We start from the raw sequence: 576,716 nt of genomic DNA, 5'->3' as shown, positions 1-576,716 counted from the left end.
GCACCTGCAATTTGTAAACCTGGGTAAATGAATATAAAGAACCAAAGACTCCATGTAGAGAGGTTGAAAGACCCTATGAGGAGAAATGTTCCCCTCACAGTCTGACTCCATCTGCACTTCCTCTGGGGTTTATTCAGGATGATTTAAACCTGGACTGAGTGCTCTAAAGTGTGAACAATGTTCTGAATATCAGTTGAGAGTGTAATTCTATGTGTATATTCTGTTATTGATTTTTCTTATTTCTAAACGGTGCTAAATTCCTGACCCTTAACATACATAGAAGTTGTAAAACAGGTCAGAATAATGTTTATTACGTTTAATAATGTTACACATTCCAAATACAACCCCGGACCCATACTGCTCAACCCTAAAGTCTCTCCAGGTGCAGTGACTTGAGGCAGCAGCAGATTCCCTTGTCAAAGGGGAAGTTATGTGCGATCAGCTGAGTCGCTCCATTGAGGAAGTCACACGTGTCATCATCATCATTAACTGAAGGAGGCGAGGCAGGCAGGATGAGTCATGATGGGGAAAGAGAGAGAGAGAGATGGTGTATAACACTCTACAGAGAGGAAGGGGAGAGAGTGACAGACAGACCCGGATGTTCCGTGGTTGATAGATTAGGTGATAGAGGTATAGAAAGATAGAAAGTGATGGAGGGAAGCTGATTGATGAGAGAAACCCAGGCAATGTTCTGTGACTTGTTCTTCAGTGCTCTCTCTCTCTCACTCTCTCTACACACACGCACACACAAGCCAACTGAAGGTCAATATTGATTATAATTGTTTAGTTTGGCATATCAACAGGCTTATTACACTCTCCATTCTTGATACAATGAAATAGAAATGATCAATTTAATCAATTCTGTACCTACGTGTAAAATGCAGAGAGTGAGAAGGAAATTGGAAGAGTATCATTATAGGCAGTGTGCAAGGAAGTTGTCTCCAGAACATGACTAGCAATTACATTTACCCTTGGAAAAGCATGCGCACGTAATCAGGCTATGTTTAAACTCCTATCCAGTGGAGGCACGAGGTTAATTAGTGTACATGGCTGAATCAGCCATGCAGGAAGCTCAGGAATCATGTTTGTTCAGATGCATGACAGTGTAGTGTCCACGGATAATGTTCACATTAAGTATTTCTACATTTACACCGCCACCCTTTACACTGCAGTGATAAACAGAGTACACTCGCTACACCTCTACTCACCACCCGCCTTTCTCTCTCCCTCTATTGTTTTCTATATGTCTTTCTCTTTCACCATCCCCTCTCTCTCCCTCCCCTTCTCAAGCACAAGCACGAGGTACACACTTCCCTCCTCTCACTCGCGCATTATCTTTCCCGGAAATTGCATTTCCAGCACAGCTAGGGCCCATTATAAAGAGGGAGCAACATGCTGTAACCTTTTTAAAAAGCTATTAGTGATGCACCTGCCCCTCCCCCTTCCCAGCATCCCTCTCTACCCGTTTCTCCCATCAGCCCACTCTGACACCCCTCCCCTCCCCCTTTCCCAGCATCCCTCCCTAACCCTTCCTCCCATCAACCCACTCTGACCCCCCCCCCCTCCTCCCTTCCTTACAGTGTCAGTAATGTTATTAGCCTGTTTCTAAACCCATTACCCTGATCTAACCAAACCCCTGGCCTGCAGCTGCATAGGGAGCAGGGTACTGGGTGTACTGATAAAGTGGTTTTGGTGGAAAAGATGGGTAGAGAGAGAGTGAGAGAGAGAGGCTCCCTGGCAATCAATGAATGTAAACAATGAACTGTCTATCTCTCCATCCCCCCCAACCCATTCCTAGCTATCTAAACACAAACAGCCAGTGTAACACCAGAGCACGCATCAAACATCACACAAAGGCTCCTACAGGCAGCAGCAGGCGGACCGCGGCTCAGTACACAGCATCAGCACAAGTACATACGGATCTCTGCTGTTGTTTTTGCACAGTCATGTTGTAACAGACTGCAATGGACCACTGGCCAATTACGAGAGAGATAAAAGGCAGGGCAGGGGGGAATGGAGAGCCATAGTGAGTGAAGAGGATGTTGAGACAAGCCAGACGCACCGACGGACAGAGACCAAATCCAATTGCATGGGCTGGTTCCAAGAAGTGGGAACAGAGAGTGGGATTGAAACTGCGAAGCGAGGAAGAGGAGGGAAGGATAGTTTTGTGTAGCAGGTCGGCGCTACAGTCAAGAGCCCAGCAGCCCTTAGAGACACAGTGTCACTGTTCTGTCCCACACCACCCTGGAGGGCATGATGCTGCACTCACTTCACCCCACTCACTGTCTGTGTGATGGAAACACAACAGTTTTACAGTTAACATATTGACCCACCCATGGATGAGAATGAGCAGTAGCTGGAAATAATGTGTGGATTCATCCTCCTCACATTTCCCCAGTGTTTCTGGAAGTTGGCTAAAAGGCTTGAGTCACTCTCAGCCAGTGAGGCACTCTGCTGTCCCTACCCCCCACACCTCCATCTCTCCCTCCCTCCTCTATCCCAGCCAGCGCCGCTGACACCCAACCCCACAACAGACGCCCTGCTGATCTATACCATGACATCATCAGCGTGAGCCACCATCAGAGCCTGTGGGAGAGACGGTGACCTGAGGGAATGAGATGCCTCTCTCTGCCTGCTGTTAATCTGACTGATGGCAGGATCAGGACCTCATCACTTACACACACACACACACACACACACACACACACACACACACACACACACACACACACACACACACACACACACACACACACACACACACACACACACACACACACACACACACACACACACACACACACACACACACACACACACACACACACACAGAGAGAGAGAGAGACAGAGGGAGAGGGAGAACACAGTGAGGTAATGGCCCATGAGCACATGCTGTCAGAGGAATCTTCTGGGTGTGATTAGTTATGTCCTACAACTGAAAATGCATCCACTAAGGACTAGAGTTTGTTAAGGTGAAAGCCCACCACATTGGTACTATCAATGCAATACTGTTACAGAACAGGAAAGAGAAAAGGGTACAGGGTACTGCCTTTGTCTTATGTATTTGGTGAAAAGCAAAAGTGTTTGATGGGATGACAGGTGGGAACAAAGGTGCTCTTGTGACTGCCACACTGATAACAAACAGTGTCTGTTGTCTGAACTCTGAATGCAGGAGGAAGCATCAACCAACCAACCACAGACCCAGCTGGGGCTCTGCATAGGAACGTCCCTTGTTAGGCTACCAGCCAGTCAGGAAGTGAACTCAGGACAGAGGCCTGAGTTCCTTCCCTCCCTTACTCTCTTCCTTGAAGTCATCTCTGATCCAATACAGTTGGACCGGTGTAAACATGGATTGGTTTATATTTCCATGTCAAGAGACAGCAAGTGACTTGCAATGTGAGTCCATACCTCATGCAGTACCTCTAGCCAATCACGGACCAGACAGACTGTCAGGGTCTCTACGGGATCCACTTCCCATCTAGAGTCTGGGCATCTGGAACCAAGTAGTGGTGCTGGAAGCCTGGCCTACAGTGGGTGTGGAGTGGGTCTGTCTCCCCAGGGTCTGGAGCTCAAGTCTGGCTGGGAGTAGTGAGGAGGCTCCTGTGGGAAGCCTGCTCCACAGTTGTAGTCAGAGCCAATGAGAGGAAGAGAGGAGGAGGTGAGCAGCAGCAAGCATCACACCTCATTCTCAACTGAATATTACATGTCTTTGCCCCTGTGTGTGTGCATGTCTTTCAATTCAATTTCTTCTGTCATTTCAGCTGGGGGTAAATGTCAAGAAATACTCTAAGTAAGATGTTCCTGTAGGGGCCCTCTGAAGACATTTCAGGGGAATGCTAGACGGCCAATAGGCTGCCTTATCCCTCTTCAATCTAACCATCCTACATTTGACTATGTGATAGAGCAAACTGAAGTGTTGCTTTGAGTTCAGTCCTTTCTGCTGATTGTGTTCAGAGTGAATGGGCTTGACTTTGAGTTCCCCCCAGAGCAGGTGGCGCCACTGGCAATGAGGCAAAAGGGGCTTTGATTTCTAAGCCAGTGGCTCAGTGCATATTCAAACTAGCCCTTTTGTTTGTGTTGCTCCCAGCCCTGAGTCAGACAGACATGCAAGGAATACAAATCAGACCTTTGACAGGAGCAGTTAACCTGGCTCTAAATATAGCTTCCCTGGCCGGTTCTGGGAGAGACGGAGCACAGGGAAGAGAGGAGGAGAGGAGTGGAGAGGAGGAGACAGAGAGCAGCGTGGAGCTCTCTGTGGGGCTGCTGCTTGTTGCTCTCTTTCGCTTTCTCTCTTTCTTTGTCTCTATCTCTCTTTCTCTCTCTTCTCTCCCTGAACTAGAATATGGAGGAAAGTGTAAGAGCAGAAACTACATGGAGCAATGACTGATGTGCTGTACTGATGTATCCAGCTCTGTGTGTGTGCAGGGATGTGCGCGTGCGTGAGTGAAAGAGAAAAATAGAGTGAAGGAGAGAGGAGGGAATGGAAAGCAGATTGACAAATGAAAGATAGGGAGAGTCTGTTTAATAAAGCAGCAATCTGGAGGGAGCGAGGGAGCGGGAGAGAAGGATAGAAGGAATGAGAAATGTGCTCATTCCAACAGGGATCTGAGGAGACTGCAAAAGAGGAAAGAGAGGGGAGAGGGGAGAGGGGGAGAGTCAGACAGAACAGAACACAACAGGACGGGCGGGCAGTTAGAGGCATACAGGACTCCTGTTCAGTACTCAGCTGTCCTCGTCCGGCCATTTGGAACTGCACACACCACAATGCCATTGCCTATGCATATTTAGTCTCTTGGGTAGCAGATAAGAAAAGTGGAAATTCTCTTCACTAAAAAGGTAAAATATATGTTTTTAGGCATAGATTTGAAATGAAACGTTTACTTTTTGCCTTCCATTGTGTAGGCAGATTTATTTGAGCCTCTGACAGTTTCACTTCAGAAATATTCATTTGTATCTCTAATAAATTGTGACAAAATACACAATATCAACTGATTGACAGACAAAATCCATTGCTATATTTTTTAATGGCAGATCTACAGGCCAATGGGGAGCTGTGAATTAGCCAGATGCATAGAGAGCAGGCTATCCATGGTGCAGGCCTGTGTTATCCCCCAGAGGATGAGGATGGTTTGGGGAGATTTGGTAAGCAGAGATCATAGAATTGAAGCTGTCTGTGTATAAATGCCACACCTGGAAATCCCGTGAGATTAAATTAGAGTGGATGCAACCCATCTCTGAGATGTCACTGTCACTCACCACATAGCCTACCGTGTTCCTCAGGCAACATGGAGTGACCACTGCATAGGACTCTGCATGCACTAGCAAGACATATGCACTCATTGCAATGATATATCCATCATAGTCTCATATGTTCTGTATGTTATCCTTTATTAAAAAATGATTGGGAGTCCCATAGGGCAGTGCACAACTGGCCCAGCGTCTTCTGGGTTTGGCCGGGGTAGGCTGTCATTGTAAATAAGAATTTGTTCCTAACTGGCTCGCCTATTTAAATAAAGGTTAAATACAAATGTTATAAATTAGGTCTTTATTAAGATATATTTAAATATTCTTTATTAGTCCTATGATTTATGTATATGTTTTAAAGTATAGTATACCCAGCATCTGGGTAACAATTTTCTGGCAGCCTTCATTTTATTTTGCCCCCATGTTTTCTGAGCAAAAAGACAATCTTTATTTTAATTGTTTACAAATACTGTAAAATCACCAGGAAATCAGCTCAAAATGATTTTAATTTAGGAAGTCTGTTCCCAAGTATTCCCACGTATAAATAGAAAGGCATTTGTGATCGTATCCCACCCAAGGTAATCAAGTTTTTGAAATAATATTTTTTTTGTCAAATACTGTTTTATGTGTTTTGGATTCTTGCGGTCAAATTCCAGTGTAGAAATGATTTATAACTATGTTCAGGCTCCATACGCTCAAGGAAACATGGATGATCCCTGTTTTATAACCATGTTGTAGTGCAAGGGCGAGGTGTGGCATGAAATTATAACTGAAATGTGGATCAGTCTGCCCTGAATCTAAATTCAGGACCATCTGTAATTTTAAGTTACAGGTAATTATCGCACACCACGGTCATGTTTAGGGCAAAACGGCTCAAAGAGGGAGGTCTCTTAGCAACATGGCACTGGTGTAATTAGTGTCCCTGGTGTGCAGTTTTATAATTCGACCACTTTTCTGAAGGTTACATTTGAATAACTGTCCTGCATTTTTAGCACCATTATTTAATGTGGTTATTAATACAATGAAGGCAGTTGATTGATTACAATAAAATGGTAGGCATTAGACTTCACTGGATTATTATTATTATTATTATTAGGCTATTATGACACAATCACAGTCACCACCAGCTCTTTTTGGTACTTATAACTCTCATTATCTTGATCCGTAGGCTATGCATCATGATGATGTGTGAGCGTGAATGTGTTTCTCTCCCAATCTCGAGTCGCCTCCGCCTCGCCCCTTTGACCACGTTTGAATCTCAACAATGGGAGGTTAGAAGCGAGATAGAATCAGAGAGAGAGAGAGAGACAGGCACAGAGAGAGAGAGACAGGCATAGAGAAAGAGAGACAGAGTGAGCGAGAGAGAAATGTAAGAGATAACGAAGGAAAAAGGGTGTACGCGTGTGGCTTCTGCCTTTCGGATCTTTATTTTTTCTAAAAGGGAGAGGCATTGGGATGGAGTATCTAGAGAGCGGGAGAGAGAGTTGGAGTGGGCGTTTCTCCTGGCTATGATTATCAGATATTTCCAATACATTTTCAACATCGAGTCGTCTACTTGAGTAGAGGAAACTGACAGGACTAAAAACAATTGGTGAGTATATGACATCTGAATGTAATATTTGGTCATGCTTTATATTTTCTCCTCTTGCCGACAAAATACCCCAGTGGCTTACAATTACGAAACCCACGAGGATTTAGATTGGTTGAAATGATCATATTTTTAACCAAACATTTGTGATCAATTGATCTTCATTGATACAGTAAGGAACGGTACTCTTAACTGGTTGCTATGTAGGCTACACGTGATGGCAAATACTTGTTTGGCCATGGTAAAGGATAGCCCTCCATCATCAAGTGGAAAAAGCGCTCAGTGTTTGAAACGCATCACAAAGCCAACAGTGCTATGACTTCTCAAGCTGTGTTATTCCATTTTACTTATCTCAAATGTAATTGTTTGACCTCAAATTCCCTTATAACAGGACCGACTGTTTTTGTAAAGGCTAGTCTATGCATTCAGAGATAGACCTACGTGATTTGGTAGACTACCTTGTACTAAATTCGTATTCCTCAATAGACAGCTCGAGCTGTCACGAGCGACTTTATGAATGCATGTTGAGAGTGAGGCCTAGTGTATTGCCAATGATGTACTTATACCATGTCTGTTTGTTTTTACAGTAGATTCAAGTTATTGTTTGTGAATAGAAGTTGATATAAATACAACACTCAATAACCTAAACCTTTGGAAAAGTTAGCCAACTAAAATTAGATGTGAAACTAGTTTGATCAATAGGCCTACAGTTTAAAGTGTTGCTTGTTTGTGATTTTTCTCTATTTGGCCCCTTTGTTTCTTAAAGGCTTGTCATTTGGTTTAAAATAATGCCACAAATGAAACAGGACTATCCATATTGAATATGTGTAGCAGGTGGCAATCCAATGCACAATGCAACACACAGTTGAATGATATTCATTCACCTAAAACGTAACACTATATTTAGTCTTAAAGCTAGAATCCTTAATTGCTCATCAATTTTTTATATTTTAAATGAATGATATATACCCATTGCACAGGAGGCTGCTGAGGGGATGATGGCTCATAATAATGGCCGGAACAGAGCGAATGGAATGGCATCAGACACATGGAAAACACTCATTCTGCTTCAGCCATTACCAAAAGTCTGTCCTCCCCAATTAAGGTGCCACCAACCTCCTCTCGAAGAATGTAACTCATAAATGTCTCCTGAGCTTCAACTGTAGTAGGGCCTACCCATCAGAAACCAAAATATAAGCTTGTTTTACTCCATGGAAACAAACACCGTATAGCAACAAAAACACAAAACATGGTTAAAACTATCATTTTGATATCATGGATGGTCAGCCATTGCATCCATAGCTCTGACTATGAATTTGAGAGGGGTAACATTTCCCCAGGTCCATCCCTCAATATTTTACCAAAACGGAGGTGGGGTGGCTACTTTGTTATTGTTTCAATTAGGTATTCAAGCTTTTAAAGAAAGACATATAATTTTTGTCGCTACATGGTTAACATCATTTCTTTAAAAAGAAAGGGATTGATGTCAGTCATATTCTTCCACAATCTAATTTAGAGTTGAATGATAATCTTTATAAACACTGTAACTATTTGCATTTGTCCTGCATACATTTTTTGGGTTGTGAATTGTCTATATCTCTTGATCACTATTTGTAAGTATTTTGCATTTCAGTCTCTATGTTGTATATTTAAATGAACATCTTTGAGGCAGGCAAGGTATTTTGTTTCAGTCAATCAATCAATTTTAGCCCATCAATAAAACGTCCAAGGTTTATCCTATAGGTTTACCCGCTAGTGAGATACACAATTCAATAATGTGTGAATTATTACTCGAATGTCAGTCATATGAGCTTGGGACACATACTGCCTATAGACTGAATTGGATTGAATTAGTAGCATTTGCAGGGAACATTGTGAGTGTGTGTGTGAGCGTGAAAGTGTGCGTGTTTGCGCATGTGTGTATATGCATATGCGTGTGGAGTGTGTGAGCGTGAGTGTGTGTGTCAGTCTCAGTGTGCAGTCAGATTGCCCATAGGAACACTGGCCAGCATGAACTCCCTGAACTCAACCCTTGTCCATTAAATTTATATTGATCAAGGAGTAGAGAGAGACATAGAGCTCCATCACATCTGTTTTTGGACTGAGCTTGAAGCTGTGAGTGTACCTCCTCTTAGGAAGGAGATGAGAACAGAGAGGAATAAAAGAAACCAAGGGAAAATAGAAAAGGAGAGGGAAATTGACAAGTGTGTGTGTTTCTCTAAAAGCCAAACAAGCGAGACATCCATTTAGTAAACCAGCACAGATCTCTCCACTGGGAGCTGTCCTTGGTTCTGATCTGTGCTCCAACCCTCTTCCATCACTTCCACCTTCCCCAACCTCCCTGCAACATCTCCCATTCCCCCTCCCCCTTTCCCACCCTGCTAATTGACAATCTCAGCCTCTCCATTTGGCAAGCAGTGTGTGTGTGGGGTGGACGGGGGGGCTAGGGATATCCTCAGAGGGCCCTGAACATACCATGTTGGGAAAAGGCGAGAGAGGGGAGGATCAAATCAAATTTTATTGGTTGCATACACAGATTTGCTGATGTTATTGCAGGTGCGGCGAAATGCTTGTGTTTCTAGCTCCAACAATGCAGTAATACCTAGTAATAAATAAATAAAAACAATAATCCAGAAAACATTATTAAGAAATTAAGAAATATCAGAACAAGCAATGTCAGAGACAGGAATATATACATATTGTGTGTGTGTGTGTGTGTGTGTGTGTGTGTGTGTGTGTGTGTGTGTGTGTGTGTGTGTGTGTGTGTGTGTGTGTGTGTGTGTGTGTGTGTGTGTGTGTGTGTGTGTGTGTGTGTGCGTGCGTGCGTGCGTATATATATATATATATATAACTGAACAAAAATTTAACGCAACATAAAACAATTTCAAAGGTTTTACTGAGTTAGAGTTCATATAAGGAAATCAGTCAATTAAAATACATTCATTAGGCCCTAATCTATGGATTTCACATGACTGGGCAGGGGTGCAGCCATGGGTGGGCCTGGGAGGGCATAGTCTCCCCCACTTGGGAGTTAGGCCCACCCACAGGGGAGTCAAGCCCAGCCAATCAGAATGGGGTTTTCCCCACAAAAGGGCTTTATTACAGACAGAAATACTCCTCAGTTTCATCACCTGTCCGGGTGGCAGGTCTCAGATGATCCCACAGGGGAAGAAGCCGGATGTGGAGGTCCTGGGCTGGCATGGTTACATGTGGTCTGCGGTTTTGAGGCCGGTTGGATGTACTGCTAAATTCTCAAAAAGGACGTTGGAAGCGGTTTAGGGTAGAGAAATGAACATTACATTCTCTGGCAACAGCTCTGTTGGACATTCCTGCAGTAAACATTATTAAAGTCACTACAGATATCACTAGCATCGAATAGTCCCCGCGATATGCAACTTTTCAGGGAAGTCAGGAACCAATACACACAGTCAGTTAGGAAAGCAAAGGCTAGCTTTTTCAAACAGAAATTTGCATCTTGTAGCTCTAACTCCAAAAAGTTCTGGGACTCTGTAAAGTCCATGGAGAATAAGAGCACCTCCTCCCAGCTGCCCACTGCACTGAGGCTAGGAAACACTGTCACCACCGATAAATCCACGTTAATCAAGAATTTCAATAAGCATTTCTCTACGGCTGGCCATGCTTTCCACCTGGCTACGCCATCCCAGGCCAACAGCTCTGCACCCCCCGCAGCTACTTGCCCAAGCCTCTCCAGCTTCTCCTTCACCCAAATCCAGATAGCAGATGTTCTGAAAGAGCTGCAAAACATGGACCCGTACAAATCAGCTGGGCTAGACAATCTGGACCCTCTCTTTCAAAAATTATCCGCCGCCATTGTTGCTACCCTTATTACTAGTCTGTTCAACCTCTCTTTCGTATCGTCCGAGATTCCTAAAGATTGGAAATCTGCCGCGGTCATCCCCCTCTTCAAAGGGGGTGACACTCTAGACCCAAACTGTTAGACCTATATCCATCCTGCCCTGCCTTTCTAAAGTCTTCGTCCCACCCAAGTCAACAGCCAGTGGAATCGCGTTGCGCGAAATACAAAACCTCATAAATGCTATAACTTCAATTTCTCAAACATATGACTATTTTACACCATTTTATAGATACACCTCTCCTGAATCCAACCACGTTGTCCGATTTCAAAAAGGCTTTACAGCAAAAGCAAAACATTAGATTATGTTAGGAGAGTACCCTGCCAAAAAAAAATCACACTGCCATTTTCAAAGCAACTAGATGCATCACAAATACCCAAAACACAGATAAATGCAGCACTAACCTTTGACAATCTTCATCAGATGACACTCCTAGGACATCATGTTACACAATACATGCATTTTTTGTTTGATAAAGTTCATATTTATATATAAAAACAGCATTTTACATCGGCGCGTGACGTTCAGAAAATATTTTCCCTCAAATGCTTCCGGTGAATCAGCGCTACAATTTACAAAATTACTATTCGAAAACATTGTTAAAATTTAATATTGTCATTCAAAGAATTATAGATTAACATCTCGTGAATGCAACCGCATTGCCAGATTTAAAAATAACTTTACTGGGAAATCACACTTTGCAATAAACGACGTGGTATGCTCAGAAAAATAGGCTAGGCGATACATGTTAGCGCCATCTTGGAACCATCTAAAATCAAATATACTATTGTAAATATTCCCTTACCTTTGATTATCTTCATCAGAAGGCACTTCCAGGAATCCCAGGTCCACAACAAATGTAGTTTTGTTCGAAAAAGTTAATAATTTATGTCCCAATAGTTCCTTCTTGTTAGCGCGTTCCGAAGGCTACTCATAATGTACTGAAGCGCGCGGGACTTGTCGTCACGAATGTGCAAAAAATATATATTTACGTTCGTTCAAACATGTCAAACGTTGTATAACATAAATCTTTAGGGCCTTTTTCAACCAGAGCTTCAATAATATTCAAGGCGGACGATTGCATTGTCTTACTAAACGTTTCGGAACAAAAGGGTTCCCATGGGCGCCCGCGTCATAGTAGTAATGGCCCTCCCCCTGTGACCAACTTCCCAAGCCTCTCTTTGGGTCAGTTTCTACCATAGAAGACTCAAACCACTTTGTAAAGACTGTTGACATCTAGTGGAAGCCTTAGGAAGTGCTAAATGATTAATAAGTCCCTGTGTGTTTCAATGGCAAAGGCTTGAAGTGATTCCACACATCAGATTTCCACTTCCTGTTAGGATTTCTCTCAGGGTTTTGACTGCCATATGAGTTCTGTTATACTCACAGACACCATTCAAACAGTTTTAGAAACTTTAGAGTGTTTTCTATCCAAATCTACTAATTATATGCATATTCTAGTTACTGGGCAGGAGTAGTAACCAGATTAAATCGGGTACGTTTTTTTATCCGGCCGTGCAAATACTGCCCCCTATCCCCAACAGGTTAACAAACAGATCACTGACCATTTCGAATCCCACCGTACCTTCTCCGCTGTGCAATCCGGTTTCTGAGCTGGTCACGGGTGCACCTCAGCCACGCTCAAGGTACTAAACGATATCATAACCGCCATCGATAAAAGACAGTACTGTGCAGCCGTCTTCATCGACCTGGCCAAGGCTTTCGACACTGTCAATCACCGTATTCTTATCGGCAGACTCAACAGCCTTGGCTTCTCAAATGACTGCCTCGCCTGGTCCACCAACTACTTCTCTGATAGAGGTCAGTGTGTCAAATCGGAGGGCCTGTTGTCCGGACCTCTGGCAGTCTCTATGGGGGTACCACAGGGTTCAATTCTCGGGCCGACTCTTTTCTCTGAATATATCAACGATGTCGCTCTTGCTGCGGGTGATTCCTTGATCCACCTCTACGCAGACAACACCATTCTGTATACATCTGGCCCTTCTTTGGACACTGTATTAACAAACCTCCAAACGAGCTTCAATGCCATACAACACTCATTCCGTGGCCTCCAACTGCTCTTAACCTCTTACATCTAGACGTTCCGCTAGCAGAACACCTGCTCCAATATCCAATGATAGGCGTGGCGTGAATTACAAATTCCTCAAAAATACAAAAACTTCAATTTTTCAAACATATGACTATTTCACAGCATTTTAAAGACAAGACTCTCCTTTATCTAACCACACTGTCCGATTTCAAAAAGGCTTTACAGCGAAAGCACAACATTAGATTATGTCAGCAGAGTACCCAGCCAGAAATAATCAGACACCCATTTTTCAAGCTAGCATATAATGTCACAAAAAACAAAACCACAGCTAAATGCAGCACTAACCTTTGATGATCTTCATCAGATGACACACCTAGGACATTATGTTATACAATACATGCATGTTTTGTTCAATCAAGTTCATATTTATATCAAAAAACAGCTTTTTACATTAGCATGTGACGTTCAGAACTAGCATACCCCCCGCAAACCTCCGGTGAATTTACTAAATTACTCACGATAAACGTTCACAAAAAACATAACAATTATTTTAAGAATTATAGATACAGAACTCCTTTGTGCAATCGAGGTGTCCGATTTTAAAATAGCTTTTCGGTGAAAGCACATTTTGCAATATTCTGAGTAGATAGCCCAGCCATCATGGGTAGCTATTTAGACACCCACCAAGTTTAGCCCTGACCAAAGTCAGATTTACTATTACAAAAGTTTGATTTACCTTTGGTGTTCTTCGTCAGAATGCACTCCCAGGACTGCTACTTCAATAACAAATGTTGGTTTGGTCCAAAATAATCCATCGTTATATACAAATAGCGGCGTTTTGTTCGTGCGTTCAAGACACTATCCGAAGTGTAAATAAGGGTCACGAGCATGGCGCATTTCGTGACAAACGATTTCTAAATATTCCATTACTGTACTTCGAAGCATGTCAACCGCTGTTTAAAATCAATTTTTATGCAATTTATCTCGTAAAAAAAGCGATAATATTCCGACCGGGAATCTGCGTTTAGGTAAACAGACGAAAGAAAACAAAGCATGGGGTCGACTCGGGCACGCGCCTGAGTCTCACAGTACTGTGACCAGCCACTATCCAAACGCGCTACTTTTTTTCAGCCAGAGCCTGCAAAGCCACGATTCAGCTTTTTGCCGCCTTCTGAGAGCCCATGGGAGCCGTAGGAAGTGTCACGTAACAGCAGAGATCCCCTGTAATGGATAGAGATAATCAAGAAGGGCAAGAAATTGTCAGACAGGGCACTTCCTGCATGGAATCTTCTCAGGTTTTGGCCTGCCAAATGAGTTCTGTTATACTCACAGACACCATTCAAACAGTTTTAGAAACTTTGGAGTGTTTTCTATCCAAAGCTAATAATTATATGCATATTCTAGTTTCTGGGCAGGAGTAATAATCAGATTAAATCGGGTACGTTTTTTATCCGGCTGTGAAAATACTGCCCCCTAGCCATAACAGGTTAAACGCTAGTAAAACTAAATGCATGCTTTTCAACCGATCGCTGCCCGCACCCGCCCGCCCGACTAGCATCATATATATATATATATATATATATATATATATATATATATATATATATATATATATATATATTTTAAAGTGACCAGTGTTCAATGACTACAAACATAGGGCAGCAGTCTCTAAGGTGCAAGGGTGACTTTAAGGTTAGTGGTGACTATTTACTAACAGTCTGATGGCCTGGAGATAGAAACTGTTTTTCTGTCTCTCGGTCACAGCTTAATTTAGTATTTTTCTTTGGTACTTTTTACCCCTTTTTCTCCCCAATTGGTAGTTTCAGTTTCATCCCATAGCTGCAACACCCGTACGGACTCTGGAGAGGCGAAGGTCGAGAGCCACGCCGCAATGCTTCTTGACACACTGCTCACTTAACCCAGAAGCCAGCCGCACCAACGTGCCGGAGGAAACACCATCAAACTGGTGACCGTGTCAGCATGCATGCACCCGGCTAGAGCACGATGGGACAAGGACATCCCGGCCAGCCAAACCCTCTCCTAACCCGGACGACGCTGGGCCAATTGTGCGCCGCCTCATGGGTCTCACAGTCGTGGCCAGCTGGGACACAGCCCGGGATCGAACCCGGATCTGTAGTGATGCCTCTAGCACTGCGATGCGCTGCCTTAGACCGCTGTGCCACTTGGGAGGCTGTCTTGGTCCCAGCTTTGATGCAGCTGTACTGTCTCAGTCTTCCAGATAGTCGCTGGGTAAACAAGCCGTGGCTCGGATGGCTGAGGTCCTTGATGATCTTCTTGGCCTTACTGTGACACCGGGTGCTGTAGATGTCCTGGAGGGCAGGCAGTGTGCCCCCGGTGATGCGTTGCGCTGACCGCCCCACCCTCTGGAGAGCCTGTGGTTATGGACGGTGCAATTGCCGTACCAGGCAGTGATACAGCCTGACAGGATGCTCTCAATGGTGCATCTGTAGACGTTTGTGAGGGTCTTAGGGGCCAAATTTCTTCAGCCTCCTGAGGTTCAAGAGGCGCTGTTGCGCCTTCTTCACCACGCTGTCTGTGTGAAGGGAACAATTCAGGTTGTCAGTGACGTGCACGCAGATGAACTTGAAGCTTTTAACCCTCTCCACTGTGGCCCTTTCGATGTGGATGTCCATGATCAGCTCCTTCGTTTTGTTGAAGTTGAGGGAGAGATTATTTCCTGGCACCACTCTGCCAGGGCTTTCACCTTCTCCCTGTAGGCTGTCTCATCTTTTTTGGCCACGCAGTCATGGTTGAACAGGGAGCATAGGAGGGAGCAGAGCACGCAACCCTGTGTTGAGGGTCAGCGTGGTGGAGGTGTTGCTGCCTACCTTCACCACTTGGCGTAGCCCCGTTAGGAAGTCCAGGACCCAGTGCCCTCCATGCTTAGTGATGAGCTTGGAGGGCACTATGGTGTTGAAGGCTGAGCTGTAGTCAATGAACAGCATTCTTGCATAGGTATTTCTCTTGTCCAGTTGGGATAGGGCAGTGTGCAGTGCAATGGCAGTTGGATCTGTTGGAGCGATATGCTAATTGTAGTGGGTCTAGGGTGTCAGGTAAGGTAGAGGTGATATGGTTCTTTCCTTAACTAGCCTCTCAAAGCACTTCATGATGACAGAACTGAGTGCTACAGGGTGATAGTCATTTAATTCAGTTACCTTCACTTTCAAAGGTACAGAAACAATGGTGGACATCTTGAAGAAAGTGGGGACAACAGACTAGGATATAGAGAGATTGAATGTCCGTAAACACTTCAGCCAGCTGGTCTGCACATGCTCTGAGGATGCGACTTGGGATGTCGTCTGGGCTGGCAGCCTTGCGATAGTTAACATGCTTAAATTACTTACGTTGTCAACTGAGAACGAGAGCACACAGTCCTCGCAAGCGCCAGGGGCCCGTGTCGGCGACTCTATTTTGTTTGCCTTGAAGCGAGCAAAGAAGGTGTCTGCGATGTGGCTGGGTTTCCCTTTATAATCTGTGATTGTCTGGAGTCCCTGCCACATATGTCTCGTGTCACGAGCCATTGAATTGGAGACTCCACATTGTCCTTGTACTGTCATTTTGCCTCTTTGATTGCCTTACGGAGGTCGTAGCTGGTCTGCTGGTACAAATCCGTGTTCCCAGTCACCTTGCCATGGTTAAATGCAGTGGTTTGCACTTTCAGTTTTGCGGGAATGCTGCCATTTATCCACGGTTTTTGTTCTGGATAAGTTCTAATCGTCAGTGGGAATAACATCCTCTATGCACTTCCTGAAGAACCCCATCAGCGAGTCAGTGTACACGTCGATACTATTCTCAGAGGCGACCCGGAACATTTCCTAGTCTGCGTGATAAAAACAGCATAGAATCCGATTGGTCTGACCAATGTTGAACAGTCCTTACCACAGGAGCTTCCTGTTTAAGTTTCTGCCTATAGGTGGGGAGGAGCAGAATGGAGGCGTGATCTGATTTGCCGAAGCGAGGGCGGGGGAAGGGCCTTGCCGCCATCCTGAAAGGGATAGTAACAATGATCCAGGGTCTGTGTTGCGCGTGAAGCACAGGATTTCCTTTATTAACCTGTTAGGGCTAGGGGGCAGTATTGACACGGCTGGATAAAAAAACGTACCCGATTTAATCTGGTTACTACTCCTACCCAGTAACTAGAATATGCATATAATTATTGGCTTTGGATAGAAAACACCCTAAAGTTTCTAAAACTGTTTGAATGGTGTCTATGAGTATAACAGAACTCATATGGCAGGCAAAACCCTGAGAAGATTTCATGCAGGAAGTGGCCTGTCTGACAAGGTGTCGTTCTTCTTGTCTCTGTTTATTGAAGAGTGAGGATCTTAGCTGTAACGTGACACTTCCTACGGCTCCAATAGGCTCTCAGAGCCCAGGAAAAAACTGAATCGTGGCTTTGCAGGCTCTGGTTGAAAAAAAGTAGCGCGTTTGGATAGTGGCTGGTTACAGTACTGTGAGACTCAGGCGCGTGCCCGCGTCGACCGAATGCTTTGTTTTCTTTCCTCTGTTTACCTAAACGCAGATTCCCGGTCGGAATATTATCGCTTTTTTACGACTTTGGTCAGGGCTAAACTTGGTGGGTGTCTAAATAGCTAGCCGTGATGGCTGGGCTATCTACTGAGAATATTGCAAAATGTGCTTTCACCGAAAAGCTATTTTAAAATCAGACACCTCGATTGCACAAAGGAGTTCTGTATCTATAATTCTTAAAATAATTGTTATGTTTTTTGTGAACGTTTATCGTGAGTAATTTAGTAAATTCACCGGAGGTTTGCGGGGGGTATGCTAGTTCTGAACGTCACATGCTAATGTAAAAAGCTGTTTTTTGATATAAATATGAACTTGATTGAACAAAACATGCATGTATTGTATAACATAATGTCCTAGGGTTGTCATCTGATGAAGATCATCAAAGGTTAGTGCTGCATTTAGCTGTCTTCTGGGTTTATGTGACATTATATGCTAGCTTGAAAAATGGGTGTCTGATTATTTCTGGCTGGGTACTCTGCTGACATAATCTAATGTTTTGCTTTCGTTGTAAAGCCTTTTTGAAATCGGACAGTGTGGTTAGATTAACGAGAGTCTTGTCTTTAAAATGCTTTAAAATAGTCATATGTTTGAGAAATTGAAGTAATAGCATTTCTAAGGTATTTGAATAACGCGCCACAGGATTCAACTGGCTGTTGAGTAGGTGGGACGAATTCGTCCCGCCTAGCCCAGAGAGGTTAAAGTCCCCAGCTAATCTAAATGCGCCCTCATGATATATGGTTTGCACAGTCCAGTGTTGTTCGTTGAGAGCCGTCTCGGAGGGGGGGTATACACGACAGTTATTTCGGGAGGTAATGCGGTCGGCATTTGATGGTTAGGTATTCCAGATCGGGAGAACGAATCCCTGATGTCTCTCTGGAAGGAGATCCTCGCCCTGAGCTTGTCTATCTTTTATTGTCCAGTTTATTGTCCAACAAGTAATATACTCGGAAGCAGTGGATGGAATGCACGCCATCTGAGTCCGACTAGGGCCCCACTCCTGACTAGGGGCCCATTCTTCTTTGGCGTCAACATTTTGGTGCAGCCCCCAGGATGAATTGCGCCTGTCTCAGGAAGTTCAAACAAAGGATCCAGGTTTCTGCTCAAATTTCTGGTGAGTGACTGCCGATCTAATATCCAAAAGTTATTTCTGGCTGTAGGTAATAATAAAATAAACGTTCTGAGCAAATAATGTAAGGAAAAAATATTGCAAAGTTGTCTTGGAGCTAGAAACAGGGCTACCGTATCTGTCGACACCACCTTGTCATGTGAAAATAAAACATCTGTGTGGTATTTGGGCTCCCCTTAGTATTGTAAAACATACATTGACATCTGTTTGATAATTGGCTTCCCTGGCTCCTCGACTTGGGTCATGCTAAATGCCGGTTTGGTAGAGAGGAAAACAAAGGTGTGTTATTGTGCGTTTAAACTGATGGGGGAAGGGGCGCTAGGTTGACAAATAATTTTTGTGTTGGTAAAGGCTCCACAGGTTTCATATTTGCATACATACAGCACTATACTATTCATTGGTCACATTGGTCACATTGGTCAACAGTTATTCTACTTCTTTACAAAGAAAAAAATCACTGTTGGTAGTCATATAACAGACTACCCACTGGGCACACACTGGTTGAATCAATGTTGTTTCCACGTCATTTCAATGTAATTATGTTGAACCAACGTGGAATAGATGTTAAATTGACATCTGTGGCCAGTGGGTATTGAATACTATCATACTGCCAAGCTAGCTTGTTACAACCTTTCCACCATAGCCTCTGAGCATTCTGTATGTTGTGTGGTGATTAGAGACAGAGACCCAGAAGCCATATTAGCAGCTTCCGCAATTTGTTAGGAGCTTTAGAGGGGAGCGGCCGTTAAATTGCATAGATAAATATGGTGAATAATTGATGTGATGCGTAGTGGGGAGCTGGTTTGGAGTGGCACTGATGCTCCTGGAATCCCACAGACTGTCAGTGGTAGATAGGTGTATAGCTGTAGGTCTGTATCTCCTCTTCTACTTTAGGTGTCCATACCCAGGATGTAGTCCTGTTAGACAGTTCTGACCAGCTAGACAGCCCTGTCATGTTCACAGTATAGACATTATATTGTGTATATACCTCTATACAGTATAGACATATAGGCATAAATAGAACAGTAGCCTAGAGTATATGTCATAAAGGCCCATCTGTATACCTCATACAGTATGTTCCATGATCATGTACATTTTATAGATGACATCTTTGGTTCAGGGCTACAGTACTAGCTACATCTCATTGGGGTTTGGGATATGGGACAAAGCCCCTCTCCATCCTTCCCTTTAATTCACTCTCCTGTGTGAGAGCCTAAGGCAGTTTTAAAGAGGGAGTGGAGCTAAAAAGACAGCTTTGGATTTCAGGCCTTGGAACCACAAGGATGCTATCAGACTCCTACCACAATCCTCCCATTTAAACCCTTTCAGGGCTTTCTGTCTTCCTTCTTTCACTCCTCTTCCAAACGTGTGGTATGTCACATGCAGAGGTGTTTAGAATAATAGAGCTGGATTCATTCCTTTCATGTGCTCGCCTTTTAGCAGAGACGTGCAGAGCAGTGTTTTCTGGGTTTGATTCCAACCCCTTGAGGAAGCAAGGGCATGAGGATGTGAAGTCTCCTTATCTCCACTGACAGCCAATCACAGCTCATAACGCCAGTCCAAAGCCAGGCGATAGCAGGCCCTTTAAGTTTACAGTCTGCCTGTCCCAATAAACATATCTCTCACTCACTCCCTGCTCCCTCCTTTACGCTCTCTCTCTTTTTCTCTCTCTCTCCGTTTCTCTCATGTGTTCAGCGTGGGGGCCTGGGCTCCCAGCGCTGCGGGGGCAGCACACTCCTTCAGATGTGTGTGTGACTGTGGCTCTCACTGATAAACGCAGGGACAGGGATGGCAAGCCTCACAGCTTACACTCAGTCAGGGGCCGGGAATTCAAAAACTGCCAACTTTATTGTACACTGGTGTGGTGTGACAAGGTGACAGCACACGTGAGCTTGCAGTTACATCACGTTCAGCTGGCCTTTCAGTCAACCCACACTGTGGGATATGGACTAGATGTCAGATATGGACTAGATGTCAGATATGGGAGACTTACTGTATTTTAATACTATTACAGGCATAGATACAGGTGATATAGACATATAGAAGACATAGATACAGGGGACTTATTCATTCATTGACTGTTAATTCCATATTACTACTCCAAACTGAAAGACAATTCTTCCTTTGCAAGTTGTTTTTCTTTTTTTCTCTAGGACCTGGACAATGTTAGCGGTAAATGAACCCCCGCCCACCCCTCCATCTCTCTTCCACTGTAATGAAGCATGGATGCGGAGAGGAAAGAGAGGAGAGAAGATGGAGGGGAGGAAGTGGCCGGAACGTTTGCTCCCGTCTCGACCACGGGTATTCTTGGGTTGATAATACAGATGTCGATGTTATTGCTTGAGAATACGCGTAGCTGAGTGGAAGCCATTTTCCTCAACCAACCTTTCCTTCTGGAGTTATATAGACATACAGGAGCAACACCCTCCTCCAAAGATCAATCTTCACTTTTGTACTATCATTTGTTTTAAATGTTCTACATTATATGGACTCTCAGGGTTGATCCAAGCAGGCTCAACGCTGCCCAACACTCTCTCTCTCGGAGCTGTGTTGTGACCGGTACCTTGAGCCCCAACCAGACATCCTCTTCAGAAGGTAAGCGCCTCCCAGCCATATATCACATCCTTTTTTTGCTTTGATTATTCCTCCGCTTGACAGATGCCCTTATCAGAGGCCGTGCGTGGTGAATGGGGAATCCAATAAGAGTTTGTGAGGAAGTGGGCCTGGGCGACACCACACCACACATCAGAGGTCCAGCAGCAGCTCCTGTGGCTCGTGGCGAATAAGGTCACAGCCAAAGAGCAAATCCAATATCCAGACGGGCAGGTAGGAGCATGGACTGAATGCATTAGAGCACAAAGATAAATCTCAGCCTGGATGCTGTTTTCCAGGCTGGCTGGAGGAGGTACAGGGACAGTCAGACGGGCAGGTTGAGGCAGGGCAACAGGGAAGGACAGTCTAGGCTGAATGGTGTGGGAGATTTAACAACTATTCCAACCAAAGATGTTTGTGTGAACTGGTTCTATTTGTGATACATTGATCTTGGTTAAACTACCTTTTTGTAACGCACATCCAAATGTAGACATTTGACAAAACAGTATCATTGCCTTGCAAAAGTATTAGATTTTTTCATATTTTATTGTGTTATAAAGTGGGATTAAAATGGACTAAAATGTCATTTTTTTGTCAACAATCTACACAAAGTATTCTGTAATGTCAAAGTGGAAGAACATTTATTTTTTTCATACAAAAAATGATAACTAAAGTGTAGTCGTTGCATACGTTTTCAGCCCATTTGTTTAGGAAAGGCTTAGTTAAATCACATAAAAAGTTACATGGACTCACTGTATGAAATAATAGGGGTTGACATGATTTTTAAATGACTGACCATTCCTCTGTCCCCCATACTGTACATACAACATCTGTAAGGTCCCTCAGTCAAGTATTACATTTCAAGCACTTATTCAACTGCTTATTTAAATCTGCTTGAAATACTATTGCAAGATTTGAACATTGTTGTCAAGCTATGATCCCCAACATCTCGACAAAGCTTGAATAATTTTAAATAGAATAACAGGCAAATATTGTACAATCCAGGTGTACAAAACTCTTAGAGACTTACCCAAGAAGACTCACAGCTGTTATTGCTGCCAAATGTGTTTCTAACATGTATGGACTCAGGGAGCTGAATACTTATGTAACGGCTATATCTCATTTATAACATTTATATTCATCTTACATTTTTATATATTTTTTCAATCTTCCACTTTGACAGAGTATTTTGTGTAGATTGTTGACAAAAAAAAAGACAATTAAATCAATTTTAATCCCACTTTGTAACACAATAAAATGTGAAGAAATCGAAGGGGTTTGAATACTTTTGCAAGGCACTGTACATCTACATTCATTTTCTGTTCCATTTTTTATTAATACTTCCACTTGTGGGGTTGTGTAGGGTGGTCAAATTAATAACTTCCCACTGTGGTGATTTTCATTTTAGTGTTTTTTTTAATAGGGTGTAATAAGATTATGTAAATCCCTTGATTTCACAGTGGGAGGAGTCTGGGTCTCATCCATGTAAAGGGTCTTTGACAGCGTCTCTGTACTAAACACTGGAGACACTCAGACAAGAGGATTCTCCACAGCAGCCCCTAGAGACAGCACTGACATGAGCTCCTCTCTCTCAGGGAGGTGTGTGTGTGTGTGTGTGTGTGTGTGTGTGTGTGTGTGTGTGTGTGTGTGTGTGTGTGTGTGTGTGTGTGTGTGTGTGTGTGTGTGGTGTGTGCGTGTGCGCGTGTGTGGTGTGCGTGCGTGCGTGCGTGCGTGTGTGTGGTGTGTGCATGCGTGCGTGCGTGTGGTGTGTGCGTGCGTGCGTGCGTGCGTGCGTGTGGTGTGTGTGTGTGTGGTGTGTGCGTGTGCGCGTGCGTGTGTGTGTGTGATAGACAGTTGGCCTAAGGTTAGCACAAGCCTCCAGACTCTTTATTCCAGTCTTTTCCTCCGTGCTTTAATTAATGATAGAACTTGATCTCTAAGCCCCCGCTCATTATTCATTTTAATAACTTAATTTGTCCCTAATAAACCAAATTCCATGTTGACCCCATGTAATGGAAAGCTAGAAAGTAAACTACGGACTTGGCGGGTAAGATGCCCAAGATTTGGGTTTGTTTACTTAATTACATACAGTACTGTATGTATTCAGGTTATCAATAAATGCTAAAGAGATTGCTCACTCTGTTATTCCCTCCACTCCCATGGTCTTGCACTCAACAATGTTACATTACTGTCATATTTTAAAAAAAATATATTTTGGCTTTATCAACTGACCATGTTAAATTTCTGTGCATCTTGCATGCTCTTGACACTAGCATATCACTAATGAGATCTACCGTGTCTACATCTGTGATGAAGCTGGTATGCTACTGTATATTGTTCACAATGAGCAACTAAAACAACACAGGACAAGTCTCACTGCAGCCTGTCTCTCTGTTCACTTCTACTGATAACCATCCCAGTGAGCAAACAGAACAGAGACAAAAGACTGGGAATAAATAAGGAGGTCTTGGATTTGCTGGGCAGGGATAGCTGTAATTTCCCCTGGATGGGTCACTCCATTACAATTACCCTGTAATATTTATCTAGACAAACAAAAGGCTGTGTGCGGGAGCAGCCGGCCGCAGGGAGGAAATCACTGTGCAATAAGAGCCCTCTCATTAGGACCCTGTCTTTATCATGGAGGAGCTCTTATGAGATGTGGCAGATTAGAGGAGGGAACAGAAGGCCAGGAGAGAGCCATGGAGATGATGACCATTATTGCAATGATCATCACCATTTGTCATCCAACGACGCGCACGTTTGCGCCTGTGGTAAATGTAAATGTAAACTAACCGTGTGTGTGTGTGTGTGTGTGTGTGTGTGTGTGTGTGTGTGTGTGTGTGTGTGTGTGTGTGTGTGTATGAGAGAAAGAGTGGAAGAGAGAAAAGAGTTTGCATCCTTTCATGTATGTGTGTGAGAGTGATTGGATGCATTTAGAATGAACAAATAGATAAAGATAGAATTAAATAAATAAGATGCAATCACATGCATTGCTCTTGGTGCCTGGCAACCGGATCTCTTGGTTGCCATGGCAACAGTTGCTACCGAATGTGAGGTGATTGGCAACCATGCCAACGAGGAGGGAATAACATTTGACCCCTCCTGCTGATGAGGAGAGGTGGGGGGCAGAGGGGAGCTGAGAGAGAGCGAGAGAGGGGGGGGGGGTGGAAAGAGTAGGCCAAATAAAAATGTAGATATTCATCTTCTGAAACCTCTTCTTTCACACTCCTCCTTCTCAACCTCTCCCCTCTAGCACAAGCACACTACACTACCACAGATACTAACACACACACACGCTCCTGCTGCTCGCCTGCACACACACACACACACACTCACACAAGCCCAAACTCACACTCTCTCACTCAGTCACTCTATCACACCCCCACCTACAGACACACAAACACGTACAGTATCTACTCAACACAATCTCTCACACATGCAAAAAACACACACACTAATACTCAGCACACCTGTATTCATCAGCAAGGCATTGTTTTGCTCCTGAAGCTATGTGAAACAGAAGGCAGTGTGAAATCATTATGTGAGCTGCTCTGCCAAGAGGAGGGCCTCTCTCTTCCCTCTCCATCTCTCTATCTCTATCCTTGTTCTTCACTCTATCTCTCTTTCTCTTTATCTCTCCCCTCTTTCCTCTGTCTGCATGGCTAAACTAATAAGTAAGTGATTAATGGTCTGCTAATTGCTGTGTAATCTCCGTTAATTAGCATTGAGATTTTTCAGTGGCTGAGTGCAGTGAGAGACAGATCTAGAGTTACTGACAGTTGGACCCACAGACAGACACACAGACACAGAGAGAGAGAGAGAGAGAGAGAGAGAACGAGAGCAGGGGGAGACAGACCAGGGGAATTTGATAAAGAGGTGAACATTACTATACATGTATACAGTATTTGCTTGTTGATCAGGAACCCTCATGAATATGTTCTTTATTCCTGGATCGAGTTTCCTCTTTGTTCACTGGTTATTCAACCAAGATGGGCAGAATATAGCACAGCAGTGTGTCAGTCAGGTCAAACCTGCACATTCACCAGATACAGATAAAATGAATTAAAGTGCATAAACAGTACACAATGTCTGTTCACGATTCTCATTTAGACTGTAAACCAAACACTGGCAGTGCTTTTGAATTCTACACCTGACCCACATGCAACACAGTGTCTGGACTGTAGTATCTGCAGGTGTTTTGCACCAGTGTTTAGACTAGATGAAGCTAGAGCCCCAGGGATGTAAAGTAGCCTCTGGGAGTTGGGCTCCAGGTAAGCCAGGTTGACAGGTGTGTGGGTATCTTCAGGATGGAGAGCAGCCATCTCAGGCCAGATGTGCTGCTCCACAGATGTGTCGGTGAGAGTCATAACAGACCAGAGCCCAGCTGTTTAGAGAACACATTGCGCCTCGTCTGATGGCTGCCCTTAAACTGGGCATGGCAGGCCTTGTGATAGACGGTAAACAGGGTTAAGTTCTGCTTGACCTTCATCAGGGCAAATGTATGGGCTGAGATGTTGTTTGTGGTCATTGTGTGTGTGTCTGTCTATGTGACCTGTGTGCAATATTTGTGCTTTATGCATTATATGAATGTGTGCTCTGCTTGTTTGTGTGTATGTGCATGTTTCTGTTAGTTAGTTGTGTGTGTGTGTGTGTGTGTGTGTGTGTGTGTGTGTGTGTGTGTGTGTGTGTGTGTGTGTGTGTGTGTGTGTGTGTGTGTGTGTGTGTGTGTGTGTGTGTGTGTGTGTGTGTGTGTGTGTGTAGGTGTTGCATGGAATAGATTGTGCATGGCACAGTACAATTTATGGCACCTTCTACTGCCCTCCCTTTCAGACGCCTCCACACACGCCCCCACACACAGAGACCTGGCAAAATCTGTACTGCTACACATCTCATTCCAACTGTTTTACATTAATAGCTTAATATTACATAATGTTGCATAAACTGAATATACACACAGAATGTATTCCTTTGGGATGAGGGCAAAGAGAGCAAAGGAGTTTGGTAAATATGGTTTATAATTTGTTTCTTTGCTATATTCACTTCTTACATCATGAAATATTGGTGCTCATAATGCCGAATTTCACAACCACTGGAGTCATTGACGACAATAAACACCTCGACTCTGAATGCTGCCTGTTACTATAAGATAACAATGATGCCATCTTGTGTTCCTCACCGGTACGACAAGGCCTTCACATATTTTGAAAGCTTTGTCTCGTTTTGGCCTTTGACCTTTCTTTTTTAATATAAATTAAAATAATAATACGGTAATTTAGCATACAATTAGCATACATGTTCCTTATATACAGGTTTTGTGGACATTTTACACACAATCTTGGGCTTGTCAGCACTAAGCCCCAGGTCCAAACAACTGGGCCACTTTACTAAAACTGCTAATCTAATGTCATTATGGATGAAGTCAGCATGTTCCAGGTTAGTTTGTCCTCATTAAAATTCTATAATTGTTTCCATTTTTCTTTTACAAGTTAATTGGTACTTGCAATAAACTAAGACTACTGATTAGTACCCCGATGAGCTAATTAAACATACATAAGCTACTAACAGAACCTTTTTTTTTTCAGACAGTAGGCTAACGCAATTGAACATGGAGTTTGGTGTTGCATTGCTCACAAGTGACCCTTCCATTGTCTTTTCTGAACCACACACAAATCAGCTTCTTGACAAAAATGGCCATAAGAGAAAGCAGTGTTTACCCATCATTCTCTTATTTTGTCTCGGTTGTTTCGTAAGTCCGTTTTTTCCCGTTTGTGACATATCGAGACAGTAATTTCAGAGCTATTATTATTTATATGTATTGTTATCTGGGTTTGTTGGAAATGGGCATGTAATAATGTGTGCATGCGTGTGTGTTTGAACTCTCCCGCTTCCTTCACACCTGCATAACCTGCATTTATTGTCACACATCCAGACACAATTGACACAGTTGCCTTCCAAAGGCATCATTATGCACTAACAAAGCTTTTCAAAATTCCCTCATGTTACCGAATTATGCCCATTAAGTGACCACTGACATTATTTGGTTATTTTCCATCAGCCACTATACCGACTTATTTTACTCCTTTCATCCCATCTCCTTTCATTCAGCCACATTGAATACCCACTTACTTTCTCTGACATAATTGAGTACCGTCTTCTCGCAAGATTGTGTCTATTGCAGAGGGATCTAATGGATCATCAATTCTGTCCCTACTGAACAAAATAACCTGTCTCTTAGTCTCTATAGTACATGTGATGCTCGTTGCACTATAATTGAATGATATAAAGTACTTTAGCTGGGAGGGGCCTTTTCTTTCTCAGCTGCTGACCTCCTCCTCTAGATGATCTTCCTGAAATCCAATCAAGTCCCAAACAGCTGTTTCCTCAGGCCACGGCCAAGGCTACGTATGTCTGTGTTTCTGTCATAGTTTTGACTCTCATCTCCTTTCTTCTTTTTCCTCAGAAAAATGTTCTCCTCAGCCTGCCGATCGACGACCTTCTCCTGGGCTGTATGACAACTATCCAGGACCTCCATCCTCTTTGCCAGTGACATCACACAATCCACTCTCTATTCCCTATTCTTCCCCTGAACTTGACAGTGGTTCACTGTTCCTGTTGGCACACGCCCAAAGATTCAGATAGTATCTTGAAATCTACTCTGCCCTCCAGCTAGTAGTGCTTAATTAAGATTCGTTGCTTATCATTACTGAGGAGGACACCCACAATTGGCACAGCAGTAAGGTGACACATTCACTGGAGAATTTTGCTAGCATGAGCCTAGAATAGCTTCCTTAAAATAGCTACTCTCATACACATATCATTATCATGATCTAATGGATTTAATTACGTTAAAGAAATGTATGTTGCTAAAATAAGAGTGACAATGTGTGTAAAGAATGTGTTACTGGCAATTTGAGTATGATTTTGTCAGAAATTACATCTGTTTGACAGCCTTGATTGTGGTAGACACAGCAACCTCCCATCATGCACCAGAAGAAAATTATGAGAATGGTTTTGACTAGATGATATACAGCTACGGATGAAAGTGACTTTTTTGTAGCAGGTTAGTAGAATTTAAGCTGCAGGTTAAGATAATTAACTTAGAAGGTTAGGATAATTAGATGAAGGTTATGAAAAGGGTTAGCTGAAATACTCTCCTAACCTGTTACGAAAAGTCACGTACGTCCATAACTGTAGCCTATCTAGTCACAACTGATAAGAATTGACCTGTTAATACCACTGCTTAGTGCTGATAGAAACATGGTAAGACAACCAGGCAGCACTTTGGTGTCAATTATCTGCCAGTTATTCTACAGGCTATGTGCACAGAGCAGGCATTCTGCATTTTATATATAATTATAAAACACATCCCTAGTAGAGACATCTGTGGTATGACCAAAGGTCAATGCGGCAATATGAGGAATTCACATAGTTTAGCAGAAAGCAGATGTTATGGAATAAGCAATGTACTTTACCACTCTACTGTACCATAATGGACTGTATAGCATCCTGTTTTCCTCATTAAGCTAAAAGCAGCCTTTATGGAATAAGTGGCTACATGTTAGAGGCCTGCCATAAGGATTTCATTTATCTTTATCTAGGCATACCAATAACAGTGGGCATGGCGAAGCACTGCCCTCACACAGTTTTTGTAGGGCAACTTTTGAATGTTGCCTGCGCTCATGACCATGAAACCTCAGGAAGGGAAACAGTATTTCCCTTAAATTTAAACTGAACGTCAATAAAACACGTGCTACTGTGTGCAATATTTCACGATCAGTAAAGTGTTAGATAACAAAAATAGCATTTGTAAAAATTATATAACTGTTTTTACAATCCTGAAGTAGTTTTCATTTCATATTTCCATTGCATTATGTCTCCCAAAGATGTGATTGTTTGGAAGAATGAGTGGTGTTTAATCTGCTCTGATTAGCAGTTCATGTTTGGTTAATCTTTGAAGCCCTTGATTGTTAGCGAGAGGATTACTTTCACCGGTGTCATCTGTCTCCATCCACTCTTTCAGCACTTCACTCTCTTTGTCACTGGATCTCTAGAACAGGGCCTTCTATTTACAAGAAGGCTCTGATCTAGCCTACAATCAATGCCAAATACCTAAGTGTCAACATGGGAAGTGCAAGGAACACGGGATGTTGGTGGCACCTTAATTGGGGAGGACGAGCTCATGGTAATGGCTGGAGAGTAATGATTGGAATGATATCAAATACATCAATCACATGGTTTCCAGGTGTGTGATGCCATTCCATTTGCGCCATTCCTGGCATTATTATGAGCTGTCCTCCCCTTAGCAGCCTCCTGTGCTGGGGAAACCAGACAGACAACCTTGACTTGGGAGGATGACTCAGTAGGTGACAGCGCAGAGCCATACAATGACAGAAATAACCACTCCTTTCAAAATACATTGGATTCATAATATCTCTGTCTGTAAAACCCTTTCAGTTTCCAATTATAATAAGTAAAATACACATATGAAAATGTAGCCTTGATTTAATTGGCCTATGGCAAGTGTAAAAATATGACCTAACTATTTGTGGTGTGTTATTCAATAGCTTGTCAAGCTGCCTGCAGTTCTTCGTGTTTTAGTTGTGGGCATCAAACAAATGCAGATTTCGTTATAGCAACGATGCTAACTAAGCCTTTGCATGTTATTGGTAGTGGTATCAGCTGTTCCCTGTCTTTGAAGAATATAACACTGTAATCAATGTGGCCTTTGTTTATTGTGGGTGTGGCCAAACCGAGGGGTGTGAGCTAGAGGGTGGGTGGTATCTGCGTGTTCGCGTCACAGGTTAGTGCTAGCTGTCAATTGCAAAACAAAACGTCTACAACTTTAGATTTTAAGCAAAACTTGGAACGCATGGTGGCAGGGAAATTGGCCTCGAATCCGCAATTATCTAGCTACTGTAATAGTTATGCATGAATGCCGCTGCTTTCGTCGTATAGCCTTTTTCACGAGGACTTACACTAGAGAGCTAGCTAGTGGGCTACTGCTAGCTAGCTGACTTGCTAAGTTAGCTACCTAAGAAAGTGAGAGAAGACGAGGACCTATGCGGCTGATATCAGGTAGTTATTTATCTAGCTAGCCTTTCACTTATTATTTTGTTCACAACACAGCGATACATTGAGCCAATGCACTGCAATTTGTATATATTAAACATCTAGCTAGTGACCGCAATACGACCCTGGTTGTGGCAATATAGCACTGCTTTCTAGTCAGTAGTTGTGCTCTCATAATTCGTGTAGTTAGTCTACTTGTGGCTAAACTGGAAAGTGTCCTACTGGCGACAATGTTGCCGAAAATCGAGGGATTGTGCACATTTCTTGTCGTGCACACGTTTGCTGTGTCACGCGCCGCAGAGAACAAGGGACTGTGCTGACAAGTTATGCATAATTATGTAGCTATTTGCCTCCGCAAGAAGAGCACTAGACCAGACGGGAGAAGCTGGCCATTTACCAGTTATCTTTTAATATCCTCATTATTTTTAACTCTAGGCCAGGGCAAGTAATTGTACTCATTAGCACAAGCGTTGGGGGGATTGTCTGCATCCCAAGATTTGCGTTATTAAAGTGAAAGGAAATCTCATCACTTGTCAGTTGGCCTAGAATGCCAGTCGTAATTTTACCGTCATGTGAGCTGCATTTAGACAAAAAAAAAGATTACATTCATTGTATTTTTGCACATTCTGTCTTCTAAAAACCTCAATGGCATATGCATTGCATGAGAGAGTGGACGTTTTATATTTCCACTGGAACATGGGAAATTGAACCGCTATTTGTGTTGGTCGATATTCCAAAGGGTCATAGTTTTCTGACAACAGCATATAGTGCAGGAGAACAAGGTCAAAAGTGGATGGTGTTGTCGGGTATGCACGCCTTTGCCCTCCCAGCTTGCCAGTTGAAGAATGCTAATGAATAATTGAAGCAGATGCAGCATATGATCAGCATGCTCTGGAACAATAAGGCTTCTCTCAAACACTGCTATTTTATTGGTCCAAATGCTATCTGGATAATACAACAAGTTCCTGATTGCTTACAGAGTTAGGCCTATTCCACGGAGAGCTGGGGTTATTGTATGGGCCACCGCAGTAGCTAAACTACGGGTTTCCTGTGATGGTGTTGATCAGCTTGACACAATGTCCTCACATCCATAGATCTGGAGATTGAAAAATGATTTTGCTCAGAGCACATGGAACTGTGGTTTGTAGTAGCCTATGTTAAACAGTACATGTGTTTGTATCAGACTGAAGTGGCAATAGGCGGTACTGTACCAATGCTCCTTTATACTGGAAACGTGTGTTGATTTTGACACTGTAGACCCTGAGTGAACATGGGGTGTTCCCTATTGTCCGACTGTCGCTCTGTGGGTCCAGTCCTATTTTCTGGTAATTTAGGCCAGGGGTACTAACTTACCCTATGAGGTCCGGAGCCTGCTGGTTTTCTGTGCTACCTGATAATTAATTGTACACACCTGGTGTAAACGGGTCTAAATTAGTCCCTGACTAGAGGGGAACAATGAAAACATGCGGTGGAACTGTCTTTGAGGTCCAGAGTTGAGTTTGAGGGATGTAAGCCAATGGGGGGAGAGAACAGTTTGTAGTCATGGCATGGTTTTATAACATTGAATTTTTTGAGTATTAGAACCTACTGTACAAGTTTTTAAAGTGCCAGTTGGGGCAGAGGTTAAAGCCTATTGGGTTTAGGTCTAGTGATATTGGAGAAAGGATAGACTTTCTCCAGTATCACTAGAATCTCCCTGTTGGTGACCAGTCATCTAATCAGTTGCCTTATCCCATTGTAATCGGCAGCACATTGTTTGTACTTGGAAAAGCAGTTAGAACCTTAGACTATTGTTGTTGCTTCATCCAAGTAGCCATTTTCTCTGGATTTCAGATTCTTGTGGATTTAATGGTCCCAGATGCAGGTTTTTTGGAATGTTAGTATTGTAGTTCCTTGAGTACTCTGAGGGTCGAGGTGAGGACACATGACCAGTCTTGGACCTCAGTCAAAGAGCCAGTAGCTCTGAGGACCTTTTGAGTTTACTGAAAATCCAATTCTTCATGAAACATAATCCCTCTTCTGGGAAAACAAGGTCAAGGGAGTGAGTGGCTGTTTCTTAGTGCAGTGTAAACAGGGAGCATGGACCCCAAGCTCTGTTGATACGATGTAATAGTGCTGCAGTTGATCCATGCTACTCAACTATAGTCTCCACCGCTGGACACTGCAGGGCGATGACCCCTACACACAGATGCACATACACTGCTAGTTTATAGACTTAGTCAGTCTTTCTACTTGTGTTTTTGCATCTCTCATCACAAATGTTCTTCCTCCTCTCGATAGCGTGCATTCACCAACAGGAACCTCTATCTCCATCTTTACAATCCTCTTTTCTTTCAATTCTTAGCTACAATTGCACATTTAATCCCTGTGCAAAATATTTGTCCAATAATGAATGATTTATTTTCTCTCGTTTCTGCTGTTTTACCACCATCTCCTTTTCAATGGCTCTCTCCCTTGCCCTCCTTTGCCACCCTGTTTTCCTCCCTTCCATCCTTCACTTCTTCTCTTATTCCTTCCGGCCCCCCTCTACATTCCCCGCTGACAGTCTAGGGGTATTGTGTCTTCTGTACAGTAACAGAACATGCCTCTCACCCCGTCTCTCTCCTGGTGTGGTATACTGTAGGTGAGTGATGGAGACGAGAGAGTTGACCGTGGTGGCTGGCAGCTTCGTGGGGTTTCAGCTGCTCTTCTCTGTGGCCAGCCCGCTGTTCTCCTCAACCTTTACCCCTAGCTACGACCGCCTGCCCCCCACCAAGCTCACTGAGTGGAACTCCAGGTACAATACCCTTCCAACAGGCCTCTTAACAGGTTTCACGTTATAGACTAGTACTGTACCGACTCTGCTGTAACACACCTCTATCAGACATTATCCAAGGCACACTGATCTGAGGTCAGAAATGATAACTAGTCGAAAGGTAGACTAACAAGTTAATGATTATGTAGATATTTATTCTCTACATTGCTCTTGGACTGGCTTGGCATTCAAATAGTTTTATTGTGCTGATACTTCAGCTCTAATCAGACAAATCTTTATCTATTTACAATATCGTCATTTAGGTTGTCATGGGTCATCTTCTCAACTTTCCATAGTACACGTCAGGGGCTGGGCTTTGAATTCAAAGACCAGAAATGTGTAATTATTTTGGGGTTAAGTTCAAAAGTTGCCAATTGGCGTTTGGAATGAGTTACTCCATGTATTGAATGGTATCTCTTCTCTGGTATCAGTTTGTCTTGAGCTGGTGGGCTGTACCCACTATTACCACTAGAGGTCGACCGAATATGATTTTTCAACACCGATACCGATTATTGGAGGACCAAAAAAAGCCGATACTGATTAATCGGTCGATTTAAAAAAAAAAAATTAAAAAAAATAATAATAATAATTTTTTAACAAAAAATAGATATATATATATATATATATATTTTTTTTTTTGTAATAACGACAATTACAACAATACTGAATGAACACTTATTTTAACTTAATATAATACATCAATAAAATCAATTTAGCCTCAAATAAATAATGAAACATGTTCAATTTGGTTTAAATAATGCAAAAACAAAGTGTTGGAGAAGAAAGTAAAAGTGCAGTATGTGCCATGTAAAAAAGCTAACATTTAAGTTCCTTGCTCAGAACATGAGAACGCTGGTGGTTCCTTTTAACATGAGTCTTCAATATTCCCAGGTAAGAAGTTTTAGGTTGTAGCTATTATAGTAATTATAGGACTATTTCTCTCTATACGATTTGTATTTCATATACCTTTGACAATTGGATGTTCTTATAGGCACTTTAGTATTGCCAGTGTAACAGTATAGCTTCTGTCCCTCTCCTCGCTCCTACATGGGCTCGAACCAGGAACACATCGACAACAGCCACCCTCAAAGCAGCGTTACCCATGCAGAGCAAGGGGAACAACTACTCCGAGTCTCAGAGCGAGTGACGTTTGAAACGCTATTAGCGCACACCCTGCTAACTAGCTAGCCATTTCACATTGGTTACACCAGCCTAATCTCGGGGGTTGATAGGCTTGAAGTCATAAACAGTGCAATGCTTGAAGCATTGCGAAGAATTGCTGGCAAACGCACAAAAGTGCTGTTTGAATGAATGCTTACGAGCCTGCTGGTGCCTACCACCGCTCAGTCAGACTGCTCTATCAAATCATAGACTTAATTATAACATAATAACACACAGAAATACGAGCCTTTGGTCATTAAAATGGTCGAATCCGGAAACTATCATTTCGAAAACAAAACCTTTATTCTTTCAGTGAAATACGGAACCGTTCCGTATTTTATCTAATGGATGGCGTCCCTAAGTCTAAATATTGCTGTTACATTGTACAACCTTCAATGTTATGTCATAATTAATTACGGCCTTTATTAGGAATAAATGGACTTCACACAGTTCGCAATGAGCCAGGCAGCCCAAACTGCTGCATATATCCTGACTGCTTGCACGGAACGCAAGAGAAGTGACACAATTTCCATAGTTATAAGAAATTCATGTTAGCAGGCAATATTAACTAAATATGCAGGTTTAAAAATATATACTTGTGTATTGATTTTAAAGAAAGGCATTGATGTTTATGGTTAGGTACATTGGTGCAACGACAGTGCTTTTTTCGCAAATGCACTGGTTAAATCATCACCCATTTGTCGAAGTAGACTGTGATTCAATGAGAAATGAACAGGCACCGCATCGATTATATGCAACGCAGGACACGCTAGATAAACTAGTAATATCATCAACCATGTGTAGTTAACTAGTGATTATGTTAAGATTGTTTTTTATAAGATAAGTTTAATGCTACCAAGCAACTTACCTTGGCTTCTTGCTGCCCTCGCGTAACAGGTAGTCAGCCTGCCACGCAGGCTCCTCGTGGAGTGCAATGTAAGGCAGGTGGTTAGAGCGTTGGACTAGTAACTGGAAGGTTGCAAAAATGAATCCCCGAGCTGACAAGGTAAAAATCTGTCGTTCTGCCCCTGAACAAGGCAGTTAACCCACCGTTCCTAGGCTGTCATTGAAACTAAGAATGTGTTCATAACTGACTTGCCTAGTTAAATAAAGGTGTATAAAAAATCGGCAAATCGGTGTCCAAAAAAACGATTACCGATTGTTATGAAAACTTGAAATCGGCCATAATTAATCGGCCATTCCGATTAATCGGTCAACCTCTAATTACCACTGTTCCCTCAAAAGAAAATTGACACTGAGCAAATTTCAGGTCTGCTGAGTGGTAACTTGAACATTGTGAAAATTCTGTGCAACCTCCAGCACGTTTCTGTGAACACTGAGGCTGTACCCACTTTAAGTTACAGTTTTAAAAATGGCCAAGTAGTCTACTCTGGTTATTTGATTGTAATGTAGAGCTACCAGAGTGTCCACCATCAAAAACAACGGAGAAAATGCATCCCATAACATTTTAAAATGGCTGGTCTATCATTCAGCCTACATTAGCAGCCATTGTGTGGTGTTCAATATAGGCCTATATTCCATGAGACTTTGGGGGAAAAAACTTGCAGGGCTTGACATTAACCTGTTTATCCACTTGTCCTTTGGACAAGGAGATTACTGAAAATGTTGTGGTTTGATGCAAGAAACCATTTTACAAAATAAAATGCTTTTTCCCCCCATATCATTATGACAGAAAATCTGACAAAGTATGCTACCCTCTGTCTATTGGCTAATTAACTTATTCAAACCTGTCTCAAAATACAACACTGTCCCATTAAGACAAAAAATAGCTCTTTACCTAACTCGCTTTTCAAAGATGTCTAGAAATGTATACATTTTGTGCTCTTGTAGGAAGCAATCACTCCCCCATTACTGACTACAAATTATCTATAACTGGTCTAATAACTAATTAACTAGCAAAGGATATGAACAAAATGTGCACACGTGGCTACATGCAGCTCTCGCTTTGATCTCAAAACAAGCACGTCTACTCACGAACGCTCATGCTGTAAACACAGTCCAGTTCAAAGTAAATACATGGCAATGGTCTATTTGCATATAGGCCTACTCCAGCGCTGATTGTTTATGCCGCACCGGTATTTGTAGAGTACGGGCTGAGTAGTGCGTGTCAATGTAATAAAATCCTACTCCGATGTGTTCTGCCTACAACAAAATCTCTTGCATAGTTTGTTTTGTTTAGGTATGTTGCATTGTCAGTGGCTAATGTTGTGTTGATTTGATCACAATTGCACAGTCAAGGGAAACTTTGATCATGTTAACAGGGAAAACTAGAACAGTGGTCACCAACATTTTGTGAGTCAAGATCACATTCTGAGTCAAAATGCAAGCCGAGAATTACCGCTCCATTTGTTTTTTTAACATTACAAAAACACGTGCGGCCTATGCAACAATGACCAATTAAAAACAGTACTGTAGCAATGAGGTTTTTTTCAGTAAGCTATAGGCACAATACATTATCACCTCATATTGGCTTTTCTCGAATTGCCCAATGCGTTGTTGTTTGGGCCATTTAAAAAAATATATATTTCAAAATTTGAGGAAGGCTATATGATCACACCGGTAATAGATCCATTGTTGCATTACTTGTGAGGCACAGCTGAGTGAGCATACATTTAAATAATTTGTCTTTTAATTTTATTTTACTGAGCTAGTGGTGCCCGCATCTAATGGTCAGTCTCAGCGGAGTGAGAGAACAGCAGACTGAGGGTCCACCTCTCAACATCCCTCCGCTCTCTCTTTCCTCCACTGACACAGACCAAAAAGGGACACCGTCTTCCAGCTGATGGCAACTCGAGTCGCACCGTTATTTCTGCCTCGTGCACAAATTCATGTTGTTACTCCTATGAACAGAGAAAGTGAAATATTAAAAAGACTCAACCCACTAATAATAACAGCAATGCAAGCCTATAGATACACTTTCCTACTCATTCATTACTGCTGCAGTGCGTGTTGTAGCGCTGAGTGGAAATGGGAAGAACATGCGTTTTATGGCTTATAAAAGTGTTGAATACAAAGTGTTGACAGTGCTGAGTAAGAACTTTAACGTGATCTCACTCATAAAACAGCAGCTTTTTGCTGTATTTGTTGATAGTCTGTCTCTCTAGTCATGGTTTTAAACATTTTGAAATCTCACAGTATCAACTTTGCTGTAGCTTTCTTTTATGCCTGCTATGTTACTGCCAACACAGTAATCTGAGCCATCCGATTGGCCAGCGGTAGGCATACAGTGCACTTGATTTGCTCTCCGGCCCCGCCGGGAAGGCAGTTTGTACCTTCAGACACATGAAATGGTTCAAATATGGCAACAGTTCAACTACTTGGCACACAGGCAGCTGAATCGGGTGCACCTACCACCAACAGCCCGAGACACATAAAATAGGAACACAAGCCACGGCAGTCCTGGGGGGAGCTGCGCGGCAGTCCTGGGGGGAGCTGCGCGGCAGTCCTGGGGGGAGCTGCGCGGCAGTCCTGGGCCTCAGTTCAAAAAGTGGTCATGCACACTGAACACTGCTACAGGATGTGTGTACCAATGCATAACAAGCCAAAGGTGACACACTGATAGTTATTGAAGTTTGATTCAAAGTTCCCCTTCATTGCATAACGGCTCCCAGTGTGTCAGTGTTATTATTTATTCAAGCTTTACTTGTAAAGGGACACAGAGAATATCTACAGAAAGATGCACAGCAGAGATGTAAGCCTGAGGCGTAGGCTAAGGAACACGTCACTAGCTAGATGTTCAGTTCAAATGGGCTAGAGGGAGAGCAAATGCACTTGCCCCTTCTGCTTCGTAAGAGACTGCCTCAAATTCCACTCTCCTCCTTGATCATGGCAGTTATACGCTCTCAGATAGTGATGTTTTAATGGTGACACTAAAAATAACAATGTTCATTGTACAGTGGCTGGTCTGTGGAGCCAGCATTGCTAGGTCTGTGGGACAGCTGGTGTGCCCAGGTCTGGGGACTGTGTGTGCGGGTGAGGGGAGATGAGGCGTGGTAGCACTGGAGTTCTCTTCACTAGCCCAGATAAAGAGTCCCAGAGGTCAACAAAATCTGAGTAGTTTTACACACACACGATTCTCCTTCAAATTAGTTCCATTGCCAAGGTTCCACATGGCCCAAATGAGGTTTCTTCATTGTGTTCTCAGTGCTGTAAAGGATGTTGTTGTTATGTTACTTGAACTGTTTATTAGTATTACTGCTGCGGTGGTGCTAGTCTTGCAGCATTCTCTGCCATTGCTCTAACTGTCCCTGTTTCTGTGTGCTTGCCCAGATTGGTGTCCACTGTCCATGCTCTGATCGTGGGCCTCTTCTGTCTCTACATCCTGTGGTTTGATGATGCTGTCAACGCAGACCCCGTCTGGTAAGATGAACTGCATTACTGTCTGCTGTCTGTCACTCTAGCAGCCGTAGCTACTAGCCTACCCTGGGAGGGAGGGAGGGAGGGAGGGAGGGATGATGCTGCCGCCATTCCCCACTGTCAGAGAGAAATCTCAGTGGAGTCTCAAGAGAAGTGTAGATTCAGTGGATTTGTCCTTTCATTGTCTTTTCTATGTTCTCTCTCCTACTGCTGACTGTGTGATTACATCATTGTATCCTGAAAGAGAGGAATGGTAATTTCCCTATCCCTCCCTCCCTCTCCCTTCTGTTTCTGTCTTCTACTCTCTCTTCTCTCTCCTCTTTCTCTGTCTTCTACTCTCGTGTTTCTCTCCTTCTGTTTCTCTTCCTCTCTTGTTCTGATCAGACAGGCCAGAGTCCTGCCAACAAGGCTCCTTTTCATAGCAAACAGCAGCCCAGTCTTCAGCCCCCCCTCTTCCTCTTCCCTCCCCTTCTGGTGACCCCCCCAGCAGCACCCTGCGTCTCTGGCTGTCTGATCAATACAGCACTTCCCTCGCTGTCATTGTCTGTCTGTCGCTGATGGAGCGGAGAAAAGGGGTTGTGAAGGGCCAATAGGGAGGAGTCCTGCCACCCCCCCTTCATCTGCTCTGTGCCCAAATGTCTCACATTTAGACTACTCTCTTTTTCCTTCTTTCTTTGTTGTTCCTTTACTGTCATAGGGTTTGTTTAATAGGGGTGTAATTGTTGTACCCTCCCAGCCCAAGTCATGTTGTCTTGTTTTTTCCCTTTGTTTTGGTCTTTGTCTGTGTAGAATTGGCACTAACCTGTTGTCTCTAATGTATTTGCTTTCCTGCCCATCTCTTTTAGTTTCTTACTTTTCCTCTATTTAGACTGGTAGCCATGTTATTTTGCTAGCGCAGTAGCTAGTTCCTCTTATTGCAACACTTTATGGCGTAAGCATTAATCCTCAGACAATCTGATTGTTACAGCATCATTTAGACATGCCACAGACTGGCATTGTGCTGGGCTTCACAGAACTAACCGCCCACAAAACCTGCATTGTGACAGATTCAGCTTCTCACAACGTCACTCTGGCGCTTCTGCCTGGGTTTTGTCATCTTAATCCAATCAATCCAAATCGTTTTCCAAATCCGCCTACCTCACATTGCCTGATTGGTTTATCTGAGCTTTAAAAGTGCGATGTAACCAGTGTGAGCAGAATATACTCAATTGGTGTAAAACAATAGTGCTCAGTTGGTTGATCAGAGTTCAATGATGTAACCCCAGGTGTGGCTTACTGTAACATTTAGATCCCTTTATTGGTCAAATACACACAAGGTCCAACTGAACTGTGACTTCCGCTTTTTAACCCAACACCTCCAAAAGACTCAGACATACACATAAATATAGAGGTTTTGGAGAGGTGCAGGGGACTACCACACTGGGCGCCTGGGGAGCTGTTGCTGGGGGGGTTAAGTGCCTCGCTCAAGGACACAACGGCAGGCAATCGAATCTGGGACTTCATACCAGCAACCCTCCGGTTGCCAGCTCACTTCCCGATAGAGTTTTCCCGGCAGACCCGGGATTCAAACTGGCAACCGTCCGGTTGCTGGCTCGCCTCTAACCGCTAGGCTACCTGCTGCCCAGCCATACCTGGATCAGTGATGGAATCTGAGAACCTTTGGACCCATCTCATCCTGACCCCTCCTGTTGATCTATCTGAAGTTCATCTCTTAGCTTTAACAGATTCACAAGTTTATCTACGAATGGCTTCGACTCTCTATATGGGTGAATAGATTATTAGCCTTATGGGTGGGCTCCAGGATGTACAGTAAACATGAAGTGAAGAAACCATTGGCTGCATATGACATTGATCGTGTCTACATGAGTGTGGTTCAGAGAGGATGTTGCACTCAGACATACCCTAAACGGGTACGTTGGGGTGAAGGTTGGTAGAGGTGAGGAAGGGCGGTGTTGCGTGGAGCCCCCCTCTGATCCAGAGAGCACGTCGTGGTGTGCTGTCACAGAGAGCCATGACCCCGCCCTCAGCAACAGGATACCTGTGATGGAGAGAGGCCAAAATCAGATCCAGTGTCACTACTGAGACACACACATTATTATGACCACAGTCACTTAGCAGATGCTCTTGTCAAGAGCCTCTTGCACTCCAGTCCACTCACAGGCCTAGACAGTAAATGTGGCCCATGTGATACAGTGATCTGATAACCATAATGTTGCTAAAACCTTGTTCGAGCAACTGAGTCGTACAATCCACTCCTACAGTCAAGAGAACAGTGGTACTCATTCTTACAGTATGTACTATATGCAGGCTACTGCTCACATGTACACACATCCTGACACGTATTTGTCCATGAGCACACAAGGATACAGGAGGCAAACAGAAACACACCCTCTGTATGTGAGCACAATGCATTTGTCAACACAGTGCTGTTTAAACTGGACCTTCCCTGGACACGGGTATCTCAGTAGTAGCAAGACTATGACTCATGACTTGGCCATGAGAAGAATGTGCCTATTTTTTTAATTAGCTCTCATGCTGGAAAAGGTTGGAGACCCCTGCAGTAGACTGCACTAATACAGTATGTAGAATGTTTTGTGGACTTCACTAGATTTCTATGAAATCGTAAGTAGCTTTTGTTTCTGTTTTACAGTAGTTTTAGCATTAATCTGTAATGTGGCGACTGTTATTCTGAAAGAACACTTTGTTTTGTTTTTGCTGTACAGGGGGGAGCCTGGACTAGTGAAACTGAATGTGGCCATAACGTGTGGTTATTTGCTCTATGGTGAGTCTCTCTCTCTCATGTTTATCCTCTTGTATAACAATAAGCCATCCACATTTCTCTGTGGACAGTAGATGGAAATAACAAATTGTGTGCTAACTCTACCCTCTTGTTGTTCTGTGTAGACCTTGTGCTTCTGGCCACTAACTGGAGCACAATGGGGGACAGCTTTTTTGTCTGCCACCACTTGGCGGCGCTCTATGCTTATGGATATGTCTTGGTGAGTCTGGGGGGAAACCATGAGCACAGTGGCTAATATTAGATGGTTCTTTGGTGCCTTTGTGTTTTGGTATTGAAATACTCAAGTCTTCTTTCTAAAGATGTGTTGCACATTTAGTCTGTTTTTAGGTTATTTCTGCCCATGTTTATTTGTGGTAATACGTCTTTACGCTCTCTGCAGTCTCGTGGCGTGCTTCCCTATTTCGCCAACTTCCGTCTCATTTCAGAGTTATCCACACCTTTTGTGAACCAAAGGTAAGCTAGCTCCACTTTTACTATATATTAATGAATACTCCTGTTTATCAGCCCCGACCTCTGTCAGTGTTGACATTATTCCGTTCTCCTCCACGTATAGGTGGTTCTACGAGGTGCTGAAGTACCCTCGCTCGGACCGCTTGGTTGTGGCCAACGGCATGGCCATGGCAGTGGTCTTCTTCATGGTGCGCATCTTCGTCATGCCTCCCTACTGGGCCCGGGTGTTTGCCACCTTCGGTACGGAGGCCTTCGAGCGCTTGGGCATCGGTGCTCAGGTGGCCTGGATCACATCCTGCATCGCCCTGGACATCCTCAACACCATCTGGATGTACAAGATCGCCCGCGGCTGCTACAAGGTCATGATGGGCGCCAGCGGCAGGAAGCCCAAAGAGGTCTCCCCGCTCAAGCAGAATCATGTGAATAACCACACAGACTAAGAGATACTGGCTGGAGGGGGGGACATAGACAGACTCTGTGGAAGGGAGACAGGAAGGACTTCAAGGGCTCTTATAGCCCCTGCTAGCTCCAGCCTTGCTATTATCTCCATACCTGGAAATCATGCAGCCGAATGGGGTCAGGTCCTCATCCGATTCAGCCTCACAGAATGAGACTGGTCCCACACTAGCTTCTGTACCTCAGTGTTTCATCGACGGTATGGTGGTACCCTGGCTGGGTTTGGTTGGAGATGAGAGTAGCTGTTAAGTACACTCATTCTTGTTCACCTTCAACTTCAACCCAAGCTCAGTCATCTGAAGTGCCTGTGATGGACAGGTAGAAAGCAATAAAAGAAGAAACCGTACTCTGGCTCTGTCAGAAACTCCCTCGGCCATCATCCTTTACGATTTTCAGTTCCCTGACCCGTCCAACCAGAGGAGAGCCTCCTACTTTGTCCTCAGAATAAGGACCTCTTAGTGTGCTAGTTTGACAGACCGGGACACCACAATGCCTCTTACTGCATTTGCTGTGGCCTCCTTTTTATGAACACCACCTACATTACCACCAAACCGGTCCCCCGCTCACAGCAACAGTTCAGATTGAATCACCACTGGATTTCCCATCCACAGCCAGGATGCACATCCAGGGGAAATTGAGACAGGGATGTGGGGATTGGATCCTACCGCCAACTCTCCGGAATCATTGTTTTTCATGCTTTTGCCTCATCTCATCCAGGGTCTGGCTGTGCTCTGTTTGGGTCTCCTGGGTCTCAGTTATCCCATTTGTTCCTCCTGTTTCTCAACCTCAAAACCAGGAATTGACATCAACGCGTCTTAACTTCACTACACTATCATAACCCTCTGTCACAGTGGAGTGGTTAAATCCATCCAGTTTGATGCTTCTGTTCTACCTCTCCCCTGCCTTATAAAGACTTGTCATTCCCTCCATATGAGAATAATCACAATGAGTTGTTTTCTCCTTCTGTAAAGATGTTTTAGCCTTTGAAAAGATCTCATCCATTATCTCTAGTTCAGTGGACTGGAAAGGACGTTTTCTCTCAGTTTCTCTGGAGATTTTCCCAGCCACTGTAGTGTAACACTACTGTTAGACACTAGAACAAATGTTGTGTTTATCTAAGGTACCTCTGGAGATTTTAACTTCCATTTTTCTCTATTTTCTGTGTTATTGTGAGAACTGAATTTGGAACAAGAGCGGTTCCCTTTTGGGGGGAAGCATTCTCCTGTCTTAGGTGTTGTTCCACCTACAGTGTCAGCCATAGGAATGCTGGAAATGTGATGTTCAAAATCCTTTCTTTTGATATTCATGTAAGATCAATTATGAATGACCTATCTGACAAGAACAGCCATACATACGCTGGCAATGTTGTACTATATGTGTAGCCGTGTAAAGTCCTACTGTATTACTCAGTTGGAAATCTTCCTTTCAAATTGATTTGATTGATTCAAATCACTGAGAGCTTGTTAAAAAAACGTATTATGATGATTTATACTCTAGTTTGGATCACTAAACAGGATAAATATGAATTGCATTAATCTATGGGTTCCTCTGCAGTGCATTTGATGTTTTTCACCCAGCTGTATTGAGTGCATGTTAAGTGTTTTGTTCTCTGTCCTCCTCCTGTCCCTAAAGCGTTGACGTGGTTTGGGACGGGGGGGTCTGAAATGTTAGACTTTTCACTGTGGAATGAAAGCACACTCCCCATGATGGAGAAATGACCTGTTGAGCCCCTCCATGTACCACCGAGGAGGGTTGTATTGTCGTGCCTTTACGCAAACAGGAAATCTAATGCAGTCCGGTAGAGATTAGCATGATATTTTAATGTAAAACTGCTGTTTGTTTTCCTTTTTTCTCTCTATTGTAATCTCTTCTCTCTATGGATACTGTTATGTATATATTTTTGTACACTGCACAATAATGAATCCAGACAAGTATTCTCCGAAGTTGACCCCTCTGTAGGGCCTGCTTGGTTTTCTTCTGAATACGGGAGCGGGCCTCGATATGAATGTTGTGGTGGTTCTAGTGATATTAGGAGGAGTGGGAAGGGGCTTAAAGAGGCTGCCGGTTATGACCAGAATGAAGGTGAGATTGGAAATGTAATTATTGTCATGTAGTTATTCAGCTACATCAGCTCAGTTGAGAAGCTAGTGACATTCAGCTCACTCTTCTCACCCAGTCCTCCAATACTTCAAGCTGTGAATAGAGCAACATGTTTGTGTCATTCATCAGTCAAGAAAACAATATTTTCAACTGAGTACATGTGTAGCCTGATGATGAGATTTCTGGTTCACCAGTAGGCTGTGGTGTGCATTTTAAGTCTGCTTCGGATGGCTGTGAGAGAGGTTGTACTTCTGCACAATGTCCAATGTTTGTACAAACTATTAATTGGATGTGTAGCGTTTGTCACTGACTTCAGTGTGTCTGTGGTGTGTTGAATTGCAATGTAGACCTCTGGGTGATTTTAAAAATACTTAAAGTTTTGGTTTTTGGAAATGAGGAAGTGACACGGCGGTTTCTGTAACATCATGCCCGAGTGCACTTGTATCTGCAAGAAATAACCTGTGGCCTTTTATCCCTTTGAAAGGCTAATATTGTTTATTAAGAGAAGGTACAAATGCTCTCAGGCCCTGGTGAGAAATGAGGACATATTGTAGCTCCTGGAAGAACTGGTAGAACTGTTGCATTTATTTCAGCTGCATTGCATGCATTTCATCTCTTTTGTAAGGTTGAAATTAGCCACAAGACTTTTAGCCATTTTGATACTAAATGTCATGGATTAGCCAGTAAACTAGACTATGACTGAATCAATGAATTCTTGCCCCAGCTTTTTGTGGACTCTCTCGGATAGTCCTGCTTCACCTGTGGAGCATATCTGTAGACCGCAGCAGTCACATCCTTAACTAATAACTAATATTCATGATGGTGATGAAACGAGTGAACATGAACTAATGAGGGAAAAAAGCATAGATCAAATGTTGCCAGTGGGTTTTTGGTTTTTCTTATTTTAATGCAATGACATTTGTTTCATTATTATTTTCTGAATATTTTAATGTGAAAAGAACAATACACGGGCCTTAGGGTCCCTGTCTCAACACCATGTGATTTAGATTGTCTACAATGACCACTACTAATGATGTCGTTGTAGCACTGAAAGTTGAGACTTACTTGAAAGTTTTGCTCTTCAATAAATTTGAAGACAGAAAAAAGTCTCAATCATTGCTTTTTGGCTTCAGAGTAACAATTCAAACACCATTGACTTTCATGTATTTTGTTTACACTGGTGCACAGAAACTGAGACAATTTTATGAAAAAAACTGCATGTTGGATGCATCGTAGTCATGCACACAGTAGTGTTGGATGGTTCTAAGGTTTGTCTGGCTCAGTCCAGTCTAGCTAGTCCATCACATTTTAATTGTCACATGCTTCGTAAACAACACATGTAGACTAACGGTGAAATGCTTACTTACGGCCCTTCCCAATAATGCAGAATAAAAGTAACGTGAGAAATAAATACACAATGAGCAATGATAGTTTGGCTGTATACAGGGGGTAGCAGTACAGTCTGTGCAGGGGTCCGAGGAAATGTAACTAGATATGTACATATAGGTAGGGCACCTGAGTGGCGCAGCAGTCTAAGGCACTGCATCTCAGTACTAGAGACGTCACTACAGACACCCTGGTTCGAATCCAGGCTGTATCACAACAGGCCATGATTGGGAGTCCCATAGGGTGGTGCACAATTGGCCCAGCGTTGTACGGGTTTGGCTGTCATTGTAAATAAGAATTTGTTCTTAACTGACTTGCCTAGTTACATAAAAAAAATGAAAAGGGATAGTGACTAGGCAACAGGATAGATAATAGTTACCTGTGTGAGAGGGTGCCAGCTACCGCTCCTCTTCTGCCCATTCTACAGGAGTTAGAGAGAAACAAGCATCTGAACCACTGTTTGGCTCTGATTGAATCCAGCTCTACCGTGTGCGCCGGTCAAGGGGCTGGGTCACAGACTGGGCCTGGAGAGCGTTACCAAACATGGTCACATGAGACTCAATGAAAATCTCTTCTGCTACACACTCAAACACACACACACACACACACACACATGATGTCACCTACACTAGTACACAACATAAATGCACTGCCTTCAGTGCTTGTAATGTTTTTGTAGTCTGACTGAATCTGCAAATCGGTTGGTGCTCCTTGGATCACACATGTCTGTCTACTCTAAGTGGATAGTGTATTTGAAAACACGGATTTGATCATTTAGGTCTATAAGTATTAGTGAAATCTCCTTTTCCATTTTTACATAGCAGCTTTCAGCAGTTCCATTCAGCATTCAAGCTCCCCATGTCTTTAGCCAGCACTATTGAGCAGCATATTGTTACATTAAAGTAACAAATGCAGTATTGGGATGTTTGAGGAGGTATTTGTACAGTAAGCTTTCCCAGACTTAAAAAAAACTACTCTGAAATCAACATTCCAGACTTCTGAGAGGCTATTAAAAGAACAGATTTTTTACAAGGTACTTGAAACCCTGGACAATTCAGTGGGGATTTAACATGACTTTTAACCAGTTTATCAAATAGCAGTTTGCTATCAGCTACTATACATAAACACTTCATAAATTCACCCAGACACTTGGGTATTAATTCACCAAAAGATGTATCAGTCAAGCCCAGAATTTGTTTCAACTTTCTGACCTACTGTGCATAGACAGCCCAAATGATGATGTTAAGAACCCAGCCTTCTGAATTCTTCTCAGCCTAGGTTGAGGAGGCCTTCTACCATAAATAGCCAGACAGTGGACGAGGGGGGAGCTGGAACTTTGGAAATGCCCCTCCACCATCCAGAACAGCAGTTTTCTGTCTCTCGCTGCTTCTCCATCTTTCTCATCAGTTCCAGCTACACACGTGCACATTATTTCTTTGCTTTGTCAAATATTATGACTTGCACAATTTGTCTGCCTCTCTTGGATCTCGTAGTTTTCCCAAAGCCTCAGTCTTCTCATCTCCCTTTGCCTGAGCTCTGTTTGTAGCCTAGGTGTCCTTCCTACCAAGGTGTACCCTCTCTCATGGCTATTTAATTACTCCTGTGTTTCTAATTCAGTTTGACTTTAAAGTTATGTTATCCAAACCTTGTCGTTCTTAAAGACTCCATGCAACACAGTATTTCCAGTACGTTAGCGTTCAAATGAACAGACCATCATTAGAGGTTTCCAATCTGGAGGTGTGGTATGTTCCCTATGCTTCCTCTCACTGTATATGACCCACAACAGACTCACAGCACAGCAAATATGTAACCGTAGTTCATTATCAGTTTGAGGGATTCCACTTTCACATCACATGACATCTGGGCTGCTCCAGCCAGTTATGGCCCTTCCTTCTCCCATCATGCCCAAATAAAGTGTCCAAATTCCTCCTGTGTGCCTCTTCTCTCCTTGAGATCTTTATAAGACCCTTGCTTGGTCCCACACTCAGCTACTCTCTCTCTCTGTGCGCTTCTGTATTTCACTGACAGTCTGTTTATGGCCATGTTACATAAGGCTCCACTATAATTTAAGTTTGTCATCACAGTCGCAGCCTCATACCTAAAGTAAGACTTTAAGGTGAGCTTTAAAGGGGCAATCAGCAGTTGTTACATCCATTTTTAGACATAAATTAATGTTTCCATTGATTCTTGAAGAATGTAACTTATAAATGCCTCATGAGCTTAGTTTTAATGTCTTACCCCCTTCAGAACCCAAAATATAAGCCTGTTTTACTCCAATGTTTGTAAACAAATTCAATGTAAACAAACACTGTATAGCCTCAAAACATGGTTAAAACTATAATGTTGATATCATGGATGGTCAGTCCTTGCATCCATAGGTCTATGAATATGAGTGATTACATTTCTCCAGCTCCATCCCTCAGCTTTTTACCAAAACAGTGGTTATTGTTTTAACTGCTGATTGGCCCTTTATGGTTTATGAGTCCTATCTTCACAAACAAGCTCTATTTAAGCTTTGCTTAGTTTATCTTTTTCTGGTCATTGTTTGTTAAAGTGTGCACTTTCAGATTCACAGTGTTCCTCAAACTCTTCATGACTATGTCCTGTTATTAAATGTCAACTATTGGGTTATAACATAGTTGTTAACATTGTTAATGGTGCTCAGTAGTTAGATCAGTAGCTCAGTAAGACTCTATGCTTCATAAACTCTTGGTTTATACACTATCGACTACTGTGTGTAAAGATGTCTGCCAAACTCAAACTTCTACTATCACGACAGCTAGCCTATCAGGCTGAAACTCATTTACTGTCAAAAAATGTGTGACCTTTTCCACACAAATGCAGTGCAATTGCAATCGTCTGAGCTGAGGCATTACGACTCTTCTCAACCCAAATCATTTACTTTTATAATGTTGGCAGGTCTGTGATCTTCTAGAAACCATTATAAAACAGGTATTTCTCCACTGGTGTACTGGTGGAAATAGTTCATTTGTCTTTGTCGCAGGCAGAGAAAGTCCACCTGACTTCCACTCTTCTTCATTTGAGAAGCCCTGCAAAAAAAACACATTGGTGTCCCAACGATATGCTCCAACGTGTAATTACACTGTAACTGGAATTTGTCATTTATTGTCCATCATTGTCTAGGAACCTCCATATTAAAAACCACTTGGAATCATGTGAGCTTTGCAGACAGTGTCACTGCTGCTCTACCATACTACTCTTGTCATGTTATCATCAACTTGATTGATTTACAGTAATCCTGCCTGTATTGTTACTGGGTCAGGGTGTTTGAACTCCACTATTCCAGCATTCCCACAGCCCTCCACCATAACCCCTTTCCCCATCCTCCATCCCCTCATAGTGCTCTTTCCAGAACCTTCTCTTCATGCCCTGTCTGGTAACGCATTACCACCATATGTGTGGGAGAGTGAAAGTGGGACAAGACAAACAGCAGTAGGGTGAATCATCATGCTGCTCTCTGGGGAGCAGTGCTGCCTGTTCCCCTTTGACACTCCACAGCCTGCTGGCTTTGCATTCCATTCCCTTGTCATCTGCCTGTGGACGAGCAGAGCAGCGGAGTGAAACACTGGGGTATAAGAGGAAAACCAGCTCATTGTTCCAAGTGACGTCAGGCCCCCAAGCCATATAGATCAGACCAACGACCTCAAATGAAACTCTATGGAACACACTATACTATATGTGTGGGTATAGGGGGTGTATGGGGGTGTTGTAGAGGTATTGACAAGATGGTAGAAAAACACTTGCCAACAAGGGTGTTTAGCACTTTTTCTTGGCTTCTTTTCAAAGAGATTTTTTTTTTTTTAAGTAGATTGTAGTATTTAGTTCAAAGTTTGTTATGGGAAAACTAAGACAGGAATTGTAGAGCATCAGGGTTGAAAATGGTAAAGGAAGAATATATATAAAATGTGAATCACTACGTAAATACATTTGGGATACATTTAATGTTTTATTATCAGGATAAATCATATTGCTATTCATACTGAAATCATTTTACATAAGAAAGTGATCAATTAAATATTCTCAAGTGGGAAAGTACCCATTTAGCCTACCTTTTCCATATCTGCTTTTTTAACCATCCTTGACCATGACCATAATTAGGGTTACGCTGGTCTTGAACCTCTTTGCCCAACAATGTAAACCAAGCTTCTTCAGGTTTATGATGGATGGGTGAATACTTTCAGGCCTGACAAATAATTCTGTCATATAGGATCTACATCTACAGTAATGAAACACCTTGCAGCATGTATAAATATTACTTTATAATACTTTGTATAAATATAAAGTTAAATGTGTAATTCAAAACTCTAAAGGTCTGCCTTGACCTGTGATTGTGAGCTAGACCCTCAACTATTTAATAATAGCAATAGGTCTATGAATTTGTGATGTGCTTGATATTTATTTCATTTGGTAATGAAAGTGAAATTGGATGCAGTAAAATTAGGCAATTGAAAAGGATCATCCATCCAACATCCAATTCCCCTTAAGGTGGAAAAAGTGACACTGAGCGAGTCTAATGCCATACTGGTGACATCACCCAGAGGAAGAGGCAACGTCGGGATTGGATGGTGGCCCTAGCCAATCGCGCCGCACTCCAGAAATCCACAGATGGGAAGAGTTTAAAAAAGATTGAGAAAAGTGTTGCAAAGTGGTCCACAGCCTCACCAGAGCGAGCAAGAACGTTACAGAATCTGAATCCGCGGGTCTGTCATATCCATTGGAGTCCAGGGAGAAAGAGGACTTTGCTGTGGGTTTTCTCGTGCCAGGATAGAGGGGTGTATTTCACCATTTTTAAATCTCCTCTGTGAATAATCAAAGATAACTATGTCAAAGAATTTCAAAGGTGGACCATCCTTCGGACTTTCTGCTGAGGTCAAAAGTAAGGTATGTATCTCGCATGTCATGTAGCTTTCCTTTTAATTGAAATGAAAATAATGGGGTCTTTGCGTAATTGACATCAGTGGGCCAAGAGAATGCTCGCGCTCAGGAAGGTGCGCACTTGACGCTCGCATATCTTGTTGTCACTACGTGCATCTTCTCAGATTTATTAGTTGTAGGGAAACCAATGATATATCGAGGGCCAATAAAATATTTTTGCTTTCTGTTAGGAGATTTTGTCGAATAGGCTTTTTGGACTGTCAGAATTGGACTGTCAATGGTGATCATGGATTAATCATTAGGTCTAGGGCCTAGGCCTATACTGATAAATGGCAGCCTACCATTCTAACAGTTTACTTTATCGTTTAATATGTGAGGGCATCCAAACCAATTGTCTCTGATTCATAACTTCGAACTGGGTCGTTTAGATTACAGGTGATATCACCTCACCTGTCTGTCACAGAGCACAATGACAGAATTACTCCCAGATGAGCCCAGAAGGTCTGATTTCAAGGTGTCTCTAGAAGGCTACCAGTATGTGTATATATATATTTAAAGGGTCAATCTGTGATCGCTATATTCATTTTGGACTTTTAAATTCGTGATACCCATTGATTCTTGAAGAATATGACTTATAAATCCTTCATTAGCTTAGTTCCTTGTTCTTACCCCATCATCAGAACCCCTCAGTTGTTGCATTTCTACAGACCCATCCCTAAGCTATTTTACCAAATCAGTGGCGTTTGTCCGCTTTGTTATTGTTTGAACTTCAGATTAAAGTCTAGGCGAGAATGAAATGAGTCATCAACACCAACCAAGAGTCTATGGACCAGCTACTGTAGGCCTACCATGTAGGCGACTGTGCAATCAACATCCACTGATGTTTGGGAGAGATTGTATTTTCAGTGACAGTGCAATGACAGGGATGCACAATATGTGTGTGCGTGTGTCATACCTGCTGACAACCCATGTTCAGCTTGGACACAGCATGACTCTGCCAATGGGATCAAATAACTATCCCAGAATATTCCAGAACTCCCAACTCCATGTCTGTCAATGACAACTGAATTTGCTATCCCTATCATCAACCTTATCGTGTTGGAAGAGCCCTTGTTCCTGCATACATAGTGGTTTCCTGTCCATACTTTCATAGGGGCACTCTTCAAACGAACATTTCCTTATACTTGGCCACCATGGTCATTAGTGCTGTAGTATAGAAATAGGTCATATTCAATAGTGTATCAGTCAGTATGTATATATATACATATATATATACATATATATATATATGGCATGACATCCGATGACAGTGGATAGGATCCAGAGACTGACAGATAGGTACGTCAGCAACCTAAACCTCCTTTTAAGGTGTCCCTGAGCTCTGTCTTACAACCTGAGCAAGTGTCTCTCTGTAAACAATTTACACTCCAGTGGGGAATGACAAAACACTGTTGAGGCAGACAGAACAAAGCCTTGTGGATTCATTGGAATGTCAACCTTCAACATGATTGTTTGTATCCAGGGGTGAAAGTAAATGTAATGTATTCCCGGTACAGGGACCTCCTATGTGTGTACACACTTAAAGAAAATCTATATGGGCCTAATCATAGAATTACATATAGAATCCCTATTAATTTAATAGGATCTCTACAAGCCTAATAGTAAAGATTTGTCCTTTAACTTTTAAAATGTATTAGCCTACCTTTTAATGTGGCATAAACATGACCTGTCATGTGTTTTCATCTGAGTGTCAATCAATTATTTCAAAAGGCTAATGTAGGCTACCTGCGCAAGTTACTCAGGGACGTCTGAACAACCAGGGTGCGGGAATAGTTTTTAAGCTATATTTAGATATTTTTCTGCTTTTATTTTGTTACATTTGTTAGTCAACTTGTCTGTAATTAGATCCTTACAGCTCCTCTTCTGTCATTACTTGACTTGACCCTCATCTAGAATACTAGAATACTTGCTAATGATGGAATAAATCGATAGAATGATCAGTGCATCATCTACAATCTATACTGAACAAAAATATAGACGTGACATGTAAAGTGTTGGTCCCATTTTCCATGAGTTGAAATAAATGTTCCATGTGCACTAAAAGCTTATTTCTCTAAAATGTTGTGCACAAATGTGTTTGCATCCCTGTTAGTGAGCATTTCCCCTTTGCCAGGTGTGGCATATCAAGAAGCTGATTAAACCACATGATCATTACACAGGTGCACCTTGTGCTGGGGACAATAAAATGCCACTAGCAGTTTTGTCATATAACACAATGTCACAGATGTCTTAGATGTCTTGAGGGAGCATGCAGTTGGCATGCCGACTGCAGGAATGTCTAACAGAGCAGTTGCCAGACAATTTAATATTCATTTCTTGACTATAAGCCGCCTACAATGTTGTTTTAGAGAATTTGGCAGTATGTCCAACTGGCCTCACAACCACAGACCACATGTAACCATGCCAGCCCAGGACCTCCACATCCACATTCTTCACCTGCATGATCGTCTGAGGAGGGGGAGTGGGGGTGCTGAGGAGTATTCCTGTCTGTAATAAAGCCCTTTTGTGGGGAAGAACTCATTCTGATTGGCTGGGCCTGACTCACCAGTGGGTGGACCTGGCTCCTGAGTTGGTGTGCCTATGCCCTCCCCAGCGCCCCTACCTAGTCATGTGAATGAATTTATTTCAATTGACTGATTTCTTTCTATGAACTGTAACTCAGTAAAATCTTTGATATTGTTGCATGTTGCGTTTAAATCTTTGTTCCGTATAGGTGACATAGTTAAATTTTCTCTTTCATTTCTGCTTCTCTCACGGAGCGAGGACGTTTAGGGACCAGGGAGATTTCCAAATGACATCTGTTTGACCGGTTTAAAGGAAATGAAAAGCTGTGAAAACGATCCAACATGTTTCTGATAGTATTTCAGTTAGTCTTGGATGCATATTTAATGTGGCTGAAAATGAACTACTGTCAGTTTTTATGTAGCTGAAGAAAATTGCACTTTAAGGCTACACAACAGGTCCCTAAAAGCCTCAATCTCATTCTCTCAAGATGCTGAGATAAATAAATCGTATTTCTTCACTCCTGTTCCCGAGACAAAATTAGCATTTGGTCTATAATTTTACTGTGAGTGTAACCGATGTGAAATGGCTAGTTAGTTAGCGGTGGTGCGCGCTAATAGCGTTTCAATCAGTGACGTCACTCGCTCTGAGACCTGAAGTAGGGTTTCCCCTTGCGTTGCAAGGGCCGTGGCTTTTGTGGCGCGATGGGTAACGATGCTTCGGTGGGTGTCAGTTGTTGATGCGTGCAAGGGTTCCGGGTTGAGGCGAAGAGAGGGACGGAACCTACACTGTTACATGAGGAACACTTCACTCTGCAGGAGTTAACATTATAATAGGCGACATGTGAGGCCTACAGTCAGTGTCCAGACTTCAGTTACTATTCCAACTATTACGCTACAACATGCTAAAATAATTCCGGCATCCAGATAGCAGTGACTTTTGATAAATGAAAAGATGATACATCATTTACAAAACACCAAAAAGTGTTCTGAATGACATTCGGTGATTGTCCTTCATTAGGCCATTAGGTCTTGTAACCTGAATTGATGTGTATACTGCTATCCGCGTGCATCTCGGTCTTGGCCTCTCATCTCTGCCTTATCAAAATGTCAGTGTTGTTGTTGAACCACTGCGTTTTGGAGCGTATTCCACAAGTTTTCAAGTCCATTCGCTCATTTTTCATGCGAATGACATACGGTATGATAAATAGTGTGATAGCCTACAGTTTTCTTGAAATCTGTTTTAATTATTGTGATAGGTTTATGTTTTACCGGTGTGACGTAAACCCACTCTTTATTTTGCCAGTACTCCATACTGGACCGTTCTGTCTTACTTTCACCCGTTTGTATCAACTTAAACCAATTTATTCCTTATGCCATGACCTACACTGATTTAATGTATATTCTCTCCACTGATTTCATACATGAAAAACACTGATAGAATCAATGGATAGGTGCCAATTTTGGCATCAAAGACTTATAAATTTTTAAATAAATGAACCAGTTCTGATTACATTCCTGACCTCCTGACACAGTTAAATGAAACTCTGACCAAAATACCTTGGCTGGATGCAAGTGCTGTCTGCAGGTCTTGGCATCTCATTATCAGATGTGGGATTGCCTGAGTAGATCGCCTCACTGTAAAAGGACAGATTCCGGAAAACCCAGAGGGAGAGAGGGAGCACAGGGTGGAGTAATAGGGAGAGCTGTTTCTCCCAAGTTTGGTGTGATGGACTGGAAGCTTTGCAAACCCTGCTGCTTTGAAATACCTGTTTGTGTTGGCTCCTGGTCTCACAAGCTCTCTCCCAGACTGTGAGTGAGCAGAACATTCAGAAAAGGAGAGAGCGCAGAGCGAGAGGGGGGCTACAGACCCACCATAGAATTTCTGGTATTAGGGGGATGCGTTTGTGCCAATAGGGAAATACAAGGAAGCGGAGAATCAGTGTTTCTCCATGCAGGAATGTCCCTTGGCCATTTTTCATTTTCTTCCTGTTGTTTTTTTTAACTCTAATCTTCATCTTTAGGTTTTATTACAATGGGTAGGCTTTCAAAGGAAAGTGGAGAGGAATGTTATCCCTCTGTTACAAGATGAGAAAGGAAAAGGGAGAAGGAGGGATAATAGCTCTGATGAATATCATAGTTCTATGACTCTTTAACTATAGTTACAGTTTATTGTAAGATCATTTGTATTTTTCAGGTAGCCAAGCACCTGTCACAAGATCATTCATCACGCAGAACTGACAGTTACAAGACATTAACCTGAGTGTTTGCAGATGTTAGGATGAAGTCAAATCCAACACATTTATAGTGCATCCGGAAAGTATTCAGACCCCTTCAATGCGTTGTTTTCGCTTTGTCATTATGGGGTATTGTGTGTAGAGGAAAAATAATAACTTAATCATTTTTAGAATAAGGCTGAAATGTAACAAAATGTGGAAAAAGTGAAGGGGTCTGAAAACTTTCCGAATGCCTCTTCAGTTGGCCCAGAAGTATGACCCCCAGAAGGAGGAGGAGCTGAGGCTGTGGATCCAGGACGTAACAGGCAAGAAGATCGCTGATCCTTTCATGGAGAACCTAAAGGATGGGGTCATCTTGTGCGAGTGAGTGAGCGAAACTCTCCTCAGTACTGTGGCCGTGCAGAATGTCATGCAGAATGGCAGAGCATATTGTGTGTCATATCACCATATTACTTTCTGTTGCTTCCAATATCGTTCAGTCTCATTCATTTCCCCACTGTTAATGATGACTGGGCCACTCAAAGTCAGAACAGTATTTTGACTGTTGTTCTGTGCTTTCTCTTTCCTTGTGTGTAGACTTATCAACACACTTCAGCCAGGATCTGTAAGAAAGATTAACACTTCCCCGCAAAACTGGCATCAGGTAAGCTTGTTCTGAGACAGAATTATTGTTTTTGTATTATTATGTAACATCATGCCCATCATGACATGCAGTAGGCTATAGTTATTATAGATACTTTGCTTAGTATTGAGCAGCATAAGCATGCCAAGAGTCAGTCGTTTTTTCCACTCCATACCTTTCATCCACTGAACTCGCTAAAATATGTAACCAGATAGGTAGTCTTTTGCTTGGCATAGTGTTGATTTATTTACATTCCAAGCTGCAGCTACGTTGTTTAATGAGGCACATCTCAGCGTGCATCTTCAGATCTCTTTATATGATATTCAAAAAGAAAACAACACTTTTAAGTGTTTGTTGAGGCACTTCCAAAGAATCATCCATGACATACAATGTTACTAAGAATCAATGCACTCACATGTGGTGGTCCCTTTGTCAGGAATAAAAGAGAAAAAGATTATCCAACTGGTGAGTAGGGCTTTAAAGAAAACCCCAGAAAGCTGATCATTCTGAAGTCCTGAGTCTCAAATAGAATGATTATTTAAAGAAATATGACAATATAAAAATAACAAATAACTCAGTAACTGGTGTCCTCTTTGTTTGTATTCTTGCATTTACATCAGTGGACCATTTGCTCTTGGCTAATTCTTCTTCATTTTCATTGCCCAGCTGGAAAACATTGGCAATTTTGTCCGAGCCATCACAGTTTATGGTATGAAGCCATACGATCTGTTTGAGGCCAACGACCTGTTTGAGAATACCAACTACACCCAGGTCCAGAGCACGCTCATCACCCTGGCTGGAATTGTGAGTGGAAACCCATAGAGGAATCTCAGTACATTGTACTGTACTGTATGTAGAAAGTATTGTCAGTGGCTTGTAAGAAACCTACTTCTACTTCATGTGAGGATCCATAATCTGTTTAACCTTCCCCTCTTTCACCAGGCCAAGTCCAAAGGTTTCCACTCCAAGCATGACATGGGAGTGAAGTATGCAACAGCACACCAGCGCCGTTTCGCCCCAGACATGCTGAAGGAAGGGCGCAATGTCATCGGCCTGCAGGTCAGAACAGTCTTTGTATCATATACACCTTATACACTAAGATATCACTGTTATTACAGGTGTAATATAAGTAGTAGTAGCAGCATGTTATAACATACCTTCATTTGTTTTTAGTTTGGCCGAAAGGATTGGCTTAATGGTATTATAGTTCTGGCATAACCAGTGCACTACTTTTGCCTGTCTGTCCAGATGGGTACCAACAAACTTGCCAGCCAGAAGGGCATGACATCTTATGGCACGCGGCGTCACCTGTACGATCCGAGGGGGGGAATGGAGAACCCTCTGGACCAGTCCACCATCAGCCTCCAGATGGGCACCAATAAGGGTGCCAACCAGGTGGGGCGCCATTTGATTTCACAAATAGATATTCTCTGGTAGAGATAGAATTGACTAACATTCTGCACATCTTGGGAGTTTTCCCTCTTTCTGCCTATCATGAAAGCAGTTAATATGATATAAAATATTACTTTGTAGCCTATATCTAATCCTCTCCTGCTTTTCTTCCTCTCTCAGTCTGGCATGACGGCCCCTGGCACCAGGAGACACATCTATGACAAGAGTCTGGGCTTGGAGGAATGCGACACCTCCACCGTCTCACTGCAGATGGGCACCAACAAGATGGCGTCCCAACAGGGCATGACCACATACGGCCTCCCTCGGCAGGTCTACGACAACAAGTACTGCTCCAACCCTGATGAATTCATCAACAACGGGGAGAGGGCTGAGTTTGACGGTACTATGTACTATGACTAAAGAGAACAGTATAAGCCCCCAGTCCCCTCCTCTCAAGAACCCCTCTCCACCAGCAAGACCATCCAAACTGTTATTTACTGTTTTCATTATCCTCATCCCTTGCTGTTTTTTTTTTTGTGATCAACCATTCAAATAATTTTTGTCCTTTGAGGGGATTTATGCCTGGTTCAATCTCTTTGACCTTGTTATTTTAAATCAATTTAATGTTGTGGCCCACACCCCTCTCTCCCTTTGCAATGGAGATTTTTCTATTCAAATACGGTGAAAATAAATACTAAAAATAATAATAATGTCAAGAGACCCATTCCTTAATCAATCTTAATGTTATGTCATTTTTTATTTATAGATCTTTTATAGTTTATAAAAATTTTGATTTTCAGTTGTAGATCCCCATCAAGCTTAAACATTGAGAATACAGGAAAAAGTTCCTTGAATGGAAAGACATGTTGCTGTTAGTCTTAACCCCTGAGGAACAGGAGTCCGCTCTGGGATTCAATCCCTCTGGATGACTCGGAGCCCACAGAATCAGAATGAGTCTTCCAGGACACAGGGACATGGACTAGAAACTTTGATCAGATGTATTCCTTATGACTTTGCCTGTGTATGCACCTCTGCACTGCGCTGACATCCCTGCTCTAGCTCACAGGACTGCCAACCAGCCATTCTATACCACAGATGGAATGTTTTTTCTAGTATTCTTTAAATCATTAGAAGATCAGTAGTAGGGTCGTCAAACCTGATACTTGAATTAATCTGAGCCCCTAAAGGCATCGTGAAAAGCCAATAGATTTGAATATTTTTAGTATTATAAGCAGTATTCAACACGTCTCGCATACTTCATTAGTGGTAAACAATGCAGATTAAATTTTAGCCATTGTGTCAGCTATGTTAATGTGGATGTCATATAGGCCAGTTTGCATGAGACAAGTTATAATCCCCCTATAGTCTCCATGGCACACAGCTTTAATATATTGCTGCGCTATTTGCACTTTGCATCACCTTGTTGAATATGCACATGGATAGAATACTTTGACTAGAAGAAATGCGGACAAGCCAGGTCATTGAGAGCCATAACATATACACGAGATAACGGTCTAATTAACATCCCCTTAGTCATAGCTCAATACATCAGACCCTGTATCACTAACTACTACATGATATGGGGTACCCACCGCAGATCTTGAATGTAATGTGATTTTGAGCACTGCAAGATGTGACAGTCATTCTGTGGATTCATTAAGTAATCACCTTGTACCAGCAATCGCAAATGAATAACTTAAGTCTGCAACATATTTATGCTCGGGATAATGTAGCCTAACACAGCTGCTAATGGTTTAAACATTAAACTGTGCATGCTTGACCAAACCTTTGAAAAGCAGGCTTGTTTGCTTGCTAAGAGGTTTGTTCAAGATCAGACACTTCCTGTGTTGCACCTGGAACGTTCCACAGAACACATCTCTATGCCTTGCATGCTCATGTACAAAGCATGGACTGGTTATACCTTGTCCATAGACTTCTTACAGGAAGGAAAATAATGTTATTTTTTAATTTGGGTGAACTATCCCTATAAGCTAAATTTGAAAGGTCTTGACATCGGTTACTGAGTGGTATTGTGATATGTTTTTAAATAGGAGGTATTGGAGATAAAGCTACATAAAATAGAGTCCCTCCTGAGGTTCTGACCTCTGGAATTTATAGTGATGATTTGCCAAACTTTTGAAGGCTTAATACTTTAAAAGGAACGTCGTTTGATGCTGAGCTCATAATAATCTGAAGGCCATGTTGCATTTTTTCCCCCTACATTAGTGTGCCATCTAGTGTTTTGAAATCCCTTTAACATTTGGGGAGAAAAAAAACTACATTCCACAGATTTAAGGTAAAAGTCATATGCACCACAAGAGGTGTCTTTTATCAAAGCACCTAACTTATTCTGTATCGTCACATGTCCAACAGCTATATACGAAGTCAGTTGTGCATTAAGAAAATATTTTTGAATGAGAGCCAACAGTGCCTAGCCAAAATACAATTGGCAATATTACCCTCTGGTCTAAAATGTGTGTCAATGTTGTTCAGACTATCAATTGTTCAGTATTCTGATAATCTTGTATTTATTTGGCATTCACTTACAATGAAATTAGCTGCAATACAATAAATCACATCAAAATTACAATTATTTAATTTGGGTTGTGAGTGCAAAACCTGCCACCAGGCCATATCAGATTATTTGTCATTCATATTTGTTCTACATATTTTAACCATTTCAGCGGTATGTGACAGATGTAGTTAGGTGCGAATTACATTGGTGTTTATTGATCAAGTCATTCCCGTACAAAAAAAATGTAATTGAAATAAAAATCATGACATCAAACAAAATAAAAACTACAGAATCACCCTTTTTAAATTTTTACAAATGAATTCTACTTGCTCCAGTAAAGGGGGACATGGCAGCTTGGGAAAGTCTAAAGACATATCCACCAACAGGCTTGTCTATAAAACATAACAAATGATGAGTTGGTTTAGTGGGATTCTCAAAGATCAGGACCATTGGGACATTTCATTGCCCTACCCCATCCCACCCTGCCACAGAGAGGGAGGACAGGAAGTGTATCTTTCTTCATATCAAATCCATTAGTGTGTAGACACTGAAGAATTCACAGATGTGTTATCTGTCTTTGTTTGTTCTCCACAGTCACTACTTGACAAAGCCCTGGCCCAGCCAGAGATATGTGACCCATCATAGGGAATGAGGAGTGAGGTCAGACAGGAATAGTCAGGGGGACCACTGCTACTGATTGGCTGCTTCGCATGCATCTATCCAATCACTGTAAACATCCACTGGTTCTGAAAGATCTGGAGACAAATGTCAAGGAAAAGTTCATTTGGGAGGTACAGTTGTAAAGAAATAGCATTTTTTTATATATATTTTTTTACAAATGCACAAGCCAATCTGTGAGCTATATGGTGTGTAAATAAGTGAATACAGTGATCCAATCAAAGAATCGAAAGGATACATGTAATGGGAGTCTGGAATTCTTCCAAGCAGACGGTGCACGATATTATTCCTGTGTTTCGAGTGCGTTCCCTGAAAATAGAAAAGAAAATGTGCATTTGGATAGGGTGTTAGGATATGCATCAACATGTAATCAGTGATAATATTTTACAGCCAGACCATATACTGTTCAACACAAACAAGTGAACTTACATTTTGACATCACAGGACTTCTCGTGGTTACAAAAGGGACAGGTGAATTGGGTGTCCAAGTTACCCGTCAGTTTCTTTTTGGGAGGTGGCTTCCTCTTTGACTTTCGGCGTCCCATTCTCGATGTATAATCTGTAAAATACAATAGCTACATTTTTCTGAGTTTACAAAACAAGTTGACTGTCAAATTCAATAATTAGGTCAATCGTGTTAGCTAGCATATATTATATCTAGTGTATGGTGCTGATATTCATTTGATTTTAGGCAAGGAGTCATATGCTGCGTTCATCTCGTAATTTCGGAAAATACTACTTGTAAACTGGGAACAACGAGAAATTTAAATTTGCGTTGAAATTTATTTTCCCCAGTCCTATGCCCCTATTTGCAAATTTACGAGATGTTATAAATGCATCAATATTCTGCCGCTATAGACCATCTGCTAGTACGCATGTGCGAGCTAATACATCACGCGTGTGTAAACAAACACATTTTTAACCGTATTTTCCACATAAATTCAAATTATATTTTATTTTCGATCATTTAAAAAAGTCAGATGTCGATGATTAACGTTACTATTCTCTTGTTGGAGCCATGTTCACACTACACAAGCGTGTAGTAGCTAGTTCCCCGCCATCGCGCACGGACTTTTTTATTATTAGCTTGCAGCTATAAAATAGGAGCTCAACCATACTGCATTTTACACAAAATGTCCTGCAAATTCTACAAGTCCATTTCCAACAATATTGTTAATTGCATGAACCGTTTATTTTGGGATGATTTCTGAAGAGGCAGCTAGAGAGTATTAGCTAGTAACGTTAGAGCGCGAGGAAAACAAAGTTAGCTTGTGTTAGCTAACTAACGCTGGATTTGTAATATGCTAGCTATGCACAATTTTTAAAAAAAAATAGGAGAATCACACATGTAATTTCAAATCGTGCTGGATGTATATTTTAGTTGTTTGCATGTTAGCCATATAATAAAGCACGCTGGATTAAGCATTTTCTTACCAGATAAATGACCCAAGTAATGACGCTAACAAATAGAAATTGTATCCGGAAATTATTCTGAACTCTTTCATCCGATTGGAAGATTAAGGCGCTTTTTAGGGTTGTCATTGGTCAAACAAATTATCAACCCGCCTCTCAGAATTTATAAACCTCTTTGATACAATCGCAAAATAATTAAAATATATACATTGATTATGTAGTCTACCACAGGAGGCTGCTGAGGGGAGGACGGCTCATTATAATGGCTGGAATGGAATAAATTGAAAGGTATCAAATACATGGAAATATTGTATTAATGAGTTTGATTACCATTTCATTTATTCTGTTCCAGCCATTACTATGAGCATTACTATGAGCCTGTCCTCCCCAATGAAGGTGCCACCAACCTGTGTTTAATAGTCTACAGTACATAATTATTGATAAAAAAAACAACCTGAATTACTGATAAAGAAATGTGTTGAATGCACAAAGCTCAAACAGAAAACAATTGTCAGTGTAGACCAAATTGTATTTTATTTTGCTGTCATAAAGAAGACAGTGTGAGACAGGGTAGGGCAAAAGGTAGATAGAGGATTCCAGCCATGAACTTTATTTCCTTCTGCAACAGAGGCAAAATGAAGAATTCACTTCTAATGTGGTTACCCTTATAATATATACATCAATTTAAGTGTGCTTATTAATTAGATGATAACATGAATAATAGATGAGAAACAGCAAAGAATGTTATTTATGTGCTTTCATTTACCTGGCAGACACATTGATTTCCTCTTTGATCTTTGGTGTCATTCCTTTCGCACATGTTCCACTTTGCCCTTCATCTGAATCTGAATTGGCCTTGCATAACCCTCTGTCCTATTCGTTCAGTTCGGCCTAGTATGCGATGCAAGAGACCATGCACACAACAATTAAAAACTGATCTATCAATAAAAACTGATCTCAGCAAACAGAAAAATACACTTTGTATTTCAATGCAAATGCTGCATCTTTTGTAGATCAACAGAAAGTTAATTACCAGATATCTTACCCGTTTTATTGGGAGCCTTGCCTTTCGATATTGTTATAGTCTGAAGCTTATTCTGTAACTCAGAAACATCTGACCTAGGGGAGAACACTTGTTATAAGGATGCATCATCATAATTCCTTTAGTAATAGCAGTCTGTCAGATTGCTTGCCATGCTCGTCTACTCTAACCTCACCCCAGAGCTTTCACCTTGCATTTGACCTGAGCATGTCCTGAGGCCTCTGCAGTTTGAGAGTGTCGTCCTTCATCTGATAGCTGTCAATCATCCTCCCCAAGCACTGAAAATGGAGACAGATAGACACATATTCCAGAACATGTCACATAACATGAGATAAGCTTCAGCAGTCCAAATTATTATAGCCCAAGTACAGTTCAGAAGATTGTTTCAAGTGTAAAGTTTGTATCATTAGTTTGATGAGTGAAATCATTCAGGTCAAAGTGATTTGGGGGAGAGAAATGTGAGCTCTGAAATACCATATCTTTGCAGTATTTCTCTGTCAATCTGCGCATAGTTTCATCTCTTAGTTTTTCTAAAAAGGAAAGGAAAACTTGAGTAAGGTTTATAAAAAGCCTCCATTACAACAACATCACGGAAGAGGGTCTTGTTCTGAAAAACATAAAATCAAACTTGCTAAGCAGGCCATGAATGTTGTGGACTTCCTCCCTTAGATCAGCAATCTGCTCCCACAGGACTCTTCGACTGAAGAAACAGACAACATACACAGAAAAATATGGAGAGGGAATTACATGTTATTACTGCATTATCCCACTGAGCTAAATTCTACTTATCATCATGCAAGTCTAGTTCACCAAACTATCCCCACCACACCACACTTCAGACTGCCTTATCCAGATCTACCTGTGGTAGAGTTCCTGAGAGATGTGGTTGATGGCAGCCTGCCTCTGGATGTCTGAGGGGTGAGTGCTGGAGCAGGAGGCTTGGAGAGTAGGACAGGAGCAGGGAGAGTGGGACAGGAGACTGCGCAGGTAGTGGAGCTCAGTGGAGACCTCACAGCGTAGGCCCTCAAAACGCTCCTCAAGGTGCTGGGCGGCAACATGTGCAGCCAAATGGTGGACAGGAGGACAGTTTATGTCATCTTTAAGTCATTGTTATGACAGTGTTATTTAGCCCTTATGACAGAGGGTTCAACTCAAGTAAAGAGTACCCATGCATTCAAAAAAGAATAATAATCAGGGAATCAAGAGTCAGGTGTGTTTCAGGCGTGATTGTGTTGTGTCCTCCCTTACATTGAAGGACTGCCATGGTATTGAGATTCTGGGTTCTCTCTGCCTCATGCATGAACAGAGTTTTGCACAGGAACTCAATAGTCTACAAAACGACAAATATTAATTGAAATAATATTCCCTGAATAAAACAGTAACCAATACAAGCCATCAAAGAAAACAGTAGATAATCGTGAATATGGGAAAAATACTACATTCTACAGGAAGCAGTTAGTCACCTTGGCTTGTGTTTCAACCTCTGACCTAATTCTTTCCACATCTCGGAGAGACTCATGAGATTCACCTACTGCTACTAGAAGACAACTCAAGAAAGTCAGTGAACAATGACCATGCAGTATTACACCAGGCATTGTCAAGTTATGTTAGTTTCTGATGATCACATTGACACAATAACACTTACACACCTTCAGCAGGAAGGGGCGGTGGTTCACACTGAAACAACAATCGACATTGTATTCAAAATCATTCTAACAAACTATTTTGGTACTGTATGACAGTGAGTGCCAAATGTGTTTTCAACTCACCAAGGCCCTTTTGTCGTCCATGTCAACTGACCTGAGCTAAGTAAATTGTAAGTGGGTGGATAAAAACTGTGTCACAATGACAAGGCGGGGATACGTTCTATCTCATTGATGATTGGTTTGTGGGTTATAATTTAACGTAATATTCATTTTGTAATAATGTGATTTGTAGATATTGCTTGGGGGGCGTGGTTAATGGAAATTGACATTTCAGAGAGGAAGTGTTGTTCTAGTGTTCGATCAACGGGAGTTGCGAAAACAGTGTTTCCCTTCAGTCAACATACCACATCCAGGTAGTTATTTTTCAGTTGAGTTTTTTTTAAGGAAAAAAGAAGGCAACAAGTAAGAAGCCACTTTTCCTCTCTTTGGAATGCACTGCAACACTACATGCGCGCAGTTATGTAACTATGTAACTCGCCTAGCTAGCGAGTTACTATAACGTTAGCTGGCTAACGTCAGTTGAGTTGTGCTAGCGAGATTTGTAGTTTATCTGACAAATGCCATTCCACTCATGGTTTCCAATTCCCAAAATGTGATTTTGAATTAAGTATTTAATCCTCAACAGTATAATTTTTAGAATTTGTTAGCTAGATAGCTAGCTAGCTATCCAACTTTGAAGTATTAGTCTTAGTAAACAGGTCAGAACTCTTATCTCTCGAAGCCACTATCACTTGCATGCTAATCAAGCTTGCGCGTGTAGACGGACCACTTTCCAGTCATCAAATTATGCTGTTTTAAAGGGTTTCAAAAGGTCTTTGTTGAATTAGAGTGGTATTGGGTGGGGATGTTTTTTTTGGTTGTATGTCCCCAATGCTGTAATGAAACGTATTCATTTATCTGGTTTGCTTGCTAACATTTATCTGGGACTTTTTCTATTTTTGTCCCCCAGATTAATACCATGGTCACAGAAGGGGAGCCTACAGATTTGGTGAAAGTGCTGCACCTGCTGGTGCTGTCCTTCACATGGGGAATGCAGTTGTGGGTCTCCTTTATAGCAGGTGATGATATTGGGATCGATAGGGGATGAGCAGAGGAAATCTGTTAGATTGTAGGGTTTTGCTAACACTCGAAGTGGCATATCAAAAGAAGCCAAGATTAAGAATTTGAGGCACAGTATGTCTCTGCCCTTTTCTCTCACTTATATTATCCCTTTTCCCATGCACAGGTTTTGCACTGGTGAAGCAGGTAACACTGCACACCTTTGGGCTGGTGCAAAGCAAGCTGTTCCCTGTCTATTTCTATTGCCTACTGGGCAGCAACTTTGTCAGCCTTGCTGTGTATGCAGTCTACCACCCCAGAGAGCTGCTGGATTGGCATGAAAGCCTGCAGGTCATATCACATTCTATTTTGTAATTTAGGGCAGGATTCAATCTGTACTGGTGAAGTGTTACAGATTGCGCAATCAAAATGTAAAGATTATTTCCGATTTAGATAATGGTTGTAGCTACATTATAGATGTCACCTATGTCATCGACAATTCTGAATAAAAATTGTTCTTCCCCTATAGATGGCCCTGTACTTTTTGGCAGTCATCATGGCAGGTCTAAACGCACAGTGGTTCGGCCCATCTGCCACAGAGGTCATGTTCAAGCTGCGGGAGGTGGAGCAGGAGCATGGCCTGGGGAACCAAATAGGGATAGGGAGCCAGAGGGAAGCCTACACCAAACTCAGGGAGCAGGACCCCAAGTACAAGGCCTACAAGAGTACCTTTGGCGTCTATCATGGCCTGTCCAACCTATGCAACCTGATTGGGTTTATCTGCACAACCACCAACATAGTGTACACAGCTCTCAATTTACACACCATTTAGAGATTGTGTATATGTGGTGTTTGGTGACAGGTTTTCATATTGTCTGTCAATGAGTGGATGTATGTATCAAGTGTCTCAGAGTAGGAGTGTTGATGTAAGATTTTTGAATCACAATAAATAATATTACATAGGTTGCTGATCTGAACAATCAGATCAGCTCTGGAAAAAATCTGAAAAGATCTGATGTGATTGGTCAAATGACCAATTAGTGGAAAAAAATATCAGAATTGGCTGCCTGTGTAAATGCAGCTTTAGGCATATTACATATGGGCCTGATCTTAGTTCAGCACTTCTAATGAGACACTTGATGCATACGGCCCCCAAACATAACGCTTAACCATATTTTTTAAATGTGCCTTTTTAATCTAATTGTTTCACCTGTCAATAGAAAACATAGCACACAATGTCAAAGGATTTCAAAGTATTTTTGGTCTTTCCCTTGTCAAACCGGGAAAGGATGAATGTAATAAAGATCGATTTATATTTTTCAGAAGTACATAATTAAAAAAAGAATAATACAAATGTTAATGTTAGTGATCCTCTTTTTGATTTCCCTACAGTTATTGTTCATTTTACATTGATGTACTTAAGGGTAGAGCTGAAGTAGAATGTGCAGTGATCCTGATAATGTTTCAAAACGGAGGTTTAACACTAACACAGAACTTGTAGATACATTATTATTTTTTTTTTTTGAAAAGCACAAGATTCTGGACTGTTATGAAATGGGACATTGTATTGCTTGTGACTTCCACTAGAGGGTACTGTCTGCAAAACATTTTTTTTTTACAATCATTAGGCAGATATTTTTTAACAATATAACATTTAGCTCAGGGTTATGGAAATTCCTACAAATAATGAATTCAATAGCACCAATAATGTTAAGTCATCTTTGATGTTGAAACAAGAAAAAATAAAGTTGTGTTGTTACCCTTGATGGAATCAGGAAATGCACTCTCCAACAGTTTGAGCATTTTCTTTAGAAAATCAGGTGCAATACAGGGTCAATAACATGCAACATATTGAGACCAGACCACGCAGTTTGTGCCCACCTCTTGAACAGGCTGGTTCTAACTTCATTATTGTGATGGACATCATGTAAAAAAAAAAACAGCTTTGAATAAATGGACCGACCAGTGCTTTGCTGGCAAGCCTGGGAGGTTAGGGAGGATGTCTTAATAAAGTTAAAATATCACTAATGGATAACTGGACAGAACCCAAAACTGTAATGGTGTTTCAGAGTCAGTGAAAAGGCTTCTACATCCTACATATTGTGATGTATTAGTCTGGTTGTTTTAGCTGTATGCATCTTGATTAGTGTTAATGTCAAACTACAATGTTGAGATTTTGAATAGTTAGTTTACAGTGGTAGATCATCATGATGAAACCGTTTGGTATGGAAAGTACAGGGAGAGTGACAGTGTCATAGGAAATATTGTTTAGATTTCTTATGCCTATACTGTATGTCTCTCAGCAGTCTGGGCCACTCCTCTTGGATCAGAAGGAAAGACTTCCTCTGGAGCCTTGTCAGACAGGCTTAAAATGGCACCAGGAAATGGCATTCTTTGAACTCCAGCAGCACAAATTCACCTACTCTCTGATTAGGTGAGATTTCAAGAGAAATCTCTCCCTATTTAATAAGAGGTAAAGCAGGCCACCAATTCTGGAGTTTCTCTTGGAGTGAACTAACACTGTTTACTTTTAAAAAAAGGAAAAGAGACAATTATCTACAGATATACAGGTACACCACAACCAAACTCATTCACTCCCCATGTTACATTACCCAGATACCACAGCAGGTCAATGAGCCACAAACTGGTGGTGTTGGTATGGTGGATATGGTGCTGCTGGAAGTAAGCCGTGTGAACTAGAAAACAAAGTACTCTTCATGTGCAGTAGTAGAAAAAACATTTCACACACTGCTGATTTCTGGAATTCCTAAGTAGTGCCTATGAGCAAGTGTCTAAAACAAGATTTCCAAAACAGTGCATGTTTTATTTTTTGCCCTAGCACTAACCACAGGAGGTTGGTGGCTTTGATTATTTGAATCTGCTGTGTAGTGCTTGGGCAAAAACCAAAACGTGCACCTAAGGGGGCCCTAGGACCGAGTTTGGGAAACCCTGGTCTAAAACACCAGGAAGTGTCAAGGATGTGCACTTATTCACTCATGGAAATAATTCTGATTTATTAACTGGTGGATGCTTTTCCAAAGTTGACCTACCCGAAAATATTAACTTACACAACATTTTAGAATCTAAACCCAGTGATCTCATTAGTGTATTTCTGATAATCTGCAACTCTGCATTATCAACTGTTGAGTTATACTTAATAAATTATGAGGTTGGCAGACTGCAGAGCATCTCCGAAGTTCAGATCAGAAGACTAACCCAGCTGAGAATATTCCCTATTTTATTCAAAAATGTAATACACATTAACATCAAACACAAACATACTGTATATGCTGCCTTGATTTGTGAAAGCTCTTATTTCGAAACAGGCTAGAGCTGAGTGAGGGATCATAAAGTACAGGAAATTTGCTCTCTGGAAGTGTGTGAGAGATTATAGCTGTGTGAATACTGGCGTGTGAGGTGGCCACTACACTGACTGCTGCGCTCTCGAAGGGTGCTCCTTTGTACACAAACGAGATCCGGGAGCTGCCTGTTCTATTCCGCAAACGCTCAGAGGAAAACGGTGAGGCAGAAAGCGGTGGGCGGAAAGAGAATTCAGGTTGTTGAAGACCCTAGGGAACTTTCACTCTACACCTGAAAGGAAATAACATTGAAGGTTCAAGTCAAAGAAATTCCGTTTCCATAGATTAGGTAAGTAGTTGGAAAAAGTTTGGTCAATATTTCTGCGCCTTTGTCCAGCTTCCTTCATGTCCAAATGAAAATACTTTGCAGGGCATTGTATTCTCGTTTACTTAACTCAATTTAATGTACACTAGACTTAGTTTTACATGTTTCTATAATGTGACAACAGGTTTTCGAGCCATCGCCAATTAATCCTCGAGGCTCGAGCACCTGGTGCGATTTGAAGTACCGATGGATTTCCTTCACCCCCATTCTCTGTATAGGGTCTACTTTGTCAGTTCTATATCAGATGGCTGTCACACTCTAGGCGGCATTTGCCTTCTCCCTGCAGATTTCAGCCGTTAGCTTCATCCACGACTACCTCATGTGAACTAAAATCCCGACGCTGTGTTTCAACGTTTTGAAACGTCAAGTCATCGCTTGCTATGTGGCCTTTGCATGAACGAGAAAGAATCATAAAAAAAAATGCACAGATCTATACAGCTATGGGTGCCTCCATCTAACAAAACTATATCTCCCGAGTTACGCTTACACGCAGGTGTTCAGAACACGCTCCATAGCTAATTAGCACAGGTGGTCGCCTCTTCTCTTCAGTAAACAAGCTCTGTAACATGGAGATATGGCCTTGTGGGAACACGAACCACAGGAGGTTGGTGGCACCTTAATTGGGGAGGACAGGCTCGTGCTAATGGCTGGAGTGGAATGGTTAAAATACATCAAACACAGAGATTCCATGTGTTTGATGCCATTCACTCCTTTCCCAGCCATTATTATGAGTCGTCCTCCACTGACACTAACCCTATCAAGGTGTATCAATTCAACCTTTTTAAATGATTTCTCACTGATATGAAAGATAAGGCCCTTATGCTTCCAAAACAGAGCTTGTTAATGTTCCGATTGAGCATCAGGGCTCTTAACAAAACTCCCCCATACAGAAGATGCCTTTGTCCAATAACTTGTGTAATGTAATGAAACTGAGAGTCATGATCAAGGGCTTATAGAGATGGAGAATAGACACTTGACAACTTTCAATATGATGGGTAGAGTGAGTGAGTTGACATAAAAGTATAGGCCTACTTATTGTGCTATTAATTTGAGCTTGTCCAGGTATACTGAAACCACTACATTTTACTAACCTACTTCCTTCACCTGTGTTTTACGACCATTCTTTTATAGGGAACAGACAGCTGCCAACCAAGAGTTAATTTCCTATAACAGCCAGGGACCTTACTCAGCAAACAGTGCCAGCTGAGAGACCACACTAGGCCTATTCACCATAATGGCCTCTCTTTGTTTTAAAGAACTAATGCTTCTAAAGAGCATAAAAAATGACTCCCATTTCAACTCTACTAAGTGGAGGCCTGTTCTGTGATGACAGTGATGTAAAATCTGTCCCGTCAGAGATGTACCCGATTATGGTGGCATGCCAGTATTAAATTCATCATCCACTGGTCAAAGTCATCTAATGCTACTTGTCCACAAAGAGTTTTGGCCATGTGTTTCTCAACACTTCATCATTCAGTAACTTTGGTCTCTAATATCTTAGAATAATTTGGACAGTATGACTGCAGCATTGGGATGGATTATATAATGTTATTATTGGATATTGAATTGAGTGATATTGGATATTGTAGGCTACTCATTGCCTCAGCAGCACAACAGTTGTCACAGATTTAGGGTAGAAAAACAGTTTCCCCAAATATTATGTTGCCTTAAGACTTCTTGAGCCACAGTGTAAATGTGCATGATGTGACCAGAATTTAGCAGGCTTACGTTCTGAGAGGAAAACAACATTTGATCCAATGGGTTTCTCACATATTCTTTGTACACACAGTGTGGGACCTATGATCCAATGACTTCAGACCCACAAAGCAATGGTCAGAGGAAAGTTTGATTGGTGCAATGTGATAGGGGATTATAGTACAGACCTGCCTTTTGCACAGAATCTTTACAAAATCCTTTTGGCCTGTACATCATGCATTTGCCTTATTTAACACATTTACCGCACAGCTCATCCCCCATGTTAAAAGTAAGGGGCAGTGACTCACTCTCACACCCCTATAATCTCTGTGGGCACAAACATGGAATCATAGCGATACAGCTTCAACAACAGATTTTCTTTGCCCCACAACAGTGTCTGTGGACCATCCTCTACATTCCCCTTTGTTGTTAAATATCACTACTTCTTAAGATGGCCATGCTGAGCTAGCTGGCCTGGCTATTAATGGGCCTGGCGGTTATGTTCTGGACCGGTCTCCAAGGAGACAGTCCTCATCAGAGGGAAGCTGTGGTGTGCAGCCCTGATTGATCAGCTGAGGACGAGGGGGGAGACCATGGACTCTCCTTTCACACCCATTCCTTGCAGTCATTACACCCACTTTTAGGAACGAGTGACAGACACTAAAAGGTCTTTATCGTGTGCAACGTGATACCCAGTGGCAGATGCTGCAGCCTGCAAGTGACTGAGTCATAATAGCTATGACGAGCGGGTTTTGAAAACTCCCCGCAACCTTTCATTACTGGATCATAACAATTTAGGGGACTGGGCATGGCCTGTTGATTTTACCTACCAACTGTTGGTATGAAATTCAAAGACTCATATCAAATGTTATGTCACAACAGGTGTAGACCTTACAGTGAAATGCTTACTTACGAGCCTCTAACCTGATGATTTGGTGTTTAATTCACCCTGAGCTGTAGTATCACCTCTCACCCCTGCCTTCCCCTCTAGATGGCGTCAGTGAATGACTCTCGCCTTCAGCAGCAGCCTGCCCAGAAGGATGCGGCTGACCAGAACTTTGACTACATGTTCAAGCTGCTGATCATTGGCAACAGCAGTGTGGGGAAGACCAGCTTCCTGTTCCGCTATGCTGATGACTCCTTCACCTCAGCCTTTGTCTCCACCGTGGGCATAGACTTCAAGGTCAAGACCGTCTTCCGCAATGAGAAAAGGATAAAGCTACAGATATGGGTGAGTTAGCTGGCATGTGGGACAAAATGCATAAGGCTATGGTCTCTACAACATGATTGCCATCATAGTGGACTCTCATACACATCATCAAAAGAGGACAGTTGTCTTCTGTATTAAACCAGAATATAAATCCATAGGCCAAATCTTTGCTATTGAATTTAGTTTTTCTGACAGATGGCTGATAATTCTATAGTGGGTCAATCACCAACGTTCATCTGCAAGGCCCTTGCATTTTACACAGTGGTGTAAAAATACTTTGAAGTACTACTTAAGTCGTTGTTTGGGGGTACTTTACAATTAATATTAGACTAATTTTACTCTTTTATTCCTAAAGAAAACATGTACTTTTTACTGCCATACACTTTCCTTGACACCCAAAAGTATACATTACATTTTGAATGCTCAGTCAGGACAACAATATGGTCCAATTCACACACCTATCAATATAATGCCTCTGGTGGACTCACTAAACACAAATACTGCATTTTTAAAAGATGTCAGAGTGTTGGAGTGTGCCCCTGGCTTTCCGTAAATCATGCCATCGGGTTTGCTTAATATAAGGAATTAGATTTATAGCATGTCATTTTTTACCTTTACTTAAGTATGACAATTTAGTAATTTTCCCACCACTGTAATTAAGTACATTTAAAACCAGACGCTTTAAGACTTAAGTAGTATTTTACTGGGTGACTTTCACTTCAGTCATTTTCTATTAAGGTATCTTTGCTTTTACTCAAGTATGACAATTGAGTATTTTTTCCACCAATGATTTTACCCTCTGTCTCTCGTATGTTTTGCTGAAAACTTGGTTTCTCAGCTCAAGCTACTGCAATGTGTTGCTGCTGCTTGCACCACATGCTCTAGAGACTAAGGCTGTGTTTGGACAGGCAGACCAATTCTGATCCATTTTCCACTTATTGGTCTTTTGACCAACCACATCAGATCGGTCAAAAGACCAATTAGTGGAAAAAAAAATATCAGCTTTCTGTGGAAATACTTGAATTACAGGGCTACCAGATTTTTACATTTTATTTCTATGTAGCCTAGTCCCCTGACGTCTGAAAGTGTTTCAAAGCAAACTATTTCCACATACAGTGAATGCTGTTTAAACATATGATTAAGCAAGACAAACATCCTATATTGTATTGAATCAAGATGAATCAGCAGCAACCATGTCCACACCAATGTACACACCAAAACCAAGCTGACTGACGCACTGACCCGGTTTCCACCGAGGACACGTGATTTGGCTTAATGTCGTCAGTGGTGGCTGGGATCACTGAATGCCATCCGATGAGCATCCAGTGAGTTTCAAATCAGAAGAATAAAAGCCTCCTCAGTTTGCCTCATACATTGGAGGTGTGGAAGTAGCAACCATGTCCAATAAATGAGCCCTGGCTTCGAGAGCAAGTGTACAGTTAATGAACAACCCTATGTGGAATGGCCAGGGGCGTTTAATCCGCAGCGTCCTGTTTTCACTCAAACCCTCTGAGCCTCACCACTCTATGAAGAGTGTACAGGTGGTGCCCTGTCCACTCTGCTGCAAGCTTTCCTCCTTGTGTGTGGCATGAAAGGCTTGAAATAATGCTTTTATCATGGTTTTAAAAATGAGTTTAATTTAAAGCCTTCTATAGTACTATTATGGTTGTACTTTCTCAACCTGAACCATACTGTTTATTCTAGGAGGATACACCACATGGCAATATGTTAACTGCACAATGACACACCTGGTGTCAGAACCACAAAGCCCAGGTCTTAGAGTGTGTCCCTGCTTTGTGTGGGCGGCAGGACCAGGTGACGCATGCTGAGAAGGGTCCTAATGACATCAATGGCTCTGACCCCCAACCATTTTACACTCATTGTCAACATGCATATGTTTTTGGACAGTATTTTCTTTACTTGGTGTATAGATAGTTGTGGAGACAGTGTGAGCCATGGGGACAGTGTATTTGGTTAGTGCTACTGTAAGTTCCATTACCCTGCTAAATATTTGATCATGTCTGCACAGATCAGGTAAGATATGCATCTGGTATCTTTCATTCATAAATGAAACAAAAATGACCTTGAGATGACGCAGACTCCTTCTGGGTAAGGTCATTTAACAGAAGTACGCCGCTGCGGATACACCACCTCACACACTTACAGAGTACTTGTCTCTCTAGCCCGGCACCTGCTCCAAGTTAAGAACAGCTCTATTTCTTGCAATCTCTAAATCGGTGGCAGTTTGTTCGGGCTGACTACCCTGCACACTGACTACCCTGCCCTAATGAAACATTCATAAAACACCCACCCCACTATTCAGTGATGTAAAGTCCTCCAATGCAAATGAGGGACCCAGGCCAGGTTACCAAGCGACGGCCAAAGATCGTTGCTGTGCCAATTTAATCCCCTCACCTGCTTGACTATTTTTTTCATGTTAACCTTTTCTAGGGAAGCAACTCTGACATCACACTCATCCTCTACTTAATTGAAAGATGTTTCTGATAAACAGGTCTCTACAGCTCTGACATCACACTCATCCTCTACTTAATTGAAAGATGTTTCTGATAAACAGGTCTCTACAGCTCTGACATCACACTCATCCTCTACTTAATTGAAAGATGTTTCTGATAAACAGGTCTCTACAGCTCTGACATCACACTCATCCTCTACTTAATTGAAAGATGTTTCTGATAAACAGGTCTCTACAGCTCTGACATCACACTCATCCTCTACTTAATTGAAAGATGTTTCTGATAAACAGGTCTCTACAGCTCTGCGGCACCAGAGAGCTGTTATCAACGTCTGACGCTCTCCATGTTCTTTTTGTTCTTACTGGGTTTTTCATAGTGGGCCAGGGTTTGTTGTTTGATAATAAGTTATGTTGATGGACATGACAAATGTAGATGTTACTCTTTGTTTAATCATGTATCTGACACTTTAATTTGTAATAGTCTGAAGTTGACAGTGGCTTTGGGTGGGAAGGTTTAGGCTGATAGGACAATTTAAAGGACAAGGCACTATCACAGAAGTATGTTTATTTATGTCAAATATCCATTTTGTATGTTTAAAAAAAAAATATGAATAATTGTAGTCTTTCCTAGACCTGCTGAATATTTACAAGCGTATACACACACATTCACCTCTAGCATCTCAAGTCTGTAGGCCTTAGTCAATATTGCCCCTTTCTGGTCTCACAAAATACCACACAATTTAACATGTTCCCAAACCCAACCTGTAAAGAATGACCATCCATCATATTCCCCACAGGACACAGCAGGACAGGAACGCTACCGTACCATCACCACAGCCTACTACAGAGGAGCCATGGGCTTCCTGCTCATGTATGACATCACCAACCAGGACTCCTTCAACGCAGTTCAGGACTGGTGAGTGAAAGGTGGAAGGTTCCATTTCCATATTGACCCTGCTGCCTTCTCAGACTGTGCATTCGTCTACTCTCACCTCGGTCATACAGGGCAACTCAGATTAAGACATACTCTTGGGACAACGCACAGGTGATCCTGGTGGGAAACAAGTGTGAACTGGAGGATGACAGGCTAGTCCCCACAGAGGATGGCCAGAGACTGGCCGAAGATCTTGGTGAGTACTATACACGACAGCATACAGTCTTCGCAAAGACTATACACAAAGAGGTCACACTACCACAGCATACTGACCTCATGAGAACACACAGATATAGCAGGGGACACCGAACACTTAAGCCTAAATATCTCATCTGCTTTTCTTGAAATCTCTCCACGTCTCTGTCTGACAGGGTTCCAGTTCTTCGAGGCCAGCGCCAAGGACAACATCAACGTGAAGCAGGTGTTTGAGCGGCTGGTAGACGTCATCTGTGAGAAGATGAACGAGAGCATGGGCGGAGATGCCAACCTGTTGTCCAATCACAGGAGCACCAGTCTACAGGACTCGCCTCCAGAGAACCATGGGGGCTGTGGCTGCTAAATCCCGCCTCACTTCTCCTCACAGCCCCACAACAAACCCCGTCACTGTGCCTGAAGTATAGAGAGCACACCTCTCAAACTACACCTCAATCTCACACCCCCTAACACAGCCACTACAGTGAAAACCATAAAGCAGCCAGCTGAGATAACCATTGATCCCCTCCCCTCGGTCCATCCAGCGTTATCCCACATATCCCCTGCTCTAGTTTCTGTATTCCCTGAAAAGGCCCCATCTCTCTTGTGTACTGTGGCCTTCACCCCCCCCATGTGGTGGAGCCAACAGCTTCTACCACATGGCATCCCCTCTGCTCTTCTGGCAAAAAAATGTAAGTAATGTATTTATTGTGAGAAACCTTTTTAAAGCAAAGCTAGTTCAAATCAGCTTAAAGAAATGCCAATGCGAAGATTTGTCATAATGAAATTAGTTTCCAGTAGTCATTATTTTAGGTCATTGTTGTGTTCAGAGTTGAATTAATGAAAATATAATAGTTTTAGACTCAAACAGAGCAGAAGGTGCTTTTGTTTTGGATGCCCCCTGGCTAGGTGCTCTGCTTTGAATGTATTCATTGGACTTAACTTCTCAGAATTCAAAACCGGACAGAAAACAGCACGCCCAAAACCTGAAGAAAATACAACAAAAATCCCCATTTTTGCTGTCATGTCCTTGATCAAAATCTAGATGGAACTGTTATTAATGAAATCAGATGACATCATCCAGACAATCACAAAACTGAGTTATTCTGCTGCTTTGGCCTTTTGCTTCCTTATTTACCTGACTTCCATGCTTTACTCTGACACTGAAGATGCCATTTTTCCATGTCCTCAGAATAATTGTGCACTACTATTCTTGACACTTTCTTAACCACTACAGCTTATGGGAAAGAAGGTGAAAAGTATGAGATTCTGTTCCAAACAATGTTAGAGCAAAGTTGTGCTCTAGGATGTTTGTCTGGGAGGAAGTCATAACAGTAGTGACACTGATGCTCATCACGTGACCTGCTCTGGCATGTCCCCGCTCACCCCTCTGTGCCTCCCTTCCTACTCATTGTTCTTACACTTTCCAACCCGATTGCACAAGGCTTCAACAGTGTCCTGTAATCTGGATGTGCCAGTGTAAACTGCCTGCATTACTTGCATGATGTTACTGTACTGTTCTTACAACTAAGTTACTGTCTATGAAGTAGCCCAATTAAAGCGTGGTGATTGGCCAAGCATGACACCCATGCTAATTCATTTTCCAAATCATATGCTTAAACAGAAAGACAAATGGTGCACCTAAAGCATGTACAGTGCATTCCATTGTACTGCTCGGATGGCTTCAGTAGAAAAAATATGCATCTCTCCAACTGGACCGGAGAGACATGCATCTCCCCCTGTTCTCCGGCCCTCTGTTACTCACAGACACTGCCATTTCCCTATCACTAGCCCCACACTGTTCACTGGCCATCAGTTAGGGACAGGCACTGTCTCTGCATGATAGCAGCCTTATGTTTTCACGCCAAAGCACTGCTAAAGCTGAGGGGTTGGGTCAAAGCCCGCCAAAAGTATTCATGTGCGCCTACTCTCTCCCATTGCTTATCACAAAGACACCTATCCACCTGGATGCACAGCTGATGCTGACTCGCTGTTTGATCTTAGCTGGCTGATTTGTATCAAGTGATCTCCCCTGTTCATCTCCTACCACGACCAAGTGGTCTCGTTGTGGTGTGAAACATTTTACTGGAGACTTAACCTTTTATAGCTGTGTAAAAATGCTATACCCACATTACATCTGCAATATGCCCAAGTTGTAAAGCTTTCTCCTGGGTGGTGTTTGTCAGTGTATTTAAAGTGTTTTTCTTTCTGCTGCTGAAGGTAACTGGATTGAAAGTGGTGAGGTTTTACTGAAAGTCCTGAGGAGGACTTCTCTAAATGCACTGATACCCAGTTTATCTAAATACATAAATGTCAGTTGATTAAAAGAACCCATAACATATTTTTTGATAATTATGTTCATCTGAAGTTGTAAGTGAAAGTCATTTTATCCTTTTATTTTTTTTCTGTGGAATTGGTTAGTTTTTGTGTAGTCTGGCATTCCATAGGTTATAATGGAGGCTTGTTATACTATTAAGGGGGAACTATACTGTTGTCTTAATGTATATTTGTTTTGTTCCTATTTAAGGCTCTGTTTAATGGAAAATCTTATTAGAAAAGGCATATATACATTGAATGTGTTTATGAAAATAAAGACTTCATTACAAAATATAAATGCTGAGTTGTCGTTTTATTGTGCAATCCTGATGATTAGAACTTGTGAAAGCACAACATCTATGCATTCAAGCGGACAAAGGCTTGAGACCCATGTTCTGTGTGGTTAGGTTAGTCTTCATCTATAATTTATGGCCTTACGTCCTACCTCCCTTCCCATTTGGATAAGGGGGGTTGTGGTGTTTTTTTAATCTAACGACAGAAAACCACACTGCCGTGGTCCTCAACAATAAGAGGTTTCCTGGTGCCCTTTCCTGTCACCTACCAGTTACCCACAGCATTTCTGAGTCCTTTGCAGTTAATCTCTTTGCAATGTTTTGTAACCTTTTTATATTTTTACATCAGTGTATGTAGTCTTACATCATATACTGGTGCCTATCAGTGATCTTCCTTAGTGCCAAATGAGAAATCCTCAGCCTGAGCCCACTAAAGTCAAGTGATGTAAGGCCAGGCTAAATTACATTCAAATGATGTAGGGTTGGGATGAGCCTAAACGCCCCCATGCTTATCACGGGACACTACCCCTTGCAATACAGATAACGCAGGTCGAGCTCAAAAACATGGGTGTAGGTCAGAGATAAGAGACCGTTTACGCTGAGTTGTGAGTTCACTGGCTCCATGTGGGTTTACAGTTATTAGGCCTTCCCTATTACCTGTGTATGTCTGCCACGTGCCTCCTTTGTTCCTCACAATAAGGAACCTCAATTATGCATGTCGAAAAAAATAGCCCACTACAACTAAATGCAGTTGTCACTTAGAGTTGTGCCCTCAGCTTTCTCCTACGGTCCCTGTGGTTTGGTGGGACATATTGTCCTGTTGGAAGCATGTTGTAACCTTACTCTAGTCCCGCCCACAGACATGAGTGAAAATACTTTATATGCTCCACCTCTACAGTTGGGTTTGAGTAAAAAGTAAACAGCTTGGCTTGGACACTCGCTCACACCTTATCTCCTGTGATGCACGCACAACGGTGTTGCACTATCCATAGTATCTCAGAGACAGACTCACGAAGTGAGATGGAGAAAACAGACGTTTGGAGCTGGTTGCCTACCAGTTACGCAGTACAACACAACGCGTTGGCCGCTTTGTTCTCAGAGGAGACAAAAAGATGACAAACGATAACCTGAATAAGCTGTTGGTTTTTTGTGTATTATTTTGTGCTCAGAAAACATCCATCGTGCATGGTGCACAAGCTTTGGAAACTAAAGGTAGGACACATTTTCCCAAATAGCCTACTTGTTTTCTTCACGTTCTGTAACACAAGTGTTTACAATTACAATGCTTATTTTCAATCGTGTTATTGTATTTTGTATTTCAACATAATATGTTTGATGTTTTAGATTTGGGTTAAGATAGAGACAGGTTATCAATTGTCAAAAGTTTGTGTGTTTCCTTGCACAATTTGGTGAATTTAATAGCTGTTAAAAATAGTTATAATAATCACTAATCATCAATAGTCACTCCTCTGGAGCTGTTTGGAGACTTACTTTAAATCTTCACCTGTGTTTACTAAATTGTCAAAACCAATAATGCCCCAACACCCATTTTCCTTGTGGACTAAGACTTCCCTCCCTTGTCCACACAGTGGCTCTGCTGCTCCACGCTGAGCCAGAGAATCCAAAGTGCTTTGCTGAAGGGATGTCGGACCTCACCTGCTTCTGGGAGGAGGATGAGGAAAGGGCTGGCTCTGCTGACCAATACTCATTCATATACACATACCAGTAAGTCATGATCAGGCAAAGCGTTCAGTTAATAATTGCTGCTACGTTGTACCATATCCTCTCACCCCTGTCTTGGTAGAGGGTAGCTACCTGCTATGAATGTGTTTTGAAGAATGATCACCTCAATTTTTCATTTAGCCTAGAAACTTGATACAAAGTGTAAACAATCCAAATGTCTCTCCTCCTCTGCAGGAATGAGAACAGCAGTGAGTGTGCCGTAACTGCCCTACCAGCAGCAGGCGGCAAGAGGCTGTATTTTTGCAGGTTGTCCCAGACTCAATTATTTGTGCCCCTTGACATCCGGGTGTTTCGGGACGACCTGCTGATCCACAACCGCAGTCTCTTCATTGAAGTTGTCTGTGAGTTAGAGTTCTGGTTGTGGGTGACTTTTGGGAACTATTGCATTAGTTTTTTCTCAGGATTTAGGAATGACATTTTCTTCTCACGTCTGTGTGTCAGTCCTGTTAGACCCGCCTGCCAATCTGACATTGACGAGTACAGGGACGCAGGGGCAGCTGAAGGCCAGCTGGCTGCCTCCCTCTCTCAAGTACATGGGTGACAGCATGATGTACGAGGTCAGCTACGCCATGGCAGGGAGACACATTGGAAAGGTATGAACAACACACACTCATATCAGAGGTAGAAGTTTGTTACCGGACAACAGAAACGTTTGAAGTCCTTGTGAATAATGGTGCAGTTCCTTTCTTGGCCTTCGGCAGAGATGTGTCAATGACAATGCATTATCATCTCTTGTCTTCAGGTGGAGGAGGTGCAAGCCAGCTCTGAGCTCATCTTACGTGGTCTGCAGTCAGGTACTACGTACAAGGCGCGCATTCGTGTCAAACTGGACGGCGTCAGCTACAGCGGCTACTGGAGTGCCTGGACTGACCCGGTACTGATGGAAACAATGCCTGGTGGTAAGCTTCTTTCTCCTGCAGCAACATTCACACGGTCACCAAAATAATGTGCTTGTCTCGTGAGCTAAACATCTTTGTTCTATTTGTGAGGGATCCCTCCCTTGGATTTCATCCCTGGTGTAACCTTGTTGCTGTGCTATCTTATTTGCAGACTTGGACCCTCTCATTATGTCCCTGAGTCTCATCATCTCTCTCGTCCTCACCCTGCTGTCTCTCATTGTGCTCATGTCTCATCGCAGGTCAGTTACCATAAACAACAACTTTCCAATGTTCTTAGTCTACCACTGTAACTACACTCTTTAGTGATCTCCTTTGTAGAGACATCCTCAGTGGTATATTTATGGAATAAGGCTGTACAATATTGTCTTCAGGTTCCTGTTGAAGATCTGGCCAATCATTCCCACCCCTGAAAGCAAGTTCCAAGGCCTCTTTAAGGTTTATGGCGGTGACTTTCAGGTGAGACAAATAAATCCAGTATTAGTATCCTTGGAATATGAAACTCGGTATGAAGTACCTTGTGCAGTTTTTATCTATATCCTTTGTGTGTATCGTAGTCTGTTCATCTTGACTCAATATTAGTGCCGACTCCTGAACCGCTCTCATTTGGTTTGTCAATAGGACTGGTTGGGCCACAGCACTGGAGCCTTATGGTTGAGGCCAGCCTACTTCTACTCCGAGGAATTCCCTGCGCCACTTGAGGTGCTCTCAGAGGTTAGCCTTGGTCCCGCCTTACCCAGCTCCGCTTTGCCGCCCAAGGCCTCAGAGGCACTTGGTGAGGAGGAGGATGAAGACAAGAAGCTAAAGAAGGTGGATTCTGCATTGATGGAGGGGTGGAGAGAACCCCCCCAGGAGCACTGGCTGATGGACCAGCTCCAGGCTATTCATCAGCACCCTGCACCCCGGACCCAGTCTTCTCTACTGGAGTCCCATGATGCCTACGTCACCCTCAATGCTCAGAACCACAGTGGGGAGGAGCCTCTGGATGACATATTGGAGGAAACTTTGCCCCTGCACGTTCTCTTTGCCTCTGGAAGGACATCCTCTGAATCTCGATCAGACTTGGGCTCCGTCCAACAGAGCTCAGGATCGGGCCGCCTCTCGTCCCAGTCCAGTTTTGAGTCCCCAAACCACACCTGGCCGCCCAAGGGCCCCGGGTACAGCTACATGGCAGTGGCCGACTCAGGCGTCTCCATGGATTACAGTCCGATGAGCTCGAGTAAGATCGATGACATTGGGAAGGGAGTTATCTATACCAATGAGTATAAGAACGAGATCCCTGCACACAGAAGACCCATAGGTACGCCCATCCACTTTGCATTCTGAATTAAGGCTAAGCTATGTTACAGGCTATGAACTGAGGCTTAAAGGTCCAATGAAGCTGAAAAACAGTTGGGATGTTTGTCCAAGGCTTCTACATTGACTCCATCTTCTTGTCAGTGGAATGTAAAAAGCCAGGATGTAGGCTATGTGATAAAAGACAAACCAAAATTTAAGCTCAATGGTTTTGGCGAGGAAAAGTCAAAAGTATCCCTGATAAGGATTTCATAATTCTTTGGATGTCACAAGCTCATTCTCACAATATCTCGTCAATCGAAAGGCAGCTGTTTGAGAAATACATGAACAACTGAAACACTCTAAAGCTGATATTATAAAACACATGTAATGTGTATATTCTTAGATCACTGGATCTTGTAGGTCAATTTAAGGTTATTTTCTATATTTTTATTGGAATAACTAGATAAAGTTGACACTTAAATTGTAAATATTGTGTTTGTCTATTGTACAAGAGTATCACTAAGATGTAACCATGGTCTTAACATGAAGATCCTGCGAGAATGAAGAGGATGTGCAGGAATGTGTTTAGGCAATGTGTCACATTTCAGTATGATGCAATTGTACACCTCTTGCTTGCAATGCTTTGATCAACAAAGGTTGTAAAAGTCATGATGGTTCCAGTGTATGAATGTTTGTATATCTGTCTGTCTGTCTAATTGTCACCTCATTGAATCTTACATATTATCATATATTTTGAGAGGCCATAATTGTTGAAACTGTAAATAATTCAAATGTTATTTTGTTGGTTTAAATAAACACCAGTTTGTTGAAAATGTAGGTAATTCCTCCCACCCAACAAACAAAAATTGTGATTTGGCTAAATGTATGGGTAGATTGAAAAAACGTTGTCACATTTTAAGTTGTCCCATTGGTAAAAAAATATAGTTGTATACATAGGCACATGTGAATATGGCAATTCAATGTTGTAGGGCAGGCATACTCAACTCTAACCCTACAAGGTCTGGAGCCTGCTGGTTTTCTGTTCTACCTGATAATGAATTGCACACACCTGGAGTCACAGGTCTGAATCAGTCCCTGACTAGAGGGGAACAATGAAAAGACACAGTGGAACTGGCTTCGAGGTCCAGAGTTTAGTTTGAGGGTGGTAGAGTATCGCAATATTTTTTCCATGGCAAAAATGAAAACAAAGCAGATTAAACTATTTGGTCCTTTAAAAAGCCTGCTGTATGAAAAATATTATGCGCTATAGCATGGAAAATAAATAAATGTGACTCTGGATGACAACAAAATTATTTGTTTCCAACATTAGGGCGGTTTTCCTAAAGAAGTTAAATCTGTTTCATGTTTTGTTTCTTTGCCAAGATAGTGATATCGTCCCGTTACTTAGAATGTGGACAGTAATTGAGTAGCCTAGGCATTGGGGAAAAGGGTATTTGACATCATAACAAGTGAAGTTCACAACTTTCCTTATATGACTGACCTAGATCTTAGCATAATGAGATGAGGTTCTGATCTGTTCAGAGAAGATAAGGAGCACAATCCCCTCACAGAACACAGGTATAGAACATAGCCTAGTAAATATGGGAAAATCTTTTAAAAACAACCAACGTGAAAATTTGTTTAGAATAAAGGCTCCAATCAAACATGTTTTGTTTCTTTTTAGTTTACTAACATTTAGACAAATTAGGAACTAATTAATATTCTATCTTTAAACCCTTTGCTTTTCCGTTATTTTCAGTGTTCATTTCTAAACAAACTGGTGAATGTTTCCTGACCTTTTCATTACATGTTATGGTAATACTGTGATGATTACCTATACGGAACTTCTGACAATCTATCATTTCTGTAACTCAGTATCTCTTTATGGGCAACAAAAATGTCAATATAATGCCTGAAATATAACATAAATGTTAATCAGTTCTGATGCGCTTCCATATTTGATATCTTCACAATGCATTTTTTTTGTACTAATATGATTTAAAAATGTATGGCATTAAAGCAAATGAAATGTTACTGGTCACATACACATATTTAGCAGATGTTATTGCGGGTGTAGCGAAATGCTTGTAAACTGTGCACCATTTGATGTTCTTGTTGTCCTTTAGTTGAGAAAAACGTGGGGAGACATTCTAATTGTCCCCGACAGCTAATATCTATAGATGGGTTGGTTGTTTAGCAATAAAACCAACGGGTACACAACTATGTGGCAAAATCGACAGGGTTGGCTTAGATTGTTGACAACATGTACACTATATTTTGTCTCCAATGTTTATTGAAAACATAAATAAAGTTGTACAATGAGCACTTGTTTTCTCAAATACATAGTTACAGTTGGTGGTTAGCTAGCTAGCAAGTTTTTGCCATATTAGCATAGACGTGACATCAGTCAAAACAAGAAATGGTAAGATAAAACTAGCTGAAATGAGCCACTTAAGATTCCCCACATGTTGCTAGCTATCTGGCCATCCAGAATGACAACACATGGCCTTCTGCCCCATTGAAGTGTGCGCATCGTTTTCGTGACGTTCTCTGCTATCCCGTCTATAGCATCAGCCTAATCTTCCCTCTACAAATGATCTTAGAAAGCACCACAGGCACAACGGTTAGACAGAAAAGTAATGTAAAGGAGAGTTGAATGGTTGAATGTGAAGTCGCATTGTGTAGGAGAGAAGACAAAAGGGCAAGGGAGGAGAACATACTAAAATTATATTGTGCCAGATCAGTCAGGAACCGTACGATTCAGTCGGAGGAGTGGTTTAATTCACACAAAAACTTTGCTGAAAACTTTTTGTAAACACTAGTGAAAATCATTTTGTGCATTGGAAAAAAACTGTTCCCCTTGCATCTCAGTCTTTGGGAATGCAATTGTTTGATATAAGTATATATGTTTTTTGCATGTCTTTTATTTCTTCCTCATCCACTGGCAAGTAATTTAATAGATTTCAAACCATTGTAAACTCCATTGAGCGATTGGGGCAAATGACCAGTCGCCATTCTCGTGCCAGACTTGAGACCTCCTCATCCTTAGCAATAGGGTCTTCTGTGATCCCAGCACCAGAGAGGTAAACATGCCACGTGTCCTGTGGTCCTGCTACAGCAGGGGCAGAGTTCCAGTCCTGGTCCAAGGTACACCTAACCTGAAAGTAGCGGTCTAACACTGAGAGGACAGGGTCTGAGGAGTCCCCACCAGCATGCCCTTCCCACTCGGACTGGAACGAGGCTATGACCCGACAGGGGGCCAGACTAGCGGCTCTCTCTTCCAAGGTCTGTGTGAGAAATGCAGCCGTGTCATACAGCAGAGCAGAGATGTGTGCAGCAGAGGACTGCTCCGCCTGCTGAAGGCCACCACTCACCCCAGGCCCGCGCAGGTAGCCCTCCAGCCCATCCACGATGATCAGCGACGGAGGGGCAGCAGATCCAGAGGCTGATTCATGCAAAGAGGCCACGTCCTGAAGCAAATCTTCCAAGGACCTGGGGTATGAAAACTTGATTTTCTGCAATAAAGTCATGCCAATAATCAGAACTGTTTGCTAATAATCAGAACTGTTTGCTTAGGACTTTTCAGGAAAACATTTTCTCCCTGATTTCTAGGGAGAACTTGGCAGTTGGCCCATCAGGCATGTTTTGTGCTGATAAGTGATGCACATCTCTGTGACAGATTAGGGGTACCTAGAGTGAGCTCTCTTATCTGCTTAGGAGGCAGGATAGTGAGAAGAGATAAGTATCCATCATTAGGCGTACCTCATAAACAAAGGACATACAAATGTATAATTAACTTGCTACTAGAGGTCGACCGATTAATCGGAATGGCAGATTAATTAGGGCCAATTTCAAGTTTTCATAACAATTGGTAATCGGTATTTTTGGACACCGATTTGCCGATATATAAAAAAAAAAATGTTTGCACCTTTATTTAACTAGGCAAGTCAGTTAAGAACACATTCTTATTTTCAATGACGGCCTAGGAACGGTGGGTTAACTGCCTTGTTCAGGGGCAGAACGACAGATTTTTACCTTGTCAGCTTGGGGATTCGTTTTTGCAACCTTCCGGTCACTAGTCCAACGCTCTAACCACCTGCCTTACATTGCACTCCACGAGGAGCCTGCGTGGCAGGCTGACTACCTGTTACGCGAGGGCAGCAATGCGGTGCGGTGCCTGTTCATTTCTCATTGAATCACAGCCTACTTCGACAAACGGGTGATGATTTAACAAGCGCATTTGCAAAAAAAAGCACTGTCGTTGCACCAATGTACCTAACCATAAACATGAATGCCTTTCTTTAAAATCAATACACAAGTATATATTTTTAAACCTGCATATTTAGTTAATATTGCCTGCTAACATTAATTTCTTATAACTAGGGAAATTGTCACTTCTCTTGCGTTCCGCGCAAGCAGTCAGGGTATATGCAGCAGTTTGGGCCGCCTGGCTCATTGCGAACTGTGTGAAGTCCATTTATTCCTAATAAAGGCCGTAATTAATTATGACATAACATTGAAGATTGTACAATGTAACAACAATATTTAGACTTAGGGATGCCATCCGTTAGATAAAATACGGAACGGTTCCGTATTTCACTGAAAGAATAAACGTTTTGTTTTCGAAATGATAGTTTCCGGATTCGACCATTTTAATGACCAAAGGCTTGTATTTCTGTGTGTTATTATGTTATAATTAAGTCTATGATTTGATAGAGCAGTCTGACTGAGCGATGGTAGGCACCAGCAGGCTCGTAAGCATTCATTCAAACAGCACTTTCGTGCGTTTGCCAGCAGCTCTTCGCAATGCTTCAAGCATTGTGCTGTTTATGACTTCAAGCCTATCAACTCCCGAGATTAGGCTGGTGTAACCAATGTGAAATGGCTAGCTAGTTAGCGGGGTGCGCGCTAATAGCGTTTCAAACGTCACTCGCTCTGAGACTTGGAGTAGTTGTTCCCCTTGCTCTGCATGGGTAACGCTGCTTCGAGGGTGGCTGTTGTCGATGTGTTCCTGGTTCGAGCGAGGAGAGGGACGGAAGCTATACTGTTACACTGGCAATACTAAAGTGGCTATAAGAACATCCAATAGTCAAAGGTATATGAAATACAAATTGTATAGAGAGAAATAGTCCTATAATAACTACAACCTAAAACTTCTTACCTGGGAATATTGAAGACTCATGTTAAAAGGAACCACCAGCTTTCATATGTTCTCATGTTCTGAGCAAGGAACTAAAACGTTAGCTTTCTTACATGGCACATATTGCACTTTTACTTTCTTCTCCAACACTTTGTTTTTGCATTATTTAAACCAAATTGAACATGTTTCATTATTTATTTGAGGCTAAATTGATTTTATTGATTTATTATATTAAGTTAAAATAAGCGTTCATTCAGTATTGTTGTAATTGTCATTATTACAAATAAATGTAAAAAAATGTAAACGAAAAAAAATAGGCCTATTAATCAGTATCGGCTTTTTTTGGTCCTCCAATAATCGGTATCAGCGTTGAAAAATCATAATGGTCGACCTCTACTTGCTACATCTTCCAATTGAACATGACACAAAATAAAAGTGCTAGATGTCAAAAGACATTGTTAGTTAATGATTTCAATAGGGAGTGTGGTGCTGTGTTATGTTTATCAAGGTAGTGCCAAATAACACAGCTGCTGGACCAAGCTAGATAGGTCGTTTTTATTAAGGCCTAGTAGTATGTGAATAGCTAATTACCTTCAAATTGTCGGGGCTCAGGTTGGACATGGATTCTTGTAATGATCCTGGAAGGCTCTGAATTTGAACCTGAGTGAAAAATGAGACTTTGAGCCCCAATTCAGAGGCAGCCGTCACCGCCGCAAGTATCAGCAACGAACGGTTGACGCTACAGTCTCCGACCACCAAGGTACTGCATTTTGATGGTGCGATGCTTTTGAAATCCTTCGGTTTTCCATTGTGTTGGTTAAATGTCCTAAAGACAAGCGTCAAAATATCGGCCATATCTTTATTTAGCTATCTATCTACATGTATGAACTTGGTTTATCGTTGATAAAAGTTCTGCTCAATGCATGACGTGCAAAGAACATTTTCGTTTCCCGCCAAGTGCTGTCACTTCCTGTAAGACAACTTCCGCTAGGAATGACAACAACAGACAGCTGTTGTCAAGATGGCGGATGGCTATGGAGGAGAGGAGGGTCCCCTGGACGCTGAAGAAGCCGGGGATCAAATAAAATCAATTTCGAGGCGTTGTAGAGGCCGTCCCAGGCTCACGGATTCTGATCGAGCACAACGACGCCTCGAGTCCCGCAAGAAGTATGATGTTAGGCGAGTTTATCTTGGAGAATCTCACAAGGTTTGGAGTGAGCTTCGCCGGCGAACGAGTTTGAGTGACGCTGGACTTGCGGAGTACCTAATCCTGCTCAACTCCACGTACGGGGAGAGATACCAGCAAAAATACGGAGGGTAAATTTACGAATAATACATAAAATCAGAATATCAAACTAGCTAGTAACTAATATTGTTTAGCTAGATTATCCCCCCTCTTGTCATCTGTTAAATGTGAGTCCTTTCCCCAGGCCACCTCCTTCAATCAATTGGGTTAGCTAGCTCGGGCTATCAACTCAATAGTGCTTAACGTTAACACAGTATCCTCATGCAATAACGTCACTGTCATATTTATATTCCTGGCCGCTAGGAAGACAACCCCAGAAGTATGTGCAAAGCTGAAAATAGGTAAGAAAGAACACCACATTTGATCCATTTACTCTTAAAGAAAAGTAGCCCAACATGAGGGATTGATTGATACATTTATGTCACTGGTGATACTTATTTTCTTACAGGGAAAAATAAGAGAGTGTCTAGCCTTTGTAGCATGGTGACCTGGTACCAGGATCACTCCCAGACCTGCCCACATGAACCGCAGCTCAGAGCTTTGGAACCCCAACCTGGATTCTCCACCTCTGCTATCTGGCAGTGTGATGCTGACCATTCATTTGTGCAGCACCTCTCCTCGCCACCAAGAGGGGCCAGTGAGATGGAGACAGAGACGGAGGAGGAAGTTGACAGGGACACAAGGACAGAGGAAACTGGAGGAATCATGACCAGGAGGAGGAGGAGAGAGACAGATGCCCACAGACAGCTCACTGGTAAGAGATACAGTACATTCACATACTAATTTGGCTTTTAATTGTTCTGAGTCACATGTAATTGTATGGGAACCACTGATTTGACAATCCAGGTAACCTGTATTTAAATGCATCTTTATTCTGTACCCTTGTCTTTCCTAGATGCAGGAGGGGATTTGGAAGTGGCCGGAGCCCCGGTGACTATGGATCAGGTGGAGCAGGCCACGGCTCTCAGCCAGCTCCCAGGGATGGAGGCCCCATCCAGGGACTCTCCACTAATGGAGCATCTCTCTGAGAATCAGTCTGTCTGGGAGATGGAGGTGGTGATGGAGGCAGGCAGACAGCAAGCCCAGGAGTCTGACGACGAGGAGAAAGGTTACAATGCTCTAGGGGAGGACATCAACCCAGAGGAGGAGGCGGAGGACCTGAGAAGAGACAGAGGAGATGAAGGAGTGGGTACATCACAAGATGGCTATGAGTGTGTTGTAGTGACTGCATCCTTAACTGACAGACTGGACAAAGCCGATGAGGAGGACACCACACAGACAATGGGTGACACAGCTGGTGTAGACACTCAGACCAACCTTCATCCAGTCCCAGCCTCTATGCAGGTGCCTGGGCAAGGGGAGCTATTTCATTCTCAGACACTACAGACTGTGGGGACCACCTGTGAGATACCAGACCAGCGAGGAACTCTGGACGGTTCTCAGGTTAAAAAAAAAGACTAGTAATTTGTCTTGGAATTTTATCACAATCAAGTAGCTGTCGTTCCTGAAAGCACTGCCTTTATATAGTAATATTAACATGTAGCCTATCCTATGTCCCTCTGCCTGTCATTCGTAGCTGATCATCATCACTGGCCCCAGCTACGAGGCTTTGGCATCCGAGGGCATCCAGCTCAACATGGGGGGCGGAGACGTGGAGGAGGTCACCTGCACTGTCATAGAGGGCGTGGCTTACAACCAAATGTGCCAGTCAGTGGCAGACTTTAGGACGACAGAGGAAGACTCCATCACAGGTACTGCTGGCACAGTATTTTAGCCTTTGCTTACACCGACATAATATGCATTAGAATATGCTGTAATTGTTGTATATGCTGATTTAAAGGATACTGACATTGACAAAAATCAATGATGAGTAGCTTGCTATTCCAATGGTTTGAGATATTTTTCTCTCAGGCCTGAGTGACAAGGAGCTGCTCCAGCCCAGTGTTGAGTCTCATTGCTTGGAGCCCACTTGTGAGAGGGAGCTACAGAGGGGCCTAAGCAGGTGAGTGGCCAGCATGGACAATTATGGGTATCACATCTGTAGAGACAAACTTATATGGACATGCCATTTTCATTCCCATCTTGACTTCCTCAGAGCACTTCTGTAGATGAACCACGGGCATCACTCCCTTTTCTATTTCAGATGTAGGAGGAGCAGACGAGGTCCTGTCATCGAGGCAGACGGAATGCTCAAGATGTTCCACTGTCCGTATGAAGGCTGTAGTCAAGTCTATGTAGCCATCAGCAGCTTTCAGGTAAATAGGCCCTTTTAGGCACTCTCCACTTCAGCTTTTGCCTTGATTTGGAACACCTTGACCTTGTAGTGCCATCAAGTTACGAATAAAGAAAATAGAAATGCACACATGTTGCTGTAACTACCTGCTGTGATCCATAATATGTTCTTTATGTTCCCTGCAGAACCATGTGAATCTGGTTCACAGGAAGGGGAGGACCAAGGTGTGCCCCCACCCCGGCTGTGGCAAGAAGTTCTATCTGTCAAACCACTTGCATCGCCACATGATCATCCACTCAGGTGGGCACAAATAATTCTAAATCTGGGCTATACTGATATACTGTACATTGGCGCATGAGCTAGTAGTAATGTATTCATATGTATCCTGCTATGACGTCTACTGTATAATGCAGCTTTGAATGTCAACCTGTCTCTAAAGCGAATGGTTTTGACCGCATGGAACTTTACTGGGTGATGCTTCACAAGCGCCTCGCATCTAACCGTGCTGCCTATGAAATGATTGCTGACCTGGTTGTAAAATCACCCAACTTTACACTGGTCTGTAGAATGGCCATGTAGAATTACCAAATACAATGGCTGTTAAATACACGGACTGGTTTCAGCAATATTGTCTAATGGGGATTCTGAATCACTTCCAAATAAAATCTAATTGTTGAGAGCCCCAATCAGCAGAGAGGCTATATGAGTTGTGAGCTGTCCTGGCGACTCAACATTACAAGCATCTGAATTCTGCGCCTGCAGGCCGTGCCCAACCCCAACTAACTTTGTCCCCTCATTTTTAAACTAAGTTTGTCGCAGATGCCGTACCCCCGCACATTGACTCGGTACCGGTACCACCTTTATATAGTCTCGTTATTGTTATTGTTTATTTAGTAAATATTTTCTTAACTCAATTTCTTGAACTGCATTGTTGGTTAAGGGCTTGTAAGTAAGTATTTCACGGTAATGTCTACACCTGTTGTATTCTGCTCATGTGACAAATAAAATTTGATATTAATTTTTCATCAAACTTTGTGTAGGAGTCCGAGACTTCATCTGTGAAACATGTGGGAAATCGTTCAAAAGGAAGAATCACTTAGAGGTTCACCGACGCACGCACACAGGAGAGACGCCCCTTCAGTGAGTGAAACACTTTGATCACTCAAGTTTTTACTCCCAGACGGTTTATTTCATTTTCTCTACACATTTTATATTTTGGTTTTGTACAATATATGCAATTTTGTCTCACAAACAAAAATGACTACATTGCACTCCTAAAACCACTTTCTGCAGATTAGAATCATCTTACATGTTTCTCCTTCATCTCTTGTCTCCCTCCACTCCTCTACCTCTTCTGCAGGTGTGAGATCTGTGGGTACCAGTGTCGCCAGCGAGCATCTCTCAACTGGCACATGAAGAAACACACCCCCGAGGCCCACTACAACTTCACCTGCGAACACTGTGGCAAGAGGTTTGAAAAGCTTGACAGTGTTAAGTTCCACAAGTTAAAAAGCCACCCAGACAAACAGGCAACATAAGGCGCAGTGCTGCTGGAATGTGCACTAAATATCAACTGGTCAGGGTCAGACCAGAAAGGGACTGACTCTGTCGACAAAGAACAAGAGAAGAAGAATGCCCGTAGAGACGGGTATGCCCTTTTGGGGAAAGAGCAGCTCTTTTGAATGAACACTCTAAGGACATTGCTTAGTCTCGCTCACTATAATGGACTTTAGACCCTGCTCTCAAAGCTGTGCTGGACACAGCCTTTTTAGAGCTCACAGAGGGAGCCTAGCTGTTGATATAGTACATTTCAGCACAGTTGTTTACATAATGTGCTGTACGCCTCTAAACCATACTGTCTATACCATATTATTAACATATCCATAGATTCTCTCTTTTGTATTCATTTTTATACACTTGTCATCCACAGTTGTAATGTACTTGTTGGAAAAAAGTATGTTATTTTTGTTAATGCTTGTGGTCTCACGTCAATACATGTACATGAACTGATGCCTGCTGGTAAAATGCCAAAACTAACAACTTACATATTCATGGGGAAATTATAATTACATCTTGAGTAGTAATTGTAACAATGTGCATGGATGTAAAGGACATGTCAATGGATTCAGAAAGAAGAGTTGTGTTGTCACACAAGTGGGCTGCCTACATTGAAATAGAGAATTGGTCATTTTTGTCATTGACCTGACCAAGGAGTAGTCTTTTTGTGTGAAAGTCTTGCATCATCTTTCAGGTCTGTCTGTTGTGCTGTGTGTCTATGAACAGCGTGATGTTGTCTTGTGGTTTTAAAATGGCAAATGTAGTTTTTGAAAACCTTTTTTTTCTAAAGATCTAAAGCAGAATCGCTAATTTATAGTTATGTTCTTTTCCTGTTTTCTGTATCACTGAATTATCAATGTAAAATATGTAAATATGACCTAAATAGATTCTGTACATATTTCTGGAAGAGACATTTGTTTTGAGACAAATGTAAAATAAAATAAAAAAGGAGTACTGTATTGGAGTTTGGGATTGTCTGATGTGGCAAGGAAAGGCATAATGTGAGCGTTGTCACACTGACACACAAGGAACTGGCAAACACATATTTTCAGTGCATGGTGGGATGAATGTAAGTCACATCATGTATGTCACCAATGGCTGGTATGACAAATGTTCTAAATAGTTTCATTGATGTTGAGTAAGTCAAGGTACTTGAATGCTAATGCTCTAACCTGATAAATGGTCATTAGACTTGAGCTAAAATCATATACTCACCACAATACTGGATTAAAGTAACTGTCCAGTGTTTCCATATTTCTATTAAATATGACCTATAGGGTAATTAATTACAATATAAGTGAAATAGTTTTACTTCCAATTTATTTTAAGTATGTTAAAAAGCAGCTTTTCTGTGTTGGAATGACATCATCCTCTGAGGAAATACAAGCATTTTTGAAACGGTCCGTTTGAGATACAAGTTTGAGGTGGGTTTTATTTAAGTGTTTTTCGCCCTCCAATTTATGCGTTGGTCACACGAGTATAGGATGAGTCAACAATGTTTTTTGGGTATGAGTTAACAGAATATTAACTTTTACAAGTTAGATTTTCAATGGACAGTTACTTTAAGGTTAATGTTGAAAAATAGATAGGCAGTGAAATGGTCAATTCACAGAAGCTTGCGACTCCATAAGGTTCTGTTTCAACAGGCACTGTTTCAACTGGTAGGATACTGTCTGATTGCTTATCATCGAAGGTGGTGAATTAAAAAATAAAAGTTAATCTGGTTATTATACATTTATTAAAATGTATCTCCTCCAAATTCCTCCATCACTGTCACTGGGTATTTTAAAGCTCAACTCAGGTTCCTGCGTGATTGTGAAAGTCTACTTTTCATTATAGGCTGTCATGGGAAGACTTAGGTCAAAGTCTGAGTAAATTTCTAAGCAAGAGAAACATTCCGACTGATGAATTATCCTATGTCTACAAAACAATGCTTTCAATGGAACTCACATAGTCAGGTCTTGTAGTATGTTAATTAAATATACAATTTTCTTAAAAATCCATAGATATATTCTTTCTCTGTTTCCATACCATTCATGTTTCCAAAAGCCCACTTTGATATACAGTGATGCCACAGGTAAAAATGGTGATAGAATGTGCTTATGCCTGTGTGTATGTAGCTGTAACATTGCTGTGACACTCCCTCAGGTGGGGCTTCTACTCCACAGGGAAGTTAGCTCCTTGCCTCTGAAACCTGAATCACTCCCACCTGTTTGCCTCAGCACGCCCCCTCCCTCACTGTTTATAACCAACCTGCAGCCACCGAGAAGCACAGGAAGAGAACGAGAGAGTTTGTGTTTAGGAGAGAAAAACGCAGTACAGGTCACTCTCCGAGAACACAGGTAAATCAGCCAGTTTACTGACGCCCACATTCGCACGCCCAGCAACAGCCTCCATCACCCCAGTGAAGGTAAGGCCCAGACTCCCTCTCCTTTCTCTCTGAGTCTCAACGAAACCTGTTGTACCACTCCACTGTAGGGTAGACAATTGTAAGTGAGAATAACAAGGGTTGACTCATCTGGTTGTTGAAAATGCTCCATAGAGTAGTAATTTCATGTTGTGCTTTATATTCTCCTGTAGTCAGGTGCAGTAACAACATGGATTCCAACAATTCATTATTTGTTCCTCTCCTGAGACCTTGACTCAAGCCTGTAATTATTCTTCTCTACAACCAGTTTTCCATCCAACCGTTTTAGGCGAGTAAAGTAGATGTCGGATAAAACATGTCACAGGCCTAATGGCAACAGAACATTTTTCGGTAAACTTTCAAAATGTCGACAAAATAAAATACGCTAGACAAGATGAGACCTTTTTGTGTCGGTAAAATAAATTATGCGAGAAATGTAGGTGGAAACGCTTTTATAGCGCAAATATTGATATAATAACCATCATGTCGAAGTAAACTTGGGATTCACGCGATGACTTGTAGTCCCCACTACGATTTGTCGGGAAAGCATGAACTGTATTAGGTTACAGATAAAATAAATCATGATGAATTTAACACGGTGGTGATAGTGAAAGGTGCTGAGCTTGATGCGCCTTCCCAATACATATCGAGGGTCTTATTATGGTGACACGATAATCGATGCTTTGCTGCCGTTTAATTTTTTTTTTTTGTCCATGATAATCTCATACGTACGCTTTAGCACGTGCCAATACCAGCGGACACTTACTATAGAGCCCCACAATGGAGGCGTCATAATAACCATAACCATAAAAGCTAGCGGTCAAACAGGAAGATGGTTCCAATTGTTTTTCCACCATTCATTTTTCCCCATAGGGGATTTTTAGAAACACTTGTTTCATGCTGTGGTACTTTATGTAGCCTAAGGCACTTTTTTTTGTGAAAAAAACATCAGTAGAGTTGAGAATGGGATGGAAACCCATTTAACTGCAAAATATATGTTTATGTGCACTACGTTGCACGCATAGCCTTTTATCTGCAGCAAACCAATTTGATGGAAACGCATCTCTGCTAGGAAAATGTGCATAGTTTATATATACATTTTAGAATATTTGAATGAAAATCTGTCGCCAATTGGACAGAACATAGCTCATGACATCCTTTTAGATTTGTCCAGTATTTAGAGTTTTAGCACGCTCAGCTCAGACAGTCTGACAGGGTTGTCTCTGTGTGAATTACTGTGTATACTCTTCTGACAATTATTTAGATTTTCCCTTATGGAATATTTTCATGTATTACCATTAAGCCAAAACCCCATAACTCAAAGCACTACCCTAGGGCTCATGAGGAAACCCACCTTCAAAAATGTAGTCCTTCATACATTTAAAACTTTCCCATTTTGGAGTAGACTAAATGTTAGGAATTGTCATTGAACCAGATTAGGTAAACTGTTACACGGGATGACAGCTGACGGAGATGAAGCTTTGATAAATATGATGTCTATATTTTCTTTCCTCTAGTCGTTAATTGGCATGTTCGTCAACAGACATTTGTTATCTTGATCATCATTCCGGGAAATGTTTGTCACCAGGTGTGTCCCCACCGGTTTCCTTGTGGATGAATTCATTATCCTAGTCTTCATGACTGAATACCACATTACTCCTACCATGATATCAACAAAGCTATGCCACTCACTGTGTCATATTATTCAGCCGCTTAAAGAATACTTGCCTGAAATTCACCTGATCATTGTAGCTATTGATTTCGTTTTTACGTTACTCTTGTCTAAATTATGTTCTTATTTAGCTGCTTTGTGTTTATTGCATTTTAATTTTCAAAGCATGTAAAGTCCTAAGGGCCGTAACTACTGTATATTATACTCACCTTTGTCTTTGTACTGTGTGTTGATGGCTCCTGGCTGGGATGTTTTCTTAGTCATTTGCATGCGACTGTGGTTGTTAATACATCACCAGGCTAACTATGGCCACCGCCATTCCCTATGGCTTTGTGAAGGCAGAAGATGAGTGGCCACTTGCAGCAAAAAGTCTGGGAATGAAAAGGGGAAAACCAATTCAGGATATGTTGCTATGCACCCTCTGGCCCCTTCATATGATTAACCTGATGCTGATGGCTAAACATTGACACGGTGATAAACATCCTGAAGTTTAACATCCATCTCTCAGTACTTGTACTGTATGCCGATGCCATTTTACTCTCTAAGTACTCCATCTGGGACCGTATAAGATTAACACACTTATGGATACTTTAATCATAAAATCAGAAAGAAAATGACACGCATGTCAATCAGAAACTCCTTGACAGAGTTCACTGTCACACTACTGGTGCTACTGCCACAGAGTGCTATTGGTTTGTTATTGCTGTTATTAAGAGTACAGTACAAACCAGCTGTCGTTTAGTCACTTAATCACTGTTCCTATCCTATGGGGTCATATGCAGAACAGACAGTCCTAAACACACATAGTGGTAAAGGGGTCATAGAACAGAGCAGGATGAGATGATCCATAGATGGTTTAACTAGCAAAACGGGACAGGACATAAACCTGCAGTGTGTGTAATGGGCTCCTGTGTTTTAATAGGCCTCTGATTGACACTGAGGGCGAGGAAGATAAAATTCTTTACAATTTCCTTGTACAGTCTGGACAGGTGATGGACACTGTTCTCATCTGAATAGCAGACCATGTTGAACATTTTGATAGCTTTCTTGTAATTAGATGTCTTTTACATTGAACATTTTGTGGCCCCAGGTGGAGTGGTTTTCAGACATCAAGTGAATTACTGTGAATACTCTTTCTGACAATTAGGCTATGGAACTGGTCTGCCTCTTGTATAATTTTAATCTGTTTAGGGGTCAAGTTATTTGTTTAGGGGCCCATTTTAAATGAAAATACAGTGGGACATGCTGCCTTGCCATTGCCTTTGGACTTTCCTTAATTCTAAAGCAAAGGCTCACTTAACTCTCGTTGGTGTTGGGAAAGCGGACTGTATTGTACAGTAAATGACGTTAGTACACAAAAAAGCAAGGGTGCTCTTGACTGTTCAAGGACGATACGGTGATAGGGAGGATAAGTTAAGTGGCTGGTGTTTTTCCCCACTCCTTCCTTCCCACTTCTTACTGTAGATGACAAAGGGCTGGTTTTCTAGTAACAAGTCAGAGACGGCAAACAGCATCAAGGATTGTGTAGAACTGTTAATCTGTCACCTAATTAGCCAGACATAACAACTCATTGCAAATGACACGGAACAACTCTGTGCTAGAGCAGTAGAGAAACGCTTTGTCTCTGTTTGACAGAATATATATTTGCTTCCTTAGTGACTGATTGTGTCCACAAAACCATAACTGTCACCTTACAATATCATTCAATATGAGTCAAATGTTTATTCAGGAGGTGTAGAAGGGTTCCTGGTGTAAATTTGCAAGCTAAGATTGTGACCAAAACCCTCAACATACAATTTCCAAAATGTCATTGATATATAACATCATTAGAAGTACATAATGTAGCTGTTTTGTTAAGATGGTACTTCCCCATTGAATTAAAAGAACCTTTGGTCATTATGCTTCCTCCTCTAAACAGGCCTATAGACAGTAGGCTACAGACATTTTTGGTTCAGATTTAGTTCAGACTTTTGACCTCTGATCTCATCTTAATGATTCAGAAGTCTCATAGAATTTTTAACCATTTTCATCATTACCATAGATGATTATTCATAAATGTTTCCTTTCTTACCTTTTCCTCTTCTTTTCTTCCAGGCAGAAGAATTCATCAAGAATGGGTTGCTTTGGATTTCTCAAAGTCATGATGTTTGCTTTTAATGGCATCATCTTTGTAAGTCGGAGATGTTTTCATTTTTTTGAGTAAATTATTGATGATAATAGAAGAGTTCAGTTAGGCTTCACAATAATGAATCTGCAGGCAATCAGAACACTCCTTATCGCTCCTTATCACTTACCACTTCTTATCCTTATTCTGTGTCCCAGAAAAACAGTATCTAAATTGCAACGTGAGAAAGTTATGAGAACTTGAAACAAAAGGACAGACATTTGTTATGGTTTTACTACTTTTTATGACACAGACATGTCATTTTGGACCAGATACATAAGATTAGGCACAGAGTAGAATAGTGTGATGTGCTGCAAGCCAAATACAGCATGAATGCGAAGGAGCTATTAAATAAATAAAAATATATTTAATTTTACTGGAAAATACCTAATGTAGGCATAAAAAAAATAAAGATGAAAAGAGAAATGTAGAACGTATTCATACCACTTGACTTTTTCCACATTTTGTTGTTACAGCCCAAATTCAAAATGGATTAAATCAATAAAAAATCTCACCCATCTACATACAAAATACCCCATAATAACAAACTGAAAACATGTTTTTAGAATTTTTGCCAATTTATTGAAAATGAAATACAGAACTCTCATTTACATACACTACCGTTCAGAAGTTTGGGGTCACTTAAAAACGTCCTTGTTTTTGAAAGAAAAGCAAAAAAAATTTGGTCCATTAAAATAACATCAAATTGATCAGAAATACAGTGTAGACATTGTTTATGTTGTAAATGACTATTGGAGCTGGAAACGGCTGACTTTATTTGGCATATCTACATAGGCGTACAGAGGTCCATTATCAGCACCATCACTCCTGTGTTCCAATGGCACGTTGTGGTAGCTAAGTCAAGTTTATCATTTTCAAAAGGCTAACACGGAACCCAAACTGGCTGCGCGCCTGCGCCATCGTGCATACATTTATTTTGTCCCCCCACACCAAACGCAGGTTACTATATCAAAACAAACTCTGAACCAATTACATTAATTTGGGAACAGGTCAAAAAGCATTAAACATTTATGGCAATTTAACTAGCTTGCACTTGCTAGCTAATTTGTCCTATTTAGCTAGCTTGCTGTTGCTAGCTAATTTGTCCTGGGATATAAACATTGAGTTGTTATTTTACCTGAAATACACAAGGTCCTCTACTCCGACAATTAATCCACACATAAAACGGTCAACCGACTTGTTTCTAGTCATTTCTCCTCCTAGGCTTTTTCTTCTCTTGACTTTATATTGCGATTGGCAACTATCATAAATTAGGTGCATTACCGCCACTGGCCTCATTTGTCTTTCAGTCACCAACGTGGGTATAACCATTGAGGATATGGCACGTGGGTACCTGCTTCTATAAACCAATGAGGAGATGGGAGAGGCAGGACTTGCAGCGCGATCTGCGTCACAAGTAGAACTGACTTTTATTTTAGCGCTTGGCAATGCAGACGCTCGTTGGCGCGTGCGAGCAGTGTTGGTGCAATTTAATAATATATATTTCTAAATGTATTTTGCAACGCTCGCGCACATGTAGTCAGCCTGTAATTGATCATTAGAAAACCCTTTTGCAATTGTTAGCACAGCTGAAAACTGTTGTTCTGATTAAAGAAGCAATACAACTGGCCTTCATTAGACTAGTTGAGTATCTGGAGCATCAGCATTTGTGGGTCCGATTACAGGCTCAAAATGGCCAGAAACAAAGCCCTTTCTTCTTAAGCTTTTCAGTTTATTCTTGTTCTGAGAAATAAAGGCTCTTCCATGCGAGAAATTGCCAAGAAACTAAAGATCTCGTACAATGCTGTGTACTACTCCCTTCACAGAACAGGTCAAACTGGCTCTAACCAGAATAGAAAGAGGAGTAGGAGGCCCCGGTGCACAACTGAGCAAGAGGACAAGTAAATTAGAGTGTCTAGTTTGAGAAACAGATGCCTCACAAGTCCTCAACTGGCAGCTTCATTAAATAGTACCCGCAAAACACCAGTCTCAACGTCAACAGTGAAGAGGTGACTCCGGGATGCTGGCCTTCTAGGCAGAGTTCCTCTGTCCAGTGTCTGTTCTTTTGCCCATCTTAATCTTTTATTTTTAGTGGCCAGTCTGAGATGGCTTTTTCTTTGCAACTCAGCCTAGAAGACCAGCATCCCGGAGTCGCCTCTTCACTGCATCCCGTAGTGCCAGAAGACATGCGTGAACAGGGCCTCCGCAGTCTGTAGGGCCGTAGGGAGACCAGGCAAAGGGAGGAGACCACCCCTTGAGAGCCCTCTGTTGCCACGAAATAGTGGGGTTGTGACAGGCCAACCAGGGTAGGCCCAGCACCACGGGAAACGCAGGAGAATCAATAAGGAAGAGACTGATTCTCTCCTTGTGACCCTCCTGCGTAACCATGTCTAGTGGAGCGGTGGCCACCCTAATCAGCCCTGACCCTAATGGTCGACTATCTAGGGCGTGCACAGGGAAGGGCATATCCACAGGAACCAGGGGAATCCCTAAACTATGGGCAAAAGAACGGTCAATAAAATTCCCAGCTGTGCCTGAATCTACAAGCGCCTTATGCTGGGCATGCGGGGAAAACTTAGGAAATGTGATAAACACATACATGTGAGCAACGGGGCTCTGGGTGAGCCTGGTGCCGACTCACCTGGGGTGACACGATAGTGCCCTGCCTGCTGCCTCGACTTCCAGAGGAACCCCCCCAGCACCGACCAGCAGTGTGCCCTCTGCGGCCACAGACGGTGCAGGGAATGGCCCCTCCTCCGGTCGCCCTAGGTGCAGCACCTCCCAGCTCCATGGGCGTCGGAGCGGAGGTTCTGGGGGATGGAACTGACAGGCCCCGATCTGGACGTCCGCGGGCAGTCAGCAGGTTGTCCAGCCGGATGGACAGGTCAACCAGCTGGTCCAACGTCAGGGTGGTGTCTCGGCAGGCCAACTCCCGACGGACGTCCTCGCGCAGACCGCACCGGTAGTGATCGATCAGGGCCCTGTCGTTCCATCCCGTGCTGGCGGCCAGGGTCCGGAAGTCCATTACAAAATCCTGCGCGCTCCTCATCTCCTGCCTCAGGTGGAACAGTCGTTCACCCGCCGCTCGACCAATCCCGCAGGGACTGGGTGAAGGAGGAATGGATAGTGGGGTCGACGGTAGTGGGGCTGGTGGAGGTGCTGGAAATCCTCCTCCTCTCTCCCAACGATCCATCATCTGCAGCACGCGATCCATAGTGGTGCCCAGACGGTGCAATATGGTCGCATGCTGCTGGACGCGCTCTTCTACCGCCACAGGGAAGGCGTCTGCTCCTACTGACTCCATTCTTTTTGGTGAGTGATTCTGTAATGAAGTCTGTGTGTAGCTTGTGTAGAGGAGTCAGGCGCAGGACAGCAGATATGAGTAAATAAACGTAATTTACTCAAAATAGGCAAATACAATAAAGCAAGCCCACATAACGGACCGATTAACATACAACCACTCACAAAAATCCATGGGGGAACAGAGGGTTAAATAATGAACAATTAATTGGGGAAGTGAAACCAGGTGTGTAAAACAAAGACAAAACAAATGGAAAATGAAATGTGGATCGGCGATGGCTAGAAGGCCGGTGACGTCGACCGCCGAACGCCGCCCGAACAAGGAGAGGGACCGACTTCGGCGGAAGTCGTGACAGATTTGTGTTCCGTGTTAGCCTTTAAAAATGATAAACTTGACTTAGCTAACACAACGTGCCATTGCAACACAGGAGGGATGGTTGCTGATAATGGACCTCTGTACGCCTATGTAGATATGCCATTTAAAGTCAGCCGGTTCCAGCTACAATAGTCATTTACAACATTAACAATGTCTACACTGTATTTCTGATCAATTTGATGTTATTTAAATGGACAAAATGTGCTTTTCTTTCAAAACAAGGACATTTCTAAGTGACCCCAAACTTTTGAACGGTAGTGTAGGTATTCACACCCCTTTGCTATGAGACTCCAAATTGAGCCAAGGTGCATCCAATTTCCCTTGATCACCCTTGAGAGGTCGCTACAATTTGATTGGAGTCCACCTGTGGCCAATTCCATTGTTTGGACACGATGTAGGAAGAAACACACCTGTCTATATAAGGTCCCACAGTTAACAGCGTATGTCAAAGCAGAAACCTTACCATGAAGTCCAAGTTACTCTCCGAGATAGACTTGGGATGAGGCATATATTTGGGGAAGGGTATAAAACAATTTCATGAGTCTTGAAATTTTTCAAGAGCACAGTGGTCTCCATAAATATGGAACTACTCAGACTCTGCCTAGAGCTGGCCGTCCAACCAAAATGAACAACCGGGAAAGGACCTTGGTCAGGGAGGTGACCATGAACCCAATGACCACTCTGACAGAACTACAGGGTTCCTTGGCTGAGAACCTGCCAGAAGGACAAGTCTCCACAGCACTTCACCAATCTGGGCTTTATGGGAGAGTGGCAAAACAGAAGGCGCTCCTGAGAAAAAGACACATGACAGCATGCCTGTGAGATCATAAGGCAAAAGATTATGTGTGATGAGACAAAAATATAATTATTTGGCCTGAATGCAAAGTGCTATGTCTGGAGAAAGCCAGGCACAGCTCATCACCCGTCTAACACCATCCCTACTGTGAAGCATGGTGGTGGCAGCATTATGCTATGGGGATGCTTTTCAGCGGCAGGGACTGGGAGACTGTTAAGTATAGAGGGAACAAGGAATGGAGCCTAATACAGGCAAATCCTTAATGAGAACCTGCTTCAGAGTGCAAATGACCTTAGACTGGGGTGTGATTTACATTCCAACAGGACCATGACCCCAATCATACACCCAAAGCAACACTGGAATGCTTCTGAAGTCCTTGAGTGGCCCAGCCAAAGTGTTGACTCAAGGTTATGAATACTTATATACAGTAAATGGGATTTCTGTATGTAGATTAGGGGGGAAAAAATTCTTTATCTTTATTTAACTAGGCAAGTCAGTTAAGAACAAATTCTTATTTTCAATGACTGCCTAGGAACAGTGGGTTAACTGCCTTGTTCAGGGGCAGAACGACAGATTTGTACCTTGTCAGCTTGGGGATTCAATCTTGCAACCTTTCGGTTACTAGTCCAACGCTCTAACCACTAGGCTACCTGCCACCCCTTAATCAATTTTGAATTCAGGCTGTAACAAAACCAAATGCGGAATAAGTCAAGGGGGAGGAATACTTTCAGAAAGCACTGTATGTGCATGTTAGGTAAGACACAAAGGGCAGCAGTTGACGTGGTCTTCATTGAATTAATGGAAACCACCCAACAATCCTATGCTCTCTTCCCCCAGTTGGCGGGCGCTGCCATCCTGGGCGTGGGGATCTGGGTGAAGGTGGACAGCGGCTCGATCCTGGGGTTCCTCAAGGGGATAAAAGACGCTCCGGCGGAGATGAACCAGATCCTAAACGTGGGCTACCTGTTGATTGCTGTGGGGGCAGTGCTGCTGATCATAGGTTTCCTGGGCTGCTGTGGCGCCATGAAGGAGAGCAGGTGTATGCTGCTCCTGGTAGGTCACCTCAAACATGAGCTATTCAGTATATGTGCTATGTTGTCACCAATGTGATTGACACTGACTCAGTCAACAAGCTTGATTGTCAAGCTCCTCATCTCTCCTTTCAGAATTTTCTAAAGCAGAGTAGGTAGCTACACGGATAAATGCAACAATTTCAAAGATTTTACTGATTTACAGTTCATGTAAGGAAATCAGTCAATTGAAATAAATTCATTAGGCCCTAATCTATGGATTTCACATGACTGGAAATACAGATATGCATCTGTTGGTCACAGATACCTTAAAAAAAGGTGTGTTTCAGAAAATCAGTTAGTATCTGGTGTGACCACCATTTTTCTCATGCAGGGCAACAACTACTTTGCTTATTATTATAATTTTTTGTTAAATTTTATTATTATGCTATTTTTTTTACCCCATTTTTCTCCCCAATTTGAAGTTACAGTCTTGTCCCATCGCTGCAACTCCCGTACGGATTCGGGGAGAGGCAAAGGTCGAGAGTCATGAGTCCTCCGAAACACGACCCGTCTCGACACACTGCTCACTTAACCCGGAGGCCAGCCGAACTAATGTGTCGGAGGAAACACTGTACAGCTGGCGACTAAAGTCAGCATGCATGCACCCGGCCGCCACAAGGAGTTGCTAGAGCGAGATGGGACAAGGACATCCTAGCCGGCCAAACCCTCCCCTCATCCGGACGACACTGGGCCAATTGTGCGCCGCTTCATGGGTCTTCCAGTCGTGGCCGGCTGCAACACAGCCAGGGATCGAACCCGGATCTGTAGTGATGCCTCTAGCACTGCGATGCAGTGCCTTAGACTACTGCACCACTCGAGAGGCCCTTCCTTCGCATAGAGTTGATCAGGCTGTTGAATGTGGCCTGTGGAATGATGTCCCACTCCTCTTAAATGGCTGTGCGAAGTTGCTGTATATTGGCGGGAACTGGAACAAGCTGTCGTACATGTCAATCCAGAGCATCCCAAACATGCTTAATGGGTGACATGTCTGGTGAGTATGCAAGCCATGGAAGAACTGGGACATTTTCAGCTTCCAGGAATTTTGTACAGATCCTTGCGACATGGGGCCGTGCATTATCACGCTAAACATTAGGTGATGGCGGCAGATGAATGGCACAACAATGGGCCTCAGAATCTCATCATGGTATCTTTATGCATTCAAATTTCCAGCGATAAAATGCTATTGTGTTTGTTGTCTGTAGCTTATGCCCGCCCATACCATAACCCCACCGCCACCACTCTGTTCGCAACGTTGACATCCAGCAAACCGCTCGTCCACATGACGCCATCTGCCCGGTACAGTTGAAACTGGGATTCATCTGTGAAGAGCATACTTCTCCAGCATGCCAGTGGCCATTAAAGAGGAGCATTTGCCCACTGAAGTTGGTTATGACGCCAAGCTGCAGTCATGTCAAGACCCTGGTGAGGACAACGAGCATGCAGATGTGATTCCCTGAGACAGTTTTTACAGAAATTCTTTGGTTGTGCAAACCCACAGTTTCATCAGCTGTCCGGGTGGCTGGTCTTAGACAATCCCGCAGGTGAAGAAGCCAGATGTGGAGGTCCTGGGCTGGCGTGGTTACACGTGGTCTGCGGTTGTGAGGCCGTTTGGACGTACTGCCAAATCCTCTAAAACATTGGAGGCGGCTTATGGTAGAGAAATTAACATTACATTCTCTGGCAACAGCTCTGGTGGACATTCCTGCAGTTAGCATGCCAATTGCACGTTCCCTCAACTTGAGACATCTGTGGCATTGTGTTGTGTGACAGCTGCAAATTTTACAGTGGCTTTTTATTGTCCACAGCACAAGGTGCACCTGTGTAATGATCATGCTGTTTAATCAACTTCTTGATATGCCACATCTGTCAGGTGGAAGGATTATCTTGGCAAAGGAGAAATGCTTACTAACAGGGATGTAAATGAATTTTTGCACAAAATGTGAGAGCAATAAGCTTTGTGCACATGGAACATTTCTGGGATATTTTTATTTCAGCTCATGAAACATAGGACCAACACTTTACATGTTGTGTTTATATTTTTGTTCAGTATATATGAAATGTGTGTAAATGCACTGTAAACAGTTTTCTCAGTCCAACCACTCAATCTCTCTTTCGTATGGTCTCCTTTTTCTAGTTCTTTGTGATTGTGTTGGTGGTGTTCATTGCAGAGGTGGCTGGAGCAGTGGTTATCCTGGTGTTTAAACCCTTGGTAAGCGTACATAGAGCCCATTCACTCTCCTCATATTGCTAAAGGGGGTTAAAGACTGTCTGTGGAGAATTTGATGAAAAGACTACACTCTTAGAAGAAAAGGTGCTATCTAGAATCTAAAAGGATTCTTCGGCTGTCCCCATAGGAGAACCCTTTGAAGAACCCCTTTTGGTTCCAGGTAGAACTCTTTTGGGTTCCATAAGAACCCTTTCCACAGAGGGTGCTACATAGAACCCAAAAGGGTTCTACCTGAAATTCTACCTGGAACCAAAAAGAGTTCTCCTATGGGGACAGCCGAAGAACCCTTTTGGAACCCTTTTTTCTAAGAGTGTGTGATTTGTGTTGTCTTTCAGGCAGGTGAGTTGATTGAGAAACTGGGCACTAAAGTGGTTCAGAACATTAAGAAGGACTATGGACAAAATCCAGACGTCACCGCTCTCTGGAATGCTACTATGGATACGGTACTTTACAATATCCTGCCGGCCTGTTTTAATACCTTGGAAATAACATATTAGGCCTACAAAATGTCTCAAGTTACATTATGTCATTTTTATGTGCTTGTGTATTAGAAAGCTTATTCAGTTTTGTCAACAGAATTGTTCTAATATGAACTTTCTCCATGTCCACTCTAGCTAAAGTGCTGTGGATTCTACAACTATACAGACTTCACTGGCTCTCCATTTCAAATACGCACCGATCTCTATCCTCAACAGTGCTGCCACGGTGCTGTTTTCAGCTCTTGTAATGATACAAGTGCTGTATGTTAAGTTCATGTTTTAAGTATCCCTATATTTCTGTTATTACGGTGATATCACTCTGTTATTAGTACGCCTGCGCAGTAGTCTCACTGTTGATGGAACTGGCCTGAGTATAAGGGTGACGATGTACGGTGAAGTAAATGTTGTTAAACTGGAACCTACAGTGAGGGGGGAAAAAAGTATTTGATCCCCTGCTGATTTTGTACGTTTGCCCACTGACAAAGAAATGATCAGTCCATCATTTTAATGGTAGGTTTATTTGAACAGTGAGAGACAGAATAACAACAAAAAAATCCAGAAAGATGCATGTCAAAGTTATAAATTGATTTGCATTTTAATGAGGGAAATAAGTATTTGACCCCTCTCAATCAGAAAGATTTCCGGCTCCCAGGTGTCTTTTATACAGGTAACGAGCTGAGATTAGGAGCACACTCTTAAAGGGAGTGCTCCTAATCTCAGCTTGTTACCTGTATAAAAGACACCTGTCCACTGAAGCAATCAATCAATCAGATTCCAAACTCTCCACCATGGCCAAGATCAAAGAGCTCTCCAAGGATGTCAGGGACAAGATTGTAGACCTACACAAGGCTGGAATGGGCTACAAGACCATCGCCAAGCAGCTTGGTGAGAAGGTGACAACAGTTGGTGCGATTATTCGCAAATGGAAGAAACACAAAAGAACTGTCAACCTCCCTCGGACTGGGGCTCCATGCAAGATCTCACCTCGTGGAGTTGCAATGATCATGAGAACGGTGAGGAATCAGCCGAGAACTACACGGGAGGATCTTGTCAATGATCTCAAGGCAGCTGGGACCATAGTCACCAAGAAAACAATTGGTAACACACTACGCCGTGAAGGACTGAAATCCTGCAGCGCTCGCAAGGTCCCCCTGCTCAAGAAAGCACATATACATGCCCGTCTGAAGTTTGCCAATGAACATCTGAATGATTCAGAGGACAACTGGGTGAAAGTGTTGTGGTCAGATGAGACCAAAATGGAGCTCTTTGGCATCAACTCAACTCGCCGTGTTTGGAGGAGGAGAAATGCTGCCTATGACCCCAAGAACATCATCCCCACCGTCAAACATGGAGGTGGAAACATAATGCTTTGGGGGTGTTTTTCTGCTAAGGGGACAGGACAACTTCACCACATCAAAGGGACGATGGACGGGGCCATGTACTGTCAAATCTTGGGTGAGAACCTCCTTCCCTCAGCCAGGGCATTGAAAATGGGTCGTGGATGGGTATTCCAGCATGACAATGACCCAAAATACACGGCCAAGGCAACAAAAGGAGTGGCTCAAGAAGAAGCACATTAAGGTCCTGGAGTGGCCTAGCCAGTCTCCAGACCTTAATCCCATAGAAAATCTGTGGAGGGAGGTGAAGGTTCGAGTTGCCAAACATCAGCCTCGAAACATTAATGACTTGGAGAAGATCTGCAAAGAGGAGTGGGACAAAATCCCTCCTGAGATGTGTGCAAACCTGGTGGCCAACTACAAGAAACGTCTGACCTCTGATTGCCAACAAGGGTTTTGCCACCAAGTACTAAGTAATGTTTTGCAGAGGGGTCAAATACTTATTTCCCTCATTAAAATGCAAATAATTGTAACATTTTTGACATATGTTTTTCTGGATTTTTTTTTGTTATTCTGTCTCTCACTGTTCAAATAAACCTACCATTAAAATGATAGACTGATCATTTCTTTGTCAGTGGGCAAACGTACAAAATCAGCAGGGGATCAAATACTTTTTCCCTCACTGTAGTCGTTGTGTCATTTTGAGTTAACACTAGTCAGTGCGGGTCCAAACTTGGTACGAGTTCTGAACTCATCACCTCAAGTTAATCACACTACATCCATACTCAAACTCCTCAATCGAAGGCCCATTTGAGAATGTAACACACTTTACAGTTGAACACCCAGTGGCCTCACCTGTCTAAATAACTGTATTACATTTGTGTGTCCCCACAGACAATCACTGGCTGCTTCCCAAAGTTTAAGCAACTGATTGATGAAAACACTATTGTCATTGTGGCAGTGGCATTGGGAATCGCTGCCCTTGAGGTACTGTTGACTCCTTCCCTCTGTCTATTTCAAGGTCACAATCTCATTGTTTTGAAATACCACAAATGTAAATGTAGATGCAAATTCAACAAAAATAATGTGATGTGTTCAATTTCGTACAGCAGGCTTTGTTTAAAAGTTTAGCATAACCAAAGCATTTATTTACTGTTCCTGTTTCTCTAGATATTGGCGATGGTTGTCTCCATGACTTTGTACTGCATAATAGGCTCAAAGAGTGACTGAAAACCAGTGGAGGAGGGAGGGCCATAGTCATCTGCCTGGATGGCATCTCTGGACACTCCTTAGGACAACTACCAGGATGGATGCATAACAATCTCTGAAATCACCAAGGCTGAAGAGAAATCTAAGGAAGCTTTGTGATAAGGAGAAGCGCCCCACCACTGAGCCAGTTTAAATTAAATCCTGTACAAGATTATTGGATATGGGAAAATGTCTATTTGTATTGAAATCTTTTATTGTATTGTATACATATTTCACCTGAAAATGATGCTGTCTTACATTTAGATTGACGCAATGTATTGCGTCCTATCTCCATTCCACTCTGCACACTATCAAGATTTATATTATAATAACATTATCAATTCACTGTCAGGACATATGTGCCACTTTTTATAATTTTATTAATTGATTTTCTACAGATGCTACATGCGTTGGAGAATGAATAAAAAGGTTGCAACTTGCATCGCTCTGAAAATAAGTTTAACTGATTTATTGCATTGTAACTATTGTATAACGGCAATGTTTTTAAAGTAAGTTTGTTTAACTCACGTTTTGGTATCAAAGGCACACACATCTTTCCTAGTCCAAGTTCTTTCTAAAATAGTTCAATCTGTGTGGTGTCCATCTGCTGTTTGAATTTCTTTCTTTAGTGTCTTGTCTGTTCCGAAACGATGCAAAACAGAGCTACAGCACAGAGAATAACGTGTTAGAATTTTTGTTTTCTTTTCTTCGCAATCTTTTCGTTCTTTTTCATGGCAGAAAAAAGTCAAGTGTGCTCAGTATGGGTGGGATTGGAAACAGGGATATTAAAAGGAGTGAGCCTATCCAAAAAACAGGCTTTCAACTTCTGTGAGATGAGCTGCCTGAGCCTGGACCAGGAAGTGTGTGTCCTAGGCTGGGGAGATCAACATGAGACTGAGGTACTGGTGGGGTCTGTGAATGGCACAGTGAAGACATTTAGCACAGAGAAGGGCATCTTCGCTGAGACCAGACAGTGTAGGGAGAGCACCCAGGGCAGGTTCACAGGACTTGCCGTCACAGACAGTGCTCTGATCACGTGTGTGGAGACAGGACTGCTGAGGATCTGGAAGGAGGGCAGCACAGACACAGTTGAGATAAATGCTGGGACGAATGTTTGTCAGATGCGACAGAATCCCTCGCAGCACAACCAAGTGGCCACAGGAGGGAAGGAGAATGGCCTAAAGGTCTGGGATCTGGAGAGTCCTGAAACACCCATTTTCACCTCCAAGAATGTACGTAATAACTGGCTGGACTTGTGTATGCCAGAGTGGGTTAGAGACATGGCCTTCATCCCAGACTTCGACAAGATCGTCACCTGAACAAGTCACCACCAGGTGCGAGTGTATGACCCAGCCTCTCCGCAGAGGCGTCCGGTTCTAGAGGCTCATTTTGGGGAGTACCCCCTCACAGCCCTCTCCCTCCCTGCCAACCAAGACAGTGTTGTAGTGGGCAACACACATGGAGAGCTCGCCATCTTAGATTTGCGGAAAGGTCTGGTGCGTGGGTGTTTGAAGGGGCTGGCAGGAGGAGTGCGGGAGCTGCAGTGCCACCCCTCTCCCTCTGGTGGCTTCCTGTGGTTTTGATCGCTTTCTGAGAGTACACAGCCTGGAGGACCGCTCCCTACAGCACAAGGTGTATCTGAAGTCACGATTCAACTATGTGCTTCTGTCCAGCAAAGATGTAGAGCTGAGCAGTTCAGCAGTAACCGGAGATGTGGAGGAAGTGAAAGAAGAGGAAGGTGAAGTGGATGAGGTGTGGGACACTATGGAGATGATAATAGACCAGGCTAAGAAGAGAGCAACAGAAGAAGAGGAAGCCATAGTTACAGGTGTAGAGAAGACTACGAAGAAAAGAAAAGTGGTCAAATGACCCGCAGTGGAGAGCTTAAGGAAAGGGCTGTGCTCTCTATGAGAAATGCAGAAGCTCTAGAGGTCTGCCAAAAGTCTGTGTTGCAGATGTACAGACTGTTTAATAGTTTTCCTATTAAAACTTAACCCACTCTGAAGTTGTTTGCATGCCCTTCTATACCAACTTCCTTGAAATGTAGCTAACATACATTTATTATTATTATTATTTTTGGAAACAAAAAAGTGTATTGAATGTACAATATACCCAGGGCTATTACAATATCTCATAAAACTCTGAACATGATTGGTTCTTGTAAGTGTGTGTGTGTGTGTGACAGCGAGAGTGCAACTCCCCTAATAAATGAAAAATGAAAAAAAACACAGCATAGAGTTGCTAAACCCAGAGGCGCAACATCGCGAGACTTCCGGGAACGCTTGCGAAACAGACAATCGACCAGGCAGGGGTTTGTGGTTTAAAAAGTCAATGAGAGAAGTGAAATCTAAAGACACAATGTAGATTCGAAGCAATGTCTTAAGTAGTTGAACATGTTATTACTCCAACCTCGTGAAAGTGACAAACTGACACGTTTTCATTTTCGTCAAAAAACTACTTTTAAGGAGTGCATTTGATTTTGACGGCCTGCACATGCGCATTTCGGCGCGAGACGACCGTTAGACTCGATGGCGTTTTCTACGCATGAGTTTAGCTAGCAAAGTCGCCATGACATCGCCTACGAGTGTGATCGGGGATTTCTATTGGAGAAGCAGTTTTAGCCTTTCTTCATACTGTACTGGTTTTGACCGCAGTGTGTAGTGACTGGACCGAGAATATGACACCTGTTGGCCAGGCAGACACAGACAGTTGGCAGCAAGTAGGCCTTAATAGCAGTAGGCCTAAATCGTCTGGACCTATTAAAAGTAAGGACAGACGCTAATGTTAGCTCGCTAGCTAAAATGGCGCTAGTTAGATAACTAATTTAACTATAACGTCTAAACATAGAGGGTTGACTAGCTAAGTTAGCTAACTACCAGTAGCAAGCGATCCATGGTCAGGTCACTCTAGCTAGGCTAATAGTTAGCTAGCCACGTTAGTTAGCTAACACTAGACAGTTCGAACTGATCGTTAATGTTAGTTATTAAAGGGAGAATCTGGGATTGGTACATCCATTTTTGTATCCATATTTTTAATTAGTGATACTATTAGATAGCTATTTACTCTTGAAGAATATAACTCATACATTTATCATGAGCTTAACATTAGTTAAACTTCTTTATCACATTCAAACCCAAAATTGTGTAAGCATTTATATTCTATTGTTTGTAAACAATGTACATTTAAACAAACTCTGTATAGCTTCAAAACATGGTTAACATTTGGATCTAATGGCTGGTCAGTCCTGGCATCCATAGCTCCATCTTTGAATTTGAGAGTAGTTACATTTCTTCAGTCCCATCTCTCAGCTGTTTACCAAAAATGTGTCTCATTAGCTAGTATTATTATAAGCCTATCCTGTTCTGTATAATTTTGTCATATATTTTCTCCTTTCATTATAGAAGGTCGAACTTGCAAAATGGCAAGACATGACAAACTGTACACATGGATGCGGTATTTGATGTTGCTGCTTTGTGTGATACTTGTTGTAAGTAGCTAAATGTTGCCTAGCTAGCAAACAAAGCCCAGTTGAACTGTGTCTGTGTTTGAAATGCAAATAATGAACATTCTTCTATAATCGATAATGTAAACTGTTCTTGGCTAGCTATAGAAATATAGTTGCCCTCTCATAAAACCGAGGTTTGTGAATGCATTGCAAAAGTTGAACACACAGAAGAAGACAGCAACTGCTGTTGTTGTCATTGTAATATTACCTAGCCTGAGAAATCCATCTGTCAAAACATAGAAGAAAAGAAAACAGGTCCATAACAACTCAAATGCAATTTATTAGCAGATGATAAAAAAAAATGAAAGAACACCACCATCCTTATCTCCCCTTCCCTCCAGATAAGTGGCTTTGTGCTGCTGGGGCTTGGCGCATGGATTAGATATGGAGCAGCTACGTTTGTGGATGTTCTGGGCCCCTACTCGTCTCAGCTCATCTACATCAGCTACATCTGTATTGGTATGGGCTCAGTGCTGTCTTTCACTGGTCTCATCGGCTGCTGTGGGGCTTGGAAAGAGAACCGCTTCTTTATCATACTGGTGAGAGACAACAGTTGTGCAGTCAATTTCAAGGCACCATGCAATAATTGTCTTACTGTGTTATACTACTGCAGAGTTGTAAATGTCCCACTCTTTTCCCCCTGCAAGCTTCAATAAGAGGCAACATTTTCACTATCTCTGCATTTTTTGTACCCTGAACAGTTTTTCTTCATCGTGACAATGCTATTTGTTGCTGAAATCATTGGGACTATTTTTGTCTTGACGTACCGGAATCTGGTAAGAATAAATGAACATGCTGGCATCTGTATCATCAAGTAGGCGAACCTATATCATAATTTAGAGCCCTGTAAATTATTTAATTATTTGTATGATATAGCCTAGCCAGGCTATGCCTTTCAATAAGCTGTGATGTCTGTATGTGACAGGTTAGCTTAGTGGTACGTGATGCAAGCAAGAATTCCCTGATGACTGCCTATATGGGCCCAGCGGCAACAGACCCAATCTCAACAGCATGGAACACAGTCATGGTTAAGGTGAGAAGCTCTAATGGGGAAAGGTCCAAATAGGCTTGGCTTTACTATTTGGTTCTTTTGACCACCAGAGCATCCCAGACAGTAGTTATTACAGCTAATGTTTTTGATGTCTTTATTGGTTTTTCATCTCTTAGTTCAAATGCTGTGGTTTTGAGAACTCGACTATAGATTTCAAGGGCTCTGTGTTCAGTACAACCACGGGTTTGAACTACCCTAAGACTTGCTGCGTGAACAAGACCCTTGCAGATTGTGACGGTATCACCATCACTCCAAGTCTGATCCAACCACAGGTAACCTAACCCAGTGCCTCACTACACTATGTTGTATAAGTCTGTGCTCTAATGCTGTAAAGCCTTAAGCCAAATGCCCCCTGTGTGTTTCCCCCAGAGCTGCTTTGGTAAGGTCATCACAGTGATCAGAGAGCAGAGTGTCATCCTGGGATCAGCAGCTGGCTGCATATGTATGATGGAGGTATGGTATGGGAGAATCTCAAATCGGTTTTGCTTGACTCCTCGCGTCGTCTCCTCCGTCCTCTCCTCACCTGATGAAAAGATGGCGCCGAAGAACATGACTGACGTTTTACATTCTCCCAACCAATTGTGCTATTTTGTTAGTTGTTTTGTGTAACTTATTTTTTTACTTATTGTGTACATAATGTTGCTGCTACCGTCTCTTATGACCGAAAATAACTTCTGGACATCAGAACAGCGATTACTCATCGCGGACTGGAAGTAACTTTTTCCTTTAACCTCTTACATCTAGATGTTCCGCTAGCGGAACACCGCTCCAATATCCAATGATAGGGCGTGGCGCGAATTACAAACACCTCAGAAATCCAAAAACTTCAATTTTTCAAACATATGACTATTTTACACAATTTTAAAGACAAGACTCTCCTTTATCTAACCACATTGTCCAATTTCAAAAAGGCTTTACAACGAAAGCAAAACATTAGATTATGTCAGGAGAGTACCCAGCCAGAAATAATCACACACCCATTTTTCAAGCTAACATATAATGTTACCAAAACCAAAACCACAGCTAAATGCAGCACTAACCTTTGATGATTTTCATCAGATGACACTCCTAGGACATTATGTTATACAATACATGCATGTTTTGTTCAATCAAGTTCATATTTATATCAAAAAACAGCTTTTTACATTAGCATGTGACGTTCAGAACTAGCATACCCACCGAAACTTCCAGTGAATTTACTAAATTACTCACGATAAACGTTCACAAAAAACATAACAATTATTTTAAGAATTATAGATACAGAACTCCTTTCGGTGAAAGCACATTTTGCAATATTCTGAGTAGATAGCCCGGCCATCATGGCTAGCTATTTTGACACCCACCAAGTTTGGCCCTCACCAAACTCAGATTTACTATAAGAAAAATTGGATTACCTTTGCTGTTCTTCGTCAGAATGCACTCCCAGGACTTCTAGTTTACACCCAATGTTGTTTTGGTTCCAAATAATCCATAGTTATATCCAAATAGCGGCGTTTTGTTCTTGCGTTCAAGACACTATCCGAAGGGTGACGCGCCGGCGCGTATCGTGACAAAAAATGTCAAAATATTCATTACCGTACTTCGAAGCATGTCAAACGCTTTTAAAATCAATTTTTATGCAGTTCTTCTCGTAAAATAGCGATAATATTCTGACCGGGAGACGTCGTTTTCGTTCAAAGACTGAAAATGTAAAATGGACTCTTCACGTGCATGCGCGCACCCGTTTCATTGTTCTCAGATCGACCACTATCCAAATGCGCTACTGTTTTTCAGCCAGGGACTGCAGAGTCATCATTCCCCGTTCTGGCGCCTTTTGATAGCCTATGGGAGCCTTAGAAAATGTCACGTTACAGCAGAGATCCTCTATTTTCCATAAAGAGGCTATAGAAGTCCAAGAAATGGTCAGAGAGGGCACTTCCTGTATGCAATCTTCTCAGATTTTGGCCTGCCATATGAGTTCTGTTATACTCACAGACACCATTCAAACAGTTTTAGAAACTTTAGGGTGTTTTCTATCCAAATCAAACAATTATATGCATATTCTAGTTTCTGGGCAGGAGTAATAACCAGATTAAATCGGGTACGTTTTTTATCCGGCCGTGAAAATACTGCCCCCTATCCTAAACAGGTTAACGAGTCCAACAAGAAGGATATCCTGCTTTCACTGGAACAGGCCCAGATCCCCGCCTTTTGTGTGAAGAAAAGACGAAGGAAAAGGGGCCGCAGATCGGGCAGCCTTCTGAGAATCCGTAGGCGAGCGAGTAAACTCCCACTGCCATCGGTTCATGCTAACGTGCAATCATTGGAAAATAAAATTGATGACCTACAATTAAGATGATCCCACCATCGGGACATTAAAAACTGTAACATCTTATGTTTCACCAAGACGTGGCTGAATGACGATACGGACAATATAGAGCTAGCGGGATTTTCCATGCACCGGCAGAACAGAGACGCTACCTCTGGTAAGAGAAGGGGTGGGGGTGTGTGTCTGTCAATAACAGCTGGTGCGCGATGTCTAATATTAAAGAAGTCTCGAGGTATTGCTCGCCTGAGGAAGAGCACCTTACCTTATTTATGATAAGCTGTAGACCACACTATCTACCAAGAAAGTTCTCATCTATATTATTCGTAGCCGTCTATTTACCACCACAGAACGAAGCTGGCACTAAGACCACTCTCAACCAACTCTATAAGGCCATAAGCAAAGAAGAAAATGCTCGCCCAGAAGCGGCGCTCCTAGTGGCCGGGGACTTTAATGCAGGCAAACTTAAATCAGTTTTACCAAATTTTTACCAGCATGTCACATGTGCAACCAGAAAAAGAAAATCCAAGACCACCTTTATTCCACACACAGAGATGCATACGAAGCTCTCCCTCGCCCTCCAATTGACAGATCTGACCATAATTCTGTCCTCCTGATTCCTGCTTACAAGCAAAAACTAAAGCAGGAAGTACCAGTGACTCGCTCAATACGGAAGTGGTCAGATGACACAGATGCGACACTACAGGACTGTTTTGCTAGCGCAGACTGGAATATGTTCTGGGATTCATCCAATGGCATTGAGGAGTACACCACTGTCGTGATGTTGTATTGATTAATGTGACAACTGCTGCTCGTTGAATGATTAAAAGTTTATAATTACGTGATTAAATGAATCGGGCAATTATTAACTCATTAACCTGGCGCACCATGTTAAAGTTTGGTTATATTTCCCAAATTAACTCAAAAAATATCAGTCGCATAATCCGGGAATCTGCACAATCCGAGTCTCACCAAATAAGTCCGTACCACACCAATTGAGTTGATTATTTATTTGCTAACAAGCTAAAATGATAATATAAGATACACATACACAAACACACAGTCTAGGCTATTGATTAGAACTTAGTACGATAAAACAGGTCTCTGCGTGGACCGGATTCCGACTTCTCAGATGACGGTCCGTCTTCGGTTACCGGGTGTAACTCTCTGTTTCTTCTCACGATGTCAGTGTCCTTTCTCTTAGTGGTCTGTTTCCTCACCCTTGCTCTGAAAAGTGGTTTTCGGAGGAGGGCTAATCATCCGTGTGGATGGTTCCAGCATGGGAAGGAAAACAGTGTAGACAGGGTGACCGGGTGGTCCTGCTTGAATTTACCCCGTTTAGATACAGCTACTCGTCCGTAACATAGGTTGTTAAAAGGTTCCTTTGTCTTCTTCAACTTTGTGTTGCGTTTTGGGTTTGCTGACCACTCAGACCTTGGCTGCAGCTATGTTAATTCTTAACTCATGTTTTATACCCTGGGGTCAGAAATGGGCGTTTCCGCCTTTAGGGCAATTCTCTGGGTGTACCAAGTTATGAGGCAAGGTCAGAATTTTACTCAGATCCAATTTAGACAACTAACTTCACATTTCATCTTTACAAAAACATTCTCTTTGATCTGGACATTTTCCACACAACGTACAATATGCAAACAGTATTAGGAAAACTCTCAAAGTTACAATGTTTTCGTTATACCGTCGTCCTTTAACTTTTAATAACATAACAAAAACAAGATTATTTTCATATTCCATCTATCGTCATTACCACCATTGTGGCTGACGAAACCTAATTGTCCCAAAGTCCATTTATTGCATGTTCTGAGGCTGGTTCTTCATAGTGACAGGATAAAGGAATTTTGTCTACTGCCTTAAGATTTACAATGGGCGTGAGGTGTCATAAAACCCCCCCATCTCCATACCTCTCGATCTCTTCCCCTCTGGTGGGTGTGAGAGATCTCTGTAGGATTGTGGTCCACGGTAACTTGACCCGAGCAGGCCAGTCATGACACCACCTCAGTCAATGGCTTCATCAATAAGTGCATTGACGACGTTGTCCCCACAGTGACTGTACGTACATATCCCAACCAGAAGCCATGGATTACAGGCAACATCTGCATTGAGCTAAAGGCTAGAGCTGTCGCTTTCAAGGAGCAGGAGACTAATCCAGACACTTATAAGAGATCACGCTATGCCCTCAGACGAACCATCAAACAAGCAAAGCGTCAATATAGGATTAAGATTGAGTCCTACTACACCGGCTCTGACGCTCGTCGGTTGTGGCAGGGCTTGAAAACTATTACGGACTACAAAGGGAAACCCAGACGCGAGTTGCCCTGTGATGCGAGCAGACGAGCTAAATGCCTTTTATGTTCGCTTCGAGGCAAGCAACACTGAAGCATGCACGAGAGCACCAGCTGTTCTGGATGACTGTGTGATAACGCTCTCGGTAGCCGATGGGAACAAAACCTTTGAACAGGTCAACATTCACAAAGCCGCTGGGCCAGACGGATTAACAGGACGTGTAATCAAAGCATGCGCGGACTAACTGTCAAGTGTTTTCACTGACATTTTCAACCTCTCCCTGACCGAGTCTGTAATACCTACATGTTTTGAGCAGACCACCATAGTCCCTGTGCCCAAGGAAGCAAAGGTAACCTGCCTAAATGATTACGGCCCCGTGGCACTCATGTCGGTAGCCATGAAATGCTTTGAAAGGCTGGCTGGTCACAGCATCCTCCCGGACACCCTAGACCCACTCCAATTCACATACCACCCCATACCGCCCCAACAGATCCACAGATGACCCTAACCCTAACGCTAAACCTTTTCCCCCTCATGAAACTGAAAAGATTTGGCATGGGTCCCCAGATCCTCAAAAGGTTCTACAGCTGCACCATCGAGAGCATCCTGACCGGTTGCATCACCGCCTGGTATGGCAACTGCTCGGCATCTGACCATAAGGCACTACAGAGGGTAGTGCAAACGGCCCAGTACATCACTGGGGCCAAGCTTCCTGCCATCCAGGACCTATATAATAGGCGGTGTCAGAGGAAAGCCTATAAAATTGTCAGAGACTCCAGTCACTCTGCTACTGCACGGCAAGCGGTACTGGAGCGCCAAGTCTAGGACCAAAAGGCTCCTCAACAGCTTCTACCCCCAAGCCATAAGACTGCTGAACAATTAATAAAATAGCCACCGGACAATTTACATTGACCTCCCTCCCTTTTGTACACTGCTGCTACTCGCTGTTTATTATCTATGCATAGTCACTTCACCCCCACCTACATGTACAATTTACCTCAATTAACCTGTACCCCCGCACACTGACTAGGTACCGGTGCCCCCTGTATATAGCCTCGTTATTGTTATTCTTATTGTGTTACTTTTTATTATGACTTTTTATTTTAGTCTACTTGGTAAGTATTTTCTTAACTCTTCTTGAACTGCACTGTTGGTTAAGGGCTTGTAAGTAAGCATTTCACGGTAAAGTCTACACTTGTTGTATTCGGCGCATGTGACAAAAAGATTGATTTGATTTTGATTTGACCTCTTTTAAAAAAATGTCAAAAGTAATCGAGGATAGAAGTCGAGGAGAGGAAACGTGTAAAAAAAAAGTGCTTGTATGAAGTGACTCTTTCTCCACTAGCTCAGAGAAGGAATCGCAAAATACATGTGTAAAAAGATTAGTAACGTATACTGCTCAAAAAAATAAAGGGAACACTTAAACAACACAATGTAACTCCAAGTCAATCACACTTCTGTGAAATCAAACTGTCCACTTAGGAAGCAACACTGATTGACAATACATTTCACATGCTGTTGTGCAAATGGAAGAGACAACAGGTGGAAATTATAGGGAATTAGCAAGACACCCCCAATAAAGGAGTGGTTCTGCAGGTGGTAATCACAGACCACTTCTCAGTTCCTATGCTTCCTGGCTGATGTTTTGGTCACTTTTGAATGCTGGCGGTGCTTTCACTCTAGTGGTAGCATGAGACGGAGTCTACAACCCACACAAGTGGCTCAGGTAGTGCAGCTCATCCAGGATGGCACATCAATGTGAGCTGTGGCAAGAAGGTTTGCTGTGTCTGTCAGCGTAGTGTCCAGAGCATGGAGGCGCTACCAGGAGACAGGCCAGTACATCAGGAGACGTGGAGGAGGCCGTAGGAGGGCAACAACCCAGCAGCAGGACCGCTACCTCCGCCTTTGTGCAAGGAGGAGCAGGAGGAGCACTGCCAGAGCCCTGCAAAATGACCTCCAGCAGGCCACAAATGTGCATGTGTCTGCTCAAACGGTCAGAAACAGACTCCATGAGGGTGGTATGAGGGCCCGACGTCCACAGGTGGGGGTTGTGCTTACAGCCCAACACCGTGCAGGACGTTTGGCATTTGCCAGAGAACACCAAGGTTGGCAAATTCGCCACTGGCGCCCTGTGCTCTTCACAGATGAAAGCAGGTTCACACTGAGCATATATGACAGACGTGACAGTCTGGAGACGCCGTGGAGAACGTTCTGCTGCCTGCAACATCCTCCAGCATGACCAGTTTGGCGGTGGGTCAGTCATGGTGTGGGGTGGCATTTCTTTGGGGGGCCGCACAGCCCTCCATGTGCTCGCCAGAGGTAGCCTGACTGCCATTAGGTACCGAGATGAGATCCTCAGACCCCTTGTGAGACCATATGCTGGTGCGGTTGGCCCTGGGTTCCTCCTAATGCAAGACAATGCTAGACCTCATGTGGCTGGAGTGTGTCAGCAGTTCCTGCAAGAGGAAGGCATTGATGCTATGGACTGGCCCGCCCGTTCCCCAGACCTGAATCCAATTGAGCACATCTGGGACATCATGTCTCGCTCCATCCACCAACGCCACGTTGCACCACAGACTGTCCAGGAGTTGGCGGATGCTTTAGTCCAGGTCTGGGAGGAGATCCCTCAAGAGACCATTCGCCACCTCATCAGGAGCATGCCCAGGCGTTGTAGGGAGGTCATACAGGCACGTGGAGGCCATACACACTACTGAGCCTCATTTTGACTTGTTTTAAGGACATTACATCAAAGTTGGATCAGCCTGTAGTGTGGTTTTCCACTTTAATTTTGAGTGTGACTCCAAATCCAGACCTCCATGGGTTGATAAATTAGATTTCCATTGATTATTTTTGTGTGATTTTGTTGTCAGCACATTCAACTATGTAAAGAAAAAAGTATTTAATAAGATTATTTCATTCATTCAGATCTAGGATGTGTTATTTTAGTGTTCCCTTTATTTTTTTGAGCAGTGTATAATTTTAAAATCTGTGCATGCTTTTCTCCTGAGTAAACAGCTGATTCAAAGGGGGAGTGGCAGATTTCAAAACACTTTGCAGAGGATGCACTTCAGTATCCTTTGCCGAACAAAGTAATTGAGGAAGGGAGCAAACTCCTCTGTTCGCTTACTAACGAATTTCAACTGTCCTTAACCACTTATTGGTTTCCGGGTCACGGAGGAAAGGAGGAAGAGGAGTTGAGGAGTGGACTTTTGCCCAATTGAGAATCTCCCTATGAGTTACACTGCTCCCTCAAGTTCTTCTGGAGAACTTTAACCTCTCTCAGACCCAAGGACTATTGCTGAAAAGAACTGCACTTTTTAAAGCATAGTAATGCTTTTTCTACAGTAACTCACCATTAGGACCTAAAGAGTATTCTTAGTTTGATAACTATCTATTCTATAGCAATTGGTTGCTGAATAGATAATGTTGCTTGGCTTCAAGTCATTGTTTTCCTGTCCTCTCCTCTTTTCAGTTATCCTCCATGATCCTTGCCATGGTTTTGTTTGTGAAGTTGGGGCTCATGAGGCATCCATGGTGAAGCCAAAGGGTCCGTCCACACCTGGAGGACATCAACAATCCCCACAGGCAACAATAAAGTTCTGCTAAATGATAAAAGTTAGTGTTTTCCTTAGTTGAAATCGTATCTGTTATTTTGGTTATATTAAAAGTTGAATATATTATTTTTTAAAGCTATGTACTTTTTTTCACTGGGAAGGGAAAAGCTAGTCAGTTGTACAACTGAATTCATTCAACCGAAATGTGTCTTCCTCATTTAACTCAACCCCTCTGAATCAGAGAGGTGCAGTGGGGCTGCCTTAATTGATGTCATCGGCACCCAGGGAGCAGAGTGTTGGGGGTTAACTGCCTTGCTCAAGGGGGAAAAAAATGAAGATCTTTACTCTTTGCCATCTCAGGGATTCGAACCAGTGACCTTTCAGTTACTGGCCCAATGCTCTTAACTGCTAAGCTACCTGCCGGCCCGATGTTATGTTCAATTCCAACAGAATATGTAATCTGCAATCGTCTCAGTTTAATTTTAGTGCTCACAATTTTGACAATAGCGCCCTCGTGTGAAATGATTAATTAGTGAAGTGTAGAGAGAAGACATTTTTAAGGTGACTTGATATGTAATAGCTGCTTCTATTTAAACAAAATAGCTGATTCATGTAGATCTATTTTTTGCTTTGTTTTTTATGTTTTATTTATTTTTACATCAATACATCTATTGCCACTATTGTTCATAAGGTGTAGAATATGTCTTATTCAAAAAGTGACACTTGAAGGCCACATCTAATATCCCTGTGTTTACAGGACTGTCTGTCCACATCACAGCGGATTTTGTGTATGACTTTGGCTTCCTCATGCTTGATCAATCTTTATTGGAAGGAGACCAACAACATTTACTAAACAGGCAAACATCAGAGTTAGACATTACAGTTAGTGTTCACCATATGAATAATACTGTAACCTTGCCGGTTGAGCTTTAGATTAATTCCTAACTGAATTAAAAGGGTGATCAGTCCACATATTGTACAATAATTTTTCAGTGATCAAATGGAAAGAAATGGGGGTGTTTACTTCAGCTGGTTATAGAGTACCACAGTGTGAGTCATAATACCCATAAAATGGGGAAATGGTTACAATTGTTTTTCCACATTTCATTTTTCCCATAGGGGATTTTAGAAACACTTCAAATAAGGGCTGTATTTTGTGAAGGCTTACCCAGGCGTGACTTTTTGATAACTGTAAATCTCTCTAGGACAAGGTAACTTTTATCAATAACCTTGCATGTATTTACCTCCCAAAAATGAAATGCTAATAAGCTGCTAATGTGGCTGTCATAAACAACTACAAATGCCATGATGATCTGGACGAGAAGGTAAGAATCTCTGGATTAACTATCTAATGTTAGTTAAATGTAGTAATTCATAAATTGGCTACATTTATTTGAATAGACAATTCTGTGAACTGTTGTGCAAGTTTTAAATTTACACAATAACTGTTAGTAAAGGTGTCAGCTACAGATGACGTGCAGGAGCGTGCAGGCATTTGTAGTTTTGCAAGATGTCTACTTTGATGCTAACTAGTATTTTCGAATGTGAGTTTAAATAGAGCCGAATATATTGATAAAATTCACCTTGTGGTTTTATGGTATTATGACACTTCCACTGTGGGGCTCTATATAACTTCAGTGAGAATGGAATTAGTTTGAACTGGTGTTTACTTTTAGGGTTTTCCATCTCCAGTGAGTTATACAGTTTACAGAACAGTGTTAATATGTAAAGGGTCACATATGAGAGGCTTGGCATGTGACATTTTCCTTTATTTTCTGAGTCAAACAACACACAAATAATATATTCCCGAATTAATTACTTAATATAAAATGTAGGCTGTTAGAAAACTGCAGTTTCTTATCCTATTATTTTGTCAAGATATGCATAAAATGGGCCATGGCCATATTATAGACCAATGACTAATAAACGAAGAAATAGCCATGCTGACGTTGAGCCATTATGTATGTTCTTTAATTAAAGGTTATGGCAGGTTTGCAAAGTATTCGTGGTATTGAGGGCGGCAGGGTAGCCTGGTGGTTAGAGCGTTGGACTAGTAACCGAAAGGTTGCAAGTTCGAATCCCCGAGCTGACAAAGTACAAATCTGTCGTTCTGCCCCTGAACAAGGCAGTTCAGGCCATCATTGAAAATAAGAATTTGTTCTTAACTGTCTTGCCTTGGAAAATAAATTCAGCCGGTTTTTCTCAAAACATTTTCGCTGCAGTTTTAGGAGAACTTACGCAGCAGGTTAGGACAATTAGGTTAAGGTTACGAAAATGTTTAGGGTTAGCTAAAATGCAAAGAAAATAAATAAATATATATACACACTTTTATATACTTTTGACGTCAATTTGACAAAAGCAATATCCCTTCTAGACATGACTCATTGAGCCTGCGGATGTTGAAGGAGGAGTCGATTTAGTTCTCGTTTCTTTTCCCACACCGCTTTCGAGCACTTGACGCTTCTCTGCTACTCTTCTCAAATTACAATCCCAACACGATCCACAGCTCAATGCAACTTCTGTTCTTAAAGTGGAATCATTCAACCCTCCACCCAGCTTGTTATTAAGACAATTTGCTAGTTAATGTTTTTTCTCAAACCCTTCTGAGTAGGCTACTTTTCGACAGGTGTTTTGGGCAGAGTGCCCGGAAGAAAAAATGTCCAATGGGAAAGATGCACCTGCGGCGGCGAAGTAAGTTTCAACGTCGTGACAGCACTGAACTTTTTTCATATATCTTGGTTGTTCGGTTTATATAGTAATTCAACATCAATTTAATTAATGTAAATACGCAGTTTTGTTTTATATATTGTCAATACAAGTACTTACTGATCAAGTAACTCATTTTCATTACTTTATTCGAAAGTTATTTTCCTCTTTACGTTGGTGTTGTGTTGACAGTGAGATGGACAGGGTCAGGATGGTAGTTTTAACAATTAATATTTTGTGAGGGTTTATTTGAGAAATGTATTTTGGATTGAGTACATCCGATTCATGACTAATCAAATAATTCAACAAAAGACCAGTCAATGCATGAATAGTTGAAGATATGTTATTTTAGAATGACTCTCTCTTCCTTTCTAACTTATTCCTGTCAAGTGAAGTGTAGTTTTAGTTTAGTGCTTGTTTATTTCATGTTTCCACGAATATCACATGTTTTATGTTGAATATATGTTTTATGTTGATGAGCTCTTTGTGAAGGGGGAAATCCACTGTAGTGTTGTTATCTTGAAGTCATACAAGAAGGCAAGTTTTCTTAGATCATCTTGCAGCTCATTTCTAAGAGGTCTGACTCTCAATAAATGCGTACATTTGAGAATTCTTCACAGGACTAGTTTGGCCGAAAGGATTTTCTTAAATTTTCTTCATTTTACTGTGAGTCAGAGAGCTTCAGATCCATCCGTGCCAGGTTTTAATGTTATGTGCACAAGTACAAGGAAATGCCTTTCTTGCGTGCTCTGAACCCAACAATGCTGTAATGAAGGTAAGAGACTATGAGCAGTGTGTGCAGACTATTGTGAACAGGTGGGTGCTTGTGCATGTGTATTGACACGGTTGCAGGCAACTTACCTTACCTATGGGCCTTAGAGCCCTTCCATTACCTATTTTCTTTCTCTCAGGAAGAGAGACAATACTAAAGCTGATACTTACTGTCATGTAACCATTGTAGTGTGTGTGCGCAGCTCCTCACAGATGACCTTGCAGGTGTGCCTTGAGGAGTGTATGGAGGCCCTGGACCTCTTCCTCAACAACCACTTCAGTGAGAGCCTGGACAAACTGCGGCCACGGTAACAGTGCCACTCTCTCTGGACTAAAGTGGGCTTCAAACTCTCCATTGGCCAATTAGCGTGTAGAGGGTGTCTTGAGGTATATTTGTGCAGCCTTTAGCCATTTGTCGTTGAGTGGTGTGTAACTTAGTGCAGCATCAGCGCTGTTGAGGTGTGATGTTGTACAGTGGTATTGTGGTGTAGTACAGTGAAGTGTCACACTTCCTGCTACCCTTGGCATCAGGCCTCGTCACTTCTCCAGGATATGGAGTGTTTACTGAAGCTGACGCCCAGGGCTCAACGGGCAGAACGAAGGCCCTGGAAAATAAACACCATACCGCTGGAGTGAAATAGGAAAATAATTAGGTGTCTGTTGTTGGCTACTCTGTCTTTCCTCATTACCAATAGGTAAAGCCAGTCTATATTGGAAGAAAGACACATTTGTTTTCGAAAGGAAATTAAAATGTTCGCTGGATGATAAATACTTGCTGTTTTCTGATTGTTGTCAGTGAGGTGTGGATGATGATGATGATGTTGTGTGTTGCGTTGAAGGGCGAAGGAGAGCATGTACCATGCTCTGATCTACGCCACTGTGCTGGAGATGCAGGCTATGATGACCTTCCAGCAGGATGACATCGTCAATGCAGGCAACACCATGAAGAGTGCCCAGGAGGTCTGCCAGAGGTGAGGATGCTACTATACATGGACACTCATCTGTTTCATGTCCTCTTTAACACATTAGTTCATATTAGACACAAGCAATGTCCAGAAAAGGTAAATAGAGGGAAATCCTGGAATATTCTGACAGTTGGTCTGGCCTCTAACAGTGAGGCCTAATATACCACTAGTGCTATTAGTCTCCTGTCCATCAGCCATAACCTGCAGGCAAATGAGAGCATTTACATGGCAACCAGGTCTCTTTGCGCCCCGGCTGGAATTTGCCTGTGTTTGTATGGCCAGAGCAGCTCTATTGATGGCCTACAGCAGTGGTATTCAACTCTTACCCTACGAGATCAGAAGCCTGCTGGTTTTCTGTTCTACCTGATAATTAATTGCCAGGTATAAATCAGTCCCTGATTTTAGATGGGAACAATGAAAACAAGCACTGGAATTGGCTTCGAAGTCCAGAGGTGAGTTTGAGGGGCCTACAGCACAGGTGTCAAACTCATTCCACGAAGAGCCGAGTGGCTGCTGGTTTTTCCTCCTCACTTGTACTTGATTGATGAATTAAGGTCACTAATTAGTAAGGAACTCCCCACACCTGGTTGTCTAGGGCTTAATTGAAAGCAGAAACCTACAGACACTAGGCCCTCCATGGAATGAATGACACCCCTGGCCTACAGCACGCAAGGACACTTGAGATTGCTGGAGGTGGTCGAAAGGCTGTCGTGTTATTATAATGTTCCACATTAATGCCCATGTGATTAATATGAGAAACATGCATTGCTCAATGAGATGTCATCTTTTTTTAGTCTTGCGCTCATAGTTGGTCTCATTTCTTCTTAGGTTTCGACGAAAGTCCCCTAGCAATATCAGTAAATCACCTGGAGAGCATCTAACTGAAGGTAAGAGCGCTTTTATAATTGGGCATCTCAGCCTATTATTATGGCAGATTTCAAATAGCCACTGACTGTGTGTGTGGGGGTCTGCAGAGCAGCTCCAAGCTCTCCATGCTGATGCGTGTTATGCTGAATGCTTGCTCCAAAGGGCTGCTCTCACCTTCCTACAGGTAAGACGTGTCCTCCTGTCCTCAACTCTAAATCTTACTGATCCTGGTTAATGACACTGCTGATGTTTCGTTTAGCATTAATACACAGGCAACTGCTAAAATAAAGGAAACACTTGAGTAAATGGGGGATACAAAGTATATTGAAAGCAGGTGCTTCCACACAGGTGTGGTTTTCTGAGTCAATTAAGCATTTAACATCCCATCATGCTTAGGATAATGTATAAAAAGGCCTAGTTGCCCATTAGAAGAAGAGATCAGTTACTTTGAAAGAGGGGTTTCGGGAGCATAACAGATTTAAAGTGGGTGCATGTGTGCGTCTGTCTCTCGGTCATCAGATCTCAACCCAATGTAACACTTATTGGAGATTCTGGAGCGGCGCTTGAGACAGTGTTTTCCACCACCATCAACAAAACACCAAATTGCGTGATTTCTCGTGGAAGAATGGTGTCACATCCCTCCAATAGAGCTCCAGACACTTGTAGAATCTATGCCAAGATGCAATGAAGCTGTTCTGGTGGCCCTATTAAGACACTTTATGCTGGTGTTTCCTTTATTTTGACCGTTACCTGTATATATGATAACTGTATCCAACTGATTAGATATCGGTTGATGGAACGCATTGTAGTTGTTTGCCTTCCTGCTTCTTGGTGTTTTGAGTCTGTGCATAGTTTTTAAAGAGTGATCCAACAGGTTTCCCCTGTCCTTTCATTCATTTGTGAATACAGTACATTACTGTCTCACCAGTTGACACCTTTTGTTAAAATGTTTTATTTTCCCTCTTCCTTAAGGATGAGAACATGGTGAGTTTTATCAAAGGAGGAATCAAAGTACGCAACAGTTACCTGATTTACAAGTAAGTTTGCAGGAGAAAGGGCAGAATGGTTCTCACATTAAACAGGCTCACAGTGTGATTGTGAATCAACAGGTGGCATCAATAATTCTGTTTCCCAAATTATGCACTGCTATTACAATAAGACTGTGCTCAGTTGTTAAAACAATAATGGCAATTCTCTCTGGTAAGTGTGTCGTTATCAGTCATTTAGATGTTTTTATTGTGTAATAATCAGACATTATTACAGCCTATATCATTATGTATAATCATGTTAGACTATGAATGACATAATTGCCTTTTTATGACACAGGGAGCTGCACACCTTCATACAGTCAAACAGCTCTCTCCAAGGACCCAACCACATTCACTTAGAGGGAGGGGTGTCTTTTGGGATCGGAGCATTCAACTTGGTTTGTCCCACAAGCATCCCCGTATTCCATTAATGGTCCATTTGCTAGATCATTGCATGTTTTAGCACACATGTCAGTCAGACCTTATGCTGTATCACAGGATTCTTGTACTGTCTTCCACAGACTCTTTCCATGTTTCCACCTCGGTTACTCAAAGTTTTAGAGTTTGCTGGCTTCTCTGGAGACAAGGTATAGTTGCTCATTCTAACTTGTCTAGAAAGTGATTGGTTTACAGCAGGGCTGCCCAACCCTGTTTCTGGAGCGCTAGCTTGCTGTAGTTACAGTAATTTCCGGACTATTGAGCGCACCTGAATATAAGCCGCACCCACTGAATTAAAAAAAATATATTATTTTGAACATAAATAAGCCGTACATGTCTATAAGCCGCAGGTGCCTACCGGTACATTGAAACAAATTAACTTTACACAGGCTTTAACGAAACACGGCTTGTAACAAAAATAAATAGGCTTTAACGAAACACGGCTTGTAACAAAAAATACAAAATTAGCAGTAAACAGTAGCCTACCAAGAAAGTGTTTGCTCCAGACCATATTTCCTTTTCCAACAGCCAGATCAATCGCCTTCAACTTGAAAGCTGCATCATATGCATTTCTCCGTGTCTTTGCCATGATGAGGGTGACAAAATGACTACCGTAATCAGAATGATGGGAAGTTTGAGCGCGCTCGATTTAATCTAAACAGTAAACAAAAAAGTTGTTTGACCTTAACCCGTTCGGCAATTTCATTGGTCTAATGAAAGCTTCATGCCGCCAAAAAACTGAGCACGTCACAGAATGTGTTTTTTTTAATTTTATTTGAAAGCGGGAAAAATCCATATATTAGCCACGTCATTGTTTTAAGCCGCGAGATTGAAAGCGTGGGGGAAAAAGTAGCGGCTTATAGTCCGGAAATTACAGTAATTAACATGATTCACCTTAACAAGCAGGTCATTATTATAGTGCGGTTTGCTAGATGCTCTACATGACAGTAGCTCTAAAGGAACAGCGTTGGGCAGCCCTGCTTTACAGGTTGTCAGTCTCCCCCCTCTCACTATATATTGTATGTTATTGTGTGCAGGAGTATGGTCTGTCCCAGCTGAATGATGGTGCCACTACAAACAACCTGCGCTCCATGCTGTGTGCCTTGCTGTTGCTCTGTTACTACACCTTCCTCACCTTCATACTCGGTACTCTACTCTTCACAATCAGGAAGTGAATGGAGATCACAAATTACTTGGCTGTTTGGAAATGACACAATTACATATAACATACACACGTGTGTGAAAGAGCGAGAGATAAAGAACGAGAGGGTAGACTGTGAGTTTCTGGTTTTGTCCATACACGGCATCTTATTCAGTTGTTTATCACTCTACAGGGACCGGTGAGGGGGACGTGGCTGATGCTGAGAAGCTGCTGAAGCCTTTCCGGCTCCGCTACCCACAGGTGAGTGACACTCCTCCTCCCCAGGCTCTCACCCAGCCCAAAGCAAACTCAACTCTGTATGGAACACAATGTGTACCGATACCAGCAGACTTCTGGGCAAATACAATCTAAAGTAATAGGTTTACAATGTGGGCGTAATGTGGGTAAGTAATGCACTGACCATGCGATAGGCCATTTAGTCAGAGGAGGTGCTTATGCTTGAGCTACCATTGTTTAAGTATGTCATTTTACAAGTGCTAGCCACCGCCAAAGTATTATTATATGGTGTTATCAGAGAATGTTTACATTTCTCTCCACTTCCCTTCAGGGGGCCATATTTCTCTTCTTTGCAGGCAGAGCTGAGGCAATCAAGGGGAACATTGATGAGGTGAGCCTCAAACTACATGTCTATGTCATGCTATTTTTGTTATGTCTGTTTTTCCAGTCATATTTAGCAGTGGCGTTTGTATTGATAGGCCTAGAATGAGATCAGTGTGTGCCTGTGGTTTGCTGGTGGGGGGTACTGTAATGACGATATGTCACCAGGCGGTGGTGCTGTTTGAGGATGGCTGCAAAGCTCAGCAACAGTGGAAGCAGTTCCACCACATGTGCTACTGGGAGCTGATGTGGTGCTTCACCTACAAGTGCGTGTGGAGGATGGCCTACTTCTACGCTGACCTACTGAGCAATGAGAGCCGCTGGTCCAAGGCAAGAGAGTGTGCTGTAGTGTTGAGTATAGCCTAGGACCCAATTTAAGATGGCACAAAACCACTTGAGCAGACACTCTTAAATGAACCCAGTCAATGGTTTTGACCTGCCCACTAACTGTATGGCTTTTAAAGCCAATGCAGTATTTTTATCCCCACAACAGACTTGACATTATTAAACTCTACTTACTGTATGGCTGGGTCCTGACTGAATAAGGCTCATCTTTCCTTCAGGCCATGTATGTGTACATGAAGGCTGCTTACCTGAGCATGCTTGCTCCGGGGGAGGCTAGGCCTTTTGGGGAAGATGAGGTGGCGCTCTTCAGGTAAACACATGTTCATCACAACAAAAACATAACTTGAAATTCTCTAGTCCCATTTCATTGTGACTACCCCTCTTTCCTGGCCCCTTCTCTTTTTCTGTCTTTGCCTGCTGTCTTAGGCAGGTGTCCACCTTCAAGCAAAAGATAGCAGGGAAGTCTCCACCCACAGAGAAGTTTGCCATTCGCAAGGCTAGACGTTACAAAGCTAGCTGCCCGGTGAGGCTCCCAGTACCTGTGCTGGTGAGACCCCACAAACACACATATGCTAAGCTGCATAAAGACATGTACAAATCTGTTGCTAAAATGGTGGGGGTCACTTGTATTTGTGTGGTTCTGACAGTATTATCTCATGCTACACTGCTGTAGGAGATGATGTACATGTGGAACGGCTTTTCCATGATCAGCAAGAGGCCAGAGCTGACCGAGGGCATGCTGCAGACACTGGTGGAGGCAGAGCGCACCCTGCTGGAATCTCCCGGTACTGCAACATGTCGGGGCTAACCAGTTTCAGGCTGTCAGACTGAACTGGGCCAAACCAGCCTACTTGCCTCAGTGGGTCATGAAGCAATAAATACTCTTGTAATATCACCAAAAGTGAATGGATAAAGACTGATTCTACACACATTCTGCTTGAGCCTGTGTTGAGGAATTTTGAATGCATGGTTTTCTAATCTGTGTTTTGTTTTGGAAGCGAATGAGTATTCAATGGATGACCGCTGTGTGATCCACCTACTGAAGGGGCTGTGTCTGAAGAACCAGGGACACATTCAGGCTGCAGAGGAATGCTTCAATAAGGTGTACAACAGGTGACGTAGGGAATCTTTTATACACACCTGGAATCTGTGTGTTGTATAACAAAATGGTAAATGCATGCCGACGCATACGTATCATGTTTGCTGAGAGGTTATAAAATGAATTTATTGGTCTATTGGGATCCCCATTAGCCGTTGCTGAAACAGCAGCTATTCTTCCTTAGGTCCAGAGTGTCACTTTTTTAACAAGCTCATCCATGCCAAAAGGAAATATTTTCATGGTATTTAATCAAACAATGTGTTCTTTGTTTTGGTTAACCACACCAATGTTTTATCATAGCAAGTTTAGCGATGCTGTGTTATGAAGGAGGGTAGGACCTCATAGCAGTGAAATGCACTCTGAATAATGTCTAGAGATGTTTGTTTTTTTAGAAAAGTCAGTGATATTTGAACGTGCTCTTTGTAAACGACTAAGAGGTTAATAATATGGCCGTCTGTTTTCTAACCTCCAGTGAGAAGAAGATCAGGTTTGACCATTACCTGGTGCCCAACGCTCTGCTGGAGCTCAGTGTGGTCTACATGGACACGGGCCGCAAGGAGGAGGCCATCAAACTACTGGTGAAAGCCAAGTGAGTCATCTCTTATTGGTTGTTCCAGTACAGCCTGCAAGCTGTAGCAGGCTTACATTCCAGCTTGACATGAAAACACCTTATTAAACTAATTCTGTTGATTGGTTAGTTGAGGAGATGGCTGCCGTTTTACGTTCTGGGATTCTTTCGATGGCATGGAGTACACCACATCAGTCATTGGCTTCATCAATAAGTGCATCGATGAAGTCGTCTCCACTAGAGGTCGACCGATTAATTGGAATGGCCGATTAATTAGGGCCGATTTCAAGTTTTCATAACAATCGGAAATCTGTATTTTTGGACGCCGATTTGGCCGTTTAATTTTTTTTAATTAAAAAAAACAAAAAAATTGACCTTTTTATTTAACTATGCAAGTCAATTAAGAACACATTCTTATTTTCAATGACGGCCTAGGAACGGTGAGTTAACTGCCTTGTTCAGGGGCAGAATGACCGATTTTTACCTTGTCAGCTCGGGGATTCAATCTTGCAACCTTACGGTTAACTAGTCCAACGCTCTAACCACCTGCTTTACATTGCACTCCACGAGGAGCCTGCCTGTTACGCAAATGCAGTAAGAGGCCAAGGTAAGTTGCTAGCTAGCATTAAATGCATCTTATAAGAAACAATCAATCAATCATAATCACTAGTTAACTACACATGGTTGATGATATTACTAGTTTATCTAGCCTGTCCTGCGTTGCATATACCGTAAATTCCGGACTATAAGCCGCAACTTTTTTCCCAGGCTTTGAACCTCGCGGCTTAAACAATGACGCGGCTAATATGGATTTTTCCCGCTTTCAATTTTTTTTTTTTAAAAAACTAATTCTGTGACGTGCTCAGTTTTTTGGCGGCATGAAGCTTTCATTAGACCAATGAAATTGCCAAACGGGTTAAGGTCAAACAACTTTTTTGTTTACTGTTTAGATTAAATCGAGCGCTCTCAAACTTTCCATCATTCTGATTACGGTAGTCATTTTGTCACCCTCATCATGGCAAAGACACGGAGAAATGCATATGATGCAGCTTTCAAGTTGAAGGCGATTGATCTGGCTGTTGGAAAAGGAAATAGAGCTGCTGCACGGGAGCTTGGTCTTAATGAGTCGATTATAAGACGTTGGAAACAGCAGCGTAAGGAATTGACTCAGTGCAAAAAGACAACTAAAGCTTACTGCTAATTTTTTTATTTTTTGTTACAAGCCGTGTTTCGTTAAAGCCTGTGTAAAGTTGATTTGTTTCAATGTACCGGTAGGCACCTGCGACTTATAGACATGTGCGGCTTATTTATGTTAAAAATAATATCTTTTTTAAATTCAGTGGGTGCGGCTTATATTCAGGTGCGCTTAATAGTCCGGAAATTACGGTAATCACTTAGGTACACGTTGCTCCAACCATAAACATCAATGCCTTTCTTAAAATCAATACACAAGTATATATTTTTAAACCTGCATATTTAGTTAATATTGCCTGCTAACATGAATTTCTTTTAACTAGGGAAAATGTGTCTCTTCTCTTGCAAACAGAGTCAGGGTATATGCAGCAGTTTGGGCAGCCTGGCTCGTTGCGAACTGTGAAGACTATTTCTTCCTAACAAAGACAGCCGACTTCGCTAAACGGGGGATGATTTAACAAAAGCGCATTTGCGAAAAAAGCACAATCGTTGCAATATTAACCAGGTGACGCAGAGTCAGGGTATATGCAACAGTTTGGGCCGCCTGGCTCGTTGCGTACTAATTTGCCAGACTTTTACATAATTATGACATAACATTGAAGGTTGTGCAATGTAACAGGAATATTTAGACTTAGGGATGCCACCCGTTAAATAAAATACGGAACGGTTCCGTATTTCACTGAAAGGAAAAATGATTTGTTTTCGTGATGATAGTTTCCGGATTCGACCATATTAATGACCAAAGGCTCGTATTTCTGTGTGTTATTGTGTTATAAATAAGTCTATGATTTGATAGAGTAGTCTGTCTGAGCGGTGGTAGGCAGCAGCAGGCTCGTAAGCATTCATTCAAACAGCACTTTCATGCGTTTTGCCAGCAGCTCTTCGCAATGCATTGCGCTGTTTATGACTTCAAGCCTATCAACTCCCAAGGTTAGGCTGGTGTAACCGATGTGAAATGGCTAGCTAGTTAGCGGGTGCGCGCTTTCAAATGTCACTCGCTCTGAGACTTAGAGTAGTTGTTCCCCTTGCTCTGCATGGGTAACGCTGCTTCGAGGGTGGCTGTTGTCGATGTATTCCTGGTTCGAGCCCAGGTAGGAGCGAGGAGAGGGACGGAAGCTATACTGTTACACTGGCAATACTAAAGTGCCTATAAGAACATCCAATAGTCAAAGGTATATGAAATACAAATCATATAGAGAGTAAATAGATTATATTATATTAAGTTAAAATAAGTGTTCATTCAGTTGTTGTAATTGTCATTATTACAAATAAATTGCAAAAAAAAATAAAAAATTGGCCGATCTAATCGGTATCGCCTTTTTTGGGCCCCCAATAATCGGTATCGGCATTGAAAAAAATCATAATTGGTCGACCTCTAGTCTCCACAGTGACCGTACGTACATACCACAACCAGAAGCCATGGATTACAGGCAACATCCACACTGAGCTAAAGGGTAGAGCTGCTGCTTTCAAGGAGCGTGACTCTAACCCAGACGCTTAAAATAAATCCCGCTAGCTTTGAAAGGCTGGTCATGGCTTGCATCAACACTTTCATCCCAGAAACCCTAGACTGACTCCAATTTGCATGCCGCCCCAACAGATCCACAGATGACGCAATCTCTATTGTACTCAACACTGCCCTTTCCCACCTGGACAAAAGGAACACCTACTTGAGAATGCTGTTCATTGACTACAGCTCAGTGTTCAACACCATAGTGCCCTCAAAGCTCATCACTAAGCTAAGGACCCTGGGACTAAACGCCTCCCTCTGCAACTGGATCCTGGACTTCCTGGTGGGCCTCCCTCAGGTCGTAAGGGTAGCCAACAACATCTGCCATGCTGATCCTCAACACAGGGGCCCCTCAGGGGTGCGTGCTCAGTCCCCTCCTGTACTCCCTGTTCACCCACGACTGCGTGGCCAAGCACGACTCCAACACCATTAAGTTTGCTGATGACACAACAGTGGTAGGCCTGACTACCGACAATGATGTGACAGCCTATAGGAAGGAGGTCAGAGACCTGGAAGTGTGGTTCCAGGAAAACCTCAACGTGATCAAGACAAAGGAGATGATTGTGGACTACAGGAAAAGGGCCGAGCACACCCCCATTCTCATTGACGGGGCTGTAGTGGAGCAGGTTGAGCTTCAAGTGCCTTGGTTTCCACATCCCCAACAAACTATCATGGTCCAAACACACCAAGACAGTTGTGACAAGGGCACGACCACGCCTATTCCCCCTCAGGAGACTGAAAAGATTTGTCATGTGTCCTCAGATCGTCAAAGTTCTACAGCTGCACCATCGAGAGCATCCTGACTGGTTGCATCACCGCCTGGTATGGCAACTGCTCTGCTTCCGACCGCAAGGCACTAGACTAGAGGGTAGTGCGTACGGCCCAATACGTCACTGGGGCCAACTTCCTGCCATTCAGGACCTCTAGACTAGGCGGTGTCAGAAGGCCCTAAAAATGGCTAAATACTCCAGCCACCCTGGTCATAAACTGTTCCCTCTGCTAATGCACGGCAAGTGGTACCGGAGCGCCAAGTCTAGGTCCAAAAGTCTTCTGAACAGCTTCTACCCCCCAAGCCATAAGACTGCTGAACAGCTAATAAAATGGCTACCCAGACTATTTGCATTGACTTTGCTACTCACTGTTAATTATCTATGCATAGTCACATTACCCCTACCTACAGTTGAAGTCGGAAGTTTACATACACCTTAGCCAAATACATTTAAACTCAGTTTCACAATTCCTGACATTTAATCCTAGTAAAAATTACCTGTTTTAGGTCAGTTAGGATCACCACTTTATTTTAATGTGAAATGTCAGAATAATAGTACAGTGATTTATTTAAGCTTTTATTTCTTTCGTCACATTCCCAGTGGGTCAGAAGTTTACATACATTCAATTAGTATTTGGTAACATTGCCTTAAACAATTTAAACTTGGGTCAAACATTTCGGGTAGTCTTCCACAAGCTTCCCACAAGTTTGGGTGGATTTTGGCCCATTCCTCCCGACAGAGCTGGTGTAAATGAGTCAGGTTTGTAGGCCTTCTTGCTTGCACATGCTTTTTCAGTTCCGCCCACAAATTTTCTATAGGATTGAGATCAGGGCTTTGTGATGGTCACTCCAATACCTTGACGTTGTTGTCCTTAAGCCATTTTGCCACAACTTTGTAAGTGTGCTTGGGGTCATTGTCCATTTGGAAGACCCATTTGCGACCAAGCTTTAACTTCCTGACTGATGTCTTGATGTTGCTTCAATATATCTACATCATTTTCCCTGCCTCATGATGCCATCTATTTTGTGAAGTGCACCAGTCCCTCCTGCAGCAAAGCACCCCCACAACATAATGCTGCCACCCCTGTACTTCACGGTTGGGATGGTGTTCTTCGGCTTGCAAGCCTCCCCCTTTTTCCTCCTAACATAACGATGGTCATTATGGCCAAACAGTTCTATTTTTGTTTTGCCTTCCTGAGCGGTATGATGGCTGCGTGGTCCCATGGTGTTTATACTTGCGTACTATTGTTTGTACAGATGAACTTGGTACCTTCAGGCGTTTGGAAATTGCTCCCAAGGATGAACCAGACTTGTGGAGGTCTACCATTGTTTTTCTGAGGTCTTGGCTGATATCTTTTGATTTTCCCTTGATGTTAAGCAAAGAGGCACTGAGTTTGAAGGTAGGTCTTGAAATACATCCACAGGTACACCTCCAATTGACTCAAATGATGTCAATTAGCCTATCAGAAGCTTCTAAAACCATAACCTAATTTCTGGAATTTTCCAAGCTGTTTAAAGGCACAGTCAACTTAGTGTATGTAAACTTCTGACCCACTGGAGTTGTGATACAGTGAATTATAAGTGAAATAATCTGTCTAAACAATTGTTGGAAAAATTACTTGTCATGCACAAAGTAGATGTCCTAACCGACTTGCCAAAACTATAGTTTGTTAACTAGAAATTTGTGGAGTGGTTGAAACACTTAGGTTGGAGTCATTAAAACCAGTTTATGTAAACTTCCAATTTCAACTGTACATATTACCTCAACTAACTTGCACATTGACTTGGTACCGGTACCCCCTTTATATAGCCTCGTTATTTTATTGTTGCTCTTATTTTTTTACTTAAAAAAATATTTACTAAATAAACTCTTATTTTTGTTAACTTCATTGTTGGTTAAGGGCTTGTAAGTAAGCATTTCATGGTAAGGTCTATACCTGTTGTATTCGGCGCATGTGTCAAATGAAATTGTTTTTGAATTGGTTGTATTGAGGCTAGACTGGAACAAAATCCTGCACACTATTTTGTTCTACAGGACCAGGATTGGTGACTGCTGCAGGATAGTTAGCTCCAAAAATATTGGGACAGTGACTTTTTGTTTTGGCTCTGTACTCCAGCACTTTGAATTTTACATTTATACAATGACTATTTGAAATGATACAGGTTAAAGTACAAAGTGCTGGAGTACTGAGCCAAAACAACATGTCACTGTCCCAATGCTTTTGGAGCTTTGAGTGTACACACACTCAAATGTTACTATGTCTTACTCATGATTTCTATCCACTTTGTCCTGTTCCCTCAGAACTAACTACAAGGAGTACTCCATGGAGTCACGCACCCAGTTCAGGATCCATGCTGCTCTCTCCAAACTCAAGGCTGACACTAGTGACCAAGATGAAATCACACCACTGTAGTATAACAGGTGTCATTGTGCTGAGCAAGCACTGGACTTGCTTCCCCTGCCATGTGTAGGTGTTCCAGGAAGACTTGCTCTATTTTACATCCTCAGCCACTTTGATCACTGCCTCCACATGTTACTTGCTTTGTGGTGAAAGTCTCCTTCCTTCATGGATGGTGGTCTCTCCCTGATTAAAACACTTGAGTTTTGAATGGGAGTTGGTAGAAGTTGCCTCTACCTGCTGGTTCTAGATCAGAGGCATTTTATCCACCTACTGGGTGATGAACACCCTGATCCTACATATGTGGTTAGGTTCAGATTCTATCTTCAGTGTTTGAATGTGTGGTACTTATATCACTGTGCTGGTTACCCATAACAGTAGATGCGAGGCAGTTGCTCAAAACAATTTGAACAGTATATCCACTTTTGTCTGGGAAAAACATGTTGAAATGAACTTAACAATGTAAGTAATGTTTGGATATGTGAGGTATAGTTTTGCTTTTAACTTCTCCAAAAGTGATTGAGTATTACTGTAAGCATTTTGACAAAAGCACCCCTTTGGTGATAACAGACATACGACTACATAACGTATGACATTGCTTTGATCCCAGAGTTATTTTAACATTTATGTAGAAGGACCTTATTAATAATCAATAGGTCATGCTACATTTGTTTTATGTATGTTGTCCCTGCTGCAATGTACAGAGGAAAGTAGTCAGTTGAAATAAGTTTAACCTCACTAACCTCTGATAGTCTAAACTTTATTTGAAGTAATGAATGTCAATCAAGACCTTGTACAAAGAAAGGTGTGGTTAAACAATTTGAAAAACATGATTAAATATGTCCATTTGCTAGAAGCACTCATTGTTATATTTTACTGGAGTGTATCTCAAAGTAGAGTGTAACCCATCCTTGTCCAGATTGCCCTATAAATAACAAACTGATTAAGAGGTGACGTTTTGTGACTTTACAGATAGATGTGTGACTGGTACCTACACGGAGTGTACAAAACATTATGAACACCTACTCTTTGCATGACTGACTGCGCTATGATCCCTTATTTATGAAGGGAAGGAGACGGGTTGAAGGATTTTTATGCCTTGAGACAATTGAGACATGGTTTGTGTATGTGTACCATTCAGAGGGTGAATGGACAAGACAAAATATTTAAGTGTCTTTGGGGGCCAGGCACACTGGTTTGTCAAGAACTGCAACGCTGCTGTATTTTTCATATTTAACAGTTTCCTGTGTTTATCAAGAATGGTCCACCACCCAAAAGACATCCAGCCAAATTGTCACAACTGTGGGAACCATTGGAGTTAACATGGGCCATCATCCCTATGGAACGCGTTCGACACCTTGAGTCCATGCCCTGACAAATTGAGGCTGTTCTGAGGGCTAAAAGAGGTGTAACTCAAATATTAGGAAGGTGTTCTTAATGTTTTGTATACTGTGTATAAACTTACCTGCTACTTCCTTGATGAACTTAATCAGTGGATCATGGCATCACATCCCGTGTCAATCATGGGGCAGCAGGTAGCCTAGTGGTTAGAGCATTGGGCCAGTAACTGAAAGGTTGCTGGATTGAAACCCCAAGCTGACAAGGTGAAAATCTGTCGTTCTGCCCCTGAACAAGGCACTGTTCCCCGGTAGGCCGTCATTGTGAATAAGAATTTGTTCTTAACTGACTTGCCTAGTTAAATAAAGGTTACATACACAGGCTGCACAACAGTGTGCACTATGTAAGGCCAGGGGATAAATGTTTTACATACTTTGTCCATTTACATGGAAATGTATTGTGTGAAGTCAGCATACAAATACACAAAACCTATAATACATACATGATCTAATTGTAGGGTGTTCACCTAAACTCTGGGGCCGGTATCCCAGATACAGATGAAGCCTAGTCCTGGACTAAAAATATATTATCTAATGGAGATTCTCTATTGAACATGCTTAGTCCAGGACTAAGCTTCATCTGTGTCCGGGAAACCGACACCTTAGGGTTGCAATGATATTCAGGTATTTTTAACATATTGAGAGTCAGACCGAGGGTCTTGAGACCATGACCAGGCCAAGCCTGTATTTACTTGGTCTCAAGTAGTCTCAGACCAACCCTCAAGATCAAGACTCAATTTCTGGTGTATACTATATACAGCCTGCCAATTTCATATGGTTCTGGATGGTGGTTTGCTAACCCCACGCCTAGCCTCATCCCTCTGTAACCATAACCTAACTTGAACCAATTTAAATCCCTGTGTCTTTGGATCTGACTGTTGTATGTTAATCATATCTCATACACTGAACAAAAATATAAATGCATCATGTAAAGTGTTGGTCCCATGTTTCATGAGCCAAAATCAAAGATACACCTTTTCCATATGCACAAAAAGCTTATTTTTGTGCATTTTGTTTTTACATACCTGTTAGCGAGCCTTTCTCCTTTGTCAAGATAATCCATCCATCTGACAGGTGTGGCATATCAAGAAGCTGATTAAACAGCATGATCATTACACAGGTGCACCTTGTGCTGGGGACCATAAAAGGCCACTCTAAAATGTGCAGTTTTGTCACACAATGCAATGCCACTATGTCTCAAGTTTTGAGGGAGAGTGCAATTGGCATGCTGACTGCAGGAACGTCCACCAGAGCTGTCAGATAATTGAATGTTAATTTCTCTACCTTAAGCTGCCTCCAACGTCGCTTTACAGAATTTGGCAGTACGTCCAACCGGTCTCACAATCGTAGAACACATCTGTGAACTGCCCGCGTTGGCTGATTCAGCCATCAGAAACTGTATCCTCTTTGTGAACTCTAAGGAGTGGCACCATGCAGTTTCACTGCAACAACTTGCAAGGAACCCTGTCCTCTGCTCAGAACCACAGAGTATAGCTTTTTGCAGCAGTTAAGGCACAACCCCCCCCCCTTACTCCTGGCTCAGGGCATTCTACCTCCAGGGTTAGTGGATGTGGACCAACCATGTAGCATACTTCTACAACAACTGGTACACACAGAACAATGTGGCCCGCCACCCCTGTATCTAGACGATCCACAGAGGACGGCTGATCAAATGCCAAATGTGACATACAGCTTCCCTTAATCTGTGTGAGGACAGACTTAGTCAAGATTGTGAATCTGTTTTTCCTGCTGTGTCTCTGGATAAGAAAAGTTTGCCAAATGGCTAAATGTGGTGTGATGTGGATTTTGCCTGTTTTTAATATATTGTGTAATTGTTTTCCAATAATAAACATGTTTATATCAGTGAAAAAAATCATTCTTCCTATACTAGCTACTAGTCTATAGCTTAGTAAAAAAAGACTCCTGAGTGTCAGTAAAGTATGATGAGACAGACCTAGTTCTGGTGCGTTTTATTTATTACAGTAGCCAAACTCAAAACACAGTTGACAACGACAATACATTTACAAAATTTACTAAATAGTCATATTTACAAAGTCAGTGCCTTATGACGAGGATTCAGCCGAGGAAGCAGCAGGGGGGACGTGGCTCTGTTCTTCTTTTAGTCTACGTTTCATCAGCTTCCTTTTCTTCTTCTCCTCCTTCTCGATTTCACTGACCATCTCCAGGAACTTGGGGCTTCGGGGATCCATAGCGTAGCCAAAGCGTTCTCTGGCCTCAGCTAGCAGCCTTTCACGACGGGCCTTCTCATCTTTCAACTTCTGTTTCGCCTCCCGTTTTTCCTTCCTCCAGTCAGCCACCATCTTAGGCATCTTGGCCATATTGGCTGCAACCAGTTTCTCTCTGCAAAAGAAGATTGGAGGGGGCGTTAGCCAAGTATCATGTCATCATAAAAGCTACTATAAAAAGGTATGGTTAGACAGAGCTTTATCCACCTGTCAAGGAAATGCTGTACTTCCACAACACTATCAAAGAACAATATGAATTGGAACCAAAGCCTATCAGACTGATGAGCATATTTATTTATGTTATACATACATACATACGAGGCCTCTCATTGAGAGATGTCATGCCCTTGTAACTAGTTGCCTTGAGTCATATAGGGAAATGTCATGCAGTAACTACCATTCTCAATTTCTCTCAATGTTATCTAGTATGGTACATTGCGTAGAAACAAACATGTAATTTGACAGGTCCTAAAAAGATAGCTAGTATTAGCGTGGATGTTTACCTCGCGAGACGTTTCGCATTGTCTTCCTTCGTTTTCGCCTCGACGTTCTTCAGCATCACCTGGAGCGGAGGGTTCCATTCCCTCTCCTCTGCTATCATCTCCTCGAGCTGGGCATGGCTGGGCCACAGCTTTGCAGGGTCGATTCCCGACGAAGAGCCATACCGCCCGAATAGCTTGCGGTCATACTTCGCTGTCTTCTGCCATTCCGGAGTTTTCTCGCTTTCCCTATCTGGTATGTATGGATCTTTCAAATTTAATTTCAGTGGTTTAGGGTTATAATTTGCTATCTGATGTAGAAGCCCGCAGTGTGAGCTGGCAAGATTATACGATTTTAAGGGTGAAACCCTCCGAATAGCCCAGCTAAATATTGCTGTCCTCCTGCATAGCATGGAGGTCGCCATTTTTTGTGGCAAAGTTCGGAGGACCCTGGTTGCGTCACATTTGATTGCTCATAGCTGACTACAACATCGCCTGTCCGTTATTCTTGTAATCGTCATAAGCAAGAGGATCATAGAGGTATCGAAGGTGTTGTGTCAAAATACAGTCTTGCCAATTCTCTTAGGCTATAGGCCTAGTCAGTGTTATAATTAAAACAAATATTATTGTGTTGCCAAATTATTATCCATAGCATATAATGAAGTTTAGGTCAAAATTGCCTTCATTTCGAAAAGTAGTACCGTATGCTACAGAATGTGGACTGTATCCAATCAGTCTTATCAGTGGAAGTCATGCTGGAAAAGGTAACACTATTTTAAGAGCTCATGTACATATGAAATAGAGCTATGCTCAATAACTGACTTATTTGTTTTCTTATGAATTTAAATTCTGCCACAGACCTAAATTATGATGATCATATCAACATCTCTCATGAGTCCACCATCATACGCTCTTGCAAGCCACTTTTAGTTTGAAACCAGCAGTGGGCAGCTGGGCAACAGAGCCAAAACCAGAGCCAGGGGAGAAGTATAGACTCTTTAACACCTTTTTGAACATTAGGAATGCTGTATGGGGAATTATGCAGAAAACACACTTTGAAAGAAAGGTTCTTTGTTTCAACTTCTCCCCGCTTTCCTCTTTTAGCAGCCCCCTCCCACAACTCCTCTTTTATTCTAGATTTATTTTCAAGAAGGGGAGATAGAACAAATGGGGGGGGATCTTGAGTGCAGCACTTACTGAGACAGATGTCACCGCTTTTGTGTTGCGGGATCTGCGCAAAACTCTCCATCGTCATTAAAGATGTAGGGTTCCCATGGCAGGAGGAGGAGAGGGGTGAAGGTGGGGGTGGGTATGATAGAGGCTTAATTTGGCTTAGGAGCAATCCGGTGCCAAGCTCAGGGCTTTAGGGATCAAATCAACGTCAGTCACTGGCAAATAGGCTTGTTAGCAGTTAGAAGACATGGGATGGCATGGGAAAGCACATTGCCTTGGTCTATTTCTGACTGAGGGATATATAGATAAAGATTGAACAAAATTAAGTAGGACATCATAAAATAAACCAATCTAGTATCACAAAAAGCTATCAAAATGATCTGAAGATCTGTAAATAGATAACAAAATATGAACTGACTAACATTAACCCAAACTAATTTTCTATGCAGGGACCTTCACTTCTAGAGTTACTGTGTGGACAAGATGGGTTGAGTTGAAAAGGAGAGAAAATAACTGAACCACATTAGTGGACAAGCACCCCCTGCCTGCTGGCTGTAAAGACATCGAGGTAAGTGATGGTGTGGATGAGGATAATGTACATGGTATCTACTGGGGAGTGTTGGCAGAGGATGGGAGAAGCAGGAGGCCCTGGCACCAAACATGGCTTCCCATGGAGAGTAGAGATGGATGCATGAGGATTGATTCAGTGTTTGCCAACCCCAGTGAGTGCAGCTATAGAGGACATCCATATTGCCTTTTGATTAAATATTAAAATGTCTCCACTCTTTCATAAACACATGTAAAATGAATGTTTAAATTGCATGAGTGTCACTGTACCCTTCCTCATTCCTGTGACCCCTTCTACATTGCACTCATTTAATCTCATAATTATGTTTTGTGAGTTCTCACATGGTGTACAGATGTACATTAAGTTTGGCCACTATAGCAGGATGCCAGGATAAACGTTTACCTCCACCTACTAGTGCGCACACACACACACACACACACACACACGCACGCACGCACGCACGCACACACACACACACACACACACACAAAGTCCAGTGGCAGTCAGTGCCGTTTAAGAGGAAGGAGGAGACTTTTTTTTTCATGAGCATGAACTTATTTCTATTACAGCATATTGGATGACTGTCATTTATATTCCATTCACCCAGTTCAATGTAACAGTGATAAATTTAGGCTACGACATGATACTCAAATTTTCCCTTTAAACATCATGTGGTTGCTACAACCTAGCCTATGAATGAAAGTTTACAGCGTAGGTCCGCACAGGTCAAAATTTTTTTTTAGGTGACAGACAGTGACACATGGACAGACAGAGACACATTCAATGACGTCTTGCACACTCTTGCACATTCACACACAATCTAGCTGATATAGGATGTAATCATTAGTTCCAACAGTAGAACATCAAAATGACGCCGACGGATAGGGCTGCTATGCTTCTAGCTTTTAAGAAACTTTGCAGTATTTTGTTTTTTTTATGTGTTATTTCTTACATTTTTAGGCCAGAATTTTTTTGTGTGTTATTACATACAGCCGGGAAGAACTTTTGGATATCAGAGTGGCGGTAACTCACCAGCATTACCAGCATTACGACCAGGAATACGACTTTCCCAATTCGGATCCTTTGTTCGTAATCCCCCGGGCAATTGAACTGATTCCAGAGGCTGACCCAAAACACCACTGGCGGGGGAGAGGTAGTGGACTTATAGTCCGACTTAGGAGGCGCGCACATCACCCACCGCTTCCGACTATATTACTCGCTAATGTTCAGTCTCTGGATAATAAAGTTGACGAGCTCAGGGCGAGGATTTCCTTCCAGAGAGACATCAAGGATTGTAACATACTCTGTTTCACGGAAACATGGCTCTCTCGGGATATACTATCTGAGTCCGTACAACCAGTTGGGTTCTCAGTTCATCGCGCAGACAGGAATAAATATCTCTCTGGGAAGAAGAGGTATGTTTTATGATTAACTACTTATGGTGTGATTGTGATAACATACAGGAACTCAAGTCCTTTTGTTCACCCGACTTAGAATACCTCACAATCAAATGCCGACCGTATTACCTTCCAAGAGAATTCTCTTCGGTTATAGTCACAGCTGTGTATATTCCCCCTCAAGCCGATACCACGACTGCCCTCAAAGAACTTCACTGGACTTTATGCAAACTGGGAACCACATATCCTGAGGCCGCATTTATTGTATCTGGGGATTTTAACAAAGCAAATTTGAGAAAAACACTCCAGAATTTCTATCAATACATTGACTGTAGTACTCACACTGCTAAAACACTCGACCACTGCTACTCCAACTTCCGGGATGCCTACAAGGCCCCCTCCCCTGCCCTCCCTTTGGTAAATCTGATTACGACTCCATTTTGCTCCTCCCTTCCTATAGGCAGAAACTCAAACAGGAAGTACCCATGCTAAGGACTATTCAATGCTGGTCTGACCAATCAGAATCCACGCTTCAAGATTGCGTAGATCACGCAGACTGGGATATGTTCCTGAGTAGCCTACGAGAATAACATTGACGAATACACTGATACGGTGACTGAGTTGACAGGAAGTGTATAGGAGATGTTGTACCCACTGTGACTATTAAAACCTACCCTAACCAGAAACAGTGGATAGATGGCAGCAATCGCGCAAAACTGAAAGCGCGAACCATCGCATTTAACCATGGTGAGGTGACTGGGAATATGGCTGAATACGGACATATTCAATCTCTCCCTCTCCCAAAGGTAACTGAACTAAATGACTATCGCCCTGTAGCACTCACTTCTGTCTTCATGAAGTGCTTTGAGAGACTAGTCAAGTATCATATCACCTCTACATTACCTGACATCCTAGACCCACTTCAATTTATTTACCGCCCCAATAGATCCACAGACGATTGCAATTGCACTGCACACTGCCCTATCCCATCTGGACAAGAGGAATACCTATGTAAGAATGCTGTTCATTGACTATAGCTCAGCATTCAACATCATAGTACCCTCCAAGCTCATCATTAAGCTCAAGGCCCTGGGTCTGAACCCCGCCCTGTGCAACTGGGTCCTGGATTTCCTGATGGCCCCCCCTCCAGGTGGTGAAGGTAGGAAACAACACCTCCACATCTTCAACACTGGGGCCCCACAAGGATGCATGCTCAGCCCCCTCCTGTACTGCCTGTTCACCCATGGCTGCGTGGCCACGCACGCCTCCAACTAAATCATCAAGTTTGCAGATGACACAACAGTAGTAGGTCTGATTACCAACAATGACAAGACAGCCTACAGGGAGGAGGTAAGGGCCCTGGGAGTGTGGTGCCAGGAAAATAACCTCTCACCCAACGTCAACAAAACAAAGGAGGTGATTGTGGACTTCAGGAAACAGCAGAGGGAGCACCCCCTTATCCACATCGACGGGACCGCAGTGGAGAAGGTGGACATCTTCAAGTTCCTTAGCGTACACATCACTGACAAACTGAAATGGTCCACTCACACAGAGAGTGTGGTGAAGAAGGTGCAACAGCACCTCTTCAACCTCAGGAGGCTGAAGAAATTTGGCTTGGCACCTAAAACCTTCACAAACTTTTACAGATACACAATTGAAAGCATCCTGTCGGGCTGTATCACCGCCTGGTACGGCAACTGCACCCCCTGCAACCACAGGGCTCTCCAGGGGGTGGTGCGGTCTGCACAACGTATCACCGGGGGCAAACTACCTGCCCTCCAGGACACCTACAGCACCCAATGTCACAGGAAGGCCAAAAAGATCATCAAGGACAACAACCACCCGAGCCACTGCCTGTTCACCTCACTATCATCCAGAAGGCGAGGTCAGTACAGGTGCATCAAAGCTGGGACAGAAAGACTGAAAAACTGCTTCTATCTCAAGGCCATCAGACAGTTAAATAGCCATCACTAGCACATTAGAGGCTGTTGCCCTATATACATAGACTTGAAATCACTAGTGATTTTAATAATGTTTACATATTTTGTATTACTCATCTCATATGTATATGCTGTATTCTATCCTATTCTACTGTATCTTAGTCTATGCCACTCTGACACTACTCACCCAAATATTTCTATATTCTTAATTCCATTCCTTTACTTTAGATTTGTGTGTATTGTGTGTATTGTTGTTGTGAAAATGTTAGATATTACTTGTTAGATATTACTGCACTGTTGGAGCTAGAAACACAAGCATTTCGCTACACCCACAATAACATCTGTTAAACACATGTATGTGACAAATAATAATGGATTTTATTTACAAACAAGAGTTTTTATTGGACAAATTCAAGTATGTTTATCCCTGTTTTGTTCCGGTTGCTTCCGTTTAAGAAACGTTTTTCAACAAAATCGGCAGAATGAATACACCCCTGATCATGCGTTAACACAGTTCGCTTTCATACCAGCCACGTTGTATTCCTTCTCGCAGCTCTTACACCGGCAGGCCCCGGTGGCATTAAATGAGTAAAACCAAAAGTTTACCTAGACTTGGAAGAGTTCAAGTGTTGTGTTGGATAGTCACAGCCTGCTAGCTAACATAGCATCCCTCTATGTAAGCAGGGTGTTTGAGTAGGCTAAACTAGCTAGCTGCATTTTCTATCTAAGTAAGTGAAACAGAAAGTTAAAAAAATGACAATCTCTCTCTCTACGTCTCCCTTGCTTCTCCTTCATTTTGGAATAAATGAATTTGTTCAAAACTGTTCCAATATTGTCTTTCTCTCTCTTTGAGTCAACTACTCACCACATTTTATGCACTGCAGTGCTAGCTACCTGCAGTTTATGCTTTCAGTACTAGATTAATTATCTAATACTTTAATTGGGTGGACAACATGTCAGTCAGTTCATGCTGCAAGAGCTCTGATAGGTTGGAGGACATCCTCCGGAAGTTGTCATAATAACTGTGTAGGTCTATGGAAGGAGGTGAGAACCATGAGCCTCCTAGGTTTTATATTTATGTCAATGTACCCAGAGGAGGACGGAAGCTAGATGTCCTCCGGCTACATCATGGTTCTACCCTACAGAGTGCTGTTGAGGCTACTGCAGACCTTCATTGCAAAATAGTGTGTTTTAATAAATTATTTGGTGATGTGATTATATTTAGTATGTTTTATCAAAAAAGGATACATTTTTCAATTTTTTACCATTTTATTTTTATGAAATTCACTGAGGAGGGTCCTCCCCTTCCTCCACTGAGGAGCCTCCACTGACACACACACACACCATGTTTGGCTTTGATATAACATTTGCACAGTCGGCATTAATATTTGTTGACAAGAAGAAATAACAATCATATGGGCCCAAATATAGGCCTCCCTGTTGGAAATAAACAATGAAAAGTACTTCATCCAGAATTTGGCACCAAGAATCAGATTTGTCAGCATCTCCTCTTTAAAACGAGCTATGAAGACGAATTCCAAATAAAAAGCGCAGTGAATCTAAAAATATACCATTTACCAGCAGTGATGTCCTACTGTTTATACTGTAAAAGAAAAAAAGCAACAACAACTGATTGGATGAGAAGGCTGTGCTGCAACGTTTTTGGAGGAACTATGACACATTTGTTATATAAATTCAGATCTTGCTTTAGCTTTGAGTTTCCATTTGTCAATTGACCTTGATACATCACTTGAGTGATCACTGTAAAGTTCAAAGGACAATGGGATATCACATCCAAATGAAAGAGAGGGGTATTTGACTGTGGTTTAGACTGTATTGTAAGTCAATGGTGTAACCAACGTCTTCATGGTAGAGAGTTTACTGACTGCAGAGTATGGAATAATCCATGTGCAGATTCTATCACTGGAGCATAACTTGTGGCTGTGATCACTCTTACAGCTCCCACCCACTAATGTTAAACTTGGACACAGCCCAATTCAGAACTGTTGGCGTAAGCGGTTTTATGGAGGGAGGGGGGGCTGGCGAAAATGCGATGGGGGTGAGTGTAGAGCGTTCAGCGGGGAGTGGCGGCGTATTTTACGGTAATGGATGTCCCACATGGAGATCCGGTTAGTGATGTGTTTGGAGCGCTACGGGACTCGTGGGCTCAGTGCCCTGCTCCTCTGTGTCTGTGGAAAAAGAGAGAGATGCTTGTGGCTTTTAAAAAGATTAATCCACCTGGGCCGTGGGAGGGGAGGGGGGGGGTGGTAATCCAGAGGGAGCCTTTATTTCTGTTCACTTTGCAGCAAAGAGTTCAGTTTTAATGTCAGGTTGGGACTCCCCGAGCCTCACTGCATTTCCTGTGTGCCGTCAGATAATCGCTGTTGCATTTTAACCAAATTAACTCACACGAATGGATCCTCTTCACGCATATGTAAACAAATACAGAGATACATACATGGGTACATAAATACAGACAGATGATAGATGTAATTTCAAACAACAAAATATTTGGCATCCTGTTACATTGTAGACCTAACAGCAACAGTAGCAGCAACATATCTCTCAAATGGTAAAGGGATAGTGGCCTGTGATCAAAATATTTTCCTCCAAAAGATGGCAACCGCATTTAACCAATTAGTGATATTTTTTAAATCATTATCCAATGTGACTGGACCTAGGCCTACCATAAACAACCATAACCTACCCCATACCGCTTGTCTTTGGAAGAGCTCAAAGTCTCCCACAATGATGAGAGTCCTCAACCCACCCCTGGCCCAAACTCTTAATGAGATGATGAATGGTAGCATAAGGAGTGATGGAGGCCCTATCCACCGGTGGCTACTAATTTAAGGAGAGATTTATCAAACGTGGGGATGCACTCCGCTGGGGACGCGTCTCCATAACAGGGTGCTGGGGTCCCATGAAGATGAATGGGGGTAATTACTGTCTCTCTTCTCCGTTCACAGCCCTTCTTCCCCTTCTCTGTTTCCTGTGGTTCAGGAGCTGGTCATTTGTCTCTTTACACATGGCACACCGTGCATTTTAATGGCACCCCTTTATGTTTCAACCCATCACTTCACTGTGTGGTCAATGATGAAAAAGCCATGCCTGTTTTCAAAATTTCCTTTCATTCTGTTTTAGAGTAATTGTTGACAACAAATGTGATCACTACTGTCTGTACATCAGCTCAAGTTACAGTATACTTTTGGTAACTAAGAACTCTTGATTTTTCATATCCCTTTATACCAGTATGGGAAAAACACATTTTATACTTCCACTTCAGTAAGACATTTTTGGCAGCTTATAGCATTTTATCACTACAAAAGAAAATATATATGCCTACATCTAGAGCCCAGCAAACCCTGAGATCTGAAGCTTGATGTGGCAGATGGATTTGACCTCATATGCTGTTGTATGTTCCATCTCCAGGGAAGTGGAAATGCTGAAGGACTTCCAGCCACCAGCTTGTCCTGCCTGTGTTACCTGACCCAACCAGAGATTCAGACACACACACTGTCTGTAGCAGCGTGCCAATCCCTGGTACCCTGTGATCCCACGGTGCTGAGTAATGTCACACACACACACACACACACACACACACACACACACACACACACACACACACACACACACACACACACACACACACACACACACACACTGTTTTGGGTTATGGGAATGGGGTGCAGAGAGGGACTTTAAGAGGAGTGTAGGTGGCACAAGGCTGGTTCAGACATCTCCCCGTCGCTCCCTTAGCTGAACCGCTACCATCTGTCATCAGCGTGAACATCTGCAAACCCAAGGTGCCCTTGTCAACCAATGTTACAGCAGCATGTTTGGTGTTTCCATTAGCGGAACCACAGTGCAGCACCAGAACCATACATTAGATTTCAGTGCAGTGATTCAGCTGGATTGGACTTCAGTGCACACTGGGTAAATTCTCCTCAAGACAAATCCATCTGGCTCGCATGACATCCCATCCACTGACTGTCAATTTGGCCTTAGTCTTCTCCTTCTTTATGAGGTTTGACTCCTCCAGATTATACTGTAAAACAGATGGCTTCATCCCCTCCTTGTTTTCCCTCTCATTTTGTAAGAATTTGGGGTAACACTGAGTCTCAGTGTGCTTGTTGTATTTTTGGGAAATGTGAATGCATGATGTTGCAGTGTTTATGACTGTCAGAAATATCAGGCTTTACCGGAGTTATTTTACCATCTACTTGAATGGTAAATATCACTTGGTTGATAGTATCTCCCTAAATAAATACTATAATCATGTGTATTTTACATTCAGATATATTTTCACGAATTGAACTGCATGTGGTACACAGTGCTGCAATAGGATTCAACACAGACCATGTCTATGCAGTAGTTCTGCTGACTGAGGCCTCCTCTAGCCTACTCCATATGGTGCTGAAGCACTGATCTGGATTACAGCAACAAGATCAAAACAATATGTCCATTGTCCACCATGCACGGATATAATCTCAAGGATTACTCTGGAATGAAACCAACGGCCGCCTCTAAAGATGATACAGAGAATGATATGAGGATTTTACGGAAGGCTTGGCAGGGAAGCTCTTTTTGAGATTTCCTGATCTTTGAGATTTCAAGGTTCTTTTCTTATTATTATCTGTGCTTGAACATGAAGCTGCTAGACTCAGAACATTGGGCAATGCTTACCTCCCACAGCTGCCTCTAAACCAATACACATGCACTTGCTCACAAATGTGGAGCTCCCAAACCATCTGCTGAGAGAGTGAGGATGACTCTGTCCAGTTAATTGTGAATTAGAGGCAGCAGCTGAGGATGCAAACTGTGCCCTGGCCACACAGAGTGGTACTGCTGCTCAGTACACTAACAAATCTGCTAACAAATTCACATGCACATCAAGATTATGGGTGTCACGCTCTCACACACTCTCCCAAGAACAGAATGAAAGTAGTGGGCAATAATTCATCATTGTTGTTGGGGAACCGCACACCATCTCTATATTGAAAGATTATACATTCTTCAGGGCCACTGGCATGTCATGTCATTTAAAAGGCCTATAACTGTGTTGTAAGTAGGCATAAGTATATTGCTTTTCAGCTGTTGTGATTATCAGAAGAAAAAAGCTAATCTATTGCCAAATGACCTCTCCATCAACAGCAGGCCAACTTATGCATGAGCACTCAGAGGTGTCTGCACTCAGAGGTGTCTGCACTCAGAGGTGTCATGCCCATTGGGGGCACAGGGGCACATGCCCCTTCAGATTTGTCCCCCCCCCCCCCCCCATTTTTTGTTGTTGTTGTTGTTTCTCTGTAATACTACTAGCCACCTAGCAATTTTATGAAGTTGGCTTTAGCTAGCCCAGATAGGTTCCCAACCTCATAACTAGCTATCAAGAAGACATTTCAGGCTATCAATCAAGTTAGAGTAGCTTGTCTAACTATCTTAGCTGGCATACCTGCTGGCAAGGTTGGTAGACTTTAGAAAACCAAGCAATTACTAAATGTACTGAATAAGACTAACATTCCTTTCAGTATTTTACCCAGATTTTAGCAGAGATGCAGAGAAGCATATTTTGTATTTTTTTTAAATAACCACCAGTCAGGAAGATACAGACAACACAAGAGGTATGCTTAGATGTGCAGAAAAATAAACATATTTTTGAGATAGAATTAAGCAAAATGATTATAGCTCTAGATTGCAGGAAAAAGCTGTTTCATGTGTTTGAAAAATGATTTAACTTCCACCGCACAGCCATCCTCAGGTACTTTGTGCCAGTAGTGTATATTCATGGTGCCAAAAATGTACCAAGAAGAAAAAAAAAACATAGAAACTATTTTTTATATTTTGTCTTTCTGTGTTTCGTAATTTTCCTTCAATTCGCAATAGGCTGAATGTATCTCATTGGAGAAAGCATCCGAGCGAGCGAAACAGCGCCCCTCTGTATGTGTAGGTCATCTATCTCATGCTATCTGGTCAAAAAGATGATGACATTGTTGCCGCCTGTAGCATTGAATGCAATCGAAGCCAGTGAGCATTTGGCCTCCCTTGATAAAAGAAATTATACAATTATAACCAATCAGTGTTAAGGTAAACTGAATGAGCTCAACTGGGAATGGTCCTGGCGCACCAAAACAAAAGTGTCAAGGGAAGCCAGTTTGGATTTGGCTTCCCTCCAATCTCATCACATCGAGAGCAATGTGTCATTGACAGAAACAACTTGAATTGTTGCATCTCATTGTGTTGTTGTCCTCCAGTGGTTAGTTAGCTAGCTAAAATTGGCCCTTTCCTAAATCAGCCATGGATGGAGATAGGGATTTAGACTTGTGGTTTTACTTAATTCTCTGTACTGACCAATGATTATAACGGCGATTCTGATCCAACCATAAATTCATACATTGTGCCCTTGGCCTGAGAGGATGGAAGTTCAATGTGTAGCTAGATGTAGTAGGCTAATGTTAACTAGCTAACATTGCCCATGAAAGGAAGTTAGGCTAGCGAGCAAGCATTTTAGCCAGGTAGCCTAGGGCAACAAAAAATGAAAATCTGTAGGCTACTGTATGTATGAAAGAGAGGAGGAGGGCATTGGCATTTCTCTACAAGTAGGGTGAGTCAACATGTTTTTCCTACTTGCACGAACACACACACACACACACACACACACACAGAAATCAGAACCATGAACAGCCATATCATATTTAGCTTACTTTGATTGGACTAAATTGTTTTTGGTATCTTTTAGTTGTCACTGTATTAGACTAAGCATAGGTGAGTTGATGATGTTGAAATGTTGAAGTTGAAATGGTGCTGGAATAGTGGAGGCAGCTCCTGTTTTCATTGCGACTTGCGTTAACTCTCTGTGGTTCTAAATCAATAATTGTTTAGTGGTCCAAAAACGTCGGAAACATCAACTTGCTTGAGCATGCTGTAGGTCATGTAACTGTTTGTTACATGCAATATTCTTTGTGGACTTCACCTATGTTTTGTGATAGTTGTGCTGTTTGCAGTATAACCTGTTAGTTCATATACCAGTGGCAAGGCATATGAATTAACAGGTTATACTGCAAACAGCACAATTATCACAACACATAGGTTGTAATATGACTTTTCTTCTGGCTTGGCTTCCCCAGTGATTTTACCCACACACCGCTACGGCTTTGTGCCCCCTCAGATTTTGGGGTACTTTTAGAAACATGAACACACTCCTTATCCTGACTGTTACAGGTTTATAGTAGGCAAGAGAAAATCTTGAAAAGTTCCTCTTTCTGTAAATAAAATAGGCTACCCAGTACGCAAACAAATGGCCCTGCAAGCAGCTCAACGGCAAGCAGCTCAACGGCAAGCAGCTCAACGGCAAGTAGCTCAACGGCAAGCAGCTCAACGGCAAGTAGCTCAACGGCAAGCAGCTCAACGGCAAGCAGCTCAACGGCAAGCAGCTCAACTGCAAGCAGCTCAACGGCAAGTAGCTCAACGGCAAGCAGCTCAACGGCAAGCAGCTCAACGGCAAGCAGCTCAACGGCAAGTAGCTCAACATTCAAGATCAGCCAAAAAGTGCCTGGCAATTGGGCTGCTTTTGAAAACAGCACCTGCAAGATACAGTGAGGGAAAAAAGTATTTGATCCCCTGCTGATTTTGTACATTTGCCCACTGACAAAGAAATGATCAGTCTATAATTGTAATGGTAGGTTTATTTGAACAGTGAGAGACAGAATAACAACCAAAAAATCCAGAAAAACGCATGTCAAAAATGTTATACAATTATTTGCATTTTAATGAGGGAAATAAGTATTTGACCCCTTTGCAAAGCATGACTTAGTACTTGGTGGCAAAACCCTTGTTGGCAATCACAGAGGTCAGACGTTTCTTGTAGTTGGCCACCAGGTTTGCACACATCTCAGGGGTGATTTCGTCCCACTCCTCTTTGCAGATCTTCTCCAAGTCATTAAGGATTCGAGGCTGACGTTTGGCAACTCGAACCTTCAGCTCCCTCCACAGATTTTCTATGGGATTAAGGTCTGGAGACTGGCTAGGCCACTCCAGGACCTTAATGTGCTTCTTCTTGAGCCACTCCTTTGTTGCCTTGGCCGTGTGTTTTGGGTCATTGTCATGCTGGAATACCCATCCACGACCCATTTTCAATGCCCTGGCTGAGGGAAGGAGGTTCTCACCCAAGATTTGACAGTACATGGCCCCGTCCATCGTCCCTTTGATGTGGTGAAGTTGTCCTGTCCCCTTAGCAGAAAAACACCCCCAAAGCATTATGTTTCCACCTCCATGTTTGACGGTGGGGATGATGTTCTTGGGGTCATAGGCAGCATTTCTCCTCCTCCAAACACGGCGAGTTGAGTTGATGCCAAAGAGCTCCATTTTGGTCTCATCTGACCACAACACTTTCACCCAGTTGTCCTCTGAATCATTCAGATGTTCATTGGCAAACTTCAGACGGGCATGTATATGTGCTTTCTTGAGCAGGGGGACATTGCGAGTGCTGCAGGATTTCAGTCCTTCACGGTGTAGTGTGTTACCAATTGTTTTCTTGGTGACTATGGTCCCAGCTGCCTTGAGATCATTGACAAGATCCTCCCGTGTAGTTCTGGGCTGATTCCTCACCGTTCTCATGATCATTGCAACTCCACGAGGTGAGATCTTGCATGGAGCCCCAGGCCGAGGGAGATTGACAGTTCTTTTGTGTTTCTTCCATTTGCGAATAATCGCACCAACTGTTGTCACCTTCTCACCAAGCTGCTTGGCGATGGTCTTGTAGCCCATTCCAGCCTTGTGTAGGTCTACAATCCTGTCCCTGACATCCTTGGAGAGCTCTTTGGTCTTGGCCATGGTGGAGAGTTTAGTATCTGATTGATTGCTTCTGTGGACAGGTGTCTTTTATACACGTAACAAAATGAGATTAGGAGCACTCCCTTTAAGAGTGTGCTCCTAATCTCAGCTCGTTACCTGTATAAAAGACACCTGTGAACCAGAAATCTTTCTGATTGAGAGGGGGTCAAATACTTATTTCCCTCATTAAAATGCAAATCAATTTATAACATTTTTGACATGCGTTTTTCTGGATTTTTTTGTTGTTATTCTGTCTCTCACTGTTCAAATAAACCTACCATTAAAATTATAGACTGATCATTTCTTTGTCAGTGGGAAAACGTCCAAAATCAGCAGGGGATCAAATACTTTTTTCCCTCACTGTATGTGTCCCTCACAGAAACAACAAAAAGTCTCTCTAAGCCTCCCAAAAAATATTGTCACTCTCTGTTTAACTCAAAAGTATAGAAGAAACCCAAGCACAAGCTGAAAATGCCTGTGGGTTTCTGACGACAAAAGTCTCAACTCTACCGTGTAGCAATTTGTCACCTGGCTTGTTTATTTTCTTCTGCTTATTTAGGACTCTCCTTTGTCCTAATGGGCTCATTAGCGGGAGCTTCGTGCCGGCAAGGCGCGAATCACAGGTTAGAGTAATGAGACTCCAATTTACAGGCACCACACGGTAAATTAGGCCTGGCCCTCAACGTTGGGTAAGCTCACAAAATACAATATGGTTTCATTTTAACTATGCTATTTTCTTAACTCAACTATAGCACACAAAAAAATCACAAGAAATACAGTATATTATATTCAACAAGGGAATCTCACCATGTTGGAATGTTTTATATTCTCTACTTGAGAGGCAAAAACAACGGATTTAGGAATAGCCAACTGTAGGCTGTGTTTAAATGGTTGCCCTAAGTGCTTACAGCACATTTCAAGTCAGTGGGAGCAAGTTTAGAGAATAGTATGGAACATAAATTTGGAGTCCCAAAGGTTTCCTGTGTTTGGCGTTGGCGACAGAAGGCCTCATGTACTTTCACTGGTGATTTATTGACGGACCTCTACTAAACCAGTGAGTGAGAACCTTAAGCCAAGAGTTCAACTAAGGATAACATGAACCGACTTTAAGAAACATTTAGGGAGCTATGGGATGTAGGCTGCAGTCATTGTCTTGTTTGGTAGAAGTCTTCTAAACCTATTATGTATAATTAATTACAACTCAGAGATGGGAGTTCAATATTTCATCTCAAATTGTGACACTTAATAGTTCCAGGCCTTTCTTCTCACCCTGAAACCTGTAGTAGCCTACAGTGATAACTTTAGTATGATAGGCCTCCAATGTTTACTGATTTACACATCGGTTGAAGGGAAAGTGTGTGTGTGTGTGTGTGTGTGTGTGTGTGTGTGTGTGTGTGTGTGTGTGTGTGTGTGTGTGTGTGTGTGTGTGTGTGTGTGTGTGTGTGTGTGTGTGTGTGTGTGTGTGTGATGTAAATTCATTCCTTTTTATTTGCTTTCTCTTCACTTTTCAGCCAGGTACTTAAAAAGTGTCAGCCAGGCAGGGAGAGAATGAGCCTTGCTTGATGATGGGTAGAAAGAGAACAGGAGAGAGCGAGAGCTGGACAAAGCGGGATTGAGTGGTATATGAGGGTAGAGGAGAGAGAGAAGAAGGGGGGGGTAGAATTCAAAGCAGATGGTAATGCTGGCACCTGTCTTGTGCTAAAATCTGTTTGGAGCTGTTTTCCACATGTAAAGAAGCCAATCCTGCTTATTGTGGGGGGAAAAACTCAGGTTTAACCCTTTGTGACCAAGCCCTCCCCTGGTCCTCTATCATAATGGGATGCCTCCTCAGTACAGGAGGAGATCCAAAACCGCCTCTTATTCCCTCCACTCTCTCACACCCAGGCCTTGTAGTCAAACAGAGGGTGCATTCATGGTATGAACAGGAGAGAGCCTAATTTAAAGCTTTAATCTGTAGGCCACATGCTGCACAACGCCAAACACCAAACGGCTGTGTCAGACAGTGTTAAATGCAACTCGTATTTATTTGGCCAGGCAGACTAAGAGTCTCTTCCAGGTGTATTAGTATTAGTTTTGACATTACATTTGCCTTCCATCTTTCCCAGGACATCAGTGGTCAATGAAGCTTCTCCATAAAATCCAATGTAGCCGTTTTTATCTCAATATTGAATCATTTCTGGGTAACAATTAAGTACCTTACTGTGAAAAATAGCTTCTTCGCAAAGAGCAATTTCTCAAGCAATAATTTTGCTAGGACTGTCTTGGAGTGGTCTGAGTGGGGAGGGGTAAACTAGATGTTATTGGCAAAGAGGTTTGAAACTCTCGTTCTTATTAATGACAACAAGGGACGCCAAAACGTACACCAATGGCATTATGATCATTTTCACAATTTCACAGTTTTATTCCAACCTCATAGTGTGGCGACATTTATACATAAACAAAATACAGGATAATCACGTTTTTGACTGCACTGGGCCTTTAAGAAGCTATGGCAATGTTAAGTTGACCTATAGTGCCACAAATGTTAGGGTATTAGGTTTTTGTACATAGGGTTAGCTGACTATTCTGAAGTAAAGGGCTAGGTATAGTGTCTCATTGTATGGCATAATGAAGGACAAACTGGTCTTTTTGTTTTTCATCTTCTGGAACAAAGAATCCAATGTTCTTGCAAATGATAATTTGTGAACACTACTCACAAAAAAAAATCTTGACAGATATTAAAATAAATAATTTGACAGATATTAAAATAATCATATACATACATTTCAGTATGTATTGCATTGTTCTGCAGGCATCTTCTTGAATACCACACCTATAATCACAGCCAATGAAAGGTGCACAATGCAATGTTCCAAAGCCATCAGCAGAGAGCGCCAGAGTACTCATTTAGTTCCTGTAGGTTGGTTGCTCCTCCTGCATGCCACCGGTCTTTCTGTTACACCACAACCACATCCAGCCCCACCTCAACTCACACACGTTCTATTTGGACCAAAGAACAGACACCTGTCAAAGGTTATTGTCGCCAGGGTGTTTTAACCCTTGCCAAACTTTTATAAACTGAAATAGCTTTCCTTCCCCTCCACTCACATATTTTTTAAGGGGAACCACAAATTGTTTCCAGGTTTTCACACATAGTAACTTAGTGTTTGGGGCTATTTGGAACAGAAACAATTACAAACAAACCTGTATTACACCACTTCTTTGTTAATGGATTTGAGTAGGAAAGAAAGAAAAATAAAACATTAAGTTTCCCCTTCAGGTTATTTTAGGTTGTGTTTATATGTCTTCATTTTGCCCATGGTTTAAGCAGAAATGTTTCGGAGTATGTACATGATGAAACTGCTTGGGCAATGCATGCTCAATGAGTACACAATGCACAGAAAAATTGTACATTGTTTGAAGTTGCTTCACCTCAAGAAAATGTATTGCAGTTGACTGTGAAATGTTGTAGGAATGTGATGATGGAGTAATGGACAGGGCTAAAGGCTTTGTGTGGGTGTAGTTGTATCACAACCTGGCATTTCCCGTATTCTAGATCGGGGTTTCGTATGAGTCTGGGTGCTCAGAGGATGCTGGCATGCAACCTGATGTGGCAGACACACACATAAACAAACACACACACAAACCCCAACAATGGTCTGCTTTATAATGTGCCCACCGATGCCATGGTAACCCCCTCGTCCTGGGCAAGACGGGTGGAGTGGTGTGCCAAAAAAATGCCATGGTTACTTTTTTTTCTTAAACCACGTTGCCCAGAAACCTTTGAAATGTAATAAGTGAAACTAGTGGGTCGGCACATTATGCCGGGAGTGTGAGGGAGAGCAGGGGAGAGAGTAAACTTGACATTTTAGTGTGTCCTGTCTCTGAGGCATACATTTTGCCTTGAGTGGAAAATTGCTAACATGTGATTACTGATCAGAAACTGTAGAGGGCCAGGCAGGGAAGACCAGAGAGTGCTTCATCCACTATTAGGTACAGTACTGATGATACGGCTGTACCACTCTTATTCTACAGATTACTTTAGTGGTATGGTTTTAGCCAATAAAACTGTTTTTGAGTGATCAAATCCACCTACAGTATACACCATCAGTATCTGAAAGCTCTTGAGCTGCATGTAAATGTATGTGAGTTTATCTGGAACACTTATATAACATTATAGCAGCACAGGAACTGTAGAGGTAAGTCCAGGTTCCAAAAGAGGGCAGTGGTGATTTTATGTTGGCAGCAACTTTTGGAGCAGGAATGGTTTTGATAAAGTCAAGAGATGAGGGATGTATGTACTGTATGTGTGTTGATGGGGTATTGTTAGGAGTTTCTCGAGCCATTTCCATATTACCCGGGGTCATCTAGGCATTGCGCCCACTCCCTCTGCTTGTAGGCCCCGCTGAGGCCTGGCGAGATTGAAGACAGCGCTGGGGGAAGGGAGGGGGGCGTGTGGGGTCACACAAAAGGGTCCCGTCTAGCGCTTTTTAATTCAATTGGGGCGACGTGCCAAGCCCAGCTTCTCTGTAACAGCTAGCACGCCATAACAGGCCCTATAATTACCACTCATCCCACACCTCGGGTCCCCATCCAGGCTTTGTCTCTCTTTCTCTCTCCATACACAGCCTCTTTCCTCTATCTTATGCTCACTTGCGTACTCGTTCACACGCATGTAACATTCACAGATGACAGCAGCACTTACGCAAAATCACCTGGGAATACATGGTGTTGTGGTGGCTCTCTCCTTCACAGTCTGTCAGTGACTACAAATGAGACCCTGGATAAACACAAATATCTGTATCAGGATCCAGCTATGACTATACTGGACAGACAGACAGTGAGGCAGACAGACAGACAGGTGTAAGTTGATGGAAATAATGACTTACAGTGGCAAAGAGTGTTATGGATAATAGTACTGGTTTCTTTGGAATAAGCACAAAGTCAATGAAAGTGCAAGTTACATTTTTATCTTATTTCTTTTTTGTTTTCCATAATAGGCTTGACTAAATGGAATTCACAGTAATGTTTTCCTCATGGGCAGTGACTAAATGTTTATACCAATGAGGAAAATGACTTTCTTTTGTTTTCATTATGTTCATCAACAACAGATTTCCATCCTGTTAGAATATGCAGGCATTATGGAGGGGAACCAAGAAGACGTCATGTCGCAAGGTGAATGAACCACAAGGCAAAGGTGATTTTTGGAGGACAGGACACATGAGACACAGCTATTGAAGTCAATGGTCATTTTATTCAATTCACTATCAGTAGCAACCATTTTTGTGAAATTCCGAGATTTTATTCACAGAGACTGAAGATAAATGTACACGGTCTGTAACATGGAGGCACTTCAATGACGGGGCTTTGACATGTGACTTTGGCTCACAGCACCTTGTAGCATGTATCCCCCCCTACACACATACACACACACAGCTTAGAATTGGTTCAGAAATGGTGCTTCTCTAAGTCTACATATGGCAGGGTACTGGGACTGGACTGGCAAAGCCTGGGCACAGCTGCTTGGAGAGGGCTTCTTGGTGTTTTTGTGTCCGTGTCCTCTCCCTCACACACACAGACACACACACACTCACACTGGGTGCATCCTGGTAACACACAGCTCCTGATTGGTGCTCCATCCGTGTTTTCCCTTATTGACTTATTTATATATTTATTAGGCATCACGGGAAGAGGATTTTGGCTGGCGGAGTGAGCGCAGGAATGGCGTCGGACAGACAGTGTGACCCAGGGCTCAGGTGGCAGCTGTGCTACGACTTCTCTGCCAGGTCATGGTGGATGGTAGGGATACTCCCTGTCTATCTCTATCGCTTTCTCCATCACTCCCGCTTTCTTCTCTCTCCATTGACCATCTCTTCATTAAGTTGAAAAAAATGTATTTAACTAAAATGACATTTGAGTGGAGGTTGTTGCTCAGGTATAGGGCATAGGAAATGTTTTGTTACTGTGGGTATCTACTTTTAAAATGGCAAGTTGATTGTCAGGAATCAATTGATTGAATGTTTGAAGTGATTTCTGGTGAGAGGATGTATTGTTGTGCGAGGGTCTAGTTGACTTGGGTGAAAGTATTCCTGTAGAGAAGTTGGAGTCACCTGCATCAATTGATATTGGAATGATGGTGTAGTCATCAAAATCCTGATGACAATTGTGATCATTTTGTGTTTTGAATAATGCTTTTTCTTTGGGCTACTTTAAATGGTAAAAAGCTCAGTGGTGTGTGTGTACAGAATGAGGCTGCTGCCCTGAACTCTACTTTCATTGTTAGTTTTTTTTAAGTGAAAGTTGGTAGATACTTAACGCCACTCACACAATTATTTAACATAATTCAGTGCAAGATTAAATATTTCAATTGCCGTGGAATAAAGACTCTGACTGTTATTAAATACAATCATATCTCTGTTGCTATCCTATTACTCTCAGAATATTGTGACTTCAAATGTTTTGAAAATACTTGTTACTTTTGGCTTGCATACATTTATCATATCATATCACCTACTGAATAATAAATGATCTCATATTTGAGAATAAAGATAATGCCAATGGATGTAGTTTCAAACTGTACTTCAGCTTGTACTTAATATTCAGTGTTTTCCCCACAAGTCTCTAAAGAAAAATGGACAGATTACTGTTTCTAATAAGGATTGATTGGAGGTATAATTATCAAAAAGCATAACGTAATGATTTTAAGTCATATTTTTGCACCCACATAGCCTACATTTTTCACCCATATATATCATATATCCTGTTTTATACACATACAAAACAACTAGAACAAGATGCCAGCCACCAATCATTTGACCCCTTACATCAGACCCCTTTATATTAAATAGTACATATTGATAGCGTTGATCATTCTGTACCACTCTTGTTTGCATTGCATTGATTGTCCTTTGTGTGTTGGTACACAGCGCAGAGGTGTCCTGAGGCCTGACACAGTTAGAAAACCCCAGGCTTCCCTGCAGTGCCAGCCTGCTGCGCTCACTGCTATGTAGGGCACCACAGGGCCTGCTGCCTTGGTGAGAGGGGGAGAGGGAGGAGGAGAGAAGGATAGGAAGGCCAGCCAGAACTGGGGCCCCACGTAGGGGGGTGGCAGGGGATGAGGCGACTGCAGGGTGCTGGGGCACAGGGGTGGGCAAGGCTAGGTTATTATGGCTGGCAAAGGAACGTTCTCTCACCCTGTGGAGAATCAGCAGGCCCTGCTAACCGGAACGTACGTGTCAGCACATCTAGTATTGTTCTAGCACTCTTACTGTCATTGCTAGGGCCTGATTCTGTGTCTTCATTGGTTGTGTTTCATGACTGCTCATACGTATGTATATAAGTCTGTAATAGACTGTTCCTTACTGTATCATTCCATTGAAACCTCACACTCAAATGTGCTTAAACGCATTTCAATGTCTCTTTATCCTATGTCCCTCCTGTCCAGGAGACCTCTCCTACCAAAACTGAACGTCTGTCTGTCTGTCTGTCTGTCTGTCTGTCTGTCTGTCTGTCTGTCTGTCTGTCTGTCTGTCTGTCTGTCTGTCTGTCTGTCTGTCTGTCTGCAGACCCTCCTGCCATTATCCCTACCTTTCTGTCTCACTTTCTCTGCTGTTCCTCAGCTTGTCTGTCTGACTGTCTCACTTTTCCCCTGTTCCTCAGCCTGTCTGTCTGACTGTCTCACTTTTTCCCGTTCCTCAGCCTGTGTGTCTGACTGTCTCACATTTTCCCCTGTTCCTCAACCTGTCTGTCTGACTGTCTCACTTTTTCCCCTGTTCCTCAATCTGTCTGTCTGTCTGTCTGTCTGTCTGTCTGTCTGACTGTCTCACTTTTTCCCCTGTTCCTCAATCTGTCTGTCTGTCTGTCTGTCTGTCTGTCTGTCTGTCTGTCTGTCTGTCTGTCTGTCTGTCTGTCTGTCTGTCTGTCTGTCTGTCTGTCTGTCTGTCTGTCTGTCTGTCTGTCTGTCTGTCTGTCTCACTTTCTCACTTTCTCACTTTCTCCCCTGCTCCTCAAGCTGTCTGTCCTTTTCCTCTCCAGACTGCTACCCCGCCGGTGCCCTTATCCCTCTGTCTGTCTCTTCCACTTTCTTTTCACCCAGATGACCCTGCCACTGCCCCTTTCCTTCTGTCTGTCTATCTGTCTGGCTCTCTCTACCCAGATGCCCCAGCCACTGCCTGGCGTTCTCTGTGTCTCCCTCTCCCACTGCACAGATGCCTGGCTTGGCCTGCAACAGCTGTCTCTCCATGTGCTGCTACCAAGTGTTGCAGCCGACAGTGGGGGGGTTGGGGGTGAATCATGAATATTCATATTCTCTTGGATCCACTCTACCAAACAGAGCCTGCCACTGCTAAGGAGGCTCTACCCATTGATGGGGAGGAAAAGAGGGAGGAAGATGGGGGAAACTGCAGGGAGGAAAGATGGAGGGATTGAGATAGAGAGGGAGAGGGTACTGGACCAGACCAGACTGTATGGCCCGGTTCCATAAAACAACGCTCTCCTCTCAGAGGTGTGAAAGAGTGAACACAGGAAGCAGAGGGATGGAGCGAGGGATGGGGGCAAGAAAAGAGGGGGGAATGGGTATCACAATATGGAGAAGGATGCAGACAATTACATTGGTAGAAGCCACAATCTATTTGCAGTATTAAAGATGATCTACCTGCTAATTTAAAAAAAATAAAAAATCACAATATGGAGAAAGAAAGAAGTTAAAGATTTTAGGAATAATATGAAATGGGACTTTTTTGTTCAATTGCTGTCAAATATGAATTGCGCTTCCAAGGCATCCTTACTGTACAGTTCTAGGATAGAATTGTAGCTACATTATTGTTTTCATGTAGTAGCTAAATCCCACCCTGATCTAAAAAGACTAGAATATTGGCAGCTGCTGTTCTCAAGTGAATGGATGTACATAATGACAAGGATTTCCTCATCTTTTATTAATAATATGAATCCATATTTGAAATGATGTTTAATACAAACGTAGATACCAAGAGATACGTTTAGATAAGAATAAGGAAACATTGACACAACGACATCCGTTAGGAAAAGCAGATGGATGCTTGTGCAAGCAGAGGGTGGACTGGAATGGAGAGTTAAATCAATAAATCAATTTCAAACCAAGGGATGATTAGAGAGAGGGAACGAAAAGAAGCGTTTGGAGAATATAGTGAGAAAAGGAGAGCTGGAGAGAGGTATGGAGAGATAGCAGATGAAGATAGACAGTAGGGGTGGGGGGCAGCCGATCTGAGAGGGCCAGTCTCTAGTGGGTCTCACTCGCTCTTTCATGGAGAGCCAGGAAAACAGATTATACCAGTGCTGGTCTCTCCTGGGGGAGGACAACCCTACTCTCCCAGAACCCCCTTCCTTTAAACCCCCTTGCAGCTACCCCTCTCCATGGTACTGGCTGGAGCCAGACCTGAGTAAATCACAGAGATGAAGAAGTGTATTTCCAATGGGGCTCTGAGATGTGGAGCCACACATGTACTCAAATGACAAAAAATGACATAATTTAACGTCTTTCCCAACAGGAACGAGATGTTGGTGGCTTGGTTTTGTTTGCAGTTCATCGGCCTGAGAAAACACTGCATTGTTTCCCACTTTGTGTGGAGAGATAACCTAGCGGATCTAAACGTATACACACAGAACACTTGACCTTGTTTAAGAAAAAGCCTTTGTGTTCCCTTTCAGTGGCTTTGAAGAACTTTGCTGGAGCTTTAACTGAAAGAGTGGAAGCTGGCACAGAGAGAAGTGTGTATCATCATTTACTTTGTTCTTGTCATGATTAACAGCATCTCACCAAGCACTTCACTCATGCACACATGTGCAAACAATACACACACACCCAAAAGCCATACACTCATACAAACATTTACCTTTCTCATAAACACATGCGCATGCACACACACACACACACACACAGGCAGAGTTAATAAGGACCTCTAAACCCTCCTTGCTGGTGGATGATAAGCGGTGTGCTGGTAGCCCTGCCCTCCTGAGACATGCCTTCCTCTAGCGGTGCCGTGTAGGAGCCTGATAAGGCTGGGGAGTGTGGGATAGCCAGGGACCAGGGACAGCTCCACTCCAGCAACCTGCAGCAGCCACCCTGGCCCCAGGGCCAGCCAATCACAGCCCTCTGTCACATGCTATTTATCTCACCGCTGGGTGCCTGGAGGTGGACTCTATACCTGGACTGGTTAGCTGTCTGCCTTTGTTACATACAGGGCTGTGGTAATAGGCCTAATGCATCATGTGTGTGTGTGTGTGTGTGTGTGTGTGTGTGTGTGTGTGTGTGTGTGTGTGTGTGTGTGTGTGTGTGTGTGTGTGTGTGTGTGTGTGTGTGTGTGTGTGTGTGTGTGTGTGTGTGTGTGTGTGTGTGTGTGTGTGTGCTCGTGTGGATATGTGTTGCCGTATACAGATGTTTTAACTCCCTCTATCTCTTCTGTGATTCCAGAGGCTTGATAGTCCCACACCAACAGAAAGTAATTAGGGGTGCAGTGTTAATTAAGCAGTAATACTTTAAAACTGACATACTTTCAAAGCACCTTTTTTTATTTAAAAGTCCTTTTCTAGATGAAATGTACAATCTGCTGGGACACAGAAATGTACACCTTTAAGATGAAATATCCTTTGAAAAAGCAATTTTGTTCAGGTGATTGATGGTAGGCCTACCTAGATGTTCAAGACGCAACTTATTCTCTGTCTTTGAATCTATAACCAATTTATGTTCTTACATTTAGATCATGAAAGAACTATACCCACATGAGGATATATGGTCTGCTAACAGCAGGCTGTTGAAACAGTATTGCGCACAGGTTATAGGTCCGGTTGCCTACGCTTGCTTTGCCTTGAGCTATGACAGACAGACTGGGGATAGGGTATGCATGAGAGATAACTGTTGCATTGCTGTTTTAAAGAACTGTGTGGGAATAGGTGAAGCGAGTGTGCGTAAACATCCCTTTTTTGTCCTTCCGTATGGGAAGTTACGGGCCTACAGTACCTTTGGGGGAGAAACAGAGGCGGTGAATTAGGCTGCCGGTCTGCCGCTCTTTCAGCCAGTGCCCGTTCGCAATGCCAATGTCAGCATTCCTAGACACGCGGTTGCCTAGTGGAACTTTTGTTTCCCAGTTTTTGTAAAGCTCAAGCCGAGAATACTGGGCAAACTGTAGAGAAACGGAAGGGAATCCAAGTAAAGTCCCTGGATAGTGCAGGAGAGCGCGAGAAGGAATTGAATAATGGAATTGGGAAATAAGGGCTTACACTTTACAACGCTGCCTGAAAATCCATTTTCATTTTAATGAGAATCAGATAGCCTATAGTTGTAGCTCATGTTTCCTCAAGAGCAACACTGTTTCGTTTACTTTAGGCTGGAATGGATTGTGAATAATAGGTTGACGCATTTGGGCTCCATCAGAAACACATTTTTATTTCTCGGCGGTGGCTGTGCAACGAGAACAGTGGCTCTTTAGTTTTTGGCCTATGCTCACTATAGGCCTACAGTACCACGACACGTCATGCACGCTGTGACCTTCTTTGTGTTGGGCCTAAATCTTTTGTCATTATTGTTAGAAATTATAAACTACTTTCGAACATGCTTAAAAACTCTTTAATCACAACTCTTCATTTCTAAACTCAGACATTTGGGTTCGCGGGCAGGTGAAAGTGCTTTATCACTCCGACATGAAAGATTGAGTAATAAAAGGAAGCAGATGCATTAGGCCTAGGCCCTACTTCGGGTTTTGCCGGATTGGTTAAAAACTTGTTCAAGTTCGTTTGAGTTGATGTAGGTCTATTTATTTCGCCAGAAATAGAAGGCTACCTATTTATTTATCTTATGTATTTATTTTGACTTAATTATTCTATTAACTGAAAACTTTTGGATTAGTTTTTGTTATGCACTCATTCGTGTGCCGGCCGGTGCATGAGGTTACTCTATATCAGTGTGCAAAAATACTGTTTTTAGATTTTGAATAATTTCACATGCAGGGAAGTGAAGATTGACATTAAGCTATATGAGAAATCAGACAACAATGGTTTGTCTTCAACAGAAATACATAATTTTGTGATATTACATTGTTGCTTATATATATAATCGTTTAGATAAGTAGGCTTATCACGAATTCAGATTGCAGAGGCATTGAGAGCCAACATGTGTAGGGTGACACAGACAACTATAGATGAGGAAGATGTGGTAAATCAGGATATGATATGCAGCTGATACAATGCTTAGCTTTACTACGTTGCTTAGGCCTATAGGCTATAGCATAAACGAATAAAGTGCTAAAATAAAATATATACAATTGGTAAAATAATAGAGAAGTGTAATTTGCTGTTATATCCTACACTTCCGGATGAAGTAGTGGCTGCCTAGTATCGATGCTGTGTGTTTGCCGACAGCATCGTCAGACAGAGAAAGGCATGGTCAGGCAGTAATATGTAGCCTACTCCCTTGTTTTTTTCTGAACTATATTGAACCTTCTTGTCCAAGCGAATACCAAGGTTAGGATCATAGGCTTGACGTCTTGTGTGATGTTTGCACAATGACAAAAGGCTGAGAATGGCCATTATGTCACAAACAGGCCTAGTCAATATTACATGGTTTTCTTTACACATTTGATTGTATAGATATAAGTCTGCTTGTATCATATCTTCTGCCTTATACAACTTTACTTCTTCTTTAGGCCTAGAATAAAATAATTATTAGTCTGAAAGTGAACTGCCTAAACTCATACTTGGCACACGTTTTGAAACAAATTAGAGCACCCATCAATTTAAAGAAACGTTTTTCTTTTTATAACAAAAGTTCCTAAAAAGAAGCATTTTTAAGCAGATAATATGAAAAAGTATTTAGGCCTAATATCAATCCAGCTTAGTTAAATGTGACAGACATGTTTTAACACTTATTCTGTTGCAAACCACACTAATATGTAGATGTAGACCTATTACATAAAACATTCAAAGAATAAACCAAATGTGTATTTTGGGGTTTTTTCTTCAATGCTTAAATGACATTAAAATGACTAGGGCAACATACATCCCGAAATTAATATTTCTACCGCTAACCTGCGGGTCTCACCTGAATTCTGGAGGATTTTAGATTATCATTTGAATTGGATGCAGCCTATTATTGGACATGGAAACTGTCTGTTGAAATATCTAAAATGTCATACAAATCAACCACTTTTTAAATCATGAATACACTTTTAAAATAGCCAAACTGTGTCATTGGGGATACGCTGCATTTATTAATGTAATCCATTTCCGTCTAAAGCAGAATTGTATTATGGTAAATGTATTTTCTCGTAGAAATTAAACAAGTGTCATTCTGATCTTGCCATGTCCAGTCTCGTTAGAATGAAATCTTATTTATTTTTTCTTTAAAAGTTACTGTATTCAAAGAATTGCAGGCTTCTGACATTATATGGCAGAGCAGCATCATTGAGTCTGTGAAATTACAATGCAGGAATTTCGACTGGGGAGGCAATAAATTAGTACTTCCAAGGATGATTAGTAAAGATACAAGTGATTAATGGTGATAATAACAATAATTTAATGTATATATTTATATCAATCAGTGTCTAATAATAGCCTAAAAATAATATACAGCAATTGTAATAATATTGGTATTATTGTTTTCTTTCTAATTTCTGGTATTGCTGTATCTTTATCATCATCATCATCAACAACGTCTGCTCTTCTCTTCTCCAGCTGTTAGATTCTCCTGAAGTTATAACCTGCAGGAGCCATAATAAGCTCTAACACTAAATAACAGCTTGTGTTTCTCATGGGTCTTTCTAAATATAAGGTCATAAACTTATATTGCGGAAGAGGAGATGAACAACCAGTTAGCATATTGGAATCCGTTGGGCACGCTCATACTTTGCGGCATCACAACTCTTGCATACTCTTACCTTAAAGGTCAACGCAGAAATGTGTTGGAATAAGTGAATATTCTAATAAAGTCAAGTCCTATTAAATGTCAAATGAATTTCATTGCCCAGTATTGTTTGATATGAATAGCATCACAGAGCTTTGAACAGGGTGCAAAATCCGTGCACCTGTCCGGTTCTTGCTCTAGGCTGAGGCTACATTAAGAAGTAATAGTTGGCTAAATGTGGATGAATTCTGTAGAACATTTTGTGGAAATAATTCTGTAGCCTACAAAACTGGTGGTAAATCCCCGTTTAATCTCGTCCTTCACTGCAAGTCAGAGAAAGTTATTCCAAACCTGCTCTGTTCTAACAAAAAACGCTCAAGCAGGACCGTGACGGCCATACATGAGGTATATTATTATGTTGAAAAAAATGTCCGTTTGTATTAATCTAGACTACACAATATTTTCCTATAGCCTACAGTGGCCTAATAACTGCTAGGCCTTTACTGTCAAATTCTCATCGTTGTAAAATATCTGGCATGACTAGCCTAAATATCCATATAAAAACCTAGGAAACATCCCTGCAGGCAGTGTGCACTGATTACATATTTGTTTTGGATAATGATTAAATGTTATCTAGGCCTAATACCGATAAGAGAGGTTTGTAACTTATAGCTTATATCATTGACCAATGTTTAAATGATTTGGATTTTATCATACCACCTCCCCCTCTGCTCTCCCTCCCTCCCTGCGTCCCTGCTCTGCCTCTACACTGTAGCCGGTGAGTGGTAATCCCCTGCCGTCAACGGTTTACTCTGAGCCCGTATTTAATTCCTCTAAACCCCCAGCTGCCGTCCTGGTTACTCACTGAGCACGACAGACTGTGAACCGCTCCGTTTATTAATAATTCACCAGCCCTCCGCTTCTCCGGCCGCGATCCACTGCTGCGCCTCCGCGCGCTCTGGACCGCCACATCACTTTTTCTGGGTTTATTACACTTTAACAGCCGTTAACTCCAACTATTTAATACACTCGTCATATGTACAGGGATTAGCGTATACATATGCGCGTCCTCGTGAAGTCGCCTGGCATAGTGGTATGATCAAGTATCACCTCTCTCCCAAACTTGCAACATCCATGGTGCCAGATCTGGTACTAGTTGTGGTCTCCTTTTTATCTCGAGTAAATATGGGCATTGAAGAACAGGTGAAGAAGAACCAAAGGGAATTCCATTTTTGTGTTGTTTTTTATTAGGAGGACTAGAGAGTGAGGATAACACAGAGTTCCTTTGAGGCACACAGAAGCAACAGCTGATTTGTGAGCGCGTAAGTAGAGTCTACTTACTGTCGGTCCCTTGCAAAGAGAGACCTCTGCTCTGTTACTTGGGAGCTGACGAGACGCTAGCATCGTGCACGGATTTGCTTCGCTGGGTATTCGGTGAACAGAGCGGACAGAAGGGATGGCGCACTGACAGGCGACCAGAGCAAGTACTCACAGCTCCGACAACCGCCGTCCGTGTTTTCATGGAAGTCCCACGCGTGAATAGCGGACATAAACACCCCGAATGAAGCCGGGAAGTGGTTGACTTGGATAAGCCGTCTCCCGTCCCTTTCCCTGTTGGAGGAGAACAGTAAAACTACAATTTAAAAAAATGTTCACCAGGCCACAGGCCGTCCCGTATTAGGGTTATTTTGCTTCCGGTATCAGAAGAAACGAGTAGTTTTCTCTCTCCCACACTTTTTTTGGAAGCTGAACTTTTTTAGAGTTGAAAATGGGTATTTGAGACTGTTGGCACATTTCCCTGCTCCACAATGGTACGTGCTGTGTAAATCAATCATTTGCTCTTGTATGCATCTGAAAGCTTGTAATCATCTTAATGTTTTGTTTAAACAGGAAAAACATAATTCTAGGACATCAAAAACTATTAATGATTAGCCCAAAGTTATCTTGTGAGTGGTTTAAGGAGTAATACCGTACATTAAAGTTAACTTTGCACTACCCAATCTCATGTTGCAACTCATATTGATACTGTATAGGATTTTATGTTAAAACATATATGGAAGTGGGTTATATTTGAACAAGGATAACGCGGATAATTTATCTTCCTTTATCCTCCACTCAGCTACATTCCCGGGGCAGTTGAGCTGCTTCCAGTCGTTGCAGCTCGTGGTCATGCTGTCGCCCCCTTATTGACAAGCAGAGCACGGCACTCCACCAATCAAGCGTCTACTTTGATGTATCTATATTATACACAAAGTCAAGGCAGCGTTGCACAATCCAAACGTGAAAGAAATTGAATAAGTAGTAACATAAAAGCCGAATTCACCTAATGTGAATAGTCAACGGACGCATTTCGTTTTTGGTTTATAAGTGCATTTTGGCTACAGTTTATAGGGGACGTTACCCTAAGAGTTGGACTTTATTTCTGAAATCAATGTTAGTTGCGGAAGATAACTGGCGAGACTGCTTTCCTCTCGTACTCTGTTGCTAAATATTATCTACCGGTGTAACTTCTTACCGACGGCTGCGTATTTACGCAAAGGCTATTCACTGAATTCAGGGCAGTAAGGAGAGCACAAGGCCATTCTAATAACCACTAGGCCCACCAAGTCCACAGCACTGGTCCTTGTGATGCTGCTTGTGATCGCATGTTATGATATTGTAATGGAGAGTTTAGTTCAGTAAAGGTTAATTTCCTCTATGGCTTGAAACATTTAACATGAGTTTCTTGAGAACAGAAAATATTGCTGAGTTGGTAGAGCATGGTGTTTGCAACGCCAGGGTTGTGGGTTCGATTCCCACGGGGGACCAGTACGAAAAAAAAGAAATGTATGAAAATGTATGCATTCACTACTGTAAGTCGCTCTGGATAAGAGTGTCTGCTAAATGACTAAAATGTAAAAGGAAATGTAAGTAGGCCTCCAAAACAAAGTTTGATACAATCTTTACACAGAAAAATAGTGGAGTGAATCATGTCTCTAAGACTGTCAAGTAAAACTATCAGACTCCTGATCAAATTTAAGCACAAAGGACATCTATTCTGCTCCTTTATTTGTTTTGTGTATTTTCCTAAAGTAGTCCAGTTGTGGGATATTGAAGTGGACTGCTATTAGGTTCTAAATTAGTCATGGAAAGTGTTTTTAATGAGTTAAATAACACAGGATCTTGACCTGTCAGGATCTTGACCTTTAGCTTGATCTCTTGGCATAGGATCAGTTGAGTTGGCCATTTTGTGTACATTGACTATTGAGGAAAAACTGACATATACAACCTTGAAGTTACTGTTAGATTCCTACAATTCTATTTGCACATGAATATGAACAATTATTTGTATGAATAATTATGTGTTTACTTGCAAACTGAAATGGCACTAGTCCAAGTAGCTCAACAGTAACTTAATATAAAAACAAAATTCAGGACAGGCCTCACATGGGATTATGTTTATTTGTTTTCGTTTTTTTTAATGAAAAGCTAGACAGAATTTCTGCCCAACATATTCTAAACATGTAAACACGCATAATCGGTATTTAAGGATGCTAAGGCAATCCTTCAAACTCACCCTGTTCATTGAGTCCTTCACTTATCGAATATATTGTAGTTTAGGACTACATAAATATATGCATATATTAAAGAATAACATATGCTTTATATGCTTCACAAATGAATGTATGCTCTCTTTTCTAAGTATTCTATAATGCCATTCCCTCTATTGACTTCAGGCACTAAAAGTTGTCTTTTTTGGAGTGCTCCATGGTCTGGCCCAGGGTCAGGATGTGTGTGATTGGTATGAGGAGGAGTACTGTGTCATAATCTCGAGGAGCTGTGTAAATTGTTAGGTAATTGTATATCCCACTCTGTAGATGTTGATGTGTATGTACAGAGGGAGCAGCTCACCACAAGATGATCAAACAGGCGCTTTCCAGGCCATATGTTTTCTGCAGCTCTTGGCTGTCGCTGCCAGTGATGTCATCTCTCACTGTGTATATGGGTCCTCGTTCGCCCTTTTGTGATCTGTGGTGTAGAGGCTACCATATCCTTATTGGCGTTGCAATCCAGAGGAATGCTAGGGTATGTCTTTGTTAAATAAACACTTGGGAGGTGGTGATGGCATGCATATGTGTCATATTAACCCCTGGTTGTGATCCTATAAAGGGTGCAGAGAGTTGTCTCTCAGTTCTGATCTGAGGTCAGTTTCTCATTTCATCTTTATAGGTTTGGTGTCATGTAAGGTCATCTTAGATTAGCAGTTAGGGTAGACTCAAATCAAATCCCATTTTATTGGTGACATACTGTACACGTGTTTAGCAGATGTTATTGCGGGTGTATGTGCTAGTGGTGCCATAACCTATGAGGACTATGTACATTTTGAGCCATTGATTCTTTAGAATGAGGCCCCTTGTTTTAGAATGCCAGTCTCAGCCCTTAAAGGCATCTTGCAGTGCCCACTGCAGAGAGAAGAAGATGTCCACATCACACCCATTTTTACATTTTAGTCATTTAGTAGATATTCTTATCCAGAGCAACTTACAGGAGCAATTAGGGTTAAGTGCCTTGCTCAAGGGCACATCAACAGATTATTCACCTATTTTTCACCTAGTCATTTTAGGGATTCAAACCAGCGACCTTTTGGTTACTGGCCCAACGCTCTTAACTGCTAGTCAACCTGCTAGGCTACCTGCTAGGCAACCTGCTAGGCTACCTCACTAACCCGCTCTCTTGGGCACACATTAAATGTGCATTATAATGTATTTTTAGCGTCAGACCAAATTTAAATGACTGTGAACAGGTCATCTAAATGGTATTCAAAATACTGCCTCAAATGTTTGATATAGTCCAGACTCAACCATAGTGCTATGACCAATGCAGACTGCACACCAACGCTTAATGAGTCATTTTATTCCATTTAGTTTGGAACTGTTTTACAGTGTCTTCTGTCCTCCTAGTTTCATTTGTAAAAATGTCCCAACAATAGATGTCTTTGCCTGCCCTCCAGTTGAGGGTCTCTAATGAAGAATTAGAGCCAACACCAGTATTCATTCAACTGAGCTCACAGGATATTTATCAGTCAAGTTGTATTTGCATATTTAAATTTTTCAACGTTTCTTCTGTATTTAGAACCAGGTTGAGCAAACATAATAAACTTGCATCACATACATTATCCACACCTCAGACTTAAAATGGAATGCAAGAGAAAGAACCAAAGGCAAACCTCAAACAGACCTACAACAATAAGCAATCTCCAATCACACCCTTCTAATTATTATCCCCCCTCTCTTACCCCTCACCTCCTGAGATGCAGGTGTAAAATATCACATTTTTCCAGAATTTTTCCCTGAGGGGGCTCTGGCGTGGACTCACACAACGTACATTTCTCCTTTCATATTTCTCCCCCACATGTTTTAACAAACAAGTTCCCCCTCCCTGTCCTCTATTTGATCTGCACAGGTTTGTTAGCTTGTTAGCGAGTATACAATGAAGCTCCATGCAGCCACTGAGTGGGACTGGGAGGATATCAGTGATGCTGTAGAAAACTAAGTGGCACTATTGATGACAATGTCCAGTGGGGATGAGGAGTGATAACGATGATGATCACTGTCTGATCAATAATGGAGATGACTGTTCTTATGGATTGTTGTGAGGCCAGAAAGACTGGTTTGGAAATTAGTACGGGAAGTCAGGTGCTTTTATATTGTGTGTGTGTGTGTGTGTGTCTGTGTGAGAGAGAGAGAGCGACAGACAGACAGACAGACAGACAGACAGACAGACAGACAGACAGACAGACAGACAGACAGACAGACAGACAGACAGACAGACAGACAGACAGACAGACAGACAGACAGACAGACAGACAGACAGTGAGAGAGAGAGAGAAAGTGTATATGTTTTAATTTATCCTGTGCCATGAAAAAATGCCAAGTGGGGCAACCCCCATACATACAACACTTATCTCCCTCACTAGCTTTAAGCACCAGCTGTCAGAGCAGCTCACAGATTACTGCACCTGTACATAGTCCATCTATAATTTAGCCCAAACAACTCCCTCTTCCCCTACTGTATTTATTTATGTTGCTCTTTTGCACCCCATTATTTATATTTCTACTTTGCACTTTCTTCCACTGCAAATCTACCTTTCCAGTGTTTTACTTGCTATATTGTATGTACTTTGCCACCATGGCCTTTTTTTGCCTTTACCTCCCTTATCTCACCTCATTTGCTCACATTGTATATTGACTTATTTTTGTACTATATTATCAACTGTATGTTTGTTTTACTCCATGTGTAACTCTGGGTTGTTGTATGTGTCAAACCGCTTTGCTTTATCTTGGCCATGTCGCAATTGTAAATGAGAACTTGTTCTCAACTTGCCTACCTGGTTAAATAAAGGTGAAATAAAAAATAAAAAAATAAAATAAATACAGTCAGGTCCATAATTATTGGCACCCTTGATCAAGATGAGCAAAAATGACTGTATAAAATAAATAATACAAATACTGAGCAATATTGTATGCTCAAAAAAATGGGAAAATATATTATTATATACTAATACAATTGCTCAGAGAAAGATATTTTTTAACAAGTTATTTTTTTTTTAAATCTGAAAAAGATAGGGATCAAAATGATTGGATCCCCTGTTTTCAATACTCTAGAACCCTTCCCGTGTTTTCAATACTCTAGAACCCTTCCACTGTTTTCAATACTCTAGATTCTAGAACACTTCCCCTATTTTCAATACTCTAGCACCCTTCCCCTGCGAGGATAGCCACACTGAGCCTTTTTCTACAAAGTTGTATGAGACGGAGAATACGTTGGGAGGGATCTTAGACCATTCCTCCGTACAGAATCTTTCCAGATCCTTGATATCTTTCGTCTGCTCTTATGGACTGACCTCTTCAATTCAAACCACAGATTTCCAATGGGGTTCAAGTCCAAACACTGAGATGGCCATTGCAATATCATGTCATCTGACCATAGGAACCGGTTCTAATCCGAGTGCCAATGGCGTTTATCAATCTCCAGGCGGTGCTACCCACTGGGCAAAAACTGGTTGAATCAACGTTGTTTCCACGTCATTTCAACAAAATAATTAAATGTGATGAGTTGAATCAATGTGGAAAACTGATTGGATTTGCAAAAAGTCATCAACATAAGAGAATTTCATATATTTTCCTATAATTTTGAATTTTTTTATTACTAAATATCTTTCTCTGTGTAATTAGTATAAAATAATAGAATTTCCACATTTTTTGACGATGCAATATAGCTCAGGGTGCCAATAATTATGGACCTGACTGTATATCATTTTGATGAGAGACACTGTGTGTCTGCGGCATGGAAAATTAAGCATTTCTGCCTTTGTTTTAGTTGCTGGTCAAATCCATACAGTTAAATTGAGCATTCACTGTTCACCAAACATGGGAATGTTAAGAAATCAAATCTCAATCAATTGCATTTGATGAACATTTGAATTCTGTAAAACAGCCCATCTAGGTCACTCAATCACAGACATCAAATCATTTTTTGTAGCTTTTTAAGTGTTAATTAAGTGAGGCCTTGATACTATTTTCGCTCAAGGCTGGCCATATGGATCAGGCATATGTTACATATATATAGCAAAAGGGTGGCATATATAATTGACAACATGCTCCATAAAAACAGAGAGAAAACGGAAAAAGGGGCCAGTGCTACAGGGAGCTACATCAAACAATCAGTGCCGCCTCAAACAAATGATGCCCCTTTTCAAGTGTGAAGGCAATCCATGCAGCAGAGAGAGAGAGAGGTTTTACTCTGCTATCCCTTCATCCTTCCATCCCTTCATTCCTCCCTCCTTTCAGCAAACCACTGGCCAATCCAACCGCTTTTAGTACTGTAACACCCTCAGGCCTGAGAATAAGCCTCTTTCTCTGATGAAGCCTACCTGGTTAAATAAAGGTGAAATAAATAAAAAAAATAAAAAGAGAACGGTATCATTATCACAGAAATAGCCAATATGTGGCAAGCAGAACTACTACTGTAAATGCCTTTGTTAGGACGATATGCCTATGTCCATTAGGAGAGTAAAGGACATACTACAGATGAACCTTGGTCTTTAACAACCTTTGAAGAGCTGAGAAAGAGCATTTGTTGTAATAGAACAACTCTTTTATGTTTTCACTCTGTTCTCCTCCATATATATTAATGGTGGCCGGTACGAACATGGTTGTTGAAGCCGAACGCCATGAATCGTCTAATTGGAGTTTTCGGTTCTTTTGGATGACACTCACATTTCTTATTCGGAAATCTAACTTGAAGAGTAAACATACAAAAGTAAGCAATGGATTTGCATTAAATGATTAGTTTATACAGCGTACACAAACACACCAACACATATACACACACACAGGCACAGATGCCCCTTCAGTGTTAAAAGGGAAAGGGAGAAGACAAGAGAGCTAACCTCTCATTGGGTGGGATATGAATAGCCTGTGTTTCTAGCCGCAGCTTGGTTAGCCAAAGTCTGGGACTTATTATAGTGTTGTGTGTTTATGCATGTGTCTGTGTGTGTAAGTATTCCTTCAAGTATTGTTCCTGTGTTTTCTCTGTGTGTGTGTGTGTGTTAATGTCTGTTTTTAGTGTATATAGTGTATGTTTACCAGGTACAAGTTAAGAGTAGCATGCATTCAGAGTTGGCTTCGAACAGTGTTTGTTCCTGTTTTGTGAAACTTGAGAAATCAGGATTTACGGTTCTGGAAAATAGGATTTTTCCCCAGCTCTCCATATCAAGGTTTCCTCCCAGCTATGTTGTCTGGGCTGGCCTGCCTCAATTGACGGCAGAATTGGAATGGATACTCATTCAGCGCTCAAGGCCCAGCTGGTGTGTTCCACAGCATACAAATGAACTGTGCTGAATGGAAACAACACTTAGAAAAATACCTTTGCTGCATCGATCAGTGAATGTATGCCCCGTGTGAATGTTTTGTGCTGAATCAGTCACCGCTGTGGGAGAAGTCACCTGGTGACAACCAGGGACAGGAAATGCCATTGTGTCAGTGTGTATTGTGTGGTGTGATCCAAAAGCAGCTGAAACGGTCTGGTCTCCATTCTGGTGCTAGCAACGGAGTTCAGGCCTGCATCATATATGAGTTGGCTAGTACACATTATGAATCATGCTTTGTGTATGAGTATAAGAGGGGTAGGGATTCTCCATTAGAGATTCTGTACAGGATGCTGATATTGCTTGACTAAACTGTAATTGGCACATAATTTCTGACCAATAATAATAACAATAGTAATAATTATAATTATAAGAACAATAACAATAATAATATTAATAATTAATAAATCATAAATACATAATAGCAATAATATTACAATAACGTTATTATTATTCTAATTAAAATGATGTTGTGTTGTGTGCTGTATTTGTTAAGGAGTTGTTTAGAGGATGGTAAATGCATTGATACTATGAATGATTGTTGTGTTACGTTTCAGGCCACCGAAACCTTTCTGGTGAATGAAGACCCCTCCAGAGGTCCTGGGATGCCTGAATGCTTTGTAGTATCAGATTCCTACAGGGTATGCATTATTATTGTTATTATTATGATTATTTAATGTGTTATTTGAGTCATTAGTCATTATTCTGACTGATGGTCTGCTTTCATGCTCTTGGTAATTGTACCACAATCATAATGTCACTCACAGCTCCCTCTCCTCAGCTGCAAACCATTACAATCATTATTTCCACACACACTTTAAGAAAAAGGCCTTGCAACTCCGCCGAAGCACCCTTCCCTCGTGGGAAAGAAAATTATAACGATAATGTGCAGCATGCAGAGTTGTATAAAATGAAAAAAGGACCAAAAAAAACTAGAAAACTATACACAGTTGAAAAAAACATGCAGCTTTAAAAATTCCACCCAGCGAGCGCATTGGATTTACAGCGATCGGCCTGAAATGAAATGGTAATAAAAAGAGAATTGCGGGATGGAGGGAGTGGGAGTCTGTGGATGACTGAATATGTGATTGTTAATGAGGTGGGAGCCAGTTTTCTACTCTTTGTTTCCAGCTAAAGCCTTTTGCCAAGTTATAGAGAATCTGGGTTGCTACAGTGTATTGTGTGTCCCGGGGTACAGAAATGAGCCATAATGGGAGGTAATTGAGTATCATGGTTGGTGGAGAAGTTGGAGAGGGGAGAAGCATTAATATGACCATATTAGATATCAGGGCCAGTGAGTTCAAGGCCATCCAGAGAAGGGTATCTGTACTCACCTCCTCATAGGGAGGTTAGGCCCCACACATCGCATGGCTACCATCACACATCACCACTCCAGCTACCTCAGAATCCTCTGTCTGTCCATTTGGTCTTCATATATGAGGGAGTAATTGGTTGGGAATCCTAATCTTAGAGCACAAACTTTGAACCCTGTGAATTCTGTGCTTAACTTCTGAGTGGTATATTTGAGTTGTTCCATAGATTCTGTGTGTTCGTGGTATACAAAACAACCCTTGCAGATGCTGCTGCTACAGTACTTCATTATAACAGCAAATCCATGATTGACTTTACCACAATGAGTGTTGTAGCACAGCAAATATGTATATTCCAGCGTGTGAAAAGGAGAGCCACAGACTCAACAACCATAGCATATGGCTCTACCATGTGTTACTTAATGAGCGATTTACTCCCATAGACCACTAAATGTGGGGCTCATTTAAGGAGCGATGCTGGATGAGTGTTTGCGTGTGTTGCAGTCAACTCAACTCTATAAAGGAGGAAAACAGTTTTTGATCCCCTTCGAACCCATTCTCTGTAACCTTTCACTTTTGTGGTCCTGTGTGCTTTTTATGACTTCAGAGACAGAGAGACAGAGAGACAGAGAGAGAAAGATAGAGAGAGAGAACTTCCATGAATACACTGAGTTAGACAGAGTCTACAACTTAGGAACAGGATTCATTCCACCTGCTGTTACACAACTGCCCAAATTATGTGTATGTTTGTCACTCTGAAAGTTAGTGCTTATCAGAATTTATTTTGGTATATAATTTTCAAAATATCAAGGTAACGTTTTCATTTCAGTCATTTCATATTCACTGATGGAATCAACCGGTATGGAATGCTGTGAGCATGACCTTGTGTGGTGAGAAGGGGAGGTTACAGTTATGTGGTCTACACAACCCCCTGACCACACACTTTCCCCTCCCTCCTTCCCTCTCTGTCGCTCTCTATATCTCTCACTCCCTCCGTCCCTCTCTCCCTGTATCTCTCTATATCTCTCTATATCCCTCCCTCTGTCTCTCTCTATATCTCTCACTCCCTCTGTCCCTCCCTCTCTGTCGCTCTCTATATCTCTCACTCCCTCCGTCCCTCTCTCCCTGTCTCTCTCTATATCTCTCTATATCCCTCCCTCTGTCTCTCTCTATATCTCTCACTCCCTCCGTCCCTCTCTCCCTGTCTCTCTCTATATCTCTCTATATCCCTCCCTCTGTCGCTCTCTATATCTCTCACTCCCTCCGTCCCTCTCTCCCTGTATCTCTCTATATCTCTCTATATCCCTCCCTCTGTCTCTCTCTATATCTCTCACTCCCTCTGTCCCTCCCTCTCTGTCGCTCTCTATATCTCTCACTCCCTCCGTCCCTCTCTCCCTGTCTCTCTCTATATCTCTCTATATCCCTCCCTCTGTCTCTCTCTATATCTCTCACTCCCTCCGTCCCTTTCTCCCTGTCTCTCTCTATATCTCTCTATATCCCTCCCTCTGTCGCTCTCTATATCTCTCACTCCCTCCGTCCCTCCCTCTCCGTCTCTCTCTATATCTCTCACTCCCTCGGCCCCTCCCTCCCTGTCTCTCTCTATATCTCTCACTCCCTCCATCCCTCCCTCTCTGTCTCTCTCTATATCCCTCCCTCCCTCCCTCTCTGTCTCTCTCTATATCCCTCCGTCCCTCCCTCTCTGTCTCTCTCTATATCTCTCCATCCCTCCCTCTCTGTCTCTCTCTATATCCCTCCCTCCATCCCTCCCTCCCTGTCTCTCTCTATATTTCTCTATATCCCTCCCTCCTTCTCTGTCTCTATCTATATCCCTCTCTCCCTCCCTCTCTCCCTCCCTCTCTGTCTCTCTCTATATCCCTCCCTCCCTCTCTGTCTCTCTCTATATCCCTCCCTCCCTCCCTCTCTGTCTCTCTCTATATCCCTCCCTCCATCCCTCCCTCCCTGTCTCTCTATATCTCTCTATATCCCTCCCTCCTTCTCTGTCTCTATCTATATCCCTCTCTCCCTCCCTCTCTCCCTCCCTCTCTGTCTCTCTCTATATCTCTCCATCCCTCCCTCAGTCTCTGGCTCCCCTGGTTGTGTGCAGTATAATTGGCCACACAGAGCCCAGATCTCTTTGTTTCTCCTGCAGAGGCTTGCGGTGTAAATGCACAAGCGGTAGGCCTCATAAATCTGAGGGACTCCAGTTGTCAGATCAACATTTCAGCTCCACAATGACTTTACCTCCACCAAACACTATACCCCACTTAGGACCTGGTCCAAAACTTGTTTTATTACTTTGTGAAAAGCGTGCGTGCGTGCGTGCGTGCGTGCGTGTGTGTGTGTGTCTGTGTCTGTGTCTGTGTGTGTGTGTGTGTGTGTGTGTGTGTGTGTGTGTGTGTGTGTGTGTGTGTGTGTGTGTGTGTGTGCGTGCGTGCGTGCGTGTGTGTGTGTAATGTAAACATGTGTTTCCCATGCCAATAGAGCCCTTTGAATTGAATTGAATTGAGAGAGAGAGATTTTGTCTGTGAGAGGGTACATGCCTCTGTAAATTGTTCTCAGTATGACCAATATTCTGTGTTTTCTAATACTCATCCCCTTCCTTGGGACACTATCTTGTTTTGGTAGCAAACAGTATGTTCTTATCCAGCAGTCCTCAGGTTGGGCTGTTTTTCATTTTCAAGTCAACTTCATTGTAGTAAATGCCCCATGCCAGACCAACAGTGTGGCTCTGCTGTTTCAACTGCAGTCGCTGTTACAGCTTTCAGGCTGGATCTGATGTCTCATAGTGTTCAATTCACTCTACAATTAAATGTCTTACTTGTGCATCGGCCTGGGCTGGAAGTGTGCTTGTGCATCGGCCTGGGCTGGAAGTGTGCTTGTGCATCGGCCTGGGCTGGAAGTGTGCTTGTGCATCGGCCTGGGCTGGAAGTGTGCTTGTGCATCGGCCTGGGCTGGAAGTGTGCACTGAAATTCAGTCAAGATGCTGAAAGTGCATTTGTATCAGAGGGCAGAAACCAATAGAAGTAACACAAAATGTGCAGAACACTGACAAATATTTTTTACATTTGTTTCACAAACTAATTTATGCAGAGGCAGTGTAACTGTAGTATAATAACACTGTCATACTATTGTAGGTAAACCCATTCATTTACATAGCTAGAGTAAAATGTACATGGGTCTAGATAAAATGAATCCAAACCAAGACCCCAGTTTCGTTCTATTCCAATCTCATTAAATATTTCGTCTACCTTCTCGTTTCTCAGATGGAAAACAAATGACATTTCCAATATTTTAAGTCAATCTCTTAATATCAAGTCATTATTTATCAACATTATATGTCTTTATTGTCGGCCATAGGCCCCATATGAAGCATCACCTTTGACCTTACAGCAATATTGCATCGACTTTACTAACTGGTAGGCCTAATAAGCCTATAATAATATTTAATAGAAAACACATCAAAACAAAATCACATCGTAGCTATAGCAAATGTTTAGCTCATTGCAAAATACAATGCTCAGACTGGTGGACCTTCTGTAAAGCATTTTACCTTCTCGTTTAGGATATAGGCTACTCTACACGTCGTATTGATAAAACGCTGGATATTATTCATTTAACCCTCGTAATAACATATTTGTTAGCCTAAAGAAAAAGAGCGGTGTATTGTCATTATTCATGGTTACTGAGTATGAGCTGAAACGACCGGATTAAGCAGAAGTTTGCCACCGCGTGATTTACGAAGTTGAGAGATTCATGTTAATGATTTTATGTTGTATAGCAAACAACGTCGCCCCTGATCAATCCCCCAAAAAAATATCCGTGCGCACGACAGGAGAATCCGTGGAAGAGGGTGGGAGACCAAACTTTTTTTCCCCAAAAGTTTGTGTAAGCTTTCACTTTCAGCCTTCTAGGCGGGGTTACAGTACAGCATGGAGTGAGCGAAACAGGACGGCGAGCGATTGCAATGCAGCACTACAGCGAACTTCCATCCAACTTAAATAAGCTCTCCAATTTTCATTTCTAAAAATAACCATGTACTCCCCGTACTGCTTGACACAGGTAAATGCCATTATTTCATTGTTATTGCTTAGTATACAGTCGGTGTTGCGGGTTGGATTAGTGCTCCCACCATTTGCAACTATGTAATAGTTGAATTTGAGCTTATTTGTTACTCTCTGTTCCTTTCTGATAGTATTTACCTTGTATCTCTGACACGTTTTCTTCTTAGATGGCATTTCTTCGCAGGGCTTTCTTGTGCGTTTCATTACACATGGTTTTGTAGAGAAAATGGCGCTCCTCCCGAATCTATTTAATATAAAAGGAGGGGAGAAGTGGAGGAGGAGAAAGGAGTGAGTGCAGAAAACTGGACTTGAAGTTTAGTGTTACATGTGATGGTCTTACATTGACATTTTCCAAAATGTTGATCTCGCAAACGCTTGGCAGTGAGAGAGGCTACATGTGGAAGCGTGGCCGTCAAAAAGCTTTATCCGCTAACGGTTGAATCTGTGACAGTCGAGGACTTTAGGTCGGTGTGTGCTGCCGCCAGTTCTACAGTAGCCTACACTCAACCGTGCTCGATTCGGATTAATTTAACGTACGTATTTAGTGAAAGTAAATGGTCGGGAATATAATGTATAGACTATTTTACGCACGAGTATCTCACTGCATATATGCGCCATAAGGATTATTTTCAAGGTTCTGGTCATGCCCAGTTGATGTTAACTTATTTTAGTGACTCTGGTCCACTGTACCAAGCACACATACTGTATTTAATCTACTATTATAAACTCTTGACCATTTATGTTCATAGTAAAACAACCATCCCACAATTTACAGCCAAGAAATATTCCATAACTTTGAATAAGAAACCTACCTCTGATGTTTTACTCTGTGCTGCTTCTCCCTACTTTCAACTATACAGTGCATGTCCAGACCCTAACACCTGGTATATTTGGTATACATACACCATACATTGTAAAATTCACTCATATTCAATAGGGAATTACTCTGATACTTCCACATGCAATATTCCACATTTCTGAGGACAGTTGGGCAGATAAGAATATCATATGAGTTGAACAGCTTATTGGCACTAATTGGTAATTGATAAGGTCCTACCCAAATAAAATGTACTTTTGTAAAGCAATATAGAATCTCTTGCTATATAATATAACTAAATCAATTATTGTTCAATATGCTCATTAATGGTCAAATCTGTTTTGATATATTGTATTTGTTAAAACTGGAGAGTTGATCAGGTAACAGTTTCAGAATCTACATGATCTTTTTTTAAATCAAGAATTCTAGACAAGTTTTTGGGGAAAATGTATATAAAGCTTCTCTTTATCTATTTTATGAAATTATAGTCTATTTGTCCTTGAGGATAGAGAGTATTAACAAGTATTATAGTGCCTGTTGTAACTTTTGCAGAGATATGGTCAATGGATTGTAACAAAAAAGTACATTGCGCAGTCATAAGATAACTTAAACAGTTAGTTATTTAGTTTATGGATGTATTTACTTTGATAAAATCATGTGTATTAGTAATCGTCCTATAACTTCTCTGTCAAATGAACAGTGATTTAAGGTCAGGCTCGATCCTAAAGTGGCCAAATGCCACACATCATTGCTTAACTTCTTTTGACTCACCAAGAACCCTAAATATATGAGGTTCAGTAACTATTCATTTATGACTTATGTGCAATATCATTACTCTTGGAACTGGAATTTTCCTTAGCTTGGCAAAGTAACTTGGAGGGAAGCACCAGAGAAAGCTCTGCTTGAAGTTGTACTGTCAACAGTATATGTTCACAGATAAATGTGACATACAACAGGGGGTTTTGAGCCCACTGACTGAAATATTTAACATATTTTAGCAATATAAATCCACATAATATAAACCAACAAAGTTCCTTGGTCTAAACTGAATCGTGAGGCACCCATCATTTAACTCTCTGCATCAATATATTCCTGCTTCTGCAAAAACATTTTAGTGGTCTGCTTTTCTTCTTTCTATGCATTTTAGTGTAGATTTCTTGTTAGTTTATGGATTCTTTAAAAAGCCATGCCTTTTTCTGGGTCCAAAATAGAATGGTTGTTGATATTATCTGCAATTCTATGACTCTCCTAACCAGTGGCATAACTGTTGGAAATCTATTCCTATAAAGCAAACTTGTTTATCCCTTGGTTTCACTGGACAGTAGACTGCCAAGGTCTGTGTGATGTGTAATTCATTCCTGATTTTACAGTGTTTTATTAAAACAATTTTACTTCCATGCCTCTGACTCCTGTTACAGAAGCAGAGAGGGTGTTTTTCTCAGCATCGGGCACGGCCAGTAGTCTGCTTCCATTTAAAACTGTAGAATGATCATATGTTGTTCTCTGTTCTACTCCCTGATTGACAGAAACAAGACAAAGCTGATTTGAATACTTTTTTAGAAGTGGATATCTATTGGAAGAGAGTGTCTTGTACTTTTTTAGGCCACACGGGTCTAAATGAAATGCAACTGAGAAAGAAAATAGGCCCACATATTTAGAAATGGTGGAATGGGACTTTATCAGATGCACAGAGAGGAATCTCTATATAGGCTCGAACTTTTCTCTCCAACAGTTTAGCATTGAGATTTTGGTAGGCCTATACACATATAGCTTCATTTGCTAATGCATATTTATTTACAGGGTTTCTGGAATTGATAAATGTTGTAATTATTTTACTAAAGCGGTTATACGGCAGTATGAAAAGAAAATGAAGCTTGCATAGAGCCAGAGATGTTTTTGTCCGTTAATTAAAATGAATTGGCAACAGAACTGACTGCACATTCCGCACGTGCTGCACATATGCAGAAGAAGGCCTATAGGCTAAATCATTTGGACTGGATAAACTATAGAAATATATTATTTAAAGCTATACATTGACTGTATAGAGTTTGGTATGTTCATGCATTTTAGGGAGATATTCAATAAGAGAACAGCTTTGTGCATAGCACTCGTCCAGCGTGCGTGGAGCTTGCGCCTCTCTGCCCAGCCCAAGCCTCCTGTATTCCCTTCACTTCTGATGTGCCTCTTGTCAGATGTAGACTCACATTTTTGTTTATTTAATTAAGGTTAATAATTAAAAAACGAGTTTGGACCTCGGATATGGCAACACACTATAAATAATCGAATAAATTATTAACAGTGGTAAAAGCCTTTCTGGAGAGTGGCGAGATGGATGGGGTGTAATCAGTGGCGGTTCTAGACCATTTCAACTGGGGGGGGGGGCAAGCTGGGGCCAGTTGTACTGTTAGAGGGGCCAGTTACATTAATAACGGATGTAAAAAAAGAACGATAGCAAAAATGAGTTGTGTAAAACATTTTTCATACTCCACATTTAAGGGGGCCACAAGGGGGTCCAAAATTGTTGTCACAGGGGCACTGCCCCCCCCCCCCTCCAGAACCGCTAGTGGGTGTAATAGAGGCAAATGATGGAAAGCATTCAGAGGTCCGGATAGACTTTATTCGTGTGTTGTTTTTAGTAAGCATATATGTTTTATGCTGTAAAAACATTCCAATGTAAGCCCATACCAAAGTTATCTACAGTAGGTATGGAAATAGACTATACCAAATTCACCGTGTTGTGTGGCTGGCTGATATAGGCTATTGACTGAGTTATTAGACACCATTATCGGAATAGCGTTGCCTTTTCCAGTCTTGCACCACTACACTCTTAGAAAAAAAGGTGCTATCTAGAACCTAAAAGGGTTATTCAGCTGTCGAGAACCCTTCAGGTTCCAGGTACAGCCCCCTTGAGATGCATTTAGAACCCTTTCCACAGAGGATTCTACATGGAACCCAAAATAGTTTTACCTGGAACCAAAAAAGATGATCCTATGGGGACACCCGAATAACCCTTTTTGGAACCCTTTTTTTGTAAGAGTGTGGGGCTTTTTCATTTATGTCATAGGTAGAATATTCAAACCAGATTAGATCAGTAAAGCAGAATTCAACACCTTTCTTCTCTACACAGTGGAGTATCCGTGATATTGAAAAATAACAAAAGACATTGTTATTGTTGTTGTTGTTGTTATAGTCATTATTAGGCATAGACTATTATTTGGCTATAACACGGAAGCTTGGCTTGTTCCCATAAAGCCACCAGGTCATAACCATTGTCTTTTCGCATTTGCCTAAGCCACTTTATGCTAATGATTTTGTTTATGCTCACAAGTTTATACAATAAATGAAATGTGATCACCCTATACTATTCTTACTCGTACGACATTTTAACATCCTCTTCTCTTTGCTCTCCTGCTCGCGGGACGGTGACCCCTGCGCGGGAATGCTTTTCACACCTCTTAACACCCTCGCGACACTAAAGTATTGCACTACTCACCTTCTAAACAATCCATTAGTGGTAAGTGTTGCCCTATTATTTATTTTAAGGCATATATATTCTAATGTGTGTTATATACATTTTATTAGGTATTGTTATCATATGTTGTTGTAGCCCATATTACTTTTTTTTTTAAATACTCAAATTTAAAAAACGTTCGTTTAACTTAACCATTCATCTTATTGAAAGGAAGCATAATTTGCTAAATGTATTTCCCACACGTTCGGAAGGCCCAAAAATATATTGGCCCGTTTTTTTAGACAACTCAGTGCTTGTCAATCACTTTTGCTCTCGGCCTAAAGTCCTACTAAGTTGTTTAAAAAGCTTAACATACATAAACCAAAAGTTAACTGCGGAGAAAGAACAAGATGGCTATTTAATACAGTTTTGTTTTGGGCCTAATTTCTGCAGTTTGTAGCCCGTAGCACCGATTGGCAGAAAGTAGCCTACTAGCCGTCTATTCAAGCAGATTGGCCTAATGTTTAGCAAAAGTAATTCACATAATTTCATGATGTCATCTAAAATTTGCAAACTTGTTGCCTTGAAAATGTATCTTGCTTTTCCCATTTTCATGCAATTAACCCTTAAGTGGCAAACCCAAAATGTTTTACCATTAACCCATTATTTGCATGCATATTTGAGACAGAAAGACTAAACATATATTTGTAGAATTTGAAATAATTTAGTCCTAAGGAACATATTTCTTGTTGCAAGTCATCTTTGTATTGCAGATCATTAAATAATTCACCTTTGTCTTAATTACCTGCATGCCTACATCTGCCCTAAATGATCCTAAATTATGTTAGGCCTAAGTGAGTATGTATTACTGTGTGTTGCTGCATGAAGATAGACCAATATAATCTATGTCATTATCAGTTGTTATCAGGCATGGTGTTTTGAATAAAAACATATTCCACTGAAACCTCCATGTAGACATTTTGTGAGGTGGCCTTCCAAACTCTCCTCACCCATCCCCCCATCCTCTCCTCTCCTCTCCTCCACTCCCTCCTACTCTCCTCACCCGTCTCCTTCCAAACTCTCCTCACCCATCCCCCCATCCTCTCCTCTCCCCTCCTCCACTCCCTCCTACTCTCCTCACCCGTCTCCTTCCAACCTCTCCTCACCCCTCCCCTCCTCTAACCTCTCCTCACCCCTCCTCTCCCCCCTCCTCCTGTCCTCTCCCCTCTCTCTCCCCAGGCCTGGAAAATGAGTTGGAACAGCTGTTCAGGGGATTAAAATCTGATGGAACCACAGTCTGAATAAACAGAAATGTTGGATTTTTTGAAGTAAAGATACACACTCATACAAACAGCCCCATGCACTCCCCAACCACAGACACACACACGCACGAACAAACACACACAAACACACCAGAACCTTCCGTCCTACGTCCGAATGCGATTAGGCCGCTGTGTGGTTATCACTGGATTAGCCTATGTTACAGGATCCACATTTTTTAGGCTGAATGGCAATGATGTTTTATACAGATTTTTAAGAGGCACTCGGACAGCACTGACTGTGGTTAATCTATTGAGCAAAAACAAATACCCAAAGTGTAGTGCTCCAAAACACAGAATTTCAGTGGGAAGAAAATTAGGCTTTCATGCCTTTTATAGAATTTCTATGGCGGACATATTGAATTATAATATTACTGTGCTTGAGTTCAGTTGTGCGTAGAGCAAGCCCCCTGCCCTGCAGTAAAGCCAATCAGTATGATGCAATGAATGTATGTAGTCTGATAGTGCTTTTCTGATTGGTGTGGAATATAGCCTTTGGAGTGAGCCAGTAGAAAAATAACTCCTGTGTTCCAGACAGCCCAAGTCAGTGATGAATTTAATGGACATGTGAACTTTATTATGTTCTCCTCCTCTATCCCTAGTTGAAGGTTGGAGTTACGGTGAAACCGGAGTCCCCCAATGGCCCTGTAGGTGTCTCGTGGCAGCGGGTGGCTCTTTTCCCATCATGTAATGGGGACACCGGCAGGCCACAATGCCAGACGCTCACAAGGACACTGTGTTCCCTTTACTTATTCATTCCTACCAGGCAACCACCACCACCACCACCACCACCACCACCACCGGCGGCCTCAAGTCTCCTTTGGTGGTTGGTTGGTGGTTGGTGGAGTTGGCAAATTCAAACAGCCATAAACAATGAGGTGGCAAAGCCCTGGTCTCTGTAATCACAGATATGGGCTGGCTGGTGGCTGGTGCTGTTATCTAATCCTCAGGGAGGAGGTACTGTGTCCTGGACCTAGAGATGCCCCGATTTGTTAACATTTAATGAACATATCAAGAATATTTAAAGGACATTTCAAGGTTTTGTTGATAAATGTTTTTGGAACATTTTCCATCAGACTTTGTAAGTCCATGATGGGGGCACTGTTGTATCTCCAAAAAATGTCTGTCTATTTTATGTAGAATTCAGTACACTGTGTGATGGGGAAGACAAAGACTGGATGAATTGGATGTATTTTGGCAAGAGGGAATATAGATTTGAATTAAGTACCATGTAGTTTTTATCTCAAGCTGCATGCAGAAAAGCCCAAACCAACTGAGTCTCATTCAGTATCTGCACAGCTGTCCTAGCATCCGTGGAGAATGGATTCCTATTGCTATTGCCATGGGAGTCTCCAGCCAAGAAGAATAGGAGGATATCCAGTGTGTGTGCAGAGAGAGTGGTGTGTGTGTGTGTGTGTGTGTGTGTGTGCGCGCGTGCATGCGCCGCACTGCCGTCTCCACCCTCCTGCCTTTCCCTTCGCTCATGTCACCCCTGGCATGGATTATGCTTTGGCAGAACCCTGGCAATGCCTTTAGCCCCAGTGCGGTTCCGTGGTCGCTGATATGTTGTGCTGTTGCCATGGCTACAGAACGCACACACACACACACACACACACACACACACACACACACACACACACACACACAAGCACAAATGACATAATTGAGCTAGAATATACATAGGCACACACAAATACTTCTGTACAATATGGGAGAGAGAAGGGGCTCAAGTGAAAATGTGGCTTTCCCCTACAAATCAACAGAGGGAAGGAGGGAAGGATCCCAGCTCCCAGCTCTGTCGGAGCTGTGGGCAATAAGGAAGCTGCATGGGATGGACTGACACGTTGGTACAGTATGTGCTTTCCATGATTAGTCATGAATCTAAAGAGTGGAGCACCTATTATCACCTATTATCTAGTATTTAGACCACTGACTGCCTGACAACTAGTTTGTCTGGGAGTGAGAAGATATGGTGAGGATGGTGGTATTTGTGTAAGAGAGGGTGTGGCAGCTTGGGTTTGCAGAGAGGCATGCCATGGTGTGGTAGCTAGAACACGTTATTGTTTTAACAGTTGAAAAGGTCTACAGTATGTTGTTTTTATTTCCTTTGCCATTTATTTCTCACCATCCAACCTTCTCTCTCTTCTCTACCCATCCCCTGTGGAGTGTTAGTGTGGGGGGAGATGATAAGTCCTAGTGTTTTTGCCTGATGGGCCCAATCTCAGAGGGCATCGGTGAGATATGCAGACCTCACCCACCAACACTCTGTCACACCACTAGGTTTGTAGTGGGGTGTAATGGCAGTGTTTGAATTGCAAAGTGGCACACAATTCAGAATTGAGGGGATTGTATGGAGCTTAACAACACTGAGGGAGTCTGTTCTTGACGGAAATGTAGACTCTTGTGTCCCAAGTCTATCAGTAGTAGTGTTGTAATTGATTTATAAGTGATTTATAAAAGCAGTTGGATGTGCTTTTAATATCAAATACCTCAAAATGTTTTGGGTTTGTTTGTCTCAAATGGAGCATAAACTTCACATCAAGTGTGTGATTGGTAATATGAGAAAGAGCATGAAGATCCATTGTTTTGGCATGTCACAGGTCAGCAGCAGAGAGCTGCTGCTGCTCATTGACACCCCACTGAAGGTCACTACAGTAGGGGCCTGTTGTTTGTAATGGAGGTGGGGACAGCAGTCTGGTCTCTGACCTCAACTCCCACTGATCTAAATATATAGACCCCTCATTACATTGCTGCTGGATTCATCTGTATGAAATCTGAGATCTTTCTACCCCTCTGCCTCCCTCTCGCTCTCTCTCCCTACCAGACACAAACACACTCATAACCAAGCATGCACAAGCTCACATAAATATGGCACAATCTTACCTCTGAATCGGTAATATCTCCACATTTATTTTAACACACCCATCCAAAACACACACGTACAGTATGTGAGTGAAAACAGACACACGTACATGCACATTCAAACTCTCTCAGGCTTTATGCATTATGCATTAATGGACACATACACCGGCAAACACACACGCTCAAACACTTCCCACACCTGCACACACTTAAGCATGAGGCGCAGGTGTGCATTCTTGACTCTCCCTTGTCAGTCTGGTGCCGACCGTCAAAATCACGGCCAGCACCACTAGACCAGAGTGATGATTGGGGAGGTGGTGTTGGTGGGGGAGGAGGGGGGCTGTTGTGTTGCCAGCGTACCATGTGTGCCAGCTCCTCGACTGACTCCTAACCCATATGGCACTTCACTCCCTAACCTCCCCCAAATCTGACTGTGGAAACATACTGCATTAGCACTTCTCCCTGCACCTGGCTGTGGCTGAAGAGACAATTATGTACATTAGCAGACAACTGCAAAATACCTCATCTCACAACAACCAATGGGGGGAGTGGTGGTGGTTGGGGGAGGGGGGGTAGTTTAGGTTAGGGTAGTTGTAGAGTGAAGACGTCACCCAATGACGTCACATATTGTTCTCATGTAATGCTGCCATTTTGCAACTCTTTCTGATGAGCAGGTGAATCAAGGTGAAAGTTGACTTGTGGGTTTTGGCTCAATTAATGACACTACTTTAATCGTGTTTCCTGTTTGTTACTACCTCATTGAGTTAGTCTGTTGAAATAGAATCGGTTTTGTTTTTCTAGCCTAGGGTGTGATGGATGCAGCCGTGAGTTGGAACCTGATAACTCTGATCCTCGCTAAGATTACCAATCTGAAAATGATCACTTTATAATAAAAGTGTACATCGGAGTAAACAATATGTTTTGCTTACATATTTTCATCAGGAATGAGAATGATCTTCATCGGGTTAAATGGAGCATTTAATGGGTTAAACTTGGAGGGAAGGAGTTTTCCTGTCTTGGGGACGGGTGGAGGAGCATTGACGTTTGGATGCTAACAAACCCTCAAGTCCCTGTAGCTCAGTTGGTAGAGCATGGTGTTTGCAACGCCAGGGTTGTGGGTTCGATTCCCACGGGGGGCCAGCACAGGAAAAACATTTTATGAAATGTATGCATTCACTACTGTAAGTCGCTCTGGATAAGAGCGTCTGCTAAATTACTAAAATGTAAATGTAAGTCAAGCTGTAACAAAAGCGCTTGTAACCTTATTTCAAGAGCTGCAAAGAAAACACAAGGTAAAAGGAAAATTAGAAGTTAGAGAGATGGGGGATCAACAATATCAGTATCTTAGGCTGGCATGGCTGCATATCTGTTGGTCTCAGTTTCTCCTTTCTTTCTTTTTTTCCTTTTTTCTGTCTGTCTGTCTGTCTGTCTGTCTGTCTGTCTGTCTGTCTGTCTGTCTGTCTGTCTGTCTGTCTGTCTGTCTGTCTGTCTGTCTGTCTGTCTGTCTGTCTGTCTGTCTGTCTGTCTGTCTGTCTGTCTGTCTGTCTGTCTGTATCTCTATCTCGCTCTCTCTGTCTGTCTCTCTGTCACTCTGTCTGCGCTGTTTGGCCACCCGGTCCAGCGAGGAATCGCTGTCGCCCTGGGAACAAAGCACTGCAGCTCTCTCCTCAGAGCAGGAAGTTGGGCCCTGGCCAGTGGTGGAAAATCTATACGCATAATATAACATATCTTTACCTTACATGAACTCTGAGGAGGACTAGCAGCTATGAGCAAACACAGAAAGGGTGTGTGTGTGTGTGTCCTGAGATTCTTGTGAGGGTCTGCTGGCTGTGGCTATAGGCCATACTGAGAGTAGTGTGGAGAGCAGGGCAGGGCCCTTGGTAGTAGTCAAACACAAATAACTGCTGCTACTCTATGTGGAAAAGGTATCCACAGTACTCTGAACTGAATTTCACTGTTGGGGCTTTAAAAATGACTTCAAGCCAGAGTGAGCTTTTGACATGGAAACTTTTCAATTTGAGTGGAAAATGGTATAGCCCTTCAGTGATTATTTAATTTTTTTTAAATGTGCAATACTTTAAGGTTTACGTTAAGTAGGCTACAGCCAGACATTCACGTCACATAAAGTTTATTTTTGTCAAAAATACAGATTGTATGTAACAACAATGCATGAAGAAAAACAAGGTCAAGCGACATATGTCACCACCAGGTTCAATGGGGAACTTCGTGACATCACTGTTGTAGCTCAAGGAACAGTGTCCCAACTCGCACTATGTTTTCACAAAGTGGGAAAAAGCTTCTCCTTCAAACATATGCAGGAGTTTAGAACACCAGCGTTGCATTGCTCCTTGATCAGCCCTTTCCCATACTTAATAAGATGTCTGCTTGTTTGAGGTATAATTTATTTTAAAGCACTTTCTCATGTGACCACTCACGATCTGAATGGAGAAACAATGTGCTCTTGTCATGGTCTCAGTTTATAGTGCTTTGTTGAAAAGAGAATGAGGAAAAAACTACAACCCCTGTCTAAAGTGTCAAGTTTATGTCAGTCTTTTTGGCACAGGATGTCTTGAGAATAACGCTGTAAAACCCAAACACATATCATTATCGTCATCAGTTAAGTTACTTTTTGCCATCTGCAGCATATTATGGGGACTGTCAAGTCTAGACACGATGGACCATCCAATGGTGTTGAATATCTACATCAAATCCCTACACGTTTGTTTTCATTTGTCATGTCTTTTCCATTACCCAAATAAGGATAGTTCCCGACTTGGAGTTAGGACTCTTGTGGGGACCGCAATTCCCTGTATGTCCCGGTCATGCTACTAAAATGTATGATAAAGTAGGAATAGCTTAGGCGGGTGCAGATGTGTACATTATAGTGGGGTTTTAAGTTAGAGATTTATGTTCATCATCTTTAGACTAGATGGAAGAGCTCCTGACCAAAAGACATGTCTGTAGTTGATCTGTTCTGTAGGATTTGCTTGCGTTAGCTGTGTGTATGTTTGACTGTGTAACCGGGGTCAATGTGCTGCTAACAGCTTAGCTTCCTCCGCTGTCCCATACTGGGTTCGAACCAGTGATCCTCTGCTTCACAACACACGTGATCGTCACTGACAATGCTCCAAGGGGTTGAACCACTCAAAAGGTTCCAATTGAATGGCTCCTTCCGCGACATTTCAAGCTAGCCGTGGAGTGAGCTTACGGCACGTTCTTAAAGCCGTTACATTTGCATAGAACATGTTTAAGCCTGAGTGATTAAAGTATATGTTTCAATGAGCATTCAAGGGCAATGTGCATCCGTCTTTAAAATCTAAAACATTTGCAGCAGAAACTGCTCAAAGTAAAAACAATCAAGGAGAAGAGAGTCTGTGTTTGGGCAGTACAGTAGGTCGGTTAGCACTCCAAGCCGTTCTTTTAACCAATGTGATTTGTTCGATTCCCCCCCCCCCATCAATCAACACGGTGCATATTTACTGTAACTGAGCTCTATGTATATTTGAGAAAGACTCTTTATAGCCATGGCTGGTTGTATTCTCTCCTTGGAAGCGGAGTGTGATTAAAACAGACGATATAAGCGTATTGTATTTCCTAGGGGACTGGAAGGAATGTGAATGCATCATAACCATATTACTCTAGTTAGGAACTGTTTCTGTTGCCAAGTCAGTGGTTACATGGGATACCCTCCCTAACAGTGGCTCTGCACAAACAGACAGAACCCAACCCAACTCCAACCAAAAACAGCCACCAGAAAGATGTCTGCCTCCGAATCCATTTGACATTTTTTGTTGTGAGAGAGAGAAGCATGTCGCTGGTGGGACTTTGGCCGGTACAATCCCTCCACTGTTAAAACAATGCTGCAGTTGTCTTCCATAACCTAATTACTCCCTCCAGGGGGAGAAAGGCAACAGCACAAAATCCCAGAGTTAGGAGTTCTGATCTCCACTCTTAAAGAAAAGGCCTCATTCATTTCCCTCCACCACACAGACGGTCTGTTTTTCATTGGTCTAGGATTGGGTTTAGTTTGATAGTTTAATTACAAACTATCATGATATTGGAGCATAAAAGCTTTGTTTTATTTGGAGTCTGCTCCGTGATCTCTTATGATCAGCTGATATTGAGAATGAGGAGCACTTTCTGTATTACGCCTAGTAAAACTAGTTGGGGTTTTGATTGAGGTCATTTTAACATATCTGACCTCTTGCCCTCTGCCCATAATGTGTTGGAGCTGGAGATTAATCAGGATATCACTGTTATAATGCTCTTGTTGATACAGGCAGACAGATACTGTAAAGGCACACAGAACTAACATGTCTTTCAGGTGCAACTTTTCTGTACAGCAGGCTAGGGAAGAAAATAAAACATTGTTCCCTCTTTGTTTTTCATCACCTCCATCATGTACTACCACTGGAAGGTTGCTGAAACGTTATTACAGTAATTGAACACAAGGAAGTCTCTACAGGAAGAAGGGAAAGGGATGTGGGCAGTAGCGTTTACCAATAGGAAAACAGTGTTCATGTCTTTCACTCCCCAGAACATCACCCACCTCCTATTTTATTTATTTGTTTATGCGGACTCAGAAAGTCAGAGCTGTCATTGTATGACACAAGGCAAGTTTACCATTGGATAGCCTTTTTTCTCAATGTTTATTGCTAACTTAGTCTGCTTAAAGGAGTCTCTGCATTTGGTTATTTGGGGCTTTTCCTTCTATTATGTGGCACAGGCTTATAAACACAGAATAAATGAGTCATCATCTTCACATTCATTGACCAGAAGACTTTATGAGGATTTCTTTGGTTGACATTGGCATGAATACAATTCATCTGTATATTAGTTCAGCCCCACACAAATTCAGTTTAGGAACATAAGCTTTTTTGCTTAAGTTTTATTTGTTGTCAGTTGGTTCATGTAAATATAAGGGGTATGCTCTGATGCAGTGAGCGCCTACATAGTATGTCCATGTAGGCCTACTCTATGAACAGGCCACACAAGGAGACCAGACAGTGGTGTGTCTCTGTGAGTGTTTGTGTTAGCCTGAGTTGCTTTCCTGTGCTGTGTGGGGCTGTGTCCGGCGTGTGTGGACCCCGGCCCTCATTGTCGGCATCCTCAACGTTCTTCCGCTCTAGAGGGGACGGCAGCAGAGGAAGCTTAACTTTGCTGACATGAAGGAGGCTCTTCCTTCAGTCTCTCTACTGGTTGATTAACCCTCTCTGTCTACCTGTCTGTCACTGGGACTAACCATGAAGCACGTCTGGGGTTCTAATCTCATGTTTGGTTCACCACAACAACAACAATGATGACGATAGTACCATTAATACACAGTTATCATTTTGTTTCAGATATATAGACATTATGCTTGAACGTTAATCGCATTAATGCACTTTCTCGAACCTCAAAGAGAACATTATTTTATTTCTTGTTTTACATCTATGAAACAAGAAACAAACAAGTACCTGTCTTGTCTATTAAAATACCTTCCATACTTTCCCCTGGATGATGAAAGGGAATTGAGTCATTATCACGTCAATGACTGCTAGATAATGGTACCTGTGGGTTATGTGAAGCGGCTCTATTTAATATCATCACATGAATCATTTTCATCTCTTCACTCCCTCTGTCTCTCTCCTCCCTTTTAACCTCTCTCTTTCTCTCTCTCTCTCTCTCTCTCTCTCTCTCTCTCTCTCACACACACACTTTCTCTCTTTCTCTGTCTTAGCAGAGGTAGTCCTTTATCAGACCTATTGCAGACACACCTACAGGAGTGTCCATGAGCCGCACCTCTATTAAACATACCCCATTTGTGTAATTTGCCCTCAGCAGTAGTAAAACAAAGTACAGGGTGTTTTGGCCTTACTCAAGAACCGTGCAGGTGTGACTGACTGCAGATCAGCAGGCCTCATAGAGGACTCGGAAGCAAAAGTCTAATTGCTGGTTCTCAGTTTCCTCATGTGAGAGAGAATGGTAGAGAGATAGAAACATAGAGACAGAGGGGGGAGAGAAGGGCACAGACATGGAGGGTGAGACAGTGGGGGTTGTGAGTTTGGGATGGCGGCAAAGCATTTGCATAAAGGACAGGGCAGTGTGCCCGGCTGTGGAAAGGGTTGGCATCACGCCTCACCGACTGGCAGAGGGAAGACTGAAGAGAGAGAGAAAAAAATGAGAGATGGAGAAAGACAGAGGGGGGGGGGGTAAATGTAGTCAATAGTGCATCCCTTGTTCAGAAAGAGGAGGGCCCTGGCTGTTGGCAGGAGAGCTGGATAAATCTCTAGTTTGATTGTGTGCTAGATTGCCCCTTTATTTCTTTGATTGCAAAGCGTTCAACACTCTGCAAGAGTAGTGTGTTTCCATGTTTGTACATGTGTGAGTTTTTTGTGCAAGCCATGATTGTCTCCTGACATGTTTCTCAGTCTATATTTATATGTAATCAGTACATCTTGCAATTTAGAGTGGCTTATAAAATGCTAACTCTTCCTAACCCTAAAGCACATTAGTAAGCTGTATTATCCTCCATGGGTTCACAGCAGACCCTGGTCCAGACAGTTCTTCTGCCTTACCCATACCTAGCCAATGCAATGCTAAATGCTAATTTACTGCGTAGGCAAAAATATATCCTCAAGACAAATGGGCCACAAAACAGACAAGGAGACCGAGCCATTTGCTGGTGGCCTCTCCTGCCCTCCAATCAAAATACGCCCAGTCCAAAGTGGGCTCCGCCCCCACAGACAACACTCCACGGGTCTGGCTCAATCAGAGAGGACCCCAGAGTCACAATGCTGCAGCCGCACTGGCTGCACTACTGATGATGTCATAGTAGTAGAGAGTGAAAGGGACGATTATCTAGCATGGGCTTGTTATTTCTGTCCCTGGGTATGACTAGCTTGTTACCCATAAAGCCTGTAGTTACGACGGAGACTGTAATGATGCGTCATACTGTACTCTCGGGGCATATGTGTTTTTTAATTACTAGACATCCCTTTGATTTCTTATCCTGCACTGTTTGAAAGTGGAATAAAGCCCTTTAGCTTAGTTAAGTAGCAAGTTAACACATGAACGTGAGATCCCTCTTTTCATGTAGCGTTGAGATTCTGAATCAAAAGGACATGTAGTGGGTTCTTTTTAGACTGTGGGTTGTTGAGATCTCTGGGCTCAGGAATGAGTCACAATGCTCATAAAAATTAAAGTTCTCCCAACTACGTGAATTGGGCCATAGAGATAACAGACTAGGCAATGTGCTGTGAATTAAATCAGGCCCTATCAAATAAAAAAATACTTTAGATCTCTGAAAACAACATTGCTTCTTGTGACGGACATATTAATTGAGCTGCCAAGTAAATTGTCATTGGCCATATATTTTAGCCTCGTAGACCATCGTTTGACGGATTGTTACCAGGGTTTAAGGAGATGAATTGAGATTTAATTGGTGAATGGAACTGTGGACGTTATTTTCTGTGATTTCAATTCACAACGCCAGAACTGATTGCTAAACAGTCCTTCCTTTAGTGTAATCATGTCCTCCAGAGGTTCAGTGTTTCTCAATGGAGGTCGACAGACGCTGGGTAGCTGCGGCCCATCGACGGCTCTCTGAGGAGATAAACATGTTGTTTGGTGCAGAGTCAGCCAGCTTGTCACAGCACGGCGAGCCGCCAGCACCGTCACTAAAAGCAGGGCGGTGGTTTCCCTATTCAACTAAACATTCTTTCTAGACAGCGGCGTGGGGCTAGGGGTAAGAGGAGGGACAGGAGAGGAGGGGGGGAGGGCATGTGATGAGGTTCAAGTGAAAACCTCAAGTGCTACTACTGCCCCCGTCATGAAGTCAGACCTTGTGGTGACATGCCTTGTCCTCTGTACAGTAGGTGTCTCACCTGTTTTAAAGGGTCTACTCACTAGTATGACATCATTAGCCATCATCAGTATTGTTCTCTATGTAAACATACTCATGTATTGCTAAATTTGTTTAAAATATTTTCCTGCACACTCTGTCAATAATATTCCAGCGTTTCTCTGGAACACGAAACAAGTTTCAGCCTGTGTTATAACTAAAGGCAGAATAATATCAATTTGATATCTCTGTACACCATTACAAAAACAAAATGGTTTAGATCATTGGGTTCACCTGGATCTCAATGTTTTCAGAAAGGTTTCAGGTCTTGACATGGCACACCAAAACGTTTTAATGTTAATTCAGGCCGGTGCTGTTTGCTTAATGATCCTTGGCTTGATTTGTTCTTTAAAGCTCAAGATAAATCTTCTGGGAGTCTATTGGAACCATACCTCGATATCTAACACCGCTTCATGAGTACTCCAGTCAACTATGTGGTAGTGCAGTGTGATATAGATGTCAGTGGTACTGTGGAGTGGGCTGGGGAGTGGAGAGTGGTGGTAGTACTAGCCCCTGCAGCAGCGTGGCGTGGCTGTGAGGTGACGACCCTGCGTGGGGCTGGAATGTGCCGTTCGTGCCTCCCTCTGATGGCTCCCCGGCCAACCCTGGGCCTGTGAGCACGCAGCCACCACAAATTGCTTGCAGATTTTTCACACATAGTAACGCGCTGGTTTGTAAACTGAGATAATTACAACGAACGCTAGCGCTGCGCTTCAAAAGTCTTTACACATCACTTGCTTGCCCACAGAGAGAGTAAGATTGTGGGGAGGGTTTAGCTTTTTTTCCCTTTAAGTCGAATTTTCACTCTCCTTATTTTTCTGGTTTAATGGTTAACAGAATTGATTACGCTGATTACAATGGAGAGTTACGAGGCTGGCACTGTACTCTCACTGTAGCCTACACTAATCAAAATGAAAAACACTGGAGGTAAATGGGGCCCAGTAGAGCTTTATCCTATGTCCTCAATCCCGACAGAAATTCATTTTAACCCAGATGCGGTAGATGATAGTGAGGTATTGGGAGGTGAATGGATGGCACTGGTACTTACAGAGATGAATGTGTTAAAACAGAGGATTGACAGGACTTCGGAGGAGATCAACAGGAAAGTAGGGGTGTGTGTACGTGGGAGAACGTGCTGACTGACGTCAGTGTGTCAGTGTTGGCATATGCAGCCTTTGTCCCTTACTCACCTGCACCCTCAGAGCCGTGTAGAGACTGAACCCAAGGAGGGCATGCCAACGGGGGAAGGGGCAGACCAGACAAACACGCTTACCTGTGGCAGAAGCCAGGCAAGGACACACACCTACTACCCTCTGTGAATGGCAAAGCTTGTATGAATGGCAACTTGAGTGTATATGCCACTTTGTGTATATGACGTTCATGTCTGTGGATGTGTTGGTAATTTAGGGTCTATATGTTACATGTAGGTAACGGCCCTATGGGTCGTTCTGGCTCTGACAAGGCTTACTTACTACTTAGGTTACATGTACATATTTGCACATAAGTCTGTGCATATAATTTGGATGTCCCTGAAGTGATGGTGTGTTAGTACACTGGCATGCCTACGTGCCTGGGCTGGCATGGCACCCCCCTGCGGCCATGTGTCTCTCACTCACCCAGGAGCTGCTGCATGTGTCTGCCTGGCCTGGCTGACTAAGCCTCCACTGCCGCCCTCCCTACCTCTTCTACTCGGTGTGGCCCGGCAGGGTCAGGGTCTGCCAGCATCCAGGGTCAGGGACACTCAGCTGGTCAGGGGAGGACAGCAGTGTGCCACACCAGGCCCACATCTCTCTAATGAAGAGACACACTCTCAGGTTATCCAGACAGACCGTGGCATAATTGGTCTAATGAGATGAGAATGAGGCCTGTGCTGCTCAGGTATCTTTCTACCATGGTTAATGGGTTGTCTGGTTGTCTGACGGAAGACTAAGTTGTTGTTTGTATGGTCAGAAACATTTCAGATTGTTCTATTTGGCAAACACATTTCTGAGACATTTTTATGCATCATCATTGATCATAGACAATTGTATTCTGTTGTAAAACGTGTAATACTGCAATGCATCTATTATCAAAATATAGACCTATTAGCCTAATGTTGTTAATGTATTCAGTTGAATTGTACATTTTTGAAAATGATCTAGAAATGTCATATAAAAATGCATTTTGGCCAGTATTTTAAGGTCTGCCACTCCTCGTCAGACGCAATTCTCCTTGGAGAGCCTATTCATTTTAAGCAAGGCCATTGTGAAATGATTGCATAGAACACAGTAACGGAAAGTTGATGATTGCATTTTTACCACAATGTTTTATAGAGATTGCAATCGATTTCCTTTACTCTGCTATTGACCTATCCCACTGGGCAAAATCTGGTTGAATCAACGTTGTTTCTACGTAAGTTCAATAAAATAATGAATTCAATGTGATGACGTTGAATCAACGTGGAAAACTGATTGGATTTGCAAAATGTAATCAACGTAAGGGAATTTCGTATTTTTTACACCTTACTTTTATCCTATTTTTTTTTTCGTTTAATAGAGAATTCACGTACTTAACCAAATGCCATTTAAAATTAGACGTTGAACTGATGTCTGTGGCCAGTGGGATGGGCCTGCCTGAAGCACGAGACAACCGCATATCTTATCTGGCCTTGACCTTAGTCAAGTGTCCATTTATAATGTCGGATAATGAGCCCGATATTGCTATTGGAAACACAGATACACTGTATAATTTCATTGTTTGATTACCTTTATGAATTTGTATTATTCACATGTCGCTAACGCAGGATCACTGATAGGCTACCTGCCCTTTCTGATTTTAATGCAGAGTCCCTCCCTGTCGTCTACTCTGCTAATGGCCATCTCTAAAGTAGCAGAGGTGTTCATTGGGGACCTCTCCACACCACTCTCACGTTGTGAGAGAAAAACAAACGTTATGTTTCAAATTCACCTTATAGGTATCCAGCAAGTAATGACAATGACACCACTCGTCTGTTCTCAAAGTTAGAGAATAGGCTGCTGCAAACTTTTTGTGCTCACCTCTGCTCTGAGTACAGGGACTCGCACGCCCTGTGGAACAAATCACCCCCTGACATCGCTGTCCATGTTTCCCTAAAGCCAACGAATAAAACCCCTTCTGTATCCGATGCACACAAATGGCATCCAAGTAGGCCTACTAAATGTTTTAAAATAAAAATGGATGGTTGTCAAACGCGTAAATTAGCAAAGGTTTAATTTACTGTAGTTTACTCAACGTTGTGCTGCCTGCACTCATTGCCTATTCGTTTTCAAAGAACGTTTCATTGCTGTCTTGGTGTAGGTTTGCACAAAATCAGACAATACAAAAAACGTCTTAACGGCTTAAAGGATTATTTGAAACTTTTTCAATTTACACTTTTTGTTGGAGTTAATTGGAAAGAAGTGCTTAGACGAGATGTGAGTGTTTTGCTCCCTTTCTCCTAGTCTTGGATATATTGTGTTATGAACATTTACAAGAAGTTCAATGCAGATAATGATTATACAAAAGCAAATTTCACATTATGTCGCTGAACAAATTCTTTAAATGTTTATGCTAATGAAGTTTCTCTCCAGGTTCGTACAAAATTGGGTGAAAATCGGGTGTAAACCTCATTTACATTTTTATTGAAGTTCTGTTATTGTTAATATTTTGTCACCATAGATTATGCTCATTTGCACACACTGTATATAGACTTTTCTAGTGTGTTATTGATTGTATGTTTGTTTATTCCATGTGTAACTCTGTGTTGTTGTTTGTGTCGCACTGCTTTGCTTTATCTTGGCCAGGTCGCAGTTGAAAATGAGAACTTGTTCTCAACTGGCCTACCTGGTTAAATAAAGGTGAAATAAAATAAATGCTTAATTAACTCATAAAAAATTGCGGATTTGAAGATAACAACAACAAAAAAGGTTTAGATTTTAAAAAGTGATATGAGTATAAATTATATATTTTAGTTCGGCTATAAAGGAGCACATTCTGGGATTTTAAAGGTGCTTGTTGGTTTTTCGATTATTAGCCTTTATCTTTTCAATTTCCCGCTGTATGAAGTAATCAAAATCGAAAACATTTGTTGAAAACACAAGGACTCTTTTAATTATTTTACAACAAATGGTTTCATTACCTCCATATCTCCCTAAACCTAAAGGTTTTTCTCTGCCAGTGAATTTGCTGAATATGTTCATATCAACGAAAGTCGCACACTTAGCCTAGACATAGGCCTATACATTTCCTAAGCATTTATACTTATGAATTTCCTTATCAAAATCAAATCAAATCAAATGTTATTGGTCGCATAGACATATTTAGCAGATGTATTGCAAGTGTAGCGAAATGCTTGTGTTCTTAGCTCCAACAGTGCAGTATTATCTAACAATTCACAATACACACAAATCTAAAAGTAAAATTATGGAATTTTGAAATATCTAAATATTAAGAACAGCAATGTCGGAGTGGCATTGACGAGAATACAGTAGAATACAGTATATACATATGCCATGAGTAAAACAGTATGTAAACATTATTAAAGTGACCAGTAGCATACAGGTGCTGGCGTTCCTCAAAATAAGTGAAATGTACAAGTAACAAACTTTGCAACAACTTTCCGGATTAAATTTCGGAAAACTTATCCAAAGTAGGCCTACTGATGTATAAAAAAATAGACAAGAAATTGGAAAAACTGACACATATTCCTGACCTAACTAAAACATCATAGAAACTGCCAATCCATGTAGAAAGCCTATATTCTGTCTGAAATAAAACCAGGCATATGTTTTTTTTAAATGAAAAAAATGTACCCTAATTTATACAGAAGTCTAATTTATCCAATCCTGAGTTCAATGTTTCCTGATTTTACCATATAGACTTGTGTAGACCTTTTAAAATGCCAGTGAAAGAGTTAATCTGCACTTGGCAGGTCTCCTTCTGTCATCCAGACGCGAAAAGAATCGAGAAATAAAAGTCCAAAAGTGTTTCTGCATGGATGTAGTCACGTTGAACATTTTCTGTTCTGTTAATATAATACACATTGTTTTATTTGTTTAACAGAAACACTTTATTTTTGCATAAATTGCATGTTTAACTTGTATGAGGCAACAGGCAGAGTTGCCTATAACACGTGCCATGTGAGTGCAGACTATTCGCCTCTGCTAAAATATTATATTCGCACAACTTGGAACTAAAGTTTTTGAGTAGGTTAATGGGCTACATTTGGTGTGTATGCTATTGATTAACATGTTTTATGTCATGTATTTGAATAGGCCTACATATATAGGTATTTGCTCTCCCATGAAAGGGCACATATCCCAATCAATATTCTCTTGAATTAACAAATCAACACATTTCAACTGGCCTATAAGCACACTGAAGTATTTGCATACACTATTCCCAACACTTACAGGGGTAAATATAGTTTACTAATGAGTTTGGCCATTCAAGAGGTTTTCATTCGTGAATTAATCACTTTCTATACAGTCTAGGCAAGGCCTAGGCCTATACATATTTATGCAACCAATTGTATTGTAAAATTTAGTAGATTTTAGCCTGTCAGTTTGGATTTTTAGCTGCATTTATTTGTAGGTGCTTGGGTTTATTCTGCTATTATTAATTGAAACTGGATTTTACTGACGGTGACAAAGTGGCACAAATGGCTCGCTGGCGGGAATGCCAACCAGTCTTTCCAGCTCCTTCATTTCCATCGTCCTCTTGGCAGACTCCAATGATGATGTCTTCACTCTTTAAGCATTAATATTGTGAGTGCCGCGTGAGGAAAAAACAGTGGCAGCATGTTTAATTGTCTTGGCCAAAGTCTTAACTTCACTACTTTTAATGAGTTTGAAATGTTTTTCAATAGGCTAGATCATCATATTTTGAAATGTAGTCTACTGTGAATATGTTAAATCACTATAGTGGCATTTGGCCTATATCATACCATGGCCTGTCTGCTTGTTGTAACACAAGGCATCGTGGTGTTGTTACTCGTCGTGTAGGCCTGATGTTTTTCGCGGTCTTTTAGGAACAGTCACGAGCAGCAGGTCTAGGCGGGGTCAAGTCTTCGTTGGATGAGAGCGTGCATGTTTCTGCTCCCTGTCAGTCCAGACATGTTATTGAAAATGATGGCAAATAAATTAAATGAGAGACACAAAGGTAACCATTTGAGACACTGGTTGAAAATAGCGATACAAATGGCAGGGCTAGCTCAAGCAATTCAGCATGTAGCCTGAGAGGAGCCATTTAGACGTTCTTTGAGTGAGTAAATACATGTAGGCCAATCATGTAAATGAACGAAAATGTCTGTATGATAACACATTTAGCTTTTAAAAAGTACAATTATTGATATCCATAGACTGTACCTTGGCTTATTGGAGAATGTAACATGATGCCAATGTAGGCTAGCATGTGTTGCCAATGTGAAGGCAGAGGCCTAGGCCCTAAGGTTTCAAATGGTTTAAGAAATATAGCTGTTAGCAACATAACTGTTAGTGTTTTATGCATGTTAAAGGTCTATAGGTTTTATGTTTTTACTCTCACAATGCATGGATGGATTTGTCAGTTGAAACAACAAGTTATTAACATGATTTGCAACAGAGAGCTAATAGAATGTTTTACATACAGTAAAGTGTTCTGGCACCATTTGAATGAAGTTTATTCATAAAGAAATGCTAGCTACTTACTGCAAACATTGTGCTGCAATTTGACTGTCTCTATATGAGGGATGTCAAATGCTCAGCCTGCTGCACAGACTTTATGGATGCTCTAGTTTAGAGCGCCTGGTTAAATTGTGCTCAGGAGCATTTTTTTAATCTTTAAATGGTTAAACTAGTGAGAAATATAGCCTATGTGATTATTGAAAAAACCTGTGAGTTTGCATCATTTACTATCATCCTAAATTAAGATCTAGAATTATTTTACCATATCTAATTCATGTATATGACGCTACTTTCTATGATGTGGACAGTATGTATTACTACATTATACAAGCTGATGTAATGGTTTATATTGTTCCTTTCTGTCCCTTTTTAAACCTCTGAAATCGTATTTTTTTTAACATTTAGCTCAATATTAAATTACTTCACCAATCAGTGCGGATAGAGCAGCTAAGCTATTTACATGCATTGGACAGACACGAGATGTGTAGGGTGCGAGATGCAACTGAAATTGTGCAATAAGTTTCTGAGTGACAGGTGCTTTGCATATGCGATTTGTTGCAAGATGCCCGGAACATAAAATAACGTTGTTAACCGGTTCCCATGCAATAACAGTTCTGTTTTGGAACAGTATAGATCACTTTTGTTCATAGTTCTGATTCTGTTCCTCAAAACATTTAGTTATTTTCCGGTTTGCGGTTCTAGTCCCTGAACCGGTTCCAACCGCTGCGTGCAACCTCATATCCCCCTCTCGCAAAATTGATTTCAATGTGATAATCAATGAGTGATTGACAAAACAGTGTTGCCTTTCTCTTTATGTTTTGGTGACCCCCGAATCAAAATATAACATTCCAAACTGTAGCTGACTGTGTTCTGCAGGTTGTCCTCTAACCAGTGATGTGGTTTGTGTTGTGGTAGTTTCAACAACAGATTGTACAATATTAGGAGGATATATATATAAATATATATATTTATATATATATATATATATATATATATATATATATATATATATATATATATAATATGTATATATACTACCGTTCAAACGTTTGGGGTCACTTAGAAATGTTCTTGTTTTTGAAAGAAAAACACATTTTTGTCCATTAAAATAACATCAAATTGATCAGAAATACAGTGTAGACATTGTTCATTTTGTAAATTACTATTGTAGCTGGAAACAGAAGATTTTTTTTTGGAATATCTACATAGGCGTACAGAGGCCCATTATCAGCAACCATCCCTCCTGTGTTCCAATGACACGTTGTGTTAGCTAATCCAAGTTTATAATTTTAAAAGGCCAATGGATCATTAGAAAACCCTTTTGCAATTATGTTCGCACAGCTGTAACCTGTTGTGCTGATTAAAGAAGCAATAATACTGGCCTTTAGACTAGTTGAGTATCTGGAGAATCAGCATTTGTGGGTTCGATTACAGGCTCAAAATGGCCAGAAACGAAGAACTTTCTTCTGAAACTCGTCAGTCTATTCTTGTTCTGAGAAATGAAGCCTATTCCATGTGAGAAATTGCCAAGAAACTGAAGATCTTGGGATGCTGGCCTTCTAGGCAGAGTTCCTCTGTCCAGTGTCTGTGTTCTTTTGCCCATCTTAATCTTTTCTTTTTATTGGCCAGTCTGAGATATGGCTTTTTCTTTGCAACTCTGCCTAGAAGGTCAGCATCCCGGAGTCACCTCTTCACTGTTGATGTTGAGACTGGTGTTTTGCGGGTACTATTTAATGAAGATGCCAGTTGAAACTTGTGAGGCGTCTGTTTCTCAAACTAGACACTCTAATGTACTTGTCCTCTTGCTCAGTTGTGCACCGGGGCTTCCCACTCCTCTTTCTATTCTGGCTAGAGCCAGTTTGCGCTGTTCTGTGACGGGAGTAGTACACAGCGTTGTACGAGATCTTCAGTTTCTTGGCAATTTCTCGCATGGAATAGCCTTCATTTCTCAGAACAAGAATAGACTGACGAGTTTCAGAAGAAAGGTCTTTGTTTCTGGCCATTTTGAGCCTGTAATTGGGAGTTGTTGAGAGTAGTCTTCTCTTTTCAGCAGTAGGTATTTGTTTTCCAAACTGAACATTATTCCTGCGATTGTATTTTGAAATGTGCAAAAGGCAAACCTACAGCCGCAACCAACCATAGAAATATAATCCATATAAGGCTGTTCTCATTCAAATCAGGACTGGAAGCCATTGCTCTAATGTATCCATGACTTTAACAGTCAAATTGCCAGAGTAAGAGGTTCCGAAACCCTTCTATGTCTATGGCCACAATGCAGCAAGCTGCATATTTGGCACGCATGCTGCACAAACTGCGGCCTTCCTGATTGTAGGCATACAGATAACTGCCAAAATAATGAAAACACTTGAGTAAATGAGGGATACAAAGTATATGTTATGGTGTTGGGTGCATTTCCCTGGCATGGTTTAGGTCCACTTGTAGAATCTATCCCAAGGCGCATTGAAGCTGTTTTGGCAACTCTTGGTGGCCTAACACCCTTTTAAGACACGTTATGTTGGTGTTTCCTTTATTTTGGCAGTTACCTGTATGCGCTTGTGATCACACTTAATACACTGTTATTTTTTTTAATAGAAACTATTGATCCTCTGTGGCTAAATTAGGCTCTCTGGTGTATTTTGAATATTGAGAGTGGACCCAGCCCCACACTTGACCAGTCACATTTATTTATTATGCAGTTTATTTGTAATTTTTTTATTCATCAGTTACCCAATCAAGTCAGGGCCCCCCAGTTACCCACGTGGGCCCCCTACGTGCTGTGATTGATTGATTTTGAGGATATACCATAAATCACCAACACAGATTTGCGCTGCCTACTCTATTAAGAGGCTGAAAATAGGACTTGCTTATTTTTTATAGAGAGGTGAGGTAGGCTGCAGTTTTCAAAATTCCGCTACTAAAGAGAGAAATGCATTGGGAGCAGTGGCTGGCTGACATAACTGATTATTGAATAACAAAACAAGAGATGATGACATAAATATCTTCAGTATCTCACTGAAGATATGTAGGAAAGAAATATAGCTCATTACTGAGGGTTTATTTGTTGTTGTATGTGGGTAGGTAGGAGATCATCATTGAAACAGAGCACTGCTGACAATTAAGGTTGTACACCTTAAAGGACAAGTGCAGTAAAAAAAAATGTTCTGTGTTTTATATATATTTCCACAATATGTGGAATAATACTGTGATATTGTGAAAATAATGATAATGCCCTTTTAAGTGTAAGAGCTGTTTGAAAAGACCGCCTGAAATTTCAGCCTGTTTTGGTGGGATGGAGTTTTGGCCTGCAATGTGACATCACCTGGCGGTAAATTAGTTAATAGACCAATAACAAACCCACTAGGCACAGACGTCAATGCAACGTCTATTCCACGTTGGTTCAACATAATTTCATTCAAATGGAATGGCAACAATGTTGATTCAATCAGTGTGTGCCCAGTGTGAAGACAGTTCCAAACCTCTCTGCCAATAATAGCTAGTTTTCAGTTTTTCCTTCCTCACTCAGACCACTCCCAGACAGCCCTAGCAAAATTATTGCAGGAGGAATTGCTCTTTGCTAAGAAGCAATTTAAAAATATATATTTTTACCATTTTAATTGAAAACAATCACAGGAATGTACTTGATATAATATTGAGATAATAACGGCTTCATTGGACCTTGAAAACCACATCACATTTTTGAATGTGGGATATTTGCATGATTAAATTGTATCTGCTGTAGTGCTTTATAGGATGATTATGGTTTTAACAAAACATTTGCAGATAGTCTACTTTGCTTAGGTCCCTGTACTGGAAGCCACTCCTTTCTTTCATGAAGGCCTAAACCGTTATTGTCTTGATTTCTAGATAGTGTCTCATCTTTTGTTCTCCCTGTATCAATATCCTGTTATTTTTGTGTGTGTGAGTCTTTGTATTTTATGCACGAATGCAGGTACATTTTCTCAGCACTCTCTCTCTGTCCCTCTCTCTCTCTGTCTCTCTCTCCCTCTCTCGCACACAGACTCACACACAGACTCACACACACTCACCCTTTAAAGTATGTGTATCTTCAATTGAGATGTTCCTCTTATTTTAATGTCAGTTTTGTCTGTCTTTTGTTAGATGCTCATCGTGTTCTGCAACAATGGGTATTAGAGAAAGCAACAGAAATTGAACAGAAACCCAGGGATATATTGTCCTTTATTGTGCATTGTGACAGTTGATGGGTGTGAGCCAGACCATCTTGAAGCCAACTACTAAATGCTGGTGTGATGCTGTATTCATCATTCTAAGATTAAGCAGAAATAGTGCATGATACTGCAGCATATTAACAAGAGATTAGATTATATCGGTAGTACAGAGTGAGCGTGCACTAATACAAATGTGTTTTACATCATCTTTGTTGCAAATGGTGGACCAGAAATAGAAACGTTCTTCCATTTTACGGCAATTACAAACCCTGCAAACCCAACCCAAAGAACAATAAGACATCCACTTATTCAGACCGTTACAGATGCCTCTGCAAACTGTCCAGCAGTTGTAGAAGAAAGAGATTCATCATGGAGGCAAGGCACTCATTACTAGTCACAAACATGGACGACACAGCCATTGGAGGCTTTTGAGAAATAAAGCTCAATGATTTATCTGCAGACTCTCCTGTTTTTGGACTGGTGTTGATGAGATTGGGCTGAATGCGCCATAGCGACAGTTGTACCGGAACAGCACCCATTTCCCACCATTGTATTTCTCGTTTGCCTATTCGATATGTTGGTGTTCCTCCTTTTACCCTTCGTAATAGACATGCAGTGTACTGTATATGCTTTGGTTTTAAAGCACCTAGTGATACATTGATGCATCTTCTCTCAGGGTGGGAAAAAGGGTGGGTTTGTTTCCCCCTCTTTGTTCCTGTGGTAAATCCAAGACCAGCTGCCGGTTGTGGGGTCTGGTGGGATTTTGGAGCTGTGTGTTTTCTCTTGCCATCCTGTGCCAAGGTGGCGTTACGCAAGCAGAAAGAGAGGGTGGGGGTAGTGAGATGAGGCAATGGCGGCCAAACTGGAGATGGAAGCAGACTGAGGGTAGCTAGGATTGGTGTACGAGAAATACATGTCCCCTGAACTTTGCCTATGTGTCAGATAGGAACTTGTCGATTTGGCAAATTGTGCACTGTCGGACAGGACTGCGTACACTCTTTCTCTCCCGCTCTCCCTCTCTCGCTCTCCCTCTCTCGCTCTCCATCTCTCATTCTCTCTCCGGCTCTCTCCCACTCTTTGCCACTAACCCCCCTCCTTTCTCCTTTCCCTCCCTTTCAGCTCTTGAAGCTAACGCATTGGCTGGGCTACAGGCATCTTGTTGCCAAATAGGTGGGCCCTACTCGTGTTGGCAAAGGCTCAAGCAATGGTTAGGGAAAGAACGCGGAGAGGACGAGAGACGGCGAGAGAGAAACAGAGAGAGAAAGAGAGAGAGTTGGAGAGAAAAGGGGAAAAAAGAAGCAGCACTCGGCTTTGCCAGCGGTCGTACGCGCTCGTCCAACATTGATTTGGTTCTCTCCTTTTTTTCCTATTCTGTGCTCTGCACTCCCCAGCCCCCCCGCCTGTGTGTGTGTCTCTCTGAGTCGTACGCGGGGCCCACAGATCTGAGCAAACACCACTACCAATTACGCTTTGCCAAGGATTTTTTTTGTTGCTTTATTTCCTCCTTTTTTGGGGGGGGAAGCGCAAAAGAAGAGTGCTTATTTTAAGTGTGTCTATTCCAGTTGTTATATTTAGATCATTTTTGTTCTTAAATACCATTCACCATTTCTTTTTTAATCATATTTCCATTATTTCTCAATATTAGTTTTCTTCTCTTTAAATTTGGGTATTTTGTCTTTCCGTCCCAGATTTAACCAGCGATCCTTTGCAGCATTACACTGTGACCCCCAGAACACCCGGGGGGGTATCTTGTTTTGTTTAACTTTGTTCTACTGCTTACTGTGGACAACTGGAGATTCCTGAGATCTTCTGCTAATTATCTTTTTTACCCTCAAATTTTTTAATCTGCACATTTTTTACACCCTGTCAAACCAGCACTTGCTGTACATTTGTGAGTGCGGGAAGTGGTGTTGGAGAATTCTTTTTCATTTTGAACGTTGTGCCAAATTTATGATGAGAGTGCAAAATGGTAACTACCAGACCGTCTGTCTTCCTCTTGCAGTGTGTTTTTGTGGTGATTTCTGTCCGCTTTCAATTTGTTGTTGAAATGTGAGTCTGGTTAGACTTCTTTTGCATGGCAGCAGGAGAGATAGGAAATGGTATGGCAGATCTTTTAGCAGCACATTTTAACAGTGGTCTTGTGGCGGCTAAGATTGGCGGTGATCGACCAGTGTGTGGCAACCCTGGCACAGGAACACTATGGCGAGATCTAGGCATTGTCGCTGAGCGATGTGTAGTGAAGGTATTATGGTATAGCTGAATAACTTCTCCTTTACAGTGGATGTAAAAAAAAAAAGTGTTTGCTCACCTTGGCTTTAATTTTTTAAATCTCGTTTGTCTTTTAAATTTCAATTAATCTGTTATTACAGTTTAATATAGTTTTTAAATGTGCTTTCAGATTATATTTTTTGTAAGACGGACAGGACCAGTAATTTACTATTTGCATTGTAATTGTATGTATGTACCTACAGTATTATTACATTTTGGATATTATGATTATGATTATTATTATTATTATTAGCATTATTATGTCAGTTAGTGGTATTGTTGGTAATGCTAGCCCTGTCTAAGTAAGTTGTTTCTGAACTGTATCCCCTCTATTGGCAGTGTATTAACATTCTATCAAAACAGGAATTATTTTTGGGAAAAATGTCAGTAAATTGCCTCATCGCTCTTCTATCTTCAATAACTGATCTTCAGCTGTTTGCATGACACCATACAGCATGAGAATAACAGAGCACCCTCTCTCTCTCTGCCTCTCTGTCCCTCTGTTAGGATGAATTTCATCCCTTCATCGAGGCCCTTCTCCCCCATGTCCGTGCCTTCTCCTACACCTGGTTCAACCTGCAGGCACGCAAACGCAAGTATTTCAAGAAGCACGAGAAGAGGATGACAAAGGATGAAGAACGCGCAGTGAAGGACGAGCTGCTGGGTGAGAAGCCCGAGATCAAGCAGAAGTGGGCGTCACGGCTGTTGGCCAAGCTCCGAAAGGACATCCGGCCCGAGTTCCGTGAGGACTTTGTGCTCACCATCACAGGCAAGAAGCCCCCCTGTTGTGTTCTCTCCAACCCCGACCAGAAGGGCAAGATCCGCCGTATCGACTGCCTGCGCCAGGCCGACAAGGTGTGGAGGCTGGACCTGGTGATGGTCATCCTGTTCAAGGGCAGCCCCCTGGAGAGCACGGACGGAGAGCGGCTGGTCAAGTCGCCCCAGTGCTCCAACCACGGCCTGTGCGTCCAGCCCCACCACATCGGCGTGTCCGTCAAGGAGCTCGACCTCTACCTGGCCTACTTCGTCCACTCACCAGGTCAGTTGGTGAACGCCTTACAGCTTTCTCTGTCTATTTCACACAGATACACACACACAGTCACACAGTCACACACACACACACACACACACACACACACACACACACACACACACACACACACACACACACACACACACACACACACACACACACACACACACACACACACACACACACACAGGTCAGTTTGTAAGGCCTTTTTTGCAACCACACCCTAAGCCTTGCCAAACCCTGCTCCTCCCCGTGCACCACCAGACCAAATGCTAGCCTGTGATAAATAAAGAGAATCGCCTCCAAATGTAACGCCGTATCAACATTACAATTATAATAAAACACATTACAGAACCCATTTGACACCACTGACACACCGTTTAGTTTGTGTGTTGTTTTTGAGTTGTGTATGTGTCTTTAAATGTGTGCTTATCCAGAGATAAAGTCTGTGCTGGTAAATTTGTTCAGGTGCTTGTGTGCAAATTTGTCTGAATTTAAATATGCATGTTTAGGGGTGTGTTGTCTGTAAACAAACACATCTGCAAATGTGTTTGTCTCTGCGTGTGCTAATGTGCACAGTAATTGTCAGGCTATAAATGAGTGTCTTTAAGGCTGTTTTGTGTGTGTGTGTGTGTGTGTGTGTGTGTGTGTGTGTGTGTGTGTGTGTGTGTGTGTGTGTGTGTGTGTGTGTGTGTGTGTGTGTGTGTGTGTGTGTGTGTGTGCGGTGTGTGTGATGTCTGTGTCATATGTGGTGTGTGTATGTGTGTGGTGTGTGTGTGTGTGTGTCAGTAGCAGTCTGTCGTGTGTCTGTGGGCTGAAGAGCGTGGTGACAGCTGGCCCAGTCCCAGGTTGTTTGGGAGGCAGGCGACTGAGGCAGTGAGAGCCGCCCGTCTCCAGCCTCAGCCTCCCGCGCTCTACTCTCTCTGGCACCGCAGCCCACCTCACAGTCAGCCCTGCTTCGGTCGCTTCGCCAACACACACTCGCTCCCGCTCTCTCACACACACTCTTATAGCTTATACACGGAGACTCCCATACACTAATGCAAACACACACACACACATGCACACTGCATACAGAGACAACCCTTCTCTATATTAGCTCGTCAGTTTGGTTTAGTTTGTTTATGCACTTTTTTATTTGTCCAAATTCAACACAGGTGTTTCCTCAACAAACTTTATATGATACTCTATAAGCAGTCCTTTTACATCAGTTACTTGTATGGAACTTCTGGATACTTACTTTGGAATGGAAAATGTAATGTTGAAATAAAGGAGACCCCGGTGTCAAGGAAATGTATAGTATATATTGAATTTTACGTTTCTCTTAGTCTGGTGGATACACAGAGCCCCCCATGTCAGAGGTCAAATGTTGCGCAGAATTTTAAAGATGAATTTGTCGTTTATTATATATTAGCTGTATAGATAGTTTGTCTTGGGTATCACAAAAATAATGCCACACTTTGTTTTGTAAATTATCTTAAATAATATATTTGAAAATATCATTTTTTCAATAATACATTTGAACCTGTCTCTGATTACATAAGTTAATTTATCTTTTTCTATTCCATGACTTTGATCATGAGAAAAGAAATAAGGACTGCATGAAATAGTTTTGAGTCTTGACATAGCACATTTTTCATGTTTGTGATGTAACCTTGCAATTTCTGTCTGACAATACATTTGCTGTTTGAACAGCCCACTGTGATCGTGCTGAAACAAATCTTCTGTTTGTTTTCTGTGTTTCCTATTGTTGGTTAGCAATGAAACACTCTGAAAGTGTAGTCAGGTATGCTGTGGGTGCAGTTAGTTGATTGACTCAGGTATGGGCTGATGGAACCCTCACGTACGTAGAACCCTCTCCTGCGTCGGTTATCCATTAGTATAGGGCTAAAGAAACGTATTGTCTTACACCAGGCAAGCGTACAGTTACAGAGCCCTAATTCTGCTTCTTGGCACCGTGGTGCTGCAGGCCTCTGTGACAGAGTACCCCATGCCGTGTTCTTTTCAGCACAGTGTGTAACTCAGCGTCAGTTAGCTGGGCCTCTGTGAGCTCGTCTTCCTGTTTCACAATGTGCTGCCGCTAACCCAGGCTCAGATTAGCTCCCTGTGAAGCCGCCCCTTAGAGCTTAGCTCTTTTACCCTGTGCCAGTATTCACCAGTCATCCCGATACTGTTTTACCCTTCAGTGTGTGTGTGTGTGTGTGTGTGTGTGTGTGTGTGTGTGTGTGTGTGTGTGTGTGTGTGTGTTTGTGTGTGTGTGTGTGTGTTTACGTATGTCAAGATTAATTTATTTTCTGAAACTTAAATGGTTGCTGCAGTTCAGCTAAATTAAATATAGTATTCTCTCACTTCCCACTGGGCACAGCCGTCAGTTCAACATCTAGTTTTGGTTTACATTTGGTTGAGTTGTCAACTAACGTGAATTCAACGTAATTTTTTCCCCCACAGTGTCATTGGATTTTGGTTAAAAGATGAGTAAAATAGGAAATTCCCTTACATTGATTATTTTTTGCCAATGCAATCAGTTTTCCACGTTGATTCAACATCATCACATAGAATATATTGGTTTAATGATGTGGATACAATGCCAATTCAACCGTTTTTTTGCCCAGTGGGTTGGCTTTGTGCCTCTGTACAGGGTGGTATTCCTTCATAAATCATTGTTTTTTGTTACCTTTTGTTGAAATCGTTGTTTCCTTTCATCTTTGTCCACACTAATGTCAGAGAATAGAAAGTGTTTTAAAAGCTGGGTCTAAGCTGCCCTTGTTGGCAAATGCACAAGCCTTTCAGACCTCCTCACTTCTACAGAGACGGCATAGAACTTTCGGTGGACAGCCATAGGCTCCACCTAGTTCTCCTGCCCATAAGCTTCACCACCGTAACACCTCAACAGCAGCCCACACTCCCTCCACTGTACACTGCAAGAATGAAAAGTACCATTTTAAAAAGCATGAACCAGTAGAGCTTCTGAAGGAGATGGGGTTAAAAGTTCACTGAGTGTAGGGGAGAGAGGGGGAACAGTGAGTGGTTCCATTTTAACCTTTGGAGTGGCAACGTTACCGTTTTATTCTTAGCTCCCTATCCCAGGGTGTCTGTGTCTTTCGGAAGCTATCAGAGTCCAGGCCTTATCAGTGCATCTGAGCCGTCGGTGTGCTACAGTTCTCCTGCCCACTGATGTCACCGTCGCCAGCTGCAGGTTTTTCCCCTGCAGTATGAGTGACAGGAGACTCCTCTCCTCCTCTGCAGTAGTGCTTTTGTCCAATTATAGACTTAGGCCTTATGGGCGGGGCAGTGAGGGCTAGCTATTACTGATCAAAGCAGCTTACACTGCCGCTCCACAGCTGCAAGGCCCCTTATCAAAAGTATTTTAGACAAATACCTGGCTTTTCACCCAACGTAATGCAATTGCATTTAACCTGTGAGAGTCAGTCACCCAGGACTGGTTGTCCTGAGGTAATTCCTGATGCTGCTGATGATAATGGTTCAGGGATGTGGAGGAAGAACGGGCTGAGCTCATCTTTGATCAGATGTTGAATAAAGCACGGCTCAGCCAGTCAGGCCCTGCCAAGGCCCAGCTCAGGTCACTGCGCGATGGGAAAAGTTCATGTTTTTGTGCGGTGTGTTCCATATTTGTCAGTCTGATGAATCGCCGCTGTTCCAGTATTAGTCATGTTTGGAGCGTGCTCCCTCTCATACGGCTCTCATTACTGCTCTGTTATGATAAAAATATGTTTCTGAGTGCACCCCTAATCTGTCCACCATGCTAGGAGAGATCTTGTCCAGGGATGTGCATTGTTGGGTCGCTGACCTATGCCAGCTCCACGGTGCGATGAACTCTGGCGCTTACCCGCCGGGACAACGAGCCCATCTCCATCTCCCAGACTCTCCATCTCGCAAACCACGGGAGAGAACAGAGAGAATGATTTAACCAAACCGAACAAAGAGAGTGAGAGCCTTGGAGACCGACAGAGACTTAAGCCTTAACACCCTGTCAACCTTATCTATCGTACAGATTTAATATGATTTGCACAATATCCTGAGCTTTAAAAGGAGATAATGGTATTATCAGATTTTTCGAATGAATATGATGTTGCCAAATATGACGCAGTATTTTATTTCCCCAAATAATACAGCCAGCCCTTTGCGTCTTTGTCTTTGTCTATTATGAAGGCAGGCCTGGGAAGGTTTGGGGGTTGTGGATGGGCGTTGGTCCTATGTTCTCTGATTCTGCTGTTGCACCATTCTGTCTCATACTGTCTCTGTCCCTGTGCCCAGACACAGAGAGAGTGTGGATGGGACCACACGGTCATGTGGATCCTTTAAGTCTGGGTACGTCATGCTTTGGCCAAGAGTGTTTGTCTCTCAGATATAGGGTGATGAAGGAAAAGCGGCGGACATTAAAAGTATTTTAAAAAGAACCAAGAACCAGTTTTACAGGAAAAAATATCTGCTCTTTTCCTTGGCCTATAAACAAACTGAACTGCAGACTTCTGGAAGAAGAACAGAACTGTGTTCCTCCAATGTTCTGGCATGGGTCTGTAACCCGGGCCGACAGAGAAATACTGAGAACCGGCGCGACGGGGGCCACATTCATCTCGTGTGAAAAACACCCCGTGTACGCTCTCAATGGAAAGTTTAATATGCTGTTGTCATTTGAATAAATGCACCAATAATGTTTGAGTGTCGGCGAGCCACTCATGACAGAACAGTGTCATTGACACAGTGGCGTTTTTAATATGCAAAGGGTGCAGGGATCTCAAACAGCCTAGCTTGGCCCGTTTTCAGGGCCCTAGTTTTCCCAGTTCCCTTTTTGTGTGTGTAAAGAGCGCAGAGTGTATGGAATCCCTGGTAAACAGATTATTCGAGGGTGATAGGAAGTCTGAGGAATAGATGAAAAGACTCAACCCGTTAGGCGGTTAGGATTGCAGGGACACTGTGCGCTCCTTAACCACTTTTACCCATAATTCCTCCATAATCACAGTGCATTTACTGGCTTGTTAGTACACAGGCATACTTTATCACAGTATCCGATTTTCTTTATAAAAACAATACATTCACAGGGTCAAGTGCATAATATAACTGTCTCCTTTAGGCATCTTGGTTTTAGCTGTCCCAAGAAAAAAGGTGTTTGTTTTTTAAATTGCATATTACAAGTAATTCATTATTTTATTAAAAATGTTATCTACAGTGACTGAGGATTGTAATGGTATACCCTTTTGGCAGCATTTTTTTATTTTATTTTCTGTTAATTAGGATTTTGTGCCTATCATTTTGTTTTTACTGATTTAAAATGGACACATATTTACCGGAAATACTTAAAAAATATTTATCGTAGTTAAATAACACATTATAGCAAGCACAGCATCATGTGCATGGAAACATATACAATTGTTTAGTTGTCTCAGCCCTCCTTAAAATATCATGTTGTTCATCTTCATCTGAATGAAAAGAGGGGCTAAAAGGAGGATGAGCTGAGATGTTTGTTTTTGTATTTTTTGTATAGTTTTTTTGTCTCTAATGCTGTGTCGTCTCACTGCTTGATTTCTTATAGCCTTTTTGTACAGACGCCAGGCATGAAATCTGTCTGTCCCCAAAAACATATACCCACGCAGGAGGGGTGGACTGGCCTTTCTCAGCTCCCTGTGCCGAGGAGCGAGGGAGCGAGAGAAGGGATGAGAGCTGCCCGCCCAGTTCCCAGCCAGATTCTGATCCGCTCGCGCTCGGCCCAGTAGAGCAGAGCCGGGGAAAGGCTGTCCTGTAATTGGGACAGCTCTTTCCGTACGGAACCCGGGACAGTGGAGGCACAGACAGTCTGGGAATACTGATATGGGATCTCTGTGTCAGTATGTTATTTACTCCCTATCAAATTCTGCCATTTAAATAGAGTAGCAACATAGTTTTCCCCAAAAATGTTTATGAGAACTCTAAATATTTCATTCTATATCTATTATTATGATTTATTGTATTATTGTTAGTGGTATTATTAGTAGTAATTGTGGCCGTAGTGACATCACTCATTCTAATGTAATGTAAAATAATATCTCTAAATACAGATGATGCAAAATGCCATGGTGAAAACAAAGAGAGGCAGGGCAGAACTCAGTGTGGCTGGTTGGCAGCGTTTGGCACCCAAAGCTGCAGCTCTGTTTGGAAGGTGCCAGCTTTTCAAACCGCCGCACAGTCTCTGCCAGCCTCTCCTTCTGATCCTTTCTTTCTCTCATTTTTAACCTTTTTTCGATGGTTTCGATGAACACTTCCCCCCCTTCGCGGCCTCATCTCCCTCCGCCATGTCTGTGGCTTTTTTAGCAAGCCGACAGGAAATATCAGCGCTAAAATGTAGATGATATACTATATTATTTTATATTTATTGACCTCTTTATATTTCATAATATAATAATCACCATTTTATCAAACAGTGATATGTTGTGAGAATATTTTCATATGACTTTTTAGTGTTGATACTTTCAGTGTGATTGTGCTGTAAGGGATACTGTTCCAAAACAAAATGGAGGCTCATTCTCAAATCTTGCACAATGAGAAAGGAGAATGACTTCATGCTAAATAACAAAATGGTATTTACTAAGTAACAACAGTAAACTGCATAGTAAACACGCTGTAAAAAATACATCTATATTCAAAATAACATAAAATAGTAATTCTTTATAGATTATTTTCCCAGCTGCTATAGCATTTTTTCACATCTCGCAGCTGAATAGGGAGAGAAAGAAGGTGGCTTGTGAGGGGGCGTGATGAGGGTTTGACAGGCGCACCACAAAATTAAACAAATCACAATTGACGTGTGTTTGCATCTGCGAGCGAGCCTCAAATCCATTTGGACAGAGACCTGGGCCTTCGCGGAGAACATTCGGCCTGAATGTTGGGAGAGCGTAAAACGATGGTTGTGGGGGTGGCTGGAATGACTCCATAATGATCAGAAAATTAGTCCCATTATTGACTTAGAGTAAACAGGCCTCTCTAAGTGTGAAAGGGCCCCATTCAGCAAGGACCAGGAGCACTGCTTCTTTATTCCTTTTATGGATCCACCCACGGCCTCAAGAGCCCCTCTTTTGTTCATTGAAATAACAGGGAAGTGAGGGAGAGAGAGGTAAGGGCATCACTCCCTTTGGAGGACATGGTATGGGGGCACTGACATACAGTAACAATACAGCTATGTCTGTGTATTTAGGCATTCTACATATAGATATAGCCTTCAAGTTCTGTATGTATTGTAGAAACTGTAACTGCATGTCAAGTTTTTAATAGTTGGGCATGCTAATGCTACAATTACATTCCTAGCCCTGCAGACAAACACAGTTCTGTTTTAGTACAATATTAACTGCCATTCAGTGATATCATGATGTTTAATTCTGTCTGTGTTGATGAGCTGAGATTCCCTGGTGATCTCAGACCCTCTCTGGTTCCGCATCACTTAAAGGCGTGTGCACCGTCGGAGCTCTGCCACGCCAGCTGACAGCCAGGGGACGCAGGGTGTAAACTAGGTGCTAATGCGTCCTTTTGCCTGTTTGTCAGTGCAAATGTTTTAATTAATGTGAATCGAATAAATAAATAAACCCGCTATGCCTCTGAGCAGCTGAAAAACAAACACGCCTTTGCCGAAGCAACAGAGACAAGGAGACAGAGAGATATGGCCACTTTGAAACAGCACTTTTGATCATATCAAAAAAACAATAATAGTATTTCCACTAGTTTTTTACTCTCTAAATGAATTAGTTAATAAACAATTGTCCATTATTTTAGATACAGTAATTTAGTCATGATGGCATTGTGAGACTTGCTACTCAAATACTTACTTCTATAACTCAAATTAGGAGAAAAGTCTTTAGAAATGCTTCATGCTGATACTATACAGTTGTGTACAGTTATAAATGGGCAACATTTGACCAAGTGGCAACTGTCTATTTAATTTAGACTGCTCAGTTTCTGAACATAACTGTTATAATGCTTCTTTTCTCATAAATGTACTCATTGTGGGAGAATAGTATACAATAAAACGCATGCACACACACACACACACACACACACACACACACACACACACACACACACACACACACACACACACACACACACACACACACACACACACACACACACACACACACACACACACCTTTTATTATTTTGTTGAGTCTGTGGAAGATCCATGCTATTCTACTGGGTTCTGCTGCCCAGTCCAGTCATTCCCTCCTTAAAGAGGAAGCAGGGCTATTCTACTGGGTTCTGCTGCCCAGTCCAGTCATTCCCTCCTTAAAGAGGAAGCAGGGCTATTCTACTGGGTTCTGCTGCCCAGTCCAGTCATTCCCTCCTTAAAGAGGAAGCAGGGCTATTCTACTGGGTTCTGCTGCCCAGTCCAGTCATTCCCTCCTTAAAGAGGAAGCAGGGCTATTCTACTGGGTTCTGCTGCCCAGTCCAGTCATTCCCTTCTTAAAGAGGAAGCAGGGCTATTCTACTGGGTTCTGCTGCCCAGTCCAGTCATTCCCTCCTTAAAGAGGAAGCAGGGCTCAGCTCCACTCGGCTCTGGACTCCGGCACAAAATCACAAAATCAGCTGACACTTTCACTTCATTATACCGTCTGTTTGCTTTTCATATGGACTGGAGGCTCCATTTCACAGGCATAATTTGGGATGGTAACATTCTCATTATAACCGTCAACTGTCAACACTTCTGCACTCACCTATAATTTCAGAATCATTTGAATTCTTATTGGCAGTTCCAATGCATGCATTTCATAAAAGAATAAAAAACAACATGTTTTTTTCACAAGCAGTAAGAAACTATGGAGAAGATTAAAGCAGGAAGTAGCACGTTTATGAGATTGCTCAGGTTTGTTTGGCCGTGCATATTGGTGTATTTACTTATGAGCGTTCACATTTTGGAAATCACCTCATTGTATTTTGGGCTATTTAGTTTCTGAGGCTGGTGCCTGGCTTTTTGATGCACACAAACATACCTGTGCTTTGAGTAATTGACCAGAAAGCCCCTGCAAGGGGTTGCCATGGCACCTACCCCTGCTCCCTGCATACCTTTGCTGGGCGGTATCCAAGGTGCTTCTAGGACAGCTCCTATTGGCATACAGAGTGTGGTGCTGGGCTGTTGCTGTGGCACTCTGACCCGTAACGTAGGCAACCGCAGGGCACAGAGCTGCCAGAGGAATCCACTCCGATCTGTTTCACCCTATAGACAGAGCATTACTAACTTGAATACGTCTGAATTCAAGCAGAAATTCCAATACAGGAATACATACTCAAAGAGAAGATTCACTCCATCTTGGTCTCCTTTAGTCAAACCCATCTGAGGGATCTCTGAGACCTTGGTTCAGAGTTTAGCTTCAGTGGGCCTGTTTACAGACCTATGTTTGTTAATTGAATAACTTCTAAAGGTGCAGTAGTGGTGCAGTAGTGACTATCCTAGGTGTCCCATCCTGTGCACACAGGAAGTGTCTCCGTGTTTTGATGGCCCAGTTATGAAATTAGTTCAAATGCAGGGCCTATGAGAGAGCCTCCTCTCATGGGACAGAGCTACTGTAGCGTTCAGAGCCACCCTTTGAAAATATTGTTATAGTTCATAAACATGAGGCTACATCTCTTTCCCTTTCATTTTTCAAACGCAATCTGTTTTATCCTTCAAAATAACCGAGAGATCCCCAAAGATCTCAACTCCAATGAGTGAGTCTATGTATGTTAATGTGTATGTGTGTGTGTGTGTGTGCGCATCTTTGTGCATGCGCACATGTGTGCAATAGTGGCAGAGCGAGCGACAACAAACGGCATCCGTAGCACAGCATATGTGTGCCTGCTTCTCTCCACAGTCTCCCAGTGCTCCCACTCACCCACCCAGCACCTGAACCCCAGTTTACACCTGGTGCCACACACACACACACACACACACACACACACACACACACACACACACACACACACACACACACACACACACACACACACACACACACACACACACACACACACACACACACACACACACACACACACACGTGAACTTACAGTCCCTGGGTAGGCCCAGGACCTGGGATTCACCTCACTGCTCATACTGGGTGCCCCTGCCATGAGTGGAGGGTGTACAGAATGTCTACAACAGGCCCTGACCTGGTCCCCTCCACTGGTCCTAGACTGGGTGCAATCTGTCACCACACTGGACTGGGAAACTTGGATTTGTTGGTTTAGGTCCAATAACATGTGGTATGTTTTGTCAGAATTCAACTTTGAATTCGAATGGCCTTAGGGATGATGTTCAAATAATGGTCCAGTCAGGGATTCTTGACATGAGATGTTTGCAGATATCTTTGCCTTATAGTTTTTGTGCTAACATGCGCTAGTTGCTGTATGATCTGACTCAGACCACCCTGCTCCAGAGTTGTACTCAAGTTTCCATTATACTACTTTGTTTAATATGATTGAGGCTCTCCTCCAGCAACCCAAACCTACAGGGGAGCACCCAAACGGAATTACCTGAGCCTGAGTCCCTCTGCACGTGCTCCTTAGCAGCACAGGCAGAGATTTGGAGAGTAATCCAAGCCGCTGTGTTTATTTTAAGAGCTGATGATTTAGAGACTGACATTAAAAGGAGAGGGCAAACAATTTAAGAGACATTGTGAATGGAAGAGAGGAGTAGGTGTGGGCGGGAGAATCAGGACTTCTCTTTCTCTCTTGCTCTCGCTCTCACTCTCTCTCCAGGCTCTGCTGTAAAAAAGCAGAGATGACAGTGAATTAGAGCAATCTGGCCTCCATTCTGCGGTTAGATTTTTATCTGTGGTTTTGGCCCCAGAGAATACAGAGTCGATGCTTACTTTTTTTGCTTGTACTTTTATTGTTGTTTCTGCTCCTTTCATCAGAGTTTATTTTATCTTCTGCTCTGGCTGCGGAATGGGTTCTAGCGAGAGCTGATTCACGCTGCTTCAGGAGTGACCTGGTGGAATATTCCATACCTTGGTCAGAGCTTTCTCTTTTACATGCAGCAGATACTCTACAAATGCTTCGGCCAATTTCGGTTGCCTGGTTACCCAGACTCATTACTCTGGCCAAACGTTTGTTTCTTCTCCTCTGAATTTGACTCCCTCACGGGCCCTTATAGCAGGGGTATTCTGCTCTTACCCTACGAGGTCCGGAGCCGGCTGGTTTTCTGTTCTACCTGATAATTAATTGCATCCACCTGGTGTCCCAGGTCTAAATCAGTCCCTGACTATAGGGGAACAATGAAAAGACACAGTGGAACTGGCTTCGAGGTCCAGAGTTGAGTTTGAGGGCCTTACAGAATGCGAACACATTCGAACTGTCTGATTGGTCCCAGAAACCAATGGGTTGGGCCAGAGCCAGAACACACATGGATAAAGCGATGAGTTGAAAATTCGTCATTGGCTTTGATACTGTGGGTAGAGTCGATCCAGTCGCTATTTGTATTTGTATTTATTAAGGATCCCCATGGTGGCATGTCTTGGCATGTCTTGGCATGTCTTGTGGGGTATGCATGGGTGTCCGAGCTGTGAGCTAGTAGTTTAAACAAAAGCTGATGACTTTGTTTTGTACAACGCCCCATGTGACCACGAACGACTTCAATGATGGCAGATTCAGACTGAAGTATGTACAGTAGCGATCGATATAGCAACCGAAGAATTCCGTGTGAGTCATCAGGAAAAAATGTTGGGGCTAATTCTGACCGTTGGAAGACCTGTTTTGATCTTTGGGCAGGAACTCAAATCCACAACCCTGGCAGCCTCATAGGGAAATCCTTCTGATAAGAGACACGATTAACCTAACAATTTGAAGCCCTAGGTTCCTCACAGAGAAGACTCCTGTCTGTGTTCTCTGACTCAGATACCTGCGTCACACTCCAATCTCGTAGTTACATTATATTCTGCTCAGCCAAATTACAGTGCATAATATGGTGTGGATTATGTCAAATGGGTTGACATTGATTGAAGACATCTGCTTTGACATCATGTTTTAACCATCTTGGTTAGACACATTTGATATGTTTCCCAAAACCCACATTACAAAAAGATGGCTCTATTCACACATCTCTTATTCAGGGGCTTTCTATGTGTGATATTATATAGCCTAATGCAAAACAAACAGTTCCAAATTACACACATTATTTTCCCATACTGAATCTTCCAAGGCGTTAATCAAATAAACCTTTCTTTCTCTTTTTCTTTTAACCAGTCTCTGTCTCTCTCTCTCTCTCTCTCTCTCTCTCTCTCTCTCTCTCTCTCTCTCTCTCTCTCTCATCTATTTTTTTCTCTCAGTGAAGTTGTCCTGGCCAGAACTCTAACTGAAATGGCCTTTAGTACAGAGGCTCTTTTGTGGTTGACTAGCTGTTTGTGAAAAATACCAGGGTTTTTCTCTGCGCCTCAGGTCCGTAGCTGTGTTTCTTTTCGGGCTGGTCCGGTAACACTCATGTCCTACACACACTGGGGGCTAAACCTTCAGATTTTATTTTGGTTCGGTTTGGCTTCGAATGTCTTTCCGCTTATTTCTCTTTTTTTTTTACTTCCCTTGTTTTTCCCTTGGCGTTGTGTAGCTTGAACGCCAGCTCTGAGCCTCTCCCCACTCGCCCTGATACATGCAGGCCAGCTGCACCGGACGCGGCTGTGTCGTCTGTGACATTTCGTGAGAGGACATCTGCTCACAGCCCAATCCCTGGCCTCTGAGCCGTCCCATCTCACTTAGCATGCTAGCCGCTGTGTCCGCTCTAACATGAGCTCCCAAGGACAGGGAGACGGCGGGAGTGCAATGTAGAATAATCGGTGAGATGCGCTGGACACATTTTTTCACTAAGAAATCATGCAGACGATGCTTTGACGGCAGGGTGTGAGGAGCATGTTATGCATACAGTATGCATACTGGTTGTGTATTATTTTGAAATCTGTGTGTGTACGTGTGTATGTTGACAAAATTGCATTTTGGGTCATTTTTCAGCTTTGACACAAGGGCATGTGTGTCTCACACGTGCCCCCCCCCCCCCCACACACACACACGCATGGACACACACACACACGCACGCATGGACACACACGCACACACACACACACACAATCGTTGGTTTTACTATCCAAGTGGGGACCTAGAAATGTATTCCCATTCACAATCCTATTTTCCCTAACCTTAACCCTAACCTTACCCCAAACCCCTAACCCTAAAACTAAATCTAACCCTAACTGCTAATCCTAACCCAAATTCTAACCCTAAACCTAACCCCTAAGCTTAAAATAGCGTTTTTCCTTTTGGGGACCGACGAAATGTCCCCACCTTTTTTCTTTCTTGTTTTACTATCCTTGTGAGGACTAGTAAAGTTAGACCACACACACACACACACACACACACACACACACACACACACACACACACACACACACACACACACACACACACACACACACACACACACACACACACACACACACTCCCTCATGTGTTCTGCAAGCCCTGTCATTACTGCAGTCTTGATGCGGTCAGTGGGTGGTACAGAGGCCTCTCATTATTGTCATTTTATGACAACTTTCACTCTTTCTCAGCAGCACTCCCTCCCGCTCTCATTTCAGCTCCCTATCTTTCTCTCCCCCCTCTGCAGCACAGCCCTCCCTCCCTCTCTCCTAGCCCTCTGGAAACCCACATCCATTTCTCTGGCTGCTGGAATGGGAGAGTATTTGTTTTTAGTGTGTAAACCATACTGAGACATATCCCCAGGGCAGGTCTCATTTGAAGTGTTTTGGCGAGGGGGCAGACAATTTGGTCTCGATTGCAAAAGTATGAAACGGGAGATTCAGCCACGGCATTGTTCTGCACTTTGACAGCGGCTGACAGTTATTGTGTTTAGTTTTGAATAACGGGGGTAGCTCTGATGTGACCCCGTGCCCCAGTGATGTGTGTATTCAGCGTGAGGCTGGTGTTGTACAATACGTAAACAACGACTAAAGACTCTGTCATTAGTGATGTGTCTATGTGGGGAGAGAAGACACCCTCCAGGGGTCCCTCGCTGTTTAGCTCCGAGGATTTATTACATTACCACTGGTTTATTATACACTGTCATTTATTATCTTACCGACTGCAGTTGAATAAACTAGCCGGATTGAATTGCGACTTTCACACCTTCTCAGAGAGCTATGGGTGACAGGGTTTATGGTGCTGTTACAGAGGAGTCTCTGTTAACGCCAGGGATTGAGGGAGAGAGGGAGAGGGAGAGTGGAGCGCGAGACAGAGTTAGGAACGGCGGGGCCAAGATACTGTAGAGAGAATGTTGGAAAGGAGAGTGAGTGACAGAGTGAGTGAATATGTGTGTGGGAGTGTGAGGGATTGATTTAGAGATAGCGTGTTATGGTGAGCAACATAAAGAAAAATAGAGAGTTACATAAAGAGAGAGAGAGAGTTATGGAGAGAAAGAGAGGGAGAGAGAAGGAAAGAGAGTGTGTATAGAGGAAGGCCCTGGGGCAGTGGGGGAGTGAGAGCAGGCTGGTTTACCTGAGGACAGGCGGCAGATAAATCCAGTTTGAGCTTAGCCCCTGGCCCTCACTGTTCCCTGGGTGTGAAAAGATCCTCTCGCCATGCCCCTCTCTCCTTCTCCACCCCTCTCCTCCTCCTTTTACTGACACAGGTGTGTTTTAGGAGGGGAGGTGTTTTAGGTGGGATGGGGTGGGGGGTCTGGGTCATCCAGGTGAGATAAGGGATTATGGAGGAGATGGGAGGTGGCACTGTGACAGGGAGCTGGAGGAGGGCTCACATAAACATGGACCATCAACATAGCAGACTGTACCATGCACCCGTTGGGGCTCAGGCACTAGACTTCCTCATTAGACTTCCTCGTGTCTTTATTCAGTTCCAGTGTCCCAGAGGAAAAGGCACCGGTTGGCAGGTGAGCCCTGTGTAGCTGTAGCACCACTAGAGAAAGAGTATGGGAGTAAGATGTAGTAACTTCCTCTCTTGCCTTCCCTCTCCTGTCCCTGTGCCGGTCCTCCTGCCCCTGTGCCGCTTGGGCCCAGCCTGTTAGCATGAGGCTGTAATTAGCACTTCTAACGTTGTTAGCCTCTAATTTCATTTTGTAGGAGAAGCCCCATGACTGAGTCTGCTGGTAATGCAGAGTTGACTCAAAGTCACAGAGTTTCCCTGTGTGGCTGCTTCCAGGTTCGACCAGGGCCGTGAGTTCATGTGCATGTTCCGCTGGCTAATTAGGATAAAGCCACAGTGGGGTAAATGCTCCTTTAGTAAGAGCCTGACCTCCCCCAGGCTTTAGCAGTGTGAAAGCACGGCCTGTGCCCTCCCTCAATGGGAATTGTTCTTCAGTTTAATTATTTTCCACACACTCTCCTCCAGGCCTGCAGTCAGGGAAAATCCCCAGGCCTTGTGATGGGATTCCCTGCTTGTAACAGGTGAATAGGTTCAAAGCATCAACCAACCAGGCTGAGTGTGTGTAAGTTCAGGTGTAACGTATTATCTCTGCTTTCTGCTCTGTGCATCTGATAGTAAGGAATCCCTGAGATCATGTCAGGTGGGGATGAGAAGAATTCTGTTTATAAGATCCAGTCAGAGCTCTGAGGTCAAGTAGACAGTGAGGAGGCTCATAGCAGGGCTTCAGAGGCAAGCCAAATTAGGAATCAGTCAGGACCAATCAGAGAGCCATGAAGAGCTTTTAAGACTGTGCAGAAGCCAATCAAAGAGTGAGAAACACATTTTGGAATTAGGCTGGACCAATGGGAGGTGGAGGCCAGGTGCAGAGGCTGTCATGGTCCATCTGTGCTCCTCAGCACGGTGGGTCTCCTGAGGTCACGGAGCTGAAAATCACAAAGACATGTGGAATGCTGAAGCCTCGCCAACACAAACATGCATTAGGCCCGGCCGACCAGGTCCCATGGACCGTCTCTCAGGGGCAACGCTGCACATTGGGCCGTCCAGTCTCCAGCCCAACTCAGAGCTGTTCCCCTGACGGAGGAGAAGGAGGACAGGTAGGGAGGTTTAGGGAACTTCTTGCACAATCACTCTGAGAGGAAGATACTAATTAGAGGCCACCTTCGACCTGAAAATAGTATGTTCACCTTCCCTGAGTCCATCTTCTTAGGTGAAGTTGAGGAAAAGAGAAATGCTCAGTTCTATGAAGAAGATGTAGCGTTTTATTATGGGATATTAAAGGAGCACAGGGGGCCGTGAGCTGGTCTATTTGACTTAACCATAAAATGGTCTTTTAAATATGGTCTCTTTAACAAAATCCTAATGGTAATGATTATGGTATTAAACAAATAAACAAAGCGTTTATCCTGGCTGGACCAGTGCTGAGGTGAATTTTCTTCCTATATTCGTAACAGAGGCCATTTTGGCTGCAACAATAGGAAGGGAGCAGTTAGGGTTTCGCTAGCGGAGAAAAAAAGGATTGTTGAATTATGGGTAAAGACAGCTGAGGCTAACCAGGTTTGGTTGTAGGGTAAAGTGGGGGGCTTATTGAAAAACAAAAGTCTATGACTCAGACACGCACTCAAGGAGAAATTTAGGCTGCAGGCTTTTCCCCCCACCAAAATTCAATGAAAACACATGGAGTCAAATTATATAAAAAAGAACACCTTCAAAAACATAAAACCCAGGGTTCATTACAGCCAAGAAAATGTTCCACGTATCCTCAGTGTTAATGCCAGAAGAGGAGGGGGGAGGGGATCCATCCTCACATTTGCTATCAATTTAGGGCACTGAAAATAAGCACCAGGTTTCTCTGGAGCCAAATGGAGGAGGAGGAATGTTTTCTCTATATAAAAAAAATGAAATGGGGAGGGAGAGAGTGAGAATGGGAGAGGGGGTGAAGGGAGAGAGAGCGAGAGAAGACAAGAGAAAGAGAGAAAATGAGGGAGAGAGAAAGAGAGAAGATGAGGGAGGGAGGGAGGGAGGGAGGGAGGGAGGGAGGGAGGGAGGGAGAGAGACAGATGAGGCGAGAGAGTATAGCAGTGTAATAATAGCAACCTGGGTAAATGAGAGGGCGCTGGCTGATTTGACCTCAGAGTGACCTGGGTCTGGGCTCAGTCAAGCCTCTCTCCACCTGCTGACCACACATGGCTACAGAGGATCACACCTGTAGCTATAGTTAACAGAAAAACAGGCCAAATATATACGTCTTAACTTGTATAGACACTATGCACGCCTTCTAAGACTGCTTCAGAACTGCATGACAACAGGAGATATTCCCTGTGATGTCTCTGCATATTTGATGAAGAGGATGCCTTTTGAGAAGACAATCAATATTTTTTTATTTGAACGACATGCCAGTAGGTTAGGTATTTTAAGGTTGCCTCCATTGTAATATCTTAGAATGTGCTGTAATTCCTAAAGGATTTCTTTGGTCTTATACTGTGTGATGATGCTGTAATGTTACATGATCGACCTCACCTGATCAGAACTGCATGTCAGCAAACAAAATGGACAAAGACACTGACTCCTCTCACACAAACTCATCCATCCAAATCTTACTTCCCGAGACAACATGTTGCTCCTGTGTTGGAGAAACAGACGAAAGAAGAGTCCTGGAGAAAACTCAGGAGGGAGAGCAGAGAAGGAAAGGGAGAACGTGAGAAGGAGGGAGGGAGAGCAGAGAAGGAAAGGGAGAACGTGAGAAGGAGGGAGGGAGAGCAGAGAAGGAAAGGGAGAACGTGAGAAGGAGGGAGGGAGAGCAGAGAAGGAAAGGGAGAACGTGAGAAGGAGGGAGGGAGAGCAGAGAAGGAAAGGGAGAACGTGAGAAGGAGGGAGGGAGAGCAGAGAAGGAAAGGGAGAACGTGAGAAGGAGGGAGGGAGAGCAGAGAAGGAAAGGGAGAACGTGAGAAGGAGGGAGGGAGAGCAGAGAAGGAAAGGGAGAACGTGAGAAGGAGGGAAGGAGAGCAGAGAAGGAAAGGGAGAACGTGAGAAGGAGGGAGGGAGAGCAGAGAAGGAAAGGGAGAACGTGAGAAGGAGGGAGGGAGAGCAGAGAAGGAAAGGGAGAATGTGAGAAGGAGGGAGGGAGAGCAGAGAAGGAAAGGGAGAACGTGAGAAGGAGGGAGGGAGAGCAGAGAAGGAAAGGGAGAACGTGAGAAGGAGGGAGGGAGAGCAGAGAAGGAAAGGGAGAATGTGAGAAGGAGGGAGGGAGAGCAGAGAAGGAAAGGGAGAACGTGAGAAGGAGGGAGGGAGAGCAGAGAAGGAAAGGGAGAATGTGAGAAGGAGGGAGGGAGAGTAAGAGAAGGAAAGGGAGAACGTGAGAAGGAGGGAGGGAGAGCAGAGAAGGAAAGGGAGAACGTGAGAAGGAGGGAGGGAGAGTAATAGAAGGAAAGGGAGAACGTGAGAAGGAGGGAGGGAGAGTAAGAGAAGGAAAGGGAGAACGTGAGAAGGAGGGAGGGAGAGTAAGAGAAGGAAAGGGAGAACGTGAGAAGGAGGGAGGGAGAGTAAGAGAAGGAAAGGGAGAACGTGAGAAGGAGGGAGGGAGAGTAAGAGAAGGAAAGGGAGAACGTGAGAAGGAGGGAGGGAGAGTAAGAGAGAGACCAGATGTGTCTTTTGTTTAGATTTGAACAGGGCGGAAAGGAAGGGTGTAGGAGTTAGGGCTGAGTGGTGGAGGGGGTTTGGAGGAGTGTTATGAAACCAAACCATTCATAGTTGAGCGGCTGCATGTAGGAAGGAGGCTGTACTGTACGGTATGCGTGTGATTACCTACCAGCAAACCACATTCATTATCCTAATTGCTACAATGGTGCCGGCGGTCGGGACTGAGAGGGGCGACCGAGAGTGAGCCACGCTGTTAACATTTGTTAGCCTCATTGACTCAAGAATTCACGGTCTCTGTCATTTTAGGCAGTGCAGAATGGTGGTGGTATTCTCATACTAGCCTGTGGCAGTATAACAATGAAAAGGGATAGGGATTGTAAGCCCATTTTTCCAATGGAATACTGTAGATGTTTTGTTCATATGGGATCTGTACAGTTGGAGCTAAGCAGATGAATGTGCTGACGGTTTTAGCTTAGCACATGTGTGATCGTGAGCAGACAGAGACACACAAAACACAAGCTGTTTTCCACCAAATTGAAATCAAACCAATTAGGAAATGGTGCCAATTGTGACCACCCTTATGGTGTATTGTACAGTCGTTTATGAAACACTGTTGGCCATCACCAAATGAGGCCCTAAATTGCTGAAATCTCTCCATCACCCTCTCTCCAGCTGTGTGTGTGTGTTTGTGTGTTTGTGTGTTTGTGTGTTTGTTTACTCTATCTGTCCCTTATCTGGACTTGTGTCAGATTCTTTATGAGATAAGATAATTCCAGTAATATGATTGTGATAAACAGTCCTGGGCTCTCTAGCTCCACCTCTGCATATTGTGGCTTTCCTCTCCCTCTAGCTGTTAGCTTGACTTAACTATGTGCATCATGCGTTTCTACATTTTGGCCAGAGGAGCTGGGTTCTTCAAACAGTGGAGAAAGCCCTGATCAGGACACAGTCTGTTAGTAGGTGGTTGGCAGGAACTCTCTCTCTCTCTCTCTCTCTCTCTCTCTCTCTCTCTCTCTCTCTCTCTGGCTGTAGTGTGGTGTAGGGCCAGGGGACTCCTGGGAAGACAAACCATCCTCTCTGCCTGTCCAAGGTGGCTGCTGCTGAGGCAGCCAAAGTAAATGACTCTCTTCCTTGGATGGCTGTGCTGGGAGATGACTGTAGGGGAGGAAATTTGTATGAGTGCAGACTGCATACTGTATTCATGTGTGTGTGTGTGTTTGTATGTTGTACTGGATGAGTACCCTTTGTATAATAATCTGTGTGTGTGTGTTTGTAGCGAAGCTTATTTATTGTGGTTGGTCTTTTTTACGAGGGCCAGAAATAGCGGTAATGCTATGAGAGGAATGGGGGCTGGCTGGCTAGCGTGGCGCAGCGGCGCTGCGTCAGGTCTTCTCGCTGGAGGTCGCATCGCTCATGGATGATATCAAATTTCCTCATCACATCCTCATTGGCTACACCCACCCAGCCCCCCACATTTTCTTGGGGTCACCACAAACCCACAGGATTGAACCAGACCACACACAAGGGGAAAGGCTGGGAGAGAGGAGAGGGACAGAGAGCCAGACAGGGCTTGTAGTTGGATATCTTACAGCGAGCGTGTCGACTGGGGAGGAGGAACAGAAGAGTGGAAAGATGAGGTTATGGATGAATGTGGGTCTGGACAGCTCTAGTGGTCATGGGGAGAGCCCCCAGAGAGAAGGAAGGAGAGAGAGATAGAGAGAGAGAGTGGGTAGAATGAGGGAGAATGAGAGAGAGAGACTTATCTCAGAGGAGAGAGTGGTAACTGGAGATGAGGAGCTTATGTTGACCTCAGCAGGTCTCTGTTGAACCCATGTTAAATGGAGAGGAAATAAATTGATGAATGGAAGAATAGATAGATAGATGGATGGAGGGATGAAAGGCTTTTGTCTGTGGTGGCCTGTTTGTCTGTGGTGGCTGTATCTGTGGTGGCTGTGTCTGTGTCTAGGTTACATGAACATGAGAGAGAGAGTGTGTGTGGCCACCTCAATGCCACACAGTCTCTTTTACATGTTTTAGTTCACTAACAGGCACACACATGAAGAGCCTCATTCAACAGCAAAATGTTTTGTGTGTCCTTGTGTCTGTCTGTATGTGTGATCCTATGCGTCTCTCTTTCTCTCTCTCTCTCTCTCTCTCTCTCTCTCTCTCTCTCTCTCTCTCTCTCTCTCTCTCTCTCTGTGTGGCACGGGGGCTCTCTGGCGGGCTGTGTTTGAAGTGGCTTCTGGGAGCCTGTGGAGCGTGCTGAAGGTCAGGGGTTACAACAACTGTGCCTCCCAGACCCCCCTACCCCCTCCTCTTCCCCAAACCCCCTCAGCCCCGCTTTCATGTCACACACAGCCACAGATCACTTCCAGATTCCCCCGACATGATAAGGGGTAAAACACTATTGCTTTTTGCTACCTGCTGTTCTGATGAGTTGAGATATGAGACCCCTTCATTTGTATGTGGCATGTTGAAAAGTCACAACACATGTTTTTATGCCCTTAAAGGCCACACACACACACCGTCTGTCAACTGGCCATTGTGTCTCTGTCTTGGTGTATTCCGTAAGTGTTAACAGAGTACAGTTCCTTTGGGTTCAGTGAGTATGGTCTTAGTAGGAATCTGGTCTACCACAGAGAAATCTGTCATTTGCTCTGTCATTTGGTGTGAAATTGTAATGTTGTTTGCATTCATCTGTCTGGAGCTCAGATATTTCTGATAGTTTAAGCATCCCTCGCCCCTTTTCCTTCTGTCTATCTCACTCTCCCTTTTTCCTCCTGTCTATCTCACTCTCCCCCTTTCCTCCTGTCTATCTCACTCCCCCTTTCCTCCTGTCTATCTCACTCTCCCCCTTTCCTCCTGTCTATCTCACTCTCCCTTTTTCCTCCTGTCTATCTCACTCTCCCCCTTTCCTCCTGTCTATCTCACTCCCCCTTTCCTCCTGTCTATCTCACTCTCCCCTTTTCCTCCTGTCTATCTCACTCTTCCCTTTTCCTCCTGTCTATCTCACTCTCCCCTTTTCCTCCTGTCTATCTCACTCTCCCTTTTTCCTCCTGTCTATCTCACTCTCCCCCTTTCCTCCTGTCTATCTCACTCCCCCTTTCCTCCTGTCTATCTCACTCTCCCCTTTTCCTCCTGTCTATCTCACTCTTCCCTTTTCCTCCTGTCTATCTCACTCTCCCCTTTTCCTCCTGTCTATCTCACTCTCCCTTTTTCCTCCTGTCTATCTCACTCTCCCCCCTTTCCTCCTGTCTATCTCACTCCCCCCTTTCCTCCTGTCTATCTCACTCTCCCCCCTTTCCTCCTGTCTATCTCACTCTTCCCTTTTCCTCCTGTCTATCTCACTCTCCCCCTTTCCTCCTGTCTATCTCACTCTTCCCTTTTCCTCCTGTCTATCTCACTCTCCCTTTTTCCTCCTGTCTATCGCACTCTCCCCTTTTCCTCCTGTCTATCTCACTCTCCCCCTTTCCTCCTGTCTATCTCACTCCCCCTTTCCTCCTGTCTATCTCACTCTCCCCCTTTCCTCCTGTCTATCTCACTCTTCCCTTTTCCTCCTGTCTATCTCACTCTCCCCTTTTCCTCCTGTCTATCTCACTCTTCCCTTTTCCTCCTGTCTATCTCACTCTCCCTTTTTCCTCCTGTCTATCTCACTCTCCCCCTTTCCTCCTAGTCTCTCAAGCGTTGGTGTCTCCTTCCCATATCACCATTCCCCTCTGTAACATATGTTTCCAGTGAGGGGTAGGTATGTTAAACTCTTTACAATTAATTAGTGTTTCCAAGCGATCAGGACCCCCCCCCCCCAGAGAGCCAGTAGATCATCCAGGGAGAATTAAAGAGGAAGTGAGGTCAGTGGCCCTCTGTCAGGACTCATCAGCTCCCACGTCACCTGACAGGGGCCACGCCACCCCTCGGCTCAGCTTTACCCCAGAAGCACTAGCAGCTTCATGTCATATGTTACTTAGTCACGCTTCTCTTAGTCCCCTGAGTTAATGGTGGCTCACGACGTGTGGGCTTTCCTCAGTGGGTGTGCTGCTGTGGTATCTGTCTGTCTGTCTGTCTGTCTGTGTGTGTCTGTCTGTCTGTCTGTCTGTCTGTCTGTCTGTCTGTCTGTCTGTCTGTCTGTCTGTCTGTCTGTCTGTCTGTCTGTCTGTCTGTCTGTCTGTCTGTCTGTCTGTCTGTCTGTCTGTCTGTCTGTCTGTCTGTAAACTTCTCATCCTCTACCCTTGACTAGTCATCCAGGCATTGATTTAAAGAATGCTTCAAAATAACATAAAATACAGCTCCAAGCACCTGTTTTATAGAAGCCCAGGATAACCTACACTACTGCAGCCAGCGTGACATTAACCACAGTCTCTCTCTCTTTTCTCTCCCTCCATGTTGCTGCTGTGACTTCACTGGCTCTTCACTACTGCAGGTAAGAGACCTTTGCTTTCCACACTAGTGCACTGAGACCCCCCCCCCCCCTTCCCCCTGTTTCCATCCATAGTTCCCATGTTGAGAGACCATTGTTAATTACGGTAATTAGCTAACTAATTAATTCATTGTTATGACCATTGCATTGTTAATGTTGGGATAAAAGTTAAACAAACAAATAATTGACTGCTATCAGTTCAGTTCAACACCTGAAAGTCGGTACGTTTCAGAGGTAAGCATTATGAATGGGCATCAGACCTGGGGATTCCAGTATAGCTTCAACACAGAACACACACTTATCCTGTCACTGAAGTCACAGGTAAAGAGGGCTAATGAACACACAGACAAACAAATCTGCCTTTTCTGTATTGTACCTGTTCACACCTCATGTGTTAGTGTGTGTGGAGGGAAACATTTGATCTTTGTGTACTGTTGAGTGTGTTGCTCCCTCCCACCCTCGCGCCCCTCCTCCCTCTGTCACTCTTCATAACATTCACTTGTCCTCCTCCTCCTCCTCCTCGTCAGCCCAGCTCTGTTTGTGCATGTTTACCTCCAGCTCTCTACCAGATGGTTTCTGTTAAGACTGTACGTTTGACAGCTAGGGTTTTTTATAATATTATTTTAAGTAGTAAGGATTGCTTAGACCTAAAGGAATGAAGAAGGACAAGTGGGGGGTAAAAGGAAATTAAAAGAGGGGTGGAATAAAATCCCCAAATGTATTAAAAACAATTATTCCATCACTTGTCGAACCCAAGATTCTGAGTCTTTGGTTGGGTTCTCTGTTTTTTTTTGTTCATTTTTATAAATAAGGGACATATAATGTAATATTGATTTAAATCACATCTGTTAGGGTGATTTCATCCACCCCCTCTCCCTCTGCTCCACGTCTCCTGGAAAGGACCAGGGGCTCGGGCTGACACAAATAATTGCTTGTTTGCTGCTATTTACTTCAAATCTGTCAAAGCCGGAGAGAGAGGCACAGAAACTGGCAGCCGTGGCCCTACGCAGCGCAGTCATTGTCTCCTGGTAGTGTTTCTGCCCGCTGACTGGGCTCTGTCTGTGTGCCTGTGGGTGCGTGTTTGTTTGTGCATGTGTGTGCCTGTGGGTGTATGTGCGTGGTGCAAGTGTGTGTGTATGTGTGTGTTTGTTCCTGTGTGTCCCGTACACACATTCCTCCCTGGTTGACAGCAGTAAGTGATACCTGCACATTAGTAAACTGAACAATGTGGTCCTCGTCATGTGTTTGGCCGGAGGGTGTTGTGTCTGTCTGTTAGTGTTTGAGATAGTCTGGAGGTGACCTTCGAGCCCTGTGTTTAATCCAGTGCCATTGCTGTTTAATTTCCACTGTGCTGCTGGTCTGCTCTTTAGTAGCATTAGAGTGATTATGGTGTTGCTGTTTACAGGGCAGAGTCTGGAGTCTGGCTGAGCTGCTGCTCTCTGCCACTGCACTGTTCTCAGTGTCTCCCCCCCCTCCCTCCCTCCCTCCCTCCCTCCCTCCCTCCCTCCCTCCCTCCCTCCCTCCCTCCCTCCCTCCCTCCCTCCCTCCCTCCCTCCCCAAAGAATCACAAACAATAAACCCTCTGTTACTTTTAACCTCACGTGTTTTCCTTTCTCCCTCTCGCTCACTCCCTCCCTCATGCTGTCTCTCTCTCTCACACGGCTGGTCTTACAACATTATGGTTTGTTTGGGTTCTGTCCTCTGTCTGTTCCCTCTCTCAGGCCTTTGGGTCTTCTGAGCTTGTGTCATACTCTAGGACAAAGGCACGCACGCACGCACGCACACACGCACGCACGCACGCACGCACACACACACACACAAACTGTCAAATGTAACTCAGTCACCACTGCTAATAAAATACTACTACTCCTAATAGCACTACACTCTTATCATGAATTACTCATTCAACTACATCAGAACTAATACCACTAATGACGATGATGATTAGTATCTAATAACAAAAGCTGTGAGTGTGTGGGAGAGGAGAGCCGTCTGTGTTACAATGGCCTGGCACGAACACTTCATGGCGGGGCTGGGCAGCAGCAGTGGCGATGGGACAGTAAACAGATGTTGCCCTAATCTTCCCCTAATGACATTTGTCCCTCATTCCTCCGTCTTTATGGGAGAGCGGCACACTAGTGACTCCACAGCAGAGGGACACGATGTGTGGCCCAGACACAGGCTGAGAGGAGAGGACAGGGACAGCAGGATTGTAGTTGACCATATGATTACCTTAGGTTCATTAGGTTCAGATCAGGGTATTACACCAGACTACGCATATGACATACTGTATTTCAATGATAAATTTGAAGTTAATAACGTCAAATGAACGTATTGTTTACATTTACTGCACATTACATTTTCATAATTTAATAGCACATTTAACATCACTTCAGGTGCAGTTTCCAGTGATGTTTTCAGTTCCAACCAATATTGAAGTGGGTTAACCCTGGAAATAGAGACATAAGGATGAACACAGTTTGACTGGTAGTAGAGAGACAGTGCACCTAGTAGAGGTGAGGTGGCCTCTGTCACAGACCACCCTGCTGGCGTGTGGGGACACCTGCTGGCGTGTGGGGCCACCTGCTACTCTACATTATTAGTACAGTCGTGGCCAAAAGTTTTGAGAATGACACAAATATACATTTCCACAAAGTTTTCTGCTTCAGTGTCTTTAGATATTTCTGTCAGATGTTACTATGGAATACTGATGTATAATTACAAGCATTTCATAAGTGTCAAAGGCTTTTATTGACAATTACATGAAGTTGATGCAAAGAGTCAATATTTGCTGTGTTGACCCTTCTTTTTCAAGACCTCTGCAATATGCCCTGGCATGCTGCCAATTAACTTCTGGGCCACATCCTGACTGATGGCAGCCCATTCTTGCATAATCAATGCTTGGAGTTTGTCAGAATTTGTGGGTTTTTGTTTGTCCACCCGCCTCTTGAGGATTGACCACAACTTCTCAATAGGATTAAGGTCTGGGGAGTTTCCTGGCCATGGACCCAAAATATCGATGTTTTGTTCCCCGAGCCACTTAGTTATCACTTTTGCCTTATGGCAAGGTGCTCCATCATGCTGGAAAAGGCATTGTTTGTCACCAAACTGTTCCTGGATGGTTGGGAGAAGTTGTTCTCGGAGGATGTGTTGGTACCATTCTTTATTCATGGCTGTGTTCTTAGGCAAAATTGTGAGCGAGCCCACTCCCTTGGCTGAGAAGCAACCCCACACATGAATGGTCTCAGGATGCTTTACTGTTGGCATGACACAAAACTGATGGTAGCGCTCACCTCGTCTTCTCCAGACAAGCTTTTTTTCCGGATGCCCCAAACAATTGGAAAGGGGATTCATCAGAGAAAATGACTTTACCCCAGTCCTCAGCAGTCCAATCCCTGTACCTTTTTCAGAATATCAGTCTGTCCCTGATGTTTTTCCTGGAGAGAAGTGGCTTCTTTGCTGCCCTTCTTGACACCAGGCCATCCTCCAAAAGTCTTCGCCTCACTGTGCGTGCAGATACAATCAAACCTGCCTGCTGCCATTCCTAAAGCAAGCTCTGTACTGGTGGTGCCCGATCCCACAGCTGAATCAACTTTAGGAGATGGTCCTGGCGCTTGCTGGACTTTCTTGGGCGCCCTGAAGCCTTCTTCACAACAATTTAACCGCTCTCATTGAAGTTCTTGATGTTCCGATAAATGGTTGATTTAGGTGCAATCTTACTGGCAGCAATATCCTTGCCTGTGAAGCCCTTTTTGTGCGAAGCAATGATGATGGCACGTGTTTCCTTTCAGGTAACCATGGTTGACAGAAGAAGAACAATGATTCCAAGCACCACCCAACCTTTTGATACTTCCAGTCTGTTATTCGAAATCAATCAGCATGACAGAGTGATCTCCAGCCTTGTCCTCGTCAACACTCACACCTGTGTTAACGAGAGAATCACTGGCATGATGCCAGCTGGTCCTTTTGTGGCAGGGCTGAAATGCAGTGGAAATGTTTTTGGGGGATTCAGTTCATTTGCATGGCAAAGCGGGACTTTGCAATTCATCTGATCACTCTTCATAACATTCTGGAGTATTTGCAAATTGCCATCATACAAACTGAGGCAGCAGACTTTGTGAAAATGTATATTTGTGTCATTCTCAAAACTTTTGGCCACAACTGTAGTAGTATTACACCCAGTCAGTAAGGCCCCTTGTTGTTGTAGAGAAATCTTCAGATATAATGGTGCTTTGTTCCCTGTATTATATGCACACACACACTCACACACGTATCACCAGCCATGTCAGGCTGAATTATATGCGGGGGATAAGGCTCATTCTTATAACTTCACTGCTGGGCAGTGTTTGCACAGAATGCCAGCATATGGGCAGTGTTTGCACAGAATGCTAGCATATGTGTAACTTCCTTACTTTATTGAACTTAGACCACAGCCTGAAACTCCCTACAGTTCCACACAGAGCTGCAGAAGACCCAGAAAAAAAGCGGGGTTACTTGGTGCCTTCTCCAAAGAATTACCTCACTTAAGCCATTAGGAGCTACGAGCGGAATGAAAAGCAGACTTGTAGCTCTGCTGTGGAGGAGGAGTGCAAAGAGAGAAGGAGAGATGAGAGAAAGAGAGAGAGATGTGGAGAGAAAGAAGAGACGACAGAGAGAGAGCTTTTGAAAGACTTTTATACATTTTTGTTTAACCAGATGGGTCAATCGAGAACCAGCACTCATTTACTGTAATTTCCTTGAAATTACTAGGAAAAAACGTTGATTCAACCGGTGTGTGCCCAGTGGGGGGCAGTGGGTTCTGTGGTCTGTGTGTCCTCAGGACTCCAGCTGGCTCCAGCGGTGGAGATGGATGGAGGTGCTGCAGGGACACCAGAGGCCCACTGTGGCCCCAGATAATCTCCTCTCCATGCACTGTTTTACACCCCATTGCCCTGGAAGAGAGAGGTTCGCTCCGCTAACACACTCGTCCAAGACTTGCTCTCTGGGATGGGGTAGTGGAGGGGAGGGGAGGTTAGCAAAACAAGCTCCACATCCTTTAACTCCCTAAATTAACTCCCTAAATTAAGCAAATAAACCAAGTAATAAACGGCAGTGGACGTACGTAAGCAGAAGTAATGCCTTCTGTGAAGATGAGATTCCCCATGCTGTTGTTAATGATACAGTAGGTCAGTTCTATAGATTCCCCATGCTGGTGTTAATGATACAGTAGGTCAGTTCTATAGATTCCCCATGCTGTTGTTAATGATACAGTAGGTCAGTTCTATAGATTCCCCATGCTGTTGTTAATGATACAGTAGGTCAGTTCCATAGATTCCCCATGCTGTTGTTAATGGGACAGTAGGTCAGTTCTGTAGATTCCCCATGCTGGTGTTAATGATACAGTAGGTCAGTTCTATAGATTCCCCATGCTGTTGTTAATGATACAGTAGGTCAGTTCTATAGATTCCCCATGCTGTTGTTAATGGTAGAGTAGGTCAGTTCTATAGATTCCCAATGCTGTTGTTAATGATACAGTAGGTCAGTTCTATAGATTCCCCATGCTGGTGTTAATGATACAGTAGGTCAGTTCTATAGATTCCCCATGCTGTTGTTAATGGTAGAGTAGGTCAGTTCTATAGATTCCCCAAGGCTGTTGTTAATGGTAGAGTAGGTCAGTTCTATAGATTCCCCATGCTGGTGTTAATGGTAGAGTAGGTCAGTTCTATAGATTCCCCATGCTGTTGTTAATGATACAGTAGGTCAGTTCTATAGATTCCCCATGCTGTTGTTAATGGTTACAGTAGGTCAGTTCTATAGATTCCCCAGGCTGTTGTTAATGGTAGAGTAGGTCAGTTCTATAGATTCCCCATGCTGTTGTTAATGATACAGTAGGTCAGTTCTATAGATTCCCCATGCTGTTGTTAATGATACAGTAGGTCAGTTCTATAGATTCCCCATGCTGTTGTTAATGGTACAGTAGGTCAGTTCTATAGATTCCCCATGCTGTTGTTAATGATACAGTAGGTCAGTTCTATAGATTCCCCATGCTGTTGTTAATGATACAGTAGGTCAGTTCTATAGATTCCCCATGCTGTTGTTAATGATACAGTAGTTCAGTTCTATAGATTCCCCATGCTGTTGTTAATGGGACAGTAGGTCAGTTCTATAGATTCCCCAGGCTGTTGTTAATGATACAGTAGGTCAGTTCTATAGATTCCCCATGCTGTTGTTAATGGTAGAGTAGGTCAGTTCTATAGATTCCCCATGCTGTTGTTAATGATACAGTAGGTCAGTTCCATAGATTCCCCATGCTGTTGTTAATGATACAGTAGGTCAGTTCTATAGATTCCCCAGGCTGTTGTTAATGATACAGTAGGTCAGTTCTATAGATTCCCCATGCTGTTGTTAATGGTAGAGTAGGTCAGTTCTATAGATTCCCCATGCTGTTGTTAATGGTTGAGTAGGTCAGTTCTATAGATTCCCCATGCTGTTGTTAATGATACAGTAGGACAGTTCTATAGATTCCCCATGCTGTTGTTAATGGTACAGTAGGTCAGTTCTATAGATTGCCCATGCTGTTGTTAATGGGAGAGTAGGTCAGTTCTATAGATTCCCCATGCTGTTGTTAATGGTTGAGTAGGTCAGTTCTATAGATTCCCCATGCTGTTGTTAATGGGACAGTAGGTCAGTTCTATAGATTCCCCAGGCTGTTGTTAATGATACAGTAGGTCAGTTCTATAGATTCCCCATGCTGTTGTTAATGGGAGAGTAGGTCAGTTCTATAGATTCCCCATGCTGTTGTTAATGATACAGTAGGTCAGTTCTATAGATTCCCCATGCTGTTGTTAATGGTACAGTAGGTCAGTTCTATAGATTCCCCATGCTGTTGTTAATGATACAGTAGGTCAGTTCTATAGATTCCCCATGCTGTTGTTAATGGTACAGTAGGTCAGTTCTATAGATTCCCCATGCTGTTGTTAATGATACAGTAGGTCAGTTCTATAGATTCCCCAGGCTGTTGTTAATGATACAGTAGGTCTGGTCTGTAGATTCCCCATGCTGTTGTTAATGATACAGCAGGTCAGTTCTATAGATTCCCCATGCTGTTGTTAATGGTAGAGTAGGTCAGTTCTATAGATTCCCCATGCTGTTGTTAATGATACAGTAGGTCTGGTCTGTAGATTCCCCATGCTGTTGTTAATGATACAGTAGGTCAGTTCTATAGATTCCCCATGCTGTTGTTAATGGTACAGTAGGTCAGTTCTATAGATTCCCCATGCTGTTGTTAATGATACAGCAGGTCAGTTCTATAGATTCCCCATGCTGTTGTTAATGATACAGTAGGTCAGTTCTATAGATTCCCCATGCTGGTGTTAATGATACAGTAGGTCAGTTCTATAGATTCCCCATGCTGTTGTTAATGATACAGTAGGTCAGTTCTATAGATTCCCCATGCTGTTGTTAATGATACAGTAGGTCAGTTCCATAGATTCCCCATGCTGTTGTTAATGGGACAGTAGGTCAGTTCTGTAGATTCCCCATGCTGGTGTTAATGATACAGTAGGTCAGTTCTATAGATTCCCCATGCTGTTGTTAATGGTACAGTAGGTCAGTTCTATAGATTCCCCAGGCTGTTGTTAATGATACAGTAGGTCAGTTCTATAGATTCCACATGCTGTTGTTAATGGTAGAGTAGGTCAGTTCTATAGATTCCCCATGCTGTTGTTAATGGTTGAGTAGGTCAGTTCTATAGATTCCCCATGCTGTTGTTAATGATACAGTAGGTCAGTTCTATAGATTCCCCATGCTGTTGTTAATGGTACAGTAGGTCAGTTCTATAGATTCCCCATGCTGTTGTTAATGGGAGAGTAGGTCAGTTCTATAGATTCCCCATGCTGTTGTTAATGGTTGAGTAGGTCAGTTCTATAGATTCCCCATGCTGTTGTTAATGGGACAGTAGGTCAGTTCTATAGATTCCCCAGGCTGTTGTTAATGATACAGTAGGTCAGTTCTATAGATTCCCCATGCTGTTGTTAATGGGAGAGTAGGTCAGTTCTATAGATTCCCCAGGCTGTTGTTAATGATACAGTAGGTCAGTTCTATAGATTCCCCATGCTGTTGTTAATGGGAGAGTAGGTCAGTTCTATAGATTCCCCATGCTGTTGTTAATGATACAGTAGGTCAGTTCTATAGATTCCCCATGCTGTTGTTAATGGTACAGTAGGTCAGTTCTATAGATTCCCCATGCTGTTGTTAATGATACAGTAGGTCAGTTCTATAGATTCCCCATGCTGTTGTTAATGGGAGAGTAGGTCAGTTCTATAGATTCCCCATGCTGTTGTTAATGATACAGTAGGTCAGTTCTATAGATTCCCCATGCTGTTGTTAATGATACAGTAGGTCAGTTCTATAGATTCCCCATGCTGTTGTTAATGGTACAGTAGGTCAGTTCTATAGATTCCCCATGCTGGTGTTAATGATACAGTAGGTCAGTTCTATAGATTCCCCATGCTGTTGTTAATGATACAGTAGGTCAGTTCTATAGATTCCCCAGGCTGTTGTTAATGGTAGAGTAGGTCAGTTCTATAGATTCCCCATGCTGTTGTTAATGGTAGAGTAGGTCAGTTCTATAGATTCCCCATGCTGTTGTTAATGATACAGTAGGTCAGTTCTATAGATTCCCCATGCTGTTGTTAATGATACAGTAGGTCAGTTCTATAGATTCCCCATGCTGTTGTTAATGATACAGTAGTTCAGTTCTATAGATTCCCCATGCTGTTGTTAATGGGACAGTAGGTCAGTTCTATAGATTCCCCAGGCTGTTGTTAATGATACAGTAGGTCAGTTCTATAGATTCCCCATGCTGTTGTTAATGGTAGAGTAGGTCAGTTCTATAGATTCCCCATGCTGTTGTTAATGATACAGTAGGTCAGTTCCATAGATTCCCCATGCTGTTGTTAATGATACAGTAGGTCAGTTCTATAGATTCCCCAGGCTGTTGTTAATGATACAGTAGGTCAGTGCTATAGATTCCCCATGCTGTTGTTAATGGTAGAGTAGGTCAGTTCTATAGATTCCCCATGCTGTTGTTAATGGTTGAGTAGGTCAGTTCTATAGATTCCCCATGCTGTTGTTAATGATACAGTAGGACAGTTCTATAGATTCCCCATGCTGTTGTTAATGGTACAGTAGGTCAGTTCTATAGATTGCCCATGCTGTTGTTAATGGGAGAGTAGGTCAGTTCTATAGATTCCCCATGCTGTTGTTAATGGTTGAGTAGGTCAGTTCTATAGATTCCCCATGCTGTTGTTAATGGGACAGTAGGTCAGTTCTATAGATTCCCCAGGCTGTTGTTAATGATACAGTAGGTCAGTTCTATAGATTCCCCATGCTGTTGTTAATGGGAGAGTAGGTCAGTTCTATAGATTCCCCATGCTGTTGTTAATGGTACAGTAGGTCAGTTCTATAGATTGCCCATGCTGTTGTTAATGATACAGTAGGTCAGTTCTATAGATTCCCCATGCTGTTGTTAATGATACAGTAGGTCAGTTCTATAGATTCCCCATGCTGTTGTTAATGGGACAGTAGGTCAGTTCTATAGATTCCCCATGCTGTTGTTAATGATACAGTAGGTCAGTTCTATAGATTCCCCAGGCTGTTGTTAATGATACAGTAGGTCAGTTCTATAGATTCCCCATGCTGTTGTTCATGGGAGAGTAGGTCAGTTCTATAGATTCCCCATGCTGTTGTTAATGATACAGTAGGTCAGTTCTATAGATTCCCCATGCTGTTGTTAATGGTACAGTAGGTCAGTTCTATAGATTCCCCATGCTGTTGTTAATGATACAGTAGGTCAGTTCTATAGATTCCCCATGCTGTTGTTAATGGGAGAGTAGGTCAGTTCTATAGATTCCCCATGCTGTTGTTAATGATACAGTAGGTCAGTTCTATAGATTCCCCATGCTGTTGTTAATGATACAGTAGGTCAGTTCTATAGATTCCCCATGCTGTTGTTAATGGTACAGTAGGTCAGTTCTATAGATTCCCCATGCTGTTGTTAATGGTACAGTAGGTCAGTTCTGTAGATTCCCCAGGCTGGTGTTAATGATACAGTAGGTCAGTTCCATAGATTCCCCATGCTGTTGTTAATGGTACAGTAGGTCAGTTCTATAGATTCCCCAGGCTGTTGTTAATGATACAGTAGGTCAGTTCTATAGATTCCCCATGCTGTTGTTAATGGTAGAGTAGGTCAGTTCTATAGATTCCCCATGCTGTTGTTAATGGTTGAGTAGGTCAGTTCTATAGATTCCCCATGCTGTTGTTAATGATACAGTAGGACAGTTCTATAGATTCCCCATGCTGTTGTTAATGGTACAGTAGGTCAGTTCTATAGATTGCCCATGCTGTTGTTAATGGGAGAGTAGGTCAGTTCTATAGATTCCCCATGCTGTTGTTAATGGTTGAGTAGGTCAGTTCTATAGATTCCCCATGCTGTTGTTAATGGGACAGTAGGTCAGTTCTATAGATTCCCCAGGCTGTTGTTAATGATACAGTAGGTCAGTTCTATAGATTCCCCATGCTGTTGTTAATGGGAGAGTAGGTCAGTTCTATAGATTCCCCATGCTGTTGTTAATGATACAGTAGGTCAGTTCTATAGATTCCCCATGCTGTTGTTAATGGGAGAGTAGGTCAGTTCTATAGATTCCCCATGCTGTTGTTAATGATACAGTAGGTCAGTTCTATAGATTCCCCATGCTGTTGTTAATGGTACAGTAGGTCAGTTCTATAGATTCCCCATGCTGTTGTTAATGATACAGTAGGTCAGTTCTATAGATTCCCCAGGCTGTTGTTAATGATACAGTAGGTCTGATCTGTAGATTCCCCATGCTGTTGTTAATGATACAGCAGGTCAGTTCTATAGATTCCCCATGCTGTTGTTAATGGTAGAGTAGGTCAGTTCTATAGATTCCCCATGCTGTTGTTAATGATACAGTAGGTCTGGTCTGTAGATTCCCCATGCTGTTGTTAATGATACAGTAGGTCAGTTCTATAGATTCCCCATGCTGTTGTTAATGATACAGCAGGTCAGTTCTATAGATTCCCCATGCTGTTGTTAATGATACAGTAGGTCAGTTCTATAGATTCCCCATGCTGGTGTTAATGATACAGTAGGTCAGTTCTATAGATTCCCCATGCTGTTGTTAATGATACAGTAGGTCAGTTCTATAGATTCCCCATGCTGTTGTTAATGGTACAGTAGGTCAGTTCTATAGATTCCCCATGCTGTTGTTAATGGGACAGTAGGTCAGTTCTGTAGATTCCCCAGGCTGGTGTTAATGATACAGTAGGTCAGTTCTATAGATTCCCCATGCTGTTGTTAATGGTACAGTAGGTCAGTTCTATAGATTCCCCAGGCTGTTGTTAATGATACAGTAGGTCAGTTCTATAGATTCCCCATGCTGTTGTTAATGGTAGAGTAGGTCAGTTCTATAGATTCCCCATGCTGTTGTTAATGGTTGAGTAGGTCAGTTCTATAGATTCCCCATGCTGTTGTTAATGATACAGTAGGTCAGTTCTATAGATTCCCCATGCTGTTGTTAATGGTACAGTAGGTCAGTTCTATAGATTCCCCATGCTGTTGTTAATGGGAGAGTAGGTCAGTTCTATAGATTCCCCATGCTGTTGTTAATGGTACAGTAGGTCAGTTCTATAGATTCCCCATGCTGTTGTTAATGGTACAGTAGGTCAGTTCTATAGATTCCCCATGCTGTTGTTAATGGGAGAGTAGGTCAGTTCTATAGATTCCCCATGCTGTTGTTAATGGTACAGTAGGTCAGTTCTATAGATTCCCCATGCTGTTGTTAATGATACAGTAGGTCAGTTCTATAGATTCCCCATGCTGTTGTTAATGGTACAGTAGGTCAGTTCTATAGATTCCCCATGCTGTTGTTAATGATACAGTAGGTCAGTTCTATAGATTCCCCATGCTGTTGTTAATGGTACAGTAGGTCAGTTCTATAGATTCCCCATGCTGTTGTTAATGATACAGTAGGTCAGTTCTGTAGATTCCCCATGCTGTTGTTAATGATACAGTAGGTCTGGTCTGTAGATTCCCCATGCTGTTGTTAATGATACAGCAGGTCAGTTCTATAGATTCCCCATGCTGTTGTTAATGGTAGAGTAGGTCAGTTCTATAGATTCCCCAGGCTGTTGTTAATGATACAGTAGGTCAGTTCTATAGATTCCCAATGCTGTTGTTAATGATACAGTAGGTCAGTTCTGTAGATTCCCCATGCTGTTGTTAATGATACAGTAGGTCTGGTCTGTAGATTCCCCATGCTGTTGTTAATGATACAGCAGGTCAGTTCTATAGATTCCCCATGCTGTTGTTAATGGTAGAGTAGGTCAGTTCTATAGATTCCCCATGCTGTTGTTAATGATACAGTAGGTCTGGTCTGTAGATTCCCCATGCTGTTGTTAATGATACAGTAGGTCAGTTCTATAGATTCCCCATGCTGGTGTTAATGATACAGTAGGTCAGTTCTATAGATTCCCCATGCTGTTGTTAATGATACAGTAGGTCAGTTCCATAGATTCCCCATGCTGTTGTTAATGGGACAGTAGGTCAGTTCTGTAGATTCCCCATGCTGGTGTTAATGATACAGTAGGTCAGTTCTATAGATTCCCCATGCTGTTGTTAATGATACAGTAGGTCAGTTCTATAGATTCCCCAGGCTGTTGTTAATGATACAGTAGGTCAGTTCTATAGATTCCCCATGCTGTTGTTAATGGTAGAGTAGGTCAGTTCTATAGATTCCCCATGCTGTTGTTAATGGTTGAGTAGGTCAGTTCTATAGATTCCCCATGCTGTTGTTAATGATACAGTAGGACAGTTCTATAGATTCCCCATGCTGTTGTTAATGGTACAGTAGGTCAGTTCTATAGATTCCCCATGCTGTTGTTAATGGGAGAGTAGGTCAGTTCTATAGATTCCCCATGCTGTTGTTAATGATACAGTAGGTCAGTTCTATAGATTCCCCATGCTGTTGTTAATGGTACAGTAGGTCAGTTCTATAGATTCCCCATGCTGTTGTTAATGATACAGTAGGTCAGTTCTATAGATTCCCCATGCTGTTGTTAATGATACAGTAGGTCAGTTCTATAGATTCCCCATGCTGTTGTTAATGATACAGTAGGTCAGTTCTATAGATTCCCCATGCTGTTGTTAATGATACAGTAGGTCAGTTCTATAGATTCCCCATGCTGTTGTTAATGGTACAGTAGGTCAGTTCTATAGATTCCCCATGCTGTTGTTAATGGGAGAGTAGGTCAGTTCTATAGATTCCCCATGCTGTTGTTAATGATACAGTAGGTCAGTTCTATAGATTCCCCATGCTGTTGTTAATGGTAGAGTAGGTCAGTTCTATAGATTCCCCATGCTGTTGTTAATGATACAGTAGGTCAGTTCTATAGATTCCCCATGCTGTTGTTAATGATACAGTAGGTCAGTTCTATAGATTCCCCATGCTGTTGTTAATGATACAGTAGGTCAGTTCTATAGATTCCCCATGCTGTTGTTAATGATACAGTAGGTCAGTTCTATAGATTCCCCATGCTGTTGTTAATGATACAGTAGGTCAGTTCTATAGATTCCCCATGCTGTTGTTAATGGTACAGTAGGTCAGTTCTATAGATTCCCCATGCTGTTGTTAATGGTACAGTAGGTCAGTTCTATAGATTCCCCATGCTGTTGTTAATGATACAGTAGGTCAGTTCTATAGATTCCCCATGCTGTTGTTAATGGTAGAGTAGGTCAGTTCTATAGATTCCCCATGCTGTTGTTAATGATACAGTAGGTCTGGTCTGTAGATTCCCCATGCTGTTGTTAATGATACAGTAGGTCAGTTCTATAGATTCCCCATGCTGTTGTTAATGATACAGCAGGTCAGTTCTATAGATTCCCCATGCTGTTGTTAATGATACAGTAGGTCAGTTCTATAGATTCCCCATGCTGGTGTTAATGATACAGTAGGTCAGTTCTATAGATTCCCCATGCTGTTGTTAGTGATACAGTAGGTCAGTTCTATAGATTCCCCATGCTGTTGTTAATGATACAGTAGGTCAGTTCTATAGATTCCCCATGCTGTTGTTAATGATACAGTAGGTCAGTTCTATAGATTCCCCATGCTGTTGTTAATGGTACAATAGGTCAGTTCTATAGATTCCCCATGCTGTTGTTAATGGTACAGTAGGTCAGTTCTATAGATTCCCCATGCTGTTGTTAATGATACAGTAGGTCAGTTCTATAGATTCCCCATGCTGTTGTTAATGGTAGAGTAGGTCAGTTCTATAGATTCCCCATGCTGTTGTTAATGATACAGTAGGTCTGGTCTGTAGATTCCCCATGCTGTTGTTAATGATACAGTAGGTCAGTTCTATAGATTCCCCATGCTGTTGTTAATGATACAGCAGGTCAGTTCTATAGATTCCCCATGCTGTTGTTAATGATACAGTAGGTCAGTTCTATAGATTCCCCATGCTGGTGTTAATGATACAGTAGGTCAGTTCTATAGATTCCCCATGCTGTTGTTAATGATACAGTAGGTCAGTTCTATAGATTCCCCATGCTGTTGTTAATGATACAGTAGGTCAGTTCCATAGATTCCCCATGCTGTTGTTAATGATACAGCAGGTCAGTTCTATAGATTCCCCATGCTGTTGTTAATGATACAGTAGGTCAGTTCTATAGATTCCCCATGCTGTTGTTAATGATACAGTAGGTCAGTTCTATAGATTCCCCATGCTGTTGTTAATGGTACAATAGGTCAGTTCTATAGATTCCCCATGCTGTTGTTAATGGTACAGTAGGTCAGTTCTATAGATTCCCCATGCTGTTGTTAATGATACAGTAGGTCAGTTCTATAGATTCCCCATGCTGTTGTTAATGGTAGAGTAGGTCAGTTCTATAGATTCCCCATGCTGTTGTTAATGATACAGTAGGTCTGGTCTGTAGATTCCCCATGCTGTTGTTAATGATACAGTAGGTCAGTTCTATAGATTCCCCATGCTGTTGTTAATGATACAGCAGGTCAGTTCTATAGATTCCCCATGCTGTTGTTAATGATACAGTAGGTCAGTTCTATAGATTCCCCATGCTGGTGTTAATGATACAGTAGGTCAGTTCTATAGATTCCCCATGCTGTTGTTAATGATACAGGAGGTCAGTTCTATAGATTCCCCATGCTGTTGTTAATGATACAGTAGGTCAGTTCCATAGATTCCCCATGCTGTTGTTAATGGGACAGTAGGTCAGTTCTGTAGATTCCCCATGCTGGTGTTAATGATACAGTAGGTCAGTTCTATAGATTCCCCATGCTGTTGTTAATGATACAGTAGGTCAGTTCTATAGATTCCCCATGCTGTTGTTAATGGTAGAGTAGGTCAGTTCTATAGATTCCCAATGCTGTTGTTAATGATACAGTAGGTCAGTTCTATAGATTCCCCATGCTGGTGTTAATGATACAGTAGGTCAGTTCTATAGATTCCCCATGCTGTTGTTAATGATACAGTAGGTCAGTTCTATAGATTCCCCAGGCTGTTGTTAATGGTAGAGTAGGTCAGTTCTATAGATTCCCCATGCTGTTGTTAATGATACAGTAGGTCAGTTCTATAGATTCCCCAGGCTGTTGTTAATGATACAGTAGGTCAGTTCTATAGATTCCCCATGCTGTTGTTAATGATACAGTAGGTCAGTTCTATAGATTCCCCATGCTGTTGTTAATGGTAGAGTAGGTCAGTTCTATAGATTCTCCATGCTGTTGTTAATGGTAGAGTAGGTCAGTTCTATAGATTCCCCATGCTGTTGTTAATGGGACAGTAGGTCAGTTCTATAGATTCCCCAGGCTGTTGTTAATGATACAGTAGGTCAGTTCTATAGATTCCCCATGCTGTTGTTAATGGTAGAGTAGGTCAGTTCTATAGATTCCCCATGCTGTTGTTAATGATACAGTAGGTCAGTTCCATAGATTCCCCATGCTGTTGTTAATGATACAGTAGGTCAGTTCTATAGATTCCCCAGGCTGTTGTTAATGATACAGTAGGTCAGTTCTATAGATTCCCCATGCTGTTGTTAATGGTAGAGTAGGTCCGTTCTATAGATTCCCCATGCTGTTGTTAATGGTTGAGTAGGTCAGTTCTATAGATTCCCCATGCTGTTGTTAATGATACAGTAGGTCAGTTCTATAGATTCCCCATGCTGTTGTTAATGGTACAGTAGGTCAGTTCTATAGATTCCCCATGCTGTTGTTAATGGGAGAGTAGGTCAGTTCTATAGATTCCCCATGCTGTTGTTAATGGTTGAGTAGGTCAGTTCTATAGATTCCCCATGCTGTTGTTAATGGGACAGTAGGTCAGTTCTATAGATTCCCCAGGCTGTTGTTAATGATACAGTAGGTCAGTTCTATAGATTCCCCATGCTGTTGTTAATGGGAGAGTAGGTCAGTTCTATAGATTCCCCATGCTGTTGTTAATGATACAGTAGGTCAGTTCTATAGATTCCCCATGCTGTTGTTAATGGTACAGTAGGTCAGTTCTATAGATTCCCCATGCTGTTGTTAATGATACAGTAGGTCAGTTCTATAGATTCCCCATGCTGTTGTTAATGGTACAGTAGGTCAGTTCTATAGATTCCCCATGCTGTTGTTAATGATACAGTAGGTCAGTTCTATAGATTCCCCAGGCTGTTGTTAATGATACAGTAGGTCAGTTCTATAGATTCCCCAGGCTGTTGTTAATGATACAGTAGGTCAGTTCTGTAGATTCCCCATGCTGTTGTTAATGATACAGTAGGTCTGGTCTGTAGATTCCCCATGCTGTTGTTAATGATACAGTAGGTCAGTTCTATAGATTCCCCATGCTGTTGTTAATGATACAGCAGGTCAGTTCTATAGATTCCCCATGCTGTTGTTAATGGTAGAGTAGGTCAGTTCTATAGATTCCCCATGCTGTTGTTAATGGTAGAGTAGGTCAGTTCTATAGATTCCCCATGCTGTTGTTAATGATACAGTAGGTCAGTTCTATAGATTCCCCATGCTGTTGTTAATGATACAGTAGGTCAGTTCTATAGATTCCCCATGCTGTTGTTAATGATACAGTAGGTCAGTTCTATAGATTCCCCATGCTGTTGTTAATGGTAGAGTAGGTCAGTTCTATAGATTCCCCATGCTGTTGTTAATGATACAGTAGGTCAGTTCTATAGATTCCCCATGCTGTTGTTAATGGTACAGTAGGTCAGTTCTATAGATTCCCCATGCTGTTGTTAATGATACAGTAGGTCAGTTCTATAGATTCCCCATGCTGTTGTTAATGATACAGTAGGTCAGTTCTATAGATTCCCCATGCTGTTGTTAATGGTAGAGTAGGTCAGTTCTATAGATTCCCCATGCTGTTGTTAATGGTACAGTAGGTCAGTTCTATAGATTCCCCATGCTGTTGTTAATGGTAGAGTAGGTCAGTTCTATAGATTCCCCATGCTGTTGTTAATGGTACAGTAGGTCAGTTCTATAGATTCCCCATGCTGTTGTTAATGGTAGAGTAGGTCAGTTCTATAGATTCCCCATGCTGTTGTTAATGGTACAGTAGGTCAGTTCTATAGATTCCCCATGCTGTTGTTAATGATACAGTAGGTCAGTTCTATAGATTCCCCATGCTGTTGTTAATGGTAGAGTAGGTCAGTTCTATAGATTCCCCATGCTGTTGTTAATGATACAGTAGGTCAGTTCCATAGATTCCCCATGCTGTTGTTAATGGGACAGTAGGTCAGTTCTATAGATTCCCCATGCTGGTGTTAATGATACAGTAGGTCAGTTCTATAGATTCCCCATGCTGTTGTTAATGATACAGTAGGTCAGTTCTATAGATTCCCCATGCTGTTGTTAATGGTAGAGTAGGTCAGCTCTATAGATTCCCCATGCTGTTGTTAATGATACAGTAGGTCAGTTCTATAGATTCCCCATGCTGTTGTTAATGATACAGTAGGTCAGTTCTATAGATTCCCCATGCTGTTGTTAATGATACAGTAGGTCAGTTCTATAGATTCCCCATGCTGTTGTTAATGTTACAGTAGGTCAGTTCTATAGATTCCCCATGCTGTTGTTAATGGTAGAGTAGGTCAGTTCTATAGATTCCCCATGCTGTTGTTAATGGTACAGTAGGTCAGTTCTTTAGATTCCCCATGCTGTTGTTAATGATACAGTAGGTCAGTTCTATAGATTCCCCATGCTGTTGTTAATGGTAGAGTAGGTCAGTTCTATAGATTCCCCATGCTGTTGTTAATGATACAGTAGGTCAGTTCCATAGATTCCCCATGCTGTTGTTAATGGGACAGTAGGTCAGTTCTGTAGATTCCCCATGCTGGTGTTAATGATACAGTAGGTCAGTTCTATAGATTCCCCATGCTGTTGTTAATGATACAGTAGGTCAGTTCTATAGATTCCCCATGCTGTTGTTAATGATACAGTAGGTCAGTTCTATAGATTCCCCATGCTGTTGTTAATGGTAGAGTAGGTCAGTTCTATAGATTCCCAATGCTGTTGTTAATGATACAGTAGGTCAGTTCTATAGATTCCCCATGCTGGTGTTAATGATATAGTAGGTCAGTTCTATAGATTCCCCATGCTGTTGTTAATGATACAGTAGGTCAGTTCTATAGATTCCCCAGGCTGTTGTTAATGGTAGAGTAGGTCAGTTCTATAGATTCCCCATGCTGTTGTTAATGGTAGAGTAGGTCAGTTCTATAGATTCCCCATGCTGTTGTTAATGATACAGTAGGTCAGTTCTATAGATTCCCCAGGCTGTTGTTAATGATACAGTAGGTCAGTTCTATAGATTCCCCATGCTGTTGTTAATGATACAGTAGGTCAGTTCTATAGATTCCCCATGCTGTTGTTAATGATACAGTAGGTCAGTTCTATAGATTCCCCATGCTGTTGTTAATGATACAGTAGGTCAGTTCTATAGATTCCCCATGCTGTTGTTAATGGTAGAGTAGGTCAGTTCTATAGATTCCCCATGCTGTTGTTAATGTTACAGTAGGTCTGGTCTGTAGATTCCCCATGCTGTTGTTAATGATACAGTAGGTCAGTTCTATAGATTCCCCATGCTGTTGTTAATGATACAGCAGGTCAGTTCTATAGATTCCCCATGCTGTTGTTAATGATACAGTAGGTCAGTTCTATAGATTCCCCATGCTGGTGTTAATGATACAGTAGGTCAGTTCTATAGATTCCCCATGCTGTTGTTAATGATACAGTAGGTCAGTTCTATAGATTCCCCATGCTGTTGTTAATGATACAGTAGGTCAGTTCCATAGATTCCCCATGCTGTTGTTAATGATACAGCAGGTCAGTTCTATAGATTCCCCATGCTGTTGTTAATGATACAGTAGGTCAGTTCTATAGATTCCCCATGCTGTTGTTAATGATACAGTAGGTCAGTTCTATAGATTCCCCATGCTGTTGTTAATGGTACAGTAGGTCAGTTCTATAGATTCCCCATGCTGTTGTTAATGGTACAGTAGGTCAGTTCTATAGATTCCCCATGCTGTTGTTAATGATACAGTAGGTCAGTTCTATAGATTCCCCATGCTGTTGTTAATGGTAGAGTAGGTCAGTTCTATAGATTCCCCATGCTGTTGTTAATGATACAGTAGGTCTGGTCTGTAGATTCCCCATGCTGTTGTTAATGATACAGTAGGTCAGTTCTATAGATTCCCGATGCTGTTGTTAATGATACAGCAGGTCAGTTCTATAGATTCCCCATGCTGTTGTTAATGATACAGTAGGTCAGTTCTATAGATTCCCCATGCTGGTGTTAATGATACAGTAGGTCAGTTCTATAGATTCCCCATGCTGTTGTTAATGATACAGTAGGTCAGTTCTATAGATTCCCCATGCTGTTGTTAATGATACAGTAGGTCAGTTCCATAGATTCCCCATGCTGTTGTTAATGGGACAGTAGGTCAGTTCTGTAGATTCCCCATGCTGGTGTTAATGATACAGTAGGTCAGTTCTATAGATTCCCCATGCTGTTGTTAATGATACAGTAGGTCAGTTCTATAGATTCCCCATGCTGTTGTTAATGGTAGAGTAGGTCAGTTCTATAGATTCCCAATGCTGTTGTTAATGATACAGTAGGTCAGTTCTATAGATTCCCCATGCTGGTGTTAATGATACAGTAGGTCAGTTCTATAGATTCCCCATGCTGTTGTTAATGATACAGTAGGTCAGTTCTATAGATTCCCCAGGCTGTTGTTAATGGTAGAGTAGGTCAGTTCTATAGATTCCCCATGCTGTTGTTAATGATACAGTAGGTCAGTTCTATAGATTCCCCATGCTGTTGTTAATGATACAGTAGGTCAGTTCTATAGATTCCCCATGCTGTTGTTAATGGTAGAGTAGGTCAGTTCTATAGATTCCCAATGCTGTTGTTAATGATACAGTAGGTCAGTTCTATAGATTCCCCATGCTGGTGTTAATGATACAGTAGGTCAGTTCTATAGATTCCCCATGCTGTTGTTAATGATACAGTAGGTCAGTTCTATAGATTCCCCAGGCTGTTGTTAATGGTAGAGTAGGTCAGTTCTATAGATTCCCCATGCTGTTGTTAATGATACAGTAGGTCAGTTCTATAGATTCCCCAGGCTGTTGTTAATGATACAGTAGGTCAGTTCTATAGATTCCCCATGCTGTTGTTAATGATACAGTAGGTCAGTTCTATAGATTCCCCATGCTGTTGTTAATGGTAGAGTAGGTCAGTTCTATAGATTCTCCATGCTGTTGTTAATGGTAGAGTAGGTCAGTTCTATAGATTCCCCATGCTGTTGTTAATGGGACAGTAGGTCAGTTCTATAGATTCCCCAGGCTGTTGTTAATGATACAGTAGGTCAGTTCTATAGATTCCCCATGCTGTTGTTAATGGTAGAGTAGGTCAGTTCTATAGATTCCCCATGCTGTTGTTAATGATACAGTAGGTCAGTTCCATAGATTCCCCATGCTGTTGTTAATGATACAGTAGGTCAGTTCTATAGATTCCCCATGCTGTTGTTAATGGTAGAGTAGGTCAGTTCTATAGATTCCCCATGCTGTTGTTAATGGTACAGTAGGTCTGGTCTGTAGATTCCCCATGCTGTTGTTAATGGTACAGTAGGTCAGTTCTATAGATTCCCCATGCTGTTGTTAATGATACAGCAGGTCAGTTCTATAGATTCCCCATGCTGTTGTTAATGGTAGAGTAGGTCAGTTCTATAGATTCCCCATGCTGTTGTTAATGGTAGAGTAGGTCAGTTCTATAGATTCCCCATGCTGTTGTTAATGATACAGTAGGTCAGTTCTATAGATTCCCCATGCTGTTGTTAATGATACAGTAGGTCAGTTCCATAGATTCCCCATGCTGTTGTTAATGATACAGCAGGTCAGTTCTATAGATTCCCCATGCTGTTGTTAATGATACAGTAGGTCAGTTCTATAGATTCCCCATGCTGTTGTTAATGATACAGTAGGTCAGTTCTATAGATTCCCCATGCTGTTGTTAATGGTACAGTAGGTCAGTTCTATAGATTCCCCATGCTGTTGTTAATGGTACAGTAGGTCAGTTCTATAGATTCCCCATGCTGTTGTTAATGGTAGAGTAGGTCAGTTCTATAGATTCCCCATGCTGTTGTTAATGGTAGAGTAGGTCAGTTCTATAGATTCCCCATGCTGTTGTTAATGATACAGTAGGTCTGGTCTGTAGATTCCCCATGCTGTTGTTAATGATACAGTAGGTCAGTTCTATAGATTCCCGATGCTGTTGTTAATGATACAGCAGGTCAGTTCTATAGATTCCCCATGCTGTTGTTAATGATACAGTAGGTCAGTTCTATAGATTCCCCATGCTGTTGTTAATGATACAGTAGGTCAGTTCTATAGATTCCCCATGCTGTTGTTAATGATACAGTAGGTCAGTTCTATAGATTCCCCATGCTGTTGTTAATGGTACAGTAGGTCAGTTCCATAGATTCCCCATGCTGTTGTTAATGGGACAGTAGGTCAGTTCTGTAGATTCCCCATGCTGGTGTTAATGATACAGTAGGTCAGTTCTATAGATTCCCCATGCTGTTGTTAATGGTACAGTAGGTCAGTTCTATAGATTCCCCATGCTGTTGTTAATGGTAGAGTAGGTCAGTTCTATAGATTCCCAATGCTGTTGTTAATGGTACAGTAGGTCAGTTCTATAGATTCCCCATGCTGTTGTTAATGATACAGTAGGTCAGTTCTATAGATTCCCCATGCTGTTGTTAATGATACAGTAGGTCAGTTCTATAGATTCCCCAGGCTGTTGTTAATGGTAGAGTAGGTCAGTTCTATAGATTCCCCATGCTGTTGTTAATGATACAGTAGGTCAGTTCTATAGATTCCCCATGCTGTTGTTAATGGTAGAGTAGGTCAGTTCTATAGATTCCCCATGCTGTTGTTAATGGTAGAGTAGGTCAGTTCTATAGATTCCCCAATGCTGTTGTTAATGATACAGTAGGTCAGTTCTATAGATTCCCCATGCTGGTGTTAATGATACAGTAGTTCAGTTCTATAGATTCCCCATGCTGTTGTTAATGGTAGAGTAGGTCAGTTCTATAGATTCCCCATGCTGTTGTTAATGATACAGTAGGTCAGTTCTATAGATTCCCCATGCTGTTGTTAATGATACAGTAGGTCAGTTCTATAGATTCCCCATGCTGTTGTTAATGATACAGTAGGTCAGTTCTATAGATTCCCCATGCTGTTGTTAATGGTAGAGTAGGTCAGTTCTATAGATTCTCCCATGCTGTTGTTAATGGTAGAGTAGGTCAGTTCTATAGATTCCCCATGCTGTTGTTAATGGGACAGTAGGTCAGTTCTATAGATTCCCCAGGCTGTTGTTAATGGTACAGTAGGTCAGTTCTATAGATTCCCCATGCTGTTGTTAATGGTAGAGTAGGTCAGTTCTATAGATTCCCCATGCTGTTGTTAATGATACAGTAGGTCAGTTCCATAGATTCCCCATGCTGTTGTTAATGATACAGTAGGTCAGTTCTATAGATTCCCCAGGCTGTTGTTAATGATACAGTAGGTCAGTTCTATAGATTCCCCATGCTGTTGTTAATGGTAGAGTAGGTCAGTTCTATAGATTCCCCATGCTGTTGTTAATGGTTGAGTAGGTCAGTTCTATAGATTCCCCATGCTGTTGTTAATGATACAGTAGGTCAGTTCTATAGATTCCCCATGCTGTTGTTAATGGTAGAGTAGGTCAGTTCTATAGATTCCCCATGCTGTTGTTAATGGGAGAGTAGGTCAGTTCTATAGATTCCCCATGCTGTTGTTAATGGTTGAGTAGGTCAGTTCTATAGATTCCCCATGCTGTTGTTAATGATACAGTAGGTCAGTTCTATAGATTCCCCATGCTGTTGTTAATGATACAGTAGGTCAGTTCTATAGATTCCCCAGGCTGTTGTTAATGATACAGTAGGTCAGTTCTATAGATTCCCCATGCTGTTGTTAATGATACAGTAGGTCAGTTCTATAGATTCCCCATGCTGTTGTTAATGGTAGAGTAGGTCAGTTCTATAGATTCCCCATGCTGTTGTTAATGGTAGAGTAGGTCAGTTCTATAGATTCCCCATGCTGTTGTTAATGGTAGAGTAGGTCAGTTCTATAGATTCCCCATGCTGTTGTTAATGGGACAGTAGGTCAGTTCTATAGATTCCCCAGGCTGTTGTTAATGGTACAGTAGGTCAGTTCTATAGATTCCCCATGCTGTTGTTAATGGTACAGTAGGTCAGTTCCATAGATTCCCCATGCTGTTGTTAATGATACAGTAGGTCAGTTCTATAGATTCCCCATGCTGTTGTTAATGATACAGTAGGTCAGTTCTATAGATTCCCCATGCTGTTGTTAATGGTAGAGTAGGTCAGTTCTATAGATTCCCCATGCTGTTGTTAATGGTAGAGTAGGTCAGTTCTATAGATTCCCCATGCTGTTGTTAATGATACAGTAGGTCAGTTCTATAGATTCCCCATGCTGTTGTTAATGGTACAGTAGGTCAGTTCTATAGATTCCCCATGCTGTTGTTAATGGTACAGTAGGTCAGTTCTATAGATTCCCCATGCTGTTGTTAATGGTACAGTAGGTCAGTTCTATAGATTCCCCATGCTGTTGTTAATGATACAGTAGGTCAGTTCTATAGATTCCCCATGCTGTTGTTAATGATACAGTAGGTCAGTTCTATAGATTCCCCATGCTGTTGTTAATGGTAGAGTAGGTCAGTTCTATAGATTCTCCATGCTGTTGTTAATGGTAGTGTAGGTCAGTTCTATAGATTCCCCATGCTGTTGTTAATGGGACAGTAGGTCAGTTCTATAGATTCCCCAGGCTGTTGTTAATGATACAGTAGGTCAGTTCTATAGATTCCCCATGCTGTTGTTAATGGTAGAGTAGGTCAGTTCTATAGATTCCCCATGCTGTTGTTAATGATACAGTAGGTCAGTTCCATAGATTCCCCATGCTGTTGTTAATGATACAGTAGGTCAGTTCTATAGATTCCCCAGGCTGTTGTTAATGATACAGTAGGTCAGTTCTATAGATTCCCCATGCTGTTGTTAATGGTAGAGTAGGTCAGTTCTATAGATTCCCCATGCTGTTGTTAATGGTTGAGTAGGTCAGTTCTATAGATTCCCCATGCTGTTGTTAATGATACAGTAGGTCAGTTCTATAGATTCCCCATGCTGTTGTTAATGGTACAGTAGGTCAGTTCTATAGATTCCCCATGCTGTTGTTAATGGTACAGTAGGTCAGTTCTATAGATTCCCCATGCTGTTGTTAATGATACAGTAGGTCAGTTCTATAGATTCCCCATGCTGTTGTTAATGGTACAGTAGGTCAGTTCTATAGATTCCCCATGCTGTTGTTAATGATACAGTAGGTCAGTTCTATAGATTCCCCATGCTGTTGTTAATGGTAGAGTAGGTCAGTTCTATAGATTCTCCATGCTGTTGTTAATGGTAGAGTAGGTCAGTTCTATAGATTCCCCATGCTGTTGTTAATGGGACAGTAGGTCAGTTCTATAGATTCCCCATGCTGTTGTTAATGATACAGTAGGTCAGTTCTATAGATTCCCCATGCTGTTGTTAATGGTACAGTAGGTCAGTTCTATAGATTCCCCATGCTGTTGTTAATGGTACAGTAGGTCAGTTCTATAGATTCCCCATGCTGTTGTTAATGATACAGTAGGTCAGTTCTATAGATTCCCCATGCTGTTGTTAATGATACAGTAGGTCAGTTCTATAGATTCCCCATGCTGTTGTTAATGATACAGTAGGTCAGTTCTATAGATTCCCCATGCTGTTGTTAATGGTAGAGTAGGTCAGTTCTATAGATTCTCCATGCTGTTGTTAATGGTAGAGTAGGTCAGTTCTATAGATTCCCCATGCTGTTGTTAATGGGACAGTAGGTCAGTTCTATAGATTCCCCAGGCTGTTGTTAATGATACAGTAGGTCAGTTCTATAGATTCCCCATGCTGTTGTTAATGGTAGAGTAGGTCAGTTCTATAGATTCCCCATGCTGTTGTTAATGATACAGTAGGTCAGTTCCATAGATTCCCCATGCTGTTGTTAATGATACAGTAGGTCAGTTCTATAGATTCCCCATGCTGTTGTTAATGATACAGTAGGTCAGTTCTATAGATTCCCCATGCTGTTGTTAATGGTAGAGTAGGTCAGTTCTATAGATTCCCCATGCTGTTGTTAATGGTTGAGTAGGTCAGTTCTATAGATTCCCCATGCTGTTGTTAATGATACAGTAGGTCAGTTCTATAGATTCCCCATGCTGTTGTTAATGGTACAGTAGGTCAGTTCTATAGATTCCCCATGCTGTTGTTAATGGTACAGTAGGTCAGTTCTATAGATTCCCCATGCTGTTGTTAATGATACAGTAGGTCAGTTCTATAGATTCCCCATGCTGTTGTTAATGGTAGAGTAGGTCAGTTCTATAGATTCCCAATGCTGTTGTTAATGATACAGTAGGTCAGTTCTATAGATTCCCCATGCTGGTGTTAATGATACAGTAGGTCAGTTCTATAGATTCCCCATGCTGTTGTTAATGGTAGAGTAGGTCAGTTCTATAGATTCTCCATGCTGTTGTTAATGGTAGAGTAGGTCAGTTCTATAGATTCCCCATGCTGTTGTTAATGGGACAGTAGGTCAGTTCTATAGATTCCCCAGGCTGTTGTTAATGATACAGTAGGTCAGTTCTATAGATTCCCCATGCTGTTGTTAATGGTAGAGTAGGTCAGTTCTATAGATTCCCCATGCTGTTGTTAATGATACAGTAGGTCAGTTCCATAGATTCCCCATGCTGTTGTTAATGATACAGTAGGTCAGTTCTATAGATTCCCCAGGCTGTTGTTAATGATACAGTAGGTCAGTTCTATAGATTCCCCATGCTGTTGTTAATGGTAGAGTAGGTCAGTTCTATAGATTCCCCATGCTGTTGTTAATGGTTGAGTAGGTCAGTTCTATAGATTCCCCATGCTGTTGTTAATGATACAGTAGGTCAGTTCTATAGATTCCCCATGCTGTTGTTAATGGTACAGTAGGTCAGTTCTATAGATTCCCCATGCTGTTGTTAATGGTACAGTAGGTCAGTTCTATAGATTCCCCATGCTGTTGTTAATGATACAGTAGGTCAGTTCTATAGATTCCCCATGCTGTTGTTAATGGTAGAGTAGGTCAGTTCTATAGATTCCCAATGCTGTTGTTAATGATACAGTAGGTCAGTTCTATAGATTCCCCATGCTGGTGTTAATGATACAGTAGGTCAGTTCTATAGATTCCCCATGCTGTTGTTAATGATACAGTAGGTCAGTTCTATAGATTCCCCATGCTGTTGTTAATGGTAGAGTAGGTCAGTTCTATAGATTCCCCATGCTGTTGTTAATGGTAGAGTAGGTCAGTTCTATAGATTCCCCATGCTGTTGTTAATGATACAGTAGGTCAGTTCTATAGATTCCCCATGCTGTTGTTAATGATACAGTAGGTCAGTTCTATAGATTCCCCATGCTGTTGTTAATGATACAGTAGGTCAGTTCTATAGATTCCCCATGCTGTTGTTAATGATACAGTAGGTCAGTTCTATAGATTCCCCATGCTGTTGTTAATGATACAGTAGGTCAGTTCTATAGATTCCCCATGCTGTTGTTAATGGTAGAGTAGGTCAGTTCTATAGATTCCCCATGCTGTTGTTAATGGTAGTGTAGGTCAGTTCTATAGATTCCCCATGCTGTTGTTAATGGGACAGTAGGTCAGTTCTATAGATTCCCCAGGCTGTTGTTAATGATACAGTAGGTCAGTTCTATAGATTCCCCATGCTGTTGTTAATGGTAGAGTAGGTCAGTTCTATAGATTCCCCATGCTGTTGTTAATGATACAGTAGGTCAGTTCCATAGATTCCCCATGCTGTTGTTAATGATACAGTAGGTCAGTTCTATAGATTCCCCAGGCTGTTGTTAATGATACAGTAGGTCAGTTCTATAGATTCCCCATGCTGTTGTTAATGGTAGAGTAGGTCAGTTCTATAGATTCCCCATGCTGTTGTTAATGGTTGAGTAGGTCAGTTCTATAGATTCCCCATGCTGTTGTTAATGATACAGTAGGTCAGTTCTATAGATTCCCCATGCTGTTGTTAATGGTACAGTAGGTCAGTTCTATAGATTCCCCATGCTGTTGTTAATGGTACAGTAGGTCAGTTCTATAGATTCCCCATGCTGTTGTTAATGATACAGTAGGTCAGTTCTATAGATTCCCCATGCTGTTGTTAATGGTACAGTAGGTCAGTTCTATAGATTCCCCATGCTGTTGTTAATGATACAGTAGGTCAGTTCTATAGATTCCCCAGGCTGTTGTTAATGATACAGTAGGTCAGTTCTATAGATTCCCCAGGCTGTTGTTAATGATACAGTAGGTCAGTTCTGTAGATTCCCCATGCTGTTGTTAATGATACAGTAGGTCTGGTCTGTAGATTCCCCATGCTGTTGTTAATGATACAGTAGGTCAGTTCTATAGATTCCCCATGCTGTTGTTAATGATACAGCAGGTCAGTTCTATAGATTCCCCATGCTGTTGTTAATGGTAGAGTAGGTCAGTTCTATAGATTCCCCATTCTGTTGTTAATGGTAGAGTAGGTCAGTTCTATAGATTCCCCATGCTGTTGTTAATGATACAGTAGGTCAGTTCTATAGATTCCCCATGCTGTTGTTAATGATACAGTAGGTCAGTTCTATAGATTCCCCATGCTGTTGTTAATGATACAGTAGGTCAGTTCTATAGATTCCCCATGCTTTTGTTAATGGTAGAGTAGGTCAGTTCTATAGATTCCCCATGCTGTTGTTAATGATACAGTAGGTCAGTTCTATAGATTCCCCATGCTGTTGTTAATGATACAGTAGGTCAGTTCTATAGATTCCCCATGCTGTTGTTAATGATACAGTAGGTCAGTTCTATAGATTCCCCATGCTGTTGTTAATGATACAGTAGGTCAGTTCTATAGATTCCCCATGCTGTTGTTAATGATACAGTAGGTCAGTTCTATAGATTCCCCATGCTGTTGTTAATGGTAGAGTAGGTCAGTTGTATATATTCCCCCTGCTGTTGTTAATGGTTGAGTAGGTCAGTTCTATAGATTCCCCATGCTGTTGTTAATGATACAGTAGGTCAGTTCTATAGATTCCCCATGCTGTTGTTAATGGTACAGTAGGTCAGTTCTATAGATTCCCCATGCTGTTGTTAATGGTAGAGTAGGTCAGTTCTATAGATTGCCCATGCTGTTGTTAATGATACAGTAGGTCAGTTCCATAGATTCCCCATGCTGTTGTTAATGATACAGTAGGTCAGTTCTATAGATTCCCCAGGCTGTTGTTAATGATACAGTAGGTCAGTTCTATAGATTCCCCATGCTGTTGTTAATGGTAGAGTAGGTCAGTTCTATAGATTTCCCATGCTGTTGTTAATGGTTGAGTAGGTCAGTTCTATAGATTCCCCATGCTGTTGTTAATGATACAGTAGGTCAGTTCTATAGATTCCCCATGCTGTTGTTAATGGTACAGTAGGTCAGTTCTATAGATTCCCCATGCTGTTGTTAATGGTACAGTAGGTCAGTTCTATAGATTCCCCATGCTGTTGTTAATGATACAGTAGGTCAGTTCTATAGATTCCCCATGCTGTTGTTAATGGTACAGTAGGTCAGTTCTATAGATTCCCCATGCTGTTGTTAATGATACAGTAGGTCAGTTCTATAGATTCCCCATGCTGTTGTTAATGATACAGTAGGTCAGTTCTATAGATTCCCCAGGCTGTTGTTAATGATACAGTAGGTCAGTTCTGTAGATTCCCCATGCTGTTGTTAATGATACAGTAGGTCTGGTCTGTAGATTCCCCATGCTGTTGTTAATGATACAGTAGGTCAGTTCTATAGATTCCCCATGCTGTTGTTAATGATACAGCAGGTCAGTTCTATAGATTCCCCATGCTGTTGTTAATGGTAGAGTAGGTCAGTTCTATAGATTCCCCATGCTGTTGTTAATGGTAGAGTAGGTCAGTTCTATAGATTCCCCATGCTGTTGTTAATGGTACAGTAGGTCAGTTCTATAGATTCCCCATGCTGTTGTTAATGATACAGTAGGTCAGTTCTATAGATTCCCCATGCTGTTGTTAATGGTACAGTAGGTCATTCTATAGATTCCCCATTCTTTTGTTAATGGTACAGTAGGTCAGTTCTATAGATTCCCCATGCTGTTGTTAATGGTAGAGTAGGTCAGTTCTATAGATTTCCCATGCTGTTGTTAATGGTCGAGTAGGTCAGTTCTATAGATTCCCCATGCTGTTGTTAATGATACAGTAGGTCAGTTCTATAGATTCCCCATGCTGTTGTTAATGGTACAGTAGGTCAGTTCTATAGATTCCCCATGCCGTTGTTAATGGTACAGTAGGTCAGTTCTATAGATTCCCCATGCTGTTGTTAATGATACAGTAGGTCAGTTCTATAGATTCCCCATGCTGTTGTTAATGGTACAGTAGGTCAGTTCTATAGATTCCCCATGCTGTTGTTAATGGTAGAGTAGGTCAGTTCTATAGATTCCCCAGGCTGTTGTTAATGATACAGTAGGTCAGTTCTATAGATTCCCCATGCTGTTGTTAATGATACAGTAGGTCAGTTCTGTAGATTCCCCATGCTGTTGTTAATGATACAGTAGGTCAGGTCTGTAGATTCCCCATGCTGTTGTTAATGATACAGTAGGTCAGTTCTATAGATTCCCCATGCTGTTGTTAATGATACAGCAGGTCAGTTCTATAGATTCCCCATGCTGTTGTTAATGGTAGAGTAGGTCAGTTCTATAGATTCCCCATGCTGTTGTTAATGGTAGAGTAGGTCAGTTCTATAGATTCCCCATGCTGTTGTTAATGGTACAGTAGGTCAGTTCTATAGATTCCCCATGCTGTTGTTAATGGTACAGTAGGTCAGTTCTATAGATTCCCCATGCTGTTGTTAATGGTACAGTAGGTCAGTTCTATAGATTCCCCATGCTGTTGTTAATGGTAGAGTAGGTCAGTTCTATAGATTCCCCATGCTGTTGTTAATGGTAGAGTAGGTCAGTTCTATAGATTCCCCATGCTGTTGTTAATGATACAGTAGGTCAGTTCTATAGATTCCCCATGCTGTTGTTAATGATACAGTAGGTCAGTTCTATAGATTCCCCAGGCTGTTGTTAATGATACAGTAGGTCAGTTCTATAGATTCCCCATGCTGTTGTTAATGGTAGAGTAGGTCAGTTGTATATATTCCCCCTGCTGTTGTTAATGGTTGAGTAGGTCAGTTCTATAGATTCCCCATGCTGTTGTTAATGATACAGTAGGTCAGTTCTATAGATTCCCCATGCTGTTGTTAATGGTACAGTAGGTCAGTTCTATAGATTCCCCATGCTGTTGTTAATGGTACAGTAGGTCAGTTCTATAGATTCCCCATGCTGTTGTTAATGATACAGTAGGTCAGTTCTATAGATTCCCCATGCTGTTGTTAATGATACAGTAGGTCAGTTCTATAGATTCCCCATGCTGTTGTTAATGGTAGAGTAGGTCAGTTCTATAGATTCCCCATGCTGTTGTTAATGATACAGTAGGTCAGTTCTATAGATTCCCCATGCTGGTGTTAATGATACAGTAGGTCAGTTCTATAGATTCCCCATGGTGTTGTTAATGATACAGTAGGTCAGTTCTATAGATTCCCCAGGCTGTTGTTAATGGTAGAGTAGGTCAGTTCTATAGATTCCCCATGCTGTTGTTAATGGTAGAGTAGGTCAGTTCTATAGATTCCCCATGCTGTTGTTAATGATACAGTAGGTCAGTTCTATAGATTCCCCAGGCTGTTGTTAATGATACAGTAGGTCAGTTCTATAGATTCCCCATGCTGTTGTTAATGATACAGTAGGTCAGTTCTATAGATTCCCCATGCTGTTGTTAATGATACAGTAGGTCAGTTCTATAGATTCCCCATGCTGTTGTTAATGATACAGTAGGTCAGTTCTATAGATTCCCCATGCTGTTGTTAATGGTAGAGTAGGTCAGTTCTATAGATTCTCCATGCTGTTGTTAATGGTAGTGTAGGTCAGTTCTATAGATTCCCCATGCTGTTGTTAATGGGACAGTAGGTCAGTTCTATAGATTCCCCAGGCTGTTGTTAATGATACAGTAGGTCAGTTCTATAGATTCCCCATGCTGTTGTTAATGGTAGAGTAGGTCAGTTCTATAGATTCCCCATGCTGTTGTTAATGATACAGTAGGTCAGTTCCATAGATTCCCCATGCTGTTGTTAATGATACAGTAGGTCAGTTCTATAGATTCCCCAGGCTGTTGTTAATGATACAGTAGGTCAGTTCTATAGATTCCCCATGCTGTTGTTAATGGTAGAGTAGGTCAGTTCTATAGATTCCCCATGCTGTTGTTAATGGTTGAGTAGGTCAGTTCTATAGATTCCCCATGCTGTTGTTAATGATACAGTAGGTCAGTTCTATAGATTCCCCATGCTGTTGTTAATGGTACAGTAGGTCAGTTCTATAGATTCCCCATGCTGTTGTTAATGGTACAGTAGGTCAGTTCTATAGATTCCCCATGCTGTTGTTAATGATACAGTAGGTCAGTTCTATAGATTCCCCATGCTGTTGTTAATGGTAGAGTAGGTCAGTTCTATAGATTCCCCATGCTGTTGTTAATGGTACAGTAGGTCAGTTCTATAGATTCCCCATGCTGTTGTTAATGATACAGTAGGTCAGCTCTATAGATTCCCCAGGCTGTTGTTAATGGTAGAGTAGGTCAGTTCTGTAGATTCCCCATGCTGTTGTTAATGGTACAGTAGGTCAGGTCTGTAGATTCCCCATGCTGTTGTTAATGATACAGTAGGTCAGTTCTATAGATTCCCCATGCTGTTGTTAATGATACAGCAGGTCAGTTCTATAGATTCCCCATGCTGTTGTTAATGGTAGAGTAGGTCAGTTCTATAGATTCCCCATGCTGTTGTTAATGGTAGAGTAGGTCAGTTCTATAGATTCCCCATGCTGTTGTTAATGATACAGTAGGTCAGTTCTATAGATTCCCCATGCTGTTGTTAATGGTACAGTAGGTCAGTTCTATAGATTCCCCATGCTGTTGTTAATGGTAGAGTAGGTCAGTTCTATAGATTCCCCATGCTGTTGTTAATGGTAGAGTAGGTCAGTTCTATAGATTCCCCATGCTGTTGTTAATGGTACAGTAGGTCAGTTCTATAGATTCCCCATGCTGTTGTTAATGATACAGTAGGTCAGTTCTATAGATTCCCCATGCTGTTGTTAATGATACAGTAGGTCAGTTCTATAGATTCCCCATGCTGTTGTTAATGGTACAGTAGGTCAGTTCTATAGATTCCCCATGCTGTTGTTAATGGTAGAGTAGGTCAGTTCTATAGATTCCCCATGCTGTTGTTAATGGTACAGTAGGTCAGTTCTATAGATTCCCCAGGCTGTTGTTAATGATACAGTAGGTCAGTTCTATAGATTCCCCATGCTGTTGTTAATGGTAGAGTAGGTCAGTTCTATAGATTCCCCATGCTGTTGTTAATGATACAGTAGAACAGTTCCATAGATTCCCCATGCTGTTGTTAATGATACAGTAGGTCAGTTCTATAGATTCCCCAGGCTGTTGTTAATGATACAGTAGGTCAGTTCTATAGATTCCCCATGCTGTTGTTAATGGTAGAGTAGGTCAGTTCTATAGATTCCCCATGCTGTTGTTAATGGTTGAGTAGGTCAGTTCTATAGATTCCCCATGCTGTTGTTAATGATACAGTAGGTCAGTTCTATAGATTCCCCATGCTGTTGTTAATGGTACAGTAGGTCAGTTCTATAGATTCCCCATGCTGTTGTTAATGGTACAGTAGGTCAGTTCTATAGATTCCCCATGCTGTTGTTAATGATACAGTAGGTCAGTTCTATAGATTCCCCATGCTGTTGTTAATGATACAGTAGGTCAGTTCTATAGATTCCCCATGCTGTTGTTAATGGTAGAGTAGGTCAGTTCTATAGATTCCCAATGCTGTTGTTAATGATACAGTAGGTCAGTTCTATAGATTCCCCATGCTGGTGTTAATGATACAGTAGGTCAGTTCTATAGATTCCCCATGCTGTTGTTAATGATACAGTAGGTCAGTTCTATAGATTCCCCAGGCTGTTGTTAATGGTAGAGTAGGTCAGTTCTATAGATTCCCCATGCTGTTGTTAATGGTAGAGTAGGTCAGTTCTATAGATTCCCCATGCTGTTGTTAATGATACAGTAGGTCAGTTCTATAGATTCCCCAGGCTGTTGTTAATGATACAGTAGGTCAGTTCTATAGATTCCCCATGCTGTTGTTAATGATACAGTAGGTCAGTTCTATAGATTCCCCATGCTGTTGTTAATGATACAGTAGGTCAGTTCTATAGATTCCCCATGCTGTTGTTAATGATACAGTAGGTCAGTTCTATAGATTCCCCATGCTGTTGTTAATGGTAGAGTAGGTCAGTTCTATAGATTCTCCATGCTGTTGTTAATGGTAGTGTAGGTCAGTTCTATAGATTCCCCATGCTGTTGTTAATGGGACAGTAGGTCAGTTCTATAGATTCCCCAGGCTGTTGTTAATGATACAGTAGGTCAGTTCTATAGATTCCCCATGCTGTTGTTAATGATACAGTAGGTCAGTTCTATAGATTCCCCATGCTGTTGTTAATGGTAGAGTAGGTCAGTTCTATAGATTCCCCATGCTGTTGTTATTGATACAGTAGGTCAGTTCCATAGATTCCCCATGCTGTTGTTAATGATACAGTAGGTCAGTTCTATAGATTCCCCAGGCTGTTGTTAATGATACAGTAGGTCAGTTCTATAGATTCCCCATGCTGTTGTTAATGGTAGAGTAGGTCAGTTCTATAGATTCCCCATGCTGTTGTTAATGGTTGAGTAGGTCAGTTCTATAGATTCCCCATGCTGTTGTTAATGATACAGTAGGTCAGTTCTGTAGATTCCCCATGCTGTTGTTAATGATACAGTAGGTCTGGTCTGTAGATTCCCCATGCTGTTGTTAATGATACAGTAGGTCAGTTCTATAGATTCCCCATGCTGTTGTTAATGATACAGCAGGTCAGTTCTATAGATTCCCCATGCTGTTGTTAATGGTACAGTTGGTCAGTTCTATAGATTCCCCATGCTGTTGTTAATGGTAGAGTAGGTCAGTTCTATAGATTCCCCATGCTGTTGTTAATGGTAGAGTAGGTCAGTTCTATAGATTCCCCATGCTGTTGTTAATGATACAGTAGGTCAGTTCTATAGATTCCCCATGCTGTTGTTAATGATACAGTAGGTCAGTTCTATAGATTCCCCATGCTGTTGTTAATGATACAGTAGGTCAGTTCTATAGATTCCCCATGCTGTTGTTAATGATACAGTAGGTCAGTTCTATAGATTCCCCATGCTGTTGTTAATGGTACAGTAGATCAGTTCTATAGATTCCCCATGCTGTTGTTAATGGTAGAGTAGGTCAGTTCTATAGATTCCCCATGCTGTTGTTAATGGTACAGTAGGTCAGTTCTATAGATTCCCCATGCTGTTGTTAATGATACAGTAGGTCAGCTCTATAGATTCCCCATGCTGTTGTTAATGGTAGAGTAGGTCAGTTCTATAGATTCCCCATGCTGTTGTTAATGGTACAGTAGGTCAGTTGTATAGATTCCCCATGCTGTTGTTAATGATACAGTAGGTCAGTTCTATAGATTCCCCATGCTGTTGTTAATGATACAGTAGGTCAGTTCTATAGATTCCCCAGGCTGTTGTTAATGATACAGTAGGTCAGTTCTATAGATTCCCCATGCTGTTGTTAATGGTAGAGTAGGTCAGTTCTATAGATTCCCCATGCTGTTGTTAATGATACAGTAGGTCAGTTCTATAGATTCCCCATGCTGTTGTTAATGGTACAGTAGGTCAGTTCTATAGATTCCCCATGCTGTTGTTAATGGTAGAGTAGGTCAGTTCTATAGATTCCCAATGCTGTTGTTAATGATACAGTAGGTCAGTTCTATAGATTCCCCATGCTGTTGTTAATGGTACAGTAGGTCAGTTCTATAGATTCCCCATGCTGTTGTTAATGATACAGTAGGTCAGTTCTATAGATTCCCCAGGCTGTTGTTAATGATACAGTAGGTCAGTTCTATAGATTCCCCAGGCTGTTGTTAATGATACAGTAGGTCAGTTCTATAGATTCCCCATGCTGTTGTTAATGGTACAGTAGGTCAGTTCTATAGATTCCCCATGCTGTTGTTAATGGTACAGTAGGTCAGTTCTATAGATTCCCAATGCTGTTGTTAATGGTAGAGTAGGTCAGTTCTATAGATGCCCCATGCTGTTGTTAATTGGAGAGTATGTCAGTTCTATAGATTCGCCATGCTGTTGTTAATGGTACAGTAGGTCAGTTCTATAGATTCCCCATGCTGTTGTTAATGGTAGAGTAGGTCAGTTCTATAGATGCCCCATGCTGTTGTTAATTGGAGAGTATGTCAGTTCTATAGATTCGCCATGCTGTTGTTAATGGTACAGTAGGTCAGTTCTATAGATTCCCCATGCTGTTGTTAATGGTAGAGTAGGTCAGTTCTATAGATTCCCCATGCTGTTGTTAATGGTACAGTAGGTCAGTTCTATAGATTCCCCATGCTGTTGTTAATGGTAGAGTAGGTCAGTTCTATAGATGCCCCATGCTGTTGTTAATTGGAGAGTAGGTCAGTTCTATAGATTCCCCATGCTGTTGTTAATGATACAGTAGGTCAGTTCTATAGATTCCCCATGCTGTTGTTAATGATACAGTAGGTCAGTTCTATAGATTCCCCATGCTGTTGTTAATGGTAGAGTAGGTCAGTTCTATAGATTCCCCATGCTGTTGTTAATGGTTGAGTAGGTCAGTTCTATAGATTCCCCATGCTGTTGTTAATGATACAGTAGGTCAGTTCTATAGATTCCCCATGCTGTTGTTAATGGTACAGTAGGTCAGTTCTATAGATTCCCCATGCTGTTGTTAATGGTACAGTAGGTCAGTTCTATAGATTCCCCATGCTGTTGTTAATGATACAGTAGGTCAGTTCTATAGATTCCCCAGGCTGTTGTTAATAATACAGTAGGTCAGTTCTATAGATTCCCCAGGCTGTTGTTAATGATACAGTAGGTCAGTTCTGTAGATTCCCCATGCTGTTGTTAATGATACAGTAGGTCTGGTCTGTAGATTCCCCATGCTGTTGTTAATGATACAGTAGGTCAGTTCTATAGATTCCCCATGCTGTTGTTAATGATACAGCAGGTCAGTTCTATAGATTCCCCATGCTGTTGTTAATGGTAGAGTAGGTCAGTTCTATAGATTCCCCATGCTGTTGTTAATGGTAGAGTAGGTCAGTTCTATAGATTCCCCATGCTGTTGTTAATGATACAGTAGGTCAGTTCTATAGATTCCCCATGCTGTTGTTAATGATACAGTAGGTCAGTTCTATAGATTCCCCATGCTGTTGTTGATGATACAGTAGGTCAGTTCTATAGATTCCCCATGCTTTTGTTAATGGTAGAGTAGGTCAGTTCTATAGATTCCCCATGCTGTTGTTAATGATACAGTAGGTCAGTTCTATAGATTCCCCATGCTGTTGTTAATGATACAGTAGGTCAGTTCTATAGATTCCCCATGCTGTTGTTAATGATACAGTAGGTCAGTTCTATAGATTCCCCATGCTGTTGTTAATGGTACAGTAGGTCAGTTCTATAGATTCCCCATGCTGTTGTTAATGGTAGAGTAGGTCAGTTCTATAGATTCCCCATGCTGTTGTTAATGGTACAGTAGGTCAGTTCTATAGATTCCCCAGGCTGTTGTTAATGATACAGTAGGTCAGTTCTATAGATTCCCCATGCTGTTGTTAATGGTAGAGTAGGTCAGTTCTATAGATTCCCCATGCTGTTGTTAATGATACAGTAGAACAGTTCCATAGATTTCCCATGCTGTTGTTAATGATACAGTAGGTCAGTTCTATAGATTCCCCAGGCTGTTGTTAATGATACAGTAGGTCAGTTCTATAGATTCCCCATGCTGTTGTTAATGGTAGAGTAGGTCAGTTCTATAGATTCCCCATGCTGTTGTTAATGGTTGAGTAGGTCAGTTCTATAGATTCCCCATGCTGTTGTTAATGATACAGTAGGTCAGTTCTATAGATTCCCCATGCTGTTGTTAATGGTACAGTAGGTCAGTTCTATAGATTCCCCATGCTGTTGTTAATGGTACAGTAGGTCAGTTCTATAGATTCCCCATGCTGTTGTTAATGATACAGTAGGTCAGTTCTATAGATTCCCCATGCTGTTGTTAATGATACAGTAGGTCAGTTCTATAGATTCCCCATGCTGTTGTTAATGGTAGAGTAGGTCAGTTCTATAGATTCCCAATGCTGTTGTTAATGATACAGTAGGTCAGTTCTATAGATTCCCCATGCTGGTGTTAATGATACAGTAGGTCAGTTCTATAGATTCCCCATGCTGTTGTTAATGATACAGTAGGTCAGTTCTATAGATTCCCCAGGCTGTTGTTAATGGTAGAGTAGGTCAGTTCTATAGATTCCCCATGCTGTTGTTAATGGTAGAGTAGGTCAGTTCTATAGATTCCCCATGCTGTTGTTAATGATACAGTAGGTCAGTTCTATAGATTCCCCAGGCTGTTGTTAATGATACAGTAGGTCAGTTCTATAGATTCCCCATGCTGTTGTTAATGATACAGTAGGTCAGTTCTATAGATTCCCCATGCTGTTGTTAATGATACAGTAGGTCAGTTCTATAGATTCCCCATGCTGTTGTTAATGATACAGTAGGTCAGTTCTATAGATTCCCCATGCTGTTGTTAATGGTAGAGTAGGTCAGTTCTATAGATTCTCCATGCTGTTGTTAATGGTAGTGTAGGTCAGTTCTATAGATTCCCCATGCTGTTGTTAATGGGACAGTAGGTCAGTTCTATAGATTCCCCAGGCTGTTGTTAATGATACAGTAGGTCAGTTCTATAGATTCCCCATGCTGTTGTTAATGATACAGTAGGTCAGTTCTATAGATTCCCCATGCTGTTGTTAATGGTAGAGTAGGTCAGTTCTATAGATTCCCCATGCTGTTGTTATTGATACAGTAGGTCAGTTCCATAGATTCCCCATGCTGTTGTTAATGATACAGTAGGTCAGTTCTATAGATTCCCCAGGCTGTTGTTAATGATACAGTAGGTCAGTTCTATAGATTCCCCATGCTGTTGTTAATGGTAGAGTAGGTCAGTTCTATAGATTCCCCATGCTGTTGTTAATGGTTGAGTAGGTCAGTTCTATAGATTCCCCATGCTGTTGTTAATGATACAGTAGGTCAGTTCTATAGATTCCCCATGCTGTTGTTAATGGTACAGTAGGTCAGTTCTATAGATTCCCCATGCTGTTGTTAATGGTACAGTAGGTCAGTTCTATAGATTCCCCATGCTGTTGTTAATGATACAGTAGGTCAGTTCTATAGATTCCCCATGCTGTTGTTAATGGTACAGTAGGTCAGTTCTATAGATTCCCCATGCTGTTGTTAATGATACAGTAGGTCAGTTCTATAGATTCCCCAGGCTGTTGTTAATGATACAGTAGGTCAGTTCTATAGATTCCCCAGGCTGTTGTTAATGATACAGTAGGTCAGTTCTGTAGATTCCCCATGCTGTTGTTAATGATACAGTAGGTCTGGTCTGTAGATTCCCCATGCTGTTGTTAATGATACAGTAGGTCAGTTCTATAGATTCCCCATGCTGTTGTTAATGATACAGCAGGTCAGTTCTATAGATTCCCCATGCTGTTGTTAATGGTACAGTTGGTCAGTTCTATAGATTCCCCATGCTGTTGTTAATGGTAGAGTAGGTCAGTTCTATAGATTCCCCATGCTGTTGTTAATGGTAGAGTAGGTCAGTTCTATAGATTCCCCATGCTGTTGTTAATGATACAGTAGGTCAGTTCTATAGATTCCCCATGCTGTTGTTAATGATACAGTAGGTCAGTTCTATAGATTCCCCATGCTGTTGTTAATGATACAGTAGGTCAGTTCTATAGATTCCCCATGCTGTTGTTAATGATACAGTAGGTCAGTTCTATAGATTCCCCATGCTGTTGTTAATGGTACAGTAGATCAGTTCTATAGATTCCCCATGCTGTTGTTAATGGTAGAGTAGGTCAGTTCTATAGATTCCCCATGCTGTTGTTAATGGTACAGTAGGTCAGTTCTATAGATTCCCCATGCTGTTGTTAATGATACAGTAGGTCAGCTCTATAGATTCCCCATGCTGTTGTTAATGGTAGAGTAGGTCAGTTCTATAGATTCCCCATGCTGTTGTTAATGGTACAGTAGGTCAGTTGTATAGATTCCCCATGCTGTTGTTAATGATACAGTAGGTCAGTTCTATAGATTCCCCATGCTGTTGTTAATGATACAGTAGGTCAGTTCTATAGATTCCCCATGCTGTTGTTAATGGTAGAGTAGGTCAGTTCTATAGATTCCCCATGCTGTTGTTAATGGTAGAGTAGGTCAGTTCTATAGATTCCCCATGCTGTTGTTAATGGTACAGTAGGTCAGTTCTATAGATTCCCCATGCTGTTGTTAATGGTAGAGTAGGTCAGTTCTATAGATTCCCAATGCTGTTGTTAATGATACAGTAGGTCAGTTCTATAGATTCCCCATGCTGTTGTTAATGGTACAGTAGGTCAGTTCTATAGATTCCCCATGCTGTTGTTAATGGTAGAGTAGGTCAGTTCTATAGATGCCCCATGCTGTTGTTAATTGGAGAGTATGTCAGTTCTATAGATTCGCCATGCTGTTGTTAATGGTACAGTAGGTCAGTTCTATAGATTCCCCATGCTGTTGTTAATGGTAGAGTAGGTCAGTTCTATAGATTCCCCATGCTGTTGTTAATGGTACAGTAGGTCAGTTCTATAGATTCCCCATGCTGTTGTTAATGATACAGTAGGTCAGTTCTATAGATTCCCCAGGCTGTTGTTAATGATACAGTAGGTCAGTTCTATAGATTCCCCAGGCTGTTGTTAATGATACAGTAGGTCAGTTCTATAGATTCCCCATGCTGTTGTTAATGGTACAGTAGGTCAGTTCTATAGATTCCCCATGCTGTTGTTAATGGTACAGTAGGTCAGTTCTATAGATTCCCAATGCTGTTGTTAATGGTAGAGTAGGTCAGTTCTATAGATTCCCCATGCTGGTGTTAATGATACAATAGGTCAGTTCTATAGATTCCCCATGCTGTTGTTAATGGTACAGTAGGTCAGTTCCATAGATTCCCCATGCTGTTGTTAATGGGACAGTAGGTCAGTTCTATAGATTCCCCAGGCTGTTGTTAATGATACAGTAGGTCAGTTCTATAGATTCCCCAAGCTGTTGTTAATGATACAGTAGGTCAGTTCTATAGATTCCCCATGCTGTTGTTAATGATACAGTAGGTCAGTTCTATAGATTCCCCAGGCTGTTGTTAATGGTAGAGTAGGTCAGTTCTATAGATTCCCCATGCTGTTGTTAATGGTAGAGTAGGTCAGTTCTGTATATTCCCCATGCTGTTGTTAATGGGAGAGTAGGTCAGTTCTATAGATTCCCCATGCTGTTGTTAATGGTAGAGTAGGTCAGTTCTATAGATTCCCCATGCTGTTGTTAATGGGACAGTTGGTCTGTCCTATAGACATGCACACTGTAGTTTTACTGAAGGATCGTCTTGCTTCATGGACCCACACACACACACACTCACACACATACTCCTTTGCCTTCGACTTGTCATTGTGTCTTAAATCTGTTTCCGCTTCATTCTGGGTGTGAGGCGACAAGAGGAGGCGCGCTCTATAGACGAAAAGGGGCTGAAAATAACTGCTATTTGTTTGCGTATATCAGACAGGCTTAAAAGGCACCCGCTCCTCAACTCCCTCTCAGAGCAGGAGAAGGATGAAATATCCCCCACTCTGTGGTAACTAACCCGTGGGAGGTGAGCTTGGTACAGTAAGCCGTGAAAGGGGGAAATGAATGGCATAAATGCCTGTTTAAAACACGTGAGGAGTAGATACATTTGAATAAGCCCACTTTCCTTGAAAACCTCTCCATGAAATATGTGTTCCTTTTCATTATACAGGAGATATGTGTTTACACCTCGTCAAACTCCATAACTACGGTAACATACTGTACATTATCTGTGTCAATGTGTGTGGGCACTGTTGGTGTTTGTGATGATAACGAGAGTGGGTGTTGAGTTCTAGAATGTATTGTTAAGGTTGACTATTGTGGCGGATATGTGTGTAGGACAACATGCTGACCACAATAGTATTAAACATAGCAATATGTCCCAATGAACACACCCGAACACATGTAATGCGTATACACACACACACACACACACACACTGCAAACTAACACACGCTGTGGTGTCCTGTGCCTGTGTGGCCCAGTGCTGGGATGCAGAGTGAAGCAGGAAATGTGTGAGCCATGAAGGCATGTGTTTATGCTGGCTGCAGCCGGACATCGCCAGCCAGAGGGAAAACAGACACTAGCAGCGCTCTCCCCTTCTCCTTTCTCCCTAGTCCTTCTAGTCAGAGACGACCTGTTCCCTCTTTCTTTTCTCCCGTCTCTCTTAGAGAGAATTATTTTTCTCCCTTCTCTCTTAAAGAGAATTCTTATTTCTTCATTTTCTTCACAAAATAGAGGCCATCTGGTTATATAGATGAAGCTAATAAAGCTGCAGTTGCATGGCCATAACACATTACTGACTGTGTAGTAATTACAGCCATTGTTTTGTTTTTGTAGGAAGTGAACTTGACTCTTTTGGCCACCTCACTCACTGGTGTTGGCCACCACCCTGCATTAACAACAACACACTTCCATGGTGTCTCGCTAAACAGTTGAATGGGTTTCAGCGTTTCTCCGCTGTAACACGCAGCAATAAACATGACCTGCTGTTTCCCAGGGCCAGTGATGGTGTGAGATGTGTCTGGGTGGTAGAGCTCAGCAGAGTGTGTAGAGGGGAGGGGAGGAGAGGAGAGGCAGTGTGAGAAAGGCATGGAGGGGAGCAGTGTGGTGGTGGGACTGGGGGGCAGCGTGGGCCAGCTGGAAGTGTGCAGTCAGCACAATGTGGTTTTCCAGTTCAGCTCAGTCTGGGAAAATCCATTGCTCTGTTTCTCGTTTAGCCACTAAAGGAACGGCGCTCTTAGACACCCGGCGAGGGAGCGAAGGAGAGAAAAAGAGAGAGGGAGGAATAGAAAGAGAGAGAGAGAGAGAGAGAGAGAGAGAGAGAGAGAGAGAGAGAGAGAGAGAGAGAAAGGCAGCGATGAGGTTATTCTATTTGATTCTGTGTTTTAATGAAACAGTTTATAAGCTGCTGGCAGAACAAAGTGTTGTCGTTCAGTAAAGAAAGGAGGAGGGGCTGAGGGGCCTATTAGAGGTAATGACGCTGATTGAACGGTTTGATGGTCGTCTAAGTTGAATGAAAGAAAAGACCGTCAGGATACAACTAAAGCCCCCAATAGTCTACTTCATCCTAAGCACAGGCACGTTTTGACCCAAGTACTCCCTTGTTCTTCTCAGAATCACTAACACACTGCTTTTCTTATTGAGTACGTCAAAGCGAGGCGCCTCTCATCCACTGCTATCTTGCTCTAATAGCGTACACCCATTGCGGTCAGTGGGAAATTGGTCCATGCACCTGATCCCTGTGGGGATCAGCTGGAGAGGAGACAGTCTGCGGCCATGCAGTGGTGGTCTATATATGGTCTGCAAGGTCAATGTCAGTGGGGTCTGCGGGGCTAAGTCTCAGTGAGCGTGTGGATCTGTGTGATTGAGTGATTGAGTGCTTAGTGTTTGAGCTGACAGCCTCAACATGTTAATCCTCCACCACTCCACACAGCAGCTCTTCCACAGTAGAGTAGGGGACAGCTAGGAGGATTTCAGTAGTGATTCGTCAAAAAGCTCCTTAATGATTTAATCAGTTGAGATTCATTTGCTGTAATACTCAGGGTGTGTACACACTCAGGGCTGATGTGAGAGTCGTGATTATGGCGTTGGATTAAAGACAGGGTTGTGCTTTTCTGATTGGGGGCTGGGGCTGTGGTGGAGGGCAGCCAGGCTTGTTTGGAATTAGATGATCCTTTGGGTTTGAGAGGGGATCCAGGATCCACTCTGGCCCAGGCCCTCTTGCACGCAATGTTATGAATTACCTTCACTTTTTGGAATGGCAAATATCCACTTGCTGTGATTTAGGGTGTTGATGCTCGAAAAGTACAAATGTACCAAAAAACTGATAATCTCAAATAGCTCAGTCACACCCCTGCCTCATATTATCTCTCTCTCTCTCCCCTATATATCATCTCTCTCTCTCTCTCTCTCTCTCTCTCTCTCTCTCTCTCTCTCTCTGTCTCGCTCTACGTATCTCTCTCTCAATATATATATATATATATATATATATATATATATATATATATATATATATATATATATATCTTTCTTGTTCTATTACAAACACACACACCGACTCATTGGATCAGCTGGTTGCTCTCTGATAGCTGGTCAATAATCTGCTCTGACCCCGTGTCCTGTCACTCTGAGCTCTAAAGCCACAGGTCTTAAAGGGCCTCTGTCTCTCTCTGTCTCTGACCCCAGGTCTTAAATGTGCTCATCTCTCTGGGGCCTCTGTCTCTCTCTGTCTCTGACCCTCCCTGGGGCCTCTGGATCTCAGCCAACTCTCAGAAATACCGACTGCTTTGGCCTGGATCATCAATACTCCCAGTTTACTATGTTAGCAGCACGTGGTAAATGTTTCAGTCAACTCCTATGGAAAGTCTTCTCCTCCGCCCACGCACTACCAACCTTTGATCCTGTTGGTCAGGATAAATGTTCCCTGCCCTGTGTTGCCATTGGACTGATTTATATATGTTGAATGTAAAGGGCCCTGCTGACATAGAAGAGAAGAGTTTACCGTTTGAAGACAAGTCTCATTCACCACTATTCTAACGTTGAGGATCAAGTGAACGGTACAGAGGATTTGGAAACGATGGCTAAAAACCTTCATTGAGGCGTGAGAGAAGAAGAGGTGAAGGAAGAAGAGAAGAAGGGAGGAAGAGCCTGCATGGAAAGATCCAGCTTTTCATATCGCACCAATTAAAGGAACATTCAGGAGCCGGTTTCTGCTGAAAGCTTTTCCAGACCTTCCTCTCTCTTTTTTTCCATTTCATCTTACGATCCCAGTGGGGTGACTATCGGTGAGGTATTTCCTGCAGTAAGTTTTCTTCAAGCTCTCTCTCACCCTGCCCTGGGAGCTGTGAACCGGCGCAGGCGCCCAGACTGCTATAGGAACAGTCTCCAGCCTAGAGAAACACAAGCTCTCTTCACTCACGTCCTGAACCCTCCTCTCCACAACCAGACAGAGACACAGCCAGTCCTTTATTCTCTCATTCCGCCACGCTAGAGAAGGACCATGAGATGTGGCGTGGTCCTCATTGGTTTGGAGATTGGGAAGTGTATGACTTATTCAGTTCCAAATGAATAGATCCTCTAGTCTCTTGCTCTGGCTCTCTGTCTAGTGCTGCATGGGAGGAATCACTTCAGCTAAAATCATCTTCCCCTGCTGTGAGATGTTTGTTGACATGAGGACAATATGTGAAAAACATACTGTACTTGCCTTAATGCCAGTACTTGCTTGTAATTTGTGATGTGAAATCCCCCCTACATTCTCCCATCTCCACCTTTCATCCAGCAAGTCTGTCAAAAGAACCCGGTTGACCTATGGCCCCCATGGATTGATGAATGCTCCAGATGCATGGAGATCTCCCAATGAAACCGTTTTTCCACGGCTCATAAAGGCATAAAGGGATAACAGGAAGTGAATTGGAGAGCGGAGGACAGCGGGACTCTTACCATTGAATGGATCTAAGTGCAGATCCCTAGCGGCCCCAACATAGAGCCAGGGGGGACGCCAGGTTTTTGTGTTTTAGTAGCACTGGCTGATATGTTGGATCCATCTCCCTCCATATGTCCTGAGAGTGCCTCTGGTTCCCCCTCTCTCTGGGAAGAGGACCACCAGCCTCCCTGTTCACCTTGGTCACAGGCTCAGCCTCTGCGAGGAAGGACAACTGACTAGCTATCAGTCATTTGTACTCAACAGCCAGGGCCGTTATTTTACCAGGGCCGTTAGTTTCAGTCCCGCCGCTCCTCTCCTCCCCAGCCAGAGAGAGGTAGAAAAAAAGACACTATTAGACTGGAGTCCATCCTGTGTTTACATGAGATGGGAAACAGCTATGGACTTTTTTCTCCTTTCTTTTTCAGCTCCTGCATTTTTGTGTAGGTGTGGTGAGAAGCCCACATCTGCAGTTTTGAGCGGCGGGATTTGAAACTCAAGCAAAATATACAGGAGGGTTCTTTTCATCAAGAGCGCTTCCACAAACAGAAAAGAGAAAGAGACAGGGAGATGACCATTAGTCTGTTCTTTCCTTAATTCCACCGGAAGTTAAGTGGAATCACGTGTTAGCTGTGGTTGAGGAAAAACAGAGAAAAGAGAAAGGAAGGAAAGATCTATTGAAGAGCACGATGAGGAGGAAGATAAGATTGATGAGGGGGAAGTAGAAGGTTTGATAGGTAGTGGGGATTGGGGACAATACAGAGTCCATTTCATTTCATTGCATCATCATTGTCATCCCAGCATGCATATACCTGCTGATTCTTTGGTCATAGACTCTGTACACTCTTAGAAAAAAAGGTGTTATCTAGAACTTAAAAGGGTTATTCGGCTGTTCCCATAGGATAACCCTTTGAAGAACCCTTTTTGCTCCCAGGTAAAACTCTTTTGGTTCCAGGTAGAACCCAAAAGAGTTCTAGCTGGATCCAAAAGAGTTTTACCTGGGAGCAAAAAGGGTTCTCCCATGGGGACGGCCAAATAACTTTTGGATCCCTTTTTTCTAAGTGTGTAGCATCCCTCTCTGTTCATTTTATTGGTGGTCTGTCCCCAGCCACAGTGGAGCCAACCACCACCCATTACATATCCACAGACGCCTCTGCAGCGGTTTTACACGACCACTCCAGCTATCAAACTAGTGCATATGATCATCACTCCTTTCACCGTCCTTTTGTTGATTGGCCACTCCTTGGACGGCAGCCAATGGGAGCGATGGGGTGGTCCAGGCCACAGTGAGAGGGATGAGGGGTTAACCAACTACGGTGAGTGGCAGCCCGTGTGCCGCCCTGCTCTCTTCTTTGCCCATCCTTGAGCATGCCCTGCAGGCGGCCTTCTAATCCAGAGCCAGCAGTAGTATGGCTCCTGGTGCCAGTGGTAATGAAGTCCTGATTTGATTATGATGTGTAATGGGCATAGCAACAGACTGTGGCCGGCTTAGTTTGGGCTCCCCTTACAGAACTAGAGCCCTGATGTTCTGTTGTTACACTGAGGGCTCAGATCACACACAAACCACAAATACACACACACACACACACACACACACACACACACACACACACACACACACACACACACACACACACACACACACACACACACACACACACACACACACACACACACACACACACACACACACACATGCACAACCATCCTCTTTCACAAGTGGTGTATCAAGCAGTTTTAAATGGTTTTAGCTGTAGACTACACACTCCATCCTCTAGTGTTCACACCATGGAATGGCTGTGTGTTCGTGTGTGGTATTGTGTTGAGTGTATGCTCATGTCTCTGTGTGGACATCCAGTATGTTTGTGTTTTGGCCCAGAGGGTCAAGCTTAGTTAGCATGATGACCGTTGTAATGGACTGATGATAAATCCAGACAAGGTTTTCTTGGATTTCCTTTCTCCTCCATGGTTTGGCCAGCAGGGCATGTCCTGGGCCGTGTCCTGGGCCGTGTCCTGGGCCGTGTCTATATGTGGAGGGAAAGTGGGTCACCATCACTAGCTCCAAACCCGGGGAGGCTGGTGGGAGGAGCTATAGGAGGCTCATTGTAATGGCTGGAATGGAATAAATGGATCAAACGCATCAAACATATGGAAACCATTGCAGCCAGTAAACACATGCAGTGATGAGCCAATGAGCCCGTCCTCCTATAGCTCCTCCCACCAGCCTCCACTGCTCCAAACACACTGATAACTACAGAGAAGCTACAGGGACGAACCTGTTGTGTCTTTCTCTCTCCCCTTCATCAACTCTCCTCTCTTCAACTGCCCCCTCCTACCTTCTTCCTCTCCTCCCATCCCCATTTCTCGCAAGTCCATTTTGTCTGTTTTTCTTTCCCCTCCGTATGTTCTGTTTTTTTCCTTTTGCAATTACAGTAATATGTAACATCAGGCGTGGTGAGATTTAGGGCTTTACCTTACATAACCCATGGATTTAGCTGCAGGGTTTTAAGGCTTCTCTGAGCCGCTGAGCTTGGGGCAATTGGGCCTCTTTCAAATATTTTCAAATGGCTGAAATCCCCAAAGGGCCCATGAGCATGAGGGATAGGAAGGCTTTGAGGGCCATGATACAGAGGCCATCATTATATTGTATTACCGCCTAGCCTGATCCATTTGCCCCGCTGCACTCCAAAATAGAGTACGCCGGCATCACCTCCATATTAACACACACACACAGACATGAGCAGCAGTGATTGATGAGCGGCGGTGAGCGAGTCTAGCTAGCCTAGCGTTTTCTACAGCCCATCTCCATCCACGTTCTCTACACTTTTCATAGACACTTTTAAAAATACGTTGGCCCTGATCCTGGTAAATACATTCCACATAACTTAAACATTGTGCTAAAAGCATTTCTCTCTCTTTCTCTTAAACACACACATACACTCACACACACTTTTCACCAGAGAGTGCCGAGGATGTACAGTTGTATGTGTGTGTAGAGTAGGCCGACATATGTGTGTTTCGCAAGTGTACAGCTCTTGGCAACTTTTTTATTCATTAAATTTAATTTGATATGACTTTATATTCAACTGAAGTCGGGAAGGGGGGTTCGGGCTTGGCTCTGGATCACCACGCCAACCAAAGTCTGTTTTTATTCCTCCGCTAGGGAGTCCAAACCGGACAGGCCGTAAATTTGAAATAATGAACCACCCGGGCAAACGTGGTGAATCGAGTATGGAGGGAAGGGCACCAAGCAGAGGAATACAGCTGAAGCTGATGGAGAGAGGACTGGAGGGATAGAGAGAGAGGGATGAAGGACGTGTCAGGGTGTTGTGCGGGGGTGGTGGGGAGGAGATAGAGGGGGAGGATACTCAGAACTGCATGGGCGTTATAGGGGATGTTATGTTATGTCACAGGGGGGTTAGTGTTATTTAGCAGGAAAAAGCCTACGTCTTCAGGGGAATTTTAATTTCTGAGATACGAGGTCCTGAGCTGGGGGAAGTTTTAAGATGTAAAGCTGTAGGGATTACGTCTGTAAGAGGGGAGGACAGGAGGGGAGAGAGACAGGGAGCGAGGATGAGGCCACATGGGTTGCCCTCGGAGATGACCCCGGTCAGCGGGGCTCTCAGCCAGTCAACACTGGGCTTTGGACAGGGGAAAGTTGTGTCTTCTTACTTACAGTACACGCCATGGGAAGATGATGTGGAGATTAGAGCAGCAGGACCACTGGGCAGCAGCAGCAGAGCTAGGCAGGCTAGAGCATCTAGAGCCACTGCTCACGGAGCCACATAGGGAATATACTGTAGTAGAACACAGGGAATATACTGTAGTAGAACACATAGGGAATATACTGTAGTATAACTATTTGTTGATGACATTACTGGACTGATTAAGACTATGAACCATTTTGTCTATCAGACTACGTTCAGGCCCATTGAAGTGAGCAGTTTGTACAGTATTAGTGTGATTCAGTGATTCAGTGCAAGTGCTATACACTATGCAGGTATCACATTACATACAACGCACAGCCTAGTTTTCTCACTTTTTGGAGCGCTTGAGCTGTGTTTTTGTTCTGGTTCTCTATCAAGATTTCTCTCTCCTTCTCTTCCCTCCCTCAAGCCCAATCCCTCCTACAGTTTTTTTTCCTGATTTTCTTTTTTTCATTTTTACTGTTCGTCCTGTGTTTTAACAGGCTTTTGTAGCTCTGCAGCTGCAAAAGAGAACGAGAGCAAGGGAGGGAAAGGGGTAGTTAGAGAGGCAGAGAGAAAGAGAGAGAGGTTGAGGAGGAGGGAAAAGGGAGGGAGCAGGAATCGAATCATGAAATGAGGACCACATTTCCATACCGACTTGAAATGTGGACTTTTCATTTTTTATAGTAGTGGTGCGCTCTCTTTCTCTCTCTCATTCGCTCTCTCTCTCACACTCGTTCTATCTCCTCTCTCTCTCTTTCTCTCTCTCTCCTTTCTCTCTGTCATATTGAAGTGCTCTATGCAGCTGTTAGTCAGTAGTTTTCTGTTTGTTTGTCTCTTACTCCCTTCCCTCTGGCTCTCCCTCTCTCTGCCATTAGCTCATGTAAACTTTGCTTTTCGTCATGCTTTTTTCCAGAGAGGAGTGCCTCTGCTTTTCATTAAAGTCAAAAAAAGCAGATCCCCTTTCACCATGCAGAGCGGACGCCATTTTACCTTGCCTCCTTCTCTCCCCCTCGTCTGAGAGCCACGGTGTCCTGAGCCATTTGTTTTGTCCACGTGGCCCTGAGCAAACTTTCCCCCGCCAGTGTTTGTTGAGCTTTCCGTCATGAGCGTCTTGAATTGATAGGGCTCCCTCTGTGTTGTGGCCATTACGACACACACTCTCTCTCCTTGTATGATAACATAGCCGACCGCACGGAGGCCCAGACCCCATCCAGCTCCATCCAGCTCCCATCCAGCTCCCACCAGGCGCTGCAGCGCCCGCCGCATGTGTTTACTGTGTGCATTCCTCAGCATGAGAAAACCCTGCCCAGAAATGGCCCACAGAAACACCAGGCAGGCTGGCACCCTCTGGCTGGGCTCTCTACAGGGAAGGTCCCTGAGTGGTGAAAAGTACGACAAGCCATGCAGCTCTGACTGAGGAGGCTCTCTGTGTGATCCCAATGTAACAGAGTGGCAGGTGAACTCTTTATGCCCCTCTCTGTCCCCTTTACTTCTCCTAACAATCCCTCACTAGTAAAATACAAAAGACATGATTTTGCCGACTATTGTGTGGAAAGCTTTCTTTTGCTGTGCCCTGCTATGCAGTGTAGTGCCATCCTGTGCAGACTCGTGCTGTGCTGTGCCTCAGCTCCACTGACAGTAGACAGTGTGGACACTCTGACAGCCAAGATTGAGACCAAACACGGGCTCATGGGAAGGCATGTTGAGCCCTCGGGTGACTGAAGGCAGGGCTGGCTGTCACATGTTATTCTGAGGCCTCAAAACAAACAAACACACACACACTATGGGTCCCTGGGGATTGTGCACAGTGTGGACCTGGCACAGGTTGTGTGTAGCGCTCCATTGCACTTGCTCCTGACCTGAATTCACAGACGGCTAGAGGAGCCCCCCAGGGACCACCAGGCTCATCCGGGGCCACAGGAAGTATAGCAAGAGACCAGGCAGAATGGAGTTATTTTATCTCCACTGGATTCTCTTGGTTCCTTTAACTGCCTCTCCCTTCCTCTCTCTCCCTTATTGTCATCTACCGTCATTTTGTCTGCTCCCTCCCTCCCTCCCTCCCTCCCGCCTTCCCTCTCTTTCTTTCTCCTTCCTTCCCTCCTGCTTTCTCAACCTTCCCCCATCTCTCTCTCTCTCTCTCTCTCTCTCTCTCTCTCTCTCTCTCTCTCTCTCTCCCACTCTCCCTCTCTCCTCATATAAAGCTGTTTTTCATAAACCCCTGGCTGCAGCAGAGATCCCAGAGGCGTAGTGTGAAACACTAGACTTTTCTGAGCTGTTGCCAGACAGATGCTGGCTCCTCAGGTCCTCACTAGCAGAACCTTCATGCTTCTCCATTTGACATTTAGGGTTAGCCTAGCCTAGCCCTGCCCTGCCCTCTCACTGGTTCAGTACTGTTTCTCCCTCCTACAAAGGAAAACTATGGGATCCCTCTTTTGTTGTACGAGAGAGGCTCTCTAATCTTTCGTTTACAGCTTTTCTTCCCTTCTCTTTCTCTTTGTCTCCATCTCTCTCTTTCTCTCTACAGTTGAAACATGGTAGAACATGTCTGATTTGAAGATGAAGTGGTTCAAGAGATGATGATGGTGATGATTGATAATAATTTGTTATACATATTATATTGTAAGTGGATTGTCATTGATAATCTCTTATTATTGAGGTGATTTTCTGAGACCGAGGGAAGCAGGAAGGTATTACAGTCTTATCTGGGTTAATAAGTTAATAGATGGATTGATAGATGGAATAAATCTCCAATTATTGGCTTTACAATGAGAGCAGCTGAGTGCATCCATAAGCTGAATGATATGAACTAAGCCTTGCAGCAGTACTTTATGAGGTCACATCACTTACTCATTCAGCTATGCATACAGTATACCCACACACAGGCCCCAATCAGTCACCATTTTTGTTATGTCAGCAACATAGCTTATCGAAATCCTACTCAGCTTTGGGCCTGTGCTCTCTGGCTGAAACCTGGGACTTGACTGTAACCCCTGTCCCAGCGCCATTGGCCCTGATCCTGGGCAACAGCTTCATGTGAGGGCAGTAGGCCTGGGCACCTGTCTGTGTGTGCAGCACTAGGTTAGGTGTCCTGGCTGGCCCACATGGCATTTAACCCTGAAGGAAGTCCAGACAGATTGTTTATTCACCTTATCTGCTATGCAGGAGATAAAGCCAACATTGACACAGATAGCAGGAGCGTGCGCAACACACACCCTCCCGCTGACTCAAAGCCAATGACCCTGAGGTCGGGTCAGTTAAGGACAGACAGACAAATGGCGGCTGGGCCCATGACTCGCAGACAGCTGGTGGTCAGAGGTTGATTCTCTATCGGTGCCCTCATTTGTCTGATTGTTGTTTCTCATGGGCTCATCTGTTTCTCGGTTGGCGCTCAATTTTTTCACAGGAAGATTGATTTCGCTCCCTCCTTCGTGTTTGCTGGGAAAAGCCCTTTATGACGGGGACTTGAGTTCCCTGGATCAGCCTTCAGTGTTTGGCCGCTGTTTGTTACTGCTGTGTGTGTGTGTGTGTGTGTGTGTGTGTGTGTGTGTGTGTGTGTGTGTGTGTGTGTGTGTGTGTGTGTGTGTGTGTGTGTGTGTGTGTGTGTGTGTGTGTGTGTGTGTGTGTGTGTGTGCATGTGTGTGTGTGTGTGTGAGATAAGGGGCTGTCACTGGCCTCTCCTACAATGAGCTGGCATTGACTCAGGAAAGCTGCACCAAGCTCCCTAATTCAACATACTCATACAAATTGACATAAACACACACAGTCATACACTCTGCAGGGCAAGAGAGAGGAGATGAGAGGAGACACACACATTCACACAAACACACTTTGGCACTCAATATGTAGATAAGCGTACACAGACAGATATATTCATACACATACATACAGACGCACGCCTTTGGCATCATCTAGACAGGATGTGGATTTTTACATGTCCATTCATCGCTCTTCTAATTCATTAGTCAGAAAGAGCATTTATGCAGAGCACACATTATTTTTACAGGCGTCATTTATGTGTTTGTGTGGAGTTTTACTGCCCTCGTTAAACACGTCCTCCAAGCCCAGATAGATTTGGGAGCATTTATTTGCATAGTGCACAAACCCGAAATAAATCGTTAAATATTTTTGGCCTGGTGTCTCACTGGATTAAACTAAGGCCCATTGGTGTAAATAGTATGATATAACAGGCTCTTAGAACGTGAATAGAGGGTTATGATCTCATGTTATAACCTACATGGCGTGGTAGACAACCTGGCAGATGACTGCTGTTATGGTATTGTGGTCTCTAAGGCAGAGCTGCACCGAGGAGCCCAACATCTCACCACATATTGTCCCTCTGGCAGAGCTGCACTGTGAGGCCCACATTGTGTTATACAAACATTTTCACAAAGGCAAATAGACGTATGCCCCTGCTGGAAGAGAATGGAATATTCTATTCTAGTACTTTCCTCATGCTTGTTGTTGTTCCTACTGGTAAGACTTTGCCCTGTGCCCGAGGGTAGACTGGCATAAGATGGCGATGGAACTGCTGGCCAAAAGTTCACAAGTTCACACTCTAAATGCTCTCTGTGTGATACCCCCCCCCCACGCCAAATCCACACACACACACACACACACACACACACACACACACACACACACACACACACACACACACACACACACACACACACACACACACACACACACACACACACACACACACACACACACACACACACACACACACACACACACACACACACACACACAGCCTGAGTGGCAGGTCAGTCTCTGTGTTCTCTCCTTAATTGATAGGCCCAGATCAGAGCACACCGCTTCATGCATGTGGCCCCAGACACAGGGTCAGATTTGGCAGACTATGACCCTAACACCGGGCCTGGCCCTGTCTCCTGGTTGCTGTGTGTGTGTGTTTTCCTCCTCTCCTCTCCCCTGCAGAGAGAGTTTTGATCATGGCCGTACTCCCTAGGAGCTTCTCTTCACGGGTGCCCACTGAACACTAAACCCACTCTCTCCTCTCCTCTCCTCTCCTCTCCTCTCCTCTCCTCTCCTCTCCTCTCCTCTCCTCTCCTCTCCTCTCCTCTCCTCTCCTCTCCTCTCCTCTCCTCTCCTCTCCTCTCCTCTCCTCTCCTCTCCTCTCCTCTCCTCTCCCCCTCTCTCCTCCCCTCCCCCCACTCTCTGCCAACAAGTCTCTCTTTCTTTCTCATTCCTTTTATTCTCTCTGCTCTCCTCTTTCTTGGCAAGGCCTGGTGTTCCCACAGCTCTCGCGACCCCCCTATCCCCCTTCTCCTCCATCTCTCTCTCTCTCTCTCTCTCTCTCTCTCTCTCTCTCCTCTCTCTGTCTCACTCTCACTCTCACTCTCTCCCTGGCACAGAGGGTCATCACATGACCCTCACTCCCACTAGCAGACCCACACACAGGCTGTGCCCACACACACCACTTCTCTGTAAACCACACTTTCTCATGTCTGTCATATAGGCCTGCTGCTTCCCTTCTCAATACGTTCCAGAGGGTCACACACTCATACAGTATGTCCATGTAGATTCTGTACACTGTCTATAGGTCTGTGTGTGTCCCCTCCCCCTATCGCTCCTGTTTCACAGAATGCAGTCACATATTTACCTCTCTTAGCAGATTTCTTTAGCATGTGTTCTGTGCCCACTGCCCACTGCCAGTAAGTGACATCTGGTGGCCAAACACAGTCATTACACTTGTTAAAGCATATTTTTAGTAGCCTTATAGTAACAGTATGTGAAATTTCAAAAGGAAACACAAGGGGATCTCAGAAAGTCAGGGTCATTTGAATCAGCACAGAGGTCTATTTATCTATCATATCAAATTAAAACCAATACATCAATCAATCAAGTTAAATGGCCTATGCTGCTCTGTGAATTACTGTCACACTGTGTGTCTGGCTCTGTACACCATGGTTGATCAGCAGAGGGACAGATAAAAGATGAAATCGTCAGAGAGAGAGAGAGAATAGGGAGAGGGGTATACATGGGCAGGACGCCAGCCCCTTTCCTCTACCCTCACCACCCCCCTCTGCACTGCACTCTCCCATGGTTGAGTCCCCTTAGGCCACACTCACCCCCTCTCACCCCCTGGCTCCCCCTGCTCTGTGTGGTGTTGGCACGGTGTGGGTGCAGGCGGCACACAGACGGGCACGCAGATGGGCACCGGGCTACACAGGGCAGCCTCCCCACACCTGCTCCTCATTGGCACAGGGCTGGAGCCGCCACACAGAGCACACACACATATACACACACACACAGGCACACAGGCACACAGACAGGCACACAAACTCACATGTACTCACTGCTACACTCACTCACACACACTCACACAATTTACATGCTTATCTCCTACTATACACACATGCTCTAGAGGAAGTATGATGCATATTTTATACACATTAAGATACAATCTAATATAAATATTAATGTACAGTAGATATATTTATATTCTTACCTACACCAAAAGGGATACATTGTACACCCTCGCAATTAATCACACGGCAACATGCTGTGCTGGCACACAGAGTTACACTCCCAATATTCACCATCTCCCATTTGCAGTACAGACTATTCTCAGCTGTGTGTTTCATTTGCCCTAATACTGATCTAATACTGAAGTCCTGTAATATATTGGAATCTATCTACACTGGCTAATGTCTCCTCTGAACCTGGTGCCCTCTTTGCCCCATGGGGCTTAAACTCAAAGGACCCACCACGGGTGTCCAATGACAATGCCTGCCGAAATATGAGGTGAGGAGGGGGTGTGGGGGGATGGTCAGATGATGATGTATGGTTTTATAAGATAGGAAATGAATAAATAAGTGGGGATTTTTTTTTAAAATAACGTCCAATAAAAGAGCTGAGTGAACATCTGTGTGGGATAGCCTGGGGGATTAGGAGGGGTTGGAACATTTTAAGCGCATTAAGGATTAAAAAAAAGGTCAGAATGTTTAGCAACATACCGATAAACCTCTTAAGAGAAACCCAATTGGGGAGGCTGTGGGGGCTCTTTATCCAAGGGTGGGGGTGGAGGGGTGGAGGACTGGGGGGTGGGGAGGTTGCGGGGGCTTTGCCATTCTTCTGTGCGGGGAGGGGAGACTGTGTACACACACCCATAAACACACGTGTAGCCTATGTACGTTCATGCACTTCAAACCACATGTGCACGCCCACTATCATGAAGTGGAAAGGACTGCTCCTGGATATCAACACAATATACAAGCATGTATACATATTTGGTCAAATACCTTTACTCCACATCTATCTTTTATGCTAAAAAAAACATATAGATCATATACCGTAAACATACGTGCTGCTCAAACACATAATCCTACTACTGGTATGTGTTTACATGGCGATTAAGGAAGTGTGCTCATACCAGGCTAGCAAAGATGTTTAGGTCTCTGGGAGCCATAGCTAAACCTAACGACCCAGACTCCCACTGTAGTATTGACCTATTCTAGCTGTATTTGATGTTCACATTTAGGGAGTGTGTGTGTGGTGTGTGTGTACATGTTTTACTATACTTTTTTGTACCAGAAGTCCTCACAAGAATAATAAACCAACAAAAATTCAGAGAATTGAGGACATTTTGCCAGTCCTCACCAGTAAAAAAGCTAATTTAGGCTTAGGGGTTAGGTTTAGGGTTAGAATTTAGATTTAGGGTTATTGTTAGGCTTAGTGGTTAGGTTTATGGTTAGGAGTTAGGGTTAAGGTTAGGGTTAGGGTTAGGGGTTAGGGAAAATAGGATTTGAATGGGAATCAATTGTTGGTCCCCAGAAAAGTCCTTACAAGTATAGTAAGACATACAGTAGCTGTGTGTGTGTGTGTGTGTGTGTGTGTGTGTGTGTGTGTGTGTGTGTGTGTGTGTGTGTGTGTGTGTGTGTGTGTGTGTGTGTGTGTGTGTGTGTGTGTGTGTGTGTGTGTGTGTGTGTGTGTGCGTGGATGCGTGTGTATGTGTGTTCGTCAGTATGTGTATGCATGCATGTGTGTGAGGAATTCCAGCCGGGCTGCTCCTCTCGTGTCCGGCCTGAGATATATGGGTCCACCACAGCTGGGTTCCCACATGCGGCCGGAGCCACGCCGGCCCACACAGTTTACCGTCAATGACAGGGTTAGGGCCTGGACGCGAAAAACCCCCAGTGTGATGGTGCTCATAGAGAGAGAGGGAAAGAGAGAGAGAGAGACTGTGGAGTGTTTGTCTAAAGGTCTCTCGCAGGCGTAGGAAGAGGGCCCTATCATTTCACTGTGAACGGAACCATGGCGCTCTATCCTTAAATGACACAACACCCGGGGTGGGAGAGTCATGGCCCTCGGCCACTGGGAGAACACACACACGAGCTGGCCTCAGATGAGGAGTTGTTGAAAGAGAGAGAGACTGCTGTTTGCCAGCATGCTGATTGTTTAGATTCAGACGTACTATCCTGATTTACTCATGGCCGTCTGTTCTGTAGCCTGCAGCTTTATTGCTCACTGTTGCACTCTATTACAGAGAGCATTATCAGCCTTAGTTGTAGTACTTACTTGTAGTTAGCATGTTAGCTTTACACTTCACAACAGCATATGACAGTATCACGTTACTGTTGATATTTATACTTTGCATGCCTCCTCTGTGCAGTGCCATGTCACACCAACCATTCATCAGCTATATTCCCAGCCGTCACCACACACACACACACACACACACACACACACACACACACACACACACACACACACACACACACACACACACACACACACACACACACACACACACACACACACACACACAATGGCAGTGAGTCACATCTGGCCAGCTGTTGTGTGTGTGTATGTGTACCTACTTCCTGTCCTCCATCTGGCTATAATATTAATGTGTGTGTGTGTGTGTGTGTGTGTGTGTGTGTGTGTGTGTGTGTGTGTGTGTGTGTGTGTGTGTGTGTGTGTGTGTGTGTGTGTGTTCATTTTTTCATTTGAACTGGGCCACTGTGTGACAGACAGAAGCAGAGGGCAGCCGGGTCAACCGAGTCTAATCCAGGACTGTCCTCCCAGAGAGGGAGAACGTGAGAGGGAGAGAGATGGGCAGGGAGAGAGAGCGAGAGAGGGAGGGAGAGATGGGGAGGGAGAGAGTGTGAGAGAGAGAGGGAGAGAGAGAGAGGTCATAGAGAGAGCAGAAATATCTGAGTCAGAGACAGTAACAGCAGTCAGAAACAAAGCAGAGAGAAGAGAAAATAAATAAATACAGAGAAAAAGAGATGGAATCCAGGACTGTTATTGTACTTTAGAAGGAGAGAGAGAAAGCGAGAGAGGTGAAGAGAGACAGAAGTGAAGAGAGGGAGAAGTGAAGAGACTGAGCTGAGCCCTGGCTCAGAGCACAGTAGCCTGCTGAGAGGCCATCCACACTCCTGTCATCAAGTTTGACTGTGGAACCATTGGCTTTATCTCTGCCATTTGACTCAATGTTGATCTTTCACTGTGCCATGTGAAATCCCCTTCCAGTTAATGCACATTACATTAAAACATGCTGTTTGCTCATGTGTGCCTGTAATGCATAAACAAATGCTCTAAGCCGGCTGGTAAATAGGCAAAAAGTGCCTATTTGTATGTACGAGCGCATTCATTTATGAATATGCGCATGGCAAATGAGTCTATTAGACCTGGCACAGTGAGAGTGTGTTTATCATATATTGTTGTGTGTCTTTATGATGCATCCAAATCACAGGTGTGTTTGATTAGTAGAATAATGACACCTACTGTATGCTGGGTCTGCGCTGAAAGCATGTAGGCCCATAGAAATCAGAATGAATAGAAGGGCCTTGGAACCCTGTAACCCTGGCAATTTGACTGATAAACTCATGGGTACGCTCGCAATGACTGCCTGGTATTGTGATGCAATCATTTCCATGGTAATGTAGAATGGTATTTTAAATTATGTTACCTGATGTGGCTCATGCAATGTAATGTATTTTTTTATAATGTCAGTTGAGCTGATTCAAGAAATCACAGCACAGATTGATGGGTACACTTCCTGGTTTTATTTCCTGCTTTGCTCATATGGGTACACTCGCAATGACCGTTAGTCCACCCATTATGTCATCATTGTCTTGAACGGGGACGCCCATTCTATTCATTCCACTTCTGTGTGTAGGCCTACATTCAGTAATAGTAATTTCCTCAGTCTATGGGGTATAGTGTTTTAAATGTATTTAGAGTGTTCTAGCCAGAATGTCAGTACACTGAGTGTATAAAACATTAGGAACACCTTCCTAATATTGAGTTACACCCCCTTTTGCCCTCAGAACAGCCTCAATTCGTCAGGTCATGGACTCTACAAGGTGTCGAAAGATGTCCACAGGGATGCTGGCCCATGTTGACTCCAATGCTTCCCACAGTTGGGTCAAGTTGACTGGATGTCCTTTGGATGGTTGACCATTCTTGATAAACATGGGAAACTGTTGAGTGTGAAAAACCCAGCAGTGTTGCAGTTATTGACACAAACCAGTGTGTCTGGCACCTACTACCACACCCTGTTCAAAGGCACTTAAATATGTTGTGTTGCCCATTCACCCTCTGAATGGCACACATACAGTACACTATCCATGCCTCAAGGCTTAAAAATCCTTCTTTAACCTGTCCCCTCCCCTTCATCTACACTGATTGAAGTGGATTTAACAAGTGACACCAATAAGGGATCATAGCTTTCACCTTCACCTTTCACCCAGGTCTTTCTAATGTTTTGTACACTTAGTGTATATGTACTGTATGATGAGGAGACTTAGTGACAAATGTATGTAGCGTGTATGAATGTGATTGGAGTGAGTCTGTTAATGTGTATGTACTGTATGTCTGTTTAATAGAGTGTGTGTGATGCATTATCTCTCCAGGATGTGTACAGGGGCCCTTGGGGCGACTGTGTGCTGGAGATAAGGGTGAGCAGTGTAAGGCTGGTGTGTGTGTAACCCTGGGAATGGTGGCGTGGTGATAAGCGGCGTGGTGGCAGTGATTCTCCTCTCAGCCCTGTTGGCTTGTAGAGCAGCAGCACTAATAATGGGCAGCCTCTCCATTGTCTCAGAGCATCTCCTCTCTGTTTGATGAGCTCTCCCCTGTTCATCCCCTGTTCATCCCTTCATCATCCTCCCTTTGTTCCTCTCCAGCACCCTGGGCCCTCCAACACACTCAGATCCAGCACCAGGAAACAAGCCCTGCTAATGTGCCATGCAGTAGGATTGGAGGTTCATATACCGTAGGCTACAGTAGACAGCAGCTATTAGAATTTAACTGAAGCTGTTAACACTCCACCAGACCACCAGGGGGCATCAGTTAGATTAGACTGGTGATCTAACAGTGGTCTGATTTAAGGACAGTTTTACCTGACCACATGACCTGACAAGGAAAAACTCTTAACTTAACTATAGACCATAACAAGGATCCAGGGTTTTCCCTTGCCAGGTGAGTAGTCAGGAAACCCCCTGGCCCCTGTCTGATTGGGTGTATAGTCCCCAGGTGGCCAGCAGGTGTAGAGCTGTATTGATCACAGCTGGTGTGTCTGGGGAGAATGAATGAAGCAGATCTGGGCTGTCAGGTTCTATCAGAGTCAGTGTGACCGCTGTGACAGCTCAGCTCACCCTCTCATTAACCACCTGAATGGAGGGGTATCCCTACTGTTGTCATCATGACCCAGACTCTTTTTTTGTACTGTGTCAAAAAAGGAGGTACATAATATATATGTTCAAGTTCAATTGCATATTAAGATGTTTTTACATAGTGAGAGTATGCCCAAATTAGGTTGTATTATTTTCTAAATGAAGGACCTCAACAGACTCAGATGATCCCCTTATCCCCATCCTACAGTTGAAATGTTGGCTTGCACTCTAGTTCACCTTATTTACCTCTTACAGGAATGTAATAATGGTCTCTGTCTGGATGTTTTCCTTATGTTTCCTCCTATTTTCCTTGATGATTTGTCAGTGCGGCTCTGCTGCAGTCGTCCAGTCTAGCTTTTCATTTAGCAGCTTGCAGAGGTCCAGCAGCACGGCAGACAATGACTGGAGACAAACACCCCGGTGGTTTTATTTTCACTCCATTTGCAGTGTATATCCTCTGTAGATCTTTTATCTTTCATACCACTGGGTCTGTGTGGGTCTGTGTGAGAGTGTGTGTGCTAGCGAGTGTGGGTGCGCCATCAACTAGCAGGAATGTATTGGTACCGCCAAAGCTAAGATGGCTGCCAAATGCTAAAATGGCTGCCAGGATTCCACAGAGCGACAGCGTGAGTGAGGGAGAAGCAGAGAGAGTAGAGAGAAAGAGCAAGAGAGGGACTGAGACTCCATTCAGGGAGAGGGAAAAGGAGACTCCTTTTAGACCAAAGTGATATGGCGATTCTGTCCTTTTGTTTTGTTTTTCTCGTCTTTAGCGGTGGGGTGAATGGTGCGGCAGTTTGCTGGCACGTTCCGCAGGACTAGCCTCCCCAAGATGAAGATGCTGAGGGGCTTAGATGGAGCGGAGGGAGGGAGGGGCCTAGTAGTAGGGGTAATGGGGATACTTGGCCCCCACTGCCTTAAACCCTACAGTGCTGTGGGGGTAATTGGCTTGAATGGTATATATGATCCAACCATAAAGCTCTTCAAGGTTGCATTACGCAGCAGAGAAAGAATGGCACCAAGCGGGGCCAAACCAAACTAGCACAGGCCTCTCTGTGCACAGTCGTTAAGGTAAAGAGCTGAGTGAGACGCAGTCCCAATGACGCCTCGCGGACCCGGGCTTCACATTTACACTCCTCAGCTTACACTAGTCATCAGTGTGGAGGGAGAGAGAGGCTGCAAGCTGGGGTTACATGGGAACTTCACCTGCCACACTGTGCCAACAGCCTGCACTCAAACAGGACTCCCTGTGTGTGTAACTTTGTGTGTGTGTGTGTGTGTGTGTGTGTGTGTGTGTGTGTGTGTGTGTGTGTGTGTGTGTGTGTGTGTGTGTGTGTGTGTGTGTGTGTGTGTGTGTGTGTGTGTGTGTGTGTGTGTGTGTGTGTGTGTGTGTGTGTGTGTGTGTGTGTGTGTGTGTGTGTGTGTTTACTGTGGCTCCCTGGGCCTGAGACAGAGGGATGCTGAAGAAGAGAGTGGGGAGAGTAATGGAGAGAGAGAAAAAAGAGAAAAGGAAGGAGTGCCAGAGATACAATGGGGCAAGAAATGTCACAAACACACAGTCGTTTCATCTCTCAAACTGGAACACCAAACCATTCCTCTTTGATACTTGATGCTCTCTGGAGAGAGTATTAGTAGTGATTCCTCTACTGTGAATGGCTCTGGAAAGTAAAGTCTTTGGTGTTTGATTTGCCATTTCATGACTCTAATGTTAAACCTGAGCGGAAATAGCCAACCTTTAATCTAAGACCCAATTCTGCCTCTGGAAAGAAGGGGGTTTAAAATACTTTCCAAAGTGTTTCTATGCCGTCCTCCGCCCACTGCCCCCTCACCTTGGGAACCGTCCAGGCATCTGTCTCCTGCCTAACCTCCACCTCTCTCCACCATCTCTCTCCCCCTGTCTCTCTCTATCTCCCTGTCTCTCTCTCTCTCTCTCTCTGTCTCTCTGTCTCTCTGTCTCTTTTCCACAGAATCCGGACAATCAGACAGCTCAAACCAGCAAGGAGACACAGACATCAAGCCACCGCCCAATGGTGAGTTCACAGCGTGAACATATACACTGTCATTTATACATGCAGATGCATGTTTAAACTCTTTCACACACACACACACACACACACACACACACACACACACACACACACACACACACACACACACACACACACACACACACACACACACACACACACACACACACACACACACAGGCCAGTATAGAGTGTATAGTGTGTCCCAGTGGAGTTGGGCCTGGGTTTATTATAGTAAGGCGAGCTGATGTTGCTGGGCCAGGCTGTGAGTGTGGCACCCCACTCATAAATCACCCTGACGTTATTGGAAGATGGGAACCACATGGCCGTGCTGCCGACTGGAGCTCTGACCTCATACAGCCGGCCCCGCTGCGGTTAACCCAGGCTGAGGCAGGCTGAGGAGAGGGTGTGGAGTAGGAGCACCACTAACCATGGAGAACCTGGACATCCTACACTCTTACAAATAAAGGTGCTATTTAGAACCTTAAAGAGTTCTTCGGCTGGTACCAGGTAGAACCCTTTTGGTACCAGGTAGAACCCTTTCTATGGAGGGTTCAACTGTACATGGAACTCAAAAGGGTTCTAGCTGGTACCAATAAGGGTTGGTGTATGGGTGTATACACATTATATGGGTGTGTATAAACATTATATGGGTGTGTATACACAATATGGGTGTATACACATTCCTTTACACCCGGCCAGGGACCTATAGACTGAGTGGACACTATAGACTCTACACTACACACTACAGCACTGTTTCTTAGTCATGCTCCTGGGGAGCCAACGGGGGCACATTTGACCTAGCACTACACACCTGATTCCACTAACTAAAGGTTTGATGATGAGTTGATTAGTGGAATCAGGTGTGTAGTGCTAGTTCCCCAGGAGCAGGAAACACTACACTATATCCTTAGATAGAGAGCCTTGGTCACTCTATACACTGCCCACTGCCAGGGCCTGTACACACAACATACACTAGAGCTCTTGGAAAGCTTAAACACACAAATACAATCCAAAATCTATAGCAGTAATGACATCATACATGTTGCAGCAAGCTCTGGCATACTGGATGCCCACTGGACACCATGTAAACAGTGTGTGTGTATGCATGGTGTGTATACAACTTACACAGGGCACAATCTGTGGAGCACATTAAGGGCTCCTGCTGGACAGTGTTTTGACATGCTTGACTTGAAGCAGTCATGACATGAGTACCTGTCCATAGGGCTTTTGATAAGTGCGTGATACGTCCAACCAAAGCCATTTCCTATCTTATAGAAAACACAGCCTTCCACTGTGGTTTATCTGTTTTTCTATGCTCCCTGTGTGTGTGTGTGTGTGTGTGTGTGTGTGTGTGTGTGTGTGTGTGTGTGTGTGTGTGTGTGTGTGTGTGTGTGTGTGTGTGTGTGTGTGTGTGTGTGTGTGTGTGTGTGTGTGTGTGTGTGTGTGTGTGAGCGTGTGTGAGCATGTGTGAGCGTGTGTGTGTGTGTCCTACCATCTTCTCATCATCCTCATTGCTCTCATCTCTGTTTTCCCAGGGCATTTGAGTTTCCAGGACTGCTTTGTGACTTCAGGGGTGTGGAACGTGGCCGAGCTGGTCCGAGTGTCACAGAGTGAGTCACTGCCTCTCCTCTCTGTCACTGTCACTCTCACTGTCACTCTCACTACACACTCACCAGTACACACAAACCTCAAGGTTCTCACATGCATTTTCCTACTATACTCTGTTTAAAGAGTTGTGTAAGAGTCGCATGTATCTGTGTGTGTGCTTCAGCTCCAGTGGCCACAGCGTCCGGCCCCAACTTCTCCCTGGCCGACCTGGAGAGTCCTGGCTACTACAATATCAACCAGGTGGCCCTGGGACGCCGCTCCATCACCTCCACCCCCTCCACCAGGTACACACACACACACATTACCTGATTATTTTGTAGCCTACTAATACTAGCTTCTGTACGCTTCAGTCTATGCTGTCTAACCTTTGTGAATGCTTTCCTCACTCTGCTATGATTGCGTGATGGGACCTTTCTTCTCCTTCCTCTCTCTCCTCTCTCTTCTCTGTGAAACTTTCTTCATCTGGTGTTTTTTCCACCTATCCGTCAAACTGTCTGTGTTTTTTCTGTCTCTTTTTTTCCCCTTTCCTCACTCTCTTTCTCCTTCTATATCGCTCTCTCCTTCTATCTCTCTCTCTCCTTCTATCTCTCTCACTCCTTCTATTTCTCTCTCTCCTTCTATCTCTGTCTCACTGTTTCTCTCTCTCTCACGCTGCAGGACAGAAATGGAGCTTTATGCAAGTCTCCCACGGAGGTAGTTATATTCACTCCACTATATTTCCCCTGACACTACTTTAATATAGACACATTCAGACTCAGCCAGACGGACAGCCAAAAACACATACAATTCTTTATTTGGATTCACTTATGAAACATTGCGCATTTAAGGACCTATGTTTTTACAGTTCTCGTATGGACTTGAATCCAAGGAACACTCTCACTCACTGTACACACACTTACACTCTACAATACTTTAGTCTAAGCCAGGGGTAGGCAACCCTGTTCCTGGAGTGCCAAAGTTACTGCAGGATTTTGTTCCAACTAGGCACCACACTTGACCAACTGAGCTAATTGATCAGTTCAATGATTGCCTAAATTCAACACACCTGGTCTTCCAGGTGGGTTAAATCAAAAACAGGACCAGAGTTGCCTACCCCGGTCTAGGTACACAGTCTAATCTGAGGGACTGTAACAAACATGGCCATGTTCAGATAAAGCATGTTGAATAAAGCCTCTAGCCGTACTTATCTGTCTCTCAGCAGACTGTACTTTCTCTCCCAAGTAAATAATATTCCTGCCTCCACAACCATTAAGTCCCTTTCTCTCTCCCTCTCTCCAGCTCCAACAAGCGCAAGTCCATTGACGACAGTGAGATGGATAGCCCGGTGGACGATGTCTTCTACTCGGGCCGCTCCCCTGCGGCCGGCAGCAGCTCCCAGTCCAGTGGCTGGCCCAACGATGTGGACGCAGGTTAGATACCCCCATAACCCCCCCACCCCATCTAACACCCCCTGCTGTGTTTTATGGTACTATATCCCCCTACTGTCTGTCAGGCCTGTTTTCCTCCCTCTACCCTCACTCCTCTCCTTCCCTCCCCCTCTTCCTCCTCCTCTTCCTCCTCCTCCTCCTCCTATCCACCTGCTCTGTAGGCCTGTGTTTACACCTTTTCTAAATACTTTCAGTGTGCTCTGCAGTAGTAGTATGTAGTAGTATACCTGTGTGTCTGGTGCTCAGCTCTGTGCTCAGTAAAAAAAAGTATTACATTCAGGCTCCTAGATTGTATTTTTTTTAACCTTTATTTAACCAGGCAAGTCAATTAAGAACAAATTGTTATTTACAATGACGGCCTAGCAAGAGGCAAAAGGCCTCCAGTGGACGTCACGTTCTGTGGTTAGAGGTTCTTTGACTGAGTGATGTGTGTGTGATGGGATATGTGAGTCACAGAGCCTGTTGACAGACTTGACTTGACTTTTTTTAATTATTATTTTATTTAATTTAACCTATTTATCTAGGCAAGTCAGTTAAGAACAGATTCTTATTTACAATGATGGCCTACACCGGCCAAACCCGGACGACGCTGGGCCAATTGTGTGCCCCCCTATGGGACTCCCAATCACTGCCGGTTGTGATACAGTCTAGACTTAAGCCTCTATGAAAAGCTTTGTATTAAAGATATAATGTGGATAGCTTTCGGTATAATATTTTCCAAGAAAATATCTCTACAAACCCCCCCCCCCCACACACTTTCTTGAAATCACAAATTCTCTCAAAGTTGTGACTATGCACAGACTCCCATAGACGCTCCATCCTCTAAGCTGCACCCTCCAAACCTCCCTGTCTCCTTATGGTTTGTTGTGTGTTCAGCATCACAGCACAGCATCACCACTCCCTCCCATGTGCCTGTATCCATCACCTCATATTCAACCTGAATAATGTTCCCTTTAGTATAGTTGATATCTTCTATCAATTATCAATTCAATTCTATAATAGATCATGTTTATGAATTAATGTAATGTATGCATCCCTTTCCATCCCTAACCCTCACAGAAGCCTCCTATTCTATTGGTGGCCAATGGGAAAGGTGGAGGGAGAGCAGTGAATGTATTTGTAAAATGTGTCTGCTTTAATGTGGCCTCTATATGGACGCAGTTCATTTACAAACACGTTATAACAACATAATATTCCTAATTGTGCCACTGTTCTTATTTCATTACATGTCAATCATCCTGTACTTAGCTCTCATGTCATCAACTGAGTGGATTGTGGTTAACGTTCCACCCTGCTAATTCCCCCTCCGTTGTTAACTGTGCCCTTCTCTCCTGTTTGGACTTCCAGTGCAGCACCATTTGGCCAGTGTGCAAGAGAGGAAGATAAAGCATGAAAACGATGGCGTGCAGTTTCCTTACCATGGTTAGAAAATATTGCACTCATATATACGTATTATAATCTATACTGTACATTAACTCATGCCGCCCTCGACTTGTACTGTATGCATCTCTCTGTCTTTCTGCTTGTCTATTTTTCCACACTTGCTAGCAAGTGTTCTCTCCAGCCCTCTCTCCATCCCTCTCCATCCCTCCTCTCTGCTGCTGTTGGGTTGTTCTTATTTCTCCCTCAGATATCTGTTGTGGTTTGTGGAATTACCAAGTCTTTTGGTAACCCAGTAGCTTCACCAAGTCTGTTACTACCTCTCAAACACTGTGTCCACTTGCTCAAGGTAGAGGGCTTGATTAGGGTTGTATATTTTTTGATTCAGGCTGCCAAGAAACTGTAACCTATTGTTCATTTATTTAATTGATTCAATGTTTAATTGATCTCAATGTATTTTTTGCACTCTTTTTGCATTCACTCATTCAAAATTCAAATTTCAGTTAATTTACATTGCAAAAGAGTTTTTAATTGCAGTCCTTTAGTAATTTAGTCAGCAACACATGCATCAGTGGTATAGCCCTGTGAGAGTGGGTAGAGATTCTAGAGTGAGGCCCTGTCTCCTGTTGAGTTGCTGTGAGATGCTTCATCCAGTCAGTTACTGAGGCGGTGCTGTTCTGTGCCCCCCCCCACCTGTCATAGCCTCCACTCAACAGTGGACACCTCCTCCAACAGGCAGGACAGGAAGAGGAATACAACACAAACAAACAAGACTAAATGCACTCAGGTGTGCCGTCAAGGCACAATGCACCGTCTGTCTCTAAAATATTCCCCACACACACACACACACACACACACACACACACACACACACACACACACACACACACACACACACACACACACACACACACACACACACACACACACACACACACACACACACACACACACACACACACACAATCAGGAGAGTAGCAGCGTTCCGGTCCAGATGGTGCTTCCATGTGTCTACAGCAATGGGAGCTACTGGGTTACAGCAGACATCTGTTCTGTTGGTGGTGGTGGTGGTGTAGGGGGAGGAGGGGGAGAGGGAGAGGGTCTCAGCTCCCCTCCAAAGGTGATTCACTACCTGAATGGAAGGCTCTGAGGCATATGAGGTGATCATGTAATTCATCATTACTTTTGCAGTCTCCTGCTCTGCTGTCTCCGGTGCCTGCTGAGGGGACATTGATACGCCTCTATGCATTTTCATTGGTTGTTTCCTTCTCCTCTCTTCATTGCGGGCTCAGCCCATCATTGTACTGTAGTCAACGTATTGGGCTGAGATAGCTTGTGGAAGGAGATATGTGTAGTAGGGAACATTGTGTTTTTGATGATGTGTACGTGTGTTGATGGGAGTGAGCGGTATGTGTTTGTATGTCTGTGTTCTTCTTCCTGGTTGTGGGGGGGGGGGTGTGACGGTCCTCTGACAGGAAGGGGTTTTTGTGGCAGCCAGCTTGTTAGCGTGGCAAGGCTGGAGAGTCATGGGAGCAGTTGATTGGCTGCCAGTCTGCCCAAGCCATGTGCCAGGAGTTGGTCCGAGAAATAACGCAGAACAATCGATCGTGCTCGCTCAGGCATACAAACGAGCGCAAGGAAACACACTGATACACAGGCACACACACACAGACACACGACACACACACAAACACACTCAGAGAGAAACAGAAACTGGAAGAGAGAGATCAGAGTAACTTCTGTTAACTCTAACATGCAAATCTTTCCTTGGGCATCTTGGCCTTGTCCTCCAGCCCAGCTCTTTACCCAGACGTCACATTTGTTACGATAACTAAACTAAATCTATCACAGAGCCCAATCCCCCTTTAGCCTTGGTGGTTATATTCAGCATGTCCACCCTGAACATTTGTCTCATATAGCCAGTAGAGGTTCACTGGGTGAGACACATTCCTATTTTAATGTCCCAATCCTCTTAAAGTGCCAGAGTGCCATGCTGTGTTTTTATCATCATTAATACCATGCCACCAAATGGATCATCACACTCCCCACTCCCACTTGGTGTCACACATTCCTGCCTAGCAGAACATACGTGCCCGCCTACCCATTTCTATACTTACCAATGCCCACGCAGGCCCAGCTGCAACGCTGCAGTCAGAAGCATTGTGGGTAATTGTTGTGATCAAATGTTTCCCGAAGTAACACTTCAAAAACGTATTTCAGAACGGCTGCCTCGTTAGAGTTTATATGCTCAGCTTGTAAAAGCTATTTCAGCATCTCCCAGGGCCGTACTGAAACTATCCCCTTTTTATTTGATGTGTTTGTTTTATTTGTGTGAATATGTGTCGTTTAGTCGTTTATGGGACTTCTTGCTAGTCAGGGTTTTTTTCTGTTTGTGAATTTGTTAAAAATAGTTTTTGTGTGTGTGTGTGTGTGTGTGTGTGTGTGTGTGTGTGTGTGTGTGTGTGCGTGTGCGCGCGTGTGTGTGCACATAATGTCACAAACTGTGCAGTATATGTTTGTGACTCAGGACATGCATGCATGTAGAAAAATGTGTGTTTGAGTGCAAAAATATTTTTATTTCTTATTTTGATAATTATTCTCACCAATACTTAATTTCATTCTTTGAATATCGTGGCTCCCATAGGTCAAACACACCACTTGGCAATGGTCACAAACCCTACAATTCTAAATTGCCTGTTCCGATTACCATACATCAAAATAATTTCCCTCAAACCCTGCCTCACGAGGCCTTGATCATAAAACAGTCTCTTTACTCTGTAGCTCTTACACATTTGGCCATGTTTCTGGGCCAGTTGGTAAGCCTGGCCTATACTTAGTGTGCCTGTTTTTACCAAACTGGGGAATAGTTCATAGAGTCCTGAAGCCTCAACTGACATTTATAGAAGTAGGAGGACACATTGATATGTTGTTAAATATATGTGCAGGCTATGCCGTCACTCTTCCACTCCCTTACTTTCTCTCACTCTCTCTCCCCTTTTCCATCCATCCTTCATTGGCGTTGGGCCGTCTGCTTGCCACCCTGACTGAACAGCTTGTGTGTGTGTGTGTTCTGTATCTACCATATCTGTAGGAGATGCATTAACACAATGCAGCCGAGTCTCCCTACCACCAGACCAGAGTTACATACAACTGACAGACTGACTTACAAGCAGTAGGCCACTAAATTAAAGGACATATTGATATATCTGTTGGCAGGCTGCAGCTACAGTATATCTGAATATAGCTTCTGGCCAGTCAATGTGCCACAGAAACACATTCTGTCCAGTCAATGTGCCACAGAAACACATTCTGGCCAGTCAATGTGCCACAGAAACACATTCTGGCCAGTCAATGTGCCACAGAAACACATTCTGGCCTAGTTGTGAAGCAGTCCAAAATCACACTCCTTGTAAACAGGCACGTTAACAAGTGCAGTCTGTAGGGTGTGTGGGAGGAAGGATGTATTCACAGTGTTGTCATATAGCTGGAGGTCCTGCTGTCTATAGGGATGCTGGGTGCTGAGATCACTGCTGGTGTGGGATTGGTGGTGGGATGTTGTGGTTTTTTATTTGATTTTCCTATACCCTGAGACAAGCACTACCAATGGTGAGGTTGGGAACTGGATGCTTGCTCATGGACTCCACGCAGAGGACCAGTTACCATAGCAAGGCACAGTAGAATGCCAGTGATCAGAATCCTGTCTTTCGCTCATATACTCCAATGGTGGCAGCAATTATAATGCCATTGCATTTCCCAGCTCTCTCTCTCCCCTCTGACACTGTGCCCCAAGCCTTCCTCTGAACCCCCCACCCCACCCTGCGCCGCTTCAAAACAACTCCCTCCCCCCTGGACCCCCACTTTACTCTACCCTGGTTCTGATATGCTACAGCACAGAGACCGTACACTAACAGAGAGATATGGAGAGAGAGAGGTTGATCCATCGGTGTAATCAATCGATCCATTGATTTCAGTAGATCACAATTATAAAACCCATTACATTTTTTTAAGTAGAAGTCTTGAGTCTAAATTTAAGTCTACAGTTAAGTTGATTTGATAGAGCAAATAGCCACCAGCCTGTTCATTAAACCCAAGTCTCTGTTCTGCCATTTTGTTGATCCCATTTTTGCCAGGACTCTCCTCGCCTGGTTCTCTTAAGAAGCCGGGGAAATTCGATTTCAGCGCCCTGTCGCAGCAGACGAGGTCGCCTCGCATGGCGTTCACCCACCACCCGCTGCCAATGCTGGCGGGAGTGAGACCAGGTGAGACCCCCCTGACAGCCCTCCCAACCCCCTGCCCATCCCCCATCCCCTGACCTAGACCCAGTGGAGGGGTGGCAGTGAGTGGTGTCCGTAGGGGAAGGCTCTGCTGTCCCACCCTGTGAGGGACAACGGCAGTAGAGCTATGTTTTTGAAAGAAACCTGAGGCACAGAATATACAATGCATTCGGAAAGTATTCAGACCCCTTGATTTTTTTCCACATTTTGTTACATTACAGCCTTATTCTAAAATGGATTCAATTGTTTTCCCCCCTCATCAATCTACACACAATACCCCATGATGACAAAGAAAAAATGGTTTTTAGAAATGTTTGCGCATATAAAAAAAACTGAAATATCACATTTACATAAGTATTCAAACCCTTTACTCAGTACTTTGTTGAATCAAGTATTCTTGGGTATAACGCTACAAGCTTGGCACACCTGTATTTGGGGAGTTTCTCCCATTCTCTGCAGATCTTCTCAAGCTCTGTCAGGTTGGATGGGGACCGTCGCTGCACAGCTATTTTCAGGTCTCTCCAGAGATGTCCGATCGGCTTCAAGTCCAGGCTCTGGCTGGGCCACTCAAGGACATTCAGAGCCTTGTCCTGAAGCCACTCCTGCGTTGTCTTGGCTGTGTGATTAGGGTTGTTGTCCTGTTGGAAGGCATACCTTCACCCCAGTCAGGTCCTGAGCACTCTGGAGCAAGGTTTTCATCAAGGATCTCTCTGTACTTTGCTCCGTTCATCTTTACCTCAATCCTGACTAGTCTCCCAGTCCCTGCCACTGAAAAACATCCCCACAGAATGATGCTGCCACCACCATGCTTCACCGTAGGGATGGTGTCAGGTTTCCTCCGGGAGTGACGCTTGGCACTCAGGCCAAAGAGCTGCCACCACCATGCTTCACCGTAGGGATGGTGTCAGGTTTCCTCCAGACGTGACGCTTGGCAATCAGGCCAAAGAGTTAAATCTTGGTTTAATCAGACCAGAGAATCTTATTTCTCATGGTGAGAGTCCTTTAGGTGCTTTTTGGTAAACTCCAAGCTGGTTGTCATGTGCCTTATACTGAGGAGTGGCTTCCGTCTGGCCACTCTACCATAAACACCTGATTGGTGGAGTGCTGCAGAGATGGTTGTCCTTCTGGAAGGTTATCCCATCTCCACAGAGGACTTCTGGAGCTCTGTCAGAGTAACCATTGGGTTCTCGCTCACCTCCCGGACCAAGGCCCTTCTCCGCCGATTGCTCAGTTTGGCGTGGCAGCCAGCTCTAGGAAGAGTCTTGGTGGTTCCAAACTTCTTCCATTTAAGAATGATGGAGGCCACTGTGTTCTTGGCGACCTTCAATGCTGCAGAAATGTTTTGGTACCCTTCCATAGATCTGTGCCTCAACACAATCCTGTCTCGTAGCTCTACGGACAATTCCTTCAACCTCATGGCTTGGTTTTGCTCTGACATGCACTGTCAACTGTGGGACCTTTTATAGACAAATGTATGCCTTTACAAATCATGTCCAATCAATTGAATTTACCACAGGTGGACTCCAATCAAGATGTAGAAACATCTCAAGGATGATCAATGGAAACAGGATGCACCTGAGCTCAATTTCGAGTCTCATAGCAAAGGATCGTAGCAAAACCTCATAGTTTTTGTTTCGTCATTATGGGGTATTGTGTGTAGATTGAAGATGAAAATAAGACTGTAACGTAACAAAATGTGGAAAAAGGGAAGGGGTCTGAATACTTTCCGAATGCAAATTAGGCTAGAGTATAACATAGAGTTGTTCCTTCCTGCTCCCTGTAAAGAGATCAGTCTCTGTCAGTCTGTGGTTGGGTGCTTGGGTGACTGGGTGAAGAGCCTCCATTCTGTACCTCCATTTCTCTGACCACCACCTTCCCTGATCACCACCTCCCCGAGCCACACTGCCCCGAGCCACAACTATAGTCTTACAACCGGTACATGTAGTTAGTTCATGAAGGGCACATGATTCATTGGCTTCAGAACATTATTATGCAGAGCCTGATAGAAACTTGGTGTACAGCCCTACATTCTCATGAGTCCTGTATTTTTAGAGAAGACATTTGTTCTTGTTCTGTTGAGTATTTCTCCTGGCTCACGGCTGACAATGTCTTGCCATTTTCCCTTAAAATGCTTTATGCTTATGCCGTTCACCATCAATTATTATAGTCATCTATCTCTTTCTTCTCCTCTTTCTCTCTTTCCTCTCTCTTTCCTCTCTCTCTCTCTCTCTCTCTCTCTCTCTCTCTCTCTCTCTCTCTCTCTCTGACTGAGACGCCTATGGTCGGGGAACCCAGGGAGTGTGTGAAGAGCTTACTGTTATTGTATCTGGCAGTGGAACAGAGTCATTGTGTGAGCCAGTGGTTATTTCAACCCCGTGGGGGCATCGACAAAGATCTCATGATAAAATCAGATATCAACAGTTGCCACAGGGCTGTAACTGGGACATTTGCATTCTCAATCGTATCATCACTATGAACCAGCAGTTCTGAAGTCATTTCTTAAGAGCTCAAAGCAAGTCATTGTGAAGGGTGAACAGTTCACCATAGATAATGAGCATCTGAACTCATCTGAACTCCCAACTCAAAGCTAAAAGTTCCTAAATTGATCAGAAGCAGTGAGGTTGACCACCGTTGACCACCTCAGAGATGCTGAGATTGCCTCCTACACTCTTAGAAAAAAGGGTTCCAAAAGGGTTAATCAGCTGTACCCATAGGAGAACCCTTTTTGGTTCCATGTAGACCCCTCTATTGAAAGGGTCCTACATGAAACCCAAAATAATTCTTCAAAGGTTTATCCTATGGGGAAAGCCGAAGAAGCCTTTTAGATAGCACCTTTTTTTTAAAGAGTGTACTCTGCCTCTGGAGCAGTTAGGCAACGCTCCCTTGACAATACTGAATGGAGCACTGTATTTTGTCTCTTCAACAAACTAGTTATGTATGTCATTCCCATGCCTGTGTGAAAGTGTTTACTGTGTTGTTGTTGTTGTTGTTTTGTGTCGTAGATCCAGGGGGTATGGGGGTGGGGGGGTTTGGGGTATAGCCCCCCCCCCCCAGAGAGCTTGGCCCTAGCCCAGTCTCTAATGGGATTAAGGGGGACTAAAGGAGCGGAGACGGCTCCACCGGGGTAGCATGGAGCCTGGCAGGGAGCGATGTGCTGCTTGGCTGGGGGGTACAGGGCCCTGTCTGGGGGTAACAGACTGGAGTTGGCAGCCTCACGCGGGCAGCTGGAGGCCCTGCCGGGTGGGGCAGCACTGAAGGGGGTAGACTGGCACACCAGAAGAAAAAGGGAGAGGGTGCGCCCCGCTAATACAAATCAAGGAGATTTGGTAATGGATATACATCTGACAGAGAGGGCTTTGTGTCCCATTCAAACGTTCATTCACACCTCAGTCTCCATATTCAGCTCGGCTGGGTGACTTAAAGCGAGATACTTTCTCACCCTCTCATGCAGGCACAAAAGAGAGCTTCTGTATTCCCTTACAGACGTAGCAACACCGGGACATTTGAACCCCCACACCTGCACACAACCAAATAGACATCATGCAAGTGTAGACCACTAACACATGCACATAAACTCACACGTACAGTGTGAACATAAAGATTAGTCTTGTCATAGAGGATCGTTGGAAAGCAGCTTGCCTATTTAAATGCCAAATTGCTGTGGCGCCTGTGAATCACACCCACAAAACAGCACACAGACACACAGGCATTAAGACGTTCTAATTTAAGACAGTGCTCAATGATCTTTTGAGCTTTTTCTTTTTTTGTGTGGTTTGGAGACTGCTTTTGTAATGTAGACCATTGCGTTTGTGTGCTTGTTTATGTGTAAGCATTTCCTGTAAAGCCTCATTCTTTCTTGTAATACATTTTCACCCTCAATCTATCATGATTTGATGAATGAACCTCCTATTTGGACCGATGTCACTCAATGTGCCTGTCCCTGGGTCTTAAGATGTGGCCACTGTTGACTGTTAAACTAAAAGCCCTTGTGAGTGTTCACTGCTGAACTGCATGTCTCGCTGTTAACCTCTGTTTCTCTCTTATTCACCCTCCCTCCTTTCATCTAACTAACGTATGTCTCTTCTCAGGGAGCCCCCGTGCCTCAGCCTCTGCCCTGCACTTCCCCTCCCCCTCCATCATCCAGCAGTCCAGCCCGTACTTCACCCACCCCACCATTCGCTACCACCACCATCCTGGACAGGACCCCCTGAAGGAATTTGTGCAGTTTGTCTGCGCTGATGGCTCGGGACAGTCTGGCGGCCAGGTAAGGTTTGATGTTAGAGGAGAGTTCAGGGGCTGAGTGACACCAACCACTTGTACACTAATGTAATCACACATGGGCACAACAAAAGACCAATGAAGGCAGTAAGAATAGAATTCCATGAACATCTAATGTGTGGTCATGCAAACGACACAAGCATGACTAAATGAAGTGGTGATTATTAACACTGTATAGACATGTACTCTGTTTCCCTGTGTAAACACTACACTGAGTACAGTACTGAGATAGAGACCACAGGTTTGTTTGTGTTTCATCACTTGCGAACACCATTTGCTGTTAAGTATAGATACAGTATGATGATAGAGGGGTGAAACTGTAACAGTGAAAAACATGAAAACCTTTAAGTTATGTAGTATGCAAGGTAAGGAAACAGGGTTGACTTTCTAATACATTTTTTTTTTTTACTTTAACCAATTGCCAAACTTTTGCACCAGTGAGGAGAGAAAGCAAAATACTACTATTGACAATTTCCTGTTGGTCCAAGGTTTTCTGTACTTAATCTTTTTTCCTTGTCCTGTGCTCTTCCAGACCCTAAGGTTCCCTTTTTTCTTTTGCTCCGCCCACCCCCTCAGATTATGTAATCATCAGCACGAAAGCCTACAATCACAGCACATTTCAATCGAGCATACATGTTCTGTCTTCCGTTTTTATTGTAATTATTATTTCGCGTGTTGTTGGTGTCGTGTTTTCTTAGTAGAGTATTTTTCCCATGTTTTGATTTGTTGCCATGTTATGGACAAACCCCACCACCAATTGTGCTCTCACCCCCCTCCCACTCACTCCTCCACCATGGACCACCCCAGAACTCCCCTCTGCTCCAAATCCCCTATCAACCCTTGTGGTGATTATTATTTTGTACACCTCCATAAATGACGCAATGCACATACATCATTCGTTTGGCTGTTGTTTCCAACACCCCCACCTCTCCCACCACCCATCATGGATATTTTTTGGACCTGGCCTCTGGAGCTGCGTCCTCTCATGCCGTGTGCGGATTGTCACATGTCGCCCTCCTGACCCTGTTTGTGTTGTCCGCAGCCAAACGGGAGCGGCCAGAGCAAAATGCCGGGCTCCTTCTTGCTGCCTCCACCTCCCCCAGTGGCCCGCCCAGTGCCCCTCCCCATGTCTGACTCTAAATCCAGCAGCACGCCTCCCGACGGCGGACTGACCTCGCCCACATCTCCGTGTAAGTGACCCCACAGACCAAGTCAGAACCAAAACCAAAATCACCCAATATATATATATTTTTTACTGGAGCTGCCCCTCCTCTGTATCTTAGGGCCCTGGCCATCCATCCTCTGCCCGCTCCCATAGTAAATATCCCCCCCCCCCCAACAGCCAGCTCACCTCTCACCTCCTTCACCATCTGGGATCATACTGACCCTAGAGTTATGACAGAAGCCTGTCACCATTCTCCTCTGATGACCCTTCTGTGGTGTCCTCCAGGGCTCTATATTAGGCCCATCCTCTTTCTCTTAGAACGCCCATCCTGAGCCCTGCCTTGAATGACACTAACCCTTCCTCGATACCCCTGTGCCTCTGCGCTCACAGATGTTGACGCAGAAGATTGCCATCCTGGTTTTCCTCCGTTTATATGTTTTATTTAACTCATATGGCCAGCCACCGAGATGTCAGTTGAGATCGGAATAGTCTAAAATAGAAATAGAGTTTGATCCATTTTCTTTTTGTCAATTGCTCACTCTAAATCACTTTTTTTTTTTTACTAAGTGGCACATATTTACGGCAGTTTATGTGGACTCCAAAACATCATGCTCCAGTTATTCTGCCATTTCCCCCAGAAATATCCAAACATGAAAATAATATTTGGAGTTATATTTAACTTTTTAGTTGAATTGATTTTTATTTTTTTATTTTACTGAGTTGATGGTGTTGTTGCTTTGAAGGTCAGACTTGGAGTTCTGCTTATGTATGTGCAGTTGTAGACTGAAGGGGTGTGTCCATTAGAAGGGTGTGTCTAGCTATGGGGCGTGTCTGCCAAAACGTTTCTCGCCTATGACAGGAGGGGCAATGGACGGAGCACTTTTTTTTTCCTTTTTTTCCTTCTCTTTTTTATATTTCCGATTTTTGTATTATTTTGTTTTGTTTTATACATTTTTTCAACCCCCTCAATCAATGTCTCAAAGTCTTTTATGTATTTTATCTATGTTACTGATTCTCAAACACGAGGGTTCCAAAAGGGTTCTGCGTCTGTCCCCATAAAAGGACACTTTGGTTCCAGCTAGAACCCTTTTTGGTTCCAGGTAGAACTCTTTTGGGTTCCATGAATATCCCTCTCTGGAAAGGGTTCTACTCCATGTAGAAAAGATTTCTACCTGGAAACAAAAGCGCTTCTTTAAAGGGTTCTCAGCAGAAGAACCCTTTTTGGTCTAGATAGCACCTTTTTTTCCCAAAGTGTACTTAACGTATGTGTATGCTGCTAAATAATACAGATTTACACACACTACAGCAACTTTCCAGTATCAGATTCTTCACATGTTAGAAGGGTTTGTAATAACAACCTTTGTGTTGCAGTCCATATTGACCTCAAACTGCCCTAAATTTGCTTCAACCTTTAACCCCAATGGGACCAGGGTTATAGTTTGGAGAGGTCCGGCTCAGTTCAGTAGCCCTACTCTTTGATGCTTAGGGGGACTTACAGTAACAATTATATGTGTGATGTCAGGTTGAGAGCTTGAAGCAGTATTTTCATTGCAGTATTTTCATTGCAGTATTTTCTGAAATTGTTATGAAACTTAAGTACGATGCTCCGTAATTTATTTTTATTGAACACAGGCTGTGGTTTGTGCTGAAATGGTTTGACCATCCCTCCTTTCTGTGTCTGTCTGCAGCTTACTCCACGTCAGGGGCCCCAGCTCCCAACAGGTTTGTCAGCATCGGATCACGGGACAACAACTTTCTGAACATCCCGCAGCAGACACAGGTGAGCAAACAGCTTTAGGGCTCGATTCAATCTGTATCGCTGAAGTTTGCGATTGAAAGTGAAAGGTAATTTCCGATTGAGTCGACATATGCAGTGTTACCATGACTACAGTCTCCGCTAACGCAGGAACATTGCCTTTACATTTCTATCGTGCTGTAGCACAGCTCTTCAGCGCTAAGGATTTAATCAAGCCCTTACTCTCATCAACATTAGTACCAACACTACCAAACTACTGCATTAGCACATTAGCGCTTTCTGCTACTTTCCACAGTGTGTGAGTATGTGCTTCCGTGCATGTTTTCATGTGGTGTGCATGCGTGCATGTGTATTTTTTGTGTGTAGGAAACCTGTCTGTTTTCATTGAGATTATCGGTCCAACTCAGGAAACTTACTTAGGTGAATGGATACATGCCAAAATATTTCTTATTCCCAAACTGCCTAACTGCTCCCTAAATCTCACTGGTGTATTTCCTCTCCCTCTCCTCATCCCATGATTTGTTGTGAATGTGTGTTTTACCGTGTGTATGTTTTACCGTGTGTGTGTTTTACCGTGTGTGTGGTTTACCGTGTGTGTTAAACTGACCTCTCACTGTTTATTTGGCCCATCTGGAGCCTGCCCCTCAGGCAGCGGGCTCTCTCTCTCCACCGCACTGCCTCTCGCTCATATGCCTCCTCCATTACCCACTGCACTTTTCTCATTAGTGTCCAACCACACCCGCCCCGAGCCAGCTCTACTCCACACTCCTCCCCACCACATGGAAACCATCTGAAGCCCTCTGCTGCTCTCACCCTCCCTCCCTACACTCCCTCGCTTCACTCCCTCTATGCTCTCCCTCAGCTCACTCTCTCTCTCCCTCCTACCGCCCCTCTTCTTCCCTCTCTCTCTCCAGCTTCGTAACATGCCCTGTTTGACTAACCCACCCCGCTCATGAGGCTCACCTTACACCACCGTGCTAACTCTACGCCATTTTGTCCCTTCTTTACCCTCTCTTTCTGAACAAACTATTCAGATACACACACACACACACACACACACACACACACACACACACACTTCCTGTGTAGCCCTCCAGTGCTCTGTGCTATTGAGTATATTGTGTTTACAGTATGGTTTTAGTTTGCACTGGAGAAATGAAATTGTATAGGGAGCTTTAATTGGTTGCATATGTAGCTCAGAAATGACATTGTTAGCATAATGCTCTATCAAAACATTAATAATGTGCAAAGGCCTTGTGAAAAGTCTGTTTGCTGTGACTGCAGGGCCTGAATAGAACTCTCACTCCCAGAGCATAGATATTTGGTCTCCAAGTGCCCTCTGGTGGCAGCAAGGCGGTTCTACGGCCAGAGGAGAGAGGAAACAGGAGAATGAGCGAGGGAGAAAAATAGTGAAAGAGGGGGAGAGGGAGAGTTTCAGCACAGCCCTCCTCAGAGAAGTCACGTCCCGACTGTCTGGTTGCCCGCAGCAACCAGACATGATGTCATAGCCACTTGAACTTGAGAGGGGATGCTGGGGGGAGGAAAGCGTGGGTAAGGAAAGAGGGTGGTCACTACTGCCAAGGATTCCAGAGAGAGTGTTAGAGGGAGATAGATGGAGAGAGAGAGACAGAGAGATAGTGTAACTGACAGGGGAAGAGTTACGAAGCCCATAGGCTGCTGGGACAGAGCCTGCGGCAAGAGGGTGAGGAGGGAGGGCAAGAGGCAGGAGTGGGGGGGTATTCAGGCGACCTGTTAGAGTCAAACAAAACAAACTGCACCTCCCCGGAGGCCCAGAGTTTCCAAGGCTCCAGAATGTTGGCCAGTGTTGACTGGAGCCAGATCCCGGCCGGCGACCCAGTTCTGCTCTCTTTTCACACTGAGCGGGAGAAACTCAATCTGAATACAGGGAGCGCCAGCCATCTCTCCCCCCGCTGCCTGTGGACTCTGAGTCCAGTCAGGAATAACAACAGCCTTTAGCAGCAGAGCCAAACCATACACCCATAGCACTATAGTACAGTACACTACAGTACAGCCAGTACAGTTTGTCAATATAGCTGGGAGTATTTCCTCAATATGACAAGGGGCTGACAACAGTTGACCATTGTTAGTGTAAGGAACGTGTGGGGGCCTCTAGTGGTCAATTGTGGAACTTAGTGTTTACTTATTTTCAATGGTACACATTTTACCTTAAAACTTCTTCAGGATCGGTGGGTCCCCCACGGGATGGTTGAGCTAACGTAGGCTAATGTGATTAGCACGAGCTTGTAAGTAACAAGAACATAGATATATCTGATATTGGCAGAAAGCTTAAATTCTTGTTAATCTAACTGCACTGTCCAATTTACAGTAGCTATTACAGTGAAAGAATACCATGCTATTGTTTGAGGAAAGTGCACAGTTATGAACTTGAAAAGTTATTAATAAACCAATTAGTCACATTTGGGCAGTCTTGCGACAATCTTTTTAGCAGAAATGCAATGGTTCATTGGATCAGTCTAAAATATTGCACATACACTGCTGCCATCAAGTGCCCAAAATCTAAATTGCGCCTGGGCTGGAATAATGCATTATGGCCTTTCTCTTGCATTTCAAAGATGATGGTACAAAACAATACAAAAAAACTGTTGTTTTTTTCTTTGTATTTTATTTCACCGGATTTAAATGTGTTATTCTCCTACATTCATTTCATATTTCCACAAACTTCAGTGTTTCATTTCAAATGGTATCAAGAATATGCATATCCTTGCTTCAATGCCTGAGCTACAGGCAGTTAGATTTGGGTGTCATTTTAGGAGAAAATTGGAAAAAGGGGCAGATCCTGTTAACAATGTCCTCTTTTTTCTATTTAACAGTCTTGGTTCCTCTGACATGACCTGTCTGCAAACCAGCGTCTAGAATCTTTCTTTACAATTGGGAATTGAAACATGGAAAACAGAAAAATAACCCACAGGAAATTGCCCAACGATCCTTATGTCTCACATAAAAAGTAAAGCAACCCAGGAAATCTTAGCATGATACTAGTAGAGGAACTCTGGACCCAATTACCTAAACAGAGGGACCCCCCCCCCCCCATTTTTAAGACGGGAGGATCATAGGATTTGGGACAAGTCATCATCTCTCAAAACCACCGAACCAGCAAAACATGGCAACACAAAAAGAGGAACCTGAAGAGAAAAAGGTCACCTTCTACTTCGGAGCAAGGACACATTGTGCAATGGCTGGGAAAAGCAACTGTTCAACAGTCAAAAAAACTGATGTAGGAGTGGGGATTGAAATTGAAGGGACATCCAATCACTCTCTTGAAGGCACAAAACACGCCATCATTTAAATGAGGTACGCTCCCCACTGTCAAATCACCCACAAAACAAACCCATTAGGTTCCAGTGAAATACGTAGCAGTCCATGCTACTGTGATGTCTACCTGTCACTCAACACACTGTCAATTGACCAATATTTCCCAGTCTTATAACCATTGACCTAATCAGCCCCACTACTAACAAGACAGAAACCATGCCAAAACATATCCTAAAGGTTGCACTACAAGCTGAATTAACACTAATCTCATGTCCACTATTACACCTACATGGCATGGGGGGAAAACAGGCTTACCTATGATTGTATTGTTATTATTAGTGAAAGAGAAAAAAACATGATATGAAAAGTCTCAGCCTACAGTTCAGCAACACCAAGGCCTCCACTCTAACCAGCATCCCAGCAGAAGAATCCAAACCCAAGTAAAGCAAAATGCAATCGCCCAGTTCACTCTTGCAAAACTACAACCACAACAATAAAGTGCTAAGTATACCCACTTTCATTTGAATGATGAATGCCATTTGTAACACACATATATATATACACACACACACCGGGCCCAAGTGGTGTTATTACGTCTGTAACACATGCTATTCACACGTTTCCAGTACACTCTTTTTGCCCCTTGTAGTAGACACAGAACCCAACACACATACTTAGTTAAAAACACAGGCCTCTGCATTAACACCCAGAACTACACAGCTACAGTAGTAATATTCACTTTTGCACAGAATTGTTTTATTTTTGGTTTCTTCTCTTATTGGACTTGTCCCTCTGAATTTGTCCGCTTTAAAAAAAAATGTGTTTGAATGACAGCACCTTATTGAGAAATACAGCGAGACTTCGAGTGGTATTGCCAGGAAGGGTGATTCTGTCAGTGTTCAGTACCATGTAGTGAAACAGTGACATTAGGTTGCTGAGGGCCCAGAGTCCACCTCCCTCCCATCTCCCTGAAGTTTACCCTTTTTGTTTACACTCCCAGACTGCCCCTGTTCCAAGAGCAGAGAGCCACGCTGCGGAGCAAAATGATGATGTGACATATTTGTTCCCATGTTTGGGGAGGAGAGCCTGGGTTGAAGTCAGAGGCCATATTGAGATGGTCTGGTAGGGTGCTATGGTCGCCTCTTTTCCCTGACACGATCTCAGCTCCCCATCCTATCCAGCCTGTTCGTTCTGTTCAATCAGCCCTTATAGATCAAACAGCCCTAAAGATACCTTACCAGCCAAAAGTTAAACCTTTTGAAATCAAGAGGGACAAATTAAATGAACACACTTAGCACAGCGCCACTTGACAAACTCACACACTCACATGCACATTTACAGTATAAGTAGCAGTCACAACCACCCAGCCCAGGCCAGATTGACTGTAAAGGGAAATCTTAACATAGGGCAATCTCTGAGGGAACCTTTTGTTTTTAATCATTCACTTTTTATTTGAATTCCTAACATTACTAAGATTCAGTTCAACATCAGCTCAAATCACCAACCTCACAAAATAACTGGACTGCCTGGCCATGTACTTCACTGCAGGGAAACAATGTTGCCAGACGGCAACCATCTCATCAGCTTGATAGAGAACTAGCACTGCTGAATAAGAATTATGATGGCTATGGTGATTTCTTTTCTAATCTATGGAAGTGCCTCTGTATTCCCATTATGCAATTTGTTAAACATGAATTCAGGTTCTTTTTCTCACATATAAGCTAATAGTGAATGGTGGTGAAATGCTATGTCTGGGGAGAAAAACAGTGACAGCTCACTGAATAATTGCAATCATCTTTATATATACACACATATATATTTATAGATATATACATTTTTTTATTTGCAAAATAAGCTCTGTGGCAGTCTAGTTATTTTTTGAAGCATGGCACAGTCAATTGATGCATCTTAAATATCTGATTAGAGCAAAAGTACCAGTCCCTACACCCACACCTACATCTAATAGCAAAAAGTGTCCACGGCAAATACTATAGATACATGATTTATATAGCAAACAATAAAGTGACATTGTAGTCAAGGAAAATAACAGATTAGATTTTGGTTATTCTTTCTTGTTTGGGAAGTATTGTTGTTGAAAAAATGTATGTATGTTGATTGAGCCATGTGCAATGCCTTGGGTAGATAAATTGTGTTTGTCTGTTAGAGATTGTTTGAGGGCGTCACGAGAAAAGAGAGGCTAAACCCTCTATTTTTTTGTTTTAAGTCCACTTGCTCCGGGACTCTAAACACGAGGGCAGACAAAAAAAACCCCAGTCTTTGTAAATTGAAAATGAGTTTTTATTTTTTTTCCTTATTCCTTTTAAAAAATGTATTTGTAATGATTTGTTTTCTAAATCTGGGAGGGCTGAAGGAACAATTTAGCAAAACAAAAATATATATCACTAAATGAAACTGGTGCTTTTTACGAAATAAAGTACATTCAAACTCTATTATACATAAATAGTAATAAACAAAATTAAGTGTTATCATAAAGCACATTTTAGGAAACATGCATTATTCTATTTCTCTTTTTGTATTTACCAAGGGGGGAGGGGTTCATTATATGAAAAGGTTGTGACAAAAGGCATTTTTCTTCAACCTTTATCCCATAGCAGGAAGAGGACCGTTCTGTTTAGTTTGATTAGATGGTTATCCTGACAATGGGATGATGAACTAGTGGAAAAGGCCTGACGTAATGGACATCTGGGCCATGACAGTATCACCAGAGAACTGACTAAAACATGACCTATTTAACAGATTAATTGCAACTTGCATCCAATTTTCTAAACTGTGGACATGTTTAAAACTGGCCAACCGAAGTAATCAAGTTTGGGACACAGACAAGATCTTCCCCATTTTGGGAGATGCATCAGATATGGAATCCATTTTTTTAAGTGTTAGCTCAACCACAAAGTGATTAACAGCGTTTGGAGAGATGGGAGGTGTAATGTGAAATACATTTTGGTAGGTTTAGTTGATTAGTAGACTCCTATCTCAAACCCAAACAAGAGGTGAGGGAATATAAGGTGTATTTTGAGCACAGAAAGGATGAGAGCAGGTTTAAATCAAAGAAGTGAACCCTTCCCCCTTCCACTCCCAATCCGCAGTGTAAATTATTCTAAATATTTGTTTGGTGATGTAGTGTTAGAATCAGAGCATCTTAAAGGTTGTCCCTAAAAAGTGCCTTTTGTTCACAGACTCCATCTTGTAATCCTGAGTGCCCGTCTCAAAAAAGTCCCCTCCTTCATATTTCTTCTATATCCTCTCCTTCTTCAAGCTTTTCAAAGCAGTATATATAGTACTAAAGGAAATTGGTGTGATTTAGTTATTTTTATTGTTGAATAATTAAGAAAAGCAAAAAAAAAAAATCTGTCTTGCTTGTCTTCCTGTATCTTGTCTTCTGTCTCTCTTGGACACTGGAGTAGTCTGTAGCTGCGTTACCCTCTCCTTATCCCTCCCCAAACCCCTTTACTCTGAATGGAGGGGTAAAAAAAAAAGCAAAACTTTGTCTGAGCAGAATGCAGTTAGCTCACATGTTATTCTTGTCTGTACGCTTCACATTGTATACCATACCGATCTCTTCAGCTTCTCCATTCAACAGCTAATGTAAGTGAACAAGTTACACCGGTGGGCTCTTGGGGTGTGGCGAGGAGAGGGTCTGTGAGGGCGCCTAGTTTTTCACTGGGATGTATTTGATGACATATCATAACGTGGAGATAAAATACACATAGGAATTTCCCTCTGAATGGGCAAGGGAACTGCATGGCAACTGGGATAGAATAGGCAGGTTTGTTTAATTCTTGTTTTATCCCCCCAAAAAAATTACAGAATTTGGATTTTCGTATCTTATGCAGCAATGCTACATTGAGACCGTTTAATGATGCACCTTTCTAGTGGTTGCATGAGACCAGCTATTAAAACAAGTGAAAAAAGTACCTGAAATGATTCTAAGCACCTTATAACGGAATGGTTCCAGCCCAGGTAGACTGGCAGGCTCAGATCCACAATCAAGAGAACCATTACACCCATTTACTAGATCCCCAAATGAACAGTGAGAACAATTACAGACTAAAGTCATATGGTTCTATACACTGTATGTGACATGTGGTAGACAGTTAAAGCACCTTAATTCCACCAGCAAAATCAAGAGCAGGCTTGATAGAGGGCCTACTTGTTTCCTACAAGAATATGCACGTTTTTATTGTAAGTGATTGAAGCCAGCAGCAGTATTAGCTTTGACAAGTAAAGCACCAGTCGAGAAGCCAGAGTGACAGGTTTCGCAGTGTGTGCTTTGCTTGGGCAGAACATTGGTCCCTACCTATCTTGCCCTGCAGCACCAGAGAGAGAGCTGTCTCTCCCGGGCCCCCCGTCTTTTTATTTTCCTTCGGGTTTGTTTTTAAAAGTGCGTAGGGCCGTGTTTAGTGTTGTGTAGAGTGAACCCCCAGCTGGCCTTGCCCCCCACCGCGCCCCTCAGTGCAGCTTCCCTTCCTCAGGAATACACCTCCCAGAGCCCATGGTGAAATGCATGTGTTAATTACAGTTTCTTTTCCATAATAATAAAAACAGTTTGAAAAGAGCAACACTTGAATAAAAGGATGTTCTTGACTGTAACTCACATGTTTCTGTCTGCTTATTTTCAGATTGCTGTTTGATTGGGTAGGTGGCTTGCCTGTGCTGGGGATGAGAACCCTAGAGTTGCATCATGTTATAGTGGGGTAAGAGGCCAAAATAGTTTCACTGCTTATCAGAAAATCTACTTACCAATACTGATCATGGAGGGTCAAGTCCACAGGAGTAGCACTACTCATTCCCACATGATACCGAAATGCCTGGACTAGAAATGTAATTTATACACACTCCAGTTCCTGTAATACTTTGTATTCCATAAGATCAAGTTGAGTTTAATTTCAGTTGGCCTCATTCATTGTCCAGACCAAGAATGTGGTGCATATGGGAGTGTTTGGCATGAAATAGAACATAAGAAGCCATGACATATTGATGATGTTTAATGAAGCTGAGCATTAAAGCTGTAAAATGCCAGTGTCAGTGAAAGCCATGTTCACAAAAACAGATGCAGTCAAACATATTGGCATGATCACTATTCACTATTCCTTTAAAATAAGTTGAGATTAAACTTTGTGTTCACGTGTGTATTTGTTTCAAAGGTCCAATAAATAAATCAAAACTGAAATGTATCACTCAAGTCGAAAATGGCCTGAACTAAATTCACAATTAATTTGGTTTGAGGCAAGTGTAATTGATCCTACTTGTGGCAAGTTGAAGGTGCCTGCAGGGTAAAAATAGCCATTCAACCAGTTTTGAAAAGGGAAAACTGGAAATTCTGTGCAAGGGAGCCAATACATTTGAATGCATCTGTTCAATCCAAACTCATGAAGAGACAAGCTTTTATAGACCCATTAAACTCCTGCCATGTTAAGTTAGAGACAACATACCTTGATAAAAGTGAGTATTCATAAAACCACACATTTCTTGGTACCCTCCGTTCCCTCAGAAAACCCACAATAGCAACATCTCAAAACACTGAGAATCCTTAGTGTAATAAGGCATGGGTCAACCAAGCCTCATGTTTTACTATCTCAGTTGGAAACAGGTGGTTAAAGCTAGGCGATAGCCGGTTTATACTTCAGATTCACCTCATCACTAAAGACTGTTGAATAGTCTGAATAGGCTCATTCAGGCTGTGGATGATGACAATGATTGGCTATGACTGGGTCCTGGTTTAATAAAGACTTTATACGGACAACCTTCATGTGGACCCTTGTTCCTACTGGACATTTTGGGCTCCATTCACTCTGTAGTGCTGAATATCCGCTTTATAGCGCTATTGACAATTTAAAGGTAATGTTACCGCAGTCGCCAAGACTGCATTCATGGTAAATGGCTGCATATGTCGGCTCAACAGGAAATTACCCTTACATTTTTACACGATACGGGCTGAATCCAGCTCTTAGTGTCTCATGACCAGCTGGTCCCGTTGTATTTGAGCTGCCCTTCATGTGTACTATTAATCAGATCCTATGAGAAAGGTGGTGTGTCTACTCCTCAGCCTTGGGAGAGAGGTAAGTGAGAGTAACTCCAGCATCCCAGGACTGGTCCCTGCCATCTCTCCCCTCCCCCTTCAGAGGATTATATGTAAAGGTAAGGTCAGCGTTGCTCAGCTCATCAGAGACGTAACACTAGAAAGAACTGTGCACCTTTCAGCAAAACCTAACTTTCAGACACATATCCACACAGTAATGTACCTGTACGGTTATATGACCATACACACATCCATTTGTCATTTTGGTTGTTCTATACCGCTCGATTTACTCAGGATGTTGAGCATTTCCACACCCAGAGAGATCATGGATATCTGAGTGAAAACTAAAAGCGCTAGCTTTGAGGTGAAGTGAGGGGACCCCATAAATAACTTGGCCTGGCCACTGGCGAAATGTACTTGCCTATATGACAATATCATGGGATGAGAAATGTGTTTCGCTATGTGGTTGGTTTTTGAATGGCAAAGGAAATGTGAGGGACTGGTGCAATCAGGTGAACAGACCACAAGCGGACTCTTCATGGCCTTCAGTTTAGTTTCCCTTTCCCCTCTTGCCTCAATACACCAACATTGTAGAAGTGCATCAAGGAGAATGTGCTTCCATTACATCCAGCTAGAGCATTAACAAACTTAGATATGCATATCAATGACTTTGCATCTTAATTGAATGGCATCCACCTGTACACACACACACACACACACTCCGCAAACCCTTCAGCCCCCTCCCTCCCATTCCCAAAGCTCTTCTAAAATTTCAATATATACCTGCCCTAAACAAATCCCACACATTCCATTGGAATTCAAGTGGATTTCATTATTCCTCTTTCACCCTTAGATCAACATATACTTTGTGTAGCTTGTAAGACCCCCCCCCCCCCCTGAAATGACCTGAAGATCGTTGCTCTACAGTGGGGTGCAGTCCTTGTGCTGGGCCGGAGAGGAGGGCAGGCCAGCGCCTCTCATTCATCCTCAAAGCCCTGGTTCAGGAGGAAGTTGGCCGCTAGGTTCTCGTTCTTTTCACAGGCAAAGTAGGCCTGGATCACCAGCGCCTCGGGGAAACCCAACGCTTTTAACTGAGCCAGGAGAGAAAAAAAAAACATTACATTTCAACATTACTATTTCTCACCAGAAAGGTCACAATGTATGCATTTTTTAGCTAGTCTTCTTGTCAGTTGAAGCCATCTTATGCCCTAAACAGTGCATTGAGAGGTCTTTAGCTCCCCTCACCCTCTCGATGGCTTCCTTCTCCTGAGGCGTGACCTGAATGTAGTTGACTGGAGCTCCCTCCTCCACTGCAGCACCCAGGTCCCCCACCTCAGGCGCGTCTCCTACCTCCCCCGCCGGCTCATTCAGCATCTGGATGAACAGCTCCTGGTACTGGCTGATTTGCTGTTGTTGAGTTCAATCAATAGGGAAAGATAAGTAGACAGCAATCAGCAACAGGCAGAACATACATTGTGAAATCACAAAACCTGGGAGGTGTCACTATAGGGAGTGTGTGATGCAAGGTAGTATGAGTGGTGGTGCCATCAGTGTGTGTAGTGCATGGTGTATGTGTGTTACCTGTAGGAGCTGTGGGTTCTCCCGGCCCAGCTGTTGGAGCAGAGCTGGCAGCAGTGAGGGGTTCTGCTGGATCACCTGCCTCATGCTCTGGAACTGAGGCTGGGAACGCAGGAACTCCAGAGGGTTTTCTCCTGCAACACAAACAGAATATTTACAGAAGAGAATACGTTGATACATACAGTAGATATAGATACAACACTTACTAGGGAAAATGCACATAAGCCATGCCCATCTTTCCAACAATCTCATCTGTTATGCAGTGCATTTGGAAAGTATTCAGACCCCTTGAGTTTTTCCACATGTTATGTTACAGTCGTATTCTAAAATTGATTAAATAAATGTTTTCCTCATCAATCTCCACACAATACCCCATAATAACAACGTGAAAACAGGTTTATCATTTTTCAGCAAATGTTTTAAAAATAAACTATTATTTTCAGACCCTTTGCTATGAGACTTGCAATTGAGCTCAGGTGCATCCTGTTTCCATTGATCATCCTTGAGATGTTTCTACAACTTGATTGGAAAGGCATACACCTGTCTATAAGGTCCCACAGTTGACAGTGCATGTCAGAGCAAAAACCAAGCCATGAGGTCGAAGGAATTGTCCGTAGAGCTCCGAGACAGGATTGTGTCGAGGCACAGATCTGGGGAAGAGTACCAAACAAGTTCTGCAGCATTGATGGTCCCCAAGAACACAGTGGCCTCCATCATTCTTAAATGGAAGAAGTTTTGAACCACCAAGACTCTTCCTAGAGCTGGCCGCCCAGTCAAACTGAGCAATTGGAGTTTGGCAAAAGGCACCTAAAGGACTCTCAGACCATGAGAAACAAGATTCTCTGGTCTGATGAAACCAAGATTGAACTCTTTGGCCTGAATGCCAAGCGTCACGTCTGAAGGAAACCTGGTACCATCCCTACGGTGAAGCATGGTGGTGGCAGCATCATGCCGTGAGGGTGTTTTTTTGCAGCAGGGACTGGGAGACTAGTAAGGATCAAGAGAAAGATGAACAGAGCAAAGTAGAGAAATCCTTGATGAAGAGCACTCTGGAGCAGGTTAGGACCTCAGGGCTGGGGTGAAGGTTCACCTTCCAACAAGATAACGACCCTAGCTTCATACCCAAGAAGACTTGCGGCTGTAATCGCTGCCAAAGGTGCTTCAACAAAGTTCTGAGTAAAGGGTCTGAATACTTACAGTTGAAGTCGGAAGTTTACATACACTTTGGTTGGAGTCATTAAAACTCGTTTTTTCAACCACTCCACAAATGTCTTGTTAACAAACTATAGTTTTGTCAAGTCGGTTAGGACATCTACTTTGTGCATGACACAAGTAATTTTTCCAACAATTGTATACAGACTGATTATTTCACTGTTTCACAATTCCAGTGGGTCAGAAGTTTACATACACTAAGTTGACTGTGCCTTTAAACAGCTTGGAAAATTCCAGAAAATGATGTCATGGCTTTAGAAGCTTCTGATAGGCTAATTGACATCATTTGAGTCAATTGGAGGTGGGACCACGCAGCCGTCATACCGCTCAGGAAGGAGACGCGTTCTGTCTCCTAGAGATGAATGTACTTTGGTGTGAAAAGTGCAAATCAATCCCAGAACAGCAGCAAAGGACCTTGTGAAGATGCTGGAGGAAACCGGTACAAAAGTATCTATATCCACAGTAAAACGAGTCCTATATCGGCATAAACTGAAAGGCTGCTCAGCAAGGAAGAAGCCACTGCTCCAAAACCCCCATTAAAAAAACAGACTACGGTTTGCAACTCCACATGGGGACAAACACCAACTGTCAGGAGGAATAGGCCAAAATTCACCCAACTTATTGTGGGAAGCTACCAAAAACATTTGACACAAGTTAAACAATTTAAAGGCAATGCTACCATATACTAAATTGAGTGTATGTAAACTTCTGACCCACTGGGAATGTGATGAAAGAAATAAAAGCTGAAATAAATCTCTACTATATTTGGACATTTCACATTCTTAAAATAAAAGTGATGATCCTAACGGACCTAAAACAGGGAATTTTTACTAGGATGAAATGTCAGGAATTGTGAAAAACAGTTAAAATGTATTGGGCTAAGGTGTATGTAAACTTCCGACTTCAACTGTATGTAAATGTGATCTTTTTATTTTATTTATTAAAATCCTATTTTTGCTTGCTATTGTGGGGCGCTGTGTGTAGATTGATCCAAGGGAAAAAAACATTTAATCCATTTTAGATTAAGGCTGTAACGTAACAAAACGTGGAAAAAGTCAAGGGGTCTGAAAACATTTCCAGAATGCACTGTACAGTAGATGTAATACTATAGCAGAGATATAGGCAGATGGTCTCACCCTCAGCTACAGTAGGGGTCTCTGTGCGGGCAGATGCAGGAAGCTGTGCTGGAGGATTAGTCTCTTGGACCGGACTGCTAGGAATGCCCTGGAAACACACAGCAGCACATACTCACACAAACAGCTCTAACAGACAGGCTGGTTCTAAGCTGAGGGTAAATGTGCTGTAATAGCATTTTTGGAAAAATGTAGTACACCAGTGTTAAACTGTATTCTGAAAGCTGATGTCGCACAGTGCTGGTGTAATTTTGCTGAGTCGTTGTACATGCTGCCATGTTAAAGTTTCATCAAATATGGTGCCATGCTGTACAGTGTAATTTTGCATTCATGGTCTTTTTGGGGGCTATTGTTCAGTGTCATTTTGCAGGGTCATGGTGTATGGTGCCTGGTTGCACAGTATTGTGTATCCTAGGTAGTTGTGTGGTGTGTTGACGGTTCTCACAGTGAGGAGGTACTCCACGGCCCGATGGGGGTTGTTGAAGCTGGCCCGGAGAGCAGCTACCACTCTCTCCCTCTCATAACCTATAGACATGATCTCTGCCAGCATGATCTCATACTCCGCTCCTGTCACTGACCAAAAGAAACAAGTTGTTAACTATTTACCCGAGTTACAATGGACAATATTTACACCCATAAACACATAGCTGCTAGAAGGCATCTTACAAATCCCCACGCCCATACTACATGCTATCATCAATCTAGCAACACAGCAGATACATTCCACACTGACGCATTATTCACATAGCCAGGTCGAAGTCCATCACTCACCCAAGGCAGAGGAGGCATCTCCCCCCTGGACCTCCACACTGGGGTCTGAGCTGCAAACAGAACGACAGGGTCAAAAATCCAGTCAACCCATTCAAAACATTCAGTGGTATATTGTGGCCATAAATAATATATGCCATTTAGCAGACTTAGTCATGCGTGTATACATTTTACGTACAGACCCGGGAAATGAACCCACTATCCTTGCGTTGCAAACACCATACTCTACCAACTGAGCTACAGGGACTACAGGGGGTGTATTCAGTAAGATGAAAAAACTACGCAATGTTGCAGATAGAAATGTAATGAATGTTGCATGATGTTTAGGTCATATTTGTCCTACACAAAATGTGTCTATGTTAAGAGTTCTGTAATGCTCCACCCTCCTGAACAGGCCCCAAGCTTAGTTTATTACTCTCTCCAATTTGGCAGACTGTCTACAAAATCATAGGCTAATATTTTTAGTCATTTAGCAGACGCTCTTATCCAGAGCAACTTACAGTAGTGAATGCATACATTTCATTTCATACATTTTATTTTTTTTTCCCTGTGCTGGCCCCCCGTGGGAATCGAACCCACAACCCTGGCGTTGCAAACACCATGCTCTACCAACTGAGCTACAGGGAAGGCAGTTTTACGGCTGTCTTCTCTATGCCTACCTGGCTGGAGCTGGGGGCTCTGCGACTGTAGGTGTGGGCTCCTCTGGGGGGATAGGGATGGCTGCAGGGGCCAGGCCCGCAGATGACGAGGATGCAGAGTCCTGGACAGGGGCCTTGGGTGCCTCTGAGGAAGGTGTTGAAGCAGCTGTGGTAGACTTTGCCTAGATCGAGAGGAGATATAAACAGGCTATTATTGTCATCTATGCAGACAATCATGTAACCCCAAAACATGCGGGTGCAGCTCATTAGGAGTCCAAGTAAAATGGATTAGGGAAATGTACCTTAGATACCATAACTACAACAAAATTCTTCTCGTCAATTTTGTAGTCTTTAATAGGTGTGTCATCTTGCAGGATTTTGCCAGCATATATGAGCTTCTGTCCAGACACTGGGAAGTTATCTTTTCCCCTCTCTGCTTCTATCTTCTCCTTCAGTGCCTTCACCTGTTGAAACCAAAAAGAAGCTGTTCAGCCTTGCTTTAACTGTTAAACACAGTGCAACCCAAAAGTTGCTCGCTAACACTGACTGTTTGAATTGCCCAACTTTTTACATTGCGGTTTACCTTACATGATGTAACTTAGCTAGCTAGCTATTTTCACTCTTTATGACCTAGCTAGAAAATGTCTGCTAGAATTTTGCTAATTAATCATCCAACTGGACATGCATAATCAAGAACTAAAATAGATAACGTAGCTAGCTAGCTAGTAATGTGGCTGTCTAGCTAACGCTAGTTAGCTAAAGCTGACATTAACGTGATGAGGGATAACTAACGTTAGCTAGTCATGTAGCAAGCTAGCTGATGTTTTAGCGGATAATAACTTACCTAGCTAGCTAATTATGAGACTCAACATTGGATTAGCAAATTGACACATACATTAGCTTGCAAGCACGCTGGAAAGCTAAGACTAAGAACTAGCTAGTTAGCTAATGCTAGGGGTGTCAATAACATCTTGCTAGCTTGCGTTAGCCTATGTTAGTTGTATTATCCGAATTGATAACAATCTGGAACCAAATAATTTGGTCTTTCGTGCATATAACAAAAAAGATAGTTAGCTAAGCGGGCTAGATAAAACGCACACAGCTGGCATTATTATGAACAAATGGGCACTTACCGTTTGATCTGGGTCTATGTCAATTTGAATGGTCTGCTGTTGCAGTGTTTTTAGCGTGATTTGCATTGTTGCGGTAGCTAACGCTGTTTCCCCTTGCGCTTCAATTACAGCTGTGTTTTAAAATATTCAAAAGTAAAACAGAAATTACATTTAATCCCAAATATAACCACAAGTTCAAGCAAGACAATATTTATCCATGACCATGAGATGTGTCCATGAGCACTCAGCAAATCGCCATCTTTGATGACACAAAACTCAGAAGTAGGTGCAGTGTAACGGTTTGCTGCCCAACTTGCAGCCTCGAGCGCTCTCTGAGTCTGATAGCTACAACCACTAACTGGTCAATCATATGAATGTCTCGGTGTAATCATACACCTGTGGTGCCAGTTTATCCAGGTTGTAGTAGGATCTACAATCTACTCTGCGAGAACAAATGGTACTTTGCATTTATGTCATGATCTGTTGACAGTTGTGACCGGTGCGGTGGCGACCAACTGGGTTTACAGAACAGCAAATATACAACAAATGTACTAACGTTAGTATTTTTGTTTAGTTTACAGTCACTAGGCAGAGTGGCACCTTTTCAATGAGGTACGGTCAGAGGTCCTCCTAACATACCCTGATGAAGACAGCTTGTCGGTCGGAACGTTGGATATTAGGTTATTCAATTATTGAGTCTGAGTTAGAATGTGCGGCTCTCCTTTTCTTTATCAAAGGTCCGCCTAACAACCATTGCAAAGCTACGTTCGATCTGTATCAGATAAGCGTCAACTGAAGTGAAACAGGCATTTTACTTTCCATAATAAAATGTTACTCTAAAGTTCTTAAGAAGATAGAAGCTAATAAATATGTTTTATGTTTGCTGTATATTGTATAGGCTGTAAATGTGTCTGTACATTTGTCTATTGCTGGCAGCACCAATTCACCGAGTTAAATTCTGTCAATGTGTACCACTTGGCCAATAATGGTTATTTTGATTCTGATAGACAGTACTTCGAATTTCCTAGCCTCTTACCATATCCCATACAATCACGCGTCAGTGGCCCAGGAAGCGTGGGAGAAAGATGACCCAAAGTTTTCTCAATAAAAAAATGGTTTATTGGCAAGAACCTAGTTATTTTGTATATTTTATGAAATAGGAATAACTCTGAATACACGGTCAATTCATTTTGTAAATTATTTTCAAAATGTTGGTGTGTATGATTTGTTGGCTATTTACGCTGGTAACGAGTAGTCAAGCGCATCATAATTTGGGTTATGACATCACAATGTGAAATAGGCAACATATTTTGATGTTCTGCAAAATAAGGCATAGTCTACAAATACACTGAAATGGGATGTTTGTGTTGCTGTAAAAAGGTATATGTCTAGTCTGGGCTAGAATTTATCTCATTCTGTTACAATTTAGAGTATATTCTATTCTTTTCAGCTATTCCTAGTTGTTTCATTGTCATTGTCTAGAGGGTATAACTGTATGGTTACAATGGTTTTATTTTCATAAACATGTATTTTTGCTATTTCTTAGACTATGGTACAGAATTCAATATGATTGGGTAACGAGTTCTATATTTTATTGTCAGATCATATGGTTTGGGTTTGACCTTTGCTGCAAGTTCAAATATAACAAGCTCTGTTGTGAAGCAAGAAATATCTTTTTATTTGATTTGTTATGTACTATATTAGCTATATAATGTTTCTCCAAACAGAAAAAGAAGTGCAGAGTTCGCCTCGGGATTGGGAGCCGCTGTCCATCGCCGTTCCCAATCCCACCCAAACTGACGTCATTGGATGCCAGCATGGTAACTGCATCAGTTTGGAAAAACTGGGAGAAGAAGAACGTAAAGGATCACCACCAACTTGATTCTTCCTTTCTCTCTTCTTTCCGTTTGAAACCGTCTACAACATCTCTGACGCCCCTCGACCCCTTGTCTGGCCAAACACCAATTGGCACTCCATCCCCCTCACCCCCCTCACCCCCTGGATCCCCTGCCAGATCCCCTTCCACTCTCTCGAAGTTCTTCAGCCTCTCTTCCCTCTCCTCTCTCCACATGTCATCTCTCTCTTCCTTTTCCTCTTCTTCTTCTTCAGAGGAAGGATCACAGACCTCCTCCCATTTTAGTGCTTCCTGTGTTTCCCTGGCTGTCTCAACTCAGTCATCCTCCTCTGCCACTCCCCCCAGTCCTGCCTGCCCTTCCTCCCCAACCCACGTCTCCTCCCCTGCCCCCCAGTCCTCCTCTCCAAACCCCCTTGACCACCATGGAGAGACCAACAAAGACAGTGAGACTGCCAGGTACTGTATGTAGCCTGATATCAAATTTCATGCCAACCAACACCATTGAATTGAAATGAAAAAGCCAATATAATATAGCTAATCTAATGCATATGTCTGTGTGTCTTTACAGAGATCTTATGAGCTCTGAGGTCAAAGAGGTGGGGGCAGTTGTTCCACAGACAAAGAGAATGGTACCCCGATTTGCTGGCATCGCAGGTCTGTAAACGGGTGCCATTTGTTGGTGCTATTTTTCTCAATTCATCTTTGACAAAGCTTCTCTCTTACCGCTGTCCGTCTCTCGGTCTCTCTCTGCAGAGGCCTCCATTGACCTGAGGGCTTCCTCTGTCTCCTTGGAGAGGTAAGTACTGTAGACAATAGCCACCTTCATCTCACTCGACTCTACATAAGAGTTGTCACTCACACCATGACATGGTAAGGAATATCTGTATGCCTGTACATTAAAACAGTGTTCAAACAGACCGATTGGTGTTGAGCTACTGCTACTGAGGATTCTAACCTGTCTCTCTTCCTCCAGGCCATTGGTCAGGTCTCGGGACGCCATGGCCCGCCTCCGCAACCTGTTCAGAAAGAGTAACACCCAGCTGGGGGAGCAGAGCTGCACAGGCGAGGGTGAAGACAACACCAAGCTCCTCGGGTAAAACACACACACACCTACACACACACACCTACTCTTATCTCTGAGCTCTGCTTTTTGTTTAAAATAATTCTGTGTGGTACTCAGATCTTGCGTTCATGCCTTACAAATCCATTCATTAGTTTACCTTTGGTCCACAGTTCAGATATTAGTGTGGTACTGATGGCTTCTTTCCCACAGGTTGCCTAATATTGGCAACACGTGCTTCATGAACTCTGCTCTGCAGTGCCTGCTGGGGCTGCCAGCATTTTGTAGTGACATCCTGAGACAGCAGGACACCTGGAGTTCCTCCCCCTCCTCTAAACTGCTATGGTATACAGCCTCGCTCTCACCCTCCTGTCCCACCTGTACACACACTGACCCACCCACCTAGACGCTTATAGTTACAGTACACAGTCCCGCCTCAATGTATGTATCAGTGGAGGCTGCTGAGGGGAGGACGGCTCGTAATGATGTCTGAAACGGAGCAAATGGAATGGCATCCAGCACATGGAAACCATATGTTTTATGCATTTGATAGCATTCCACTGATTCCGCTCCAGCCATTACCACGAACCCGACCTCCCCAATTAAGGTGCCATCAACCTCCTGTGGTATTTATGTACAGTATGTACAGTATGTATGTATGTACTGTATGTATACTAAATAAAAAATATAAACGCAACATGCAACAATTTCAAAGATTTTACTCAGTTACAGATCATATAAGGAAATTAGTCTATTGAATAAATTCATTAGGTCATAATCTATGGATTTCACAACTTAGCAAGGGCACAGTCATGGGTGGGGCTGGGAGGGCATAGGCCCACCCACTGGGGAGCTAGGCCCAGCCAATCAGAATGAGATTTCCCCACAAAAGGGCTTTATTACAGACAGAAATACTCCTCAGCACCCCCTCAGACGATCCCGCAGGTGAATAAGCCAGATGTGGAGGTCCTGGGCTTGTGTGGTTACGTGTGGTCTGCGGTTGTGAGACCAGTTGGATGTACTGCCAAATTCTCTAAAACGATGCTGGAGGCGGCTTAAGGTAGAGAAATGAACATTCAATTCTCTGGCAACAGCTCTGGTGGACATTCCTGCAGTCAAAACCTAAGACGTCTGTGGTATTGTGTTGTGTGACAAAATTGCACATTTTAGAGTGGCCTTTTATTGTCCTCAGCACAAGGTGCACCTGTGTAATGATCATGCTGTTTAATCAGCTTCTTGGCAAAGGACAAATGCACACTAACAGGTATGTAAACAAATTTGTGCACATAATTTGAGAGAAATAAGCTTTTTGTGCATATGGAAAATGTATGGGATCTTTTATTTCAGCTCATGAAACATGGGACCAACACTTCACGTGTTGCATTTATATTTTTGTTCAGTATGTATGTATGTATGTATGTATGTATGTATGTATGTATGTATGTATGTATGTATGTATGTATGTATGTATGTATACTCTCTTTCGTACACCCTTAGTGCCTCATGATTTTTAAGATAAAACCACACCCAACTCAGCTACTGATTAACACCAGAGGTGATTTCCTGTCACAATCAGGAATCAGCTGAATCATATCTGATCAGAGGCTAAAGTAGAAGCACAGAACTAATCTGTGGCCAAAGTGAGAGTGTGAAACCTGAATACATGCTCTTTGTCTCCCTCCACAGCTGCTTTGCCAAGTTACATCAGGCAAGGCTTTCTGGAGGCACTGTCAATGCAAAGAAAAAGGAAAAGAAGAAAATCCTTCAAACAGTCAAGCGCTGTCTATCTGTTGTCAATGAGGACTATGAGGACGACGGTGAACAGGTAAGATATTATATGCTAAAAGACTCACATAACAATAAACCTGGGACAGGTGACAGTCTTTTTCCTTAGCTCTGTTTCAGTTGTAGTTGTTGATGTATTTTCTGTTTCTTTCCCATTCTTCTCTTAGGATGCCCATGAATGTGTGTTGCTCCTCCTCTTTCAGCTGAAGGAGGAGGGTATGGCATTAAAGGGCTCCCCAGAGCCATACACCTGCCCCGTGAAGCAGTTAGAATTCAAGCTGAAGACTTTCCGTACCTGCATCAGGTAACAGCTGTCATTTGTATACGGTGTACCCTGATGTCTTCATCACATTTGTGAGGAGGTTTAATGTCAGCATAACATGCAGGATACAGAGGTAAAGCATTAAGATAGTTAGTGTGTAGAGGGATCAAAAGGTTTGTGTTGGAGAGCTGATGCATTTCTCTCCGTACCTCTGAAGCTGTGGAGTTATAGTGTATGGTCAGGAGGATTACAATCACCTGTCACTGAGCCTGAGCCAAGACCTGACACACAGCCTGGACCTCTACTTTAAGGTCAGCACTTAGCTTCAACCAAGAGTTAGTGAGTATGTCAAGGAACACTATCATTAATGTCATGTTCATAATTGTATTGCTATGCTTTGTCACCAAGCCATCTGCGTTAGAGTGTGCATGCAGGGAGTGCTCAGGCAGCATGGCATCTGTGACTAGGCACTTCCTCACACTGCCCCGGTGAGTCCCCCCATCATCATCTCAGATTACAATTGACAGTCCTGATCTAACTCACCAAACTGGGTTATTGATTTGAGTACAAGACTGATTCCTGTCTGTCTGCCTGCCTGTCTGCCTGTCCGTCTGTCTCTGAGCAGGGTCCTAATGCTTCATATTAAGCGGTTTACTGCAGGCGACTGGGAGCCAGAGAAGGTGGACGATCCCATGTCCATCCCTGCAGAACTGACCCTCCCAGTCCTATGTGGGGAGACAGCCCCTGTCCAGCACGGAGCCAGGTTGGTTTACTCTCTGTTTGGGGACATTGCACATTGAGCAGCCAACACACACCAGGATTTTCACACACTAGATATTGATTTTCAAAGCCATCAATTTACACAGGGCAAGCTCACAGGGGAACAACAACATGGACAACACACCTGCAAACTCCCCGAAAGGCACCCTTGATAGACCAGGTAGGACATTGTGTTACTGACATCATGCAGAACACCCTCACATGAAACAGGACTGTTGAGGAAAGCAAGTCGGAAGCTGAAGTTAAGAGTATATTTGTTGATAGGTTTCCACTTCACTTTTTGGTTTGTATTTACACTATATTTGATATACCCCCACCAGCTTCAATTTCCTCTGACCAGCTAGAGAAACCAGCTGACAGTGAGAAGGGGCAGCAGGCAGCCGCTGTGGTGAGGAGAGGGAGAGAGAGAGAGAGAAATATATATATATAGAGAGAGAAATATATAAATAACAGATAATTAGATCCAGTTGAGATAGTGGGTGGATCAAGATAAGGCAGTTTAGAAGGCACCCCTATCCTGTAGACAAAATAACAATCCTATTATTAAATGTGTTTCCTTACAGAGACACCAGCCAGACAATATCTTCAAATTGTCAAGTGTGATCTCACATCTGGGAGACAACATGTATACAGGTAAAATGCACGCACACATGCACATCATTCTGAAAGCTTAATGTTGTCACGACTTCCGCCGAAGTCGGTCCCTCTCCTTGTTCGGGCGGCGTTCGGCGGTCGACGTCACCGGACTTCTAGCTATCGCCGATCCACTTTTCATTTTCCATTTGTTTAGTCTTTGTTTTACACACCTGGTTTCAATTCCCCAATTACATCTTCATTATTTAACCCTCTGTTTTCCCCATGGTGTTTGTGCGTGTTTGTTTTATGTAGTTCGGTCCTTTTATGTGGGCTTGGTATTACGTCATGTATTTTGGTAATTTTGAGTAAAGTTACTTTTATTACTCATATCTGTTGTCCTGCGCCTGACTCCTCTGCTCCAGCTACACCCAGACCATTACAAATGTACACTATTCTGTCTCCCTTGTTCCCCAGGCCACTACATCAGTGATGTTTTGGACAGCCGTGGCAGTGGGTGGCTCTGCCTGGATGACGCACGTGTCTTGAGGACAGATGAGGCCACTGTGCTGAGGGCGAGGGCACAGACTGCCTACATCCTGTTCTATGTCTGCAGGTAAGTCTCTAGCCCACACATTTGAGAAGAATGCCACAAATGGAGTCAATCACAACAATGAGTCATCAAGAAAAAAAAAAGTGTTTACCAAAGCTAGAAAGATGATTCATTGACCACACATTAAGAGTTATCCCTTTAACCTGTAATCCCTCTATATGTGTTATTTTCCAGACATTGTATGTACATGTAAGATCTCACTGTCATTTCTCATTGTAGTGGAGCAGGTGAAGGAGACCAGGCCCCTCAGGACCAGGAGAAGCACCAGGAGAACCCATCATAAAACTCAGGGAGATGCACAGAGCCCAGGGACCACCTGGAGTAACACCTACCACAATACCAAGAAACATCAGATTCATCGAATTAGGCTGCCCTACACCACCACCAGGCTGCCCTACACCACCATCAGGCTGCCCTACACCACCATTAGGCTGCCCTACACCACCATCAGGCTGCCCTACACCACCACCAGGCTGCCCTACACCACCACCAGGCTGCCCTACACCACCACCAGGCTGCCCTACACCACCACCAGGCTGCTCTACACCACCATCAGGCTGCCCTACACCACCATCAGGCTGCCCTACACCACCATCAGGCTGCCCTACACCACCATCAGGCTGCCCTACACCACCATCAGGCTGCCCTACACCACCATCAGGCTGCCCTACACCACCATCAGGCTGTCCTACACCACCATCAGGCTGTCCTACACCACCATCAGGCTGCCCTACACCACCATCAGGCTGCCCTACACCACCATCAAGCTGCCCTACACCATCATCAAGCTGCCCTACACCACCACCAGGCTGCCCTACACCACCACCAGGCTGCCCTACACCACCACCAGGCTGCCCTACACCACCACCAGGCTGCCCTACACCACCACCAGGCTGCCCTACACCACCAGGGAATAAAGCTGCACAAGACCACCACCAGGCTACCCTAGACCACCTGGACATCAGGCTGCTCTAGACCATCAGGCTGCCCTAGATCACCAGGACATCAGGCTGCCCTAGATCACCAGGACATCAGGCTGCCCTAGATCACCAGGACATCAGGCTGCCCTAGATCACCAGGACATCAGGCTGCCCTAGATCACCAGGACATCAGGCTGCCCTAGATCACCAGGACATCAGGCTGCACTAGACCACCAGAAGAAACAGCCTACACCACAAAGCATGTACCCACTGTAGGCTATCTACTGTATGTTTATAAATATAAAACATCTCACCGACCTAGTGCAATTTATTGTCCTTTACTGTACATGGTAGTTAATAAATGTACCTACAGTGCATTCAGAAAGTATTCAGACCCCTTCTTTTTCCACATTTTCTTCTCATTTTCTTCTCACCAATCTACACATAATACCCCATAATAACAGCAAAAACAGGTTTTTAGATTTTTTGGGCAAATTTATAAAGAAAACAAAAATCTGAACTATCACATTTACATAAGTAGTCAGACTTTTTACTCAGTACTTTGTTGTAGCATCTTTTGCAGCGATTACAGCCTTGAGTCTTCTTGGGTATGACGCTACAAGCTTGGCACACCTGTATTTGGGGAGTTTCTCCCATTCTTCTCTGCAGATCCTCTCAAGCTCTGTCAGGTTGGATGGGGAGCGTCGCTGCACAGCTATTTTAAGGTCTCCAGAGATGTTCGATCAGGTTCAAGTCCTGGCTCTGGCTGGGCCACTCAAGGACATTCAGAGACTTGTCCCCAAGCCACTCCTGCATTGTCTTGGCTGTGTGCTTATGGTCGTTGTCCTGTTGGAAGGTGACCCCTTTGCCCCAGTCTGAGATCCTACACGCTCTGGAGCTGGTTTTCATCAACGATCTCTCTGTACTTTGTGCCATTCATCTTTCCCTCGATCCTGACTAGTCTCCCAGTCCCTGCTTCTGAAAAACATCCCCACAGCATGATGCTACCATCACCATGCTTCACCATTGAAATGGTGCCAGGTTTCCTCCAGATGTGACGCTTGGCATTCAGGCCAAAGAGTTCAATCTTGGTTTCATCAGACCAGAGAATCTTGTTTCTCATGGTCTGAGAGTCTTTAGGTGGCTTTTGGCAAACTCTAAGCATGCTGTCATGTGCCTTTTACTGAGAAGTGGCTTCCGTCTGGCCACTCTACCATAAAGGCCTGCTTGGTGGAGTGCTGCAGAGATGGTTGTCCTCTGGAAGTTTCTCCAATCTCCACAGAGGAACTCTGGAGCTCTGTCAGAGTGACCATCAGGTTCTTGTTCACCTCCCTGACCAAGGCCCTTCTCCCCTGATTGCTCAGTTTGGCTGGGCGGCCAGCTCTTGGAGTCTTTGGTTTTTGTTCTGACATGACATGCCACTGCGGGACCTTATATTGACAGGTGTGTGCCTTTCCAAATCAATCATGTACAAGTATTTCTGTTTTTTATTTTGTATAAATTTGCTAGAATTTCTAAAAACCTGTTTTCGCTTTGTCATTATGGGGTATTGTGTGTAGATTGATGAGGATTTTACATTTTTTTTTATCCATTTTGAATAAGGCTGTAACGTATCAAAATGTGGGAAAAGTCAAGGTCTGAATAATTTCCGAATGCACTGTATAAGAGGCAATCCCTATCATTCATTCATGTTGGGTAAAAAGTTAATAATATTACAATAATATTGTGTGTCTGTGCACAGTCTATAGTCTACGTACTCCCTCAGGGTTTTAATGTAACCACAAATACAATAAAGTCATGTAACAATGTATGGCAATGTAACATAGACCGTACGTCACATATCAGTTTGGAAGACAGTCTTTCCCACAACTACTGTGGGAAAGACTAAGAGGACATCAATGTGTTGCACAAGAAATACAGAAGAAAAAAAAATTCTATAATGGATATGTTTATTGGTCTTTTACAACAATAACAAAAAAAGGCTAGAAATACAAGAAATAAAAGGAGATGATGAATACCTGGTCGTCAACAGCCAGCCCGCTAATAATAACAACCTTCAGGATATTAAAGCTTTGAACCCATTGAAATCCTACTTTCTGTCTGGCAGACAGAAGGCTCCATAAATCATTCTGTTTTAACACTGGTTCACACCAACATGATGGGAGAGGTGCTTATGGTATGATATGAAACTATAGCTATGAAACTGGTTCAAATGCTACACACTCCCCCCCCCCCCCCCATGTCTTTATTGAGAAGTGTCTTTCAAAAGAAACAGATAAACATTTTCCCCCCAATTTGTTATGGTTTAAAATAATTAATAAAGGCCTCATATGGAATCACTAATTTACAAAATGGTAATTTATGTTTAACATTAACAATCAAGGCATCAACAAGTGTGCATATTCAAATTGATCGATTTCTCTACCCTGAACCACTGAATTAAAACCAATGCTCTAACACTCAATAAAACTTCAATAAACATGAATTACCCTTCTGTAAATCATGCTAAGATTATTCAGCCATTTGTAATGCATTGATATTAAGGTGACACGAGATGTCAAAGAAACCTTATGCATTTTGAGTTAAGCATTTTGTACATGGTACAGAAAACATAACTGAATAGGCAGAATTATACATAGCAGTATTGTAGTATGTCAACCACACATTTGTGCTATCTTCTCTAAAAAAAAAGGCCTTTGCTCCAAGTCTAACAAACCTAATTCCACACATTATCATACACCACTTAAATTAGATTGATATGTCAAATATAAATGGTGGGTTATTGGACAAGGTTATATTGGTAAAGTTAGCAGGGTCTTTTGCTGGTCATATATATAGGGGAAGTGCTGAGGCATCATGGCGTGGTACAATCTCATTTACTACAAACCTGCTACCAAATAGTTATTCACATAGTTATATTTATACTAAACTAAGTGGATTGCAGTATCTCTATGACAGTGGTGGTTTTGATGAAAAAATTCAGTGGGATCGTCATTTAGGCTACCATTGAAAAATAATTCCCTCACTTATGCTGTGCTTTGTTTTACATATCCTGGTCCAATCCTGTACAATCATCAAAGACACATGTTTATACTGACTTGTGTGCAGTCGTCCACCTGTGTGCCAGTAAACCAACTGTAATGACAGTGGTTAAATTCTAGCTAGAGGGCTGTTTGATTCTAATGGGTGTTCCAGGGAAGTAGCTTAACATAATTATGGTAAACTCCTGTTGTTTTCGAGTGCCGTTGCACACTCAGACTCCTATGCAATTTAAATTCACTTTTATCTGCAATTGATGTTAAAAACAAATCCAAGGCTTGATGTGCAGTATATTCAAATGGAGGAGATTATGGATTTGCTTGGCCCTGCAGCTTGCCATAGAGGGGTAAGGCAGAGTAGCGGGGTCCACTGCTGGTGTCTGGGGTTAGGAGGACAGGGGTAAGGTTTGTGGGGGTGGAGGCCATGCTGTGTGTGGGCTGGAGGGAGAGCTTCTACTCTGGTTGGGGAGCCGCTGGCATCTCGTTGGCATTGGCATCCGTGGGCTTGTTTTCCACCTCGTCGTCGGATAGGAGGTCGAGCGATGTTCCCTCCACCTGCAGCTGACGCCTGCCCGAGCGGCTGGAGGAGAAACTGATGGGGCCTCCACGCCTGCAGGGGACAGACGGGGGCCAGGAGAGGTGGAGAGGTATTAGTAACGAGGACCACAATTTGGCCAATATACACAACTGTTTGTGTGAAAAATATCATCTTAGAGTTTGTGTGTGTGTGGGGCTCTAAATACCTGAGGCGGCTCTTGAGTGTGTTGACCTCGCGGCTGAGACCCTCGCTGGCCTCAGTTGCATCGTCCAGCTCCCTCTGCAGCTTCCTGCGGTAGGCGTTGGCACGTGTGGCCTCCTCCTCAGCCTCCTCAAGCTGCCTCTTCAGCTGCTTCATGCGAGAGTTGGCCTTCTCCATCTGACTCAGCCAGGAGTCACAACAGACATCAACAATGATGAACAGTCAATACTAATACTTACAATACTCAGCAGTCCTGTGGTCCAATGGTTACTGGAAAGAACCTACTGTAGGAAAGACTCCAATCTTAAACCTTCACACCTATTCAATCCTGTCCCACCTTCGCAAGTTGTACTGAATTGGATAGAATTCCTTCTTTAGCTGTGTACATCTTAAAAATGCACTCATTTCTGTTTGTATCAAAACAAGCAGTCATTGTGTAGAGAATCCATAACCAAAAAACTACATATTTTCAGCTGTTGTACAAAACCGAAAGTAAAAGACGCAAAAACTAAACTTAAGAACGGGAAGCATAGAAATAGAGCACATAGAACAGATCTATCGCTTCTTAGACTTGTTTTCAATGAGAATTAAATATATTGTAGCTTTAAGATCTGGGACGTCCAAACATCCGTGACAAGCTCCTCACCTGTTCCTTGTACTGGTCGGAATGGCGGCGCTCGTCCTCCACCTGCATGCACACCTCCTTCAGCTTCTTCTCTGTCCGTCTCACAAGCTTATTGGCCGCTGCTCGCTCCCTGAGAGGAGGACAGAGGAATGAGGTCATAGGGCAGTTAGAGCACCACAGGAACCGCACTGTAACAAAGGCTGTCAGTCATAGATCTTCAAGTACATCTCTTAAGATTGCTTTTGACTCATTACATTGATCACATTAACATTTAAATCACATTCAAGAACCTCTCTTCCAATGGGCTGAACTTGTTCTAAAGCCCTCAAACTCCTCCTGAGTCTTGGTCTCCTATTTCACCCTGTCTAATAACGTTTGGAGTTGTTATAAGAGAGTTGCTGTGTTTCTCACTTAGCCTCCTGCTCCAGCTGCTCCTCCAGCTGCAATATCTTGGCCTCCAGGGCGGTGATGGAGGCCTTGAACCGGCTCTTCACAGAGCCCTCCAGCTCGCCCAGCTTGGCCCGCAAGTCCTTGTTCTGCCTCTCCAGCTGCTGGCGCGCATTCTCACTCTTCTGGGCCAAGCTGCGCTCTGCCACAAGTTCCAGGGTCAGGGTGTCCACCTGGGGGAGGAGAGGGGGGAGAGAGGAAAACAGGGAATGAAGGAGAGAGGGGAAAGTGAGAGAGAGATAAGAGTACTTTTTATGGTAGGGGCTGAATAATGGATTGTTCCCTAAAAGTCAGAAGAACAAGGTTAATATGATTACAATGATCAAGTCTGCAACCTGAAAAGGTTTCCTCCTGGCTCATACCTGCATGGTGGTCTTGCGGAAGCGGTCATTGAGCAGCTCCATGTTGCCCTGTTCCTCCTCTAGTTCCTCCTCCAGCTGAGCAATGCGTGCCTCCAGCCTCCTTTTCTCATCCATCAAGGCAGACTTGCCCGAGGTGCTGTTGGAGATCTCGTCCGCTAGCTCATCCCGTTCCTGCTCTGCGTGGCGCCGCGCCCTCTCTGACGCCGCCAGGTCCTACAGGGCAGAGGTCACACAGAGGTCAAACACAGGTCACCATTTCTCACAGTAAGATGAGCCAGTCTAGACTACAGGAAACCGCAGACCAAAACAGAGTTATGACAGGAGCAATACTACAGCCCACTGTACCTCATGCAGCTGGAGAACCTCGGCCTCCAGGCTCTTCAGCTTCTTCTCGTTCTCCTTGGATTGGGAGAATATCTCGTCCCGAGAGGCCCGGGCGTCCTCCAACTCCCTCTGGTAGTCTTTCATCTGGGACTGAGGGAGAAAGTGGAGATAGATCGAATCCCATTATTGACCAAAATAATCAATTTTATCTTTTTTTTTTATTTGTCTTGTCTGTTCTACAGACGGTGTGAGTTTATTACCTGCAATTTGCGTAGCTGCTTGATGGCCTCGTCACGGGCCTTGTTGGCGCCTTCTATCTGTCCCATCATGTCCATCAGGTCCATCTCCAGCTTCTTCTTAGCAGCCACGGCCAGGGCTCTCTGCTTCCTCTCATCCTCCAGCTCTGCCTCCATCTCACGCACCTGAGGAGACCAGGACAGACCAGGTCAGAGGAGGGGAAGGGGGTGATGTACATTCTCTGAGTGTATGACAACATATTGTTCCTGGAATTTTTTCACACAATTCTTGTTTGTATGGAAGTGATGTGTCCTCTATGCACCTGTTTGACAAGCGCCCTTTTCTTCTCGTCGTTCTGGTCGTCTCGCCCCTGCAGGTCTCTCTCGTACTGGGCTTTCATGGCTTGCATATTGACCTCCAGACGCAGCTTGGCGTCCTCCGTGGCCTGCAGCTCATCCTCCAGCTCCTCCAGCTGAGTCCTCATCTCCTCCAGCTGCTGATCCAGAGTCCTCTTGGACTTCTCCAACTCATGTACCTGGACAGTGGTAGAGAAGATACTTTGAGGTGATGCTATTTGGAATGAACTGGCTTTTAAAAGCTTAGGTTTAACCTAGTTTATTTCTGTAGGATGCAGAGCAGTCCATCTGAAAACAACAGATGCAAACCATTCTGCCCTCAGCTGAACAAAACACCAGTATTCAGTGCAACACTCACGTTCTTGCCCACATCGTCCTTGGAGCTCATCAGGTCCTCCATCTCACTCCTCAGCTGCTTGTTGAGTCTCTCAAACTCCTCCTTGGCCTCCAGAGCCTCATCCAGAGCCCGGGCCAGAGACAGGGACTTGGTCTCCTTCTCCCTGGCCTCCGCCTCAGCCTTGTCCCTCTCCTCAGCGTAGCGTGCAGAGATGTTCTTCTCCTCAGCCAGCAGCTACAACATAGGACAAACACTGACTTACAGAGGGAAAATGTCCACCATCTATCTACACAATGCCATTCCATACTGTGCTCTAAGACCAAGCCAATTTAGCTACCATTATGGATGGCTTAGAGTGATCAGTCAAACCTGGTCAAACTTCTTCTGCTTCTTCTCCAGGTTGGAGACGATGGTTCTCTGGTGGTCCAGATCCACCATGAGGTCGTCCAGCTCCTGCTGCAGGCGGGTCTTGGTCTTCTCCATCTTTTCAAAAGCGATGCCCTTCTCCTCCAGCCTCAGGGTGGCCAGCTCCATGTCCTTCTGCAGCTTCCTCTTCACCTCCTCCAGACCCTCCACCATCCCCACGTCATCCTCCAGCTTTTTCTTGGTCTCAACCATCTACACATACATAAGGTTTATAATGATATGATGCTCACTGAAGGATGGCTACAGTAGGTGATAGCTTGTTATGGTGATATCATCTGTGTTGCAGTTAATGTGTAATATTATTTGAATAGATACATTTAAGCTGTAAGGCGCTGTGCTGACCTGGGCCTGCAGTGTGCACAGCTGTTTCTCCAGGTTTCTGCGCGCCACCTCGTCCTCCTCCTGCTGCTCCTGCAGGGTGCTCTTCTCCTCCTCCAGCTGGCGGATACGACTGCTCATGTTCAGCTTCTGACGTGTCTCTTCCTGGAGAAGCTCCTACACAGACAGACAGACAGACAGACAGACAGACAGACAGACAGACAGACAGACAGACAGACAGACAGACAGACAGACAGACAGACAGACAGACAGACAGACAGACAGACAGACAGACAGACAGACAGACAGACAGACAGACAGACAGACAGACAGACAGACAGACGAGACAGACAGACAGACAGACAGACAGACAGACAGACAGACAGACGAACAGACAGACAGACAGACAGACAGACAGACAGACAGACAGACAGACAGACAGACAGACAGACAGACAGACAGACAGACAGACAGACGACAGACAGACAGACAGACAGACAGACAGACAGACAGACGACAGACAGACAGACAGACAGACGAGACAGACAGACAGACAGACAGACAGACAGACAGACAGACGAGACAGACAGACAGACAGACGAACAGACAGACAGACAGACAGACAGACAGACAGACAGACAGACAGACGAGACAGACAGACAGACAGACAGACAGACAGACAGACAGACAGACAGACAGACAGACAGACAGACAGACAGACAGACAGACAGACAGACAGACAGACAGACAGACAGACAGACAGACAGACAGACAGACAGACAGACAGACAGACAGACAGACAGACAGACAGACAGACAGACAGACAGACGAACAGACAGACAGACAGACAGACAGACAGACAGACAGACAGACAGACAGACAGACAGACAGACAGACAGACAGACAGACAGACAGACAGACAGACGAGACAGACAGACAGACAGACAGACAGACAGACAGACAGACAGACAGACAGACAGACAGACAGACAGACAGACAGACAGACAGACAGACAGACAGACAGACAGACAGACAGACAGACAGACAGACAGACAGACAGACAGACAGACAGACAGACAGACAGACAGACAGACAGACAGACAGACAGACAGACAGACAGACAGACAGACAGACAGACAGACAGACAGACAGACAGACAGACAGACAGACAGACAGACAGACAGACAGACAGACAGACAGACAGACAGACAGACAGACAGACAGACAGACAGACAGACAGACAGACAGACAGACAGACAGACAGACAGACAGACAGACAGACAGACAGACAGACAGACAGACAGACAGACAGACAGACAGACAGACAGACAGACAGACAGACACCATCCCATATGCCAAATATGAGACATTGACATGGAAACAGAATGCCACCTCCTCTTAATGTAAAAGGCCCAATACAGCCATTTTTATATCAAATCATTTCTAGTAAGTGCTTTATTGTAATAGATTTCCATTAAAATGGGCAAAAATAGCTTTTAGTAAATATTTTTCAAGCAACAATTTCGCTAGGACTGTCTGGGAGTGGTGAGGGGAAAACTGAAAACTAGCTGCTATTGGCAGATAGGTTTGGGTCTCTCTTTGTTATTGGTCTATTAAATCAGTTTACCGCATGGCGATGTCACCATGGAAAGCCGAAACGCATGCAAACCTGCTGATTAGAAGGACTTGCTGGTTGAAAATACAATTTATGCAACTATCAGGAAATAACACTGATCAAATTCGTTCAGTGTTAGTTTCATCAGCTGTTGTACAATATGATATAAAAGACAGGAAAACAAGATTTTGTCTGCACTGGGCCTTTAAGATACACATGATGTGTTCCTCTCCGATGAGAGGTTGTCCAGTCTAGCTCACCTGTGTGTCCTGCAAAGCACTCTCCAGGACAGTGGTGTCTTTAACCAGCTTGATTCCCTTCCTCTCTGCATCTTCCAGCAGAGCAGACACACTATCCAGCTCTGTCTGCACACACAGCAAACAGCACAGTTGAGAGACCATCACCAGCAGAGGTTAACGTGTGTGTGCTGCAAATGGCCCTCTCTCACCTGTAGTTTGTGGGAGCGTTCGGCCAGCTCTACCTTGCCCTTCTCTCCCTCTGTGACCCGGGCCATGAACTCCTGGAGCTGGGCCTCCAGCTTCTTCTTCTTGTGTTCTGACTCCATCTTGGCCTGCTGCAGCCCCTTTACCTCACTGACCAGCTCCTTGTTGGCACTCTCTGTGCTCTGCTTGTTCTTCTCCAGGTTGACCTTGAACTGGACACAGACCAAGAGATATTACAATAGGAATCATGCTCAGACAACACAAAACATTTAAAACAGAGGAAGTACTACCTCCACTACCTCATCCAAGTGAAACATTTTCTCTGACTAAACATGACCATGCGGTTGTTGTGAAGCCACCCACCCTTTTGGCCTGCTCTAGCTGCTCGGACAGCTCTTCCAGGGCCGTGGAGTGTCTCTGTCTCATCTCCTGGATCTGGGCCTCGTGGTTCTTGGTCTCCTCGTCGATGGCCTTCTTCAGCTCCGTCACCTCCTGCTCACGCTTGGTCCTGAGCTCCTGCTGGGCTGCGGTGGTGTCCAGGGTGTCCTCCAGCTCAGTCTTTAAGGCCTCCAGCTCCTCACTCAGATCTCTCTTGAGCTTCTCAGCCTTGTTCCTGGAGACCTTCTCTGATTCCAGGTCTTCCTGCAGCTCTACCAACTGGGCCTGTAGCTCCCGTACCTGCTTTAGGGCATTGTTCTTCTGGGTCACCTCCTCATCTCCCCTGACACATACATTTAAAATTCTTTATTAGGATGCAAAATAAAACATTGTCGTACAAGTACAAAGGACCCCAAATAGTCATAGGCATATGCTTGGACAGTTGAACTAAGTTGCTATGCATGTATTTTCCACTGGGTGGCAGTATCAGACAATATATCCTGAAATAAACACAGATACCTTGTTTGTCACTACCATTGAGTATGTGAGTTGGTCCTGAAAGAGCGGATTGTTTTTAATGGCCAGTGATCAACACAGACTAGACATGGGGCCAACATTTACACATTCCAACCCAGTGAGATCTCCTGAATAAATAGCTGCTGGGTGGTCTGGTCAGCACCGTATCGTGACAAGAGGGCATAAAAATGGTAAAAGCTCATAGGGTTTTAATAGACAGATTACAAGATTACCGGTGCAAGTCTGGCCAACTGTAGACCTACCATTGTTAAATATGGCATATAAAAGACAGGTGTTGAGACAATTAAAATAGGAGGGAATTTGATGACGGCGCTATACAGCTATGTGATAATTACTTCAGTCTAAGACAGTCAGACTTCCTCGCAGTCATTATCACACCTTCCAATGGCAAAAGACAGCTATACTACATCTCCAGGTGGCTTCCATCCAGCTTTAGTCTCTCACACTCACACTCTCACACACACACACACACACACACACACACACACACACACACACACACACACACACACACACACACACACACACACACACACACACACACACACACACACACACCTGGCCTGTATAGCCTGCAGCTCCTCCTCCTTCTTGGCCAGCTGCACTTTGAGCTCCTCTATCTGGGCCTGCAGCTCAGCTATCTGGTCCTGCAGGTCTGTGGTTTCTCCATCCAGCTTCCTCTTGGCTTTCTCCAGCTCCTGACGAGTCTTCTCCTCCTTCTTCAAACGCTCTGAAGGGAGAAGGGAAGGAGATGGATGGTGTTAAAGTGTCTGGACTCACTATCTATAACTAGTGAGACCTTGTAGGTAAAGAGGACACCTACCTTCCAGGTCCACCATCATCACCTCCTGCTTGTTCTTTGTCTTGCCCAGGTTCTTGGCCTTCTCCTCCTCCTCAGTCAGCTGGGACATCATCTCATTCACACGGTCATCCAGGAGCTTCTTCTCCTGAAGGGGTAAAGAGGAGTCAGGTTGTTAATAATGATAGTAAAGTCCAGCATCATAATGTTAGTAAGGCCCAATATTTCTCAACCCTAGACTGCCTTTCATCTCCACTCACCTTTAGGAACTTGGAGTTCTGGTCCTCCAGGAGCAAGATGTCCTCCTCAAATTTCTTCATCTTGGCCTCGGCTGTCACCTTCTCCAGCTGCAGCTTCTGCCTGGCAGCCTCCTCCTCATCCAACTGCTCCTCCAGGTCCTGGAAGAAGAAAAAAAAAATCACAGCATTTATTAAGAAGGTAACTGGTAGAAATCTTTGGGGTCCACAGAAAATATATTTTCTGTCATAAAATACGTGCAACCACTTCCATGTTCAATCTTCTCAAGCTTCCACTCTGCAGTCTCCATGTCTCATCAGTACCTGGATGTGAGACTGCATCTTCTTCTTCTCACTTTGCAGGCCCTGGGTCCTCTCCTCCTCCTCCTCCACTCTGGCCTCCAGGTCATGAAGGATCTCCTCCAGCTCCTGCTTCTTAGCGGCCAGACGGGCTCTCATCTCCTCAGCCTCGGCAAACAGCTCCGTCTCAGCCTGCAGCTGCTCTGCTAGGATGTTCTTCTCCTCAATCAGCTACACCATGCAAACATGGGCATAATGGAATGAATGGTACAATGCGGAATTGAAATTCATAAAGGGATGATCCTTAGGATCTACACTCTTAGAAAAACATGTTCCAAAAGGGTTCTTTGGCTGTCCACATAGGATAACCCTTTTTGGTTTCAGGTAGAACCCTTTTTGGTTTCAGGTAGAACCCTTTTTGGTTTCAGGTAGAACCCTTTTTGGTTCCAGGTAAAACTCTTTTGGGTTCCAGGTAAAACCCTCTGTGGAAAGGGTTCCACATGGAACTCAAAAGGGTTCTACCTGGAACCAAAAAGGGTTATTCAAAGGGTTCTCCAATGGGAACAGCCAAATAACATTTTTACGTTCTAGATAGCACCTTTTTTTCTAAGAGTGTAGTCTACTGTAGTTGGTGTGGACTGGACACTGACCTGTGAGTGCTTTCTCTCCATCTCCACCAGTTCTCCCTCCACCTTGGTCTGCTTCTCCTTCACCTTGACAAGCTCATCGTCCTTGGCCTGCATCTCCTCCTCCTGCCTGGTCACCTGCAGCAGGGGCTTGACCTGGGGGACAGAACACAGACCTGGGGTCAGCCACTGTTCAAAAGTAGATGATTAGGAGCTTTATCATATAGCTATATAGAGAGACTCGACAATGCTGGTGTTACAAAGACAGATTCGCCATATACAGTAGATATAGTGTACTGTAATGGAGACATGCCCACCTTGGTAAAGAGTCTCCACCACTGCCAATGCTTCAGCTTAAGGTAGGCAGAACAGTTCCTCTGAAGCACCTTCAGACAATTCAGTTGCTGCTGCTTCTTAGCAAACGCCCTGTCAGGAGAGAGAGGGGAGACACATGGTCAGACAGACTGACCAAGAAGGTCAAAGGCAACATATGTCTGTGGCATCTTTCTGTCCTAAGAAGTGTTGTAGTGGTCATGAAAGGAAGGAATTGAGGAAAGGTAAGGCCATTGCATATATAAAACTCACTTGCGGGCCAGGTATCCCCGGCAGACAGACTGGAAGTAGATGATGATGTCAGTGATCTTCAGGTCTCTCTCCTCCTCCAGGTGGGCCAAGACTCCAGCCCTGAAGAAGATCTTACTCTGTCCAATCCTGAACAGGTTAGGATCCAACTCCAAGGCTCGGATCTGGAGTGAAAATGGGTCATAGATTTAAATCCAGGGAAGGAAGGCCAAATCATAATAAACAGTGTCATTTAAGTGATGCCCTATAAATACTAAGGAAAAATCCTGTCATGGGTGTTAATGAAGTCGATATACATTTAACATGCTTACCGTGCTCTAGCTTGTAAAAGGACAAAGAGCCTCTCCCAAGTATTCAATGTGCTAAACACAGTAAAATAGTGACACACAAATCCTCACCATTCTCTCACAGGCTTGCTTGCCATCCATGAAGCCCTTGGGGATGGCGTTGGGGGTGAGGATCTCATACCTGGCAACAGAGTGGACATGAATGTGTAAAGGCCCTGGGTCATTATACCACACCTCCATGTTGACTAGGACCAGGGTGTGAGGAGAGATGTGAGAGGCCTCAGGACTTACAGAAGCCTCACTGTTCAGAAATAGAACAGCTCCATGAGATAATCAAAGCACAACACCCAGGGCAATGGGAAACCAATGCCACTTTGTCCTCTATAATCTATCTCTCAAAAGTAAACACAGGAACTTATCAATGGGGTTGAAATACATAAATTGTCCGTTTGAGGTGTGTGTACAGTGAGTACAGTACCTCTGTCTGAACTCCTGGAAGACGATACGGTTGGGGAAGCCCTGTCTGCAGATACGGATCCCCTCCAGAACACCATTACACCTCAGCTGGTCCAGAACCAGGTGGGGATCTAGCTTACCAGCCTGTAGGGAAGGAGGGAGGGGCATTGAAGTGAGAGGTTAGGGATAGGTACAGTACCAAACTTCATGCAAAGAAGATTATTCTAAACTAATAGCAACTAAATGCTGTTACTGTTCATTCAGCTTTGAAAATTTCATCCAGAAAATGTTTTATAGGGAAACAATGTTACTTCAAATATATTTGTGTAATATTATGCAACATGCCATTCTACAATTAGGATTGCATAGGGACTAGACTAACTACTTGAATACATTCACACCAAAACAACCAGTGTCTATATCCTCTTCTCCATCCATACCATCCATTTATGACAGTTATTTGTGGATGCGCTGCAGAAACAAGCGTGTCTAGTCTGAATCCCCTGGAATACATTAGGGAACACTTAACAGGCCCACATAGCCCATAACTCTCCACTCTGCTATTGTTTCATTTCCAGCCTTCCATCTGAGCTGTTGTTTATGGAGGCAGAGGGCCCACTGAGGCCTGGTAGCAGAGTGTGTCTCCAGGGGTTCTGGTGGGTGGTGTGGGGGTTGTAGTCTGGGCTACAGGGGTTCTGGTGGGTGGTGTGGGGGTTGTAGTCTGGGTTACAGGGGTTCTGGTGGATGGTTGTGGGGGTTGTAGTCTGGGCTACAGGGGTTCTGGTGGGTGGTGTGGGGGTTGTAGTCTGAGCTACAGTGGTTCTGGTGGGTGGTGGAGGGGCTGTAGTCTGGGCTACAGGGGTTCTGGTGGGTGGTGTGGGGGCTCTAGTCTGGGCTACAGGGGTTCTGGTGGATGGTTGTGGGGGTTGTAGTCTGGGCTACAGGGGTTCTGGTGGGTGGTGTGGGGGTTGTAGTCTGGGCTACAGGGGTTCTGGTGGGTGGTGGAGGGGCTGTAGTCTGGGCTACAGGGGTTCTGGTGGATGGTTGTGGGGGTTGTAGTCTGGGCTACAGGGGTTCTGGTGGGTGGTGGAGGGGCTGTAGTCTGGGCTACAGGGGTTCTGGTGGGTGGTGGAGGGGCTGTAGTCTGGGCTACATGGGGTTCTGGTGGGTGGTGTGGGGGCTGTAGTCTGGGCTACAGGGGTTCTGGTGGGTGGTGTGGGGGCTGTAGTCTGGGCTACAGGGGTTCTGGTGGGTGGTGTGGGGGCTGTAGTCTGGGCTACAGGGGTTCTGGTGGGTGGTGTGGGGGCTGTAGTCTGGGCTACAGGGGTTCTGGTGGGTGGTGTGGGGGCTGTAGTCTGGGCTACAGGGGTTCTGGTGGGTGGTGTGGGGGCTGTAGTCTGGGCTACAGGGGTTCTGGTGGGTGGTGTGGGGGCTGTAGTCTGGGCTACAGGGGTTCTGGTGGGTGGTGTGGGGGCTGTAGTCTGGGCTACATGGGTTCTGGTGGGTGGTGTGGGGGCTGTAGTCTGGGCTACAGGGGTTCTGGTGGGTGGTGGGGGGCTGTAGTCTGGGCTACAGGGGTTCTGGTGGGTGGTGTGGGGGTTGTAGTCTGGGGTACAGGGTTTCTGGCTGGGTGGTGTGGGGGCTGTAGTCTGGGCTACAGGGTTTCTGGCTGGGTGGTGTGGGGGCTGTAGTCTGGGCTACAGGGTTTCTGGCTGGGTGGTGTGGGGGTTGTAGTCTGGGCTACAGGGGTTCTGGTGGGTGGTGTGGGGGCTGTAGTCTGGGCTGCAGTGGGCAGAGGGGGGTTAGTGTGCTGCTCATTGCTCACCCTCTTCTCGTGGTTGGGGATGATGCAGCGGACGAAGTTGGGGTTGGTGTTCCTCAGAGTGGCCATGAGCTTGGTGAGAGACTCCTTGTAGAGCTGGCCCACCGTACGGAACATGCCCTTCTTGGTCTTATAGGCTGCGCCGAAGGCCGTCTCGTTCATCCCTGCTACCTGGTCCAGACCCACGATACGGTCCACTGACAGAAGAAAGAGGGTGAGGAGAGAAGGGCGTTAGATGGGTAGACGCTGGTAGAGGGGTGACTGGTGCGTGAACTAAACATATATACTGTATAATCAAGCAGCAAAGGACTAGAGGCATGACCAGGACAGATGAGGGCTTCTAAGCGTAACATGTAAACAACATGACTGACAGCCAGTGGGTGGGATGGGCGGTTGGCCCTAGCATGACTTCATGTTCATTAAAAGCAGACAAAGGAAACAAGACTGAACCAAGCTATAACCAAGCTAACTTAACTCAAAACATGTTCATAATATAGCTGTTTTTCCAAGAACAGCAGAGCCATTTTATTTGACCTTTCCACCCCCACCGTTACATAAACTGCAGTCAATTGGTTTCATTTGAATGTAAATAGACTAGCTAGATCAGTGGTTGTTCTTGCCATGGAATACAGAGAAAAAAGATCAACAATACCATCTTGTTTGCATATTCAGATAGCATCAATATATGAGGCAATGCTCTTTGCAGAGATCAAGGGAAACGGAAGGGAAGAGACGTTATTATTCAATGTGGTGTGTGGCAGCTCACCTTCCTTTAGAGACCAGTTGGCTGTCTCCATTTAGGACAGTCAAAACAACCTCCAGGCTAAAAAGGCATTCCTCAGAGTATTACTAATATAGTGCCTTTGGAAAGTATTCAGACCCTTTGACTTTTACAGCCTTATTCTAAAATGTATTACATCGTTTTTTCCCCCTCATCAATCTACACACAATACCCCATAATAACAAAGCAAAACAGGTTTTAAGAAATGTTTGCTAATTCATAAAAAAAATGTAAAACTGAAATATCACATTTAGTATTCAGACCCTTTACTCAGTAGTTTGTTGAAGCACCTTTGGCATAAATTACAGTATCGAGTCTTCTTGGGTATGACGCTACAAGCTTGGCACACCCATATTTGGGGAGTTTCTCACATTCTTCTATGCAGATCCTCTCAAGCTCTGTCAGGTTGGATGGGGAGCATTGCTGTACCGCTATTTTCAGGTCTCTCCAGAGATGTTAGATCTGGTTCAAGTCCGGACTCTGGCTGGGCCACTCAAGGACATTCAGAGACCTGTCCCGAAGCCACTCCTGCGTTGTCTTGGCTGTGTGCTTAGGGTCATTGTCCTGGAAGGTGAACCGTTGCCCCAGTCTGAAGTCCTGAGCGCTCTGGAGCAGGTTTTCATTATGGATCTCTCTGTATTTTGCGCCATTCATCTTTGCCTCAATCCTTCCGCTGAAAAACATCCACACAGCACGATGTTGCCTGCCACCACCGCGCTTCACCGTAGGGATGGTGCCAGGTTTCCTCCAGATGTGATGCTTGGCATTCAGGTCAAAGAGATGAATCTTGGTTTCTTCAGACCAGAGAATCTTTTTTCTCATGATCTGAAAGTCTTTAGGTGGCTTTTGGCAAACTCCAAGTGGCCAGTCATGTGCCTGATACTGAGGAGTGGCTTCCGTCTGGCCACTCTACCATAAAAGGCCTGACTGGTGGAGTGCTGCGGAGATGGTTGTCCTTCTGGAAGGTTCTCCCATATCCACAGAGGTACTCTAGATCTCTGTCATAGTGACCATTGGGTTCTTGGTCACCTCCCTGACCAAGGCCCTTCTCCCCCGATTGCTCAGTTTGACTGGGCGGCCGGCTCTAGGAAGACTCTTGGTGGTTCCAAACATCTTCCATTTAAGAATGGAACCCTTCACCCTTGGTACCCTTCACCAGATCTGTGTCTCGACACAATCCTGTCTCGGAGCTCTACATAATTCCTTCAACCTCATGGCTTGGCTTTTGCTCTGAGATGTACTGTCATTTGTGGGACCTTATATATACTGGTGTGTGCCTTTTCAAATCATGTCCAATCAATTGAATTTGCCACAGGTGGACTCCAATCAAGTTGTAGAAACATCTCAAAGATAATCAATGGAAACAGGATGCACCTGAGCTCAATTTCAAGTCTCATAGCAAAGGGTCTGAATACTTATGTAAAAAAGGTATATCTGTTTTCTATTTTTAATAAATATTTAAAAAAAACAGTTTTTGCTTTGTCATTATGGGGTATTGTGTGTAGATTGCTGGGGAAAAAAATATTTAATCAATTTTATTATAAGGCTTGAAGTCAAGGGGTCTGAAAACTTTCCGAAGGCACTGTATTAGTTAAGAAGCGATATCATTTTCAAAACAAGAACTAGATGGAAATGGAACACCAACTGGGCGTCTCAATGTTATTTAATGACACAATCTAATGCATTTGATTTAACAAAAACATAAAAGGAGAAATACTGCTACCAAAGGATAAGTGTGAATGATCATACTCTAGAGCAAACACATTGGGGGATAAATTACTTTCTGTATTCAGAGAGAAAGATATGTCACAAAGAGCACAACAAAACCCAAAAGTAATATATCTTTCGTCCACCAATTCCAATTATGAACGCATGTAATTGCCATCTCTCCTTCCATAAGGTACACAGCAGAGCTGAAATTGACCTGTTTGGTGAACGAGGGTGAACACATACAGACAGTGCTGCACTGGGCTATCAATCAGAGCTATACTACTGCATCTACAGTTGAAGTCGGAAGTTTACATACACCTTAGCCAAATACATTTAAACTCAGTTTTTCACAATTCCTGACATTTAATCCTTGTAAAAAATCAGCAGAAGTTTACATACACTAAATTAGTATTTGGTAGCATTTCCTTTAAATTGTTTAACTTGGATCAAATGTTTCGGGTAGCCTTCCACAAGCTTCCCACAATAAGTTGGGTGAATTTTGGCCCATTCCTCCTGACAGAGCTGGTGTAACTGAGTCAGGTTTGTAGGCCTCCTTGCTCGCACACACTTTTTCAGTTCTGCCCACAAACTTTCTAATGGGATTGAGGTCAGGGCTTTGTGATGGCCACTCCAATACCTTGACTTTGTTGTCCTTAAGCCATTTTGCCACAACTTTGGAAGTATGCTTGGGGTCGTTGTCCATTTGGAAGACCCATTTGCAACCAAGCTTTAACTTCCTGACTGATGTCTTGAGATGTTGCTTCAATATATCCACATCATTTTCCGTCCTCATGATGCCATCTATTTTGTGAAGTGCACCAGTCCCTCCTGCAGCAAAGCACTCCCACAACATGATGCTGCCACCCCCGTGCTTCACGGTTGGAATGGTGTTCTTCGGCTTGCAAGCCTCCCCCTTTTTCCTCCAAACATAACGATGGTAATTATGGCCAAACAGTTCTATTTTTGTTTCATCAGACCAGAGGATATTTCTCCAAAAAGTACGATCGTTGTCCCCATGTGCAGTTGCAAACCGTAGTCTGTTTTTTTTATGGTGGTTTTGGAGAAGTGGCTTCTTCCTTGCTGAGCGGCCTTTCAGGTTATGTCGATATAGGACTCGTTTTACTGTGGATATAGATACTTTTGTACCGGTTTCCTCCAGCATCTTCACAAGGTCCTTTGCTGTTGTTCTGGGATTGATTTGCACTTTTCACACCAAAGTACATTCATCTCTAGGAGACAGAACGTGTCTCCTTCCTGAGCGGTATGATGGCTGCGTGGTCCCATGGTGTTTATACTTGCGTACTATTGTTTGTACAGATGAACATGGTACCTTCAGGCATTGCTCCCAAGGATGAACCAGACTTGTGGAAGTCTACAATTGTTTTTATGATGTCTTGACTGATTTCTTTTGATTTTCCCATGATGTCAAGCAAAGAGGCACTGAGTTTGAAGGTAGGCCTTGAAATACATCCACAGATACACCTACAATTGACTCAAATGATGTCAATTAGCCTATCAGAAGCTTCTAAATCCATGCCATCATTTTATGGAATTTTCCAAGCTGTTTAAAGGCACAGTCAACTTAGTGTATGTAAACTTCTGACCCACTGGAATTGTGATACAGTGAAATAATCTGTCTGTAAACAATTGTTGGAAAAATGACTTGTGTCATGCACAAAGTAGATGTCCTAACCGACTTGCTGAAACTATAGTTTGTTAACAAGAAATTTGTGGAGTGGTTGAAAAATGAGTTTTAATGACTCCAACCTAAGCGTATGTAAACTTCCGACTTCAACTGTATATACAGTACTGAAATATCTTTCAGAAATCCTCTGTTGGGGTCAATCAGTATTTCCCTTGGAAGGGACGTATCATGCCTCTGATGTGATTTTAGAGGCTTATTAGGAAACCATAGTTTCACAGTGTAGTCGGCTGTCCTTAAATGTGGCATGGTAAAAACTTCATTGGCATGGTAAGCTTCATTGGCATGGTAAGCATCATTAGCATGGTAAGCTTCATTAGCCTTATTATGAAAGGATCTGGACATATGCATACACATTCTTCATAGATGGTGCAAAGGATAAAGTCATCAGATGAAAAGAGCCTTGATTCGTTTGGAGAACCAGAACCAGGCTTCTAACCATATGGCAATGGTCAAGACTGACAACTGATTGGAACAGGAACAGTGCTGAATCATTACAACTATTTGAATCATATTCTCCCCTTAACTCTCTTAGTGACTGCTCTGATTTACTTCAATAACTAAGGGTGACAGAAGTTTAAGGAGTGTGTGCGAAGGTTAAGCGACACTGACTGATGAATCTTTTCTCCTTCAATCATTGTCATTCCACATCAGCTTCACCGATATCTCCAGGGTGATATTTTAGCAAAGCTTCATTTCACAATCTATCTTTTTAAATAAAAGATTATGGAAATCAGATCAGTGATCTAGCATGCAGGTTAAGGTTGCTAAAAGATTTACCCTCAAAAAACAGGCTTAGCCCATGCCAAAGGGATTATGAATTCCAGCAAAGTCAGTGTGATCTGTAGCTAAAATATCCTGAGAAAGAGGTGGTGGAGGAAGTCGGTCTCTATCCATCACTCTCCAGTCAGCTCCAAGCTTTACTGACGTCAGTTTACAGGTGAGTGTTGAATACATTAAATAGCCATGGCCCTGGCAATGTCCAGGCTTTTTCTCATACATTTACTCCACACCGGCAGATGTCTCCACGCTAGTATTCTTCAAGGTCCTACCTACGATGGCTCTTCCAAACAAATTATAACAATCCTGGTGCTTCCTTGTGCTGGTATCTCAAATAAACAATCTGAGCTGAGATTTGACTGAGACAGAATGGCACCAGACAAACCAGCATTGCTGAAAGGAACTGTCTTGGTTAGCAACAGTGCATTACGGGTCATGCAAAGCCTAGAGGCGGTGGGTGCATCTAAGGGTGCAGAGTGCAGCCGTGAGCGAGCAGGAAGAACCCTACAGAGCAGCAGCAGCGTGTGCATTCACCTGGAGGCTCAAGGAGACCAGAGGCCTTGTCATAGAAAGAGGCTCTCTGAAAGGTCTGAATGTCTACAACTCAGAAACAGAGAGAGGGGAGGATGTGACGGACAACTCAGCTTTACATAAACATCCATGCAGACACAGATTTATTCTTATTATGTTACTGCATACACACTCACACAAACAATGATTAGTTGTGTACATTGTAAAGGACAGAGACATATTGCTGTTACTGGTCTAGTAGAATATTCCATGCACAAAAACAAAGCAATTCAGGCCTTTCCTTTCTATTAGTTGTTTCTGTATACATTGTAGATGCCCAATGACTCATAACGAAACTCAATCGCTTTTTAAAACAAGTGGATGTGCCAAATGGGGAAATAAAAGGCGGGAGGAGATTTACGAACGGATATTTCAGGTTACCTCACAAATGCACAATATTTTGGCTGGCAATACACATCACAGAGAAGCAAGCAGTTGAATATGAACCAGACAGGAAGTCTAATCGATGAGAGCGCGTACAAATACTCCCACCATAGCCACTGTGCTAAGTTCCAGGTTTTAAGGGGATTCTTCAATACTGTCACTGAACAACCAAGACTCAAACAAAGTGACAACTACATGGTCCAAACAGGAAGAGAGTGTGGGGGACTCACCGTCCTTCCAGAGTTCAGACACAAACTTGTCAGTGGACTGGTTGAGCAGCGTGGCCACGTTGTCGTTCAGAGGGTCCATGTTCTTCATCAGCCACTCGTCAGCCTTGTAGTCCACCTGAGGAGAGACAGACAGACTTAAGCTTAACAGGCTATATGTACTGGTACATAGTGTTAAATAGCTTCCTTTAATCTTGTCTCACTGACTTTCATGTCTGATCAAATTAAATAGATACCTGGTCAAGAGAAAATGAGTTTATGTGCTGTAAACAAAACCTATTTATTAAGTCTTAACAAGTGTGAGGACTACTGGTGCTGTGAACAAAATGCACATCTGAATTTAATAAGAAAATGAATGAAGATGATATGAACTTTATTTCCTGTGGAGTCTGGCCTGGAATGTAAACAGGCCCTCTCCAGATGGAAGACCACACAGGTGAAAGTTGAAAAATCCTTGATTACGTAACAGTGTAAAATCGGTCTCACACCAATGTGAACCAGATGTGGAGATTGGGAGCACAACTGGGCTTTTGTGCTAAGGTAATTACCTGTTAACTAGAGCTTTAGTGGAGACATGTCTGCTGCCTCAAAGGCAGCACTTTAACATTGACTGGTTACAACGTCATTCAGAAAGAAAACATGTTTCTCAAGACATTATGGAGCTGAACAATAATTCTAATTTCAAAAACACTGCTTCATCTTTCCAACACTGCAACCCCTAACCAGGCAAAGCAACAAAAATGTCAATGGCAAATCAGTTTATTCAAATGAATGAGGTCCTCACCAGAAAAAGGGAGCTCATATGGCAGAACTGCCTTGTTTTCAACAATCAATGATACGATATGAGCTGAGGAGAGGAAGTAATTTCATTGTATTGAGACCCAGGCTCTGTGTGGACGTACCCTGCCAGCGTAGTGAATGATGCAGAAATCGGCTTTGTCCTTCAGCTGCCGGGGTTTCTGGAACTTGGGGTGGGTGCCCTGCTCCTGGAGCACCTTGTCTACAAATGTCTTATCAGTGGCCTTGGGGAACCAGCACTCCTCATCCAACAGGGCCAGAACTCCTGGAGGGTTGGTCTGCAGACAGAGAGAAAGGAGAATAATCTGATGAAGTTTCTCAGACATAATCTTGAGTAAAATACACCTATATGTGTAAAGATGAAAAGCTGACCGGTCTCTCAATGAGGTCGATGCAGGGCTGCAGGTCCAGGCCGAAGTCGATGAAGCTCCACTCGATGCCCTCCCTCTGGTACTCCTCCTGCTCCAGGATGAACATGGTGTGGTTGAACAGCTGCTGCAGCTTCTCGTTGGTGTAGTTGATGCACATCTGCTCAAATGAGTTCAGCTAGAGGAGGGATATGGGGAGAGAAAGAGATGTGAGAGATGAGTATTACAGATCAATAAGACAAGACAGTCCCTCTCTTGGACATGATTATATGTCTGCAACAAGAGATTAATGATCTTGAAAATAAGTTTACCTCAAAGATCTCAAAGCCAGCGATGTCCAGGATGCCGATGAAGGAGGCTCCCTGTCTCTTAGTCCTGTCCAGGGCCTTGTTGATGCGGTGAACGAGCCAGCGGAACAGACGCTCATATGTGGCCTTGGCCAGGGCTTCCACTGCAAAGTCAGCCTGAGGAGAGAACCAGAGAGAGATAGACGACAGACAGCTGGGTACCAGTCTATATCTACTTAACCCAACTTCATGGACCTGCATAGATTGGTGTTAGTGAATGCAGAAACAGTTAGGAGTGTACAACTGATGGGAACTGGAGAACAGCTCCTACCTGTTCTTTGGTCTGGGCCTTCTGGACGTAGTCTCGGCCCACTTTGATGCGGGGGGACAGAATGGCCCTAGTAAACTCCATCACATTCAGCCCCAGCAGGTGACACAGCTTCTGAGCCGCTGGGAGGAGAGACAGGACATTGGGTTACTAGTGACCCATCAGTGTTGCAACCTGGAGATGGGCACAGTCAGAGCCTTCTATAGAGTACAAATAGAGAGCTTTGTATGCAGCCTAACCAGTCTCAATTCAAAACAGTTTGGGAAATGTCAGACAGGAATATATAATGAAAGACCTTAGTAAAGCACTACCGCTTCATTTCACCCCAGCTACCCAAGGATATGGCCACAGTCTGATGTATGATTCATCAGTTAAAAATCACCAAGGATAAATCTCAGCAGAGGCACATCCATTTCCCTAATGACAACCAAACTGCATGGCTTACCGTTATAAACTGACCATTAATGCAGAGCAACATGCCAGAAAGAAATGATAAATGACACATTTATTCCTACTAGCCATCTCCTTCTGAAGTAAAATGAGTAAAATACATACACGGAGCATGAGCCCCGGGGTATAACATACCTGATATGGACCGCTACAACGTGCCTGCATGTCTTTATACAGTGGGGGAAAAAAGTATTTGATCCCCTGCTGATTTTGTACATTTGCCCACTGACAAAGAAATGATGAGTCTATAATTTTAATGGTAGGTTTATTTAAACAGTGAGAGACAGAATAACAACAAAAAAATCCAGAAAAACGTATGTCAAAAATGTTATAAAATGATTTGCATTTTAATGAGGAAAATAAGTATTTGACCCCTCTGCAAAACATGACTTAGTAGTTGGTGGAAAAACCCTTGTTGGCAATCACAGAGGTCAGTCGTTTCTTGTAGTTGGCCACCAGGTTTGCACACATCTCAGGAGGGATTTTGTCCTACTGCTCTTTGCAGATCATCTCCAAGTCATTAAGGTTTCGAGGCTGACGTTTGGCAACTCGAACCTTCAGCTCCCTCCACAGATTTTCTATGGGATTAAGGTCTGGAGACTGGCTAGGCCACTCCAGGACCTTAATGTGCTTCTTCTTGAGCCACTCCTTTGTTGCCTTGGCCGTGTATTTTGGGTCATTGTCATGCTGGAATACCCATCCACGACCCATTTTCAATGCCCTGGCTGAGGGAAGGAGGTTCTCACCCAAGATTTGACGGTACATGGCCCCGTCCATCGTCCCTTTGATGCGGTGAAGTTGTCCTGTCCCCTTAGCAGAAAAACACCCCCAAAGCATAATGTTTCCACCTCCATGTTTGACGGTGGGGATGGTGTTCTTGGGGTCATAGGCAGCATTCCTCCTCCTCCAAACACGGCGAGTTAAGTTGATGCCAAAGAGCTCCATTTTGGTCTCATCTGACCACAACACTTTCACCCAGTTGTCCTCTGAATCATTCAGATGTTCATTGGCAAACTTCAGACGGGCATGTATATGTGCTTTCTTGAGCAGGGGGATCTTGCGGGCGCTGCAGGATTTCAGTCCTTCACGGCTAGTGTGTTACCAATTATTTTCTTGGTGACTATGGTCCCAGCTGCCTTGAGATCATTGACAAGATCCTCCCGTGTAGTTCTGGGCTGATTCCTCACCGTTCTCATGATAATTGCAACTCCACGAGGTGAGATCTTGCATGGAGCCCCAGGCCGAGGGAGATTGACAGTTCTTTTGTGTTTCTTCCATTTGCGAATAATCACACTAACTGTTGTCACCTTCTCACCAAGCTGCTTGGCGATGGTCTTGTAGCCCATTCCAGCCTTGTGTAGGTCTACAATCTTGCCCCTGACATCCTTGGAGAGCTCTTTGGTCTTGGCCATGGTGGAGAGTTTGGAATCTGATTGATTGATTGCTTCTGTGGACAGGTCTTTTATACAGGTAACAAACTGAGATTATGAGCACTCCCTTTAAGAGTGTGCTCCTAATCTCAGCTCGTTACCTGTAAAAAAGACACCTGGGAGCCAGAAATCTTTCTGATTGAGAGGGGTCAAATACTTATTTCCCTCATTAAAATGCAAATCAATTCATACTATTTTTGACATGCGTTTTTCTGGATTTTTTTGCTGTTATTCTGTCTCTCACTGTTCAAATAAACCTACCATTAAAAGTATAGACTGATAATTTCTTTGTCAGTGGGCAAACGTACAAAATAAGCAGGGGATCAAATACTTTTTTCCCTCACTGTATGAACAAAAACCGGACAAAGAGCTCCCGCCCAGACACTGTCACTGCAGGAGTTCTGAGGAATCTGACCTCTGTTCAGTGAAGTGTCTCTGCGCTGCCAGACTTCATACTGTACTAAGGACAGACATCTGGAGGTGCTGATGCTTTGCTATCCTTGTCTCAGCCACAACGGTGAAGGATGACTCTACTCTGCTAGTGTTGTGATTCCAGCTGACTCACACTAAGGCCCAATACTGATTTCAGCAGAATTTTTATGAAACTGTTCTGCAGTAAATTATGTGGACCAAGTGATTGGACTGTTTTTGAGGCTGAGCAACATATTGTGGGAGGATGATCAATGTTGAAGACTTGCAGCCCAGAGAGTAAGCTCACTGTAAACTGGGACAATGTATTTTCAGCTGTGTGGTGAGAAATGGTCAAACTTAAGCTGGATGATTTCAAAGCGCTGGAGTGTTGGTTGGATTATGTATGGCCTCTGAGGGAATAGCATTACCTGTGTTCTCAGGCATGGAGGCCTGGTCTGTGTTCCTCTCCTTCTTGAAGACAACGTTACCAAACTGTAGTACTGCAGACACCACCTTCAGCATGCCTGCAACCACAAAGGAGAGTGAATCAGACAAGAGGCAAGGAAAGACATTGATACTACATGTATGGTCTAGGGTGTGTGTACTCACATACGATCTCCTCATGGGAGAAGCTCATGATGTGCATGGCATCCATGGTCTCCTGGAAGTTGTCCTTGTCCTGCTGGCCAGGGATGGTAATGTTGCCGTTGGACAGGAAGCGGTAGTTGTTGAAGCCCTCCAGGAGCAGGTCAGCTGAGAGGAGAGGGGTAGGGGGAGACAAATCAAAAACCAGTACTATAACAGAACAGCCAGGACATAACATGAGGAGAAATAATGAAATGGTATAGAAAATATTGAACGAGCCATTTCTGGCACAGAACACTAAAGATTCTATTTGCAGAAGACACTACTGACAATCATTATAATTGGAATGGTGTATAAGATACTGACTTTTGAGGTGCTCCCCGGCTCCTGCCAGAAGCTGGTAGAAGACATGGAAGGTCCTCTCGTCTTTGGCCTGGCGAACGGCCCTGGACTTCTCCAGGAGGTCTGGTAGTCAGGGAGTCAAGGTCCAAAGGAGCAATGCCATCATTCCTGTGCTGGTAAATGGCTTACTGGTTATTGTGCCATGCCAGCAGAATCTTCTCAAACATGCAATGGATTGGTATGAATTGCTGCTTCTTGCTATACTTGTATGATATACTGTAAAATAATAAGTATTTATTTCTGTAATAAGTATTTATTTCTGAACGCCAATCTCAATAGACTTTAATGTGTTAAATGCAGTCCCAATCTAGAGATACTGGGCATAATTTGCAGGTCCTAAAACGGTAAAGTCATGTGTTTCTGATCACTTGTGTCTGAGTACAGGGTGTTTTGTCTAAAAAGTGACCATTTTGGGCTTCAGGCAAGAGCTCAACTGGACCTTAGTTTTACAGGAGACTGAAATGCCCACTGAGTGGGTTGCTATTTAGTCAGTGTTTCCAGAAACCTTGACTACCACCATCTCAGAAAGAGGAATGCCTGTATAGCACACATCACACTGCTTTATAAATCATACCTTCTGCAACGCCAAATCTTGCACAACATGCTATTCTTGAGGGACACAAATTTGACATTTCTCACAAGCATAACGACCAGATATAATTCAATCTTAGAAAACAAAAACCAGTATTCTCCAAAGTCAACCTAATCATAAATAAACAAAGGCTGTGTATGAATATATCTAGCTCTAAGAACCTAAGTCGGTCCACTATCTGGTGAGCACTCCGCACAAATCCCAGAACCCCTTGAGCCAAACCACGACTATGTATGTACATCTGCAGACTCCTGAATCCCCTCCCCCTTCACTTCCCAGTCTCCCATCTCTGAGGATACAGGTCTCGATGTTGGCCCCAACAATGTAGCCGGTCACGTCAAAGTTGACTCTGATGAACTTGCCCTGTAGGGAGGGATACAAAATGTGTAAGGCAGCAGTTCTATACATTGTGTGACATTGTAGGCCTCTGTGAGCCCAAAACAAAGTCCCCACTGAGTCAACAGTATCACTTCTGCAGACATCAGGGACGCATAATGTCAGGTCTGGTCGGAAGTGGGGATACACTGTGTGTGTGTGTATGCGTGCCAGGATTATGGAAGATGGAAAGCACATTGCCGTGCTCTTCAGCAGACAGTGTTCTCCTTCATACACTATTTCACTGTATTCTGGAGAGGCAGGTCCTACAATGCCTATTTACACAGAGGGTCTGTGTATAGACCGTCTACAAATGTGTACATAAAACACAGTACAGCTGTCACATTCAAGACTATTTGTATCCAAGTGTAGCATTTTAAACTTACGAAACGTGACGAGTTGTCGTTTTTCACCGTCTTGGCATTGCCAAAGGATTCAAGGATGGGGTTGGCTTGCAGAAGCTGCCGTTCCAGCTCGCCCTGTAAAGTGAGGGAGAAACTGAGTGATACACAGCCAGTTAATACCGCCACCACATAAACCAGCCATGAACCGCTAATGAAAGATGTATTAAATCGGTATGGAAATGTGCCATTGCTTTCACCACAGGGTGGACATGGGAAGTAAAAAGAGTGTGAGAATGGAACCTCTGTTATGCAGTAGGCATCTGCTATATTTCTACTGAATGAATAACCCATTAAAAGCATGATGTCAGTAAGACGACATTGTACCCAATTATTTCATACAATGTTGAGAAACACTAAATGTAAACCATATGGTTCAGCTCATCTGCAAAACCGAAAATTCTGTGCAATCTTGACTGAGGCTTTCTTTAATAATACATTCCTCAATATCAATACCAGTCTTTGGAGAGAAAAATACTTTTTGTTTGACTGAACACATAATGGTGCAGCACTGGAATCCTCCTCAAAGGGCCTGATCATAATGCTCTTAAAACAGATGTGGTGGTCGTGTTATGCTCATATTAACATCTGGGACTAAATATTATTCAGTTTAGAATATTATACAGTTTAATAATATTATGTCCAAACATACACCAACTGATCAATTTGAGCTATTGAGCAGAGTAAATCCAAGCCTACTGTATGAATCATGTACAGAGGTTTATATGCTGCTTGTCATGTCCATCACAGGTTGGAGGGCACAGCCAACCACAGGGCATAGCCAACCACAGGGTATAGCCAACCACAGGGCATAGCCAACCACAGGGCATAGCCAACCACAGGGCATAGCCACCCACAGGGCATAGCCAACCACAGGGCATAGCCAACCACAGGGCATAGCCAACCACAGGGCATAGCCAACCACAGGGCATAGCCAACCACAGGGCATAGCCAACCACAGGGCATAGCCAACCACAGGGCATAGCCAACCACAGGGCATAGCCACCCACAGGGTATAGCCAACTGTCTCACAGGGATTGAGAGGCCACTAGTCTACGTCTTCCCCACAAACAGAGAGGACAGAGGGTCAAAAGCAGCACTGCCTGCAGTAACTAAAGTGAGACATTTTGGGGTGGTGAGAGCATTCCTGTGGTTGTGACGATGCTCACATGCACCCTCCACTTCTGGGAGGCACTGCTGTGACAGGGGCGGTGGCTCTTCCCAAATCCTCAAGCGGTGGGGGCATTCCACCATCCCGCACCTCACCCACTACAACACTACCAGGGCGCTGGCTGTGTGGGCACAACAGAAATAGCACTGCAACCAGCCAGCCTGTACCGCCCTGGTTTCTCTTCGGGGATGGGACACTGGGGCCTGGTTTTTGTTGACCCGGTGGGCCAGAGTTTTCTGTGATTTTAAAGGTTGGGGGGTAGCGCTGCCCAGCCCCACCACAGATATGTGGGATAGGCTCAGCCTACATACGGGTGAGTGAGAGAGTGGTGCAGAGAGAAGTAGGGCTGCTGCCAGAAGGACTGGGGGCTGGCCCACTTAAACATACTGCAGCTTCTACCGTGTAGATGTGTCCCAGCCAACCCTAATGAACATTCAGAGCATACATACATACACTAAACCCCTGGTTCCAGACAAGACACATTATTAACTAAATGTTTTCTGAATAGTTAAACATGTCAATGTAAGAGAAGGGAGCATCACTGGGGTAGCTTGTGTTTAATTAGCCCAATGACTCCACATATATCATTTCCAGTGGAATGAGACTGGAGTCGGGGTGCCTGGGGGGCAGAACATGACATGAGGACTATTGTTCTTTCAGGAGCTCAACTCAGGGTGGAAATCAGATCTAAACTGTACAGATCACATGGAGGTATTGAGTTCCTCCTCCCACTGTCTGGAGTCAGAGAGCTGCTCCAGTCAAACCTCTCTCTCCTGATGGCTGGACGCTAGGGAAGGGTCATGTGTACATTTTCACTCCCTCTCTTATCCTTTACCTACTACACTGCACAATACCTCCCTAATGCACACACATTGTATCAGATCAATGCAATACTTCCACTGCTCTGCCCCACTGAAAAAGCCCCAAGCTCCTGGCTACTGGGTGTCTGGGGCCACTCTTCTATCAGAGCTGCTACTTGGCCCCCAGCCTCCCCTCTCCTCCCTCCCATCATCCCCTCGCTCCACATTCCTCTGGCCCGTGCTCATAGGGATCCTAACTGGACACAGAGGCAGCGTGGTGTGTGAGGGCAGTGGGCTGTAGTGGACTGGTGTATTCTGGCACAGGGACCCAGGTACAGAGTTACAGCCAGGATAACGCCACACATCAACACGGTGTAGTACATAAACACAACCTGGGTGAGTGTACTTTTTTTTAGGGGGTGTTGAATCTTAGCAGCATCTGCTTCAGCAAAGCATAGCTTTACAGAGGGGAAAAAAAGGTTTTGAGAAAGAAAAATAGCTCCTTGGCAAACTGAGTGGGGGGACAATGAGGGCCAGTAAATATCTAATTTACACTCAGAAGTATCCACAGTGGAGTATTCCGTTGGAAAGAATGCTGTAATGTTAGAAGTCTCTGTGGGGGAACAGTGGATCATGAATCAAGCTGAAACATTCTGCGCGGTGTATTAGTCCCAGGTGAGCCTCCACTGTTACTGAAGCATGCCCATGTTATGCAGCAGAGAGACAATAGTAGATTCATTTCATTCCCCAAGATGTCCAAGTGAGGATTGAGATGGAGATAGGAAGGTCACAGCATTCCCACATCACTGACCCACCATGTGCTTATTGATTAGGAACAATCAAAAGCAACAGCTACTCACAGACTGTACTGTAGGACAGGAATCCACTGTGTGTGAATGAGTAGTCAGGTGTTGTTACGGACACGAACAGTATTAGCGTGGCCGTGGGCATTAACCATGCATGAAAGGTATTTGAAGCTATGCCAAAGGCGTCCTGAGCTAATCAAATGAAAAGCTAGCATGAATAAAGGAGAATGGCTGAGATATTAGAGGGTTGTCGTGGCAGAGGGTTTGAAGAGCCACAGTCTGATGTGATTCCACAGTTCACACCAAATCCTCTCATTGCCATGGACATTCAAAGTGGGGATGACAAAGATAGATATGACTGGAACCTAACCACACACAGCACATGCATATGGGGTTAGTTATTGTTCTAAGGTCACAGGAAATGAACAGTCACTGTGTTTCAAATGACAAAATATTTCTTTTCACTTTTTAAGGCTTACTGTATGTTGACACTGATGGGCATTTCCTTAAAATAAACCTAAAAGAACTGATAAAACACAACGAGTCTGTCGGTTTGATAGCAGACTTAAACGTTTTGCCAGCACAAACAAATACCACATATACTGTAGCCAGCAGAGATAAGTTCATGGGAAAAGACAGTACAGTTTGAATTCGGAAGGGCATGCAAAAACATCCAAACTGAGCACAACTGTTTTAGAAAGTGGGGAAACACTTGCCTGGAGCTTGTTCAACGCTTTAGGGGATTCGGGCTGTTTGTTTCAGGTAATAAACAAAGGGAAGGGTTAGACCTGGAGGTGCTTATGTCAAACACAAGCCATAAGCAGTGAACCTACTGGTGGCTAACATTATCCTGCTAACATTTGGCTCTGACAGAATGGCACTGAGCACCACGGAGCGAGAGCTGAGACCGTTCAGGTTAAGGTGGTACACAACAACAAACTCATTAGACTCTATTAGAGGAGCTACGTTAGCCATTAGCATCAGGGGTCATTAAACTAGAACACATTGTTTAGAAATCAGTTGAGTACACACTGTGGTACAGCCTCTGCCTTTGGGTCCAGCATGGACACATTGGAGGGTTTAACAGGAGGAGTTCAGTAAGGGAACAGGGAAGGAGGGAATGGAAACACTCACAGGAATGTTGTGGTCTTTCCGTCCTTTGTGTGAGGAGGCGACGTGGGCCAGGTACTGGATGACCTTTTTGGTGTTTTCTGTCTTGCCGGCACCCGACTCGCCTCTGTGTGAGGAGGAGACAGACAGGACCAATACACACCAGATAAAACAGAGGAGGAAGAGAGGTGGGGAGAGAGAGAGGAGGGGGGAATGAAGGGATGAGGGAGAGCAAAGAAACTGGTCTAATCTACTACCAAGCAGGCCTCATAAAATAAATAACATTTCAGCACTGTTGAACACTTCCAGCAAATACTTGCATAACCCTTTGTCTACTGTTATAAATGTGCCTTTGGTTGCCAGACAGAGCCAAGCTTCCTGGAAGGCTTCCACATATAATCTCAACCAAATACAGTCAAAACACATAACACTCATCCTCTCAGATGGGATGGCTCTGCTCAGCCCTGGGACATACTATAGACTAGAGAGAGTCTGATACTGTTTGTTTTGCCTGCTCTGCTCTGTCTGATTTTAACTCCAGGGTGCTGTGGTTGGCTGGGCAGGTCTTCAGGGTTTCTAGTCTCTGCTTTTGGCACGGCTCTAATGACAGGGACGTCCACAGCTCCGCCAGGACCCAACTCTCACTCCCCTCCAGACCCAGCACACAGCCACATACCCGTGGCTTTACCATAGCCAGCTATTAGCTCTCCACACAGAATGCTGGCTTAATGGATAAATGGCCAGAGTGCAACTCAATGCGAGTCTCCTCCTCTACACTTTGTATATTGGTGGTGTGGGGGTATAGTGTAATATATGTTAATCAAATGCCATTTCAGATTATTTTCATGTCACATTACAATTGTGAGAACAGTGAGATGTTTTAGGTTGAAATGACAACATCAGATTTGGGCATGGGACATACTTTTCTTCATTCCAAGCAGACTGTCTTTCTGTATTAGTCACTCTTCTTGTTTAAGCACAAGGTAGCCAGGTCATCTGTGTGTGAGGCCTGTGACTCTTGCATCAGTGTGTCACACTCTTAAGGTGAGAGATTCCACAGGTCTGTGACCCACTTCCTGTTCTGTAAACCAAATTACTTACTCATCATGTGGACTGGCATGTAAACAAATTCTCACTGGTTTTCAATGACAAGGAGACTGGATTCTCTCTCAGATTGTACAACAGAGTAGGTTTCTGGTCAGACATGACAACTTTATAAGATAATGTTAGATTGGTGTGCTTATTGCTGTGATAATGGGTCGGTCTAAATGAGATCATTGGCATATATCAGTCAAGCACTCAGAAAGGTCAACAGGGGGTGTAATTGTTTGAAGACTGTGTACCAAACCACACTCATAACTCCCTCTACTCTGCACAAAGTTCCTCAAAGGCCAACCTAGTTTCATAACTACATCATAAAGCTTTTTATATCTAGTCAATAATTGAAAACCAGCAGGATGGCAAGACCTGGCAAATCACTTCAGTATAACTCCCATTCTGACCAACTAACAGATGCTAATGCTGCTCACTTCACTCCCACATACTGTAGGCTTGTTCTGCCTTCTTCCCTGAGTTTAAGAGCTCGACTGTAAATCTGAAAGGAGTGACTGGGGTGCAACTCTGCATGGAGGAAATCTCCAAAAGTGAACTCAAGGACAAGAGGGGGCACGTCACTGAGACCCTACTTAAGGTGCAGTCACATCAGTCTCAGCGCCAGATAGGTTACTTTTCCAGCTCATAAAGCTGCTGTGTCTCCTCTGGAATCGGCCCACCTCAAAAAAACAACCTCTACCCTCCGAGTCCTCTTTGAGAGGTGGTGTCAGAGCAGGCCTTGGCAGGCTGAGGCGATCTGTTTGCCTTACTGGGCAGTTTAATGAGGTAATGTTTCAGGAGCAGGACAGCTAGCATACTGACGGAGCAGAGCAGAGGCCTCTGAGAACATCATCAGGCGTCATCAGGTGCATTAGCATAATGCAGTTTAGATAAAGGATTGGGCTGATAATACATCTCTGATATGAAACACTGAAATATACACATAACAATATTTTTGATATGTTAAATTTAGTCAATGTCATTACCCCCATTTGATTACCTCGACTAACCTGTAGCCCTGCACATTGACTAGGTACCGGTACCCCCTGTACTATGGCCTCGTTATTGTTATGTAATCTTATTGTGTTACTTTTTATTTTATATTTTAGTTTATTGAGGAAATATTGTCTTTACTCTATTTCTTGAACTGCACTGTTGGTTAGGGGCTTGTAAGTAAGCATTTCACGTTAAGTTCTACACCTGTTGTATTCGGCGCATGTGACAAATGCAATTTGATTTGAAAAGCAAGCTGTTTTCAATCATGTAAAATGTTTCACTGAAATGTGAGTGAAAAGGATGTCAAGAGAAATGATCCCAACAGAGTAGTAGGATACTCACGTGCAAAGGATTGATTGGTCTTCACGATCTGTGGGGAAAAAAACAAAAAGACAGAGTCAGAATCAGCCTATTCCACTACAGATAATGTACACACACACACACACACACACACACACACACACACACACACACACACACACACACACACACACACACACACACACACACACACACACACACACACACACACACACACACACACACACACACACACACACACACACACACACACACACACACACACACAGGCCATTTCATGACATCCAGACAAGAAAGGAACACCCCCCATGCAGTGTTTATGTCAACAGGAGTCCCCTGGCCTGCAGTGACAGTGGGGTCCTGCTCTGCCCCAGCAGACACTGAGGAGTGTGATCAGATCAGCCTTACAGCCCGTTCATAAAGACTCTAGCTGTATCAGAGACAGTCATGCTGTGTCAGGGTCAGATCTTAACACGTCTTTCATTTCAAAAGAGATTTCGATCCATAGCAGATTGGACATGCCTCGTCCTCAACTCTGAGGGCAGCCATGTAGACTACAATCCTAGGATCCACAGAGGACTGCTCTGACACCCTGGCTCTGTGGTTGAGGAGGTGCTTGATATTATCAAATCATGCCCTAATTTCATCCATATATTGAAAAACAAGATATTCAATATGACAGAACTACTAAAGTTGAACACCCAGTTACAGGGAAACACAGATAAAAGCCGCCAATTTGGCAAGCGTCTTTCTCCATGCTGAAAGGCAAGTGTTTAATCTAGTAAACACAAGCAACGAATGAGGTTAAAGAGTACTGGGCCTAAGTCTCAGATGTAGCTGGATATCACTGAGTGTATACAGGTGCTCTGAAACTAGTGCATAATAATGTTTCCATAACCTTTTATTCTGCCAACGGTGGTATGATAAGATCCCTAGCTAGCTACAATTGGGGGCTACTAAATTAAATCAATATTCCATTTAATTTGGAATGGCAAGCCAGACAAAATTAAACAGGCCCATTTATATAATGAATATGAATTCAGCGGGCATAAATGATTAAATAATAAAGCATTAGACCTCTCACCAAAGGATTCAGTCATACAACAGGTATACTTAAATCCAAACTGGTTCTCTAGCAGATTAGCAGGAATGTCTCACCCCATGTTCAAGAATGGCCTTTTTCCCTTTATTCAGATTACAACCTCTCACTTTCGGTTATTTGAAAATGAAATTATATCCAAAATATCACTATTTTTAAAACAAGCCATAGAAAGTTGGTTGCAATTTCAGTTTAATCCACCAGAAAAAAACAGAACAAATATTACAACCAATGTTACGGTTAAACTCAAATATACTAATTGATACAAAAAAAAACGATATAACAATAAAATGGTATGATCTTAGTAAATGATATCATTAATAGGCCTGGTGGAGTTGTCACACATGCAGCTAATAAAAATATCTGCTCTAAATTACAACCAACTAATTGCAGCACTACCTCAAAAATGGAAGAGGCAAGTGGAAGGGGTAAAAAGTAAGGAACTTGTCTGTCGGCCCTGCATTAAAGAACAAAATTGGAAAGTTGTGATAAATACAAAAGTATACAGTCTCATTTAAGGACCAAAAAATGTATTGACTGCTATACCATATAGATTGCAAAATAGTTCATGACACTTGGTTTATGTACTAATACACAAAATGACGCTGGATTCAAAAAAGGTTTTTCAATTTAAATTATTATACAACATTTTTGCAACCAATAAAATGTTATATATATGGGGGATACAACCATCCCAGCTCTACAGATTTGGCTATAAAGAGATAGAATCATTAAATCATTTGTTTTGATACTGTCCATATGTAGCTTGTTTTTGGTCGCAGTTTCTGGAATGGCTGAAGAATTGCAACATTTACCTGGAGCTAAATCTGCAAATAGCACTGCTGGGTGATTTAAAAGTCATAGTCAATCCACCAATAATATAATAATACTCTTAGAAAAAAAAAATGTTATCTTAAATTGACAATATGTAAAATCTATGAGAATAGAACGGTTCAGAACTTTTGTGAAACATCACAGTTGAAAAATATATGGCAAATAGAAATCAAAACTGGATGGTGTTCAGAGATAGATGGGAAGGATTTGGTATTGGATAGGACTAAAAACAAACAAAAGATAACTATTGTAAAATATACTGTGTCCGTAAAATGTATAGTATGTATAAGCTGGAAGTAGAAGCCAAAGTGTTGTTGTCCATTAGTTTACTACAATTAGGGGAGTGGTGGTAGGGTTAGGAAAAATATTTTTTAATACAAAAAATAAATGATATATATATGGGGGGGATTGGAAATGATGCAGACAATTACATTGATGTAAGCCAAAATCTATCTGCAATATTAAAGCTGATCCACCTGATCTAAAAGTCAATGTTCAAATAGCCTAGAACAGGGCTCTCCAACCCTGCTCCTGGAGAGCCAGCGACTTGTAGGTTTTTGCTCCAACCCTAATCAAGCGCACCTGATTCTAATAATTAGCTGGTTGATAAGCTGAATCAGCGAGGTTACAACTGGGGTCGGAGTCAAAACCTACAGGACGGTAGCTCTCCAGGAACAGGGTTGGAATCAAAACCTACAGGAGGGTAGCTCTCCAGGAACTGGGTTGGAGTCAAAACCTACAGGACGGTAGCTCTCCAGGAACTGGGTTGGAATCAAAACCTACAGGAGGGTAGCTCTCCAGGAACAGGGTTGGAATCAAAACCTACAGGAGGGTAGCTCTCCAGGAACAGGGTTGGAGTCAAAACCTACAGGACGGTAGCTCTCCAGGAACTGGGTTGGAATCAAAACCTACAGGAGGGTAGCTCTCCAGGAACTGGGTTGGAGTGAAAACCTACAGGAGGGTAGCTCTCCAGGAACAGGGTTGGAATCAAAACCTACAGGAGGGTAGCTCTCCAGGAACAGGGTTGGAGTCAAAACCTACAGGAGGGTAGCTCTCCAGGAACTGGGTTGGAATCAAAACCTACAGGAGGGTAGCTCTCCAGGAACTGGGTTGGAGTGAAAACCTACAGGAGGGTAGCTCTCCAGGAACAGGGTTGGAATCAAAACCTACAGGAGGGTAGCTCTCCAGGAACTGGGTTGGAGTGAAAACCTACAGGAGGGTAGCTCTCCAGGAACAGGGTTGGAATCAAAACCTACAGGAGGGTAGCTCTCCAGGAACAGGGTCGGAGACACCTGGGTTTGAGGCATAGATAGAGACAGTTGCTAGATAGATCAGTGCTCTGTCAGAGAAATACCTGCTGCAGCTGCTGTCCTCATGATTCTCCTTCTGCCTCTCATTATTCACCCCCTCAGCCCACTCATGACTCAGCATCTATTCACCATCTCCTCTAACAAGAACCTGCTCTGTGGACTGGACACACAGTAACTCAACTCTCTTTTTTTCTCCATAGATTGACTCTGATGAAGCTCTTTAGTGGGTGTTGTGGAGGCATGCCAGTTTGTCTGAGTGGCTATCAGCCCCAAAAATGTAATGGAACAGGACCTGTCGGAATGACGTGACAGGCACTCTCTCAACCCTTGAATGTATGGAAAATGAAATCACAAAGTTATTTGGGGATAGGTGACATAGCTGACATGACACAGTGACACCAGAAGGTATATCATTTGGAGGGATGTAACACACGGAGTCAACACAATGAGGGTCTCTGGGTAGGATGCGATTTGAGTCCAGATGGAAACATCTTGTAATGTGGACAAACATCATAGCCACTGAGGCACCTCTGTGTTTGGATAACCTTTTCTCCTAAAATGCAGACAACATTCTGACGCTGGAAGGATGGAGTCCTCGACATTCATGTGGAAGAAAGAGAGGTTGTTTCATTTCCTGTGGAAATCCTCCAAACGTACCTTAAATTCCTAAACATCAATATCACTGGGAGGAATGCCCCCTCCACTTATACCACCTCCTCTTACTACCTCCATCTATATCTAACCAGTATTGCTGTGCTCCCCAATCTCTGAATGGGTTTGATTTCACAGCCCCACTGCTGTAGGTTACACTGATAAAGTTGGCTTGTCACATTAAAATATGTCTGTGTAGCCCCGGCATTACAGACAACCACGCTGTGAGTGGTCTCTGTCGCCAGCAGAGCGTATCCCCTCCACTGTCTGCTGAACCAGTAGCCTGCCTGACGCCCCTAAATCTACCCACCCTGGGGACGACGCTTTGAGCCAGGGAGAGAGTGGGAGAGGGGTGAAGTGAGGACACACTGAGTCTTTGTGTGCATGTGCATCACGAATAGCTCATGAATCCACTGCAATTTTTAAAAGAGAAAGGCATGTTGTAAACTGTGAAAATTGACATGACAGCTACAGTGGATGGTTATAGATGAAACAGTCAGAGCACTCTCAGAAGGGATCAGAGGGACAAGAGCTTACTGTGTATGTGTTGGTTACAACTCTGGTCCTATAGCAACTCCTGCCTCTCTGTGTCTCTGTCATAGCTCTGTCCTCACACCCTAAAAGCTCATTGTGACTCAGCTCCATTCAGACTCACCCTGGTGGCCCATGGTATGAGGTGTTGTCAGTGTGAGGTGGCCTGTGGAGGTCTGGGGGTGACTCAGCCACACTGAAGGTCACCATTGGATACCCTTTAAGGTCACTGTGTTTACCTTACCAGCCCCATGTCCCTCTGACTAGACTGGACAGCCACAGAGCGCAGCTGTCACTGCTGGACCCTGCGTCATGGGTACATTGCTCCCCAGCCCAAGCCCATATTTGATCAGAAGATAAAGAGCTTACATGGTTTTATTAAGCCCACAGATCCGGGACTGTAACCTCATGACAGATTTGAACAATGAGTCCCAGGAACAAATATAACTCTACGGATGATAATCTTTAAACTCAAATGATGGTTGGAATGATAAATCGTTCATGTCGGTCACCTTTCATCAGACGACTGACCTGAATGTCTACCAGGTGTTATAGGTGTGACCTTTTGTTATGTCACTATAGTGTGAACTGCTGCTGGCAACTAGTCACACTGATAAAGGACCATATCGTTGACCATATCGTTGAGCGCTCCTATTTCTCTGGCCTGAAACCCCACCTCTTTAAGGAATACCTGGGATAGGATAAAGTAATCCTTCTACCCCCCCCTCCAAAGAAAAGATATAGATGTACTGTTGTAAAGTGGTTGTTCCACTGGATATCATAAGGTGAATGCAGCAATTTGTAAGTCGCTCTGGATAAGAGCGTCTGCTAAATGACTTAAATGTAAATGTGCTCTTTTTTTCCTCCCAGAGACACAGTGTTTCTAGTCATACCTGACTATTGCTCTATTACAGACAACCTTTCCTCTGCCTCAGCCAACCCCAAAAGCTATTGCTCTCCAAATTGTATGCGTCTGATGAGAATAGCAAAACAGGACGGATGATCGATGGGTTGCTGAGTAGAACTGGCCAGGTTCCTGACTACACACCAGACTCCAGAGCTCCACAGGTCAAAGTTTGATTACTCTTCCTCTCCGTGACAGAGCTTTTCACTGGGTTTTCATGAGAATAACTTTCTATGAAACTCCGATGGTTATCACCCACGTCATGTTGATTTTCAACCAGACCCTGTAGCTGTGATCGCTTTGAATCGAAGCACCCAACACCGAGCTTCATCAACTCAGATATACATGATTAGAATATGATTCACATCAGAGACCAATCGCGTTTTTCAAAATGGCAGCTGATTGTCGGTAGTCAGCGATAGTGATGACCTCAGCCATTGATTCATCGATCCAGTCACTGATATAAAATGGTATGCTGGTCTCTACCTATTTCCTCTATTTTCTCTTGTTGTAATATTCTCTCCTTGACACCTGCCTTACTCCCTCTCCACTGATGACGGGTTAGGTCTTCAAACTGTCATTTATCATCTTTAATTCTCTTCTAAAGCCAAATAAATAAATATAGAGGATATTGACTTAAATGACCCGTCTCTGTGGGCCATTTATCAAAAGGCATTTCACAATCAGAAACCTGAGGATTCATCACAGGCAGAGCACAGAGCCAGACACCCAATAAGCTGAAGTCATTCTGTAATACATATCAAAGCCTGATTCTCTATGGCTCATATGATCTCCACGTTCTCAGAAAGCACACTAGCTAACGGTCATTATGTGAATGTGGAAAGTTAGCTTTATTACATAGGGTAGATACTTTATACCTACCATGAAATCATTCATTTAGTATGCATTGTGTTATTATACTCACTATGGGGCTAATAATGATATTATCCAAATCTTATCATATGAAAGAGAAATATATTGGCTCCATACATTCATATCAATCAACTAACTGATCCAAACCCATTGCCTGGTGAAGTGAGCCAGTCTCTCCTCCATTCTCTCTTGTTTCCATGCACAGAGGGCTGTCTGACTGTACCCATCTGTTCTGCCCATATACGCTCTGTCCCTGGCCGTTTCCTAGATGACCAGTTTCACATACCCTGGGCGGGGCCAATGAAATTTGTTCTACCAATTTCACACTCTATTGGCTCATCTCTCTCCCTCTGTCCTGACTGTTGCTCTCATCTCTTATTCTCTCTGTCCTCTGACAGAGTCCTTCTCTCCCTCTCCCTCTGCAGCCATGGCACAGAGCCAATGTATTACTCAGATTATTCAGAAATAAAACAAAAGCGCTTTTGCGACCCACAGGTCCTTGATTTGATCGATTAATCAGCAATTCCAGCACAGCTTTTGTATCCTCCCAATGAAGTAACAAGCCACCATTATCCTGGGCCTAACAAGAGAACAGGGTCAAATCAGTCAATACATTCATCAAGCTGTGAGTGAAGTAATTGCAGGACTACTGAAAACCCCTTTCTGAAGGCTCATGAAGGCTGCTCTCAGTACAATCAAGCTGGCAGTCTCCTGCCATCAATTCAGAGTGAACAGTTCACTATAACCAGGGGAGAACCTATACCCCTACCAACGAAATACAACAGTTCAGATAATGATTGGGCAAACACAAACATGTCCTTGGCCTTGTTGTCTGTTGCTCCACACAGCATGCAAAACTACGGGAATGAAAGAGATGGAAGGTGGCACATATAAACAACAACGCATCTAGGTCTACATCTAGGACTACATCTAGGTCTACATCTAGGTCTACATCTAGGACTACATCTAGGTCTACATCTAGGTCTACATCTAGGACTACATCTAGGTCTACATCTAGGACTACATCTAGGACTACATCTAGGTCTACATCTAGGACTACATCTAGGACTACATCTAGGTCTACATCTAGGTCTACATCTAGGTCTACATCTAGGACTACATCTAGGTCTACATCTAGGTCTACATCTAGGTCTACATCTAGGACTACATCGAGGTCTACATCTAGGTCTACATCTAGGTCTACATCGAGGTCTACATCGAGGTCTACATCTAGGTCTACATCTAGGTCTACATCTAGGTCTACATCTAGGACTACATCTAGGACTACATCGAGGTCTACATCTAGGTCTACATCTAGGACTACATCTAGGTCTACATCTAGGACTACATCTAGGACTACATCTAGGACTACATCTAGGTCTACATCTAGGTCTACATCTAGGTCTACATCTAGGTCTACATCTAGGTCTACATCGAGGTCTACATCTAGGTCTACATCGAGGTCTACATCTAGGTCTACATCTAGGTCTACATCTAGGTCTACATCTAGGACTACATCGAGGTCTACATCGAGGTCTACATCTAGGTCTACATCTAGGTCTACATCTAGGTCTACATAGACAAACAACCCTCTCCTCGTGTCCCCCCTGGGCCACGCGGCAGGAGACAGACTGGGGATCCGTTTTCCACTAATAATTTATTCCCCAGACGGATTAATCTACTCATTCCACACATTCCAGACCCCCCTCAGGCCACCCCTTTTACCCCCTCAACCTCTCCCCTCCTCCCTCAACTAGCCCCCTGATCTCTCAACATTCCCATCTATTCCCCAAAATATGTCCAAGCCTCCCTAACCTTGAAACGTAGGGGTACAGTGGAGCCCAAGTACGGATTGTAGCCTACTCCATTCCACTCTTCCTGCTGGACCACTCCAAATTCAAACAAGTCAAAGAGGCAGAGAAAATAATGGTTTTGTTCTGACCTCATGGGGTCTGTAGTTAGTGAAATATGATCACATTCTAGGGGAGGCAGGGTGAGAGCTGGTATGAGAAAACAGCCTCACCACCACTTCAACTGGATACAACACTCTTTTCCCACATCCTTCTTCCTGCTCTCTAAATTAACTTCATAAAATAAGTCATAAAACGCCAACAAACGCAGTGCTAATTCTAGAGCCATGGTTACCACTTAGCACACATCAGAAATCCTGAGTGATGGCCAGTATTCCCCATACACTCTAAGGGTATATCACTACCTAGGCCTACCCTACCTTGTACACAGACACAGACACAGACACTCATCAGTCATAGTAGAGCAGAGGCATGGATCATCGACTGGGTGGGACTGGTCATTAGAGCACTAGCAATAGAAAGAGCTGTGACCTGTTTACTCATATAGAGCAGTCAGGATGGATTCCAGGGGTACTTAAAGCCGGAGGAACAAAAGCCTGAGTGTCTGTGTGAGAGAGTGTGAGGTCCCTGCCATGTCTGGGGTTTCTCACTGCTGTATTGTCAATGCTGCGACGCAGGGAGCCTAGCCCAATCTCAATACCCCCTCCACACACACACACACACTCTCTCACACACGAAACACACACCCGCCAGACTGCATTCTCAGACGGGTGAACTGGTAAACACACAATTAGATCTGGCCAGTCCTCTCTGTACCTGCTCTGTGTAACTGTCACCTCTGGGCTTCTGAGCTGTTATGATAACCCACACTAACACTGTGGAGTTCTGCTGCTGAGAGGACTGGGCCAGAGGGAGAGGCCGACATGCACCGTTCATTAAAGTAGTCACAACACAGTATGACTCTTCCTTCGTCAGAGGGGGATTCTGGTCATATATCCTGGTGGTAATGAAGAGCTCGCCAAGCCTGATGAATGTTGTAATGGAGACTGGGCTTTTTTCTCTCCTTTTTTAAACGGATTTTACCAGGTTTTGTCTCATTAAAATACCTACAAAGTGATACTTTGAGACTAGTTTGACACAAAGCTGAGTGTGTCAGATCAGAAGAAGACCTTCCGGTTCTGCCAGCTAGCAGTGCATTGTGGGCTGCAGTCAGTAATAAGTTATGACTGTTGGAATTCAGATGACCATGGTTCCCCTCACCATCAACGCTGGGGTTCTGGGGCGAGGACATTCCTGTGATGTCACAGAGGGTGGCCAGGCTTCCTGGCCCACAGCAACTGGTAGGGGTAAAGGGGAGGAGGTGAGGGGGCAGAGAGGGGGGGGAGCTGTAGACTGCACCCTTCAAGGCCATGGAAACCCACTGACAGTAATACATAGAGAGCAGCATGGTGGGCCAGACCTGGGCATGCAGTGGACAAGGTAGGATGGCGTCAATCAACTCGGATACACAGATGAGGGCATTCTAGATGTGGCATTGTAGGCCGGAATGGAATGTGTTGCAGTGACTACTGTAGCTACAATAAATAACTTCCCATCCTATGAGAGAGAGTACTTTTTTGGTTTGACTCAATTACAGTGGAAATTGAGATCATTGACAGGAATGGAATAAGGGTCAGATAGAAGGTGATTACTGTTCCCTATCTAGTGAATATGACAGGGGAGGGTGTGTGAAGTGACCAGTGGGACTAGGGGGAGAGAGAGAGGAGAGAGATCCTGCACATTAAAGGAAGGAAGTCATTGTCCTACCTCACACCTAGCGAGGCTTCCTTCCTCCCACACCTAAGCCTGTTGACCCCCACAGAGGGTATCAGCCTTTCTCACACACACACACACACACACACACACACACACACACACACACACACACACACAAGACTCAATGTTCCTTTTGGTTCACTAAACCCATTGCCCTGACAGACATCCAGCAGCACCAAAATAGCAGGAGATACACACTCATGTTCTCAATGCTTAGGCTAGTCACTATAGAGAGGGGGAGCCACCCTGCCCTGCTCCTGATACAGTCCCTGTTCAGACCCAATCCCTACATCTGATACAGGTCATCCCTGTTTGGACCCATTCACTAACTCACAACAGAAAGCCATCACTGATTTAAACACGGATGCACCTCATGCTGTTTAGAACGCAGTCACCTGTAAAACAGACTGTTACTCATCCAAACTCTTACCTACAGAGAGCCTAGTCTGGCAGAGCCCCACCCTACAGTCATCACTGTGAGAACTACAGAATGACTCAAACCTGTCTCCACTCTTAAATATGCTGAAAACAGGTTGAGTCCGAGCATAGAACACCTACTGCCATCAGGGGTAATACTGTACACCCAGGTAGTTGATCTGAATTCCTTGAATTGCAGCTTCAGATATTCAAAGGGATTTATTCCAGTGTACCATGAGGCAATCATGCAGTCCAGTCCTGTCCGTACATATCTACATTCTAAGTGTGTAGTCACTGCTACATTCTCCAGACAGCGATCCAAACACTCCCTGCTTCCACAGAGACCCTCCATGTCAGAATATATCACATTACCAAGTGACCTGGTTGTCAGTGTTCATCTGCCCACTTTCCATGTATGACACTTTCAAATAGACGTATCCCATGCTCTCATTTTATGGAGCATATTTACATTCAGGCACTGCTGCTACTTTATCCAGACAATCCAGGCAGTTTCCCACATTTCCCCTCTCCCCAGAGGTCCACTAAATGTGTATTTGTTGGAAAGAGTTGGTTGTGTACTGTCCGACATGTCCCTCCTTTCCCTCCACAGAGGCTGGTGGCAGCTCCAAGGAGGGAGGGAATGAGTGAGGGGCAGTAGCTTCAGGTAACCTCATCTCCCTGGCTCAGACTGCAGCTATCTCAGCTATGTGTGACCAATGAAAACACTTCTAGACAGTTGACGGTGGTTCTCGCTCTTCACCCACCCACCCACCCAGCACCATGTCTCCAGTGGTGCCAGGCATGCCCAGACCGTGGGTGGATTAGTGGCATTGTGTGGCCACCCAAGACACAGGCCCCAGTAAAAGATTGGACAGACCTGCAACGCTGGGGAAGCTGCCATTATACCTATGGAAATAACACATACATTTCACATGAAGTGTTCCAAAACATATTTCCATGTGATCTTATGTGAAGTTAATACGATAACGTGACAACATGTGATAACATGAAACTACACTTGAAAACATGTGATCACGTGAAGTTTTCCAAAAGACATGTTTTCACATTAATACACGTGAAATTTCATGTGAAATCATGTGTTTTTTCTGTAAGGGTATTTATAACAGCCCCATAACCTCTAACATATACAGCAATAAAGCACCTATGATAATAATTTATTTCATAACAGGACTGTCATTCATAGCCATGCATGTATGTTGAGAAAACTCCCCACATCGTCAGGGGCTTTCATGGGGTCTCCATTCAACCCCGGTCTGTAATCTCAGACTCTGCTCCCTCCCACCAGTGAAACCTCTAAAAACCAGTGAACTGAGGATAACATGTTCATGTCACTGGTTTATTAAGGGTGCATTCTTTCTCCCTATTGGAGACTCAACAGTTCATAGCTGTCTGAGATCAGAGATCTATGACAAGAGCCCGCCAACAGAAATACCATTTTATACTGAATGAACTCCACAGCTGTCTGCCATTAGGGGAGCATCTGCCAACATGTGTCTATATGAGTGGGATTGTGTGTGTGTACACTGCCATTTGTCTGAAACTCTAGTACATCCAACAAAGAACACAGAGTTATTTTCACTACAGAGAGAGGGTCCCTAACAGACACACCCCTATCTCCCCTGGGGTGCCCCCCTTCTACCATAGCCCCGTCCCGCCTGGCCCTTCACACCTGTGCTGTCACTCAGACCTGACCTCTTCCCTGCAGTCAACCCTCTCTGCCCCAACACAAGGCCCCCTTTTCCCAGGGAAGAGCCCTGTCGGTCCGGGCCTCTCCATACTGCACCCTGGCCCCTTCTCCAGGCAACACAAAGCCCCCATTGTGAGCCACAATACAGGTCGCCCCATTTCTCTCCCGTCTGCTCTGGAGTTCAGGAGCACGTCCAGACCTACATGTCAGCAGCAGGGCGTGCTTCGGACGAGGGGGTCAGAGCAGAGAGAGGGAGCCTCGTCTGTAGCAGTTCCTGAGACTAAAACATGTGTCGGAGAGAGAGAGAAAGAGAGAGTGTCAAACACAAACAAACGACCTGAGGAAAGGGCTACAGCCCATAATAAGCACCTAGAACTATTCAAGCTCTGCTCCTGCTGATGGCTTAGGTGCAGTGAGGCCTCGGTACGGTTCGGTTGACTAACCCCTGACTGAAGCCAGAGGGCCAGAGACAGGGACGCTGTTACTGTAGGGGAGAAGAGAATGGGACTGGAGAGAGAGAGAGGGTGATTGGTTGAGGCAGAAGAGAGACTGGTGAATGGTCTGTGAACCTTCCATAGCCATGCTAGAGCCATAGTCTGGGCTGAAGTCAGAACACAGACATTCCACACACTTGTCCTCCTGTGTTCTCCTCACAAAGGAGGAAAAGGAAGGAACCATGTTGGGGAAAGAGATCACACAAAGCCACCCGGTCGTATTTTTCAGTTAACAGTGCCGTAAGTGAAAGGGTCCCAGAAAAGCCCTGGCGGGATGAGACAGAACAAAATTAAGGAACGAAAGAAAATAAGAGTGGAAATTAGATTTTCTTATCCTCTCAGGAACTGGACAGAGAGCCATTACAGAACAGTGTGGGATCCTTAACAGCCTGAAATGGCTCTTGAAACATCAATAGAGGGAGTCTTTCCACTCCCAAATGAATTAATCTGTATCATCTGTATAACACACTGTAAGCATTACGCAGATCAATAGTTATTAAACTGTGCAATATACAAGATACTGTCAATATAAGGTCAGCTACTGTAACTCCTCTGTGTGATGTGCCAGTGCGGGAATGTTATTTTGGTCACACTCATATCCATAGTAAGGCATCCCTCTTTCAGGCAGCCGGACAGTCTGCCCTCCGCAGTGATCTGAGGGCCATGACACTACCACGATGACTCAGTACTTAGCATGCTGCGGATCACTAAAACAAGGGATGACCTCATTCCACAGTAGACCCCCTAGGGAGTGTTCACAATGACCACTATGTGGCAGGACTGGGGGCAGTGGGGCAATGAGGGGGGTAGATTTGACATGGGGCCCCAATTCAAACACCTCTCATGTTGAAACTGAAAGGCAGGCTGGCCCCAATGGGTGAGTGCTCTGTGCAGGGACTTAGCCTATATTTAGTTCATGGAAAGTATGATGAGGGAGGGGGGGATTGGTCACAAGGTTTTCATGGCTATCACTGGTTAAGACACCATAATGTATGTGTGGATGGGGTGGGGGTCACAAAAGGAAGTGAGTGACGAGACGTTGGGTGAGGTGGGGGGACAGAGGTGTTGGAGTTGGACCAACCAGTAAAGCACTTGACCTACTGTATACGTGTGGCCACTGGCCAATATCATAACACAAATGCTCATTAGAACTAAGAAGCAGGAAGGATTACTGCTCATCGCTTCAAGCTCTGGCTAAAAAAACTACAGACACAGACAGTACCAGTCAAAAGTTAGGACACAGCTACTTATTCCAGGGTTTTTCTTGATTTTTAATATTTTCTACATTGTAGAATAATAGTGAAGACATCAAAACTAGGTCCCCACAAGTTTAACTATACTTGTGGGGACCAGAAGTCCCCCCCCAAAAAAAGTGTTAAAAAAATTATTCAAAGTTTTATTTTATTTATTTATTTATTTATTTCACCTTTATTTAACCAGGTAGGCTAGTTGAGAACAAGTTCTCATTTTCAACTGCGACCTGGCCAAGATAAAGCAAAGCAGTTCGACACATACAACAACACAGAGTTACACATGGAATAAACAAGCATACAGTCAATAATACAGTAGAAAGAAAATATATATACAGTGTGTGCAAATTAGGAAGATAAGGGAGGTAAGGCAATAAAATAGGCCAAAATAGGCTAGGTAATTACGATATAGCAATTAAACACTGGAGTGACAGATGTGCAGAAGATGAATGTGCAAGTAGGGATACTGGGGTGCAAAGGAGCAAAATAAATAAATACATACAGTATGGGGATGAGGTAGTTGGATGGGCTATTTACAGATGGGCTATGTACAGGTGCAGTGATCTGTGAGCTGCTCTGACAGCTGGTGCTTGAAGTTAGTGAGGGAGATAAGAGTCTCCAGCTTCAGCGATTTTTGCAGTTCGTTCCAGTCATTGGCAGCAGAGAACTGGAAGGAAAGGCGGCCAAATGACGAATTGGCTTTGGGGGTGACCAGTGAAATATACCTGCTGGAGCGCGTGCTATGGGTGGGTGCTGCTATGGTGACCAGTGAGCTGAGATAAGGCGGGGCTTTACCTAGCAAAGACTTGTAGATGACCTGGAGCCAGTGGGTTTGGCGACGAGTATGACGCGAGGGCCAGCTGACGAGAGCGTACAGGTCGCAGTGGTGGGTAGTATATGGGGCTTTGGTGACAAAACGGATGGCACAGTGATAGACTGCATCCAATTTGTTGGGTAGAGTGTTGGAGGATATTTTGTAAATTACATCACCGAAGTCAAGGATAGTCAGTTTTACGAAGGAATGTTTGGCAGCATGAGTGAAGGATGCTTTGTTGCGAAATAGGAAGCCGATTCCAGATTTAATTTTGGATTGGAGATGCTTAATATGGGTCTGGAAGGAGAGTTTACAGTCTAACCAGACACCTAAGTATTTGTTGTTGTCCACATATTCTAGGTCAGATCCGTGCAGAGTAGTGATGCTGGACGGGCGGGCAGGTGCAGGCAGCGATCGGTTGAAGAGTATGCATTTAGTTTTACTTGCATTTAAGAACAGTTGGAGGCCATGGAAGGAGAGTTGTATGGCATTGAAGCTCGTCTGGAGGTTAGTTAACACAGTGTCCAAAGAAGGGCCAGAAGTACACAGAATGGTGTCATCTGCGTAGAGGTGGATCAGAGAATCACCAGCAGCAAGAGCGACATCATTCATGTATACAGAGAAGAGAGTCGGCCTGAGAATTGAACCCTGTGGCACCCCCATAGAGCCTGCCAGAGGTCCGGACAACAGGCCCTCTGATTTGACACACTGAACTCTATCAGAGAAGTAGTTGGTGAACCAGGCGAGGCAGTCATTTGAGAAACCAAGGCTGTTGAGTCCGCCGACAAGAATGTGGTGATTGACAGAGTCGAAAGCCTTGGCCAGGTCGATGAATACGGCTGCACAGTATTCTCTCTTATCAATGGCAGTTATGATATCGTTTAGGACCTTGAGCATGGCTGAGGTGCACCCATGACCAGCTCAGAAGCCAGATTGCATAGCGGAGAAGGTACGGTGGGATTCGAAATGGTCAATGATCTGTTTGTTAACTTGGCTTTCAAAGACCTTAGAAAGGCAGGGTAGGATGGATATAGGTCTGTAGCAGTTTGGGTCTAGAGTGTCTCACCCTTTGAAGAGGGGGATGACCGCGGCAGCTTTCCAATCTTTGGGGATCTCAGACGATACGAAAGAGAGGTTGAACAGGCTAGTAATAGGTGTTGCAACAATTTTGGCAGATAATTTTAGAAAGAGAGTGGCCAGATTTTGCAGCTCTTTCAGATCAGCTATCTGGATTTGGGTGAAGGAGAAATGGGGGAGGCTTGGGTGAGTTGCTGTGGGGAGTGCAGGGCAGTAGGGGTAGCCAGGTGGAAAGCATGGCCAGCTGTAGAAAAATGCTTATTGAAATTCTCAATTATCGTGGATTTACTTGTGGTGACAGTGTTTCCTAGCCTCAGTGCAGTGGGCAGCTGAGAGGAGGTACTCTTATTCTCCATGGACTTTACAGTGTCCCAGAACTTTTTTGAGTTTGTGCTACAGGATGCAAATTTCTGTTTGAAAAAGCTAGCCTTAGCTTTCCTAGCCACTCTTTGCGTTGATGACAGCTCTGCAAACTCTTGGCATTCTCTCAACCAGCTGCATGGAGGTAGTCACCTGGAATGCATTTCAATTAACAAATGTGCCATGTTAAAAGTTAATTTGTGGAATTTCTTTCCTTCTTAATGCTTATGAGCCAATCAGTTGTGTTGTGACAAGGTAGGGGTGGTACACAGAAGATAGCCCTATTTGGTAAAATACCAAGTCCATATTATGGCAAGAACAGCTCAAATAAGCAAAGAGAAATTTCAAGAACTTTGAAAGTTTCTTCAAGTGCAGTCGCAAAAACCATCACGTGCTATGATGAAACTGGCTCTCATGAGGACCGCCACAGGAAAGGAAGACCCATAGTCACCTCTGCTGCAAAGGATAAGTTCATTAGAGTTACCAGCCTCAGAAATTGCAGCCCAAATAAATGCTTCACAGAGTTCAAGTAACAGACACATCTCAACATCAACTGTGCAGTGGAGACTGTGTAAAATCAGGCCTTCATGGTCGAATTGCTGCAAAGAAACCACTACTAAAGGACATCAATAATAAGAAGAGACTTGCTTGGGCCAAGAAACATGAGCAATGGACATTAGACCGGTGGAAATTTGAGTCCAAATTTGAGATTTCTGGTTCAATCGCTGTCTCTCTGTGAGACGCAGAGTAGGTGAACAAATGATCTCTGCATGTTTGGTTCCCACCTTGAAGCATGGAGGAGGAGGTGTGATGGTGATGGGGGTGCTTTGCTGGTGACATTGTCGTGATTTATTTAGAATTCAAGGCACACTTAACCAGCATGGCTACCACAGCATTCTGCAGCGATACACCATCCCATCTGGTTTGCGCTTAGTGGGACTATCATTTGTTTTTCAACAGGACAATGATCCAACACACCTCCTGTAAGGGCTATTTGACCAAGAGGGAGAGTAATGGAGTGCTGCATCAGATGACCTTGCCTCCACAATCACCCGACCTCAACCCAATTGAGATGGTTTGGGATGAGTTGGACTGCAGAGTGAAGGAAAAGCAGCCAATAAGTGCTCAGTATATTTGGGAACTGACTGGTACTCTTTGTGGTTTGTAAAACTACAAGCCTATTGTTGAGCTTTTACACATTACGTAGTCTATAAGTGGTAGAGTATAGTCTGTCTGTCTTAGTAGATCCACATCAATAAGTAGTCTGTCAAACCCCTATGGCTAGCAGAGGCAGGGGGCAGCTCAACCATGACTAATGATGCCACTGCCTCCCTGACTCCGGAACCTTTCACACACTAATCTCCTGGATTATGCAGCAAAACCCACGCAATCCACAACTCAGTAGGGCACCTGCCAGTCACACTTTATGCATGTTGCATCACAGAAAAAGAGAGAGACGGAAAGAGGCCACCGAGGAAGGAGCTATACCTCCCAAACACTGCATAAAACAGAGTGAGAGAGGAGGTTTACCTTGGAGCATGCAGCGGTATGCTGACTCTGATATGGCGTAGATGTGTGGTGGCATCTCATGACGCTTCTTCCCTCTGTACATCTCTATGATGTTCTCTGAGTAGATGGGCAAGTTTTTGTAGGGGTTTATCACCACACAAAAGAGCCCAGAGTAAGTCTATGGGGGGAGAGAGAAACAAAACACAAATACAGTAACTCAACAAAATAAGAGTAAGTTATGAATGCAGATTTTATCTCTAGAAGAGGTTAATATGGGACCGAAGGTTTTTCAAGATGAGTTTCCATTGTACTGTGATGTAGGGGATAAACACTTGTTAGTCTGAGAAGTGATCAACTCTCTCCATGTGGTTGAACTCAATCATCATACATAATTCAAAAGAATTACTCAATCATAATTTTCTAACTCTAGAGTGGCTCTGAAGTGGTCTGCAAAATGTCAGTGCAATTGAGCGGTCATCATTATGCTACTTTTGGGTCCCTTACGTCACCATAGTGGGCAGACTGAGCATGCAGTGACAGAGGCAATAGTAGAAAACGGATAATGTGAGAAAAATAGTTGTGGGAAAGGCAGTCAAATGGTAGACTAGCTTATCATGAACTATGCAGTTGAATGTAAGATCTGGCGACTCCTTACAGCGATGCCTCCCCCTTAAACAGTCTGAACTCCACGGCCATAGTGAGTGCCTCCTTATCAAGCCCTGTGGCTAATGTTCTGAGAAATGACAGAGGCTTTGGTGGGATATTAGCTCATTCTCATGTGACTGGGGCTTGACATTCTCACTAAAGAGTGGAATGATCCCTCCCTACCCTCACACACACATTCACCACTGCCATGCTAGAATAATACAATAACACATATTTTCCAACGTGCAATCATTGGAAAATAAAATGGATGACCTACGATCAAGATTATACTACCAACGGGATATTAAAAACTGTAATATCTTATGTTTCACCGAGTCGTGGCTGAACGACGACACGGATAATATAGAGCTGGCGGGACGAGGCGCGGGGGCGTGTGTCTATTTGTCAATAACAGCTGCTGGTGCGCAATGTCAAATATTAAAGAAGTCTCGAGGTATTGCTCGCCTGAGGTAGAGTACCTTATGATAAGCTGAAGACCACACTATCTACCAAGAGAGTTCTCATCTATATTATTCATAGCCGTCTATTTACCACCACAAACCGATGCTGGCACTAAGACCGCACTCAACCAGCTGTATAAGGCCATAAGCAAACAAGAAAATGCTCATCCAGAAGCGGCGCTCCTAGTGGCCGGGGACTTTAATGCAGGCAAACTTAAATCAGTTTTACCTCATTTCTACCAGCATGTCACATGTGCAAACAGAGGGGGGAAAAAAACTCTAGACCACCTTTACTCCACACACAGAGATACATACAAAGCTCTCCCCTGCCCTCCATTTGGCAAATCTGACCATCATTTTATCCTCCTGATTCCTGCTTACAAGCAAAAACTAAAGCAGGAAGTACCAGTGACTTGCTCAATACGGAAGTGGTCAGATGACGCAGATGCTATGCTACAGGACTGTTTTTCTAGCGCATATACTGGACTATTTTCTGTGATTCATCAAATGGCATTGAGAAGTATACCACCTCAGTCATCGGCTCCCTCAATAAGTGTATTGACGACGTCATCCCCACAGTGACCGTACGTACATATCCCAACCAGAAGCCATGGATTACAGGCAACATCCGCACTGAGCTAAAGGCTAGAGCTGCCGCTTTCAAGGAGCTGGACACTAATCCGGACGCTTATAAGAAATCCTGCTATGTCCCCAGACGAACCATCAAACAAGCAAAGCGTCAATACAGGATTATATTGAGTCCTAATACACCGGCTCTGACGCTCGTCAGATGTGGCAGGGCTTGAAAACTATTACGGACTACGAAGGGAAACCCAGCTGCGAGCTGCCTAGTGACACGAGCTAAATGCCTTTTATGCTCGCTTCGAGGCAAGCAACACTGAAGCATGCATGAGAGCACCAGCTGTTCTGGATGACTGTGTGATAACGCTCTTGGTAGCCGATGTGAGCAAGACCTTTAAAAAGGTCAACATTCACAAAGCCGCGGGGCCAGACTGATTAACAGGACATGTACTCAAAGCATGCGCGGACCAACTGGCAAGTGTCTTCACTGACATTTTAAACCTCTCCCTGACCGAGTCTGTAATACTGACATGTTTCAAGCAGACCACCATAGTCCCTGTGACCAAGGAAGTGAAGGTAACCTGCCTAAATGATTAACGCCCATGTCAGTAGCCATGAAGTGCTTTGAAAGGCTGGTCATGGCTCACATCAACATCATCCTCCCGGATACCCTAGACCCACTCCAATTTGCTTTCTGAAAAGATTTGGCATGGGTCCCCAGATCCTCAAAAAGTTCTATAGCTGCACCATCGAGATCATCCTGACCAGTTGCATCACCACCTGGTATGGTAACTGCTCAGCATCTGACCGTAAGGTGCTACAGAGGGTAGTGCGTACAGCCCAGTACATCACTGGGGCCAAGCTTCCTGCCATTCAGGATCTCTATACTAGGCAGTGTCAGAGTAAGACTCCAGTCACTCAAGTCATAGACTGTATTCTCTGCTACCGCATGGCAAGCGCTACTGGAACACCAAGTCTAGGACCAAAAGGCTCCTTAACAGCTTCTACCTCCAAGCCATAAGACTGCTTAACAATTAATGAAATAGCCACCGGATTATTTACATTGATCCCCCATTTGTTTTGTACACTGCTGCTACTCACCATTTATTATCTACGCATATTCACTTTACCCCTACTTACATGTACAAATTACCTCAACTAACCTGTACTCCCGCACATTGACTCAGTACCGGAACCCCCTGTATATAGTCTCGTTATTGTTATTGTGTTACTTTTTATTATTATTTACATTAGTTTATTTGGTAAATATTTTCTTAGCTCCTTCTTGAACTGCACTGTTGGTTAAGGGACTGTAAGTAAGCATTACACTGTAAGGTCTACACATGTTGTATTCGGCGCTTGTGACAAATAAAGTTTGATTTGATTTGACATAAGGCCATTTCCATGGAAAAGGACCCATGAGCACCAACTTGCTAAGTTCATAGGAGCACATCAAATTGGGTGTCAAATGAAAGCTAAGAGTCTATATTTTTGTGAAATTAAGACATATCAATTTTTCAACCATTTTCTATACAAACAAATTGGAATAAGCTAAGACTTTGATTTCTGGTCAAACAGATGGAAAAGGAGTCTTAGAAAACAAACAAGAAAGAGTCTTAAGGTATTAGAAACACATCAAAACACACTAATGTTGAGCTAAAGACCCCTGCCAACTAATATCAACACTTATATTTCATTTTGGAGAAATTGTTCTGCCTTCTGTAAGAAACATTGCCTTGTGCCTTGGAATTCTGTTACAAAAAACCCCACATATCTTTAAGATATGTTCTCCTTTCTTTCCGTCATGAGGGAGGATAATGAAAGTTCATAGAAGTAACAAGTAAAGGTTGACTTGCAATTAGTTAGTGTTTTTCATGATTTATTTTGTCATGAATTATTAAGTGATTAAAACTCGAAATTCCATTACCAAAATCTGTAACGGAATTTCAGAAATCGGTAATGACATTTCTGGAATTGAATTGGCTAAAATGGGAAATCATAGTAGTCACAAACCACAGTTGGGTTCACAAGTTTGGACAGCACAGTACTGGACAGCACAGTAAAGAAAAGTAGCGTATGGTTCAGTACACTACAGCACACTAGAGTTGAGTATGTACTGTACTATAATGTACGGTACTCTATTGTACTTTTCTGTGCTGTACTGTGCTGTATTTTGATGTCCAAACTTGTGAAACATAGATGTCTATGATTGGTTCAAATTTGGTCTGGTTTGGACCAACCAAATTTGGTCTTGTTTGGGGGCAGAGCTCATTAAAGTAAATGGCCAGTGTTTAGAATAATACCCAAATACGCAAAGGAGGATATTGTATATTTATATGTGTATGTACCTATTTAGGATACATCACCATGAAGAGAATGACATTCATGTCCATAATTATGCTTTTCTGTATAGTACATACTGTATCAGGGACCCATGATGAAATTCCATTACCGCAATTCCGTTACTGGGTGTAGATCCAATTCACTTACTACTATTCAATGACAAAAATAGATTTTTTCAAACTCAATGTGTCATGTCCTAGCTGACACCTGATTCTTTCTGCATACATCATTGAATCTTACATTTTGAGCAGAGTTTTTGAAAAATGTGGAAACATGAAAATGTTACCAAAATTCTGTTACCAAACATAGAGTTTTATGGTTTCTTAAACTTTAAAATCAATGTTTTTTGTTTGGCATACATTTTAACTGAAAGATCAGCGCAATTCTGTTACCGCCCTTATCACACACGCCAAGTACAGCACAATGGGGGAGAGAGAGAGAGAGAATGCAGAGCAGAATTAGGACGAGACCCGCTGACTATCAAAATCCAGAAAAGAGCCCTTAAATTCTACAAACACCTAAAAGGAAGCAATTCTCAAATCTTCTACAAACAAAGCCATCACCTACAGAGAGATTAAGCTAGAGAAATGTCCCCTAAGCAAGCTGTTCACAAACAGTCCCCACAGAGCCCCAGGACGGCAACACAATTAGACCCAACCAAATCATGAGTAAACAAAAAGATAATTACTTGACACATTGGAAAAAACTTACTAAAAAACAGAGCAAACTGGATTGCTATTTGGCCCTAAACAGAGAGTACACAGTGGCAGAATACCTGACCACTATGACTGACCCAAAATTAAGGAAAGCTTTGACTATGTACAGACTCAGTAAGCATTGCTATTGAGAGAGGGCGCCGTAGGCAGACTTGGCATGGGTCCTCAAAAAGTTCTACAGCTACACCATCAAGAGCATCCTGACTGGTTGCATCACAGCCTGGTATGGCAACTACTCGGCATCCAACCGCAAGGCTCTACAGAGGGTACTGCCCAGTACATCCAGGACATCTATACCAGGCGGTGTCAGAGGAAGACCCTAAAATGTTTTAAAGACTCTAGCCACCCTAGTCATAGGGTTAGGGCAAGTGGTACCAGAGGGCCAAGTCTAGATCCAAAAGTCTCCTTAACAGCTTCTACCCCAAGACTGCTGAACAGTTAATAAAAATGGCTACCTGGATTATTTGCATTGACACCCATTTTTTTTTTACGTTGCTGCCACTCACTGTTTATTATCTATGCATAGTCACTTTACCACTACCTATATGTAGATATTACCTCAATTACCTCAACTAACCTGTACCCCCGCACGTTGACTTGGTACAATAGCCTCGTTATTGTTATTTTATTGTGTTACTTTCTTTTTACTTTAGTTTATTTAGTAAATCTTTTCTTAACTCTTATCTTTCTCAAAACTGCATTGTTGGTTAAGGGCTTGTAAGTAAGCATTTCACGGTAAGGTCTACACCTGTTGTATTCGGCGCATGTGACAAATACAATTTGATTTGAGGTGGAAGCTGAGCTGCCAAATGTATGACCATATTAGAAAAACATATTTCCCTCAGATTACACAGACCAACAAAGAATTTAAAAGCAAAACACATTTTGATAAACTCCCATATCTATTAGGTGAAATACCACAGTGTGCCATCACAGCAGCAAGATTTGTGACCTGTTGTCACAACAAAAGGGCAACCAGTGAAGAACAAACACCATCGTAAATACAACCCATATTTATGTTTACTTATTTTCCCTTTTGTATTTTAACTGTACATAGCTATACTATTTTGTGAGTGTAATGTTCACTGTTAATTTCTGATTGTTTATTTCTCTTTTGTTTATTATCTATTTCACTTGCTTTGGCCATGTCAATTAACCCCTTTGGGGAGAGGGAGAGAGGGAGAGTAAGTTCATAAAACACACAGAGGTATCTATAACACACCAAACATGACTGACAGAGCCTCTGTTTAAAAAGGCTTCTAATTGTTTCAGGAACTCTCATTTCATGCTTAAGGCCCAGTGGCTCCATTCACCTCTTCCAAGGGGTCTGGATAAGGCAATGGGCAGAGGTGACCACAATAGAAATATAATAATATAATATACTGCTCAAAAAAATAAAGGGAACACTTAAACAACACATCCTAGATCTGAATGAAAGAAATAATCTTATTAAATACTTTTTTCTTTACATAGTTGAATGTGCTGACAACAAAATCACACAAAAATAATCAATGGAAATCCAATTTATCAACCCATGGAGGTCTGGATTTGGAGTCACACTCAAAATTAAAGTAGAAAACCACACTACAGGCTGATCCAACATTGATGTAATGTCCTTAAAACAAGTCAAAATGAGGCTCAGTAGTGTGTGTGGCCTCCACGTGCCTGTATGACCTCCCTACAACGCCTGGGCATGCTCCTGATGAGGTGGTCGGATGGTCTCCTGAGGGATCTCCTCCCAGACCTGGACTAAAGCATCCGCCAACTCCTGGACAGTCTGTGGTGCAACGTGGCGTTGGTGGATGGAGCGAGACATGATGTCCCAGATGTGCTCAATTGGATTCAGGTCTGGGGAACGGGCGGGCCAGTCCATAGCATCAATGCCTTCCTCTTGCAGGAACTGCTGACACACTCCAGCCACATGAGGTCTAGCATTGTCTTGCATTAGGAGGAACCCAGGGCCAACCGCACCAGCATATGGTCTCACAAGGGGTCTGAGGATCTCATCTCGGTACCTAATGGCAGTCAGGCTACCTCTGGCGAGCACATGGAGGGCTGTGCGGCCCCCCAAGGAAATGCCACCCCACACCATGACTGACTCACCGCCAAACCGGTCATGCTGGAGGATGTTGCAGGCAGCAGAACGTTCTCCACGGCGTCTCCATACTCTGTCACGTCTGTCACGTGCTCAGTGTGAACCTGCTTTCATCTGTGAAGAGCACAGGGCGCCAGTGGTGAATTTGCCAATCTTGGTGTTCTCTGGCAAATGCCAAACGTCCTGCACGGTGTTGGGCTGTAAGCACAACCCCCACCTGTGGACGTCGGGCCCTCATACCACCCTCATGGAGTCTGTTTCTGACCGTTTGAGCAGACACATGCACATTTGTGGCCTGCTGGAGGTCATTTTGCAGGGCTCTGGCAGTGCTTCTCCTGCTCCTCCTTGCACAAAGGCGGAGGTAGCGGTCCTGCTGCTGGGTTGTTGCCCTCCTACGGCCTCCTCCACGTCTCCTGATGTACTGGCCTGTCTCCTGGTAGCGCCTCCATGCCCTGGACACTACGCTGACAGACACAGCAAACCTTCTTGCCACAGCTCGCATTGATGTGCCATCCTGGATGAGCTGCACTACCTGAGCCACTTGTGTGGGTTGTAGACTCCGTCTCATGCTACCACTAGAGTGAATGCACCGCCAGCATTCAAAAGTGACCAAAACATCAGCCAGGAAGCATAGGAACTGAGAAGTGGTCTGTGGTCCCCACCTGCACAACCACTCCTTTATTGGGGTTGTCTTGCTAATTGCCTATAATTTCCACCTGTTGTCTATTCCATTTGCACAACAGCATGTGAAATGTATTGTCAATCAGTGTTGCTTCCTAAGTGGATAGTTTGATTTCACAGAAGTGTGATTGACTTGGAGTTACATTGTGTTGTTTAAGTGTTCCCTTTATTTTTTGGAGCAGTGTATAATAATAAATAATTATGTTTTTATGAGACCAAAATATATGGCATACTAGACCTTATCCTAAACCTCGGGGGTGAAGCCCATGGGTTGTCTATTTGTGAACCACAAGATGCAACCCTGTCTAACAATCAGGAGTCAGCCAAGCAATTAAGGCAGAAGGATAATGACTCAGCAGCCCAGCCACCGACAAGCGGCCCTGGAGAGCATGCTCATAATGTAAGAGGAGCCCAGTCAGCCCTTTCAGGGGAATGCCTTGCCAAACACTGACAATAACATAGGGAGAGGAAGAGAGAGAAACAGAAAGAGTAGGCTCTAAGGAGAGAGAGGGGAAAGAGAGAGAGGTGGTCTCAGTTAATCGGAGCTGGTCTGTGAGGCAGCTGAGCTAACAAGAATCCCTGTTGGCAGAGAAGCAGGGCATAATGATTCTATCAACCTCCTCTCACGCCTTCTAAACCTTAGGGGAGGTGAATAGGAAAAGCCAGCCCTCTGTAACTCTAACTTGAAACTCCATTTTGTAGCTAATTAAAAATGGATTCCCTTGATCTGAAAGCAGGAGCTATTAATAGTGTGGCGGTACCTCTGTGACGTGCAGGACCCAGGCAGCTGGCTAGGCAGAGCTACCTGGCTGCACCCACAGCAATAATCTCAGGGCCTACTGTAGCATCCCACCAGACTGCAGCAGGGCCGAGATGGTTAGACACCAGACCAGGATGAAATAACAATGTTTATCTTGTTTATTCCTGATAATAACTCTATAATAACATAATCAACAGTATTGATTTAAAATAACGCTTTCCTATCATACTGATTATGCTTACTTTCAGGTTAAAAGTGAGTGTGTGTTAATAGCGAGTTAACACTGTAAACATTGCAGGAGAGTTTTTGCGTTTAGTTTTGCCATTACTCTGGGTAGACCTACAATACCTTATGGATGCATCATTTGTCTCCAGTCACACATTCAGCTACGTTGCAGAACACAAATAAATGTATTCTGCACTACAGTCTACTCAGGAGGCCTCTCTTTCTCCCTCTCCCCTTCCCTCCCCACTCTCCCTCCCTCTCAGGAGGGGTTGGAGGCAGCAGCCTCTTCAGCGGAGGACGGAGTGGTAGGCCAGGCCTGCTGCTGGAGGAAGTGGGTCAGGTCAGCCTGCTCTCCATGCACCATGCTCCAGGGAAGGGGATATTTCCACTGTGAAATCAGATCCGGGGATGCAGTGGCTTAGTAACAGCTGAGAAACACACAGGCAACAGCAGACATAACAGTCGCCTGCATCTGCCATTTGGAATTAATAGCACCCCTACTGCAGCAAGGTGAGGACGGCCTAGTCCACTGATCTGTGGAGAATGACCTTGACAGTGCATATTCATAAAAGCTAATAACCCTTCAAAGTATGCTTTGAAATATGATTAATACTCTTTGCGCAGAGCTATTGAATGAAAAAGAGTGTCAAGCCAATAGCAGGGTGTTCAACTATCTTGATTTGATAATGTAATGGGCTTTTAACATAATCATATTAATAATACCTGGGGAAAGTGAAAGAAAGATAGCTATGCCTTAGGTGGAATTGTGGCATATACTGTAAATGCATGGCACTAACGTTACATAGCTCTTAACCCATGACCTTAACCACCAGCTTAAACACAAAGCTACTCAGACCTTCTCAAAACAGAAGGTTTTTATCAGATAAAGAAACTGTTGCTCACTCTTTCTGGATAATTTCATTAAAAAACAACCACTGATAACTGCATGATGATCCATGAAAAGCCTGGTCCTGGTTTGATATCCATGGTGTGTGTGTGTGTGTGTGTGTGTGTGTGTGTGTGTGTGTGTGTGTGTGTGTGTGTGTGTGTGTGTGTGTGTGTGTGTGTGTGTGTGTGTGTGTGTGTGTGTGTGTGTGTGTGTGTGTGTGCCAAGTTTATGGTAACACCTAAGTTGTTTACATGAAAAAAAGAGTTCTCCATGGAACAATGGCAATGCCATGACAACAACAAAAGACTCAAGATATGACTATGTGGGAGGCCTGAACACAATGCCACTCTTGAGAGAGAGTTAATGTACCCGTTATGCATACACATAGCGAGTGAAAGCTTATTCTCGAACCTCAATAAAGAAACATATCAGCCAAACAAGAATGACAAGACAGCTAATTAGTGGGGGTTTTCCATTAGTGATACCACCTACATCCTGTCAACCAGGAGGCAGCTGGCCTCCACAGAACGACAGCCAAGACTGCATTACATTTATTAAATGTTTGAACAATCAAACATTTGAAACCCCTAAAGAAGTGCAGGAATAAGGTTATTGGCATTGGGCAGAGCATTAGGACAGAGAAGAGAGAGATGGTAAATTAGAGAGTGAGTGTGGGAAAGGAGACAGGACAGTCAGACACATTGTAATGAAGTGGGCGGGAGACAGACGGACGCTTTTTTTCATGAAAGAATGCTGAGGCTTTCTGACAGCTGGGGATTATATGCTGACACAAAGGCCTGGTTGTAGCGTCGCTAGCTAGCATTCCGGTTAGCCTGTTACCCACTGGACTGACTCAACTCCCTGACTTCACATGGAGCCGTCAGATGGGCATGGAGCCAAGGCTACGCCACCGTGCCGTACTGGGGCCTCACAGAGGGACTGACCACAACGCACAGAGCCACATTACCCAGGGGGCTCCCTCTGCACGCCAACCCTAGCTCAGACACACAAAGTCTGGGGCAGCAGCGTACAGTGCAGCTGGGGATGGGTTATGCCCCACTGTGGGGGGAGGTCACCTCCTGGGGCTGGGGCACTCTCCCACTGACACAAACATGTTCTTCATCTATGTCACGCCTACTCCCCTTCCCGCTCTCCGGCGCTCGACGTCACCGTTCTACTAGCCACTGGTACTGGCAAACCGCACTACGCACTCCTGGCAAACCAAATCAAATCAAACTTCATTGGTAACATACACATGGTTAGCAGATGTTAATGCGAGTGTAGTGAAATGATTGTGCTTCTAGTGCCTACAATGCAGTAATATCTAACAAGTAATCTAACAATTCCCCAACAACTACCTAATACAGATTAATCTAAAGGGGTGAATGAGAATATGTACATATAAATATATGGATGAGCGATGGCCGAGCAGGGCGGGGTTGAGACCTAGGGCCTCCAGCTTGATGATGAGCTTGGAGGGTAGTATGGTGTTGAATGCTGAGCTTTAGTCAATGAACAGCATTCTTACATAGGTATTCCTCTTGTCCAGATGGGATAGGGCAGTGTGTAGTGTGATGTGATTGCATCGTCTGTGGACCTGTTGGGGCGGTATGCAAACTGAAGTGGGTCTAGGGTGGCCGGTAAGGTGGAGGTGATAAGATCCTTGACTTGTCTCTCAAAGCTTGTCTCTCAAAGCTTGTCTCTCATGATGATAGAAGTGAGTGCTACGGGGCGGTAGTCATTTAGATCAGTTATCTTTGCCTTCTTGGGTACAGGAACAATGGTGGCCATCTTGAAGCATGTGGGGACAGCAGACTGGGATAGGGAGCGATTGAATATGTCCGTAAACACACCAGCCAGCTGGTCTGCGCATGCTCTGAGGATGCGGCTAGGGATGCCGTCTAGGCCAGCAGCCTTCCGAGGGTTAACACGTTTAAATGTTTCACTCACGTCGGCCATGGAGAAGGAGAGGGGGGGCGCAGTCCTTGTTAGCGGGCCGCAATGGTGGCACTGTATTATCAGGCTGCGTGATCAAAACAATCTTGAAGCGTGGATGGCGTTGTGGTCGGATTTTCCGAAGGGAGGGCGGGAGAGGGCTTTGTATGCATCACGGAAGTTAGAGTAGCAGGGGGGAAAGTTCGTCCAACTGGCCTCACAACCGCAGAACACGTGTAACCATCATCCTCACCAGGGTCTTAACATGACTGCAGTTCGGCATCGAAACCGACATCAGTGGGCAAATGCTCACCTTTGATGGCCACTGGCACGCTAGAGAAGTGTGCTCTTTACGGATGAATCCCGATTTCAACTGTACCGAGCATATGACTAGCGGTTTGCTAATGTCAGTGTGGTGAACAGAGTGCCCCATGGTGGAGGTGGGGTTATGGTATGGGCAGGCATAAGCTACGGACAACGAACACAATTGCATTTTATCGATGGCAGTTTGAATGCACAGAGATACCGTGACGAGATCCTGAGGCCCATTGTTGTGCCATTCATCTGCCGCCATCACCTAATGTTTAGCGTGATAATGCACGGCCCCATGCCGCAAGGATCTGGACACAATTCCAGGAAGCTGAAAATGTCCCAGTTCTTCCATGGCCTGCATACTCACCAGACAGGTCACCCACTGAGCATGTTTGAGATGCTCTGGATCGACGTGTACGAAAGCGTGTTTCAGTTCCCGCCAATATCCAGAAACTTTGCACAGGCACTGAAGAGGAGTGGGACAACATTCCAAAGGCCACAATCAACAGCCTGATCAAATCTATGCGAAGGAGTTGTGTCGCACCTCATGAGGCAAATGGTGGTCACACCAGATACTGACAGATTTTCTGATCCACGCCCCTATTTATTTTAAAGCTATCTGTGACCAATGCATATCTGTATTCCCAGTCATGTGAAATTCATAGATTAGGGCCTAATGAATTTATTTCAATTGACGGATTTCCTTATTTGAACTGAAACTCAGTAAAATCTTTGAAATTGTTGCATGTTGCGTTTATATTTTTTGTTCAGTGTAGTTTAATTTTCACTACGGCCATTATTCAACAACACACAGATGAAGAGAGCCTTCAAGAAACATGGAGAAACATAAAGTTACTATCTAGTGGAATTCGTCATCAAGGATGGTAAAGAATATAAATCAAAAAGACTGCAGTTCCTCCAGAATCCCCGTCACCATGTCTCAGGTGATAACCAATCCACATTCTACTCCTGGAACGCATGTCACTAAATGGGTCAAGATCACGACGATACACTGTATATAGGACATCATTAACTAGACCCATCTGCACTGAAACATAACTGCAGATAACTCCACACACAGTGAAAGCATCCAATTTAAACCAATGCAAACTCGGACGTTGGATTTTATTGCACGTGTGCTTAGATACAAAATAAATAACGGACTCCAGAATGGAAAACATTGATGGGGTATCAACAGCAAGAGGTAGCTTTAAAATCTCCCTAAATGCATGACATCATATACATCACTGACACTATCTATCATCTAATGGAATTCTGGGATTGTAGGAGGTCTTTTCTACAGACGGCTTATGTGTGAGAGGACAAAGGCTCCCGACCATAAAGATGAACCAGACCTAATGCAGCCGGTCTGAGCCATAGAGCACAGCAGCAGCAGTGTCAGGAGGTGGGCCAGTGCCTCTCCCAGTCTGCCACCCTGACCTGGGGCTCCACAGTCAACACACAGGGCCAAATGTGTTTGCTTTAATACCCAGGGACCCCATTGAGATGAGAGAGCCCCACAGACAGCTCAGAGATCAAACAGGGCAACCACGAGGAATGGGGTCGTACAAAACAAACTGACCCATCAGTGTTTCTGGTAGAAATGTCACCTACAAAGGTGAAAGTAAAGAAGATGGCAGGTAATCTAGATACAGAGAGAGAATTTACCATCGGTCTGAACTAACTGGAAACGGTTATATTGTATGATCAGTCTGTGTGTTTTTTTTACTTCAATCAAGCCACAAGACAGTGGTTGTATCCAAATACCCATACTAGCATACTAAATAGTATGCAAAAAAAGAATGTTATAGTATATGCAATTTCTAAAATAGTACTCTAAATGAGTCATCTAATGCGTAATTGTGTTGACTCCCGCCGTTCGTTCATTTTGGTACAGCGAGTCAATTTATCTGCCCGCCGTTCGTTCATTTTGGTACAGCGAGTCAATTTATCTGCCCGCCGTTCGTTCATTTTGGTACAGCGAGTCAATTTATCTGATTATCAGCTGTCAGACACGTGAGTCAAAAAAGACAAGTGAATTCTACTAGATGAAACGTCAAAATCAGTATGCAGTTTATGTATGTAGTACTTATTCAGACACAGACCCTGTTTCCTCAGAGTTCCCCAGAGGTTAGGTTCTGTAGGTGAGCCAGGTCATAGGATATTTTATACCCGCTGCCTTTATGATTTTATGTGTGCAGAGCAGACAGACACAGGGAGTTTGAAGGAGTAGTTGTTTTTATATATTTTATTTTCCGCTCTATCAGTGGCTGTGTCAGTGTGTGGGGGGTAGGTGAGGGGGTGTGTTCGGTAAGGAGTGGGTTAGGAACACAGAATTACAAATCTCAAACAACCCTGTCTCAACATTATCAAGAGACCAATACATGGGATTCTGTGGTCTGGGTCTCATTTAAGGTATGCGTCGCCAGAGTTGCTGAAATTCAGCAAAAATATTGAACTATTGAGCCATGTCTGTTGTGTGCACTATGTGTGAGTATGGTTGAATCTGCTTTCTAGGTGAATAGATGTATAATAAGGATACACTCTGAAAAAAAAGGTGCTATCTAGAACCTAACAGGGTTCTTCGGCTGGCCCCATAGGAGAACCCTTTGTAGAACCCTTTTTCGTTCCATATAGAACCCTTTCCACAGGGTTCTACATTGAACTCAAAAGGGTTCTACCTGGAACCAAAAAGGGTTATCCTAACCCTTTTACAACCCTTTTTTCTAACAGTGTACAACAACACAACCACTCACGTAGATGAGGCCAGAGTAGTAGCGGTCTTTGAGGTTGTGCAGCACCGAGGCCTCGTTCAGGCAGGTGAGCTCAGCCATGTCTTCCACCTTGCTGAACTTGGGCGGGTTCATCTTCTGGATGTCGTCCTTATTGACAATGGCCTTCTTGCCATTCTCTGACAGTTCCACCACCACCTCCTCTCCCCGCTCCTCCTTGATGCTGGCCGCCTCAAAGCCATGACGCTCTGAAGGGATCCACACCACCTTCTTGGCTGTCCAGTCGGCCTGTGTGGCCGGGTTGTAGACCACAGCGCGATCCACAAACAGGTACCGCTCCGGGTCCTCCTGCCCATTTCGATGAGCCATTTTGGGGGTACCAGAGCAAGAGTGCCACCTGGAAGAGGTAGAGACAGGCAGAAACTCAGTATAGCAACATGTTTGTCATGAAATGTTAAGCACTCTCAGGCATGGCACTTATCAAGGTCACATTCCTTTGTGACAATAAAGCTACCCCCTTTTCAAGCCTAGGTGTAGCCAGCAGATCCAACCCGCTTGCTTACAGCTGCACTGGGGTCGGACAGCATTCCTGTGTAGATTAAGATACCGTGAAGCCGGCACGAATATAGCTCGGAAAACACACCTCAGTCCAGGGATGAGAAATGCGTTGCACTCCGAGAATTGTCCCATTATCCCAACTGTTACACCGAGAAGACTGAACTACTGCTAGTTTTTACGGAAGGCTGTCCTTGTCGTCCCCATGCTAGGTAGAAGAAGCCACAGCAGCCATTTTGGAAGGTATGTTTCCCGAGCCATATCGCACACTGGCTCTGCGAGATATCAAGGGTTTCCCAAACTTGGTCCTGGGCCACCCCCGGGGGCACATTTAGTTTTTTTGCTGTAGCACTACACAGCTGATTCAAATAATCAAAGCTTGATCATGAGTTGGATATTTGAATCAGCTGTGAATTTGGGAAAACCTGTCTTAAACTATATAGGAATCCTGTCTGATCCTAGTGCAGGTGTAAGCAAGCTGTCGGATCTGCTGGCTAGCCTAGGTGGAGACATTTCTACTCACCTGTATCTTATTTTCAGGAGGAAAATAGAGAGGTTTTACTATAGGCTATGAAGGGAGGCACAGTGCAATATTGCATAATTTTACATGCTTACAAAAATGGATGAGATGAGTCTACTCTCCTGCACTGCACTAGGCCTAGCAATGGATAACGAATGGTAGCTAGGTAGCCTAAGTGCTTTCCAGAGCAGGGATACAGTATTCAACATAAATGTAGGGACTCTTTTTATGGCTGCTACATTAGGGTACAGGTTACCCAAAATCCTCATTGTTTCTTTATTTCTCATAGGTTATACTTTAAGTGTTTTGAAAGCTAAAAGCAGTATGACAAAAGTGTGTTTCTTGTGTATGATATTGGTTTCCGCCACATTGTATCAGATATTGGACAGAGGACACAGATGTTTGTTACATTGTATCTGTACACGCCAAAATAGGCCTACAGCATCATTGCATTTTACAGCAGAACTTATCACAAGTTCCTCATCCAAGTAGACGTTTGCAGCCAAACATGGAAAGCAATTCCTCACCTTCAGGTAGAGTATTCATCGTGTTGAACAAATATATTCAGAATAAAGTAAGTGCCAAACAGAACCCCATTTTTAAAAACGTTTTTGTTGTTGATTTGCCTGACAGGCTGGCTACATTGTTGACTCGTTTAATAACGCGCGTCTTACACTGACTTGACACTTGCCATTTCGCGCGCTGGTGTAACAGTGTTGTGAATGGTACGCAATCTTGCCATACATGACAATCAACATAGACAATAAACATGTATTTATTAGATCAGCAGGTCCCTGAATAACCTATATCGCTATTATAGATCACATAGATTCAGATAGCTGCACGTTATCTGACATTTACGATCACTTTGATAACAGAAACCATCTGAAATCATGCTGAGCTCTACTGGTCAAGGGAGTCAATTTTGGTGTAGAAACATCTCCAAAGTCATAATTTCAATTTCATTCAATTCAAATCTTCAATAAATATAACGCAATATATGCCTTTAACATATTTTAATTCAACGTATCTGGGTAGTCAATAGTCCTGAACATAATATAACGACATCATTGCAAGTACCTCCACAGTTGCGCTATGTAGCCTAAATCCATCCAGCCGGACAGTCTTCAAGCTGCTAATGTAACCATGCAGAATACAATTATTCCTAAAAGAGCTGGTAATTTACCTGGTGCTGTGAGGGCAGAAACGAGGACAACTGTTCACACGAATAGACCGATCTCCCTCTTTAATAACAATTTATGCAACAACACAACTGATATTCAGGTATCTATCTAGGCTTTGGTATGCACCAAAGACACTGCCCCTATGGTGGGGCCCCTCAACCGAACAGATCTGACCGCTGTTACTCCGCCTACGATGGGTTGTGGAGACATAGATATTGACCAATAGATCAGCTCGTCTGAATTCAATAGCTCATTGTGATGCTTTACGTGCTATATTTTCTAAAGTGTTGATATCCTCTGACAAACAGACGTCTAATGATAAACAAATACAAATCATGTTTTATTCTGAAGCTACATGAGGTGAATATAATATCTAGTTGTGTAAGTCTATACACTGCACACACCTACTAGATGCGGTAAAACACAATTGGATTCGCACACTACTGTCTCTAGTACCCTCGCCTCCTATTGGCTAAAAACAGAGAAAACCAACTTTTTTAGAGGAATTATTTCTGGTCCATCGTTCCACCTCTTCCCTGACACCATCTTCAACCTGACCCTCTTCATTTCCTTTCAATTAAATCATTATGCTCAGTGCACGAAATAATAATGCACGTATTTGTTCCTTCAGTCATTAACACTCCGTTGATGCAATGTTCATTTTGTATGTTCGTTAGGTATTGCATGGAGTGATATTTGACATGGTACAAATGTTACAATAAGCTACCACAGAGTAACTGGTTAGATATCATGATATGCAACACCCCCATCTTGAGTCCAAAGTGGTGGGGCTTATTTGTACCATTATCTTCCTGGAAATATAGGTCATTGTTGGTTTAAAGTCTATTTTTACCCTGTTCATGTCACCTGCATTGCAAATATACATTCAAAAGATTTAATGAAATATTTAATACAAATTCATGATGTTATATTATCATATTAGGATTCCATTCATGTTGACCAAGCTTTATTATCAAATTGTGAATGCGAACACAACTCACTGAAAATGGTCTTGATTTTACATAAACATTTTACAAATGGAAATATTGATTAGTAAATTGAACAAGTCATTGGTAATTAAATAGCCTGTCACTGTGATGTGGTGGTTGTAAAGAAAGCGGCATCCGTTAATAATCATAGATGTTTTATATCAAGAAGAAAATGACATACTATCTGACAATATGTACAGTATTGTGTTATTCTACTGGCACCTTTAACGTCCTCCTCTCCATGCTGCTCCGCCACGGTTTTTTCCTCCTCCCCCCCCTCTGCCACCTCCGCTCCTCCCCCCTCCGCCGCCGCCACCACCACCAGCGCCGCCTCTTACTTTCTTCCTCACACCGCTGGACTGCTCTGTGTCATCCCCCTCTTCTCCTCTGGGCCTCTTCCTCTTTTCTCCTTGTTCCTTCATTTCCTGAGAGGGAAAGAGGTTATCGTGACTGACTTTAGAGCTATTACAATGGATGACAACAGTGCTGAAAAGACACTGATTGAGACTCACAATTCTGGCGAATCGCTGTGCCTCGCTCACTCTCTCCACCAGCATCATCACTTCCTCCTCCTGCGTGGGGAAGGCAGGCAGCTTCTTGCCAATGAGAGTTTCGATTCGCTGGAACAGCTCCACATCATACCTGAGAGGTTAATATGTCAATCAGAAGAAAATCTTTGGACGAAGTAACCAATTTCAATAGGATTGGTTGAGATCGAGCATAAAGGTGGCCCTTACTGTGTGACAAATGTGATGGATTTTCCAGACCGCCCTGCTCTGGCGGTTCGCCCCACTCTGTGGATGTAGTCCTGAGAGCGCACACACACACACACAATAAAACACCACTAAACTTGCTCAGTTGGGTCCATCGTTTGTGATAACACTGAAAAGACTGCACAGACCGGGGAGAAACATCCACACAAGCAAGACTGATACCTTTGAGTGGGTTGGGATGTCGTAGTTAATAACACAGTCTACATGTGGAATGTCCAGTCCTCTTGATGCCACGTCCGTCGCCAGCAACACAGAGCGAGACTTAGACTTGAACTTGTTCAGCGACCCCAGACGTTTGTTCTGACCAACAAAGACAATATTTATACTTTCTTAGATGCAGATTTCACTGATGTGTAAAACATTTCGAAGTGTTAGAGTATGATATTTGGAGTGAGTATGTTGGTAGACAGTAGTGTGTTTGGATAAGGGGGTACCTGACTCATCTGCCCATGCAGGGGGATGGCAGTGATGCCCAAGTTTCTGAGCAGCAGCGCCACCCGCTGGGCATTGTTACACGTACTGCAGAAGATCATGAAGGAGTTCCCAGCCAGCTCGTTGATGATGGACACCAGGTAACAATCCTGGAGACACAGCCAGTTAACTTACAATCCAACACTAACCTTACACAGCTTCTGACTTCTCAAAGAAAAATTACCTTGATACCATTAGAACATCAAACTTCATGTACCTTGTATTTGGAGGGTATGAAGACGTAGTACTGCTGAAGTTTTTCTACTGTTGAGTACTTGGTGTTAACGGCACATTTAACTGGATCCTTCAGAGCTGCTCTCTGCAGCTTTGCGACCTTGGTAAATATAGAAGACAGAAGGGTTAGTGTGACAGGCCAGGTGTTAGGGATACTCTGATATGTCTCAAATGAAGAGCTAAAAGGAATAGATAATAGGGGCTATTATGTGGGTACCTTTTTGGTCATGGTGGCAGAGAAGAGAAACGTGCGTCTGTCTCTGGGAATAACCTTTAGGATCTTGTCCACCTCAGTCTCAAAGTCCATGTTGAGGATCCGGTCTGCCTCATCCATCACCAGGAACTTCAGCGCTCGCAGTGAGAAGCCTTTGGTGTTCTCTAAGTGGTCTATCAACCGCCCGGGGGTGGCTGTTATGACACCCATGGTGAATACACAGTTAGTATCAACCAGGAATGCACTTAAAATATGGTACCATATTAAGCAACTGAAAGGGGTAGGTTGGATTAAGTTATTTTCTCACCAATGACAATGTGAGGTTTCTTGGCCAGGACCAGGGATTGGGACATCATGTCAATTCCTCCAACGATAACAGCTGAAACAGAAAAAAAGACCAGTTAAAACAACAGTTACATACATTTGAAGGAACTCAAGTGTGTTTCTACTCCTTCCAATGCCCACGTACCAGTCTTGACTCCGATGCTGGAGCCCAGGGCCTCAAACTGCTCTGCTATCTGGAAAGCCAGCTCTCTGGTGGGGGTGAGTATGAGTGTGTGCAGCCTCTGAGCAGAAGCGAGGAGTGACTGCAGGATGGGCAGAGCAAATGCACCGGTCTTCCCTGAGCCAGTCTCTGCCAAGCCAATTACATCCTTTCCTGAGATTGGAGAGAAGAAAGTGCATCATGAGTTTACAAACAGACATGAGACCTTCCACCTAGGAGGACAGGTCTTTACCAACCGTTTTATACATGGCACAAACAAGAACATTCACCCCCCTCCATCCAACTGAACTCACCTTGTAAGGCTACAGGTATTGCCTCTACCTGGATCTTTGTAGGAATCTTCCATCCCAACTGTTCACAAGCTTCACACAGCACTTCAGTTACACCCTATATTAACAGATGCATGCCATAGCAGAAATATATAAACGCGTTAGAATATGGAGTTGATGTTACACATCTACACAAATCGTATGGCTGAATGTGCGCCCCATTTTTAAATGTCTGTCAATGACATCACATCATCTCACAGCTGTACCCAGCTCTCTACCTGGTGAACCGTAGAATGCTGAACTGTATGTTGGTGGTTGAAAGACAGTTAACTTGCTAACTTATCAGCGGTAGGTTGATTTGTTGATGTGCTGTTAACTAACGTTAGCTCGCTTCCAAACCGGCAAGCCTATCCACCATTTCCATTTAGCTAGCTAACGTTACTCACCAGATCCTTGAAGGTCTTCACTGGCTCATCATTTTCAGCGATATTAACGTTACTGTTATCATCACTACTCGAATCTTCATCCTTTGCGTCATCTGTTTTTATCTCAACACTTTTCTCCGAATCGTCCGCCATGCTTGTTTGCCAACGTGCCGTCTACGCTAAAGTGCGCATGTACGGAAATGGATAAGATTTCATGCCAGGATTTCTGGGACTTGATGTTCCCCGCTGAATTCATAAATCATTCAAATGAATTGCGAAGTTTAGACCACATTCAGTTGTCAAACTTTGCAGATAGAAATGCCATGAATAGAGCTGATGTGATTCCTTATCCTACAAAACCTAGTTCTTCCATCTGAATGTTCCAAAACGTTGCGTCCTGCTGAACAAGCCTGTTCATCATGGTGGTTTATTCATTTGTAGTCTGATTTATGAAAAGATACTTAAAAAAAAAGATTGGACTGAAAATAGTTAATTGAGTTTAAGTATTTATTTAGTTGCAGGTCTAACCATTTCAGACAAGCACACTCATTTGGATTTTCCTACAAACACCTGACAAAACACCCCCCCTTCTTTCTTTGAAATCCATCACCTTTCTCAGTTCAACAATAAAATAAACATTTGACAGTCATAAAAAAAACACTCGCTTTTTAACAAATATTGAGCCAAATTATCATAGCCATGTACAGTAAGTTGGTAGGGAGGAGATTCTAGTCTCATTGTGAAAAACAAAGCCTTTCTGCTTCATTTAGAGGAACCAATGTGTTTCTGAACAGCATCTGCTTGATGGTATCACTAACACTTTCTTCATGACCCCTACTGTTCATTCCTTCTCAACACACCCACCCTTTTCACCCCGCAGCCCTTGTCAGTCTCAGAGGAGTCCCTCCATCTCCCTCATGAAGGCCTCATACATCTGGTCCTTGGTCTTCATGTTGGGCTGAGAGACTGGGCCCATCTGAGTAGGGTTGGCCGACCCCATGGGGGCAGCCATCGACTGCTGCTTCTGTCCTCCCACCCTTTCCTCTCTTCTTCCTCTCTTTTCCATAGGCCCTCCTCCGCTCCCGGCCCCTTTATCCCTGCGCACCCTCAGCGCCGTGGGCACGAAGCGGGTGACCTCTGTCTTGGGGTTGATGATCTGGGGTTTGGCTGAGATGGTGGCTCCGCCACTCCCCTGGCCTGTTGTCAGATTGCTGCCTCCGGCTGAGACAGAGGTGATGTTGGCCCGCTTCTCAATGGTTGGTGCATGGTGGTGGCTGGTGGGGTTCGCGCCCGACGGCAGGGCACTTGTCCCCGGGGGGAGGGGGCATCTGCATCCCTGGGCGCATGGACATAGGCATGGAGGGAGGGGGCAGCATGGAGGCATTGGGGTTGCTCTGGGAGCCATCTGGGTTGGAGCCGGGTTTCTGGCGGTGGACGATGCTGGGGGGAGCGCTGAGGACGGAGTTAAGCGGCGGGGGGAAAAGAGAGAGGGGAGGGGCGAGTTGGCGTGGGGGGCCAGAACGTGGTGGAGGGGGGATGCCTACAGAAAGGGAGAAGAGAGGAGATTAGAGTGGGGGAAAATCCTGCTTTAGTCCCATGCTTTGCTGCCCAAAATTCATTTTACATTTATTTTAGCTTGAGGTATGTGCCATGTTGATATTTTTATTACTGTTAACTTTGGGTAGTGCTGAACTGTAGTTATGTTTAAAAAATATGTATGTTTTGACAATGTTCCGTGTTTAAGGAGAAGGGATAAAGTCATATGAAATTCCAATAAAAGGCACAAAAATACATCCACACATACCTGGGGGAGCTGGGGGAGGCAGTCTGGGTGGGGGTCCCCGGGGTGGAGGACCAGGAGGGAGACCTGGAGGGGGGCCTGGGGGAGGGCCAGGGGGACGACCTGGTGGGGGTCCAGGGGGCAGTAGCCGGGGCATCGGCCCCCTTGGACCACCTAGCATACCAGGCGGCCTCAAAAACGGGGGAGCACCTTAGGATGACAAACAAGACATATCATATGATATATCACATCATAGTGCCTTGTTTTAGTAATTTGATAGTAATGAAGCAACGTCACACAAGGTGACACTATATTCCAATCATTACTACACATAAAACCAACTAACCGGGTGGAGGGCCGGGAGGCAGGCCAGAGGGCGGACCAGGAGGCCTCATTGGAGGAGCTGGGGGTGGTCCCAACGGTGGAGGCCCTGTTCCTGGTGGACCCTGCATGTGTAGAGGTGGTTGCTGTCCTCCCATTGGTCCAGAGGGTGGAGGCATGCGCTGATTGGGTATAAGGTGAGACTGGTTGTCGCCTGGTGGTCCCCTATCCTCGATGTCTGAGTCGTCAGAGTCAGTATACTCCTCCTCAACTTCCTCTTCCTCCTCTTCCTCCTCAGGGATGGACTGCCCTGTAGACAAATAATAAAGAGGGGATGAGTGAGAAAGGGATGAAGGAAGAAAGTATAACCTAGTTCCCATGGAGAAATCCTCCTCAGCGAATACAAACCTCTTTAAATTACATCATTCTCCAAAATAGTGTCAACAATCCAATCATTCATCTGCATCATCAAGTCCTGCTGAAGTGTGGTAGTGGTGTTGTGTGCAGACTGAAGGAGATACAGTACCTGCCATCCTAAGCATCATAGCCTGCAGAGGAGTGATGGCCTTTTTCTTCTTCACAATCCTCTTCTTCTTGCTCTTCTCCCTGGGTGCTGAGGGGGGCATGTCTGCAAACCGCACACTGCGTCCTGCAAAACATATCACACAACCTTGTGTAAAACTCCATATCTGTGTTATCATTCTTTAAACTACAACACCAAGCAGTGCACAGACTTGAAGACAGAACCCAACACACTTGGGGTGATCAAGCAAGCACATATGCGGACAAGGCTCCGCCTCTCACCTGCATGTCTGTCCCCTCTGTCCTCCTCTCTGCCCTTCTCTCTATCGTCCTCCTGCCGGTCCACCATCATCCTCTTGTCAACCTCGCCTCCGTCATCCCTCTCTCCTTCACTGTCCTCTTCAGAGTCGCTGTCGTCTTCCTCCCCATCGTCACCATCGCTCTCGCTCCCACTGTCCCTCTCTCCTCCCATCAGCATAGTGTCCATGGCTTTCTCCATGTCAGAGGCCTGGTTGGACGCATCTGGTTGTAGGCAGAGAAAGGTGGATTTGGATGAGAAAGTAGAAAGAAGCATATTTATTCCTCCTGATCCCATGTACAAACATGCAGTAGTGCAGTACCTGCGTCTGCTGCGAACTGGGCCCTGCGTGAGGCGTACAGCGCCAGGACCTGAGACGGTGGGGGGCCAGTTGGGGGACCTGGGGGTTTCCTACCAGGGGGTAACCGAGGGACGCCTGCCACCGCTGCAGACATGGAGGCACTGATCCCCTTACTGAGAGAGAAAGAGAGAGTGTTTACAGAGCAGCTGGTAGCTTTGTGGTGTGGTCCATAGGAATGATACTGAGACAGCACTGTAAATTCAGGGGAGTGCCCACCTTAACGAGGAGCCCTTCTTCAGGATGGAGGGAGGCTGGGCCCCAGGCAGGGGGATGTCCTGGATCAGGATGCTGGAGGGAGCGTGGGGCATCTCTGGGAGTGGGATGCTATCCACCTCCACCAGTTCAGCATTCTAGTTGACAGAGCGAGGAAGAGAAATAGTGAGTAGTGAACAACAGCAACAATTATGACATTTACATTTTTTGTCATTTAGCAGACGCTCTTATCCAGAGCGACTTACAGTAGTGAATACATACATTTCATTTCATGCATTTTTTTTTGTACTGGCCCCCGTGGGAATCGAACCCACAACCCTGGCGTTGCACACACCATGCTGGTGTTGCAAACACCATGCTCTACCAACTGAGCACTGCTCGGTTTATCTATTCAATTCATACATGTTCATCAGCATAGCATACACACCTTGACTGAGTCAAAGTAGAGTGACAGCTTGCCACGATTGCTCTCATAGTCCAGCTCCAGTTTGCGTAGCTCCTTGTAAGTGTCTGGGTTCTCTCTTTCGTACAAACGTACGATGCGCTCAAACGTCTCCCGTAGCTTCTTCCTCTTGTCCCTCAGCACCTTCTCATTCAGCAGCGGCTGCTGCACAGGGTTGAACTCTGGCACAAGAAAAAACAGATAGAGAACGGATGTGAACAGGAGAAAATAAAATGATTAGCAAGATCTTTTTGGAAGACAAATAACAAACGCACAACCTTGTTTAAAACCCGTTTGCAATGGCTCACCCATTTCATCCAGCTTCTCCATGTCTTTGATGATCTGTCTGGGGTCCTTCATCTTCAGTACAGCTGTTCTCACCATCATCCTCTGCTTCTTGTTCTGTGGCGCAGCAAAGAAGAGCACAGTGAGTTTTACAGACAGAATACAAAGTCAACCTGTCACTGACATTCAACTTGTTAACCAAGGTCTTACCTTCTTCAGCTCCCGTTTCCTGGCCTCCTTCCCTGAAGAGGAAAAGGCACCGCATTAAGTTTGATGTAGAACCTGTTACCTGACAGCTCCTCTACGTTGATGCCTTTACTATTGTTCATAGTGCTGCTGAGCTCAATAACAGACATTGAAATGATTTTCCTTTCACAGACATGGAATCCCCTGAAGCTTAAGTAACAATGGGTGTCCACTGATGTGTTCATGCTCAAGTTGAGGTGAACATATGATGTGCGCTGTCACATGACGACGGAAAGTGTATGATGTTACTTACTGGCCTGGTCGGTGGGGTTCATGAACTTCCCACTCTTGGTGGAGGAGGTCGAACGTCGCCCCATGGTGACGGCGCGTCTCCTTCACCCTGCCAGGGAAGATACAGTATCAACTTATTGGAATCAGGAGAAAATACAAATCTATAAGTTATAAGATAGCTGCTGGGATGGTGTAAATAAAACTAGGCTGCATTACACACTGCAATGGATATTCCAACCATGAGCCCCAGCCTGCTCTGCTCTTGCTGAACAAAAACTTTTTTTGTGTGATTCCTAACCAATGCCTGTGCTGTGTAGATCTACGGTGGCAGTTCAGAGGGAGAGTCAGAGGCTTCTTCCAAAAAAATTCACTCTTGCTCATGAACAGTGTTTCCCAACCCTGGTCCTCCAGTACCCCCCAATAGTACACATTTCTATTTTAACCCTGGACAAGCATACCTGATTCAACTTTTCAAGCCCTCAATGAGGTGTATTTGTCAAGGGCCACAACGAAACGGTGTACTGTTGGGAGTATTAGAGGACCAGGGTTGGGAAACACTGCTATAGCCTATGTTCAGTTCAGTTTGAGAAGGAGAGCGCGGAAGATGAAAAGGAAGACTGGATGTCAACTTTTATAGCTTGCTACTACTATAATTGATTTGATTAAAAACCATGTGCTTCCTGCCCATGATGTAGGCCTATTTATCAGAGTTATTGACCTCACTTATTGTGATTCAAGTAACTTACATTGTGGTGCTGAAACGAAGCAGCGGCACAATCAATGGGAAATGGACAGCTCATGGTGCTGAAAGTAGGCAAATTCAAATTGGCATAATTCATTTCAACAGTGTTAATTTTAATTAGTTTACTAACAACAAGAGGGCTTTGTGTTGGAGCCTATTTAAAAAATAAGAGGTAGGCCCACCTGGTTGGCAGGCTAACTTAGGCTATAGACTACTATGTCAAAAGATTTGTTGGTCAATTCCACCATCCACTCTTTAAATAACAGCACTTCACTGACACGGAGGCAGGTTAAGTTAAAACCAAGACTCGAATTGATGGGGTATGAGATGGTATGCCATTGGCCTGCTTATTAAAGAAAATGGCAAAAAAAGAAAACAGATCCGATTATATAAAGTGATCTATAACAGCGCTTTGGTCCGCGATGCTTTATGCTAGAAACAAGCTGTAAAATATCCAGGAAAGACGTGATTCTGATGCATATGGGGATGTCATTGTTTCTAGCATAAAGACACATTTCCTTTGCTTGGGAAGTAATCTTATTCTGTCACTATCAATTGATTAAGTTATTCACTTTCTATACAATATAAGATGTTTAAACCCAGACAGCTTTTAGGTAAACGCTTGTGACCTTCTCTCGTTGGGTTGAGCTACAGAAGAAGAGTAGCGAGCAGTTAAAGCTGCCATTTTTCTGCGTCGGTAGGTCTAGTCTGTCTGGGGTGATAAGTTAGGCCTAACTTTGGAAAGCACCATGCTCAGATTCCTAATGAGGTCTCAGATTGTATTATTTGCAAACAGGGGCAGTTTCATTGCAAACAAGACACATTGATTTGGCATTGGAGAAATATGAGATGAACACACAGGCATATGTTCATTCTTAGCCTGTAATTTCAGAAATTGGTATGGCATTAAACAAATATTCATATTTAAGGCTCTGGTCTGTCCAAGAAGTGAGGGTAAACGTTCTCTGCTATCCACTTTGTTTTAATTATTATTTTGGGTATGGGGAGGGTCACTCGTTTTTTGCGTTCAGGGTTTAGGTAAAATATATTTTGCTCTAGGGAGGGCCATTCATTTCCATTTCAGAGAGGTCCCATTTCAGAGAGGTTCTTATTATAAATAACGTTCACTCTCTTGCTGCGATTAAACCAATAATGAATTGCCTTTTGACATTGTTCTGGGAAACATACTTGTACATACAAGTTCGTCTCCCAGCACAATGTCACAAGACAATTATTGGGTGAATAGCAGCTAGTCAGAAGTACACGTTAACAAGTCCAAACTAACAACTAACGTTAGCTAAATTAGCTAGCAAAGCTGTACCAGTTCTAATGTTAGGTAGCTATAGATCATGGAAATACTCGCCAATATTAATTTGCTGAAATGTTAAATAGCTAGCTAACTAGCTAGCAAATTTTGTAACCAACGGTAGCTATATCGCCAAAGTCTGCAGGTTTCACATCAGCATAACGTTAACTTGCTAAATTAGCCAGTCAACTAGCTTGATGAACAGGTAACGAAAAAGCTAACTTGAATTGACTCTACCTTTATCCACGTGAAAACTGTGGGCAGTGCGCCTTTCCCCTCTCTTACTTTCCAATCGGGTGAATTGTCAACTATAAATGTCGTTTCCTGTATCAAACTAATGTATGAGATACCCTTTTAGATCACACTGACAAACGCTTTTGGCTAATTGATGCAGTCCACCATGTTTTGATTGCCGCGAGCTAGGGCGGAAGTCTCGTGTGAGAAACCGGAAACGCCAAAATAGAAGGTCAAACAAAATACGCTCGTACTATTGTTTGTACAGATGAACGTGGTACGTTCAGGCGTTTGGAAATTGCTCCCAAGGATGAACCAGACTGGTGGAGGTCTACAATTTTTTTCTGAGGTCTTGGCTGATTTCTTTTGATTTTCCCATGATGTCAAGCAAAGAGGCAGTGAGTTTGAAGGTAGGCCTTGAAATACATCCACAGGTACACCTCCAATTGACTCCAATGATGTCAATTAGCCTATCAGAAGCTTCTAATGCCATGACATAATTTTATGGAATTTTCCAAGCTGTTTAAAGGCACAGTCAACTTAGTGTATGTACACTTCTGACCCACTGGAATTGTGATACAGTGGATTATAAGTGAAATAATCCGTCTGTAAACAATTGTTGGAAAAATTACTTGTGTCATGCACAAAGTAGATGTCCTAACCGACTTGCCAAAACTATAGTTTGTTAACAAGAAATTTGTGGAGTGGTTGAAAAACGAGTTTTAATGACTCCAACCTAAGTGTTTGTAAACTTCTGACTTCAGCTGTAAATACGAACATTGGCAGTAATGACCAAATTAAATGCCCCAGCCTTGGGATCATTTACGCAATTGAACAGGTAGATAGATATGTTTGTTCATGCAATATAAAATGCAATGTAGTCTAAATGTTTTCAGCTGTCATAGATGTTTTATATTCATGAAGGTGCTGAAGATCTGTACATGTAACTTTTCTCTTTCAATATTTGTAAACAAAGTCAGTAATGTCATGCCAATGGAACTTTTTGCTCCACTATAGTTGCTCCACTATTTTTGTATCAAAGGCTTTACCAGCCTTTGATACCACAGAGGTCGTTTGTTCAGGTCTCCTTCAGTGTGTAGCCTAATCTGTTTCTCATTTGTTCCCTTTAGGAAATGACAGATCTCGCACAATGTATCATGTTATAACATTGTTAGAATATTGTTATGTAATATGAAATAATTTCATGAAAGACACATTGTTTAGATATTTTTATGGACCATACTACACTACAGAATATTACCAAATAGTTCTCTTGATAACTTCTCATTATCCTCTTTCTCTCTTTCTCTCTCGCTCTCCCTCTAACACCGTATCAATCTATACTTCATTTATTTAGATTTATTAAGATGTTTCATCCTCAGAACATTACAACTATTTCTCTCAAAAAAGCCTTGCAGAAGGGAAGTTGGTTTGTGGAGTGGGTTGACATCTAGTATGGGATTGGTCCATAGAATTCGGTGTAGGCAGCAATGATCCCAGCTGTGTCCATCATGTTCTCACACCAGTAGTTAAGCTCACACACCTCCCTCAGACTGGGAATGAAGGTGTTGGGCAGTTTCCATAAAATAAGAGGAAGAGGTGAAAGATGAAAGGGGGACGAAAAAAAAACATAGATGAAAATCTAGATATTATCCAGTGTGAAGAAATAGGCTTGCTGTCTCTGCCTTGCCGGTTCCCCTCTTTCCACTGGGATTCTCTGCCTCTAACCCTTTTACATGGGCTGAGTCACTGGCCTACTGGTGTTCTTCCATGCCGTCCATGGGAGGGGTGCGTCACTTGAGTGGGTTGAGTCACTGACGTGGTCTTCCTGTCTGGGTTGGCGCCCCCCCTTGGGTTGTGCCATGGCGGAGATCGTTGTGGGCTATACTCGGCCTTGTCTTAGGACGGTAAGTTGGTGGTTGGAGACATCCCTCAAGTGGTGTGGGGGCTGTGCTTTGGCAAAGTGGGTGGGGTTATATCCTGCCTGTTTGGCCCTGTCCGGGGGTATCATCGGATGGGGCCACAGTGTCTTCTGATCCCTCCTGTCTCAGCCTCCAGTATTTATGCTGCAGTAGTTTATGTGTCGGGGGGCTAGGGTCAGTCTGTTACATCTGGAGTATTTCTCTTGTCTTATCCGGTCTCCTGTGTGAATTTAAATATGCTCTCTCTATAATTCTCTCTTTCTCTCTTTCTGTCTTTCTCTCGGAGGACCTGAGCCCTAGGACCATGCCTCAGGACTACCTGGTATGATGACTCCTTGCTGTCCCCAGTCCACCTGGCCGTGCTGCTGCTCCAGTTTCAACTGTTCTGCCTGCGGCTATGGAACCCTGACCTGTTCACCGGACGTGCTTGTTGCACCCTCGACAACTACTATGATTATTATTATTTGACCATGCTGGTCATTTATGAACATTTTAACATCTTGACCATGTTCTGTTATAATCTCCACCCAGCACAGCCAGAAGAGGACTGGCCACCCCTCATAGCCTGGTTCCTCTCTAGGTTTCTTCCTAGGTTTTTGGCCTTTCTAGGGAGTTTTTCCTAGGGAGTTTTTCCTAGCCACCGTGCTTCTTTCACATGCATTGCTTGCTGTTTGGGGTTTTAGGCTGGGTTTCTGTTCAGCACTTTGAGATATCAGCTGATGTACGAAGGGCTATATAAATAAATTTGATTTGATTTGATTTTATATAAATAACATTTCACTCCATGATAACAACAGGAAATTCCCTGAATATTTGAGTACATTTCATCTTAAATGAAGTGGAAATGATGCTTGTTCCCATACAAACATTGATTAACAGCAAAACACATACGCTGAGTGTACAAAACATTAAGAACACCTGCTCTTTCCATGATATAGACTGACCGGGTGAATCCAGGTGAGAGCTATGATCGCTTATTGATGTCACTTATTAAAGCCACTTCAGTCAGTGTAGATGAAGGGGAAGAGACACGTTAAAGGGGGATTGTTAAGCCTTGAGACAATTGAGACATGGATTGTGTATGTGTGCCATTCAGAGGGTGAATGGGCAAGACAAAAGATTTAAGTGCCTTTGAACAGGGTATGGTCGTAGGTGCCAGGCACACCGGTTTGTGTCAAGAACGGCAACACTGTTCGGTTTTTCACACTCAATAGTTTCCAGTGTGTATTAAGAATGGTCCACCACCAAAATTACATCCAGTCAACTTCACACAACTGTGGGAAGCATTGGAGTCAACATGGGCCAGCATCCCTGTGGAACGCTTTCGACACCTTGTAGAAAAACAACCTTGTGTGCCAGGCTATCAGATGACAGACAGGGGACAACAGAACAGTACTGTACCTCTCCAGCTGAATCAGGGACAAGTCTGCAAGGGCAGTGCCGGCTCTCTTCTGTCGCACACTGCAAACTCACATGCCCCAACTGCCCACAGGTCCAGCATTGAGTGTAGTTCCATTCACAAAGGGCTCTGGCGGGTCCACGTCCTTTTCCAGTCCATGTTTGTGGGTCACCATAATGTTAAGTGGTGAAAAGCACAGACCCTTCAGGCACCAGGTTCACAGGTGTGACTGATGTGAATGTGGGGGAGCTGCAGGCTGTGGTTGGGGTGAGCCTGTAGAAACAACTTGAGCAGCCATCTAGGGTCTTGTCTTCCAGTCTGTCCCTTTATGTGGAGTGAGTTGGGGTGGCGAGGGAAACCCCCTACAGGAACTGTGCCTCCTTTTTCTCCCAGCACCATCATCCCCCATCACAGTGTCTGATACAAGGGCACTTCTTCCTCATCCCCTTCTCCTTGTCCATTCTTCCTGTCTGAATTATCTCCTTGACTAAATCCAACCTAGTCTTGTTGAATGAACCAGCCATTGGAAATCTGTGTTCTCCTGCCATCTCAGTCCAAACATGCCATTTCTTAAAAGTGAATGTACATTCCACAGCAGGAAACATATTTTGCATATATTCAACAGGCGTGATAGGCTTCATTGCTCCTATCTCCTCATTCTGGTTTGACTGTGCCACGGTGCTGCGGATTTTTATTTAGATAGTCTGCGTGTAATGATAATAGTGTAGGTGCCCTATGTTAGCCTATTATCTAACCTGCAATAATGTCAGTAGTGGGAGTTGTATCAGTTCTAACTATTTCCTCCACTGTCTTCTCATATGTCCATAAAACACAACCTCCTCCAGCTATTTCACTTAAAAGTCTCCTTATCTATCCACACACCTGTAAGGTCATAGAACATATTCCCTTTTTAAAACGAGAGAAATATAAACAAGTGTAATCACACTGCACTTAGAATAACCATGTTCAGTGCATCTACGACTGGTCATCAACATTACAGTACACACAATCAGACCACTGCCATTCTGGTACCAATTATCCTACTGATGTCTCTTACCCACTCTTTTCTCACTAGCAGGCTTTGAGGCAGTGGAGGTAGAGGAGTCTGTGTAGAGAGGAAACAGTATTGTACATGACTAATCATCTCGATCTGAAAACACAACTACAACATTATAAATTCTTTACATGTTTTATTTATTCTTTAACATTTATATAAAGTTTCATTATTTATTTGATTATTTTCCTTATTCCATTTATGCTGAAATCCTAAAAATAGTTGCACATTTTGCTCAGGTGCAAAACCTTGACTAACGCTGTCGCTCTATCTCTGCTCTAACCTCCAATAGAGTGGCACACACATGCCTGAGCACAGAGGACAAGGATGGCCAAGGTCTTCATCTTTCTCTTTGCTGTTGGTTCACAATCTGGACGATCAACAAGTATGAGATTTCGACTGTTCTGTCTTGCTTGTCTCTCTCACCAGTACATCAACACACACTCAGTTTATAGTTATGACCCTCACAATATCTTGAGTTTGTGATTGGTTGAGGAATCATGTATCATACACCCACAAGCAACAGCAAATGTACACTGGCACATGAACAGATATACACACACACACACACCCTGAATTCTCAAATAATTGTTGCATATATTCTAAACATTCGAAAAAACATTCTACATTTATGCTTCATCATATTTTTTGGTGAGGTCATGCTTTAAAAACAACAACTGTTTTTTAAAAACTTAATGAAAAAGTAGTGTTACACCTTTTATAGTTAACTGTTGTAAGAACACATGTACATGTCTCTAATAATTCCCAAATCTACAGTGGGGGCCGAAATGTATACCCTTGATGAAGATGAAATAAATAATTATATTACTGAGTTAAATTGTATGCTCCCAAAATGTGGAAATGCTATTATTTTATACTAATACACAGTGGTGGAAAAGTACCTAATTGTAATACTTGAGTACAAGTAGAGATATCTTAATAGAAAATGACTAAAGTAAAAGTGAAAGTTATCCAGTAAAATACTACTTGAGTAAAAGTCCAAAAGTATTTGGTTTTAAATATACTTAAGTATCAAAAGTAAATGTAATTGCAAAAATATACTTAAGTATCAAAAGTAAAAGTATGAATAATTTCACATTCCTTATATTATGAAGCAAACCAGACGGCAATATTTAGATTTTTTTTACGGATAGCTAGGGGCACACTCCAACACTCAGACATCATTTAGAAACATAGCATGTGTGTTTGGTGAGTCTGCCAGATCAGATGCAGTAGGGATGACCAGGGGGATTCTCTTGATAAGTGTGTGAATTGGACAATGTTCCTGTCCTGCTAAGCATTCGAAATGTAACAAGTACTTTAGGGTGTCAGGGAAAATGTATGGAGTAAAAAGTACATTTTTTTTCCTTAGGAATGTAGTAAAAGTTGTCAAAAATGTAAATAGTAAAGTGAAGTACAGATACCCAAAACAACTACTTAAGTAGTACTTTAAAGTATTTTTACTTAAGTACTTTACACCACTGCTAATACAATTCTTCAGAGAAATATATATTTTTTAACAAGTAATACTTTTTTTCTCAAAAATGAAGGGGTCAAACTATTGACAGCCCTGTTTTCAGTACCTTTCATTACCCCACCTTGCTAGGATAATAGCAATGAGGCATTTTCTTTTATGAGTTGGAAAACATATTGGGAGGGATCTCATATTGGGAGACCATTCCTCCATACATAATCCTTCCAGATCCTTGATATCCTTCATCTGTGCTTATAGATTGCCCTCTTCTATTCAAACCACAGGTTTTCGAAGGATTTCAAGTCTAGAGACTGAGATTGCCATTCCAAAATGTTGATTTTGTAGCCAATTAACCATTTCTTTGTGGATGTTGACGTGTGCTTGGGGTTATTGTCTTGCTGGAAGATCCACTTGCTGCCAAGTTTCAACCTCCTGGCAGAGGCATCCAGTTTTTGGCTAAAATGTCTGTGTACTGGGTAAAGTTCATGATGACGTTGACCTCAGCAAGGGCCCCAGGACCAGTGGAAGCAAAATAGCCCCATAAAATTCAAGATCCACCACCATATTTTACAGTTGGTATGGGGTTCTTTTCTGCTTATGCATTCTCAATTCGATGCCAAACCCACCACTAGTGTACGTGGCCAAAGAGCTCTATTTTCATGTCATCTGACCATAGCACTGATTCCAATACAAGTGCCAATGCTGTTTAGCAAACTCCAGGCGTTTACATTTGTTGGATGACATGAAAATAGAGAATGAAAATGTCCCCATTTTTTTTTTGCATACAATATAGTAAAGTATTTGAATTATTTATTTTACACAGTCATTTTTGCTCATCTTTATCAAGGGTGTCAATAATTTCATACCCCACTGTATAAAGACAACACTCCTTTAAATGTGCAGTACCACCAGACAACCTCAAGAGGTCCGAGTTTTACAGCATGCCCACACGACATCCTATTCAAACCACGAACTACTGGTTGATAAAACCATATGATACTAATTGAACAAGAAGAGAAACCTCCATCCGTCATTATGTGACAGACTTTTGATCAGAGGTTTTGCTTTTTTATAACAAACTACAGTGATTTCCTATATGAGGAAACTGAAAGCAATTTTTAGATTGATAGTTGATTGTACATTCATTCTCCAGTAATACACATGGTATGGTATATCCAGTGCCTGTATGGAGCATTGATAGGCATATAAAAACTAAAACACATAAATTGTTCAACTACTGAAGTTGAACAAAATTCTATTCTATTCTGCTCCATTCTTTTCTATTCTGCTTCATTCCATTCTATTCTGCTCCATTCTATTCTATTCTGCTCCATTCTATTTTATTACTTGTTGCCTTTTCCCCACTCATGTTCAACTTCTTAAGTAGCACATTATTGCTTGACAGCATTGCAGAATGTAGAGACCTCACCCTTAAGGGGTGTGCAAAGACCTTATGTAAAGACCTCACCCTTAAGGGAAATGTCCCTTTATATTTTGCTCTCTCAGTTTCTTTCCAAGTCGGACTTCTGGGCCGCTGAAGTGGCCTTGACAATGTGGGGTGTAATTTCAGCATCTGGGTCAGTGCTGATGTCGTTCCTCCATGTAGGGACAAAGTTCAGAAATCTATCCTAGCAAAGGCTTAATTATGAACATTTTGGTTCTGCGGAATCACAAAAAAACATCAATGTGATTGCCCTTTCGTGGGCAGTGGTGGGAAAAGTACCCAATTGTCACACTTGAGTAAAAGTATAGATACCTTAATATAAAGTTACTCAAGTAAAAGTGAAAGTCACCCAGTAAAATACTACTTGAGTAAAAGTCTAAAAGTATTTGGTTTTAAATGTACTTAAGTATCAAAAGTAAATTGAATTGCTAAAATATACTTAAGTTTCAAAAGTAAAAGTATAAATAATTTCAAATTCCTTATAATAAGCAAAGCGGACAGCACCATGTTCTTGTTTTTAAAATGTACGATAGTCAGGGGCACACTCCAAATCTCAGACATTATATACAGATAGTCAGGGGCACACTCCAAATCTCAGACATTATATACAGATAGTCAGGGGCACACTCCAAATCTCAGACATTATATACAGATAGTCAGGGGCACACTCCAAATCTCAGACATTATATACAGATAGTCAGGGGCACACTCCAAATCTCAGACATTATATACAGATAGTCAGGGGCATACTCCAAATCTCAGACATTATTTACAAAAGATGCATTTGTGTTTAGAGAGTCCGCCAGACCATAGGCAGTAGGGATGGCCATGTGTTCTTTTGATAAGTGCGTGAATTTCACAATTTTCCTGTTCTGCTAAGCATTCAAAATGTAGGGAGGACTTTGGGTTGTCAGGGAAAATGCATGGAGTAAAAAGTACAATATTTTCTTTAGGAATGTAGTGAAGTAAATGTTGTCAAAAATATAAATAGTAAAGTAAAGTACAGATACCCCAAAAAACGACTTAAGTAGTACTTGAATATATTTTTACTTAAGTACTTTACACCACTGTTCGTGGGTGTGCCATGACCAGATCCAGTGTCCTGCTTGTGTCTCTCTTGTCTTCTAGAGACTGACATTCACTGTGTTCAGATGACCTCTGGTTCTTATGGTACAGTAAGGAGCTGCATCTTGTCTACAAAAACAGTGACCAGCTGACTACTTATTGTTGTATGTGACCTGGAAATGAATATTTTCTATTGATACCATTGATGCTCCCATTTACAAAAGTTAGGGAAAAAATTACCAAAAATATATACATTTACATTCCAAAAGTGGAAGATAAGGCCATACAAACTATTGGATAATCAAACAAATAGTAACTGACTTTGAACATAATTTACACTTACAGTTTAAAAACAGGTGCAAACTTTGTCATGCTGGTGCAAAAATGTAGCTTCCCTTGGCTTTTCTTGTTTCCACACTACATTTTTCTGATTTGTTGCTACCACACTGGTCAAACTGGGACAGATATTAGCGTTCACACATCTGCTCCCACATTCAAAATCATATTCAGCTGAAATTTGGCAACACGTGGAACCAAATGAGGTGGAATTCTGTAGCCCACAAGTAAGGTTACTAAGCCCCTCTGAGGAATATCGTGACACCATAGGATTTAGACAATGAATGTAACAAACTCTTCAAAAACGTTTTAATACATATAAATACATATGGGTTAGACAGAGACTGTTGTCTTAGTGTGGATGGAAAAAGGGAACAATGGAGGTGAGTGTGAAGCTAATCTTCACAAGCACAGATTTCTGAAAGCAGTTATTCTTTGAAGGTGTGGTGATTGTGAGTAGGCTATAAAGTTATACAATAAATGGCGCTTGAATTATATAAATGCGCAAGATTATTGGATCACTATATACGTAATTGATTTTACTGATATCTTTTCATATATTTGTCATATCTCTTTTACTGTTACATCACCGAACCAATATCCTGTTATGTAATGTCAGAGTGTGTTGAATGAGCGTACAGTAAATCAATAGCAGGAATAATTGCTATGATAAGATGGACAGGGACTCAGAATCCACGGGTTGGGCCTGGATTCCTAGCTCCAAAATATCTCTGATAGGCCAGCTGGTAACCATAGCGATGGGCAAAGAAGCGACAGGGAGAGTAGTCTTCACATGTCTCTGTGCGCCTTTCCGCTGGAGACTTCATTGTTCTGAAACACAAACACAAGTCAACTACAATCACAGTCAACCATTATGAAACACAGATAAACAAATAACACAGAGGCCTACAGTGCCTTCAGAAAGTATTCATATTCCTTGACTTTTGACACATTTTGTTGTGTTACAGCCAGAATTCTAAATGGTTTAAATTGATATTTTTTTTTAAAAAACGTGTTTTTAGAAATGTTAGCAAATGTATTGAAATGTAAATACAAAAATATCATTTACATAAGCATTCACACCCTTGAGCCAATACATGTTTGAATCAGCTTTGGCAGCGATTACAGCCGTGAGTCTTTCTGAGTAAGTCTCTAAGAGCTTTGCACACCTGGCTTATACAATATTTGCCCATTATTCTTTTAAAAATTCTTTAAGCTCTGTCAAAAGAGTTATTGATCATTGCTAGACAACCATTTTCAAGTTTGGCCATAGTTTTTCAAGCAGATTTAAGTCAAAACTGTAACTCGGTCACTCAGGAACATTCACTGTCTTCTTGGTAAGCAACTCCAGTGTAGATTTGGCCTTGTGTTTTAGGTTATTGTCCTGCTGAAAGGTGAATTAATCTCTCAGTGTGTCACGACTCCCGCTGAAGTCGGCTCCTCTCCTTGTTCGGGCGGCGGTCGACGTCACCGGTTTTCTTGCCATCGCCGCTCAACCTTTCATTTTCCATTTGTTTTGTCTTGTTTTTCCGCACACCTGGTTTACATCCCCTCATCACTCTACGTGTATATTATCCTCTGTTCCCCCCCATGTCTGTATGTGTAATTGTTCGTTACATTTATTGTGTGACGCGGCAGGCTGTTTTTTTCCGGGTATTGTTTTGAACCCATGGTATTGTATTGTTGTACATTATTTGTGTGACTAGTGCGCTATTCGCTTTTGCCTTTGGCTGGAGTGTTGTGACGCTGTTGCGTCCGATTGATTTGCTTCTGCCAATTAAAGTGTGCCTGTTCACTCATCTCTGCACTCCTGCACCTGACTCCAGTTGACCAGTTGCACACCCAGTCTGACACAGTGGAAAGCAGACTGAACCAGGTTTTCCTCTAGAATTTATTTTCCTGTGCTTAGCTCATTCCGTAAATGTTTTATCCTGAAAAACTCCCCAGTCCTTAACGATTACATGCATACCCATAACATGATGCAGCCACCACTGTACTTGAAAATACAGAGAGTGGTACTCAGTAATGTGTTGTATTGGATTTGCCCCAAAAATAACACAATGTATTCAGGACAAACAGTTAATTGCTTTGTTTTGCAGTATTACTTTAGTGCCTTGCAAACAGGATGCATGTTTTGGAATATTTGTGTTCTGTACAGGCTTCCTTCTTTTCGCTTTGTGAATTAGGTTAGTATTGTGGAGTAACTACAATGTTGTTGATCCATCCTCAGTTACTCCTATCACAGCCATTAAACTCTGTAACTGTTTTAAAGTTACCATTGGCCTAATGGTGAAATCCCTGAGCAGTTTCATTCCTGTCTGGCAACTGAGTTAGGAAGGACGACTGTATCTTTTGTGGTGACTGGGTGTATTGATATACCATCCAAAGTGTAATTAATAACTTCACCATGCTCAAAGGGATATTGAATGTGCCCTTCTTTGTGAGGCATTGGAAAACCTCCCTGATTTTGTGGTTGAATCTGTGTTTGAAATTCCCTACTCGACTGAGGGACCTTACAGATAATTGTATGTGTGAGGTAAGGAGATGAGGTAGTCATTCAAAAATCATGTTAAAACCTATTATTGTACACAGAGTGAGTCCATGAAACTTATTATGTGGCTTTTTTAGCACATTTTTACTCCTAAACTTCTTTAGGCTTAACATAACAAGGGGTTGAATAGTTATTGATTCAAGACATTTCTTCTTTGATATTATGGGATATTGTGTGTAGGCCAGTGATTGTGTGTGTGGTACCTCCTGTAAGTGCTGCCTCTTGATGGAGTGTTGTAGGCACTTCCCCTCTGTGGACTCTGTGGGTTGATGAATGAGTTGGCTCGGTATGGACTGACAAACACATCTGGAATGTAATGGAATTAAATAAAACCATTTTATTAGAAGAAATTACCCCCATCTCAACAGGGGCGGGCATACAGATTTCAGTGACAAAATCTTATTGAATTCACTGAATGGCCTAGTTGGTCTGGAATTCAAAAAAATTGACAAATATAGTGTTTTTATAATACATCAAATGTGTGGGAATGTTTTACTGCCATAAGAATCTGAAGGTCAATCACCTTCAAAGGATTCTGTGCTTTCTTGAGAATCTGTGGAAAAGAAGGGGAAAGTTATTAGTGACTTATCACTGTAGATCACCAGGTTTACTAAAAAGATTCTGAATTGACGTAGTGTTGATTTGTAGAAATGTACCGTAGCAGACGCAGAGAGAGATGGTGACACACAGGGCCACACACTGGAGGAGAGTCCTCATCCTCACTCTGGCTGTCTGTTGGTCTCTTGGTCTGCTGGAGGAAAGACTGATGTTAAAATGTGTCATAATACCACCACCACCATGAGAGAAATAAGGCGTGGAGGGAGCGCATGACGTTACTGTACGTTAGGGACTGTGACAGCTATAAAACAAGTGAACTGGTGGTAAAGATTCTACATGGGTCTGTATGTGGGTTCATGTACATGTTAACGCAGCCATAAATCCAGACTACACACTATTTCTCAATGTCAACAAAAATAATAATATCTAGGCCTATACATTGATGTATTTCCAGAGTAGAGGGCAAACAAACAAATTCCCCAAACCAATGTTATTTTTGTATGACTGGATTTTAGGGTCCCTCATGATGTACAGACAGGAAAGTACAGACAGCGTTTCTATGGGCATACAGTGCTGTGAAAAAGTATTTACCCCCTTTCTATTTTCTCTACTTTGGAATATTTCTGATACTGAATGTTATCAGATCTTCAACCAAAACCTAATATTAGATAAAGGGAACCTGAGTGAACAAATACAAAACAATTACATAATTTATTTATTTCATAAATAAAGTTATGCAACACCCAATGCCCCTGTGTGAAAAAGTAATTGCCCCCATACACTCAACAACTGGTTGTGCCACTGAGCTGCAATGACTCCAACCAAATGCTTCCTGTAGTTGTTGATCAGTCTCTCACATCGCCGTGGAGGAATTTTGGGCCACTCTTCCATGCAGAACTGCTTTAACTCAGCAACATTTGTGGGTTTTTTTATTTATTTTTATTTTTTCAAGCATAAACTGCTCGTTTTAAGTCCTGCCACAACAGCTCAATTGGAATTAGGTCTGGACTTTGACTAGGCCATTCCAAAACTTCAAATGTGTTGCTTTTTAGCCATTTTCATGTAGACTTGATTGTGTGTTTTGGATCATTGTCTTGCTGCATGACACAATTGTGCTTCAGCTTCAGTTCACAGATGGATGGCCTGACATTCTCCTGTAGAATTCTCTGATACAGAGCAGAATTCATAGTTCCTTCTATTAAGGCAAGTCGTCCAGGTCCTGAGGCAGCAAAGCATCCCTGAACCATCACACTACCACCACCATGCTTGACCGTTGGTATGAGGTTCTTACTGTGGAATGCAGTGTTTGGTTTTCACCAGGCATAATGGCACCCATGTCGTCCAAAAAGTTATACTTTTGACTCATCTGTCCATAGAACATTCTTCCAAGATTCTTGATGATCATCCAGGTGCTTCCAGGTGTTTTTTGGCAAACCTCAGTCAACGTTTTGGATGGGTTCTGTCTGTTGAAGATCTGAAACGAGGACTTGAAACGAGCAGTTCATGCTTGAAAACCATTTTATTAGAGTCTAAGCCCTGTCTAAGCCGGGGGGAGCTAACTTATGAATTGTTTTAAGATGACCATAGCAAGGATTATTTAGCTATTTGATTTTGAATTTTAAGACCCCTTAAGGTATCAAAGAAATATATAAAATTATTGGATGAAACATTGAATGTGTCATTTGTAACAGCTCTCGTTGGTGGTAGAAGTGGACCAAGGCGCAGCGTGGTAAGTGTTCATGATTCGTTTATTCAAGAAACACTAAAACAAAATAACTACAGCAACAAAACGAAAGCGAACAGTTCTGTCAGGTACAGACACTAAACAGAAAACAAGATCCCACAAACTCAGGTGGAAAACAGGCTGCCTAAGTATGACTCCTAATCAGAGACAACGATAGACAGCTGCCTCTGATTGGGAACCACACTGGCCCAAAAACAAAGAAACAGAAAACATAGAATTTCCCACCCGTGTCACACCCTGATCTAACCAACCATAGAGAATAATAAGGATCTATAAGGTCAGGGCGTGACATCATTACTGCTATTAGCCAATAGAAACACATTGAATAACAGATTCACTACATGGAACAACATATAGTCCCCCCAAAAAAATCTAAAGGAAGTTTGTTCTGAAGTGTCTGTCCTATAGAGAGACATGAAAAAGATCAGGAAACCATTTTTTATTTATCCCATTATTTTAGGCACTAAACTATCTCCATATATACTTCCATTAAATTGGTATAAACTGGTATTTGTAAACTCAGGTTCTCTTTATCTAATATTAGGTTTTGGTTGAAGATCTGATAACATTCAGTATCAAAAATATGCAAAAATAGAGAAAATCAGAAAGGGGGAAAATACTTTTTCACGGCACTGTATATGGGTATACTGTAGTCACTAGTCAGTGCCATTGCTGAATGATGGGGGAGGGAGAAAAACAGTCATAGTGCTGGCAGCAATGGAGCAGTGACACACACACACACCTAACCTTAACCAAAAAACCTAACCTTAACCCTAAACTTACCTTAGCTCCTAACCCTAAAACTAAGCCTAGCTCCTAACCCTAACCCTAAACCTAATTCTAAATCTAACACCAATTTTAACCTTAACCCTAAACCCCCTAGAAATAGCATTTGACTGTGTGGGGACCAACAAAATGTCTCCAGTTGGTCAAATGTTTGTTAGTTTACTATTCACACACACACACACACACACACACACACACACACACACACACACACACACACACACACACACACACACACACACACACACACACACACACACACACACACAGTGACCTTGCCAGGTGGTAGAAGTGGACCAAGGCGTACACCTGTACAAATAGTCAACAAGACCCCAACCTTCCTAACAAAACCCCCCACATTCACCCACATCCATGTGCCCCATGGCAGACCCTCTCTGCCGCCTCCTGTGTTTGTAGGGTTTGGATGACAACCTGGTACAACGCCCCTCCTTTACATACCCAATGGCACACGTCACCCCAAAGGCATGGGGCACAGCTGGCCCACAGGGAAGGAGCTCACAGACCTTACAGGAAAAAGGGTTACGAGGATATCAATGAGTGTGTGTGTGTGTTAGTGAGGTGCTGACAGCATCGTCTGCAGCCTTTTATGCGCGTCTGCAGCCTGGCACACAGCAGGCCCTGAGACCCCCCCCCCCAGGCCAGAATGTGCTCACCCTCACCTCACTGGAAAAAAACCTTTACCATGCAGGATGCTACTAACCCACAGAACTGCACCACCAGGCTAATGACCCCTATTCACTCAGCACTCAGTAGCACATCAAACAAACTGAAGGCTGTACCCATGCATCTCACTGTATCACTATTTTAATGGATCAAAGTCTGTATGTTTTGTTATTTACAGTTACACTTAATTTTAGGCTGCAAAAAGTGACAGCCGATATTTACACCTAAACATTAACCTCCTTTATGGGATTTCTATTGGAGTTATGTCAAAGTTACCAATATCAAATGTATATCTTATTTTTAATATATTGTGGATAGTATATTGTTATGTAGCTATAAACCTATGAGATAGTTGTACTTACCCTAAGAAGATAGTTATGGTGTCAACTCTCTTGGTAAAGTCTCTTTCACAATCTCCCTCTCTCTCTTTCTCTCTGGGGATGTTTCTTTATTCTGTATAGCAAGGCTTTTATACCTCTTCTCCCCCACCCGTCTGTTTCCCCCTACTCCCTCTTTCTCAGCCCTCCCTCTCTCTTTCTCCTCCCTTCTTCTTACTATCAGCCCATTCCACCTCCTCAATCAGACCACACTTAACTCACTCTCTCCCTCTCTCTTCTGTAAACATACTCACACGTTCGCTGAAAAACAGATTATGGAAAGGTGGAGTGGAATGAAGGAAAACAGACAGGGTGTAAACAGAGAACAAGAGAGGGATGGAGGAGAGGAATAGAGAGGAAGGCCAGTAGCGGAGTTACCTGCTCTATCACCGCTACCTGACAATATTTACTGCTGTTTACTAACATGACAGCAGGGTATGAAAAGAGCAAGTAACATACAAACTCCACACGGACTGACTCCACTATTTATCATCAACACTTCACGAAAGTGTCATGTAGAATTTTCACTGTAGTGCCAGTCCTTGTCCTTTCATGTTTTTGACTGCCAAAACAGTGTTCTTAACTGCATAGTGGGGTGATGCATTTATTATACTAATCATATATCTAGGGCTATTTGAGTATAGTTCTACAGTTGGTTGTATGTAATAACCTCTTTAGATTTCAGCTCAGATGAGAATACACATCCCTTATGCAATCTCACTTAAGGTTTCCTTATGTAACCTCACTTAAATTGGAATGTTCTAGGAATAACTCAGTGAAACCAGATCTGCCCAGAGGCAAACAAACAGAAGATGAAGAGCCAGATGGATACAGTGCCTTCAGAAAGTATTCACACCCCTTGACTTTTCCCACATGTGATTGTGTTACAGCCTGAATTTAAAATGTATCAAATGTAGATTTTTTTGTCAATGGCCTACACACCATACCCATGATGTCAAAGTGGAATTATGTTTTTAGAAACATTTTACAAATCAATAAAAAATGAAAAGCTGAAATGTCTTGAGTCAATAACTAAGCCTAAATAAGTTCAGGAATAAAATGTGCTTAACAAGTCATGTAATAAGTTGTATGGACTCACTCTGTGTGCAATAATAGTGTTTAACATGATTTTTAAATGACTACCTCATTTCTTCATCTCACACATACAATTATCTGTAAGGTCCCTCAGTCGAGCAGTGAATTTCAAACACCGGTTCAACCACAAAGACCAGGGACGTTTTTTTCCAATGCCTCACAAAGAAGGGCACATATTTGTGAATATCCCTTTGAGCATGGTGAAGTTATTAATTACACTTTGGATGGTGTATCCATACACCCAGTCACTACAAAGATACGGCATCCTTCCTAACTCAGTTGGTGGAGAGGAAGGAAACCGCTCAGGGATTTCACCATGAAGCCTATGGTAACTTTAAAACAGTTACAGAGTTAGGAGAAAACTGAGGATAGATCAACAACATTGTCGTTACTCCACAATACTAACCTAATTGACAAAGTGAAAAGAAGGAAGCCTGTACAGAACACAAATATTCCAAAACATGCATCCTGTTTGCAACACAATGTGGCACATTACTGAGTATCACTCTCCATATTTTCAAGCATAGTGGTGGCTGCATCATGTTATGGGTATGCTTCTAATCGTTCAGGACTGGGGAGTTTTTCAGAATAAAAAAGAAACAGAACGGAGCTAAGCACAGGCAAATTCCAAGAAGAAAACCTGGTTCAGTCTGCTTTCCAACAATTCACCTTTCAGAAAGACAATAACCTAAAACAAGCCAAATCTACACTGGAGTTGCTTACCAAGAAGACAGTGAATGTTCCAGTTTTGACTTAAATCTACTTGAAAATCTATGGCAAGACCTGGAAATGGTTGTCTAGCAATGATGAACAACCAATTTGACAGACCTTGAAACATTTTGAAAAGAATATTGGGCAAACGTTGCACAATCCAGGTGTGGAAATCACTTATTAGGGTTTTCACATATAGTCCCCTTTAAAATAACCTATCTCAGTCCTTTTAAAGTGAACTCTGGGGTAAAAAAAAGAGCTAGATCTCAGTTCTCATTGTATTCACACTGCCCTTGCCTTTGAATGAAGACTCAACTGCCTGTTCACCCCGCTACCATCCAGAAGGCGAGGTCAGTACAGGTGCATCAAAGCTGGGACCGAGAGACTGAACAACAGCTTCTATCTCAAGGCCATCAAACTGCTAAACAGCAATCACTAACTCAGAGAGGCTGCTGCCTACATAAAGACTCACTAGTCACTTTAAACAATGCCACTTTAATAATGTTTACATATCTTACATTACTCATCTGATATGTATATACTGTATCTTATATCATCTATTGCATCTTGCCAATGCCGCTCGGCATCGCTCATCCATATATTTATATTTACATATTCTTATTTCATCCTTTTAGATTTGTGTGTATTAGGTAATTGTTGGGGAATTGTTAGATTACTTGTAAGATATTACTGCACTGTCGGAACTAGAAGCACAAGCATTTTGCTACACTTGCATTAACATCTTCCCTGTAGCTCAGTTGGTAGAGTGTGGTGTTTGCAACGCCAGCATGGTGTGTGCAACGCCAGGGTTGTGGGTTCGATTCCCACAGGGGACCAGTACCCCAAAAAAATGCATGAAATGAAATGTATGCATTCACTACTGTAAGTCGCTCTGGATAAGAGCGTTTGCTAAATGACTAAAATGTAAATGTCTAACCATGTGTATGTGACCAATTTGATTTGAACTATTTTGCCAGTTCACTTCACCTATTTTGTGGTCCAAATCCTCTTTACATTCTCATTGCTATGTTTAGAAAGGAACCAAGATCTTTTTCCAACATTCCCTCAATGCACTGTGTAGGATAAGCCATTCCATCAGAATGTGTTATTGGACAGCTAGATATACTCTACCATATACCTACTTTCATTTTGGAAGCTAATAGATTGCATTTAGTTAAAAGGTGAGACATAATAAGTGTAATCAGAAGATACTATTAATATGCAAATATTATTTGTAACAGAATAAATAACAGAATAATAAATGCAGATCAAATAATGCTATAATTGGAAAATGTACACCCAATGTAGGCTACTGCCCCTTTAAGAGCTAGAATAGATTTTGTACCCTATGTTGTGATTCTTACCAAGTATGTTTTTGTCTTCTCACACTATTCAAACCCCACAATCGAACAAACAGTTTATGAAGCTCTCTTAACCTACAGATCACATATTCAAAACAAATAATCTGAACTAAAAACTCCACACATATTTTGGAATGTCTGCGCATCCTTGACAATCGCTAAGCAATATCCAAAAACAGCACGTTTTTTCCGCGAACATGCTCATCATTATTTTCTTTATTTTGTGGCACCAATGTGAGTGGATGGCTATGGCAGGGTAGGTTAGTGTGTGGTGATGGAATAATTACAAGCGAACCTGTGGAGCTTTGTGTTCACATTTCCCTAAAAAAGGAAACCGGACCACGAAATTCAAGCGAACCGATCTCAGACCACATCTCGAGGTGGTCTCAGTTCGGTTCTCTTCAGGGGCTCATTTGAGTGGTCTGAGTTCTATTGGAGTGTTTGCACTGCACACAAAGTTAAGCAAACTGCACTAAGTTCACAAAAATTGGCTGAAAGGGACCAAGTGTGAAACACCCTTAATAGAGACGTACCCAGAAAGACTCACAGCTGTAATCGCTGCCAAAGGTGCTTCTAAAAAGTATTGAATACTTATATAAATGGAATATTTCTGTATTTTAATTTCAACAAATTTGCAAAAATGTCTAAAAACATTTTCACTTTGTCAGTGTGAGCTATTGTGTGTAGATCGGCGAGAGAGAAAACATCTATTTAATCCATGTTGAATTCAGGCTGTAACACAACAAAATGTAGAATAAGTCAAGGGGTATGAATAATTTCAGAAGGCACAATCAAAATGAAGGTAGGGGCGTAGGCACAGGTTGTCAAACAGACGTTTGGCACTCTGGTTCATACAGGGTTAGTGATGTGGTCATATTAGGGTTACAACACTGGGCATGAGCGGTCGTGCTGAAGTTGAATATCTAATGGCAATATTAAAGATCCTATTTCCATCTACAAACATCAACAGGAAGGAGAGAGGCTGAAAGAAAAGGGAGAGGGATCATAAGAGAGAGAGGAATGCAACAAGACAAACATGAGAGGGAGCATATGTGTGTATTTATGTTATTTTTGTCTTGCTTTCACTGATATTTATATTGATTTAAGAGCTTTGGAACACGGCCAGATCATTACAATGCCAAGATAGTCTTGTTTGATTTAGATATTTTTTTCAAAAAATCTAGGGGAGAGACAGAAAGACAGAGGCAGAAAGAGAGAGTAGGCAGGAAACGGAAAGAAACTGAGAAAGTGAGAGCGTGGAAATATTGACAGCGGTGTCCATGCTTTTTCACCATCTCTCTCTTTTTTCCCCTTTGTCTTTCTTTACTCTAAACTACCTGTATATTTCCCCCTCTCTCTCCTCTTGTCTTTTCTCTACTCTCTCTCCCTCTCCCTCTCTTACTCTCTTACTCTCTGTTACGTAACTGCTGTCCTGTTTTCACCTATCACCCTCTGTCTTTTTACAATCTAAATATTTACCTCAAGAGAAATGTTCTGGATATCATTCCTAAAAAAAGCCACAAGCAAACTGTGCCAGATGCACGCTGTGTGTCTGGCTCTAAAGCCAGCGTCTGGACCAAGACCCAGTGACAGCATAGGAGGAGGGAGAGAGAAATTGTTTTCTTGACAATGCCACACGCTCAATGTGGAAATTCGATTACCGTAACCCAAAACATCAGGTCCCTAAACATTCACACTCAAGACAGTCTTCTCTCTCTATTTGAAGCTGTCGAACAGGTATAGGTCTACATTGGGGCTCTATCGGCTGGTTTTCTGGCTAGTGGGAGAACAGAACCCACAAAAACACTGGGCTAACATTCACTCAAACCCAAACCCATGACCAAGCTTCTATAGTAAAGCCTATCTTGGCCAACATTTGTGTTTTTCCAGATATTTTTCCAACATATTTTTGTAATAGTCGTTGCTATGATTCACTGTCTCAAATTATTAGAGGACAGTAGACACATTTAGCTGCAGACACATTTAGAAAATGACTCAATAAAATGAGGAAATACAAACAGTAAACAACAGTGTGATATCATGCGTAGCTCCACCAATACGTCGGCCTGTGGGTGATTTTACGAGACTGGACGTATGCGGACATTACTCAAGACCGTCTCCCTATGAGCCAACAATGGTCCCACTACTATCCCTGTCCCTAGCTGGCCTGTGACAAGCCTGCGTGGGCCTTGTGCAGGGTGTAGTGAAAGTTAGGTAAGTTACCTCTCAATTCATCAGAACTGTAAAGTATATGCTCTTCAGGTTTAACATTTCAGCTGGCTCTTGTAGAATATGCATTCATGACAGATACTTGTTATGCCAGAGTTGTTATTTTGGTGTTTGCTATTTCTCCTCTTGCTTAGCCAATAAAGTATGTTTATTGAGTCCCACATCTCAGCAACAAACACATCTCGTCTTACTGCCAGTGGGAAGGAGGAACAGGCAGCTAGCTGAACATTGCCAAATCCAAACATCTCTCTCTCCACCGCTCAACAGGTTATTACTTAAACACCAATTATACATTATTTCCTGAATTAATTCATTGTGTTTTGTCTGCCATTCCCTTTGAAATGAATTGCTCTACATTATCTTGTATACGCCCTTTGTGAATTATACAAAATCAAGGAGGAAAAAGTCTTTATTACAGCAATATCTCTGTGCAGCTTTGTCAACAATTATGATAATACTTGTTTTCATAATATTTACCAGAATATTGTGTTCTTGGCTGTTTGGGCTCGCTAGACAACGGTTTGGATTTGACAATGAGACAGCATGTCTGTGTATAGGATACATGTGCAAGCTGTTAAGGTTTATTCAAGGATAGGGTTAATTGTATCAATTAGTGGGGTCAGTCAAGGAGAGAGGTAGACTTTGAAAAGTGTGTGTGTGCATATGTGCATACAGAACGTGTGTGTGAGTATAGTTCTGTCTGCATTCCACAGTTTAATCTGATAATATTCCTTGTCTGAGAGCACTATCCAACTTTCTCCTTGTAAGTCATCTCAGTCTCTCTTGCCTCAGTTCCCCCTACACTTCCTCAGTGCCAATACCAACAAACTGTCCTGCACAATGCCAACACTCATTCTACCCTGTCAGCAGTTTGAGGTACCTACATAACACTCAGACATATTAAATACCTAAACAGACAGTACAGTCACAAGAATATTTAACCACATCCTGTACATGGATTTAATCACACGTTTGGTACATTCACAAACACACACATTCACTGTAACAGAGATACACTGACACAAGACAGGATAACATATGATGTCAAATGCGAACAGTACACAGACACATGCACACACACTGCACACAGACGAAATGGAGAAGTTTGGACACACCTACTCATTCAAGGGTTTTTCTTTATTTTACTATTTTCTACATTGTAGAATAATAGTGAAGACATCAAAACTATGAAATAACACATGTGGAATCATGTAGTAACCAAAAAAGTGTTAAACAAATCGAAATATATTTAATATTTGAGATTCTTCTAAGTAGCCACCCTTCGCCTTGATGACAGCTTTGCACACTCTTGGCATTCTCTCAACCAGCTTCACCTGGAATGATTTTCCAACAGTCTTGAAGGAGTTCCCACATATATGCTGAGCACTTGTTGGCTGCTTTCCTTCACTCTGCGGTCCAACTCATCCCAAACCATCTCAATTGGGTTGAGGTCGGGTGATTGAGGAGGCCAGTTCATCTGACGCTGTACTCCATCACTTCCAGCTTCATGAGGTAGTCACCTGGAATGCATTTCAATTAACAGGTGTGCCTTAATAAAAGTTAATTTGTGAAAAAAAAATCCTTCTTAATGCGTTTGAGACAATCAGTTGTGTTGTGAGAAGGTAAGTGTGGTATACATAAGATAGCCCTATTTGGTAAAGGACCAAGTCCATATTATGGCAAGAACAGCTCAAATAAGCAAAGAGAAACAACAGTCCATCATTACTTTATGACATGAAGGTCAGTCAATACGGAAAATGTCAAGAACTTTAAAAATGTCTTCAAGTGCAGTTGCAAAAACCATCAAGCGCTATGATGAAACTGGCTCTCATGAGGACCGCCACAGGAAAGGAAGACCCAGAGTTACCTCTGCTGCAGAGGATAATTTCACTAGAGTTACCAGCCAAAGATTGCAGGCCAAATAAATGCTTCACAGAGTTCAAGTAACAGACACATCTCAACATCAACTGTTCAGATGAGACTGCATGAATCAGGCCTTCATGGTAGAATTGCTGCAAAGAAACCCCTACTAAAGGACACAATAAGAAGAAGAGACTGGCTTGGGCCAAGAAACATGAGCAATGGACATTAGACCGGTGGAAATCTGTCCTTTGGTCTGATGAGTCCAAATTTGAGATATTTGGTTTCAACCGCCATGTCTTTGTGAGACGCAGAGCAGGTGAACGGATGATGGTTCCACATGTGTGGTTCCCACGTGAAGCATGGAGGAGAAGGTGTGATGGTGTGGGTTGCTTTTCTGGTGACACTGTCTGTGATTTCCTCTCCAATCCAAGATGGCATAGCAGTCAGACGTCCTTTGTCGTCGTCTTGTCGTGTCCCGTGTATATATATACTGCTCAAAAAAAAGGGAACACTTAAACAACACAATCTAACTCCAAGTCAATCACACTTCTGTGAAATCAAACTGTCCACTTAGGAAGCAACACTGATTGACAATACATTTCACATGCTGTTGTGCAAAGGGAATAGACAACAGGAAATTATAGGCAATAAGCAAGACACCCCCAATAAAGGAGTGCTACTGCAGGTGGAGACCACAGACCACTTCTCAGTTCCTATGCTTCCTGGCTGATGTTTTGGTCACTTTTGAATGCTGGCGGTGCTTTCACTCTAGTGGTAGCATGAGACGGAGTCTACAACCCACACAAGTGGCTCAGGTAGTGCAGCTTATCCAGGATGGCACATCAATGCGAGCTGTGGCAAGAAGGTTTGCTGTGTCTGTCAGCGTAGTGTCCAGAGCATGGAGGCGCTACCAGGAGACAGGCTAGTACATCAGGAGACGTGGAGGAGGCCGTAGGAGGGCAACAACCCAGCAGCAGGACCGCTACCTCCGCCTTTGTGCAAGGAGGAGCAGGAGAAGCACTGCCAGAGCCCTGCAAAATGACCTCCAGCAGGCCACAAATGTGCATGTGTCTGCTCAAACGGTCAGAAACAGACTCCATGAGGGTGGTATGAGGGCCCGACGTCCACAGGTGGGGGTTGTGCTTACAGCCCAACACCGTGCAGGATATTTGGCATTTGCCAGAGAACACCAAGATTGGCAAATTCGCCACTGGCGCCCTGTGCTCTTCACAGATGAAAGCAGGTTCACACTGAGCACATGACAGACGTGACAGAGTCTGGAGACGCCGTGGAGAACGTTCTGCTGCCTGCAACATCCTCCAGCATGACCGGTTTGGCGGTGGGTCAGTCATGGTGTGGGGTGGCATTTCTTTGGGGGGCCGCACAGCCCTCCATGTGCTCGCCAGAGGTAGCCTGACTGCCATTAGGTACCGAGATGAGATCCTCAGACCCCTTGTGAGACCATATCCTAGTGCGGTTGGCCCTGGGTTCCTCCTAATGCAAGACAATGCTAGACCTCATGTGGCTGGAGTGTGTCAGCAGTTCCTGCAAGAGGAAGGCATTGATGCTATGGACTAGCCCGCCCGTTCCCCAGACCTGAATCCAATTGAGCACATCTGGGACATCATGTCTGGCTCCATCCACCAATGCCACGTTGCACCACAGACTGTCCAGGAGTTGGCGGATGCTTTAGTCCAGGTCTGGGGGGGAGATCCCTCAGGAGACCATCCGCCACCTCATCAGGAGCATGCCCAGGCATTGTAGGGAGGTCATACAGGCACGTGGAGGTCACACACACTACTGAGCCTCATTTTGACTTGTTTTAAGGACATTACATCAAATTTGGATCAGCCAGTAGTGTGGTTTTCCACTTTCATTTTGAGTGTGACTCCAAATCCAGACCTCCATGGGTTGATAAATTGGATTTCCATTGATTATTTTTGTGTGATTTTGTTGTCAGCACATTCAACTATGTAAAGAAAAAAGTATTTAATAAGATTTTTTCTTTCATTCAGATCTAGGATGTGTTGTTTGTGTTCCCTTTATTTTTTTGAGCAGTGTATATTTACATATTTTCTTCGCATATCTTTTTATATATTTTTTTTCTAAAAACTCAACTTCAAAACATTCTCCTACAACCCACCTCACCAATTTAAAAAAAAAAGTATTATTTACCTCAAATCTGAAATCAACAACAGAAGCTAGCCAGAAGTTAGCCAGTTCACTAGCTAACGTTAGAATTCAGCTAACCACGGTTGGCGGTCATCAGCTATCCCTTAGCTCAAAAAGCTATCGGCAGTTTTGTACAACGCGACTCAAACCAGAGCATACCGGACCTATTTTCTCTCCATATCCCTGGATTTCTACCGCAAGCTCTGGACATTTACACCTGGATCTTGCAGCTAGCTAGCTGCTATCCGAGTGACTATTGGCTAACGTCAGTCCCGGAGCTAACATCAATTATTCCGGAGCTAGCCAGCTGAAGAGTTCCATCAGCCAATCCTGGGCTACAATCACCTATCCGGACCCGTTTTACTGCCGATGCGGAGCCCCATCGGGCCTTCACGACTGGACTACCGACGTTATCTGCCCAAGGGAGTTATCCAACTGGCCCCTCCGTCGCGACGTAACCTGAACGCCCATCTGCGGCCAGCTAATTGTTAGCTGTCTTATCGGCTGCTATCTGAATAGGTCTATCGGCCAATTTTCTTGGGCCACTATAACTATAACTATTTTGCCAATTGGATTGGTCCCCTCTTCCACACGGAACCCCACTAATCTACCGACGGAAACGCACTAGAGACAATATCTCTCTCATCATCACTCAATGCCTAGGTTTACCTCCACTGTATTCACATCCTACCATACCTTTGTCTGTACATTATACCTTGAAGCTATTTTATCGCCCCCAGAAACTTGCTCCTTTACTCTCTGTTCCAGACGTCCTAGACGACCAATTCTCATAGCTTTTAACCGTACCCTTATCCTACTCCTCCTCTGTTCCTCTGGCGATGTAGAGGTGAATCCAGGCCCTGCAGTGCCTAGCTCCACTCCTATTCCCCAGGCGCTCTCTTTTGATGACTTCTGTAACCGTAATAGCCTTGGTTTCATGCATGTTAACATTAGAAGCCTCCTCCCTAAGTTTGTTTTATTCACTGCTTTAGCACACTCTGCCAACCCGGATGTCCTAGCCGTGTCTGAATCCTGGTTTAGGAAGACCACCAAAAACTCTGAAATCTCTATCCCTAACTACAACATTTTCAGACAAGATAGAACGGCCAAAGGGGGCGGTATTGCAATCTACTGCAGAGATAGCCTGCAGAGTTCTGTCCTACTATCCAGCTCTCTAAAAACAAGTCTCTCACCGTTGCCGCCTGCTATAGACCACCCTCTGCCCCCAGCTATGCTCTGAACACCGTGCTTCTACACCTGCATTGCTTGCTGTTTGGGGTTTTAGGCTGGGTTTCTGTACAGCACTTTGAGATATCAGCTGATGTAAGAAGGGCTATATAAATAAATTTGATTTGATTTGATATGTAAACTGATTGCACCCCGTCTATCTTCAGAGCTCGTGCTGCTAGGTGACCTAAACTGGGACATGCTTAACACCCCAGCCATCCTACAATCTAAGCTTGATGCCCTCAATCTCACCCAAATTATCAATGAACCTACCAGGTACCACCCCAAAGCCGTAAACACGGGCACCCTCATAGATACCATTCTAACCAACTTGCCCTCTAAATACACCTCTGCTGTTTTCAACCAAGATCTCAGCGATCACTGCCTCATTGCCTGCATCCGTAATGGGTCAGCGGTCAAACGACCTCCACTCATCACTGTCAAACGCTCCCTGAAACACTTCAGCGAGCAGGCCTTTCTAATCGACCTGGCCCGGGTATCCTGGAAGGATATTGACCTCATCCCTTCAGTAGAGGATGCCTGGTTATTTTTTTTTAAATGCCTTCCTCACCATCTTAAATAAGCATGCCCCATTCAAGAAATTTAGAACCAGGAACAGATATAGCCCTTGGTTCTCTCCAAACCTGACTGCCTTTAACCAACACAAAAACATCCTGTGGCGTTCTGCATTAGCATTGAACAGCCCCCGTGATATGCACATTTTCAGGGAAGTTAGAAACCAATATACACAGGCAGTTAGAAAAGCCAAGGCTAGCTTTTTCAAGCAGAAATTTGCTTCCTGCAACACAAACTCAAAAAAGTTCTGGGACACTGTAAAGTCCTTGGAGAATAAGAGCACCTCCTCCCAGCTGCCCACTGCACTGAGGATAGGAAACTCTGTCACCACCGATAAATCCACTATAATTGAGAATTTCAATAAGCATTTTTCTACGGCTGGCCATGCTTTCCACCTGGCTACCCAGACCCCGGTCAACAGCACTGCACCCCCCACAGCAACTCACCCAAGCCTTCCCCATTTCTCCTTCTCCAAAATCCAGTCAGCTGATGTTCTGAAAGAGCTGCAAAATCTGGACCCCTACAAATCAGCCGGGCTAGACAATCTGGACCCTTTCTTTCTAAAATGATCTGCCGAAATTGTTGCAACCCCTATTACTAGCCTGTTCAACCTCTCTTTCGTGTCGTCTGAGATTCCCAAAGATTGGAAAGCAACTGCGGTCATCCCCCTCTTCAAAGGGGGGGACACTCTTGACCCAAATTGCTACAGACCTATATCTATCCTACCCTGCCTCTCTAAAGTCTTCAAAAGCCAAGTCAACAAACAGATTACCGACCATTTTGAATCCCACCGCACTTTCTCCGCTATCTGGTTTCAGAGCTGGTCATGGGTGCACCTCAGCCACGCTCAAGGTCCTAAACAATATCTTAACCGCCATCGATAAGAAACAATACTGTGCAGCCGTATTCATTGACCTGGCCAAGGCTTTCGACTGTCAATCACCACATCCTCATCGGCAGACTCAACAGCCTTGGTTTCTCAAATGATTGCCTCGCCTGGTGCACCAACTACTTCTCTGATAGAGTTCAGTGTGTCAAATCGGAGGGCCTGTTGTCCGGGCCTCTGGCAGTCTCTATGGGGGTGCCACAGGGTTCAATTCTTGGGCCGACTCTTTTCTCTGTATACATCAATGATGTCGCTCTTGCTGCTGGTGAGTCTCTGATCCACCTCTACGCAGACGACACCATTCTGTATACTTCTGGCCCTTCTTTGGACACTGTGTTAACTACCCTCCAGACGAGCTTCAATGCCATACATCTCTACTTCCGTGGCCTCCAACTGCTCTTAAATACAAGTAAAACTAAATGCATGCTCTTCAATCGATCGCAGCCTGCACCTGCCCGCCCGTCCAGCATCACTACTCTGGACGGTTCTGACTTAGAATATGTGGACATCTACAAATACCTAGGTGTCTGGTTAGACTGTAAACTCTTCTTCCAGACTCACATCAAACATCTCCAATCCAAAGTTAAATCTAGAATTGGCTTCCTATTTCGCAACAAAGCATCTTTCACTCATGCTGCTAAACATACCCTCGTAAAACTGACCATCCTACCGATCCTCGACTTCGGCGATGTCATTTACAAAATAGCCTCCAATACACTACTCAATAAATTGGATGCAGTCTATCACAGTGCCATCTGTTTTGTCACCAAAGCCCCATATACTACCCACCACTGCGACCTGTACGCTCTCGTTGGCTTGCCCTCGCTTCATACTCGTCGCCAATCCCACTGGCTCCAGGTCATCTACAAGACCCTGCTAGGTAAAGTTCCCCCTTATCTCAGCTCGCTGGTTACCATAGCAGCACCCACCTGTAGCAAATGCTCCAGCAGGTATATCTCTCTGGTCACCCCCAAAGCCAATTCCTCCTTTGGCCGCTTCTCCTTCCAGTTCTCTGCTGCCAATGACTGGAACGAACTACAAAAATCTCTAAAACTGGAAACATTTATCTCCCTCACTAGCTTTAAGCACCAGCTGTCAGAGCAGCTCACAGATTACTGCACCTGTACATAGCCCATCTATAATTTAGCCCAAACAACTACCTCTTCCCCTACTGTATTTATTTATTTTGCTCCTTTGCACCCCATTATTTCTGTTTCTACTTTGCACTTTCTTCCACTACAAATCTACCATTCCAGTGTTTTACTTGCTATATTGTATTTACTTCGCCACCATGGCCTTTTTTGCCTTTACCTCCCTTATCTCACCTCATTTGCTCACTTTGTATATAGACTTATTTTTCTACTATATTATTCACTGTATGTTTGTTTTACTCCATGTGTAACTCTGTGTTGTTGTATGTGTCAAACTGCTTGCTTTATCTTAGCCAGGTCGCAATTGTAAATGAGAACTTGTTCTCAACTTGCCTAGCTGGTTAAGTTGAAATAAAAAATAAATAAACATTTTTATTTTGAATTCAAGGCACACCTAACCAGCATGGCTACCACAGCATTCTGCAGCGATAGGCCATCCCATCTGGTTTGTGCTTAGTGGGACTATCATTTGTTTTTCAACAGGACAATGACCCAAAACACACCTCCAGTCTGTGTAAGGGCTATTTGACCAAGAAGGAGAGTGATGGAGTACAGCATCAGATGAACTGGCCTCCTCAATCACCCGACCTCAACCCAATTGAGATGGTTTGGGATGAGTTGGACCGCAGAGTGAAGGAAAGCAGCCAACAAGTGCTCAGCATATATGTGGGAACTCCTTCAAGACTGTTGGAAAATCATTCCAGGTGAAGCTGGTTGAGAGAATGCCAAGAGTGTGCAAAGCTGTCATCAAGGCAAAGGGTGGCTACTTAGAAGAATCTCAAATATAAAATAAATTTTGATTTGTTTAACACTTTTTTGGTTACTACATGATTCCATAGGTGTGATTTCATAGTCTTGATGTCTTCACTATTATTCCACAATGTAGAAAATAATAAAAAATCAAGAAAAACCCTTTAATGAGTAGGTGTGTCCAAACTTTTGACTGGTACTATACATACAATTGCGCATTCACATACAGAATCATGGCTTTCAAAAAAGGGTGTTGAATGCAATGATGTGAAAGCAGAGGACAGGCAAACTCTGCCCTTTGCAATCTGTTTTAGAGGCATTTCCTCAAACCAAATCCCCATAGTTATTGTTATGCATAACCACAAAGACTTAAATGCAACAGTCTGCTCATCTATAAATAATTCTCAATCTTATTCACTCTCTCTTTCTTTCTCTTTTTCCTGCCTCAACACAACAGTACTTTTCTCCTCTTCCTTTGGCTATAGGCTCCCCACTAATTATCCACAACCAACTCTGAGCTCAGTTTGTCTTCTCTTTATTGGAATCTATTCTTGAACTTTATGTAGGGTATAACAGGTTTTACAATAATCGTAGTCCTTCTACCCCACATCATGTCTGAGTTAAACACCTGTACTTTTTACTGGGACACTTTCACGCTTTCATATTTCCTATGATTTCTTGCTTTTCATCTATATTTGATCCGTCTCAGATTCAATTTAATTTCCCTCCCACCCTTGGTGCACTCTGCCCTCTGACACTCTCTCTCGCCCCTTACTCTCTCCCCCTCTCTCTCTCTGACCCTCTCTCTTGCCCCCTTCCTCTCTCCCCCTCTGTCTCTCTCCCCCCCCTCTCTGTCACCCCTCCCTCGCTCCCCCTCTGTCTCTCTCTGACCCTCTCTGTCACCCCTCTCTCTCCCCTCACTCCCTCTGTCCGTCTGTGGTTTACTGAGGTCTGTGTAATAACATGTGTTGAACCAATAACACAACACGCCAACACAGAATGTAACCAGCAAGTGACACACAGCCAGTCCACAGACAGACAGATACACAGAGCACAGAGCACAGTAGGGATGTACTCAACAAACTCCATCAACTCCCTCTCTTTAGCAGACTCTCTCTATAGTTTAGAGATGGTCATGACAATGACATTGTAAATGAACATGAGTGTGGACAGACTAACACAGTCATTACTCAGTGTAGTGCTTCCGAGAACTGTTTAAGAATTATGAGATGTTGCATGTAAGGATTAACTATAAAAATATATTTTTTTTTAATGCATTTTACAGGTAATCAGTGAGTTAGTTAACCCATTGAGATTAACTATGTTCAGGCCATATTCACTTGTGAATTAGACAGCATAAACCTATGGGCTGCATGTGAACTATATGACACAGCAAAGCCCTGATAATCTTATCCCTAATCTCTCAGCTGTAGTTAGATGTAATGGTATAAAGCCATTTACAGTCCCTGCTCAGTAGAGTTAGTCTGCCCTCTGCAGGTGGATAGTGGGAGGTGTCTGCATGTGGTCAGTGGAACCTTTTTTGCAGACAGTCCCCTAGCATCCTTCTGTTGACACGGTTTTACTTTGAACAAGGATGCCACAGATGAGTAAAGTCAATGAAGGACAAGGACATTTGGACATTGTATAGCAATGTTTACAAAAATAAAATGACAGTAAAATTTGGGAGAAATATAAATGGGTTGTAAAATAAAATGTATTTAGATCAGAGACAGACCTCAGATCTTAGGCAGATACACACAGAACAGATTCGTACAGTATGCAGGCTATTTCAACACCATCCCTTTTGTTCTGAGTCTCTTTCATTTACGGTGGTTTTGGGGTGCTTACCAATCCCATGATTCCTCGCTTGCGGCCTCATTTCCTGTCCGCATGCACCCTCCAGCTCCACTCACCTACCCTCGCCAGGAAGATCATCAGCCAACAGGGCTTGGCACTTGGAGGCCCATGCCTACATTGCCCCATTGCCAGGGTGACAGAAAGGTCCTGTGCCAAACATATGGTTACAGAGAGAGAAACAGAATAGAGATGAATGGTATAGCAACATAATAATGACAGCAACTAGGAATAATGAACTGCATATCACTGTTTCCCTATGAGTATTTCCATACCAGTCTCTCTCTTTCACTATGAGTGTTTCCCAACCTCTCCCTAATTGCCTGTGTATCCTCCTCTCAGCTATCAGTAAACAGCTGTCAGTGACAATCTGAGAGTGGCTTAAAAACCTGTTGGGGATAGGGGGCAGTATTTGCACCGCCGGATAAAAAACATACCCGATTTAATCTGATTGCTACTCCTGCCCAGTAACTAGAATATGCATATAATTAGTAGATTTGGATAGAAAACACTCTAAAGTTTCTAAAACTGTTTGAATGATGTCTGTGAGTATAACAGAACTCATATGGCAGTCAAAACCCTGAGACAAATCCTAACAGGAAGTGGAAATCTGATTTGTGGAATCACTTTCAAGCCTTTGCCATTGAAACACACAGGGACTTATTAATCATTTAGCACTTCCTAAGGCTTCCACTAGATGTCAACAGTCTTTACAAAGTGGTTTGAGTCTTCTATGGTAGAAACTGACCCAAAGAGAGGCTTGGGAAGTTGGTCACAGGGGGAGGGCCATTACTACTATGACGCGGGTGCCCATGGGAACCCTTTTGTTCCGAAACGTTTAGTAAGACAATGCAATCGTCCGCCTTGAATATTATTGAAGCTCTGGTTGAAAAAGGCCCTAAAGATTTATGTTATACAACGTTTGACATGTTTGAACGAACGTAAATATATATTTTTTGCACATTCGTGACGACAAGTCCCGCGCGCTTCAGTACATTATGAGTAGCCTTCGGAACGCGCTAACAAGAAGGAACTATTGGGACATAAATTATTAACTTTTTCGAACAAAACTACATTTGCTGTGGACCTGGGATTCCTGGAAGTGCCTTCTGATGAAGATAATCAAAGGTAAGGGAATATTTACAATAGTATATTTGATTTTAGATGGTTCCAACATGGCGCTAACATGTATCGCCTAACCTATTTTTCTGAGCATACCACGTCGTTTATTGCAAAGTGATTTCCCAGTAAAGTTATTTTTAAATCTGGCAATGCGGTTGCATTCACAAGATGTTAATCTATAATTCTTTGAATGACAATATTACATTTTAACAATGTTTTCGAATAGTAATTTTGTAAATTGTAGCGCTGATTCACCGGAAGCATTTGAGGGAAAATATTTTCTGAACGTCACGTGCCGATGTAAAATGCTGTTTTTATATATAAATATGAACTTTATCGAACAAAAAATGCATGTATTGTGTAACATGATGTCCTAGGAGTGTCATCTGATGAAGATTGTCAAAGGTTAGTGCTGCATTTAGCTGTGTTTTGGGTATTTGTGATGCATGCTAGTTGCTTTGAAAATGGCAGTGTGATTTTTTTGGCAGGGTACTCTCCTAACATAATCTAATGTTTTGCTTTTGCTGTAAAGCCTTTTTGAAATCGGACAACGTGGTTCGATTCAGGAGAGGTTTATCTATAAAATGGTGTAAAATAGTCATATGTTTGAGAAATTGAAGTTATAGCATTTATGAGGTTTTGTATTTCACGCGACGCGATTCCACTGGCTGTTGACTTGGGTGGGACGCAAGCGTCCCACGTTCCCAGACAGGTTAAAGGTTTTCCTCTCTTTTCACCATCTGATGCTTTGCCTCCCATCACTCCCTGTCACATTTTAGTTTTTTTCTCTCTCTCTCTCTCTATCCTCATTTCATCTCTCAGCAACATTTCTCTCTCTTTCTCTCTCTCTCTCCCTCTCTCTCTCACACACACACACACCCTCTAACTCACTCTCTCTCTCCATCTATCTGTACATTTTCAACAGTGTGGGTGTGACACTGAGAGTGAGACCAATACCACTGAACCACAAGGCTGGACTGAAGTATGGGAGGAGGAGGAAATCTGGGGAAGTTCAATATAGACTCTACGCTCCATGAGCCAACAGTCTGAACATCCACTTAACCAGGGTTGGGGAGTCCGTTACATGTAAGGGATTACAAAACACGGTAACTGTAATCCGTAACGTTACAAGCAAACTTTTTTTAATCAGATTAGAGATACTTTTTAAAAACAAGATGATTACTTCAAGGATTACATTCAGAAAGGATGTTTACGACAAAAAATCTTTGACACTTTTCTGTTTCCTTAATGACATTCAAATCAGCATTGAAAAAAGGCGCAAATTTAAGTTTGTTCCACCTGAGCGAGTCTGACCACAAGTCAAAGACCACTATGACGACACACCAAATGTGTTTGATGGATTGTGGAAAAAGAGCAGGAATAGGCTTTTGTAGGCTACAGTCCAAGCTATGTCTTCCAATGGTGTGACTGCTGTCGGCATCCAAAGATTATCCAATTTGAATAAACGCTTGGAGGTAAGGATGACAGCAGTGGTGTAGTCTACGGCGACACGGATATCATGTATTATTGATCAAAGCATGCCATTCCATGAGCACAGCATTCATTTTTCAACTCGAATCAATGAGCCCAATCAGTCCTCCATGACAACAAAATCATGAACAACAGAGTAGTGCTGGCTAATACGTTATTCGTTTTGGTGGTCAGGTAAAACATTATGGCTAATCTATACTTCCATATTTCCAAGTCCTATTCTTGAAGATCAAGGGGTATAACATTTATTAGAATAACTGGAATTCTGATAGACTTTGGTTTTTAATGTAAGGATATAATTGAATCGTATTATTATATGTAGTAGAAAGTGATGGGTTAGAAGAAGCCTACATAACCAACCCATAAAGTAACATTTAACATCCATATACGGCCAGCTATGTAAACTTTAAGATTGATTTATCCTGCAATAGAAGTTGTTCAATTGGTAAAATACATTTTTGTCTTCTTCTAATGCCTCTTAAGGGGAAAGTAATCTAAAAGTAACTGAATGTAATCAGATTACGTTACTGAGTTTGGGTAATCCAAAAGTTACGTTACTGATTACAATTTTGGACAGGTAACTAGTGACTGTAACAGATTACATTTAGAAAGTAACCTACCCAACCCTGCACTTAAGACACAAAAAGCCTGAATGACAGGGGGATAAATATACCCAGCGTTGTCTGACGTGCTTATAAAAAATGACATATGCAGTAAGTAAATAGAATAGCATAATATTATCTGGATATATGTATCATTCATTGGTGTGTTCTATTCAGTAAGAGATACATGTGTAATAGGGGTATGCTAAGGGTATGCTTAGCTGTGACTGTGTCTATAATCTCTCATGGGCAGACTTCGCAAACATTACGCAAGACTTACTGTGCCTACAAAGGTCTTTAGAAAATCTTTGCTGTAGGTTCACTGAGTTTGTTTTCTCCTGATTTGTTTACTGTTGCACCGCAGGTATTGTCTACGACAGATTAAAAGTAAACATTCAATTTTTTATTACATTGAAGCGTAAATGTGGAAGTTGTTGGGTCGTTATAGCTTCTTTGTTTGGCTTAGAAAGAACCTGTGCTGTAGCAGACAACACTACTGGGAAAGAGTGAATGGCGAGCCAAGAAATACCCTGGATACAGGATTTGATAATGACACTTGACAAGTCCTGTCAACCATTTCCCCCTGTTTTTAAAGAGACAGGCTCATCTAAAGGACTTTGAGCTGGAGAACGTAAGGTGGACTTTTAAGAAATATTTTGTTGATGTACAGTATTAAGACATATGGCACATTATATGTGTAATTGTTTTGCAAAGATTTGGACTTGAATAGTCATCCAATGACCTGTGTGTCTGTGTTTGAGGGAGGAGCATGTATTAACGCTCTCACAATTCAACTGAGCCCACTTTGTGAAAGCTATTTTTTCCCTTGATCAAATTAATTTACGTAATGGTCTTGGGTACTGTAAAACTCCCACCAGGTAGACCCCCCCTCTTCCAGTTTTCAGAATAAGTCATGTGGGCGTGGTTATATACACTGAGTATAGCGAACATTAAGAGTACCTTCCTAATATTAAGTTGCACCCCCATTTGTCCTCAGAACAGCATCAATTCAATAGGGCATGTCCTCCACAAGGTGTTGAATGCGTTCCACAGGGATGCTGGCCCATTTTGACCCCAATGCTTTCCACAGTTGTGTCAAGTTGGCTGGATGTCCTTTGGATGGTGTACCCTTCTTGATACACACGGGAAACTGTTGAGCGTGAAAAACCCAGCAGCGTTGCAGTTCTTGACACCAACCGGTGCATCTGGCACCTACTACCATACCCCGTTCAAAGGCACTTACATTTTTTGTCTTGTCCAATCACCCTCTGAATGGTACACACACAATCCATGTCTCAATGCTTAAATATCCTTCTTTAACCCGTCTTCTCCACTTCATCTAAACTGATTGAAGTGGATTTAACAGGTGACATCAATAACGGATCACAGTTTTCACCTGGTCAGTCTATGTCATGGAAAAATATGTTTTGTATACTCAGTGTTTATACTATATTGGGTTCAATTCAGTTCCAGTCATTATGTTTTGAACCCAACATCCGAGTATGTATACAATGGAAAATAACAAAATCTGTAACCAATTAGATTGAATAGTAAAAGTCTACGTATGGCAAGTAAGTACATTGACTATTTGCTGTAATGTTCAATGATCAGAAATTAAACTAAAATTAACTGTTCTCATTAAAGTTATATTTTATTGGTGGGTTAGGTTGGTCTGTTTAAACTGAATATGGCTCTGAAATAGGATTTTAGTATAAATCTCTCATTTCAGTCCAAATGAATGCATTTTTTACCACATTTAAAGGATAGCCAAAGTCTTAGACTCCATGAGAAAACCTCAAGAGTTTTAAAAGCAGAATGTAAGAAGACGATGGGGAACCTCAAGTGTATAACATTAAATAAGACTGCAATATGAGAACTCACATCAGATCAAATCAAAGGCATAATTTCCCCCTCAGCGTTCTGCTTCTTCATGTTGGAGTATGTTACTGTGAAAGCCTCTCAGCGCTGCCTTTGAACTTTTGCCACACTGAATAACATCTTTCATGCTGTTTATTTCTCTGGTTTTCATCTCAAGTTACCCCCTTTTATACTTTCTCTCTCTCACTCTGTCTCTCTCTGTCTCTCTCTCTCTCTCTGTTTCATTCTTTCTATCTCTATTCTCTCTTTCTCCTCTCTCATAAATACCTACTATATTTGTTACAGCCAATGAACCAATTTACAAGGCACATGCAGTGTTAGTGTTGTTTACCTTGAATGTTCTTTGCTCTGCAGAGAGCCTTTAATTGAATTAACACACATGCATACCTTCACCCATGCACGCACGCAAGCGAGCACGCACACACACACAAACACATACACACAGACACATAGAGACACCTTTCCCCTCATTTTCTTCTCATAGCTTGGATTCAGAGCCTATTTGTGGCTAGAAAGCATCATTAGCTCACCGTGTATACATGGCATGGCTTGGCATCGTTTCCATATGGTGTGCACGTCATCCATCTGTCACAGGTCCAGGCTCTCAGACACAGTGGTGTAAAGTACTTATGTAAAAATACTTGAAAGCACTACTTAAGTCGTTTTTTGGGGTATCTGTACTTAACTTTTTATATTTTTGACAACTTTTACTTTTACTTCACTACATTCCTAAAGAAAGTTATGTACTTTTACTCCATACATTTTCCCTGACATGCAAAAGTACTCGTTACATTTTTAATGCTTAGCAGGACAGGAAAATTGTATAATTCGTGCACTTAAAGAGAAAATCCCTGGTCATCCCTACTGCATCTGATCTGGTGGACTGACTAGAAACAAAACCTTTGTTTGTAAATTATGTCTGAGTGTTGGCGTGTGCCTCTGGCTATCCGTACATTTAAAAAACAAGAAAATCATGCCATCTGGTTTGCTTAATAAAAATAATTTGAAATGATTTATAGTTTTACTTTTACTTTTGATACTTAAGTATATTTTAGCAATTACATTTACTTTTGATACTTAAGTATATTTCAAACAAAATACTTTTAGACCTTTACTCAAGTAGTATTTTACTGGATGACTTTCACTTTTACTTGAGTCTTTTTTTAAATTAAGATATCTTTACTTTTACTCAAGTATAACAATTGGGTACATTTTCCACCACTGCTCTGACATCAGGGCCCTGATTTTGTCATATCCAATTAGTGCCTGCGCTAAGGGGAAACACTCAGTCCAATCTAATAAGTGTCCTGGCTTTAATACCCATAGAAAGCCTTAAAGCCCAGATTACAACTACTGCTCTCTATCTCATCTCTTCAACTTGACCTTTTCCAACTTCACCCCTCCCTCACGCTTTCTCTTAAATTCTCTTCCTTTCTCTCTCTTTCTCTCTCTTTTCTCCATGTTTCTAGAATCGACACCTTTCTGTGCTGCCTCATCCATGTACTGCGTGACTTCCCTTGAGATTAGGGTCACACTGATTTCCTAAGTATTGTACACCCCTTTCTGTTCAACCAGTCATGGTTACCATGTTGATGCTAAGAAGTGGTTCTTGTTATTTTGGTAGTGTAGGAGATGGATTGGGCGTTGAATGATAAGACAGTCCCCTTGTAAAGTGCCCTTTAAAACAAGCATGCTATCAGATCCCAAGCGGATCCAAACGGTATACTGCAGTGACTCACTCCTATCTATTTCTCATCTTCTCCCTCTATATCTTTAATCTCCCGCTTCTTCCCTCTCTCATTTTTTCACAATTTGTGGTTGATTTCTAACTTCAAAGCCAAGGTCACATTCATGAAATCTCACAGTGTATGACAACCTGAATCTCAATGTAGATTTCCCTGTTTGTAATTCAGAATGTTGGTAGCAGCACAGCTATTTGCAAACCCTCACGTTACTGCACACAAATGAACATGTCACACACGTCCACTTTCACTGGAGAGTTAAAAACCCAACAGGATTCTGTGACTCCAAGTATCTAGTAGCTATAATTGGTCAGAGAAAGGTGGTATTTATACATCAAGTGAATCTCTTCTGCTAGGCCTTCAATGTGGTAAGAAGGAGACAAAGTAGGATCTGAAGACACAATGTGAATCACAATGGCAGCTGCAAGACTATACAGTATCTTAAAATCCCAGCCAGAAACAGTTTCCAGTTTGAATCTAAATTGATGATCTAAAAACATAGTATGTGAAACGATCTATTTGCATATATTCCTTTTTAAAGGTTGTGTTGATGTATTTCTATTGTTCCAGTGTATCTTGTATCATTCACAGTAGATCTATGTCTTTGTCATTCTGTCATTTGAGCAACAGGGGCTGCAGATCAAAATGAGCTTGCGCTAAATCCGGTGTAATGTATGAAATTTGTGCACTTTTGTGAAAACTGTCACATGCTCCCTGACAAATTAATGAATTCAATAGTACAGTTGTCATTCACACAGCCTAACATGGACATTAACACAACTGGCACCTAACAACTTTAGTGCAGAATTTTGTCAAATACGGTTTTAGTCTAATTAAACATTTTTGAATGACCATTCTGTAAATAATTAGTGACCTTGTCATGAATTAATTAATTAATGATTCATTATTGTGATTCTATATTGATACTACAGCTTCATAATCAGCGTAAGCTAAATGATAACTATAACAGTGGCTTTTAAAGCTGCAATATGTCACTTTTTGGGCAAACTGACCAAATTGACAGAGAACTGTAAGTTATAGAGCTGTCATTCTCTTTGAAATCAAGTCTAAGAAGCGATTTCCCTGTTTGTAATTCAAAATGTTGGTAGCAGCACATCTATTTGCTGTTCTATGTGCGCTATTTCTTTGCTTCCCAGTCTTAAATTTTGTTTTCACTTCTTTTACTTTGGGTTTGTACACCATCTTCAAACAACTGAAAAGACAATATTTTTAGTTATGGAAAATATATTTTACAGCGGTTTAGATGGTACAATGATTCTCTACACTATACTTACTTGTTTTGTCACAAACTGAAATTAGGCGGACTATTAGAATTTTAGCAACCAGGAAATGCCGGAGCGATTTCTGCATAGTGCATCTTTAATTTTTCAGTTATAAATATTTTTTTAAATACAGCTTAATGGGGTTAAAGCATTAATGACTTGTATCTAGCATGTTTGTAGTGATTTGAAATTGGATACAATTATGTTGATTAGCCTACTACTGACAAACTATAGGCAACACAATATCTGATCCACGCCCACATACAAATCAGTCCAATATTGTGATAGGAATGAAAAAGATGTGAAGACACTGTCTGCGCGACAAGTGATTTTTAACAACAATGTGTATAATTCTGGAGCTGTGGTGCACTGCGGTGCTTAAAGTTCTAATGCAAACAAACTACAAATAATCCATGAGCCAGGGGGGTCGGTCGGGCTCACTTGGGTTGACGATATGTCATAGTGATTTTCTTGAAATGTCCTTTGAGTTGGAAAATATGTGATAGCAGTGCAGCAATGGGAGCTTTCTCTGTGTTATCACTCTTTCTTTCATCCCTCCATCCCATTCATTTCTCCCATAGGGATTTTAACCTATGACAATGTCACTATACAACAAGTTATTGCTCACGTATACCCTTTAATCATACATCATTGGAAAGTTTAGATCCACAGTTATCCATCAGACACATTGTTTTGTGCCATTGACATTAGGATGTTGAAACCTTAGCTTATATCTGCCTCACTACATGGAATTCTTTCAAATTACATATGATTTAAGGGTTTATGTGAGCAATAACTTGTTCTATACTGACATAGTTTGTCATAGGTTAAACTCCCTATTGGAAAAATGTATGGGATGGAGGAATGAAAGAAAGAGCTCTCATTGCTGCACTGCTACACATTTCCATATACCTTCAAGGACTAAAACAGCAAATCCTGATAATTTGGTTGTTGCCATGGTAGCAAGAGATTTTGCCCAGAACTGAAGGGGGTGAGGATTTTGGGATTCCACACTACAAAGAAAAAAGAGCTTCATTGATTTAATAAAACATTAAAACAATCTAGTTTTTGAATGAAAAATTGCTAGTTATTTTCTTTTATATATTTATTGGAATAAATGTACATGCAAATAGCCTAAATGCTTCAAACATAAAGGGCCAGAAAGTATTCACACCCCTTACCTTTTTCCACATTTGTTGTGTTACAGCGTGAATTTTAAATGGATTAAATTGAGATGCTGTGTCACTGATCTATACACAATAACCCATAATCTCAAAGTGGAATTATATTTTTGGAAATGTTTATAAATTAATAAAAAATGAAAAGCTAAAATGTCTTGAGTCAATAAGTATTCAACTCCTTTGTTATGGCAAGCCTTAATAAGTTCAGGAGTAAACGTTTGCCTAACAAGTCACATAATACATTGCATGGACTCACGCTATGTGCAATATGTGTTTAACATGATTTTTGATTTACAACCTTATCTCTGTACCCCACACATACAATTATCTATAAGGTCCCTCAGTCGAGCAGTTTTCCAGTGCCTCGCAAAGAAGGGCACCTATTGGTAGATGATTAAGTTATTCATTACACTTTGGATGGTGTATCAATACACCCAGTCACTACACAGATACAGTTGTCATTCCTAACTCATTCGCCGGAAAGGAAGGAAACTGCTCAGGGATTTCACAATGAGGTCAATGGTGACTTTAAAACAGTTACAGAGTTAGGAGAAAACTGACAGTGAACAGAAGGAAGCCTGTACAAAATAAAAAATATTCCAAAACATGCATCCTGTTTGTAACAATGCACATAAACAATACAGCTAAAAATGTGGCAAGTAATTATCTTTGGGGAAAATCCAATGCAACACATTACTTTTCATGAATTCACCTTTCAGCAGGACAATAACCATTAACACAAGGCCAAATCTACACGGGGTTGCTTACTAAGAAGACAGTGAATGTCCGAGTTACAGTTTTGACTTAAATCTACTTAAAGATCTATGACAAGACCTGAAAATGGTGGTCTAGCAATGATCAACAACCAATTTGACAGAGCTTCAAGAATTTGAAAAGAATAATGGGCAAATGTTGCACAATCCAGGTGTGGAAAGCTCTTAGAGACTTACCCAGACAGACTCACGGCTGTAAATGCTTCCTAAGTTGCTTCTACAAAGTATTGACTCAGGGGTGTGAATACTTATGTAAATGCAATATTTCTGTATTTCATTATTTGCTAACATTTCTAAAAATATGTTTTTTTACTTTGTCATTATGGTGTGTAGATGGGTGAGAAAAAAAACGATTTAATCCAATTTGAATTTAGGCTGTAATACAACAAAATGTGGAATAAGTCAAGGTGTATAAATACTTTCTGAAGGCACTGTATTAAATTCCTTTTTAAATGAGAACATTTTTCAGAATTATTAAAGGCAATTCTCTCTTTCTCTCTCTAGGAAGTGTGCCAGTTAAGAAATGTGTCAATAAGGTGACAGGTCAGTGTGGGTATTCTATTTCAGGGTTGCTTGGCGATGGCAATTAAGGGGGACATGAAGGATTGTATGCAGTGTCACACATCTCACATAGTCTATCTGTCCAGACACCTTTGGTCTAGAACTGGGTGAGCTGAAACAAAGCTCCTCTCTTCCAGACAGTCCCATATGTTGATATTGGTTGATACAGTTGAAGTCAGAAGTTTACATACAATTAGGTTGGTGTCATTAAAACTCGTTTTTAAACCACTCTACACATTTCTTGTTAACAAACTATAGTTTTGGCAAGTTGGTTAGGACATCTACTTTGTGCATGATGAAGTAATTTTTCAACAATTGCTAACGGACAGATTATTTCACTTATAATTCACTGTATCACAATTCCAGTGGGTCAGAAGTTTACATTCACTAAGTTGACTGTGCGTTTAAACAGCTTGGAAAATTCCAGAAAATTATGTAATGGCTTTAGAAGCTTCTGATAGGCTAATTGACATCATTTGAGTCAATTGGAGGTGTATCTGCGGATGTATTTCAAGGAATACCTTCAAACTCAGTGCCTCTTTGCTTGACATCATGGGAAAATCAAAAGAAATCAGCCAGGACCTCAGAAACAATTGTAGACCTCCACAAGCCTGGTTCATCCTTGGGAGCAATTTCCAAACACCTGAAGGTACCACGTTCATCTGTACAAACAATAGTACGCAAGTATAAACACCATGGGACCATGCAGCCGTCATACCGCTCAGGAAGGAGACGTGTTCTGTCTCCTAGAGATGAACGTACTTTGGTGCGAAAAGTGAAAAATCAATCCCAGAACAACAGCAAAGGACCTTGTGAAGATGCTGGAGGAAACCGGTACAAAAGTATCTATATCCACAGTAAAACGAGTCCTATATTGACATAACCTGAAAGGCTACTCACCAAGGAAGAAGCCACTACTCCAAAACCGCCATAAAAAAGCCAGACTACGGTTTGCAACTGCACATGGGGACAAAGATCGTTCTTTTTGGAGAAATGTCCTCTGGTCTGATGAAACTAAAATAGAACTGTTTGGCCATAATGACCATTGTTATGTTTGGAGGAAAAAGGGGGAGGCTTGCAAGCTGAAGAACACCATCCCAACCGTGAAGCACGGGGGTGGCAGCATCATGTTGTGGGGGTGCTTTGCTGCAGTAGGTACTGGTGCACTTCACAAAATAGATGGCATCATGAGGACGGAAAATGATGTGGATATATTGAAGCAACATCTCAAGACATCAGTCAGGAAGTTAAATCTTGGTCGCAAATGGGTCTTCCAAATGGACAATGACCCCAAGCATACTTCCAAAGTTGTGGCAAAATGGCTTAAGGACAACAAAGTCAAGGTATTGGAGTGGCCATCACAAAGCCCTGACCTCAATCCTATAGAAAATTTGTGGGCGGAACTGAAAAAGCGTGTGCGAGCAAGGATCCTACAAAACTTGACTCAGTTACACCAGCTCTATCAGGAGGAATGGGCCAACATTCACCCAACTTATTGTGGGAAGCTTGCGAAGGCTACCCAAAATGTTTGACCCAAGTTAAACCATTTAAAGGCAATGCTACCAAATACTAATTAAGTGTATGTAAACTTCTGACCCATTGGGAATGTGATGAAAGAAAGAAATGCTGAAATAAATCGTTCTCTCTACTATTATTCTGACATTTCACATTCTTAAAATAAAGTGGTGATCCTAACTGACCTAAAACAGGGCATTTTTACTAGAATTAAATGTCAGGAATTGTGAAAAACTGAGTTTAAATGTATTTGGCTAAGGTGTATGTAAACTTCCGACTTCAACTGTACCTATTGAAAAGGATATACTGTATGATACAAGGCTTACTTAAAAGGCATAATCCATGTAGGTTCTCTGTCCCATTTGGCAATGTTATAAACATAATGAACCTGGGACTAAATAAAAACAAACCAGTGCACCCAGTTCTTCTTCTTCATTTGTTTTGTGCGGCAGGTAGCGCCAACACTGTCTTCCCGAAAAAAGATTCCACTAAAGAGGAACAGTGGCATAAGATTCCAGCCTTATAATTGACTAGTGTCATATAAATTGGTGTATATGATAATGGATATCAAGAGTGTAAATTGGTTGACTACACTAGACCTATGTCAGCAGATGAGTTAGAGACACCTGTGACTGATTTTAAATGTTAGCTTGTGGTCAGGTTAGGGCTGGGCAATATCGCTTAAAAACTCATATCTTGTTTTTTTCAAACTTAAGGGCGATTAACGATATACAATACCAGTCAAAAGTTTCGACACACCTACTCATTCTATGGTTTTTCTTTATTTTTACTACTTTCTACATTGTAGAATAATAGTGAAGACATCAAAACTATGAATAACACGTATGGAATCATGTAGTAACCAAAAAAGTGTTAAACTAATCAAAATATGTTTTATATTTGAGATTCTTCTAAGTAGCTACCCTTTGCCTTGATGACAGCTTTGCACACTCTTGGCATTCCCATCAACCAGATTCATGAGGTAGTCACCTGGAATGCATTCCAGTTAACAGGTGTGACTTGTTAAAAGTTAATTTATGGAATTTCTTTCCTTCTTAATGCATTTGAGCTAATCAGTTTTGTTATGACAAGGTAGGGGTGGTATACAGAAGATAGCCCTATTTGGTAAAAGACCAAGTCCATATTATGGCAAGAACAGCTCAAATAAGCAAAGAGAAATGACAGTCTATCATTACTCTAAGACATGAAGGTTAGTCAATCCAGAAAATGTCAAGAACTTTGAAAGTTTCTTCAAGTGCAGTCGCAAAAACCATCACGTGCTATGATGAAACTGGCTCTCATGAGGACCGCCACAGGAAAGGAAGACCCATAGTCACCTCTGCTGCAGAGGATAAGTTCATTAGAGTTACCAGCCTCAGAAATTGGAGCCCAAATAAATGCTTCACAGAGTTCAAGTAACAGACACATCTCAACATCAACTGTTCAGATGAGACTGCGTGAAGCAGGCCTTCATGGTCAAATTGCTGCAAAGAAATCACTACTGAAGGACAGCAATAATGAGAAGAGACTTTCTTGGGCCAAGAAACACGAGCAATGGACATTAGACCGGTGGAAATCTGTCCTTTGGTCTGATGAGCCTAAATTTGAGATAAACTCATCAAAAAAAGAAACGTCCCTTTTTTTTTTGTAAATTTGTAAAAATCCAAATAACTTCACAGATCTTCCTTGTAAAGGGTTTAAGCACTGTTTCCCATGCTTGTTCAATGAACCATAAACAATTAACCTGTTAGGGCTAGGGGGCAGTATTGACACGGCTGGATAAAAAACATACCCGATTTAATCTGGTTACCACTCCTACCCAGTAACTAGAATATGCATATACTTATTACATATGGATAGAAAACACCCTACATTTTCTAAAACTGTTTGAATGGTGTCTGTGAGTATAACAGAACTCAAATGGCAGGTCAAAACCTGAGAGATTCCTTTACAGGAAGTGGCCTGTCTGACCATTTCTTGAACTTCTTTTCCATCTCTATCATTTACTAAGGATCTCTGCTCTAACGTGACACTTCCCACGTCGTCCATAGGCGCTCAGAGCCCGGGAAAAAAACAGAATGTCGTCATTCCAGCCCCAGGCTGAAACACATTATCGCCTTTCTCAAGTGGCAGATCAAGGGACACTGGGCTTATGCGCATGACCCGACCGCCCCCGCCTTTGGGATTTTTTCCTCTGTTTGCCGAAAAGGAGATTCCCTGTCGGAATATTATCGCTTTTCTACGAGAAAAATGTCGTAAAAATTGATTTTAAACAGCGGTTGACATGCTTCGCAAGTACGGTAATGGAATATTTAGAATTTTATTGTCACGAATTGCGCCATGCGCGCGACACTTCTTTACTATTTCGGATAGTGTCTGGAACGCATACGAACAAAACGCCGCTATTCGGATATAACGATGGATTATTTTGGACCAAACCAACATTTGTTATTGAAGTAGCAGTCCTGGGTGTGCATTCTGACGAAGACAACAAAAGGTAATCAAACTTTTATAATAGTAAATATGATTATGGTGAGTGCTAAACTTGCCGGGTGTCTAAATAGCGAGCCCGTGATGCCTGGGCTATGTACTTAGAATATTGCAAAATGTGCTTTCACCAAAAAGCTATTTTAAAATCGGACATATCGAGTGCATAGAGGAGGTCTGTATCTATAATTCTTAAAATAATTGTTATGCTTTTTGTGAACGTTTATCGTGAGTAATTTAGTAAAATGTTAGCGAATTCCCCGGAAGTTTGCGGGGGGTATGCTAGTTCTGAACGTCACATGCTAATGTAAAACCTGGTTTTTGATATAAATATGAACTTGATTGAACAAAACATGCATGTATTGTATAACATAATGTCCTAGGGTTGTCATCTGATGAAGATCATCAAAGGTGAGTGCTGCATTTAGCTGTCTTCTGGGTTTTGGTGACATTATATGCTGGCTTGAAAAATGGGTGTCTGATTATTTCTGGCTTGGTACTCTGCTGACATAATCTAATGTTTTGCTTTCGTTGTAAAGCCTTTTTGAAATCGGACAGTGTGGTTAGATTAACGAGAGTCTTGTCTTTAAATAGCTGTAAAATAGTCATATGTTTGAGAAATTGAAGTAATAGGATTTTTAACGTTTTGAAAATCGCGCCACAGGCTGCCAGTGGCTGTTACGTAGGTGGGACGCAAGCGTCCCACCTAGCCCATAGAGGTTAATGAACATGCACCTGTGGAACAGTTGTTAAGACACTAACAGCTTACAGATGGTAGGCAATTAAGGTCACAGTTATGAAAACTTAGGACACTAAAGAGGCCTTTCTACTGACTGAAAAACACCAAAAGAAAGACGCCCAGGGTCCCTGCTCATCTGCGTGAACGTGCCTTAGACATGCTGCAAGGAGGCATGAGGACCGCAACAATGTCGCCTATGGGCACAAACCCACCGTCGCTGGACCAGACAGGACTGGCAAAAAGTGCTCTTCACTGACGAGTCGCAGTTTTGTCTCACCAGAGATGATGGTCGGATTCGCGTTTATCATTGACGGAATGAGCGTTACACCGAGGCCTGTACTCTGGAGCGGGATCGATTTGGAGGTGGAGGGTCCGTCATTGTCTGGGGCGGTGTGTCACAGCATCATTGGACTGAGCTTGTTGTCATTTCAGACAAAGTCAATGCTGTGCGTTACAGAGAAGACATCTTCCTCCCTCATGTGGTACCCTTCCTGCAGGCTCATCCTGACATAACCCTCCAGCATGACAATGCCACCAGCCATACTGCTCGTTCTGTGCGTGATTTCCTGCGAGACAGGAATGTCAGTGTTCTGCCATGGCCAGCGAAGAGCCCAGATCTCAATCCCATTGAGCACGTCTGGGACCTGTTGGATTGGAGGGTGAGTGCTAGGGCCATTCCTCCCCGAAATGTCCGGGAACTTGCAGGTGCCTTGGTGGAATAGTTGGGTAACATCTCACAGCAAGAACTGGCAAGTCTGGTGCAGTCCATGAGGAGGAGATGCACTGCAGTACTTAATACAGCTGGTGGCCACACCAGATACTGACTGTTACTTTTTATTCCCCCCCCTTTGTTCAGGGACACATTATTCAATTTCTGTTAGTCACATCTGTGGAACTTGTTCAGTTTATGTCTCAGTTCTCAGTTGTTGAATATTGTTATGTTCATACAAATATTTACACGTTCAATTTGCTGAAAATAAACACAGTTGACAGTGAGAGGACGTTTCTTTTTTTGCTGAGTTTATTTGGTTCCAACCGTTATATCTTTGTGAGATGCAGAGTAGGTGAACGGATGATCTCCGCATGTGTGGTTCCCACCGTGAAGCATGGAGGAGGAGGTGTGATGGTGCTTTGCTAGTGACACTGTCTGTGATTTATTTTGAATTCAAGGCACGGCTACCACAGCATTCTGCAGCGATAGGCCATCCCATCTGGTGTGTGCTTAGTGAGGCTATCATTTGTTTTATCGACAGGACAATGACCCAACACACCTCCAGGCTGTGTAAGGGCTATTTGACCAAATTCAACTTTTAACAAGTCACACCTGTTAACTGGAATGCATTCCAGGTGGCTACCTCATGAATCTGGTTGAGAGAATGCCAAGAGTGTGCAAAGCTGTCATCAAGGCAAAGGGTGGCTACTTAGAAGAATCTCAAATATAAAATATATTTTGATTAGTTGAACACTTTTTTGGTTACTACATGATTCCATATGTGTTATTTCATAGTTTTGATGTCGTCACTATTATTCTACAATGTAGAAAATAGTCAAAGTAAAGAAAAACCCTTGAATGAGTAGGTGTCCAAACTTTTGACTGGTACTGTATATCTATCTACATTTAAGAGATCCCTAATCACATCAACTGTACTTAAAGAACCTCTTGAGCTATAGCTTCCAAACATAGACTAATGCAGTTTCTATTCTAGACGTTTCGTCGACATTGATTTAATCTGTGCACAGATAACAAAGTGAAAGACCAAGTGGTGTCTTCACAATGTATCAACAGAAAATGCAATATCTCTTATGAGACACAGGACCTCTAAGGGCATATTGTCAACTTTGCTACCAATTCACCAATTAATTAAGTACTCGTCCCCAGACCTCCATTATCAGGTACGTGATGAAGTACTGTATATGAAGTAGCGTCAGTTTCCTTTAAGGGCCCTTGGTCTGCACTGCTTGGTCTGTCCTGTACCAAAGGGTCCTAAATCTCTAATATAGAATGTCCCCATTAACTGTAGTTCCATATTTGGCCACTTCACCATGCCAGACCTCAAGATCAATGTCTTTGCACATCAGAGCTCTGTGGTTAGACTGTTGCCTCCTGTGATGATGTGGATTTTGCCAGCACCGTTACGGTTCATTTACATTGACATTTTAAGCATTTAGCAGATGCTCTTATCCACAGTGACTTACAGTTAGTGCATTCATCTTAAGATAGCTAGGTGAGAAACACATAACACAGTTTTAGTAAGTACATTTCCCCATTAAATGGGCACCTTCCCATCTAATTATTCCCCATGGACATTAACATCTTTACCATATCAACAAGGAAATGTAAAATACAATACTACACCCTCTCCCCATACAGAGGTTTTGATTCATGCTGCACTTTATTACTAATAATAATAGCACCGAAGAAATGAATGGGGTAAAAAAAGAGTTTGATGTTGTGTAATGATCTCAAGTAGTGCTAGACTTAAATTGTACTGTCTAGAGTATAAATTATAGGGATTTGGGAATGAGCTACTATTACAGTTTGTTGTATTTGCTCTAAAACAAATTTCAGACCTATGTGCTTACAGTTAGCTCTGAAACATTCATAAAAATCACTTATTGTTTGAATGTCCTTGATACAGTAAGATGCTGCGTGGTGATTGGATATATAGCTAAAAGTATTAGACTCACAGTATGTAGTCACATACTAGAAAAGGATAATCTTACGCAATGCAGATTCACAGTACTTCCTCAATGCTCTGACGTATATACTGAATACTGCAAGACGGATATGACGACTAACTTGGTTTTCAGTTAACTTGGAAAAAATTGTCTAGCCAATTATGAGTAATGGAATTGATCCATTCTTCATTTTATCCACAAAAAAAATCCATTCTGAAAAATGTTACTATTTTTTGCTATTGGCTTCAATGTTTGTTTAATCAGAAATGTTTTGATGGTATTTCTGATGGTAAATTACAGGTAGGCGTATATACCAGCTGTAACAGGACTGTTAAAGAATGCCACCTGCAAAAATACAGTAAATACAGACACACTGATTATCACCAAGTAAAATAACTTTAGTAGATTGACCCCTAACCTACATGACAAGTCAGGAAATGTTCTTTATTTTTCAGGTGTGTGTGTGTGTGTTATTTTTATATTTTACCAGTGCTATCGGTGTATCTTAGGTAAAATATCCCACTCAAGCAACAAAATAGTTATCAGGAGAAGATAGAGGTCTAAGCGTACCATCTGATCACAAGGACCAAGGAACATCATGAGTGACAACACAATCTTTAAAGACCCATCACATAAACCAGGAACGCAACCACATACAGACAATGTCGACTCGCTTGACACAGGCGTGCCAAGGCTTAATTGGATAAGTTAGTTAAAAACAACATATTGACCTGCCTCACTGATGTCCCCACCCCCTCTGATGTCAAGGAATGGAGGTGGGGTGAGGGTGGTGAAGGAGCTGGCTGACCTTTTTGGAGACCATGTGACTGGAAACCAGGAGACTGCAGGATTAAGAATCAGGGGTATTTAAACAAAGTCCGGTTCCTTGTATTCATTTTGCTCTTGGACTGACATGCAGCAGTAGCTCTCATTTCGAGACAGAAGCTCCTTGGAACATTTGTGAAATTAGGTGAGGCAGAGACTTTTTATTTATTTATTTATTTTTATTTAACCCTTATTTTCCAGGTAAGTTGACTGAGAACACGTTCTCATTTACAGCAACGACCTTGGGAATAGGTTACGGGGGGGCCTCCTTATTGCTACTTTTCTTTATTATTCCTTAGAAATAATACATTACTACTACTTAATTACTTATTGCTAATATAGATGAATACATTAGTGCTACAGTATAAGTACACATAACTTGTAAAGGAAGTATAAAGGAAAAGTTCCAAGAGTATCAAGCAGGAACATCTAAGATTGTGATTGATTGACTCATGCAAATCTATCACCTGTAGCCATGATGCAGAATGTACATGCATTTGTAATTGTAGCTCACCTGCTCAATTGAGAATTCTAGCATGATAGCAATGAGTGTGCTTTCAGATTGGGAAGTGAAATGTGGAATCCATTTGTGTGATATACAGAAGTCTACATAGCTACAAACGTGTGCATCTTGACTCTAAAATCATTGGCACATTAGAAGCAGCAAGTTCCAATGTCCATACTAGAATACCATTAAGGCATGCCCAATGCATTGCTTCACACTCAGTGGTATGCTAGTGTTGATATTGGAACAGTGAGATTTTATTTATAATAGCGCAGTGGGAACTAGGTGGGAAAACATTTGTGCCAGTCAATTGATAAATGATGTGACTGTAGAAACAGTTGACCTGCAGAAATCACATTCTGCTCCTTAGGGGGAAATGTCAAAACCGCAGTGCAACATCTAAAAAGTTGTAAAACAATGACAGGATTTTCAATGTGCATCCAAAACTTCCAGTGGAAGGCAGATATCTGAGAGAGAGCAGACACCACATTCCTAGAGAGAGAGGCTAGACTTACCTGGTAGAAGCAGAGACTGAAATCACAACAACAGATGCTTTTGCACAGCTTTACAGATCTTTATCCCCTCTGGATGGGCATTTGGCAGCAGCATAGGGAGAGCCAGATCTGTGATCTCATGCAGGTGCAGCATCTGTTGAGTTACATACCATGTCCTGGTAAAGTGAGCTCCATCCACGTCATTATGTTAACAGGATTATGGAGCTCCCAGGTTCAGGGAAGGGGGTACTCAGGAGACAGATTAGGAGGATACTGCTTAAACGGATGAAGAAGGACAGAGTGTGGCCTCACCTGTTGTCCAGTATAGTGTCTGAGCCACTAAAGAGATTGGCAGGCCAGCCACAGCCGGTCTCAATACCATCATTAATTGACGTCCGTCCCGACATCCTTACTAAGTCATAAGGATCAACCTTTTTTCCCTGATGACATCGAAGGCCAATGGGATCTTAAATCAGATGCACAGTAGTGAAGATATAATTTACAATAGTGTTACAATGCTATATGCATGTATATAAATTCAGTGGGGGCTAGTCAAGTCAATACTTTAGTCAGGTCAAAATAATTGATAATGTAAAATCAGGCATCTAAAAAGATGTCCATGCTAAGAAAGGAGAGTATACAGGGTCAAGACAATGTACCAACCCAAATGGGAAAGATGTTTAGAAAAATATATTATGGGACTGAGAAATGAAGGAGGTGATTTACCCCCTCCCTTCGTGATCTAAGCAATTGCGTGTGACACAGAGGACATTCCTGGGATTTAAGAAGGGCAATTTATCAAATTGGGTTTTATATGGAATCAAAGATAATCTGGCTGTTTAGCCAAATCCCCCTAATCTATCCTGATTACCAGTAAGGTGGCTGGAGGGAGCCTGGCAGAGCGCTAGAGATTAGCAGAAAGAAAGCAGTAGAGAAGAAGAGAGGGGAGGGGGGGGCGGACAGACCTGAAGTGAAGTTAAACTAGCCAGGATAGACATAGAGAATGGGAGTGAGGATAATACAAGATAGAGGGAAATTATAGACTTTCTGGCCAACACTATAACAGCGCACTCTCTTTCTTTCTAATGGGATTTATTGGCTTGGGAAACATGTTTACATTGCCAAAGCAAGTGAAATAAACAATCAGAAATTAAGAGTAATCATTATACTCACAAAAATGTCAAAAGAATAGAAACATTTCAAATGTTATATTATGTACAGTCTTATAACAATCTCTGTCTCGCTCTGTGTCAGACCTCAGCAGAAATGAACACAGCTCCCCCTGCAGGAAGCGCCCTGGCAACGCCCGCCGGAACAGCTGGCCCCACCACCCCCAAGAAGGGACCCCCCAAGTTCAAGCAGAGGCAAACCCGTACATTCAAGAGCAAGGCCCCCAAGCCTGGCCAGAAAGGGTGAGAATCTCTCTCTCTGTCATCACACATTCACACAAACTCCACACACAACCGTTCCACTTATTCACACGAACAAGCACTCAAATTTCTCACATTCTCAAACCTGTATAAATGCAGACAGACAAATTCTAGAATCTGTAAGATACAAACATGTTTCCTTGTCAATTGCAGATTTGGTGATGACATCCCCGGCATGGAGGGTCTTGGCACAGGTAACTTTGATATTCCATCTGCAATCATCAGTAGTCATGTTTGTTCATCTATATATGTGTATTTCTACTTTCAGTATACAGCGCCTTCAGAAAGTATTCATACCCCTTGAATTATCCCACATTTAGTTGTTACAGCCTGAATTCAAAATGGATTAAATATTTTTTTTTCTCACACATCTACACACAATACCCCACAATGACAAAGAGAAAACATCTTTCTAGACATTTTTGCAAATGTAATGAAAATAAGTATAAGTACATAAGTTTTCACTCCCCTGAGTCAATTACATGTTCGAATCACCTTTGGCAGCGATAACAGCTGTGAGTTTTTCTTGGTAAGTCTCAGAGTTTTGCACAATATTTTCCCATTATTATTTTCAAAATTAGGCTCTGTCAAATTGGTTGTTGATCATTGCTAGACAACCATTTACAAGCAGATTTAAGTCAAAACTGTAACTCGGACACTTAGGAACATACACTGTCTTCTTGGTAAGCAACTCCAGTGTAAGTTATTCTCCTGATGAAATGTGAATTCATCTCCCAGTGTCTGGTGGAAGCAGACTGAACCAGGTTTTCCCCTAGGATTTTTCCTGTGCTTAGCTCCATTATGTTTCCTTTTTACCCTGAAAACTCCCCAGTCCTTAACGATTACAAGCATACCCATAACATGATGCAGCAACCACTATACTTGAAAATATGGAGAGTGGTACTCAGTAATGTGTTGTATTGGATTTGCCTCAAACATAACACTTTGTATTCAGGACAAAAAGTGAACTGCTTTGCCACATTTTTTGCAGTTTTACTTTAGTGCCTTGTTGCAGACAGGATGCATGTTTTGGAATATTTTTATTCTGTACAGAGGTCCTTCTTTTCACTCTGTCAATTAGGTTAATATTGTGGAGTAAGTACAATGTTGTTGATCCATCCTCAGTTTTTAAAGTCACAATTGGCCTCATGGTGAAATCCCTGAGCGGTTTCCTTCCTCTCCGGCAACTGAGTTAGGAAGGAACGCCTGTATCTTTGTAAAGACTGGGTGTATTGACACACCATCCAAAGTGAAATTAATAACTTCACCATGCTCAAAGGGACACTCAATGTCTGCTTTTATTATTTTATAGGTGCCCTTCTTTGTAATGAGGAATCGGAAAACCTCCCTGGTCTTTGAAGTTCAATCTGAGTTTGAAATTCACTGTTCGACTGAGGGACCATACAGATAATTTTATGTGTGGGGTACAGAGATGAGATTGTCATTTAAAAATTATGTTAAACACTATTATTGCACACAGAGTGAGTTCATCCAAGAAAACGTATTGACTCAAGACATTTCAGATTCAAATTTTTAATTAATTTGGAAAAATGTGGAAAAACCTGATTCCACTTTGACATTATGAGGTATTGTGTGTTTTAATCCATTTTCAATTCAGGCTGTAACACAACAAAATGTGGAATTCCTTCTGAAGGCACTGTATATCGACAACCAAGACAACCAACAAGTGTTCCTTGCCCTTTTTCATCAACTGGACAATCAATACTAATTGTTTCTCCCTCTCTCATTCTCTCTAGACATAGCAGTGGTCTGCCCATGGGAGGCCTACGGCGACATGGAGCTCAGTGATCTGGCCAAATATGGAATCATCTAAGACTGCTGCCTCCTGCCTTCCCTTAACCTCTCCGCTCTTGACCCTTTCCTTCTGTGTTAGTCTGGCGCGCCACCATAAGGCGACTGGCCATCCCCCTAAAGTGGTCTCGTCACTCCACACTGTTCTTAAGTCTGTTGTGGTCAGGCACTGCGGCCTGAAAGACCACATACGGTGGGCAGACGGAACACTGAACTGTTTATTTTTATTATTATCATATAATAGTATTATACTGTATTTTATACAGGACATAAGAAATACTTGATGTGATACAACAAGACCACCCCCACCGCTCCTCTCTACAATAGCCTACCTCGGCTCCCCCTTCCCTCTGTCCTTTTGTAATCACTCAGATCCCTTTAGTCCTCCAATTCCTCTGTGAACCATCAACCACAGCAGTGGACGCAAGCAAAGACTAGCTATGACTAGCTTGTACTTGCTTATAGTCTACTACAGAACTGTAAATATGTCTCTGTTTCCACTGCAACCTCCACCTTCGTTACCCTCCCTTTTTACCCCAATCTCTTTTTTTTGCATTGTGTTTTTTACTTGTTGTTGATAAGGTGTGCTACTGTGAACACACAGGAAACGAAAGGGATGAGACCAGGGAGGAGGGTGTGTGATGCTTTGTCATAGATCATTATGGTGAAGGCATTCCCTGTTATCCCTGTGGTGCTACCACACTGCCCCCTTCTTAGTGTATGGTATGCCACCAAACAAAATATAAATATATTGATGTGTTACAAACACATTTATATGACGGAATGTGTATGTGTGATTGTATGTCCTGATAGATCCAGTAAAGTTATTATTTTCAATACTCATGTTGTCCTTTACTCTTCTGTCATCTCTGAGAAAATATGAGAAAATACAACCCCTTCCATGATGGGGTATAAAATGAAAATTTGAGTATGTTATACTTTTCACTAATATCTGACATTCTTTTAAAGAACATTCATTCAGAACAGCAATTAACATTCATAAGCATATAATTCAACCATATTCTTTCTACATTGCTCCACAATAACTGTAACGGATTGGCAGTCGTGGTGAAGGAATGAGGCACAGGAAGCAGCGAGCACAGGGTAGTGGCGTATTTAATGTACACTCACTCATTAAACAAAATACTCCCACACACAGGGGAGAAAATACACACGCCGTAAAATAGCGCCGACACGAACATGAACCGTCACTTTAGAAATAATCCCGCACAACACGGAAGCGGACCAGCTAACATAAATAGCCCCGCTAATTAACCAAACTAAACACAGGTGCACAAAACCAAAAGGAAGGGAAAACCAAAAAAGGGAAACAGTGGCAGTTAATAGGCCGGTGACGACGACCGCCGAGCGCCACCCGAGCAGGAGGGGGCGCCACCGTCGGTGGGAATCGTGACAATAACATACTGTAGTTTGAAACTTTAACAAATGTACAGTACCAATCAAAAGTTTGGACACACCTACTCATTCAAGGATTTTCCTTTATTTTTTTACTATTTTCTACATTGTAGAATAATAGTGAAGACATCAAAACGATGAAATAACACATATGGAAACCTATAGTAACCAAAAAAGTGTTAAACAAATCAAAATATATTTTATATTTGAGATTCTTCAAAGTAGCCACCCTTTGCCTTGATGACAGCTTTGCACACTCTTGGCATTCTTTCAACCCGCTTCATGAGGTAGTCACCTGGAATGCATTTCAATTAACAGGTGTGCCTAATTTGTGGAATTTCTTTCCTTCTTTATGCTTTGAGCCAATCAGTTGTGTTGTGACAAGGTAGGGGTTCAAAACAGAAGATAGCCTAAAAGACCAAGTCCATATTATGGCAAGAACAGCTCAAATAAGCAAAGAGAAATGACAGTCCATCATTACTCTAAGACATGAAGGTCAGTCAATACGGAAAATGTCAAGAACTTTAAAAGTTTCTTCAAGTGCAGTTGCAAAAAACATCAAGCGCTATGATGAAACTGGCTCTCATGAGGACTGCCACAGGAAAGAAAGACCCCTAGTCACCTCTGCAGCAGAGGATAAGTTCAATATTGTTAACTGCACCTCAGATTGCAGCCCAAATAAATTCTTCACAGAGTTCAAGTCACAGACACATCTCAGCATCAACTGTTCAGAGGATACTGCGAGAATCACGCCTTCATGGTCAAATTGCAACAAAGAAGCCACTACTGAAGGACACCAATAAGAAGAAGAGACTTTCTTGGGCCAAGAAACACGTGCAATGGACATTAGACTGGTGGAAATCTGTCCTTTGGTCTGATGAGTCCAAATTTGAGATTTTTGGTTCTAACCGCCATGTCTTTGTGAGACGCAGAGCAGGTGAACGGATGATTTCACGTGTGTGGTTCCCACCGTGAAGCATGGAGGAGGTGGTGTGATGGTGCTTTGCTGGTAACACTGTCTGTGATTTATTTAGAATTCAAGGCACACTTAACCAGCATGGCTACCACAGTATTCTGCAGCGATACGCCATCCCATCTGGTCTGCACTTAGTCCCACTATCATTTATTTTTCAACAGGACAATGACCCAAAACATACCTCCAGGCTGTGTAAGGGCTATTTGACCGGGGAGAGTGATGGAGTGCAGCATCAGATGAACTGGCCTCCTCAATCACTCGACCTCAACCCCAATTGAGATGGCTTTGGATGAGTTGGACCGTAGAGTGAAGGAAAAGAAGCCAACAAGTGCTCAGCACATGTGGGAACTCCTTCAAGACTGTTGGAAAAGCATTCCTCATGAAGCTGGTTAAGAGAATGCCAAGAGTGTGCAAAGCTGTCATCAAGGCAAAGGGTGGCTACTTTGAATTTGATTTGTTTAACACTTTTTGGATACTACATGATTCCATATGTGTTATTTCATAGTTTTGATGTCTTCACTATTATTCTACAATGTAGAAAATAGTAAAAATAAAGGAAAACCCTTGAATGAGTAGGTGTGTTCAAACTTTTGACTGGTATTGTATATATTTCTCACAACCGGTTTACTATGTTAGGTTTTTCACAAACATACTGTACATGTCCTTATCTCAGAGACACATCCAACTGTTACCAGTGTCTTATAGAACAACGTCTCATTTCCATGACATAGCAACCACAAATATTGAGAAAGAATAATACAGTATGCCACTCTTAGAATATTCCAGACAATGTCCTGGGTGTTACAATCCCTTAGCACACGAAAGGAGGAAATCAACTCCTTTATTTCACAGTCCCCCAAATATCTTTCTCAAAATGTCTTTCCCATTTGTGTGTAACGCCCTGGCCATAGAGAGGGGTTTTTGTTCTTTATTTTGGTTAGGCCAGGGTGTTACATTGGGTGGGCGTTCTATGTTCGTTTTCTAGGTTTTTGTATTTCTTTGTTTTGGGCCGTGTGTGGCTCCCAATCAGGCACAGCGGAAGTTCGTTGTTTCTGATTGGGAGTCACACATAAGGAGCCTGTTTTTCCTTTGGGTTTTGTGGGGGATTGTTTCTGTTTAGATTATTTCCTAACAGGACTGTTTTGCTGTTGTGTTTTTGTTCATTTTTGTAGTGTTCTCTTTTGTTCTAATTAAATTTCAAGATGAACACTAACTCCGCTGCACCTTGGTTTACTCTCTCTCCCGACAGCCGTAACATTGTGTTGCTACATTGTTTTGGTTGATGCCCTGTGGTCATAGGTCACTCTCTGTGTCTGTGCTTTAATATTTATTTAGTAACTCTTGATAGTCTACTGATACTGTAACTTCTTCTCCTAGGTCCCTGAAGCTTATGGAAATCCTATACTGTGAGCAGACAAACTATCCCGGCCTTTATGTCTGTCTCTATGAAAGCTTCAGTGTTTATCCCCTCTGCTCCATTTACACACACCTTACAGAACGTCCTTGCCTGTACAGACTTGAACCCAGGAGCTCAGCACGGGCTTGTTCATACAGAGACCCATTGGAAGGCATTCTCCCTCCCTGACATACACCACCCGAGGGGTATCAGTGTTGTGAGGTTATGTCTAAGTGGTTACTGTTAGTCTTAGGGACAGTTAGATGAGTCAGTTGTGTTATTCAGCCTCCTCCTCCCTCCTCCTCGGTCATCACTAGTTACTACAGCCACAAAGTAATAAACCATGTCTATTTCTACAAAAATTTGATTTTAAACCTAACCTTAATCCTAACCACACTTATGTCTAACCTTAAATTAAAAGCAAAGATCAAATTTAACCTCTCTCTGTAACATAGCAGTGTGATTATTTATGATGACCTGGCATTCAGATCTGGGCCTATGCATATCACTTCCAATCACGTGGTCAACTCTCATAGCTAGATGTTCAACTTTAGCATTTCCTTAATACTGTGTGTGTGTGTGTGTGTGTGTGTGTGTGTGTGTGTGTGTGTGTGTGTGTGTGTGTGTGTGTGTGTGTGTGTGTGTGTGTGTGTGTGTGTGTGTGTGTGTGTGTGTGTGTGTGTGTGTGTGTGTGCGCGCGCGTGTGTGTTTGTGGGCGTGTGGGCGTGTGCGTGTGCGCATGTGTGTTCGTGGGCGTGCGTGTGTGTATGTGTGTGGGCGTGCGTGTGTGTGTGCGCGTGCATGCTTGCGCATGTGTGTTTGTGGGCGTGTGTGTGCGTGTGTGTATCAGTGCCTGTTCCATAGCCTCCAGGGATTTGAGCCCCACCTATACTTTGCTGTTTTGTGAGATAGACTAAGAAAAAGAGAGTGAGAGGAGGGGAAGTCAGGGGTGGGTCAGTCCAAACTTCTCTCCTATCGCTTCACCAGTAGATGTAAATGTGGCTGAGGTGAAAACCAATCATCTTTAGTTTCCAAAATAATTTACTCCCTCTCTCATTCCTCTCTTCCTGCTTTCCCTCCCTCCCTCCCTCCCTCTCTCCCTCCCTCCCTCCCTCCCTCTCTCCCTCCCTCCCTCCCTCCCTCTTGCACTGCCTGTAAGAGATATGGGAACATCCTTGAGTTAGGAGGCATGTTCATACATAGATGACTGTCTACTGATGCATCAGCTGAGAGTTAATTGCAAATCTCAAGTGGAACTACAAGTAGGAGAGAAATAACCACCAAGCACAGAGGTGGATGCACTGAAGCCTCCGGATAAAGGGTAAATCAATTAATGTTACTTGTCCTTGCTAGTTTGAAAGTAGCTTGAATGGAGGTATATCCTACCATTTTTTTGCCACCTGTTTTTCCACAGGATGAGTTTGTTGTTTTAAAGTAAAAATGTTGCTCAAGATTAAAAGTAAGCAGTTGAAGCAGCGATGCCTTCATGTCTCCTGTTGTTGGATGATAATTAATCATTATCGTTTAGACTGTTGTTACTGTCAACCAATTAATCATTATCGTTTAGACTGTTGTTACTGTCAACCAATTAATCATTATCGTTTAGACTGTTGTTACTGTCAACCAATTAATCATTATCGTTTAGACTGTTGTTACTGTCAACCAATTCAACGACCCAATCAACTGAAAAATATTCAAAACAATTCTTTTAGTAAATATTTGTTTATGTTATATAACAAATTACCAGCCACATGAACATGTTCCTGAAATAATCGGTAAAGATAGACTTGACAGAGAGGTTTTAGTGACTTTTAGAGGTTTCATCTCCTGCCCTCTGTGCAACACAGTTATCCTTAAGGGTTAAATAAAGGGGCCAGGGCCATATTTACCCAGCGATAAGCAAATGAAATGTCATATTTGAATCTCTGACACTGAAACAAGGGCTCTGTTATGAACTAGAGGAAGTGACAATCAACTATCAGGAGAGTATATCTCTGGCTTCTCTCTCTCACTACCTCTCACTTCCAATCTCAGTGTGTCAACCCCCCCTCCGCATTTGTATTTCACTGTCACGCTCACTCCCTATTGCCCTCTTTCCTGGTTTCACATGGCTTTATGAGTTAATGTAGTCTACATTTTTCCTCTGTGTAGAGCAGGGATGGGGATCGGGACGTCCCAATTTGTATTTATTTATTACGAAATCAGTTGGGGTTTCAACTTATTGCTGCGAGTTAAAATAGTGGAATATACAAGGTGCAATTTCGAAATGTGGTTGTCATCAGCAGTTATTCTCTTGTCATATAAAGCACTGATAGTCAGTCAATTAGCCCATGTCAGCTAACAGTTTTTAGATCCCTAAGTTAGTTTTGCAGCCAGCTATCTAAACTGTCCTGTATAAAATACAGTATAATACTATGATATGATTATGTTAGTCACTCAGTTATAATATTAAAAACTGCAAACATTTCTCTCTACCCTATGGCAAAATGTGTAGAATTGCAATTATCTGTAAACAATGTGGGTACGCAGACCCGCGAGCAACTGCAGCCCCTCATGATGAGTTCAGATTTTCTGTGGCCCCGACTTCCTCCAAGTTGTCCATCCCTGATGTAGAGTATCTAGAATCAATTCCTAATGAAATCACTCCTAATTCCTCTGTTCTTACTGTGTACACAAAGTTATTTCCCTGTCTTGGCATGTCTGTGGTCTGTCTGCTCCCTTCCCTCTGGCTGCTCTCTCTCTCTCTCTCTCTCTCTTTCTCTCTCTCTCTCTGATCTTTATTCAAACGCACCTTAATTGATTTGATTGTCCTAAATACCGCTATGCTCTATAAATAAAGATATTCAGAGTCAAAAATACATGCGCTCATGGATGCTACTTTTTCCAGGTAGCAAAGGCCCATCTGAGCAGGGAGTATACCATCAAAACAGAAAACCAGAGAGGAAGGACACAACAACATGCATACAAAACAAAACAAAAGGATGGTCTTTCCATTCCAGACACACAAATCTCTTTTTCTCATCCTACTATTCAATGTCCCACTTCCCAGCACATGTCAGGCCACACTGAATGCCAGCACCCTCAACCAAACCATCCCTCCCAGTGCTGCCACTAGCTCTAAGGCTATCCCCAATATCTCCGCTAACAATCCCACTGTAAAATCCATTATCAACCGAGGCACCACTTCCTTCCTCCAGCGCAACTCTTCCTCAAACTCTACTTCCCAGGATGCAATCCTGGGGTGTGGGGCGGATCTGGACCCCGTGTACTCCTACCTGTGTGACCGTCAGGCGGCGTGGGGTATCGTGGTGGAGAGCCTGGCCTCACTGGGTTTTGTGGTCAGTTCAGGGCTGCTGGTGGGGCTGCTGTTCTGGACCCTGTGGATGTGTGTGTCGTCCCGCCAGCGCAGGGGCATTGGGGGGAGCGTAGCCTCCATGGCTTTGTTCCTGCTCAGCACGGCGGGGGTCTTCGCCCTGACCTTTGCCTTCGTCATCCGCCTCACCACCCAGACATGCCCCACGCGCCTCTTCCTGTTCGGGGTGCTGTTCTCCCTGGCTTTCTCCTGCCTGCTGGCACACTGCCTGGCCCTGCTGGGCTTCTCTGTGGCCCGGGGCTGGGGGGAGGCTGGGGTGGCCCTGGCCCTCTTCACCCTCCAGGTGGTCATCGCTACAGAGTGGCTGATCATTGTGCTGCTGCGGGACGGCCAGCCCTGCCAGTACTTCCAGGGGGAGTTTGTCATGTTGCTCATCTACGTGCTGGTTCTGCTGGCCGCCGGCCTGGTCCTCTCCCTGTGCTGCCTCTGCAGCTCCTGTCTCACCTACAGCTACAGCTACAGCGGGGGCAGCCGCCGACAGACCCAGGTCCAGGCCACGCTGCTCTGCCTCACCCTGCTGCTGTCTGCTGCCATCTGGGTGGTGTGGATCGCCCTGCTGACCCGGGGTAACATGGAGATGGGCCGGCGGCCGCAGTGGGATGACCCGGTGCTGAGTATAGCCCTGGTGGCCAACGGCTGGGTCCTGCTGCTGGGCCACGGACTAGCCCAAGTGGTTCTCCTCTGCAGGTGGGAGGCCAGCTCAAAGGAGGGCCCCCTAGACTTTGGCGGATGGACCAGTCCCAACGCCAACCTGCCAGGGCTGGGGAACCTGATAGAAGGGAGGGAGAACAGAAGCTTTGAGAACGACGGTGAGGAACGGAGAAGTGAGAAACAGTAGCACTGGAAAGGAGTAAAGCAGGGAAATGTACTGTACTGCATGTCTAAGTTTAGTTAATCAGTAACATAACATTAGAAACACAGAAAATTTACTGGTGGTACAGTACTAATAAGTTGCATGGAAGCTAAATTATATATGGACTAGCTCCAATGAATAAAATATGACATATGAGGTTAATTACACAATCTGTTACTTGAATACTTACTGTATGGAATCTGCAGATAATTGAGTCATTGTATTGTGTTCTCTTCCCCAGGCAGAAAACAAGACCCCGTTTTCCAATCACCATATGAGTCTGGATTCTCAATGACAGTGAGTAGGCTTCAAAATGGCTCTGGGCTTACTAGATGATTAATAGGAATGAGAATCAGCATGTTGTAATAAAGAATAACTAACAAAAATACATGCTTAATCCAGTATAAGATCATGTATAGAATTGTATTATACAAAAGACAAAATTCACAAATTCTACAGCACAAGCATAGAGTCATGTCTCAATAATCGATGCCTTCTGGGAATGCAATTAAGTCCAGAATTTGTGGGCGGAGCTATAAAGTTGGCTGTCTGAAGTATTAAAATGTAAATGTACTTTTAATCAGTCTATCTGCATATTTCAAGACATGGCACATGGGGGTGTAGTGAGATACCCGGTGGTTTGGATGATTCTCTTACAAAAACTGAAAAACATACGCACATCCAGGTACTTTACATGGATGCCTGATGACACTCTTGACACAAACTGCTACAGACCTATATCTATCCTACCCTGCCTTTCTAAGGTCTTCGAAAGCCAAGTCAACAAACAGATTACCGACCATTTCGAATCCCACCGCACCTTCTCCGCTATGCAATCTGGTTTCAGAGCTGGTCATGGGTGCACCTCAGCCATGCTCAAGGTCCTAAACGATATCGTAACCGCCATCGATAAGAAACAATACTGTGCTGCTGTATTCATTGACCTGGCCAAGGCTTTCGACTCTGTCAATCACCACATCCTCATCGGCAGACTCAATAGCCTTGGTTTCTCAAATGATTGCCTTGCATGGTTCACCAACTACTTCTCTGATAGAGTTCAATGTGTCAAATCGGATGGCCTTTTATCCGGGCCTCTGGCAGTCTCTATGGGGGTGCCACAGGGTTCAATTCTTGGGCCAACTCTTTTCTCTGTATACATCAATGATGTCGCTCTTGCTGCTGGTGATTCTCTGATCCACCTCTACGCAGACGATACCATTCTGTATACTTCTGGCCCTTCTTTGGACACTGTGTTAACAACCCTCCAGACGAGCTTCAATGCCATACAACTCTACTTCCGTGGCCTCCAACTGCTCTTAAATACAAGTAAAACTAAATGCATGCTCTTCAACCGATCGCTGCCCGCACGTCCAGCATCACTACTCTGGACGGTTCTGACTTAGAATATGTGGACAACTACAAATACCTAGGTGTCTGGTTAGACTGTAAACTCTCCTTCCAGACTCACATCAAACATCTCCAATCCAAAGTTAAATCTAGAATTGGCTTCCTATTTCGCAACAAAGCATCCTTCACTCATGCTGCCAAAAATACCCTCGTAAAACTGACCATCCTACCGATCCTCGACTTCGGCGATGTCATTTACAAAATAGGCTCCAATACCCTACTCAATAAACTGGATGCAGTCTATCACAGTGCCATCTGTTTTGTCACCAAAGCCCCATATACTACCCACCACTGCGACCTGTACGCTCTCGTTGGCTGGCCCTCGCTTCATACTCGTCGCCAAACCCACTGGCTCCAGGTCATCTACAAGACCTTGCTAGGTAAAGTCCCCCTTATCTCAGCTCACTGGTCACCATAGCAGCACCAAAGCTAATTCCTCCTTTGGCCGTCTCTCCTTCCAGTTCTCTGCTGCCAATGGCTGAAACGAACTACAAAAATCTCTGAAACTGGAAACACTTATCTCCCTCACTAGCTTTAAGCACCAGCTGTCAGAGCAGCTCACAGATCACTGCACCTGTACATAGCCCATCTATAATTTAGCCTAAACAACTACCCCTTCCCCTACTGTATTTATTTATTTATTTTGCTCCTTTGCACCCCATTATTTCTATTTCTACTTTGCACTTTCTTCCACTACAAATCTACCATTCCAGTGTTTTACTTGCTATATTGTACACTGCTCAAAAAAATAAAGGGAACACTTAAACAACACAATGTAACTCCAAGTCAATCACACTTCTGTGAAATCAAACTGTCCACTTAGGAAGCAACACTGATTGACAATAAATTTCACATGCTGTTGTGCAAATGGAATAGACAACATGTGGAAATTATAGGCAATTAGCAAGACACCCCCAATAAAGGAGTGGTTCTGCAGGTGGGGACCACAGACCACTTCTCAGTTCTTTGCTTCCTGGCTGATGTTTTGGTCACTTTTGAATGCTGGCGATGCTTTCACTCTAGTGGTAGCATGAGACGGAGTCTACAACCCACACAAGTGGCTCAGGTAGTGCAGCTCATCCAGGATGGCACATCAATGCGAGCTGTGGCAAGAAGGTTTGCTGTGTCTGTCAACATAGTGTCCAGAGCATGGAGGCGCTACCAGGAGACAGGCCAGTACATCAGGAGACGTGGAGGAGGCCGTAGGAGGGCAACAACCCAGCAGTAGGACCGCTACCTCCGCATTTGTGCAAGGAGGAGCAGGAGAAGCACTGGCAGAACCCTGCAAAATGACCTCCAGCAGGCCACAAATGTGCATGTGTCTGCTCAAACGGTCAGAAACAGACTCCATGAGGGTGGTATGAGGGCCTGACGTCCACAGGTGGGGGTTGTGCTTACAGCCCAACACCGTGCAGGACGTTTGGCATTTGCCAGAGAACACCAAGATTGGCAATTTCGCCACTGGCGCCCTGTGCTCTTCACAGATGAAAGCAGGTTCACACTGAGCACGTGACAGACGTGACAGAGTCTGGAGACGCCGTGGAGAACGTTCTGCTGCCTGCCTCAACTATGTAAAGAAAAAAGTATTTAATAAGATTATTTCTTTCATTCAGATCTAGGATGTGTTGTTTAAGTGTTCCCTTTATTTTTTTGAGCAGTATATTTACTTTGCCACCATGGCCTTTTTTGCCTTTACCTCCCTTATCTCACCTCATTTGCTCACATTGTATATAGACTTAATTTTCTACTGTATTATTGACTGTATGTTTGTTTATTCCATGTGTAACTCTGTGTTGTTGTATGTGTCGAACTGCTTTGCTTTATCTTGGCCAGGTCGCAATTGTAAATGAGAACGTGTTCTCAACTTGCCTACCTGGTTAAATGAAGGTGAAATAAACATTTAAGGGTCGAAACGTTGTTATAAATAAATATCACCTGGGAGTAGCAGTGTGCGGTATTTTCCTTTGTTTTCCATGGACAATTCTCTTCTCATTACTCATCTTGAAAAAACGTATACTAAAAATGTGGAAATCAATCAATTCACCATCATTAACACCATGGAAAAATCTATTTATTATTCCAATATTGAAAACGCGTGGGCTACGGAGAGAAACAAAATGGTGCAGTTTCAGGCCATGTGGAGGAAAGTGATGCGGGCGCTGGAGATGGGGTTGTGTGCTAGTGGGTCTGGGCAGGTGTGATGTAGTTGATGTTTTTATGATGTCATTTGTATGTTTATGTTTTGTATTGTTCATAAAAGATAAATAACATCTTACAAAAGAATATGACCCTTGCCATTACAAGCAATGTATATGTAATGTTGAACAACTAATTGCCATTATTTACTGCACTAATGTTTTAATGTTTCACATGTTTGTGTTTCAGGAAATAGATCCTGACAAAGATTACTCCATCCCTCGTCCTCAGACCACCAACATCAGCGAGCCCTATGATGTATACTATGGACACAGCCTGTCTGATTAAGATCACATTGCTTTTCATGTATACACACCCACACACAAAGACAACATTTTTTTTAAACGTTACACCGGCAATAGCATCTTCTAAATATGTGTATGTGACTAATACAATTTGATTTGATTTATACATGCACTCTCACATGACCCAGAAATGTTTTGGAAGTTCAGCTACAAATGTATATTTCTTAAATAGAACCTGCATTGCAACATGATTTCCATAATTATGTGACTAAGGCTCAATTGATTAGTTAAATTTTTCTTTACTCAGGCTGGATCCAGATAGAATGAGCTTACTGAATCTGAGCTAATGTGACAAGAGTGTTTTTGCAACATGCTGCTTGAAAACACCAGAGACAGTGTCTAATAGTCTCAGGCAGGAGGAGGCGTGATTCTGTCTGTATCAGGGTGCCAAACTGCAGGGATGTGTGAAGAAGAGAAAGGACCTGGCAGCGATAAAATAGACCCTTGTCATCATGTCTTAACATCTTACATAAAGGTGCATGCCATTTTTTTTTTTTACACCCCACTCTATAAATACATGTTTAAATCAATGTTATGCTATGCATATTGTGCAGTTTGAAAAAGTGTTATTAAAATGGAATGTTAAAAGGTATATTTGTTAGTCATATCTAACAGCAGAGGGCTGATTCATTCTCACACAAAAAGAAGCACAAGCTAGACTGAGTGGTAGTACTGTTTTAACCACTAGGTGACACTGTACAAGATGTGAATTATTGTTGGTGGGATTCAATTTACCTCAATGTTCATACCATTATTGAGTCACCAAATGTAAACAAATGCATTCCATCATGTAATTTCCCCATGCAAATAGCAGTTTACTGAGATGAATGATAGATCTGTAGCGCTCTAGGAATGACATGAGCACAATATAACTTGGCTATAGGCCATAGTGGGCGAGTCAGTCAGGTCAATACCTCAATAATTCACTGGATCCATATGCTTTATTGTTTCACTGATCAAACAGCCCTCAATGTAATCCTTTCAATTAGTCCTACTTCAAAAATCTGGAAGTGCATGTCATCAAATTGGCAATTAGCCTCTTGTGCATTAGAGCAATTAACAGGGATATGAGATTTCCTCCAAACTCAACCCAGACATTCACATTCATTAACTTTAGATGCAATGAGAGATTGGTTACAGAAAATTGACTACTTTAGATTTTAGGTTGTCATAGTTGCCACCAGCTCTACTACTAGTGAACAATAGGTACAGTGAGGGGGAAAAGTATTTGATCCCCTGCTGATTTTGGACGTTTGCCCACTGACAAAGAAATGATCAGTCTATAATTTTAATGGTAGGTTTATTTGAACAGTGAGAGACAGAATAACAACAACAAAAATCCAGAAAAACACGTCAAAAATGTTATAAATTCATTTGCATTTTAATGAGGGAAATAAGTATTTGACCCCCTCTCAATCAGAAAGATTTCTGGCTCCCAGGTGTCTTTTATACAGGTAACGAGCTGAGATTACGAGCACACTCTTAAAGGGAGTGCTCCTAATCTCAGTTTGTTACCTGTATAAAAGACACCTGTCCATAGAAGCAAACAATCAATCAGATTCCAAACTCTCCACCATGGCCAAGACCAAAGAGCTCTCCAAGGATGTCAGGGACAAGATTGTAGACCTACACAAGGCTGGAATGGGCTACAAGACCATTGCCAAGCAGCTTGGTGAGGTGACAACAGTTGGTGCGATTATTCGCAAATGGAAGAAACACAAAAGGACTGTCAATCTCCCTCGGCCTGGGGCTCCATGCAAGATCTCACCTTGTGGAGTTGCAATGATCATGAGAACGGTGAGGAATCAGCCCAGAACTACACGGGAGGATCTTGTCAATGATCTCAAGGCAGCTGGGACCATAGTCACCAAGAAAACAATTGGTAACACACTACGCCGTGAAGGACTGAAATCCTGCAGCGCCCGCAAGGTCCCCTTGCTCAAGAAAGCACATATACATGCCCGTCTGAAGTTTGCCAATGAACATCTGAATGATTCAGAGGACAACTGGGTGAAAGTGTTGTGGTCAGATGAGACCAAAATTGAGCTCCTTGGCATCAACTCAACTCGCCGTGTTTGGAGGAGGAATGCTGCCTATGACCCCAAGAATACCATCCCCACTGTCAAACATGGAGGTGGAAACATTATGCGTTGGGGGTGTTTTTCTGCTAAGGGGACAGGACAACTTCACCGCATCAAAGGGACGATGGACGGGGCCATGTACCGTCAAATCTTGGGTGAGAACCTCCTTCCCTCAGCCAGGGCATTGAAAATGGGTCGTGGATGGGTATTCCAGCATGACAATGACCCATAACACACGGCCAAGGCAACAAAGGAGTGGCTCAAGAAGAAGCACATTAAGGTCCTGGAGTGGCCTAGCCAGTCTCCAGACCTTAATCCCATAGAAAATGGGTGGAGGGAGCTGAAGGTTCGAGTTGCCAAACGTCAGCCTCGAAACCTTAATGACTTGGAGAAGCTCTGCAAAGAGGAGTGGGACAAAATCCCTCCTGAGATGTGTGCAAACCTGGTGGCCAACTACAAGAAACGTCTGACCTCTGATTGCCAACAAGGGTTTTGTCACCAAGTACTAAGTCATGTTTTGCAGAGGGGTCAAATACTTATTTCCCTCATTAAATTGCAAATCAATTTATAACATTTTTGACATGCGTTTTTCTGGATTGTTTTGTTGTTATCCTGTCTCTCACTGTTCAAATAAACCTACCATTAAAATTATAGACTGATCATTTCTTTGTCAGTGGGCAAACGTACAAAATCAGCAGGGGATCAAATACTTTTTCCCCCTCACTGTATGGCCATGCCATACCCTATGATTACATAACAATAATCAATGGCAACAAAATCTACCAAGCATTTTACCCAAATAAGGAGTTGAGAAAAGAAGAGTATAAAAACCAAACCGTTTATTATGTACATTCAATAACAATGACATGAAATAGAAGGAAAACATGAAGATGGCAAAAATGAAGAGAAATACAAGTCACTTGAAGAAAATAAAAAATATCTTGGATCAATGAGCTTAGCAATGCACATGAGAAAACAAAAAAGTCACATGCAATTCCAACTCATATGAAATCTCTGTCCAACAACTCCCACTAGGTTGACTTCAGCACAGTGCAGGGAGGGGTAAGTCAGACACACAGCTGGGTCTAAGGTGATCTCAGCAGCCGTGAGAGGGCACATGTGAGTCTCCACTGCTGGATAACAAGTGGAAACCTATGGAGGGATGGTCAGTTGCTGTGCCATAGAGCGGTCTTGTGCTACAATGCAAGGCATTGGAAACATTAGTTCAGTCTGTGCTGAACTGCTGTGTGCATGGTGGGGCAACATCATTGGTTACTTAACATACTTCAAAAGAAAAACTGCAGGGGTTCAACATTCCAAATTAAAATTTAATTAAGAGATATAACTGGTAATTCAAATGATACCATGACCACAGAAGAACATAAGATAACCCAGGCATAAACTTAACAAAACAAGCAGTATTTTACATATCATTATTCCCCACAACTAGAAACAATCTCAAGTGGACTACGTTGAAACCCCTCTCAATCCAGCCTTCATATTTCACATAACCTCCTTTCCATAGAAATTGTTTTGATTCATGCAACAAATGAAATGACTTTTGACCCTGTCCTTCTCACAGAAACATGCATACTGATACTTTTAATACTTAAGAGAAGTTCAAAATTCTTATTGTCATGATATCATGGCATAAATACTCAACAGAATAACTAATGCAGCTGTATGCATCCTTCCGGCCCTGATAAAACAGCTAGTAACATGGTAATCGTCATGTCAAAAGGTGGTTAATGGCTCAACTCTCTACCTGGGTCCTCCACCCGACAGCTGTCCCTGAACTACACACTCACGCCCAACTAGAAAAAGGAGGCATGTGGGGGCTCTTTAAAATGGTGTGTAATGGAACGCTTTGTTTCACCACCACACTCACTCTAGTCTGACATCTATTATGGATCAAAATGCCAAATTCCCCTCGCAAGTCTACTGTGGACTCCTAAATGTTATATTGAAGGCAGTGTAAAATGTTGGGTTATCATCTGCCTGGGACCACTTCATCAAAACCCCTCGGCACATTCAGCAGCCCTGTTTTAAAAGACCAACTTTGCCAGTTCCCAAATGTATTTTGGGGATTTTAAGTTTATTCATCTGTTGCTATAAAATTATGTAAATAAATTCATGTTTGCCCCCATCTTCTCTCTCCACTTCTCAGATGACATTTTCCAGGACATGGTGCTTTTAAAACACCACCATCAGCAAACTGAAAGGGAGCACTTTGAACCCACCATAAAATAGAAAAAGAGCTAAAATAACAGCAAGAACAATCAGAAAAAGTATAATAAATGTGCACACTTGACCAACAAATGTGCTTTTAGAGAATCTTTGGAACCAAAAGACAAACAATAGCAATAACATATTCAGAGTATATGGAGATACATAATAGGTCAAAGACTATTTCTATATTTTTGTTGGTCACTTCCTGTACCTTAAAGTAGCATTGAGGCAGTGACTTTAATACATACTGGACTAGAACATTCCCAAAGACTTAGGAGGGAGGAAGATTGCATTAGGTGAACATTACGGTGTTTCACTTCTCACGTGTCTATATGTGTCAATTTGACAAAAATATATATTATTAATGGTGAAACCAAAAGTAACATCAACTTGTAGTGTTTGTAACTCTCATATGTTTCCTACCATCTGGTTTGTTCCCTCAAACCCCTAAGAATTCCATTCTTATCTGTAAATAGCTGGGTCCAGCTTGCATGACTGGTTTCTACAGCATGTTAGCTATGCCCAGACACTTTCAATGTTTTTACCCCTTTCTGTCACAATGTTGATGCTACACCTGGAATGTCATATAGTCTAGTAAAGAGAACATGTATAAGGAGTTGTGTTGAGCAGGAATGAGTTGTACAATATTCTCAAAAGGAAAAATGAAGACAATGTAGGTATATAATAGTAAGGATACATGATACAGATCAAAAGACTTGTGTCATTATAGTTTCAACTACAGTAAGAATCATAATACTTATAGACCAGCAATAACAGCATTAATCAACTGGAAAATGATGATGATAGTGGATGTAATTTCATTGCATCCACATTATATAACAATAATCATTTTAAGCAACGCTGTTTCATAGACAATTAAAGAAAAGAAAAACTGAGGTAATGCAGAACAAAAACAAGTCATTTTGTTTCTTTTCCTTGTCATTTTCACACCGTTTATCTTTTTTTGTCTTTTACAGTTGGGTTGGTGGTGTAATGGTAGACTGTTTGGATTTCTCTAATCATTTTCAAAGCAACAGCTGTTACCTAGATTTAACTGCGTCGTCGCTCAGCTTTTGTAGTTCAGATTGACTTTTTGCGTTTCTTCGTGCCATTCACCTTTTTGTTGAACAGGTTCTTTTAAAAAACAACTTGGATGTGTTCATTGTTTAACTGATGGGATTCCTCCACTGGGCAAGTTTTTGTCAATGTAGTGTTTCATATAAAGGACCTAAGATTTCAGGCTAGTGATGGCCTACTTTTAGGTCGTACTAACACATTGAGCTGTGTACATATGTGTGCATTTTACATTTGAGTATTATTACCACAGACTATTAGGAGAAAAGGTTTGTAGTGATGTAGTGTAAAAAGTTACTGGTGGGCAGCAATTTCTCCATCCATGTCCAATAGTGTTTTTTTTTTATGTAACCATTCTTGTTCTTCCCACAGTTGTCTTCAATTATTGTTGCCAGTCTTGAAATTCACAGGCAGTTTTCATTCGTCCATTACTATGCCACTGAGTGTGACAGTTGAAGCAAGCCGAGTTACAGTTGAGTTTATCTTGAGTGGATGACCTTTTTCCAAAACACATGGGTTAATACTACCACCCGTAGAAAATGGAGGGGAGCTCTTTCCAAATGAAGAGGTTCAGAAATGTGGAATTCCATGGTGCGAGTGCTGTTTAGTACGGAGCAAACCTACTGTATCCAGCCCGATATAAACTAGCCTGGAGGAGAGAGATAAAGAGAAATTAGAAATAAGGAAAGGAGGATGCAGCTGTTTTTAAACAACAGACAGCAGTGAAAAAGACGTGCGAGAAGTAAATAACTACATTTACATAAAGTGAAGATAACTCAGTTTCCAGCCTGTTGTTGTAGTGTTGCGGCTGGGGGGCTCTTACCATGGCACCGACTCCATAGGCAGCTGCAGCAGGACCTAGAGCGTGGTAGGGATCTGTAGTGTACACTCGCCCATAACTGTCCCAGAGGAATACCAACACATATGGATTTCAGCTGCACATAGTTACAGTGAGAATATAACACACACCTTGCACTGACTCATAAATAGGCTGAGATATTACAAATCACATAACAAAAGATTTGTAAGATCAAGTGTATCATAAATACCCACCAAAAAAACACAACTAAATCATTTATTCTGTGACTCATAGTCTAGCATGTTATTGTGTTAAAGTCTGGCCACATTATTGCATTTCGAGGATGCTGCTTTTGGATGCGAGTCCTCAGACGATCCTCCTTATTCTTACCTGTCACTGTAAGCAGCAGCTGCGGCGGCAGCAGTTGCCCCGGTTACAGCAGTAGGCTGAGCAAAGCGATAGGCAGCGGCAGGATAGCCTCCCTGGGAGACAGAGGGACAAATGGAGGTTGTCACCATGGTACAGCTGAGGTAGACAGGATCATTACTGAGGCAGAGTTGTGTAAGTGCAGAGTGAGTTAAAGAATCACACAGTACAACAACCAAGTTTAGAACATTTATGGTTAAAGATTGAAGTATTAACAAATGTAAAAAAAATCATAATAATTACACTGGAGGTTGTTGACAATCGTCAATAATGCAGCATATCAAAGATTCAGAATTATAGAGAAAGATAAGTAACATTTACACGAACCATCCATATTATCGTTGTGATCTCTCATATGCATATCAGACAAAGAAAGAGGGGGAAATAGAGATGCCACACTCAAACACACTCAGTGTCACCTCCTGGCATTGAGACTGCATGCATGCCTCAATTCAATGCAAATCAATTTGAACACACCACTGCATTTGGACCTAATCATACAGAACACAACCCACAGCATTCCCCTGGAAACCTGCAGTACGACTAGTGACAGGCCAGAGGGAGGGGGGCTGTGAGAGGAGGTAAGGGGAGAGAGAAAGGGTAGGCCTATATCTGTAGTGCATGCAGACGTGAATCAGCATGCTTCAGTAATTGTAGCTCCAGACAGAGTCGAGACCGGGAAGGGGTTGGGGACAGGCTTTAGTAATAAGAAACCGTGTTCTCCTCATCTTAATTTCAGCCCCACAGGGCACTGCTGCTACACAGATAGAATATCTTCCAGCTCATCTCTGTACCAACTATGGATGTTACTCAGCATAATGGATGTGGTAACTTCCAATCATAAGAAATGGTGCTGGGAACATTGGTGTTTGTATGAAATAAGAGGCTCTCTGCCAGTGACTTAAAGACAAATACAACTGCCTCCTTTCATGTTATCACTGCCAGCAGTCTACCTTTCAGAGACCAGGTTCTCTTTGAACAAACTGGCAAAACACACACGCTGTTTAGTAGCTTAGTAACAAACCCCTTCCCCACAATCCACCTGTGCAGATGTCAGTGAGTTAGTAGGAAAATGAAAAGCAAGTTACCGTTTCAAAACAAAACAACATCAAAAGATCCTAATCACCAGAGGGATAATAAAACAGTGTGTGAGGTAATGACCCTACCTGAGACAATCTGCTACTAATGACAGAGTCCTGAAACACTATTCTATAGAGAGAACAGAAACAGCCATTGTCAACCTGGACACACGCGCCCACACTGACAGACACGCGCCCACACTGACAGACACGCGCCCACACTGACAGACACGCGCCCACACTGACAGACACGCGCCCACACTGACAGACACGCGCCCACACTGACAGACACGCGCCCACACTGACAGACACGCGCCCTGACACAAGCGCACACAGAGCGGCCCGGCTACCCATGTTGGAACCCCGTGTTACAACGCCAGACTACAACACCCTCTGTTACAGTCTGTCTTCTGGGAAAACTCAGACCCACAGGTGTGATCCCAGGCAGCGGTGGAATGGTAAAGTACAGAGCGTAACCCTTAGCATAATTCAACATAGGAGCTGTGTGCACGAAACAGTCGCTTTTTTCAGTCACATTTGGGCAGCTCTGTGCAGCGCATTTAATTATGCACATGCAGAAACGCACAGAGAGAAAGGAGAGTCGTGAGGGAGTGTGAGGACTGGGAATCTACTTACGTATAAGTCTGCAGCTCCATAAAACCCACCATCCTGATACACCACGCTAAGACAGACAGGCAAACAGAGGAGATGGCAGACAGAGGAGATGGCAGACAGAGGAGATGGCAGACAGAGGAGATGGCAGACAGAGGAGATGGCAGACAGAGGAGATGGCAGACAGAGGAGATGACAGACAGAGGAGAAGCAGACAGAGGAGAAGGCAGACAGAGGAGAAGGCAGACAGAGGAGAAGGCAGACAGAGGAGATGGCAGGTGAAGAGAGGGGTGGAGGGAGGGTGAAGAGAGGAGATTGGGAGGGACAAAGGAGGGAGGAACAGGAGCAGTGGAGATGGAAGGGTAGGTGTGTACAGTGAGATGGGAGGAACAGGAGCAGTGGAGATGGAAGGGTAGGTGTGTACAGTGAGATGGTCCAAGACCAGAGTGGCAGGAATGAAAGCCAGTGTGGAGGAAAGTAAACAGGGAGATGATTGAGGGGAAACGTGAACGCACAAGGAGAGAGATAGAACAGTTATTTCACACACATGCAGCATGCAGAGGAAATAGACTACCATTGATTTGTTCCATTACTGCTGAACCAAGTGGTATTATAAACATGACTGTATTATAGGGTACCATCCTCTATCAGCATCCCCCAGGGAGAGGGAATGGAGGCCATTTACATTGAAGAGGATAAGGTCCTGGACAGACTGAGGACAAGTCAGCCAGTTGTTTGTTTGAAGTCAGGCAGTAGTGGATTAAATATGGAAGAGGCATTTCCTGCAGCACTAGTTTCAAATATAATCCAGAATATCACAGCAGTTGCATCCCCATTAACCAATTGGCACAGCCCAGCAACATGCAACACAGTACAGTTTCTCTGTGAGTCAATCTAGTGGAATTACTGGAACATAGAAAAATAGAAAGAAAATGTGTCTGGTCTTTGTGTGCAGTGTGACGCAGAGGATCAAATTATTGTTCTGCTCAGAGGGAGTTTGTGTCTATACTACCAAACTAATGACATTACATGTATTGGTATTTATAGTAAACTACTGAATTTACTGAAGGAACGTATATAAATGTCATGTTAAGTGTGTCCGTTCAGAGGATGGATTCTGTAGTTGAATCCCTTACCCAGGGTAGGCAGGGAGGGCAGGCTGCGGCACCGCCGCACGCACCGCGCTGTACACTGGCCTTCCCCGGCCCCTAAGGTGGGCACCACGGAACGCAGCTGCCGTGGAGGCTGCCGCTGCCGCAGACGGGTAGGGGAACCCTGGAACTGAGGGAGAGGGAAGGAGAGAGAGGGTATGAACGTCCAATGCCTGGGGGCACTATGAATTAGGGATGCTTAAATGAAGACAGATTTGGGTGAAATGAAGGGCATGCAATCTAAGAGGAAGACGAGGTTTACCTGCATAGAGCTCTGGTCCGTACATGGCCTGCACCATTGGGCTTAGCTTCCATCCTGCTGAGAAGCAGAGAGGAGGCAGAAACAGGAGGGTTTCATATAGATAGGGGTTCCACAGGGAGATGGGCAGCTGACTAACAGTTAGTTAGGGATCATAATGAGGCTAATGGAGTGGTTTGCATCTGGTTACCATATGGCAGGGTGCTAAGGGCCTCTCCGTTGGGGTAGGGGCTGACCATCTTCTTATTGGTCATCACCCTGGCCGTGGCATTGTTAACCTGGGGAGTGGGAGGAGGGACAGTGAGCACAACGTTTGGCCCGTTCTATTCAATTGAGGAAACACACAAGTGGACCAATATTAGACATTTACACGTGATAGATATTCATAAAACAAACCATATCTAACTATGAATGTGTGAATAATACAATGGTAATAACACTCCTGCTGTCTAAGACCATCAGATCATTTGCCAAGAAAATGGTGATTGTGTGTACACATACAGGGAGGCCACAGTTACAGTCTGCTCCCATTCACCATCGCTGGATCATTCACATCAATATGGTGGTGGGTTTGATGCATCACATCGTTACCTCCTCCCTAGCCAGTTATACGACAGCTGACAACATCGGTTATGATGAAGTAGTCTCTGCTCTCCCTTACGGTGTTTGTGTGCGCGTGTGTACATGAGTGGGTGGAGGATTATTAGGGGGAATCTTAGTCATGCAATTAAAGTGTTCTGCCCAAGAGGAGTGTAATCGATGATTCCTTGTGGAGACAACTAGCTACACGGAGGGCCAGTGGTTGAGCCCAGCGGTGAGAGGAAGAGAGAGATTTATAGGTAAGAGAAGAAAAGAAGAGAGATAAGATAAGGAGAAGAGCTGGGAGAAGATAGGAGAATAATAATGTGTTTGCAGTATGCAGGTGTGTGAACAAAGACGGGTATTTCTGTCTAGTGCTGCGCCCGGCTGTTGAATCAAGATGGCTGCTAGTTAGGCTAATCCCCTCACTGAACTTCAAAGAGCCATACTAGGCTCCCTTAATCTTTTTCCATCTCCTTTGATGGGGTTTATGAGAATGACTGTTGTCGTGCAATTTCACAGTTTGAGTGTGCCGTCGCGCCATGTCAAACTTTGTTGTGAGCTACTAATGACCTATTGGCCAATTGGAGAGCTTTGAGAGTTCTATGTGACGAAGTTCCACTTAGAAAGCCATTATGGATTCAGCCACCTTCAACACCCCACTAGTCATACTCTATCACTGCAGCCCTCATTCAAATGGAAATGAGAATTACCTCATTTTCCTTCATTGCAAATGAGATGGTCAGCCTTGAGTGATTCAATTAGCTGACATAATTGTCCCTGTGAGTGAAGACACTAAAATAAAACGAATAAAATCAGCCTAATGAATCAGATTAATGCTGATAATCTTTTTATATCACAGCATTCATATCTGGGTCATTTATAAACCTCTATTTTGGGTGTGATAACTGGGCAATGATCCATTTCCTTATGTATAGTTAGTGGTGTGTCAATGCCAGGGGAGGTAATGCAATTTGATCAATCTCACAGAGAGGTAGACATGCAAATCAAACAGAGACCAGTGAGAAACACATCTGCATGGGTTTATAATAAACATTCAACCCCATCCATCCCACCCCACCCCTCAACTTAGGACATAAGCCCACAGCAGTACCAATAGAACTGGGCCAAAATAACCCAAACCACCCCCAAATTAAACCAAACTTGTTGGGGTTAACCTAAAAAGAAATCAACATCAATACATAAAAAAAAGGGGGGGGAGAAAGAGGGGTGCAAAAAACATTTGTTGGACAAAATTAATAATTTTATAAAGACAGAAATTATACGCAGCCAAATATGGGTGCATCACATGACCAAGAGTGAGAATAAAGAACCAAAAAAATATAATTCAGCCAAATCAGCAAGCGTCGGATGCAGCATAGAGACCAATCAAAACAATCGCAGCACTCCCATATCAAACACATTCAGAGACAGATGGGACAGGTAAGGAGTTCAGGAGAGGGATGCAGGTGAAAGAGAGAGAGATAGATAGATAGATACAGAGCCAGTCCACATACAGAAACAGGGAAACACAAAGATGGTGTAAGGGAGAGAGACATCGTCTAGATAAGCAACAACAAAAATCAACAATTATTTTCTCAAAAACAAAAATAACAAATACCAAGGTGCGTCATTCAAAAAAAGCAATTAGATTCTGTGACCATTCTCCCAAAAATCTCACTAAGTTATATGTGGAGGGATAGAGAGACAGAGCACCAAAGGATGGAGGGAAGAGAGAGGAGAAGAGCAATCCTCATACCCCAAAAAAAGAGAGAAATCAAATAATACATGAGACACTGCCAGGCATTATTACTGTGTGTCACAAACTAAGACCAGTACACAAACTAATACACACACCATTCAATAAAGGAAAACCAAACCAAAGAGAAGTTAAAAGGACAGCAAAAGACAGACCAAAGGATCACCCAGTTAAACCCAATGTGTTTATATACAGTTGCTTAAACCCCTTATCTTTTCAGGCTACTCCACAAAGGAATTCACAGAACAGAATGAATCTCTGTGTGCTTTTAACTCCTGGTTGTTAATCCCATTACTACACTCACTGCAGAGGTGAGTTATTGCTGTTATAAACTTTATTGAGGGGAACGTGAGGGGAACGGTGAGGGGGAACGGCACCTCCGTACCTTCAGGCTCTGATCAGGCCCTACACCCAAACAAGGGCACTCCGTTCATCCACCTCTGGCCTGCTCACCTCCCTACCTCTGAGGAAGCACAGTTCCCGCTCAGCCCAGTCAAAACTGTTCGCTGCTCTGGCACCCCAATGGTGGAACAAGCTCCCTCACGACGCCAGGACAGCGGAGTCAATCACCACCTTCCGGAGACACCTGAAACCCCACCTCTTCAAGGAATATCTGGGATAGGATAAAGTAATCCTTCTAACCCCCCCCTTAAAAGATTTAGATGCACTATTGTAAAGTGGTTGTTCCACTGGATATTATAAGGTGAATGCACCAATTTGTAAGTCGCTCTGGATAAGAGCGTCTGCTAAATGACTTAAATGTAAATGTAAATGTAAGTGCATTCAATAAGATTCCCTGCTGCTGCTCGCAATTTGAACTTCAAAAATCCTCAAACTTTAAGAGCAACACTATTAACGCTGCTTATCATTGTGAAGAGAAAATATGGACAGATGGATGAGATATCTTTTCTAAACAATTACAATTTCACCTACTCCTGTAACAGATATACTTATGATGACTGCTGAATGGACATAAATCTTGTACCTTTTGTTAATGCAGGGGCGTAGACAGAAATTGGTGGGTGGGCCTGCAGAAATTTGGTTTGGCCAACAGGACCAATCCAATCTGATTGGGTGGGTCTGGCAGGGCCTGGCTCCCCAGTGGGTGGGCCTGTGTCCACCCCACAAATGCTTATGCCCCTGTGTTAATCTATCGGCTTCCATGAGTGATTCTCCCTGAAGTTTCAAAATGTGAAATACATAAGCATATACACTTTAGTGCAGTACACTTTCACATTTAGAACACAGAAAAACACATAGAATTAGGAATTAGAATACTAGAATTGACATTAATATTTTTATGATTGGATAAAGGTCAGCCATTTTGGTCAGGGAGTTGGTCAACTATGGTTTGCCAGTGCTGTGATAAGATAATGTAAAACAGGGCTGGGAAACTGGTGGCTTTTTTGGGCTGGGAAACAGCCCCCTTTTTTGAAGCCCCTCGGATATTTTTTTTTGGGGGGGCGAACTTACTATTGCGAAGCAGAATACACAAGGTGCAATTTCAAAATGTTGTCAACTGTTTTCATCTTATGTCAGTCAAATTAGCCCATGTCAGCTAACATTTTTTTAGATTGGAAAGTTAGTCTAGCAGCCAGTTATCCAAACTTCTAGTAATCAAGGTCGAATTAGAGCCCGGGGGCCCCCATTAATTTTGTTAGTTAGTCTCACAGATATTATATTAAAAACTGGAAACATCGCTCTCCACCTTATGGAAAAATTTGTAGAATTGCATGTAATTAACTCTAAAACAAACAAAAAAATTGCATGAAATTAGTTCTAAAATTGGAAAAATCTTCTCTCCACCCCACGGCACATTTTTTGGAATTGCAGTAAACTAGCTTTAAAACAGCAACATTTTATCTACACCCCATGGTGCCCATCCCTGATATAAAGTAATGAATTTGAAGAATGTATCTGCCATGTATGTTTGTTAGCTAGCAAGCCAGCCAGTTTTAGAGGAATGATTTTATTTTAAAAAACTTTTTTTTTTTTATTAACTGCCAATATGCCAACATTCCATTCGAACAATGCAGTCAATCCACAGCCATACATTGGCTGAAATCAGTTGATGATAGGACTTAGACAAGTTGGAAATACAACAAGTACTGCTATTATATCATATAATGGCACTCAACTTACATACATATATTTTAGAGGCTATTTATACGGAAAATTAGTATAAACCTTTAAACTGTATTTATAATTATATCACAATATTTGAGGTTGACAATAATTCGATTACACAATTTGTGATATATCACATGCATTACTTTAATTTTCCTGCATAAGTAAAATCTGGATTATGCCTTAGCCATTCATTCCAATTAGCCTGGTTTGGATTTCTCCCTGACCAATATGGGTGCCATTTTAACCCCATTCTGGAACTTTGAGGGCTTATGAAATAGCCCCTCTAGTAATTGAATAGGATATCTATGGAAAAACACACCATGTTGTAGGATCAATGCTGTGTTCTAAGCATGTCCAACTGCAATATGTAACTTTGTGGGCGACCCGGCCAAATTCACATAGAAATGTGAGTTATGGATCTGTCATTCTCAATGAAAGCAGGTCTAAGAAACGGTAGATCTGTTCCATGTGCATCATTTCTATGCTTCCCGTTCTTAAGCTTAGTTTGAGTCTTTACTTTAATTTTTCTACACCAGCTTCAAATTAGAGGTCGACCGATTAAATCGGCCATGCCGATTAATTAGGGACGACTTCAAGTTTTCATAACAATCGGTAATCGGCCTTTTTGGATGCCGATTATGGCCGATTACATTGCAATCCATGAGGAAACTGCGTGGCAGGCTGACCACCTGTCAAAAGGACCTTGTGGCTGCAAGGAGCCAAGGTAAGTTGCTAACCAGCATTAAACTTTCTTATAAAAAACAATCAAGCTTCACATAATCACTAGTTAACTACACATGGTTGATGATATTACTAGGTTAACTAGCTTGTCCTGTGTTGCATGTAATGAATGTGGTGCCTGTTAATTTATCATCGAATCACAGCCTACTTCAACTTCGCCAAACGGGTGATGATTTAACAAAAGCATATTCGCGAAAAAAGCACAATCGTTTGACAAATGTACCTAACCATAAACATCAATGCCTTTCTTAAAATCAATACACAGAAGTATATTTAGTTAAAATAAATTCATGTTAGCAGGCAATATTAACTAGGGAAATTGTGTTACTTCTCTTGCATTCAGTGCAAGCAGAGTCAGGGTATATGCAACAGTTTGGGCCGCCTGGCTCGTTACGAACTGTGTGAAGACCGTAATTAATTTGCCAGTATTTTACATAATTATGACATAACATTGAAGGTTGTGCAATGTAACAGCAATATTTAGACTTAGGGTTGCCACCCGTTCGATAAAATACGCAACGATTCCGTATTTCACTGAAAGAATAAACATTTTGTTTTCGAAATTATAGTTTCCGGATTGGAGTTAAAATAAAAAAGTGTTCATTCAGTATTGTTGTAATTGTCATTATTACAAATATATATACATAAAAATCGGCCGATTAATCGGTATCGTCTCTTTTTTGGGGCCACCAATAATCGGTATCGGCGGTGAAAAATCATAATCGGTCGACCTCTACTTCAAACAGCTGAAAATACAATATTTTTCCGTTATTGAAAATATATTACACAGCGGTTTAAATGGTACAATGACTCTCTACACTATAGGTCACTTGTTTGTAACATAAACAGAAATTAGGCTAACTATTAGAATTTCAGCAACCAGGAAATGGCAAAGCGATTTCTGCATATTGCACCTTTACACAGGCCCTCCCATGAATCTGAAACCCATCCAATACCGGAGACAAACAAAAGTTATCCTCAAAAGAATAATGACAGATTTATTTTCCCCTTAACTAACATTGACTGAAGCAGCTGAAGGAATGATAACACAATTGAACAGGAGCCTCCCAGAGAGCCATGGGTTATTGTCATTACTGGGGATAACAATTAATTAGGAAAAATATACATACAATGAAGTATTAATCAAATGGGTTCTGGTAAGCCATGTCATTGCAAAGAGGAGGATGATTAAACTTGGACATTCCGGGGAGGTGTTAATGAGAGGAGGGGAGGGGGGGTGGATCCATTATTATTACTAGTTGGACCAGGCTGTCAATGGGCTGTGTGTCTGTCTGTCTATGTGTGTGTGTGTGTGTGTGTGTGTGTGTGTGTGTGCCTCGTCACTGCTACCTTCCCTATCAATACAGGCCCCATCATAAAAGGGACTTATACTCTGGATAGCTGGGAGATCAGAACAATGCTAGGCTACCATACTTCAAATTGATTTGTAATATACAATACAAATATGCTGTGGACATAACTAAAGCATGCAACTACTGTACATCTTGCTCCCAGCATCTACTGCCACTAAGCTAATTAACAGATTGGAACTACCAAATCAACGGTTCCTTTAGGAATATTCAAAACAATGTGTGATTTCGCATCTACTGCCTTTTTCAAGGGAGGGGTGGGGGTCAGATCAGCGATTATGTCATTTATACACAACTTACCGTTGCCGAAGAAACAGCGTGAGGACACGCGAGTGGTTACCGTGGAGACTGACAACACACAGAAGTCATCAGGGAAACAGAAAAAATATAATAACAAATAAATAAACCAACAAACAACCCAATAAATTAAAATTAAAATCCCCCCAATGTGAAATAAAATGGGGATAATAGTTGAAAGCAGTGATACAGTTTTTGAGAGAGAGAAAAATCAACCAAAATGACTTTCTGCTCAATGCATGAAGGTCTTTCAATTTCTAGAGAGACAGACGGACTGGAGGGGTGCTTCTTTCAATGTATGCAAATTAAAGTGGTCATAAGAGAGGAGTAAGGGACACAAAAACCAGGTCGACCACTTTTGTATTAAGAGATTGGCTTAATGCCGTCTGAACATAGGTCTCCCACAGTCAAGAGTGGCAGTTAAAATACTTAAGTGAATTGTAGCGTAAAATGATTCTTAGTAAAAGCGACGTTGGCAGGATTCATATTTTGATCTGTAGAGGGGGGTAATTATATAAAGAAATGACTTTGGAACATTTAGTTCCGCCATGAATCACAACAAAATAACTTTCGAAAAAAAAAGAGAGATAAAAAGAGAGAAGGATGGGGTAAGGGACTAAAGATGAAAATATAACATGTGAAAGGAAATACAATGAGAGATATTACACACACAGGTGCACATATACAAGACAAGAGGGTGAGGACTGGGGAGTGTCACACAGGGACAGACATAACAGTGGAGAAACAAAGGAAGACAAACTTGACTGGCTTGGAGAGAATGGGAGAGTGAAGGAGAGAGAGAGAGAGAGAGAGTGAAGGAGAGAGAGAGAGTGAAGGAGAGAGAGAGAGTGAAGGAGAGAGAGAGAGATGGAGCAGCCTGTGGTCTGGGAGAAAGAGAGAGGAGTGGAAAGGGAACAGTTCATACTCCTTGTTTGCCCTCCTCTCACATAAACACACACAACCACACCAATCCATTCACAAGTTCACCTCTTTCTCTCTGTCAATCATGCAAAGTATCTGAAACAAGCAACAACCATGACTAAATCCAAAGCTAAGCCCAGTTTATCACAAACAGCCCATTTAGAGCAGTAATACAGTTCTGGGGAGCAGAGTGATCACAGTCTTCTTTTGATTTGAGCCAATTCAAATCTAAAGCTCAAGTAAAAGAGCTCGTGTTGAAAAGGATTAAAATCAATGCCTTTTCAATTAGGTCGACACCGAGGTGGAATGTCAGGATTAAACAGCAAGTCTGATTGGTTTTCTTGAAGAACATGGCCCTTTTCTTTAAAAGACTCATAGAACTGTTTCAAATGGAGGCTGTGAGCAGTTTGCCACCTGCAGTAGTGTAGCGTACATCTATCACTGAATGAGAACGGATCAGCCATGCAGGATCAGATGAACAGTCCCAGTAAGGTAGTCCTTATCACACCCAGCTCTCTCTTTAGTCAGAGACTCAGGCTCATGCAGTGGTGACATGGTTGCTCTCTGAGTGAGGAGCTCTCCTCTCTGCGACCCTGTGTCTGATGAGATGCATGCAGACTCAAGAGCACCAGGAGACGAGACGTCGCTCGTTCTCATTACCACCACTACTGGGGTGATAGACTGCACCTTCCTATTCTACTGCATCTAATGTCTGTCTAAAACTCTGCGCCACGGAGCAATCCCTTCCCATCACACCAACACATCAACAAGAGCGGCATGCTTCACGGTGAGAGAGACACACCTACATGTTCAATACGCTGTTACAACTACAGTAGTTCAGGGTGGGAAATGTGGTGTGACAGCACGGTGACAAGACTTAAAGGGCTTTATCCGTCAAATGTTGGGGTATCCCACAGTCAAATGTCTTAAATGTCACTTTCAAAACATCAGTGTGATGAGTTGCTTGATGGCATATAATTGTCACTGCCAGGAAATTGATTAAGCGTCTATGGGAGGGCTCTCCAACCCTGTTCCTGGAGAACTACCGTCCTGTAGGTTTTCACTCCAACCCTGTTCCTGGAGAACTACCGTCCTGTAGGTTTTCACTCCAACCCTGTTCCTGGAGAACTACCGTCCTGTAGGTTTTCACTCCAACCCTGTTCCTGGAGAACTACCGTCCTGTAGGTTATCACTCCAACCCTGTTCCTGGAGAACTACCGTCCTGTAGGTTATCACTCCAACCCTGTTCCTGGAGAACTACCGTCCTGTAGGTTTTCACTCCAACCCTGTTCCTGGAGAACTACCGTCCTGTAGGTTATCACTCCAACCCTGTTCCTGGAGAACTACCGTCCTGTAGGTTATCACTCCAACCCTGTTCCTGGAGAACTACCGTCCTGTAGGTTATCACTCCAACCCTGTTCCTGGAGAACTACCGTCCTGTAGGTTATCACTCCAACCCTGTTCCTGGAGAACTACCGTCCTGTAGGTTTTCACTCCAACCCTGTTCCTGGAGAACTACCGTCCTGTAGGTTTTCACTCCAACCCTGTTCCTGGAGAGCTACCCTCCTGTAGGTTTTCACTCCAACCCTGTTCCTGGAGAACTACCGTCCTGTAGGTTTTCACTCCAACCCTGTTCCTGGAGAACTACCGTCCTGTAGGTTTTCACTCCAACCCTGTTCCTGGAGAACTACCGTCCTGTAGGTTTTCACTCCAACCCTGTTCCTGGAGAACTACCGTCCTGTAGGTTATCACTCCAACCCTGTTCCTGGAGAACTACCGTCCTGTAGGTTATCACTCCAACCCTGTTCCTGGAGAACTACCGTCCTGTAGGTTTTCACTCCAACCCTGTTCCTGGAGAACTACCGTCCTGTAGGTTATCACTCCAACCCTGTTCCTGGAGAACTACCGTCCTGTAGGTTATCACTCCAACCCTGTTCCTGGAGAACTACCGTCCTGTAGGTTTTCACTCCAACCCTGTTCCTGGAGAACTACCGTCCTGTAGGTTATCACTCCAACCCTGTTCCTGGAGAACTACCGTCCTGTAGGTTATCACTCCAACCCTGTTCCTGGAGAACTACCGTCCTGTAGGTTATCACTCCAACCCTGTTCCTGGAGAACTACCGTCCTGTAGGTTATCACTCCAACCCTGTTCCTGGAGAACTACCGTCCTGTAGGTTATCACTCCAACCCTGTTCCTGGAGAACTACCGTCCTGTAGGTTATCACTCCAACCCTGTTCCTGGAGAACTACCGTCCTGTAGGTTATCACTCCAACCCTGTTCCTGGAGAACTACCGTCCTGTAGGTTATCACTCCAACCCAGTTCCTGGAGAACTACCGTCCTGTAGGTTATCACTCCAACCCAGTTCCTGGAGAACTACCGTCCTGTAGGTTATCACTCCAACCCAGTTCCTGGAGAACTACCGTCCTGTAGGTTATCACTCCAACCCTGTTCCTGGAGAACTACCGTCCTGTAGGTTATCACTCCAACCCTGTTCCTGGAGAACTACCGTCCTGTAGGTTATCACTCCAACCCTGTTCCTGGAGAACTACCGTCCTGTAGGTTATCACTCCAACCCTGTTCCTGGAGAACTACCGTCCTGTAGGTTATCACTCCAACCCTGTTCCTGGAGAACTACCGTCCTGTAGGTTATCACTCCAACCCTGTTCCTGGAGAACTACCGTCCTGTAGGTTATCACTCCAACCCTGTTCCTGGAGAACTACCGTCCTGTAGGTTATCACTCCAACCCTGTTCCTGGAGAACTACCGTCCTGTAGGTTTTCACTCCAACCCTGTTCCTGGAGAACTACCGTCCTGTAGGTTATCACTCCAACCCTGTTCCTGGAGAACTACCGTCCTGTAGGTTATCTAGCACGCTCGATTCTAATAATTAGCTGGTTGAAAAGCTGAATCAGGTACGTCGCAACTGGGGTTGGAGTGAAAACCTACAGGAGGGTAGCTCTCCAGGAACAGGGTTGGAGTGAAAACCTACAGGAGGGTAGCTCTCCAGGAACAGGGTTGGAGTGAAAACCTACAGGAGGGTAGCTCTCCAGGAACAGGGTTGGAGTGAAAACCTACAGGAGGGTAGCTCTCCAGGAACAGGGTTGGAGAGCCCTGGTCTATGGGTGGTGATGTCAATGTCTTTAGTTAGAGTGCTTTTTGTGGAATACCCTTCGATATGAGGAGGACACAGAGAGACTGATGGAGGAGATGCATGGTGTGTGTGCAGACAGACACACACAGTAGTGCGGAGTGGAGACACAAACAGCAGGAAGACAAGTGAATTGGACCACTTACATGGGTACATTGGACGCGCACGGGAAACTGACTTCTTCAAAGCGCAGAGTTTTATTCCAGACAAAAAGAAGTACACTTCGATGTAATAGAATAAGCCTGTGCAGAGATCAATACTACACTCTGTGTAGAACCAACAGCCATGCACACTTAGGATTCCAAACTGACTAGCTAGGAGAACAATCGCTACAGATTCCCATGCACGGACAGACTTTAGTCAACAACATGAAATAAATGATTGAATCCAATCAACAACTATTGCCTTTTCTCGTTTTATGGATAAACAGACCTTCATAAAAGTAGTAAGGCATTTTCAACTTTGAGAAGATGTCATGCTAAACAACCAAAAGTCCACATCACTATCACCAACATCATCTAGTCTAAACAAAATAGCTGATATAAAAGACATGCAAGAAATCCCAGACTCTCCGCACTAGTGCTGCAGTGACAGCCATGTTACAACACCATAGTATTATCATGCACACATACTTCCAATAAATCCCATGCAAAAGGATAGCAAACAGAATATTCACACTCGTGATTTCAAAAACAATCTGGTAAAATACTACCATGGTATATCTTTCAGAGTTTCCTAAGCAAAACAATGTGTTAGGAAACTGAATGACATACCATGATAGTATTTTAAGCAAAACAATGTGTAATCTAAGCCTAGCCTAGTACGGGGCCATTAAAACATCTAAACATTCCCCATGTCTGAACATTGCCTCTAAGCTTAGCCAGTTTTTAATTAGCATCTTCACATTTGTTAGAATAACGGCCAGTAAAAAAAAAAAAAATATGAAATTATATGACCAATGACTAAACTAGGGTTGCAAACAACTTCTAGGAGAAAGAAGAATCGTCACATAGCATTGCCTCAAAGGAATGCTGGGCTTTTCCTTCGGTGTTGAATGAGCGTATAAACACAGAACAACCTTTATTTGCCCTTAGTCTGTACGGCTGTTCTATCCCATGCACTAGTCAAACACAGACAAACCTGATGACAGATACTCCTGTTGACCCCATGCAGATTACAAAGGACTGGCCACAGCTTCAGAGAATACAACTACTGTCACACATGCAGCAATGATAAAAGGCGAAGAGAGAGAGAGAAACTTCCTTACAATTAAAGTGATAACGATCATGCATGAAACAAGAAGATACTCCAAAGACTACAGAGACAGAGGTTACAGAACCACCAGGGCCAAACAAATAGGTTGTTGATTTATAGAGGTTTAACTGATGTGGGTTTTCATTGGGCTCCATCAGTATCCATTCAACTTGCTGATTGACTGAAGGTGAAATTTAGGGCCTACAGACCATTGGATGCAGGTGTCATTCAGAACCAGACGTTAGAGAGCTGACAGATGAAACCCAAGCAGGTCCAGCCATCACCATCATGCAGGACACAACTACCACAGTTAACCACAGCAAGGAGGCAGGAGCCCATGCAGAATCATGATTGGCTAAGAACCTGGCTTAAAATAGATCTGCTTCAGAGATGGGTAGGATATCACTGGCACGCAAACGGACAATATTTTAAAGAAAAACATGCATCTTCTCAGATTCTCCCCAACCCTGAAACAGTCACATACAAGCCAAAGCTTCATTTAAAGAAATGATAGTGAAAGGAGGGAGCTTAATGTCAAGTATATGGTGTAGTTATTTTACAGATGGAGAGGAGAGCATGCACTGTGCTGCATGCTGGAGGCCAGGAGACATAAGCTTGTCACTACCACTTTGCAGCACGGGGGGGAAGGAACATTCTAGACTAGGAACTAAGATATGATCAACCTGGCTACAATCGGCCATGCATCATCGTCTCATCACGTTCTCCTAATGTCCTGCGGTTCCAGCAACAGAGAAAGATGATTGTATTTTGAAATCAAAGCAGTGGAAGCTATAATAAGAAATGGTGCAAGACAGAACCGAGACCTAAACGATCTAGAGAGCGAAAACTTCCCAGCATGCCTTGAGGTTTCAACTCTCCCCCCGCCCCAAATGAACCAGGAAACAAGACAAACACCCCGAAAAAAGGCAGCAACCCATCTGGGGGGGTACCCGCAGAGACCACATCAGAGCATGTCAGTGGAAAAGGATGGCAGCTAGCGGAATCAGTGTACAGGCAGAGGAACGATGGGAGGAGGAGGAGATGGGTTAAATTACCTCTATCTTGCGACCTTCCACTAGCGTGCCGTGAAGCCTTTCCCGGGCTTTCTCCGCGTCGGCGCTGGTCTCAAACGTGACAAAGCCAAAGCCCTGGGGTAGACAGACAGAGGGGAAAGAGGAGCACCACAAAGACAGCGTAAGGAGAGGGGTGGAAGAAACACACCAGTTGTTCTATAGAAAATCAAAACCCTTTGATTTAGCTAGTTTTACTCATTTCATTACACATTTACTGAACAGGTACACAGTTGTAATCACTGGTTTGTACTGTTTGTTCTAGAACTGATACGGTGGTTACTGATTAGGGAAGGGTTGGGCAAACGGAATGTCGAAATTCAACAGAGGGCCGCACAGATTTTCATGGGACCGATTTGCTTTTCAAAATCTATTTGCAGTTAATAGAAAATATATAGGTCCATTATAATTTTGACTTACTTTCAATCTAGTTTCAGACGTTCAATAGTGAGTGGCCTGGAGTTTTTTTTTTACCATAATACTACCCTGTTGTTTATACTATCAGTGCAGGTCAGTAGGACACAGTGTGTGTGAAACATGTATCATTGAGACACAGTGAACACTTCATCATAACGTCCACAGCGGTGGGACTGAGGACATGTTTACCATCTCACTCACCTTTGAGCCCCTCTCATTGAAAATGATCTCAACATCAATAATCTTCCCAAATTGCTGAAAATAAACAAAACACAAGAAATTAGGATACAAACAAAAACTCAACTTGCATTATGTACTCTGTGTAATTAATTGACAATCAGGGGTGAACTACACCTGCAGCACACTAGGAGGCAGTATTGTACCAAAATAAATTCAATCAAATTGCAACTACCTTCTGTTGTCTATTTTTCTATCCCTTTGTTACTACATGCCTTCCTTTCCTCACTCGTTCACTAACTACCGACTACCTCTCTGTGGCTCTCATGATAGAGCAAATCAAAGGACATGAGTGTTCCTTCCTTTGTGACTGTCTGGCCCTTTGTTCTTCTCAACACCCACTCTGACACCAACCATCAATTAAACAACAGGAGGGTTAAAGTGATTTACTCCTCATCTCAAAGTGCAGCAAGGAAGTTCCCAGATTCTTACCCCAAACATCTGCCTGAGGTCAGGGTCTCGGAAGCGGAAGGGGATGTTGGAGACGTGAAGTCGTTTTGGGGTTCCTTTGGCCTCTGCGGAGTCAGCCCCGGATAGTCCTCCTGCTAATTCTACTGCCACACACTGCCCCACTCCATCTACCTGACCTGGGGACACTTCTGTCTGCTGGGGGAGAGAGAGAGTGGAGGGAGAGAGAGGGAAAGGGAGAGGCTGATAAATGGAATGAACCGAGTAATCTTGAACATTGTCGGGACAAATGCAGAGTGAACCTAACAACAAAACCAACCATAACACTGACCGGGGTGGGTAAGATGTTGGAAGTGGTGGCTGAGCCATTTGTTCCAGCCCCTGAATCCGAAGGCCCCTGCCCACCAGCACCAAACAAAGCACCGACAAACTCTGTCCCCAGGCCGTTCTGCGGAGGGGGTGGTGGAGGGAACGCTGAGAAGGGCGGGGGCACCAGCCCCTCCTGGCCCCCCGTTGAATCTTGAGAACCCTGACAGAGAGGAGAAGACAGGGTTAATACTGGTAGGCATTACTGTACTGTACCGTGCAGATGGGGGGCAGGGAGAGAGACTAGAACGAGGGTTAAAAACACAGCTTCAATTTCACCCTCCCTCCTACTCGGTCTCTCGCTCCATATCTCTGACAGCAGAGCGTTTCAGTCAGCCTACCATGAAATATTCACTGCAACCACATCTATTATTGACAAATCACTAAATCTGATACACACACACACACATTGCTACACAAGCCTGCTCACTATTCATGTACATGCATATCCAGAGAATATTTACAACAATCAGTACCTGTTATACCCTGTGAACAGATACGGTTATCCTATTTAGGTACACTTGATATGAATTCATATAACCAGTTGAGTTGGGAGACGGCTCCAGGCCATTGCCACAGCACTGTTACTATGCTGTCTTCATGATAAGCATGGTAATGGATTGTAGCGCCGGCCGGTCACCATTTTAAAAAAGGTGTCAGTTATGTGTTGTGGTATGGTGACACTGTGATATAGCACTCTGCAGTCACACACTCAAGGACATCCTGTAATAACTTCGAAAACACCCCAACTGTGCTCAGAAAGAGCAAAGCCTGTAGGGGGAGGGAGGAATGGGGGGGCGCCATTTTGTTTCGGGCCATGAAACTGCTTCGTGGCCTTCCAGGCGTGATGACAGCATCCAATACCATTAAAACGGGCCAGTCAGTCAGCCGGCCAGCCAGCCAGGCCTCGGCGAGGCGACACCCAGGCTCCAGACAGCCTTTTTAATTACCAGGGAAACTAAGTTGCGGGGCAGTAAAGCAAATGAGGATTCACTAATCCCAGAGACTGCAGACTTCTCATCTTGAAACGACAGTGGAAAGAACCGTCCCGGCTACTGTTAAATCCCCTCTACTTGATAAGGAGGACTGAGCTCTCGGTTCTGTGCCTCCAAGATAACGAGTGCAACAAAAGTAGGTTTAATTTAGAACAGGATGGAAAAACTGTTCTACTGCTATATTCCGCCAGCCTCTCCTTACGTATTCTGGTCCATATGAATCGCTTATGAGGCTGACTGCATACTGCATTCATTGCAATGTCATTAACTTAATAATAACAATAGCACATAAATCCGGGGAGGATGATTAAAGGAGGATGATTAAATGAAGGAGGATTCCAAATAGGTTAAATGTAGGCAATCAAAGACGCCTTCCTCCTGTAAAGACATGTCATCCATAAACATGTAGAAGTCTGGAACCAGGAAGTAAAGGGTGCTTCCCATCATCTGAGTCACAGTGACCAAATCCAAATCTGTGTTGGAGGCTCAGAGGATGGGGGAGGGGTGGAAGTGTAGTAGGTGTTTCTAACAGTACAGTATCTCGATCATGTGAGTAGTGGAATGGATATTTAGGCTAGTCACCGGTATCCACTGATGGATGGACAAAGCTAAATAGTAGAGAGAAGGTACTGGCTGAGGGCTGGTAGCACTCAACCCATTGGTCAACGGGACATTCCTGCCACACTCACTGAGAGGTAACAGTAACACTGCCCTAAATGGCAGTATTTCACACACAGAGCAGAGAGCGAGAGAGAGCGAGAGAAGAGATAGAGAAGAGAGAGAGGGAGAGAAGAGAGAGAGAGAAAAGAGAGAGGCTATTATAAAAAGGGAGTAATTCTGTGTTGAAAAAAGCAAAGAATGAAATCAAGTGGAAAAACATGTTTTAAAAACGGAAACTGAATGATCAAATTGTTTACAAATTTCAAGAGACAGAGGGGGTTGTACAGTCAAATTGTATAATATTTCACATGTATATTTGTATACAATATCATATATATCATAACTCACTAGTAAGCCACTAGGCGATGTTCAAAGGCAATGCAGGAATGAATATAAAATAGTCTAAGCATAACAAATCTCATTTGACCACATGATACCCTTTCAAAATAACTTCAGATTTACTGCTCTGCATGAACGTATAACACAATATGAAATGCACCATCTGAATTACGATAGGCTAAACTCTGCATCCCTCTTTCTCTACACACTGGACAGCGGTAGTACAGAAGTGTTACCTGAGAGACCATAGGTTTTTCCATACACCAAGAGGACCGGGGGGAGAGAGAGGGCTTGCAATGTGGGTCAAAATATTCAGCGAACGTTGCGAGAGCGCATGTGTTAAAATGTGTGCAGTGACTGCAGCGTAATGAAATAATTTGAATTCAATTGCAAGGTACAGTAGACAGTCAGTGAAGAGTGTTAGTAGACTACAGTAATCTCTTTAACCAGCTAGTTACTCTAATCCCAATCCGTGTATCATGAATGAATAACTGAATGACCACTATTAATCTAATCTACAGCCTACTGTGACGCATTGCTTTGCATTAAATATGCCGCCTCTTCCCCCTCTCTCTCCAATGCAGTAGTACGCTCCTCTTCCTTTTTCTGCAGCTGGAGAAATAGATATGCTTTTCCTCTCCTTCTTTCTCCCTCCTCGCTTGATGAAATCCAGACGAGGGTTTCTACCTCCGCCCCGCCTCCCCCAAGTCAGTCAAAGCCACCGCCGCTATGAAACGTGACCCACGGATCCCAAGAGCCAGTCAAGCATAGCGCTGTAGCCGCCTCCCATCTCCATGTAAGGGCGCCTATGTACTGAAACCCTGTCACTCCTTCAGGGTTGTCAACCAATGAAAATCACGACACATAATATACAGCCTATCCCTCCGCGGTACATTAACAGCTAATTGGCTTAAACCCTACAGGCACCACAAGCAAAATAGCACATGGCAATTCATTTAAGGCTAACAGAGGACTCTTAACAAAAAAGTTAGTGAGTTTCTAAAGGTCTGGTTGGTAGTACAGGATACTGTATTCACTGACTCAGTCAATATTACATAAACACATCAGAGATCAGAGGATGTGGAAGGAAGGGACCATGCAAGGCCAGTTGGATGTTCAGCCGTACCACACTGATTCTGAAAGCCTGGCTGGTCCCGTCTCACAGGACACCTTTAAAAAGACTTCCCTCAGCAGCCTCCCCATTAAATACACCTACAGACGGCCCAACGTGAGCCACGTCTACTAGGGCACCAACACCACGGTGGCCATACACGGTCCCAAAACTCTGAAAGATGTCTGGTATGGTGGAGGAGCTAACCTCCTCCCTGACGCTTAGCCTTTTCCCTCCTAATCCTTCAGTCTCTCTATGAAACGCTGCTCTATGCAGCTAATTGCAGAGGGAAACAACCCAGCACCCTAAGACCTGCTGTAGGGGTACGAATCAGTGTATTTGGGAGGATTAACATCCATGCCCAATCGCTGTTAAAGTTGCCCCACAATATTTGATTGAGTCAGCCACCAACAGTAGTGAGGATTTCTTCTCTTTCAGCCCACAGAAGAAGACAAGAGAATAAACGTTGCTGCGCCATGTGTCCATTGAACTGAACCAGCTTCGTCAGCCGATAGTGGGGGAAGGGGCTTAAGGAGCCTCTGAGACTCAACACTGCACTGCAGCAGAACTGGCCATTGTTTCTGTCAGTCACAATAGTGCATGTGTGCAAATTAACATACTTGCTGTGCTGTCTATTCAAAGCTCAATGCTTTTCTGCACGTCCCTTGAGCCAGCTGGATTGTCAGTACTGCAGGTTTAGATGGGCAGTGAGGAGCAGCAGTAAGCCTGTAGTGGAGACAGATGTCTCAGAGTGCATTAGTGCTGTAATACTGTCTGTCAGTTCTGCAGCAGTTTGGTTGGTGCAAATGTGAAGCAGCAGGTAAGTCTCTTACCCCTGGGGGCGAACACTTGGGTGGGGCTCCGCAAAATACTTTCAATCCTTGCCTTCCCTCTCTAAACCAAGCAGGGTGGCTGCAGTAATGGAGGAGAGGCAGCAAAATACACCACCATCACGCCATTTCTCAGAACCTGGCATTAATATGGTTGGTTGCTGTGTTTGCACTTTGCTTGGTTGCTTAATAGCAAAGCTGTAAGTTAAATTGATGGGGTAGCAAACAGCATTTATAACCCTAACGCACTCACACTTTAAATCTGCCAACTAAAAGAAGGCATTTTCTTAACCTCACTTCTCTCTGATCGCATGGGACAGTGGATGATTGGTGACACCTTTAAAATCCATTCACACTTGAACCCCCCCCATCCCCCATTTGGCTGCCCGTGCCCTTTGAGGAGAAAAACATGTTTAGGTAACAGCTGCTGATGCCTGAGGGAAGAGAAACAGCAGAGAAATGGGAGAGAGGGGAGGGTCGAGCTCCAAGTCACACAGCCCTAGAAATGCATGTGCTGGAGTTAAAAGCACTTGGGGAGATTCCTGCTGCTAACTGTCCAATCAGCACCCAGAGCACAGAACCTCACAGCACCCCATCCAGTATTGTGGCGGGAGGAAAGGGGAGGCTGGGTCGTACCAACAGAGAAGGGTTGAGGGGGAAGAGTCACAACTGTTTCGCTTTCACTCAGAAAGGGGTGGGTTAACAGCAAAGACAGCTGGGAAGACAACAAAGAATTGCTGTAGCACCCCCTTCTCATTCCAACAGCCCCCCACCGCACCCCCTGGACTATCATGATGTCCTGTACAGTCAGCAAGGCCGCAACGTGCGACATACACACAGCTCAACACTGCTAATTTACAGAGACATTTGCAGAAGCCTGGACCTCCTTGAGGGCCCTGAAGCACAGACAGGACCACAGAACATGTTGGGGCAGCAGGCTCATTAGAACATGTACACAGTTAACCCCTCTGCCTGCCAGTAACACATCTACATATTTAAATGATACAAAACAAGTTACGTTACATAAGTCGTTACACAAAACACTGAGCGTTCCTCAATGTCTAGGCTATGTGCATGTATTTGTGGTAAAAGAGAAACAACAGTATAACTCCATGTAGTAATCTGAGGCCTTGCCTTATGCAACCTATCAAAACTAGCTAGGTAAACATCAGTCCAATCAACTGCATAGTTTTCCAAAACGTGTAGAAAAGAGCAAAGTATTTGGTTGTTTAGATGTTCCAGGTCTAAACCTGCTATACTGGATAGGAGCGTACAGAAAACTGGCTATGACATGAACTCACCGGCAACACCGCAGGATAGTACAGCCCCATCATTGTCTGCACGGGAAGGAAGAGTCTCTCCTCTCTCTCTATTCCGCTCTGAATGTGGTCTGTTACCATCCGCCGGGAAGCACCTTCTGTCCACGTCTCTCACAGATTCAAATTCTCCCTCGCTCTCCGCCAGTGTTCCCCCTTCCCTTAGCACCACGCAAGCCTTGTGTCCTTGTCACTTTCCCCCTCTCACTACCCCCTCCCTACCCCTCTTCTCCGTTTGCCCCTTGTCAGTTCTCTCCTCTGACAGCTCGAGTCTCTTCTCTTCTTCCTCTGACGTGTGTCACTTCTCACTCACACTACCTCTCCTGCTCTGCTCGGTCATGGCTTCTGCATGTTCCATCCCCCTTCAAACTTTCCCTCTCTGTGAGCCTGGCTGGGTCCCTCCTCTCCATCAGTCTCTCCATCCCCTCCCCTCTCCTCTCTGGCTAGGTACTGACAGGTTAGGAAGGAAGGAGCTGCTGTTTGGCAGCCCTGAGTAGAAGACGCTCCGTTTCACACTGTAACGCTACCCACTGCATTGCAGGTTTTTTTAATCATTTATTTATTGGATGGCAGCTTGTCAACCCCATGTTAGGCTGGCAGGCAGGCAGCTCCCCCTCACCTCCCCATGTTCATTACCCAGAGAGGAAACAGCTTCAAACTGCTACGGCCCAATTCTACACCTTCACAACATGTATATTTATTACTCTGCATTGCGCTTTTTCATTTCCTACACTACAGTACTGTTGGGGTTCGATGGGAGAGAGGAGAGCAGTTCCCCTGCACTTCTTGTTTTTTTTCTCCCCTTTTCTGCCCTGCCTGCAAAACGTCTATGCCAGTATGCAGACATCTGCTGAGGCTGGCTACTACAGAGGGGAGAGAGAGAGATGGAGAGATGGAGGGAGGGAGGGAGGGAGGGAGGGAGGGAGGGAGGGAGGGAGGGAGGGAGGGAGGGAGGGAGGGAGGGAGGGAGGGAGGGAGGGAGGGAGGGAGAGAGAGGGACCAAAAGAGGTGATGGGAAAGGGGTAAACGAGGGGCTGAGAGAGGCTGAGAGAGGCAGCGGATGCGAGCGAGAGATAACGGGATAGAGATAAAAGGATAAAGGGATGGGGAAAGAGCGAGGGATGACGGGATTAGGGTGTAAGTGAGGAGGATGAGAGGATGAATGGGGGATGATCTAAGGATTAACTACACAGACTGAACACACTGATAAACACACAGATGCACAGCCATATTTATTGTGCACCCTGGCAGGCACACAAACACACACACGCTTTCAAACAAAGGGCTATTTCCATCACACTCTCTCTCACACACATACATTCAAACAATGCCCCTCCCCCACAAACACAGATCATCATAAGGCCATGCATATAGGGATGCACTGATATCCCTAATCAATATTTTCTTGTCCATGATGGATTATATATATCGATATGGCAATATTAATTTGAAGGCCAATGCGTGCATCCCTACATACCAACAAACAATACATAGCTCTACTAATTAGGTAGATTGAATTTGACTATTAAAAGGAGCAGGCTGGTCCAGCCGGAGAGGTAGAATACCTCATGATAAGCTGCAGACCACACTATTTACCAAGACACTTTTCATCTATATTTTTTTTTTTAGCTGTCTATTTACCACCACAAACTGATGCTGGCACTAAGACTGCACTCAACAAACTGTATAAAGCCATAAGCAAATAATACTCGTCCAGAGGCAGCGCTCCTAGCGGCCGGTGATTTTAATGCAGGAACACTGAAATCCGTCTTCCACAATTTGTACCAGCATTTAACCTGTGCAACTAGAGGCGAAAAAATGTCTAAATCACCTTTACTCCACACACAGAGACGCATAACAAAGCTCTCCCTCCCCCGCCATTTGGCAAATCTGACCATAACTCTATCCCCCGGACTCCTGCTCACAAGCAAAAACTCAAATAGGAAGTAGCAGTGACGCCCTCAATACGGAAGCAGTCCAATGAAGCAGATGCTAAACTACAGGACTGTTTTACTAACGAGACTGGAATATATTCCGGAACTCATCCGATAGTATTGAGGAGTATACCACATCAGTCACTGGCTTCATTAATAAATGCATCGATAACATCGTCTCCACAGTGACCGTACGTACATATCCCAACCAGAAGCAATGGATTATAGGCAACATCCACACTGAGCTAAAGGCTAACGCTGATGCTTTCAAGGAGCGGGACACTAACCCAGACACAAAAAAAAATCCCACTACGCCCTCTGACAAACCATCAAACAGGCGAAAGAGTCAAAACAGGACTAAGATCGAATCGTACTACACCGGGTCTGATGCTCGTCGGATATGGCAGAGCTTGCAAACTATCATGGACTACAAAGGGAAACTCAGCCACGAGCTGCCCAGTGAAGTGAGCCTACCAGATGAGCTAAATGCCTTCTATGCTCTGAACCATGCGTGAGAGCACCAGCTGATCTGGACAACTGTGATCACGCTCTCCGTAGCCGATGTGAGTAAGACCTTTAAACAGGTTAACATTCACAAGGCTGCAAGGCTAGACAGATTACCAGGACGCATACATGCACTGACCAGCTGGCAAGTGTTTTCACTGACATTTTCAACCTATCCCTGACCTGGTCTGTAATACCAACTTGTATGTCCAAGAATGCCAAGGTAACCTGTCTAAATGACTATAGTCTCGTAGCACTCATATCTGTAGCCATGAAATGGTTTGAAATGCTGGTCATGGCTCACATCAATACCATGATCCCAGACACCCTGAATCCACTCCAATTCACATACCACCCTGACGAGATCCACAGATTATGCAATCTCTGTTGCACTAGACAGTGCCCTTTTCCACTTGGACAAAATACACATCTATGTGAGAATGCTGTTTATTGACTATAGCTCAGCGTTCAACACCGTAGTACCCTCCAAGCTCATCACTAAGCTAAGGACCCTGGATATCCTGACGGACCACCCCCAGTTGATGAGGGTAGGCAACAACACATCCACCACGCTTACCCTTAACATGGGGGCCCCTCAGGGGTGCGTGCTTAGTCCCCTCCTGTATTCCCCATTCACCCACAACTGTGTGGCTGCGCACGACTCCAACACAATCAATAAGTTTCCCGACGACACGATGGTGGTAGGCCTGATCACCGACGATGATGAAACAGCCTATAATGAGTGTGATGCCTGGACAACAACCTCTCCCTTAACGTCAGCAACACAAAGGAGCTGATCGTGGACTACAGGTTACAGAGGGCCAAGCACGCTCCCATTCACATCGACTGGGCTGTAGTGGAGCGGGTCGAAAGCTTTCAGTTCCTTGGTGTCCACATCACTAAGGATCTATCATGGTCCAAACACACAAACACAGTCATGAAGAGGGCACAACAACGCCTCTTCACCCTTATGAGGCTGAAAAGATTTTGAATGGGCCCTCAGATCCTCAAAAAGTTCTACAGCAGCACCATTGAGAGCATCTTGACTGCCTACATCATCGCTTGGTATGGCAACCGCAAGGCGCTACAGAGGGTAGTGCGTACGGCCCAGTACATCACTGGGGCCAAGCTCCCTGCCATTCAGGACCTCTATACCAGGCGGTGTCAGAGGAAGGCCCTAAAAAAAATGTGAAAGACTCCAGCCACCCAAGACTGTTCTCCGATGCACCAAGTCTGGAACCAACAGGAACCTGAACAGCTACTGCCCCCAAGCCATAAGACTGCTAAATAGTTAGGTAAATAGTTAACCAAACAGCTACCCGGACTATCTGCATTGACCCTTTCTGCACTAACTTTGACTCAGTAAACAGTAGCAGCAGCAGCGTATGTGCTATCTGCCACTTTATTCCTAGTTATATGTACATATCTACATCAATTACCTCACACCCCTGCACATCGACTCAGTACTGGCACCAGTTGTATATAACCAAGTGATCGTTACTCATTTTGTATCTATTAATACATGTTTTATTTTTATTTTATTTCTCAATTGTCTTTCTCTGTATTGTTATTAAACTGGGTAGTATGGCCGAGTGGTCTAAGGCGCTGGATTTAGGCTTCAGGCTCTCTGGAGATGTGGGTTTGAATCCCTCCTCTGCCAACGTTGATATTATCGGGGCGGCAGCATAGCCTAGTGGTTAGAGCGTTGGACTAGTAATCGAAAGGTTGCAAGTTCGAAGGCAGTTAACCCACTGTTTCTAGGCCGTCATTGAAAATAAGAATTTGTTCTTAACTGACCTGTAAAATAAAATAAAAATCTTGGGTGGCAGGTAGCCTAGTGGTTAGAGTGTTGGGCCAGTAACCGAAAGGTTGCTAGATCGAATCCCCGAGCTGACAAAGTAAAAATCTGTCGTTCTGCCCCTGAACAAGGCAGTTAACCCACTGTTCCTAGGCCGTCATTGTATATAAGAATTTGTTCTTAACTGACTTGCCTAGTTAAATAAAGGTTCAATTAAAAAAATACTAAAATTATTAAGGGCCCCCTAAGTAAGAATTTCACTGTTAGTCCACACCTGTTGTTTACGAAGCAAGTGAAGAATAAAATTTGATTTGAAACAAAAATACATACATATAAATTAAGGATGAAAACACAATAAAGCCAGAAGGCTTATTTCCATTGTGGTCCTAGGTATGGATGTGATTTTGCTGCAGTAAATGCACAACACACTACTGACCCCACAGTCAAACGTATTATTTTCTATATCAGCAGAGGCAGATACAGCACTGTGTGGTCACTGTATACTGACTGACTAGAACCATCATGGCTTCTGAGGAGGGGCACTAGACTCAGACCCTACCAACCTCCAGACAAACCAAAATACATAGGGTTTCGGCTAAGCCACAATGCATAAACATTGTCCCTATTGACTCAGCCAAACCTACAGCCAGATCAACCAACACACAATAGCCCATAGGAACTCCAGCTAGAGTGTAGGTAAGTTAGACTAACTCCTCCAACCCTTTGCATGACAACCGGCTCAACTCCTGTGTACCCGATTACATCACTAACAACTAGCTAGCAAACATTTGTTGTATATTTGACTAGTCTTGAATCAAATAAGTAAGTTATGATCCAAACAAACACATGAGAACCTAACTATTTTAACAACCTTACCAAATGCATGTTATTTCAGATGTTTCTAGCCCAATGGTATTCAAACTTCTTCAGCTGGGACCCAATTCCCTCGGCAAGAATTTCTGGCATCCCCATTTTTTTTCTCAGGGATTTCTCACCAAATCTAACATTGGTCAAATTATTTTTACATCAACAAATAATATTCAATTCGTTACATTTTCATCTCTTATCAATATTAAAAGAAAAACCAAATACATTTACTCAATAAAATTGTATTTAAAAATAACATTTGTAAATTGTCCTACACAATAAACCAAGCATAATATAGCAGGCACTCTTAATTTTTATAAAAATATATATTTTGGCAACCCCACTGCAGTTCCCCCGTTCCCTCCCAACTTTGAATACCACTGGTCTAACCTGTAAATTACCTCACCACAGAAAGCTTAACTTCAATATGGTGGCTCACTTGCTTCAGTCTCTATCCTCCCCTCCTCTCGCTTTCCCTCTCTCCTGCCTCTTCTACTTTCCATCCACCCCCTTTCTCTCCAGCACAAGCAGCGAGCGAACTGCATTCCCAAGAAAGGAGTAGAGGAGGAACGCACGTTGGAGGAAAAAACACATAATGGAGATAAAGCTGTGGAGATCCATCATGTTGAGAGGAGTGGGAGGGCAGGCAGACCAACACCCCCCTCCTGTGGCTCTGCCAGAGACCTGCACTCACATCTCAGCCATGACAACAGACAGAAGACACAGCACTGTGCTGCTGCTCCCAGGCAGATAAGAGACTGTCAGAAACAGCCCTGTCTGGCGCACATAAGGTACTCATTACTGGAACCGATATTTAAAACCGCGTCCAAACCCGACGACGCTGGGCCAATTGTGCGCCGCCCTATGGGACTCCTGATCGCGGACGGATGTGTCACAGCCTGGATTCGAACCAGGGACTGTAATGACACCTCTTGCACTGAGATGCAGTGCCTTAGACTGCTGCGCCACTCGATATGGAGGGAGAGCACAAGAAACTAAAAGAAAGAAGGAGAAAGAGAGCAGGGGAATGTGGATTGTGGAAAAATGTGCACAGCAGACAGGCAGATCAAATTGATTCAGAGAAAATGTTGTCACAGTTTCTGTAGGCTGTTCGTGTTGGGCCTTCTGAAGTACTATAATAGTACTATAACGTGTTTCATGAAACTCCACGATACATCCATCAATTATACCTAAATTAAAGGAGACTTCAGTAAGATGGTACTCTTACCTGGCTGTGAGGTGGGTATCCAAGGAAACCTGGGGTTAAAGGGTCGTTGTTCTAAAAAAAATAAAAATAAAGAGAGTTAAGGGTTTGGAAAATGTGATGTGACTCAACATGAGTCTAACATTTTGCAATGAAGTCTATTTTCAGCTCCCATCTTCACCCCTAACAAAGTAATATGCTCCAGAGGAGAAAGAGCCTAGCTGTTACTTGTGATGGGGGAAAAATGGATACAGTAAGATATCAGGATATCATTTTTGCCGATCACATGATTTAGACAATTTCGCAATATTATGTTTGTACTAGTGTGCTGTACCTGCACCAATACTCCAGTACTTTTCCTTCAAAGCTTGTTCTCCAGCTTGTTTTTAGCAGTTTTATCAAAACTTGTTTTCTCATGGCTCTCTCTAGTCCCTCTGCAGCAGACGTATGGTGAGCAATATGTTTGGAATCGCAACACATATAGAATCGTAAGAATTGCATTACATATCGTATCGGCACCTAAGTATGGTGATAATATTGTATCGTGAGGTCCCTGGCAGTTCCCAGCCCTAGCTGTATACCCTACAGACCAATACATTTATGAAAATACGTATGGTGCAGGAAAGAAGCAGGGAAATTAAGGGGGAACATTTCACAAAGGATTATGCAAGTTAACAGTTAACATGATGACTCTTTTGGTTTAGACCCGGAGCGCTGCCTCAACCATGTAGAGCAGCTGGTGAATCATTCTGCAGCCAGGCCAGGTCCTTATTCAGCCGACAAAACAAATTGCACTCCGCAACAACAAAAAGAACGGACCCTTCCCCCGTCCATGCCCCAGAATGTAGTGTTGTGGTTAATTGATCTGTAATTACTTGTAATTAGATTATTTCTGTCACCCCTCCCTCTCCCCCTGGCAGAAGAGCCATTGTTCATGGCAATGTAAGAGGAGGGAAAAGAACGGGGGAGAGGGGGTGGGATAGAACCATAGGGGAAAAGTTAAACCAAACAATGATATTGACAACAGTAAGGAGAGAGGATTCCAGCGATCCCGTCTGATATGCTAGCAGTACACTGTGCAGGGAAAAGAGGCAGAGTAACAAGACTCCGGCCTTTTCAATCAGGGAAAGGAGGGTGGAACATCCTACGTGTTAAAAAGGGTGAATGTTTCCACTGTGTTTGTGCTAAAAGACGAGAGTCAGCAACTCATTTTAAAATCATACACTATCTCCATTAGCTTCCATTCAGTGAGCAGCCAGTGCTGGTGTAATGTAGTAAAAAGGTGGTTGTGGCCTCTTCATTGTAAACAGACAGAGGTAACCTCCTGCTTCTGCCCCAACCTGCTTCCTGGGGGAATTGGTCCCTCCCTACTATCATTTTTTCAACCAATCATGGGAAAGGCCTGACTCAGGATGCCATGGCGACAGCACGGGAGAGATTCCTTCTCAGAAAGCTAGCTGTGCTTACTGCACTAACCCTGGATGGGGCTCCACAGCCACACCACAATGAGACATGGCGGTGGTAGAGAGAGGGAGTGGCAGAACTGATGGGGTCAAATTGGGGTCATGATAGGGCTGCACCAAATGTTTGATGTATTATGATAATTGATTATAATATGTTGTATTAATAGAAGGGGAGGGGCTATGGGACCCCTCCTCCTCTACATTTATAGGGTCCTAACCTACAGATTAACTATATATGTATTCATTGTAAGGTTTTAGAATTGTTCCACAGTCTTTAAGTCTCTGCCTATTATAAAGAAATGGGGGGTCTGTGAGAAAGCATTTCAAAGATAAACAAAGAGCCCTGCAGGGGAGTAGAAGAGATAAGAGGCTAGTCAGACATACCTCTATAAATCAACTTGGGGGAATGGGCTTTTACTGCTGAGGCCTTAGAAAACACTGGAACTATTGTATCTCTTGCAAGTTTGTATAGCTGTGTATGCATGGGCTTGGTCTGAGGAGTAGCAGGTAATGACATCACAGGGGGTTGACTACAAGCATGATAAAAGCAACTTGGACTTTTCCTATGGGGCAGAACTCATGAGAGACATCAGATCGTTATGTGACGTTTGATCTTTGACTTCTGTCTACAGCTGTATTTTGATAAAAATGTTTATGATTTATAAGTGCACATTTTGAGTGTTCCTTATTTGTTAAGTAAATAAAACGGAGCACAGAAAAACGGAACCAACATTTGGCGAGCTTTCCAGGACGGAATCTGAACCCCCCTTCTCTGATCACCAAATTGTAAGGTAGGCAGACACCTGTTATATCGAAGTCTGTAATTTATAAGAAGTGGGTGTTCAGTGTTTCGCTGGTATGTAAAAGCGCCGCCTCCCTCTTGTAATTGTAAAAACAAAGGAACCTAAAATGTGCATGTATAAGACAATGAATGTGTGGTAATTGTTGTATGTCAATGTGTGTTATATGTTATATGTACTAAGAAGAGTAGCTCGCGTGTTGGGGGTGCTGGGGTAACTTCCGGAAGGGTACTGAAGAGTAGTTAGGATCAGAAGCTGTATCTAGCGTGAAAGTTCTGAAAACAGGCGATAACCTGGAAGATAGGAATAATGTTGTCTGTCCTTATGTGTTTGTTTGGTGTGAGTGAAATGCGCAGTGGGTGAGGAGATAGCCAATTCTCGATTTGTTTATTTGGTCTGAGGACTGAGGGGCCGTTAGAAGTAGATTTTTGATAAAGAGGAGGATGAGGAACAGTATATAGATAAAGGCATTACATTGGAATAATATAAGAAACGGATTTTTGGATGTGAGGACGGCAGGAAGGAGTTCTGTCATTGGATAAGAAAAGCTGTGTTTGATAAAGATAAGATCTATAAGACGTATATTACCCTACACCCTGAGGAACTAGTAATACCCTCAACAGATTTTAGATTAGTTGAAATACGACCTATAATTACTTGTAGGTGGATAGATAAGGAGACTTTTAAGTGAAATAGCTGGAGGAGGTTGTGTTTTATGGACATATGAGAAGACAGTGGAGGAAATAGTTAGAACTGATACAACTCCCACTACTGACATTATTGCAGGTTAGATAATAGGCTAACATAGGGCACCTACACTATTATCATTACACGCAGACTATCTAAATAAAAATCCGCAGCACCGTGGCACAGTCAAACCAGAATGAGGAGATAGGAGCAATGAAGCCTATCACGCCTGTTGAATATATGCAAAATATGTTTCCTGCTGTGGAATGTACATTCACTTTTAAGAAATGGCATGTTTGGACTGAGATGGCAGGAGAACACAGATTTCCAATGGCTGGTTCATTCAACAAGACTAGGTTGGATTTAGTCAAGGAGATAATTCAGACAGGAAGAATGGACAAGGAGAAGGGGATGAGGAAGAAGTGCCCTTGTATCAGACACTGTGATGGGGGATGATGGTGCTGGGAGAAAAAGGAGGCACAGTTCCTGTAGGGGGTTTCCCTCGCCACCCCAACTCACTCCACATAAAGGGACAGACTGGAAGACAAGACCCTAGATGGCTGCTCAAGTTGTTTCTACAGGCTCACCCCAACCACAGCCTGCAGCTCCCCCACATTCACATCAGTCACACCTGTGAACCTGGTGCCTGAAGGGTCTGTGCTTTTCACCACTTAACATTATGGTGACCCACAAACATGGACTGGAAAAGGACGTGGACCCGCCAGAGCCCTTTGTGAATGGAACTACACTCAATGCTGGACCTGTGGGCAGTTGGGGCATGTGAGTTTGCAGTGTGGGGGAAATGGAAGAGGAAGAGGTTACAACGGGGGAAGAGGAAACTTTGTGTCTGCAAGAGGAAACTCAGCCACAGTACCACTCGCCCTGAGCTGGAAATGCTCCCTGGGCCACTTATGCCCTATGGACAAGGAGGACAAGTTAATGACAGAGGACAGCCGTGGCCAATGGGAAATCACAACACTAACAGTTATTATTTCCCTCCGAATCAACAATGAAGGCGCCCGACTCCCCTGCTCCAGTATGAATTCAATGATGGAAGAGAAGAGCCAATGGATACTCTTAATGTTAAGGACATGACCTATCATTTATAATAGACACTAAAGCTCACTGTTCCTGTTTAGGCAAACCTGGACAAGTTGTTGGAGAGCTTCCCTGAGCAAATCATCAGTAACAATAACAGGGACATCGGGACAGCCTAGGAATGTGTACCGGACAAAGACTTTTTTGATGTACCACTGCTTGACATGGTGTTGTTCGTTGATGAATCTGCCTATATAGATCAAAGCACAGGGAAGACACGTAAGATTAGCTGAAGTAGATGTGGAAGGTGATATAGAGGTTATACCAGACCATTTATCAGCGCAACAGACAGATTTATTAGCTGAAAACAGCTTGTGAATTGGGGGAAGGGAAGGCCCTTACTTGCTAGTGGGGTTTAGAGAGCAAGAGGGTTTACTAATACCACAGGCACACCTATTAAAAACAGACCTTATGTTGAACCGGTGATTGAAGATATGTGAAAACCTAACACATTGGCTATTGTTAAGGTTGAGGCACACACGGGTTGGTGTGATTATGCTAGAATTGGTAACAGCATAGCTGATGAGGTGAACAAATTGGCTGTTTCCCGTTGTCACACACATGCATTTTATTTTTGATCGTTTGGTTTGTGTCATCTGAAACTACTGATCTGAGAAACAGCATCAGGCTGGTATTCTCAGTCACCAGGCGTGGAGGGAGAGAGAGTGTTCTCTCTGTCCCAGGTCTGGCTTATGGCTACATCTTTTGTCTGGCATGCTCTGTTTACCATCAACCACGATCTTTAATATTTGCCGATTGGCTCATGGATTGAGCCATTCGTCAAAGGGGGGATTTAGGAGGAGATGATTTTGGCCCAATGGTTTTGCCAAAATTTTAACCAACGCAATAAAAATAAATAAATAAATAAATGTGAAAAAACAACAAAAAACAGTTAATTTACTGTTGCGCAACATGTTTGTTATATAACATAGACAAGGGAACTCCACTGCAACCAGGGAAGTTCCCCACTCCAAAAGGACCTTTTGTCCACCTTGCTATGGATTTCATAGACATGGTAGAGCAAAAAGAAACAAAGAGATACTGCCTGGTGATAATTGACAGGTTTACCAGGTGGGTGGAACCATCCCACTACCAACTGCGTTGCGCGAACAGTTGCAAAATTGCTAGTTAGGGAAATTTTACTCGGGTTCGGAGTGCCTGAGGTTTGTCTGCAGACAATGGGACCCATCTCATAGGAGATGTGGTTGCCCAAGTGGCCAAAATGATGGGTGTTGACCAGAGGTTTGTGTCCATCTATCACCCGTGGAGTAACGGGATTACAGAGAGGCTAATTAAATGATCAAAGAAGGATTACAAAAGCCTGCCATCAAAAACAAATGAGCTGGGTGGAATGCTTGCCCTTGTCCTCATGAAAATGCGCAGCAGCCTTAACAAAGGTATTGGGTGTACACCTTATTAGATGTTAACAAGACGACCAATGAACACCCCAGGGGTGAGACCTATGACTGACCGACAGATAGACATAACTGAGACATAGTGTGACCGTCTTGAGTACATGAAGGAACTAACTTCTGTTGGAAGTTTTCTCCATTCTCACACTAGGAAAGCAGCAGAACCGATCCCAGGTGAGGATCCAGATGCTCTAACCATCTGTATAGGAGACTGGGTGAAACTACGAGTCCATAAAAGACAATGGAACCAGCCAAGATGGAAACCATCCTGCTTGGAGGACACAGAGGAGGAAAGAGGCTGAGACCCACCGATGAGGAGGGGCCAGAGGAGAAACGGGGAAGACCACAGCCAGAGGAGAAACGGGGAAGACCACAGCCAGAGGAGAAACGGGGAAGACCACAGCCAGAGGAGAAACGGGGAAGACCACAGCCAGAGGAGAAACGAAGGGAAGACCACAGCCAGAGGAGAAACGGGGAAGACCACAGCCAGAGGAGAAACGGGGAAGACCACAGCCAGAGGAGAAAGGGGGAAGACCACAGCCAGAGGAGAAAGGGGGAAGACCACAGCCAGAGGAGAAACGGGGAAGACCACAGCCAGAGGAGAAACGGGGAAGACCACAGCCAGAGGAGAAACGGGGAAGACCACAGCCAGAGGAGAAACGGGGAAGACCACAGCCAGAGGAGAAACGGGGAAGACCACAGCCAGAGGGCCGAGACCAAAGGCCAGAAGAACCAACAGAGGGTTCAGCCACAGAACCTGAAGAGTCAACAGATGTCGAGGACACCATCATACACACACTATGGTTGTGAAACAAGAACATTTCAACCATGGAAACACACATGCAGGGTATTTATTGTTCTCCAAATCCTACTCGTTCCCTTTGTGGACGGGGATGTGGAGAATAATAAATGGGTGGAAGCAGTGACAGACATAGGATTACAGGGGAAGGGGAACACATCTGGCACACGGGTAATGATTTTCCAGAAACCCACCTCCACAGCCTTTCTGTGGGGAACCCAGGTAGTACCAATTGGAAAGAATGATTTTGGATGTTAATCAACAATACTAGGGTTCGACAAAGAAAAAGCAATTATACGATTCTGATGTTGGTCACTAGGGGGAAGGAAGCAGCATGGGAAGGAGGATTATCCAATAAGTCAATAGGTAACAGTTCAGATGCAGCTAAAGGATTTAAGGAGGGTGGATCCATTGAGAGTAAATGGAAAGGTGGACGAAGGTTCCTAGCGAACAACCAGGTAACATTTCCCAGCTGATTAAATGCATAGGACCTCCAAAAGTACAATGGAGGGAGTATCTGACGGGTAGTAGATGATGTGTTGACAGGATTAAAACCCACAATAACTCCCCCTGTTTGTATCTGCAACTCTGGGAATGTGGATGTAGGAAACACCACTACTTGCCTGTCTTACACAGACCTAAAAACGGATACCAGTAGTTTTGGTGTACTGGATGGGCAACAATTGATAACTTGGGTAAATATGTCAAACATAGGCAAAGGCATGGGGACACCTCCGGATCATTTCTGGATCTGTGGGGGTAAAGGCTACATGTTCCTCCCCATGGGATGGAAAGGGTGTTATTATCTGGGGAAAACTGAACTGACAGTAGCAACATTACTTGCTTTTGAGCTGCTGAACAGTTCACTGCAAATTAGTATCAGATCGAATGGCAGAGCTAAAAGAGCATAGGCTCAAAATAATGAGGCTTATGGACATGTGCTGTCTCAGGTAGAGACAGCCCTAGTAATGTTTTCAGGTGCAGGAGTTGAACTAAAGGGTAAGGGGATTAACAATTTGAAATACTCCATGCAGGCCCTTACTAATTTGAAAGTACAGGGTTTTACTCAGTTGTCACTAAATGTGCAGAATTTGAAGGCAGTAGTGACCAGAGACGAAATGGCACATATTGGCTAAAGACAGAGGGGCCTGCAGGGCCCTTGGAATAGACGATGAGGATTATTGTGTCATGTTGCTTCCTGACTCCTGTGACAACATGACAGCTATTATCAATGACCTGGCCAAATTAGGTTGTACTCTGGGAAAATCTGACAAATTGGACACTGGTTTAAGGGTGTATTTTCACGTGATGGGTAAGGTAATGACATGATTGTTACACTTCTGGTTGGGCTACTGTGCTTTGCTGTTGCTTTCTGCATAATAAAGTGATTGGCTAAAAATACTGTTGAACATTTGAGGATGTGACAAGAAGGGAGCAAACTTACTTCATGTGGTAGAAGGAGGAATGGGAGTATAGACAGACTCACCCCACCACCACCAGCATTCCAGGAACCTCAGGAGTTGTTTCTCCCTTTAGCAGGCCATCCCTGGGATCAAATGGATCCGGGGGATTGCCAAATCTGTTTCATTTCAGAGGAGAATATTATGATTGATGGTGTGAGACTCTGGGTGAGTCTCAAAGGGGGGAATGATGGGGTCAAATTGGGGTCATGATAGGGCTGCACCAAATGTTTGATGTATTATAATAATTGATTATAATATGTTTGATCTTTGACTTCTGTCTACAGCTGTATTTTGATGAAAATTGTTATGATTTATAAGTGCACATTTTGAGTGTTCCTTATTTGTTAAGTAAATAAAACAGAGCACAGAAAAACTGAATCAACAGAACAAAAACAGGGAGGGGAAAGGGGAATGAGGTCAATCAAACAAGTAGAGAGGGACAACACTTGACGGGGCACAGAGAGCGTTTAAGTAGTGAGCAGCAGAAGTGAGTGACAGAGTGATGTGTGATGCTGTCTGGACAGTACAGACTATAGCATACATGACCCATGCCAGAGGAGTGAGGTGTATGCTATTCAGCCCAGCAGTGTCCGGGCTCCCTCTCCTGCATATAACAGCCCTCTCTTTGTCTCCCCCTATCCACTTCCTGTTTCATCTGGAACCAATTTCCCCCTCGTGCCTCATCCCCTGGGGGAACACACTCCTCAGTGCGCCGCATTAAAGTGGGAGAGCCGCCGAACGGACAGTGCTGTATTCAGCAACACACGAGGTAAAAACACTGGTAGTCTTCAAAGGCTGGACAGTGGAGAACTGATGAAGATGCGACACACTGAACATTTGAAAGGACGCTGGCAATGGCAATGTAAACCCGAGTGAGTGTAACTGACAAGGCACCATCAGTGGGAAAACAATGTAGCGCATCACTTGGAAACCAGAACTACCCCACACGATTCAATACATAACAAGGTTGCAGTAAAAAAAATAAAAATAAAATTCTAGTAGAAAGGCAGGATGAAGAGGGAGGAGTTTAGGTTAGAACAGGGGGAGGGAGAGGAGAAGAATTTGGTAACATCTGGAATCAATCTGTCTGGAGGAAAGGGGGAGGGAGACGAATGGGGGATGGAGGAAAAAGAAAGAACAAGAGAGTGAGATGGAAATTAGGAGAGAAAGAAAGGGGTGGAAGAATGTGGGGATTAAGAAAGACAAAGACAAGAAGTGAAAAATACAGCAAAAAGAAGAGACCAAGAAATGGAGACAATGACTCATACTCCAAGAATGTCATGTGACTTATATTTCCTTAAATGGTGGGGGAGGGGGTCTGAACTTGATACTCATTGTTAAAACACACATACACACACTTTCTTTTGCGGGGCATATGGCGCTTTGGCCAAGTATGCATATCAGGCCTGCTTTGAGTTTGAAGTTTTTCAAGCTTTTATTACGCTCAACGAAAGTCATGAGACCCTCTTTCATGCAGATACAGACAGTAATTTAACAGGGTACCATCCACTTTGGTATTAATTACACACATTTACAGTAGAGGGGTAGTTATGAGGTGTGGCTGCTCTGAGGGCCAGGAGTTCCAGACTATATGGATCAGAAATGTACAGACACACCTCATACAGTGACTTTCTCTCTGTATGCTCTACTAAAGGGCGTTGCTCTGCTGGGTTTTTCTCTCCCCGACTTTCTATTTTAGGAAAAGTTAAAAAGTTGAGAGTTGGAGCAAATGGGCAGAAAAAGAGAGCAGTGGAGGGAGGAGGGCAAAATGGCATGAGGTCAACAGATGGTGAGGGAGGAGGGGGATGGGGAAGAAGGGATGGAGGGCTCAGACAGAGGGGACAAAAAGAGGAGAAAGAAGACAGGATGAATCAACGTTACCGACAGGGAGACATTCGCGGGCGGAGATGGAAGTACATATGACAGTTTGGGGGCAGCGGGGTAGAAGGGGAGGTGACAACAACATGACAACAATAACCAGTGTCCAGAGTTAACATGTGAGTGTAAGTGGCAGGCCCTGCATCTGATTAAATGAGTGACGGACTGTAAAAAAAGGGGGAAAAAGTTTGAGCACTGTTGTGTTGAGCAACATCTTGAAGAGAATTTTGAGCTTATCTCAAGGGGTGAAAGGTCAAAGGTGACACCGCTGCATTGCGCTCAAAGTTCAGTGACAACCATTAGTGAGTGTCCACTAGTGTGCTGCACATTATAACTCCTACTTTTTTCTTTGGGGTTTTAATGACAGCCAATGTTCCCGCAATTACTAGTCAACATTCCCTGGTAGCCTGATAGTTTCATAGAATACTGCACCTTTGGAGCTTATCTGTGCAAAACTGTATCATTTTAATGGTTTGTTTATATCGTAGTTTCCCCCTCAACACTTGCCCACCCTCTCCCACCTTTGCTGTCCTCCCCTTGAAGCGATCAGTCTGGTTAATGCTCTCTCCTAAATGAGCTTTGATCTCGTTTAGCGCGACACAAAGCCTCTTTACTGCCAACGATAGGATAAATCTGCTCTCGGGGAGCCGGAGGGAGGCATATACAGCACACTGTACACTATCAGGCTGGTCTAGGGCACATCAATACTGCATAGTGGGGGGAGAGAGAGAGAGAGAGAGAGAGAGAGAGAGAGAGAGAGAGAGAGAGAGAGAACGGTTGGGACAGTGAGCAGGGGTGGGGAGGTTTGTCTCACTGGCAGTGCACACTCAAATTCTATGGACCAGGAGTCAATTAGCAATCTGGAAATATGCCTTAGGGGGAGGATGACGGAAACAAAAGAAGAGGATGGAGATGAGGACACTCCTCTCTCATTTAATATGTCAGCCATGATTTAGGCTGTTACCCATCCTGTCCTCTGGGTAGCAATGAATATCAAATAGCTATCCATCGCCGCACCAAAAATATTTAGTGAACTCATCTTCTCAGCACTGAACATGATGTCACCTACAGGACTGGATGATGTAATCCAGTCTAATAACATTAAGCACCACCATTGTAATTTCTTAATTTTTACCTTTAGTTATCGTCAAACCTCACCTAAGCTGCATAGAGGATTTTTCTACATCTTTCTCCTTCTCTCGTATTAATGTTCTCTCTCATAGTGTATATCCTGCCTTCTATCCTCCTGTTTCTTCCCTCTATCCTGTGGGCGTATTTCCAGCCTGACCCACAACGGCAGAAGATCAATATAAGTGATTGGCAGCGAGATCCTGTTGCACCTCTCATTGTCACACCATCTACACGTAACCTTTTGTCATCACCATTCATCCATTATATGGTGTGAGGAACATGGCCTGCCCATTTGTCATTGCAATAGATATGCAGCAGTACCAATTAAAGCATTTTCCCAATCCCCAGGATTCAATTATCCACAGCTGACCCTGAACCATGTTTGACTGCTGCCTCAAACAAAAACACTATGTCAGCTATTTTCAATGATGCTTACGGATACTGTATGTGCATGTAATATCACTGGTTAGCCGAAGAGCAGAGCACTGTTGCTATGCTGTATCAGCAGTCAAGTCATGGAGAGGCCCATAGCTAGAGGCAAGGTATCCTAAACCCCTTTCCTTCCTACTCCCTTATTCACGAAAAGGGGTCTGTTCTTTGTCTCTCCCATAATGACCCCTCCCCCAACCTCCTGTCTCTCTCCTCTTTTTAGCAACTAGCTCCAATCACAGACCAGGGGGACTGGCACAAATTACTGTTCCCAATGCAGGTACCCTCCTGTATCGGAGGCTTTGATGTGATGCCCATCGACAAAGACAGACCATCATGGTAAAGGCGGGAATATCAGTGTGTACATAAGTGCAGTGCACGTAAATGCATGAACGGCCCTTGTGTATCGTCGGATCTATGCTGTAGCTTAACTGTCATTGCCGATAAACTGTGGGCTATCATATTACCTTTGTCTCGGCCATAATCATGGTGTTAGTCTAGCTGCCACGAGCACAGAGCAATGTGCAAGACACGTTTAGTACCTAGATTGTAATTCTACCGCACGTTCGTTACTGCAGTTGATGCGACGAGGCATGCTATTGATAGGTGGGCCTGCCTGTCAGCAGAATCATGATGTTCTTGAAACAATAGACGTAACGTGCTACTGAAATGAAATCATTTAATACAGGGGTTACAATGTTGTACACATTCAATGAAAACAGCACATCGAACGGAAACAAACAACAATTTGGCTTAATTTGTTGATATTCTACTCCTTACCTGTCCAATGTCACCAACACCCACCGTCCCGTCTATCCTTGGCCGTTTGCACTCTGCTCCTACTAATTCAGTCAAAGCTGCAGCTGTTTGCTCAGGATCCCCTCGTTTCATTCCCCGGACTACTGCTGCTGGACCCCCGGTCGTGTTCACGTGGGGACCGGTTGCTGTATCAATGTCCTTTTCCCGGTCCATCATTCCCCGAGTAACGGGTAACATTATGGATGCGACGTCGGTCGACATTAACATTGGACGGCAGCTAGTCTACACTTACAAGTCTAGCTACCTTTGACTTCTTCCCTATTCTGGGATAAGGAATGCTATTCCTTGAATGTGCAAATAGCTGATTGTAGCTGGTCTTCTCGGCCAAATGTATTGTACCGCTAGCTAGATTGTTATTGTCTAATCAATACAGAACACCATGACCATGTGTGGCTCGTGCACATTTCACACAATTACTAGCCTTAGAAAAATAGTCACAATAGAACACGTAAACCAAGTAAATACAAAACACAAATTTCTTGCTAATTAGCTAGCTACACATTCCGCTACCTCGTAACAGTAGCTAACTAGCTAGCTAACGATACTTTTTTTCTCCGCCCAATATAGAAAATGTTAGGAAATTATTTGAATCACTAATCTTCTCCTTGCGAACCAATGCGCCCTCCGCTCCCAACCAAATATATTTTTAAGCCCTTCTTTGCTTCCACCTTCTCTTTCTCCTAGCCTTCTTTTTACCACCGTTCTTTTTCTCGCAGTATGTTCAATGAATTCTAGTGGCGTGTTCGGACTGGCGAAGAACACGATTTCCTCTCTATCGTGTACGTCCCGATTGGTGTGGTATGGAACGGACCGCAGAGAGTACACTGATCTGGTGTCAGTTTGTTTTATTTTCCATGTGCTAAGATTACGATAGGGGTAAACAATTTAGACGGGTCCTAGATCTGCCGTCTCTATATTCCCCTCCTTTTCCTCTGTCGTATTCCCTCCTGCACTCCCTTCTCTTCTTTTTTTACCATAACATACACAGTGGCATTTCATTTAGAGTAGCCTACCTCAAATGTATTTTTAGGACTTTTGTCATTACCGAAATATTACATTTAAATAATTGCATTTCGTAAACATTTAAACGTGTAAATTTGTATGTTTATTTTTAGGGGATTGTTTGCGTGTAAATATGAGACGGCTTGCCACGATTTATGGCGAAGTATTTATCCTCTTTTTCCTTTTTCTTTACGACTGCGCGCACGCACCCCTCTGCATGCAGCTTTCACGCTTGAGCGAGTATCTCAAGTCAAGGAATAGAACAAGGAACCGAGTGTAAACAGTTTCCCCCCGACGCTTTAATTGACTTTCACTAGTCAGTTGGCGGTGATATAGCTAATGAAGCAGAGGGGGAGGGGTTATAAATAAAGAAGGAATAGATGGGGTAGGCCTAAAATAACACACAACTAGCAATTTAACAATGTAGAATACGAATGGGTGAGGAAAAGCCGCAGGGTAGTATAGGCCTGGCTAAACACATGTTAAAGGTGATCTATTTTAAACCACTCAAACCTAGGCAACTTCAAAGGCGAATTATCTTACAGGACTGATATGAAAGCATATTTTTTTATGATAGTGCGACGCCTGGTGGATATCAAACAACTTAATCAATGGACATGCAAGTAACAAGTTTCACGTTTTTAATGTCACATGCACAAATCCAGGGAAATTATTTCTTGCAAAGCTCTAAACCCAACAAAACTGTAATGAATAACAATGTAATAAGAAATAACATAAGGTAGAACAAAAACACACGAGAAATAAAAAATAAGAAATAAGAAGAACATGAGAAAGTAAGTAAGAACACTATATACAGGGTCAGTCAGCTCCAGTACCATATTTACAATGTGCAAGGATACTGGAGTGATAGAGGTAGATCTTTGTGCTCCCAAGTGGCGCAGCAGTCAAAGGCACTGCATCTCAGTGCTAGAGGCATCACTACAGACCCTGGTTCAATTCCAGGCTGTATCACAACTGGCAGTGATTGGGAGTTCCATAGGGCGGCACACAATTGGCCCAGCGTCGTCCAGGTTAGGGTTTGGCCGGGGTAGGCCGTCATTGTAAATAAGAATTTGTTCTTAACTGACTTGCCTAGTTAAATAAAATATAAATCAGTGGGAGCTCATAATAATGTCTGGAATGGTGCAAATGGAATGGCATCAAACACATAAAAACCATGTGTTTGATACCATTGTGCTCCAGCCATTACCACAAGCCCGTCCTCCCCAATTAAGGTGACACCAACCTCCTTTGGTAGATATGTATAGGGGTAAGGTGACTAGGCATCAGGATATATGATAAACAGAGAAGCAGCAGCATATATGATGATTGTATGTGAGTGGGTGGGTGTGTGTGTGTAAAGTCAGTATAAATGTATGTGCATATTATGTGTGTGAGCAAATGATGGCGTGAGTGTTTGTGTGTGTGTGTTGGAGTGTCAGTGTGCGTGAGTGTATAGGGAGGGACCTGTGAGTGTGCATAGAGACAGTGCAAAAATAAAATACAAGGGTCAACTCTGATAATCCGTGTAGCCATTTCGTTAGCTCTTTAGCAGTCTTATGGCTTGGGGATAGAAGCTGTTCAGGAGCTTCTTGGTGTCAGACTTGATGCACCGGCACCGCTTGCCATGTGGAAGCAGAGAGAACAGTGTGGTTTAGGTGGCTGGAGTATTTAACAATTTTCCTTGCCTTCCTTTCACACTGCCTGATATAGAGGTCCTGGTTGGAAGGGAGCTCAGCCCCAGTGATGTACCGGGCTGTCCACACCACCCTCTGTAGTGCCATACAATCGAGGGTGGTGCTATTACCATACCAAGCAGTGATGTAGCCAATCAAGATGCTCTCAATAGTACAGCTGTAGAACGTTTTGAGGATTTGAGGGCCCATGCCAAACCTTTTCAACCTCCGGAGGAGAAAGAGGCGCTTTCACGCCTTCTTCATGACTGTGCGCATGTGTGTAGGCCATTTTAAGTCCTTAGTGATTTGGAAACCAAGGAACTTGAAGCTCTTGACCCGCTCCACTGCAGCCCCGTCGTTGTGGATGGGGGCGTGCTCGCCCCCCTGTTTCCTGTAGTCCACGATCAGCTCCTTGGTCTCACTGACATTGAGGGAAAGGTTGTTGTCCCAGCACTACACTGCCAGGTCACTGACCTCCTCCCTGTAGGCTGTCTCATCGTTGCCGGTGATCAGGCCTACCACCGTTGTGTTGTCAGCAAACTTGATAATGGTGTTGGAGTCATGCGTGGCCATGCAGTCGTGGGTGAACCGGGAGTACAGGAGGGGACTAAGCACACACACCTGTGGGGCCTTTGTGCTGAGGGTCAGCGTGGCGGAGGTGATGTTGCCTACTCTCACCACCTGGGGTCGGCCTGCCAGGAAGTCCAGGATCCAGTTGCAGAGGGAGGTGTTCAGTCCCAGGGTCTTAAGATTGGTGATGAGCTTGGAGGGGACAATGGTTTTGAACGCTGAGTTGTAGTCAATGAACAGCATTCTCACATAGGTACTCCTCTTATCTAGATGGGTGAGGGCAGTGTGGAGTGCAATTGAGAATGCGTTGTCTAAGGATCTGTTGGGGCGGTATGCAAATTGGAGTGTGTCTAGGGTGTCTGGGATGATGGAGTTGATGTATGCCATAACCAGCCTCTCAAAGCACTTCATGATTACAGATGTGAGAGCTACAGGGCGGTAGTCATTGTGGCATGAAGCCTTAGAGTTCTTGGGAACAGGAATGATGGTGGTCATCTTAAAACGTGGGGGTTACAGACTGGGACAAGGAGAGGTTGAACATTCTCTCACCCTAACCTAACGTAGCAAGTGTAAAATAATCTCACCCCAACAACAACTAGGGAAAGTAAATGCATGCGAGTAATACTATCAGTGAGCTCAAAAAGTATTGGGACAGTGACAATTTTGTTGTTGTTTTGGCTCTGTACTCCAGCACTTTGAATTTGAAATGATACAATGACTTTGAGGTTAAAGCGCAGACTGTCAGTTTTAATTTGAGGATATTTTATTCCATATCAGGTGAACTGTTTAGAAATTACAGCACTTTTTATACACTGTCCCCCCCATTTTAAGGGACCAAAGGTATTGGGACAAATTCACTTATGTGTATTAAAGTAGTATAAAGTATTTGGTCCCGTATTCCTAGCACGCAATTACTACATTAAAAGCTTTGACTGTAAAAACTTGTTGGATGCATTTGCTGTTTGTTTTGGTTGTGTTTCAGATTATTTTGTGCCCAATAGAAATTAATGGTAAATAATGTTTTGTGTCATTTTGGAGTCACTTTTATTGTAAATAAGAATATAATATGTTTCTAAACACTTCTACATTAATGTGGATGCTACCATGATTACGGATAATCCTGAATAAATTGTGAATCATGAGTGAGAAAGTTACAGATGCACAAATATATCCCCAAGACATGCAAACCTCTCACCATTACAATAACAGGGGAGGTTCGCGTTTTGGGGGGGGATATGATATTTATACCTCTGTAACTTTCTCACTCATCATTATTCACGATTCATTCAGGTTTATCCACAATCATGGTAGCAGCCACATTAATGTAGAAGTGTTAATTGCAATGGAAAGGAGAAGAAGCATGTGATATAACAGGCCAATACTTTCTGCAGCAGTTTCAGCAATCCATAAAGTGCATACAAGTTCAATCACAAGTAGTTATTGACACTACTCCAATCAGGTTAGGGTTGGGGGGGGAAACTAAACTAACGGACAGCAATACTTCTATTGCTACTTACAGCTATTTTTGCTCACATGTACGTTACATGTAGTTAAATAATTATAGATAAAGTATATTGCTAATTTATTCAAGTGCTGGATTTTCACCCACAGTGGCCAATCCACCAAGTTATTATTTTAGTGGTGATTTAATGGTCACCAAAATTGCGGCATCAATTGCTGTGTCTGTGATAACACTCACATTTTTATTGAAAGCAAGAACATCACAGCAAAAAAAACCCATCAAAGATGAACAAGCAACAATCAATTCAACCCTATCTCTACTTCACCTTTGTGATTGCTCCTCCACAATCCCTTCAGCATCACTACTTCAGAAAACATTATTGCAGCCACTTTGAGATGGGTGTCCATCAGTGCTATCACAGCCCTCTCTTCAGCAGCCACTGAACCTGCTATGAGCTTCCAGGGGTCATTCCATTGTCTGCTTTGGCCCAGGGAGGGCAGGCCAGATATAATTCTGTCCTGTAATATCATGGATTTTTTTATTTGTTTTATTTGTTTAACACTTTTTGGGTTACTACATGATTCCATATGTGTTATTTCATAGTTTTGATGTGGTCACTATTATTCTACAATGTAGAAAATAGTCAAATAAAGAAACCCCCCCCAGGACCATGCCTTAGGACTAACTGGCCTGATGGCTCCTGGCTGTCCCCAGTCCACCTGGTTGTGCTGCTGATCCAGTTCTGCCTGTGGCTATGAAACTCTGTTCCTGTTCACCAGACATGATACCTTGTCATGCTGCTGCTCCAGTTTCAACTGTTCTGTCTGCAACTATGGAACCCTAACCTGTTCACTGAACATGCTACCCTGGACCTTCTTTTTTTCGTACTCATTTTTACATTTTAGTCATTTAGCAGACACTTTTATCCAGAGCGACTTACAGTAGTGAATGTATACATTTCATACATTTTTTTTCTCCATACTGGTCCCCCGTGGGAATCGAACCCACAACCCTTGCGTTGCAAACACCATACTCTACCAACTGAGCCAGACGGGACCTCCTGAGGTGCTGGCCTGTTACACCCTCTACAACCACTGTGACTATTATTTCACCCTGTTGGTCATCTATGAACGTTTGAATATCTTGAAGAACGACCTGACCTTAATTGCTTGCTGTTTGGGGTTTTAGGCTGACGTAAAAATGGCTTTATAAATACATTTGATTTGATTATGAAAGGCCTATATGATATACTGTGTGTGGCTATAACTGTACAGTACACTCTTATCTGCTCATTATTACTTGCACAACACAACTGCTTGTCGCATAACACAAGTGTTTCCCAGAACTGGGCAAAAATAAGTTTCATTTCTCCATCATTGCCACCCCCCCGTCCCCCCCCGTCCCCCCCCCCGTCCCCCCCGTCCAGTCACTCAACAACCTAATCCAATCAGATGGTTCAATCGGACTGGGGGTTGGACTTAATCCAGATGAAATCCAACAATAAATTGTCTTCTTCACTCACATCGTCTGAAATTTAAGAACGGTTTGTTGTCGAAGTTGCATGCTGCAGTGTGAAGAGACTGGTCTGCGCGCAAAGAATCCAGGTAGGTTTACGTTACATTTCCCTCACTGTAGCTCGAGGTAGAAGATCAAACTGTTACAACATTTTTCTAATGAAAGATTAACCTTGCAATGATTCAACTCTGGCTATGATACTGTATAGTTAACTAAATACTTCCACCAACCCTCGACACATAACACCGCTTGCCCCCCCCCCCCCCCACACATATTGTAAACATTTAGATGTTTGAACATCTTCAATTATTTTCCACCAGACTGTATTTCTGACTTCCTTAGTGTAGCGTGTAAGCAAACCTTTGGTAATGGCATTGGACGGATGTGGCCAGCTGTGCAAGTGTATCCTCCTCCTTTTCAACATCATTTTTGCCGTAAGTATCCACAATCTCACTGTAACTGTAGACCTAATGGTAACACCTTGGTATCTGGTGTGTATGAGAAAGATAAGGGGGCTGGTGTCAAATTTAAATTAATTGTGGTACGTGAATAGTTCAAATGTATTTATTTTAATTTTAACTTTATTTAACTAGGCAAGTGGGTTATAACACGTTCTTATTTACAATAACGGCCTACCCGTCATTGGGCATTGTCTATTTATCTTTGATCAACCTAAGCAGCATTTGCCATTTGCTGATTTGGAAATACACTTTGTTAAATTCAAATAATTGAATCACTTATTGAAATTTTGCCCAGAACCTTGCTACCATCTCTGTATGGGAAATACATTTTCACTGCTGTTATTAAAAGGCTGCATGTATTGTCTGTCTGACTGATTAAACCACTTTCCCATCAAAGTACCAGCTCATGTCTATTGCTCACAGTTGTCCATAAAATTGGTGTCACATGCCCGAATATAACTGGTGTAAACTTTACTGTGGAATACTTGCTTATGATCCCTTCCCTTGCAGAGTTTAAAAGAACAATACAAATAAAATAGTAACACAAGGAATAAAATATTGTTCAGCAGTCTAATGGCTTGGGGGTAGAAGCTGTTGAGGAGCCTTTTGATCCTGGACTTGGCGCTCCGGTACCGCTTGCCGTGCGGTAGCAGAGAAAACAGTCTATGACTTGGGTGACTGGAGTCTCTGACAATTTTATGGGCTTTCCTCTGGCATCGCCTATTATATAGGTCCTGGATGGCAGGAAGCTTGGCCCCCCGTTCGCACTACCCTCTGGAGCGCCTTATGGTCAGATTCCGAGCAGTTGCCATACCAGGCGGTGATGTAACCGGTCAGGATGCTCTCAATGGTGCAGCTGTAGAACCTTTTGAGGATCTGGGGACCCATGCCAAATCTTTTCAGTCTCCTGAGAGGGAAAATGTTTTGTTGTGCCCTCTTCACGACTGTCTTGGTATGTTTGGACCATGATTTTTCGTTGGTGATGTGGACACCAAGGAACTTGAAACTCTCGACCCGCTACACTACAGCCCGTTGATGTTAATGGGGTCTGTTCGGCCCGTCTTTTCCACACTGCCAGTTCTCTGACCTCCTCCCTATATGCCGTCTCATCGTTGTCGGTGATCAGGCCTACCACTGTTGTTGTCAGCAAACGTAATGATTGTGTTGGAGTCGTGTTTGGCTATGCAGTCGTGGGTGAACAGGGAATACAGGAGGGGACTAAGTACACACCCCTGAGGGGCCCCAGTGTTAAGGATCAGCGTGGCAGATGTGTTGTTGCCTACTCTTACCACCTGGGGTCGGCCCGTCAGGAAGTCCAGGATCCAGTTGCAGAGGGAGGTGTTTAGTCCCAGAGTCCTTAGCTTAGTGATGAGCTTCGTGGGCACTATGGTGTTGAATGCTGAGCTGTAGTCAATGAACAGCATTCTCACATAGGTGTTCCTTTTGTTCAGGTGAGAAAGAGCAGTATAGAGTGCGATTGAGATTGCGTCATCTGTGGATCTGTTGGGGCGGTATGCGAATTGGAGTGGGTCTAGGGTGTCCGGGAGGATGCTGTTGATGTGAGCCATGACCAGCCTTTCAAAGCACTTCATGGCTACCGACGTGAGTGCCAAGGGGCAGTAATCATTTAGGCAGGTTACCTTCGCTTCCATTGGCACAGGGACTATGGTGGTCTGCTTGAAACGGGTAGGTATTACAGACTCGGTCAGGGAGAGGTTGAAAATGTCAGTGAAGACACTTGCCAGTTGGTCGGTGCATGCTTTGAGTACACGTCCTGGTAATCAGTCTGGCCTAGCAGTGTTGAATGTTGACCTGTTTAAAGGTTTTGTTCACATCGGCTACCAAGAGCGTTATCACACAGTCATCCAGAACAGCTGGTGCTCTCGTGCATGCTTCAGTGTTGCTTGCTTCAAAGCGAGCATAAAAGGCATTTAGCTCGTCTGGTAGGCTCGCGTCACTGGGCAGCTCGTCTGGGTTTCCCTTTGTAGTCCGTAATAGTTTTCAAGCCCTGTCACATCTGACAAGCATCAGAACCGGTGTCGTAGGATTCAATCTTAATCCTGTATTGCCGCTTTGCTTGTTTGATGGTTCGTCTGAGGGCATAGCGGGATTTCATATAAGCGTTCGGATTAGTCTCCTGCTCCTTGAAAGCGGCAGCTCTAGCCTTTAGCTCGATGCGGATGTTGCCTGTAATCCATGGCTTCTGGTTGGGATATGTACGTACAGTCACTGTGGGGACGACGTCATCGATGCACTTATTGATGAAGCCGATGACTGAGGTGATTTATTCCTTAATGCCATTGGATGAATCCCGGAACATATTCCAGTCTGTGTTAGCAAAACAGTCCTGTAGTGTCGCATCCGCGTTATTTGACCACTTTCGTATTGAGCGAGTCACTGGTACTTCCTGCTTTAGTTTTTGCTTGTAAGCAGGAATCAGGATAGAATTATGGCCAGATTTGCCAAATGGAGGGCTGGGGAGAGCTTTGTATGCATCTCTGGGTGAGCATTTTCTTCTTTGCTTATGACCTTATCGAGTTGGTTGAGAGTGGTCTTAGTGCCAGCTTCGCTTTGTGGTGGTAAATAGACGGCTACGAATAATACAGATGAGAACTCGCTTGGTAGATAGTGTGGTCAACAGCTTATCATAAGGTACTCTACCTCAGGCGAGCAATACCTCGAGACTTCTTTAATTATTAGACATCGCGCACCAGCTGTTATTGACAAAAAGATACACACCCCCACCCCTCATCTTAGCAGAGGTAGCGTCTCTGTTCTGCTGGTGCATGGAAAATCCCACCAGCTCTATATTGTCCATTTCTTCGTTCAGCCACATCTCGGTGAAACATAAGATGTTACAGTTTTTAATGTCCTGTTGGTAGGATAATCTTAATGGTAGGTCATCAATTTTATTTTCCAACGATTGCACGTTAGCAAGAAGAATGGAAGGCATTGGGAGTTTACTCGCTCGCCCCCGGATTCTCAGAAGGATCCCTGATCTGCGTCCCCTTTTCCGGTGTCTTTTCTTCACGCAAAAGGCGTGAATCTGTGCCTGTTCCAGTGAAAGCAGGATATCCTTCTCGTCGGACTCGTTAAAGGAAAAAGTTTCTTCCAGTCTGCAGTGAGTAATCGCTTTTCTGATGTCCAGAAGTTATTTTCGGTCATAAGAGACAGTAGCAGCAACATTATGTACACAATAAGTAAAAAAATAAGTTGTACAAAACGCAACAAAATTGCACAATTGGTTGGGAGAATGTAAAACGTCAGCCATGTTTTTCAGTGCCATCTTTTAGAGCATGCGTGTGTGTGCGTATGTAGTGTACACAACACACACACACACAAGTTCATTCCATTAGTGAATTTCTCCTTCATTAATGGAAGTGAGCGAGAAGTTTAGTGTCATGTTAAGTTTCAAAATGTTGTCGTTCATCCAGACAACCTCTTAGGTTGTGTTCAGGCTTTTTAATCCAATCAATGTAATACGAATACAAAAGAAGCAACAAAACATTTACCTTGCTGCTGAAAAGCAGGCCTAAATCATAAAAAAAAAATATATATATATATATATATATATATATATATATATATATATATATATATATATATATATATTTATTTCACCTTTTATTTAACCAGGTAGGCTAGTTGAGAACAAGTTCTCATTTACAACTGCGGACCTGGCCAAGATAAAGCAAAGCAGTGCGACACAAACAACAACAACACAGAGTTACACATGGAATAAACAAACATACAGTCAATAACACAATAGAAAAAAGTATATATACAGTGTGTGCAAATGAGGTAAGATAAGGAGGTAAGGCAATATGAGATATGAGCCGACAGTTGCAAAACCACAGACTTACTTCATCATTGGGGTGTGGTTAGTTCACTTTACCAGCTAACTGATATTCCAAGCAGGGGAATTCCAAATAAATGAATCAAAAGTAAGAAACGAAACCAAAAACTTAAATAGCAGTGTAGAATCACACAGTTGTGCTGTTTAATTCATTGAACTAGTTTATTCCTAGCCCCTGGTTGAGGAAGCTATTCTGTTCAGTATTTATGCTAATGCTATTTTGTGCTTTGAAAGGAATGCCTATTGTGAAACATTCTTTCTTTATGTCTTGTTTATCTAGCTTTCCCAAACTAGACTATATTTATTCGTAGTCCATTTTTGCAAAACAGTGCTGCAGCTGACATTTACATTTATATTTAACCTTTATTTAACTAGGCAAGTCAGTTAAGAACAAATTCTTATTTACAATGACGGCCTACCCCGACCAAACCCTAACCTGGACGACGCTGGGCCAATTGTGCGCCGCCCTATGGGACTCCCAATCAGGGCCGGGTTGTGATACAGCATGGAATCGAACCGGGGCCTGTAGTGACGCCTCTAGCACTGAGATGCCTTAGACCGCTGCGCCACTTGGAGCCCATGACTGTCATCATGTTACCAATCATCGTTCAAAACTTCAAAACAGAACATTTCAGGAAATGGAAAAAACTGCCATATTCTCCCATTAACAAACATACAATTATGAAACTTCAGAAGCAATTTTGAATACATTTCTTGGTCCTAGAGTCATGAAATGAAATATTCACAGTTCATTGAGGGGAGTTACTGCTTTCAGTTTGAAGGAAGTTGCTAACTAGCGTAGCGCAACCGCTAACGAGCTAGTATGCTAGTAGATACCATAGACGTCCAGCCATTGTGCTAACGCTAGTTAATATTGGTTCCTTCATACTCAGTGCTTGACTTGGGCAGAAACTCTCCTCAATTGTTTTCCTGCTTGAGCTTCTGTTCCTCTTATAGAATATTAGCTCAAGAGTATTGTGGAGCTCCTGCACCTAAATATAAACAGTACCGGCACCCAAAATGAGTTCTGGCACCTACAGTGGCAAGAGAAAGTATGTGAACCCTTTGGAATTACCTAGATGTCTGCATAAATTGGTCATAAAATTGTATCTGATCTTCATCAATAGACAAACACAGTCTGCTTAAACTAATAACACACAAACAATTATACGTTTTCATGTCTTTATTGAACACACTGTGTAAACATTCACAGTGTAGGGTGGAAAAAGTATGTGAACCCTTGGATTTAATAACTGGTTGACCCTCCTTTGGCAGCAATGACCTCAACCAAATGTTTTCTGTAGTTGTGGATCAGACCTACACAACGGTCAGGAGGAATTTTGGACCATTCCTCTTTACAAAACTGTTTCAGTTCAGCAATATTCTTAGGATGTCTGGTGTGAACCGCTCTTGAGGTCATGCCACAGCATTTTAAATCAGGTTGAGGTCAGGACTCTGACTGGGCCACTCCAGGTGTATTTTCTTCTGTTGAAGGCATTCTGTTGTTGATTTACTTCTGTGTTTTGGGTCGTTGTCCTGTTGCATCACCCAACTTCTGTTGAGCTTCAATTGGCGGACAGATAGCCTAACATTCTCCTGTGTTGATAAACTTGGGAATTCATTTTTCCGGCGATGATAGCAAGCTGTCCAGGCCCTGAGGCAGCAAAGCAGCCCCAAACCATGATGCTTCCTCCACCATACTTTACAGTCGGAATGAGGTTTTGATGTTGGTGTACTGTGCCCTTTTTTTCTCCACACAGTGTTGTGTGTTCCTTCCAAACAATTCAACTGTAGTTTCATCTGTCCACAGAATAATTTGCCAGAAGTGCTGTGGAACATCCAGGTACTCTTTTGCGAACTTCAGACATGCAGCAATGCTTTTTATGGACAGCAGTGGCTTCTTTCGTGGTATCCTCCCATGAACACCATTCTTGTTTAGTGTTTTTCGTATCATTCACTCGTCAACAGAGATGTTAGCATGTTCCAGAGATTTCTGTAAGTCATTAGCTGACACTCTAGGATTCTTCTTAACCTCATTGAGCATTCTGCACTGTGCTCTTGCAGTCATCTTTGCAGGACGGCCACTCCTAGGGAGAGTAGCAACAGTGCTGAACTTTCTACATTTATAGACAATTTGTCTTACCGTGGACTGATGAACATCAGGACTTTTAGAGATACTTTTGTAAACCTTTCCAGCTTTTATGTAAGTCAACAATTCTTAATCTTAGGTCTTCTGAGATCTCTTTTGTTCGAGGCGTGGTTCACATCAGGCAATGCTTCTTGTGAATAGCAAACTCAAATTTTGTGAGTGTTTTTTATAGGGCAGGGCAGTTCTAACCAACATCTCCAATCTCGTCTCATTGATTGGACTCCAAGTTAGCTGACACCTGACTACAATTAGCTTTTGGAGAAGTCATTAACCTAGGGGTTCAAATACTTTCCCCAACCAACACTGTGAATGTTTAAATTCTGTATTCAATATAGACAAGAAAAATACAATAATTTGTGTGTTATTAGTTTAAGCACACTGTTTGTCTATTATTGTGACTAAGATCAAATCAAATTTCATGACTAATTTATGCAGAAATCCAGGTAATTCCAAAGGGTTCACATACTTTTTCTTGCCACTGTATTTCAGTCCAAGTCAAGCACTGTTCATCATTCTGGATGTAGAGACATGTAAATGGTATCCATGAGTTCATCTGACTCTGGGGAAGTATTGCCAAAATCCCGAAGTATCCCTTTAATACTAGTACATCTTGTACACTATTTGTAACATATTGTGTGAGACTGATCTTTAGGTATGCTTTCACAACCTGTTTCATGCACAGTTTTTGTGGTCTCTTCCTCTGATAGCTGGTGGGTTTTGTGATGTTCGGGTTGGGCTTGTGGCTGAGATTCAGCTCTGAGACCAGAGGACTTTTCAACATAGACCTCAACACGCAACAGTTTGTCAGCGGTGAGCTCACACAATTCTGCTCTACTAATTTCAGCCCCAGATTTGTTGGAAAACCTTTTGCAGCTGTATGCCATGGATAGACTATACAACTTTAGGTCACTTTATATATTTTATTACAGGTTTATAAACTAATAATTACTTTATTAATGACTTATAAATATTTTAAAACCATTAATAAAGTTAATCTCTTAAGTGTTACTGACAAATTATTCAAATCACCATTAGTGCTGAACAGCTAACATTGACAAATCTCTCTCTCTCTCATACTGTAGTTGTGTCAGTGTTAATTGTGTTAGGAGCAGTGATGTTGCTCGTGGCTGTTTTCGGAGACTATGGAGCGTGCAATGAGAATAAGACTGCATTGGAAGTGGTAAGCTACAACGAAAAGAAAAACGGCAACCATTTTCCATTAGTTACACTACACTGAAGGGGGGGCACGAAGTATTTAACAGCCCTGATTTAGAGGCTTGAGTGGGCAGAGGTAGGTAACCTTAGTTCATTCAATTGTCCTCAAACAAGTCAAGGAAGATCAAAAGACTGAAACGTGAGACCAGACATGCTTTCAGAAACCAGGTGTGGATATTCACCCATTTCTAGTGACCAACCAACCCTTCTTCCACATGGAACATTGGCGTCTAAGAACATACATATTAGTTTAACTTCTTACTTTCTAGTGAGGAACTCTTATTATCTAAACTTGTTCAACCCAATATTTTGCCCAAAGCCCTTACCCACAAAGCACCGGTGGAAATCTAAGCTGTCACATGGAGCGTATGGAATGTTGAGTGAACCTGCTGCTTTTTCCCGCCACTCTCTGGTTCTCCTTGCTGCACCTCTGACCTCTCTCTCTCAGGGGCCTAGCAAGCACTTATTGTCATCAATCCCTCAACTGATCCACTACCTCAAGAGCCATGGTGCACTTTGCAACCATAGAGGAGCACTGGGAGTCTCACCTCTTGGTCTGAGAAGGCCAGAGACTTAAGATCCCATTTAACAAGGGCTCGAGATAAGAAATTCTTACTTCCTGTGTGAAGCTTTGCTGCAGGACATTTTTGTGAATGACTAGCTCAGTGGGTGACCTGTTTCCTGGTTTAACACCATTCCATGGGTATAGCGACAGGTTTCCAGTTCTTAGGGATAGTGAGTTCAGGGAAGAGGTCAAAGGCTCTAACAAAGTTTCTAGATTTGGAAAACACTTTCACAGCTTGAAATAACCCAAACTATTATTATTATTAGCTATTCCCCTACGAAACACACTACAGTCCAAGATGTCAGAAACAGATGATGCAATTATGATTGCTTCGTATCTCAAATTGACAAAGATTGACAAAGCAATGCGCTTACTAATTTACAGCTATGATGAGCTGAAACTTGTTTTTGGCTGCAGGTTCAAGGTAGAAATCACAGTGAATGATTTATCTTGCCCAGAGCTTCCTGTTGCCATTTTGAGGCAGCGGTTGCTTTCACTCTGTGGTTTATTATTGGATGCATGACTGTGAGCGTGTCATACAGTATGTGATCTCTCTCACATTAAATTCAGAACTCAGGTTGAGGAATGTCATTACTTCTATGCTTCTGTAGCTTGTGAAGATAGCCAGTGATTTATTTTAGAGGCACATAGTAACCTTCACACAGTTTCTCAGAAAGGTCATGGTCTTTTCTCATTGTCGCAACTTCAAATTCAACTTGATTTATTGTGCATACATTTAACGTCACAACACAAATAAGAAACAAGTCAATTTAAAGGACAGTTTATACATATACAGTGATACTGTGGTTTTATGTGTGGTAATTCATAGAGTATGTGTCTTGTTTTCCTGCCTCTCAGTCTTCCTGCCTGCTGTCTTTCCTGACTGTATTAGTGATTGGAGCCGGTGGGGGAGCCTACGTGATGAGCGATGAGGTGAGAGAGGGAAGGGAAAAGGGGAGCGAGAGAAAAGGATTAATGATAAACAACTTAAAGCCAAGGCTTCCCTTTCACGCAGATCACCAAACCCTGTGCTATTTCATGAAGTGGTAGTAGTCAACAGTGTAAGTCTACCTCATGTGTTGTTGTCTTGTCTTTGTGCTGTGCTGTGCAGGTTGGGAAGCAGGTGGCAATATTCTATACGACTGTGTACGCTCAGTATCTGGACAAACAAGACCCTGGCTTGGCTGTTACCCTGTCCATGTTCCACAATGTGGTAAAGACCAAACCTATTCCCAAACTATTAATAGAATCACAGCTTTAGTTAGGCACATTTCACTCCATCATAGCTAATTCAATCCACAGCTCTATAACAATTATGTACACATTCTAAATAGCACTTTCCTTCTCTCTTTCTTCTAGTTGCACTGCTGTGGTCTCCTTGGTGGCTTGGACCTCTTGGTCAAAATCACATGTCCCATTACTGGCTTTTTGGGGACCTTAGCTGTCCCTGTGAGTGTGTTCATCATAGGCCAAATCCTATAAACTTGAGAAACATGAACTTGAACTTCAATGTATTTCATGCATTGCTGTCCATCCAATGGATATTTGTGAGTAAATGTAAGTTACAGGTGCAGGCAGGGTACCACATGAGGGAGGAGGATGTCTTCCTGTAACGCACAGCGTTGAGATTGCCTGCAATGACAACAAGCTCAATCTGATGATGCTGTGACACACCGCCCCAGACCACGGCGGACCCTCCACCTCCAAATCGATCCCGCTCCAGAGTACAGGCCTCGGTGTAACGCTCATTCCTTCGATGATAAACGCGAATACGACCATCACCAATGGTGAGACAAAACCGCGACTCGTCAGTGAAGACCACTTTTTGCCAGTCCTGTCTGGTCCAGCGACGGTGGGTTTGTGCCCATAAGCGACATTGTTGCCGGTGATGTCTGGTGAGGAACTGCCTTACAACAGGCCTACAAGCCCTCAGTCCAGCCTCTCTCAGCCTATTGCGGACAGTCTGAGCACTGATGGAGGGATTGTGCGTTCTTGGTGTAACTCAGGCAGTTGTTGCCATCCTGTACCTGTCCCGCAGGTGTGATGTTCAGATGTACCGATCCTGTGCAGGTGTTGTTACACGTGGTCTGCCACTGAGAGGACGATCAGCTGTCCGTCCTGTCTCCCTATAGCACTCTTAGGCGTCTCACAGTACGGACATTGCAATGTATTGCCCTGGCCACATCTGCAGTCAGCATGCCTAAGGCACATTCACACAGATGAGCAGGGACCCTGGGCATCTTTCTTTTGGTGTTTTTCAGTGTCAGTAGAAAAGCCTCTTTAGTTTCTTAAGAGTTCATAACTGTAACCTTAATTGCCTACCGTCTGTAAACTGTTAGTGTCTTAACGACCGTTCCACAGGTGCATGTTCATGGTTCATTGAACAAGTATGGGAAATGGTGTTTAAACCCTTTACAATGAAGATCTGTGGATTTTTACAAATTATCTTTGAAAGGCAGGGTCCTGAAAAAGGGACGTTTCTTTTTTTGCTGAGTTTATGTAAAATAATCTCTCAAGACTGACAAATGACATTTGTTACCTTATGTTTATTCCACTATGGAGGCATCGAGGAGGATGGCCTCGATTTCCATATCTCTGCTCTGTACTGAGCCCAAGGCCCTAACCCGTCCCCCTCTGGTCTCTCTGTCCCCCTGCAGGCCTGCCCCACAGTGATCATCAACCTCCTTGAGTCCAAAGCGCCTCTGGTGATTGGCCTCTTCCTTGGGACTGCTGCTATGATGGTAGGCAATACTACACACAGTTCAGTGGACAAATTCGTTAACCAGGGTATATGTTGCTGCAGGGTTAGAAATGCACTGGTTAGAAGAGAGCAACAGATGGGTGTTGTGTTACACATTGTTCCCGTGCTGAATGTGATGAAACTGATTGTCAGAGGAGAGTTGAAGCAAACCCCAAGACTTAACTGTTTTCGTTTTTCAACCCTCTGCTTCTCCTTTGTAATAACCCCTACCTTCATCTGTTTCTCCCATCCTTTACCATCCCTCCCTTCAAATCACTCTTCTCCCCCTTCCTTTCCCTCCTTTCAGATCTTGGCCCTGGTGTGCATCTCCCTCCTCAGGAAAGAGATCCAGCACTCCCAGTCCTCTCCCCTACATCCTCCTCTACTACTGTCCCCCCCCCAACCAGGACCCTGTGGTCTTTACCCCACTTCCCGTCATCATACCTGTGGCTGATGCACTAACTCCTTACTCCTCCATCTTTATTTACACCAATGATCTATGATTCTTTCCTCGCACACTCACAGATCCTCTTTCCACTGCTCAGTAAGGTCAATGTCTAGTCTTACTGCAAGCTATCCATCTTCTACTGTTAAATGTCTGGAATGAGTGTGTCTTCAATTCACACACTATTTAGGTACATTTGCTTGTCTAAGGCAATATTTTAGGTGGGGATTTGCACTCATGAATCTCACCCTGTTACTTCATGTGGTCTAATCCTGAAGGTGATGGGGGGCGATCGCTCACCCTGTTACTTCATGTGGTCTACTCCTGAAGGTGGCTGTGATCGCTCACCCTGCTCTCTTTCTCTGATCCCATTCTGCTTAACCCTTTCCTCCCTGCTCCTAGATCACAGCCGTGGTGTGCTGCAGCATCCTCGTGAAACAGATCAAGAGGAGTCACCTCTCTGCCCCCGTGTACTGAGGGGACAGGACCACCATGTTCAAACATTTCTCCATTGAGACCAAACCAGATGGTTGTCATTCAGTGACCATCACCCCATTCTTTCACTTAATACTTCTGGAGAGGCGCCCAATAAAAATGGATGTCCTAATTAGCTTGTATTCATTTGCGTAGCTGGACAGGGCTCTAGATCCTCTGGACGTGCTTTAGCAGGGCTCAGAATGAGACCACACCATCCATTTAGATGACATATGAACATTGCAGACAAGATACTGTTGCTCAGTAGCTCAGTAGCAGCTGTTTGTTCTGCCCCTCTTCCCACTGTAGTCCTTAATCTTCATATTTTTTACCTTTTTAAAAATCACTTACCAAATGTATATAGCTGCTCTTGCTGACAATGCTGCTTACATGAAAGGGACCATTTTATTAAGATAGTCATACGGAGCATTGAATGAGGGCACTGCTGTAATCAGACAAGTGAAGCACGTTTCAAAGTTAAAATATCCATAGCAATGTACTGCTGACAGAATTAGCATCTTAACATGATCTTAGACTGTTAGGAAATTAATTTACAAGGATTTAACTGCAAACTGGATTAATCCGTAGTTGGTTCTCTATGCCAAATGAAGTACATTTATTAATAACATCTAATCATTCTACACAATTACAATACTAATCCCAACTCCAGCTCCACTTGTACGCCCTGAGGTGATACGAAAGACTGATTTCTTCATTCCATGTTTGGATGTTGACGTGGGATGATATCATATGCAAAGTTGAGTCAGGAATCCTTAAATATGTCTCTAACGTTCTGTTTGCTTGACTTCGTATGCTATTACTTTGATGCCGATGTGAAATGGCTAGCTAGTTAGTAGTGGCACTCGCTCTGAGACCTGAAGTAGTTCTTCCCCTTGCTCTGCAAGGGCCGCGGCTTTTGTGGTGCAATGGGTAACGATGCTTCGTGGGTGTCAGTTGTCAATGTGTGCAGAGGGTCCCTGGTTCGAGCGAGGAGAGGGACGGAAGCTAAACTGTTACACTGATTTTTATAAGCAAACATTTTTGTAATTTTGAGTCACTCCAATCGCAGCGGATGTGAACCTTATTGCTATTGGGAATCATATCGCCCTGAATGCCCCGTCAAGCAGCAGTTGTACTGGAGGCTGTTGAGTGTGATAGAATAAACACTTCAAATGGAGTGGCTTGGTACACAAGCCAAAGTGTTGCCCTGTAAATGCAGGCCATGTCAGGCAGGAGTAGGCCAAATGGTGTACCTAACCAGGTCAAGTGTCTTGTAGGAAGTCTTAATTTATGAGAACTACAATTTCCAATGTTTTTTTTACACTGAGTACCGCTTATGTTCTGTTACAAGCTAATACTACTGACTAACTTGGCACCAAATGTGGAGCTTTTTGTTAAAATAAAAAAAAAAATGTCTTCCTCCTTGTCTGATGTCATTGTGCTTACTGCATGACTGAATAAGTGCTGGAGAAAAACAAATCATTGACCAATTGTGAATTTATTAATTTCTTCAGTTGTCCAGCTTTGGTCCTACAAATGAATAACAGTTAATGTAACAAAGATTGCAAATACATTAGTGTCACATTGAATACTGTAAGAAACAAGTACATTTTATGCTCACGATTGTCCAAACCATTATAGGAGTGTTAATTCAACTCACCGCTAAAGCAGCCCTCAATACAGTCCCCATCTGCTGGGGAGCACAACTCCGTGGAGCACATGAAGTAGATCTGTTGTGGATGAGGACAGGACAACACACTCAAATGCACTGACCAGACAGTATGTATCAAACTCTGTCTATAATATGACACCATTGGCTGAAACTGACCTCCTGGTCCTCCAGGTGGGAGGGACTTCCTGTGGGTAAAGACTGGAAGGTGGTGATTGTGAGCCTCCGGGTGTGACGGGGTTGGGCTGGTGGTGGGGGAGGGGCCTGGGAGTCACCACGGCAGCTGAAAAACGAGACAAAACAACGTAGAGGTTTTCAGACAAAATAACTGCTTGTTCACTATATGGACAGTTATTTAGTGGAGCTGAGCAGCAGGTTCTGTGGAAAAACCTAAAGAATATGGATATTTCATGCAGCTACAGTGAGGGAAAAAAGTATTTGATCCCCTGCTGATTTTGTACATTTGCCCACTGACAAAGAAATGATCAGTCTATAATTTTAATGGTAGGTTTATTTGAACAGTGAGAGACAGAATAACAACAAATCCAGAAAAACACGTCAAAAATGTAGAGGTGAGGTGCCCTCTTGTGGCTCTTTATAGTGCATGCACTGATATGAGACAACCACAGCCTTTCAATAGTGGTGCAGTTCACACATACAGTAGAAATATTAAAGATGAAGACTTACCTTTCATCACTGTGTCTGGCAGATCTCCAGGGGGCCCTGGGTTGGGACGATGATGGGAAGGAATGGTTGAAGTTTGTGGATGAATGATGTGATGGTGTGAGGGGTTATGAATGGGTTTGGTGGTAGGATGGGGTGCATGGGTTGGACTCGCCACAGGAGTGCGGGCAAAGCTTCCTCTTCTATAATGGTCAGAATCTAGGGGAGCTTGAGCCCCTGATGTCTTTTCGGCGTGTGTACTGGGATCATAGCTTTGGTCCTGGTTGTAGATGGACATTCCAGGATGGTAGTAGTAGTAGTAGTAGTAGTAGTAGTAAGGGTCAAAGGGAAAAGGTGGGATTTCAGGAGTTGTAGATTCTGGGGTTGGAGTGGGGGTTTGAGGACTGTTAGTGGCAGGAGGAATAGGCTGAGTTTGGGTAGTAATCTGGATAGGCATTTTGGCCTGGGCATAGTCATATGGAAGGGCTGGTTGGTGAGAAGTTTCCATAGTGTGAGGAGCAGAGGTCTGAGATGGAGGAGTCGGAGCTCCTTTAGATGGGGCAGAAAATGCATGATCAACAGGTTGGGGTAATCTGTATGGATCATAAGGCAATGAGTGGTAATAGTATGGGTGATCGTAGTAGTGTGGATAAACTGGATGGCCAGATGCTGGAGTAGAGGTTGAAGAGGATGCAGGCGGAGCAGTGGGGAGGACAGTAACAGGGTTTTGTTCTTGTTGAGGTTTGCTGATGGGTGATTTGAGATAAGGGTAGTACAACGGGGGGAAGTTTGGAAAGAGAAGAGGTTGGGTTGCAGCATGGGCAACAGAGGTAGAACTAGTAGACAGGCTCTGGGCTGTGTGTGAATTGGAGGGTTGTTGTTGTGGAGGCCATTTCAGGTGACCATGAGGGTGTGACTTTCCACTTTGATCAGGAGACGACGCAGGGGGAGATGGGACAACTGGAGGTTGTTCGTCCATGGGTCTAGAGGGATTGTTGGTCTGGAGAACAATTCTGTGTTTCTGGATCGGTGGAGGCTTGTATGGAAAATGAAGAGTGTATTGGTAGAATGGGATCTCTATTAAGGTGGGAGATGAGTTAGGGGAAGTGATAGGTTTCAAAGGTTGAAGATGAATAAAAGGGTCATCAGGGTGATGGGATCTCTTGACTTCACCACTGGGTGTTTGTGGGGTGTAGTAGTGAGGATAGGGTGGAGGGTGAGGCACAGGAGTTCTACGGTGTGTTTGTGAACTGCTAACAGGGAGAGTAGAGGAGTGAGAGGCAGGGGTAACAGGCTGAGGGCGTTGGGGTGGGTTATAGGGAGGCACTTTGGGGTGGTAGAGGTAGTAGTGTGGAAACACCGGGAAGATCGGGTTAGGGGTGTAAGGGGCAGGTGGTTCAACCTGAGGACCATTGGTGGAAGTACCCGTCTTGGCACCAGGACTGGGCCCTTGAGGTGGCTCAAGGATAGGGATGTTGGGGTGATGGTAGTTGTGGTAGTATGGGTGGAGAGTATACTCAGGGGTTCGGAGATTGGGGGTTTCAGAGTGAACTGGATGACCAGCTGTAGTGGTAGAATACTGAGTAACATGGGAGTTATTGTAGTTGGGGTGGCTTGGGACAGGAGTGTGGCCTGGCTTCGACTCAGTGGGGCCTGTAGTTGGGAGTTGAGAGGGGGGACTAGAGGAAAGGGGTGACTGGTATGACTCACTGAGGGGCATCGTGTGGAGGTAGTAATACTGATAGAATGGGTAGGCCTGAAGACGCTGAGCCAGGGGAGGATGGACAGAGGGGCCATTAGTCAAGGGAGAAGTAACATGGATACCAGGGCTGGAAGGCTGATCAGGGGGAAATGTGGGCAGGGGATTGAATGGGTGAAGCACCGGGTAAGACGGGGTTATGGAAGAAGGGTTAGACAGCAGGGTTGTGGAAACTGAGTTTGTTGGGCCCATAGTTGCATAATGGGGGAAATCTGCTGCAGGTCGGAGGGGTTGTATTACTTGGTCAGGCGGAGAAGAAGGACAGGCCAGTGTGACGGCTTTCTCTCCTATCTGAAGAGAGAGAGTGTATTTTCCATCCTGGAAGAAAATGTCCACTATTTCAGTTAGGTGGGGAAAAGATCATTTCACTGAGTGTACAAAATATTAGGAACAAGTTTCCTAATATTGAGTTGCACCCTCTTCTCTCAAAACAGCCTCAATTCTTCAGGGTATGGACTATAAGGTGTCGAAAGCGTTCCACAGAGATGCTGTCCCATGTTGACTCCAATGCTTCCCACAGTTGTGTCAAGTTGGCTGGATGTCCTTTGGGTGGTCGACCATCCTTGATACACACAGGAAACTTTTGAGCATGAAAAACCCAGCAGCGTTGCAGTTCTTGACACAAACTGGTGAGCTTGGCACCTACTACCATATCCCATTCAAAGGCATTGCAATCTTTTGTCTTGCCCATTCAACCCTCTGAATGGCACACATACACAATCCATGTCTCAAGGCTTAAAATTATATTTTACCCATCTCCTCCCCTTCATCTACACTGATTGAAGTGGATCTAACAAGTGACATCAATAAGGGATCATAGCTTTCACCTGGTCAGTCTCATGGAAAGAGCAGGTGTTCCTAATGTTCTGTTCACTCAGTGTAAAATGCAACATTATTAAGCAAAGAAATTGTTTTAGCAAATTTCATATAAAAACAAAAAGGACAGTCAAGTAGCCCTGAGTCATCATTTCCATCCCATGGCTCACCTTTGATGTGATCCCACAGGCAGTGAAGGGTGCAGATATGAGCAGCTCTCCATGTTGCCTGTCCATTCTGTAGCCACACTGCAGGGCCAGCGAAAGCAGTGGTGTCCATTTTCCTGTAACTGCAGGGGGAAACCAACACAGCTCACATACAGACCTGACAATATCCCCACAAACTCATCATAGCAGTAGAAATATAGTTACAGAAACATTGGATTCAGTCCAAATGATGCCTCTAAATCTGTCTGTTCAGCAGCCAGTGTGCAGGCTGTGCACAATTGTGATAAATTATACTATAGAACTCCACACTTACCCTGGACTCTGAGCTCCTCTTTGGCTCCATGAACTTGCAGTCTGACAGTCATTCCCTGAGATGAGCAGCAGAGGGAGGAGGGGGCCAGGGCCTGGGACACTGGGCAGGACATCTTCACAGGGGTCCCTCTCCAGATCAGAGGTAACACATAACTACCATCCTGTCAGCAGCACCGCAGGCCACGGGAAAGAAGTGAATAATGGTGTGTGAAGAACAATAGAAAAAGCTTTTAGGTTGACAGAACGACAGTCACAGAACAGTTTTGACCTGCCAGTCTGACAAGTTCGGAGAATGGATTGTGACTATGGACATCGAGTTACTTTTAAAGAGGGGGGGGGGTGCTACTTTACCACTTCTTGCTTGACGTGACAGGCATTATAAGGTACCACAAACGTCAGGTCTCGCCATGTCGACTCGACAGAGTAGCCACATTGAGAGGGTAGATGGGCCAGGGGGACAGCAGAGGCATTCGCTAAAGGCAAGAGGACAAATTAACAGAATAACCTTCAGCTATGCATCATTCACACCCACACACCTTGTGGTCAGACTTTGCCCAATAATGGACTAAATGAGCTTAACTTTACTCCTTATAGTCCAAGGACTTTACATGTTCTGTTTAAAGGCGAATTGGCTCTGGAAGGCAAAATAGTCAAATACTCCATCTAAAACATGAATCAATTCTCAATTGCAGTAGGTTTCTATAAACATAAATCCCTCTACTTTCATATCACGTCAAAATCATTTCATAAATGAAAATAATGTACACTGTTTTTAACACAGTTGCAGACAATAGTATTTTTTGGTGACGACTCAAGTTTGTGGAGTCCGTCTTCCATTTACACAAAGATGTTCAGAGACGCAGATAGCTAATTAGCACAGTAGTCCACTGTCTTCCGTATTATTCTGTACATAAATCCGTGACACTCCATTTAGTATGATATGCTACGTTTCGTATGGTATGTATTCATTTGTAGTAAAAATGGCTACCGTTAGCTAGGCTTGAGATTAAGGTTAAAGGTTATTAAGTAACCTTCTGTTTTATGTAACCATAGCAAACTAATTTGAGTGTCCCAGATTTACACTTATTATGTTACCTCTAGGCTGGGGAACCCTAACTCTAGAAAGGTGTGTATCAATTTAACTTTTAGTTTTTATAAAATGATGTCTTGCTGATATGAAAGATAAGGTCCTTAAGCTTCCAAAACCCTAACCCAAGCGATGTGAGTTAATGTTCAGACCGAGCATCAGGGCTCTTAAAAAAATATCATAAAGGGCTCTTAAAAAATATATAATAAAATAAACACTCCCCTGTACAGAAGACACCTTCATCCAATGACTAATGTGTAATGGAACTGAGAGTCATGGTCAACGGGATAGGTCACTGTCCGACTTACCTCTATCTACTAGCAGATGTAGGGCTCTTCTCCCTCTGATACTGAGGATCATAGTCTCATCTCCACATTCTACCTCTGGCTCCATTCTCATCCAGCTCTCTGCTTTTGCTATCTCACCTCGAACTCGGATCTTTCCTGCACGCACTCCTAAAACAGACATAACATTCAGTGGCGGTTCTAGACCATTTCAACTTGGGGGGCCAAACTGGGGCCAGTTGTACTGTTAGAGGGGCCAGTTACATTAGTTATTGTTGTCATATCGTTTTCTTCACTGCATTGCAGGCATTAGCAGGCAAAATACCATGTTCATAATCATCATCGTTGCCACTGTCTAATAACGGATCTGATGTAAAAAGAAAAATGATAGCCAAAATGTAAAAATTATTTCATACTCCACATTTAGGGGGGCCACAAAGGGGTCCAAAATTGTTGTCACAGCCCCCCCCCCAGAACCGCTAGTGTTAACATTAGCCTATTATGCATATTCTGAGCAAAGAAATACGTGGCTAGTCAAACTAAACAAGTTGAATGGTAGTGACAAACAGAGCCCACCTATAGTTTACCTGGAGTTACTGAATCTGAGTGGTTCTCATCGTTTCCCGTGATGGAAAACTTTCCACGATGTAAATTCTGAATTTTTCCTTGATTGCAATCGATATTACTAAATGATTTAAATGGAAAATCTTCCGAATGCTTCTCCTCGTGTTGTTTGGAATGGTACTTGCCGTTCTTATCATTGAATACCACCGTTCTTGTTCTACCCGAACGTCGTGATCTGTTCAATTCTTCAAAGTCCTGAGATAATTTATATTTTCGCACGTTTTCGTATGATTCACCCATTTCACCTGGCTTGGTGTCGTGGAGCTGTCTTCGCGCTGGCATTTCTACGCTGATTCTTGACTGGTTTGTTTGACGGACGTTGGTCTTTGTCGTCGGGATGTAATGAGTCAGTTTATCGTTACGGGTTACACTGTCGCTTGAAATAGGATTTTGTGTGGATTCTGTGAACTCAACAGGTGTATGAATTATTATTTTACCTGTTGAATCGTGAGCCTGACCTCGCAGATACCGAGTGATTGTTAGAATGTAAAGTAGGAGAATACCGTAGCCTTTTTGTTTAAAATACATTGTCAATGTGATTGTTTCTCAACGTGCATCAACACACTGGGACGAGGCAAAAGGGAAAGGTATATTTTGAATGCTCCCGCAAGCATGCGTTCACTGATTCAACCTCAAGTAGTCTTAATTGGTAATTAGTCTCAACAATGACATGCTGATTCCAATTACGCTTGCCATTTCTACAGGGGTATATAATTACAGGTTTGCTATATAATTTACCATAATAAAAGTCATGTTGAAACAACCACAATACGTTAGAGATGACAAGCTCTCTTCTCTCCACAAGAGGGTGGCAATGTCATACAAGTCAAATCACACATTGAATTCTCCACTCCCCCCCGAGGAGCCTCTGACCATTCCACCCTTACCCTGGTATGGCCAAGTAACCTTACGCAGTTCCTATAACTTTGCTTTGTTATTATGGTAGGAAAATAAACCATCATCTGCTGTAGCATAAGAACATCAGCAATTGCTGAGAGGTGAACCTGACCCTAATCAAGTTTCACCTTTGAATGTATGGGCTAGGAAACCTGCTTTTGTACCAACCCACATGACATAATACTACAGTATTGCTATATTTATATACTATAGTATTCGCCATAGTGTTTTAGCAGAGTAGTGTATTATTTACTTCACTGTATTGTTTTTAGATCTTTGACATAGAAGTGGGGTCTTTCTCCTTGAGGAAACCTGCTGGACAAATACTAAAAGAGCAAATGTTCCATAACCTGTATGTAGGTAGGACTGGAGCCTGAACAGGTAGTTCAGCTCTTCTGTAACCTGTATGTAGGTAGGACTGGAGCTTGAACAGATAGTTCAGCTCTTCTGTAACCTGTATGTAGGTAGGACTGGAGCTTGAACAGATAGTTCAGCTCTTCTGTAACCTGTATGTAGGTAGGACTGGAGCCTGAACAGATAGTTCAGCTCTTCTGTAACCTGGGTATGTAGGTAGGACTGGAGCCTGAACAGATAGTTCAGCTCTTCTGTAACCTGTATGTAGGTAGGACTGGAGCCTGAACAGATAGTTCAGCTCTTCTGTAACCTGTATGTAGGTAGGACTGGAGCCTGAACAGGTAGTTCAGCTCTTCTGTAACCTGTATGTAGGTAGGACTGGAGCCTGAACAGATAGTTCAGCTCTTCTGTAACCTGTATGTAGGTAGGACTGGAGCCTGAACAGGTAGTTCAGCTCTTCTGCTCTCTTCTGTAACCTGTGGGGAATACAACATGTGATCTATACTTGACATGTAGGTTTCTCATTCATGGTTGGCACAAGTTGGGATATTTTTTGTGTGGAAATTGCCCTGAAATCAACTTGGAATAATCTAGCAAATTTGTGCATCATAGGGATTTTATTTAGTGTTTCGTTTGTAATATCATCATTATAACCATTGCTATTATTGTCATAGTGACACTGTGCCACCATATGACAACATCAATGTTGATCATTATCAACCAAATTGTACAGTGGCATGAATTGTACGGACAACAGTAGGCCTAAGAGTGACAGTGAAAAACAAAAACTAATTCCACTGTACTTTCCTCTTATCAGGCATCTGCATACTAACTACTGTAATATTCAAGAAGGACCCGTAAGTAAGAGGGATTTCATTGAAACTGAGCATAATGTACACTGTCTAACTGAACCACACTGTTCAATAGGCTACATGAAGAGAGTGTACAGGGGAGGAGAGGGGGTTGATGGGCGCGGCAGAGTGATGAGTCATATTGTGAGTTGCCTAGCTACCAACAGTCAGGAGTTGTTTTCTTTTCAACGTTTCAAAGCAAAAATATGTATGTCTGGATTTCATTGAGAGAAAAGAGGGAGAGGGGGTGGTAAACGAGGGCCGAGCAGGAAAAGGAGGGACAAAACAGTCAGAGGAGCTGGACGAGGGTAGATCATGTGCAAACTAAGTGAAATGTAGCAATAATGTGAGATCTAAAAAAGAGCTACAGGGTGGAAGTGACAGAGAGGGAGTGGATCAAGAATAAAACCCTGACCAGTCACCATGGAAACGGGCGGCTCCACTAAATATCAGGATTTTTTTTGTATTGAATGTAAACAGTTGCTGGAACAACCAAAACAACTAGCGGCTACATTTCTTATCTGTCTTCTGTTACTACATTGGGCTTCATGTCCCTTAAAACTATCCCCGACAGTTTACAATTTCTTCTTAAAAAAAAACAACAGACTGCTTTAAGACCTGTTGGAATTCCCCTTGCAGGGACCCACATGAAAAAATACTATAGTATTCTATGGTATAAATACTATAATATTCACTGTAGTGTTTTTGCGGACTTTACTGTAGTATTCACTGTAGTGTTTTTGGAGTATTTACTGTAGTACACTGTAGTATTTATTATTTTTTGTACCATTTTTTAACTAGGCAAGCCAGTTAAGAACAAATTCTTATTTACAATGACGGCCTACCGGGGAACAGTGGGTTAACTGCCTTGTTCAGGGGCAGAACGACAGATTTTTACGTTGTCAGCTCAGGGATTCGATCCAGTTAACTATAGTATAAATACGGTAGTAAAAGAAAATGGTAGTATAAACTATAGTTATTTATGTAGTGCTTTTGCAGATTGTAGTACACAGTAGTATTTACTGTAGTGTTTTTGTGGCCTGTAGTATGTACTGTAGTGTTTTTGCGGACTGTAGTATACTGTAGTATTTACTGTAGTGTTTTGTAGACATTACTGTAGTATTTAGCTTACTATAGTGTTTTTGTTTTATTATCTTAGATGTGGAGGCTTTCTCCTTCAGGAAACCTACTGGAGAAATACTAAAAGATCACATTTTCCATAACCTTTAGACAGTAGGACTGGGGTCTGAACAGATAGCTCAGAGCTTCCACTCTTTTCTATAACCTGTAGGGAACAGGTTGGTCTGTACTTGGCATGTAGGTTTCTCACTTATTTTTTGCGGGCATTACTGTAATATTTACTAAAGTGTTTTGTTGGGGGGGATAATACTGAGTATTTACAGTTCCCGCTCAGCCCAGTCAAAACTGTTCGCTGCTCTGGCACCCCAATGGTGGAACAAGCTCCCTCACGACGCCAGGACAGCGGAGTCAATGACCACCTTCCGTAGACACCTGAAACCCCACCTCTTTAAGGAATACCTAGGATAGGATAAAGTAATCCTTCTAACCCCCCCCCCTTAAAAGATTTAGATGCACTATTGTAAAGTGGTTGTTCCACTGGATATCATAAGGTGAATGCACCAATTTGTAAGTCGCTCTGGATAAGAGCGTCTGCTAAATGACTTAAATGTAATGTAAATGTACTATACTGTTCTACAGTATACTTCAACATTATATAGTAAGTACTACACATTATCGAGGGATACTACAGTTACAGTATAGTATTCTACAGTATAATACAGTTTATCATTCTATAGTAAGTACTGTAGTATTGTATAGGAAACTGTAGTATTTTTTTAAACGTGGGGAGCATTTTGAAACCCCAGACGAATCTAAAGGAACCACAGACTGCCATAGTTTTGCCGTTACAGGCCTCAACTGATCACTGTCCCTATCATCCCCAGGGAAATCAGTGTTATGCAAAAGTAGATATAATCTCATGAAACCAAAATGATGATGACAGAGCAATTAAAATGGCATTCTAATTCTGGTCACGTAAAGGGTAACACAAATCACAGGATGTCCATGTACTCTGTGCATAATGATATCATTTAGTTTCGAGGCTTACATAAAATCACATTGATGTACATGTCCTAGGACCTAGTCCAACTCTACCTGTTTCTGGCTGACCTATGATGGCACCTGGCTGACCTGAATGTTGCTCCACCTTAATTAGGCTCATACGTCTCTTACTTTGGCTGGCTCTCCGGTGGCTTACCAGGTTCACCACATAATCACAGACCCCTACTACTTTACACTTTCCTCTTGAATCTTTCTGCCTGAATTGTGTCCCTGGGATCTCTAATGGAGGGAGTGAGCAGATTTAGCAGCCCTCGCTACACTAATATGGGTGGTAGCTGCACCTGGGCTGTTTCAAGGGGCTTGATCTTGCTTGTGAATTACTTGTGCATTACAGAGAATAATGTATGTGGAAGGAGCATGCAAACAACATGTAGATCATGGGAGTAGTATCTTTCAACTGGCAGCAATGTTCCCTCTAAACTGTGAGCACGTGTGTGGGCGTGCAGCTCCCCAGGACTGCCACGCAGAAGAAATATCAGCGTGCAGAGAAGCACGAGATTAAACTTCACTCAACTTTCTAGTTTCCCCCCTTAGTTAACACAATCACTGTTTCAATTTACTGTGGCAATTGTGATCAAATCAACGCAATATTAGCCACTTTCAATGCAACATACTGAAACAAAATGAACTATACAAGACTTAGTATGCAAAACGAACTATGCAAGAGATTTTATTGTAGGCCGAAAGCATCGGAGTCGGATTCTATTGCATTGACATGCGTGACTCAGGCCCCTACTCTACACAGACCAGTGTGCCATAACCAATCAGAGCTGCAGTAGTCCTATATGCAAATAGACCATTGCTATATATGGATCTGTGCCGTTCACTTTGAACTAGACTGTATTTACAGCATGAGCAGATGCCCTTGTTTTGAGATCAAAGCGAGAACTGCATGTAGCGACGTGTACATTTGTTCATATCCTTTGCTAGTTAGTGAGTTATTAGCCCCGTTATAGATCATTTCTAGTCAGCAATGGGGGAGTGATTGCTTCCTACAAGAGCGCAAAACGTGTGCATTTCTAGACATCTTTGAAAAGCAAGTCAGTTTAAGTGCCTTTTTGGTCTTAAAGGGGCGGTGTTGTATTTTGAGACAGGCTTGAATAAGCTAAGTAGCCAATAGGCAGAGGGCAGCAACATTTGTCTGATTCTCTGTAATAATGGGATGAGAATAATAATGCATTTTATTTTGTAAAGTGGTTTCTTGCATCAAAAAATACAAGGACAAGTGTATAAACAGGCTAATGTCAAGCCCTGCATATTTTTTTCAAGTCTCATGGAATGTAGGCCTATATTGAACACCACACATTAGCTGCTACTGTAGGCTGAACGACAGAACAGCTATTACCATGTTAAAATGTTATGTGATGCATTTTCTCCATTGTTTTTGATGGTAGGCCACTTTGGTAGGCCTACATTAAATAGCCACAGTAGTCTACTTGACCACTGTTAGAACTAACTTAAAGCAGGTACAACCTCGGTGTTCACAGTAAACGCACGCCGGAAGTTGCACAGAATTTTCACAACTTTCAAGTTTGCTTTCAGCAGGCCTGAAACTTGCTAAGTGATGAAAAGAATTAGAGGGAACATTGACTGGCAGGCATAGAATTAGACGGTCCATTTTCTCCTTTGATCCAGGTAGTATTCCCTGTAGGATAGGGAGCTCCTTTCAGCTTCCACTGTGTGTGTGTGTGTGTCAGAATGTGTCTGGCTATGACATTCATCCGAGGGCCGGAAGGGTGTGATCATGTGTGTTACAACGGCACCATGACATCAGTGTGTACCTTACCTGTATAGGAAACCAGTTAAGCGACAAGTGGGAGTGAAGGGATGAGTGAGATCCCAATAGCCTCATCCCAATTAGGCAACACTGGGTAGGGTGAGAGTTTCAACACACTTTTTTGATACAGGCTATTATCTGTTCTGACTCATTAAACAGTACACAGTTCTCTTTAAAATTACTCAGCAAATCCCCTTGCTGTCTTTCTAAATTTAAACCTAGCAATCAGACATCCAGGATAGTCATGTTGCTGTAGGCAGACTCAGACAGGCAGAGACCGGGGAGAATGACAGTTAACCACAGCAGATTATTTTACCATTGTAAAGCGACGTGCTTATGGTCACGCTTACTCCCTTTGGCATGTGGACACTGGAATTGTTTCACACGGCCGTGTGGAAATACTCTGTCAGTGAGCAGCCCTGGGAGTTCCTCAGCGTTGAGTCACAAGCGGCGTGGTCTTTCTCAGCGCTCCCAGAAGTAACCCACGCATTCGAACTTCTCATCCCACACAAGACAAGGTGAGCCACGGCCACGCTGTAGATCTGCCTTGAATATGAAGGCGCGAACTCGTTATTAATACTGTACATACAACACTTCAATTCAAACAATATCACAACTGTTCCAGTCTGCCTTTAGGGCACGTGTCAAACTGATTCCACAGAGGGCTGAGTGGCTGCAGGTTTTCACTCCACCCTTCTACTTGATTGATTGATTAATTAAGGTCACTGATTAGTAAGGAACTCGCCTCACCTGGTTGTCTAAGTCTTAATTGAAAAGAAAAAACCAAACCGCAGACACTCAGCCCTCCTGGAATGAGTTTGACACCCCTGCTTTATGGGCTCTGGTTTTTCCAGTTTTGATTAAGGAAGGGAAACAAAGGGCTGATTGTTGATGAAACGATCCCATTGGTCCTCTCAAAAGGCATGTTATTTGTTAATTTCACTGGGGCCCCGCCTAGCTCGGGACCAGCTTCCATAGGCAGACAGGGGCAGCAGGGATAAATAGTAGGCCACACTGTACCCAAGCTAACTTACTTCACCTGCCAGGTAGGTGGGGTCAATACACCGTGGGAAGAGGCAGGCTAGACAACATTTCTAAATTCCCTCTCTGAATTTTCTATATGTGAGGCCCAGTATTTGAGTTGCCTGTCCCTCTAGGGGCAAGGGTGTATCCTATTGGCTTTGTGACAGTCACAGCCTTAGTGTTGGTTGTGGGGAGTCCGCAGTACATCTTTAGAGGTTGCTCTGTATTCCTTGACTTTGACCCAAGTGAGGAATGCTGTTTGTGGAACCGTATCCACCAATAACCAGTATGTGACGTGCCCAGTGGATAATACTTTGAGGTCTGAGAGTCACTTGGCCAAACATGTCTGAAACCCTATCATTACCCTGTGACATCCCCTGAGGCTGCTGAAGCACTCTGTATGTAGCACATTACCTCAGTACATGTCAATAGAAGTCGTTTTCTTTCCCTCTACTTATATTGTCAGACTATTGTCCTAGATAGTGCACTATATCTATCAATCAAGTGTGAATATGAGGTGAACTAGTGGGAAACGGGTTTCTCTCACTCGTTCTCATGCAAACACACAATCTCTCTCTTTCTCTCTCTCAGGCTATGACTTGCACTTGTTACCTCCTCCTCTCCCTCCCTCCCTCCCAACCAACTACATTCCTTCATCCTGACTATCCTCCCGGAGAGAGAGCTTTGGAGGGGGAATGGAGAGAGTGGGTGGGGATCAGGCAGAAACACTACACCCACCACGTCAGTGTGTGGAGATACAACAGCAACAATGTGGTCGCTCTGGCTACTACTGAGTCTCCATGGCAGCAGGGATTTGAATTCATGACAATATTTTGGGAGTTCCCCAAACATCAGTGGGTGAGTCAGTGTGCTTCCTCTGAGTACTCATGGATATAATGGCCTAAATAGACAGAGTGACAAAGACATAGCTAGAGCATGAAAAACAAATAAACCACCACAAAGTTGTTGAAATAGTGGCTTTTGGGTAATTGCATGCATGTGAGAGAGAGACCGAGAGAGCAACGGAGGGAGAGAGAAAAACGGAGGGAGAGAGAGAGATAGAAAAAAGGAGTGAGAGATTTGGGTGGGGTGTGGACTCGAGGAAAAGAGGGAGGGAAGTGGGTGGAGGTGTGGTTGTGAGTGTTTGTGCGTGCCTTGGCGGCGAGGGCTGAGTCTGACATTTGGAACATAGAGAGCAGAAGGAGTTGGGCTTCAACAGAAAGGCTACCATCAAAAAGTAAGTTGAACATTTGTGTTCTCCTTCAGAACTCTCAACTCTTTGACATGCTCGTCATGTGTTTTTTAAATGATAATAGCCTATATAAAAGCCTATATGCATGCCTTCTATTTTATTACTGTTAAGACTAATAAAATTGCACACAGTCAGTAGGGGCGTAAATGAATTAGAATTGTAGCTAGCACGTCTTTTGTAGTGCAAGTGATACTGGTAGTTTATTCCTTTGCCAGGTAAGTTCAGTGTGGGCGTGTTCAGGTAATTGATCAGGTAGCTGGTTCTGAAACAAACATTACAAGGTGAAAATCCAAATGCACTGAAATTCTGAAACTTTAAGTATACATTTAGTTAAAGTTCATAATGCACACACTTTAGCCCATGAAACCTGTCCTGTAATTTCTGGTAGATAGCTGAGTTCATGATGGAACTATGCTCCATCCTAGAAGGCAGGGAGATTGTCATGAATTCAGTGTTTACTCTCTGTGACTCTGGCAAACTGCTGACGTTGGATAGGGTGTACTTTGTATTTCCTTCACATAACAGAACAGGGCTAAACTTCCCTCAGCAGCTGTCAGCTCAGACAGTCAGAGGTTTAATTGTCTAAGACTAGCTCGAGTTTCCTCTTTATTTGTCCCTTCAGCACTTAGATGAGAAGCTCTCATATGAGAAATTACACAGACCATCTTTTGTGTACTCAAATGTTTACACACAGTTGAGCTAACTAAGAAGTACTTGTTCCCAATTACAGTAATTTTGAAGTGTACATGGGTGGGAAACAACTTGGGGTGGGTCAGTGTTGATGTAGATCACATGTCTGGACCCAACCCAGACCAGCCCTTTATCCCAGAGAGGGTGCATTCCAGATGGGCTCTCGCCTCGCTCTCTCCACACCCACCAGATCCCAAGCCGCTCTATTGCTAGTAGTAGGGGTGGGAAGGAACTCTAAAGTGTATCCGTGAGTAGTTCTCACAATATGATTGTATTTAGGAAGAACAAGCATCAAGCAACCTCGCCTTCTCTCTACTGACAATGGCCATTCATACAGTCATTCAGCTTTTTTTGTATTGTTTATGATCTTTACTGAATGAACAAATCAAATAATGGCCATTATAATTCGTGAATTGAGATCGTTTATCAATATTTTGAGTTGAGCTGCCTAGTTAATCTGAATTGGTTAAGGCATGGGTTCTCAAAGTGGGGTCATTCAAACCGACTAACAATGGCTTGCAGTGGGTTCGCAACCAGATCTCAAAATATATATAAAAAAATGTGTGTGTGTGTGTATGTATATGTGTGTGTGTATTTATATATATATATATATATAACATTCATTTTATTATATAAATATTACTAACAACAACAATTTAAAAATGAAAAAAATGTCCAAGGGATCCGTGGAGTAAGTTTATGGGTTGTAATATTATTAATCTACAATATGTTCTTAACCCTGAGCAACATGGGCCTGGGAAGCTCACAGGGATATTGGTATTCACAATACTTTTACATAAATGCAGTGTAATTTAATCTTTAAAACTGCAAAGTCTTTCTCTCTGCCTCATAGAAAAATGTGTAGAATTGTAGGATATTAGCTTAAAAGCTGCAACAACAAAAGATCTCTCTGCCACATGACAAAATCTGTAGATTTGCATGAAATTAGCTTGGAAACGGCAACGTTTTCTCTCCGATGGCAAGAGGCAAGCATTTAAAATGTTCCAACCTAGGGCCCAAAACTTGCTTTGTCTGACCATGCACTGCCAAAGTCATGGCAATACTCCTTGTATGCTATTATTACCTAACTTGAGTTGTGTTCTGATTATGGGGGAGGGGGTACATGAGGAGTTTACTATCGGCCCCATAACGTTTGAGAACCCCTGGGTTAAGGTGGGTGTTTATTTGGGGGAGGTGGGGCAGGCAGGGGAGTAGGTATTTTGTGCAGTTATTTTAAGGAGTGGCGGTTTGTTGCAAGCTGCAAACAAGTTACAACTCATCTCCTGCCAACACTTCCCCCTTTATCCCTCAGATTTTCTCGCTCTCTGTTTCCCAGGGCTATCACTACCTCGCTTGATCAATCACTGTGTCCTATCTCAAATCTCTTCCTCGGAATCCTTTTAGATTCATTTTTTATCAAGCGTCCCTCCATTTCTGTTAGTGTGTGTGGCTATAACCCATGGTATTCAAGAGTTCTAAAGCCGCACCCTGAGGGGGTGCAGACTCAGGCCTTCCATCATTAATGACTGCCTGTTTCAAAGTGCTGAAGCCAAGCCACACAGTGCAGCCTTTGTCAACATCCATATCTAATAATATTTAATAATAAAAATGCATGAGATTTAAAGCAACTTTCAAGAAACCAAAGGACACTGTACAGCAAGAGTACAAAACAATAGAGTATCTGATTCATGTCACTCATGTTAAGCCCTGTGACAGTGTCTGTGTCCCCCAGTATCCCTTTATTTGATATGGTATAGAATGAGGAAGTGTTTGACCAACTTTTAACAAAATGTATACATTTTCTCCCTCTCCCTTGTTCTGTCTTTCTCTCAGTCATCATGTTGGTTCTTCTAGCCGGAATCTTTCTCCTTCACCTCACCAGCATCATCCTCCTCCTAGTGGCAACTATCGACAATGTAAGTAATCCCCCACTGCTGCTCCTCCACTTAGTTGTCTTCATGTTGACATAGCCCTGTGGAGCTACACATGAGTGCACGTCTCTTTCACTATGTATATGGGGTGTTGAATCAAAAGATGAAAGCATGCTATGTTAGCCCTCATCGGCTCAGGCCTTTGGTGCTGTTCTGTGTGTTCCACTTTGGTATTCTGGACTACATTTCTGAGATCACTCTCACCCCTGAAAGAAGATAGGTGACAAACCGGTTGGCCAGTGTTTCATCACCCTGAGTGTGTGTTTGTGTGTGTGTGGTGTCCGTGTACCTGTGCGTTATCGTCAACAATGTGGCTGCATATACATGCTCTTGTTCGTATGTGGGATTCCAGTGAGTGTTAAATGGCCTGTCATAGTGAGAGGAGCATACCTGTCTGCTGTGGTATGCTGCTACGTTCTACCCATGTACATTCCACCCATTGACTGTTATCCCTGTGCCTGGACATCCAAATGCATGTTACAACACAACACATGAACCTGTGGATGTCCATTGACTATCTCTCCTCTCTGTCCTGTCCAGGCCTGGTGGATGACAAAAATCGTGTCCACTGATGTGTGGGCCAGGTGGATACTGACCAATGGAACCTGGAGCTCCAACGATCTCCCCAGCTACTACCATCAAGGTAAGCCTGGGCCATACTGAACTGCTAAGCTAAAATGTAATGAAACATTCTCTGTGAAAAAAAAACAGCACTGCAGGAAATTAGCATTGCTCCTGGATATACAGTATATGTAAATATCAACCTACACATGAATAAAAAAAAAATAATTCTGTCTCAAGTTACCCCAAGATACACATTTTCCAGCACAGAAACAGGAACAGTGTAGTTTCTCCAGGATGTGGGTTTACTGCACTGGAGGTTTGGTTGAATTCAGGGTAAAGCTCCATAACAACTGTCAGACTAAGCCTCCCATCTAGCCTGTCAGTGTGAAGCATGATTGATCAGTAAGCACTCTATTGCCCAACGAGGGAGAACAATGCCATTTTCTCATAGAGGAAACTGAACAGAGGGTGTGGCAGGATCAGAGACAGAGTTGGGGCTGGTGGGGAGGTTCAGATTTGCTTGAGGACGTACACTGAAAGTGCATTACAAATACAGTGAGTCTGTGTGTAGACCTTTAGTGAATGTGTGGTCAAAAGTATGTATGTAGCAATGTTGTGTCTCTCATAAAGTGTTTTATTTGATTGCTGAGAAACCCTTTTACAACCTATGAAATGAACTTGTCTTAAATCCTCTCATAAATTTTCCTTAGCACACAATTTTCCAGATTAAAATACGTTCATTGTGTCTCTAAAAAACAGAACTGCCCCTTTCACCTCTGCATTCCAGAACGTGACACAACACTGTTTCGTTAATATGGTGTTGATTTCTGGGTGTGTCTGTTCTGTAAATAGTCCTTACTCAGTGTCTGTCTCTGTCTCCCTCTACAGAATACCTCCAGGCAGTGCAGGCTAGCTCCATTCTGGCCTGCATATTCTCTTCCCTTGGCCTGTTTGTGTTTGTGGGACAGCTCTTCACTCTGTCAAAGGGACAGAGATTCACCTTCTCTGGCATCTTCCAGCTCCTAGCCTGTACGTATTGCCCTGAACACTTTCAATCTTCAACCTGTTAAACAACTAGTTCTGTCTTTGCTTGATGTTTGTCCCTCCCTCCCTCCAGGCCTGTGCATCATGATCGCTGCTTCCATCTACACAGACATCTTTCACAAGAATGAATCGGATGGTTGGTATGGCCACTCCTTCATTCTGGCCTGGATCTCCTTTGCATTCACCTTCATCTCCAGTATAATCTACTTTGTCCTGCGAAAGAAGACAGCAAACTAGAAGCAGAAGACTAGCCCAAACCCAAGGGACAGGCTCAATATCTTACGATCTGATCGTTTTTTGTACAATTAGGTATGGATATGAGTGTGGAATACAAAAGGGGAGAGTTGTTATCCACAGATTTTCATCCATGTATCTCTTTTGGTTCCCACTGAAGTGTCTAAACATATGGATTTACATTTTACATTTTAGTCATTTAGCAGACGCTCTTATCCAGAGCGACTTACAGTAGTGAATGCATACATTTCATACATTTCTCTCCGTACTGGTCCCCCGTGGGAATCGAACCCACAACCCTGGCGTTGCAAACACCATGCTCTACCAACTGAGCCACACGGGCCTGCCAACATAGTTATAACCTACCTGTCCTCCCCACATAGTTATAACCTACCTGTCCTGCCCACATAGTTATAACCTACCTGTCCTGCCCACATAGTGAGGTGGCAGGTAGCCTAGTGGTTAGAGCATTGGGCCAGTAACCCAAAGGTTGCTAGATCAAATCCCCGAGCTGACAAGGTAAAAATATGTCGTTCTACCCCTGAACAAGGCAGTTAACCCACTGTTCCTAGGCCGTCATTGAAAATAAGAATTTGTTCTTAACTGACTTGCCTAGTTAAATAAAGGTTAAAAAAATGATATAGTAATAACTTACCTGTCCTGCCCACATAGTTATAACCTACCTGTCCTGCCCACATAGTTATAACCTACCTGTCCTGCCCACATAGTTATAACCTACCTGTCCTGCCCACATATTACCAAGTCCTTGTTTAGTTTTCATGGACTCTTAATATAAAGTGGGACAACATTTTCAAAGATAATGAAACTTTCACAGACCTCATATTTGTTGGAGAAGGTATAGGGGAGTCAGAGAGTATAGAGCGACAGTATCTCATTATTTCAGAATCATAGTCCTGAACTATTCTTGCTTTCATTTGATTTATTTCTCAATTAGGCTCATAATAAAACAATGCCAAAACACTCAAAACCAAATAGAAGAATGAATTGACTAGAGTGCCGCAAACAGAATCCAATTTCGGAAACTGTCAACGATCATTACCCCGTTTGACTTACAGCCCTACTATAGTGTGCTGAATAAGACAAAGAATATAATGTATTTGCCAATGTCCATAAATGGAATGGATTATTATTTCTAACCTCACTGCTAACTGGACCCCTCCCCTTTTTAGTTATGTAATTATTTTTGCCAATTATTTTATGCTTTGTACCATTAGTCTTATTGTGTAGGTTAACTTCCGTTTGTCTGAATCAACCTACCCCCAGACACACCCATGGACTGACAGACGGATAGATCTTGAGTGCCTTGAAATCTGACAGAGCATGTTTGCTCGCTGCACATTGAGATATGTGTAAATATGAACATGTTTGGCTTCACATTATGCTTTGTATGTCTAATGCAATTTTATTTTTGTTACTATTTCTTATCAGTATGATAATGATAATAATTTGTATTAAAACCTGATTTAAATCAAATTTCTCCTGTCAATGCTAAACAATTTTATATGAATCATAATCGGTGAAGGAGGACAGATTGCAGGAAGATGAATGATACCTAGTCACTGGTAGAGGGAAACCACAGTGAAACTGACAGAAGGCATACTAATCTCTGCATGAAATCATTTTGCACATTTTCACCAAGTTTTATTGACAGCATGCATACAAGTTTGGACAGAGAGCTTCAGACTACTTCACACTGATTTGCTCTGTCAAAATCCAAATGCATGTTGGCTCATAGGTAAGTATCACACACATACAGTCAAAGTGGGCTGTACTCATCTGAGTACTCCCTCCCCTCTTCATCTCTCTGCCCCTGTCCTCTGAGTAGTACTGGGGTGTGTAACTGTGGACGGAGAGGGGGAGGGAGTGGCGTGGACAGGGGAACACAGAGGGACGGGGGAGGTGGGAAGTATTCAGGGTGGGGGAGTGTGTAGCAGTGGGGGCGGGAGAGGGAGTGGGTGAGTGGACGGGCTGATGAGGTTGGGGGTGGCGAAGGGGAGTCATAGTAGGGTGACAGGGGTGAGAGTTCTGGGGATGGTGGGGACATGTGGGGGCGGAGGGCAGTAGTAGGGGGCCGGGGGTAGCAGGGGCTCTATGTCAGGGAATCGAGGGGGGTACAGGCGGGCTTTGCGCCTCCGCTCCATTACAGCCTTCTTGATGTAGTTGTTGAGGGTGGAGACTTCTGACAACATGCAGCAGGTAAAGGCCAGCCATGCCACACTAAGACTGAAAAATAGAGTAGAGAGACAGGAGCAGCAAGGAGGATTGTGTTAATCTGAACCCATGTGTGCAAGCCTACTGTTGCAAACATATTCCATACCCTTTTCTTACTAAAACACAATTGCTTCAAGGCATATGCGTTATTGCAATAATCTATTTGAGATGGACAGAGGTCTTTAACAGGAGCCCAGGCCTCATGAGAGTCCTTGAGATACATTACTGGGTGTCTCTTATTTAAAGGGGAAAATGTAAACACTTAACCACACTTGCTCTTGGTGGCCAAAGAATCAAGAGAGCACACTGAAGATCAGAGAACAAGTAGTGGTACTGTAGTAAACAGTGTGTGTGTGTGTGCGCAGACTCACTAAAAGCCCCAGGAGTAGCCATAGCTGTGTGGTTTGAAGTCCTCTGGACCCATAGAGGCTGTAGTCTGAAACACCTGCATGAACATCATGTGAGCCACCATTCCCAGTCGCCCTAAGAGAATAAAACAGAGATTCAATGGCAGACATTGAAAGCTTTTATGTGGATTCCATCAGAGAGACATTTTTATTTCTCATACAAGCACTGATTTCGCTAATATCTTTATTGAGGAAAGTTTTACTTGCAATGACTGATGTGTGGTTGTCTTACCTACCTTAGTTGGGACACACTGATGGTAAGTTGCTCTGCATAAGAGCTTCTGCTATATCAGGGTTTCCCAAACTCGGTTCTGGCCTGTATAGCAGCCTGTATAGCATCTGCAATTCAACCAAAAGATAGACAACACATACAGTAGAGGCCTAGGGTTTCAAGCTTTGGTTGATTTGAAATCTTCAAGTTAATCATTAACATGTTGGATTCACATCTCCATCTAAACCAAAAATCTAAGTTAAAGAACAGGACTAAATAAATGCATTTAAAGTTTGATTAAATTAGATTTAGTCCTATTCTTTCATTTAGATGGAGACTTGAATCCAACATACAAATTATTAATTTGGAGACAAATTAGCTCTATCAAGTCTTCTCCAGCCCCAGCTTTAGGGTCTTGAGTCCAGTCAAGGCGGGGGGTTGAATATTGTCATAATCGTGTATGTAGGTGGCACGGAAGTCAGGCGCAGGAGAAACCAAATTGGTTAAAATTGAGTATTTAATAATGACAAAACAAACTCCAAAACCAAAGTACAAAATAACATGGGTAAAAATCACCCGTCGCACACAGATACAAAAAAACCACGTAACATAACATCACAAACAATCACCGACAAGGACATGAGGGGAAACAGAGGGTTAAATACACAACATGTAATTAATGGGATAGGAAACAGGTGTGTAGGAAGACAAGACAAAACCAATGGAAAATGAAAACTGATCAATGATGGCTAGAAGACTGGTGACGTCGACCGCCAAGCACCACCCGAGCAAGGAGGGGCATCGACTTCGGTAGAAGTCGTGACAGTACCCCCCCCCCCAACGCGCGGCTCCAGCAGCGCGTCGACACCGGCCTCGGGGACGACCCGGAGGACGAGGTGCAGGGCGATCCGGACGGAGACGATGGAACTCTCGCAGCAGGGAAGGATCTAACAACCCCTCGCCCGACGTCTCGAATCCAGGATGGATCTAACGGAGTACGCCGGGGCCCCCTCAATGTCCAGAGGGGGCGGAGGAACCTCCCACACCTCAGCCTCCTGGAGCGGGCCAGCCACCACCGGCCTGAGGAGACACACATGGAACGAGGGGTTAATGCGGTAATAGGGGGGAGCTTTAACCTATAACATACCTCGTTCACTCTCCTCAGGACTTTAAATGGCCCCACAAACCACGGACCCAGCTTCCGGCAGGGCAGGCGGAGGGGCAGGTTTCTGGTCGAGAGCCAGACCCTGTCCCCCGGCGCGAACACCGGGGCCTCACTGCGGCGACGGTCTGCTCCAACTTTCTGGCGCCGCGCGGCGCGCTGAAGGCGGACATGAGCGGCATCCCAGGTTTCCTCCACGCGCCGGAACCAGTCGTCCACCACAGGAGCCTCGGTCTAACTCTGATGCCAAGGGGCCAGAACCGGC

The 576,716-nt window shown here is 43.1% G+C and overlaps 28 protein-coding genes, 2 non-coding genes and 1 pseudogene across 68 annotated transcripts in view; 16 read left to right on the top strand and 15 right to left on the bottom strand.

Annotated features, from left to right (window-relative positions):
* The first annotated feature begins 29,779 nt into the window (after window positions 1-29,779).
* tlcd4b (TLC domain containing 4b) lies at window positions 29,780-44,629 on the top strand. Of its 2 annotated transcripts, none has more exons than XM_014193522.2 (7): window positions 29,780-30,101; window positions 32,719-32,871; window positions 38,341-38,430; window positions 41,151-41,209; window positions 41,332-41,426; window positions 41,607-41,680; window positions 41,781-44,629. In XM_014193522.2, the coding sequence occupies exons 2-7, from the start codon at window positions 32,726-32,728 to the stop codon at window positions 42,115-42,117; spliced, it is 801 nt and encodes a 266-aa protein (XP_014048997.1). In that variant the 5' UTR covers window positions 29,780-30,101; window positions 32,719-32,725; the 3' UTR covers window positions 42,118-44,629. The 2 variants fall into 2 exon arrangements, with proteins under 2 accessions (XP_014048997.1, XP_014048999.1); XM_014193524.2 differs by having other exon boundaries at window positions 29,809-29,826.
* A 5,680-nt stretch (window positions 44,630-50,309) lies between these two features.
* Window positions 50,310-58,023, top strand: cnn1b (calponin 1, basic, smooth muscle, b). The gene is given in 7 exon segments (NM_001146385.1): window positions 50,310-50,521; window positions 55,555-55,676; window positions 55,890-55,956; window positions 56,602-56,739; window positions 56,878-56,994; window positions 57,184-57,330; window positions 57,508-58,023. Coding segments are annotated over 7 exon segments (891 nt in total). The 5' UTR covers window positions 50,310-50,461; the 3' UTR covers window positions 57,748-58,023.
* A 1,808-nt stretch (window positions 58,024-59,831) lies between these two features.
* Window positions 59,832-64,788, bottom strand: elof1 (elongation factor 1). 5 transcript variants are annotated; one of them, XM_045716159.1, is made up of 11 exons: window positions 64,745-64,788; window positions 64,625-64,652; window positions 64,439-64,512; window positions 64,224-64,305; window positions 63,835-64,019; window positions 63,608-63,675; window positions 63,450-63,505; window positions 63,165-63,253; window positions 62,979-63,052; window positions 62,700-62,824; window positions 62,442-62,552 (listed from the first exon to the last, which is right to left on the bottom strand). In XM_045716159.1, exons 3-10 carry the CDS (start codon window positions 64,492-64,494, stop codon window positions 62,769-62,771), a joined length of 666 nt encoding a protein of 221 aa, XP_045572115.1. In that variant the 5' UTR covers window positions 64,495-64,512; window positions 64,625-64,652; window positions 64,745-64,788; the 3' UTR covers window positions 62,442-62,552; window positions 62,700-62,768. The 5 variants fall into 5 exon arrangements, with proteins under 5 accessions (XP_045572118.1, XP_045572117.1, XP_045572114.1 ...); XM_045716158.1 differs by lacking the exon at window positions 62,442-62,552 and adding exons at window positions 60,759-60,829; window positions 60,950-61,079 and having other exon boundaries at window positions 64,439-64,788; XM_045716160.1 differs by having other exon boundaries at window positions 64,224-64,512.
* Window positions 64,789-64,972: 184 nt separating this feature from the next.
* On the top strand, window positions 64,973-67,077 carry tmem205 (transmembrane protein 205). Its single transcript, NM_001141147.1, is given in 4 exon segments — window positions 64,973-65,034; window positions 65,631-65,739; window positions 65,907-66,070; window positions 66,249-67,077. Coding segments are annotated over 3 exon segments (567 nt in total). The 5' UTR covers window positions 64,973-65,034; window positions 65,631-65,639; the 3' UTR covers window positions 66,552-67,077.
* A 2,026-nt stretch (window positions 67,078-69,103) lies between these two features.
* Window positions 69,104-78,521, top strand: LOC106601364 (ras-related protein Rab-3D). The gene is made up of 5 exons (XM_045716157.1): window positions 69,104-69,367; window positions 72,090-72,329; window positions 75,579-75,697; window positions 75,787-75,911; window positions 76,087-78,521. The coding sequence occupies exons 2-5, from the start codon at window positions 72,090-72,092 to the stop codon at window positions 76,272-76,274; spliced, it is 672 nt and encodes a 223-aa protein (XP_045572113.1). The 5' UTR covers window positions 69,104-69,367; the 3' UTR covers window positions 76,275-78,521.
* An 895-nt stretch (window positions 78,522-79,416) lies between these two features.
* Window positions 79,417-84,755, top strand: LOC106601362 (erythropoietin receptor). Its single transcript, XM_014193528.2, has 8 exons — window positions 79,417-79,728; window positions 80,106-80,241; window positions 80,434-80,600; window positions 80,701-80,852; window positions 81,002-81,158; window positions 81,310-81,397; window positions 81,530-81,614; window positions 81,777-84,755. Exons 1-8 carry the CDS (start codon window positions 79,629-79,631, stop codon window positions 82,479-82,481), a joined length of 1,590 nt encoding a protein of 529 aa, XP_014049003.1. The 5' UTR covers window positions 79,417-79,628; the 3' UTR covers window positions 82,482-84,755.
* Window positions 84,756-85,187: 432 nt separating this feature from the next.
* Window positions 85,188-88,503, bottom strand: swsap1 (SWIM-type zinc finger 7 associated protein 1). The gene is made up of 2 exons (XM_014193529.2): window positions 88,165-88,503; window positions 85,188-85,948 (listed from the first exon to the last, which is right to left on the bottom strand). Exons 1-2 carry the CDS (start codon window positions 88,426-88,428, stop codon window positions 85,397-85,399), a joined length of 816 nt encoding a protein of 271 aa, XP_014049004.2. The 5' UTR covers window positions 88,429-88,503; the 3' UTR covers window positions 85,188-85,396.
* A 91-nt stretch (window positions 88,504-88,594) lies between these two features.
* On the top strand, window positions 88,595-93,568 carry LOC106601361 (zinc finger protein 653). Its single transcript, XM_014193526.2, has 10 exons — window positions 88,595-88,890; window positions 89,123-89,160; window positions 89,268-89,573; window positions 89,715-90,262; window positions 90,396-90,570; window positions 90,731-90,821; window positions 90,963-91,074; window positions 91,238-91,352; window positions 92,093-92,192; window positions 92,413-93,568. Exons 1-10 carry the CDS (start codon window positions 88,595-88,597, stop codon window positions 92,588-92,590), a joined length of 1,959 nt encoding a protein of 652 aa, XP_014049001.1. The 3' UTR covers window positions 92,591-93,568.
* Window positions 93,569-94,808: 1,240 nt separating this feature from the next.
* Window positions 94,809-110,145, top strand: LOC106601366 (tetraspanin-1). The gene is made up of 8 exons (XM_014193543.2): window positions 94,809-95,019; window positions 98,783-98,858; window positions 104,162-104,377; window positions 106,532-106,606; window positions 106,960-107,067; window positions 107,239-107,364; window positions 109,335-109,427; window positions 109,611-110,145. Exons 2-8 carry the CDS (start codon window positions 98,802-98,804, stop codon window positions 109,668-109,670), a joined length of 735 nt encoding a protein of 244 aa, XP_014049018.1. The 5' UTR covers window positions 94,809-95,019; window positions 98,783-98,801; the 3' UTR covers window positions 109,671-110,145.
* A 134-nt stretch (window positions 110,146-110,279) lies between these two features.
* Window positions 110,280-111,668, top strand: LOC106601374 (WD repeat-containing protein 74-like; annotated as a pseudogene).
* A 541-nt stretch (window positions 111,669-112,209) lies between these two features.
* On the top strand, window positions 112,210-122,533 carry tsn16 (Tetraspanin-16). Its single transcript, NM_001140911.1, is given in 8 exon segments — window positions 112,210-112,453; window positions 113,090-113,175; window positions 113,535-113,732; window positions 113,895-113,969; window positions 114,119-114,226; window positions 114,361-114,516; window positions 114,614-114,697; window positions 122,320-122,533. Coding segments are annotated over 8 exon segments (861 nt in total). The 5' UTR covers window positions 112,210-112,365; the 3' UTR covers window positions 122,386-122,533.
* A 2,202-nt stretch (window positions 122,534-124,735) lies between these two features.
* On the top strand, window positions 124,736-139,766 carry zgc:158403 (tetratricopeptide repeat protein 39A). Of its 2 annotated transcripts, none has more exons than XM_014193544.2 (18): window positions 124,736-125,092; window positions 126,069-126,186; window positions 126,718-126,849; window positions 127,672-127,730; window positions 127,818-127,894; window positions 128,683-128,747; window positions 129,037-129,136; window positions 129,260-129,325; window positions 130,214-130,322; window positions 130,511-130,578; window positions 130,886-130,945; window positions 131,104-131,265; window positions 131,499-131,590; window positions 131,707-131,827; window positions 131,954-132,065; window positions 132,279-132,393; window positions 132,852-132,968; window positions 138,723-139,766. In XM_014193544.2, the coding sequence occupies exons 1-18, from the start codon at window positions 125,065-125,067 to the stop codon at window positions 138,832-138,834; spliced, it is 1,713 nt and encodes a 570-aa protein (XP_014049019.1). In that variant the 5' UTR covers window positions 124,736-125,064; the 3' UTR covers window positions 138,835-139,766. The 2 variants fall into 2 exon arrangements, with proteins under 2 accessions (XP_014049019.1, XP_014049020.1); XM_014193545.2 differs by having other exon boundaries at window positions 124,737-125,092; window positions 126,082-126,186.
* Window positions 139,767-142,172: 2,406 nt separating this feature from the next.
* Window positions 142,173-143,362, bottom strand: g45ip (Growth arrest and DNA-damage-inducible proteins-interacting protein 1). Its single transcript, NM_001140831.1, has 2 exons — window positions 142,966-143,362; window positions 142,173-142,577 (listed from the first exon to the last, which is right to left on the bottom strand). The coding sequence occupies exons 1-2, from the start codon at window positions 143,352-143,354 to the stop codon at window positions 142,280-142,282; spliced, it is 687 nt and encodes a 228-aa protein (NP_001134303.1). The 5' UTR covers window positions 143,355-143,362; the 3' UTR covers window positions 142,173-142,279.
* A 19,150-nt stretch (window positions 143,363-162,512) lies between these two features.
* Window positions 162,513-325,075, top strand: nfixb (nuclear factor I/Xb). Of its 21 annotated transcripts, none has more exons than XM_045716133.1 (15): window positions 162,513-162,626; window positions 180,163-180,246; window positions 189,272-189,307; window positions 214,929-215,460; window positions 301,220-301,282; window positions 302,818-302,892; window positions 303,054-303,174; window positions 303,548-303,583; window positions 304,169-304,299; window positions 305,665-305,739; window positions 309,828-309,956; window positions 314,060-314,235; window positions 315,292-315,439; window positions 317,103-317,194; window positions 320,023-325,075. In XM_045716133.1, exons 1-15 carry the CDS (start codon window positions 162,549-162,551, stop codon window positions 320,035-320,037), a joined length of 1,791 nt encoding a protein of 596 aa, XP_045572089.1. In that variant the 5' UTR covers window positions 162,513-162,548; the 3' UTR covers window positions 320,038-325,075. The 21 variants fall into 21 exon arrangements, with proteins under 21 accessions (XP_045572089.1, XP_045572092.1, XP_045572091.1 ...); XM_045716138.1 differs by lacking the exon at window positions 162,513-162,626 and adding an exon at window positions 172,238-172,508; XM_045716136.1 differs by lacking the exon at window positions 189,272-189,307.
* A 6,893-nt stretch (window positions 325,076-331,968) lies between these two features.
* rd23b (UV excision repair protein RAD23 homolog B) lies at window positions 331,969-333,148 on the bottom strand (the record flags this gene model as incomplete). The annotated part of the gene is given in 3 exon segments (NM_001165275.1): window positions 331,969-332,015; window positions 332,136-332,297; window positions 332,967-333,148. Coding segments are annotated over 3 exon segments (275 nt in total), but the record flags the coding sequence as incomplete, so codon positions are not given.
* A 1,101-nt stretch (window positions 333,149-334,249) lies between these two features.
* Window positions 334,250-340,289, top strand: LOC106601166 (ubiquitin carboxyl-terminal hydrolase 37). The gene is made up of 16 exons (XM_045716132.1): window positions 334,250-334,325; window positions 334,673-335,256; window positions 335,369-335,454; window positions 335,554-335,596; window positions 335,774-335,893; window positions 336,074-336,205; window positions 337,547-337,685; window positions 337,813-337,949; window positions 338,125-338,218; window positions 338,316-338,395; window positions 338,533-338,670; window positions 338,774-338,847; window positions 339,008-339,075; window positions 339,251-339,320; window positions 339,738-339,876; window positions 340,093-340,289. Exons 1-16 carry the CDS (start codon window positions 334,299-334,301, stop codon window positions 340,154-340,156), a joined length of 1,995 nt encoding a protein of 664 aa, XP_045572088.1. The 5' UTR covers window positions 334,250-334,298; the 3' UTR covers window positions 340,157-340,289.
* A 2,436-nt stretch (window positions 340,290-342,725) lies between these two features.
* Window positions 342,726-409,718, bottom strand: LOC106601165 (myosin-10). Of its 2 annotated transcripts, XM_045716125.1 has the most exons (40): window positions 409,055-409,718; window positions 406,818-407,190; window positions 392,439-392,595; window positions 374,982-375,009; window positions 372,576-372,678; window positions 372,158-372,190; window positions 368,650-368,742; window positions 368,188-368,251; window positions 367,261-367,359; window positions 366,919-367,062; window positions 366,738-366,833; window positions 364,022-364,140; window positions 363,715-363,867; window positions 363,408-363,581; window positions 363,140-363,313; window positions 362,241-362,355; window positions 356,087-356,280; window positions 354,284-354,405; window positions 353,917-353,986; window positions 353,522-353,682; window positions 353,254-353,362; window positions 352,961-353,092; window positions 352,335-352,541; window positions 352,035-352,172; window positions 351,799-351,922; window positions 351,534-351,705; window positions 350,424-350,781; window positions 350,066-350,272; window positions 349,878-349,982; window positions 348,027-348,179; window positions 347,628-347,876; window positions 347,280-347,492; window positions 346,888-347,100; window positions 346,589-346,750; window positions 346,350-346,478; window positions 346,005-346,217; window positions 345,607-345,815; window positions 345,217-345,325; window positions 344,575-344,747; window positions 342,726-344,441 (listed from the first exon to the last, which is right to left on the bottom strand). In XM_045716125.1, exons 2-40 carry the CDS (start codon window positions 407,160-407,162, stop codon window positions 344,285-344,287), a joined length of 5,976 nt encoding a protein of 1,991 aa, XP_045572081.1. In that variant the 5' UTR covers window positions 407,163-407,190; window positions 409,055-409,718; the 3' UTR covers window positions 342,726-344,284. The 2 variants fall into 2 exon arrangements, with proteins under 2 accessions (XP_045572081.1, XP_045572082.1); XM_045716126.1 differs by lacking the exon at window positions 372,158-372,190.
* A 284-nt stretch (window positions 409,719-410,002) lies between these two features.
* On the bottom strand, window positions 410,003-413,151 carry LOC106601200 (probable ATP-dependent RNA helicase DDX47). Its single transcript, XM_014193204.2, has 11 exons — window positions 412,954-413,151; window positions 412,532-412,625; window positions 412,203-412,391; window positions 412,041-412,112; window positions 411,737-411,927; window positions 411,503-411,619; window positions 411,249-411,395; window positions 410,977-411,114; window positions 410,779-410,849; window positions 410,554-410,683; window positions 410,003-410,466 (listed from the first exon to the last, which is right to left on the bottom strand). The coding sequence occupies exons 1-11, from the start codon at window positions 413,083-413,085 to the stop codon at window positions 410,266-410,268; spliced, it is 1,482 nt and encodes a 493-aa protein (XP_014048679.2). The 5' UTR covers window positions 413,086-413,151; the 3' UTR covers window positions 410,003-410,265.
* A 274-nt stretch (window positions 413,152-413,425) lies between these two features.
* Window positions 413,426-420,132, bottom strand: LOC106601201 (WW domain-binding protein 11). Of its 2 annotated transcripts, XM_045715168.1 has the most exons (13): window positions 419,917-420,132; window positions 417,654-417,740; window positions 417,365-417,396; window positions 417,178-417,271; window positions 416,855-417,051; window positions 416,431-416,564; window positions 416,176-416,327; window positions 415,838-416,077; window positions 415,560-415,682; window positions 415,059-415,343; window positions 414,731-414,922; window positions 414,283-414,472; window positions 413,426-414,206 (listed from the first exon to the last, which is right to left on the bottom strand). In XM_045715168.1, exons 2-13 carry the CDS (start codon window positions 417,715-417,717, stop codon window positions 413,825-413,827), a joined length of 2,085 nt encoding a protein of 694 aa, XP_045571124.1. In that variant the 5' UTR covers window positions 417,718-417,740; window positions 419,917-420,132; the 3' UTR covers window positions 413,426-413,824. The 2 variants fall into 2 exon arrangements, with proteins under 2 accessions (XP_045571124.1, XP_045571123.1); XM_045715167.1 differs by having other exon boundaries at window positions 413,426-414,472; window positions 414,737-414,922; window positions 419,917-420,131.
* A 1,231-nt stretch (window positions 420,133-421,363) lies between these two features.
* On the bottom strand, window positions 421,364-425,213 carry LOC106601174 (osteocalcin-like). Its single transcript, XM_045716061.1, has 3 exons — window positions 424,572-425,213; window positions 424,279-424,339; window positions 421,364-421,466 (listed from the first exon to the last, which is right to left on the bottom strand). Exons 1-3 carry the CDS (start codon window positions 424,630-424,632, stop codon window positions 421,364-421,366), a joined length of 225 nt encoding a protein of 74 aa, XP_045572017.1. The 5' UTR covers window positions 424,633-425,213.
* Window positions 425,214-428,902: 3,689 nt separating this feature from the next.
* Window positions 428,903-435,422, bottom strand: LOC100136434 (matrix Gla protein). 2 transcript variants are annotated; one of them, XM_014193136.2, is made up of 5 exons: window positions 435,293-435,422; window positions 431,815-431,909; window positions 431,682-431,711; window positions 431,362-431,464; window positions 428,903-429,438 (listed from the first exon to the last, which is right to left on the bottom strand). In XM_014193136.2, exons 2-5 carry the CDS (start codon window positions 431,873-431,875, stop codon window positions 429,294-429,296), a joined length of 339 nt encoding a protein of 112 aa, XP_014048611.1. In that variant the 5' UTR covers window positions 431,876-431,909; window positions 435,293-435,422; the 3' UTR covers window positions 428,903-429,293.
* Window positions 435,423-470,060: 34,638 nt separating this feature from the next.
* On the top strand, window positions 470,061-475,140 carry LOC106601202 (retinal cone rhodopsin-sensitive cGMP 3',5'-cyclic phosphodiesterase subunit gamma). Its single transcript, XM_014193207.1, has 4 exons — window positions 470,061-470,205; window positions 472,314-472,471; window positions 472,643-472,683; window positions 474,247-475,140. The coding sequence occupies exons 2-4, from the start codon at window positions 472,326-472,328 to the stop codon at window positions 474,321-474,323; spliced, it is 264 nt and encodes an 87-aa protein (XP_014048682.1). The 5' UTR covers window positions 470,061-470,205; window positions 472,314-472,325; the 3' UTR covers window positions 474,324-475,140.
* Window positions 475,141-479,254: 4,114 nt separating this feature from the next.
* LOC106601203 (G-protein coupled receptor family C group 5 member D) lies at window positions 479,255-486,815 on the top strand. Its single transcript, XM_014193208.2, has 4 exons — window positions 479,255-479,410; window positions 480,977-482,271; window positions 482,557-482,612; window positions 486,108-486,815. The coding sequence occupies exons 2-4, from the start codon at window positions 481,047-481,049 to the stop codon at window positions 486,204-486,206; spliced, it is 1,380 nt and encodes a 459-aa protein (XP_014048683.2). The 5' UTR covers window positions 479,255-479,410; window positions 480,977-481,046; the 3' UTR covers window positions 486,207-486,815.
* A 2,313-nt stretch (window positions 486,816-489,128) lies between these two features.
* LOC106601175 (RNA binding protein fox-1 homolog 2) lies at window positions 489,129-535,109 on the bottom strand. Of its 5 annotated transcripts, XR_006769209.1 has the most exons (14): window positions 534,131-535,109; window positions 522,215-522,265; window positions 510,586-510,795; window positions 510,291-510,464; window positions 509,823-509,876; window positions 509,190-509,282; window positions 496,124-496,211; window positions 495,937-495,993; window positions 495,660-495,804; window positions 494,548-494,593; window positions 493,999-494,041; window positions 492,797-492,888; window positions 492,431-492,506; window positions 489,129-492,256 (listed from the first exon to the last, which is right to left on the bottom strand). XR_006769209.1 is itself a non-coding variant. In XM_045715165.1 (13 exons), the coding sequence occupies exons 1-13, from the start codon at window positions 534,374-534,376 to the stop codon at window positions 492,212-492,214; spliced, it is 1,437 nt and encodes a 478-aa protein (XP_045571121.1). In that variant the 5' UTR covers window positions 534,377-535,103; the 3' UTR covers window positions 489,129-492,211. The 5 variants fall into 5 exon arrangements, 4 of the variants coding, with proteins under 4 accessions (XP_045571121.1, XP_045571122.1, XP_045571120.1 ...); XM_045715165.1 differs by lacking the exon at window positions 494,548-494,593 and having other exon boundaries at window positions 492,368-492,506; window positions 534,131-535,103; XM_045715166.1 differs by lacking the exon at window positions 493,999-494,041 and having other exon boundaries at window positions 534,131-535,100.
* Window positions 535,110-540,304: 5,195 nt separating this feature from the next.
* On the top strand, window positions 540,305-553,718 carry cd9 (CD9 molecule). 4 transcript variants are annotated; one of them, XM_014193133.2, is made up of 9 exons: window positions 540,305-540,483; window positions 540,715-540,828; window positions 547,568-547,670; window positions 547,943-548,040; window positions 549,499-549,573; window positions 549,752-549,853; window positions 550,000-550,089; window positions 551,298-551,381; window positions 552,228-553,718. In XM_014193133.2, the coding sequence occupies exons 2-9, from the start codon at window positions 540,763-540,765 to the stop codon at window positions 552,300-552,302; spliced, it is 693 nt and encodes a 230-aa protein (XP_014048608.1). In that variant the 5' UTR covers window positions 540,305-540,483; window positions 540,715-540,762; the 3' UTR covers window positions 552,303-553,718. The 4 variants fall into 4 exon arrangements, with proteins under 4 accessions (XP_014048608.1, XP_014048610.1, XP_014048609.1 ...); XM_014193134.2 differs by having other exon boundaries at window positions 540,349-540,483; window positions 540,742-540,828; NM_001123541.2 differs by having other exon boundaries at window positions 540,430-540,483; window positions 540,737-540,828; window positions 552,228-553,715.
* A 60-nt stretch (window positions 553,719-553,778) lies between these two features.
* On the bottom strand, window positions 553,779-555,164 carry LOC123741693 (extensin). 2 transcript variants are annotated; one of them, XM_045715161.1, is made up of 4 exons: window positions 554,656-555,164; window positions 554,128-554,251; window positions 553,960-554,029; window positions 553,779-553,829 (listed from the first exon to the last, which is right to left on the bottom strand). In XM_045715161.1, exons 1-4 carry the CDS (start codon window positions 555,137-555,139, stop codon window positions 553,779-553,781), a joined length of 729 nt encoding a protein of 242 aa, XP_045571117.1. In that variant the 5' UTR covers window positions 555,140-555,164. The 2 variants fall into 2 exon arrangements, with proteins under 2 accessions (XP_045571117.1, XP_045571118.1); XM_045715162.1 differs by having other exon boundaries at window positions 553,779-554,029.
* A 583-nt stretch (window positions 555,165-555,747) lies between these two features.
* LOC106601204 (uncharacterized) lies at window positions 555,748-560,274 on the bottom strand. The gene is made up of 7 exons (XM_045716060.1): window positions 559,644-560,274; window positions 559,081-559,227; window positions 558,037-558,158; window positions 557,687-557,846; window positions 557,377-557,495; window positions 556,057-556,708; window positions 555,748-555,881 (listed from the first exon to the last, which is right to left on the bottom strand). Exons 1-7 carry the CDS (start codon window positions 560,206-560,208, stop codon window positions 555,748-555,750), a joined length of 1,899 nt encoding a protein of 632 aa, XP_045572016.1. The 5' UTR covers window positions 560,209-560,274.
* Window positions 560,275-560,865: 591 nt separating this feature from the next.
* On the bottom strand, window positions 560,866-560,921 carry LOC123741935 (U7 small nuclear RNA). Its single transcript, XR_006769459.1, has one exon. It is a non-coding gene; the product is annotated as a U7 small nuclear RNA (small nuclear RNA).
* Window positions 560,922-562,945: 2,024 nt separating this feature from the next.
* Window positions 562,946-562,998, bottom strand: LOC123741938 (U7 small nuclear RNA). Its single transcript, XR_006769462.1, has one exon. It is a non-coding gene; the product is annotated as a U7 small nuclear RNA (small nuclear RNA).
* A 4,398-nt stretch (window positions 562,999-567,396) lies between these two features.
* LOC106601205 (epithelial membrane protein 2) lies at window positions 567,397-573,933 on the top strand. 2 transcript variants are annotated; one of them, XM_014193213.2, is made up of 5 exons: window positions 567,397-567,582; window positions 570,500-570,582; window positions 571,138-571,240; window positions 572,050-572,190; window positions 572,279-573,933. In XM_014193213.2, the coding sequence occupies exons 2-5, from the start codon at window positions 570,505-570,507 to the stop codon at window positions 572,440-572,442; spliced, it is 486 nt and encodes a 161-aa protein (XP_014048688.1). In that variant the 5' UTR covers window positions 567,397-567,582; window positions 570,500-570,504; the 3' UTR covers window positions 572,443-573,933. The 2 variants fall into 2 exon arrangements, with proteins under 2 accessions (XP_014048688.1, XP_014048687.1); XM_014193212.2 differs by lacking the exon at window positions 567,397-567,582 and adding an exon at window positions 567,689-567,961.
* The window catches only part of LOC106601207 (germ cell-specific gene 1-like protein), a 51,544-nt gene continuing 48,663 nt past the window's right edge, over window positions 573,836-576,716 (bottom strand). The window contains exons 8-9 of the mRNA XM_014193216.2: window positions 575,043-575,198; window positions 573,836-574,683 (exon numbers count right to left, since the gene is read on the bottom strand). Of these exons, the coding sequence (XP_014048691.2) occupies window positions 574,458-574,683; window positions 575,043-575,198 (382 nt within the window). The 3' untranslated portion in view covers window positions 573,836-574,457. The remainder of the gene's footprint in view (window positions 574,684-575,042; window positions 575,199-576,716) is intronic.

Source organism: Salmo salar, chromosome ssa03, assembly GCF_905237065.1.
Source record: "Salmo salar chromosome ssa03, Ssal_v3.1, whole genome shotgun sequence".
In the NCBI taxonomy this organism is placed as follows: domain Eukaryota; kingdom Metazoa; phylum Chordata; class Actinopteri; order Salmoniformes; family Salmonidae; genus Salmo; species Salmo salar.
The sequence above is the reverse complement of the archived record's forward strand: the minus strand, read 5'-3'. Positions and strand labels throughout refer to the sequence as shown.

Coding starts and splice junctions, on each gene's coding strand:
- LOC106601362 (XM_014193528.2), top strand. CDS start 79,629: ATGACAAACGATAACCTGAATAAGCTGTTGGTTTTTTGTGTATTATTT. Junction 81,398..81,529: donor GTGCTCATGTCTCATCGCAG/GTCAGTTACCAT, acceptor TATTGTCTTCAG/GTTCCTGTTGAAGATCTGGC. Junction 81,615..81,776: donor TTTATGGCGGTGACTTTCAG/GTGAGACAAATA, acceptor GTTTGTCAATAG/GACTGGTTGGGCCACAGCAC.
- LOC106601166 (XM_045716132.1), top strand. CDS start 334,299: ATGGGATGTTTGTGTTGCTGTAAAAAG. Junction 336,206..337,546: donor CCCTCCTCTAAACTGCTATG/GTATACAGCCTC, acceptor CTCCCTCCACAG/CTGCTTTGCCAAGTTACATC. Junction 337,686..337,812: donor ATGAGGACGACGGTGAACAG/GTAAGATATTAT, acceptor TTCTTCTCTTAG/GATGCCCATGAATGTGTGTT.
- LOC106601174 (XM_045716061.1), bottom strand. CDS start 424,632: ATGAAGACCTTGGCCATCCTTGTCCTCTGTGCTCAGGCATGTGTGTGC. Junction 424,340..424,571: donor TGTGTGCCACTCTATTGGAG/GTTAGAGCAGAG, acceptor CTCTCTACACAG/ACTCCTCTACCTCCACTGCC. Junction 421,467..424,278: donor AGAGTGGGTAAGAGACATCA/GTAGGATAATTG, acceptor CTTCATTCCCAG/TCTGAGGGAGGTGTGTGAGC.
- LOC106601175 (XM_045715163.1), bottom strand. CDS start 534,376: ATGTTAATGTCGACCGACGTCGCATCCATAATGTTACCCGTTACTCGG. Junction 509,283..509,822: donor TCAATGAGAGGGGCTCAAAG/GTGAGTGAGATG, acceptor TGTCTACCCCAG/GGCTTTGGCTTTGTCACGTT. Junction 496,212..509,189: donor TGGAAGGTCGCAAGATAGAG/GTAATTTAACCC, acceptor CCCACTCCCCAG/GTTAACAATGCCACGGCCAG.
- LOC106601361 (XM_014193526.2), top strand. CDS start 88,595: ATGGCGGATGGCTATGGAGGAGAGGAGGGTCCCCTGGACGCTGAAGAA. Junction 90,263..90,395: donor GAACTCTGGACGGTTCTCAG/GTTAAAAAAAAA, acceptor TGTCATTCGTAG/CTGATCATCATCACTGGCCC. Junction 92,193..92,412: donor ACAGGAGAGACGCCCCTTCA/GTGAGTGAAACA, acceptor CCTCTTCTGCAG/GTGTGAGATCTGTGGGTACC.
- LOC106601201 (XM_045715168.1), bottom strand. CDS start 417,717: ATGGGGCGACGTTCGACCTCCTCCACCAAGAGTGGGAAGTTCATGAAC. Junction 417,397..417,653: donor GAACCCCACCGACCAGGCCA/GTAAGTAACATC, acceptor TTTCCTCTTCAG/GGAAGGAGGCCAGGAAACGG. Junction 414,207..414,282: donor CCCCCTCCCTCCATGCCTAT/GTCCATGCGCCC, acceptor GAACCCCACCAG/CCACCACCATGCACCAACCA.
- LOC100136434 (XM_014193136.2), bottom strand. CDS start 431,875: ATGAGGACTCTCCTCCAGTGTGTGGCCCTGTGTGTCACCATCTCTCTC. Junction 431,465..431,681: donor AAGCACAGAATCCTTTGAAG/GTGATTGACCTT, acceptor ATTACATTCCAG/ATGTGTTTGTCAGTCCATAC. Junction 429,439..431,361: donor AGAGGCAGCACTTACAGGAG/GTACCACACACA, acceptor TTTGTGTTTCAG/AACAATGAAGTCTCCAGCGG.
- g45ip (NM_001140831.1), bottom strand. CDS start 143,354: ATGCTATGCAGGAGGACAGCAATATTTAGCTGGGCTATTCGGAGGGTT. Junction 142,578..142,965: donor AATGCGAAACGTCTCGCGAG/GTAAACATCCAC, acceptor CTTCTTTTGCAG/AGAGAAACTGGTTGCAGCCA.
- zgc:158403 (XM_014193544.2), top strand. CDS start 125,065: ATGGGAAAGATGCACCTGCGGCGGCGAA. Junction 125,093..126,068: donor GATGCACCTGCGGCGGCGAA/GTAAGTTTCAAC, acceptor TAACCATTGTAG/TGTGTGTGCGCAGCTCCTCA. Junction 126,850..127,671: donor GCCCAGGAGGTCTGCCAGAG/GTGAGGATGCTA, acceptor ATTTCTTCTTAG/GTTTCGACGAAAGTCCCCTA.
- LOC106601202 (XM_014193207.1), top strand. CDS start 472,326: ATGAACACAGCTCCCCCTGCAGGAAGCGCCCTGGCAACGCCCGCCGGA. Junction 472,472..472,642: donor CCCAAGCCTGGCCAGAAAGG/GTGAGAATCTCT, acceptor TGTCAATTGCAG/ATTTGGTGATGACATCCCCG. Junction 472,684..474,246: donor CATGGAGGGTCTTGGCACAG/GTAACTTTGATA, acceptor CATTCTCTCTAG/ACATAGCAGTGGTCTGCCCA.
- LOC106601366 (XM_014193543.2), top strand. CDS start 98,802: ATGGGTTGCTTTGGATTTCTCAAAGTCATGATGTTTGCTTTTAATGGC. Junction 104,378..106,531: donor GCAGGTGTATGCTGCTCCTG/GTAGGTCACCTC, acceptor TCCTTTTTCTAG/TTCTTTGTGATTGTGTTGGT. Junction 106,607..106,959: donor TCCTGGTGTTTAAACCCTTG/GTAAGCGTACAT, acceptor GTTGTCTTTCAG/GCAGGTGAGTTGATTGAGAA.
- LOC123741693 (XM_045715161.1), bottom strand. CDS start 555,139: ATGGAAACTTCTCACCAACCAGCCCTTCCATATGACTATGCCCAGGCC. Junction 554,030..554,127: donor CCCACCTGGAGGACCAGGAG/GTCAGTTTCAGC, acceptor CATCCACAACAG/ATCTACTTCATGTGCTCCAC. Junction 553,830..553,959: donor TATTGAGGGCTGCTTTAGCG/GTGAGTTGAATT, acceptor ATTCATTTGTAG/GACCAAAGCTGGACAACTGA.
- nfixb (XM_045716133.1), top strand. CDS start 162,549: ATGGCGTCGGACAGACAGTGTGACCCAGGGCTCAGGTGGCAGCTGTGC. Junction 304,300..305,664: donor GCCCAACGATGTGGACGCAG/GTTAGATACCCC, acceptor TTGGACTTCCAG/TGCAGCACCATTTGGCCAGT. Junction 314,236..315,291: donor CGGGACAGTCTGGCGGCCAG/GTAAGGTTTGAT, acceptor TGTTGTCCGCAG/CCAAACGGGAGCGGCCAGAG.
- elof1 (XM_045716158.1), bottom strand. CDS start 64,494: ATGAGTCTCTCCGAGATGTGGAAAGAATTAGGTCAGAGGTTGAAACAC. Junction 63,053..63,164: donor ATGCTCAGGTCAAATGCAAG/GTGAAAGCTCTG, acceptor GTTCTCCCCTAG/GTCAGATGTTTCTGAGTTAC. Junction 62,825..62,978: donor CAAGGCTCCCAATAAAACGG/GTAAGATATCTG, acceptor ATCGCATACTAG/GCCGAACTGAACGAATAGGA.
- swsap1 (XM_014193529.2), bottom strand. CDS start 88,428: ATGGCCGATATTTTGACGCTTGTCTTTAGGACATTTAACCAACACAAT. Junction 85,949..88,164: donor TGAGCCCCGACAATTTGAAG/GTAATTAGCTAT, acceptor ACTTTATTGCAG/AAAATCAAGTTTTCATACCC.
- LOC106601205 (XM_014193213.2), top strand. CDS start 570,505: ATGTTGGTTCTTCTAGCCGGAATCTTTCTCCTTCACCTCACCAGCATC. Junction 571,241..572,049: donor CCCCAGCTACTACCATCAAG/GTAAGCCTGGGC, acceptor CTCCCTCTACAG/AATACCTCCAGGCAGTGCAG. Junction 572,191..572,278: donor CATCTTCCAGCTCCTAGCCT/GTACGTATTGCC, acceptor CCCTCCCTCCAG/GCCTGTGCATCATGATCGCT.
- LOC106601165 (XM_045716125.1), bottom strand. CDS start 407,162: ATGGCTCATCGAAATGGGCAGGAGGACCCGGAGCGGTACCTGTTTGTG. Junction 364,141..366,737: donor CTCCATGCCTGAGAACACAG/GTAATGCTATTC, acceptor CTCTCCTCCCAG/CGGCTCAGAAGCTGTGTCAC. Junction 346,479..346,588: donor AGCAGCTACGCAAATTGCAG/GTAATAAACTCA, acceptor TTTCTCCCTCAG/TCCCAGATGAAAGACTACCA.
- LOC106601200 (XM_014193204.2), bottom strand. CDS start 413,085: ATGGCGGACGATTCGGAGAAAAGTGTTGAGATAAAAACAGATGACGCA. Junction 412,113..412,202: donor CAGCATCGGAGTCAAGACTG/GTACGTGGGCAT, acceptor TTTCTGTTTCAG/CTGTTATCGTTGGAGGAATT. Junction 411,115..411,248: donor TGCATGGGCAGATGAGTCAG/GTACCCCCTTAT, acceptor TTTGTTGGTCAG/AACAAACGTCTGGGGTCGCT.
- LOC106601203 (XM_014193208.2), top strand. CDS start 481,047: ATGCATACAAAACAAAACAAAAGGATGGTCTTTCCATTCCAGACACAC. Junction 482,272..482,556: donor CAGAAGCTTTGAGAACGACG/GTGAGGAACGGA, acceptor TCTCTTCCCCAG/GCAGAAAACAAGACCCCGTT. Junction 482,613..486,107: donor AGTCTGGATTCTCAATGACA/GTGAGTAGGCTT, acceptor TTTGTGTTTCAG/GAAATAGATCCTGACAAAGA.
- tlcd4b (XM_014193522.2), top strand. CDS start 32,726: ATGGAGACGAGAGAGTTGACCGTGGTGGCTGGCAGCTTCGTGGGGTTT. Junction 32,872..38,340: donor CTCACTGAGTGGAACTCCAG/GTACAATACCCT, acceptor GTGCTTGCCCAG/ATTGGTGTCCACTGTCCATG. Junction 41,681..41,780: donor ACACCTTTTGTGAACCAAAG/GTAAGCTAGCTC, acceptor CTCCACGTATAG/GTGGTTCTACGAGGTGCTGA.
- LOC106601204 (XM_045716060.1), bottom strand. CDS start 560,208: ATGTATTTTAAACAAAAAGGCTACGGTATTCTCCTACTTTACATTCTA. Junction 559,228..559,643: donor CTCAGATTCAGTAACTCCAG/GTAAACTATAGG, acceptor TGTCTGTTTTAG/GAGTGCGTGCAGGAAAGATC. Junction 555,882..556,056: donor CAGTCCTGGTGCCAAGACGG/GTACTTCCACCA, acceptor CCCTGTTAGCAG/TTCACAAACACACCGTAGAA.
- cd9 (XM_014193133.2), top strand. CDS start 540,763: ATGGCATTGGACGGATGTGGCCAGCTGTGCAAGTGTATCCTCCTCCTT. Junction 548,041..549,498: donor ATAAGACTGCATTGGAAGTG/GTAAGCTACAAC, acceptor CCTGCCTCTCAG/TCTTCCTGCCTGCTGTCTTT. Junction 550,090..551,297: donor TGGGGACCTTAGCTGTCCCT/GTGAGTGTGTTC, acceptor GTCCCCCTGCAG/GCCTGCCCCACAGTGATCAT.
- LOC106601364 (XM_045716157.1), top strand. CDS start 72,090: ATGGCGTCAGTGAATGACTCTCGCCTTCAGCAGCAGCCTGCCCAGAAG. Junction 72,330..75,578: donor GGATAAAGCTACAGATATGG/GTGAGTTAGCTG, acceptor TATTCCCCACAG/GACACAGCAGGACAGGAACG. Junction 75,698..75,786: donor TTCAACGCAGTTCAGGACTG/GTGAGTGAAAGG, acceptor TCGGTCATACAG/GGCAACTCAGATTAAGACAT.